Source organism: Bos taurus, chromosome 11 (genome assembly GCF_002263795.3).
Source record: "Bos taurus isolate L1 Dominette 01449 registration number 42190680 breed Hereford chromosome 11, ARS-UCD2.0, whole genome shotgun sequence".
NCBI lineage: Eukaryota > Metazoa > Chordata > Mammalia > Artiodactyla > Bovidae > Bos > Bos taurus.
The window spans coordinates 59630955-60207670 of record NC_037338.1 but is presented as its reverse complement, the minus strand read 5'-3'; the positions used below and the strand labels follow the sequence as shown (position 1 = coordinate 60207670).

The following is a 576716-nucleotide window of genomic DNA, read 5'->3' as shown; positions in this document are numbered from 1 at the left end:
ATAAACTCATAAATGTTAAAAAAAAAACCACTAAACTTCACTTATAATGCAGAAAATGCTGTAGTCCAATTTTTTACCCATTAGCCTGGCAAATAATCAGAACTTTGCTAACACTGTTTATTGAGAGACCATGGGAAAACAGCTGCTCTCATTCACGGCTAGTGGGAATTTAAACTGATTTAATCCCTACAGAGGGCAATTTGGCAATATCTATCAAAATTACACATGCATATGCCCTTTGACCCATTGGTACCACTCCCAGGAATTTATCCTGCAGATATAGTTGCACACGTGCTAATTGAACTATGTGCAAAGTTATTCATTGCAGCATTGTTTGTAATAGCAAAACATTGGAAACAATCGAAACATCTATCAATAAGGAATCATTCAAATAAATAGTAGTATATACATGAAATGGAATACTATGATGCCAAGAAAGAATGGTGTCCTGACAATACAGAAGGATCTCCAAAATACAAATCACTAACAGAAAATCTGGAGAAGGCAGTGGCACCCCACTCCAGTGCTCTTGCCTGGAAAATCCCATGGGTGGAGGAGCCTGGTAGGCTGCAGTCCATGGGGTCTCTAAGAGTCGGACACGACTGAGCGACTTCACGTTCCCTTTTCACTTTCATGCATTGGAGAAGGAAATGGCAACCCACTCCAGTGTTCTTGCCTGGAGAATCCCAGGGAGGGGGAAGCCTGGTGCGCTGCCGTCTATGGGGTCGTACAGAGTCGGACACGACTGACGCGACACAGCAGCAGCAGCAGCAACTGAGAAAATCAAAGTGTGCAACAGCAAGTATGTATGCTACCTTTTGTGATGGAAAAAAGGGGCAAATATTTTATAATAACTATAAACAGAGTATAACCTTTAAAAATTGTGAGTCACTATATATATATTGTGTATCTATAACTTATATAATATTATACATCAACTATACTTCAATTGTTTTTAATTGAAAATAAAATTTAGGGAATTCTATGGCAGTCCAATGGTTAAGACATCACGCTTTCTCTGCAGAGGGCATGGGTTCAATCCCTAGTCCAGGAACTAAGATCCCACATGCTTTGTGGCAAGGCCAAAACAAATAAATAAAAAAAATATTTTTTAATTTAAAGGCAAAATAAGAATATATATTTGTATCTGTATACTTATAAAGAGAATCTGGAAAAATGCATAAAGTATAATAGGGATTAGTTTTGGTAATCTAGGTTTGAGCTAATTAATGGGAGATAGGATGGGCAATCCTATACTTTTTATTTGAGTATAATTTATTTTATTTGAGTATAATTGATTTACAATGTTATTTTAATTTCTGCTGTACAGCAAAGTGATAGTTATACATATATAACAAAGTGATACAGTTCTACATATATATGCATTCTTTTTTATATTCTTTTCCATTATAGTTTATCACAGGATATTAAATATAGTTGCTTGTGCTATACAGTAAGAACTTATTGTTTATTCATTCTATATATAATAATTTGCATCTGCTAATCCCAAATTCCCAATCCATCCCTCCCAACCTTCCTCCCCCTGGTATCAACACTGTTCTCTATGTCTGTACTCTATGTCTGTTCCATAGATAGGTTCATTTGTGTTACAGTTTACATTACGCATGTAAGTGATACCATATGGCATCGTCTTTCTCTCTCAGACTTCACTTAGTATGATATTCTCTAGGTCCATCCATGTTGCTGCAAATGGCGTTATTTCATTTTTATGGCTGAGTAATATTCCACTGTATATATATGTACCTCATCTTTATCCACTCATCTGCCAATGGACGTTTAGGTTGTTTCCATGTCTGGGCTATTGTGAATAGTGCTGCTATGAACATAGGAGTGCATGTATCTTTTTGAATTATAGTATTGTCTGGATATATGCCCAGGAGTGGGATTGCTGGATCATATGGTAACTCATTTTAGTTTTTTGAGTAACCTCCATACTGTTTCCTTAGCAGCTGCACCAACTTACATGGAGTGGGAAACTTAACTAAACCTGCTTATTTTTTGATATGTACGAATTATAAGAATGCACTGTCTATTCAGAAAAACATGTGGGAAAAACATGTGAATGTATTACATATTCAACATTTAAAAATTTTAAATCAATATTTAAATTGGCTATATGGCCCCCTTTTAAATTGTTAACAGAGCATGGTGAAGTGGCTGGACATATTCCCAGGGACTCATTGTGTCAGCTGTTGTGTTTCTATGTGTAGCTTTCTGCTTTGAAATTAGAAGACCTGGATAAGCTGGATTCAAATACTGCTGTAGCCTTAGGCAAGCTATTTAACCACCACATGGGGTTGTCATTAGAAATTGAATGAGGAATGTAACGTTGTACAGGTTTTAGTTCAGAGCCCAGCATGTACTAAGTGGAAATGTTTGTTTTCATTTTTCTGAGAGTTGGTGCTTGTTCTCCCTCCACCCAAGGCACCCAGTACTCACTTCCCTTCAAAGCGCTTGTGCTCTGTGGTTACAGTTGTTTGCAAATCTGATCCCTTGAAGACAAACACCCCATTTTACTCAGCTCTGTCCCTGCAGTGTCCAACATACGGCCTGCCAGGTAGTAGGCTGTAGTGAGCTCGTGTTCCTTCTTTTAACAAAGATCTGTTGACCACCTACTATTTGGCCAGGTACTCTGCTTGCTGTTGAGCACTGAAGAGACCTGTGGTCCTGCTGACAGTCTAGCAGAGGAGACAGACATGAAATAGATACTGGATTGAAGTGAAGTGAGGATGAAGGAGAAATTGTACCTAAAGTACAAGGAGACCCTCCACGGAGGGGTTGATCAGGGAGTGTCTTCCTTAGAAACTGGCTTTTAAAGTGAGAATTGACAATAAAGGGTATTACTTTAGCCAAGATTATAAAGAATGTTGCAGGGGAGGGAACTGCCTCCTCAAAGAAGCGTTTTATGCCAATGGGGAGCCAAAAGATCAGCTGACCCCTAGGGAGGGAGGAAGAGAGAAACTTCTGCAGCAACCCTGGAGGTAGACTTGATAAGACTTGTTAACACTGGTGTGCTTCATACTGAGAACAATGGGCTTCCAAAGAGGGTTTTAAGGAGGAGAAAGAATTGATTAGGTTAGCATTTCTTCAAATCTTTCTGATTGCTCTAGAAAAGTCAGGCAGAAGTATGTGAATGAATGAGTGAAAAAGCTGGCTTAAAACTCAACAATCAAAAAACCAAGATCATGGCATTCGGTCCCAACACTTCATGGCAAATAGATGGGGAAACAATGGAAACAGTGACAGACTTTATTTTCTTGGGTTCCAAAATCACTGTAGATGGTAACTGCAGCCATGAAATAAAAAATGCTGCTCCTTGGAAGAAAAGCTATGACCAACATAGACAGCATATTAAAAAGCAGAGACATTACTTTGCCTACAAAGGTCCGTCTAGTCAAAGCTACGGTTTTTCCAGTAGTCATGTATGGATGTGAGAGTTGAACCATAAAGAAAGCCGAGTGCCAAAAAATTGATGCTTTTGAACTGTAGTGTTGGATAAGACTCTTGAGAATTCCTTGGACTGCAAGGAGATCCAACCTGTCAATCCTGAAGGAAATCAGTCCTGAATATTTGTTGGAAGGATTGATGCTGAAGCTGAAGCTCCAATACTTTGGCCACCTGATGTGAAGAACTGACTCATCCGTTCTTCACTCAACAGGAAAAGACCCTGATGGAAACATTGAAGGAGGGAGGAGAAGGTGACGACAGAGGACGAGATGGTTGGATGGCATCACCAACTGGATAGACATGAGTTTGAGCAAGCTCTGGGAGTTGGTGATGGACAGGGAAGCCTGGTGTGCTGCAATCCATGGGGTCGCAGAGTCGGATACGACTGAGCGACTGCACTGAACTGAAACAATAATTCTTTGCTAATTATATTCAATAGACTATAATACAGATTTATTTGGTTTGCACATTCTTTTATATTTCATTGAGACCATATCCTCTTTAGATCTAGGAATTCACAGATCTCTTTGAGCTGTAGATTATTAACCATTTCTAGAGTGGTTTCCCAGGTGGTCCTAGTGGTAAAGAACTTGCCTGCCAAGCAAGAGACATGAGAGATACAGGTTGGATCTGCCATGCCCTGGAGGAGGGCCTGGCAACCTACTCCAGTATTTATGCCTGGACACAGACCAAGGAGCCTGGCAGGCTATGGTCCGTAGGGTAGCAAAGAGTCCAACGCAAATGAAGTGACTTAGCACGCACACAAGTGGTTACCACTATAGATAGATTCTGCTACCTGTTTATGTAAGTTTACTGTAGAGGATAATTCAACCTTGAAACTCTGAGGTGATCTCTTCTACCCCCGTGTAGGCAGGCCAAGCCTTCCCCCTGCTCTACTTCAGGAGAAACCTCAAAGAACTTGACAAGAGAAATAGTTCTAGCAAAGAAGCAAAAGCAAATATGGAAACTAAGGAATAGCAGAGTAAAGCCAGTTTGCCTCTTAATTAGTATGGTTTTTACAGTAACTCTTTGATTGCCTTAAGCATCTAGAAATGAATTTGGGTAACAGTTTAGGAAGTGGTACTTGGAACTGTAGTCTTACGGAGCTTGTGGTCTAACAATAGCTAGCTAATACACTTGGCTAAAGTTAATAGACTAAAATGATATAACAGAATACTTATTGTCTTATCAAAATAATAATAATACATATAAATTGTATTATTGTATTACAGTTGTAATAATTGTAATACAACTTTAAAGTCTGGAATTACTTTTATTCTGTTCTTCATCTTGTAAAGAATTTGACATTATTGCTTATATAGGTGCTAAGTAATAAAGTTCTGAAAGTCTGTTTGGAAGGTTATGACCTTAGGGGAAATATATTTTCTTTTCCTCCTTTGACATTTTTTAAAAAAGGGGGAAAAGCCACTGTTTTGTAATATAATTAATAATGTAGATATAAATTGTGGTGCTTTAAGCTTTTTAAATCTGAATGAATGAAAAGTCCAAGGACAACAAGCAAGATTTTAAATGTCTTGTAACAATACATTTCTTCACCAAAGGGAGAGAATATAAACACCATGTGAAAATGCATCTCAAACACTGGACTGTCTTTTCAGAGAGACTTGATGAGGTTGATAAGCACTCTCCGTGAGAAAATTATTCTTTGACTCTGAGGGGGTAGTTACTTGGTAATTATATAGAACTTGATTTTTTGTTTGTCTGTTTTAAATCGAGGGAAACACTGTATCTTGAAGAAGTGACAGTTCTGTGTCTCACTGATATCAATTTGTCATGGTTACAATTTATCAATCAAATAAAAGATGAGTCATGAGAGCAGTGTGTCTTTGGAATACTTGAGAATGCCTGGTACCATAGATTATACATAGATGTCAAGAAAACAGCTGGTGACTAAAAAATAATAATAATGGGGTAGAACTGAATGCTTACCAAGTGGTAGGCACTTTTATTCACTCTTACAAGTACCATGCATATTAAAAACTAATTCTCACAATGATGTAGATTCTGTTCTTATCCTCATTTTACTGGTGGAGAGGGTGGATCAAAAGAGGATGGGAAACTTACACAAAATCCCAAAACTAGAGGCAGTGGAGCTGCACCTAGAGTCTTTAATTAACCATTATGGTTCCAAATAGGAAAAGGAGTACATCAAGGCTGTATATTGTCACCCTGTTTATCTAACTTGTATGCAGAGTACATCATGAGAAATGCTGGGCTAGATGAAGCACAAGCTGGAATCAAGATTGCCAGGAGAAATGTAAATAACCTCAGAAATATGCAGATGACACCACCCTTATGGCAGAAAGTGAAGAAGAACTAAAGAGCCTCTTGATGAAAGTGAAAGAGGAGAGTGAAAAAGTTGGCTTAAAGCTCAACATTCAGAAAACTAAGATCATGGCATCCAGTCCCATCACTTCATGGGAAATAGATGGGGAAACAGTGGAAACAGTGGCTGACTTTATTTTTCTGGGCTCCAAAATCACTGCAGATGGTGATTGCAGCCATGAAATTAAAAGACGCTCACTCCTTGGAAGGAAAGTTATGACCAACCTAGACAGCATATTAAAAAGCAGAGACATCACTTTGCCAACAAAGGTCCGTCTAGTCAAGGCCATAGTTTTTCCAGTAGTCATGTATGGATGTGAGAGTTGGACTATAAAGAAAGCTGAGCACAGAAGAATTGATGCTTTTGAACTGTGGTGTTGGAGAAGACTCTTGAGAGTCCCTTGGACTGCAAGGAGATCCAACCAGTCCATCCAAAAGGAGATCAGTCCTGGGTGTTCATTGGAAGGACTGATGTTGAAGCTGAAACTCCAATATTTTGGCCACCTGATGTGAAAAGCTGACTCATTTGAAAAGACCCTGATGTTGGGAAAGATTGAAGGCAGAAGGAGAAGGGGATGACAGAGGATGAGATGGTTAGATGGCATCAATGATTCAATGAACATGTGTTTGAGTAAACTCCGGGAGTTGGTGATGGACAGGGAGGCCTGGCATGAGGTGGTTCATGGATGGGGTCGCAAAGAGTTGGACACAACTGAGCAACTAAACTGAATTGAATGCTCTATAAAATGTGGGGTGACTAAAGCTGAGGTTTTCAAACAGCAGGTCATAGCCTGCTGTTTTAGCAAGTCTTTAAAACATAATTAGAATAGAACAGTAAGTACCAGAGTGCATCGCGGTAATGTTTGGTAGAAGTACTGTCCTATCTCAGTCCTTTATGTATAGGCTTGTGGATTAGGTCATAATGTGAAATGTGTTTCTTACTGTGGGTTGAGGTTAAAAAAATTTTTTTGCAAGCCCACCAGCCTGAAATATAGTTGACAGTGTTTTGTTTTTTAATTATCAAATCAAAAGCATTGAATAACTAGTCTTTTAAGTTCTCTTTACTAATTAAATTGTAAAAAAATTGGAGAAAGATCATTTACATTTTATCTATCATTTAAAAACTTGACCAACTAAAAGTTTTTAAAAACCTAGAAGTAAATGAACATTTAAGGCAATAAAATTAATAGTTTGAGATCTTATGTGGTAAAACATCTATCTTTCAATTACAATTAAAATATGAACATCATAGTTCAAACTAGCCTCATGTTTGGTCATTTTTATACTTTTCAGTATTTTCAAATGGAGCTTCCCTGGAGGTCTCAGTTCAGTTCAGTTCAGTCGCTCAGTCATGTGTGACTCTTTGCAACCCCATGGACTGCAGCACGCCAGGCTTCCCTATCCATCACCAACTCCTGGAGTTTGCTCAAACTTAGGTCCATCGAGTCAGTGATGCCATTCAACCATCTCATCCTGTCGTCCCCTTCTCCTCCCACCTTCAATCTTTCCCAGCATCAGGGTCTTTTTCAATGAGTCAGTTCTTCACATCAGATGGCCAAAGTATTGGAGCTTCAGCTTCAGCATCAGTCCTTCCAACAAATATTCAGGACTGATTTCCTTTAGGATTGACAGGTTGGATCTCCTTGCAGTCCAAGGAATTCTCAAGAGTCTTCTCCAACACCAGAGTGGAAAAGCACCAATTCTTCGGTGCTCAGCCTTCTTTATAGTCCAACCCTCACATCCATACATAACTATTGGAAAAACCATAGCCTTGACCAGCTGGACCTTTGTTGGCAAAGTAATGTCTCTGCTTTTTAATATGCTATCTATGTTGGTCATAGCTTTTCTTCCAAGGAGCAAGAGTCTTTTAATTTCATGGCTGCACATTGCTTGAATCTTTCCACTTCTTGTATCCTCAGTGCTGCTAAATTAGTTCAGGCCATTACCAGCTCCCCTTGGTTTTCTGCAATAGTCACTCTAACACATCTCCTCATCCCCTGTCTTGCTTCCTTCAAATCTATTCTTCACAAGGTTCTTTCTAAAACCCTAATCTAACTACTCCTCTTCCTAAGACCCCTTAGTGACTCACTATTGTCAAATCATCAAACTGGCTGCATCTGTCCTTGTTTCTCTCTTTTGTCCCATCTCTAGCCATTCCTCTTCTACTATGTTTTCCATATATTCTGAATTCTTTCCAGAGTCCCTAATGCGCCATGCTCATCTCTTGTCATGTTGTTCTCCCTGCTAGGAATGTCATCTGTAAATGTGTGCTCATTAATTCATCACTCAAAACTTTCATTAAGGGTGTCTGTATGTCCAGCCCTGTATGTTGTCCTGAAAGGTGTCAGTGGGCCGTTGTACTGTACTAGGTGAGTCTCAGGATGGGATGTAGACACAGGAATTGTGGAGGTTATGGATGAAACCAAGTCCAGGGATAAGTGAAGGCAGAAGGAGGAAGAGGGTGAAGAGTAATCTACACTGAAGGAGCAGCATGGATGAAGGCCTAGAGCTGAGAGACTGGGAAATGACAATCAGTATGGCCAGAGAGGACAGTGTGCAAGCCTCAGAGCATGAATGGGACTGGGGGAGGCAAGGTCCAGTCACAAAGGGGATGTGCTGGAGAGCTGGGGTTTCTTTTTTTGTAAAGTAAAGGGTAGACACGGAAGGTTTTTTGTTTTGTTTTTAAGTGGAATAAATGTATGGGGAGCTAGGGAGAAAGAAGAGTTAAATGGTCACATTTATTTTTTAAAATCAACTAGCTGGCAGCATTGCTAGAAAAAGTGACAGTTTGTCACAAATTGTCTAAATAAGAAAACACAGTCCTGAGTTGAAAAAAGAAAATCATCTGAAAAATTTCAGGGGTACCTTATGAAGCTGGGGCAATTGACTAGTGTGATGAGAAAGTTTAAACTGCATGAGTGCAAACTAGTTTTAAGTTTTTGTGCTTTCGTAGACCCAAGATTATGAGTCTTTGAGGGCAAGGCCTCTGCCTGTCTTGTTTTTTCCATATTCTCACCACTTACAGCAAATCCAGCATGCACTAGATTATCAACAAATATTTTTGACTAAGTGATTCTGAAATGTCTTTTTCTAAGATCATTCAGTGAAAGTAGCTCCCTGGTATTAAAAGAAAGGCAACAGTGTTCCCCCAGTTGTTAAGGATAACATGTTCAAATTTATGACGCAATGTGTGATTATCTAGAATCTATTGTAGGCCCAATTATAGGGAAATCACATCTGAAGAAAATGTTTTTATCGTTAGGTCTTTTTCTGTCCAGGGAAGTGAACAGTTTTTCTCATCATTGTATCCCTAGCCCCAGTACAGTACCTGTTTCATGATGGGGACTCAGAATATCAGCTAAATGAATGAATGTCTGAACAGGTATAGGGAATGCGTCTTTAAGGCACTTATATTCACAAAATTGCTAGTAAAGATTTTTTTCTGCACTTTTTTTTTTTTTTTTGCACTTTTCTTTATCAGCTTTAATCTTCCAGAAGAAAGGAATGCACAGAAGTTAGGGATAGTCTTTAGGCCAGAAAGGACTTTAGGAACCTTTTAGCAGTAGGAATACTTCACGGATGGTGAAGAGCTCTGCCTGAGAACAGGGAGGAGAATTCAGCTCTCCTGATCCAAGACATTTTTCACTGCCTCATTTTGTAATTTCAATTTTGAAAGATGTGACAACATTTATTAAAATCTGATTGATCTTGTGAAACTCACTTGTTTGGTACAGCTCTGACCTATCTCATTGGAGCTACTAGAAAGCCACGTATTTCCTGCAGGAGCAAAATTTTAAATACAGATGTGGAATTTAAAAATGAAGGTGTCTTTGTCCTTCAAGTAAACCTCGTGTGTTTTTCTCTATGCCAGTTATTTCCACAGTAAAAGTTGTTGGCTTCAGTCTTCAACAAACAAGGAAGTTTATGTTGTACACAAGACCTCAGGGATTTCATGTTTGCTGAAGCCAGTAAAAGCAAATTCTCTCATGCCCTCCTACCAAGAGTTCTCGATGACATTCTGCCAGTTGCCTTCTCAGATTGGGTAGTGATTCTGGTTCTCTCTCTAGATCCCAGGATGAGGTCCCACTTACTCTATCCTTCCTCACTGGGTCCCCTTTTTGTCCCATTAGGTTCCCTTGGTGGTCTTCTTTTCTTCCCTTAGCCACCCTGATCACACAAGAAATATGTTTTCAGATTTCTCACTCCCACTAAACCTTTTTTTTTTTAATATTTATTTTTATTTATTTATTGACTGTGCCAAGTCTTTTTTTTTAATCGTTGGTTTTTAAAATCAGGATCCTGAATATGCCTACAGGGTGGATTTTTTTAAAGAAAAACTAATATTATGTAAATAAGGACATAATATGGCTTGGGATAATGGCAGTATGTGGGATCTAGTTCCCTAACTAGGGATCGAACATGGGCCCTCTGCATTGGGAGCACAGAGTCCTAGTCACCAGGGAAGTCCCATCTCCCACTAAAGCTTAAATGTCTGAAACCATTCTCCTACTCTCTCCACCCCATGCCATTCGTTTGTGAGAAAAAACTAGAAGGGAGAAATAACACCTGCCAGTTCTATGTCTCTAAAGGCAGGGACAAGAAGACAATTCTTTTAGGAGCTCCCCTGATGGCCTTAGGGCTGCCCACAGTCTTTTGGGTCCTCTCTGGAGAGGCCTGGTTGGAAAGGGAAGAAAAGCCCTGTTGGCCTATCTTCTTATCTTAGTTCCTGTCTGTGGAAGGGCATTCACATCTCCTGCCTTGAGGGTTCAGCCAGAGGGCCCAGAGGATCCTGCTCCTTAACAAGGATAATAGGAGGCCGGGAGCTAAACAGGCTACAGTCCACATTGTTGATAAGGTGTGGGTGATAGGTCAGCTCCTGTTGAAAAGATGATCTAGAGCTGTGTGAACTTCCAATAGCCCCTTGTTTATCAGATGCTTACTTCAAGGACTAGGTTTTGTGTTTTTGTATTTTCTTCTAGCATCAGGGGTGACACTACCATAGACAAGACTGGACAAAATCTCCTGACACAATGAGTGACAAGCTCTACTGACTTGCCTCCAGTTTTCTCTAGCTGTACCAGTGGAAGCAAGGATTCCTTAGAAAATTGAGGCCCTTTGGGGCCACCCTGGACTTTGAAAATATTACAGTAGGTACACCCTGGAGGAGGGCATGGCAACCCACTCCAGTATTCTTGCCTGGAGAATCCCACGGACAGAGGAGCCTGGTGAGCTACAGTCCATGGGTCCCAGAGTTGGACACAACTGAAGTGACTTAGAATACACAGTAAGTACAGGGCCTTGGGGGATCTCCAAAACCCTGACTAATCTGGGTATAGCATGAATTTCTTGGTCTCTTGACCCACTCTCTTTCCAACCAGAAAACTGAAACCTTTGCATAAAATAGGAAGATTTGTATTCTAGTGATAAAAGATGAAGCTGTGGGACTTCCCTGGCGATCCAGTGGTTGAAATTCCGGACTTCCACTGCAGGGGGCGTGAGTTCGATCTCTGGTTGGGGAACTAAGATCCCATATGATACGCAGAATGGCCAAAAAAAAAAAAAAAAGATTCTTGCCTGAAGAATCCCATAGACAGAGGAGTCTGGCGGGCTACAGTCCGTGGAGTCTCTAAGAGTCCAGCACTAGTGAAGCGAGTTACCACGCACGCACACAATCGTCAGGAAACTAGATCCCCCAAGCTGTGTGGTGCAGCCCCCCACAAAATGCAGCTGAAACTGTTAATACCCATGTCCTTCATATGTCCCCCTCTTCCTTCTCCATAGCTTTCTTGTGTTGAGTCTGTTGGTTTATTATTAAGATGATGCTTCTGCCACCTGGGTAATTAAGTCTGTGATCTTCACTGTCTCCCATCCTCATTATCTCAGAAGGCCAACCCGGCACTGATTTGTTATTTCCTCAATCTGGTGAGGTTGTAGGCTTGTTTTGACTCAGCCTCTTGGATAGCATATGGTTCCTGCTAAGCCTGCACCTCCCAGCCTGTGACTGCATATCCCCAACCACCCTGCCAACCGCTGCAGTGGTCCCCTTGTTCCAGTTCCACCACCCTGCTTCAGCCTCAGCTTCATGCACATTTGTTCATTTTACTTGCTTACCCTGTGCTCGCCTTGTCTTTCTAAACTCATGCAAAATCCTCGTTGGGGAATCCTATTGTTACCCAGTAAAGAAAGGAGTGCTGCGTAGTGCGTTAGTGATGAGCTCAGCAATTATGCTTAGTTTCTACACAAAACCTATAGATGAATTATTAGGAAAACTACTTTCAGTGTGTCCTTTGGTAGAATTTGACTTATGTAGGAAAGACAAACATTTTCAAATACTTCGGTTTTCATAGATCTTAGAATAGGTTCAAAACTTTTAAATATTAAAAAACATTAAAATACTTTTTACAAAGTGTGTTCAATAGGCTACAGGCAAAAGATGTGTGAAATAATTATCTAGATAAGTCAGGGAAAAATAATTTTACTTTGAATTTATAGTCATACATTTCCTGTGTTTATGGTGTTATGTCACAACCCAAATTTCACTGTATATAAGGATTTTTAAATTTGGCTTTTTATTTTATTAAACTTTCAAATATTTAGAAATTTGAATTTACTTAGACCTTATTTCTCGAAGAAGGCAATGGCACCCCACTCTAGTACTCTTGCCTGGAAAATCCCATGGATGGAGGAGCCTGGTAGGCTGCAGTCCATGGGTCACGAAGAGTCAGACAGGACTGAGAGACTTCACTTTCACTTTTCATTTTCATGCATTGGAGAAGGAAATGGCAACCCACTCCAGTGTTCTTGCCTGGAGAATCCCAGGGACGGGGGAGCCTGGTGGGCTGCACAGAGTCGGACACGACTGAAGCGACTTAGCAGCAGCAGCAGCAGCTGGCCTTATTTCTAATTTATTTGTGACTTTCTACATATACAAAGCATCTGGCAAATAGCAGATACTGATAAATGATCGAATTACCAAGGAATTTCCTTTCTTTTTTTTCTGAAATATATTAATAGTTGATTTAAAATGTTGTGTTAGTTATATGTATAACTGCTGCTTCTGCTGCTAAGTCATTTCAGTTGTTCTGTGCAACCCCATAGATGGCAGCCCACCAGGCTCCTCTGCCCATGGGATTTTCCAGGCAAGAGTACTGGAGTAGGTTGCCATTGCCTTCTCTGATATATATAACTAGTTATATATATATATCTAGTTATATATACATATAGTTATATATATATATACATGAAACTGAATATATATATATTATTTTTCATGTTCTTTTTCATTATAGTTTATTACCAGATATTGCATATAGTTCCCTGTGCTATACAGTAAATTCTTGTTTTATTTTATATATAGTAGTTTGTATCTTCTACTCCCAAACTCCTAATTTATCCCTCCCCATCACCTTTTGTCGGAGAAGGCAATGGCATCCCACTCCAGTACTCCTGCCTGGAAAATCCCATGATGGAGGAGCCTGGAAGGCTGCAGTCCATGGGGTCGCTGAGGGTCAGACATGACTGAGAGACTTCACTTTCACTTTTCACTTTTATGCCTTGGAGAAGGAAATGGCAACCCACTCCAGTGTTCTTGCCTGGAGAATCCCAGGGATGGGGGAGCCTGGTGGGCTGCCGTCTAAGGGGTCACACAGAGTCGGACACTACTGAAGTGACTTAGCATCCCCTTTTGTAACTGTAAGTTTGTTTTCTATGTCTGTGTGGGTGTGCATGCCAAGTCGCTTCGGTTGTGTCCAACTCTTTGTGACCCCATGGACTGAGCCTGCCAGGCTACTCTGTCCATGAAATTCTCCAGGCAAGAACACTAGAGTGGGTTGCCATGCCCTCCTTCAAGGGATCATCCCGACCCAGGGATCAAACCAGTGTCTCCTGTGGCTCCTGCATTGCAAGTGGATTCTTTACCACTGAGCCACCAGGGAAGCCCTCTATGTCTGTATGTCTGTTTCTATTTTGTAAATAAATTCCTTTATATTATTTTTGTAGATTCCACATATAAGTGATATCATATGATATTTGTCTTTCTCTCTCTGACTTACTTCACTCAGTATGATGATCTCGAAGTTCAACCATGTTGCTACACAGGGTTATTTCATTCTTCTTTATGACAGAATATTATTTCATTATATATGCCATCATCTTCGTTTTCTGAATGTTGAGCTTCTGGGCTCCAAAATCACTACAGATGGTGACTGCAGCCATGAAATTAAAAGATGCTTACTCCTTGGAAGGAAAGTTATGACCAACCTAGATAGCATATTCAAAAGCAGAGACATTACTTTGCCAACAAAGGTTTGTCTAGTCAAGGCTATGGTTTTTCCTGTGGTCCTGTATGGATGTGAGAGTTGGACTGTGAAGAAGGCTGAGTGCCAAAGAATTGATGCTTTTGAACTGTGGTGTTGGAGAAGACTCTTGAGAGTTCCTTGGACTGCAAGGAGATCCAACCAGTCCATTCTGAAGGAGATCAGCTCTGGGATTTCTTTGGAAGGAATGATGCTAAAGCTGAAACTCCAGTACTTTGGCTACCTCATGCGAAGAGTTGACTCATTGGAAAAGACTCTGATGCTGGGAGGAATTGGGGGCAGGAGGAGAAGGGGACGACAGAGGATGAGATGGCTGGATGGCATCACTGACTCGATGGACGTGAGTCTGAGTGAACTCCGGGAGTTGGTGATGGACTGGGAGGCCTGGAGTGCTGCGATTCATGGGGTCGCAAAGAGTCGGACACGACTGAGTGACTGATCTGATCTGATCACATATTCTATATCCATTCATCTGTTGATGGACATTTGGTTTACTTCAAGTCTTGGTTATTGTAAATAGTGCTGCTATCAATATTGAGGTATCTTTTCAAATTAGAGTTTTCTCCAGATATATGCCCAGGTGTTGGGATTGCTGGATCATATGGTAACTATTTTTAGCTTTTTAAGGAAACTCTATACTGTTATCCATAGAGGCTGCACCCATTTACCTTCCTACAACAGTGTAGGAGGGTACTACCAGGGATATTCTTATAAACGACTACTACTATTTAATTTCCAGTAAATTAGTTTATCCAACTAGAAAAAACAGTTCAGTTCAGTTCACTCAGTCGTGTTCGACTCTTTGCGACCCTATGAACTTCAGCGTGCCAGGCCTCCCTGTCCATCACTAACTCTCAGACTCACCCAAACCATGTCCATTGAGTCGGTGATGCCATCCATCCATTTCGTCCCCTGTCGTCCTGTTCTCCTGCCCTCAATCTTTCCCAGCATCAGGGTCTTTTCAAATGAGTTAGCTCTTCGCATCAGGTGGCCAAAGTATTGGAGTTTCAGCTTCAACATCAGTCCTTCCAATGAACACCCAGGACTGATCTCCTTTAGGATGGACTGGTTGGATCTCCTTGTAGTCCAAGGGACTCTCAGGAGTCTTCTCCAACACCACAGTTCAAAAGCATCAATTCTTTGGCGTTCAGCCTTCTTCACAGTCCAACTCTCACATCCATACATGACCACTGGAAAAACCATAGCCTTCACTAGACAGACCTTTGTTGACAAAGTGATGTTTCTGCTTTTGAATATGCTATCTAGGTTGGTCATAACTTTCCTTCCAAGGAGTGAGCATCTTTTAATTTCATGGCTGCAATCACCATCTGCAGTGATTTTGGAGCCCAGAAAAATAAAGTCAGCCACTGTTTCCACTGTTTCCCCATCTATTTGCTATGAAGTGATGGGACCAGATGCCATGATCTTTGGTTTTTGAATGTTGAGCTTTAAGCCAACTTTTTCACTCTCCTATTTAACTTTCATCAAGAGGCTTTTTAGTTCCTCTTCACTTTCTGCCATAAGGATGGTGTCATCTGCATATCTCAGGTTATTGATATTTCTCCCGGCAATCTCAATTCCAGCTTGTGCTTCCTCCAGCCCAGCGTTTCTCATGATGTACTCTGCATATAAGTTAAATAAGCAGGGTGACATATAGCCTTGACAGACTCCTTTCCTGATTTGGAACCAGTCTGTTGTTCCATGTCCAGTTCTTTTTTTTTTTTTTTCCATGTCCAGTTCTAACTGTCGCTTCCTGACCTGCATACAGGTTTCTCAAGAGGCAGATCAGGTGGTCTGGTATTCCCATCTCTTTCAGAATTTTCCATAGTTTATTGTGATCCACACAGTCAAAGGCTTTGGCATAGTCAATAAAGCAGAAATAGATGTTTTTCTGGAGCTCTCTTGCTTTTTTGATGATCCAGTGGATGTTGGCAATTTGATCTCTGGTTCCTCTGCCTTTTCTAAAACCAGCTTGAACATCTGGAAGTTCATGGTTCACGTGTTGCTGAAGCCTGGCTTGGAGAATTTTAAGCATTACTTTACTAGCATGTGAGATGAGTGCAATTGTGAGGTAGTTTGAGCATTATTTGGCATTGCCTTTCTTTGGGATTGGAATACAAAATTACCTTTTCCAGTCCTGTGGCCAGTGCTGAGTTTTCCAAATTTGCTGAGATATTGAGTGCAGCACTTTCCCAGCTTCATCTTTCAGGATTTGGAATAGCTCAACTGGAATTCCATCACCTCCACTAGCTTTGTTCATAGTGATACTTCCTAAGGCCCACTTCACTTTACATTCCAGGATAAACAAGTTTGCCTTGTATATAGTAAGTTTGCCTAATATATAGTAGACTCTTAATAAACAGATTGATGATAAAAAAAAAAGGAAAAAGAAAAAACACCAAGTGTCTTTAATTGTAATTATTTATATAGTTTTCTACATTTCTTAGATAAATGGCATAAGCTTCATCTTCAGAGGATTAGATCCTGAAATTATATCTATAATGGTCTATATAGTTCTGTAATATTTTTCACTCACCTTCCATGTGAAAAGTGGTTCAAATATTCTTATTCACTTGGAAATCTTCAGATTCTAGCTATGTTACAAATAAAGAGTTGTACTGGCAAATCATGTTAGATTGTTCTTAAGAAAAGATTCCATGAATTGTGGCAATTTTCAAAATGCTTCAGCAAATGTACTTGCTATTGAAATAAATTTAGAATGGTTAAATAAGTAAATAAATAACTTACAGGATTTTTAAAAGTTTTATTGAAATATAGTTGATTTACAATGTTGTATAGGATTTATACTAAGTTTTTTCTACGAGAATTTGGTCATAGTTCTAAAATATATTGTAAGAGCAATTGAAAGTTTCTAATTTGGTCAAATTAGAATCAAGCTTTTTCTTTATTTTCCTTTTAAAGCTCTCATTATGTGCACATGTTCCAGTCCTTCTAGAAAATAGTATTTCTCTTTCTTTTTCTGTCTTACAGGGTTTTGAAATGTATATCCAAATGGAAAGGAATAAGAACCAAAAGAATTTATTCTTTCTAGGAAACTTTATATTTCATTCACTCACTTTTAAAAATCAGGGTATCTGTGTATACTTTTCACTTTATTTTTGGATACCTTAACTTTCTATGTTCTCCCATCTTAAAATGGCAATAATAATAATTCCTACCTCACTGGGTTATTGTGAAAATTAAATGAATAAAATCATGAAATGCTTCGTAAACTTCCTGGCACATATTAAGTGCTCAGGAGATGTTAGCCATTATTATACTTGTTCTTTTTTTTTTAATGTATAATTGACTTACAGGCTTTTCTGGCTGCATAATATGGCATGCAGTATCTTAGTTCCCCAACCAGGAATCCAACCTGTGCCTCCTGCAGTGGACGCACAGAGCCTTAACCACTAAACTGCCAGAGAAGGCCCTGATTTATAATAATTGTGTTAGCTTCAGGTGTATAGAAAGGTATTCAGACTCTTTTCCATTATAGGTTATTACAAGATATTGAATATAGTTCCCAGTGCTATACAATAAATCCTTGCTCTTTATCTATTTTATATGTGATAGTATGTGTCTATTAATCCCAGACTCCTGATTTCTCTCTTTTCACCCCTTTTCCCTTTTGGTAACCTTGAGTTTGTTTTCTATGTCTGTGAGTCTATTTCTGTTTTGTAATGTTCATGTATACTTTTTTAAAGATTCTACATATAAATGATATCATATAATATTTATCTTTCTCTGTCTGACATTCACTCAGTATGATAATCTCTAGATCTCTCCATATTGCGGCAAATGGCAATATCTCATTCTTTTTTATGGTTGAGTAATATTCCCCCCTTCTGATTTATCCAGGTTTATACTCTATGGCTGTTTAATTCTGACACTCTCAAGTATATAGAAGTCATCTTGAAATGATTTAAAACTAGTACCCCCTGAAGGCAGGATAAGGTATTGAGATGTTTTTTACTAACATTTATGATGCTAATTTGATCTCCTCAGAGAAGATTTTCTTCTGCTCTAGAAATGCACTTTAAATCTTTTCCCAGGAGGAAAGAATTGCAAAATACAGAGTACCCCAAAATAACATACTTTTATGAACTAAGTAAAAACTTTCCAATACAATGTCCCAAGCATTATTTTGGGGGGATTTCTCAGCACAAATTCTTGAGGAAACCCTGTACCCATCCCACTCCAAAAGATACGACAGTGGCATAATCTAGTGCTTGTTACTCAAACCATGGATTTTCAGCATCAGCATCTACAGTATGTTTATTAGAAAAGGAATTTCAGGCCCTGCTCCAGACCTACTGAACCATAATCTATATTTCAAAAGACTTCCCAGAGCATTTATATATACAATAAAGTTTAAGAAAGACTGGCCTAGTTGAGGTTCAGCTTTTTTTTTTTCTATGAGGGCAGTTCAGTTCAGTTCAGTCACTCAGTTGTGTCCGAATCTGAGACCCCATGGACTGCAGCTCTCCAGGCTTCCCTGTCCATCACCAACTCCCGGAGCTTGCTCAAACTCATATCCATTGAGTCAGTGATGCCATCCAATCATCTCATCCTCTGTCATCCCCTTCTCCTCCTACCTTCAATCTTTCCCAGCATCAGGGTCTTTTCCATTGAGTCAGTTCTTCACATCAGGTGGCCAAAGTATTGGAGTTTCAGCTTTAGCATCAGTCCTTGGAGAAGGGAATGGCAAACCACTTCAGTATTCTTGCCTTGAGAACCCCATGAACAGTATGAGAAGGCTATGAGGCCAGGATAACTTAAAATAATTTATAATTAAATTATAGTTTCTCAACCTCTGGACTATTGATATTTGGGACTGAATAATTCTTTGTTGTGAGGACCTGTCCTGTGCATTGCAGAATGTTTAGTGCATCCCTGGCTGTCACCCCCTAGATATTAGTAGCACCCCAACAATGTCTTTGTGTAGTTAGGTTGGTGCAAAAGTAATTGTGATTTTGTAATGTTGAACTCTGCCATTTTATATTGGAATACATTCTTTAATAAATGTGTTATATTACACATCATTTTAATGCACATTTCTCATTTTATATTTTTTTGTTAATGACATTACTTGCTGGGCTTCCCTTGTGGCTAGGCTGGTAAAGAATCTTCCTGCAATGCGGGAGACCTGAGTTTGATCCCTGGCTTAGGAAGATACCCCGGAGAAGGGAAAGGATACCCACTCCAGTATTCTGCCCTGGAGAATGCCATGGATTATATAGTCCATGGGGTCACAAAGAGTCGGACATGACTGAGTGACTTTCACTTTTACTTTATTACTTGCTATTTATTTTATATTTATTTTAGACTATAGAAATGGGGGGGGGACGCAAATTTGAGCAGTTTTTTTATTTGAGTTAAAAATGGGTTGTACAGCAGTGGAGACAACTCAGAACATCAAGGCATTTGGCCCAGGAATTGCTAATGAACATACAGTGCAGTGGTGGCCCAAGACACTTTGCAAAGGAGAGGACAGCTGTGAATATGAGGCGTGTAGCAACCGGCCATCAGAAGTTGACAATGACCAATCGAGACCAATCACCAAAGCCAATCTTACAACCACACGAGAAGTTACCAAAGAAATCAGCATCAGCCATTCTATGGTTGTTTGGCATTTGAAGCAAATCTGAAAGGTGAAAAAGCTCGATAAGCTGGTGTGTCATGAGCTGACTGAAAATCAAAAAAATTTGTATTTAAAGTGTTGTCTTCTCTTAGTCTATGCAGCAACAACAAACCATTCCTCAATCGGACTGTGACATGCAGTGAAAAATGAATTTTATGTAACAACCAGTGACAACCACTCAGTGGTTAGACCTCAAAGAAGCTCCAAAATGCTTCTCAGAGCCAAACTTGCACCAAAAAATGATCATGGTCACTGCTCGGTGGCCTGCTGCCCATCTGACCCACTACAGTTTTCTGAATCCCGGCGAAACCATTACATCTGAGAATATGTTCAGCAAATTGATAAGAGGCACTGAAAACTGCTTTTGGTCAACAGAAAGGGCCCAATTCTTCTCCAGGACAATGCCTGACTGCACGTTGCACAACCAACACTTTGAAAGTTGAACGAATTGGGCTAGGAAGTTTTGTCTCATTTGCCAAATTCACTTGACCTCTAGCCAGCCGACCACCACTTCTTTGAGCATCTTGACAACTTTTTGCAGGAAAAATGGTGGAAAAATGCTTCCACAACCAGCAAGATGCAGGAAATGCTTTCCAAAACTTCACTGAATCCAAAACACAGATTTTTATGCTACAGGAATAAACAAACTTATTTCTCATTGGCAAAAAATGCGTTGATTGTAATGGTTCCTCTTTTGATTAATAAAGATATTTTTAGCCTAGTTATAATAATTTAAAATTCACAGTCTGAAACCACAATTACTTTTTCATCAACCTAGTATTATTACTTACACTTTCTGATCTACCTGGGCATGTAATGTCCTCTGTTTGGTTCTGGCATTGGCTAATAATTTTTTTTTTTTTTTTTTGCTAAATATCTCCTTGGGGATTAAACTGCCGCCATTGAGAACCACTGAAATGGACCCTCTAACTTTGCTATGTTCTTTTCTTCCAAAGTCAGAGTATGTTACAAGTCATTTTTTACTCTTATTAGAACCTATTTTCAGTTTATTTTAAGAGAGTAAGGTTCTGAAACATAATTTTGACAAGATGTCATTAGAATTTGGTAATATATTACTCTTCTTATCTTCTTTTTAAGTTTTCTGCTTCTGATCAGACAACTAGAAACAACTAGACAACCAGAAAGTGACACTGCAGAACAGTGTCACTACTAAGTGGTGAGAACTAAAGGAAGGAAAACAGGCCTAGTTTGGAGTGACATCTAGGAGCTTTTCTCCTTTTATGACTCTCCAGAGTCACAGAGTCACAGAATTTCACATCTTGTAACATCTTCTAATCAACATTAATTTCCAGGACTTTGTCCTATTACAAAAGCCAAAAAAGATTAATTCATGAATTCAACAAATAGTTCTCAAGCTCAACTAAGAAGTTGGCACAAAGCCCCCATCTTTAAGGACTGATGGTGAGAAATCGAGATCCTAATTTGGCCCCATTTGCTTCAATTTGTGTCTCCTGAAGCCCATCCAGAAAATGGAAACTACACCTTTCTAGTTACTGGAGCCAAAAATCCATGGAGTTATCCTCAAATCCTCTCCTTCACACATCCCAATTCAATACAGTTCTTTTGACTCTCCTTTCAAAATATGAATATATTCAGACTTTGAATGCTTCTAAGACTACCACTTCTATCCCTGGATTAATGTAGAGTCTCCTAATACATCTCTCCTTTTCTAATCATGCTTCCTAGTCTAGTCTCTTCATAACATCTAGAGTGATCCTATTATAATTTGAAGTCAGGTCAAGTCATCTTGCCTGATTTCAAACACTTGGTTCCCAATACTCACTGAGAAAACAAGTCAAAGCATTTTCAACAGCCTAGAGTAAGGCCCTATATCATCCAGCCCCTTTGTTGCTATAACTGACTTCCATGGTATGTGTTCCCATTATGGTCAATTTCAAGCTCCCAGTGATTGCCACAGGTTATAAAGTTGTGAAGATTTGCCACAGCACATCATTGTACAGTATTTTCATTATGCAAATACCATTGATGTAAATAATCTCAAGAGCATGAAAGTGAAAGCTGAAAGTTTAGTCACTCAGTCTTGTCCGACTTTTTGTGACCCCATGGACTGTAGCCTACCAGGCTCCTCTGTCCATGGGATTTTCCAGGCAACAATACTGGAGTGGGTTGCCATTTCCTTCTTCAGAGGATCTTCCTGACCCAGGGATCCAACCTGGGTCTCCCACATTGTAGGCAGACGCTTTACTGTCTGAGCCACCAAGAGCATAGATAATACTAACATGAAGAAATTAAGAAGTGATAAATTTTGAGTATTTATTACCTTTGTTTTTAATATAACTTATTTACTTAAGGAGGAGTAAGTAAGGCCTCTGAGGAGGCCTTACAAATAGCTCTGAAAAAAAGAGAAGCAAAAAGCAAAGGAGAAAAGGAAAGATATAAACATCTGAATGCAGAGTTCCAAAGAATAGCAAGGAGAGATAAGAAAGCCCTCCTCAGCGATCAATGCAAAGAAATAGAGGAAAACAACAGAATGGGAAAGACTAGAGACCTCTTCAAGAAAATTAGAGATACCAAGGGAACATTTCATGCAAAGATGGGCTCGATAAAGGACAGAAATGGTATGGACCTAACAGAAGCAGAAGATATTAAGAAGAGGTGGCAAGAACAAACAGAAGAACTGTACAAAAAAGATCTTCATGACCCAGATAATCATGATGGTGTGATCACTGACCTAGAGCCAGACATCCTAGAATGTGAAGTCAAGTGGGCCTTAGGAAGAACCACTATGAACAAAGCTAGTGGAGGTGATGGAATTCCAGTTGAGCTATTCCAAATCCTGAAAGATGATGCTGTGAAAGTGCTGCACTCAATATGCCAGCAAATTTGGACTGGAAATTTCCAGGCCACAGGACTGGAAAAGGTCAGTTTTCATTCCAATCCCAAAGAAAGGCAATGACAAAGAATGCTCAAACTACCGCACAATTGCACTCAACTCACAAGCTAGTAAAGTAATGCTTAAAATTCTCCAAGCCAGGCTTCAGCAATATGTGAACCGTGAACTTCCAGATGTTCAAGCTGGTTTTAGAAAAGGCAGAGGAACCAGAGATCAAATTGCCAACATCTGCTGGATCATGGAAAAAGCAAGAGTTCCAGAAAAACATCTATTTCTGCTTTATTGACTATGCCAAAGCCTTTGACTGTGTGGATCACAATAAACTATGGAAAACTCTGAAAGAGATGGGAATACCAGACCACCTGACCTGCCTCTTGAGAAACATATATGCAGGTCAGGAAGCAACAGTTAGAACTGGACATGGAAAAACAGACTGGTTCCAAATAGGAAAAAGAGTATGTCAAGGCTGTATATTGTCACCCTGCTTATTTAACTTGTATACAGAGTACATCATGAGAAACTCTGGGCTGGAAGAAGCACAGGCCGGAATCAAGATTGCCGGGAGAAATATCAGTAACCTCAGATAGGCAGATGACACTATCCTCATGGCAGAAAGTGAAGAGGAACTAAAAAGCCTCTTGATGAAAGTGAAATAGGAGAGTGAAAAAGTTGGCTTAAAGCTCAACATTCAAAAAAAGAAGATCATGGCATCCAGTCCCATCACTTCATGGGAAATAGATGGGGAAACAGTGGAAACAGTGTCAGATTTTATTTTTTGGGCTCCAAAATCACTGCAGATGGTGATTACAGCCATGAAATTAAAAGACACTCACTCCTTGGAAGGAAAGTTATGACCAACCTAGATAGCATATTCAAAAGCAGAGACGTTACTTTGCCAACAAAGGTCCCTCTAGTCAAGGCTATGGTTTTTCCAGTGGTCATATACGGATGTGAGAGTTGGACTGTGAAGAAGGCTGAGTGCCGAAGAATTGATGCTTTTGAACTGTGGTGTTGGAGAAGACTCCTGAGAGTCCCTTGGACTGCAAGGAGATCCAACCAGTCCATCCTAAAGGAGATCAGTCCTGGGTGTTCATTGGAAGGACGGATGCTGAAGCTGAAACTCCAGTACTTTGGTGCTCTCATGCGAAGAGTTGACTCCTTGGAAAAGACTGATCCTGGGAGGGGTTGTGGGCAGGAGGAGAAGGGGACGACAGAGGATGAGATGGCTGGATGGCATCACTGACTCGATGGACATGAGTTTGGGTAAACTCCGGGAGTTGGCGATGGACAGGGAGGCTTGGCGTGCTGTGATTCATGGGGTCGCAAAGAGTCGGACATGACTGAGCAACTGAACTTAACTGAACTGAACTGAAGTTTACATAATTTAATTTTTTAATAATGACTATGTTTGACAACCAGCTTGCAAAATTCTTGAAAAGTTAACAATTGGCTACAAGGAATCAGTTGAACTGGCTCTAACTCATAATGTAAATACAGCACCAAACCTGCACTTGCCTACAGCTCATTATTTTCCATTTTCCTAGAAAGGTCATCTCCCAAAGACTTGCAAGTACTTCGCCCTTCATTTCCTTCAAGTTTTTTAATTGAATGTTACATTCTAGGTATCACCTTCCTCAATCACTCATCTAAAATTGTACCATCCCTTGATTCCCTTCTCCAATATCCTGATTCATTTATTTTTATTTATTTGTCTGTGCCAGGTGTTAGTTGTGGCATGTGGGACCTTTTAGTTGCAGCTGGTGAACTCTTAGCTGAAGCACGTAGCATCTAGTTCCCTGACCAGGGATCACACCCTGGCCCCCTGCATTTGGAGCATGGAGTCTTAGCCACTGGACCACCTGGAAAGTACCTAGATTCATTTTTAACCGTAGCACTTATCACTGTACAATATGCCATTTCTCTGACTTGTTATTTACTCCCAGTGTTCTGCATTAAACTCAAAGTTCAATAAAAGTGGAGACTTTGGTAGAATTTGCTCCCTCTCAAATCATTAGCACTTAGGTCTGTGACCAGCAATTACTGGGACCTCAATATAATATTGTTGAATGAATGGATCAGTATCAACTTTTTCTTTATTTTACTTCCTTTTCTGATTCTAATTGCCTAATAGTTAATGGTATGCTTTTATGTGAAAGAAATGGCATCTTTCCAACCCACAGGTACCAACTTTACCTTCCCCTTCACTGTTTGAGTTGTTAACCATAATCATGTGTTACTGTTCAAATTAAAAAAAATTTTAATAGAAATAAGTGACAAGTAGTGAAAAGGAATTTATGGGTTTCTGTTCCTCTTATTTTTGATATTACTGTTTTGTGAGACAATGTGAATTAGCAAAAAGAACACAAACATAGGTTCTAAATTCTCAACTACTGTGGTGTCATATGTATCTGTGTATAAGTGTGCTTGATAGAGGGTGGTAGGGAGAAAGAGTGGGATCTGAAAAAGACTACTTCCCAGGGTTGCTGTAACAATTCAATGAAATATTGTACGGAAAAGTCTCTAACAGCCTGCTAGATAGCAGGCAGACACTCAAAACTAATTTACTTACACTTCCTTATTCCTATCCCACTCCAAGGCTTGAAGCCTGTTTGATTCCAACAAATGAACACAATGAAAAAAGTATTAGAAATATGTCAAACCTTTGTTCTGAATTTGATTCTTAAAATACAGTGATCAAACATAATCGTCTGCTCCTGTCACTTCTTGCGCTTTTTGGCTAACTTTAGGCAAAAATAATGGGCTAAATATTTACATCTGATTCACTATGGTCAGAGAAATATGACTTAAGGGCTATGATTTAAACATGGGATGAAAACAGCCAAAGAAGGGGTCAGCAAGCTGAGCTAATTCGACCTTTACAATCCACTAAGTGCTTTATGGGTCACACTGCTCCTTCATATCCGTTTGATTCTTAAATGGACGAGAGGCATGAATGGGTGAGAAAGAAACTGAGGCCCAAAGAGGTGAAGTGACTTGCCTAAGATCACATTCTGAGAAAAGCCAGGTCTTAGGACCAGTCAGTTTTTATTCCTATTATTCTGTCATCTAAAAAAAAAAAAAAAATCAGTGACCTGTTTATTCTAAGAGCTGAAAATGTGGAGGGAAAACCTTTAAAAGTTTTTATGGTAAGAATGTAAGTATTCCAAGTGATCAGTGTGTATATCATGTATATTACACAATTTGGTTTGATATAATTGTTAGGAAATGAATAAAAATTTTAGGTCTGAAAGGAATCCAGTATCATTTTGGTACATCTAGTGGAAGGCGAGGGAATTATGTTTCAGTCCATTGTGAGTGAGAATTTGCTGAAGAAAACTGATTTAATAAACCCTTTATCAACCTCTTGGTGGCACAATGGGCCTACTAAAATTTGGTGGGCTGCTTGCTATTTCTTCAGCGAAGAACAATCAGTAAAGCACTCGATGGGCACTTGGGGACAAGAGAGACAACCATGTGAAGGGCCACGTGCATGTGACTTTCATAGAAAATATTATTTGGTGATGATGAAGTATGCAAAGGGCAGTTATGCTGAAAGAAAAAACCTAGGGTAGGGGAAGATCAAGGGTGGTTGGCATGGAAGCTTACCCAGCAAAAACACGCGATGTTAAGCCAATTACAGGGATTATATAGTGTCTTGATTTTTAGGAATGATTCCTTGTTGAAGAGGCCACATTCAGCCGGGGGAGACACCGAGGTAAATTTGAAAAATACTTGACCACGAACTATTTAGGTACATCTCCGAGAAAATTACGAGGCGAAAAGAGTGCGCGCCCTACACTTCACCTTCTCAACATTCTGGTCCCCAAGCCAGGCATTTAAAATGGATTAGAGAGATCTGGGGCCTACAGTTGGTCTCCACTGAGGTCTTTTCGCTCCTTTTTTCCACCCCACCCTTCCCCGAAGAAAAACACAGCTGGGTGTGCCCTCTCTTTTAGGAGCGCAGCCCCCATCTGCGGGGGCGGGTCCGGATCCCGGCGGGCTCAGGCCCCGCAGGTTGGCGGGACCCGGCGGAGGCGGGCCAGCGCGGGTCTGAGACAAGCCGAGAGAATGCTGGCTGGCGCGCGCCGCGCTCAAACTCGCGCCACCACTAGCTCACGAGCTGCGCCCCACTCCCTCCGTCACCAAAGGCGCCCAGCCAATGAGCGGACCTGAAAGGCCGGGCCTGCGGGCTAAGCAGTGGGAGGGGGAGCGACGGGAGGGGGCGGGAAGTCGAGGGCGGGCCACGTTTGATTGACAGCCCTCTGGAACCAATCCTCCGCACGGCTTCTCTTCGCTCTCCTCTCTGCTCGGCTCAACTCTTCGTCCCACCTCCTTTTCCTCCACCCCCCTCCTCGTTCCTTTGCGACCCGCCCCACTTCCCCTCCCCCACTCTGCGGGCAAATCGCTGCTGGAAAGAGGCGGGGGCCTAAGCAGCGGGCTTGTGTGGCGCCTTGAAGTGGGATTGACAGGCGGTCTGGCCAATAGAAGGTACGCTGATGGCGCGGCTGTGGCTGGAACCGGCCAATGGGCGAGCGGGCTGGGGGCGGAGGCCCAGGTTCCAAACGCTCCGCGGCGCCATGGGCTGAAAACTCAACCGAGATGGAATCTCCCAGTCTGAACCGGTTTCAACCGGTTCCGAGTTTGAGGCACTAGGAGGAGGGGGAGAAGCGGCTGCAGCGGCCGCGGCAGGAGCAGCGGGAGCTACAGCATCAGCAAGAGCAACAGTAGCTACAGCCCGGGCGGCGGTGCCTGTTCCAGTCTTTGCTGCTGCAGTCCGTGCAACCACCCAGAGGGGGAGGGGGGAACCACCAGTCGCTGAGGAGCAGGAGAAGGGGGGAAAGTTTAGGCGAGCCTGGGTGGGGGGGGGGGGGCCAGCGCCGGAGCCGCGTGAGAGAGGGAGCCGTATTTTGGTAGGGGGAAATCGGACTGCAACTGGCAGCAGAGCGTTCCCCGGCCGTGTGGACTCTACAGCCCCTACTCCTGCCGCTCCTGCTGCCGCCTGTGGCTGGAGGGTCCCCCTGGGGCTGAATCTTTGGGACTTGACCCCGTTCCCCTCCCCCTTCCCTCACTCCCCAGCCAGGCGGGAGCATTTATCCACAGATTAATTCCCCTTTTTAGGGGGGGGCGGGTGAGTGTGCGTGTCGGCGGGAGGTGTCCCCGAAATAGTAAATATTGTTGAGCTTTTTTTTTTTTTTTTGCCCTTATCCTCTTCGTTTGTAAATTTCTTTTTTAAGGTGGGAAAACTGTGAAACCCACCTTGATTTTCCTCCCCTCTCCCCCCTCCCCGTCCTCCCTTGCCCTAATACCCCGACAAGGAAGGAAGAAGCAGTTGGTTCAATCTCTGGGTAAGTCGACTGTGTCTTCGGGGCCGAGGGTCGGGCGGCGGCGCGGCTGGGCGGGAGGAGGCTGGCGTGGGGCGCGGCGGCGGCGGCCGCGGGAGGCGAACCGGGAAGGCGGCGGCGGGCCCACAGCAGAGCTTGCGATTGAATGGAGCCGCTTCTGCTGCTGGGGGATGGAGGCGGGGAGGCGGCCGCGGGAGGGGAGCGCTGGCTGGGTCATTTCGTGTGTGCGGGGAACAGTGGCGGAAGGCAAGGAGCGAGATAGTGAAGTGGGGCCCGGCGCGGGGGTGGAAGGGCTTCTCCCAGCTCGGTGGGCTGGGGAGAAGTTGGGGAGATTTCAGGAACATTTCTGTAAATTATTAGGAGTGGAAGTTTCCAGAAATATTTAGTGCAGCAGCATTGAAACGTCCGCCTGCATCACGTGGCCCTTCGGTGGAGAGCTTGGGATCGCGGGAGGGAGGGGCTGTGGAGTCCTTGCTCCTCCTGCAGGTAAACTCAGAATCTCTGGGTTTTTTAAGAGTAGAATTAGAAGCAGGAAAGGTTAGTTGATTTTTTCAGGGATCTGCAGATGAGGTTCCGTGCTGTAGTTTGTTTCGGGGGACTTGGGTGAGTTAAAAGTGATCAACTCATTTACTGCTGGCATTGTACAGTAGATGATACCCTGATTCTCCTTTATTCTGATGCCTGAGTTTGGGGTGAGTGGGAGGAAATGGTGTGCTGGAGGAAGTATTAAAAGATTTGCCCGACGCGGACCTCCTCTGATCACGCAGAGGCCATGCTGCATAGAGAATGGGGCGGTGAACTTCAGGCGCCTGGTCTAAATGCCTCCTCCGAGTATGGGCGGGGTGAGAGCGTGCTCCAGTCTGCTATAGTTAGAAGTGCTGCACTTCGCTTTGGGTGGGAAGAGAGGGGGAGGGCGGGCCTTAGTGAGGTGTGTTTCTACTGAATGAAGCAGGCAGTTGCTCACACACCTAAAGCAGCAGTTTCTCCTTGTAGAGACTTGCTTTTTTGACCTACTATGTAGTTATCATAAAGCAGCGGTTATGATTTTCTGGTTTTGGGATGGGAACCCGCAGTGTGTAGCTGCCTGCCTCTTCAGTTTGAAGTGGCAGTGGAGGTATTTTGGTAGTCACTTGTGGAGTCACCACATGGCTGGTTAATACTTTATATTTACTATACTGTGAGTGGAATTTAGTATTGGATGTCTCAAGAAGAAAAGGCTTTTGTGGTCTCTCTTACCTCTCCCTCTTTGGCTTTTTGCTATCTGCCTGATTGTACATCTTAATCGTGTGGGACACTGCTGTTAGTGGAAAGAATGTTTTGGAAGCTATTTGATTTGGGAGACTAAATGTGCTTGGCATTGACCAGAAAGCCGCCATTTCTGTACTACTTACAGTTCAAGAATAGGTAGGTCATTTCGAAGATAGTAGCTAGTTTTAAGGGTGGCATGCCCTGCTGTATTTAACACAAGCTTCTATTCTGAACCTGATCTTTTCACAGAAATTTGTTTCGAAAGAATTTGTAAGGACAGTGTACTTGAGAACTTTTTAAGAGTCACTTTGTTTTTGGTTTTGGTTATTAATTTTTAAGATTGTTCTTATTTTTAAAATTGTATGGCACTCGAATAGGGGGAATTTACATTTGACATTTGTGCAGTATATGTTTTTTAGTATTTAGATCAAATATTGTGTCCAATATTTTGTATTTGAAATACATTTAATAACTACTGTAGAAATTTTTGAAGTCTCACCACTGTCAATAGTGGATAGAAAGACTTAATAATTCTTAAATTCATAATTCCTCAACTTTTACGTTATATCTAACCTAACTGATCCTTCAGACTTTGTTGTAGTTGACATCATTAAAACATTTGAGTTAATTGAAATTGTTGCCGTTATTAACGTTTTTAAACTGTTGTAAAATACCTAAGAAATAAGCCTTTTTCCTAACAAGCTAGTTTGTTCAGATCCAGTGTAATCCGGTTAGCCACCCCATTTCCTGGTCTTGGAAGGTTAAAAAGAGGGGGAGAAGTAGAGATGACCATATGACCTTGTTGGGTCCAAGTATTGTAAACCAGGAGTGCTTAACCCAAGGTTTCTTGGGTGGCTTTCGGAATATCCTGAATCGTCTGTCTGTAATTGTATACGAAGTGGTGAATTTTTTTTTAATTGGCAGGAGCCATCCTGTTTGATTGTGAGGCATCTTGACCCAAAAAAGGTTGAGTACTGATTTAGCCAGACTTAAGCATCACTTGACTTTGAAGAAAAGTAAAGGGAAAGATTTTTTATAATGTTGGACAATAAAAATGTGCACATGTGCCAGCCCCTTGGAGTAGAATCCTCTTAAAAGGATACCGTTGCATATGAACCAGTAGATTTCAGCCAGAACATTATTTGACCTGAAGAAGCTCCTTTTTCTGTTATGATAGAATTTAGTTTTTTTTGCAGGGTGGGTTGTCAGGGGATAGTTAGCAAGCTTTTTGCTTTGCTAGCGAATACGTGGAAATTTTTCTAAAAAATCTTTAGATACTACTATGAAGTTTATTTTCCTAGACCATATATGTTCAAGGAGCTTGTGCACTTGTAATTTAAACCCCCATATTTATTCAAAGAAGAAACAATATAGATGGTTTCATTGTATGTAGAAGATTAAATTCTATATAAGTTAAGGGTATGAGATTGGTTAGACTTGTGGTTCCTGCAAATCATTGCTATATATAGGAAAACTTCGATATCACATTTAGTTTTTAATGTCTTCCATATGTTTTAAAAATTAAAGTAGCATGAAATAAGGGAAAGTGAACTTTTACTGAGCTAAAAGGCCCTGCTTAGGAAGAGGGGGACATCTATATGAACTTCATCTCCATTTAAAAATTTGAGATCAAGACTTTCAATTGTATCAGGTTTTAGGGCTGTAAATTCTTCAGTAATTTTTTAAAACGGGTTAAGATTATATGCATGTTAGTAGAAAGAACAGTACGATTTTTCTCAGGTCTAAAAGTAGATCCTAATAATCAATGCAGTTACGGAGTACCTAAGTAGTTTCAGGATTTCCTTTTACTATCTTAGTTGTTCAGGTAAAAATCTCCAAAATACAAAGTAAAGTATTTGTAAGAACGTAGTGGAAGTGAAATAACTTGAGTAAAAACTTTTTGACTGATAATGTCAGAGGCACCTTAAATTTTTTTTTCTTTATTTTCAGTAATCTATGCCAGCAATTATGACAATGTTAGCAGACCATGCAGCTCGTCAGCTGCTTGATTTCAGCCAAAAACTGGATATCAACCTTTTAGACAATGTGGTGAATTGCTTATACCATGGAGAAGGAGCCCAGGTAAAGTAGCTGACCAAAATATTATTGCAATGTAATAGTTGCTGGGTTTAGAATAAAATTTGAAATTACCACCTTTTAAAGAAGTGTTCCATAGTTTGTATTAAGTTTGAATTATATATTAACTATGAGAGGTGGTCTGTAAAAATAAATTGCATTATATTTTCAAACGGTTTAGAGTGGAACGTTTTGGAATATTCTTGTTCTGTCCTTCAGCAACCTTTATCCCATTTACTGAAAGATCCCAATGTATTAAATGTTTTGTAGATATTAAAAGTTGTATGTCCCCTATATATTGGAATTAAGAGAGTCTTCTCTTTTGAAACATTTAAATTGCAGAAGTACTTCAGAGATAAAACTTATTTGAAAAATCCAACAATACCAAGTGTCTGAATTTTAGCACATGTAGAAGTGCTACTGTTAAAGTAGGAGATTGTCTGAACATATAATGTTTTGATAAGTTTAAGGTGTTGGGTTTTTTTTTTTTCCTAAACAGAAGTGTTTGTAAATTTAAACTTGTATATGTTATAAGAAACAACAATCTTGAGTCTTCACCCTGTGGACTTAATAATGTAAAGTTTTAAATGAGTAAAAGTTTTTGCTTTTGGGTTAAAAAGATCTTTTAAAGTGATGTGATAGGTATCTTATTAGTACAGTTTTGTTGCCAGAAAGTACATTTCTGGGAGACAGTATATCTTTAAGATACTGAATTATATTGAATATTTGCCAATTAAACCCCAGCTACTTTCATAATTTTTAGAAACCTCTTAAAGGTGGACATGGTAGAAGATAGTCTTAAAAAACATGGTACATAAATATTAGCAAGTATATAAGTATTTCTGTTCCCTTCTGAAATCTAACATTGAGGACCATGTAAGTTGTATGAGTGGAAAAAATAACTTCAGTGATTTTGTAAGCTTGTTAGTGCAGTTTTACACTCGTAGGGGCTTTTGATCAAGCATTCTGAAAAGTATCTGTATTTGCTACACTTACCATGTAGTAGTTTCCTGATGATTATATGTTCAACATGAAGTTTTAAGTTCCATTTCATCCCAACATGATGTATGGAAAACAGCTGCTTTGGGAAGAAAGTATGAAAGTAAGATTGAAATGCATGAAGTGAGGGGTATGTGGCTTAGTGGTAGAGAATCCGCCTGCCAATGCAGGAAACATAGGTTCCATCCCTGGGTCAGAAAGATCCCCTGGAGAAGGAAATGGCAACCCACTCCAGTATTCTTGCTCGGGAAATCCCATGGACACAGGAGCCTGGCGGGGCTACAATCTATGGGATCACATGTTTAGTGACTGAACAACAACAAGATTGGGCTCGCCTTTGTATTAGAAGCACAAGTCTGTAAGCCACTAGGAAGATTGACGTTTAATTTTATCACATCATTAAGCTACCACTGCTGTCTAGTCTTTGTTCTTTTTTAACCTGGTTCACAGTGTCTAAAAGTATGATGACTAAATAGACCAGGGCCCTATGCTTATAATTGGAATAGTGGTTATGAAGAATAGGGTGTAATACTACTATTAGTAATGTTTCATAGTGTTGAGATACAGTGATTTGTTTTAAATTTGATTTCTGAATAAAAAGTAGATTTATGAAAGTTTTTACAGATATTTTCCCATTTATAAAAGCAAAATTAACTTTCTCAAAAGTAAACATTTTATGTTTAGTTAGATCTCTTATAGGACAAATCAATTGTATAAAGATAATCAGTAAGTTGATACTTGTTACAGATTAGGAAACAGGCTTAGAGCCTAAAGGCAGCTAAGAACCCCTTTTTTGTTGGGGTATCTTTAAACTTCCTTGTTCAGTCGGTTTTTTATATACCACCTCTGAGGGTTTTTATTTTGGATAAAAAGTTTGGAAAGCATTGTTTTAATGTTAGATGTCTTAATTTTATTCCAGTAAGGTTTCTGGTCATTCCTCTGGAGTCTCATCCACAAAGTGTTACCTACCTTGGAAGAGACTAGGGGGTTAGTGATGAGGTTTTGTAAAAAACTTGTTACCAGTGACTGCTACTTTAAGGATACTTTTGAAAGTATAGTAAAGAAGATATGTGATGTAAAGTCATTGTTTTAATATATGGTTTGGTGGGGAGTGTTTGTTTGGTTTTGGTTTGTCATCAAATATGTACTTAAAATAGCAACTAGAAATTATGCTAATTAAGCTTTCAAACTCACCTTTATGTAGCCTAACTTTTTAAAAACGATTACATAACTTAGGAGAGAAAGAAATTATTAGAAGGGTGTAGGTAGAACTTTTGCTTAGATGGGTAGTATAGTAAAATTTTAGCACTGTAATATTAGGACTACCTTCTCTTATAAACATTTTTAGCCAAGTAGGCCGCCAGGAGAAAAAAATGATAGAGTTGGGTGTTTTCTTCAATACTGTGTTAAGTGTCTTGAACTTTTTTGTCTATTGCTTAGCAACTAAAATACTTTCACCATTCAGTTAGTAACACAGGGAGATGCCAGATTTTCTCTTTGGTTTCCTTTTGTGTCTTTTAACCCCTCCTGGGCTTTTAAGTTAAGAAAAGAATATGAGGGGACAGTGGGATTAAGACAGTTGTTTAAAAGGATGCAAATACTAGAAGTAACTTTTGAGAGTAAAATTATGACAGAATGAATGATATAAAAGCAAGGAACATGATTTATGCAGAGGTTGAAATGAAAGTAATACTGTGGAAAGTATTCATTTATAATATGTAGAATGTTCATCACTTCAAAACTGATGAAGTTGTGTCATGACCAAATAACTTTCTAGGCATGGATGTTTAATACACCTTATCCTCTTAATATGGGTTACTATATTACATTCAAGTCTTTATCTAGTTGGATATTGTCTCAAGTTAGATATTCTCAGGGGAAGAATCAAAACACTGCTAAAATGGGCTTTGACCCTAAATAACTCACGTAACTATTTTTTCTACTTTTGTTGGTTGGTTATTATATAATACGGTCAGAACCCTTTAAAGCTATCAGTGCTTTAATCAAAATTTAAAAATGTATAGCTGTATTTCAAGACTTTACACTCTGGCTCTAATCCTGGACCCTTAGAGTGAAACCCAGGCACCTGATTTTTCTTTCAAGTTTCACAGTGTTTCTCGTGTTACTGTTAGAGTACAGAACCATTACCTAATTTAGTGAGTATTTGTCAAAGTTTTCTTTTAAACAATAAGCAGTGTGTATTGCTCGTTAATAAATGAGAAAAAAATCATGAATGTGATGTCTGTTCCCTGAGGAAAAGACTTCTTTCTTAACATCAAAGCTACAAGAGGAGAATGAGTCTTTTGTAAATTGGAATAAAAGCCAACTTAATATTATGAGGTGTCTCTGTCAGAGATGATTTAAATAAGAATGCTTTTCTCCCCCCTTTTTGATGATTTCTTACTAATTACCCATAGAGTCAAACCCTTGATCAACTAAATGATCTAACCAGAAGGATAACTGACAGACTTATTTTTTTTTTTGGTTACGACATGTGGTAGAAACAGGCAAAAGATAATTAGGATCCAGTTGAGCCTTAAAGGTGAAACTCATTAACCTGTTGGCTTCCTGGGGGGGGGGGGGGGTAGAAAATCAATAGACTTTTTAGCCTTTGGTAATACAGTGTTTGTATCATACGAAAAACTAGCATTTAAAATGAAGAAACTAGATAATGTCAACATGGCTACATCTTTAAAACTGTCAGGTGTCAATCATAGCTCAGTAAAGCGGAGGGAAAAAAACTGTCAAATGGAAAGAGCAAGTTGCAGAAGGATTTCCATAGTGTACTATTAATATAAAATTCAGTAATTATACAACTATATTTATGAAAGTCATACACATGCTGTGAAAATCAAGGAAAAGACACCAGATCATGAAAGTGATTGTCTAGAAAGAAGGAACAAAGAAAGGAAATGGCATTGAAGAAAGGTACTAAGTTCCGTACGTTTTAGATCTGATATTTAAAAGAAAAACATACAAGTGTACAACAACATCTAAAATGGACAGATTTTAAAAACACTAATTTTATTAATGTTCTAGATGATGTTTTTGTAGGTCAAATTATTTCTGGGTTTGCATTTTAGAAATACAAAAGCAAAAAAGAAATCTCAAACTAGGAGTTAATATATAAAATTAGAAGATTTTTCAGAGATAAATGTGTGTTTACAATAAACCAAAGAGACTGTCTTAATGTTTTGAATGTATCAACAGGTATTGGAGATTTGTAGACTTACTTAGACTTAGGTTTTTGTCTGTCTCCCATGAAATATAGTTTTAGAGATACTGTTGAAGATATCTTGGTGACTCTTACAAACCAGAGTATACTGTTACACAGTTTATCTAGTAGATGTGAATTTTTCTGTGTTGCCTTTTTTTTTTTTTTTGGTTGATTGTGTGCTGAGACACCCCTTTATGTCAGAGTAGCTCTTTGTTAGAATTGATAGAATTTTAAGTTCAGTTTTGAGAATACCAAATGAGGTAGATTAAGGGGAAAAAACACTTCTGTGTTTCAGAGGTATATTTCCATTCTTAACTGAAGTTTTAAGACTGATAATGGACACATTTTTATTCCTGTAAGGAGTTTTTTTTCCCCCAGTATTTCCAAAAGTTGATAAAATCATTCTCCTATTTGGACTTTTGTCTTGCTTGATACCTTTGAAAAGAACAAGTTAGCTTAAAATTGTTTTTGTGTACTATTTTAGCAAAGAATGGCTCAAGAAGTACTGACACATTTAAAGGAACATCCTGATGCGTGGACAAGAGTCGACACAATTTTGGAGTTTTCACAGAATATGAACACAAAAGTAAGCAAGTGGTGGTTTTAAAATCCATTATTTCTTCTTTTCTTCCAGTCATAAACTTTGAGGAAGGTATCTCATTTTTAGTATTAGTCTTTGTTATCTCAAATCATTTAATAATGTTGACTTATTTCAAAATTTAGTCTTAAACATAGAATTAATTCTTGCAAATAGTCCTAAGAATTATGAATTGAGTTTTGTAATTGGGACTAGTATGCAAGGTGGCTTTTTCTTTTTGTTGTTTTGGGGGTTTTTTTGGGTTTTTTTTTTTGTTTTTTTCTTTTTAGAATATGTGTACAGATCTCAGCATAAATTCTGAATGTTATTCTGAATGTTATTCAGAGATGAAACATCAGAAGAGTCATTTTGGGCAAGTGATCAATATAACACAGGCTAGGCACCTCCAAAACCAAGTTTTGTTAGCAGCGTAAAACCCGACTCCATGGTACCAATGCTTTTAATGGGACAGCACTCAGTTTTTATTTGCAATTGAAAATGTTATCATTTGGGTCCTTTTTTCTTAAGTTTGAACAGAAAGGTTGATCAAAATGTGTTTTGACTGTTTAGGCTTGATGATTCACACTTCTCTTTAAACTGCCTTAAAGTAATAAAATACCATGCATGGCATTCTGTTTAAAAACACACAAGGTTTCCACTTGGTATACATTGTGTTAAAACAGAAATTAGCCATGTTCACCTCTGTTTCTGAAATCAGACTGTGTTAATTAACAGTTTTAAAATATTAACTAGTTTTGACATCTTATAAATTTTAGGGCAAAAATACAGTCCAGAACTTCCTCAAAGTGCTAACCTTAAGTAACATAACAGTGTTTGCCTGTTTGCTTGCCTGGTAAATTTTGCTTTTTATACTGACAGACATTACTAATGTTTAAGTTGATTTATCAACAGTATTTTTAAAAACTCAAATTTGTCTTGTGAAAAATGAGATGATTAGAGGAACAGAAAGAAAGCAACAGGTAAAGAATTCTTCAATTTACATAAATTACAAATGATTTGGTGCTAAATTTATGCACTATGACATTTGGCTTTTATGCAATCATTTTTTTTTTCTTTAAAGATGTTAACACTACCTGATATTAATCATAATGTTCCATTATGTTGATTGCTTGTAATAGGAAGAAAAGGGGTGTCTTCCTGTGCAACTGACACAGCTAGGCTTTGACGGCAGGCCTCCACAAGGTCTACCCTTTTGATTCCCTTTAACTGAATTCTGTTCATCAATTGTTTTTGTTTCATGGGTGGTGGGAGGGGAAAGGGGAATTCAATGCGTAAAATAAGTATTTCTAAGGGCTCAGTAGAAATTTCTACCATAGGGATCATTTCATGCATTTTTTTTTTTTTTTTTCATGTAGTCTTTGCTGTTATCTGTCCCTCATCTTCATAACTCAGCAGTGGATTTCTCAAGTCCTGAGATGTAAAGCAGAAATGTAATACTTCAAAATGATATTTGAATTATTTATGTATATTTCCAAAGTAGTTGTTTATCATTGGCCCTCAGATTTGGCTGTCACTTCCAGATTTTTTCATTAAAATACTCCTTTTCAAAGAACTGAATTCTCATCATTTGTAAAGTCTCAATGTCTAGGAAAGATTGGGTTTTAGGGTATTCTGAAAGTTATCTGTGTCTTCCTTTGAACTAACTTGTAAACAGCTTTTATCGGGCTTCCTACTTCAGCCCTCCTAGCAGAAAGATGAAAATATGAATTGTATCTTCAACAAACTGTGCTACTTTTTTACAGTTGAAGAAAGGACTAGAGGTCAGTAAATTGGTAATGTAGGTAACAAAGTATCAGATATAAAGGCAGAAGTAAATAAATGAATGCAGCAAAATAAAGGGGGAATATTCTTAGATTTAAAAAGGGGTAAGCTAAAAATATATCAGCTGAATATGGTGAAGTTATCATTAGGATTATTACTTCTTAACTGGTGTATTTATGGTGGATTTTGTTTCTTAGTTTCTTAAAGATCTTTGTAATTGGTTGAAAATTAGCAAGAGGATGTATATTCCATGTAGTAGGAAGTGCATTTGTTTTGACTTGGTAAAACTTTGGCCCCTCTTGACTTCATGACTATAAAATTAATTTAAAGCAAGTTTAGAGTAGTATGTTTTTAAAGTTAATTTAGAATGTTAGTCAGTGAGAAACTTACCTTTGTATATTTACATGTGTCTGAGAGCTAGATCTTTAAATAGGATAGAAAGCTTCACCATTTGCTGCTGATTATGAAACTTTAATAGCGTCAAATTTATAATTTCAGAATTTTGCTTTGGCCTTGTTTTTATTTATGAAGTCTTCTTAAGGAATGTTCTGCAAATGTAGGATTTGGGTTGAAATGGCAAAATTTCCCTTAAAAAGTACAAAATGTTAAAAATGAAAGAAAACAGCAAAAACATTGTTTGAGCACAATGTAGTTTGGGACAGTCTATATTGTGCTTTGGATAAAGTGTGCATTCACATGATCCCTTTGGTTGAAATACTAATGCTCCTATTTTATTGTGTGGTGACTAACCATTTTAAAGATGAACTCTTATTCTCAGCCAAAACTTGCAATCTGAGGTTATATGTCTATATATGAATGAGTTTGCCTTTCAGGTATTCTAGCTGATTCTTCCCTAGTTCAACCAGTTGAAACATACCACAAGGATTTTGACCCTTTTCTTCCTCCTGTCTATCCACACTAATTGGTCATGGTAATAATTTTGGGTAGTAACTCCTGTAGCCTTATAAATTGTTATAAATATTGTTGACTATTTAGAGTGAGTAATCAACAGGGGGGACAAAATGGCTTCAAAGTGGTATTTGTGTTTATTAATTTACATTTTTAGTTATTTCTATACTTGGAAGAAATACCTGAAAGGTAGATAACAGATTGCAACATGCATTTGTGTATTATTTTGACTGTGCACAAAAGTTTATCTTTAAATTAGTAGAAATAGCAACTATAAGGGTGGGGTTAAATTTTTAAATTAAACCCGTGGGCTGTCTTGCTGCTCCTTAAGTAACACACCAGTGATGTTTGTAAACACTTTGTATAGAAAGTATCTGTGACAATACTTTAATACTTGGCCAAGAGTTTACAACTCCTAGAAGATGGTAGGAAGCTTGAGAACATCCAAGCTGCTAAATTCTTAGGAGCCTGGTTTTGTTAAAGTATGTGAGCCTGTAAGCAGTCATTTATGCTGTGAATTCATATCTGGCTGCTACATTTTCCTTCTGCACACCCAGCCCATTTGGCTGCTAAGGGCTTTTTATTTGGTTCTTCCTCCTGGTGTGAGCATGTATAAACAGCAGGACGTTAAATAGAGTAGTAAACAATAAAATGAGGAAAATGCATGAAAATTCAGTATATGGGCGAATGAATAGATCCTTGTTTAATATATGTAATTAAACTTGGTAGCATACTGTTTTTGAAACTTTAGATGTAAATGTGTGAATGTCTGTCCATTTGTGAATCCTGGAAATTCCAGTCTTATAGCAATATATTCACATACTTTTATTCTCCAATTTTCAGTATTATGGACTACAGATTTTGGAAAATGTGATAAAAACAAGGTGGAAGATTCTTCCAAGGAACCAATGTGAAGGTAGGAAAGTGTTTTAAGAATTGCAAATTTAGAATTTTATTATCCCTGGCATTTTTGTTAGTTGACTATTAGGGGAATGTGTCAAATCTTTAATAGTTTATTATGCACTAATGGTTTGTTTACTGCTTTCATTATGTTGCAGGGCAGATACTGATTATATTTGGGGGCAGAGGAAGAATAAGGTTTTATTTGGGAGAAAGCAGAAACTAGACTGGCCCAACTTTCTCCTGTAAATATTGTGAAACATTCTTACAAACTCATAGTTAATCTGGACCATGTTTGAAGTGAATGAAATTTGAATATGTGCTCTTATGCATTGTTTTAAATTCATCACATGGAACAAATAATGGGAATTAAAATAGGAATAACACATAAACGTAACAGCACAGGAAAAACCAAGTTTTAAAAATCATAGGACTTTACCTTTTGAAATTCTAAGCATACCTTATAAAAGATTTGTTTCTAAAATAGGAAAGATTTTTTTAAATGAATATTTGATGATGCCTGGTATTAATATTTTAACGTCTCCCTTTGTACCTCCTTGATAAAAGTAGTCATGGTTTAAGAAACAAGGGGCAAAGTTAGTCTTGAAATTCTTTAATGTGGTTTTCACATACTCCCTTATTAACTACTTTGTTACTTGTTTGTCTGGACTTTATAATGGGGTTACTCTACTTTTGATGGCGTTCTATTAAATCATGTTCCCTTTCTTGGACTATTGCTTTTTAAGATGTCGTCTTTGACCTGCTTTTTCATATCATCTTTATAATGGGATAGTGACCTGGATTTATGAAATCCTGACTTAAATCTTGACATCTTTATAGCACATTTAGAGGAGAATGGGACAGTTTTTTATCAGCAATATCCCTAAAACATCATAAACTGTGAATTAAGAATGATAGTATGGAAGTATTTGAATACTGCCACCCAAAGAGGTTCTTTAATGTTGTATTTTGGTTTGAAACCATTTTAGATCATGTTCTGTGACTTTAGAAATTAATAAGTACGGTGTGACTCCTGTCCCAAATAGATCCTTTGTACTTCATCACTACTTACTTTTAGGGACTTCAGTGAAGTCCTAGTTCCTTTACTATTGTTGTTTTATACTTGTGGCTTGAGCCATGGCTTACCATACCAACAGAAAGTGTTTATTTTTTATTTCATTGCCATTGTACTGTGGTAAGTCCCTCTTTAATTTCTAAACACATAAACCTTTGCTGCTTATTAGATAAGGATTATGCTCGATGATCCTTCCAAGTTATTTTCCAGCTGTAAAATTAAATGATTTGAAGTAATATGTGCTTATAATATCAGAGGTTACAGTTACCCTTGAGAACTTGACATTTTTTGCTTTCCACATGAATAATGGGAGTGGCATGTTTTGGCTTTTATCACAGAGTCAAAAACTTCCATATATTTCTGTGCATATTCCAGGACATAAGATTTTTCAGTTTTAAAAGTCTTGTTTGCAAAAAAACTGGTGGAGGAGGATTCTTCATGTGTTCCTATTCTGTATTAATGAGACACTTCATTTCTCTGAAAGTTACAGAATCACCTTTCTCTTTACATTTCCCCTTAACACTAGTGGTAAGATTGAGTGGGATGTAAATCTTTTCTAAAAATACCTGAAGTTACTATCACCACATACGTGGTTGTCACTGTCAATGAAGTCATTACATGGAGGGGAAAGTGTAGTGTAATTTCTAGGGTGTTTCAGAGGTTCAATATCAGAAGAGGATGTAAAATGGCTCCCAGAGAATGTTAGTGAACTTTAGATCTGCAGCAACTTTGCATGATGAATTTAGTTTGTGTTTTTAAAGTAATTGATCTCGTTTACAAAAATTGAGACATAAATTTATTCACTACTATATTTATGATTCTTTTCAACTTTGTCATTCCTAAGAGGCTTGTACCATCCTAAGATTTTATATCTCACAAAGTATACTAATATTTCCAAATGTTAATTTTTCTTCATCTTTAACTTTGACATTGGAAATAAATCAGTATAACCCCTGAAATACTATACATTGCTTTTGTTTATAATTGTCAATCTTTTAAGCTGTTATCTTCCATTTGTTAGCTAGTCTTAGTATATATGAGTCCTAGCATGTGGTGAAAGAAAAGGAAAATCTGGTTGGCCCCTTTAGACAAGCTTATTCACAAAAGTGGCAGTGCTTGATGTATTTTCAGAGAAGGATAGGTTTGGCTGTAGAGTCAGCCAAAAAAATTTTTGTAATCATTTATTTCAGTCTAGTTCATATTTTATGACCTTTCAGTTTCTTATCCATCCATAAGCGGATGTTAATTTCACATGTTTTTAGGGGAATGGCGTTTTCAATTTACAGCATTGTCTGAAGCACTTTGCCAGAAATATACCTGACAATCCTAGACTGAGTTAGATGTCTCTTGCCTTGGTTTCCCTTAGTGTGTCCTTCAGTTCCGTTGCTCATTTGTGTCCGACTCTTTGCGACCACATGAATCGCAGCACTCTAGGCCTCCCTGTCCATCACCAACTCCCAGAGTTCACCCAAACTCATGTCCATTGAGTCGGTGATGCCATCCAGCCATCTTATCCTCTGTCGTCCCCTTGTCCTGCCCCCAAACCCTCCCAGCATCAGGGTCTTTTCCAGTGAGTCAGCTCTTCACATGAGGTGGCAGAAGTACTGGAGTTTCAGCTTTAGCATCATTCCTTCCAAAGAACACCCAGGACTGATCTCCTTTCAGTGGACTGGTTGGATCTCCTTGCAGTCCAAGGGACTCTCAAGAGTCTTCTCCAACACCACAGTTCAAAAGCATCAATTCTTTGGCACTCAGCCTTCTTCATAGTCCAACTCTCACATCCATACATGACCACAGGAAAAACCATAGCCTTGACTAGACGAACTTTTGTTGGCAAAGTAATGTCTGCTTTTGAATATGCTATCTAGGTTGGTTTCATAACTTTCCTTCCAAGGAGTAAGCATCTTTTAATTTCATGGCTGCAATCACCATCCGCAGTGATTTTGGAGCCCCCCCAAATAAAGTCTGACACTGTTTCCACTGTTTCCCCATCTATTTCCCATGAAGTGACGGGGACAGATGCCATGATTTTCATTTTCTGAATGTTGAGCTCTAAGCCAACTTTTTGACTCTCCTCTTTCATTTTCAAGAGGCTTTTTAATTCCTCTTCACTTTCTGCCATAAGGGTGGTGTCATCTGCATATCTGAGGTGATTGATATTTTTCCTGGCAATCTTGATTCCAGCTTGTGCTTCCTCCAGCCCAGTGTTTCTCATGATGTAGTCTGCATATAAGTTAATAAGCAGGGTGACAATATACAGCCTTGACGGACTCCTTTTCCTATTTGGAACCAGTCTATTTTTCCATGTCCAGTCCTGTCACTTCCTGACCTGCATATCGGTTTCTCAAGAGGCAGGTCAGGTGGTCTGGTATTCCCATCTGTTTCAGAATTTTCCATAGTTTATTGTGATCCACACAGTCAAAGGCTTTGGCATAGTCAATAAAGCAGAAATAGATATTTTTCTGGAGCTCTCTTGCGTTTTTGATGATCCAGTGTATGTTGGCAATTTGATCTCTGGTTCCTCTGCCTTTTCTAAAACCAGCTTGAACATCTGGAAGTTCACTGTTCACGTATTGCTGAAGCCTTAACTTGGAGAATTTTGAGCATTACTTCACTAGCGTGTGAGATGAGTGCATTTGTGCAGTAGTTTGATCATTCTTAGGCATTGCCTTTTTTGGGATTGGAATGCAAACTGACCTTTTCCAGTCCTGTGGTCACTGCTGAGTTTTCCAAATTTGCTGGAATATTGAGTGCAGCACTTCACAGCGTCATCTTTCAGGATTTGAAATAGCTCAACTGGAATTCCATCAGCTCCAGTAGCTGGTATATAATTACTCAATTAATTGCTTAGTATTATTTCAGTGACTAACACCACTCCTTATTTGGAATTCAGTCCTTTATTTAAGAACCTAATGACTTTCCCAATATTTTTGCTTTTACATTTTTATATTACATGTGTACATATTATATATCATTGATATCTTTGAGGTTTAAGTTTTGAAGTGAATAACATAGATCAGTTACTATAAGTCAAGACAGTCTTTTAAAGCTATGGAGTATAGTTCCTTGTGCTGTACAATAGGTCTTAGTTATCTATTTTATATATAGTATGTATATTTTAATCCCAAATTCCTTTTATCCCTTCTATCACCCTCCTTTTCTTTTGGTAGCCATAAGTTTGTTGTCTGTGAGTCTGTATCTGTTGTATAAATTTCATTTGTATCATTTAAAAGATTACAGATATAAGAGATATTATATGATACTTTGTCTGGTTTGCTTTACTTGGTATGATAATCTCGGTATATCCGTGTTGCTGCAAATGGCATTATTTTTTTCTTTTTTCTGGCTGTCATTGTGTTTCACATTTTTATCCATTCATCTGTCATGGGCATTTAGATTGCTTCCATACTTTTGTTTCATTTATTTATTTTGGGGGGCATTGGGTCTTTGTTACTGCACACGGGCTTTTTCTGGTTGTGGCAAGTGGATGCTACTCTAGTTGTGTTGGCTTCTTTTGTTGAAGAGCATGGGCTAATTCCCCCACCCCGCCACATGTGGAATCTTCCTGCACCAGGAATCAAACCTCTGACACCTGTATTGGTAGGCGAATTCTTAACTATTGGACCACCGGAGAAGTTCACTTCCATAGTTTCTTAAGGAACCTTCATAAGTGATCTCTATGGTGGCTGTACCAATTTACATTCCCACTAACAGTGTAGGAGGTTTCTTTTTCCTCCACACCCTCTCTAGCACTTATTATTTGTAGACTTTTTGATGATTGGCCATTCTGGCCACTGTGAGGCAATGCCTGATTGTAATTTTGATTTTCATTTCTGTAATAATTAGTAATGTTGAGCATCTTTTCATGTGCCTTTTGGCTGTCTGTGTGTCTTTGGAGGAAATAACTTTGGATCTTTTGCCCATGTTTTGATTGTTTTTTTTTTGTCTTGAGAAGGGTTTTTAAGCTGTGTGAGCTGTTTGTATATTATGGAGATGAGTCTCTTGTCATTTGTGTTATTTGCAAATATTTTCTCCCATTTTATAGCGTATCTTTGTTTTGTTTATGTTTTCCTTTGCTGTGCAAAAACTTTGAAGTTTTAAGTCTCAGTTGTTAATTTTTGTTTTTATTTAAGGTAATGGTTTCAACTAAAGAAAAAAATTGAATTTTAATATATGAAGGAAAATAATTTCCAAATAGGGAATGGTTCATTTAAACCAAAGGATTATATTTTAATCTGTTAAGACATGTAGTTTACAGATCACTACATTTTTATGAAATATATACAGACCTGCTGACATTGAAAAGAGCAGTGGTGAAGAAAAGAGTTCATAGTGATAAAGCAATTCTATTTTGATTGTCTTGTATGGTTATTGGAAAATGATATAATAAGTAATGTGTTTAAAACGCTCTGCATATCTGGGTGCTGACTGTGGATAAACACGTGTATTGTCAGCCCCTTTCCATAAAAAAATACTCCCACTTCTCTCCATTTCACCAAGTGCTTGTATACTACTCTCAAGTTGCCTTGAAATTTCTGCAGTAACATCCTAACTGGGCTCCTTAACACCCACTTCTGTTTGTCCCTTGTGATATATTTTCAGCAAAGGGTTTAGTGTATTTTAGAAACAGAACTAATCAGGTCATTCCTATGCATAAATCGCCCATTGTACTGAATATCACATGTTTAACTTGTTGCCTTTAAGCAGTAATGACTTTTTAAAAATTGTTTGCTTTTTTTAATGGTTTTATTAAGGTATATTTAACATTTACAAAGAACAAGTTCAAGTATACAATTTGATACATTTTGACTAATCATGACCCTTTTTTTGTGAATGCCTTTTCCTTTACCTCCCCAGCCCCCAATCTGCTGTCACTCAATTGATTAGCTAGGAGTAGAATGGCTAGATCATATGGTAGGTGTATGTTTTTAACTGCCCAGCTGTTCTCCAAAATGATTGTATCACTCTACATTCTCAGTAGCAGTATGCTTCCCATCCTCACCAAAGCTTGTGGTCAGTTTTTTAAAATTCTAGCCGGTGTAGCACATATATAATGGCTTCTCACTGTGACTTAGGCTGTTGAGCACCTACACATCATCTCTGTATGCATATTTAAGTTAATATTGTTAGGCCTATTTAACAGAGATAGTTGTTTCCTTTGTTGGTCATTTTGAAAAGAACTTTTAAGTGTTTGGACTCTTGTAAGGCCATGGCTTTTAAGCAAATCCATGAGAAATTCTCCCCCCACTCTGTGGAATGTAATGTGTGAAGCATCAGTCTAATCTCAGATTTAACAAGCACTCTTATTGGTGTATTTTTGCCAGTTTTATAACACAATGAGATAATAAAGCACAATATTGATTACATTTTAACCAATAACACATGATATTTTTTAAAATATTATTTTGTACACCAGCATCATATGTAATTGACAAAAACTGTTTTCCTACCATTTCTATTTAAGGTATAATAACAATGTGGCCCCTCCCCCCCAGTATATCCTAGTTATGTGGAACTTCATAAGCGGTCTTTACTTGAGACCTCACAATGCCTAATCCTTACATCACATCCACACAGGAGATGCAAACCACCTGTAGATTTTATTAAAGAGGTTTGGAGGAACTGGTGGTCCAGTGGTTGACTCCACACTTCCAATACAGGGGGCATGGGCTTGATCCTTGGTTAGGAAACTAAGATCCCTTAGGCTACCAGGCGTGGCCAAAAAATTATTTAAATCCAAAAATTTTTTTAAAGAGTTGCGGATTTTCTAGAAAAAAATGTTGAATTTTTAGTAAAATAAAAACTTTTCTGTGATTAAATATACATATTTACCATTTTAAGTGTATGTGTGTATGTATGGTTCATTGTCAGTAAGTAAATTCATAGTATTGTGCAACCATCCTTACTATTGATCTCTGGAATTTTTTTGTCATTCCAGTTGAAACTACCCATTAAATATTATCTTTCTTATACTCTTCCCAGTCCCTGTTAACCATTATTATACTTGTCTTTATGAATTTGCCTATTTGGTAACTCATATGTACAATCATACAATATTTTGAATCTGCTTTATTTCAGTCGCATATGTTGCCAAGGTTAATTCATGTTGCAGCATGTATCAATTTCATTCCTTTTTTTAAACACTGAACATTTTCTACTTTATCTACCTGTGGGTTGTTTGCAAATATTGTATATTGTGAATTTAATAGAATTTTAATTGCTCTATCTCATTAGGAGTTCTTGTTCAGTACTATTTGCAGTTATAAACCCTTCTAAGAATAATAAATAAAGATCCATTCTTCTTAAAACTACTGAACATATAGGCAATAAATTACAGTCTAATTCCAATTTATAATCTCTGGGGACTGTAGGTTAAGAACCCCTGCTTTTGAATTATTTTTTTCTATTTCTCATTTTGCGGTTTGTTTCCATGAGTATTTCAGTGAATGAGGAATAGGAAAATTGTTCTGGATTCCTTTGGATGATAAGGTAAATAGGACAAATAGCTATATTTTAGCGACTCTCTGTGATTATTCTTGGTGGTTTAAGTGGACAAGTTTGTAATAACAGTGTGACATGGGAAAAGCACCTTCCTTTCTGGCCAACAGGCACATATAAAGATGCTCAGTACCCCTAGTTATTAGAGAAATGAAAATCGCAACTACAGTAAGGTATCTCACCTCACGCCATCATCAAAAAAGCCAACAAATAATAAATACAGGAGAGGATGTGGAGAAAAAGGAACTCTGCTATACTGTTAGTAGGAATGTAAATTGGTACAGTCACTATGGAGAACAGTATGGAGGGTCCTTACAAAACTAAAAATAGAGTTACCATATGAGCCAATAATCCCAGTCCTGGTCATACATGCAGAAAAGATGAAAACTGATTCAAAAAAATACATGAAACCCAGTGTTTATAGTAGTACTGTTTACAATAGCTAAGACGTTTTTTTGTTCAGTCACTAAGTCATGTCCGACTCTTTGCAATCCCATGGACTACAGCACACCAGGCTTCCCCCTCCTTCACCGTCTCCAGGAGCTTGCTCAAACACCTGTCCATTGAGTTGGTAACACCATCCAACCGTCTCATCCTCTGTTGTCCCCTTTCCTGCCTTCAATCTTTCCCAGCTTCACGGTCTTTTTAATGAGTTGGCTCTTTGCATCAGGTGGCTGAGGTATTGGAGCTTCTGCTTCAGCATCAGTCCTTCCAGTGAATGTTTGGGGTTGATTTCCTTGGTATCTCAAGGGACTCTCAAAAGTCTTCTCTAGCACTGTAATTCAAAAGCATCAAATCTTTTTCAGAGCCAAAGAAAGTCTGTCATTGTTTACCCATTTATTTGCCATGAAATGATGGAACTGGATGCCATGACTTAGTTTTTTGAATGTTGAGCCAGCTTTTTGATCCTCTTTCACCTTCGTCAAGAGGCCAAGAGCCAAAACATGGAAGAGGCCTAAATACCCATGGACAGATGAGTGGGAAAAGAAGTGGGTTGTGTGCACACTCAGTGGAATATTACTCAGACATAAAAAAGAATGAAATGTCATTTGCAGCCACTTGGATAGACCTGGAGATTATCATACTAGTGAAATAAGTCAGAGGACAGATATATCATATGTGGAATCTTTAAAAGCGATACAAATGAGCTTACTTAAAGACATAGGAAACAAATTTATGGTTACCTAAGGCTTTGAAAGGGGAGGAGGGATAAATTGGGGATATGTGATCAGAACTACTATTATATATAAAATAACAGAGACCTACTATATAGCACATATATTGTGGTATATTGAGTATCAATAATCTTGTAATAAACTATAATGGAAGAGAATCTGAAAACGTGTATGTTGTTGCTGTGTAGTCACTAAGTCGTGTCCCAACTCTTTTGCAACCCCAGGGATGATGTAACCCACCAGGCACCTCTATCCGTGGGATTTTCCAGGCAAGCATACAGTAGTGGGTTGCCATTTCCTTTACCAGGGGATATTCCCAATCCAGGAATTGAACCCGTGTCTCCTGCACTGGCAGGCGGGTTCTTTGGCACTGAGCCACCAGGGAAGGCAAAAGTGTATACATGCATGTATGTTAACATGTATATATAACTGAATCACTTTGCTATACATCTGAAAGTAACGTTTCTTCTTTTTTTTTTTTGGAAAAAGTTTCAGTTACACATGGCTTTGATGAAGGGATGTGATTATAGAGTACACATTTAAAGTGAATTTAAGTATTGCACAATGTTTTGGACTGGACTGAACTCAGTTTTGATGATTGTAGCTTTACTTTTGTAATAGTGTGTCAAGGCTCTCCATTTTCTGTGGTGTATGAAAATGAGCCACTATGAAAGCAAGGGATAAGATTCTGCAACTTTTTCACTCGTATTTTTCTCTCAATGGGTAGAATTCTATACTTGGTTGAAAATATAATGGTATTGATATAATGGTAGTCTGTATCACTGACTAGCTAAGATGCTCATGAACAAATTTACAATTTAAATTTAGAAAGGGCGTTTTGCCTCTACGGGAATATGGCACCATTGGTATGTTGTAGTGAGTAAGTTTTCATTTTAAAGGGTTTTAGTGAATCACATTCTGTTAATGCATTTCTTTTACCTTGTCATTAAGTATCTAATATTTGCAAGATGTTCCTGGGGGGTAAGACTGTTAATATTGGGTGTAAATAACTTTCAAGATGATACATATAACTATTAAGTCTGATGGGAGTTGAGTTCAGTTGCTCAGTTGTGTCCAGCTCTTTGCGATCCCATGGACTGCAGCACCCCAGGCCTCCCTGTCCATCGCCAACTCCCGGAGTTGACTCAGACTCATGTCCATTGAGTTGGTGATGCCATCCAACCATCTCATCTTCTCGTCCCCTTCTGCCTTGAATCTTTCCCAGTATCAGGGTCTTTTCCAATGAGTCAGTTCTTCGCATCGGGTGGCCAAAGTATTGGAGCTTCAGCTTCAGCATCAGTCCTTTCAAAGAATATTCAAGACTGATTTCCTTTTGGATGGACTGGGTTGGATCTCCTTGCAGTCCAAGGGGCTCCCAAGAGTCTTCTCCAAAACTACAGTTGAAAAGCATCAATTCTTCGGCACTCAGCTTTCTTTAGAGTCCAACTCTCACATCCATACATGACTACTGGGAAAAGCATAGCCTTGACTAGATGGACCTTTGTTGCCAAAGTGATGTCTCTGCTTTTTAACATGCTGTCTAGGATGGTGATAACTTTTCTTCCAAGGAGCATGTGTCTTTTAATTTCATGGCTACAGTCACCATCTGCAGTGATTTTGGAGCCCAAGAAAAGAAAGTCTGTCATAGTTTCCATTGTTTCCCCATGTATTTGCCATGAAGTGATGGGACCAGATGCCATGATCTTAGTTTTCTGAATGTTGAGTTTTAAGACAACTTTTTCACTCTCCTCTTCACTTTCATCAAGAGGCTCTTTAGTTCTTCTGCACTTTCTGCCATAAGGGTGGTGTCATCTTCATATCTGAGGTTATTGATATTTCTCCCGGCAATCTTGATTCCAGCTTGTGCTTCCTCCAGCCCAGCATTTCTTATGATGTACTCTGCATATAAGTTAAATAAGCAGGGTGACAGTACACAGCTTTGACATACTCCTTTCCTGACTTGGAACCAGTCTGTTGTTCCATGTCTAGTTCTAACTGTTTGCTTCCTGGCCTGCATACAGATTTGTCAAGAGGCAGGTCAGGTGGTCTGGTGTGCCCATCTCTTTAAGAATTTTCCAGAGTTTGTTGTGGTCCACACAAAGGCTTTGGCATAGTCGATAAAGCAGAAGTAGATGTTTTTCTGGAACTCTAGCTTTTTTGATCTAGCGGATGTTGGCCAGAGAAGGTGATGGCACCCCACTCCAGTACTCTTCCTGGAAAATCCCATGGACAGAGGAGCCTGGCAGGCTGCAGTCCATGGGGTCGCGATGAATCGGACACCACTGAGCGACTTCACTTTTCACTTACATGCATTGGAGAAGGAAATGGCAACCCACTCCAGTGTTGTTGCCTGGAGAATCCCAGGGATGGCAGAGCCTGTTGAGCTGCCGTCTATGGGGTCGCACAGAGTCGGACACGACTAAAGCGACTTAGCAGCAGCAGTAGCAGCAGATGTTGGCAATTTGATCTCTGGTTCCTCTGCCTTTTCTAAAACCAGCTTGAACGTCTGAAAGTTCAGGGTTCATGTACTGTTGAAGCTTGGGTTGGAGAATTTTGAGCATACTTTACTAGTGTGTGAGATGAGTGCAATGGTGTGGTAGTTTAAGCATTTTTGGAAATTACATGTGCTTAAATCTGACCTTTTTAGCTAGCTAATGTTGTTATTATCAGTTTATGAGATAATGTGGATTATTTGGTGTTGGTTTCTATTTGAAATGAGACTGTGAAAGACGTTTTTCTTGATATTGGGGAAAATAAGAGTTATAAAAGATTAATACATAAATTCTTGGATAAGGAGCATTCATATGCCGTAAGTCACCTTTCAGTGGGTATTTGGGCATTTTTATACTCAGTTCAGTTTTATACTCAGTCGCTTAGTCATGTCTGACTCTTTGCGACCCCATGAATCACAGCACGCCAGGCCTCCCTGTCCATCACCAACTCCCTGAGTTCACTCAGACTCACGTGCATTGAATCGGTGATGCCATCCAGCCATCTCATCCTCTGTCGTCCCCTTCTCCTCCTGCCCCCAATTCCTCCCAGCATCAGAGTCTTTTCCAATGAGTCAACTCTTCGCATGAGGTGGCCAAAGTACTGGAGTTTCAGCTTTAGCATCATTCCTTCCAAAGAAATCCCAGAGCTGATCTCCTTCAGAATGGACTGGTTGGATCTCCTTGCAGTCCAAGGGACTCTCAAGAGTCTTCTCCAACACCACGGTTCAAAAGCATCAATTCTTTGGCACTCAGCTTTCCTCACAGTCCAACTCTCACATCCATACATGACCACAGGAAAAACCATAGCCTTGACTAGATGGACCTTTGTTGGCAAAGTAATGTGCTATCTAGGTTGGTCATAACTTTTCTTCCAAGGAGTAAGCGTCTTTTAATTTCATGGGTGCAGTCACTATCTGCAGTGATTTTGGAGCCCCCCAAAATAAAGTCTGACACTCTTTCCACTGTTTCCCCATCTATTTCCCATGAAGTGATGGGACCTGATGCCATGATCTTCGTTTTCTGGATGTTGAGCTTTAATAGTGTACCATATTTTGTACCATATTTTAATAGTGTACCATATTTTGTATGGATGGTCCTTTTTTAAAAAAAGTAGTACTTTTCAATAAATGATTTGAAGGTTTACTTTTAAAACTTTGGAGGTGAATTTTTTTTTCCTATTTAGAAGAATGGGCTGTGGGGGCTATTGATAGAAGTGTGCTGGATCATTGTAGGAGTCCTTTGAAAGCCTTGGCATAGTATGCAGTAAGAGCATAATTGTGTTTGTCAGAGGCATACAACCTACGTATGAGAATTCTTCAGTGAAGTGTTCTTTGATATGTTTAATACATTTATTTATAAGTTTTCCTGATTCCCAGGAAAGAGCTTAGAAGACTGCTGGAAGGAGTATCCTAGTCTATCCACATATGCTTTCTGAATAATTGGAAAGAGATAATTTCTGATTAGTATGGTTTTTATTGGATATGAAGTCTTGTAAAGATAGTTCTTGTTTTAAGAAATTTGTTTTATTTATAAAACAATTGAAGAAACCGAAAAAAATTTTTTTTCTTCCAACTGGCAGATGAGTTAACTCATTTGGCACAAAGAGATGCTGGGAATAAAGGGGTTTTGTTTTTGTCAGGTCTAGGATCGTTTTCTGTTAAATCTGAGAAGCTGAGCTTTCTCTGCTACTTGTAAACATCTGACTTTTCTACCTTGATATGTGTGACACCATTTATTTATTTATTCTTTTGGCCAAGCCACATGGCTTGCAGAATCTTAGCTCTCAAACAGGGATTGAACTGAAGCCATGGCAGTGAAAGCCCAAAATTCTAACCACTAGGCAACCAGGGGATTCCCACTGTTTCTTTTTTTAAAGGTCTAATTTACAATTTTAGAACTACTCTTAACTGGCTCCTTTTACTTTTTAAATTTTGGTAAATAATGGGAAGAAATTTGGGGAGGGCATTATGGTACTTAATCATATAAGCTACATAGCAGGAGATTCTAAACAGATACTATGTACAGCAGTACTTGATGGAAAAGGCCTTTACATGTAGTTCAGATGCTTTGAATGGACACTCATCATTTTAGAGTGATATTTACTGATACCATAGTCTTTAGTTGAGACTTAGTTTTGTCTCTGGGATCCTTACAGGTTGCATGTGGGTGTTTACTACTTATTTCACGTTTTTTCTGGTTTCATCTTTTACTCTTTGCTCTATCTTACAGATGAATTTCAGAAGTTTCTGAAAAGAAGTTATTTAGTTGCTAATAGAGTTGTAGGCTCAGTCTGATTCTGTTTTCTTCTGAGGCTGAGAGAAGCCTCCAAACTCATATGGAGGTAGAAATTGTAGTTCCACTACTGTTCCATTTTTTAGCCTGTATTTAGAGGTTTCAGAGTGATGTTTTCTGTTTATTCAGAATGGTTCTTTTTCTTAAATTTTTTTTTAGGGGCCTTAATGACAATAATTTATCTAAAGAGCAGAAAGGTCAACAATACCAGAATTGTTTTGATAACGATCTAATGGATATTAAGGACATGAGATTATTGTGTGGGTTATCCTAACTTAAGTGACTTCCCTGGTGGCTCAGATGGCAAAGTATCTGCCTACAATGCGGGAGACCCAGGTTTGATCCCTGGGTTGGGAAGATCCTCTGGGGAAGGAAATGGCAACCCACTCCAGTACTCCTGCCTGGAAAATCTCATGGACAGAGAAGTGTGGTAGGCTACAGTCCATGGGGTCTCAAAGAGTCGGACATGACTGAGCGACTTTTTTTTTATCCTAACTAAGTGGTATGATTTAGCACTCATTTTAAAATAAAACTAGTTCCCCTAGTTCTGGTGTTTCTTTCTTTCTTTTTTTAAATCACTTTATTGAATCTAAACCTGGTTTTATTTTGGGTGTCCACAAAGCCTCTTTTTTTTCTTTTTTTTTTTTTTGAAAAAATAATTTTAGACAATAGAAATATTGTCTAAAATGTTGCCCCCGTAAGTACAGAATGTATTTACACCTTTTAGTTTTCCTACTAACAACTTAGACAATTTGTCCTGGAAGTTTTGTCCATTTCTTTTATAAATTCATTCATTCATTGGGGCTTCCCTGGTGGCTCAGATGGTAAAGAATCCGCCTGCAATGTGGGAGACCTGGGTTCGATCCCTGGGTTGGGAACATCCCCTGGAGGAGGGCATGGCAGCCCAGTCCAATATTCTTGCCTGGAGAAATCCCCATGAACAGAGGAGCCTGGTGGGCTACAGTCCATGGGGTCACAAAGAGTCAGACCTGACTGAGTGACTAAGCACAACACAGCATGTTCATTGGTGGACCTGTCTACAACAGTTATTACTGGGGCCTTTGCCTAGTGTAGAAGTTTTTAAAATGTCAGTAACATAGTTTTCACTGATTTTTATGTGTTTGTGTATATATAGTTAAATCTTTGGTAACTGGCAGGCAGTTTTTCAAATGATTTTTATATTGTGAATATTGATAATACTTAATGTTACATTTTCAGTTGATTAATAACCCTTATTATGTGTCTTTATTTGTGAAATTTTTCATCAATTAGGAAAATATTTTTATAATTAATGCTTTTTAAAAGTTTTGATTTTATTTGGAATGTTGAAATGTCCAGTTCCACCATAACTAATAAAAACTAATTTTCAGTTACCAATGAAGGAGTGTGTGGGTCAAAGAGTGAATTTAACACTTAACTCATAAAAATTGCTCTATTTGGGTAGTTTTACAATCAAATAGGCGTTTTGTTGCCTAGGGTTGATTATATTTCTGGGTAGCTGTTATAAATTAGCATTGGTCAATGGATATTGAGTCCAATGTAGATTTGCTAGATGAGAGTTGGGACACAGTTTTACAAACTTTTCATCTGTTATTTCTGAAGTTCAGATAGCTTTGAAAATTTGAAAATCTTCATAAAGCATTCGGTGGCAAAAGCTAAATTATTAAACAGATGTGAGGTTAGTCTTTATTTTTCATAGGGAGAGATAATTTGTTGGATTAAGAAATCCTGTTTCAGGTCCTTTGGGTATATTAATTTAAGGTGAACGACATTACTTTGAAATTTTGAGGGGATGTATAGTAGATAGATGCCCAGTAAATTCTGAATGATGCAAATTAAAATCAAAGACGTGAAATGTTAACTGTTGAAGGAATAGGTAATGCTATAAAGGTATCCTTAAGAATATAAATAAAAACTTTCTTCTTAACTCTGTTTTTTTCTACATTGTAGAACAAACAAAGTAAAATGACATACAGGATTAGCTTAGTGCTGTAAATAAATCTGACAGGGACTAACATCTGACCTTGTGTTTCTTTAAAGGAATCATAAGTGTCTCCCCACCCCCCTCGCCTTTTTTTTTTTTTTTAAATCACAGCTTGGTATAGTTGGCTATCTAGCATTAAAGAATATCTCAGAAGATAATAATTCATAGTTGTCAAACCAATATTTTGTCATTCTTCATGAAACTGAAAAATTAAAGTTGCAGTACACATTTTTACCCATAATGTCATAACTGGTGATGGGATTCAGGTGTATGATCTGATCTTTACTTTGCCCTTCCCTACCCAATTTTATAGCATGCTATAACAGTCTGAATAATTTTTTTTAATAGGGATTAAAAAATACGTTGTGGGCCTCATTATCAAGACATCATCTGATCCAACTTGTGTAGAGGTAAGAGCTTTTTTGGAAGCTACTGTGAGAGTGTAAATCATTTACATATTGGGTTGATCTTAAACCCACTTCTGTCACAGACATATAGACACATATGCAAATCATTTATGATAGATCTGTAATCACTTTGTTCTTTCTGCTGGGCATGGGTGGGGGGCTGCCTGCATTTCTTATTAATTATATCAACTTTTTTAAGTCCCTTGTTTGAACTTTTTTCTTTTCTCAGAAAGAAAAGGTATATATCGGGAAATTAAATATGATTCTTGTTCAGGTACGTTTTTACGTGATACATTGTTTTCCCTGAGAATTAGGCTGATAAGTTGAACAAAGTATTCTATTCTACTTTTATTGATTAACTAAACATCTTGCAGAGTGGTGATAGTAGTCCTCACAGTGTTTACAATAGTTAGCCCATTGTCTAACATTTAAAGTTATTGATATGCTGTGGTAGTATTTACAAGGAGTACTACAGTATTTACAAATACTATAAAAACTTCACTTCTTTGGCTCCAGTATGGGTTGGACTCATTAAAAAATTTTTGCCTCATTGTATGTTTCTTTTCCATGTCAGCTATCTCAGTCTTACTGATACGTTAAAAAATTGCTTTGAATTCAAGCATCCGTTTAATTGATCTTTATACTTTACCTATTTTTTAAACTTTCTATATATCTAACTAGAAAATTTTAATTTACCTAACTTTTACAATATGTACAAAAATCTTCCTGAGAATGGGGCATTTAATACATAGGACTTTTGTAGTTTCTAACTCAGTATATTCTGTATAGAGACTGACACATTTCCTGTCTTGATAAAGGGGAACAAAATGAAGGGTGGTTGATGATTTGCTTCTGCTTTTGGTATCATATAATTTCTGTGAAGTTTGTTTATTTGCACTTGACAAGTGAAATGAAATTAACACTTTCTGTTTTATTTTAGATACTTAAACAGGAGTGGCCAAAACACTGGCCAACTTTTATCAGTGACATTGTTGGAGCAAGTCGGACCAGTGAAAGTCTATGTCAGAATAATATGGTGATTCTGAAACTCTTGAGTGAAGAAGTATTTGATTTTTCTAGTGGACAGATAACCCAAGTGAAAGCTAAGCATTTAAAAGACAGGCAAGTAATTGTTTTAGAATTTTTAAGCAATTTTTCAAACAATTTCAAGGAATTGGAGGTCGATTATAAATATTTAAGGAACAAGTTAGTACATTTTTAATTCTTTCTGACTCCAAATTTAAATAATGCTTAAATGGTCTAATACTCTAAATTGGGGAAGCTTGAAAAATATGTACGGTATTACAACAAAGTAACTTCATACATGTTATGCGGAAAGAATGTAGATTAAGAATTCCCAGAATGCTCTTGGGAGTCTGTTTTATATGGAGCCTAGTTAATTATAGGTCCAAGGATATGACTTATGTCCAGATGTCTACAGAATTCTACTGTTCCTACATTTTATCCATTTTCCTATAGTTAACACCAGAAAGATGGCAGATTTTATTATTTTCAACGTAGTAATAAAAATGTGTTTAGTCATTATGGAACAAATATTTTACCTTTATGTGTTTAAACGAGCTTCAGAATTTAGAATTTTTTTCTCTGGTTTGGTGTGTAAGCACAATGGATTAGGGATGTCTAACACTGCCTCTCTCCATTTGGAGAGTTTTATTTCAACTGTCTGGATTTAAAAGACTAGATTGAGGGACATCTCTGGTGGTCCAGTGGTTAAGACTCAGAATTTCCACTTCAGGGAGCACCGGTTTGATCCCTGGTTTGGGTAATTAAGATCCTGCATGCCATGCTGCATGACCAAACTAAAAAAATTAGTAAAAGACTATATTAATTGAAATTTTTCAAATAGAGTAAGGATGACATAAAAACCAAACCTTTAAAGGAAATTAATGTGCTCTTTATAGGTGAGTTTTAAAAGAATGATGTTTACCCATAGTTTTAATAACTAATTTATTTAAATATTTGTTTATTTATTTACCTGGTGGCTCAGGCGGTAAAGAATCCGCCTGCAGTGTTGGACACCTGGGTTTGATCCCTGGGCTGGGAAGATCCTTGGAAGAGGACACAGCAACCCGTTCCAATATTCTTGCCTGGAGAATCCCTACGAACAGAGGAGCCTGGCAGGCTACAGTTCATAGGGTTGCAAAGAGTCGGACACAAGCAACTAAGCATGGCACATTTATTTATTTGGCTGTGGCATATGCGTTCTAGTTCCCTAACCAGGGATCAAAGCCAGGCCCCTGCATTGGGAAAACAGTCTTAGCCACTGGATCACCAGGGAAGTCCCAACTTTATAACTTTGGATGAAATTATTGGTACGTGTGTTTATAAATAGAAGTAACGGGTTTTAATGGCTGCTGAAATGTTGTTACTCTGTAAATAGTTACAGCATTTCTTCTAAACTGATCACTTTTTTGTTTTTCTTTAGCATGTGCAACGAATTCTCACAAATTTTTCAGCTTTGTCAGTTTGTGATGGTAAGTGTTTTTAATTTCAGTTTTTAAAAAATAACCATTATTATAGGAAGGTGTTAATTGAAAAAATGTTTTTGTTGTAGGAAAATTCCCAAAATGCTCCACTTGTACATGCAACTTTAGAAACGTTGCTCAGATTTCTTAACTGGATTCCGCTTGGATATATTTTTGAGACCAAGTTAATCAGCACATTAATTTATAAGGTATGTGAATGCATTTCATTTATTTTCTTATAAATAAAGTTTGCACAACTATGCTCTTTTGAATAGAAAAACCAATCTACATTCATAACCATAATCAGCCTTATTTCTGAGATGAGAAAACTGCTGAGAAGAACTTTTCTGCAGTTTCAGCTAATTTTTAAAAACAGTGTCAGAATCTTCTGATACTCTCACTTTACTAGGCAGTCTCTCATATTCTATGTGAACAACTAGTAGTTTGTTTGCAGTAGCATGTAATGCCTATATAAAGTCTTGTAATTGTTTATCCAGAGATAATCAATTACCAACTGGTTGTATTTTCAGATTTTTCTAATCAAATGTAATGAATAAATTATGTATTTAATCAAGACCCTCTAAAAGCAGACTGTTATAACTTATATTTGGGGCTTCATAGATCAGGACTTGATAGGGTCATATTCTAATGTGAATTTACTATGTTGGAGCCACCATTTTATCGATAGAAAGTTTAAATTTGCTATTGTCAACAATACCACAGGAAATGTTGGGTATTTATGTACTTGTCCAGATACTTTGTGCAAATTTTAATACACATATTGGTCAATAAGTATGTCCATTTTTAAGGCTTTTGATGCTCATCAATTGCCACCCACAAAATAGGAGGCTACATTTATTCCTTCTCATCAATAAAAAAAGAGCTAGTTTCCCTACACCTTTGTTAATCTTATATTACTGATCTTAGGATCTTAAACAATTATAATATTTTCAGATTATACAGAAAACATATCTTTAAAAGTCATGTAGTAGATCATGGGGAAAGTTTCTAAGCAACTTGGTGTTTTTCAGATGTCTAAAGACACATCAAAAGAAAGCACAGTTTGCTTTTAAAGCATTTACTGTCTATTGGGGTGGATAATGAAATTTCCTTAAAATATAGATACCAAAAACCTGTATCACCACCTATTTGCCTGGTATTTTCTTTCCCCAGTGTTCCTGATTTCTAAATCTTTCATTATTTTTTTAATTGTTAATTTTAAGTAAAGTGTTTCAGGCTATTTAATTTTATGCTCCCTCTCTCCCCTTTCTTTTAATTAAAATAGTTCTTGAATGTTCCAATGTTTCGAAATGTCTCTCTGAAGTGCCTCACTGAGATTGCTGGTGTGAGTGTAAGCCAGTATGAGGAGCAATTTGTAACGCTATTTACACTGACAATGATGCAGCTAAAACAGGTAATGTAACACTCTTATTAAACTGACTAAACAATCTTAGTGCCTTAGAAAAAGTTGGATTTCAGTTGAACCATTTCACCACAGCTTAACATAAATAGATCAGTGCAATTCTGTGTTTATTATATCTATATATTATATACACTAAGGTGGGAAAACTGATTTAGGAAAAATTTCAAAGGATTGTCTTTGAGGAAATCTTACTGTGCTTTTGATTTAAAAAACAAAAGCTAGGACAGAAAGGTACAAAAATGGATATAATAGACCAAGGCATTTTATTGAAAGATAGCTATTTAACTCCATATGTTTTAAAATTAATAAAACCTGGTGGAAATTTAGAACTTAAATGTAGGATCTTTGTTGTTATTTTGAAGGCTTATGATCCATATTTAAATTTGCAGATGCTTCCTCTAAATACCAATATTCGACTTGCATACTCAAATGGAAAGGATGATGAACAGAACTTTATTCAAAATCTCAGTTTGTTTCTCTGCACCTTTCTTAAAGAACATGGTCAACTTATAGAAAAAAGATTAAATCTCAGGGAAACACTCATGGAGGTAGGCTTTGTGGAGCTTTTGGCTTCTAAAATTAATTATAATGTAAACTGCTTTTGTTCTAAAATTCTCTTGACATTCTCTTTGACATATCTTATTCTCTGCACAATACAGTACATGCTCTCAATTCTGAATTCTAGTCAGAAGCCAAGTGTCCTGATTTCTCTGTTCTATTCAATGTCAGATCAGTAATTTATAATGAATATTAAATTCCAATAAGTGTGCATATGTGTCATTCCTAAGATGCAAAGTCTAAAAACCTTATTTTAAAATAGAGGTGTAATAATATACAACTTTTAAATTGCATGAGTGGTATTTAGTAGTCACAGTGTTGTCAACCATTTATCCATTTTAAAACATTTTTTCATTACCCACAAAGGATAAAGGTACCCATTGAAACAAGTCATTCCATTCTGCTCTTCTGTCCAGTCCCCAGCAACAAGTAATTTGCTGTACAACTCAATGGATTTACCTATTCTAAACCTTTCACATAACTGGAATTATAATGTATGGACTTTCGTTGTTGCTGCTTTCTTTCACTTAACATGTTACCATGTTATAGCGTATGTCAGTACTTCATCCCTTTCATGCCGAATAATATCCCTTTATATGGATATACATCATTTTTTGTGTCCGTACATCTGTTGAACATTTGAATTATTTCTTCCTTTTTGCTATAACCAAATATTGTTTGATTTAACAATCATGTGTCTTAGCATATTCTAGGACATGTCAGAAGAAAGCGCACTTTGCTCATACACAGTTTCTATTGTATATTTGATAAATGATGAATCTTCATAGTGTACAAAAAGCAATATGAATTTTTATTTCCCATTAACATAGCAAATGGAAAACCGTTTGAGGTTGTTAGTAATGTCTAAGGATTGTTTTAATAGTTTTGGTCTTCTGTGTAGGCCCTTCATTATATGTTGTTGGTATCCGAAGTAGAGGAAACTGAAATCTTTAAGATTTGTCTTGAGTACTGGAATCACCTGGCAGCTGAACTCTATAGAGAGAGCCCGTTCTCAACATCCGCCTCTCCATTGCTATCTGGAAGTCAGCATTTTGATGTTCCTCCTAGGAGACAGCTATATTTGCCTGTATTGTCCAAGGTAACAACAGTGTGTGGTTGAGTGTGCTTTCTCTGATTTTGGAGGACCAGATGAAAATGCTGGCTTTTATTTTTTGGCTGAATCTATCCAAGCACATCCTGTGAGTTTGTTAGAAATGCAGATGAGATGCAGGAAAGTTAACAGTTGATTTTTGTCCATGTTTAGATTAAAATTTATTGTAGAATTATATTTTAAGTATGTTTATTTTATATTGTGGGCATGATTGTGTTTGGTATGTTGGTGTTAAGTGCCATTTTTTGAGAGTGGGAGTTATAGTTAATGTAACTAATTTCAGAGATCTAACTTTTTTTTTTTTTTTTTTTAATTGCTGAATAGGTCCGTTTATTAATGGTTAGTAGAATGGCTAAACCAGAGGAAGTATTAGTTGTAGAAAATGATCAGGGAGAAGTTGTAAGAGAATTCATGAAGGATACAGATTCCATAAATTTGTATAAGAATATGAGAGAAACATTAGGTAAGTTAATAAATACTATTAATTTAATCCTTATTAAAAATTGTATTCTTTTGTGGAAATACTGTTTAGGAAACAAGGCATGCTTAGTTTCTGAGTCTGTTAATAGCTATCCTTATTAGAGTGCTATTGGCTTAGTAAAAATCTTTTTGCTCATTAAGGTTTGCATTTTAAAACGTGAAATTTTTTTCTTTCCTGTAGTTTATCTTACTCATCTGGATTATGTAGATACAGAACGAATAATGACCGAGAAGCTTCACAATCAAGTGAATGGTACGGAGTGGTCATGGAAGAATTTGAATACATTGTGTTGGGCAATAGGCTCCATTAGTGGAGCAATGCATGAAGAGGATGAAAAGCGATTTCTTGTTACTGTTATAAAGGTATGCAAGAGATAGGGGTGAACTAGAACCTTGTTAGTGTATTTTACTATAAATGACTGAAATTTTTCTTACTTTACAGGATCTATTAGGATTATGTGAACAGAAAAGAGGCAAAGATAATAAAGCTATTATTGCATCAAATATCATGTACATAGTAGGTCAATATCCACGATTTTTAAGAGCTCACTGGAAATTTTTGAAGACAGTAGTTAACAAGCTCTTCGAATTCATGCATGGTAAATCCTGTTTGCTTAATATATTTTATTTTTGCTTAATGGAAAAGGCAAAATTTTTTTTGATATTTGTTTTTGTTTTGTTAAGAGACCCACGATGGAGTCCAGGACATGGCTTGTGATACTTTCATTAAAATAGCTCAAAAGTGCCGCAGGCATTTCGTTCAGGTTCAGGTTGGAGAAGTAATGCCATTTATTGATGAGATTTTGAACAACATTAACACTATAATTTGCGATCTTCAACCTCAACAGGTACGTGGATCAGTAAGCATATTTTTTTTAGAAAATAACTACTGTTCTAATGAGAATTCATTAATGGGGGTAGAATGGCACTGATGGATTCAAGTGTTTCTGTGTTTAAATTTTTATAGTGAGGCAGAAATTCAGTCAGAAGTGTTTTAAACTGAATTACTATTTAATTATTACTAACATGTTAACAAAATTAGCTTAAGTTGTGTAATGAATTATTTGTATGTGATTTTCCTTATTATGATGCATACAAGTAACATGTCTGCCTTTTAACATAGGTCCATACATTTTATGAAGCTGTGGGGTACATGATTGGTGCACAAACAGACCAAACAGTACAAGAACATTTGATAGAAAAATATATGCTACTTCCTAATCAGGTTTGGGATAGCATAATCCAGCAAGCAACCAAAGTAAGTTTTAGTTACTTTTTGTGAAAGTTCAAATGGAATCTAAGAAAGTTATATTTACAAAAGTAGTAAATTTAGTACTTTGACACGTATATCTGATCCATAGTGCTTTGTGTGCTTTTGCACATTGAAAGAATGGTAACATTTTTATTCTGTTTGGATGATATTTTGGGAAATACTTTCCTCTATTCTTTAGTAATAAAGACTTTTACAGTACTTTTACACTTTAGGATTATATGTGTGATGGTGGTTCGTAGTAATGTGGGTAATTTTTTTTGCTTTAGCAAAAAGAATTCTCTTACAATAAGTGGAGTTGTGTTTTGTTCTTACAGAATGTGGATATACTTAAAGATCCTGAAACAGTCAAGCAACTTGGTAGCATACTGAAAACAAATGTGAGAGCTTGCAAAGCAGTTGGACACCCATTTGTGATTCAGCTTGGGAGAATTTATTTAGATATGCTTAATGTATACAAGTGCCTCAGTGAAAATATTTCTGCAGCTATTCAAGCTAATGGTAAGCAATTCTGAATTCTTATGGAATACTATATTAAGTTAGTTCTAAATTCATTGCCTTAGCCATAAGCATTTAGCACTTTTGACAAAATACCTCCCGTGTTTTAGGCAATCCTCAACAATTTTTAATGAGTCTCACATGCCCCTTTCCCTTATAAAATTAGTCTATTTTCCCAGGAAATTAATCTGTGTCCTCTTGTTTTTTGTGGCATTCCGGGTAGCTCAGTAGTAAAGAATCTGCCCGCCAATGATCCATGGGTCTGGAAGATCCCCTGGAGGAGGAAATGGCAGTCCACTCTAGTACACTTGCCTGGAAAAATCCTGGGAACAAAAGATGCTGGCAGGCTATAGTTCATAGGGTTGCAGAGAGTTGGACATGAATGAGCAGGAGCACTCTTTGTCTTTAGGTTTTCTAATGGAGAATGGAAACCAGTAGTATCTGAAGTACAGGTAACTGCCAATGTAGAATTTTAGTTGTCAAATTGGATTCCACCTGATTTTGTTTTTTAGGTGAGATGGTTACAAAGCAACCATTGATTAGAAGTATGCGAACAGTAAAAAGAGAAACTTTAAAGTTAATATCTGGTTGGGTGAGCCGGTCTAATGATCCACAGATGGTAAGTGAGATGTCATTTTGTTTTTTAAAGTTGATACTGTACTCTCTAGAATGTGTATATATTCTGTATGAATTTAGCTATTTAAAGCTTAATTATATAATGTAATTTAGATGTTTACATTTGGTGTTACTTTATAGCATTCTATTTATTGGAGTTCTGGAGTCCCTTAAAATAGTAAGATCCCTTCTCCAGGAGATCTTCCCAATCCAGGAATTGAGCATAGGTCTCCTGCATTGCAGGCAGATTCTTTTACCAATTGAGCCAGCCACCAGGGACGGCCAAGATACATACCTTCTTCCAAAGAAATTGCTGTTGGTAGGGGGAGGGTGGTGATGTAATAAGACAGTTGAGATGATTGGGTAATTTTTATTTTCCATGGATAGAGTTCAAATGAAATTTCTTTTCTGATGGTTTTGGGAGCAATTTGTAAAGCTGTCACAAGAGCTGTTTCCCTCCTTAGTGGGATTAAGCAGTTTCCTAGTTGAAGGTTTAAAAGTCTATTGTGCTGTCTTATTCCTGTCAGTCTTAGATGGTTTTCAGAAAGTAATTAGCTCTATATGCTTGAACTTGGGGGAACTATTTATGTTTAGTTATTGTTAAACCTTTCCTTCTTCTGGATCCTTGGAACATTACGATAAATCCTTTCCTGTTCATCACTATTATGTGGAAGTAGCATTGAGAACTGTGCTACTTACTTTCATAAATTTGATACTTCAGTATTGTTCCTGTTAATACTGGAAAATTTTTTCAGGAAATTACCAGGGTATCAAACTAGTTTACAGCTAAGATTTATGTTGAACTTTGGGACTGTGAATTCAAAGATAGTTGAATAATTCAGATTTAGTGTGTAGGGAAATAAATTCAGTGTTAAGAGTGGAAATATGAGAGTGGTCAAGGAAAGGATAAATGAGGCATGGGTATGAAGTGTACAGTATGGGAAATAGTGTATAATAGTCAAGAACTAATATCTTTTTATAGTGACAGACTATAAATTTAATGGGATCATTTTAGAATGTATAAAAATATTAAATCACTAGACTGTTAATAGGAACTAATGTCGTGTTGTAGGTCAAAAGAAGGATGTAATGTACAAACATGGTATATAAAATTTACACTGCTGTATGTTTTATAAGAAAGTTGAGTAAATCTTAAGCATTTTTATCAACTTTTTTTCTGTTTATATCTATATGAGGTGTTATATATAAAATATCTATGATCACTAAACTTAACTCTTCTATAATCATTTCATGATGTAAGTAAACTTGTAGAACTTAAAGGAAGAAAAAGAAGGGAGAATCGGTTCTAGTTAAGAGAAAACCTAGTAAGTAAAAGAAAAATAATTTTGTGCTTATCCTTCAAATCTTGCTAGGCCTGTTTTATGTATTGGGACACTACTACTGTTTAGTTAAATGAAACATGATCATATTTATTGAGCACATCTTAATGGAGGATGCATTATAAAGCATAGAGTTTACACCTTAGACTGTGTTTATTGGGAATCTTGGAAAGCCTACCACAGTCTTTCTGGCATAGTGTAGTTCCTTTTTTGAGAGTAAGTAATGGTTATTATTTCTGATTATTAAACTATTGGTTAGCATTCATTAAATTTAAAAAAGCATTGATGATGGAGGTCTGATTTTGGTTAGATTTGAATACTTTGGTGTACAGTGAGGCATTACCCTTCCCTGTGCCTCACACACAGACACACAGTATCCCTAGAATCCTGGTCCTGCCAAAATACTTAGAGCTAGTCACTTGATGTCAGGCCCCAGTTTTCTTTAATAAGTATAGATTTAACTGTACAATGTCCGTGGCCCTCTTCTGCCTATTTTGATTTCTTGATTTTTCTTTGTAAAGTTCTAATACACCAGAATTAAAGCCGTAAGAGTTTCCGTTTTTCAGTAGATGATCAACCTAAATTAAGTTTTACAAGGTAACATTGACCTGGCTGCTTAGTATGAGTTGGCAAGTGCCTGAATTAAAATGAAAAGTTTTGTTGTTGTTTTTTTTTAAACAGGTAGCTGAAAATTTTGTTCCTCCTCTGTTGGATGCAGTTCTCATTGATTACCAGAGAAATGTCCCAGCTGCTAGAGAGCCAGAAGTGCTTAGTACTATGGCTATTATTGTCAACAAGTTAGGAGGACATATAACAGCTGAAATACCTCAAATATTTGATGCTGTTTTTGAGTGCACATTGAATATGATAAATAAGGTATGCAATTTGCATTTCAGTTACATAATGGCAAGTTCTACAGTTATCCATATAACTTTTAAAAGCGTAAATGATGGCTGTCTATGAGCATAGCATAAATTTTAGGCTCTGATGTTAAAAACATTTGAACTTCTAGATAAGAAAAGTTTTTTTTTTTTTTTTTTTATTTGCCAGTTTTTTATTCAAATAGCAGCTAACATTTATTCAAAACTTGAAACGTTTTAGTCACTGGATTTTTAGTTCAGTTTAGTAAAATATAGTATATGTTTATGAAAAATGGGAAAATTTATTAACCAAAAAGAAAAACATGTAAATATATGTGTACACATTTACCCAGTAGACTTCTCTATTCTGTGTTACTGATCTCAAAGTCACTTTAAAGTGGTAGCAAATCTCTAGCAAGTCTCAATGCTAATAGAAAATGTGATGGTCTTTGTGGGTTTTGTTGAGTTCTCTTTATAATAAGATGACCTTGTATTCCTTCATATTGACAATTCATTTGTGTAATAGTATTTTTGTTCTCTCTTACGGGGTCCACTAACTCCAAATATTTATAATGAATTAGAGCTTGCTTTCCCTCTTCCATTAAATACAATTTAAGGCATTGAATCTTCTCTTTTGTTCTCACCATTTATTTTTAGGACTTTGAAGAATATCCTGAACACAGAACGAACTTTTTCTTACTACTTCAGGCTGTCAATTCTCATTGTTTCCCAGCATTCCTGGCTATTCCACCGGCACAGTTTAAACTTGTTTTGGATTCTATTATTTGGGCTTTTAAACATACCATGAGGAATGTAGCAGATACAGGTAAATACATAAAAATGATGTTCTTTATTCATTTGCCTACCAACCCACAGTCCACATACGGACACTTACAAATAGACACCCATCTATCTGTGTATTTGTAGCTGCAGACAAGAGGTATCACTTCACTTGTCATGGGTTTTTTTTTGAGTGCATCAGTAATGGATGTGGGAGAGAATCAACTAAACCTTAAGAAATAAGGGAAAGGTGATGATGGTTAGATTAGTCTGTAAGTAAGCAGTCATTGATTCTAATTTAACTCCATTACTGAGTCAAGATAATTTAGGCAAATAATTGTCTTTAGCTTAAAAAAAAAAAAAGAGAGAGACTTTGAATTGTTTGATAGCTGAAGTACCATTGTGAATGTTGTCAGTATGGAATAACTTGGTTGGCTTTATATGTCTTTTAGGCCTACAGATACTTTTTACACTCTTACAAAATGTTGCACAAGAAGAAGCTGCAGCTCAGAGTTTTTATCAGACTTACTTTTGTGATATTCTTCAGCATATCTTTTCTGTTGTGACAGACACCTCGCATACTGCTGGTAAGACTTTAAAGCTGTAAAAATTCTATGTTCCTTCTGATTGTTATTATATCTTAGAGTTTAATGATGTCCTTCTTATCAACAGGTTTAACAATGCATGCATCTATCCTTGCATATATGTTTAATTTGGTTGAAGAAGGAAAAATAAGTACACCATTAAATCCTGGAAATCCAGTTAACAACCAAATGTTTATTCAGGAATATGTGGCTAATCTTCTTAAGTCCGCATTCCCTCATCTACAAGAGTAAATATCCCTTTTTATAAACTTAAGTTTTTTAAGGGTTTTTTTGTTTGTTTGTTTTGTTTTTTAAGTGATTAATCATTGTGTTTTAACTTGCAGTGCTCAAGTAAAGCTCTTTGTGACAGGACTTTTCAGCTTAAATCAGGATATTCCTGCATTCAAGGAACATCTTCGGGATTTCCTGGTACAGATAAAGGTACATATTTTATTTGCAGTTGCAGAAATATTGAGAGTAAATACTGATTGCATTCTTGCATCCAGAATTGACCACTTTTTGTAATGAGCAAAATGAGTGTGCTTTTAAAATATGTATAGTCTTACTCTTTTGAGATACATTACAGAAAGAAAAACTTTAAATCAAGGCCAGAAGAGGAGATAGGTTTAAAATGTTTGGGGTAACTTATGTCTATTGCAACATTGTGATTGAATCCCATAGATATTTTTAAAGGAGTTGGGGGAATGAAATATATTGATAGTTCCTTTTGGGATTTTCCACATTGTTAGTAAAGAATTCATTTTAGGGGGAACCATGGTGATTAGCGGAGTAGGCAATGGCACCCCACTCTAATGTTCTTGCCTGGAAATCCCAGGGACGGGGGAGCCTGGTGGGCTGCGGTCTATGGGGTCGCACAGGGTCGGACACGACTGAAGTGACTTAGCAGCAGCAGCAGCAATGGTGATTAGCAGATACTAGCCTGTTATTTACTGCTGTTACAGTGCTTTGTTGACTTAGGAGAAGAGGAATTTTTGTTGTGTCATCGTGTTTTAAAGAAGTCAAAAAGAGCTGATGAATTCTTGTCCATATCTATTAAATAAGAATTGATCACATAACATGCAGGTTTTTTCCCCCTCCAAAATACAAAGTTTTTTTTTTTTTTTTTTTTAAGTGTAAAAAACTGATTCGTACAAAGCTATAAAGGATGAAAGTTGATAACATAGCTATGAGGACAATGATAATATACTTAAACTTGATCATTAGTCTTTGTTATCATTGCTCTTGAAGTATGTTTTATATGTGGCATTATACTATCCCTCTTTTGTAATCTTTCCCTCCCAACTAACACATTTAGTCTTTAATTCAACTGTGTAGAATTATATATATAATTTAAGCCCAACAATTGATGGATAAATTACACTGCTAAGTATGTTGACAGTTGACCATCTTTTCACAGGAGTTTGCAGGTGAAGATACATCGGATCTCTTTTTGGAAGAACGAGAAACAGCCCTTCGACAGGCTCAGGAAGAAAAACACAAACTTCAGATGTCTGTCCCAGGCATCCTTAATCCACATGAAATTCCAGAAGAAATGTGTGATTAAAATCAGAAGTCATGCTGGGTTTTTTTTTTTTTTTTTTTCCTTTTTTTTTTCTTTTCCTCTGCAACTCTTGTTAGCAGATGAAAGCAGCATCTGAATATTTGTCGACCAAAATGATGCCAATTTGTAAATTAAAATGTCACCTAGTGGCCCTTTTTCTTATGTGTTTTTTGTATAAGAAATTTTCTGTGAAATATCCTTCCATTGTTTAAGCTTTTGTTTTGGTCATCTTTATTTAGTTTGCATGAAGTTGAAAATTACGGCATTTTTAAAAATTTTAACTTCATCCCCATTTTGTGGCTGGGATGGGGGGAGGAGGAAAATCCAATTTGAACATATACTTGTAAATTCTGATGCAAAAGTATACAATTTTTCCTGTAAAGAATACCAGTTTTTAATTAGGGAGCATTTTCTTTCTAGCCTGTATTTCAGTCTAGAAGAAAAGATAATGAGTAAAACAGATTGCGTTGTTAAAAGGATTATAGTGCTGCATTGTCTGAAGTTAGCACCTCTTGGACTGAATTGTTTGTCTAGACTACATGTATTACAAGTCTGTATGGCAAGTTTGCAGCAAGATCATGTGCATATCATCCCATTGTAAACGACTTCAAAAAATATGGGAACACAGTTAGTTATTTTTACACAGTTCTTTTTGTTTTTGTGTGTGTGTGCTGTCGCTTGTCGACAACAGCTTTTTGTTTTCCTCAATGAGGAGTGTTGCTCATTTGTGAGCCTTCATTAACTCAAAGTGAAATGGTTAAAAATATTTATCCTGTTAGAATAGGCTGCATCTTTTTAACAACTCATTAAAAACAAACAAAACAAAACTCTGGCTTTTGAGATGACTTATACTAATTTACATTGTTTACCAAGCTGTAGTGCTTTAAGAACACTACTTAAAAAGCAAAATAAACTTGGTTTACATTTATTTTCCCTTTATTGGCTCAAACTTATTCCTGTATTAATGAAAGTGGTTATTTATGTTTAGGTGTTAGGTAACATTTTTAAACGAATTTTGATAACTGTTGACTTCCAAGTATTATTTCTAAGGTTATTGAGTAAAGGCAGCATTTGTATAAAATGAACATGTTCCTGAGATATCTTCTGTTCCCAAGAAACAAATCCCTCCTGTGACAGCTTGGCACACATTTTACCTTTACTTGCAGTTAAAAAGCATCTTTCCTTTGGTTAGGAATTGGGGGGTAACAAAGCTGTAGATTCCCTACAAAATATGAAAAGGGGATAGAAAAGGAAACCAGCTTGGGTGAGTCTGTTTCCAGATGATTAAATTAGCCTTCTATATACCTAAACTAAAACCTAAGCATTTGAAGTGCCTCATGTTTGTGGAGAATCAGCAATTTTGTATAATTGCTATTCTCCTAACTTTTTATATAGGTCTTTGGCAAAGATTGGCATTATTTCAGTAGAATGTAATCATGCATAAAAGTCTTTTTAAAACAACAAATAGTAAGATGTTTTAAATATACAGAGAGGAATATTGAAGTACTTTGTTTAATACTTTAGCTTTCTTAAAAGCTTTGATTTTCTTACTGGTGTTTGCCTATAAATAAGTTGTCTTGGAACAGTTAAAAGAGTTCAGTTTCAAATCATATGCTGTATTTGAAATCTGCTTTCCATCAGTGGTCATGTATAATTTTCTTACCCTACAGCCCCATTGCCTACCTTGATATGTTTTGAATGTTGAAGAAACCAAGCTTTGGCCAAAATGAGAACATGCTAATAGAAAATTAAACTTATTGTGGGCATTTCTTGCTTGAATAAAAGTTAATCATATCAGGCCAGCCTCAACGTGTTTTACAAGAAAGCATACTGATAAACTGGCCATTTGAAATGTTTGGCTCAGTGTTGTTTAACCTTTGCAAAAAGGCAGCATCTCAGTTGTTACAAATTGTGAGAGAGAACTGGAATTGTCTCATAAGTATGTCTAAATCTTGGTTTAGACACCCATTAGAATCATAGACAAGTCTTTAGAACTGAAAATGGTCTCACAAAAGCTAATTCCTGAGTCAGGATATCAACAGTAGAATGCCATTCTAATATTTTAGCATCTCTGAAGATCTGTGGCACCTTAAAAACTGGTGGCTAGGCAATACTGTTGATATATTTCCCTGCTTGTCCATGTGTGAACTCAATAATTGTATGCATTTATTGCTATTTATTGTCTTACCAAAAAAAATTGTCTTACATAAAAGTATTAAAGTGGCTTAGATTGGTCAGCAACAAAATATTCTATGCAAAAAGGCATACAAAGGCAGCAGGATATAAACTTGATAAGGGGGAGAGTAAATAATCATTGGAAGAATAATCACACTTGCATATTTTCTTACATTAGTGGCAACCAAGTTTTTCTTGGGACCTAAGCAGGGAAGCTGTCAATAAGCTATAATGCAAAGAATTGTTCACCAAATGCCAAGCAGTGCAATTTTATTTGTAAGAAGTTGATACTCAAGTTTCAAAAAGGCTTCTGTAACCAATTTTTATTTTTAGTAAGGACTGTTGTCATAGTTGAAAGTGTTTTCTTGATGGTGCATAAAAATACATCTTGCAATTAATACCTTAGAGTTGGAAAAAAAGCAGAAAGTAATGAAAGTCAATCCCACATTGAGTTAGGTCTATGATAGGATCTAGGATGCAGATTTGATGCCAACAGACATGTAAGGATAGACTTGGTAAAAATGCGGTATTAGAACACTGTGAGATTAACAGGTCTGACCTGGTGGTGTATGTATTGGATGTTCCTCCCGGAAGGTTTCCAACAGAATTCCATTCTGTAATGTGTGAAGACTCAAGCCTATAGAAAAGTTAAAAAAACGTCACATAGTCAGCCTTTTTTGATGTTCTGATTAGAGGAAACTCAAGGACAAAATGTCTGGATTATAAACAGTTACATAAAAATATAAATAGTACTTTCGGTATTTAAAGTACTGCAGTAAAATGAACAGTAATTGAGTAGAGTTGTACAGTCTCTTACCACTTTTTGTGCTTTTCATCTCTGACGCATTCTTGGTAAAGTTAACCATAATTCCATAATATATCTAGTCCATGTTTAGGCTTCCCCAACAGTTCCTAAGAATGTTTTTCATAGTTTGTGTTTTTCCCAGTGTGTTTTTCCCAAATGAGTACCCAATTTAGGTTCATGCTTTTTGAGTTTGTAGTTTTTAATTTCAGTGATGATTTTTCTCTTGAAAAATATTTGGTTACTATGCAGATCTGTTTTTTAAAGTATCTTCTCTTTTTTCATGTTTATCTAAGCATAGTTTATATTCTGTGTTATCTACTGTCCCAACTAACAAATCTCCTCCTGTGTACCTCTACCCCGATAACTTTGCTTTCAGAGTACACTTACTTTTATTTACTATTTTATTCTAGAGTCCACAGGGAATAAGCCCCTACTAGTTTGCAAAACAATTACATATTTAATAATATTTTTATAAATTAGCATTTTAAGGTGTTTTTGCTCGTGTTACAAGAAATAGTTACTTGTAGTTTATTTTGTGGTGCTCATATCAGTGGTGTCTAGAGAACCAATACAGATCGTTGGGAAGTGCAGCTTTATGATAGAAGGTCTAGGCAATTTAGAAATTTTTTTCTATCCCCAGCACCTGGATTATACCCCAAGGTCAAATATGGTTGTGGGAATTTCAGGTTTTATACTTGGATCCTGGGCAGCATGGAAAATAAAAAACTTCCCCCTTTAAGACCCAGAACAAGTTGCAGAACACTTTGGAATATTCCAATTTCCATAACCCCGCCCAATAAGAGAAGCTGAGAAATTCCATGCTAAAGCTGTATGCATTGCTGCTCTGAATAAAACTGGTGTTCTATTAATGAGAAAGGGGGAGAGTGAATTGAAAGTCTGACTATAAAAGTTGAGTGAAAAGGACAAAAGGCAGTTGACTCTGAGAAAATAAGTCTCTTAAGCTTTGAGGTATTGAAAATACCGAAGAAATTGCCCCTCTAACAGTGGCAGTTGTTTTTGTCATTCACTGTACACAATTGGAAAAAAAAAAATCTGTACAGGGTGGCAAACAAAACCATTCACTCCTTGTCTTTGTTACTAATGGCCTTTGTGTCGATTTTCAAGGTAACTGCTGAAGCTAGTGTCCTGACGTTCCAAGATGAAGTCTTGAAAACCTGAAGAGGAATGGAGGCATTACAGAAGCTGAGGGAGTTAGGCCATGCCTAGGAGTTGGGAAACCTATTATTTACTTTGTGAAAAAGGGTTAAAGCTGTAGTTCCTTGCAAGCTGGGATACACTTTTTTTTTGTACTCCAGCAGGATTATCCATAAGAGATCCATTATGGGTGGACTGAGGTTAATTTTCTGTACTTGCTACCCTAAACTGAAGTTCCTGACCCAGAACATCCTTTTTCTACAACTGTGACAGGAAAAGAAACTACGGCCTTCTCCCTTTGATCTCAAAAGTTCTGAGGTCAGACATTACCAGACTTAATCTGCATGGCTGCATCAAGTAAGAACCAACCATTCCTAAGTATTTTTGGCCTTTTTGTGATTCATCCAGCTCTTAGAAAGTAGTGGTGTGTTTTCCATCTTCTTCAGACTATTGGCCCACAAGAAATCGTATTCTTGAGTCCACCTCAAGTCTGAATCTTTATAGTCAAAGATATTTGAAAAGGTGGGACCAAGTCCTGAGCTTTGGTGTTGACAAGCCTGCCCTTTAGGTTACATTAAAGCATTGCAACTGGTGTGTTTGCTTGCTTATTTTAAAGACTAAGCAGAAATGGTTTGTCTATAGGAAGAAAAATTTCTGCTTCTGAAGGTGTTTACAACTAGATCACAAGTGAGCTGTTAAGAGGCTACAATGTTAAAAATAGACCATATAACAACTACTTAGATTTATCAGTGCCTAGCCACATAGAAAAATCATCCTGATTTTAGTAAGCTAGATTGATACCCCAGGATGTTCCTCTTTATTCTGTGAGGTGATGTGCAATAAATTCCACTTGCGTAAGTACACATTGTGCTCCATAGAGCCTTAGCTGACTCCGCATTGCTTTCTCTGGGCTGGGTAGGCTCTGCTTGTTTCTTAATTTAAAATCTCTTGTGTTTTCTGATAATCAAGATAAAGAAAAGACTCCCTTAGAAACAATCCTTTTAAGAAACATAGTTAATCTTTCACCTTTCATTAATTTAAACTCTCCAAAACTTGTATTTTTAAATTTTGTTTATACAACTGCATGTAGTTACATAGCTAAGGTAGGAAATGGTTTTAATTCATAAATTGTACCTGTTAATACTCACCTAAGTTATCAAGTTGTCAATCTCTCTCCTTAGTTCTTCAGGGTGACCCCGAAGCCATGTTATTTTGTCATTTTGCCTCCGTGAAGCAGCTGTGTGAATCTTGTATCATTTAAAAGAATATCCAGAGTTTTTCTGAATTCAGTCATCACATCACAAAATAAATAGATGATTAATATTAATGAGTTTCCTAGATTCAAAGAAACCATAATATTGAGTAGCTACAGGGTTCCTTAGTAGATACAAAGTCACAACCTCAGGAAAGAGGAAGTTTTTGACAAATCTGAGCTATAAGTTTCTCAGGCTGCCTTTGCAAATAAATTTTAGAATGGCTGCATTGTTGGTCATCTACTCCATCAAGATGATTTATTTCAGAACATCCATTATTCTAAAACTTGGAATAATCTTGGGAAAATATGCATTCAGACACTGCATAGTCCAGCTGAGGTTCTGTGAAGGTGTATTGTTCATGAAACTTCTAAAATAGAAGCTGAAAGCTCTTCAGTTTGAAAAATACTGTTTCTCACTGATTATTAGAAAAAGGCTTTATAAGAAAATTCCAGTAACTGCATTCAAATGTCCAGAAACCATGTATTCACAACTTTCTTCTGATTTTTGAATTCAAAGAAGGGGAAGAAAAGACAAAGGTGACTGTGAAACACTTTACCAGTTTTTCCAGCATGATAAAGTTACAGTCCCCCTCTTCCAAAACCTTTACTTTGCTCACAAGGAACTTACGAGCTATGCCTTCTGGAATTGTCCCTTGGAAAACTTCACACTGTAAGCCAATAGAATGAATGAGAGGTATGACTTTTGTAAAGTGGAAGGTAGAATATTTGAAAGAGAAGAGTTAAACTGGCAAATGGCTGAAACCTTTTGGGGCAGATCACTTCATAAAGTTCATATTGAGGGTGCTGCTGCTGCTGTTGCTAAGTCGCTTCAGTCATGTCTGACTGTGTGACCCCATAGACGGCAGCCCACTGGGGTTACCCCCGTCCCTGGGATTCTGCAGGCAATAACACTGGAGTGGGTTGCCATTTCCTTCTCCAATGCATGAAAGTGAAAACTGAAAGTAAAGTCACTCAGTTGCCTCTGACTCTTAGCGACCCCATGGACTGCAGCCTACCAGGCTCCTCCGGCCATGGGACTTTACAGGCAAAAGTACTGGAGTGAGTGGGGTGCCATTGCCTTCTCCGCATATTGAAGTTGATTTCCCTTAAAAGTACTTAAAGAGTACCCATTGAGAAGCATTTGTGCACCCTTTAGGTGAAGTAAGTAAGCCACTGTGAAGACCTCTGATCTTCAGTATGCAGTATGGTTCAGGTTATACCTGTTACCCTGTCAAGTTTTGCACTTAGAGAATAATTAAACATGAGGTTCATGAAGTTTAGACTTCAGAGCCCCTGTCTCACAGGAGTCCCTTCCAAAGCTCTTCGGGGATCTTAGCTATTTATCAATAACTTCAGTAGTTAAGCCATAGCAACCAAGAAATAATACATTAGAGTTAAATTTAGAGAACAAAAAGCTTAACATTAATTTTTTTTAAAGATTTGGAGATTATTTATTTTGACTGTAACTGGTCTTTGTTGCTTTGTGAGGGCTTTCTCTAGTTTTGGCAAGTAGGGGCTACTCTTCGTTATAGTGTGTGGGCTTCTCTTTGTAGCTTCTCTTGTGGAACACAGGCTGTAGGTGTGCAGGCTTCAGTAGTTGTGGCACACGGGCTTCGTTGCTCTGAGGCATGTGGAATCTTCCCAGACCAGGGGTTGAACACAGGTTCCCTGCATTGGCACATGGCTCCCTATCTCCTGTACTACCAGGGAAGTCCTGCTAATTAAATTTAAATTTCTGCTATTCTGTAAAGGTTGAAGTTGAAGAATTCTCCCCAAAATAGAGTAAAAAGACAAATCACACAAAATAGAGATAATGACGTTTGCATACATTATGAAATGATTACTGCTTTAAGTCTAGTAATCATCTGTCCCCATGTGAAGTTATTACAGTACTACCATATTCCTTATGCTGTATATTACATCCTTGTGGCTTATGTATTTTGTAACTGAAGGATTGTACCTCTTAATCCCTTCACCTCTTTCACTTCAAGTCTGTTCCTGTTTTATGTTTGTTTTGCTTTTCGTTTTTATTCTATTATTTTTTGTCTGTGCTGGGTCTTCATGGCTGCTTGTGGGCTTTCTCTAGTTGCAGCGAGTGAGGGTTGCTTTTCATTGCAGCGCACAGCTTTCTCATCGTGGTGGCTTCACCTGTGGCAGAGCACGGGCTCTAGAGTTGTGGCATATGGGCTCAGTTGCCCCACAGCATGTAGAGTCTTTCTGGACCCGGGATTGAACAGATGTCCCTTGTGTTGCAAAGTGAATTCTTAATGACTACACGACCAGGGAAGTCCCTGTTTTGCTTTTTAGATTCCACCTTTGTAATCATTTTAATAAGTGGCCCATCTGGAATTTTAGTGTAAGATGCTATTGTTCTACTGCATATATTTCATATTTTCCTATTCATATTTTTATAAATAGATGTAATCCTAGTATATATACAATTTATATATATTCCTTAGCCTGGAGAATCGTAATCATTTTGGAGGAAAATGTAATGAAAGTTTGTAACCCTCCTAGGCAAATGCATATGTCCCCTAAGTTTTGTATATAATTTCAGGTCTCTAATTTGATGTAGTTTTTACACAAATAATACCTTACATACACTGGGCTTTTTCACCTAGTGAGGTGACATATCTTGCCTATCATCCCATATCAGTATTAAAGAGCTTCCTCTTCATTTTTTAGGGCTGTGTTACATTCCATTAGAAGAATATACCATCAATAACTTAACCATATAGTCTATAAAGTGGGAATAACACCCACCTATAAAGTACCTACATATAATACTTAACCCATAAGGTTATACCTACCCATCTGTAAGATGGGAATAATACCTACCTCATAAGGTTGCTGCTAAGTCGCTTCAGTCGTGTCCGACTCTGTGTGACCCCATAGACGGCAGCCCACCAGGCTCCCCCGTCCCTGGGATTCTCCAGGCAAGAACACCGGAGTGGGTTGCCATTTCCTTCTCCAATGCATGAAAGTGAAAAGGGAAAATGAAGTCGCTCAGTCGTGTCCGACTCTTAGCGACCCCATGGGCTGCAGCCCACCAGGCTCCTCCATCCAAGGGATTTTCCAGGCAAGAGTACCAGAGTGGGGTGCCATTGCCTTCTCTGACCTCATAAGGTTATGAGGATTAAATGAGTTTAGGCATATAAAGCATTTAGAACAATGTTCAGTCCAGAAATAAGTGCTAATTTCTTGCTACTACTCTAAAGAAGCTTATACTTGTGTGACTATATACAAATGATAAATTTCCAGAAGTGAAATAGTTGTATCAATGGGTTTGTGTGTTTGTAACTTTAATGGATATAGATATGGGCTGAAGTATGGCTTTAGTTGCTGCAGTGTGAAAAATTACATAAATTCTATAAGTGCATTAGTTAAGCTAATTATTTCTAAGATACCATGATGATCACCGATAAATGGGTCTCCTGTGTTAGTGACATCTGAGAAACATTTGCAGCATTTCTGGCAGTTCAGTTCATTTCACAACAGGAAGCCTGCCCTTTAGAAGGATCTATTTATCCTTATCATTTATTATGTATAATAGTTGATGCCACTCCTAAATGAAGTTTTTACTCTGGTTTTATTTTTCTTGTAATTTTTCATATGTATACACTGGATACCTTATAACAAAGTATTAAAAACAAAACACCCAAGATATTAAGACAGCAAAGTTGGAAAAGTTTCATAACTGTCCTTTAAAATATAAAGTTGAATCTGCTGGAGGACAAAAGGGAGATACTACTAATGATGAACTGAAGCCTGAATTTGTGACACCATACAAAATAAGAACAGTCCAGAATGTCTTTTGATACTGTGGAAGAATTGGTACAATAATAAGGCAATTAGCTGTATTTCCAGAATGAAAAATGACTATTATTTTAACAATCTATATTGTTACTATATATGGCTTATTGCACTTTACCTAAATGTAGATACAATTTAAAATAGTTTAAAAGTGCTAATAACAGCATATTCCATCTAAATGGCAATTGTTACAGGTTATGAGTTTTAAAACTTGCAGTTATCAGTAGGGTACTTCTTTAAACTTAAAACAATATCATGTTATTCAGCAATAAAATAAAATATACTAGTTATGTATGCAACAAAAGGGTACATCTCAAAAGCATTATGTAGATGAAAGAAGCCAGACTCAAAGGAGTAAATACCTCCAACTGCATTTTTATAAAATTCATGAGAAAACAAAAATTAATGTAAAATAATAGAAAGTGATTACATGGGTAAAAGGTCAGTTTTCATTCCAATCCCAAAGAAAGGCAATGCCAAAGAATGCTCAAACTACCGCACAATTGCACTCATCTCACATGCTAGTAAAGTAATGCTCAAAATTCTCCAAGCCAGGCTTCAGCAATATGTGAACCCTGAACTTCCTGATGTTCAAGCTGGTTTTAGAAAAGGCAGAGGAACCAGAGATCAAATTGCCAACATCCGCTGGATCATGGAAAAAGCAAGAGAGTTCCAGAAACATCTATTTCTGCTTTATTGACTATGCCAAAGCCTTTGACTGTTGGATCACAATAAACTGTGGAAAATTCTGAAAGAGATGGGAATACCAGACCACCTGACCTGCCTCTTGAGAAACCGATATGCAGGTCAGGAAGCAACAGGTAGAACTGGACATGGAACAACAGACTGGTTCCAATAGGAAAAGGAGTACGTCAAGGCTGTATATTGTCACCCTGCTTATTTAACTTCTATGCAGAGTACATCATGAGAAACACTGGGCTGGAAAAAACACAAGCTGGAATCAATATTGCTGGGAGAAATATCAATCACCTCAGATATGCAGATGACACCACCCTTATGGCAGAAAGTGAAGAGGAACTAAAAAGCCTCTTGATGAAAGTGAAAGTGGAGAGTGAAAAAGTTGGCTTAAAGCTCAACATTCAGAAAACGAAGATCATGGGATCCGGTCCCATCAGTTCATGGGAAATAGATGGGGAAACAGTGGAAACAGTGTCAGACTTTATTTTTTGGGGCTCCAAAATCACTGCAGATATGAAATTAAAAGATGCTTACTCTTTGGAAGGAAAGTTATGACCAACCTAGATAGCATATTCAAAAGCAGAGACGTTACTTTGCCAACAAAGGTCCATCTAGTCAAGGCTATGGTTTTTCCTGTGGTCATGTATGGATGTGAGAGTTGGACTGTGAAGAAGGCTGAGCGCCGAAGAATCGATGCTTTTGAACCGTGGTGTTGGAGAAGACTCTTGAGAGTCCCTTGGACTGCAAGGAGATCCAACCAGTCCATTCTGAAGGAAATCAGCCCTGGGATTTCTTTGGAAGGAATGATGCTAAAGCTGAAACTCCAGTACTTTGGCCACCTCATGCGAAGAGTCGACTCATTGGAAAAGACTCTGATGCTGGGAGGGATTGGGGGCAGGAGGAGAAGGGGACAACAGAGGATGAGGTGGCTGGATGACTTGATGGACGTGAGTCTGAGTGAACTCCAGGAGTTGGTGATGGACAGGGAGGCCTGGCGTGCTGTGATTCATGGGGTCACAAAGAGTCGTACATGACTGAGCGACTGAATTGAACTGATACAACTTTCAAAACTCATCAAAATGAAGATTTAATATGTGTATTTTTATAGTAAACATTAATTGAAAAATACAATAACAGTTAAGATATAATAGCATGTTTCTGTGCATGCATTCTGTATGTACAATAAACGATTAGAAATCATAACTTTCAAGAGTTTTAAAAATCAAGATGGTGATAAAAGCAAGAAAAATTGCATGTATTTACATTTATGTTAATATGTAAAATATATTTAGACATATATATTTAGAACCATCAACTGATTTTAATTCTATAATTGCAACAACATTTTCAGGTATAAAATTTTTAAAGACTTGCAAAAAACAGAGAATATATACATATGATTTAGATAATAGTTCTGCTTTTTGCAAAACATTCATCTACTGAAATGTGAAAACTTAGGAAAATATATATCAAAGTGGTAAAATTTTGTCATTGATGACATTTCAGGTGTTTTATAGGTAAATTGTAATAATTAAAACAAATAGAAAAAAATCACTAATATTTATTAGGTTTCAAAGATGTTAGTGGTTTTTACTGATTTTATGGACATGATAGAAACATCTGAAATAACAGATCAAACTTTATTGGTAGTATATTAAAAATAAGTTCAATAAGAAATCTTACATAAAATTCAAATTGGATTTAGTACAGACTGGTTAGAAAGAAAGTCTGGACTTCTAACCAAAAGCTGAGAAAATTTTCTGGATATTTTAAACTAACACTAATTAACTGTATGCAACTATCTCTGGATGATGTGATTTAAAAATGTAAATCACTATAGATAGTTAATTTTCTATATCAAATCAAAAGATCAAAGAATTATATGGCTGAAAGGTAGGGAATTGAAATAATCAAAAATAATAATTGAATAATCAAAATAATTTAAAAATTGGAAGAATATTTGGACTTCCACAGGTAACCTGTGGTACAAGAGGTGAGAAAGCAGTTTAGAAATGGAATCAAGCTTCATATATTTAGTTTAGGAATTTAGAAAATTTAGAAATTGTGGGGAATTCCCTGGTCGTCCAGTGGTTAGGACTCTGTGCTTTCAGTCCCTTATAGGGGAACTGAAACCCCACAAACTGCACAGTGCCACCAAGAAAGAAAGCAATGAAATTATGAGATTGGAGACTTTGGGAAATAAAAGTTTTTAAAAGATTCAACTTTTAATAAAATATTCTAACATGTCAGCTTTTTTTTGGCTTTATAAGAAGCCAGTTTGAGTTATTAAAGCTGATAGATTAATTCAATAATTGATTTAAATGATTAAATATATACAAATATAAAAAATAAGGAAACTATGAAAGACAAAGTAAAAGATTATATAAATGAAGAAATATGAAATATAAAACAAAAAATTATCAAAATTACATATATATAAACATGTTTGTTGTGATTTAGCAGCATTAAAGTGAAGTGAAAAATACAATGAGCAATTCTTTCAAGAGTGAGTTCAAAATCTTGGCCAAATTATAATTAGCATGTTCTGTGGATTGAAGCTGAGTGAAAAATAATATTACTTAGCTAAGTAATTAACTATGGAATTCCAATAAATAAATTTATGACTTACATGATAGAGAAATTAAACATACAAAACCTCAGTATTAGAAAATTTTCAAAGTAATTTTTAGGGTAGTTCAGCAGAAACTGAGAGATAAATTCTCAACCTTTTTAATATAGCTACTGACCCTCAGTTTAATAGGGAAGACATTGGAACAGTCTGTTAAATCTCTCTAGGGCTGCATTTACTTAGCTAGCTAAGTGACAGTTGTATCAAATAAAAACTAACACGAAAAATTTCTTAAAATCAATCAAAGACTTGGTAATCATAAGAACAATTTCATGATTGTATCCTAACTTGATACTATCTATAATTATGTATTTTTAGTTTATTTAGGGAATAAAAAGGGATATATTATTAATTTTTGAATATCATTCCTGGCTTGCAGAAATATTGTATTTTTTTTTTTCCTTCAAAAGCATTTATGAGAATTACTGTTTCTCTTTTATTTGAAAAGGTGTTTTGTTGCCTGGAATGTTTGAGAATTTTCAAGGACAGAAGGTAAGTGCAGATTACCTTCCTTTCATTTAGTGTTTTCCATCTGACTCAGCTACAAAGATAAATTTTTTTTTAAATAGTGCAATTTCACCTTTCATAAGATTTTTTGCTATTATTTCAGTCTGATAGGGATCTTTCAGACTGATCTTTTAGCCTGCCAGGGCTTCCCTGGTGGCTCAGAGGGTAAAGAGTCTGCCTGCAATGCAGGAGACCCAGGTTTGATCCCTGGGTCAGGAAGATCCCCTGGAGAAGGGAATGGCAACCCACTCCAGTATTCTTGCATGGAGAATCCCCATGGACAGAGGAGCCTGGTGGGCTACAGTCCATGGGGTTGTAAAGAGTCGGACATGACCGAGCGACTTCACTCAAGGATCTTTCTCATCTGTTGACTAATAGTGGGCACACATTAGAAAGCAATTTCACAGTGTCCCATTATCTTCTAAACTTGCCTAACAGACTGCAAGTTGCTGTCATTCTCTATAACCCAAAAGTGGGTTGGTGGTCTTATGGCTGTAGCCAGGCCACCATGGCAGCATTATGAGCCCCTGGTACTTCTGAGAAGGTGAAGTTCAGGAAAATGTTTAGTGAGTAAATGTTTTTCAATTCTACAAATGCTGAGTCTGATTTTTGTGTGCTGGGTCCTGTTAGTTGCTAAAGTTGCAATGATGAGTAAAATACCTAGGGCCCTATCTGCCACCAAAGATACAAAAAAAGCGCTCGGTGCTATGAAAGGAGTGTGTACAAGTTGTGATAAAGTATGAAAGCGGGGACCTAATCCAGAATTGACTGGGCGTGATGGGGAAGGCAAGGGACACTGTTTTGAGTAGCCTTCTAGAACCAAGGAGTCAGCTTCGTGGAGAAGGCAGACAGGGCAAAAGAGGCAGAGGTAACGGCAAGGGTGAATGCCCCAAAGCACAGAGTGGTGTGATGTGTCTACAGTACACAGAAGGGAACACATAGAGGCAGAGAGTGGCTCTTCTCTCACTCATTGGCCATCCTCCTGTATAACAAGGGTGGGAGTTGTTGGGGATCTGATGATCACTAATAATAAGCTGCTATAACATTTAATCCTCTCAAGAACCTTGTCAGATGCCATCATCCCTGTTTTACAGATGAATCTAAACAGGTCAGGTTTGCACTTGCCCATGGTGACAGAATGAAGAAATGATAGAGCAGTTAGGATGCAAATCCTGGCCTTCTGGCTGCATGTGTTCTTTCCACCACTGGGAGGAAGGCACAGTGGAGTCCAGTGGAGGCAGTCCATGGACTGCAGTCCAGTGGAGGAAGACAGGGATGTGTAAGCATCAAGCAGGATTACAAATAAGGTGTGAAAATGATGCTTTGATGTTAGAGAATTCTGTCTGAAAGTAATAGCATTAGGTCTTTTAAGAATGATCTGTTGCTCAATCTCAGTAGTAATCTTCAAAGTACAATTTAAAACAATGAGACAGCATTTCACACAAAGATTAAAGGTCTTATAAGACCAAGTTTGGTGAGGATGTGAAAAAACAGGAAATCTCATGCTTGCTGCTGTGAGCACATTTGCAGTGGAGAGCAATTTAGGAATATTTAGAAAAGTTGAAGAGGGTATATATTTCTGAGATTGTTTTGCACACATATCCAAGGAGTTGTACGAGAATGTTTATTGCACTATTATTTCTAACACCAAAAACTGGAAATAAACTAGGTGTCCAATAGGAGAATGGACAAATTGTAATATAGTCATATACTGTGATACCATCATGCATAGTTAACAATGAATGGACTAAGATAAATTTCAAGAAACTTGAGTGAAAAATCTCTATTTGCAAAATAGTATACCATCTATGTGGGCTTCCTAGGTGGCACTTGCGGTAAGAACCCACCTGCCAAAGCAGAAGAAATAAAAGATCTCTGGGTCAGGAAGATCCCCTGGAGGAGGGCATGGCAACCCACTCCAGTGTTCTTTCCTGGAAAATCCCATGGACAGAGGAGCCTGGCAGGCTACAGTCCATAGGGGCACGCAGAGTCAAACACGACTGAAGTGACTTAGCACGCACGCATACCATCTACTTAAAGTTTGAAAAACACGCCAAGTTGTTGTATTATATTTTTTAATTCATATAATGCTATGTATTAGTAATAGAAAGACACGTGTAGTTCTGGGAAAATACCGAATTTAGATAAGAGATTATGATTACTTGGGAGAATAAGGGTACAAATATGGATAAAGGATTTAAAAGAGCAGAATAGTTGATAAATGGGTATTGTGTTACTGTCTGTTGCAATATTTTACAGAAATTTTTGAAAAACAAGGAAACTTACAGTTTAATTATCTGCAAAGTGAGAATTTTTTTTTTTAAACAAACTGAATTTTAAAACTTTTATTTATTTATTTTTTTTACTTGGCTATGCCAGGTCTTAGTTGGAGCATGCAGGATCTTGGTTGTGGCATTCCAGACCTTTAGTTGTGGTGTACAGGTCCTAGTTCCCTGACCAGGGATCAAACCTGAGCCTGCTACATTGGGAGTGCAGACTCACTGGACTGCCAGGGAAGTCCCAAGAGTGTTGTTTTGTTGGTGTTTTCAAAATTAGTTTGTAAAAAAAATACTGTAATGCATTAGAAGGTTGATAAATCAATTTAGTATTTTTTTTTAATTATTATTATGTTTTTACTTTACAATATTGTATTGGTTTTGCCATACATCAACATGCATCTGCCACGGGTGTACATGTGTTCCCCATCCTGAACCCCCTTCCCAACTTCCTCCCCATATCATCCCTCTGGGTCATCCCAGTGCACCAGCCCCAAGCTTCCTGTATCCTGAATCGAACCTGGACCGGCAATTCGTTTCTTATATGATATTATACATGTTTTAATGCCATTCTCCCAAATCATCCCCCAGCCCCTCACCCACAGAGTCCAAAAGACTGTTCTATACATCTGTGTCTCTTTTGCTGTCTTGCATACAGGGTTGTCGTTATCATCTTTCTAAATTTCATATATATGCGTTAGTATACTGTATTGGTGTTTTTCTTTCTGGCTTACTTCACTCTGTATAATAGGCTCCAGTTTCATCCAACTCATTAGAACTGATTCAAATGTATTCTTTTTAATGGCTGAGTAATACTCCATTGTGTATATGTACCACAGCTTTCTTATCCATTCATCTGCTGATGGACATCTAGGTTGCTTCCATGTCCTGGCTGTTATAAACAGTGCTGTGATGAACATTCGGGTACATGTGTCTCTTTCAATTCTGGTTTCCTCGGTGTGTATGCCTGGCAGTGGGATTGCTGTATTTTTTAAATGACTAATTTTTTAATAACTTTAATACGTGTGTGTACACGTATATGAACAAGGCTTTGAAAACGTGAGAGTGCTTATATCTCCTTGACATCTTATTTTCATTTCCTTTGGCTTTATACCCAGAAGTGGAATTGCTGGATCATCGGTAGATCTATTTTTAATTTTTTACGGAAGTCCATACTGTTTTCCATAATGGCTGAACCCATTCCCACCAGCAGTATACAAAGTTTCCCTTTTCTCCACATCCTCACCAACACTTGTTACCGCTTCTCTCTCTCTCTTTTTTTAAACACCCCGTTCATTTCTGGAAGTTTACTTTTTAATAAATACTTTTATTTATTTATGACTGTGTTGGTTCTTCCTTGCTACACGGGCTTTTTTTTCTCTAGTTGTGGAGACCAGGAACTACTGTCTGTTGCAGTGCGTGGGTTTCTCACTTCAGTGGGTTCTCTTGCTGCCGACCACGTGCTCCAGGGCACAGGCTCAGTAGTTGTGGCAAATGAGCTTAGTTGCTATATGGCACGTGGGATCTGAGGACCAGGGTTTGCACCCAAGTCTTCTATATTGGCAGGCCGGTTCTTTACCAGTAAGCCACCAGGGAAGCCCTCTTGTCTCCTTGACAATAGCCATTCTAAGAAATCTGAAATGTGATCTCATTGCAGTTTTGATTTGCATTTTCCCAGTGATTTGGGATGTTGAGCATCTCTTCATTTATCTGTTGACTGTTTGGGTGCCTTCTTTGGAAAAAAATATGTTTAGTTCTTCTTCCCATTTTTTAATCAAATGTTTAGTTTTTGCTATCTAGTTGATGAGTTCTTTATATGTTTTGGGTACTAATCCCTTATCCAATATACGGTTTGTAAATATTTTCTCCCATTCTGTAGGTTGCCTTTTTGTTTTGTTGATTGTTTCTCTTGTGGTGCATAGTTTTAAATTTGATGAAGCCAGCCTCACTTGCTGATTTGTTGTTCTTGTACTTTTGATGTCATTTAAATGACTAATTTTTAAAATAAAATAGAAATATCAGCTACATTGTATATAGTAACGGTAAATATTTTCTCATGAAACATGTTGCAGTTATATATAGATTATACATATAGATGGTCCCCAACTTACAATGGCTACATTTATGATGGTGCAAAAATGATATGCATTCAGTAGCAACCAGACTTGCAATTTTTAATCTTCATCTTTTCTTGGGCTAGTGATTTATGCTATAGTTTTCCTTCATGGTTCTGGGCGGCAGCAGGTGGCCACAGCTCCTGGTCAGTCAAATGACCATGAGGTCAACAATCAATTTACAGTCATCCTGTACCCACACAATCATTCTGTTTTACACATTGAGCACAGCATTCAGTAAACTACATGAGCTATTCAACATTTTATCATAAAATAGACTTGTGTTAGATGATTTTGCCCAGTTCAGTTCAGTCGCTCAGTCGTGTCCAACTCTGTGCGATCCCATGAATCACAGCATGCCAGGCCTCCCTGTCCATCACCAACTCCCGGAGTTCATTCAAACTCATGTCCATCGAGTTGGTGATGCTATCCAGCCATCTCATCCTCTGTCGTCCCCTTCTCCTCCTGCCCCCAATCCCTTCCAGCATCAGGGTCTTTTTCAATGAGTCAACTCTTCGCATGAGGTGGCCAAAGTATTGGAGTTTCAGCTTCAGCATCAGTCCTTCCAATGAACACTCAGGACTGATCTCCTTTAAGATGGACTGGTTGGATCTCCTTGCAGTCCAAGGGACTCTCTAGAGTCTTCTCCACACCACAGTTCAAAAGCATCAATTCTTCGGCATTCAGCTTTCTTCACAGTCCAACTCTCACATCCATACATGACCACTGGAAAAACCATAGCCTTGACTAGACGGACCTTTGTTGGCAAAGTAATATGCTATCTAGGTTGGTGATAACTTTTCCTTCCAAGGAGTAAGGGTCTGTTAATTTCATGGCTGCAATCACCATCTGCAGTGATTTTGGAGCCTCCAAAAATAAAGTCTGACACTGTTTCCACTGTTTCCCCATCTATTTCCCATGAAGTGATGGGACCGGATGCCATGATCTTCGTTTTCTGAATGTTGAGCTTTAAGCCAACTTTTTCACTCTCCTCTTTTCACTTTCATCAAGAGGCTTTTTAGTTCCTCTTTGCTGTAGGCTAATGTTAGTATTCTGAGCATATGTAAGGTAGACTGGGCTTTGATGTTCACTAGATTAGGTACAATAAATGCCTATTTGACTTACGATATTTTCGACTTACAGTGGGTTTACTGGGATTTAACCCCATCATACATAAGAGGAAAGTCTGTATGTATGTTTGTGTGTGTGTTGTGTATGTGTGTAAGATATGTGGGAGGGTAACCACATTTCCTAGGGAAATTCCTAGTTTATGCTTGTTAACCCAGGGTAATTTTCAACTGTACCCCTTTAAATCTAAAAACGTCCTCATTTAGGAATATAAATTATATGATCATCCTGGTTCTAGGTCTTGTTACAAATTTACTATAACTTGCAATTCTTTAAAAACTATGAAAAATCCTGGCCTATGTGGTATCTGAGGCACCAGTCTTTCCACACACCTATGGGATCATATCAGTATCCTACTGACCAAAATCAGAGGAAGTCCACATATTGAAATGCTACCCAGAAGGGGAAAAAAAATGCTATCCAGTGAAATCTCCTATATAATCATGATTTATATTTATATACATTAAATATATATATGTTTTCTAACATAATATGTGCCATTGAGCACTTCTTGTATATGCTAATTATCATGCTAAGTTTTTTACATGTATTATCTCATTTAATTTCTAACAACTCCTGTAAAAGATGGATTCTGTTATTTCCATTTTATGATGAAGAAACTGACACAAATTTGAAAAACAAATTTTATTGGAATATAATTGCTTTACAATGTTTTGTTCATTTCTGCTGTACGACATCATGCATTGGCCATATGTATACATATATCCCCTCCCTCCTGACACAAATTAAATAACTTGCCTCAGTTGTATGGAATTCCTACAGTCTTCTCCTGATTTTCATAATATTAACACAGAGAAGCTTAATAAAATATATTTGTTGTAAACTATTGTGTTGGAGTATAGTAGAGGGGAATTCCTAATAAATACTTAGAAATGATCTTCCTTTGACATATTACAAGCACAAGACTGTAAAAATTTACCCCCAAAGTGCCCATTACCCTTACATGTTTGTTTATTGATTGGAATTGTTGAAAAAAGATCTGGTAAGATTTCGGTAGTGGAAATGAGGCAGTAGTTAATCATCTCTGAAGGCCATATTGATTAGAGGTGATGAGAAACAAGGATTCCAGCTTGACCATCAATAAAGCTATGTTCTTTATTAGTGTACTTTATGATTAATAAGAACTTCTATTATTTAAAAACTGTAATAATGATATTTTCATTGTAGAAAATGTGCCAAATACAGATAAGCAAAATGTTATCTGTAATCCCTTCAATAAAAGTTAACTGTTAACCCATTTTCCCCCTAGTCTTTCAAATAAAAAGGCTTTACCAGGCTTCCTTGGTAGCTCATCTGGTAAAGAATCTGCCTGCAATGCAGGAGACCCCAGTTCTATCCCTGGGTTGGGAAGTTCCCCTGGAGAAGGGATAGGCTACCCTCTCCAGTATTCTTAGGCTTTCCTGGTGGCTCAGCTGGTAAAGAATCCACCTGCAGTGTGGGAGACCTGGATTTGATCCCTGGGTTGGGAAGATCCCCTGGAGAAGGAAACGGCTACCCACTCCAGTATTCTATCCTGGAGAATTCCATGGACTATACAGTCCATATGGTCGCAAAGAGTCGAACACGACTGAGTGACTGTCACTTCTTTTTAAATAAAGTAGAACAATATAGTTCACACTGTTTGATAACTTTAAAAGAACTTCAGATCAGATCAGTCGCTCAGTCGTGTCCGACTCTTTGCGACCCCATGAATCGCAGCAAGCCAGGCCTCCCTGTCCATCACCAACTCCCGGAGCCCACTGAGACTCACGTCCATCGAGTCAGTGATGCCATCCAGCCATCTCATCCTCTGTCGTCCCCTTCTCCTCCTGCCCCCAATCTCTCCCAGCATCAGAGTCCTTTCCAATGAGTCAACTCTTCGCATGAGGTGGCCAAAGTACTGGAGTTTCAGCTTTAGCATCATTCCTTCCAAAGAAATCCCAGGGCCGATCTCCTTCAGAATTATATGCCCATTTAAAAACTATTTTTATTTATTTTTGGCCGTGCACATGGCTTGCAGGAACTTAGTTCCCTGACCAGAGATCAAACCCATGTCCCCTGCAGTGTAAGTGCAGAGATCTAACTATTGGACCACCAGGGAATTCCCTAAAACTATTTTAGTGATTACGTCATATTTCCCTGCATGGACACATTATAATTTCCCCATTACTACTGGACTTTTATATGGTTGCTGGGTTTTTTTTCCACTTGAACAAAACTTTGATGAGCATGCTTGTAGCCAAGTCTTAGCTTGCTAATTGTCCTTAAATAAATTATTAGATATGATTTTTTTAGGTCAAAGCATATATAAACATTAAATATTTTAGTATAGTTTCTCTCCAGAAAAGCTGACCAATTTTGTGTTCCAACCAATAATACAGTTTGTGATTTCTCTATACCTAGGCACAAGCTAGAAATTATTATTATAATTTTTCCTTTCATAATACTGAATGAGGTTGAATTTTTTAACTTTTTAAAATATGCTTCCAACTTATGCCAACCTGTTTTTGTTCCACTTGGTTTTTTATGTTTGTCATTTTCTATTTTATTTATGATAGTTATATAAAAATTTTAAGATGTAGTCAAATCAGATTATAGATTATACTTTTCATGTCATGCCTAGAGTAAAAGGCCTCTAACAACCTATGATTATATAATACTCCCCTAAATTTTATTTTAGTACCTTTATATTAATAGTCTAACTCTTCATTTTTGATAAATGAGGTGAGGTAGGGCATATTTTTCCCCCCAAATGACTAAACATTTGTCCGAATATCACTTCAGCCATCTTATAATAAAATCTTACATACATGTTCTGTTTCTGGATTTTCTACTTTACAACTTTGTTTCACTATTCCTGTGTAAATACTGCTGTTTTATGCTTTATTTTTTATCTTGCTATCTATTATACCCTGGTCAATACAGGCACGTCTGTAGTGGGAAAATTTGCTTGTGACAGTTTTGAAAATTATTTATTTATTTGGTTGCATCTGGTTTTAGTTGCAACATGAAGCATCTTTAGTTGCAGCATATGAATTCTTAGTCATGGCATGTGGGATCTAGTTCCCTGACCAGGGATTGAACCTGGATCTCCTGCATTGGGAGTGTGGAGTCTTAGCCACTGGATCACCAGGGAAGTCCCTGCTTGTGATAATTTAAATATCAGATGACTCAGTAAGTACCCTTGACAGAAACTCTACCTTTAGTGGATCCTTACATCAATATTTTGTTATAACTTTCCTGGTGTTCTGCTTCCCATTTAACTTGCCTTGACTTCTTATACTAAAGAAAAATAAATCTCCAAAAGTATGGTCTTGCTGAGTTCATTGACTGAAAGTGCCTGCCTCCTTTACTTCCATTCATCCACCCAGTCCCACACAAGTACAGACATGTGATGGCATTTGAGAAACATTTTTTGATAATGATTTTTTTTTAAAGCTGTAGCTTAAAGGAATTTAAATTAAGCTTCCAGTAAAATTAAAGGAAGAAAAACAAGAGAAACAGTTTCATATCTGTGGAAGCTCAAGAAAACTTTGGTTATGTTCATATGAAAATATTTAAGGCTTCAGTCAAGGAAAATAATATACTGGAAAATGTGTATGTCGGGGGAAGGCATAGAGTGAGAGCATGAGAGCTAAAAGGATAATTAAGACAACAGGTGCAGGAATGAGGAGAGAGATGAAAGGAGAGGGAACCATGTGGCAAATTCTAGGGCGAAGGTTGGTTGGTAAAGTTCAATTCATGGAACGTGCTCTGCTGTTAACTTGGGTTGTGGTAAATACGTTAAAACCTGTCATAAATGGTCCTCAAAATGTTGTTCAGCAGTGAGATATACTTATTAAACTTTCAGTTGTTTCATAGTCAAATTGAAAGAGTCATTATTTTTATCTTTTAGTGGCTGGTGCCAGGGTAGTGTCTCCTAGCAAAGTCAGATGAAATAAAACTCATTTTGTTTCCTGAGTCACAGATGAATTTTGACACTTACGAGTCTGTCTTGGACATCAACCAAACAGTAATATCTAGAAGTACCTCACATAATAACCTAGTCTTGTAGAATGGATCGAGAGGCAGAAGTACAGTTAGACACGACATCTTGATATAAAAGGGCAGTACGCTTTATGTTCTGCCTTATTCTGAATTTATCAAAGATATCTCTGCTTTCTAATGTACAAAGACCATGACTTTATAGAAATTAGGTAAGATACGTCAATGACTTCAGAACATTTATACTTCATAATTTAGAATCAGATTGTAAAGAAAATACCTAAGAAAGCATGTATCTCTCTCTCCTTTCCAAGACATTTCAGCTCCAGGTCATTTACAGAGTCATGTTGCATGGTTAGCGAATGCACTGACCTATAGGCACTGTATAGCAAGGGACAAGTGATGATCTTGATCACTGTTTCAAATTGGTGAGATTCCTGAGGCAAACATTTCCCATAGGCATGCACTGTAAGTCACTTGGAAAGGGCAGGGAAAACTAATTATTTTACCTAGGGGAAGACAGGGTAGTGAATATTGAGAACAGTAATGTGATTTATAAATAGCAGTGTGTTGACACCACTTTACTAAATGAACTTTCTTCAATATCCTATTGAATGGCATACAGAGATTTTTCAAAATAGTATTATATGTCTACCTACTATGTGTCAGACACCTGAGATACAGATTAAATAAGATATACTTCTTGTCATTGATAAACTCTCACTTTTAAAGAGGAAGGCAGATATGGAAGAAGATAATGTTCAATAAGGAATATGAAGAAAATATTCTGGGAGCTACATGAATTCTATTGGAGATACGCTTCCCAAAGGAAGTGATATATAACTATGTTATTAGCTTGCAATTTAAAATGAGGAAACATTGTTCATCACTACTAGAAAACTATCTCATGTTATTCTAATGGCAATTTGATATAGTGAAGTTTAGCAATAGCCCTGGTATGCTGAAAGTTCCTTGTTTGATTTAGAATTTCAGGTTTATTTTTCCCAATTATAAATTTGCCCTAAAACTGTGTATTTCATAGTAATCTTAATTATTATTCTACCATTAGATGATTATAAGTACTTGAAGTAAGAGTTGAATGACACATCTCAAGTTTCAAGAAAATAAAAAAACAACCTTGCTAGATAGAATGAGGAACAAAAAAATGGAATTGACTATATAGACAGTACAGTCAAGGTATAAAGTTATGGGAACTCTCATCATTGTTGATAAGAGTATAAAATGATATAACCTTAATGTATTCATTAATTCAACAGAGATTTAGTGAGTGCTTACAGTGTGCTCAAGATACAAGGAACAAAACAAAGGTCCACTCTCATAGAGCTTATTACATTACTCATAGAGGGAGGAGAAGACAGATAATCAAATGTATTCATGACATAGGTATAGTGGGTGACTGTTGGGCTGCTATCTTACATAGGGAGGGTAGTCAGGGAAGGCTTCTCTGATAAGGAGACTTTTTGACCAGCAAGTAAGGAAGCCTGGCATGTGGTTACCTGGAGGAAGAACATTCAAGGTAGAGAGCAGTGAGAGCAAGATTTCTCAGCCGCAGCACTATTGACATTTTGGACATAGTAGTTCTTTGTTATGGGTGCCATCGTGCACCTTGTAAGGTAGTTAGCCACATCCTTGGCCTCTATCCTGCTTCCCAGGTGGCACAGTGGTAGAGAATTGCTTGCCAATGTAGGAGATACAGGTTTTATCCTGTGGAACTGGGTGGGATCTCCTAGAAAGTAAATGAGAAGACTGGTTGAGGCTTGGGCACTCCAGTCGTCAGAGATGAAAGGAAGCGAATAAAGGAGACAGAAAACAAATATCCAGGACACAAAGGTTTTATCTGAAGATGGTCATAGGCAGTAACTCCATTTGTAAGAATCTATCCTAAGAGAATAAGTGAAACAGTACACAGAGATATATGTATCAGGGTCTTTGTTACAGTGTTGCTTACGAGGGGACACTTGGAGACAATTTATTAATGAATGTTCATCAGCTGGATTCAGTTTAATCAAATTACTGTGAAATCTATATAATGTTAAGGACAATAAAAGCATTATGTATGTATTGTTTAATCGCTGTCATATCTGACTTTTTTGTGACCCCATGTACTGTGTAGCCTGCCAGGTTCCTCTGTCCATGGAATTTCCCAGGCAAGAATACTGCAGTGGGGTGCCATTTCCTACTCCTGGAGATCTTACCAAGCCAGGGATCAAACCCAAGTCCCTAGCACTGGCAAATGATTCTTTACCACTGAGCCACCAGGAAGCCTGTTATGTATCTATACATGTTAATAAAAAAATTACTTATTTAAACATTTTAGTCCCATTTTGATAAAAAAAAAAAGATATCCATCCTATTTAAAGAATGAAAGGACACGTGCTTATATATTGATAGTGCCTCTGATTGGGTATTGGATAATGGTCAATATTTTGTTTCTTATTTCTCTGTGTAAACAAAAAAGTTATTATTACAATAATAAGAAATTCAAAATATTGCAAATAGGTTAAAAAAAAACAATTGCACAAATACAGGGAGAGATCTGGCAGCAGGAAAGGTGAAAAAGACCTAGATATATTTTCATTAAGTGTGGTTTAGAGTTGCCAAATATTATTGCTAATTGGAGTACATTGTTTAGAACAAAAGGGAACATAATTTTATACTCCCAGATCTCCTGGAGACAGGAATGGCTGCCCACTACAGTATTTTGGCCTGGAGAATTCCATGGACTGTGTAATCCATGGAGTTGCAAAGAGTTGGACACGACTGAGTGACTTTCACTTCACTAGACAGGCTTAATTTCTCAATCAGAATTCTGTACAGACCTGAAATCATATTACATGAGGAAGAGGTACAAGAGCCCTGGATGTTCTGGGCCAAAGAAAAGTCAGTCACAATGGAAACCAGACTTCCACTTTCAAAGATAGGCAGGAGTATGATGAATAAGTGACATTAAACCTTATTGTAGTGTTTCAAATACACAGGGTCAGACAAGAACCATCTGCATCAGAATTACAAGTTTTTATTAAAATAGTTGATTTCTGGCCCCAACTCAGGCCAACAGAATCAGAATCTCTGGGAAACAGGCAAAGAATATGTTTCTTCTCCCCACCCTTCCACATCCCCCATCCCCTGCCAAAAGCAAGGCACTCTAAGATCTCTTCTCATAAGAACCCAAGTTCAAGAATTACTGTAAATAATTTGAGAGTAACTCACCAGACAACAAAAATTCTGATGCATTTTTTTTCTCTCTCAAATAATAGATCATTTAATTCTGTGCTTAGTGTGAGTCAAACACTACTCTACACATTTCATCTGCATTAATTCATTTAATCCTTCCAACCCTGAGGTAGGTACTATCATTAATCCTCATTGTATAGCTAAACAGAAGCATGGAAAGATTAAGTAACATGATCAAGAACACAAAGTGGTGGTTATACAAAAAATTCTTAGATGGAATGAAAGTCTTCTGCTCCGTAACATCAGGACCATAAATTAAGGATCAAATCCTGTGAATGTTTGGAGTCTTTATGCCTCAGCTAGACAAAAGTGCAGAGATTTCAGAGCAGTGGTTTCAGACTACGGAGCACATACTGAGTTATATGGACACTTTCCAGAAGACCACAGCACGGAATCGATTTCTCGATCTTCAACTTCTCGGGTTCACCTAGGGGTGTATGGGTAACAAAATGACAATTTTAATTACTGGTTTTGGGGAAGTCTCCTTTCAGTTCAGTTCAGTTGCTCAGTCGTGTCCGACTCTTTGCAACCCCATGAATTGCAGCACGCCAGGCCTCCCTGTCCATCACCAACTCTGGGAGCTCACTCAAACTCATGTCCATCGAGTCGGTGATGCCATCCAGCCATCTCATCCTCAGTCATCCCCTTCTCCTTCTGCCCCCAATCCCTCCCAGCATCAGGGTCTTTTCCAATGAGTCAACTCTTCGCATGAGGTGGCCAAAGTATTGGAGTTTCAGCTTTAGCATCACCCCTTCCAAAGAACACCCAGGGCTGATCTCCTTTAGGATGGACTGGTTGGATCTCCTTGCAGTCCAAGGGACTCTCAAGAGTCTTCTCCAACACCACAGTTCAAAAGCATCAATTCTTTGGCATTCAGCTTTCTTCACAGTCCAACTCTCACATCCATACATGACCACAGGAAAAACCACAGCCTTGACTACATGGACCTTTGTTGGTAAAGTTATGTCTCTGCTTTTGAATATGCTATCTAGGTTGGTCATAACTTTCCTTCCAAGGAGTAAGGGTCTTTTAATTTCATGGCTGCAGTCACCATCTGCAGTGATTTTGGAGCCCCCAAAAATAAAGTCTGACACTGTTTCCACTGTTTCCCCATCTATTTCCCATGAACTGATGGGACCAGATGCCATGACCTTAGTTTTCTGAGTGTTGAGCTTTAAGCCAACTTTTTCACTCTCCACTTTCACTTTCATCAAGAGGCTTTTTAGTTCCTCTTCACTTTCTGCCATAAGGGTGGTGTCATCTGCATATCTGAGGTTATTGATATTTCTCCTGGCCATCTTGATTCCAGCTTGTGTTTCTTCCAGTCCAGCATTTCTCATGATGTACTCTGCATAGACGTTAAATAAGCAGTGTGACAATATACAACCTTGACATACTCCTTTTCCTATTTGGAACCAGTCTGTTGTTCCATGTCCAGTTCTAACTGTTGCTTCCTGACCTGCATATCAGTTTCTCAAGAGGCAGGTCAGGTGGTCTGGTATTCCCATCTCTTTCAGAATTTTCCACAGTTTATTGTGATCCACACAGTCAAAGGCTTTGGCATAGTCAATAAAGCAGAAATAGATGTTTTTCTGGAATTCTCTTGCTTTTTTGATGATGCAGCAGCGGATGTTGGCAATTTGATCTCTGGTTCCTCTGCCTTTTCTAAAACCAGCTTGATTAGTTAAATCACTCCATGATTTTATAGGATCATTCTTCCCTGCTATACATATTTTATTAAAATGTCAGTCTCTGGCCTATGGTCAGGTAATACCATATCCTTCAGAGGATACTCTAAGTTGGGTCTTAGACTACTGCAGTGAACCCGATATAATTTTATTTATGTATTTCTGGCTGTGCTGGGCCTTCGTTGCTGTGCAGGCTTTTCTGTAGTTGCAGCAAGTGGGGGCTACTATCCAGTCGTGGTGCATGGGGTTCTCATTGCGGTGGCTTCTCTTGTTGCGGAGCCTGGGCTCTAGGGCGCTTGGGCTTCAGTAGTTGCTGTACCTGGGCTCTAGAGCACAGGCTCAATGGTTGTAGTGCATGGGCTTAGTTGCTCCGTGGCATGTGGGACCCTCCAGAATCAGGGATTGAACAAAACTGTGTCTCTTGCATTGGCAGGGAGAGTCTTTCCCACTGAGCCACCAGGAAAGCCCTAATCCAGATATTATAAATTAAATAAGTTACATGGAGTTTTCAGTTTTATAGTGCATCTAAAAGGTATGTTTAGGGAATTCTCTGGTGGTCCAGTGGTTAGGACTCTGCATGTTCACTGTCAAAGGTCTGGTTTCAATCCCTGGTTGGCGAAATAAAATCCAGCAAGGTGGGTGATGCAGCCAAAAAAAAAAAAAGGTATGTGTACAGCATACTGTAGTGTACAAAAGCATTGTCTTTAAAAATGTACATACCTTAATTTAAAAATATTTCATTGCTAAAAATAATAGGTTATTGTTGGAAAAAAATGCTGAGCATTCAGTGAGTGGTACTCTTTTTTTCTGGTGGAGAGTCTTGTCTTGATAGCTGTTGACTGCTCTATCAGGTTGGTGCTTGCTCAAGGTTGGGGCAGCTGTGGCAATTTCTTAAAATAAGACAGCAGTGAAATTTGCCATATGGATCAATTCTTCATTTCATGAATAATTTCTCTGTAACACATAATGCTGTTTGACAGCATTTTACCCACAGGAGAACTTCTTTCAAAACTGGAGTCAAGCCTCTCAAACCTGGCTGCTGTTTAATAAACTCAATTTACATAATATCCTAATATTCTAAATCCTTTGTCATTTTAACAATTGGTTGTCTGCCACTTTACATGTGTGCTATTTGTGACACCCCAAAACAATTACAATAGCAACATCAAAGATCAGTGATCACAGATCACTGTAACAAATATAATACTACTAATGAAAAAGTATGGAATGTTTTGAGAATTTCTACAATGTGACAGACACATGAAGTGAGCAGGTGGCATTGGAACAATGTTGCTGATAGATTTGCTAGATGCAGGGTTGCCACAAACCTTCAATTCATAAAAAAAGGCAGTTATTTCGGAAGCTCAATAAAACTGAGATATGCTTGTATATAGATTGGTCTGGTCAGAGTGACTTGTCTCTTTCATTCCCAACAACAGTCAAGAAATGAATAGCTCTTGAGAGAGTGACCTTGTAGGCCAAGGAAGCCGCAAACACTCCAAAATGGCTCATCTCCATCCCATATTTAAAGGTAAACAAATTTTTTTTCAACTCTTCAATTACTTATTTCTTAGATGTATCATTGGCTGGAAGGAAGATCATATTTGAATAGAAAAAGCAGTGTATTTACTGGTGATGGTGTTTCTTTTTAATTTGGGGAGGGGATTATTGGATACAATAAATAAAATCAGGACTTCCCTGGTGGCCCAGTGACTAAGACTCTGTACTCCAATGCAGGGGGCCCAGTTTTGATCACTGTTCAAGGAACTAGATCCCACATACCACAACTAAAGATCCTGAATTCCACAGCTAAGACCCAGCACAGTCAAATAAATAAATAAATATTAAAAATAAATAAAATCAAAGTTAAATATTTTTATAGAATTTCTTTCAGGTAAGGTATAAATAAATCAAGAAGGTAATTACAACTTGTCAAGTTATATAATATTTTAATTCAAATTATAATTTGAATATAATTCAATTCTTATTTCATCGTATTAAATATTTCCTACTCTTATTAAAAAAATAAAATTATCTGCTGGTTACTAGGTCAATTAGAATTTAGCAATATATATTTTTGTTTCATTAAATACACAGGAGGAGTTTGACCATGATCTGCCAAAATAAATGTATTTATTTTTGATTTTTGCATGTATTCTTAATAGTCTGCAAAGTCCAATACCAAAATTTGATACATGTCAACATATACAGTAGTTTTCCCAATCCACCATTTTGCTTTCTGCGTTTCAGTTACCTGGAATCAACTCTGATTCAAAAACATTTAAGTATAAAATTAATAGAAATAATTAATTTTGCCTTTTATTTCAGGAAAAAACCCAAAAGTCATCTGATGGGAACTCCCTTGACTCCTGATCATCAAATGTACACATGTGGGTACCCGTATCCTTTTCTTCCTTCCTGTTATCAAAGGTCAATCTTTCCCTCTGTGCAATAATACTGATTCCATCTCCTCTTACCTTCTTAGAAAACTTATAGCAACCACTCTGCCTTTTCTGTTCTAGTGTCAACACCTTCTGTTTGTGGGACAAGTTACTTAACCTCCCTGTGCCTTATTATTCTCTTTTGGGAAACAGAGAGAATAGAACATTCCACACAATGTGGCTGTGAGAATTAAAGGAGTGCTGAAAACAGTGTCTGTCACAGAGCATGTACAATGAAATCTACCTATTGTTTTCATGTTTCCATTAGCATTTATACATATTAGTCTTCTTCCTCATCTAGTTACCCCACCTTCTCTTTAGAGTCCCAAGTCTTCAAATAGTTTTCTATTATAAAAGTTTCTATTATAAATGGTCTTCTGTCTACTGTAATGAGGCTTCAGCATCTAGAATTCCTTCTTCCATGACCTCCATGCACTAAATCTAATAAATCTAATGAATACTGGATAGATCTCATTTTAGTTGACTTTGCAGCACTCAACAAGTGTAATTTTCATCCTTTTTGAGTTCTATTCCCTTGGTTAAATGGTACCAAAATCCCTCCTCCTCCTCCACCATATTCTTTCAAGTCTTTGGGGCATCCTCTCTTCTACCCAAATTTCAGATGTTAAGAGTTCTTTGAGGCTCTTTCTTCTAGGTATTTCCTCTCCCTGTACGATCCCATGGCTTCATTTACCACTTGCAGCAGATACTGTAAACTTGGTAGTCGCTGCCAGCTAGCTAGCTTTTCCTTCTTCCATCATGCAGGCTGTAAAATGAAATACTGGATTTTCAAGCTTTCTTTGAGGCTTAAAGGAGGCCATGTGACAGAGTTTTGGGTAATGAGACCAAATGTAAAATTAGGATTTCTGGAAAGTTTTTGCTTTCCTGATAAGAGAACAGTTGAGGGAACTGGTTTTTTCCTACTTCTTCATGCCTGAAACTTGTAATGCTAAATATCCAGCAGTTTTCTTTTCCCCATAAGGCAAAGAGCTAGCATACTAAGAATTGCTTTCATATTAACCCTTCCAGCCGAGAATGTTCTTCTGTGCTTTAGATTCAAACCACTGCTTACTTAACAACTCCTTTTGGTTACCTCTCAGGTACCTCAGGCTGGGCACTTCTAAAATAGTACCTGTGGGCTTCCCTGGTGGCTCAGTGGTTAAGAATCTGCCTGCCAATGCAGGGGACACGAGTTCAACCCCTGGTCTGGGAAGATCCCACATGCCTTGGGGCAACTAAACTCATATGCCATAGCTACTGAGCCCTGTGCTCTAGAGTCCGCACTTCTTTGCAACGAGAGAAGCCACCACAATGAGAAGCTTGTGCCCTGCAACAAAGAGGAGCCTCTGCTCATGCCAACTAGAGAAGGCCTGTTAGCATCAACAAAGAGCCAGTGCAGCAAAACATAAATCTTTAAAAAAAAACAACATAGTACCTGTCACTATTGACTCTACTTCCCTCTGGCCCTCCTTTAAATGATCCCTATCTTGGTGAATGGCACAGCACCAGTTTACCCACTTGTGCAAATCACAAATTTGGAGACGGCTCTAATACTATCTTCTCTCCCATACCCATCAACCAAGTATTATTTATTTTTGGCTACGCTGGGTCTTAGTTGTGGCACTCGGGATCTTGTTGAGGTATGTAGGCTTTGTAGTTGTGGTGTGCAAGCTTAGCTGCCCCAAGGCATGTGGAATCCTAGTTCCCTGACTAAGGATTGAACCCTTGTGCCCTGCATTGGAAATCAGATTCTTAACCACTGGATCACTCAGGAAGTCCCTCAACCAGTCTTGTGTTTTTTTTCTTTCTACCTGTAAAATAACCTTAGAATGGGCTCTCCATTTCTTTCCTTTTACCTTTCTCCAAACTATCATCATCTTTCTGGATTAATATTAATAACCCTCAGTTGTCCCTATCTCCAATCTATTCTCTACAGATTAGAGTATTTTAAAATACAACCCGATTGTCTTGCTTCCACACTTAGAAGCTTTCCATTGCTTTTGGGGAAATCCGCTGGAAAAGGGAATCGCCAGTATTCTGGCCTAGAGAATTCTATACAGTCCATGGGGTCACAAAGAGTTGGACATGACTGAGCAACTTTTAGTTTCACACAATTTTTAATGAGCACTGTGCCACAAAACTCCAGTAGTGGCCTTAGGGTTTAATTTTTTGTTGGATCATCAAATGTCTTATATAGTAACAAGTAGTTGCTAGCACTGATTCAGCTGCTCAACAATGCCACCAGGGACCCAGACCTTTTTTTTTACTCTGTCATTTTCAATGCCTTGGCTTTTGCTTTTTGCCTATAGATTTATTATTTTGAAATCGGGGCTGCTTCTCCAGATACTGTCCCTGTACTCAAGGCAGACTGAAGAGCGAAGTGGGGCATATAAGATACTGAGAGTGCTCTGCCCATATTCCCTAGATCTTATCACTTCATGCACAGAGGCCAAACTCCCAACTGCTAGCACCTGCATTTCTATGTTTGAGGCTGTCTTTGCTGCTCACACCCCTTCCTCCTAACAACAATCAATCAGTGACTAGAGGAAGAAGATATAAATACCTAGCTTCCTTGTCCCTCAGGAAGAATGATTTTAAGACATGTTTTATACTGGTTTGTAGTTTCCCAGTGCAATCAAGCTCCAGTTACCCTTGGGAGTAAAGAGCTTAATGTTAATATTTCTTTACTGATTAGTAGCCCCTCCCCCAAATTTCCTTCTCACTTTTCAGTATCCTGTGTTTCTTGGGTGTTTCTTGGGATGACGCCAAAATAAATTCTCTCCATTTGTGTCCTTTTTTAAGGGCCTGCTTTTGGGGGAATCCAATCCAAGACAGGACATCACCATCTTTCCTTCTTCTTGTCTTTAAACCAGACAGTTGGTGCTGTGGTGTAAAGTTGGTGCTATGGTGGCCATCTTACAACTAGATTACAAGCCAATATACAGAAGTTAGAAAGAATCAAAGAGCTTGGGTCCATACCCTTGAGTCACTGACCTATCTATCGGCCCTGACCTAGCTACTGTTGTCTGTTACAAGAGGAAAACAAGGCCTATTTGCTTAAGCCATTTACTCTGAAAAAAATTTTACTTGCAGTCTAATGCATACTGATACAAATAAACAAATAAAATAATTATAGGAAGAGCTACAGTGGAAATAGGGCTGTGATAAAATATTACAGGGGAGTTTTTTAGATGGTGTGTAGGTTGAAACCTCGAGGATAAGAAGTTAGCCATTTCAGAATTAGAAAGCATGTCCTAGAAAGAAACATTCACCAAGAACCAGAGCAGGACGTTTTTGTTAGAAAGCACACTAGTGTGGCTGGAATGTAACAGCAACAGTGATGTTAAAAACAGGATAGGTGGGGAAGGCCCAAGTAGAGTTTATTCTAAATGTAATAGGAAATACTGAAGAGATCTAAGTAGGGAGGTGATATAATCCAATTTATGATAGCAGTTTAAGAACCAAACAGTAGTTTGCTGAATTAATGTACAAAGCACTGATCTAGGTGCTGTGGAGAGAAAACAACAGCATACCAGCCTTCTAAGAATGGTCTTAAGTTTCACAAAATGACAGTGAGTGTGGGTGTGAGGGAGAAGAATACATTTTGTAATAACTGTTTTCGGATAGTAATACCAGGCTTTAACCCCAAACTCCAGAGACAGAAATCCTGTGTTCAATAAGTGCAATCAGAATGCTGCTGCTGCTGCTAAGTCACTTCAGTCGTGTCCGACTCTGTGTGACCTCATAGACAGGAGCCCACGAGGCTCCCCCGTCCCTGGGATTCTCCAGGCAAGAACACTGGAGTTGGTTGCCATTTCCTTCTCCAATGCAGGAAAGTGAAAAGTGAGAGTGAAGTTGCTCAGTCGTGTCCAACTCTTAGCGATCCCATGGACTGCAGCCTACCAGGCTCCTCCGTCCATGGGATTTTCCAGGCAGAATGCTAAGAAGAGCAAATAATTTCCATGGCAATATTAATTTTCCAAGGTGTTTATGTGGGCTGGCTTTCAGGCAAGTACCTAGGAATATACCACACATACACTACAAACTCAAGAATTAGAAATTTCAAAGTAGATTGTATAATTTTACTGAAAGCATAATTCTACCACTAGATGGTGACATGTATACAAAATATTGAAGACAGTCAGTCATCTTTTATCAATCTAGCTGTAGAGGGTGTATGGTGATTGCTTATTATTGGTTTGAAAATTCAGATTTGCATGAGGAGTTTAGGGGGTATTTTACCAGAGATTCAGCTTTATTCTTTTGGAATGCACATCCTTCAGATACATTCAAAGGTCTCTGTTGATACATTTAACAAGTGAGCACAGAAGAGTGAAGATTCTAGTTAGGAGGCAGGCAACCTTGTTTTATTGGCTTCTATGCTTTTCTCTCTTAAGCAACTGAAGTGGATAAAGGGATGGTGAACTACAGCCCATAGGCCAAATCTGGCCATTTTCACATTTTTGTATGGACTGTAGGCTAAGAATGGTTTTTACATTTTTAAGTGGTTGGAGAAAATCAAAACAAAAATAGTATTTTGTAACACATGAAAATATGAATATCAATTTTCAGTGTCCATTAAGTTAAAATTTTTATTGGAACACAGCCACACTTATTCTATGGTGTATCATCTATGGCTGCTTTTGTGCTAACAGAGTTGAATAGTTATGATGAGAGACTTGGACTGCCTGTGATGCCTAAAATATCATTTGGCTCATCACAGAAAAATCTGTTGAGAGCTAAAGTGATGACTGAAGCGCCATGATCATTCATGACAACAAATCTCTATAGATTCTCAAAAGCATTTTAAACTAAGCATCATTTCACATAATTTCTTAAACAATTGGGTGGCAATTGTTAAGCTATTTCTTTAAAGATCAGAGTGTGTCTTGTATATATCCTGCGTGTGCTAAGATGCTTCAGTCATGTCCAACTCTTTGCGACCCCATGGACTGTAGCCTGCCAGGCTCCTCTGTCCATGGGATTCTCGAGGCAAGAATACTGGAGTGGGTTGCCATTCCCTTCTCCAGGGGATCTTCCCAACTCAGGGATTGAACCCCTATCTCTTATGTCTCCTGCATTGCTGGGGAAGTTCTTTAGCACTAGAGGCACCTGGGATGTATTACACCCTAGTACTCTGCCTTTATGGTACTAGTTGTCCTCCTTTTCAAGAACTGTTATGGGCTCTCTGTGGTCAGAGAGAAACCATAGTGGACAGATTCGAAAATAACTATCAGTTAGCAATGTGTTTGGCTACAAGTAATGGAGATATAAGAGTGGCTTAAGGAAAAGGGGATTTATATTTTCTTGCATAATCAGTCTAGGGGTGGAAAGCTGCTCAAAGATGCATCAGGGTCCTACACCTTATTATCAACTTTATGGTTGGCTTTTGCCCTGTTGTGGTTTTGTTGTTTAAAAAAATCACAAACTAGATGCTTTATTAGAGCATCAAGATCATGTTTCAGGCAGAAAGAAAGGGTTAAGATGCAGGTCTGCTGAATTTGTCCTTTTTTTAAAAATTAGGAATGGGAAATTCTTTCTCAAAGACCTGTAACGAGTCCAAGCTTGCTCTGCTCGCCACAAGATAGGCCCATGAAAAGATGAGGTGTTTAGGCAAGGACTTTATTTGGAAAGCCACGGGCTGATGGAGAAGATGGAAAACTACAGTGTCAAATGACCATCTGGATGCGAGGATCTTTCACAGATCAGAGATAGGGGTAGGTGAAGAAACAAAGTAAAAAGGCCATTAATCTTGCAAATATCTCCTAGAATGGCAAGCTCTGAGGCAGTATGTGTGTTAATTTCTTCCTTCCTGCCATCTACAGGTGGACAGGGTTCTGAACAAAGGCACCTTAACAGTAAGGCAGAGGGGCAGGATTCTCTCAAGCAGGCCATTATGTATGATTAAGATAACAAAAGCAGAGAAAAGCAAGTCATCGAAACAGTTCCAACGTGGAGTCAGAATTGGCTTTTCCCTGCAACAGACATGCTCGGCAGATTTCTGCTTATATTTCATTGGCAAGAACTGAAAACAATAATAGTACTGGAGTAGGGTGCCATTGCCTTCTCCGCTGGGTAACCCCTAGAGAAACAATTACATAATGTTTAAAATTTTTTATTTTATATTGCTGATTAACAGTGTTGTATTAGTTTCAGGTGTGATTCAATTATACATATACATGTATTTATTCTTTTTCAGATTCTTTTCCCACATATGTTATTACAGCATACTGAGCAGTGTTCATGACATTTTAAAGCAAACACAAAGAATCCCTGAGGCCTTCCTTTCACGTATCAAGATTCCTGAGTCTCAGCTGCCACCAGTAAAACAAACTAGGGTTTGGTAAGTTTCCCTGTAGGAAGAAAAGAGGGGGTGGGTGGGAATGGATATTGGATCGACAATGGCTGCTACAGGATCCAAAGTCTGCAGAAGCCCAAATTTTGTGGGAAAGCTGGGAAGAAGAGAAGACAATGGCAAAATAGTTACAGCTCCTAAGGATCACCTGCTCGGATGGAACAACTCAAAACAGGTTTAACAGAAACTTTACAGCATCAGCTTAAAGCGGCAGAAAGGCAAAGAAAACCGGCAAGGTGGTCCTCGAGTGAAGGGATGGTGTGATCTAACCTCGACAAAATCTGTAAAAAGAACTCCCACAAGGCCTCCAAAGCTCTCTGGCTATGGATTTCGAAGATGCTACTATGTAAACTGGACTTCTCAGTCATATCTCTAAAGGAACGTACTAGATACAGAAATCAGTGAGGACAGTATCAGTGCAGGCGAGGAAGATTTCCCCCACACTAGCTGGTTGTTACAATAACAAACTTCAGGTGAGTGGCCCCTTCCCTCCACCTGTTCTTCATTCTCCGCTCTCCGACTTAATTCCCATATTATTTGCTCTTCGCTGGGAAGCATACTACGCTATTTCAGGTGACATCTCTAAGGGTAATTCATAGGGGGCCCTCTGGCGGAAAGAGAAGAAGATGCCTTGGGACACTTCATTCCGCCATTTCTAGTCACATCAATGTTATCACTGCTCGAGGACACGCCCGCAGGTTAAGGCAGCCCGGGGCTGTTCCATTCTTCCAAAACCCCGCGGGGAGAAGGCTGCGTGTCCCCTCCTGGGCTGCGGCGTCGCTCCAGCCGGCTTCCCCGAACCCCAGCCTCCCGCAACCCCAAAGGCCTGAGTTCGGGTGAGGGGGACGGGACAAATGAGTACCAAGTCCCCCTGGGGGACCCAGAGTTAAAATGGCGAAGCGCAGGGGCGGAGGACAGGGCGGCGAGAGTGACCCGACGCTTGCTGGGCCTCCGGGCCCGCGGAGCGGCCTCGTTGGGCGACGCCGCGCAACCGCGACGCGCTCGGAGCTCCGCCATCTTCTCCAACTCACCCGGACTCCCCCCGCGGCCGCGCTGGCTTCGCGCTTCCCTTCCGGCCGCTGACAGAGATCCGGGCTGGGCGGGGTGGGCGAGCGCGCGGAGGGGGTGGACCGAGGGCGGGGAGGCCCGACGGAAGAGGAAAGGGAGGGCGGCGAGCCGGCCGCGGCGGGGTGTGGGGCGTGCGGCGTGAGTGCGGAGGGAGAGGTGGGAGGCGAAGAGAGGGAGGGAGGCGCAGGAATGAGAGCGCGAGGCCCTTCTCGTCGGCTCCCTCGCCCGGACGGAAAAAGCCGAGCGCAGCCCGAACGCTCTATTAAAATGGCGGCGGCGTCGGCGGTGGCCGCGGCGTCTGGTCGGTGAAGTGACTCTGCTGCTTCGCTCCCCACCCGCCCCCTCCCTCCCTCTCCCCTCCCCCCGTCCTCCCCCCCCCTTCCCCGCCGCCGGCGCCTCCGCGCCCCTCCGGCCTGCGCACCTCCCCTCGCCCCCCTCCTCTCCCCCGCCCGCTCCGGGGACCGCCGGCCCCCTCCCCCATTCTCCAGCTCCCCGCCCCGTCCCCGCCGCCGCCCGCCCTCGTCGCCTCCCCGCCCCGCCGGCCGGCCGGCCCCCTCCTCCGCCTCTCTCCCCTCCCCCCCGCCGATCGGGATCAGTCCGTGCGATCCGAAGCGGGGGAGGGGGGGGGCGGCGGCCGAACGATGTGCGAGAACTGCGCAGACCTGGTGGAGGTGTTAAATGAAAGTAAGTAGCCGCGGCGGCGGCCTGTCGGGGTGTAGGGTTTGGGGTCCCCCCGCCGCTCTCCGGCCTCCCCGAGCTGCTGCGGCCTGCGGGAGGCGGCGGCCGAACCGGCCGGCGTGCGGGCCTAGCGCCCCGGGAAGGTGAGCGGTGGCGCGGCCGCCGCGGCGCCTCGGGCCCAGCCCGGCCCGGTTACCTGGGCGCCCTAGAGGGGCCCGCCGCGGAGCTCTGGCCAGGCCGGGCCTGAGCGCTGTCCGCTCTCGGAAAGTTTCCTCATTACAGGTGTCAATTAACGAAGGCACTAATGATCCTTCGCACCCTTCGCCCTGACGGGAAGGTGAGGCGAGGTGGGGTCCGAGTACCAATCTCTCCTCTGCAGTCCGAACGCTTCGACCCTCCGGCCGCCCTCTTTGGTTTTCAGCGTGCGGCCGAGGCCTCTTACCTGCTAATTTTCATTAAACTCCCTGGGAGGTGGTTGGTGGTTTTCCCCTCCCTTGGGGGTGTGTAGGTGTATTAAACCTTTCTGCCTGTCCTTAAATAGCTGAAAATGAGCTGTGATAGTGATAATTGGAACCCTTATATCTATTTTTTAAAAAAATTAGTTAATGATGTCTCTTAGTGTACCAATCGTCGTTTTAATGATCAGTTCTCTTATATCAAGGAGAGCACTGTAGTACAGATACCATCCCGGGATAGTCATGGCCTGTCTCCTGGAATGAAAGGCCTTTATTTCGTATACTTTTGATTATTACAAAGCGTGTATTGCTGTTTTCTAGTTAGATTCCTTTAATTTATTTTACTCCTGACTCTTGTAAGATGGTATCTTAGCTTAAAGAAGCAAGGCATGTTGCAAGTTAACTATTTCTGGGCCCCAAGGCCTAGTTGGGCGAGGTGAATTAGATAAAAGATTAATTTACAAAAAGTTGAAGGTTGAGAAAATGTTCATTTACGAACGGCTTTTATGGATTTTGGATTTGTATTTTGTGTGTGGTATTTCGAAAGCCTGCCAAACTGTTTACTTTCTAATATTCTTTAAAACAACTTGATTATAAAATATATCGTCTAGTTTGTGTTTGAGTTTAATGAGCAAAGGCCATAATAAAAGTGGAAGGGTTCTAGTTTACTTTCACTTCTGTTTTCTTCCTGACAGGTGGAAGCAGGCTTTTGCACATATTCAAACTATACTTTCCAGTATGTTTCATTCTAAATTTTCTTGGAATTTTAAGATTATTTGTATATATATAAATTTTATAATTGAAGGATAACTGGTTTATAGAATTTTGTGGTTTTCTCTCATACATCAACAAGAATCAGCCACAGGTACACCTTTGAGGTTATTTGTATATATTTTAAGATACTGTTATTTTTGGTGTAGGTGGTTTATGATACGATAAACTTAAGTCCTTAGTACTTATTTTAGTGAACTGTATTTTATATATCTCAGATGCAAGTTGTGGGATTATGGCTTGATTATTTTGAAATTGGAAAGGATAGCTTTGTTATTTTATATATTAGAAGAATGTACTTTTTAAATATTTTATTGAAGGATAATTGCTTTACAGAATTTTGTTGTAAGAGCCTGCTTTTAATAGTTATGTTTAAAAATTAAAAACTTCAGACATGCTATCTAGAGAAACTAAAGTTTGTTAATCCTTATCTTTTGAAAAGACATAAAGAACCCCTAGAATTTAGCACTTGGGGAAACCCTTAGAATTTAGCACTCAAAAATGCAGTTGATTTATGGAGAGTTAGAAACTTGTCTTTTGTTACCTTTAATTAAATATGGTTAGTTGAGCCAGTTTCACAAAACCTGGCAGTGCAGGCCCTCTAAAACTTCAGTTTAAGAATTTGACTTTTAAACACTAATCTGACAAAGAAGCTTCCTTTAAAAAAAAAAAGTTACTTCAGCAATTTCATCTGTTGGTATACCAGGCTTTGACACGTTGCTTCCCCCGTTCCTCCTCTTGGTTGTTGTACAATTGTTTTCATTTTTCCTTTGTTTAGTTACTGTACCTCAAACATAAGATGCTTAAGTTTCCTGAGAGCAGAGGGTATTAACTATATCTCATTATAGTACCATTTATCCATGACTGGGTTGGAGCATGATGGTTGGAACTTGATAAAACTTGTAATTAAAGTAAATTATAAGGCTTTCTTGTAATCTCATTCACAATACTTGTACATGAAATCTTTTTTTATCCACCACACAGTTGTGCAAAGATGAACATCAATTCATCCTAGATTAGAAATGCAGTTAAAGCCCCCAAATACTGTGTCTATCTTTCTCTATAACTCCCTGAACAGTTTAACCAAAAGGAGAAATAAAATTAGTGTATTTTTTAGGTGGTGTGTTGGGAAGATAGAATTTAAATAAACTAAAAACTTGAGACCTGGGTTCAATCCCTGGGTCAGGAAGATCCTCTGTAGAAGGAAATGGCAACCCACTTCAGTACTCATGCCTAGAAAATTGATGGAGAAGCCTGGTGGGCTACAGTTGATGGGGTTGCAAAGAGTTGGACACGACTGAGCGACTTCACTCTCACTCTCTTTCTGCTTCTTGTTAAATTTGCAAACACTGATCAAACTTCAGTCTGTCTGGACACACTAGTAAATGCATAATGTAAACATTTCGTGTTTTAGGTGAACAGGTAGACATGATGTGGACAGTAGAGCTTTATATCTGATATACTTAGAGTTTTGATAAGGTTAAGGACTTGCAGTGAAGTGTTTATTTTAAAAATAACAAAATGTAGTGTAGTTAAAAATAGATGACAAAATATAATAGTTTCCTTTTGTCATCAGTTTTTGATGAGAATATTGATGTTAGTTATGCTGAGAATCTAAACCTCTCACCATAGAAATATGTACAGGATACAGACAGTATACAGACAGAATTTTGTAGGTTAAGGGTCCACTAAAGTAATGTCTGTGGAAGCAGGCTTAGGACTTGGTAATAAGGACCACGTCATTCTCTTTTTTTAGTATAGTCTTGACAGATATCCTGAAACTTAAAATTAGTTTTCAAAATAACATTTGGCTTTAGTGTTAGAATAACCACTTTGAGCAATACTAACATATTTGAGTTTTCATATGCTTTCCATTGCTTTGTTTTTAATAAGGAAGATGTTTTAAAAGTTTGGAATGTGTTGAGTGAATTTTGCTCCTGTCAGTTTGGGGAGTTTCATTCAGTTTAGGAAATAATTTTAAGTTTATATTCCTTTACTTGTTGAGTTTGTGTATTTGCTGCTTTTATAGCTACTTTTTTGAACTAGGTTACTAAATCTAAAACATTTGTGGATGTTGATGAGAAGTTATGCTTTGGGCCATTAGCATGTAGCTAGCTTAACTAGTTAATTGAAGTCACTGCCTTGGTGAAGTAAATTTCTCTATAGCAGAGTGAAAATGATTTTAAGTGTACAGCCATCTTTTGAATCATTTGTTTGTTGTGGATTTTACTCTGTATGTGTTTAGTGAATTACACTTTGCCAGATGTTTTAAACGGGCAATTCATTTGTCTTTCCTAGCTGCCCTTTGTGATAGGCAGGAGCAGGTATTGGTATCGCAGGTTTTTTTTTTGGCTTTGCCATGTGGCTTTCAGGATCTTCGTTTCCTGACCAGGAATGGAACCAAGGCTCACTACAGTGAAAGCATGGAGTCCTAACTACTGGACCACCAGGAAACTCTAGTATCTCAGTTTTAAAGGTGAAAAAGTTGAACCTCAGAAAGACTAACTGATTGGCTGGAGATCACCTGTCACCTGCTTAGTAGTCTTATCTAAGTTAGAACTCGGGCCACACTGATACCAGTATTGGCAGAATAATTGTTTGCATTTTTATTTTCTTAATGGGCTTCTCTGATAGCTCAGTTGGTAAAGAATCCACCTGCAACGCAGGAGACCCTGGTTCGATCCCTGGGATGGAAAGATCCACTGGAGAAGGGATAGGCTATTCATTCCAGTATTCTTGGGCTTCCCTGGTGGCTCAGCTGGTAAAGAATCCGCCCTCAATGCGGAAGACCTGGGTTTGATCTCTGGGTTGGGAAGATCCCCTGGGGAAGGGAAAGGCTACCCACTCCAGAATTCTGGCCTGGAGAATGCCATAGACTGTATAGTCCATGGGGTCACAAAGAGTATAAGGCTAAGTGATTGGCTGAAGATCACCTGTCACCTGCTTAGTAGCCTTATCTAAGCTAGAACTCAGGATACTCTGATGTCAGTATTTGCAGAATAATTGTTTGCATTTTTATTTTTAAAGAATATTGAGCCATTTGTGTTGGGAACTTAATCAGTTCTTTGAGGTAGGTACCTTATCATCCCTTTTTAGATAAGAGAACCAAGGATTAGAGTCACTAGACTTTATTTGGTGGAGTCAGGATTTGTAGAGGACTTAATCTCAGGTTGGGCTAAAAGCTCATGCTCTTACAGTTAGGCTATGCTGTATAAACTTTATGATGATCTATTCAAATGGAAGACATTATGAGTACACTGATGGCAAAATAAAAAATTACTAAATTTTTAAGTGTTTTCACAAGTTTGGGCTTGATTCTGTACTCACTGTAAAAAGAATTTATAAGTGGTGGTAAATGTAGCCGAATGGTAGTCTGTCTTAATATATCTTAATATTTATCAGCAATGACCTCTTTAATAAACCTCATGTTTCTAGGGTTTTAAAAATATAAGTATATAGGCATGAAGTAATCATTAGTAATGTAACATTTTTTGGTAGACATTTAATTCTAAAACTTGAATTGATTGGAAATTTGATTTTATTGCAATATAGTACCAAATTACTAAATTTTTTATTTCAATAAATCTTGCTAAGATTATATTCTCTTAAAATAGTTACTGTTTGAAATATTATTTTTCAAAAATAGTAGAGTTTCAACTCATATATCTTTATAAAGTAACTTATAAATCACAAAGCACTAGTAGATTATTACTAGCCAACTATCTTTATTGTCAGTGATAACTTGATATTTAGCACTGTATTTATGAAATGTTAATATTTTTAATGTTAAATAATGATAGTATCTATATATCTACAAGTGTTTATGTGTAGGTTGAATGTGTATTAATGAGAATTTTTATTTTTTTCAGAAAGTGTGGAACTTTTCAGTAATGACCAAGGTGTGATAGACTGTTGCCAAATGGGCTCTGCTATCTTTCTCTTTTTCACTTACTCTTATTTTTCCTGACTGCAGCTTGCAGGGACTTCCCCTGGCAGTCCAGTGGTTAAGCTCCATGCTTGCTACTGCAGGGTTGTGGGTTACTTTCCTGGTGGGGGAGCTAAGATGCCATGGCGTGTCCCCTTCCTCCCCAAAGCCCCCCCAAACTATTCAGGTTTGAGTCACCCATAATCTTACTATCCAATGATGATTTCTGGTAATGCTTTGAAGTATTTTTACATCATATTTTTTAGGTACATATTTACACTTTTTTTTTTTCTGACTGCACCACTTGGTTTGTGGACTCTTAATTCCCCTGCCAAGAATTGAACCAGAGCCCTCAGCAGTGACTGGACCTCAGCCACTGGACCACCAGGGGGTTCCCAGCAGTTTTAAAATTGAGAATGAGATATATATATATATGTATATATTTAGTAGCTTTTTTCACCTAAGATTGTTTGATCATTTCCCTTAACTTTTTTAAAACATTTTTTTGTCTGTATGATGTTCTATTTTGTATGCAATTTAATTTTTCCTCATGGTATTCTTGTTTTCAGTTCTTCAGTATTATAAATAAAGCTGCAAATGAACATCCTTGCATATGAATCTTTTAATCACTGGGTTTTAAAAAATAGATTCTTAGAAGTGGTTAAAAATACAGACTTTTAGAAGTGGTTTTAAAAATGTAAACTTCTTTGTTTTATATTGTCTAACTGCTTTCCAGAGAGGATATACTGATTTCTATTCTTTTAGTAGTGTTTTTGCAACTTGAGCACTCTTACTTTTGCTGAATATTTCAGCAAAAAATGTGATAAGCAGTTTTAAACACTCATTTTTATTGGCTGTTTGCATTTCTTATTTAATGTGTTGGTGGTGTTCTTTTCCTACTCTTTAGGTTTTAATGTTTTGTATTATAAGAGCTGTTCATTTACTAAGTCTATCAATGCTAGGTTTAATTTATCATGTACTTCGCCCCCTTTTTTGTGTGCTTTTTCACTTTATTTTTAATGATGTGCTCAGTTGCTCCTCAGTCATGTCCAACTCTTTGCCACCCGTTGTAGCCCACCAGGCTCCTCTGTCCATGGGATTTCCCAGGCAAGAATACTGGAATGGATTGCTGTTTCCTCCTCCAGGGGATATTCCTGACCCAGGGATTGAAACCGCATCTCCTGTGTCTCCTTCATTGCAAGCAGATTCTTTACCCACTGAGCTACATTGAGAGCTCCATCACAGCACAGTTTGGCCCAAACTCATGTTTCTAGCCTCAATTCTCGCTTTTTTCTGTGAGGCTTTCTTAAAACTTATTCCAGTCTCTCTCAAAATGACAACATACACCTTTCGTTTAGAATATGTACTTAAGTTACAGCCCACTCCCCACCTTTTTTTAAAAAACAAGAGCTTTCCTTGCTGGATGCTGAATTCCTTAAAGTCAGGGACCATGTTTTGTTTCTTTTCTTAGTACTAATAGGGCTTCCCTGGTGTCTCAGACAGTTGAGAATCTGCCTGCAATGCAGGAGACCCCAGTTCAGTCCCTGGGTTGGGAAGATCCTCTGGAGTAGGGAATGGTAATCCACTCTAGTATTCTTGCCTGGAATATCGCATGGACAGAGGAGCCTGGTGGGCTACAGTCCATGGGGTCGCAAAGAGTCAAACATAACTGAGTGACCACCATACATATTAGTAATAATATAGTGCCCTGTAGAGAGTAGGTGCTTAGTGAACATTTTAGTTAATGGAAAGTTCTTGAAGAATATGATTGCCTAGGTAAACCAGAGTGTTCTTGGGCCTCTTGTGAGGAGTGATGTAATTATGAGAGTTTGTGGATGAAATATACAGATTGTATCACATATGTTAGGTACTTATACAAAATATCCACACCAAGCTGCTACATTCTAAATAGGTAATGCAAAAAGACTATATATTTTTTTCTATGTAGATGGTGAGATTTGAATCTGGGTTGAACATGTACTAAATTACATTTATTTAAAACTTTATATACTAGGAAAATAATTGGACTTTTAACTTAAATGTGATTAACACTTGTTAATGTTATTTTTCTTTAAAATTCTATAGAAATTAAAAAGTCTCCAAATGTAGGTTACTCAGTTAATTGGGATTTGATGTAGTTTACACCTGGTCTCCTCTTGCGCTTTTTTTTTTAAACTGGTAGAGACAGCTTTCTCCTGTCCTGGCTATAACCTCTTCTATAGAGAGACCTTATCTAGCTTACATCCCCTGAAAGGCCCTTCTCTTTAGCCATCGCTGATTGGACTCCAGATAGACTCCCGACCTGGTGGATTGGTGGGACCAGTGTCCATGAATCAGATATTTCCTGTCAGAATGTTTCAACTAAAGAACCAGGTAGCTGTGAGTAGCCAAACTAGAATTAGTGCTTTGGCTAGCTCACGTGAAGGAGCAGCAACATTGAGCAAGTGGAGGCAGCTATTTACAGAAGAGAATTGGGGCAAATTGTGAAAACAGTTGACATGGAAGCTCTATAAAGAGACAGAAGTTAATATCCTGATGGCTTTCTTCCTTTATTATACATATACACACACACATATACACATATATATATTTACACATACATCACATCAGATCAGATCAGTCGCTCAGTCATGTCCGACTCTTTGCGACCCCATGAATTGCAGTACGCCAGGCCTCCCTTCCATCACCAACTCCTGGAGTTCACTCAGACTCACATCCATCGAGTCAGTGATGCCATCCAGCCATCTCATCCTCTGTCGTCCCCTTCTCCTCCTGCCCCCAATCCCTCCCAGCATCAGAGTCTTTTCCAATGAGTCAACTCTTCCCATGAGGTGGCCAAAGTACTGGAGTTTCAGCTTTAGCATCAGTCCTTCCAAAGAACACCCAGGGCTGATCTCCTTCAGAATGGACTGGTTGGATCTCCTTGCAGTCCAAGGGACTCTCAAGAGTCTTCTCCAACACCACAGTTTAAAAGCATCAATTCTTCGGCGCTCAGCCTTCTTCACAGTCCAACTCTCACATCCATACATGACCACAGGAAAAACCATAGGCTTGACTAGACGAACCTTTGTTGGCAAAGTAATGTCTCTGCTTTTGAATATGCTATCTAGGTTGGTCATAACTTTCCTTCCAAGGAGTAAGCCTCTTAATTTCATGGCTGCAATCACCATCTGCAGTGATTTTGGAGCCCCCCAAAATAAATTCTGACACTGTTTCCACTGTTTCCCCATCTATTTCCCATGAAGTGATGGAACCGGATGCCATGATCTTCGTTTTCTGAATGTTGAGCTTTAAGCCAACTTTCTCACTCTCCACTTTCACTTTCATCAAGAGGCTTTTTAGTTCCTCTTCACTTTCTGCCATAAGGGTGGTGTCATCTGCATATCTGAGGTTATTGGTATTTCTCCCGGCAATCTTGATTCCAGCTTGTGTTTCTTCCAGTCCAGCGTTTCTCATGATGTACTCTGCATATAAGTTAAATAAGCAGGGTGACAATATACAGCCTTGACGTACTCCTTTTCCTATTTGGAACCAGTCTGTTGTTCCATGTCCAGTTCTAACTGTTGCTTCCTGACCTGCATATCGGTTTCTCAAGAGGCAGGTCAGGTGGTCTGGTATTCCCATCTCTTTCAGAATTTTCCACAGTTTATTGTGATCCACACAGTCAAAGGCTTTGGCATAGTCAATAAAGCAGAAATAGATGTTTTTCTGGAACTCTCTTGCTTTTTCCATGATCCAGCAGATGTTGGCAATTTGATCTCTGGTTCCTCTGCCTTTTCTAAAACCAGCTTGAACATCAGGAAGTTCACGATTCACGTATTGCTGAAGCCTGACTTGGAGAATTTTGAGCATTACTTTACTAGCGTGTGAGATGAGTGCATTTGTGCAGTAGTTTGAGCATTCTTTGGCATTGCCTTTCTTTGGGATTGGAATGAAAACTGACCTTTTCCAGTCCTGTGGCCACTGCTGAGTTTTCCAAATTTGCTGGCATATTGAGTGCAGCACTTTCACAGCATCATCTTTCAGGATTTGGAATAGCTTAACTATATATATATATTTTTTTTTTGTTTGTTTTTTTCTTTTTTTTGGCTGTGCTGAGTCTTAGCTTTGGCATGTGGGATCTTTAGTTGCGGCATGTAGGCTCTAGTTCCCCAACCAGGGATTGAATCTGGAGCCCCTGTATTGGGAGCATGGTGTCTTAGCCACTGTACCACCAGTGAGGCCCCCGTTCCTGCCACCCTCTTCCCCAGATGTGCCTTTCTAATACTGAAGCCAGAGCTCCTTTTTAGCTGTCTCCTCTGTACATGCCTTTTGAGTTAATGTGCAACCAAAAGAGTTTTGATGCCAGTATTGCCGCATGAGGAGCTCTCCAATATTGGAGATTAGGTATAATCTTTACCTGTGAGTGCTTCATTATAGTCTGGTTTATTTTCTTGGAACATGTTGAGCAAAGTGTCATCTGTAGTGTTTGGTGGCAGGAAAACATTTAGGAACCCGTGTTGTTACTTACTTATCTCTCTACCAGCCTGCTTAGTCTTTGAAGAAAATGAAAGTAGCTTTGTTGCTTTTCTTTCTAAAAAGGATACCTGCTTTTTAGAAAAAACCCAAATAGTGCAGAATATAAAGAAGAAAATTGGGATAACCTGAAACTCTGCTTTCATGTAAGAAATCATATTTTAGTAAACATCTCTTAAGTCATTCTTTTTCTCTTTCCTCAGATACACTGTTTTATGTAGACAAACTAATTATATGTTACTCTGTTTTATTGATACTAAGGAGTTCCTTTGGTGTTCATCTGTACTTATATTGTCCTTTTTTATGGCTTTAGCGTAGTATTCCATTGTTTGATCATACACTAACTTAACCAGTCCTCTCTTGATGTGCATTTGGGTTGTTACATGACTTTGGAATTGTCTAATTATCACCTTAAATGTAGTCTCTCAAATCAGATTGCTGAGTAGCTCATAGAGTATATCTGGAAGGAAATCTGGCAATATGATGAAACTTTATTTTTTAAAAGTATTTATTTAGATAAAAGTTTAAAAATTATCCTTACACTGTTAGAGCTCATGAGTGTAAAGGCTTCATAGTCTTTGAAGTGTTTATTCTGACTCTGCGGTTTGTGGGCTGTTTTAGCAGTGTATTGGTTCTAAATCACCACAAGACAAAATTGGAAGGGACTTTTTACTCTGGGTAACTTTGCTGCTAGACTTGTGAACTTTATTCTGATTATTGAGAAAGGCTCAGTAACCAGTGATGAAAGTAGGAGTTTAAGAGCAGTAGTAAGAGCACTGCTGCTGCTAAGTCGCTTCAGTCGTGTCCGACTCTGTGCGACCCCATAGGCGGCACAGCCCACCAGGCTCCGCCGTACCTGGGATTCTCCAGGCAAGAACACTGGAGTGGGTTGCCATTTCCTTCTCCAGTGGATGAAAGTGAAAAGTGAAAGTGAAGTCGCTTAGTCGTGTCCGACTCTTAGCGACCCCATGGACTGCAGCCTACCAGGCTCCTCCGTCCATGGGATTCTCCAGGCAAGAGTACTGGAGTGGGTTCCCATTGCCTTCTCTGAGTAAGAGCACTAACTTAGAATAAATTGAAACTTAAGAAAATACTTAAGACAGTAGAGGTTTTGTATTGTGTTCAAAGTAAGATAAATAAGGGGACAGTGGACCCACTGCTTGGTAGAGTGGTATAATAGAGGGTGGTGTTCAGCAGAATGTTCTTTTACTCTAATACTTTGTTTCCATTTTCCCTTCTAAGAGGAATCCCCTAACAGTAAGGATAAATCATATATTAAGAGGGAATCTAACCTCTAGATTGGTAAGGAATGATGAGAACTCTCTTAGAGTGTTAAGAGAAAAAATTTTCAAGAATGGTACATTCCTTTCAGTGAAAGAGATAAAGCTGTGGTTCTGTGTGATTATTCACCTTTAGCTTATTAAGTTTCAAGAAGAGCAGAAATTGGCAAGTATTATCTTTGGTTATTCCTCCCACCACCTCCTCATTTTGGGAACTGTGAGAGAAACTTGCCACTATTAAATAATCACTCACTAAAGAGTGAACAGATAGTAAAAAAAAAAAATTATGTGATACTAGTAATTTATGTTAAACCTGTCATATTTTGATTATATCAAGTCACATAGAATCTGAAGCTATCCTTGTAAAAAAGGTGAGGTTTTTTTGTTTTTGTTTTTTTTTTAGTTGACTTGGAGAGACATCACTGGTGGCAAGCCATAGGGTCTTATCCTTAATTTGTTTCTTCTTCAAGATTTTCAGTAATGATCCTTAATTTATGAACTGTTCTTGGAGTAGCATTGCTCCTTTTTCAGTGGAGTGAAGGTGACTTTGGAATCTCCTTTGTTTCAAAATAAAAAACTCATTTTGTTCTATTTTGTAAATTGGAGTTAAATTAAGATTTTGGGAGGAGAAAGGGGGATAGTAGCTGCTTTATAAATAAGCCTGAAAACCATTAACAATATTGGTGCTCAAACTCCAAGTATAATGGGTAGTACAGTGCTTATGAGTTGGAATAGGTTGTGTTGAATTGTATACAACACAATGACAATCTACTTGTGAAGCTATTTGAATATTGTGTAATTTCACATATCTTCATCAGTTCAGTTCAGTCGCTCAGTCGTGTCTGACTCTTTGCGACCTCATGAATCACAGCACGCCAGGCCTCCCTGTCCATCACCAACTCCTGGAGTTCACTCAAACTCACGTCCATCAAGTTGGTGATGCCATCTTCATGGCATCTCATAAAAATCAGGAGAAATAGAATGATTTGGCCAAGTTTACACAGCTAATAAGTAGCAGAGCTAGGACTGGAATTTAGTTTTTATTCTTACTCGGTATACCTTTCTCTAATCATGTTTTTTTTTTTAAAGGAACTTGACTGTGGGAGTTGGAAGTGAAGTGAAGTTGCTCAGTCGTGTCCAACTCTTTGCAACCCCATGGACTGTGGTCCACCAGGCTCCTCCGTCCGTGGGCTTCTCCAGGCAAGGATGCTGGAGTGGGTTGCCATTTCCTTCTCCAGGGGATCTCCCTGACCCAGGGACTGAACCCGGTCTCCCGCATTGCAGGCAGACGCTTTACTCTCTGAGCCACCAGGGAAGCCCCTGAAAACTTCTTAGAGGAACTATAGAGATTGTGCATGTGTGTGTTCAGTCATGTCTGACTTTTTTCGACTCCATGGACTGTAGTCTGCTAGGCTTCTCTGTTCTTGGAGTTTTCCAGCAGGAATACTGGCATGGGTCACCATTTCTTTCTCCAGGGGATCTTTCCAACCCAGGGATCGAACCTGTGTCTTCTGCATTGGCAAGGGGATTCTTTACTACTGGTCCACCTGGGAAACTCATAGGCAGATTAATTGTGACTAAAGTGGATTAGGCCAGGTTTCAAGGAAAGTGAAGGATGAACTCATCCTTTCAGTTCAGTTCAGTCGATCAATTGTGTCCGACCCTTTGCGACCCCATGAATTGCAGCACGCCAGGCCTCCCTGTCCATCACCAACTCCCGGAGTTCACTCAGACTCACGTCCATCGAGTCAGTGATGCCATCCAGCCATCTCATCCTCTGTCGTCCCCTTCTCCTCCTGCCCCCAATCCCTCCCAGCATCAGAGTCTTTTCCAATGAATCAACTCTTCGCATGAGGTGGCCAAAGTACTGGAGTTTCAGCTTCAGCATCATTCCTTCCAAAGAACACCCAGGGCTGATCTCCTTCAGAATGGACTGGTTGGATCTCCTTGCAGTCCAAGGGACTCTCAAGAGTCTTCTCCAACACCACAGTTCAAAAGCATCAATTCTTCGGCACTCAGCTTTCTTCACAGTCCAACTCTCACATCCATACATGGCCACTGGAAAAACCATAGGCTTGACTAGACGAACCTTTGTTGGCAAAGTAATGTCTCTGCTTTTGAATATGCTGTCTAGGTTGGTCGTAACTTTCCTTCCAAGGAGTAAGCGTCTTTTAATTTCATGGCTGCAGTCACCATCTGAAGTGATTTTGGAACCCCAAAGTAAAGTCTGCCACTGTTTCCCCATCTATTTCCCATTACTTTTATTTACTTGTGTAATGTCTTTTTATTTTTTATTTTTGGCTGCTCTGCCTGGCTTCCAGAATCTTAGTTCCCTATGGGGATCAGGCCTGCGCCCTCTGCAGTGAAAGTGCAGAATCCTAACCGTTGGGATTGCCAGGGAATTCTCTTCAGTGTCTTTGTTACGTAGGGTTGCACGTTCTATGGTTGTGACTGTCTTAAATTAACCAAGTTTCGCAGTGCCTACACATACTGGGATCGATCCGTATCTGTTAAAATATTTGAAAAATCTTACGATCACTGTAGGTGGTTACTGGAAGATGAGAGTAGGCTGGATGTGGTGGTTTTTCCTATTTTCTCAGTTTTGGGGGATATTTCAAAGTACTGTCAATCCTTTTATGATGTCCTGTTTTGTACCCCAGCTTCATTAAAAGGTACTTCATTGATTAAAAAAAAGAAATTTTCATTTTGTCCGTTCCCTGCCACTCCCCGTATTCCTTGATTTTAGCACCTATGGAATAAAAGTCTAAGATTGGGAATTAGTTTTTGAAGCCAAGTTAGGTCTCTGCATGGACCAGGAAGAAAACCCTATTTAGCAGAAAGAAAAAGGAATTTTTAAAAGCCAGACAAGGTGTGTGCTGTGTTCTGGTGTGGTCTACTCTTTGTTTGATTTTGTTTTTTAACTTAAACAGTGTTGTGTTAATTTCTGCTGTACAGTAAAGTGATTTAGTTATGTATGTATATACATTCTTTTTTATATTTTCTCTCCATTACGGTTTGTCACAGGATATTGAATATATTTCCCTGTGCTATACAGTAGGACCTTGCTGTTCATCCATTCTCCCTGTAATAGTTTGTGTCTGCTAACCCCAAAATCCCACTGCATCCTTCCTTCACCTCACCTTCCCCTTGGCAGCCACAGGTCTGTTCTCTCTGTGAGTCTGTTGCTGTTCTGAGGTAGGTTCATTTGTGTAATATTTTAGATTCCACATATAAATGATATATTCTGACTTACTTGACTTAGGATGATAATCTCTGTGTCCACCCATTTTGCTGCAAATGGCATTATTTCATTCTTTTTTATGGCTGAGTAGTAGACCATTGTCTATATATGCCACATCATCTTTATCCATTCATCTGTCAGTGATTATTTACAATGTTCCATGATGGAGAAGGCAATGGCACCCCACTCCAGTACTCTTGCCTGGAAAATCCCATGGACGGGGGAGCCTGGTAGGCTGCAGTCCATGGGGTCACTAAGAGTCGGACACGACTGAGCGACTTCACTTTCTCTTTTCACTTTCATGAATTGGAGAAGGAAATGGCAACCCACTCCAGTGTTCTTGCCTGGAGAATCCCAGGGACGGGGGAGCCTGGTGGACTGCCGTCTATGGGGTCACACAGAGTCGGACACGACTAAAGCAACTTAGCAGCAGCAGCAGCATGTCTTGATATTGTGAATAGTGCTGCTGTGAACATAGGGGTACATGTATCTTTTTATAGTTTTGTCCAGATATGTGCCCTAAAGTGGGATTGCTGGATCATTTGGCAGTTTTATTTTTAGTTTTTTGAGGAACCTCTATACTGTTACCCATAGTGGCTGCACCAATTTACATTTCAACAATGAAGGAGAGTTTCCTTTTTTCCTGGTGTGGTCTACTTTTAATATAAGATCCATATAATATTACAAATGATTTCTTATTTCTGTGTGGCTTGCTTTGCTCTGCTTCCTTGGTTTGGCATTTCTCATAGTAGCAGAAATGACTACTGCACACCATCTTTATACCACACTGGAAGCCACATATTTATACTATGCAAAGCAAAACAGAATGTTTTCTGAAACCTACTGTACAAGAACAAAGAAGCTACTTTTTCCAAAACCTTGCTAGCAGATGGTGCTTCATAGATCATCGGCCTTATTTCTAGAGTTCAGAGAGGATAGATTTTGGTTGACTTAAACTGATGACCCATTCCTGAAGCTGATCCCAGCAAACCTCATAAATTTGAAAAAGGTGTTTTCCCCAAAGAAATTTGGCATGTTGTGATTATACAGAAGGTGAAATGGTTTTGGGACAGCAAGGACATAGATGCCTAGTATACTGTACTATACTGAAAACTCTGTTTTTTTAACTTTTGAAAGTTTTATAATTTTATTTGACAATCAATGGTTAGGTCTCATCTACATTGACTATAAAGTTTTGGAAATGATGACAAGTACCTGAGTAACCAATGTATTTAGTTTGTTTATGGAATCTTCATCCTCATTGTGTTTTCTGGATAACCACACACAGATACAGTATGGGACAGTTCTTACTCCTTTAGCCCTTAATGCTTTGTTGAGCCCAGTGTCAATGGGCACATCTGGACATTCTGTCTCCTTAAATGGCAAATTTCTGGATCTCTTTGAGTGCCTGAGGGGCACACTTCTTGATGCTCACTCTATGGATGCACTCATGAATGTTGATGGTATATTTTCTCATCACTAACCAGAATGGTTGAATGGTCTTATTCTCGTCACCCATCTTTGTGGGAGTCATTCTGCTGGGTTCAGGTTGGAAGACTTAAAATCATGTCTTAATATTCTGTTTACTGACTTGATTTTATCTCTATATTTAACTACCTTTTTCAATATATAACATATATTGAATATTTAACATTTGTAAAGCATTTGCTGGGCTCTGTTGTTCTGTCACTAAGTCATGTCTGACTATTTGTGACCCAGTGAACTTCAGAACGCCAAGCTTCCCTGTCCTTCTGTCATCTGGAGTTTGCTCACACCCTTGTCCACTGTGAGTCACTGATGGCTATCTAACCAACCATCTCATCCTCTGCCGCCCCCTTCTCCTCTTGCTCTCAATATTTCCCAGCATCAGGGTTTTGTCTTGTGAGTTGGCTCTTTGAATCAGGCGGCCAGTGTATTAGAGCTTCAGCTTCAGCATCAATCCTTCCAATGAAAATTCACAGTTAATTTCCTTTAATATTGACTGGTTTGCTCTCCTTGCTGTCCAAGAGACCCTCAAGAGTCTTCTCCAGCACCACAGTTTAAAAGCATCAATTCTTTGGCACTTAGCCTTCTTTATGGTTCAGCTCTCACATCCAAACATGACTACTGGAAAAATCATAGCTTTGACCAGATGGACCTTTTTTGGCAAAGTAATGTCTCTGCTTTTTAATACACTGTCTAGGTTTGTTATAGCTTTTTAAATTTCGTGGCTCTGGTCACTGTCCGCAGTGATTTTGGAGCCTAAGAAAATAAAATCTGTCACTGTTGCCACTTTTCCACCATCTGTTTGCCATGAAGTGATGGGTCCAGATGCCATGATCTTAGCTTTTTTGAATGTTGAGTTTTAAGCCAGCTTTTTTAGTCTCTCTTTCACCCTTGTCAAGAGGCACTTTTCAGTTTCGCTTCACCTTCTGCCATTAGAGTGATACCATCTGCATATCTGAGGTTGCTGATATTTCTCTGGCAATCTTGATTCCAGCTTGTGATTCATCCAGCCTGGCATTTCGCATAATGTACTCTGCATATAAGTTATTAGCAGGGTGACAATATACAACCTTGGCATATACTCCTTTCCCAATTTTGAACCAGTCAATTATTCTGTGTCTGGTTTTAACAATTTCTTCTTGTCCTGCACATAAGTTTCTCAGGAGATAGGTTAAGTAGCCTGGTATTCCTATCTCCTTAAGAATTTTCCAAAGTTCATTGTGATCCACACAGTCAAAGGCTTTAGCATTGTCAATGAAGCAGAAATAGATTGTTTATGGGGGAATTTCCTTGCATTTTCTGTGATCCAGCAGATGTTGATAATTTGATTTCTGGTTCCTCTGCCTTTTCTAAATCCAGCTTGTACATCTGAAAGTTCTCAGTTCACGTACTGTCTAAGCCTAGCTTGAAGGATACTGTGGTAGATACAGAAATACATTTAGATATGTATCTTCCCTTTCACTTTTCACTTTCATGCATTGCAGAAGGAAATGGCAACCCACTCCAGTGTTCTTTCCTGGAGAATCCCAGGGATGGGGTAGCCTGGTGGGCTGCTGTCTGTGGGGTCGCACATAGTCGGACATGACTGAAGCGACTTAGCAGCACTTAGCAGCAGTGTGTATCTACCCTTAAGGAAGATTAGAGAACAATACAGTTGAGGCAGTATGATAGTTGAGTGAGCTCTATGACAGATCGGAGTTCAAGTACTGTTTCTGTCATGTATTAGGTCTCTGGCTTTGGTTAAGTTCCTTAATTTCTTAGTGTCTTATTATTTACTTGAAATGAGGGTGATAACACCTAAAATGCAGGGCTTTGTGAAGATTAAATAAGATAATGCATATCAATGGTTACATAGTGTCAGTTTGTAAGAAATATACAAAAAACAATGGTGTGAGAGGAAAAGTGTTCAGTTCAGTTCAGTTCAGTCGCTTAGTCGTGTCCGACTCTTCACGACCCCATGAATCATAGCACGCCAGGCCTCCCTGTCCATCACCAACTCCCGGAGTTCACTCAGACTCACGTCCATCGAGTCAGTGATGCCATCCAGCCATCTCATCCTCTGTCGTCCCCTTCTCCTCCTGCCCCCAATCCCTCCTAGCATCAGAGTCTTTTCCAGTGAATCAACTCTTCCCATGAGGTGGCCAAAGTACTGGAGTTTCAGCTTTAGCATCATTCCCTCCAAAGAAATCCCAGGGCTGATCTCCTTCAGAATGGACTGGTTGGATCTCCTCACAGTCCAAGGGACTCTCAAGAGTCTTTTCCAACACCACAGTTCAAAAGCATCAATTCTTCAGCGCTCAGCCTTCTTCACAGTCCAACTCTCACATCCATACATGACCACAGGAAAAACCAAAGCCTTGACTAGACGAACCTTTGTTGGCAAAGTAATGTCTCTGCTTTTGAATATGCTGCCTAGGTTGGTCATAACTTTCCTTCCAAAGAGTAAGCGTCTTTCAATTTCATGGCTGCAGTCACCATCTGCAGTGATTTTGGAGCCCCCAAAAATAAATTCTGACACTGTTTCCACTGTTTCCCCATCTATTTCCCATGAAGTGATGGAACCGGATGCCATAATCTTCGTTTTCTGAATGTTGAGCTTTAAGCCAACTTTTTCACTCTCCACTTTCACTTTCATCAAGAGGCTTTTTAGTTCCTCTTCACTTTCTGCCATAAGGGTGGTGTCATCTGCATATCTGAGGTTATTGATATTTCTCCCGGCAATCTTGATTCCAGCTTGTGTTTCTTCCAGTCCAGCATTTCTCATGATGTACTCTGCATATAAGTTAAGTAAGCAGGGTGGTAATATACAGCCTCGACGTACTCCTTTTCCTATTGGAACCAGTCTGTTGTTCCATGTCCAGTTCTAACTGTTGCTTCTGACCTGCATACAGATTTCTCAAGAGGCAGGTCGGGTGGTCTGGTATTCCCATCTCTTTCAGAATTTTCCACAGTTTATTGTGATCTACGCAGTCAAAGGCTTTGGCATAGTCAATAAAGCAGAAATAGATGTTTTTCTGGAACTCTCTTGCTTTTTCCATGATCCAGCAGATGTTGGCAATTTGATCTCTGGTTCCTCTGCCTTTTCTAAAACCAGCTTGAACATCAGGAAGTTCACGATTCACGTATTGCTGAAGCCTGGCTTGGAGAATTTTGAGCATTACTTTACTAGCATGTGAGATGAGTGCAATTGTGCGGTAGTTTGAGCATTCTTTGGCATTGCCTTTCTTTGGGATTGGAATGAAAACTGACCTTTTCCAGTCCTGTGGCCACTGCTGAGTTTTCCAAATTTGCTGGCATATTGAGTGCAGCACTTTCACAGCATCATCTTTCAGGATTTGGAATAGCTCAACTGGAATTCCATCACCTCCACTAGCTTTGTTCCTAGTGATGCTTTCTAAGGCCCACTTGACTTCACATTCCAGGATGTCTGGCTCTAGGTGAGTGATCACACCATCATGATTATCTGGGTCGTGAAGATCTTTTTTGTACAGTTCTTCTGTGTATTCTTGCCACCTCTTCTTAATGTCTTCTGCTTCTGTTAGGTCCATACCATTTCTGTCCTTTATCGAGCCCAACTTTGCATGAAATGTTCCTTTGGTATCTTGATTTTCTTGAAGAGATCTCTAGTCTTTCCCATTCTGTTGTTTTCCTCTATTTCTTTGCATTGATCGCTGAAGAAGGCTTTCTTATCTCTTCTTGCTATTCTTTGGAACTCTGAATTCAGATGTTTATATCTTTCCTTTTCTCCTTTGCTTTTTGCTTCTTTTCACAGCTATTTGTAAGGCCTCCCCCAGACAGCCATTTTGCTTTTTTGCATTTCTTTTCCATGGGGATGGTCTTGATCCCTGTCTCCTGTACAATGTCGCGAACCTCATTCCATAGTTCATCAGGCACTCTATCAGATCTAGGCCCTTAAATCTATTTCTCACTTCCACTGTATAATCATAAGGGATTTGATTTAGGTCATACCTGAATGGTCTAGTGGTTTTCTCTACTTTTTTCAATTTAAGTCTGAATTTGGTAATAAGGAGTTCATGATCTGAGCCACTGTCAGCTTCTGGTCTTGTTTCTGTTGACTATATAGAACTTCTCCATCTTTGGCTGCAAAGAATATAATCAGTCTGATTTCGGTGTTGACCATCTGGTGATGTCCATGTGTAGAGTGTTCTCTTGTGTTGTTGGAAGAGGGTATTTGCTATGACCAGTGCATTTTCTTGGCAAAACTCCATTAGTCTTTGCCCTGCTTCATTCCGTATTCCAAGGCCAAATTTGCCTGTTACTCCAGGTGTTTTCTTGACTTCTTACTTTTGCATTCCAGTCCCGTACAATGAAAAGGACATCTTTTTTGGGTGTTAGTTCTAAAAGGTCTTGTAGGTCTTCATAGAACCATTGAACTTTAGCTTCTTCTACATTACTGGTTGGGGCATAGACTTGGATTACTGTGATATTGAATGGTTTGCCTTGGAAAGGAACTGAGATCATTCTTTCGTTTTTGAGATTGCATCCAAGTACTGCATTACGGACTCTTTTGTTGACCATGATGGCTACTCCATTTCTTCTGAGGGATTCCTGCCCTCAGTAGTAGATATAATGGTCATCTGAGTTAAATTCACCCATTCCAGTCCATTTGAGTTCGCTGATTCCTAGAATGTCGACATTCACTCTTGCCATCTCTTGTTTGACCACTTCCAATTTGCTTTGATTCATGGACCTGACATTCCAGGTTCCTGTGCAATATTGCTCTTTACAGCATCGGACCTTGCTTGTATCACCAGTCACATCCACAGCTGGGTATTGTTTTTGCTTTGGCTCCATCCCTTCATTCTTTCTGGAGTTATTTCTCCACTGATCTCCAGTAGCATATTGGGCGCCTACTGACCTGGGGAGTTCCTCTTTCAGTATCCTATCATTTTGCTTTTTCGTACTGTTCATGGGATTCTGAAGGCAAGGATACTGAAGTGGTTTGCCATTCCCTTCTCCAGTGGACCACATTCTGTCAGATCTGTCCACCATGACCTGCCCGTCTTGGGTTGCCCCATGGGCATGGCTTAGTTTCATTGAGTTAGACAAGGCTGTGGTCCTAGTGTGATTAGATTGACTAGTTTTCTGTGAGTATGGTTTCAGTGTGTCCGCCCTCTGATGCCGTCTTGCAACACCTGCCATCTTACTTGGGTTTCTCTTACCTTAGGCATGGGGTGTCTCTTCACGGCTGCTCCATTGAAGTATGTATAGCTGAAGTGCAGTGAAGGGAGTAATTTTGGTATATATTACTCCAGCTAATTTTCTGTGAATACTTATAAAATATTGAGTTCATTTGTACGCTTCTCTTTCTTATGAACATTTTCTCGTATCCTTATGCTTATTTGAGAACAGAATTTAATGCCATCCTACTGTAGTCTTTTGAATGTAACACATATTTAACTAGTGTTTTTCCTGTGAAGAAAAAAAAAACATTAAAATATCCTTGAGCATAGAAACCTAGGTCATGTCCAGGGTCAATAGGTAGAAACTTCTAAGACTTTTATTTCTAAATTGCCTTCTAGAAGGGTTCTAGTTTACACCCCAACAGCAGTGTTTGAGAGTGCCTGTTTGTTTGCATTAGATATTTTAAACATTTCATGTAGTAGGGGGAAAACAGATATAGTTACTATCCTAAACTACTTGATTCCTGCAACAGTTCAGATATTAAGGTGTTATTGTATTGTTTGTATTGATGTATTTGGTTTTTAAGTTTTAATAGCGAGTAGTCTATTATTTAGAAAGACTTTTCCCATTCTGAGATCACATATTCTTTTCTATCTTTTCCAGTTTTTATGAATTTTTTAGTTTTTAATCCATCTGGAATTTATTTTGGTGTATTATAAAGTAGATCTATTATTAGTTCTTTCAAACTACTATTCATTGATTCTAGCATCCATCTGTTTTTTTCACTGTGTTGATATGCCATCTCTGTCTTATACAGAATTTTTGAGTGTATTCCTGGAGGTCTCATTTTAAGCTTTTTATTGTTTGTTTGGTTTTACTTTAGTCACTTCATGATACAGTGTGGCACCTGACAATATTAAACCACATTACTGGTGAAAAGTTATTTATTCCTGAGATAAAACTTCAGAATTCTTTTGTTGTTGTGTTACCCTCCTCCACCCACATTCTGTTGATACTTAAAAAATTTTTTCTCTTGGAAGTTTTATTGAAATTGCATAATGTTTATAAATAGCAGGAATTGACATCTTACAGTATTGATTCTGCCACTTCTGGAAGCATAATGTGCTTTCCCATTTATATATTCTTCTCTGTTTCTCTGTGAAACATTGTGGGGTTTTCCCTTTATGTAGATTCTGTGCATTTCCTTTATAGTTATTCCTAGGTATTTTTGTTTCTTATTATTAATGGAATTTTTACACACTTTTATCATTATTTTACTTTATTTTTGGTAGCAGTTTTGAGATACATACAAGTTACTCATTAAAACTGTACAACTTGATGGCTTTCAGTGTATTCACAGAATTGTGCAATCTTTGCTACAATTTTAGAGCACTTTCATCACCTCAGAAAGAAACGCCACACCTTTTAACTATCACTATAAATCCCCTGTTCTCCTGGCCCTAAGCAACAGTCTACTTCCTCTATGTATTTGCCTATTTTGAATCTTTCATACAAATGGAATTGCAGTATATCTTGTGACTGACTGCTTTTACTTAGCATTTTCAAGATTCATCCATATTGGAGAATGTATCAGATCTTCATTCCTTTCTGTGACTGAGTATTATGCCATTGTATGAACATACCACATTTTGTTATTAATAATTCATTCATCAGTTGATAGACATTTGAGTTGTTTCTACCTTTTGGCTTTTATGAATAATGCTTCTGTGAACACGTGTGTAAAAAGTTTTCCATGGACTTAGTTTTTATTTCCCACAGGTTATACCTGGGAGTGGAATTATTTGGTTAAGTGGTAACTCAGTTTTACTTTTTCAAAAACTGCCACACTGAGATGGAGGTTCGAGAGGGAGGGGACATGTCTAATCTATGGATGATTCATGCTGATGTATGGCAGAAACCAGCACAATAATGTAAAGCAATTATCCTCCAATTAAATAAATTTAAATAAGTGGGTTTATGTTAGCACAGTATTTGCAAAAAAAAAAAAAAAAAAAAAACCACCAAAAACTGCCAAACTATATTCCAAAATGGTGCAACATTTTATATTCCCTTTTGCAGTGTATGAGGATTCCAGTGTCTCAACATCCTCAACCAGTACTTGTTATTTTGACTGTTGTAGCCATCCTAGTGATCTTACAGTGGTATCTCATTGTGGTTTTGATTTGGCTTTTTCTGATGAATAATGATGAATATCTTTTCATATGCATATTTGTTGCTTGCGTATTTTTTTTGGAGAAGTGTCCTTTGAGATCCTTTGCTCACTTTTTAATTGGGTTATTTATATTTTTATTATTGGGTTGTAAGAGTTTGCAGTTCCCCACCCCTATGCTGTAGGTAGTTGTTTCACTTTATCAGTACTGTTGTTGGAAGCACAAAAGGTTTTAATGTTGAAGTTTAATTAATTTATTTTGTTGCTTATGCTTTTGGTATCTCATCTATTGCCAGGTCCAAAGGCATGAAGATTTACCCCTATGTTTTCTTCTAAGTTTTATAGTTTTGGCTCCTATATTTAGATCTTTTGTCCATTTTGAGTCAGGTTTTTGTACATGGTTTGGGCTAAGGGTCCAACTTCATTTGTTTGCCTGAGCTTGTCCAGTTCTTTTAGCACCATTTGTGGAAGGCGGCATTTTGCTTTGAGTGGTTTTGGCAGCTTTGTTGGAAACCTGTTGACCATGGATGCATGGGTTTGTTTTTGTATTCTCATTTCTGTCTTGTTGATTTGTATGTCTTGATTACTGTAGTTTTTTAGTAGTATTTGAAATGGGAAAGTGTGGATCTTCTTTTTCAAAATTACTTTTGGCTCTTCTGGGTCTGTTGAGTTTCCATATGAATTTTACAATTAGTTTCTCAGTTTCTACAAAGAAGCCAGCTGGGATTCTGATAGAGTGTGATGAATTTGTAGATAAAGCTGAAGAGTATTACTATTTTAACAACAGTAAGTCTTGATACATGAACTTATGTATCATGGGATATCTTTGTATTAAATTTTTAAAAAACTTTTTTCAACTTTCAGAGTATAAATTTTGCACCCATTTTTATTAAATATATTCCCAAGAATTTTTTTTATGCTATTGTGAATGGAATTGCTAAGTTTCATCTTTTCGTTGCTTGTTGCTAGCATATAGAAATACAGTTGATATTTGTATATCAATCTTGTTACTTGCAATCTTGTTAAATTTGTTTATTCTTTTCAGTGATTCTTTAGGACTTTCTTAGGATTTACATAAGATCATGTTGTCCATGATTAGAAACAGTTTTACTTCCTTCTTTTCAATTGGGATGTCTTTTGTTTCGTAATATAACCCTTTATTATTAAATCTTATATCTTTGGCTGGCTCCATCAGTGGTTCTCAAAATTTGGTATGTGGACCCTGGGGGTCCCAGAGAGCCTTTCAGGGGGTCTGAGAGGCAAGACATACTTGTTTTTTGGTTGATGTTTTCACTGGTAGTGCAAAGGCATGATGGGTAAAACTCCTGGTTACGTTGCAAGAAATACAGTGGTGTTAAATAGTTAATGTAATCTTTGCTGCCAAGCACTTGCTGTTAAAAAAAAAATTCACTTGATGCCTTTGAAGCAATGGAAATTAATACCGTTAAATCTCAACAGCTTGTGTGCATGTCTTTAATATGCTGTGTTGAAATGAGAAATGCATATAAAGCATTTCTTACGTGTACTGCAATATACAGTTGGTTGTTGTAGGGAAGTGCACTCATGTGATTGGGTTGTAAGCTGAACTAGTTGCTTTTTCATGAAATACCATATTTGTTTGAAAGAATGATTAACTCAGGTTATCCAGGTGTGTGTGTGTGTGTGTGTGTGTGTGTGTGTGTGTAGTTCCCTGGGTGGTTCAGAGGTAAAGAATCTACCTACCAAGCAGGAGACGCGGATTTGATCCCTGGGTTGGGAAGATTCCTGGAGAGGCTAGTGGGAGCCCACTTCAGTATTCTTGCCTGGAAAATCCCATGGACAGAGAAACCTGGCAGGCTACAGTCTATGGGGTCGCAGAGTCAGAGGACTGAACAGCAACAGTATGGTGTGCATTTTCTGGAATGAATGAAGCAAGCATGTCACTTCAGAGAAGGCTGAAAGTATTAGCTGTCAGTGATAAAATTAAGCTTTCAAGAAAAAAAAACTTGGAGAACTTGTACCTGTCACTGAGTTTGACAGCTGCCCAAAACTTAGATTTATTGTGAGATTGATGGAATTGTTAATGATGTGATTTTTTTATATTGTATAATGAAATATGTGAACATTGGAAAGATTGGCATAACTTAGTGAACTGATATTTTGCATATCTCCAGTGTATGATGTTATATAGTCATTTATGGATGAAAGATCTATTTAGAGACCAAGATAGGTCAACTGATTTTCAGTTCAGTTCAGTTGCTCAGTCGTGTCCGACTCTTTGTGACCCCATGGACTGCAGCATGCTAGGCTTCCCTGTCCACCACCAACTCCCTTGTGGCTCAGCTGGTAAAGAATCTGCCTGCAATGTGGGAGACCTGGGTTCCATCCTCTGGAGAAGGGAAAGGCTACCCACTCCAGTATTCTGGCCTGGAGAAACTGTATCGTCTATGGGGTCACAAAGAGTCGGACACTACTGAGCGACTTTCACTTTGTCTTCAAATTCAGCAAAAGTGAAATTGAGTACTTCATGTTGTACTCATATTCATTTTCTTGCTTGCTGCTTTACCTGTATCTTGCTGCTCCTGCTGCTAAGTCGCTTCAGTTGTGTCCGACTCTGTGCGACCCCATAGAGGGCAGCCTACTAGGCTCCTCTGTCCCTCGGATTCTCCAGGCAAGAACACTGAGTGGGTTGCCACTTCCTTCTCCAATGCATGAAAGTGAAAAGTGAAAGTAAAGTCGCTCAGTCGTGTCCGACTCGTATGGACCCCATGAACTTCGGCCTACCAGGCTCCTCCGTCCATGGGATTTTCCAGGCAAGAGTACTGGAGTGGGGTGCCATTGCCTTCTCCACTTGCTTAACTATGCTTTTCTTGCTTAACTATGAATTTCTCACACCGGAGTTTATTTTAGTACCTGTCCTTCCTTTCAGACTTCAGAATAGTGCTTCTGGAACTTTAATGTACATATGAATGACCTGGAGATTTTTTTTAAAAGACAAATTAACTCAAGCAGTCTGGAACTTTGCCTGAGATTCTTCATTCTAACAAAGTTTCCAGATGATGCTGATCTCGTTGGTCCTTAGAACATTCATTGAGCAGAAAAGCCTTAGAGTACATTAGTGTCATTATTCTGCTCTTGTTTTTTTATACTGTTGTATTTTGATTACATGTATTTTTAAAGTTCCATAAGACATTAATCAAGTCAGTATTCAATTAGGTTTACCCTCATTTATTCTTTTTGTTGCTCTTCATTCTTTTTTGCATCTCTGGGCTTTGATCTGGGGTCATTTTTCTTGCAGCATTTTCTTTAATGTAGTTCTGCTGTGGATGATCTTTCCTGTATTTGCTTGTCTTTTTTCTTAAATTTGAAAAAGTTTATTGTTTTTCACTGAGCTGGGTCTTCGTTGCTGTGCAGGCTTTTCTCCAGCTGCAGAGTAGGGGCTGCTACTCTAGTTGTGGTGCTCAAACTTCCCATTGTGGTGGCTTCTTTTGTTTTGGAGCATGGGTTCAGAAGTTGCAGCTCCCAGGCTTTAGAGCACAGACTCAATAGTTGTGGTGCACAGGCTTAACTGGTCAGATGCCCGTGGGATCCTCCCAGATTTGGGATTAAACCCTTGTCTCTTGCATTGACAGAACTTTTTTTTTTTTTTTACCATTGAGCCACCAGGGAAATGAAAATGAAAACAATATATATATTTAAAATGAAAACAATATATATTTTCAAACAAGCAAACACTGAAATGGAGTATTGAATTACAGATTTGTGAATGCTGTTGCTTCTTTCAGTAAGTCATTCTATTAAGAATTTTTTTTTTGTGGCTTGTCTGTATCTCTTTTTGTATTTATTTGCTTGGGATTCATTCTTGAATCCGGTTTGAGTTTTAAAACATTAGTTTTGTAGCCATTATTTCTTGAGGTATATGTCCTGCCACATGATTTTGGCCTTTTGGAGCTTGTCTTATAAACTCTATGCTTTTCAATCATCTTCCTTGTCTCTTTTGCTCTGTTCTGTATTTTGCATCCATTTGTTTTTTGTGTGTGTACTTCAGTCTAGATATTTTATTTAAAAAATATTTATTTACTTGATTTTATTTTTGACTGCATTGGGTCGTAGTTGTGGCAGGTGGCATCTTCGCTGCAGTTTGCAGACTTCTCTAGTTGTGCTTGGGCTTAGTTGCCCTCTGGCATGTGGGCCTGAATTCCCCAACCAAGGATCAAATCTGCGTTCCAGGCATTGGAAGGTGAATTCTTAACCACTGTTCCACCAAGGAAGTCCCTAGATACTTATTTATATTTGACCTATTTTACTTTTCCTAATCCCTCCTTAAATTGTATGTAATCTAGTATTAGAGCCATCTATTGAGAGCTTAATTCCAGTTTAGTTCAGTTCAGTCGCTCAGTTGTGTCCGACTCTTTGCGACCCCATGAACTGCAGCACGCCAGGCCTCCCTGTCCATCACCAACTCCTGGAGTTCACTCAAACTCATGTCCGTTGAATCCGTGATGCCATCCAGCCATCTCATCCTCTTTTGTCCCCTTCTCCTCCTGCCCCCAATCCCTCCCAGCACCAGAGTCTTTTCCAATGAGTCAACTCTTCACATGAGGTGGCCAAAGTATTGGAGTTTCAGCTTTAGCATCAGTCCTTCCGATAAACACCCAGGACTGATCTCCTTTAGGATGGACTGGTTGGATCTCCTTGCAGTCCCGGGGACTCTCAAGAGTCTTCTCCAACACCACAGTTCAAAAGCATCAGTTCTTCGGCACTTAGCTTTCTTCACAGTCCAACTCTCACATCCGTACATGACCACTGGAAAAACCATAGCCTTGACTAGATGAACCTTCGTTGTCCAGTTACTGTATATTTAATTCTAAAGCTTTTGATTCTTAATAGATTTTAGAACTTTGTTGTAATTCTGTATCTTGATATTTTGAACATGCTGGTATTATAAAATTCAGGTCTGATAAATCTATCTCATTTTTTGTCTTACTGTTTTTTTTTTCCCCCTCTTTTTTTGATTATGTGGTTTATGGTCTTTTTTTGGGGTTACTTTAGTGTTTTTTTTTTAAACTTTGTTATAGAAAGAGTTAAACAGTCATGTGTAGAAGTAGGAAGACTCATAGTAATGATATTTATGAATCTCTCACCCAATCAGTAATTATTAACTCATAGGCAATTTGTTTTTGTTACCTTTGTACATTTCAGTGTAGCTCTCTAAAAGACAAATACTTAAAAAGATATGTATTCATAGTATCATTGGTACAGTTAAAAAGTTAAGAATAATACAATACAGAGTATCTAGTGAGCAAATTTCTCTCATAGTCTAAAGTTTTTAAAGTTTTATTTAATTTTTCCTTCATTTTGAATCTAGATTCAGTTGAAGTCTATTGTAGTTGCTAATATTTGTGTGTGTGTGTGGCTGTGCTGCATGGCTTCAGAGTCTTAGTTCCCTGACCAGGGTTTGAACACATGCCCTTGACAGTGAAATTGTGGAGTCCTAACCACTGGACTGCCAGGGAGTTCCCGAATTTATTCATTTTATAACTAGATGTTTGTACTCTTTGACTGACATCATCTCATTTATCCCACCTCTGCTGGCAACCACCATTCTGCTATCTTTTTCTCTTGAGTTGAGCTTTTTAAGATTTTATGCATAAGCGAGACCAAGTAGTGTTGTCTTTCTCTGACCTATTTCACTTTAGCATAATGTCCTCAAAGTCCATCCATATTATCACAAATGGCTGAATGTATTCCATTATATGTATGAACCACATCTTTCTTACCCATTCATCTATCATTGATCATGTAGGTTGCTTTGAGGTTGTTGTGAAAAAATGAGGTTGAGGTAGGTTGTGTGAAAAATGCTGCATTGAACATGGGAGTATAGTATAGATGTCCTGTTGAGGTAGTAATCCATTTCATTATGATATGTACCCATAAGTGGGATTACTAGATTATGTTCTATTTTTGTGTTTTTTGAAAAACCACCATACTGTTCTACACTGTGGCTCTACCAATTTACATTCTCACTACAGTGCGCCAAGGTTCCCCTTTCTCCAAATCATCACAAATACTTGTTACCGTTTGTCTTTTTTTATAATGGTCATTCTAACAGATGTGAGGTAATAGCTCATTGTAGTTCATTTGCATTCCCCTGATGATTAGTAATGCTGAACATCTTTTAAGTACCCGTTAGCTATTTGTATTAATATGTTGTCTTTGGAAGAATGTCTGTTTAGTTAATTTGTCATTTTTAATTGTTTATTTGATTGTTTTGCTTATGAATTTCTTGTATATTTTAGATATTAACCGTTTATAAAATAATGGTTTGTAGGCTGATAGTTTCTTTTGCTGTACAGAAGCTTCTTAGTTTGATTTAGTCCTAGTTGTTTATTTTGTTGTCGCTGCTTATGCTTTTGGTTGTGATAGCCAAAAAAATTGTTGCCAAGACCACTGTCAAATAACTTTTCCTTTATGATTTTGGTTTCAGATCTGATGCTTGAGTCTTTAATCCATTTTGAGTTAATTTTTGTGTATGATGCAAGATAAGGGTCCAGTTTCATTCTGTTACATGTAGCTATTCAGTTTTCCCAGCACCCTGTATTGAAGAGACTGTTCTTTCCCCATTGAATATTCTTGGCTTCCTTGCCAAGTATTAGTTAACCATTTATGCATAGGTTTATTTCTGGCCTCTTCATTCTGTTCCATTCATCTCTGTGTCTGTTTTTATGCCAGTGATGTACTGTTTTGATTATCATAATTTTGTAATATAATTTGAAACAAGGAGTGGTGATACCTCTAGCTTTGTTCTTTCTCAGAATTGCTCTGGCTATTTGGAGATTTCTGTGGTTTCATGTGAATTTTAGGAATGTTTTTTCTACTTTTTTGAAAATGCTTTTGAAAGTTTGAGGGATTACATTGAATTTTTAAATGGTTTTAGGTATTGTGGACTTTTTAACAATGTTAATTCTTCTAGTCTTTGAACACAAGACATCTTTCCATTTATTTGTGTCTTCTTTAGTTTCCTTCCTCCTTGTCTTACAGTTTTCAGATTTTCCACCTTTTTTTAAAATATGAATATTTTTACTTCTGAATATTTTATATAATGCTACTGTAAATGAGATTGTTTTCTTTTTCAGATAATTCATTGTTAGTATATTGGAAAATAACATTTCTCTATGTTGATGTTGTATCCTGCTACTTTACTGGATTTGTTCACTCTTAAAAGTTTTTTGTTTGTTTTTGGTGAAGTCTCTAGAATTATTTTACTGTTTTTTATTTTGACTCTGAATCTTCATTGTGTCATGTGGTTTCTCATTGTGGTGTGGGGGCTTCTCTTGTTGCAGTGTATGGGCTTAGTTTCCCCCAGGGTATGGGGGCTCTTAATTCTCTGGCTGGGGATCAAACCCGTGTCCACTGCATTGGAAGGCAAATTCTTAACCAGTGGACCACCAGGAAAGTTCTAGGATTTTTTTATATGTGAGATGTGATCATTATCTGCAAACATGATACTCATACCAGGGATGAATCCCACTTGATGATGATGTGTTGTTGTTCAGTCACCAAGTTGTGTCCAACTCTTCTTGACCCCATTGACTGCAGCATTCCAGGCTTCCCTGTCCCTCACCATCTCCTGGAGTTTGCCCAAGTTCTTGTCCATTGAATTGATGATAATTGTGTATAATCCTTTTAATGTGCTGTTGAATTTGGTTTGCTAGTATTTTGTTGAAGAATTTTTGCATGTGTGCTCATCAGGAGTATTGACCTGTAGTTTTCTTGTATCCTTATTGGGCTTTGGTATCAGGGTAATGCTGACCTTACTGTAAAATGAGTTTGGGAATGTTCCTTTATTTTCAGTTTTTGAAGGATTTGAAAAGGATTGGTGTTGCTTATTGTTTAAATATTTGGTAGACTTTGCCAGTGAAACTATCTGGTCTTTGGCTTTTCATTGTTGGGAGGTTTTGATTGCTAATTCCATTCCCCTGCTAATTATTGATCTCTTCAGATTTTCTGTTTCTTTATGATTCAATCTTTGTTGTATGTTTTAAGATATTTGTCCATTTTTGTAGGTTGTCTAATTTGTTGGCTTATATTGTTTATATTCTTGTTGTTCAGTCACTTAGTGTGTCCGACCCTTTGTGACCCTGTGTTCTCTAGCACACCAGGCTTCCCTATCTCTCATCCCCTGGAGCTTGCTTAAACTCAGGAAAACATCAGGTTTACATCTTTTTTATATCGGGTGTCCATTAACATTATCTTAGCTATATTTATTTTTAGCAGTTTTGCCATTTAACCTTTATGCTAAGAGTTAACTGACTGATACACCACCATATTATAGTAAAAGCCTTCATTTCTGAAGGACAGCTATTCTGGGTTTCTTGGTTGGCAGTTTTTTTCTTTCAGCACTTTGAATATATCATCCCATTCTTACTGGACTTGTAAGGTTTCTTCTGAGAAAGCCACCGATAGCCTTATGGGGGTTCCTTTGTGAGGAAACTCTTTTTTTCTCTTTCAGATAATTTCATTATAATATGTATGGGAAAAGATCTTTTTGACTTGAAAGTTTTGGGGAACTATGAGCTTCATGAACCATGGAGGTCCAAATATGTTTATAGATTTGGACAGTTGTCAGCCATTATTTCTTTGTAAACTACTGCTCCTTTACCCTCTTTTTTCCTTCTCGGACTTCAGTAATGCATAGATTGTTTCTCTCATTTGTATCCCAGTTTCTGTGGGCTTCCTTTACTCTCTCTTCTTTCTTTGTTCTCCTCTGATTGGATAATTTCAATTGAACTGTCTTCCACTTCATAATTTCTTCTTAATCAAGTCTGCCATTGATGCTGGTCACATTTTTATTTCATTCATTGTATTTTTTAGTCCTGGAGTTTTTGCTTGTTTCTGTTTTATTATAATTTCTTTTAACTTCTTATTTGCATTATTTTCTGATTTCATTGAAATTGTCTTTCTGTGTTTTCTTGTAGCTCACCGACCTTCCTTAAAACAACTTCTTTAAATTATTTATTTGACAAAATTTCAGATCTCATTTCCTTAGAGTTGGTTACTGGAAAATTATTGTGTTCCCTTGGTGGTTTAATGTTGATTTTTCATGTTCTGTGGTGCCTTGAGTTGCTGTTTTTGCCTGTAGGGAAGCAGTATTCTTCAGTTTTTTACTGACAGGCTTTTGGAGAGGCATGTCTTTTGTCAGCCCTGTTAAGAATTGTGAAGCTTTTTCAGACCTTTTAAAGTGGATGTGTCTGCTCCTGATTTCTTACTCTCTTTTGGAGCATAATTCTAAGATTGTATATCCTCTCCTGATCATGCAAATCCAGGCTGAGTGCTGATAGCTTCTCATTTGCTTTTCCTGCAGCTATGCTGAATTCTCAAGTTTGAGTACTTCCTCCCAATTCTGCAGAGTCTGGACAGCTTTTTGCTCATGCTCACTAATTGTCTGTGAAGGCTTGCTTTTGCTGCCCTTAGGGGTACAGTCAAGGGACCAGCCACAGGGTGAGAGTGTGTGAGTGAGGTACATGGAGAATCCTGGGTGCTTATGTGGGGTTGGGGCATTTTCAGACAATATCTCTCTTGGCACTGTGCTGTGCTACCTTGGGGGAAGGGTTTCACAGGTAAAGTGAAATTGTTCCTCTTAATCTCTTAAATGTGTCCCAGTCTTGGATTTTTTTTGTGTGTGTGTCAGAACTTCTCTGCTGTACTCCTAGACATCCACAGAGGCACTGTTGTCTGTGGTGATTGTTGAAATCAATGTTCTTTGGAAGATGGTAGAAAGTTCCCATTTTGCTATTTTGATGACGTCACTGTCTACTGATGTACTTATACAACCCAAGCTTAGATTTGTCTTTTGTATAATATTAATATAACTAATTAAAATGGAAATAAACTAAGTTTTCTATGTATCTGACATTTTTCATTTAGTATATCATTGTAAGTTACCCATGTTGCTTATTAGTGTATTGGTAGTCTGTTTCTTTTCATTGTTGAATAGAAAACTATAATTTTTTTCTGCTTTGGACGGGTGGTTTGTTTCTAGTTTGAGACTGCTTCAGTTCAGTTCTGTTCAGTCGCTCAGTCGTGTCCAACTCTTTGTGACCCCATGAACTGCAGCACACCAGGCCTCCCTGTCCATCACCAACTCCCGGAGTCCACCCAAACCCATGTCCATTGAGTCGGTGATGCCATCCAACCATCTCATCCTGTCATCCCCTTCTTCTCCTGCCCTCAGTCTTTCCCAGCATCAGGGTCTTTTCCAATGAGTCAGCTCTTCGCATCAGGTGGCCAAAGTATTGGAGTTTCAGCTTCAGCATCAGTCCTTCCAAAGAACACCCAGGACTGATCTCCTTTAGGATGGACTGGTTGGATCTCCTTGCAGTCCAAGGGACTCTCAAGAGTCTTCTCCAACACCACAGTTCAAAAGCATCAATTCTTCGGCACTCAGCTTTCTTCACAGTCCAACTCTCACATCCATACATGATCACTGGAAAAACCATAGCCTTGACGAGATGGACCTTTGTTGGCAAAGTAATGTCTCTGCTTTTGAATATGCTATCTAGATTGGTCATAACTTTCCTTCCAAGGAGTAAGCATCTTTTAATTTCATGGCTGCAGTCACCATCTGCAGTGATTTCGGAGCCCCAAAATAAAGTCAGCCACTGTTTCCCCATCTATCTGCCATGAAGTGATGGGACATAGTTTTTATTTATTTTGCTTCTTTGTGTTTTTGTTGTTGTTGCTGCTTCATTGGCTACCTGCCTGGACTCATTCTGTAGATTCTGGTTGCCCTGTGGTTTGTAGTCACTGATGTGTGTGTTGTGTGTGTACATACAGACAGACCAAGTCAGCTTTCTGTGAGTCCTTCCTCACTCAGGATAGCTTAGTGGTTTTGCTTATTTGTTTCTTGAAACTATTTTAGTTTCCTGGTACCCTTGTTAACCTTTTTTTGGTTTGTTTGTTCTTGTTATTTATCTGTTGAAGAAACTACTGATGACATGGATCATTCCACCCATAAAGGTTTTTCATTTTGGATCTTGCTATTGTATCCTTGTGGAATTATTGAACATTTTTCATGTTCCTCTATTTTTATAATTTGATTATTGGATTTAGAGGCTGGATCAGATTTAGATTAGATTTCTTGGCAAGACTTTATAGAATGTGTTGTATTTTATCAGAAGGCAGATAATGTCATGTTGCTTTTTTTTGTAATGCCAGCAGCCATCCCCTAGATCTTTTACTTCATTAGTAGTTGCCAAATAGTGATATTCTTTTTTAAAAATAATTGTATTTATTATTTTTGGCTGTGCTGAGTCTTTCTTGCTGCATAGGTTTTTCTCTAGTTGCAGAGAGTGGGGGCTGCTCTCTAGTTGTGGTGTGTGGGCTTCTCGTTGCAGTGGTTTCTCTTGAGGAGCGCAGGGTCTCGAGTGCAGGGGCTTCAGTGGTTGTGGCATGTGCACTCGGGAGTTGTAGCTCCTGAGTACAGGCTCCATGGTTGGGGTGCACAGGCTCAATAGTTGTGGCTATAGGCTCAATTGCTCCACACATGTGGGATCTTCCAGGATCAGGGATCAAACCTGTGTCCCCTGCAGTGGCAGGTGGATTCTTTACTACTGAGCCACTAGGGAAGCCCCCAAATAGTGATATTCTAATCCTGTCTTTTTTTTTCTTCTAATTAGCTGATCTATTTGTATAAGGAGAAACTTTCTTTTAGTACCTATTACTTTGAATTACTATTTGTACAGGAAGGAGGATACATTTCTCAGTTTTCTCCTTTTATTTACCAGTTTCAAACAGTGAATTCTGTAAAATGTTTAACATCTGATTGAAATTGGTCCTTTTTTTTTTTTCAGGATTATTATAAAATTATGTCATTAAAAGTAATGTTTTTACTTTTATTCACCTAACTTTTGGGGTATTATTTTATATCAGTTTATAAAGAGAACCCTCTTTTTTCCTGATGGATAGTTTTCCACGGTCAGGATGAATTTAACTTGTGTTGGTAGACTTTTAGGTTATTTCCAGTCTTTTGGTGTTCAGAACAGTGTTGAGTATCATTGGGTACTATTTTAGATGAGAAAAAGTGTGTTAGAAAAAGAGGATTAAAATAGTACTCAGGGGATCAGTGTATTTTTCATTTTGATAAATACTGTCTAATTTTTACTGATGTATGAAAGCATAAGTATATATGTAGGAGGAGAAGGGGATGACAGGGGATGAAATGGTGGGATGGCATCACCAGCTCAGTGAACATGAGTTTGAGTAAGCTCAGGGAGATGGTGAAGGACAGGGAAGCTTGGCATGCTGCAGCCTGTGGGGTCGCAAAGAGTTGGACATGACTGAGCAACTGAACAACAAATGTTTTCTTTTGAGTTTATCAATACTAAGTGTTATTTAAACTTTTTGCAATCTATTTGTAGGAAAACATAGTACTTCAGTGGTATGTTTGAATCTGATATGTATCATTTTTTCTTTTTTAATCCTATTTACTCAGTTTTTCTAATATTTCTTAATGTTTATTTGAGCTCAGAGAGGTTACTGTTTTGTAAAGACTTTTCCTGGTTTGTGGTTCCTTTGAGGTTTTGCTCTGTGTTGTTTTTATCTATAATTAAACTTTTCATGTGCTCAGATGTATCAATTCAGAACAGTTTAAAAATGCCACTGCCATCTTCTATGTTATCTAGTATTTCAGTTGACTTTAAAGACTCCCAAACTACAGATAGTACCTGACTTGCAACTTTGTGATGGTGAGAAAGTGATATACATTCAGTGGAAACTGTACTTTGAATTTTGGTCTTTTCCTGGGCTAGCAATATGGGTATGATACTCTCGTATGAGGATGGACAGCAACAGTAAGCCCCATAGCTTGCAGTCAACCTTGCTCCCAGTCAACTTTGCAGTCTTGAGGGTAAACGCTGATATACTTACCATTCTTTACCCATAGAGCCACTCTGATTTTACCTTTAAATACATTATTAAATAAATTGCATGAGAAGTTCAGCAGTTTACTGTAAAACAGGCTTTGTGTTAGATGATTTTGCCCAGCTGTAGGCTAATGTAAGTGTTCTGAGCATATTTAAGGTAGGTGAGGCTAAGCTATGATGCTTGGTAGATTAGATGTAATGAGTTAATTTTCACAATTTATGGTATTTTCAACTTACAATGGGTTTATAGTTATATAATCACATAGTAAATAGAGAAAAGTCTGTAATAAGTATTTGTTAATTTTTCATGAGTTTGCTCATTTAGGTTTACCCATGTGCTTATTTCCTTCTTTGGGATTTTTTTTTTTTTTTTTTTTTTTGCTTTTTGCTCTTAGATTCTTTTCCTTTTTCCCCTCCCCGCCCCCCCACCCCCCTTTGAAAGTACCTCTTAATCTTTTTTAAAATTTGATTTTCTATTCATGATCTGTCAATGTTAAACATATAATACATTTGTCCAGGTTTTGTTTCACCCTTCTTCTTGAGGTCTACCCTTGGTATCAAATTCTAGATTGAGGCTTACTTGGGTGTAAAATTGTAGATTAACCATTATTTTAACATTGTTTTAATGTTTTAAAGAACAGCTTTTTCTTTTGGTCAGAAGTCTGCCTCTCAGTCTTTGGTCGTGTTACTCTATGTAGTCTTTTTCTCTGAAGATTTTGCTAAAATTTTCTTTGGAAAATTTCTAATATGTGCAAAAGAATAATACACTTATGGTATTAAAAGGTAAATTTTGTCAGTAGTTCATTCAAGTTCATAACTATGTAGTACCTTTCTTTAATTGGCTTGTATTCCCTTAATTGGCCCCTTGAATGGTCTTTTAAATGTGTTTGTAACTCTATGTCAAATAGTTAATTAACACTTTACCTTCCAGGCAACCGGTTTTAAAGAATTTAAGACTTATGATTGTTGATAGAATTTTCTAATAGCATCTTGTTACATTATTTACTGAATCAAGCCTTAGATAATGTATTAGCTGCCTCAACAGCTTTATCTTCATATTCCTTTATTGAACTGTTATCTAGTACATAATGTTTCTCTTAATTGTCTCTTCCTTTGCACATGATGATCCTTCTGACTAGGATTCCATCCCCTGTGAGCTTTTTTGTCATCACTCCTTCTTAATCTTTTCTACTGTCCTTCTTGCTTCCCTTTTTACTAATTCCTATCTTTCAGTTATTTCTTTTAGGGAACTTTCCTTAATCCTTTCCAAGACTTTGTTTCCATTTCCTGCTTGTTAGGTTAAGGAAAAAAAGTTGGAAAGAGTTAATGATGATGAGTTGTACTAAAAAGTTCTCTTGAACTAGGTATTGTTCAAATAGGTTGGTAAATGTTTTAAAAGTGTAGAAAGTATTCTATATTTAGATTGCTTTGCAAATTGAGTGTTTAAACTACTGTAATAGCTGAAATGGAAATGACAGCCAGTGTACTGCTTTTATTCTTTTGAAATAAAAGATGCAGAACTCCAGTCAGTGAACCAAAATCCTAAGAAAAGGTCCTATGTCTAAAGATCGGTGAATATGTATTATTCCAGTTTTAAAATGATGCATTAGTTGTAATTTCTGTATACCCAGGGAACAACTCAGGCTAGGTGTGCTAGCTGGTTCTGGTCTTCTGGGTTGTTTATACTTATTTTAACCATTTTACCCACCTGCGTAGGTCTCTGTGGCTAACCTTGGTGCTGGCTAGGGTTCTGGATAGGGCCCAGCTTCTTGCATGTACCATTCTTTTGGGACTTTGCGGACAGTATGCTGTCTCCTACATACAAATGAGTTTCATTCCAAGAGTGTGTTTTTAAGTCCAATGAAGTTAGCCTAAGTACCCAACTAATACAGTCAGCTATATCAGTTCAGTTGCTCAGTTGTGTCCGACTCTTTGCGACCCCATGAATTGCAGCACGCCAGGCCTCCCTGTCCATCACGAACTCCTGGAGTTCACTCAAACTCATGTCCATCGAGTCAGTGATGCCATCCAGCCATCTCATCCTCTGTCGTCCCCTTCTCTTCCTGCCCCCAACCCCTCCCAGCATCACAGTCTTTTCCAATGAGTCAACTCTTCGCATGAGGTGGCTAAAGTACTGGAGTTTCAGCTTTAGCTTTGTTCCTTCCAAAGAACACCCAGGACTGATCTCCTTTAGAATGGACTGGTTGGATCTCCTTGCAGTCCATGGGACTCTCAAGAGTCTTCTCCAACACCTGTATAGTACTGTACTATAATAGATTTGACACTTTTCACAGAAATAATACATACAAGACAAAAACTAAAACATTTTTAATCTTTTAAATTTTAATTTCAAGTACAATACCTTGAAGAGTACAGTAGTATAGTACAACAGCTGGTATACAGGGGCTGGCATCGAGTGAATAGAAAGAGTTACTGACTGTAGGAGGGAGAGGAGATGAGAGATGGTAGAGTCCTACTGTATTCTGTACAGTACTGTGTGTACAGTAAAGTACACAAGCACAACTACTTGTAGAGGATGCTTGCATGTCATTATATGTGAGGCACGTGAATTAACTTAAGTGATTGGGCATGCAAACACATGTTCACATCTTTGGATGTTCGCAACTTCAAGGTTCACATGTAGGGGACTTTTGTACCCTTCTTACTGGCTTGTAAGAAGTATATGAGGTTGTGTTCAGCACTTTTGGCCTGGTAGTGGTCATGAAGTTTTTCATATGATAATTGTGAGATTGTGTATGGCAATACTTACCCTTTGCTTGGGGTAGGATCTTGGTCATATCTACTAATGGTTTCTTACTAGATGTGTGGGTTTATGCCGCCTATCCTCATAACTAAAAAGCCTCATGATGAAAGTGAAAGTGGAGAGTGAAAAAGTTGGCTTAAAGCTTAACATTCAGAAAATGAAGATCATGGCATCCGGTTCCATCACTTCATGGGAAATAGATGGGGAAACAGTGGAAACAGTGTCAGACTTCATTTATCTGGGCTCCAAAATCACTGCAGATGGTGACTGCAGCCATCAAATTAAAAGACGCTTACTCCTTGGAAGGAAAGTTATGACCAACCTAGATAGCATATTCAAAAGCAGAGACATTACTTTGCCAACAAAGGTTCGTCTAGTCAAGGCTTTGGTTTTTCCTGTGGTCATGTATGGATGTGAGAGTTGGACCGTGAAGAAGGCTGAGCGCTGAAGAATTGATGCTTTTGAACTGTGGTGTTGGAGAAGACTCTTGAGAGTCCCTTGGACTGCAAGGAGATCCAGCCAGTCCATTCTGAAGGAGATCAGCCCTGGGATTTCTTTGGAAGGACTGATGCTAAAGCTGAAACTCCAGTACTTTGGCCACCTCATGGGAAGAGTTGACTCATTGGAAAAGACTCTGATGCTGGGAGGGATTGGGGGCAGGAGAAGAAGGGGATGACAGAGGATGAGATGGCTGGATGGCATCACTGACTCGATGGACGTGAGTCTGAGTGAACTCCGGGAGTTGGTGATGGACAGGGAGGCCTGGCATGCTGTGATTCATGGGGTCGCAAAGAGTCGGACACGACTGAGCAACTGATCTGATCTGATGTGATCTGATCCTCATGTTTCCTTTTGGGATTCTGCTTGCCATCATGTTATCATAATGTCCATTTGTGGTCTTTGAAGTTTTCATGAGTATTTTCTTTTTAAATTTTAAGTAATGAGAACCCCTCACCTTATTTCCATCCTGCTACCTCACGCATTATGTCAGTTGGGTACATTTCTATCAGTTACTGAACTTTCCTCCTTTTGAGGGATATCTGATTACCCAGCCTTAATGTTTCCAATTCCACTTTGATCTTTTCTCTTGGGCTATTATTTTTGGTGTTCTTTAGATCTGTGTGACAGTCCACCATTCTCTCTTATCTGTCTGGGTGGTTGGCCCTTTAGAGTTGAAATACAGTTTCTTCTATAGGAAATGGTGGAAGGATTTCTTAAAGTTTCCCTTTTTCTTTCCTTTATTTATTATATTGTGGACTTTAATGGATCTTTGATCTGTAAAGATCAGTGGCTTCTTTTAAACTGAAGTTTGGGCTTCTCTGTTTTCTTTTTTTATTGATTTTTTTTTTAATTGTAGAAAACACATAACATAAATTTTCTCATCTTAGCTATTTTTTTAAAAAAATTATTGGAGTGTATTTCATTTATAATGTGTTAGTTCCTGGTGTACAGCAGAGTGACTTGTTTTTATATATATATTTTTTCATGATAGGTTATTCCAAGATATTGAATACAGTTCCCTGTGCTGTACAGTAGGAACTTGTTTATTTCATCTTAACCATTTCTAAGTGTATGATTTAGTGTTAAGAATATTCACATTGTTAGGCAACAGATCTTCAGAACTCTTTCATCTTGAAAACTGAAACTCTGTACCCATTAAACAATTCCTTACTTCCATCTCCCACTGACAACCACCATTCTACTTTGTTTTTGGTGGATTTGTTTACTCAAGATCTTTTATAAGTATAATCATACAGTATTTTGTCTTTCTGTGCCTGGCTTATTTACTTAGCATGATGTCTTCAAGGCTCATTCATGTTGTAGCATGTGATGGGATTTTCATCCTTTTTAAGGCTAAATAGCATTCCTCTGTATGTATGCAGCACTTTTTGCTTATTCATCTGTTTGTATATATTTGGGTTACTTCTATCTCTTGCCTATTGTGAATAATGCTGCTATGAACATAGGTGTACAAATATCTCTTTGAGGTTCAGTTTTCAATTCTTTTTCATATATATACCCAGAAGTGGAATTGCTGAATCACATGGTAATTCTTTTTGAAATCTTTTGAGGAAGTACTGTATTCTTTTCCATAGTGGTTGCACCATTTAGTATTCCCACCAGCATTGCTCAAGGGTTTCAGTTTCTCCACATCCTCATCTATATCTGTTATTTTATGATATTTTAATAGTAGCTATCTTTAAAAAAAAATAATGGTTGTGCTGGGTCTTTGTTGCTCTTGGCTTTTCTCTAGTGGTGAGCAGATGCTACTCTCTAGTGGCCGTGCATGGGCTTCTCATTGCAGTGGCTTCTCTTGTTGAAGAGCATGAACTCTAGGGTTCGTGGGCTTCAGTAGTTGCAGCACTTGGGCTCAGTAGTTGTGGCTCCCAGGCGCTAGAGCACAGGCTCAGTAGTTGTGGTGCACAGGCTTAGTTGCTGTGTGGCATATGGGATCTTCCTGGACCAGGGATTAAACCTGTGTCTCCTGCATTGTCAGGCAGTTCTTTACCACTAAGCCACCAGGGAAGTGGGGAAGGCAATGGCAACCCACTCCAGTACTCTTGTCTGGAAGATCCCATGGATGGAGGAGCCTGGTGGGCTGCCATCTATGCACAGAGTCGGACATGACTGAAGTGACTTAGCAGCAGCAGCACCAGGGAAGCCCAGTAGTAGCCATCTTAATGGGTGTGAAGGGATAGCTCATTGTGGTTTTTTACTTGTGTACTTTGTTTTGAAATCATGAGATTTGAGCTTCCATCTTTGTTCTTGTTTTACAAAATTGTTTTGGTTATTTGGGATCCTTTGAAATTCTCTATAAATTTAAGGGTAGAGTTTTCTATTTCTGCAAAAACATTGTTGGGATTTTGGTTGGGATTGTATTGACTGTATAGATCACTTTGGGCAGTATTGACACTTAATGATGTTAAAAGTTCCATGGATATGAGACTTCTATTTATTTCTATCTAATTTTTGGAACATGATGGACTGCAGCATGCCAAGCTTCCCTGTCCATTACCAAGTCCCAAAGTTTACTCAAACTCTTGTCCATCGATCGGTGATGCCATCCAACCATTTGATCATCCTCTGTTGTCCTGTTCTCCTGCCTTCAGTCTTTCCCAGCATCACAGTGTTTTCAAATGAGTCCGTTCTTTGCATCAGGTGGCCAAAGTATTGGAGTTTCAGGTTCAACATCAGTCCTTCCAATGAGTATTCAAGACTGATTTCCTTTGGGATGAACTTGTTGGATCTCCTTGCTGTCCAGGGGACTCTCAAGAGTCTTCTCCAACACCACAGTTCAAAAGCATCAATTCCCCTGCACTCAGCTTTCTTTATAGTCCAACTCTCAGATCCTTACGTGACTACTGGAAAAACCATAGCTTTGACTAGATGGACCTTTGTTGGCAAAGTAACGTCTCTGCTTTTTAATATGCTGCCTAGGTTGGTCATAACTTTTCTTCCAAGGAGCAGGCGTCTTAATTTCATGGGTGCGATCACCATCTGCAGTGATTTTGGAGCCCCCCAAAATAAAGTCAGCCACTGTTTCCATTGTTTTCCCATCTGTTTGCTTTGAAGTAATGGGACCGGATGCCATGATCTTAGTTTTCTGAATATTGAGCTTTAAGCCAACTTTTTTACTCTCCTCTTTTCACTTTCATCAAGAGGTTCTTTAGTTCTTCACTTTCTGCCATAATGGTGGTGTCATCTGCATATCTGAGATTATTGATATTTCACCCGGCAGTCTTGATTCCAGCTTGTGCTTCATCCAGCCCAGCATTTCTCATGATGTACTCTGCATAGAAGTTAAACAAGCAGGGTGACAATATACAGCCTTGACGCACTCCTTTCCTGATTTGGAACCAGTCTGTTCCATGTCCATTTCTAACTGTTGCTTCTTGGCCTGCATACAGATTTCTCATGAGGCAGGTCAAGTGGTCTGATATTCCCATCTGTTTCAGAATTTTCCACAGTTTATTGTGATCCACACTGTCAAAGGTATATAGTCTGATCTAGAACAGGGAGAGGTTTTTATTTTTACAAATGAAAGTTAAGCCATACACAGTTGGTAAATAGTGGAAAGATACTAGTGTAATGGAACATCTTACTAGTTCATATGAGATTTTCCGCCATCACATTGTTTTATAGTAATTCATGAAAGGTTTCTTGTGATTAAAGACAAGACTCTAGTAGTATATGAAAAAAGAATAACAAAGCTGACATTCCTCAAAAATGCCTTCTTGTGCATGTGATTGCTTTATTGCCTTCAAGAACCCCTGTATTTTCTACTTTGTAGAGCTATGTGGAGATGCAAAGTCATAAAAAAAGGATAGATTCATGAGAATGATTATATTCAATCTTTAATTTTTGGAAATGATCTTTGTTAGAATTGAATGCCCTCAAGCACCTTCGTATCAAAAGATGAAGCATGAACCTCATGGTTTAAAGCTGAAGAATGTTGACTGACAATAGTTAGCACAAATGCCAATGGATTTAACTGTGCTTGTATTTTTTAAAAAAGCTTAAATCAGACTAGTTACTGGTTTTATCAGTGCTCTGGTTATAGTTTCATAGGTTTTGAATAGTCTGCTTGTAACATTTTATTGTTAGTCTCATTTTCTTTATTGTAAGATTTTATATTATATAAGGATTCATAGCAATGTTTACGTTACAGAGTAGGGAATGCTTGTACAGAGAAATTAAATGTTTTCAGTATGATACTCTTCGCTTTCAGCTATCTAAGTGTTCTAAACACAGCTCTCTCTGGTTCAGCACCTCCAGAGAAACTTTTGGAGGTCTTGTGTGTGTGTGTGTGTGTGTGTGTGCGCGCGCGCCTCTGTGCACACACACAAAGTGGGTGGGTGGGGTGGGAGGGCAGTAAAGGGTATGGGGGTTTGTCTAACTGCTTCTTAATAAGGCTCTACTATTTTTTAACCTCACTTATATTCCTCCTTTTAGAAGTACTCAATGTTTCTAATTTCTGAGTTTTTCTGAGACTTTGTGGGACAAAGCATCATATTAGTCATTAATTAAACAGATTTATTTTCTTTAGTGAAAGCAAAAACAAATTATGTGAAATATTTGTAAATCTATTTTTTTTTTTTTTTAAGTATTGGCTTTTTTTTTTTTTTTTTGGCCACTGTGTGTAGCATGCAGGATCTTAGTTCCCCGACCAGGGATCGAACTTGCGTACCCTACAGTGGGAGCATGGAGTCTGAGCCATTGGACTGCCAGGGAAGTCCCTGTTGACTTTAATACTGGTTTAGCATTGTTTATTCATAATTTAAAAGTTACTTTTTCTACTTTCTTTCAGTATCTGATATAGAAGGTGGTGATGGACTGCAGCTCAGAAAGGAACATACTCTCAAAATATTTGCTTATATCAATTCCTGGACACAGAGGTATGCGTCTTTAAGTACTTTGAAGACTAACTTTGTTAGTTGTATTTTATTTTATATTTTAATTTTTTGTTTTTTTTGGTCACACCCACGTGACTTATATTATCTTAGTTCCCCAACCAGGGATTGACTTTAACTCTTGGCAGTGAAAGCATGGAGTTCTAACCACTGGATCGCCAGGGAATTTTTAGTTATATTCTTTTTTTTTTTTGAAAAGCTTCATTAATTCGTTTAGGCCATGCTGCAGGGCTTATGGAATCTTAGTTCCCTGACCAGGGATTGAACCTGTACCCCTGCAGTGGAAGCTCAAGTACTAGACCACCAGGGAATTCCCCCTTGTTGTATTTTAAATTTACACTGTCATCAAATTTTTTCTTTAGGGTTTTGGTTTATATACCTTTTGTCATTAAATCACAGTTTATCAATATTAAATCTTCTCCGGTTATTCTTGGGATCATTCATGTTTTGCTTTTAAAACATGAATTGTTTAGAAATATGGGAAGGATTCTGTCATTACTTAGAAACATGGAAATGACTGAAATGGTAAAAAATAATTATTTTGAGAGATTGAACAATCATTATGTCATAGCTAGAGATCTATAACAAACTTAAACTTTTAAAACAGTATTATAGTAGAGGACACTTTGACCGTTCTGGGAGCTACTTTCTATTTGTTCCTTCCATAATAATTATGTATATTAGGTTGATTTTTAAATTTCATACAAATATATAGAGAGAATAAAATTGTACAGAACAGTCATTAATATAACCACAGTGTATAGCAGGGATTTGCAAATTACTGTTCCTCGACATGAGTTTAGCTGGTCATGGCTAAAAAATTCTTTTACGTACGTATCTATTTGTTTAAAGATTCTTAGCTCTTCTGAAATTTTCTGGGAAAAAAAAATGTTTGAAGCATTGTGTGCAGTGATTAATGAACACATTAAATACAGTAATAACAGAGGTGAATGTTGTGAGGTGACAGACTGATCATGGAGTTTATCAGAATAGTTTAATTTCAAATAGCATTTGCTTTACAGTAACATCCCTTTATCCTGTGTTTTCTCTTTCTCTCTTGTCAATAAAGCGGTGCTTGTATTTGTTCCAAAAAGATTATAGATTTTAAAACATAAGTGCCATTATTATTGGGCATCTCTTTGCTGAGTCCCATTGACCTGAGTTTCTTTTGACTTAAGTTTATCTGTGCTTACTGTTTGTCCCTTTCATTATGGGTAGGATAGATGATTGGATATTTCGTTATACTAATGATTTAAAATTAACATTAAAAATCTAAAGTATTTGCTGAGAAATGATACATTTGAGTCATAATTTTGAATTTATTGCAGCTACAGCTCGGTAGCAACATGTTATTTACTGGGATAAAATCTTATTCCTGATTTCAGGATTTATAAGTGTGCCACTAAATAAAATGAAATTCAGAGAATTACCATTTTCCTGGCATCTCACCATTAGTTATCAGTGGAGCTGAATGGGTCCTTTTCTAGTTCACATTTATCCTAGATGTATACTCAGTCCTTGTATCAGGAAACTTTAACTTGGAGTTTGTGGACTGGGAATGAAAATATAAATGAAATTTTGATATGTACAGTTTTAGGCAGTAATTTCGGAGAAGGCAATGGCACCCCACTCCAGTATTCTTGCCTGGAAAATCCCATGGATGGAGGAGCCTGGTAGGCTGCAGTCCATGGGGTCCCTAAGAGTCGGACACGACTGAGCGACTTCACTTTCACTTTTCACTTTCATGCATTGGAGAAGGAAATGGCAACCCACTCCAGTGTTCTTGCCTGGAGAATCCCAGGGACAGGAGAGCCTGGTGGGCTGCCGTCTATGGGGTCACATAGAGTCGGATACGACTGAAGTGACTTAGCAGTAGCAGCAGCAGGCAGTAATTTGTAGCTCTCACTGTAGAGACTCTGCCTTTTATCTGATGCTGTTCCGGAATATAGTGCTTTAGACTGTGGCCTTGGAGCCCAGTAGATGTGGCTTCCAGTCCTCCATCACCTGTATACTAGGTGATTATGACAAATTAGCTAACTTCTGTAAACTCTTACTTCCTTACTTGTGAAATGAGTAATAATAAAGCTACTACTGTCTTCATGAAGTTGAAGAAACAAGATACTTAGTACAGTATCTAAACAAAATAACTTAATTAAACACTTATTTTAATTAAAATTGTTAAAACTTATTTTAGAAAATGAAATCTATGTTGAAGGGGTACATAAGCCAAAGAATGAAATGTCAAATTGGAAAACAGTTTGTCATATTTATAATGCTGTTCACATGTTGATAAGTAGCGATAGTTATTTAGCTGATAGTAAAAAATACCAAAAAGTAGAATATTACACTTGTAATCATTCATACTGATAGAAGAGAGAAGTGACAGTAAAATATCCAGTTGGATCGCAGTGCTGTATAGTAAAAGTTGTTGCCTGTTCGCCTGCTCTGCTCTCCCTGCTCCTGTTTCTCTCTAGGGTATCAAAAAATATTGTTGCTTAGGTTAAGATTGTGGTTCTTGTAGGGGATAATTGGCTACTAATAAGACAAAGTTGGAGAAGGTAATGGCACCCCACTCCAGCCCGTACTCTTGCCTGGAAAATCCCATGGACGGAGGAGCCTGGTAGGCTGGACTCCATGGGGTCGCTAAGAGTCGGACACGACTGAGTGACTTCACTTTCACTTTTCACTTTCATGCATTGGAGAAGGAAATGGCAACCCACTCTAGTATTCTTGCCTAGAGAATCCCAGGGATGGGGGAGCCTGGTGGGCTGCCATCTATGGGGTCACACAGAGTCAGACACGACTGAAGTGACTTAGCAGCAGCAGCAGCAGCAAGACAAAGTTAATTTACAAAAGAAAGTCTTAACTTGGTGGCTCATGACCATGGAAAATCCATCAGTGTACCTTCATGCACAAATGGACCCATGACATCTCATACAAAATGTTCTTTATAGGTTTTCTGGGAGAAAAGTGTTAACTTCCCTAAGATTATGAGTGATGAAGAATCACTTTTCTGATATATTGATTGGCCAGGATATAGGTGAAAGAGAATGTTCACTTGAAAATGCAGTATGTTAAAAGTTTAATATTTATAGAAAGTTCGAAGGCTTTAATATTTTATAATTTTCCTCCTGTTTAAAGGATATAATTACTGTGAAAATCTTTTTAGAAAATACAGAAGATAAAAGTTTAAAAGGAAAATATGCCATCACCCAGATTGACAACTGGTAAATTTTTTTGGCATAACCTTGGTGTAAGGTTGGAAACAGTAAAGTTTAAAGTTTTACAAAAATGTGATTATAAAACTGTATCTTTTATAATCTGATTTTTTTTATGTGAACTGTGATCAGTCTCTATATCATCAAATATTTTTTTAAACTGTTCTATACTGGAATATAATCAGTTAACAATGTTGTGGTAGTTTTAGGTGCATAACAGAATGACCGTGTCATCCTTATTTCGTCATCATTTTTAATTGCTTCATCTCAGTAATATAGCTGTCACTTCTTTGTAAGATTTAAGTAGTTATGTATGTTACTTTAACAGATTATCATTATTTTATCACTATTGGAATGGGAAATTGGAATGAAATGGGAAATAAAATGAATTCTCAGAGAATGGGGAGAGAATATTAGAATAAATTTAAGAATATAAATTTGGAAAAGAGCATATATGGATATGAAAGGAAATGTCATTAATGATGAAGGCATTGATCCTACAAGGCAAAATCCTTCTTGTTGGAATTGCTGCCAGATTTTTTTTTTTTTTGACTTGTTTAAAGCCTATTATAAAATAGGCTTATTATGTTTATATCTTGAAGATGCCTTTAGTAGCCATTCAGGTTTCCTCATTGTCTCCTGCTTGTCTACTTTCTAATCTTATTTCTCCCCTGAAAGAATTCTGAGTGCTAGGTAGGGGGTGATTCTTTGTATTTTCAGGCTAAAAATTGTACCTTTCTTATTTGTCATTTGTTACTTAATAAATATTTGAGGCTATTGCTTATTTTTATTGTTTTAATCAACTTTATTTTAAAACTGTTTTAGAATGGTTTTAGATACTACTGCTTTTGAATAGGTTAATGTATATTCTCCACTGTTTAAGAGTTTAGTCTTTATTTTGGCATTAAGATTGTGGCTAGTGGGATATTGATATTGACCACTATTCAAAGTAGTGCTTTTCAGAAATTAGCTCATAAATAAGCTTTTGCTAAGGTTGGATACTGTAGATGAATAGTTTTTTCTCATGTTTAGCAGTACCAGGCCAGGAAAATGTTAGATCTGTTGGAATATTTGCTAGATCAAATTATGGAATCCAGGTTGAAATAATTTAATTTTGACATATAGCTTCCTCATGAATGTGTAGTTAGTATTTTTATTATATTAATTAATGCTACATATTTTATGTTGGGGGCTTCCCAAGTGGCTCAATGGATAAAGAATCCACCTGTAATGCAGGAGACATGGGTTCGATCCCTGGGTTGGGAAGATTCCCTGGAGTAAGAAATGGCAACCCACTCCAGGATTCTTGCCTGGAGAATCCCATGTACAGAGGAAGCCTGGTGGGCTACAGCCCGTAGGGTCACAAAGAGTCAGATATGATTGAAGTGACTGAGCACACATGCATTTTATATTATCATTTAGAAATTTTTATCATTGTGTGTTCTTAAGTGTAAGCGTACTCCACTCACATAGGCAGCACAAAACTCTACTTAAGTAATAAAAGTCTTATCAGGCTGGTAGTAATAGGGGTAAGACAGAGAATAAAATAGGATAAGCTCAGGTAGTCAAAGGTAATATATGATTTTGGTGTACAAATACAAAGCAATATGTGTAGAGTTTAAAAAATAAATGGGAAGAAAAGGCCTGTAAAAAAGTCCATTGTCTCCTGTCTTCTCAGACCCATTTCTGTTTTCAATTCTTTAAAATGTTGGTTTTGACATTAACTTATTTTCTGAAATAGTAATTATATTTCAGCTATATCAAAAATCATATTTCTATTGCTTTATTAATTTTGGATATAATTTGTGAACTTCCTTTTCTGATGCATAATGGTTTCACCCACTTAACCTTCCCCATCCTCTCAATATAGTTATGTCAGTTCTTGAGGTAGTTCTAAAAATGAAAATAATTGCTCAGTGATTGCCAAAAAAGATTCTGTGATTCACTTTATACCTTAAAATATATCAATTGTTGTTTTCCTTTTGTTATTCTTTGTTTCATAGAGTTTAATGGCTTGTTTTTCATTTGATTAATTTTCTGGGTGGGAATTGCTTATTCTTCCCCCAAATCTACAGCCTTTCTTAGTACTAGTTTTTACATTTTATACATCATTAAGTGATCTGTTATTTCTTTCCTTCCCTCCATCTCCTTTGGACTTCATCTTCCTACTCCAGTCTGTATTGATTTCTCATTAGGGTTACTGAAACAGCTATCTTCTCTTTAGATCATCCTTGAAATTTCTTTTGCTTTTCTGTTGTCTTGGATCTCTAGTTTCATGGATTGCATGCCATCTTTATTAGTTTACTTCTTTATTTTGTTTGGATGATGAGTTTTCTGAGAAAAATTACCAGGGAGATAAATGGTTTTTAGACCTTTGTGGCCTAAAAAAGAAATGTCTCTTCTGCCCTTACGTTTATTGATAACTTTTGTTGGATATAGAATACTAGATAGAAAATTATTATCTCTCAGAATATTGAAAGTGTTATTCCATTGTATTTTATCTCCTAGTATTACTTTGAGGAAGTATGCACTGTTTTTATTCCTGAGCTTTTCCATGTCACTCTTTTCACTCTTCCTGCAAGCTTTTAGGATCTTTATCCCTCCTTGGCTTCAGAAATTTCATGATGATACGTGTTCTCGTGGGTTTTCAGTTCTGAATTTTATTTTTATTTCATAGTTTCCTTAGCTCTGTATTTTCTGCTGTCTTCTTGCAAATATCAGTCAGAAATTATACCTCCTTGATTGATAGTTTTCTTTTTCTCCCCATTATTTTTCTTTGCCTAGTCTACTTTCTGGGAGATTTCTTCAGTTTTACCTCTGGATCTACTATTGAATTTTACAAATTGATGTAATTTTAATTTTTTTTTTAAATTGTGAATGATATATAAGCAAAAGGTATATAGTGCACATCTGTACACATTAAATGGCTCTGTTTTGTAACTGGAATGCGTTTTTTAACAGTATTCTGTTGTTTTGGTAATCGAGTATCTTTCATTTCTCTGAGGATATAAATTAAAACCTTTTTTCTTGCTGTGTTTTATCTACTGCCTCTAAACTTCTTTTGTTTGCTTTCATCTGTTTTTAGTGACACAGTTTTTCCTGGAAAGTCTTAGTATCCTTGGCTATCTTTTCATGGTTAAGAAAGGGCCACTGAAAAATGGATTGCAAGTTCTGTGTGAATGGGGCATCTCAGATTTTGGCATGTACTGTATGATGTGGTAAAATGTTGAGCAGACTTTATTATAGGCGTTCTCTCTTGGTTGTTCACATTTTCTAATAGAAATGTGAACATTTCTGTTAGAATAGAAATAGAATCTTTCCCCTTGGAGATACATTAATCTGATGGTTGGGCAGAGAAGGATACTTGAGTGAGGTTCACCATTCAGTCATAATTTTACATAATTCTCACTTTGATTTTCTTATCTTTGCCTTCTTCAGTATCTTATGTTCCTGAGTTTATCTTGTTCATTTTATGTACAGTAAGAATTTCTTCTTTTCCTGGGTCAGGTAGGGGTAGTATTCTTGCTGTCTGGAATGGGAGCCTGCAGGTTTTAACAGTACCTTTCATTTAGTCCTATTTCCTTTATTTCTACCTTCTGAGGTGTCTGAACCTCTTCAGTCCTGAGCTTTTCCAGTGTTCTGTGGGGTGAATCTTTTTGCTGATAGTTTTCTCCTGTGGCCCCTTCTAAGTTTGTTTATTTGGAACACACTTGTTTTTCCTCCCTTTTCTAACATCCAGAATTTCTTGCTGTCATCTTTTCTTCCATTATCTCTTTAATGATTTTTTTCCTTATGTATATTTGTAGTGTGATTTACAACATAGAAGAAATAAGTTTATTTGTAAAATCAGATTGGGCTTAACTGAAAAGGTGATGTTTTTGTTTTCAAAAACTAAAATTTTTTCCCTCCTTGTGTTGTGGGTGTGGATACAGAGAGACATGCTGAATTGAGAATTCAGATACCTAGACTTCTCAAAATTGAGGAGGCAGTACAATGTATAATTTATATAGTATATAATTATTTTAAAGATATGTGTTTGTGTGTGTGTATTATCTTAAATCCTCAACTCTCCTTGAATGTGTATATTTTACATCTGTAAGGACCTAGATCCAGTTTGTTACTTTGTTCATATATCAATTTAGTATTTTAAGATTAGTTTCCTAGTCAGTTATCAAACAATTTAATGCTCGTATCATGATAGTGTATTTTAATTTTATTATTTCTTAATTTTGTTTTATACTGGAGTATAGTTGATCTACAATATTGTATTAGTTTTAGGTGTATAGCAAAGTGACTCAGTTACACATGTATCTATTCTTTTTCAGATTCTTTTCTTACATAGGTTATTACAGAATATTGAATAGAGTTCGCTGTGCTGAATAGTAGGTCTTTGTTGGTTATCTATTTTATATATAGTAGTATATATATGTTAATACCAAGTTCCTAAATTATCCCTCCCCCCTACCTTTCCTCTTTGGCAACCATAAATTCGTTTTTGAAGTCTGAGTTTGTTTTGTAAATAAGTTCATTTGTATCTTTTTTTTTTTTTTAGGTTTCACATATAGGAGATTATCATATGATATTTGTCTTTCTCTGTCAGATTTACTTCACTTAGTATGATAATCTCTAGGTCCATCCCTGACAGTGAATTTTTAAAGTAAATTTGACTAACTCTTTGGCTTTACTGATCTGAACTCTGACCTTAAGTTTGTTTTTTTGAGGAAAAACTCAAGATGCCATTTTCACTAAAGATAGTCAAATGTATGGTTCTTCCCTTTGACCTTGGTCTTTCCTAAACCTAAAGAAAGAAGCTATTCATCAGAAAAATGTTGATTAATGTGTTTTTCTTCTTGTAGATATTGTAATATTATAGAACTTAAAGCTGGAGGAGGCCTTAGAGATAAAATTCCTTTCATTTTGCCATCTAGAAAATAGTCCTGGTATATCATTTGTGTATTTCTGTGTAACAAAGTACTCCTAAATTAGTGTTTTAAAAACAACAATAGGAAATTCTCTGGTGGTCCAGTGGCTAAGACTTTTGCTCCCAATGCAGGCGCCTGGGTTTGATCCCTGATCATGGAACTACATCCCCCATGCTGCAACTAAGTCCTGGCACTGCTGCTATGTCGCTTCAGTTGTGTCGGACTCTGTGTGGGCCCAGAGACGGCAGTCCACCAGGCTCCCCCGTCCCTGGGATTCTCCAGGCAAGAACACTGGAGTGGGTTGCCATTTCCTTCTCCAATGCATGAAAGTGAAAAGTGAAAGTGAAGTCACTCAGTCGTGTCCGACTCCTCGAGACCCCATGGACTGCAACCTACCAGGCTCCTCCGTCCATGGGATAGTCCTGGCACATCCAAATAAATAATTGAAAAAAAAACACACAAGCATTTCTTATCCTGATACATTTATTATCTCAATTATAAACATTTATCATCAATTACTGTATGAATAGGAGTTTGGAAGTGGTTTAGTTGGTTGGTTCCGGTTGTAGTCATGACCTTACATGAGACCGGAGGATCTATTTCCAAGTTGACTCCCTTTCATGGTTGGCAAATGGGTGGTTAGTGGAAGGCTAGTTTTTTCTCATGTGGACCTTGCTTTGGCCTCCTTGAGTGTCTTACATGTTAGCTGGTTTCCTTCAGAGTGAGTGATCCAAAAGAGCAAGGCAGAAGCAAGGTCTTTTATGACCTAGTCTTAGATGTCACACATTGTCATTTCTGCCACATTCCGTTCATTGGTCATTAAGTCTGGTCCACATTCAAGAGGAGGAAAATTGGGCTTCCCTTTTTAAAGGGAAGAGTGTTAAAGAATTGTGACCATACTTCAGATCTTCCACATCTAGAGAAAAAGAAGTTATTCTTATATGGCCATACAGGAAGTTGGTGATCTTTTTGGTACAGTAAGAGTTTTGATTTGTTTTGATAAATAGATGCAAATTGTGATAGTCGCTTAACTGTCATTTGTCTTTGTATACATTATAACGTGGTACTTGTGTATCATTTACTTATTGACTCACCAGACCCCTTTGATTATCTGTAAAATGCTAGGCACTGTTCTAACTGAACATGTCTAAGAGAACTATAATTATGTGTAATAATTAGACTCTTATTATTTTTATTCTTGTTTTTTACTGGAACTGAAGTAAGTGTGTGTGTAAGTGTTATTCCTAAACACTTTTGATCTGCCAGATAGGGTAGGAACGTCCTTCTAAATAGCCTTCAGGTAAATTATTATTTTTGGCCACTGCACAGCTGGCATGTGGAATCTTCATTCCCTGACCAGAGTGGGAGCACAGAGTCTTAACCATTGGACTGCCAGGAAAATCCCAAGAAAATTATTTTTTTATTTTTATTTAGAAGTTTTTTTTGGCTGTGCTGTGTCTTCATTGTGGTGCAGGGGCTTCTTGTGGCATGTGGGATCTTAGTTCCCCACCAGGGATTGAACCTGCATCCTCCCTTTGGAAGGCAGATTCTTAACTACCGTACTACCAGTGTAGTCCGCTGCAAATTATTTTTAAATGTAACTTAAAAAAAGAAGCTTTTGTTGGGGTATCGCTGATTAACAAACAGTGTTGTGATAGTTGCAGGTGAACACCAGAGGGATTCAGCCATACATATACATTTATCCCTTCTGCCCCCCCAAAATGTAAACTTTTTTATTAGTTGACAGCAAAATCCCTTATGTAAGATAATGAGTCAAGTTTACTAACAAGGTATTTTATTATAGTCAGTTTCCTAATAACGTATTAAACATGCATTGAGTACTTAGTACTTAGAGAAGCAAAGATACAGCCGTAATTCTTGTTCTTAAGTAGTTCTTTGTCTGGAGGGATAAGTGTTAGTCGCTCAGTCGTGCCCAACTCTTTGCAGCCCCATGGACTGCAGCCCACCTGGCTCCTCTGTCCATGAGATTTTCCAGGCAAGGATACTGGAATGGGTTGTCATTTCCTTCTCCAGGGGATCTTCCCAACTCAGGGAATGAACCCGCGTCTCCTGCACTGCAGGCAGATTCTTACCAACTGAGCTACAACGGAAGGGAAGTCTAGAGGGATAGATAAAATATAAAACTGAAGATGATAGCTGTCAATCTAATCTAGTGACTTTTTACCAGTATCAGTTTTTGGTGTGATGCTATCTTTTAAAGTTTTTATAGTGCTACTCTATCAGAAGGGAGGAAATAATTACTTGAAAATAATATTTTAGTATTTACTTTTTTAATACTGTTTTTTAGAAGGATATAATTGTTGCCTCTTTAGGAAGCATTTATTAATTAAATTTTTTTTTTCTCTTGTAGGCAATGTCTGTGCTGCTTCAAAGAGTATAAGCATTTGGAGATTTTTAACCAAGTAGTGTGTGCACTTATTAACTTAGTGATTGCCCAAGTTCAAGTGCTCCGAGATCAGCTTTGTAAACATTGTACTACTATCAACATAGATTCCACATGGCAAGATGAGAGTAATCAAGCGGAAGAACCACAGAATATAGAAAGAGAATGTAATGAGGGAAGTACAGAAAGACAAAAATCAATAGAAAAAAAATCAAACTCTACAAGAATTTGTAATCTGACTGAGGAAGAATCTTCAAAGAACTCTGATCCTTTTAGTTTGTGGAGTACAGATGAGAAGGAAAAACTCTTACTGTGTGTGGCAAAAATTTTTCAGATTCAGTTTCCCTTATATACTGCTTACAAGCATAATACTCATCCTACTATAGAGGTATGTAAAAATAGGTATTGTGAATTTTAAGTAATACCAAGTCATGGTTATGTTGGTAATTTCTCACTTATGAATAAATATGAAGATAGTCATTATTGATGGAAAATTATAAAAATCACTATCGTTATAAAAATTATTTTGGATTTCTTCAGAGCATTTCTGTAGCGACTTGTGTTGAACATTTGCTCAGTGTAATTCTAATAAGGAGAGATTTATAAATTGAACTCATAAAAAGTAAACTATCAGTGATAGATATTTTGCTAATGTATATCTATGCTCTACTTACTGTGACTTTCAAAAACTAGTAATTGAGGAAAAAGGACATGGAATTTCATTCTTAGAAATGTAGGTTAACAGAATTTGGAATTCCTTTTATAAAGAAAAAATGCTTAACAAATTATCTGTAATTACTAGTTTTAAATAATAGTATTTTCTTTTGCATTCAAGATGCTTTACTTATTCCACTAGTGATTTTTTTTCTCTGCCTCCCTCCCTTCTTCCCTCCTCCACTAGTGATATTTATACAAGCCTTTCCGTCTTAGGTTTATTTAGATAATGGCATTTATTTCTCCATATAGTAAGAATTGAAACAGTTATGTGATAATGTATTATAATAATGGCTTAAAACAATAGTGATTATTTCTCATGATTCCATGGCTAGCCTGGTTATTTCCTTTGTTGGTTTTTGTATGGCCTCACTTAACGCAGTTGCCTTTATTTTGGGAGTTGAATGGGTTTGAGAGTCCCAAGATCGTCTCATTCACATGTCTGATCGTGCTGGCTGCTCCTGAGGGCTCCTTGGATTTTTCTATGCATGACCTCTCATTCTTTATTAGGGTAGCCTGACTTCCTTACACGACAGTCTTAGCATTGATCCAGGAAGGCAAAAGTGGAAGCTGTCAGTTCAATTCAGTCGCAGTCGTGTCCAACTCTTTGCGACCCCATAATCACAGCACACCAGGCCTCCCTGTCCATCATGAACTCCCGGAGTTCACTCAAACTCATGTCCATCGAGTCGGTGATGCCATCCAGCCATCTCATCCTCTGTCATCCTCTTCTTCTCCTGCCCCCAATCCCTCCCAGCATCAGGGTCTCTTCCAGTGAGTCAGCTCTTTGCATGAGGTGGCCGAGTCAACTCTTTGCATGAGGAGGCCAAAGTACTGGAGTTTCAGCTTTAGCATCAGTCCTTCCAAAGAAATCCCAGGGCTGATCTCCTTCAGAATGGACTGGTTGGATCTCCTTGCAGTCCAGGGGACTCTCAAGAGTCTTCTCCAACACCACAGTTCAAAAGCATCAATTCTTCGGCACTCAGCTTTCTTCACAGTCCAACTCTCACATCCATACATGACCACAGGAAACACCATAGCCTTGACTAGACGGACCTTTGTTGGCAAAGTAATCTCTCTGCTTTTGAATATGCTATCTAGGTTGGTCATAACTTTCCTTCCAAGGAGTAAATGTCTTTTAATTTTATGGCTGCAGTCACCATCTGCAGTGATTTGGATTCCCAAAAAATAAAGTCTACACTGTTGCTACTGTTTCTGCATCTATTTGCCATGAAGTGATAGGACCAGATGCCATGATTTTAGTTTTCTGAATGTTGAGCTTTAAGCCAGCTTTTTCACTCTCCTCTTTCACTTTCATCAAGAGGCTTTTCAGTTCCTCTTCACTTTCTGCCATATGGGTGGTATCATCTGCATATCTAAGGTTATTGATATTTCTTCTGGCAATCTTGATTCCAGCTTGTGTTTCTTCCAGCCCAGCGTTTCTCATGATGTACTCTACATAGAAGTTAAATAAGTAGGGTAACAATATACAGCCTTGACGGACTCCTTTTCCTATTTGGAACCAGTCTTGTTCCATGTCCAGTTCTAACTGTTGCTTCATGACATGCATATAGGTTTCTCAGGAGGCAGGTCAGGTGGTCTGGTATTCCAGTCTCTTTTAGAATTTTCCACAGTTTAGTATCATCCACACTTTGGCATAGTCAATAAAGCAGAAATAGATGTTTTTCTGGAACTCTCTTGCTTTTTCGATGATCCAGTGGATGTTGGCAGTTTGATCTCTGGTTCCTCTGAAGGTGAAATTCACAGTTCACGTATTGCTGAAGCCTGGCTTGGAGAATTTTGAGCATTTCTTTACTAGCGTGTGAGATGAGTGCATTGTGTGGTAGTTTGAGCATTCTTTGGCATTGCCTTTCTTTGGGATTGGAATGAAAACTGACCTTTTCCAGTCCTGGGGCCACTGCTGAGTTTTCCAAATTTGCTGGCATATTGAGTGCAGCACTTTCACAGCATCATCTTTCAGGATTTGAAATAGCTCCACTGGAATTCCATCACCTCCACTAGCTTTGTTCATAGTGATGCTTTCTAAGTAAGGCCCGCTTGACTTCACATTCCATGAAGTCTGGCTCTAGGTGAGTGATCACACCATCATGATTATCTGGGTCGTGAAGCTCTTTTTTGTACAGTTCTTCTGTGTATTCTTGCCACCTCTTCTTAATATCTTCTGCTTCTGTTAGGTCCATACCATTTCTGTCCTTTATTGAGCCCAACTTTGCATGAAATGTTCCTTTGGTATCTTGATTTTCTTGAAGAGATCTCTAGTCTTTCCCATTCTGTTGTTTTCCTCTATTTGTTTGCATTGATCACTGAGGAAGGCTTTCTTACCTCTCCTTGTTATTCTTTGGAACTCTGCATTCAGATGCTTATATCTTTCCTTTTCCTGTTTGTTTTTTGCTTCTCTTCTTTTCACAGCTATTTGTAAGACCTCATCAGACAGCCATTTTGCTTTTTTGCATTTCTTTTCCATGGGGATGGTCTTGATCCCGGTCTCCAGTACAATGTCACGAACCTCCGTCCATAGTTCATCGGGTACTCTGTCTATCAGATCTAGTCCCTTAAATCTATTTCTCACTTCAGTGTATAATCATAAGGGATTTGATTTACGTCATACCTGAATGGTCTCGTGGTTTTCCCTACTTCTTTAATTTCAGTCTGAATTTGGCAATAAGAAGTTCATGATCTGAGCCACAGTCAGCTCCTGGTCTTGTTTTTACTGACTGTATAGAGCTTCTCCATCTTTGGCTGTAATGAATATAATCAATCTGATTTCGGTGTTAACCATCTGGTGATGTCCATGTGTAGAGTCTTCTGTTGTGTTGTTGGAAGAGGGTGTTTGCTATGACCAGTGCATTTTCTTGGCAAAACTCTATTAGTCTTTGCCCTGCTTCATTCCGTATTGCAAGGCCAAATTTGCCTGTTACTCCAGGTGTTTTCTTGACTTCCTACTTTTGCATTCCAGTCCCCTAGAATGAAAAGGACATCTTTTTTGGGTGTTAGTTCTAAAAGGTCTTGTAGGTCTTCATAGAACCGTTCAACTTCAGCTTCTTCAGCATTACTGGTTGGGGTATAAACTTGGATTACAGTGATACTGAGTGGTTTGCCTTGGAAACGAACAGAGATCATTCTGTCGTTTTTGAGATTGCATCGAAGTACTGCATTTCGGACTCTTTTGTTGACCATGATGGCTACTCCATTTCTTCTGAGGGATTCCTGTCCGCAGTAGTAGATATAATGGTCTTTTGAGTTAAATTCACCCATTCCAGTCCGTTTTAGTTCGCTGATTCCTGGAATGTCTATGTTCACTCTTGCCATCTCCTGTTTGACCACTTCCAATTTGTCTTGATTCATGGACCTGACATTCCAACTTCCTATGCAATATTGCTCTTTACAACATCGAACCTTGCTTGTACCACCAGTCACATCCACAACTGGGTATTCTTTTTGCTTTGGCTCTATCCCTTCATTCTTTCTGGAGTTATTTCTCTACTGATCTCCAGTAGCATATTGGGCACCTACCGACCTGGGGAGTTTCTCTTTCAGTATCCTATCATTTTGCCTTTTCATACTGTTCATGGGGTTCTCAAGGCAAGAATACTGAAGTGGTTTGTTATTCCCTTCTCCAGTGGACCACATTCTTTCAGACCTTTCCACCGTGACCCTCCTGTCTTGGGTGGCCCCACACGGCATGGCTTAGTTTCATTGAGTTAGACAAGGCTGTGGTCCGTGTGATCAGATTGACTAGTTTTCTGTGAGTATGGTTTCAATGTGTCTGCCCTCTGATGCCCTCTCGCAACACCTACCGTCTTACTTGGGTTTCTCTTACCTTGGACGTGGGGTATCTCTTCACGGCTGCTTCAGCAAAGCGTAGCCGCTGCTCCTTACCTTGGATAAGGGTAAAAGTCTTATAATAAAAGTCCAGTCTTGGAAATCACACAGTATCAACTTTGCCATATTCTGTTTGTTGAAACAGTTCACAAGGACAGCTGAGATCAAAGGGGTGTGATGTAGATTCTATATGTGGTTGGGAGGAGAGGTAAAGTTTCATTTTTAACTTTAAAGTACATTATGTTTTTCTATACATCCACGAATAGGTAGATTTGTGGGCATTAACAGATCTACCACATGCCTTTTTTTTTTTTTAAAGGCTGTTTTTTCCAGCTTATTTTTCTATAACCTCCATACTGACTTCTCTAAACGTCTTTCTTCATCTGGAAAAAAATTGTTCTTTACTGAAAATGTTTGCAACAGTGAATTGAGACTATTTAAAAATATAGTCCAGGAGGTGGGTATTTTCCCTATTAGAATTTTCCATAAAACTACTTCAAATCAGATTGTGCTTTGTCTTCTAGTATTCTTAATTATTGTTATCTTCCCATAAAGAAACCTTTTAATACATCTCCTATATGATATCAGATGTTTATTAATCATTCTAAAAAATGTCACCTTGGTCAACAAAAAGGGGATCAGTTCATGCAAAACTCCAAAATGTAGTCGTAAGAACACGACATGAGTCGTGTTTTTAATGCTTTTCATTGATAATCGAAAGATGGTAAGAATCATTTGGTTCAGTTCACTTCAGTCGCTTAGTCGTGTCCGACTCTCTGCGATCCCATGAATCGCAGCACGCCAGGCCTCCCTGTCCATCACCAACTCCCGGAGTTCACTCAGACTCACGTCGATCGAGTCAGTGATGCCATCCAGCCATCTCATCCTCTTTTGTCCCCTTCTCCTCCTGCCCCCAATCCCTCCCAGCATCAGAGTCTTTTCCAGTGAGTCAGCTCTTCGCCTGAGGTGGCCAAAGTACTGGAGACTGAGCTTCAGCATCATTCCCTCCAAAGAAATCCCAGGGCTGATCTCCTTCAGAATGGACTGGTTGGATCTCCTTGCAGTCCAAGGGACTCTCAAGAGTCTTCTCCAACACCACAGACCAAAAGCATCAATTCTTCAGCACTCAGCCTTCTTCACAGTCCAACTCTCACATCCATACATGACCACAGGAAAAACCATAGCCTTGACTAGACGGACCTTTGTTGGCAAAGTAATGTCTCTGCTTTTGAATATGCTATCTAGGTTGGTCATAACTTTCCTTCCAAGGAGTAAGTGTCTTTTAATTTCATGGCTGCAGTCACCATCTGAAGTGATTTTGGAGCCCCCAAAAATAAAGTCTGACACTGTTTCCACTGTTTCCCCATCTATTTCCCATGAAATCATGGGACCGGATGCCATGATCTTCATTTTCTGAATGTTGAGCTTTAAGCCAACTTTTTCACTCTCCACTTTCATCAAGAGGCTTTTTAGTTCCTCTTCACTTTCTGCCATAAGGGTGGTGTCACCTGCATATCTGAGGTTATTGATATTTCTCCCGGCATCTTGATTCCAGCTTGTGCTTCTTCCAACCCAGTGTTTTTCATGATGTACTGTGCATATAAGTTAGATAAGCAGGGTAACATTATACCAGACCACCTGATCTGCCTTTTGAGAAATCTATATGCAGGTCAGGAAGCAACAGTGAGAACTGGACATGGAACAACAGACTGGTTCCAAATAGGAAAAGGAGTAAGTCAAGGCTGTATATTGTCACCCTCCTTATTTAACTTCTATGCAGAGTACATCATGAGAAACGCTGGACTGGAAGAAGCACAAGCTGAAATCAGGATTGCTGGGAGAAATGTCAATAACCTCAGATATGCAGGTGACAACACCCTTATGGCAGAAAGTGAAGAGGAACTCAAAAGCCTCTTGATGAAAGTGAAAGTGGAGAGTGAAAAAGTTGGCTTAAAGCTCAACATTCAGAAAACGAAGATCATGGGATCCGGTCCCATCATTTCATGGGAAATAGATGGGAAAACAGTGGAAACAGTGCCAAAGGGTGTTTGCTATGACAAGTGTGTTCTGTTGGCAAAACTCTGTTAGCCTTTGCCCTGCTTCATTCTGTACTCCCAAGGCCAGATTTGCCTATTACTCCAGGTGTTTCTTGACTTCCTACTTTTGTATACCAGTCCCCTATAATGAAAAGGACATGTTTTTTGGGTGTTAGTTCTAAATCGTCTTGTAGGTCCTCATAGAACTGTTCATCTTCTTCAGCGTTACTGGTTGGGGCATAGACTTGGATTACTGTGATGTTGAATGGTTTGCCTTGGAAATGAACAGAGATAATTCTGTCATTTTTGAGATTGTTCCAAATACTGCATTTCGGACTCTTTTGTTGACCATGGTGGCTACTCCATTTCTTCTAACAGATTCCTGCCCATGGTAGTAGATATAATGGTCATCTGAGTTAAATTCACCCATTCCATTCCATCTTAGTTCTATTTCTTCAGAGAAGAGTTAAAATATACTTTAGAATTGAATCATATTAACTTCAGTTGGAATACTACTGTTCATGAAGAGTAATAGTTGTAAAATATGAGGTTTTGTAAAATCGGTCTTTAAAAAATTGTGGTTTTAAAAGATGGTTATGTGATAGTGTGATGCAATTGCATTTACCTTTTTTTTTTCTTCTTCTTAATCAGGATATATCAACCCAAGAAAGCAACATTTTAGGGGCATTCTGTGATATGAATGTAAGTGCTTATCTTTTTTCATTTTTAGAGTTATGGAAATTTTATTATTTTGTTCATACAGTCTGAGTTTATGTCTGACCAGTATCTTTCCAGTACTGGTAATAAAATGAAAATTACCTCAGATAAGTTTTAAAATAATTTTCTTTTTTTCTTCAGGATGTAGAAGTACCATTGCATTTGCTTCGTTATGTATGTTTGTTTTGTGGGAAAAATGGCCTTTCTCTTATGAAGGACTGCTTTGAATATGGAACTCCTGAAACTTTACCATTTCTGATAGCACATGCATTTATTACAGTTGTGTCTAATGTAAGTATTGTTTGAAATTGATTATTGATTATTTTAATTGATTATTGATTATTGACTTTAATCTTGGGAATAAAGACTTATATTAATAACATGCATTTATATGTCCAGAAAAAGGTTATGAAGATTTGTTATGTTCAATAGTCTTTTTTTTTTCTGGATTATACTTTGAAAAAGTTGAGTATAGAAGTCTTTTTTTTTTTTCAGTCTTCACTAAAGTAAAATTAAAATTTGTATCAATGGTTATGAGTCAGTGCTTTCACTGCGTGGCCTGGGTTCAATTCCTGGTCAAAGAAGTAAGATCTCACAAGCTGTGTGGCATCGCAAGAAAAAATTAATGAATTTAAGTAAAAAATGTAAATTTATCTACCTCTTTTATTTGAAACGTAAGATGGATTGCTTTACACAGTCTTATGCTGATTTTTAGCTTTCCTTGTCTGGAATTTTGTACTGGCAAATTTTTGACTTCTTAGGGTTTTTGGTTTCTTAAATAATGGTTAGCCTAGCCCAGGGCTTTATTATAGTGTGTCTGACTTCCCTCTGTATTACAGGTAAAAAGCTAACATTTCTTTTTGCCTTTGTAAAGAAGATAATTCTTTTGTATGTTAATGTCAGTTATGTGAAACACAGTATGTGCCGAAACACAGAAATATTTTTTATTGTCTCTATATTAAAATTTAACCTGAAATAACCTTTTATTTTGGTCATCATTTTAAAAAATCGTACAGGAAAACTTAAATCTAACTTTGCCAAAGCCAGAATTCTTGTGTTAACTGACTCACCGTAAATAATAACTACTGTGAAATATTTCAAGTGTGTATGTAAAATAAAAATACAAGGGGTAAAAAAGACCCAACAAAATAACTTCGTCTCATTGTTTCCAGTGTAGAAATACACTGGACAGGACACTGCCTTTCTAAAGCGTTTTGAATACCTCCATTTCCATATTTGAACCATTTTTAGCCCCCAGATGCCCTGGTTCCTTGGATAGGTTGAAAATACTACCTGTAACGGCAATGTAGCTTTTGTAGGTTAGGAATATACACTTTGAATTCATAGTTGGCATTTGGATTAACAATTGTGTTTGAATTCTGAATCTGAGCTTCAATTTTTTAATTTGTAGAATGGGAATGATAAGTATGGTGATCTGCCTTGAAAGATGGTGATGAGGTTTTAAGATAGATTTTAAATTCTTATTAATAGTACTTGATAAATAGTAAATACTTAGTTACTGATAGCTGTTATTTATTGTAGCTGTTATTAACACTTAATTCTGTTAATCTGATTGACTTTGTTTGAAAGGAAGTTCTATTCATTTTGGTTTCCTTTGGTAGAAAAAGGAAAAAATAAAATTTTGAGTGAATCCTGTGTTGACATTTTAATTTTAAGCTGTAATAAATTTAGACAAAGTATTTGATTGAGTTTGAAATCGAAAATTCACAAAATAATTTATCAACAGTTTTCCTTAGGAATATTACCTGAATTAAATTTATTTCTTGAATTAATTTTACTAATGCTTGGTTAAAGTCTATTATGGAAGCCTCATTAAAGACTAATTTATTACTCTCTCTCGAAAAGGAGTCCTTTACTAGAGAAAAAGTTTGAATTCAGTTTCAGTTTTCTGTTCCCAGCCTTTTTGTGACTGCTAACTGTGGACTGTTGTCAGTTTGCATAACGTTATTTTGTAGCTCAACTGAGACCAATAAACCAAAGTTAAAATTAGTCATACTGTTTTAATTAATAATGTAATTATTTGGATACTAAATTGATGTGTTTTTTTCCTGAGAGTATAACATAATGTACTTTCCAACCAAATATTTTATAACTTGAATGGGTAACTATCATTTGGCACCGTTCGTCATAAAAAAATATTTTTTGATTTTGCCCTTTTCATTCTGTTTTTCTAAATACAGTTAATACTTTGGTGCAATTAGGAGCTTAAATTGCCGGGGGTTTTTGGTAATTATGTTTTCTGCAGACCCTGTAGTTAATTTTTTTCAGAGTTTGGACATTTAAAGTAGTACGAGTTTTAGCATGATTTCTGACCTTTCTTGGGGTTTTGACCACTCTGAAGTTTATATGAAAGCACTTAGTGATCTGTTTAAGCACTTGAAATAGACATCCCTTTTTAGGCCTTTAAATTTCAGAATTTTCTTGTCACATACAAACTGACTTAGAGCAGAGTAGTTTTCCATTAGTGGAGCATTGTAAATTATAAATCCTGGTGGTTTCTTTAAGTCTCATTTATTTATTTATTTTTGGCTGCACTAACAGTAAGGAAAGAAGAAGAACCTATATTATATGGTTAATAGTGTATGGAATTTGATTTTTATAATGTTTTCCATTATAATAGTATAAAGAATGTAGATTTTACAGAGGAATAATTCTGGGCTTGAATTGTAGTTCTGTTGTACTATCTTTTTGGTATTGTTTGCTTAATATTATTTAATACTTTTTATTTATTTTAAAATTTTATTTACTTTTTATTTTTTTGGCTGTGTTGCGTCTTTGTAGCTTTTCTTTAGCATTTCTTTAGATGTGGTGAGTGGACGCTACTCTTTAGTTGCAGTTCCCATGCTTCTCATTGCAGTGGTTTCTCTTGGCACACAGGCTCAGTTGCTCCACAGCATGTGGGATTTTCCTGCACCCAGGATCGAACCTGTGTCTCATGCATTGGCAGGCAGATTCTTTACCACGGAGCCACAAGGGAAGCCCACTTTTTATCTAATTTTGATTACATTATAAACTTCACTTTTTCCATCTATCAGAATGAGAATATTAAGGGATCAACAAATGGTAGCTCTTTCTGTTAAAAATTTCTTTCCAGTGTTGACATTTTCCCTTGTCATTTTTATTTACACTTTTATTCATTGAGGTCTTTATCTGCAAATAAAAGGTATCACTGTACCTATTTTCATTTTCACCATCTCTAATGTATCTTGTATATAATTGAATGTGTTAACCTTTTAAAAAAATTTGAAATACACATTCAAACAGAAGAGTGCACAGAATAAGGTTTATGATTTATCAAAGTGAATACCCCTTCTAATCACTACCCTTCTAACCACTACTATGCCAAGAGACAAAACAGTTAACTCCCCAGAAGCCTCCTTTATGATTCCTCTAAGTCACTTTCCCATCTCTTTGCCCTTAAAGGTAAATACAATTCATATTTTTATTTCTTGCTTTTCTTTATTGTTTTATTACTTAAGCTTATAGCCTGAAATACTATACTTTAGTTTTGTCCCTTGTTAACCATGTATGGTTAACCATGATTGCCGGGAGAAATACCAGTAACCTCAGAGACACAGATGACACCACCCTTATGGCAGAAAGTGAAGAAGAACTAAAGAGCCTGTTGAGGAAAGTGAAAGAGGAGAGTGAAAAAGTTGACTTAAAACTCAGCACTCAAAAAACTAAGATCATGGTATCTGGTCCTATCACTTCATGGCAAATAGATGGGGAAATAATGGAAACAGTGACAGACTTTATATTTTTGGGCTCCAAAATCACTGCAGATGGTGACTGCAGCCATAAAATTAAAAGATGCTTGCTTCTTGGAAGAAAAGCTATGACCAACCTAGATAGCATATTAAAAAGCAGAGACATTACTTTGCTGACAAAAGTTCGACTAGTCAAGGCTTTGGTTTTTCCAGGAGTCATGTATGGATGACTTGTAGTCATGGAAGGGCTTCCCTTGTGGCTCAGCTGGTAAAGAATTCTCCTGCAATGCGGGAGAGCTGGGTTCGATCCCTGGGTTCGATCCCTGGGTTGGGATGATCCCCTGGAGAAGGGAAAGGCTACTCACTCCAGGATTCTGGCCTGGAGAATTCCATGGACTTTATTGTCTGTGGGGTTGCAAAGAGTTGGACATGACTGAGGGACTTTCACTGCACTTCACTTTATGTATGGATGAGAGAGTTGGACTATAAAAAAAGCTGAGCGCCAAAGAATTGATGCTTTTGAACTGTGGTGTTGGAGAAGACTCTTGAGTGTCTCTTGGACTGCAAGGAAATCAGACCAGTCAATCCTAAAGGAAATCAGTACTGAATATTCATTGGAAGGACCGATGCTGAAGCTGAAACTCCAATACTTTGGCCAGCTGATATGAAGAACTGACTCATTTGAAACGACCCTGGTGCTGGGAAAAATTGTAGGCAGAGGATGAGATGATTGGATGGCATCACCAACTCGATGGACATGACTTTGATCAAGCTCTGGGAGTCGGTGATGGACAGGGAAGCCTGACGTGCTGCAGTCCATGGGGTCACAAAGAGTTGGACGTAACTGAGTGGCTGAACTGAACTGAACCATGTATGTGAAATTACACATAATGCATCTTTCATGTATTGCTGCTGCTGCTGCTAAGTCATTTCAGTCGTGTCTGACTCTGTGCGACCCCATGGACAGCAGCCCGCCAGGCTCCTCCGTCCCTGGGATTCTCCAGGCAAGAACCCAGACTGGAGTGGGTTGCCATTTCCTTCTCCATGAAAGTGAAAAGTGAAAGTGAAGTCGTTCAGTTGTGTCTGACTCTTAGTGACCCCATGGACTATAGCATGTATGGCTAGTTTAATTTAAAATTGAGATTGCGTGTAGCTGAAGTAGCTCAATTTCATTGTTGTATAATACTCCTTTAAAATACACTTCCATTGGTCTGTTTTACTGGTGTTGAATATTTAGATTATTAAGAGTTATGTGGTGTCAGCAACCTCTTACGTGTCTTTTGGTGCATATGTGCATGTGTTTTATTTTGATATATATCTAGTAGTAGAATTTGTTGATGACAAGTTATGCATAAAATCACTCTTACACATTAATGTTAAGGTTTCTGTAAGTAATTGTATTAGTTTATACTCCTACCAGGAATGAGGTTTCCCATTGCTCCGTATCCAAGCAAACATCAAGTGTTCTTACTCCTGATGGATGAGTAGTGGTATCTCATTATGGTCTCCTTTTGTATTTTAAATGACTAAAGAAATTGAACACAATTTCATGGGCTATTAGCCATTTGAATATTTTTTGAGAAGTGTCAGTTCAGGTTTATTAAATTCATTAAAAAAATCAAATTGTTTGCCCTTTCCTTACTGATATATGGAGATTCCTTATATGTTTTTTATACAAGTCTTTTGCCTGACATCCATGGATTACTAATACCTTCTTCAACTCTGGTTTTGCTTTCCATTCTCTTGTATCTTTTAAAGATGATTATTTTTAATATAACTGGCTCAGTGGTAAAGAGTTCATCTGTAATGCAGGAGACGTAGTAGTAGTAGTGGATTTGATCCCTAGGCTGAGAAGACCTCCCAGAGAAGGAAATGGCAACCCGCCATTCCATTCCCGTATTCTTGCCTGAAAAATCCCACGGACAGGAGCCTGGGGGGCTACAGTCCATGGGGTCGCAAAGAATCAGATACAGCTTAGCAACTAAAACAACAAATAGTTGATTTACAATATTATGTTAGTTTTGGGTATACAGCTTCATTTTCACTATAGGTTAGTACAAGATCCCGAACATAGTCCCATGTACTATACAGTAAATCCTTGTTGTTTGTTTTTTAAAATTTTTGTTTATTGATATTTTTGGCTGTGCTGGGTCTTCATTGTTGCATGCAGCTTTCTGCAGTTGCAGTGAGTTGGGGCTGGCTTCTCACTGTGATGTGTTCTCTTGTTCTGATACACAGACTCTAGGGTGAGTGGGCTGCAGTGGAACATGGGCTCAGTAGTTGTGACACAAGGGCTTGCTTAGTTGCTCTCCAGCATGTGGGATCTTCCTAGACCAGAGATCTAACCCATGTCTTCTGCATTGGCAGGCACATTCTTTACCACTGAGCCACCAGGGAAGCCCTTATTGTTTGTAAGCCCTTATTTATATCTAAGGTGTGGTATGTATTTATTAATCTCATTATTGTAGTTCAGTTGTTCAGTTGTGTCTGACTCTTTGTGACCCCATGGACAGCAGCACACCAGCCTTCCCTGTCCTTCACTGTGTCCCAGAGTTTGCTCAAATTCATGTCCATTCTTTGGTGCTCAGACTTTCTTATGGTCCAGCTCTCACATCTGTACATGACTGCTGGAAAAACCATAGCTTTGACTATGCAAACTTTTGTCAGCAAAGTGATATCTTTGCTTTGTAATACACTGTCTAGGTTTGTGATAGCTTTCCTTCCAAGGAGGAAGCATCTTTTAATTTCATGGCTGCAGTCATAGTCTGCAGTGATTTGGAGCCCCCCAAAATAAGTCTGTCATTGGTTTCAGTTTCCCTTTTTATTTGCATTTAGTGATGGGACCAGATGCCATGATCTTAGTTTTTTTAAATGTTGAGTTTTAAGCCAGCTTTTTCACTCTCCTCTCTCACCTTGATCAAGCGGCTCTTTAGTTCCTCCTCACAGTCTGCCATTAGGGTGGTATCATCTGCATATCTGAGGATGTTGGTACTTCTTCTGGCAATCTTGATTCCAGCTTGTGATTCATCCAGTCCGGCATTTTGCATGATGTATTCTGCATAGAAGTTGCATAAATAGACAATATATAGCCTTTCTGTACTCCTTAACTTTCAACCGGTCATTTGTTCCATGTAAGAGTCTATTGTTTCTTGACCCACATACAGATTTCTTAGGAAACAGATAATGTTGTCTGATATTCCTGTCTCTTAAAGAACTTTCCACAGTTTGTTGTGATCCACATAGTCAGAGGCTTTCATGTAGTCAATGAAGCTGAAGTAGATGTTAATCTCATACTCCCAATTTATCCCTCCCTCTCACCTTTCCCTTTGGTAACCATAGGTGTTCTGTTTTGTACAGAAGTTGATTTATATTATTTTTTTGGATTCCGTGTATGAGTGATATCATATAGAATTTGTCTTTCTCTGCCTGACTTTCTTCACTATGTATGATAATGTCTGGGTCCATTCCCATGTTGCTGCAAATTGCAAGTTGTTTTTTTTTAATGGTTTAGTAATATTCTATCACACACACAAACACAAACACACACACACACACACACACACACACACACACACACCCCCAGTTAATGGATTATAGTCTGTGGCAAAGGGGCTTGTGTAAATCAATGAAGTTATGAGCCACACTGTGTAGGGCTACCCAAGATGGACGGATCATAGTGAAGAGTTCCAAGAAAATGTGGTCCATTGGAGGAGGAAATGGGAATCCACTCCAGTATTCTTGCCTGGAGAACCTCATGAACAGTATGAAGAGGCAAAAAGATATGACACCGGAAGCTGGGCCCCCTAGGTTAGAATGTCCAGTATGCTCCTGGGGAAGAGCGAAGGACAATTAACTAAGAGCTCAGAAGGAATGAAGGGGTTAGGTCAAAGCAGAAATGATGCTCAGTTGTGGATACAGCTGGTGGTAAAAGTAAAGTCTGATGCCATAAAGAAGTGTATTGCTTAGGAACCTGGAATGTTAGGTCCATGAATTAAGGTAAACTGGATGTGGTCAAGGAGGAATTGGCAAGATCGAACATTGACATCTTAGGAATTAGTGAACTGAAATGGATGGGAATGGTCAAATTTATTCAAATGACCATTATATCTACTGCTATAGGTAAGAATCTATTGAAAGAAATGGAATAACCCTCATAGTCAATAAGAGTCCAAAATGCAGTACTTGGTTGCAGTCTCAAAAATGACAAAGTGGTCTCAATTTGTTTCAAAGGCAAACCATTCAACATCACAGGAATCCAAGTCTGTGCCACAGCTACTGATGCTGAAGAAATTGAAGTTGACTGGTTCTGTGAAGACCTACAAGACCTTTTGGTACACACACCAAAAAAAGGTGTCCTTTTTATCATAGGGATTAGGAAGTAGGATTAGAAGTAGAAAGTCAGGAGTTTAACAGGCAAGTTTGGCCTTGGAATACAAAATGAACAGGGCAGAGGCTGAGTTTTTGTCAAGAGAACATGCTGGTCATAGCAAAAACCCTTTTCCAACAACTCTTCCAACAGTCTCTTCAGACTCTACACGTGGACATCACCAGATGGTCAGTACTGAAATTAGATTGACTGTGTTATTTGCAGCCAAAGGTAGAGAAGCTCAGTACAGTCAGCAAACACAAGACCTGGAGCTGACTGTGGCTCAGATCATGGATTCCTTATAAAATTCAGGCTTAAATTGAAGAGAGTAGGGGAAATCCCTAGATTGTTGAGGTATGACCTAAATCAAATTCTTTATGATTATACAGTTGAAGTGACAAATAGATTCAAGGGAGTAGATGTGATATAGTGCCTGAAGAACTATGGACGGAGATTTGTCACATTGTACAGCAGGCAGCAACCAAAACCATCCCAAAGAAAAAGAAATGCAGGAAGGCTGTTTGTCTTTTTGAGGAGGGTTTACAAATAGCTTAGGAAAGAGAAGCCAAAAGCAAGGGAGAAAGGGAAAGATACACCCAACTGAATGCAGGGTTCCAGAGAATGGCAAGAAGAGATGAGAAGGCCTTCTTAAATGAACAATGCAGGGAAAGAGAGGAAAACAATTTAGATGGGAAAAACTAGAGATCACTTCAAGAAAATTGGAGATACCAGGGGTACATTTCATGCGAGGATGGGCCTGATAAAGGACAGAAATGGTAAAGATCTATCAGAAGCAGAAGAGATAAAGAAGAGGAGGGAAGAATACACAGAACTATGCAAGAAGTCTTAATCACCTGATAATGAACATGGTTTGGCCACTCACTTAGAGCCAGACATCCTGGAGAGTGAAATCAAGTGGGCCTGAGGAAGCATTACTATGAACAAAGTTAGTGGGGGTGATAGATTCCAGCTGAGCTGTTTCAAATCCTAAATGATTCTGTTAAAGTGCTGTGATTAAGAATTCCAGAAAAATACCTACTTTTGCTTCATTGATTACGCTAAAGCCTTTGACTTGTGGATCACAACAAACCGTGGAAAAGTCTTAGAGATGGGAATAACAGACCACATTACCTGTCTCCTGAGAAACCTGTATGAGGGTCAAGAAGCAACAGAACCAGACATGGAACAAAGGACTGGTTCAGAATTGGGAAAGGAATATGAAAAGGCTGTATATTGTCACTGTGCTCATTTAATTTCTGTGCAGAGTACATTATGCAAAATGCTGGGCTGGATGAATGACAAGCTCAAATCAACATTGCCAGGAGAAATGTCAACAATCTCAATATGCAGATATCATTCTAATGTCAGAAAGTGAAGAGTAACTGAAGAGCCTCTTGATGAAGGTGCAAGAGAAGAATGAAAAAGTTAGCTTGAAATTTGATTGTAAAAAATCTAAGATCATGGTACCTGGTCCCTTCACTTCATGGCAAATTGAAGGGGAAAAAGTGGAAGTGGAAACCAATTTTATCTTCTTGGGCTCCAGAATCACTGGCTGGTGACTAGTCCCATGAAATTGAAAGATGCTTGCTCCTTGGAAGGAAAGCTATGACAAACAGAGAGAGTGTATTAAAGAGCACATGTATCACTTTGCCGACAAAGGTTTGCATAGTCAAAGATACGGTTTTTCCAGTAGTCTCCAGGTGTGACAGTTGGACAGGAAAGAAGGCTGAGCGCTGAAGAATTGATGCTTTCAAATTGTGGTGATGGAGAAGACCTTGGACAGCAAGGAGATCAAACCAGTCAATCCTAAAGGAGATCAACTCTGAATTTTCATTGGAAGGACTGATGCTGAAGCTGAAGCTCCAGTACTTTGGCCACCTGATGCAAAGAGCCAACTCATTGGAAAAGTCCCTGACAGATTTAAGGCAAAATGAGAAGGGCACGGCAAAGGATGAGATGGTTAGATAGCCTCATCAACTCAGTGGACATGAATTTGAGCAAACTGGGAGATAGTGGAGGATAGGGGAGCCTGGCGTGCTGCAGTTCATGAGGTCACAAAGAGTTGTACTTAGCAACTGAACAGCAGGAACAGATATGTATACCCCATTTTGTTTATTCATTCATCTGTCGGTGGACATTTAGATTACTTCTGTGTCTTCACTATTGTGAATAGTGTTCTGTGGACATTGAGGATGGATGTATCTTTTTGAATTAGAGTTTTTTTTTCCCTTTCTTTTTAGAATATATGCCTAGAAGTGGGATTGTTGGATCATGTGGTAACTCTATTTTTAGTTTTTATCAGAATCTCTGGACTTTTTCATTGTGGCTTCACCAATTTACGTTGCCACCTATGCTGCAGAAAGGTTCCCTTTTCTTTCTACCCTCTCCAGCATTTGTTATCTGTAATCTTTTTGATGATGGCCATTCTGAATTATGTGAGATGACAGCTCATTGTAATTTGCATTTTCATTAAGGATTACTTTAAATCTTAATGGTGTATAATTTATAAGAAATGTTTTCCTTATGGTTAATATTTTCATTAATGGTTAAAAAAAATCTTATTCTCAGGTTATGAAGATATTTTTCCATTTTCTTCAAGTTTTGTTATATTACTTTGTTATTTTGACCTGTAATTCCGTGGTAACTGACCGTGTGTGGTGTATGTGAGGGATTAGGATTCATTTTCTTTTTCATACAGCCAACTCCTGGTCCTATCACTATTTGTAGCAAAGACAGTTCTTTCCTCTTTGTTTTGCAGACTCATTTTTGTCATAAATCAAGTATCTTTATGTGTCTTCTTGGGCATAGTCTCAGATTTATAGTATGTTCCATTTGTCTATTTGATTAGTCTTGTGCTATTTTTCATACTATCTAATTTCTGCTGCTTTTTAAGAAGTCTTGTTATGCAGTAAAACAAGTTCTACCTCCTTGTCATTTTTTTTTAAAAATTAAGGTGTAATTGACATATAGGGCTTTCCAGGTGGCTCAGTGGTTAATAATCCATCTGTCAACACAGGAGACATGGGTTCGATCCCTGGTTGAGGAACTAAGATGCCACATGCCATGGGGAAACTCATCCGCATACTACAACCACTGAGCCTGTGTGCCACAACTAGAGAGAAGCTGGAGTGCCATAACTAAGACCCAACATAGCCTAATAAATAAATAAATATATAGTTTAAAAAACTAAGATGATTTATGAAAAAATTATATAGTTCTATTGTATTTGGGTTGCTACCATGCAAAGAGGTATAGAATAGCAGGTAGTAAGATACTCTTGGATTGATGGTTCTCCCTTTTTATCAAGATGCTGATAGTAATTCTTTAGGTTGATTTTAGGTATATGTATTAAAAATGTATAGGTTAAACTACTTGTATGTGTTCAGTAATATTTCTTAGTTTATCCTTTACAAAATATTTATGTTTTAGATGTAGCAAAATACTAAATGTTTTTGTTCTTAAAGACATGTATTTCATATTCATTATACATTAATATTGCTTTTATGTTTCTTTATAGATTAGAATATGGCTGCATATCCCTGCTGTCATGCAGCACATTATTCCTTTTAGGACATACGTTATCAGGTAAGTTTATAAAACTTTTCTCCCCTTGTTGTCAATATAGTAGTGTTTAAAACTGTTCATATAATAGTACAGAATTATATTGTTTGAAAGCCCTTTGCATTCACATTCCCCAGAGAAAATTTTAATTTGACAATTTATAGTTTCTAATGAACATGTATTTTTATATTTAATGTTTACTTTTAAGCAATTCATGTTGGAATTTTTTTTCCTTGAGTATAAAGAATGAGAGATTAACAGTGGTTGCACGATATTCAGCTATATTTATTCAGTAAGCAAATATATACTAAGTTTTATAGGCATAGGGAATATAGCAGAGAAGAAAAGTTACCTCCTTTTGTGTAATCTGTGTACACAATAAAAAATAATAGAGTCCATTAGAAAGTCATGAGTACCAGCTATTAAAAAGAATGCATTTGAATCAGTTCTAATGAGGTGGATGAAACTGGAGCCTATTATACAGAGTGATGTAAGTCAGAAAGAAAAACACCAATACAGTATATTAACGCATATATATGGAATTTAGAAAGATGGTAACGATGACCTATATGCGAGACAGCAAAAGAAACACAGATGTAAAGAACAGACTTTTGGACCCGTGGGAGAAGGCGAGGGTGGGATGATTTGAGAGAATAGCATTGACACATGTATATTATCATATGTGAAATAGATCCCCAGCCCAGGTTCGATGCATGAGACAGGGTGCTCAGGGCTGGTGCACTGGGATGACCCTGAGGGATGGGATGGGGAGGGAGTTGAGGGTGGGTGGGTTCAAGATGGGGAACATGTGTACACCCATGGCTGATGTAATGGCAATGTATGGCAAAAACCACTACAATATTATAATTAGCCTCCAATTGAAATAAATAATTAAAACATAAAAAAGAAATTCATGAGTACTACAGAGAAAAATAATGACAAGGGTGGATTGAGAGTTCTAGAGGGTAGGTCACAATTAGTAACTGTGGGTATGGAGAAGGTCTCATTGAGGAGCAAGTGATACTTGTGTTTTGTAAGTCCCAACCTATGAATGAAACCTATGATGAAGATAGAGAAAGAATTGTATTGTTTAAATGTAGGATGTAAGCTTTTGGTGTTCTTAGATTGTGTTACTTGATAATATTTAAGAGTTCTTTATAATTTTTCTTATTCTTGCATTTGCAAAAATTTTAGTGCCTACTATTTTCCAGTTACTGTCTAAGTTATTGGAGAAAGTATCAGGAAAAGAATCAGATAATGCTGAATCCTGTGCAAGTAAAGATATAAGGTGATAGAGAATATGAGGCCTTTCAGAAAGGTGGCATCTGAAGAACATGAATCTGCTCATCAGATATTAATTAGAAGGACATATTTCAGGTAGAAGGAACATAAAGGCATAGGCTTTGAAGTTGGAAAGAATATGACATTAAAAAACTAGAAGTAGATTGGCAGAGAACAATGCACAGGGAAGTTCAATTATGATATGATTGATAAAATTATTTAGGACCTTCAGGCTGTTGCAAGGAATTTGAATTTACTTTTAGCAGTGGGGTCTGTTGAAGGGTTTTAAGTAGATGAATCCTGATGGTTTTTTTTTTTTTTTTTTAATAGCTTAATTTTCTAAAAAGATTTGGTTATTTTGTTTGTGGCTTTGCTGGGTCTTCACTGCTTCAAGCCCATGGGCTGTGTCCAGTTGTGGAGGGTAGGGGCTTCTCTTGTTGCAGAGCACAGGTTCCAGGTGCACAGGCTTCAGTAGTTGTGGCACACGGGACTCAGTGTGCCCACGCACACTGCAGCATGGGATCGTCCTGGACCAGGGATTGAAAGTGTGTCCACTGCATTGGCAGATGAATTCTTAACCACTGGATCACCAGGGAAGCCCTCATAGTGGTTTTTAAAAGATCAGGTTGGCCTTTCAGTAGCTTGGAAGTTGCCTCATAAATTGTAGGAGGGTTGAAGGAGAAGCTGGGAGACCAACTGAAAAGTTAATGCAGTAGTCCTGGAAAGAAGTTAGGGATACTTGTTCAAGGATTGTTGATAAGCAATAAACTTGTACAAGGTTATTGTTACGTTTTGCAGATTCATTGGATATAGTTGAGAATGAAAGCAACAAGATTGGTGATTGTGGAGTTTAAGAAAAGGGATAGCGTAGTGGATGACACTTAACCCTCTTCTCCTTGATTCCTCTGTTTGCAGTTGGTATCATTAACTGAGATGGGAAAGACTGAGAGAGTTTAAAGACTTCATTTTTACATGCCTTTGGGACATTTAAGTGACAGTAGGAAATTGGGAGTAAAAGCATGTAATTTAGAACAACAGCATTAATTTAGAAGTTGTCAGCATAAAGAATCACTCTTAGAATCTTCTGGAGTAAATAAATGAACTCATCTAGGGAGAGAACATAGAAAGAGAATACAAGTGAAGCTAGGATGCAGGCCTGCATCAGGTAGCTTTTGCTGTGTAAGAAAACACCCAGCACTAGTAGCTTAAAATAACAGCCATTTATCATTTCTCACAGGTCTCCGGTTGGTTAGCTCTTCCGATCTGTGTTGACTTGGCTGGACCTGGATGCTCTAGGATAGATAACTTCATTCATTTGTCTTGTGGTTGGCAGGTGGATTGGTCTCGGGTGGAGACAGGTGCTCATATATATTTTGGCAGTTGGCTGGATGTTATTTGGGGCATTAGCTATGTGTCTTTCATCCAGTAGGCTTTTCTGAGTCCATTTTCTTGGTAGTTGAAGAGTTCCCAGCAATAGAGAGCAAGCCCAAATGCTTTTAAGCTTCTGCTGTGTCACATTTCTTTGTGCCATTGGCCAAAGGAACTTTCATGGCAAAGTTCAGGTGCAAGGAAGTAGAGAAATGACACTTTTGATAGGAAGAGTGGCGAAGTCACATTGCAAAGACTGCTGTATGAAGTGATGGGAAGGATATGGAGTCTTTTTGCAATCCATTATGAGCCCTGAGGAGCAGTAATGTTGAAAGGTTGGGTCGAGGAGGAGGAACCAACCAAATAATATAGGTAGGGCCTGAGAGGAAAACCAGTGGATTGTGATTTTTGAAATCCAAATAGTGCTGTTTAAAATGTACACATTTTGAAAGATTTTGGCTGTGTCAGGAAGTAGATATGTTGTTTGTATGAAGTTAAGTGAAACTTATTAAAAGCAAGAGCTGTATACATGACAGGTATTAGAGAATAGAAAGCTTTACTGGAGGTGCGGGTACGGAATCTGATGTTAAACCACTTGTCTCTGTGTAGTTCCTCCCTCCCTCCCTCCCTCCCTCCCTCTACCCACCTTCTATGTTGTGTTGGACTTTGCAGTTTCTGATTCATGTTGAACTCTCAGCAAAGGACACGTTGCCACAGGTCACAATGCTTGAAGTATCACTTAGAAATAGTTTAAATTGGGGATATTAATCCCAGGATGTCAGGTTCTACTGTACCAAACATTTCGAAGTTAGGGAGCAAAGGAATATTATTGAATTTTTAAGTTGGATTAAGAAATAGCTTGCAAGTTTTCGTGTATGTTGTATTTCTGAATCATTTCAGGTATTTATGCAAGCTCTCTGATCAGGAGTTAAGGCAGAGTGCGGCTCGCAACATGGCTGACTTAATGTGGAGCACAGTGAAAGAACCATTGGACACGACGTTGTGCTTTGATAAAGAAAGCCTAGATCTTGCATTTAAGTACTTTATGTCACCTACTTTGACTATGAGGTTGGCTGGACTAAGTCAGATAACTGTAAGCTATTTTTATTTTTGGTAATTTTTTGTTTGCCTTCTCAGGCTATCATTATCATCATCATAATACCTACTGCTTATGGAGCCACCTATGGAGCACAATGGAGCACCATTGTGCTAAGGACTTTAAGTGCATTATTTTTTGTGGTCCTTACAAATCATTTCTTATGTGTTCTCTTTCCTCCTATTTTAAATGTGAAGAGGCAGGGACTTAGAAGGATTTATACCTTAGGTCTTTTTGATTTTCAGGTCCAACTCCTTCACTTGTTTTTTATATATATATATATATTTTTTTTTTTAATAATTTTTGGGGTAAATTTTCCCCCTTCTTTTTTAAAAAAAATATTTATTATTATTTATTTCATTGTGCCAGATCTTAGTTGCAGCATGTGAGATCTAGTTCCCTGACCAGGAATTGAACCCAGGCCCCCTGCATTTGGAGCGTGGAGTCTTAGCCACTGGACTACCAGGGAAGTCCTAGCTGTTCAGTTTTTTTACATTTAGAAAGCAATGTTTTCAGGGAGAAAAAGAATAGAAGATTATAAGTAACTAATTCATTTCAGGTAGAAGCCACAGATTATTGGGCCATAGGCAAGATTTGACTAACAGAAACTTGTGGTTTGCACAGTAGCAAATACTGTTTTAAATGGTGAGAAATACATACTATTAGCCTCTCTGAGAGGGGCGGGTGGCAAGAATCTGGTGTTCTTGAATCTGTCTTCTTGCATGACAGTTTGCTTAGAGCTAAGTAGTTAGCTGCATTTTTCAGAATGGATATGCTTACTCTGGTTTACAAAGGTCTGTATTAGATTTACTCCTTTATATTTACTACCTATTTTTATAGTATAGTTATTCTGAAGTGGCTAGATTTTACCCATGTATTAGACTGTAAATGTAGAAAACAATGGCAGTTTCCCAAATCAAATCTTAAAAGTATAGGCCTAGGAAGCCTTTCTCGAATTTCATTGGGCTTCCCAGGTGGCGCTAGTGGTAAAGAACCTGTCTGCCAATGCAGGAGACATAAGAAACGGGTTTGGTGCCTGGGTTGGGAAGATCCCCTAGAGGAGGGCGTGGCAATCCACTCCAGTATTCTTGCCTGGAGAATCCCCATGGCAGAGGAGCCTGGCAGGCTACAATCCATGGGGTGGCAAAGAATCTGACACTACTGAAGTGACCTGGCATGCACGCAATGACACATTACTTGCTGCTTTGCATTACATTTTTGTGATTTTTTCCCCCTTATTCAGCTTTTTTCTAACATTCTCAGTGAAATAAAGCCCAAGTATTGCTTGTGGAATGAATTCATGTTTAAAAATGATAAATGAAATAGGCTAATTGGGAAGTATATATCTGATGATCTTATATTTTATAATTTTGATCTGATTATTGCTTTCTGATCTGCATATCAAATACGTCAAACTATGTTTCTTGCCAGTTGCTAACATGCAAGAATAATTTTGGAAAAATATGTTTCTTTTCTGTATAGAATCAGCTTCACACCTTCAATGATGTGTGCAATAATGAATCATTGGTATCAGACACAGAAACGTAAGTAATTTATGCATAAGTACACTATATCAGTGTGTAGCTATTTATATGATAAATATAACTGTGACTATTTGATTTGAAGTGTTCACTGGAAATATTTTGCCTTGTGGTATAGCCTTTAATAAGCTTTCAGAGGAATATATTGCAACACTTAAAACATACAGTGTTATTTTTCACAAAATACAAAGAGAGACTATACAGGAGAACTTAATAGTAAAGAATATGGTACTGATAGTTTTCGGAAACCGCACTTGATGCAGGAAAAGCTCTCATTTAACTTTTTTTTTTTTTTGGAAAAACCAACTTCATGATGCTCACATATGAAAAAGTAGTTTTTATAACCTACAGCTTTTTAAAGTACTTAGAAATGCTTATTTTTCTAATATTCTATTTAGTTGTCCATCCAGTATAGAAATCATTTTTTAAAATCTCAGTTGGGTAGTAATATTTTCTGCTGTAACAGAGTTCGTTAGTTTTATTTTTGCTGTGTCATTGCACGGCTTGCCGAGTCTTAGTTCCCTGTGGTTGTTTAGTGGCTCAGTTGTGTTGGACTCTTTTGTGACCCCATGGACTGTAGCCCACCGTACTCCTCTGTCCATGGCATTTCCCAGGCAAGAATACTGGAGTGGGTTGCCATTTCCTTCTCTAGTGGATTCTCCAGAACCTAGGGATTGAAGTCTCCTGCTTGGCAGGCAGATTATTTACTTCTGAGCCACTGACTAGGGATCAGACCCACACTCTTGGTTGTGAAAGTGTGGAATCCTAACCACTGGATCGCCAGAGAATTCCTCAGAGTTACACAGTTTTAAGGTGTTAGAAAATTAGTAATGATATGAATGAGTCATATTTTTGGTTTACTATAACTTTTATGCATTGATGTTAGTTCTGCTCTGTGGAGCTAATTTCCATTGAACCCATCCCTTCATGAGTTTGGAAACCAGAGACTATGCCTGTACTTTTTTTTTCTCACATATTATGGTTATTAGCTATATGGCCAGGCGGGTCATTCACTTTTGGCAACATTCTTAGTCAGTTTAAGTCCCCTTAAAATGTGTGGCCCAGAATGGGTAGTAGCTTTATAAATTCTGGTTCATACTAGGAGTACTGTTTCACACAGTCAAGATAGTAAGTAGATTATATCCAATGTATATTAAACTACATGTCTGTATTTCCCTTTTTGACACCTGAGTGCATCCCCTTGCACCCCTTCAGACTGCCTTTAAGAGAATTTTAAAATTGCCAATGAAGTAATCACTCCCCATCCCTGCAAAAAGACAGAAGTTAAAAGTCTTGAACTCACCAGTGTAGTAACCCTACATGTACAGGCTAGGTTTTTATGTTCCTGTGGATAGAGAGTAAGAAGGAATTCCATTTAAAAAATGTGTGAAGTTTATACATACTAAAGACATGCTTAAGAGGGAGGGGATTAAAAGTTTTGAGGAATAGTTAGTAGAGATATTTTAAGTTGGAAAGAGAAGAGTTTGTACAGTGTGGAAAGATTGGAGCAAATTCATTGTTGGAGCCTGTGACTTGTGTCTGTCTTTTTAAGCAGTTTTATTAAGGTATAGATAATGCACATATCATAAAACTCACCTGTTTTTATAATGAATTCTAGCAAATTTACAGAGTTGTACAACTTTCATCACAGTCCAGTTGTAGAACATTTATATTACTTCAGAAGGATCCCTTTTGCCCATTTGTAGTCAGTTGTATCCCCCCCACCCCTCCTGTACCATGGCATGTGGGATCTTAGTTCCCTGGCCAGGGATTGCACCTATGCCCCCTGCAGTGGAAGCTCAGAGCCTTAGCCACTGGACTGCCAGGGAATTACATCAATACCCATTCTTTTTTTGTTGTTGTTTGTTTTTTAAAATTAATTTTTTATTTTAATTGGAGGCTAATTACTTTGTAATATTGTAGTGGGTTTTGCAATACATTGACATGAATCAGCCATGGGTGTACATGTGTTCCCCATCCTGAACCCCCCTCCCACCTCCCTCCCCATCCCATCCCTCAGGGTCATCCCAATGCATCAGCCCTGAGCACCCTGTCTCATGCATCAAACCTGGGCTGGCAATCTGTTTCACATATGATAATATACATGTTTCAATGCTATTCTCTCAAATCATCCCACCCTTGCCTTCTCCCATAGAGTCCCAAAGACTCTTCGTTACATCTGTGTCTCTTTTGCTATCTCTCATGTAGGGTGATCGTTACCATCTTTCTGAATTCCATATTTGTGCGTTAATACACTGTATTGGTGTTTTTCTTTCTGACTTCACTCTGTTTAATAGGCTCCAGTTTGATCCACCTCATTAGAAGCGATTCACATGTATTCTTTTTAATGGCTGAATAATATTCCATTGTGTATATGCACCACAGCTTTCTTATCCATTCATCTGTGGATGGACATCTAGGTTGCTTCCATGTTCTGTCTGTTGTAAACAGTGCTACGATGAACATTGGGGTACCCGTGTCTCTTTCAGTTCTGGTTTCCTTGGTGTGTATGCCCAGCAGTGGGTCAATCCCCATTCTTATCCCCATCCCCATTAATAATCTTTGTCTGTAGATTTGCCCATTTTGGGGGTTTGCTATAAATGGAATCATATGATAGTGTTTGTTTTCAATTGCCACCTTTCACTTACACTGTTTATTTTGCGGCTCATTCATGTTGTGGTATGAATTAGTACTTCATTCCTTTTTATTGGTGAATAGTGTTACATTATATAGCTTTATCACATTTTGTTTATTCTTTTACCAAATTGATGGATATTTTGATTGTTTCTACTTTCTGATTAGTATGAATAATGCTACTTTAAATATTTGTGTATAAGTCTTTTTGGACATATGTTTTCATTTCTCTTGGTAGATACATAGGTATGATCAGCTGGTTTGTAAGGTCATTTTATGTTTAACTTTTAAAGAAACTGTCAAAATGTTTTCCAGCATTCCTGTATTATATTTCCACTAGTAATATATGAAGGTTTCAGTTTTCCCCAATCGTATCAACACTTGTTTTTACCTGTATTTTTGATTATAGCCATTATAGTGGGTGTTAGTGTCATTTCATTATGACTTTTATTTGTATTTGCCTAATTACCAGTAATGCTGAGCATCTTTTTATATGGTTATTTGCCATTCTGTTTCTTCTTTGGTGAATTGTTTGTTCACTTTTTGGCCTAGTTTTTAGTTGGGTTATTTGTCTTGTTTTACAGATTAACATATAATCTGTACCACAGAATGTTAATGTGTGCTTAAGAAGAATTTATTCAGCTGTTGTATGGAGTGTTCTATAGGTGTCTCTTGAAAGTCAAAGTGAAGTCGCTCAGTCGTGTCCGACTCTTTGCAACCCCATGGACTGTAGCCCACCAGGCTCTTCCGTCCATGGGATTCTCCAGGCAAGAATACTGGAGTGGGTCGCCATTTCCTTCTCCAGGGGATCTTCCCGACCCAGGGATTGAACCCAGGTCTCCCGCATTGCAGGCACATGTTTTAACCTCTGAGCCACCAGGGAAGTCCTTAGGTGTCTCTTAGGTCTAGTGAACTCGTAATGTTTGTCTTCAGTATCCTTGTTGATTTTTTTATCTACTTGTTCCAATCTGTTATTAAAAGTAGGGGATTGAAGTCTCTGACTTCAGTTTATCCTCATTTTGTGGATTCTGTTTTTATTAATTTGCCTGTGTGCTACAGTTTATTTGTAACCCCCAAATCAATACTTTTGGTTCTTCATAGTCTTGCTGAAATGCACAGAGCAATAAGAAAGTCTCCCAACGTGCACATTCCCAGCTGAAGTCATATAAAGTGATGCTCTGTTTTCTTGTTTTAGCACTGGTTTAGAAAGGACCAGGGGATGGAAGTGGTAGGAGGCCGTGCAGTATAGTGCAAGAAGCTGTGACTCTGGGCCAGTTGGAGGGATATGAGTCTCACGTCTAGTACTTGATATTGGGGCAGTAGTCATGTGTGGATGTGGGAGTTGGACTATAAAGAAAGCCGAGCACTGAAGAATTGATGCTTTTGAACTGTGGTGTTGGAGAAGACTCTTGAGAGTCCCGTGGAGTGCAAGGAGATCCAACCAGTCCATCCTAAAGGAAATCAGTCCTGAATATTCACTGGAAGGACTGATACTGAAACTCCAATACTTTGGCCACCTGATGCAAAGAACTGACTCATTGGAAAAGACCCTGATGCTGGGAAAGATTGAAGTCAGGAGGAGAAGGGGACGACAGAGGATGAGATGGTTGGATGGCATCACTGATTCAATGGACATGAGTTTAAGTAAACTCCGGGAATTGGTGATGGACAGGGAGGCCTGGTGTGCTGCAGTCCATGGGGGCGCAAAGAGTCGGACATGACTGAGCAGCTGAACTGAACTGAGCCATGTCACTGAACACTTCTGATGCTCATTTTCTCTTTTGTAACACGAAAATAGAATCTGAAAAGAAGTTCTTTTTTTTTTTAATTTGATATTCAAGAGTTCAATATGAGTTTATTCAGTGCAGAGATTTTATAGGATTCAGTTGCCATGAGTAAAAAATGAGAATTGACTGTATTTATTTGTTCTTTCAGTTCTATGGTGAAATAGAATATACAATGGAATACTATTCACCCATAAAAAGAATGAAATTTTGCCATTTATGGTAACATGGATGGACCTTGAGGGCGTTATACTAAGTGAAATAAGTCAGAAAGATATCATATGGTCTCATTTATATACAGACTTTAAAAACTAAAAACCCTAAGCTCAAAGATAGAATATATTGGTAGTTGTCAGAGGTGTGGAGGTCAGAGGAGGGCAGAAGAGGTGAGGGAGGTCAAAAGATACAAATGTCTAGTTACAAAATAAGTAAGTTGTAGGAGTGGTAATGTATAGCATGGTGGCTATATTGTATTGCATATTTGAAAATTGTTAGAGTAGATCTTAAAAGTCCTCATCACAAATGAAAAAAAAATTTTGTAACACCATCATAGTGGATGTTAACTAGATTTACTATAATTTAGGTATATACTTACACAGTCATTTAGCTATATATACAAATGTTGAATCATCATGTTGTGCATTTGGGACTAATCATGTTGTTTGTCCGTTGTACCTCAATTATAAAAAGTTTTTAGAAAAAGAGTATCGAAGAAAACAACATGGTAACACTTAAATGAGAGCCATGTCTCTTTTTCCAGAGGGAATGGGGAAGGGGAAGGGTGTTGATGAACTTTTTATGATGACAGTTTTACATAAAGGGAAAAGTCTCCTTTGCATTGTTCTGACTGAAGTGGAAACTTCAAAACAAATATTCGTTTTGTGAAACAATATTTCTTTGAAGAAGTTCTGCAAATGAATTGTAGACCAAATTGTGTACTTAATGTTACTATGTGAGATTTGCATTTAATCAAAGTCTGTGTCTTCTTTCAGTCAGTCTAACCAATGAGTCATATTATTGCACTGAGTCATTCTTTTAAAGAGAACCCACTCTAGGAAGCACTTGATGCTAATAACATGTTCCTTTTATTCATTAAAGCGGTGGGTAATATTAATCTAAGAAAAATATTCAGGGGTTCAGTATTAGCTAACTCAGTGCAGTGACATTGTATGATACAACTACCAGGGGTGATGAGAATTGGCTGTATTTCTTTTTCTCTCTCAATTTTTGTTGGTTTTGGCTGCATGTACTTTAGGACATTTTGTTGGGTACACTCTGTTTATAGTTACTATGTTATGTTGATAATTTCATCCTTTCATCATCCTAAAATGTCCGTCTTCGTCTCTTTAAAACAATATTTGGCTTAGTTCATTTCATTTGATGTTAGTATAGTCAGTGTAACTTTATTATGTTAACTCTTTTTCCTTCCTCTTACTTTCAACCTGTTTGTATTTTTGGATCTAACATACATCTCTTGATGACAGCATTTGGTTGGATTGGGGAAAAAAATCTACTCTTACACAGTACTCCCTTATGATTGTATTATTTAATTCAGTCACTGTATAGTTGGAGTTATGCCTGCCATTTTGCTTTTGGTTTTTTTATGTCTGAATTAAAATTTTTTTTCTGTTTCTCCTTTACTGCCTTATTTTGCAGTGTATATAGTAGTATAGTTGTCTCTTGGTATGTGTTGGGAATTGGTTCTAGACCACCTGAGGATACCAAAATTTAAGTGTTATGTAAATAGTTGTCAGCATGTGGCAAATTCAACTTTTGCCTTTTGGAACTTCTGGGAATTTTTTTAAGAAATATTTTTGATCCTTTTTTGTTTGCATATATGGATGCAGAATCCATGGATACAGAGAACCAACTGTATACCATTTTAATTCTATTTTTTTATACTTTAAAAATTAGTGGTGGCTTTATGGGTTACAATATGCATCTTTATTACTGTCTACTTCAGATTAATAACAATTCTAATAAAATATAGGAACATTGCTTCAGTATAGCTCTATTTTCTGATAAAAAGTCTGCTGTTAATCTTATTGTAGTTCTTCTGTACATGTTTATTTATTTATTTATTTTTGCTGTTTTTAAGATTTTTCTGTTGGTCGTTGGCTTTTAAGAATTTGATTGTGGTTTCTCTGGGCGTTAATATCCTTGTGTTTATCTTAGTTGGAGTTTATTATGGTTCTTGAATGTGTAGATGAACATTTTTCTTCAAATTTCGGATGTTTGACCATAATTTCTTCAAATTTTCTTTCTGCTTGCTCCCCTTAGTCCTTATGGGAGTCCCAGTTGTGTGTATGTTTCCAGGGTCCTGAATGGTTGTTATTGATAATGTTGTCCAATTTTACACTTACTCTGAATATTTTTCAAGGAACTGAAAGAATTATTTTTAGTTGTTAAATTGTCTTTTTCTATGGAGTTCATTTGTGGATCATAGCTTCTGTCAGCCTACTCAGAAGTAGGTAAAATATACCACTAGTAGTTTTATTTTCATGTTTGATCCTTTGAGGCCATATGTCTAATTCATAGCTTCTTTTAAAAAATATTTATAATAATTTTAAAATTAAAAATAATTCTTTTGTGGATAAACAAGAAAAGGAATTTTAATTTCTTCCCGGTTTTTCTGTGTATAATTTATGTTGCTGAAAAAACTTGGAATCTTTGCACTACACATCCTGTTTTGAAACCCATTTTCTTTTACCCACAGTATATGTAACACTACTTTTTTCATTAGGTGTTCTTCTGTGGTAACCATTTAAAAATTTTTAAAAGAATTAATTTGAAAGGGCTTGGATCAATTAAAGTGAATCAACAATTAATAACTTTCCAAAACAAGTACCAGGCCCAGGTGGGTTCACTAGTAAATTTAACCAAATATTTAAGGAAGAAATTATACCAGTTCTCTACAGTTTCTTTCAGAAAATAGCAGAAGGAAGCCTTCCTTACTCATTGAGGCCAGCATTACCCTAATAGCAAAACCAGACAAAGACATTACAAGAAAAGAAAACTACAGACCAGTATTTCTCATGAACAAACATATGAAAACCCTTAGAAAATATTAGCAAATTGAATCCAACAAGGTATAAAAAGAATGATACATCACAACCAAGTGAGATTTATCTCAGGTATTCAAGGCTGGTACAGCATTTCAAAGTCAATTAATGTAAAGTCAAAATTTGACAAAGTCAGACTTTACCATTCATGGTAAAAACTCTCAGTAAATTAGGCACAGAAGGGAACTAAATCAACCTGATAAAGGCCATCTGCAAAACCTCCTACTGCTAACACCATACTTAATGATGTGAAGGTCAAAGTTTTTCCACTAAGATCAGAAACAAAGAAAGGGTATCCCTTCTCACCACTGCTCTTCAGTGTATTGGAAGGTTGGAGGACTGACATTACCCACCTTCAACAGTTACTCTAAATTTACAGTGATCAAGACAGTGCAGTTTTGGTGATAGAGCAGAGAGATCAGTGGAACAGAATACGGTGCTCAGAAATAGGCCCATATAAATACAGTCAGCTGATATTTGACAAAGGTGCCAAGACAGTACAATGTAGCAGAGATAGAATTTCCAACAAATATTGTATTTGTATTCCAACAAACAAGTATTGAAACAATTGGACAACCAAGTGGAAAAAAAAATCTAGATGTAGATCTCACACTCTTTACAAAAGTTAATTCAAAATGAATCACATGCCTGAACATAGGATGCAAAACTAGAAAACTCCTAAAAGAATATAGGAAAAAACCAGAATGACCTAGGCTATGGTGGTGACCTTTTGAATACCATACCATGATCCATGAATTGATAAGCTGGACTTCTTCAAAAAACTTCTGCTCTGGGAAAGACAGTGTCAAGAGAATGAGAAGACAAGCCATAGACAGGGGAAAACATTTGCAGAAGACATTTGATAAAGAATTGTTATCCAGAATATACAAAGAACTCTTAAATATTTAACAGTAAGAAAATGAACAGAAAGAAAATCAGATTGAAAATACGCTGACTTTAGCAGACAGCTACACCAAGGCAGATATACGGATAGCACATGAACACATGCATACATCAGGGAAATGCAAATCAAAACAACGATGAAATTCTACTACACACCTATTGGAACAGTCAAAATGCACAGCACTGGTAACACCAGATACTGACAAAGAGTAAAGCAGTAGAAACACTTGTTCATCACTGGTGCTACTTTGGAAGACAGTTTCATGGTTTCTTACAAAACTCAGCATAACCTTATGATCCAGCAGTCTTGTTCCCTGGCATTTACCCAAAGAATTTGAAAACTTATATCCACACAAAAACTTGCACATGGGTGCTTACAGCAGCTTTAATCATAATTGCCCAAACTTGAAAGAAACCAATGGGTTAATGACAATGAAGGAAAATGGATTATGCTGAGTGAAAAAAAAATCTAAATTATAAAAAAATCACATGCCGTATCTTTTTACATGAAATTCTGGAAAATGAAAACTAATAACAAAGCAGATCACTGATTGTCTGGGCAGTGGGGGTGAGAGCTGAGAAAAGATAAAGTGGCATAAAGAAACTTTTTGGGTTGATGTGTTTGTAATCTTGACAGTGCTGATGAATTCATAGATGTATATGTAAGCTTGAGTTCACTGAACTATATACTTTAAATATGTTCAGTTTATTATGTTTCACACGTATCTTAAAGCTATAAAAGACAAATTAACTGATAAACTGACACTGTGTATTGTTGGGCTTCCCTTGTGGCTCAGTCAGTAAAGAATCTGCCTACAATGCAGGAGACCCGGGTTCGATCCCTGGGTTGAGGAGATCCCCTGGAGAAGAAGTGGCTACCCACTCCAATATTCTTGCCTGGAGAATTCCATGGATAGAGGAACTTGGCCAGCTACCTAATAGTTTAATTTCTGTGCCAGTGGTTTATTACTCTAAAAGAAAGTTGTTAGCTCTTTTCCAAAAATGAAGGAAAATCTAAAACTGTTTAGGAATAAAAAGTTCACATTTTGAAATGAAGGGTGAATTGTTCATGATAAATGTAGCCAAGTGTTCTGAACAGTCAGTTGATACCCGACTCTTTAGCAGAACCTTTTTGAGTATCAGGCAGGGGAGTTACCGTTTGGCTTGGAGAGTTTTCTTTCCCGCCCCCCACACTTTGGTAACCTACTTTTATGATATCTACTCATAGTGGCTCGTGCTTGATCACTCAGTGTCTGACTTTTTGTGACTCTGTGGACTGTATAGCCCACAAGGCTTCTCTGTTCATGGGATTTCCCAGGCATGAATAATGGAGTGGATTGCCATTTCCATCTCCAGGGAAATCTTCCCAACCCGGGGATTAAATCAGCATCTCCTGCATTGGCAGGCGGATTCTTTATCACTGAGCCACCAGGGAAGCCCAGCCATAGCAGACCTACGGGAAAACCTTCCTTGAATGCTTCAGTGTCTGCTGTGGAAATAATGGGAAGGCATGATCTTTGAGTCAGAAAATGCATCGCTTTCTGGGTGTTACCCTTGGTATTCTCCCCTATGTACCTGGTATTCTCCCCTATGCACCTGGTATTAGTTAGCCTAACTTTTCAGAATTTTTTTGTTTGTTCATAAATTTAGGTAGTAATGTCATTTCTTGATTTCGGTTTCAGTTACTCTTTGTAGTATTATTAACAGTTAATTGTATATAGTCACTTCTTTATACTCCAGTATCCTTGCCTGGAAAATCTTCTGGACACAGGAGCCTGGTGGGCTGCAGTCCATGGGGTCGCAGAGTTGGGCACGACTGAGCGACTAACACACTAACACTTATAATTTGTATGTGAGCAGTTTTGGGTTTTCACCTGAGTCTGCTTTTAGACATGGGACAGAATGATACTAATAGTTTTTGAAATGTATAAACTATTTTTTTTATTTGACTTTAGGTCCATTGCAAAAGAACTTGCAGACTGGCTTATAAGCAACAATGTGGTAGAGCATATATTTGGACCAAATTTACATATTGAGGTTTGTGGACTTTTATATGACTTATCTGCTCTATTAAGAGAGAAAGTTTTTAAAAATTAACTATAATAAGGTTTTCTTTCCCAGATTATCAAACAGTGCCAAGTGATTTTGAATTTTTTGGCAGCTGAAGGGCGATTGAGTACTCAGCATATTGACTGCATTTGGGCTGCTGCACAGGTAATATCAACAGCTTACATTTATTAAATACTTCCTTATTATATGTTCTAAGTGCTCACTCCCTGATAAGGTGAATTCTGTTACCATTTTGTAGCTAAAGAAACCAAGACATGGGAAAAATTGGGGACCAAATCTGTGAATCCATGTCTTGTCTTACTGTACAAGTGGTATAATTAAAGGAAGTGAGAGCTAGTCAGTTAGAGGTTCTTGGTTTATTAAGAGACATTTTCCTATTATTATCATTTATACAATCAGTGCTTCTGTCCTGAACATTGTAATGTTTTTTTTTCTATTATACTATCTTCTTTTTAAATATAATTTTTGAATAGGCTCATTTCCATATGGTTTAAATTTCAAAAAATTGATATCTTTTCAAAAAAGATATGCTATACATTTTCCCCTTTCTACCAGTCTCTCATGCATGCAGTTCCTTATCTCTCAGGTACATCATACATTTTCTGTATAAATTTCTAATTGTAAACAGTAAACATTTTTTTTCCACTTTTCTTTTCCACAGATGTATCATACTAAATGGACTTGGTTTTTTTTCACTTAACATTTTGTCCTGGAGATTATTATTCCATATAAGTAACATAAAGCACTTAATTTTTTAAGGACTAGATAGTGTTTTATTATATGCATGTACCATAGTTTATTTAACCAATTCTTGTTCATAGGCACTATCTTTTTCTATTCTTTTCCATTACAAACAGTGCCACAACAGGTAACCTATTTACAGTCATTTCATCCAAGTGCAAAACCATTATGTAGGATAAATTCCTACTTGTAGGTAGAATTGTTACATTAAAGTTTATGTGTGGTTTACTTATGGTAGCTCATGGTGTGATAGTGCCACTTTGACCGCTCGCCGTTGTTTAGTTGGTAAGTCATGTCTGACTCTCTGCAGTCCCATGGACTGAGGCATGCCAGACTTCCCTCTCCTCTGTCTCCCAGAGTTTGCTCAAATACATGCATGTCCATTGAGTTGGTGATGCTATCTAATCATCTCATCCTCTGCCACCCATTTCTCCTTTTGTCTTCAATCTTTCGCAGCATCAACGTTTTTTCCAGTGAGTTGGCTCTTCACGACAAGTGGTCCAAGTACTGGCGCTTCAACTTCAGCATCATTCCTTATCTTTTCACCTTTAAGTGAAAGGAAGTCCTTATCCTTATCCTCTTCAATTAGTTGTATTAAACTCCTTTTTATTTGCTCAACTAGTGAGTGAAAAGTGTTATCATTGATGTTTTAAATTTGGATTTCTTTAATGTGAATCAGGTTGGAAATCTTGTGTTTAAGAACCCTTTTTGTTTCCGGGAATGTTTATATTCTTTGCCATTTATCAATTGCTTTACTTTTTTTTTGGTAGGAGATCTTTATATATCAATGAAATTGGACTTTTTTTCTGTTAGGAGTTATGACTACATTCTGCTTTCATGTCTCCTTGCTTAATTCAGGTGGTTTTTGCAGTTGAGTTTCAAGTACGTGGTTTCAGACTTGTGGTTTAAGTTCTTAATGGCCTGTGGCTTTTGTGTTATGGTTTGAAATGCATTTCAAGATTATAACAGAATTCACCTTTAGTTCCTTTCTGTACATTTTGTTTCAATTTTGTTTTTTAATCTTCAATCCAATAGGAATTTATCATATACATACGCAGTATTTCCCCTCCCAATTTTTGGTTGTGTTGTCCCCATTCCATTTGTTTAGTAATTCTCTTCACTGATTTCAGACACTAGTTTTATCTTGACTGGGCCAATTTCTGAACTTTGTAGACTGACCTTTTTGTGTATATAGTCATGATCTGTATTCCAGGGATTGGTAAAGTTATAGTCTGTGGGCTGGACACTGGATTTTGTAGTTTGTTTGCCCCATAGCTTTGCCTGTTCATTTTCATATTGTCTGTGGCTGCTTCCACACTGCAGTGGCAGAATACAATATCTGTTACAGAGAATGTATCACCTGTAATCGTAAAATATTTACTGTCTGGTGCATCGAGAAAACATTTGTTAGTCCCTGCTTTTATACTCATATCTTTTCTTTTTTCACCTTGTGTCTGTGTAACATTTCTTAATATCTGGCAAAGCTGATCCTTTATATATATTTTAAAGAATCTGTGTCTCATTTATTTTTCCATGTGAGTTTTAGCATTGACTTACCTTTAAAAATATTATTTTCATTGTTATAATTATTTTGAAAAGTGCTATCTTCTTATCCAAGTTGTGATATGCCATTTGTTTTATTTTGTATCTTTCAGCATTTCAGAGTTACTTGCATATAGATTTTATCATATGTTAAGCTCATTCTTAAGGGTTTTAATTTTATATATTATTGCTATTAAAATAGCCATTTCTCCCCTTATACTTGCTTTCATCCATTATATTTTTGTTTCATCCATATTCTTAATGATCACAACATATATACATAAACTTTTAATATACTTACACTTTTTCAAATTTTTGATTTTTAATTTTTATTCATAGCAAGACAGAATTGAGAACAATGATATATTAAGTAATATAGAATAAGTAACTAGGAGTAATGAAGCATTGTTTATTGAAACTGAAATTCATCACATTTAAATTGATACTATGTATTAATTTTATCTAGCATTTTATCCTGGCAAAAATTTGAATTCACCAAAAAGGAAATTATTAAAAAATTCTGGCATAATCTGTAATATAGTCTGAAATAACTTAAAATATTTATAAAGGATAGTTTAATGAGATGAAATAAATACATTTGAAAGATTATTTTATTTGCATATTCCTGTGATTTGTTACTGTTTAACTTTTGACTGTACTACAGATTTCAAATTATCAGGAATTTTTACATTTTGAGTACCAACTATAACAGACATCAGGTTACAGGTTGTCTAGGGTTGGTTGGTTGGTTTCATAGGGTCTTGCCTGGGTCTTTTTTCCTTCCCTCTGGAGTAAGTTTTTGAAATCACTTTGCACAGTTGATATGCATACATACACACACTTCACCCTGTAACAATTGGATTGACTGCTATTTTTTTCATTGTTTGTATCAAAACTCTTCTATTGGAATCCAAGCAGAAAAGAGATAAGGGTGACATAGGGAAATTGAAAAAAATGTGTAAAGTGGTTTATAAATATTTGAAAAATGCTTATCTTTGATTATAATTAAATGTAAGTTCAGCTAACATTATATCGTTTTCACCTATTAGGTAATTCTCATTATGTTTGACAGTACACTCTGTTAACCAGAGTATGGTGTAACTTTAGGAGAACAACACTGCAGTTCTCTTTCTAGTTATTTGTCTTCTAAATACATGTACATGAAAATGTTTGATACACCACTCACTATGCTACTAGACCCTGAATGTCTGTCACGTGGGACTAAATGAGTTTTGGGAAAGCCGTCTAGTAGAATGTTCGGTGGCCATGAGAAGGACTGAACCTGATGTATTTTGTTCATGTGTAACAACCTCCAAGATATGTTTTTATTAAATAATAACGGTAGTAGATTTTTTATTAAGAGAAACAGTAAGTACCCAGTGTATTCTCCCACTGTGTATTAAAACAGTGGTAAAAAGAGAATGTACATACATGTATATGTACTCTTTGTACTTGTGAGTGGAACAATTTTAGAAAAACACACAAGAAATTTTAATAGGTTTGCTTTTGGGGAAGTGGCCTGAGGTAGGTGGGAGATTTTGCCCACGTTTATGTAAACTTGAAAAGTTTTACATGTGTTTACTAATTTTTCATTAAATATAAAAAGTTGTACATAAAGTTACAGTAAAGATTTTGACATTTAAGTGACTTTCTGTACCATTTAAAATGACTTACTATTCTGATTTGAGTTACCTCTTTACATCTCTCTTCATACCCTTTCATATAAAATCTTTTAGTCATAGGACATAAAAAGGTAAACTTCAGAATCTTTTTTACTGTATTGGAATTTATCATTAAATGCTTTTCATATTTAAAGAATATATATAGATTTATATAGAGATTACATATAGCCGTGAAATTAAAAGACGCTTACTCCTTGGAAGACAAGTTAAGACCAACCTAGATAGCATATTGAAAAGCAGAGACATTATTTTGCCAACAAAGGTCCATCTAGTCAAGGCTATGGTTTTTCCAGTGGTCATGTATGGATGTGAGAGTTGGACTGTGAAGAAAGCTGAGTGCCGAAGAATTGATGCTTTTGAACTGTGGTGTTGGAGAAGACTCTTGAGAGTCCCTTGGACTGCAAGGAGATCCAACCAGTCCATTCTAAAGGAGATGAGTCCTGGGTGTTCTTTGGAAGGAATGATGCTGAAGCTGAAACTCCAGTACTTTGGCCACCTCATTCAAAGAGTTGACTCATTGGAAAAGACTCTGATGCTGGGAGGGATTGGGGGCAGGAGGAAAAGGAGACGACAGAGGATGAGATGGCTGGATGGCATCCCCAACTCGATGGACATGAGTTTGGGTGAACTCCGGGAGTTGGTGATGGGCAGGGAGGCCTGGCGTGCTGCAATTCATGGGGTCGCAAAGAGTCGGACACGACTGAGCAACTGAACTGATATATAGATTTATGTAACTTAGATAATAATTTTGTCTTAAAATACAGCTAAAAGCTTTTTGGGGATTTTCCTGTCTCAGTGACAGAAGTAAAATTACTTAGGTCTTAGAATTTAAATATCATCTGATTCAGTGTGCATTATGTACATTTTGAAGGGCAATAGTTCATACTTCTCATCTGATTCTCAAAGGGAATATATGATGACTAATTTTAGAAACACTGATTAGCTTCTGCTTGTATATTTGTATGTACATTTAAACTGCTGCTTTTTGAGACTCTGCATACTGTTGGCATGTGAAGTTATGATTGTACTTCAGTTATAATCTGGCCATTGCAGTATCTGTCATTGTGTTACATCTTATGATTTGAATTCTGTTCATTTATGCCTATTTTAGGAGCTGTTTATATGAATAGTGATTCCTTCTTGTACTATATATTCAAACCTCTTGTCTATACTATATTCTTTTTTTATGTTGTTGGGTATTTCCTGTGTTGTTCATATTTAAGGTAGACGACTGGTAAGAGATCTTAGTACTTTCAGGTGTTGTGAAATATTTTTCCATTAGAGCTCTTAAATAGACTTCTGGAAATGGGAAAACAGGATTTAATGTCCTTGTTTCATTCCTGCTGTCTATCAAATCTGGTACTCAAATAACTCAGATTTTTCCAGTTACACTGCAGAGATAGACCTATCTCCTCTGCAGCTCACTCGCAAATTTTCTGAGCTATAGCTTTCTCTCTCCCTTGATTCTCGTGCTCAGCAACTCAGTTTTGTCTGACTCTTTGCAAACCTATGGACTGTGGCCCACCAGGCTCCTCTGTCCATGAGATTTCACAGACAAGAATACTAGAGCAGGTTGCCATTTCCTTCTCCAGCGGATCTTCTCAACCCAGGGATCGAACCCTCATCTCTTGCATTGGCAGGCAGATTCTTTACCACTGAGCTATCAGGGAAGCTCGTTTTATCTGTTTCTGGTTCTCATTTCTTTGTGGGTTTGTTTCTTTTCATTCTAAAATACAGTAATGAATGAGTTTCCTTTATGGAAGATGAGGAAATTCTCATCATTTTTCTCTTCTCATTTTCCACTTTACAGTTTTTATTATGTTATTTATATTTTATCAAGTTATGCAACTTTTAAGTGAACCATAATTTCCACAGTTATTTAGTATTAATTTTGTATGTAGGTATATGATTTACCACAAATCCTTTTTCCTTATTCCTGTTTTTCTTGTTTCTTTTTCTTTATTCGAGTTAATTTGTGCTTATTTTTGTGGCTTTCACAGAGTAGACTTTTATTTTACTTTGTTGGTTTATAAACTGGCCTTTATACACAGTGGTCTGGGAGAATGAAAGAGGCAGAGATCACTCTAGATTGGTAGGTGGCAGGTTTAAAAGCAAGGGAAGTTTAAGAGGCTTGTCTTCAGTGGCTGCAAGATGAGTAGATCTCGGCACTCACGTGCCAAATCTTAGAAGTTGTAAGTGAGGCCTTAACTGGGTTTAGACACAATTACTATAACCTTGGAGTAGTTCCTACTTAAGGAGTGGCAGGCAGGCAGAGTGTATATTCCAATGACAGGGGAGGAAGTGACAAGGGAGGAAGTGAGGTACCTCTCTTTGCTCAGTTTCAGCTCAAAAGTCAACTGGCAGTAATGTCCTCTCGATTATTTTCTCTAACATCTCTGAAGAGAAAATTGTGGGTATTTTATTCTCGGTTTCCACATATTTGAGATGTCTGATCTCTGTACTTGAAGCATTTGATCGAATATCATATAAAGAGCCACTCTAGCTTTCAGTAAGAACAGTGTAGTATATTTGAAGAGTAGTCCTTTGTTTTCTGAACAACTTTTATTTTTAATATTAAACAGAAAAGAGTATCTACTATATATCCCATCATTCTTTGTTGGCAGAATTTCTCTCATGTTGTTTTGTAGGTGTTCATTAACCCCATGAGGGTTTTTCTTTTTTTTTTTTCAAAATTTTTTTATTCATTTGACTGCACTGTGTCTTAGTTGAGGCATTTTGATCTTGCTGCAGTATGTGGGATCTTTTTTAGTTACAGCATGCAAACTCTTAGTTGTGGCATGTGGGATCTAGTTCCCTGACCAGGGATCGAACCTGGGATCCCTGCATTGGGAGTGCAAAGTTTTAGCCACTGGACCATCAGGGAAGTCCCAGAGGGTTTTTTTTTTTTTTTTTTTTTTCCCCTTTTTAACTTGTTTTGAATTTTTGGTTGATGGCCTTCAACAGTATTTTATTTAAACTTTTTTTTATTGTGGTACAAATATGTTCAGCATAACAAACCATTAATTTACCACTTCAGCCATTTGTAAATGTATGATTCAGTGGCATTGAATACACTCAAAATGTTTTTTAACCATCACTTACCTGTATACATGGAGAAGGCAATGGCACCCCACTCCAGTACTTTTGCCTAGAAAATCCCATGGATGGAGGAGTCTGGTAGGCTGCAGTCCATGGGGTCGCTAGAGTCGGACACGACTGAGCGACTTCACTTTCACTTTTCACTTTCATGCATTGGAGAAGGAAATGGCAACCCACTCCAGTGTTCTTGCCTGGAGAATCCCAGGGACGGGGGAGCCTGGTGGGCTGCCGTCTGTGGGGTCACACAGAGTCAGACACGACTGAAGTGACTTAGCAGCAGCAGCTACCTGTATACAAAACTTTGACATCACATCCAATGAAGACTCTGTACATACTAAACAATAACTCTCCGTTCCTTCTTCCCATCTCTCAGGGAACTTTTGATTTCTTTTCTTCTACATTATATCTTTATGAATTTGACTATTCTAGGTACCTCATTTTGGTAGAATCATACAGTATTTGTCTGTGGCGGCTTATTTTACTAAATACAGCTTTTTAGGGTTCATCATGTTATCACTTCAGTTCAGTTCAGTCACTCAGTTGTGTCCGACTCTTTGCGACCCCATGGACTGTAGCTCCCAGGCCTCCTTGTCCATCACAAACTCCCAAAGTTTACTTAAACTCATGTCCATCGAATCGGTGATGCCATCCAATCATCTCATCCTTTGTTGTCCCCTTCTCCTTCCGCCTTCAATCTTTCCCAGCATCAGGGTCTTTTCAAATGAGTCAGTTCTTTGCTTCAGGTGGCCAAAGTATTGGAGTTTCAGCTTCAGCAATAGTCCTTCCAAGGAATATTCAGAACTGATTTCCTTTAGGATGGGTTGGTTGGATGTCCTTGCAGTCCAAGGGACTCTCAAGAGTCTTCTCCAACACCACAGTTCAAAAATATCAATTCTTCGGGGCTCAGCTTTCTTAATGGTCCAACTCTTCCATCCATACATGACTACTGGAAAAAGTCTATAAAAGACTAGACAGACCTTTGTTGGCAAACTAATGTCTCTGCTTTTTAATATGCTGTCTAGGTTGGTCATAACTTTTCTTCCAAGGAGTAAGCGTCTTTTAATTTCATGGCTGCAGTCACCATCTGCAGTGATTTTGGAGCCCAAGAAAATAAAATCTTGTCATGGTTTCCATTGCTTCCCTATCTGTTTACCATGAAGTGATGGGACCAGATGCCATGATCTTCGTTTTCTGAATGTTGAGCTTTAAGCCAACTTTTTCACTCTCCTCTCTCACTTTGATCAAGAGGCTTTTTAGTTCTTCTTCACTTTCTGCCATAAGGGTGGTGTCATCTGCATATCTGAGGTTATTGATATTTCTTCCGGCAATTTGATTCCAGCTTGTGCTTCCTCAAGCTCAGCGTTTCTCATGATGTACTCTGCATATAAGTTAAATAGGCAGGGTGACAATATACAGCCTTGATGTACTCCTTTTCCTGTTTGGAACCAGTCTGTTGTTCCATGTCCAGTTCTAACTGTTGCTTCCTGACCTGCATACAGATTTCTCAAGAGGCAGGTCAGGTGGTCTGGTATTCCATCTCTTTAAGAAATTTTCCACAGTTTGCATATGTAAAATAGATTACTGTTACATAGAAATAGCTGAATTCTGCTTGTTGAGCTTATACTCAGTACATTGTAGTGTGTAATTTTGTGCATCTGCTTTTAGTGCTACTTGCTTTCTCTCTCTATAAAATCATGTCATTATGAATAGTTTTACAAGTCCTTTCCAATGTATTTTCATTTTTTAATTGATTTATTTATTTTTGTGGTCTGATATCTGTGGCTAGAATTTCTATGTACCGTTGAGTGGCTATGGTGAATGTGAGCATCACTGTCTTGTTCCTGATCCTAAGGGAAATTTTTTTCAGTCGTTGGGTACTGGCTGTGATGTTAGTTGTGGGATTTATAAATCACCTTTATCATGTTCAGGAGTTTTTCTTCTTAAAAGTGGGAGAAGGCAATGGCAGCCCACTCCAGTGTTCTTGCCTGGAGAATCCCAGGGACGGGGGAGCCTGGTGGGCTGCCGTATATGGGGTTGCACAGAGTCGGACACGACTGAAGTGACTTAGCAGCAGCTTCTTAAAAGTGCTGAGAGTTTTTATCTTGAGAGGGTGTTGGATTTTTGTCAGATGCTTTTTCTGTGTCAGTTGAGATTTTATGGCTTTTTTCCTTCTTTCTGTTAATATGTTGTATTACAGTAATTAATTTTCTTTTTGAACTATTCTTGTATTCCTGAAGTAAATCTCATTTGGTCCTGGTAAAAATTTTTTTACTATGAGGTTGTATTTGACTTGCTGGTATTTTGTGAAGGACTTGTTGTATCATTAAAAGAGATACTGCTCTGTTACTTTCTGTTCTTAGGAAAGTTTGGTATTGGGTTAGTGCTAGTCTCATAGAATGAGTAAAGAAGTTGATTGTCTTCAGTTTGGGGGAAGGGTTTGAGAAGGATTGGTGATAATTTTTCTTTAAATGTTTGGTAGAATTCAAGTTAAACCATGTATTTTAAACTGTACTTTGGGAGATTGATTACTGACTCATTCTGTTGTTAAAGAGACATTTTTCATTTCTTCTTGAGTCAGTTGAGGTAACTTGTAAGCAATTTTTGGCATACAGTGTCCATGGTATTTTCTTAAAAAAATTTTTTTTAACCTTCAAGTTTGGTAGCAATATACCACATTCTGATTTTAGCTATTTACATTTCTCCTCTTTCTATTTTTAAAAATTATTTTTAGTTTAGCAAAAAGCTTATTACTTGTTTAGAAGAACTAGCTCTTGGTTTTGTTAATTAAAAAAAAAAATTATTTGTTTGGCTGCACGTGAGCCTGCAGGATCTAGTTCCCTGACCAGGGATTGAACCTGTGTCCCCTGCATTGGAAGACAGATTCTTAACCACTGGACCACAGGGAAGTTCTGGTTTTATTAATTTTTAAAAATTGTTTTCCTAATCTGTATTTTATTATCTGTGTCCTCACCTTTGTTATTTTCCTTCTTTTAGTTTTGGGTTTAGTTCATTATTTTTCTAGTTTCTAAGTGGTAAAGTTAGGTTGTTGATAAGGAGATCTTTTTTTTTTTTATTTTTTAACTTTACAATATTGTATTGGTTTTGCCATATATCAACATGAATCCGCTACAGGTGTACATGTGTTCCCCATCCTGAACCCTCCTCCCTCCTCCCTCCCTGTACCATCCCTCTGGGTGGTCCCAGTGCACCAGCCCCAAGCATCCAGTATTGTGCATTGAACCTGGACTGGCGACTCGTTTCATCTTTTAAAGTTTACATTTAATAAATTTCCTTCTGTGCAGTGGAATGTCAGCATTTCCTTTTCTTGCTTTCATGATTATTCTATTGTCTTTGGCTTTTAGCAGTTTGATTATAATATGTCTTGGGGTAACTCAGCTCTTATTAGGAATTTGTTTGAAATTTTGAATTTGTGAACTTGTGTCTTTCCTCAAGTTGAGGAGCTTTTTGCTATTAGTCTTAAATATACGTTGTGTACTTTTTTTTTTTTTCTGTGAGATTTCTACAACGATTATATTGGTAGATTGGATGGTGTTCCACAGGACCCTTAGACTCTGTTCAATCTTCTTCATTCTTTTTCTTTCTATTCCTTAGACTCAGTAATTTCAGTTGTCCTATTTTCAAGTTTGTTTATTGTTCTGCTTGTCAGATCTGCTTTTGAGGTTCTGTAGTATATTTTTTATTTCCATTACTTTACTTTTTAGCATTTCTCTTTTGGCTCCTTTTTATGATTTATGTCTTTAATGATATTCTCATTTTGTTCAGGCAATATTTTCCTGTCTTCACCCTTTTCCTTTAACTCTTTTAACATTAAGATGTTTCAAGATCTTTTGTCTAGTAATTTCTTTGGGTTTGCATTCTATGAATGATGGTACTTTTGTGTTGATTTATTTATTTGAATGTGCCATCTTTTCCTGTTTCTTTTTATATTTTGTGTTGGTTTTCTTTTTTTTTTTTGGTTGTAAACAGTGTGAAGTCTACAATATGGTAAATTGGAAAAAAGATTCTCTTCCTTTTTCAGAGTTTGTTCTTTTCTGATTGTTTTTGGGCTAAAGATCAATCTAATGTGAAACTTTATGGACTTTTCATGTTTTTTCCTGAGCCTGTGTCTTTCCCTTACAATGTGTAGTATCTTTCTAAATTTTTCTATACATTCATTCTTTGTTGAGCATCAAAAAGAAAAAAAAGACATCCTGGTGTGACTTCTTTAATTCTTCCAGTAGACACTTCACCTTATTTGGGTTGAAACAGTGGCAGTTAACCTGCCTGCCTACACCTCAAGCCATCCGATGTAGTGATCCAAGTTCAGAACACAGAAGTTTATTATTTGGAGCACAAGATCATTATTGCCCACCCATGGCTCCAACAAACTCTACCAGCGTCACATTGCTGTCCCCACAGCTTCTTGGCATAGCGTCAAGGACTGGGAAATGGGTAGCTTCTATCACTCTGAAGGCTGAAAATGGCCAGCATTAACAACAGTTTACCAGCCAAGTTTTCCTTTGGGAACGTAAGAGTTCAGATTGGCAACTCCAGAGTTTCGGAATTGTTACCTCATACAGTTTCTGTAGTGCTGTTGCTTTTTAGGTACGGAGATGGATTCCTGGCACTTTCTGCCCTACCATCTTCCCTGACATCCTTTTCCTCTCTTTTCTTTTCAATAACTAGTGAAGAGTCTGTGAACCAACTCCACACTGCTGTTTTTACCAGTAATTAAAGCTGTCAATCTTAAAATTTTCTCCTCACTTTTTGGATGTGTTTTCATAATGTGTATCTTGTAAAGAGCCTTATGTGTCTTTTGCCTCCGCTACAGGATTATGTAATTATCTTTTAAGGGTCTTTATTATTTAAAAATAATCAAAATTATATTTATTATGAAAATCCCATTTTATTAATCATTTAAGTTGTCACAAATCATGTTTATTGCATAGAATGTTTTAAATCACATTTTAATTAGGAATGGTATAAATCTAACAGCTACTTGTTGACATAAAGCAAGTATAAACTGTTAGTACAGTCTTAATTAGAATGTTAATATATTAAAACTAATATTCTTAGGTAAAATCTGTAAAATGGGCAGACTTATAACTGATGATTCACTTCTCAAAATCTAATGATGTTTTGGTCTTAAAGTATAGCAATTGTGTAAGTAAACACTGTTGAATCAAATAGTAGATTGAAGTAAATAGAGTAGTTTATTAAAAGTTACCTCACCATAGAGGAATTTTTCCAGAGTTATTTTATTTTACCTCTGTTTCAAACATTAGGTTGTGTATATTTACCCTGATAAGATGATGCAGTATAGAAAAGGTACATGATTTACACCTGAAAAAATATGAAAGTCAGTGTTTAGAATAGAAGGATCTATATTTTCTAATAAATTTTTAATGTATTGAAGATAATAGAATATGTTTTACTTTTGGAGTCCTGAAATTGAGTATTTCTGGCCTAGTCATATTTGTTGCATATCTTGATTTAGCAGTTAACAGCCTTGTAGCTATAAAACATGCTTGTTTTACTGACATTGTAATATTTAGTAGTCATATCTTTTTGAAAATTATATTTTCCCTCATATTTACCTAATTCTGTTTAGTGTAACAAAGTAGACTTTCCTAGCTTATATTATGTAGTCTTTGATTGTAAAGGGGCTTCTGTTTTGACTCTCTTTTAAAAATGAACATGTTATATAAATACTTTATAACCACTTAATATAAGAAATATAATCCAGTTGATCTTTGATCATCATGGGGATTAGAGGTGTCAGCCCTCTGCACAGTCAAAAGTCCATGTATAATTTTACAGTCAACCTTCCACAGTATCCACAGTTCTGTATCTGTGGAACATATCATTATTAGTGGGGAACAAACCAACCTTGTATAACCACACAGTTCAAACCTGTGTTGTTCAAGGGCCCACTGTAAACTTAAAAAATAATATTTATTTGGTTTTCTCTCCTAATTGTAATTTATTTTGTTTTTTATTTCCTGCATTTTAATTTGCTGTTTGTTTGTATATTAGTGATACATTCCTAAATTGGAATTCTTTTTATACTTGGAACTTACAAATCACTTATTGTGGGCTTCCCTCTTGAGGTTAAAAAGTTGTGCTTGTGATTTCTTGGATAAGGTGAAGTTGTGGTAAAGTGTAATTTTATTTTCACAGTTTTATGTACTGTAACTTACATTTGTTAATTTGGTAATTAATACTTTGCTAGTATTGAACATATTAGCATACCAGCCACTTTCTTCACTTTTAAACTTACATAACTTTTTTGCTATCAGCTTATTTATTTATGCAGTATAATTATATTTGACTATTGTCACTACTTTTATTTTCTAGTTGAAACACTGTAGTCGATACATACATGACTTATTTCCTTCACTCATCAAGAATTTGGATCCAGTACCACTTAGACATCTTCTTAATCTGGTTTCGGCTCTTGAGCCAAGTGTTCATACCGAACAGGTAATTGATTCAAAACATAATGAAATTTTTTTTTTGTTAAGTTTTTTAAGTGAAAATTTATTTGTTATTCACATGATTTAACTTGTAGTTTATTACTGTTGGTATTTCATTTAAGCAAAAGCGTATTAAATTTGTTACAATATTTCCTAAAACCTCTAATTTCAACTTCTCCTTTTTTTTTTAAGACATTGTACTTGGCATCGATGTTAATCAAAGCACTATGGAATAATGCGCTAGCAGCTAAGGCCCAGCTATCTAAACAGAGTTCTTTTGCATCTTTATTAAACACTAATCTTCCCATTGGAAATAAGAAAGGTTCGTAAAGTATTATGTAATTTGAAGTGAGTTGTCCCTAGTTTTTAACTCAGATGTGAAGTAGTTTCTGCAAATTAGTTTAAGTTTAATCTCAATTTTGAAATGAGAGCTGTTGGTGTTGTGAAAAGGTTAATAAATTGGAGTGAGCTCATGCTTTTGGTATACTGTTCAAGTAATGGCAATGAAGTTTAAGTAGTTATTGGATCTTGTTTCATTGATATTTTTCCCTTAAAAAAAAAAGTTTCATAAAATCTCTAGAAATTTAAGTTAGAAAACAGTCAACATGTTTTGTTTTAGATGTAGTTTTGAGAGTAGAACATAATGATACATTTATCTTTTCATGTTTTCTACTTCACACTTTTCTGTCATTTTAGGTGTTTTGTGTGTGCTTTTACACGTATAGCTTTCTAGGGTTTTCTAAAACTTTACCAACATTACCCCTCTTTTTGGTCTCCTGACATCATATACTACTCTTTCCTTAGGCTTTTCTATGCAGGCTCCCACAGCTACTGTGGCAAGTGGTGGGGTCTTATATTATTACAGGTTTCCCTACCTATATCTTGTTGTTTATGTAATAAGAACAACTGATACATGTCCCAAAGAAATTCAGTCACTTAGAGTATCTCCGTCCTGTTTTTCCTTTTCCTTCAGAGGAAGAAGAGCTCAGAAGAGCTGCACCATCACCTTGTAAGTTGAGTCTTAGAAATGTATGGCAAGATGACTTATAGTTTTATTTTGATGATCATCTAGAGTTAATTGATTTTATATGTGTGTATCAGTTCATTTTGTGCAGGAGATGTAAATCCTTACTAGTTATCAGTCTTACCCTTTTTGTTTAAATCATTAGTGTCTTGACTTCTAATTGAAATCATGTATATTCTCTTTAGAAGTAATTGGCAAGTGTTAACATATTTCCAGATTATATTTTTGGCTACTTGGCATGAAGCTTTGGTATGTCAGAGAATCAAAGGATTATGACATTCTGATAGATCCATATTAATACAAGTAAGAGTAAAAAAAAAAAACCCATCATTTTAATATAGGGTCACCTGCAGCCAGTCCTCAAAGCAGTGATAACAGTGATACCCATCAAAGTGGAGGCAGTGACATTGAAATGGATGAGCAACTTATTAATAGAACCAAACATGTGCAACAGCGACTTTCAGATACAGAGGTATGAAAACCCTTTTTTCCTCCCCCTTTAAAGAGTTATTTGGGTTTGTGCCATGTTTATCCTTTGAACTGGGAATATAAACTTGAGCCCTGTTAAGACCTCTCCTATCTTGTTAGTATCATTTAAATTCTTTACTTCTCTTTGAGTTTTTAATTCCATTTTATATTGTTCAAGGAAATATGTGGCAGTCTTTTTAGAAAGTATAGTGTGTTAATGTCATTTCTTACTGGGTTAAATATTTATTTAAGTCTTCATTTCTAAATGTAGGAATCCATGCAGGGAAGTTCTGATGAAACTGCCAACAGTGGTGAAGATGGAAGTAGTGGTCCTGGTAGCAGCAGTGGACATAGTGATGGATCTAGCAATGAGGTGAATTCTAGCCATGCAAGCCAGTCAGCAGGGAGCCCTGGCAGTGAGTTACAGTCAGAAGACATTGCAGATATTGAAGCCCTGAAAGAAGAAGATGAAGATGATGATCATGGTCATAATCCTCCTAAAAGCAGTTGTGGTACGGATCTTCGGAACAGGAAGTTAGAAAGTCAAGCAGGCATTTGCTTAGGGGATTCCCAAGGCCCATCAGAAAGAAGTGGGACAAACAATGGAACAGGAAAGGACCTGGTTTTTAATACTGAGTCATTGCCATCGGTAGATAATAGAATACGAATGCTAGATGCCTGTTCACACTCTGAAGACCCAGAACATGATATTTCGGGGGAAATGAATGCTGCTCATATAGCACAAGCATCTCAGGAATCTTGTATTACACGCACTGGGGACTTTCTTGGGGAGGCTATTGGGAATGAATTATTTAATTGTCGGCAGTTTATAGGTCCACAGCATCACCACCACCACCACCACCACCACCACCACCACCATGATGGGTAAGTCTACCTAAAAATAAAACAGCTTACGTTTTCTTCAGGGAGTTAATTGTAGCCTCCATTTATTCAGTTGTGATAAATTCTAGATCCGTGTTGTCCAATAGGAATATAATGTAAGCTACAAATGCATGTTTCAGATATGTAATTTTTAATTTTCTTTCCTTATTGATTTATGGCTGCATTGTGCAGCTTGAGGGATCTTAGTTTCCCAATCAGGGATCGGACCTGTGATCCCCTGTGGTGGAAGCATGGAGTCTTAACCACTGGACTGCCAGGAAAGTCCCAATTTTTAACTTTCTAATGGGCACATATAAAAAAGCAAGATAAAACAGAGAAGATTGATTTTTAATTATAAATTTTATTTAAAGCAGTAATATCCACGTCATCAGTGTAAAATTATTAACAAACATTCTTTTTTTGTAATGCTAAATTTTCAATAATCTGTGCATATTTACTACTGCTCACATATTCTGTTTAGACCAGCCACTTTTTCCATGTGCAAGGGCCACAGATGGCTAGTGACTGTTGTATAGGAAGTACAGATTTAGATCTTCAACTCCTTGTTAAACTTGCCTAAAAGTAGATAGAAAATTGCTTGTGGGATACTTCCATTAAAATATGATCATGGAAAGGGGAATTTTATGCACATTCCATTTTTAGGATATCAGTAAAGTTAAAGCCTCAGCATAAAGCTTTTTGATCATCTGTGAAATATACCCATTGTGTTTAATAGTGATTCTGTCAGTAGTGTTACAGTATTAGGCAGAGTACTCAATTGTTCTTTCAACATCATTTTCTTGTGTATACAATAGAAACAATAATACCTGTCTCTTGGGCTTTATTGTGAGCATTTCATGGGCTGATATGATTGGCATATAATCAGAGCTTAATAAATATTAGCTACTATTTGTTATTATTGTCATTATAAGTAGTAATATTTGAGTTAATGATGAAATAGGGATGAGTGCTTGATCAGACTTTTTCTTAGACCTGACTGTTCGCCAGGCCTTTCAGAATTTAAGATGGTTGTTTGGGAGAATTACATATCCATACATGTTCCTACTTTATTTCCTTTGCTTTTTGGTTCTTATCTTTATTCCATATGAGTATATGGTAATGTTTGTTTTTTATTTTATTTATATATTTATGCAGACTTTCTCCCTAACCCTAATTAGGGTTAGGGTTGGGGAGAAGTGAGGCTTAGTTGTGGTGTGCAGGCTTCTCATTGCAGTGGTTTCTCTGTATTGTGGAGGACAGGCTCTAGGGCCTGCTGGCTTCAGTAGTTGTGGCATGTGGGCTCAGGAGTTGCAGCTCCTGGCCTGGAGCACAGGCTCAATTGTTGTGGTACATGGGTTTAGTTGCTCCATGGAATGTGGGATCTTCCTGAAGCAGAGATTGAACCCATGTCCCCTGCATGGGTAGGTAAATCCTTACCACTTAGCCACCAGGGGAGCCCTGATAACGTTTCTTAGTCTTGACAGGGTTGATGGTTTGGGCCACGTAGTTCTGTGTTTTGGATTTACGGCAGTGTGAATGCTCTCCTGTGCATTGTAGCATGGATGTTTAGCAGCATCCTTAGCCTGTGTCCCTGTATACTAGAGGTATCTCCTATATTGTAATTACCAGAAATTGTTTCTAGACATTTCCTGGATGCCCCCTTGGCCTTCTGATTGAAAACCACTGGTTATGGTCTGACATTACAGAAATGCACGTTCATAATTCTTCCCAGGACATACTGAAGACAAAGCAGTTAGTTCATAAAACCAATGTGGGTAGCAGCATATTCAGTTTGGCACATTATAAATTTCTTTTAGTGTTCACACCAGCCCTCACCTGAAAAGACCTAATGATTTAATTTTTTATGTTACTCATTTCCATATTCTCTGTGTATGGTAACCACTTGTGAAAGTCCCCCAGTTAATACCAACCAAATCTGGATTGCATCTTTAAATTGAAATTTTTTTTTCCTGGTAGTCATTTGATTCTGCAGTGGCTGAACAAAATAAAATTTGAGGTTTCACTTTAAGATCTGAGTTTATAGAATAATTCTAACAGTAAGTTTTACTGATTTTTCTCTAAAATTATTCCCTTTGAAGTTGTTTTAGTGAAGTGTTGATCGACCATATATGTGGATATAATGTAAAGTTAATACATAGTGCTGACTTGTGGGCTTTTATATTTTGTAAGGCTTGTCAGTATCCCATAGTGTTAACAAACAAAATGTAGCTTCATTCTTGAGTATGTTGTAACTTGTGCCAGATGTTTTGAGAGAGATTTTTTGTGAATCACAATGTGTGTTTGAATTGTAATTGCTAACTTTGTGCTGCTCTTCTCTGTGTTACAGTCATATGGTTGATGATATGCTCAGTGCAGATGATGTCAGTTGTAGTAGCTCCCAGGTCAGTGCAAAATCAGAAAAAAATATGGCTGATTTTGATGGTGAAGAATCTGGGTGTGAAGAGGAGCTAGTTCAGATTAATTCACATGCAGAGCTAACATCTCATCTCCAACAACATCTTCCCAATTTAGCGTCTATTTACCATGAACATCTTAGTCAAGGTAAGGTTCTGTATTAAGTAAAATGTATTCCTTTATTTAAAGTGAATGTAACATATTGTTAAAAGAGATCAACAGTTAATGTTTTTATACTTCATTGTTTTTACCAAATAACTTTCATATTACAGTTTTTTTTAACAAAGAAATGAAATTATTATGAATGGTCCATCATGAATATGAAGGCTAGAGTTCCACCAAGAGATATTTAATAAGGAAAGGAAATTAAAAAATAATATGCAAAATTATAGCTTTGTATTTGAGAAAATGTATGGCTATATTGAGCTTCCCTGGTGGCTCAGATGGTAAAACTGTGTGCCTATAATGCAGGAGACCCGGGTTCAGTCCCTGGGTCGGGAATATCTCCTGGAGAAGGAAATAGCAATCCACTCCAGTATTCTTGCCTGGAAAAGCCCATGGATAGAGGAACCTGGTAGGCTACAGTCCATGGGGTCGCAAAGAGTCGGACATGACTGAGCAACTTCACTTTCACTATGGCTATATTAGATTTTATATTCTGGAAGCTTAAGACTTAAAAGTAGGTGATTACACAGAATTTCATATTGTATGGTTCCATTTATATCAAATAACTAAGATATATGAATAGTGGTTCCCTGTGGCTAGGGGTAATTGGGGGAAACAAGAGGAGGGGTGACTGATAAAGGGTAAGGTGTTTCTTTCGTCTGGGGTGATAAAAATGTTCAAAAAATGATGTTCTAATCACTTTAAAATTAATCTTAAAAAAAGTGATAGGACACGACCAAACTTGAATGAATGGAGATTAGAGGATGTTTAAGAATAGAAGAAAGTGAAGGAAGAAAGGGAGAAGTTAGGAGGGAAAACAGTTACAGAATTGGCAATGTCAAGGTCAGTATTCAACCTCTTGCTTGGTTACACACCACCACCATTTGCTAGCCTAGGAAATAGGTTTTGGGATGCCAATAAATGATTAAGTACAACCTGATAGATTAGGTATATGCTGTTACTGCTGTGATTAGACTTAGAGATGCAATTTGTGAATCTTGGAAACAACTTCTGATTTCAGATGTTACTAGCATAGGATCTAGATAAGGTTACTTCAGGATTTTGGAGGATAGGGGATGTGGAGGCATGCCTCATAGCCTGCAGGATCTCCGTTACCCATCCAGGGACCAAACCTGGGCTCTCAGCAGTGAGAGTACAGAGTCCTAACCACTGGACAGCTAGGGAATTCCCTGTTCTGACATTTTTGTTGTTTTGTTATTGTGGTTGTTGAGAAATGAATGGGTTAAGATTGAGCTCAATTGAATTAGATACCATATTTATTAAATTTTTTGCCATTCTTCTTCTATTATAAAGAATTATTCCAACACAGAAAGACAAACAATTTAAAAATGGGTGAAAGATGTGAGTAGTTAATTTTGTTAATACATAAATGAAGATATAGAAATGGTCAGTAAATACATGAAAAGATACTCAATATCGATAGTCATCTGGGAAATGCAAATTAAAACCACAGTGAGATACTTCTATTCACTTGGGATGGGTAAAAAATTAAGGACTTAATGCTATCAAATGACGCTAAAGATGGAGAGCAACTACAGTCTCATACAGTGCTGTCAAGGAGCATAAAATAGTACAGCCAGTTTAGAGTACTGTTTTATCAGTTTCTTACAAAGCTAAATTTGTACTTACCATGTGACGCTGGAATTCCTATTCTACATATTTTACCCAAGATAAATGAAAACATGTCCACAAAAAGAGTTGTACATGAATGTTAACTGGTTCATTTATGAACCTCAACTGGAATTAACTGGTAGATAAACAAATTGTCGTATATTCACACAGTGGAACAAAAAGGAAACAGCTACTGATACATTCAACACCATAGATGAATGTAAAAAACATTCTAAGTGAATAAAGCTAGACAGAAGAGTACATACTATATATTATTTATATGCACTTCTAAAATTTCTTAAAGTGATTTGCGGTGGTTGATGTCTACTCAGTGGTTGGTGGTGGGGACTGATTGTAAAGGGACAGAAGAGAACTTTTGGGGGAGATAGAAGTGTTCTGTATCTGATTTTATATTTACATTGTATTTTAATAAAATTAATTTTAAAAAGCAGATACCAGAACAGACAAACCAAAAAAAAAAAACCCAAACTTAAAAAAAGTCAAACTGCAGACTGGGAGAATACTTGCAAATCATGTATCTATGGCTTGTATCCAGACCATATAAGAACTTTTACCTTACAACTCAGTAGTAAGACAACCTAATTAAAAATTGGGAGTTGATTTATTTCACCATAGTAGGTACACAAATAGCTTAATAAGCACATGAAAAGATGCTTAGCATCATTAGTCATTAGAGAAATTCAAATAAAAAACAGATCCTACTGCATACCTATGAGAATGGCTAAAATTAAAAAGAAGGACCATAGCTATGTATTGGGGAGAATTTGGAGGAACAGTAACTGGTGCTACAACTGCTTTGGAAAACAATTTGACAGTTTCTTCAAATTTTGAACGTTCACGTATTTGTGTGTTTACCTTATGATCCCACAATTCTAAATATTTACCCAAAAGAAAAAAAAGCATCAGTTCAGTTCAGTCGCTCAGTCGTGTCCAACTCTTTGTGACCCCATGAATCGCAGCACGCCAGGCCTCCCTGTCCATCACCAACTCCCGGAGTTCACCCAGACTCACGTCCATCGAGTCAGTGATGCCATCCAGCCATCTCATCCTCTGTCGTCCCCTTCTCCTCCTGCCCCCAATCCCCTCGCAGCATCAGAGTCTTTTCCAATGAGTCAACTCTTCGCATGAGGTGGCCAAAGTACTGGGGCTTCGTCTGTACAAAGACCGGTTGCATCAGTGTTATGGTAGCACTGTTCATATTAGACAAAAATTGGAAACTTCAAATTTTCATTAATTGGTAGATATATAAACAAAATAATATTTTCATATGATGGACTATTGTTCTGTAATTAAAAAGACCACACTACTGATAGGTACTTCAACGTGGACAAACCTCTAAAAACATTCTGCTAAGTGAGCAAAGTCAGACATAAGACTGTACATGCATATTGTATAATTTCACTTATATGAAATTTCTAGAAAATGCTAATTTGTGGGAGTAGAAAAATAGACTAGGGCTTGGGAATGGGCTCAGGGATTAAATATAATTAATTAGGTATGAGGGAATGTTTTAAGGTGGTAAAAGTGTTCTAAAACCCTATTCTAGTGGTGGTTGCATAATTCTCATTTTATGAAATCAATGTACGTGTACAGTTTAAGAGGAAAATTTCATGTAAAGCTGCTAAAAAAGAAGCAATTCTGCTTAATATAACAGAGCTAGGGAGAATTATTTACTAGAATTTTTGAATTTAATTGAATGTTTTGAATAAATTGTCTGCCTACAATGCGGAAGAGCCAGGTTCAATACCTGGGTTGGGAAGATCTCTTGGAGAAAGAAATGGCAGCCCACCTCAGTATTCTTCCTGGAAAATCCCATGGACGGAGGAACCGGGTATGCTGCAGTCCATGGGGTCGCAAAGAGTCGGACATGACTGTGCGACTTAACTTTCACTTTCACTTTCTCAATTCAAAAAAGTGTTTAGATATAAGACACTTAACAGAGTTATGTCCCATGGCTATATAGTTAATTCAGTTAGTGTTAGTTGCTTAGTCATGTCTAACTCTGCAACCTGTGGACTATAGCCAGTCAGCCTATGGTATGGTATGGGTAGCCATACCCTTCTCCAGGGGATCTTTCTGACCTAGGGATCAAACCCTCTCCTGTATTGCAGGCAGACTCTTTACCATCTGAGCCATCAACAGTAATTTTTATGTTTAATTTGGGTTTCAGGTATTTGTATACAGTTCTTTTGACATGAGGAAAACATTAAATAATAATACTTAATAGAGCAGAGGCTATGAAATAGTGAAGAGATTATGAAAACTCTTCACTTTAGTAGTATCAAACTAAACAATACTATTCTCTCACTTATAAAGCAACTATTGTAATAATCTTGTTTTTGTCTTGTGATGTAATAAAAGATTTATCATTATACTTCACTTTGAATTTGTTATTTTTATGAATGCTGTAATTCACTTTACAATTTCAGTCAGCTGCATTCCTCTATAGTGTGGTATATTTTGCCCCTCAGGACCTGCAGTTCATAAACATCAATTCAGCAGTAATGCTGTGACAGACATTAATTTGGATAACGTTTGCAAGAAAGGAAACACTTTGTTGTGGGATATAGTCCAGGATGACGATGCAGTAAGTTATTTAATAAAGCCAAAAGACTACAAAATTACAGCAGAATGCAATCAGTGTTAGTAACTTAATGTATGTACATTCTTTTTGTAGGTTAATCTTTCTGAAGGATTAATAAATGAAGCAGAGAAACTTCTCTGTTCCTTAGTATGTTGGTTTACAGATAGACAGATTCGAATGAGATTCATCGAAGGTTGCCTTGAAAATTTAGGAAACAACAGGTAAATAGGAATTGACAGTTTTTTACATGGTAATCATTCATAATTAATATACCATTATTAGCCTTAAAAATTTTTTTTTAAGTAATCGTGGTTTTTGTATTAAACTCTTTCCCCCCACAGTGTTCATATGTTATCACTTGGTCTTGGTTATTTCAACACTTTTTGGCACTCTTGATTAGATCCCCTCTAACAGAAATAAGGGAATAATAATACTGTCTCCTTGATTCTGGGAATGATGGTGATTATTTTCAGATTGAAGTTAAATATTCTTGCGCTATTATATATAAAGGAAGCTAAATATGATAAGTAAACAACTAAGCTGAAATACATACATTTTGATAATGGCATTTTTCTTCCTTCTGAGTGGATTTTTTGACTTCTGTAGTGCATAGAGAATTAGATTAGTATTTTTTATCTGGTTTGACTTCTGCTGTATATATGTATACTTTTTATTGGGGCTCAAATTATTACAAATTTCTTGATTTTCAGTTCTGCTTATTGATACAGTTTCCAGTTTCCCTTGTCTTATACTGCTTTGGTAATATTGTTTCATTCTCTTTCATAGTGAATTCAGTTATTAATTGAACATATTAACATTTTCATTTTACCTCCGCTCAGGCTCAATATAAATGTCTAATTTTATTGAATATTTAACTATGTAAAAAAATATTTTTTGACCTAATTGAATTAGAAAAAATATGTTCAATATTTTATTTTCTACTTTTGGTCTTTAAAGGTCTATAATTTGAACAATCACAGTAGAAAAATTGCTTATTCATGCAGGTGTAAGAAACTACTAATAGGTCCCTGTTAGTGGATCAGTTGGAGAAGGCAATGGCATCCCACTCCAGTACTGTTGCCTGGAAAATCCCATGGATGGAGGAGCCTGGTAGGCTGCAGTCCATGGGGTCGCGAAGAGTCGGAGATGACTGAGAGACTTCACTTTGACTTTCCGCTTTCATGCATTGGAGAAGGAAATGGCACCCCACTCCAGTACTGTTGCCTGGAGAATCCCATGGACGGAGAAGCCTGGTAGGCTGCAGTCCACGGGGTTGCACAGAGTCGGACACGACTGAAACGGCTTAGCAGCAGCAGCAGCAGCGGTGGATCAGTTGCCTCATTCAACATGTATTTAAAAGGAACGCTTTTAATGGCTGGATGATATTTCATAATTTATATACGTATTACAGAAGTTAATTTTAAAATGTTAATTGTCTTTTAATAGTCTTCCTGAAGCTACTGAACATTTTTTTTAAGTTGTATCAATTTTTATTCCCCATATGTGCATCTGCATATTGTATGGCCCAGCAGTTCACTGCAAAGTATGTGGCTTACAATAATACATCCAGATGGTCACCAAAAGACATATTCAAGGATGTTCATAAAAACATTATTCAAAATAACTGTTCTTTGTACTGCTGTCCACATGCCAAAAACAGAATAAGAAGGAAAAATTAAATTGTGGACTGTTTGTTAAATAAAATGTTTATAACAGTAGCAATGAAAGAACTACAACTGCAAGGAATAGTGTGGTTGAATCTCACAATCATAATGTTGAGTGAAAGAAGCCGTAATAAAAAGGCTTATTTCTATCACTCTCGTTATGTAGAGTTTAAAAACAAGAAACCTATTTAATAGTTGGGATAATGGTTACTCTTGGGTTGTCAGTGACTAGAAAGGGGGCTCTTCCCAAGTCTTCTGGGATGCTGGTGAGGATTTCTTTCTTAATGTGGGTACATATTACATACGTATGTTCACCTCCTCATTTTGAATTGTCACTTAATTTTATACATGTTTTTACATGAATGTTACACTTAAATATAAAAAGCTATGTGAAAGAGGAAATATTATGTAGCCTTTGAGTCATACATTTTCAAAAGTTGTATATTAATATGGGCATATACTCATAGGCCCATTTGTTTTTAATAAAAAGATAATAAGCAATATGTGAGGCTGTAGAGTAGTTACTTCTAGGAGGATTCAGTTATTTTTTTTTCTTCTTTATGCTTTTCTATTTTCCAGTTTTTCCATAATGAGCACTTATTTCTCCAAGGGTATCTTAACAGAGACAGTAGGAAAACTGTATAAAACTGTATGGAAAATTTCCAACTTGAATTTTTAGTAAGCTTTAATTTGTTCAGTCCCAAATAACTTGAAAAGATATGCATTTTCATTTGTTGGAGGCAATCCTATACCCCAGTTATAGTTACTTAATGGTGTATGGAAAATATAGTAAATATAACTATTATATTGATGTTAAATTTGCCCTCAGAATTTACTCCTTAGAGGGTTGTTGTATTTATTATTCTAGTCTTAGTATTAATGTATCATATATACCAATGCTTAGAGCATAGTAGCATTTTTTAGCCTGGATATATACAACATATCCAGTGTACACCAACTGAACTTACTAAAGTTATGCAAATTAAAAATCAGTTTTGAACATCTTTTTAGAAAACCATTATTAGTTTCAGTTTCCTGATGAATCAGTGGTTTTTAACTGGAGTGATTCTTCCTTGGCAGTATCAATACTTGGAGATATCTTTGGTTGATACATTGATGAGTTGAATTGGAGATGTTACTTTGAGCCAGGGGTACTACTAAACATCCTTCAATACAGAGGACAGCGTTTCACAAAGGAGAATTGTGTGAAATGTCAGTAGTGACATCAGAGTCTAAGAAGTCCTAAACACAAGAATACTTTCTCCAAGCCTAGCCCCCTGTGTTTGTCATCTCTGTAGGAAAGGAGTGTTGAGAAAGGGTGTTAATAGGAAAGCTCTTCCTTATGTTGAAACAGATGGACCACGGCAACCTACTCATACACCATTTTCTGACATGTTACCCCCAAATCCCCACAGATGTCTACTTCTTGATAATGTCAATTTTTTACATACTTTACAGAGGTTTTATTTTTTTTAAATTTTCTTTGTGCTCATTTTGATTTTCTTTCTAGTTCCTCACTTGCTGTGGTTTATAGACCTTTCAGCAATTTTTTTTTTTTTTTTGCTTTTCTATGATCATATTACAGTTTATTTTACAGAATGAACTTAGCTTTCTTTTGAACAGCAGTTTTTCCTTATTACTTCTAAGGGGGCTTAGAGATCTGAAAAAGAAAAAGTCTTCCATAAATTGTCCATAATTCTGCCATTTATATGGAACCCACCATAAACGCTTTAAAACATGCAGCATGTGACATATGCACTTTTAGTCTTAGGCAGGTTGTTTTATGAGCTGTATAATGACATTTCCGTGGCGCAGGAAGTTTAAAGTTATACACAGAAACACAGAGTAGACTGGTTTGCAGAATGTTGTCATAAAATGAGAGCATGAGGTGGACAGTAACTCCCACAATGAAAAGTCCATGACTTTCCAGCTTAGAATTTGTTACTTTGGGTCAGTGAGATAAGACTGCTGTCCAGTGAGTAGGGTGGAAGTAAGGGTTGAGTTGTAATCAGCCCCTTTGATGTTTTATGTGTATTAGAAGACAGGTGTTCACATTCTGTGCTACCTAGCACAGAATCAGAATCTGTGCTACTTAGCAAGAATTGATTTGAGACTCTGGGAACCTGTCCATTTTGTGCTTTTTTTTTTTTTTTTTTTCCTATTTTGTACTAGGTAGTTTAATCCATGTGTGAAATTTTTTGCCTTAGAATACATAAGTGAAAATTCTTATACATATTAGGGATTTGTTTAGAGGTTCATATAATTAAGAAATGGATGGTACTATGTACTTTTTTTTGGTTTTGTTTCCTCTCTGTAAAGACAGTATTACATAATAGCATTTCATGTCAACTGTTGGTATATACTATAATTCAGAATGACTGAATAGCATTTTGTAGAACACACCAGTCTTCTTCAAATATGGAGTCTAGGGAAACCATCCAAATGTGACTTTTTTAATTGTGAAGCCCACCAGCAAATGTGTTCATTCTCCTGCTACTGCTAAGTCGCTTCAGTTGTGTCCGACTGTGCGACCCCATAAATGGCAGCCCACCAGGCTCCGCCGTCCCTGGGATTGTCCAGGCAAGAACACTGGAGTGGGTTGCCATTTCCTTCTCCAATGCAGGAAAGTGAAAAGTGAAAGTGAAGTTGCTTAGTTGTGTCCGACTCTTCGCGACCTCATGGACTGCGGGCAAGAGTACTGGAATGGGGTGCCATTGTCTTCTCCGGTTCATTCTCCTAAGCGTGGGTAATTCTTAGAGTCATACCACACTGTTGTTTAGTAATAAGCTTCTGGTTACAACAAAAACTTGGAATTAAGCAAAAAACCAGAGCAGTTTTAAGATGATAGCATTTTTCCTGATTCTAAACTTAGCGCAGTAGTCCCTGGGTATCTGTGGGGCACTGGTTCCTGGATTCCTCTGCAGATACCCAAATCTACAAGGGCTCAGGTCCTTCATAGACAGTAGTGTAGGACAGTCAGCTCTCTGTATCCCCAGATAAGGAACCTGTGGCTATGGAAAGCTAACTGTATCTTGTTATTCAGGACTGTTGTTCCTTTTTATCTTAAATCTGTTGTTGCCCAGGGTTGTATGTTTTCATATTTAAAATTTTCACTCTTGGGAGAATTTGTGAAATATAAGTATGAATATAATTTCTGTTTTTTGTAAGCATATCAGCAATGAAAACTATTTGGGCAAAAAAGTTGATAAGGTAACAGTTCTTCCAGGAGAAATGCTATAACATTTTTAAAAAATTTAGAAAAGTTTTATTGGAGTGTGGTTGATGCACAGTGTTGTGTAGTTTCTGCTGTACAGCATGATATGATTTTAATTGGAACAAGTTGATACATCTGTTCTTGCGAAGTTTCCATTAACATTGAAATATAAATTACTGTTATCACCAAGTAAGTTAATTATCTTCCACTGTTACCCGCTCAGAGCCTGGCATCCTGTTCTCTAATGTCAAGCATCATGTGCTTGCTTCTACATTTTATAAAATGAAATCATGTTCATTGTAGAAAACTTGGAAAGTAAATTTAAACAATTTAGACTCTTAACAGCATTGAATGCAAAAGAGGAAATAAGATTTTCAGAAAATATACAACTGTTGCACAGTATAAGACTTGCTTTAATGAGCTATGGTATATCTAGTGTGTCTGTCTGTATATTTTAAAATTTGAAATTACAGTAGGCAAATAATTTTGGAATTTGCTTCTGTGATTTTAGGTGAAATTTTCCTGTGTCCTTTTTTCATTGTGTTATCTTACTGATTTTGTGCTTATAAAGTCAAATAATGTATATGTATACATTCTAGTTTTTTATGTCTTAATTTTTGGGAAAAACTCTTCTAATGTTTCTGAAATTTTGACAGAAGATTTTAGATAAATAATCTAAAATTGAAACTGATTTCTCCTGATCCTCTATGGTCTATCTTCCTAAGCACCACTACTGTGCAACTTGCTGAAGAATATTAAAAATTTTAATATTTAAAAATATACTAAACGTTTAAGTGTTTTTAAATATTTAAAGAATCTTTACTTTGCACTTACTAGATACCAGGCATTTACTGTCTTTATTTCTTCACTGTATGCTTATTATTATTGGCCATACCTTGAGACATGGGGACCTTCTCCATCCAGAGATTGAATCTGTGTCCCTGCAGTGGAAGCCCAGTCTTAACTCTTGGACCACTGGGGAAGTCCACTGTATATTCTTACATACTAATGTCGTTTTGATCTTCTGACGTTCTCTTAGCATGCTGTCTTCTGGTAATATTTTCTTCTTTGTACTTCAGAACTGTAATATAACATTGTACATTGTTGTTCTTCTTCCTTACTTGAAAATCTTGCTTTTAAGTTCTTTGCTGGTTTGTTGTTTGTTGTTTGAGGAAATATATACTCAGCACGCACATATGCGGGAATTTTTAATGAATAAGACAGTCTGCTCACATAGAGCATATTCTAGTGGTAGCATTAAATAAAGGAATATTCATTAGGTGATGATGATGAATAAAAATTGTAAAGGAGTCAATAAAGAGGTTCGTGGAGCAGTGGGAAGGTGTTATTTAATTATTGAGTTGTCAGTGTCATTGTTTCTGTTGATACTGAGGGAACCTTAATACAGTGGGGGAAGGAGTCCTTCAAGTAGATATTTAGGTAAAGAGCATTCCAAGCATAGGCAATAGCAAAGCCCCTGAAGCAGGAATGTGCTTGTGTGTGCTGATGGAATAGCTCAAGGAGGATGGGAAGGAAAAGAGGTTACACTGATAGAAGAAATGGGGACAGATCACATGTGGCTTTGTAATCAAATTTAAGTACTTTGGATTTTATTTAGAAAGATGAAATTTTGCAGTTTCTCCTGCTTGGCGTTTGCCATGATTTTCCTCCTATTTAGAAGTGTAGCCTTGTATACTAATATTCCTGGTACTCCTCTCGAAAAGAGTAGGCATTTTTGAGGACTTATTGTACTCCATATTTGTTAGTAGGGTGCCAAATTAAAAAAAAAATAATTCTTTCATGAAGCAATACTGCTCCTAAGCTTAAAAATAAAATATTAGAGTTTGTTGTGCTTCTTTCAGGGCTCATGGAAGCAGCCTTCTTGCCTACTAGGAATTCTGGGATTTGTATATCAGTGTGTTCCCTGTCCCCCTTTTCTTCCAGAAGATAGACATACTCAGATCTTCTTGAGGTCTTTGAGTGATTTCATGTTGCCTTTTGGCTCCTTAAGGAGCCAAACCTCAAGGCTTCTTGAGGTTTATGGTGTGCTTCTGTTATTAACATTGCTCATAATGCAGTGATTGTCAGTTTAGATACAGTTTATATTAAGTGAGAGATAGGGGGAAAGTGATAATTTATGTAGTTTGAAAAGTGTTCTCTATATTTATTGTTTGTGGTCCACAAACCAGCAGTTTGAGTATCACTTGTGAGCTTATTAGAAATGCAATCCTGAACCTACCCCAGACCTACTGGATCAGAGTTGGCACTTTAAGACTAAACTTTGAGAAGCCCTGCTCTAGATAATTGACTCAACCTGCTGCTGCTTGTTTTCCTTGATTAAATCCTGAGAAACACCTATGACTGTTAAAAGAAAACTTCCATTAAAAATTTTTATATTTAAAAGCGCTTCACTTTTCTTTTATACTCAGATATTTATATAGTATATTTTACTTTAAAAGTTTTGGATTGAATTTTTTAAAACTTAGATTTCTTGCCACAGTGGATAATAAGCTGATACTTTAGAGAAAAAACTCTAATGTTTGCATAGAAGCATCTGTAAAATTCATTAATTCTTTTTGTGTTTGATTTTAAATAACTGAATTTCTGTTAAGAGCTAGAATTACTGATAGTAGTTAAAATTATTTTTTTCTATAAATATCTGTTTTTGTTATTTCAGATCAGTAGTAATTTCACTTCGTCTTCTTCCAAAACTCTTTGGTACCTTTCAGCAGTTTGGGAGCAGTTATGATACACATTGGATTACAATGTAAGTAAATAAAAGAAAGTATTCATTTTCAAGACTTTTTCCAATCATAATTCTCAGTTTTTGAGTAACTTATCAGCTGCTAATTTGTACAAGGAAAATATGAATTTTGTGTAATTCAAATGTTTTCTTAGATTTCTGAGGTGCTGTTTCTGCCACTTAGCACCATGGAGATTATATATACCCCTGCCAGTAGGAAATCTGACCTTTGTATTCATTGTAGCTTGAGAAAAATAGTGTAGCAATTAATGCTTTAATTTTCAGGTAAAGATTTTTTAGTGTGTTTGATCATGGCAAAAGACTCCTGAAGAGGATCCACATGTTGAACATTCTAGGATGCTTTTAATTTTTATCCATGATTGAAATTGGTTGTAGGCATTGCATCATGTTAGGAATAATTTTGAAACCACTGTGTTACTCTTTTACATACATAGAGAACTTATGATTAATGTTAAAGAATTCTTTCAACGATAGTGTGCTGTTGGTGTGATATTGATCTAATATTTGAGAAAATTCTGGTGAAAGTTCACTATCATGAGTATTTCATTAACCTCTGAGAATGTGTAACTTGCTTTATTCAAAATAGCCTTTTTGGAGAGATTTCAGAAACTTAAAATTTAGGAAAAATTAGACCTGTTGAAGGATTTATTTATGAAATCACGTAGGATGGAATTTTATATAATTCCTTCTCAAAACTAAGATTAGTTGGTAAGAATACTTTTCTTTCAAAATGAGTATGATTTAAAAAATTTGTAGACATCTAAAGATGGGAAGCTCCTCTGGAGAAGGGAATGGCAATCCACTCCAGTATTCTTGTCTGGAGAATTCCATGGACAGAGAAACCTGGTGGGCTATGGTCTGTGGGGTCACAAAGAGTTGGACACAAGTGAGTAACTAATACACACACAAATAAGATGAAGTTAGCTCTTCTGAGTTACAGCCCTTACTGTTTATTTTTCTTTTAATAGGGGATTGGTTTAACCTGAACCTCTATTACTGTTTTTTAAAAAGCATATTAAAAAAGCTCTTTCTTTGATTAATTTTTACAGTGTGATCCTAGTGACAGTTCTATTTGTGACTGCAAGGAGGGTCTTTGGACAGAGGAGTAGGGGAAAGCATTTAGCATTCTTTAAGTACAAGAGTAGCATGAGTTTTATTTCATTTACTCTTCTCTTAGTTTTTAAATGGCCAAATTACAAAATTCAAAAGCATTAAAGTGATTCAGTTGTAGCTCACCTGGGCAAGTTGGTATTGCAGTCATTTGAGGAGGTTTATATTAAGGAGTTACAGAGGCTAACATTCTAATGGAAATGGGAAGCTCTGAATATTCAGTTACTTATCAAGTATATTGGGGCTTCCTGGTAGCTCAGATGGTAAAGAATTGCCTGGGTTGGGAAGATCCCCTGGAGAAGGGAATGGCAACCCACTCCAGTATTCTTGCCTGGAGAATTCCATGGACAGAGGAGCCTAGTGGGCTATAGTTCATGGGGTTGCAAAGAGTTGGACACAGCTGAGTGACTAACATACTTACTTATTTATCAAGTATATTGAGTTGAAACCCTTTTAGCTTGTTTTTTGTGTACTGTGTGCTCAGTCACCAATTAATTCCTCCTCCAGGGGATCTTCCCAACCCAGGGATTGAACCAGAGTATCCTGTGTCTTCTGCATTGACTGGTGGATTTTTAACCACTGAGCCACCTATGAAACCCCTAGCTTGTTTCTTATTTAAACATAAATAAGCTCTGTTAATTCTCATGTGAGACTGGTGTCCTTTATCTTACTAGGTGGATCACTTAAAAGAACTCTGAGCTCCTGCAGTTAATTGGCATCAATAATAGCAAAAACTTGCACTTGGTGTGAGTCTGTTATATGCAGTAGCACTCAACGTTTGATTTGATATGTATTTTCTCTTAAACTCTTAGGGTCCATATTTTAAAATTGGAAATTATCTCTGATCATCTTAATAAATCTTCAGGTAACCAGCAAACTGACAGGCTGGCATGGACTGTATTGTGCTGTTTTTTTAAAAACATTAACTCATGTTAGTCATTTATTTAGCATTTGACCAGACATTTTATTCCCTACACAGAGATTGAATATTTTGAGATTTAAACACAATCATACTATAACTTCATAAAAATTAAGGTGCACTATAGTGTTTTTCTCTGTTCTAGAATAGATTTATCTCACCCTGTGCCTCTGAAATTATTTTCTCTTTTAATTGGTTCAGGTGGGCAGAAAAAGAACTGAACATGATGAAGCTTTTCTTTGATAATTTGGTATACTATATTCAAGCTGTAAGAGAAGGCAGACAAAAGCATGCATTGTAAGTATACTTTAACTAGGTAAGGTATGTGTAGTGTTGATTGTCTTTGCTTTGAAAGATAAGATAATTTTTCAGTTTTCCATTCCTTTTTTTTTGTATAATAAATATAATGAAAAATAGTTATAAAATTATAAGAGGAAGTTTCTTTTTTAATATGACTTTTGTAAGGTTATTTTAATAATGCTTAACCTTAGGGAAATACAAACTATATAACTTTAGGAGTTGATTTACCTTCACTATAGATTCTTTTCATAAGGCAGTGTTTTTAGGAATCAAAAGTAAATACTTTTTTCAGAAGTCACCAGTTTTGTATTCAGTTCAGTTCAGTCGCTCAGTCGTGTCCGACTCTTTGCGACCCCATGAATTGCAGCACGCCAGGCCTCCCTGCCCATCACCAACTCCCAGAGTTCACTCAGACTCACGTCCATCGAGTCAGTGATGCCATCCAGCCATCTCATCCTCTGTCGTCCCCTTCTTCTCCTGCCCCCAATCCCTCCCAGCATCAGAGTCTTTTCCAATGAGTCAACTCTTTGCATGAGGTGGCCAAAGTACTGGAATTTCAGCTTTAGCATCATTCCTTCCAAAGAAATCCCAGGCTGATCTCTTTCAGAATGGACTGGTTGGATCTCCTTGCAATTCAAGGGAGTCTCAAGAGTCTTCTCCAACACCACACTTCAAAAGCATCAATTCTTCAGCGCTCAGGTTGCTTCACAGTCGAACTCTCACATCCATACATGACCACTGGAAAAACCATAGCCTTGACTAGACGGACCTTTGTTGGCAAAGTAATGTCTCTGCTTTTGAATATGCTATCTAGGTTGGTCATAACTTTTCTTCACAGGAGTAAGCGTCTTTTAATTTCATGGCTGCAATCACCATCTGCAGTGATTTTTGAATCCAAAAAAATAAAGTCTGACACTGTTTCCTCTGTTTCCCCATCTATTTCCCATAAAGTGATGGGACCAGATGCCATGATCTTCGTTTTCTGAATGTTGAGTTTTAAGCCAACTTTTTTACTCTGCTCTTTCACCTTCATCAAGAGGCTTTTTAGTTCCTCTTCACTTTCTGCCATAAGGGTGTTGTCATCTGCATATCTGAGGTTATTGATATTTCTCCTGGCAATCTTGATTCCAGCTTGTGCTTCTTCCAGCCCAGCGTTTCTCATGATGTACTCTACATAGAAGTTAAATAAGTAGGGTGACAATACACAGCCTTGACGTACTCCTTTTCCTATTTGGAACCAGTCTGTTGTTCCATGTCCAGTTCTAACTGTTGCTTCCTGACCTGCATACAGATTTCTCCAGAGGCAGGTCAGGTGGTCTGGTATTCCCATCTCTTTCAGAATTTTCCTCAGTTTATTGTGATCCACACAGTCAAAGGCTTTGGCGTATTAGGGCATTGTAAATATAATATGATTTAATATTATTTTAAGTAATCCAGTTGTGCATGTGACTGGTGATAGAAGCAAAGTCTGATTTTGTAAAGAGCAATATTGCATAGGAACCTGGAATATTAAGTCCATGAATCAAGGCAAATTGGAAGTGGTCAAATAGGAGATGGCAAGAGTGAACATTGACATTTTAGGACTCAGTGAACTAAAATGGACTGGAATGGATGACTTTAACTCTGATGACCATTATATCTACTATTGTGTGTAAGAATCCCTTAGAAGAAATGGAGTAGCCATCATAGTCAACAAAAAAGTCTGAAATGCAGTACTTGGATGCAATCTCAAAAATGACAGAATGATCTCTGTTCATTTCCAAGGCAAACCACTCAATATCATGGTAATCCAAGTCTATGCTCCAACCACTAATGCTGAAGAAGCTGAAGTTGAATGGTTCTACGAAGACGTATAAGACCTTCTAGAACTAACACCCCCAAAAGATGTCCTTTTCATTATAGGGGACTGGAATGCAAAAGTAGGAAGTCAAGAAGTACCTGGAGTAACGGGCATATTTGGCCTTGGAGTACAGAATGAAGCAGGGCAAAGGCTAACAGAGTTTTGCCAAGACAACGCACTTGTCATAGCAGACACCCTCTTCCAACAACACAAGAGAAGACTCTACACATAGACATCACCAGATGGTCAGTACTGAGATCAGACTGATTATATTCTTTGCAGCCAAAGATGGAGAAGCTCTATACAGTTAGCAAAAACAAGACCAGGAGCTGACTGTGGCTCAGGTCATGAACTCTTTATTGTCAAATTCAGACTGAATTTGAAGAAAGTAGGGAAAACCACTAGACCATTCAGATATGACTGAATCAATCCCATAAGATTATACAGAGATCAGACTGATTATATTCTTTGCAGCCAAAGATGGAGAAGCTCTATACAGTTAGCAAAAACAAGACCAGGAGCTGACTGTGGCTCAGGTCATGAACTCTTTATTGTCAAATTCAGACTGAATTTGAAGAAAGTAGGGAAAACCACTAGACCATTCAGATATGACTGAATCAATCCCATAAGATTATACAGTGGAAAAATAGATTCAAGGGCTTAGATCTGATACAGTGCCTAAAGAACTATGGACGGAATTCGTGACACTGTACAGGAGGCAGTGATCAAGACCACCCCCAAGAAAAAGAAATGCAAAAAAAGCAAAATGGCATCTGAGGAGGCCTTACAAATAGCTGTGAAAAGAAGAGAAGCCAAAAGGAAAGATACTTGAATTGAATGCACCCTTTTGAGTGCACTCTGCACCCATTTGAATGCAGAGTTCCAAAGACTAGCAAGGAGTGATAAGAAAGCCTTCCTCAGTCAGTGATCAGGGCAAAGAAATAGAGGCAAACAATAGAATGGGAAAGACTAGACATCTCTTCAAGAAAATTAGAGATACTAAGGGAACGTTTCATGCAAGGATGGGCTCAATAAAGGACAGAAATGATATGGCCCTAACGGAACCAGAAGATACTAAGAAGAGGTGGCAAGAATACACAGAAGAACTACACAGAAAAGATTCATGACCCAGATAATCATGATGGTATAATCACTGACCTAGAGCCAACATCATGGAATGCAAAGTGAAGTGGGCCATAGGAAGCATCACTATGAACAAAGCTAGTGGAGGTGATGGAATTCCAGTTGAGCTATTTCAAATCCTAAAAGATGATGCTGTGAAAGTGTTGCACTTAGTATGCCAGCAAATTTGGAAAACACAACCATGACCACAGGACAGGAAGAGGTCAGTTTTCATTCCAATCCCAGAGAAAGGCAGTGCCAAAGAATGCTCAAACTACCGTACAATTGCACTCATCTCACACGCTAGCAAAGTAATGCTCAAAATTCTCCAAGCCATGCTTCAACAATATGTGAATTGTGAATTTCCAGATGTTCAAGCTGTATTTAGAAAAGGCAGAGTAACCAGAGATCAAATTGCCAACATCCATTGGCAAGAGAGTTCCAGAAAAACATTTATTTCTGTTTTATTGAATATACCAAAGCCTTTGACCTTGTGGATCATAACAAACCCTGGAAAATTCTTAAAGAGATGGGAATACCAGACCACCTGACCTGCCTCTTGAGAAATCTGTATGCAGGTCAAGAAGCAACAGTTAGAACTGGATATGGAACAATGGACTGATTCCAAATCAGGAAAGGAGTACGTCATGGCTGTATATTGTCACCTTGCTTATTTAACTAAATTATATGCAGAGTACATCATGAGAAACACTGGGCTAGAGGGAAGCACAGGCTGAAATCAAGATTGCTGGGAGAAATATCAATAACCTCAGATCCTCAGATGATAGCACCCTTATGGCAGAAAATGAAGAACTAAACAACCTCTTGATGAAACGAAAGAAGAGTGTGAAAAAGTTGGCTTAAAGCTTAACATTGAGAAAACTAAGATCATAACATTTGGTCCCATCACTTCATGGCAAATAGATGGGGAAACAGTGGCAGACTTTATTTTCTTGGGATCCAAAATCACTGCAGATGGTGACTGCAGCCATGAAATTAAAAGATGCTTACCTCCTTGGAAGAAAAGTCATGGCTAACCTAGGGATCATATTAAAAAGCAGAGACGTTACTTTGCCAACAAAGGTCTATCTAGTCAAAGATATGGTTTTTCCAGTAGTCATTTATGGATGTGAGAGTTGGACTACAGGGACAGCTGAGCCCCAAAGAACTGATGTTTTTGAACTGTGGTGTTGGAGAAGACTCTTGAGGGACCCTTGGACTGCAAGGAGATCCAATCAGTCCATCCTAAAGGAAATCAGTCCTGAATGTTCATTGGAAGGACTGATTCTGAAGGTGAAACTCCAATACTTTGGCCACCTGATGCGAAGAACTGACTCAGTGGAAAAGACCCTGATGCTGGGAAATATTGAAGGTAGGAGGAGAAGGGGATGATAGAGGATGAGATGGTTGATTGGCATCACTGACTTAATGGAAATGAGTGTGAGTAAACTCCAGGAGTTGGTGATCAATGTGGAGGCCTGGTGTGTTGCGATTCATGGGGTTGCAAAGAGTCGGACACGACTGAGTGAACTGAACTGAATAATATTTAATATTTAATAATATAAATGTTTACTTCTGAAAAAATGTTTTATCATAGAATTAATTTAAACCATTTTCCTTCATTATTATAGTTATATACTAGTATTTATTACGTGAAAATGGAAATTGTTATGGTACAGATGGTTAATATTTTATAATTAAAAATATTGTCTGGATATATTGAAGTGCCTTTGTGTAAGTATTAGTAGAAGTTGATTAGTTGTATAGCTGTGTTTAAAGTTTCTTATAAAGGGAGATTCCTGCATAGATGAAATCATGTAGAATTCAGAAAGCTTCTACTTGTGAGTCAGTGGAAACTGATAGTTATGGAAACCACCATGTCCGTAAATAAGAAAAATATACACAGTATTTATTGAGAAAACATCTTCATAGAAAAGTTTCATGTAGATAACGGATCAGATAGTAGCAGTTTTCAGAAAAGCTATGGGTTTTTAAGGCATGCTTGTTCACCTCCAAAAATGAAATCATGTCCACCTTCTTCCTCCTACCACCCCCCATTAGTTATTTCTCCAAAATTTACTTTGCTTTTCAGTGTACTGCCATCCTCCAGGTCATCTAAAACTTGGGGCCCTTTTTGTATATGTGTATTTCGAATCATGAATAATGGTGGTGGTGGTGATAAAAATAGCCAGTATTCATTGATAGTTGCTATGTGCTGGATACGTTTTAAGTATTAATTTCAAGGTACACAACAACTAATTTGAAGTAGGAACCGTCATTTTAAAAGTTAGAACAGGAACTTTCCTGGCAGTTCAGTGATTAAGACTCTGCGGTTCACAAGTGGACATGCCCACAAACACTGTTCCAGTTCTTTAACCAACCTTTGGATCAATTTTCTTCCCTCAGCCTCCCCCATAATTGTTAATTACTCATGCTTATGAATTGCAGAAGGCATTAATGATACTTTTAGAAAGCACATGGGCCCGAGAATCACACAGATCTGGGTTTAGGTTATGAATCTATTGTTTGACCTTATTTCAGTTACTTAATGCTCTAATTTCTAATTATTTAGTGTATGAGTTTTTTTTTTTTAAGAATAAATAAATTAGTAAGCTGTTTCTGGCACATAGTAGGTCATGTATAAATTGTAGTTATGTCACTAAAATAAACTATGGTATATAACAGGCAAGAAACTTGACTCCTACCCTCATTTAGACTCTTCGCTGAATAAAAAATAAATTGTAGTTTATTCTGTCTAGTATTTGGGCCCTCTAAAATCTAAATCAACTAACCTTTCTTGTTTTGTTGTTCAATGATTTTTTTTCTTTTAGAAATTGTTCTTTATGCTTGTTAAATTATTTCTGAGATATTTCCTTAAATTTATTCTTTTCTGTAACTTGGCTTACAAACTTACCTCTGTAAAGGTGCATTCTCTTTAAATCCTTTAAAAATTCTAAGTATTCTTCATAGTCTGTCCTCTTTCATTTTTTCTTCTTGAAGCAGAGGTAAAGATTATTGCCTTCTGAATCTGTATCTCCATACATTTTCTATAGTAGCCTTAAAATCAACAAGGAGCAGGAGTAAAACCACACTGACCAGCATTTTTAGAAGGCAGAATTCAAATTAACCTGTCAACAAAGAAACATTTAAATTGCAAGAGAGCTCCCATTGGAAACAAAGCCTGTGGGCTTGAAGAGCAGGGACACGAACTTAACAGAGGGGCATCGCAGACTCAGATGAATCATACTCAGAAAGAAAAAGTCCAACATTAAGTGCCAGAAAATGAACACATGTCTGACACTTGGTTATTGACAGCATTGGCAACAGTGAAGTTGCTTACTTTGTTAGTGGAGCCAGAAGTAGAGCCTCATAGCATTGATGCCTGTATTTTTTGTTTTTTGTTTTTTAAAGAAGCATTGCTTATGTGGTACTGTTTGGAGATGAGTATAAGTTTTACACTTTCCTAGGGTATGCCAGAGTATCCTTCCAGTCCTCTAGTCTGCTTTGTTACCTGACATTTTAAGAGAATAAAATCTTAGAAGAGAGAGCTGTCTGGACTAATTTGGCGTAATCCGCTTGTTTCTTCAGGGTGAAAACTGAGTTGTACGTTTGTTGCTCTTTGATAAAGCATACTGGTTTCATAAGTTTGTGGCACATTACTTTCCATTTGTTCAGTGGAGATTATAGTAGGCAAGTTCTAAGATTTTTACATAGGACAAAAAGATTCTTGTTGCATTAAAGATAACATTTCATTTAATAAATGGACATAGTATATATTCCTTGAATACAGTTGCCTCTAGAGAAAACCCTGTGCCAACATTTAGGCTGTAAAGAGATTAATTTTTTTAAGGTGGCAGTTTTTCACTAGAGTTTTATGCCTGTGGTGAGACTGTTTTTGTCCTGTATTTTCTGTAATATTGGGAGCCATGGACAAGCCCAGGAGAGTTTATCAGTATTGATAACACTTTTGGTTTGCATCCCAGGAAATTTCCTGGCTGGTGATTTCATCAGCCAGTGGGATTCTAACAGAGCAGGCAAGAGTCCTTTGAAATGTGGAGCCAGTGGCACTACGGTGAAAGTGGAAGAAAGAAGGACAAAGGGACTTGTCCCTACCTTCTAAAGTTATAGGTCCCTTTACTCTCAGGGAAGGAAGTATTCAGAAAGTAAAGGCACTTTGTAAAGGACAAGGCATTATTCCTGTTTTATTCCCCATCCTCAGGCTCAGATAAGTGTAGTAATTTACTTAAAATCGCAGAACTGATGTATGATAGAACTCGTATTTGAACTTATACTCCAAAGTCTCTGCTACAAAATCTGCCCTATTGGTAAAAGGATGAAAACTGTTAAGAGAAGGTCTTGAATTTAATCTGAATAGTGTTCTAGTCTGTGAGTTGCTTACGGTATTCCACCCCACCACACCCCCAATTCCCAGCCAGCTTGACACAAGTACTTTGAACTTCGGAAAGGACACTGCAACAATAATGAAGCAAATATTATCTTTACTTTGCCAGTGTTAATATGAGACAGTAAAGAAAAATTAAGATATATCAAGCAAACTCAATCTGTAGGAAAGCTTAACTTTAAACTTCAGTAGCAAATCTAGTGTAATTTTTGAAACCAGCTAACTTTAGGAAGCTTTTAGAATTTTGCACCTGCTTACGGATATTTAGAAATTGAATTAAGAGACTCTATCTGCAAACTGGGATATAGATCATAGCTCAGAGTGGCTGCTCTCTTTTGTTGGCATGGTAATTTGGGCAATTCATCCCCAGCCAGCCTTTTGAGTTGTAACATAAAAACTCTTCATTGATTCAGTCTCGTTGATTCAGGTGCTTGTGGGAACTAGAATGTTGTGATATCACAGTCACAGTTCAGTGTGCAGTGTACAGAGCTGCTACAGGAATCCTAAAATGCAAATCTGATCACTACCCCTTTTCTTTCGCCAGCATCCTTCACCAGATAAGTGACTTTCTTATCTGTCCATAACAGTATCAAACTCTTCTGACATTCAGGCTCACAGCAGTTTGGCCCCTGCTTCCCTCTTCAGACCCATCTCCTACCTTTCCTGTACCACAGACCAACACTTGATTCTTCAAATGCTTTCCTTTGCAAATGCTGACAAACTGATTCCCAGAGAACCATGTGAAATTACCTACTTAACAAGCTTTCAAAGCAATTTTTACATTATACATTGAATTTTGTACATATGAATTACAGTTACTTAGATTTGAAATAACATTCAGAAATGCTTATTTTGTATCAAAATAAAATGATACAATTTTATTTATTTATAATTTATTATCAAAATAAATGCTTATTTTGTTTTCTTCATGAATTGTATTTATGGAAATGATATATCATTAACATTTCTTGTTTAAGGAATATAGTATTATCCCTGGAGGGACAGTGACAGTGAAACATGGACTTTCTAGATGGAAATGTATTAAATATTAAAATTAATGTACATACTGCATAACTTTAACATTTCTTCTACTGTTGTTCTTACCTACTTATCTAATTTGAAAGTTTGTGTTCTAATAATTTGTAGAGTTTTATAATATTAAATAATTCTTTCCTGTAACATTTGGCTTTGGCCATTTTTTGTGTGTGTAGCTAAAGATATAATTTGAAATATTTAATAATTGAGTTCTTAAATGGAATTTTATTTATTTGGTACAATTTAAGATTAGGACCATTAGATCTTTAAAAATAATTAAGATATAAGGTCTCTCAGCTAATTATTTTAACGGTTTTTTAACTGCAGGTACAGCCATAGTGCCGAAGTTCAGGTGCGACTTCAGTTCTTAACTTGTGTCTTTTCCACTCTGGGATCACCTGATCATTTCAGTAAGTTTTTTAATCAACATTTTAATAAGTTTTTAGATCTTCATTGATTCTTGAAAGAGTCCAATTAAATGTACTCATGCCTTTAGATTTCTGTGGTGATCAAATTATTCTCAGTACTAAACGTCCTATCTGTGTATGGCAATAGCAGCTTGTCCCTGACATGTTCTTGTTTCAATCTCTGAATGTGTCGGTTTCTTAATGAATGAATGACTCATTGCATGAACAAAATATTTGGCATAGGTGAACATATCATGTTAGAGTGACTGTAGTTTTCTTTTTTTTAACCTTTGGTTAATAGAATATTCCTTTCACTCCAGTTGGAAACAGCCACTGTCTGTATATTATATCAGGGCTAATCTTATCCCATATTTGTTGACTTCATAGGTGACAGAAATTTGGAGACACATTTAATTTAGATGAATCTCAAACTCAATTTCATTAATAATTAATCTTAAAAAACAGAGAAATTGGTCTGGTATATTAAGAGTGTGGACCATTTCTAAATCCACATGCAAGATATCCTCTCAAGAAGGGAGGAAGGTTGATTTCTTTCAGCCAGAGCACCTTTCCTCTTGCTGCTGCTGCTGCTGTGTTGCTTCAGTCGTGTCCGACTCTGTGCGACCCCATAGATGACAGCCCACCAGGCTCCGCTGTCCCTGGGATTCTCCAGGCAAGAACACTGGAGTGGGTTGCCATTTCCTTCTCCAGTGCATGAAAATGAAAACTGAAAGTGAAGTCGCTCAGTCGTGTCTGACTCTTTGCGACCCCATGGACTACAGCCTACCAGGCTCCTCCATCCATGGGATTTTCCAGGCAAGAGTACTGGAGTGGGGTGCCATTGCCTTCTCCTCTTGCTAGACTGACTATTTTCTTTCACGCTCCACATGCCTTGTTTTCTGTATGTCTGTGTCAACAACCTCATTTATTAGAAGGACATTCTTTTTTTTTAGCTATGGTTAATGTCAAACTGCTGGGTGAGTATCTTGCTAGCTTGAGAGATGTCTTCGTGACTCTTTAAGTCCATATCTGTGCTTGAGGTATGCCATGTGTTTATTTTACTGTTTGAGTCTGTAATTTCTTTTAAGTCAAGGTGTTTGTAACGAATGCCACAAACATTATGTTACCAGTAGATTACAAAATGAAGGCACCTGTTTTTGATAGGAAACTCCTGTTTCATGTTAGTAGGTCATTTATTACACCCATTATCATTCAGGATATACAAGAAATAATATAAAATATTTAAAAATCTTTATACATGGAGAAATCAAACGCAAACAAATATTTTCAGTATAAATAATTTCACATGACCATTGTTTCCTGTTTGTTGAATATAGATTTTCATTTGAAAAAGTTAATCATTTTTTTCAGTATTTGAATAACGAGTTATTTATTTTGCTGCTCCTTTTCCATTAAACATAGAATATGTTCTTTTTGTGTGGGCTTTCAATAGCTACTGCACATTTAGAATCATGTTTGAACTTATCCCACATCATAATTGTACTTCTCTAACTGTTACAGTTTCTTTGAAGTATAATATAGTTACTCGAAAGTTACAGTTTTAAAAAAGATTCTTACCTATCTTCATTTATCTCTTCTTAACTACTTACTGTATTTAAGTTATACACTAAATGTTGTTCCTAGTGTTTTTATGTTGGCTCTTGGGCACAGATTCTTAGAATGAATAAGACATACATTAACTATTTCTATGAGAAACTGATTGGATACATTTGTATACATTTGTATACATTTTTCACCTCAATCTCTTAGACTGATACTGCTACTAGGTAAATATTTTCCCACCTGGTTTTGGATCTCATCTACTTTTTGGAGTAGGGGGAGGGTTGCGAGTGGTTTCTTTTTTTTTTTTTTTGGAAGGAATAATACTTCTTTTTATTCTTGGTTCCACATTTCAAAAATTTCATTATCTGCATTTTGAATTAAGTGAAAGAGTTGAGAAAGGTCACTTTTTTCCTTTATATCTCAAACCAACTTTTAGTAAGTTTCAGATACAAAACAAGAGGTATACCACATTTATTTTAACAGCATTATTTACTATTCCCTCTCTCTTAAAGTGTTCTAGGAATCAGTGGGCGACTGTAGGCTAACACCATCTTGATAATATCAAGTATTGGCAGAGCTTGTAGCAGGGAAAGCCTTTGCTTGTTGAATGGAAGAGGTATCATAGAACTGAGTAACTGATAATATTTGATCTTACATTTAGTTGTGACTTGATCTGCTTCTAGCCAGTTGATCTTTTGGAATATGTGGACTGTGCAATAAGTTTTTGGTTCTTCTATGATTTTCTTCTTGCTTCTAGATTTCACATATTCTTAATTTGTTTTACAGATCAGTCTTTTTTCTTTGGAATAAACCAGTGTGGATAAGGGAGACCAAAAGGGAATTAATAAATGTTATGATTGGTTAAGATTGGTTTTAAGGTTTTGGTGCATATTTTGAAGACATTTTCACAGAACATATATTGCTCTAAAGTTAGGGTTAAAGCAAAACTTCCCATTAGGAGAATGCAGAGGATAACATTCTCTCAGGAGAAAGCAAGCATCCGAAGATTTCCTCTCCCAGGCATCTTCCCTCAGACACTGAGACTACAGCCATCCAATCCATGGGGACAGGCAGAAAGAGGAGACTTCAAAAGTCAACTATATTTCAACAGCTAAATTTTGGCAGGTCTGGCAATGAGATCCTTCCATTTTTCTCTATTCTTTATGATGTATGTAAGAGTGAGTAGCTGCAATAGTGATTCTGGCTGTCGTCTAAAGTAGTTCTGACACAGGCCTCAGTGTTACATATCATGTATATCCCAAGTTATAGCTGTTTTGTTGAGCGCTTTCTCTTCCACAGAGGCTAGTTTGTTTCCTTTTCTGCCTGAGAGAGCCTCTAATTTCTTTGTTGCCTGCTTTGGGTGGAATTAATTGCTACTACCATAAGAATCATAATGAAAAAAGCCATTTTTATCTTAGAGATAAACCAACAGGCTCCAATGGATTCCCCTAGCTGTGTGGTTGGAATTATCATTGATGGCTAAAAATAATAACTCTTTATTGGAGAGGTCCAAGGGTTCAGGCAACATGGTGATCTCTGCTGGGTTGCCAGTGTACTTGATAAACTGAGTGACTTCAGGGCTAGTGAAGAAGACATGGTCAGAGCAGTCATGAAACTGACTATTGGCAAAGTACTCAAAGGCAAACACATGAACGTTGAGCCAACTTGGAGGATCCAGTATGAGACAAATTACTGCCACAGTAGACTGTCCATGTAACTCAAGACGACTGGGTCCATCTTGTACCGACCAGGGCTGCTCAGAAATTCCAGAAGCTGCTTTGGACCTCACCACCCCAACCAGCCTCCAAGCAGCTCCATACTGGCCGGAAAAAGGATGGGGGTGGTGGTTACTTAAGATTCTGTCATCTTCTCAGTGCCTTCTGATTCTGGGGAATAAGCCCATGCTCTTGAATCCCTTATGGTATACTTTAGAAATCCCTGTGATAATTTTATTCTACCCTTTTGTATTGTCTCACTTATCAGACTTGTGATTGCCCTGATGCCTTTTCTTTGATTCTGAATAGTTCTGATTCCTTCTGACACACTTTAGAATTATCTAATACTTGGGTCGAAGTTTTAATACCATACAGATTCTGTCTGATTTCAGTGGCTTCTTAGCTAATTGTTACCTGTGATGTGTTGCTGTTCTGTTTTAGGTAGTAAGTTCCTTTTTGTTTTATTAATTGTAAGGATCCCTTTTTTCATAGTTTACAAACATGATGCTTATTGGCATTTATTGTTTATCTCCTATGTGCATAGAATTAGCTGTGAATATGGTATCCACTGTATTCTTTACCCTTAAACCTTAGAACTGACTTAACTTTTTGGGGATTACTTTCTTTTAATCATGTTTGCTATAATACAATGATTGTTCATGTCTTAAAGAAAATGAGTTTCCAGAACAAATGTCTCTTCTAGGATACTATCCCATATAAGTCTTGTTTTTTCAGATGATTTATCTTTGGAGTATATTTAACTACATTTGAAAGCATAAATTATATGAAGTCTCCTACGAAACAATTTTTATAAATTGCTATGAAATATCTCCTTTGTTTTTCTGTATGTATTGGTGCTTCTGGTATATTTAATTAGGCTGAAAATGTTGCATGTACCAGGATTTAAAATTTGTAATTTTATCTAGGGTTAAGTTTGGAGCAAGTTGATATTTTATGGCATTGTTTAGTAGAAGATTCTGAGTGTTACGATGATGCACTCCATTGGTTTTTAAATCAAGTTCGAAGTAAAGATCAACATGCTATGGGAATGGAAACCTACAAACATCTTTTCCTGGAGAAGGTAATTTTATTTCTTGACTATTTGTATTGTTTTTCTGTATTTCCTTTTTCGCTCTTGAAATGTAAACTGTAAATGTTCATTTTTTCCTCTTGAAATATTTTAATTAAAAAAAAAAAGTTTTTTAATATTTATTTTGGTTGGGTCTTCATTGCTGCCTGGGGCTTTCTCTCATGATGAGCGGGGCTTACTCTCCAGGTCCAGTGCCAGGGCTTCTCATTGCAGGGGTTTCTTTTGTTGCAAAGCATGTGTAGCCATGTGGGCTCAGTTGCCTCCTGGCATGTGGAATCTTCCTAAGTCAGGAATCGAATCTGTTGCATTGCAAGGCAGATTCTTAACCCCTGGACCACCAAAGAAGCCCTGGAATTCTTTTTAAAAAAGATAAATATACTGCTTATCTGCAGTCCTTGTATAATATTTGCCACTTAGATGTTGCTTTAGTTTTGTGCTCTACAATGTTTGTATATCTAAATGAATACTTAGTTTTGATTTACAAAAATGTTATGTTCCTTAGCTAAAGTACTTAAACTAACAGTAAGTGTAACTCTTGGTGAACAGTAATAAGAGATGTGTGTGGGGTTTTGTTATATATTTTTTAAAATCATTAGTAACATTATGTTTCAATTTTTGAGGGGTGGTGCCACACCTACTAGTGTGGGAGCCCTATTCTGCAATTTTTAATTAAATGGTATGGTTTTTAGCTAGTCTTCTGGCAGATATAAACTAATGTTCAGATTTGTTGGTTTCTTGGGGGGAGGGCATTGTAGGAAGGGCTGTTATGATATTAAAGATACACATTATCCAATTTTTATTTATAAGATGCTGCATTTGGTTCAGTAGATAATTTTCCATTTAGATTTTAAAACTTTGATAATAAAGCAATACACTTTATTTGTTATATGCTGATTTTTGAGATTATAAAGGCTCTAGAAAGTCTGTGGTAGACTTGAGTTCATATGAATGAGTTTTGGTAATAGAAACTAAATCACTTAAATCACTTAATAGATTCAAGACAAAGCTACAAACAGGTCTTCAGTTATCTTAATTTTAAGCTCTGACTTATACAAAAACTGTGTATCTATATGTTGTAAATGTGTCTGGTGTAACTATATGATAACTAATAAAATTTATAAATTTCCCCTGGTTTGGGTCTATAATACATCTCAAAAATGGAAGCACGTATCAGCAGGTTTCAGTTACATCATGATTAAAATTTTTTATGAAATTATTTTGTTATCACTAAAAATCTCAGATATTACATTTTCCTCTTCAGGGTTTTCAGTAAAACTAGGTTTGTTAACTTAAATGTGTTACTTTAAATCTAATAAAATGAAATCTGCTAAATTAATTATCACACCTAAACTACCTTGACAGCTTTTTTTTTTTTTTTTAAGATGCCCCAGCTAAAACCTGAAACAATTAGCATGACTGGCTTAAACCTGTTTCAGCATCTCTGTAACTTGGCTCGACTGGCTACCAGTGCCTATGATGGTGGTTCAAACTCTGAGGTATGAATTGAGATTTGTCCTTTTATTGGGTCAGCTTGTGGAATTTCTTTTGTTCATCAAATTAGATTACTACCAAGCATTGAATTTACTGACTCTGCAGACTTTTATTTTGAAGTCTTAAGCTTTATCTTCTGGGTTTTAAAAGTTCTATAAAGCAAACATGGTAATTTTTATTACTGAAAATAATCTTTGTTGTGAATAATGGAAACTTGTGATACACACTTCAAGCTGTGAAACAAGTCACAAAGATGTAACGTCCACATAGGGAATATAATCAATAATATTGTAACAACTTCATATGGTGCTGATGGTAATTGATTTTATTTACAGTAATCTTTTCATAATGTATAAAAATATTGCATCACTGTTCTGTATACCTGAAACTAATAGAATATTGTATGTTAGTATAACTGAAGTAATATAATTTACTGTATGTTCCTTGGTTAATAAAGGATTTTGCTGAGTAGAAGTTTGATTAATCTAAAATCTGTTTTTCAGGCCATTTTTGTGGCCAAACTTTCAGTTGCTCTTGGGCAACTTCAGAGTTCCTATCAATAACTTCGCTTCTGGAATGGAATATACCTAAATCATTAGTGACCATGAGGCATGATCAGTTCATTAGCTGAAGACTGTCACAGATTGCTAGTCTTATTTCTGGCTTTTATTTGGCTAGGTTGGATGACTGCGAGTTTTTGTTGAATGCATTATATATTCCTAGGCTCACCTAACATAGACTGTTGTTTGAAAGTCTTGCTTATTGGACATTTCAGTTTATTAATGATAGCTCTGATTCATGCCATCTGCACTCCACTTATATTTTTCATTAATTTTCTTTAGAGATTGAGTTGTGTTATAGAGAGAAAAATAAACTGTTGTAAAATCTATGTGGTAAAGATAACTGTAATTGTATTTAGAGCAAGCAGTTGTATATTGCTTTCATAGTATCTTCCTACCTTCTTTCCTTGTTTGAATAGTGTTGGTTTACTTATTTTTATTTTTAATGTTTTGGTTCAAGCTCTTACTTTGATAGCACTATGATAAGTTTCAATTTGGTGATTTCATACAGTTGGACAGATCTGATTTACCTAAAAGGTCACACTCTAATTTTGAGATAATACTGCTTTTTAAGTAGATGCCATGAACACTAAAGCTATTCTGTCACTTATCAGAAGGTTATCTTTTCTTCACCCTAGTTACAGTTTTTGAGAACTTCCACTGTTCACTTTTTCTATAATTTTCAGTGAAAACATTTTTTTTTCATCTCAGAGTTTAAGTCATAAGTTTAATTATCAGTTTCAGTTAGTGAATCTTTTTAATTTTCTGTGAATGCCTGAAATCAGTGACTTTCAGAATAAGTTGGATGAAAGCATGTTACGTTAACATGTTACGCTAATAATTATGTCAGTTATTATTCCTTTGTAGCATGTTTTGAGGACTTTTTCTCACTGTGTAGTCATAACTTATGAGTTAAATGTTGTACACATACATAGATGATTCGTAAGTAGGTATTTTTATAACTAGTACAGGTATATTTCAGAAAGTGAAGAAATTTTCAAGGTTTTTATCATTAGGAATTGCCTTTTAAATACTTTATAAAATATTAAAGCTCTGATAATTGAATGCCTTTTAAATTTGTAACTTTGGTCTTTAATTAAACATTGTTTTACAATTAACATTTATAGATGGCATATTTTTGCTTCTTAGCTTTGTGGTATGGACCAATTTTGGGGCATTGCTTTAAGAGCACAATCTGGTGATGTCAGTCGAGCAGCTATCCAGTATATTAACTCCTATTATATTAATGGTGAGTGATTTGAATTACTGTCTGGTAGGTAATTTTTATGTAAGTATTTTTCTTATCTGTAATTCATTTTCTTTAATACAGCTAAATAAGAATATAAGGTTGATAATACATATCTAAACATCTGACTTTTTAGGTAAAACGGGTTTGGAGAAGGAGCAAGAATTTATTAGTAAGTGTATGGAGAGTCTTATGATAGCTTCTAGCAGTCTTGAACAGGAATCACACTCAAGTCTCACTGTTATAGAAAGAGGACTTCTTATGCTGAAGACACATCTGGAAGCATTTAGGAGAAGGTAATTTTTTAAAACCACATTATTAGAATGAATTTTAGGCTTTTTAAAAAAATAGCTGATATGTCCTAAAGTATTCTTAAAACTTAAAGGTTTTCTTGGGGGCAGCTAGAAAACATAACTTACCAAAAGTGAAGAGTTAATAATGGAAGTAATTTTTATTCATGATATGTACCATTTCATCGTGGAATCAGCAATATAGGTTCCTGGTAAATACTGCAGAGCTTTAAATATCATAAGACTCTGAGAAGATGTGCATGAATAAAAATCTCTAGACAGAATTCCATCTCTAAGAAAGTATTACTATGATTGAAATGGCAGAACACCACTACCAAAAAAGTTTTCACTAAAACTCTCACCAAGAACATCAGATAATCTCTCATAGTTGAATCAAGTTGAGTCATTTGTTTCATTTGCTGTTTTTTTTTCTTCCTGGACTAGGAGACAGTATTTTAATTTTGAATTTCCATTTACCATGGAAACATGATCAAAAAATTCTGTGTTAATGAATATCTATATAATTAATTTAGACATACCCTGTGTAATACAGAAATAAAGCAAATTAACATTTATGAATATATCGACTGAATTAAAAGGTGAGTAGATAGTTTTAATTAAGAAATTGTTTGTTAAAAATCATGAGTAAATGTAAAAGTACAAAGAACTGTTGAACAAAATTGTTAAAACTTATTTCAACTTCCAAGCTCAGTTTGATAATGAAACCTATACCATTTATATATATTGACCTTTGTTTAAAATGTCAGAAGATACTGAATAAAGATTTTCTACACATTCCTTATAAATGACATGGCTCTGTGATTTAAAACATTTAGGCTTTGCAAAATTCCTTATTTTGATTACGATTGTAAATTGTAGAAATTCTACTTAAATAATTCCTTGTGTTTTTAAAGAATGTGTAAGGGAAGTCTTGAGTCTTTTTCAACAGAAACTTCACACTGCCTCATAATTTTTATCAGTTTAAAAGCTAACAATAAAAAAGCAAATGTGGTATGTCTTATTCAAATTAATAAAAAATTAATACATACTCATTATAAAATTCAGATATTACACTAAGATAATACTAAAGAAAATCAGAGTCTCTATAATCTACCCTTTCCTATCAGATATTTATTGTTAATGATAACAGTACATGGTCTTCTAAAATTTTCTCTGTGCTGCAGGGTCTACAAACAGCAAACCAAAACAGTCCTGTTGGTTCAAGCCCTCAGTCCTCATACAGCGTTAACCCATGTTTTTAAAATAGGTGCTTATTTAAAAGTCTTTTAAAACAAATTTTTCCTAGGATTCCAGTGGTGCATTTTATCAGTTTAATGAATTTTAGTTCAAAAGTTCCTTCTCAGGTGTACAAACTTTTTCAAACTGAAGAAAATTGATTATTATAATATCCTTAATAGAAACCTTTGTATTTGTTTATGTTTTCCTCTAAAAGTTAATGTTGGTGCTAAATAATATACTTTTTGGGTGGCAAGTAAAGAATCTAGGAAACAATTGAACATTCAAAAACTGAGAGCTGGTTTATAGGAATTTTCAAGCAAATCCTTGTATAGTATCATACAGTTTCAGGTGCTTAATGTGCTTAGTGCTACTCCTAATTAAAAATTGCCTAACATTTATAAAATGAAAACATAAAGTAATTATTATGTTTATTCTTTATATTAAAAGAGTAATTAAAAATGTTGTTTTAAAAGATTGCTGTTTCTAATTTAAAATTGCCTAAACATTTATAAAATGAAAATATAAAGTAATTATTGCACTTATATATTCCTTATAATTAAAGGAGTAAATAAAAATGTCTTTTTCAAAGGATTTTCTTTTTAAAAAGAGATAAGGTTATAATCTTAACAGTGGTTCTCAACCAGAAATGATTTTGTTTCTCTGGGAACATTAGGTAATTCCTGGAGACATTTTTGATTATCACAGCTTAAGGGAGAAGGCAATGTTATTGGCATATAGTAGGTAGAAGATTGCCAGACATTGCTAGTACACCAGATAACCCCCTCATTACTTAAGAATTATCAGGCTCCAAAAGATTGATTACTCTTTTGCTCATAGAAGGTGAACATTGGATCACATCTTGGAAATCAAGTACATTTATTTGCTTACTTGCCCTTTTATTCCAGAATTGCTGATTAGTTTAGACATTGATTTTTTTTTTTTCCTTAAATACCTTGAGGTACCCTGGATCCTGTGTTCAACTGAAAATCAGTTAGAAAATTAATATTTAGTGTCATGCTTAATTGCCTGTATCCTTTGACATATTAATCTTTATTATTCATTTTATGTTTTTAGCAGTCATGGAATCCGCTCTCAAAGTTGTTAGGCTGGTTAACATATATTTACTGCAATACAGTTCTCTCTTTGAAAAATCTTTCCTAATACCTTTTGTCTTCCTTTGAAAATAGGATTGACAGCTTGCTGTTTCACTTACCGGATTAATTTGTTTCTTTAAATTCCTCCTGTCTGCTACTCCCCAGTCCTCCCTCCGTCTTGTTAAAAAAAAACAAAAAAAAAAAAAAAAACCCTATAATATTCTTAATGGGCCTTTTTTTTTTTTTTTGGTAATTTTTCTTGGAAACTAATTTTTAAGGCACTCAACTATATTTACACATTTGAGTTTGATTCATTATCATGAATCCAAACTTAAATTTAATGTTGTAGAATAAACTGTAGTGTTTTGGACCCTTTTGTGGGCTCTTTCATTTTGTAAAATAGCGAAAACTTCTGTAACATTAAAATAGTTTAAAATGATACCCTTCCTCGATGTGGTTTTTGTGTTCTAGGTTTGCATATCATCTCAGACAGTGGCAAATTGAAGGCACGGGCATTAGTAGTCATTTGAAAGCACTGAGTGACAAACAGTCCCTGCCGCTAAGGGTTGTTTGCCAGCCAGCTGGACTTCCTGATAAGGTAGTTACATAGTTTTAGTTTCCAAATTAATAACATTTCCCAGTTCAAATATATGTTCTTTTTGTATTTTTAAATTGGTTGCATCTCATGTTTCAGATGACTATTGAAATGTATCCTAGTGACCAGGTAGCAGATCTTAGGGCTGAAGTAACTCATTGGTATGAAAATTTACAGAAAGAACAAATAAATCAACAAGCTCAGCTTCAGGAGTTTGGTCAAAGCAGCCGAAAAGGAGAGTTTCCTGGTAAGTCCATCAGTTCAAATTTTTCTGTTTTCTAGGTTCTATCATATATTGACTTCAAACCTTTACTTCTTTAAATAAAGACTATGAGCCATGTTCATGACTCCTCCCCTCCCACCCTAGGTATGGTGCCATCAATTCTTAGGCAAGAGTTAATAGTTATCTTTTTCATTTTTTTTAAAAGATGTTATTTGCAAACACTTGTACTCATTATTCTCAAAAAAAAAAAAAAAATCTGCTTTTGTAGGTTATTTGATAAGCAGCGTGGGAATTAATAAGTTTGTGTCCATACACCACCTAGAATCCAACTTTAAAAGTGAAAGTGTTAGTCACTTTAAGTAGTGTCTGACTCTTTGCAACTCCACGGACTGTAGCCTGCCAGGCTCCTCTGTCCTTGGGATTTTCCAGGCAAGAATACTGGAGTGGGTTGCTTCTCTAAGTACCCAGTTTTACTCAGTAGTTTTTTGGTTTTTTTTTTTTTTTTTTTTGCTATTTTGATATATTTTTTGAAGCGTATGAAAACAATACATCATTGAGTTCCCACCTATGCATCTCTCCTTTCCTCAAAAAAAGTATCATATTAAGAAATTTTCATGTGAGCCTGAAAGGCGTATTTGATTACTCCCTTTTAGTGTCTTGACATAGCACATAAAATAGGGGCTATTCAGAGGAGCAACCAGAAAAGCTGTTACGTTTTACTTACAGGTTAAAGGTCTGAATGATAATAGGCTAAATACATATTTTAAAATGCCTACCTGGTAATGTCACTTTGATTGATAACATTAGTGGAAGAAAATCTTGAAGTTTTAAAAGCTTCTTTTTAAGACTTATAACCTGCCTGTGAGCAGATAATTCTTTTGTCTCTTTTAGTAAGGAGCCAACAGTTTTACTACACTGTGCTTAAGATGAAATCATATGTACATTTTAAATATATCAGAAATCTTAAACTGTTTTTAAATAATTAGTGAGTATTCTTGATAGAGGAGTAGATGTTGAAAATCTCCCTTCTAATCCTATCTCTGAATCTCCCCATTTCCCTTCTCCTGAGGCAGATTTTCTTAGATATTTTTCAAGAGATAACAAGATATTTATTGACCCTTGAGTTATATGGGGGTTAGGGACACCAACCCTCTGCACAATCAAAAATCCATGTATAACTTATGATTGGCTCTTCATACCCACTGTTCTTTCATATCCATAGTTCTGCATCTGTGGATTCCATCAGCTGAGAATCAGGTAGTACTCTAGTATTTACTGTTGAAAAAAGCCTGCATATAAATGGATCTGCACAGTTCAAACCTTTGTTGTTCAGGTGTCAGCTGTGTACTTAAAACACAAGTATAGTAGCATTCAGTTTATACTCTTCTATCCCTTGTTCATTGTGCTTATTATCTTAGAGAACATTCCATATAGTTAAATATAGAAAGTTACCTCATTCTTTTCAAGATCTATATTGTCTGTAGTATGGTGGTACCATGATTTATTTTACCTATTCTCTATTAAGGGATATTTAAGTAGTTTCTTTTCTTTTGATTTTATAGTGTTATACAGAGTATTCTTAATACATACATTATCTCACAGGAGTTGGCTAAATATCTAGTTATGGAATTTTCAGATCAAAAAGTATATTTTTGTTACATTGCAATGTATATAAAGAGAGTATGAAATGAGTAATAATAAAATGAACCACCAGTGCACCTACCACCAAGAATAAGGGCTAGAACATTATTAGAAGCTAGTTGTGTGTCCCTCCCTGATATCATCATTTCCTCTTCCCCTTAACACTATCTTGATTTTTTTTTTAATATTCTTTATAGCTTTACCTCCAGTGTATCTTTTCCTAAAGGATGTATTTAGTTCTGTGAAACATAAGCACAGAGAAACTTGATGGATTAAGGAAAAGGGAGTATGTTCTTGTTAGGCAAAGGGTCACAGAAAATGCAAGCTAAAGAAGGTATACTTTCATCTCTTTAGTAAGAAGTGAAAGTGTTAGTCGCTCAGTCCTGTCTAACTCTTTGCAACCCCATGGACTGTAGCCTGCCAGGCTCCTCTGTCCATGGAATTCTCCAGGCAAGAATACTGGAGTGGGTAGCCATTCCCTTCTCTAGGGGAGCTTTCCAACCCAGGAATTGAATCCAGATCTCTTGCATTACAGGCAGATTCTTTACTGTCTGGAGCGACCACGGAATCCGAAAAGATGTGTTATAAAGCCTCATCGAAGGTTATCAGTGGGAAAGTTCTCAAGTTTAGGTCTTGGCACAGTGAAGACATATCTTAGTGCTATGATGTTGAGAAGATGCTGAAATACTCAACAGAATAGTCTTTTCTTTTTCTGATCTTTTTATTCAAAATGAAATTTCTTCTTTTTGATGATAGGACTTGAAGGTTAGAGTAGAGACTTGACAGTCCGAGTAGAGATAAAGATTCTGGGCCCAGTTCACTTTTGCATTCCTTCCTTAGATAGAGAAAGTATTGTGAAAGTAGCAGAGATTTGGTCTTTTGGCCCTCAGGAATACGTTTTTCTAGTGACACTGATCCTATTGATTGTTTTCCACATCTGACTTACAGTAGTTGGCTCTCCGTTATCATCCTCCTTGTAATTTTTGTCTTTCTCATGTGTTGACTATTCTGTTTTCAATATCCCATACCTTCCTTATTGGTTCACTTTTTTTTATTTGACTGGAATATAGTGCAAATTATCCAGTAACTTCTTGAGAGATTCTTTGACTGATCGAAAATATATTTCTGATACTTTAAATGGTAATTTGGCTAAGTATAGAATTCTAGGTCAGAAATAATTTTGTTTCAGAATTTTAGAGATATTAATGCACTTCATGGTTCTGTTGCTGTTTCAAATCTTGAAGCCATATTGATTTCTGGTAGTTTTTATACATCCTGTTAATATTTTTTCCCCTTTTCCAGAGCTTATTGAACCTTCTTGTGCCTGTTTTACAATACTATGCCTGAGTATGGATCTATTTTCAGCAACTGTAATGGGTACTTTATATTCAGAGGTCCCTTTTAGTTTGGCAACTTGTATCTTTTAGTTTGGGGAAATTTTCTTGAGTTACTTTCTGTGTCCTATTTTATCATTTCTTTCTAGAAATTCTTTACATGTTTCATTTCTTGGACTATTTCTAATTTATTTATCTTTTCTTCCCTATGTTTCATTTCTTTGAGTCTTAGCTTTCTTAGATATGTTTTCAACTTTATTTTGAAGTTTTTTTGAGTTTTTCATTTTTGCAGTGGTGCTTTTAATATCTGACATCTCTCTCTCTTTTTTTTTTTGTCCTCAGCATACTCCTGATATCTTAACGTATTTTTTTGAGAATATTGATGTGTTTTCCCTTAATCATTGGATCTTTAAAAATCCAGAGTGACGGTGTGTGCATTTTAATTAGAATGCTTAGCTAATTACCAATTATTTTCTGTTAACTTTATCTCATCTTTTACCTTATACACACACACACACACCTCTGGCATTCTTCATTCCTTTTGTGTAGATTGAGAAATTTCCACTTATCTTTCTTCTTCTTTATAATAAATTTCGCTTAAAAATGTTTATATTGCAGATCTAGTAATTTTCTCAAGCTTTTATTGTTTGAATAAAAAGTTTGTTTTGCCTTCATTTTTGAAAGAAATTTTCACTGGATATAGATTTCTAGGTAAAGAAATTCTTTTCAGAACTTTGTAAAAGATTGCCAGTTATCATTTGGCTTGCAGAATTTCTGACTAAAAGTCTGTCATTTTTCTTATCTTATATACAGTATGTCTTTCTAACTGTGCTTGGTTTTAAATATGTTTCTTTAATGTTGATTTTCAGCAGTGAGATTATTAATGTGCCTTGTTATGTTCATGCAGTTTGGATTTAGTTCAGCTTCTTAGGCCTGTGTATTTGTAATATTTATCAAATTTGAAAAAGATTAGCAGTTATATGTTTTTAAGAAACATTTACCCCCTTAGTCTCACCATAATTTCTGGACCTCTGATGAAGTTTAGCAGTGTTAGTGCCTCATAGATCACTGAGGCGCTGTTTTTCCTTTCCCTTTTCTCTTTCTTTTTGTTCTCTTTCTACCCCTTACGTCACTCTTCTCTTTTCCTTCTTTGTCAGGTGTTGATCTTGTTCCTCTGCCAAATCAGTGTAAATAAGATTATAGATTATAATTTTGTGTCTGCTTTAGGATTTATCTTTTTCAGGTCTTGATGGTTACTGTAAGTTCATTTGATTGCCAGCTTGCAAACCTGTATTATCTATTCCCTTTTTTCTCTGTCAGATAGTTGTAGAATTATAAAAATTTACTTCATTGCAGTTCCAGAGGCTTAAAATTAGATGAATGTTGTTTAACATAGCATCATAACCTAAGAATTTTTAAGATTTCTTGTTTCCTTTTCTTGTTCCTTCCTTGTTTGTTGTTTCCAATTTGTTGCATTAAGATATTGAATTTTTAAAAGATAGCAAATTTTTTCAGAACTGTTAAGGAATAAGCAGTTCTTAGGTTAAAAATCCTCTTAAAAGTAGTGGAAGATAGAAAGCTGCTCAGTTAACTCTAAAAACCAATTTATCAATTATAATTAAAGGGTGTACACAATGTATAAGCCTAACTCACATATCAAATAGAAACCTGAATCCTAAGTAAAGTACTAGCCATCTTAGTTGTATTTTGGAATGAAGTCATGCATGCTTGGGGTATTTAGAAGGAAAGAGGAAGCAAATCAACTCCATATTATCTTAGCAATCCAACACAACCAAGGATATTTTATCAACTGTTGTAAAAGATCAAGTTATGGATTGTATTAGATTATCACAATAACATAGAAATTTAATAAAAATCTACCAAAGTATTAAAGGTTTAGTATAGAATTTCTGTTCCATGTAGTAGCTCATGTTTTTCTTAAGCATTTACTTTCTGCTAAATAACTGATTTAGATAAAACAGTATCAGAAGAAGGAACTCAGTGATGATTTGCAAGTCATATGATGATAAATAGGAAGCTAAAGATATCAAGTACTTTGAAACAATTTTTTAAACATTATTTAGGGTACTTTTTTTTTTTTTTGTCATGTGGCTTGTGGAATCTCCCCAAACAGGAATTGAACCCAGGGCCACAGCAGTGAAAACACTGGATCCTAGCCACTAGACTGCTAGGAAAGTCCTTAGTTAGGGTACTCTTCATTACTGTGTTTGTGTAATATATGAGAATAAAACTTTCTGAGATATGTGAATGAACACCTGAATAAGTGATTATACCTAGCATTTCTATGTATAAAATATTGTAGAGATGCTAAGTTAATTTCTTTCTTAATATATTTTACTTAAATCTGAATGAAGTTTTACTTTAAATTGGATGAAACTACTCTGAATAATAAACTGTGTGAAGAAACAAAACAGTATTATAAGTTCTGAGAGGTTAAAAGGATAATAGATGAATTTTAATATTAGCTAATATACATTTAAAAACTAAAACATTATGATCTCTTGAAGAGTTGTGAAATAAATCACAATAGGTAACAAAGAAATATTCTTTGGGCAGAAAGAAAAACTCTGTTTCTTTCTAATAATCAGGATGAATTTAAAGTCTTTTTTTACACACACATGCGTGTGCACACACCCAATACACTATAGGAATATTCAGAAGATACAGGATTGAATATTCATCAAACCACTGGGAGGACCAGGGTTTCTAGGTTAAGAAATGGCAAGAAGGCTAAGAATCTTAGATTTAGCTACACAACAATTAGCAATTGTGCTGCACAGCAGTTATACTTAAGGAAAATAATTGAAATGAATCTTACTAGAGGAACCCACTTTCCTTACCAGAAATATTTTCTGATAGAATTTTCTGGAGTGGAAGGAAAATGTTGTATGTCATTATGGAAAGCAGTAGTCCTGCTTCATTCATTACTGAAAGTAGTTGTTTTTACTCCTATCCAGTGGACTTTTCCTACATTAAGTTAATAAAATTTAACAATACTTAAGTTTATTCATCAGCTGTTTCATCATTTTACTTAATTTTCTTCCTCTATCAAGCATTTTCTTTAAAATTTTTTTCATGGATTAAACAGTAATTTGAATACCTGCTGTTCTAATGTTGGGAATACATACATGCTTTGTGGAACTTATTATTTTTTTTTAATGAGAGACAAATATCAGATACTAATAAGTGCTATAAAAAATGATAAAGCAGAGTAAGGGGTTAAGAGTGAGATGCAGCTCTTTAGATTTAGGATGAAGGCCTTTTAGAGCTCACATTTTGTGAAAAACTTGAATTGTGGAAATGATCCGTATGAATTTCTGGGGTGGAGCAGACCTTGAGATGGGAACATACTGGTGCTTTAAAGAAAAAACATGCTTGGGCAACTAAAGCATATTTTGGTATGGATGATGGTGGGAAATGGAGATGTAGGCAGCAAAGAGGACTTATGCATTCTAGAAATGAATTGTCTCAGTCTATTGAGGTCATTGAATTTACTGTAATGTAGAATGTTGTAGCTCATCTTTTTTCATTTCATGCCAGAACTTTATGTGTGTCCTATATTCTATTTTATTTTGTTTTGTTGGGTAATAATTGGGAAGAGAGAACTGGATCATTTTAAATACATGCTGATTACTTGTGAACTAAAGCATTAATGAATCTGGGTCTCACATATTACTGAGGGGAAATGCTGTAGGTTCTCAGAAAGCTCTGTAGTGTTTTTTTAATTGTAAATTTTTCATATTATTAAGCAAGCAGAAATTGATCTAATTAGACTGGTGCTAAAGGAGGACTTTCTTAGAATTTCTAACTGCCTAAGGCTAACCTCGGACAATAGCAAATTATGCAGGAAGCATGCTTAGCACCATTTCCACTTTGCTCAAGAATTATATTTAAGCTTAATGTTCAGTGGAATTAATTGCTATAACCATGTATTCATGTTGGCAGATAAATTAACTTTTACAAAAAGTTGACTTTCATTTTCTGCTGTTTTTTAAGGAGGCCTTATGGGACCTGTCAGGATGATTTCTTCTGGACATGAATTAACAACAGATTATGATGAAAAAGCACTTCATGAGCTTGGTTTTAAGGATATGCAGGTAAACATAAATGTGGTTTGAGTTTTAATTATCTTTTGACTTACAGTCAGTAGTTGTTTAGTTGAGGTATAGTTCAAAATCAGTCTTAACTTTTGTTAAAATTGTAAGGGAAGTTATTTTCTACATCACAGATTTATTAAACCAAAAACTTAATATGTCTGACTATATGTTGATTTTTTTTCCCTCCCCTGTTGCTCCTGTTTTTATAGATGGTATTCGTATCTCTGGGTGCACCAAGGAGAGAACGGAAAGGGGAAGGTGTTCAGCTGCCAGCATCTTGCCTACCACCCCCTCAAAAGGACAACATTCCAATGCTTTTGCTCTTACAAGAACCTCATTTAACTACTCTTTTTGATTTATTAGAGATGCTCGCATCATTTAAACCACCCTCAGGAAAAATGGCAGTCGAAGATAGTGAGGTGACTATATCATTTTATTTTCACAAAATCTTGTTTTGTCTTTGTTGAGTGGAAAACAATGCTCTCAGTAATCTCTTAAATGTCAATAAAACCAAAGAATCCATTTATTAATTCATTAAGTATTTAAGTGCCTAATATCCCAGGCATGTTGTTTTAAGTACTATTATACAAGGATTAAAACAGACACAGTTTCAGCCTTCATTGAGTCCAGTGGGGAAGATGGATAATTGCCATGCCTAACAGTTTCAAGTAAACTAACAGATAAACAGTTTTAGGTAGACATAGTTGTCATGACTTGACATTAGAGACTGGTGATAGACAAAACCCATGAAATTAAAAGATGTTTGCTCCTTGGAAGAAGAGCTATGACAAACCTAGTTAGCACATTAAAAAGCAGAGACATCACTTTGCCAACAAATGTCCATATAGTCAAAGTACGGTTTTTCCAGTAGTCATGTGTGGGTGTGAGAGTTGGACCATAAAGAAGGCTGAGCACTGAAGACTTGATGCTTTGGAACTGTGGCACTGGAGAAGAGTCTTGAGAGTCTCTCGGACAGCAAGGAGATCAAACCTAAAGTCAAGGAGTCAATCCTAAAGGAAATGAACCCTGGATATTCATTGGAAGGACTGATATTGAAGCTCTGGTACTTTGGCCACCTGATGTGAAGAGCCAACTGATTGGAAAAGACCCTGATGTTGGGAAAGATTGAGGGCAGGAGGAGAAGTGGGCAGCCGAGGATGAGGTGGTTGATTGACATCACTGTCTCAGTGGACATGAGTTTTGGCAGACTCTGGAAGATTGTGGAGGATGGGGAAGCCTGGTGTGTTGCATCCCATGGGGGTCACAAAAGTCTGACACGACTGAGCAACTGAACAACAACATTTATATATTATTAATCTTTGGTCAAGGAAGGTTTCTCTGAGGGAGACCATATAAACTTCAGCTTTCAAGATGAAAAGGAGGCTACTAAATGAAGAGAATGAAGAATAATTTGGATATAGAGTAGACTGATTCCTGAAGCCCTTGATAATAAGGAGTTAGGCAGGTCTGGGAATTGTTTGGGAGCCAGTAAGTAGAGTGAGGAGGGTAGTGGGAGAGTGAAATGAGGGAAATGAAATGAAAAGGTAAACAGCTAAGCTGGCCTTTGCAAGCTGTTTCCAGTTCACTCAAAATGGAAGCATTGGAATGATGTTTTGTTTTGTTTTCAAATTTTATTAATTTATTTATCTGTATTTATTTATTTAGAGTCTTTGTTGGTGAGCATGGGCTTTCTCTAGTTGCAGCAAGCAACTGGGCTGATCCCTTGTTACAGCGCATGGGCTTCTCATTTCAGTGACTTCTTTTTTTGTGCAGCTTGGGCTCTTAGGGCCTTGGGCTTCAGTAGTTTTGATACACAAGCTTATTCACCCTGAGGCATGTGGAATCTTCCCGGACCAGGGATGGAACCCATATCCCTTGCATTGGCAGGAGGATTGTTAATCACTGGCCCACCAGGGAAGTCCACCACTGAAGTATTTTAATCAGAGGGAGAGACATATATCTTAATTTTCCTTTTAAAGGTAATAGGTTTGTTTGACAGGGATAGAAAAAACAATAAGGAACCTCATGTACTAGCATGGAAGTAGTACACGGAGGAAGAATTGACTTTATTTGGTTAGAAACCAACACAATACTGTAAAGCAATTATCCTTCAATAAAAAATAAATAATTAAAAAAAGTTGACTTTGAATACCATCTTTTTAGTGCTAACTCTCAAACTCATTTCTCCGGACCAAACCTCTTCTCTTGAGTTCCAAACTTAAACATTCAGTTGCTTACTTAACACTTGCACTTGATGTCCCACAGGCTTCCATTCTCCTTCATTGAAATGGAATCTACCCAGTTCCTCAAGTCAGAAACCTGGACTCCATCTCTTCTTATCTTCTTCCTGAAGCCGAGTCTGTCCCTCCTCCTGATCCCGTCTGCCACACCTGATGTTTTGACCTGTTGTCCTCTTAATTTATTTTCACTGCCACCATTCTATTTCAGGGGACCATCTTTCTTGGAAGAATCATCATTTTGAGATTGGCAGACTGGTGCCTTTATGACTTTTCTATGTTAGGCTAACAGAGTTCTTTGCTAAGAATGTTAAGTGGCTTCTTTCTACATTTCCACGATGTATTTGCTCATGAATTACCAAATTGAGTCATCTGTTCCCCATAACCTGGTTTCTTTTGTGGTGGCACACTCTTAAATTCCCAAGAAATCCCCTTTTTATTCAACCAGAATAATCTTGATAATAATAGATGTCGTAAACCTCCATTTCCTCACCTTTAAATTTTATGCCATACTTAATAACCTTTTACTTCATGTCAGTGTTGTATGGCTAGTTTAAGAGTAAAAGATAAGTATAAGAACTTCCTGATTTTTTGAGGAAGGTGCTAGTAATCTATGAAGTGTGTTATGGGAGCATAAAGGAGGAAACAAAAATTTGAAAAACTGGGAGTGTGATTATGATGTAATTCAAATATAAGGACAGAAAGACAGATTGTAACCCATACTACAAAAGACCTTAAGAGGTTTTATTTGTATTAAAATGGATTGTTATTATCATGGAAGATTTTAAAGCAACAAAAAGTCACAGTTCAGATGTGAGTTTGGAGGATTATGTTAAGAGAAAACAGACCAGAGGTCGGCATACCAGTTAGTAGCCCATTGTAATTCACCATGTGAGGCCTAAACCAGAGAGAAAACATTCGTTTTGGACAGATAAATTATTGAACATCATGACCAGTATGCAGTTGATGGTGTGGAGTTTCTTTGTTGTACTAGACTGGTTCAGTCTTGAAGACGATTACCAAAAACATAATGGATCTTGACTATGTATGACATTGTGTGGCCTTCTAGTCACAATGTAGATCATAGTCATGTACACTTGGAAGATTTTTATTTTCCTCTCTAGATCATCTGCTGCAGAGTTCAGTCCCTTCCTTGTTTCCCTCCCTCTCCCCTTCCTTCTCTTTTTCAAACTGGGTATTTACAAAGGAATGAATTCTATTTTACCGAAGACCTGTCAGTGCCTTGTCTTCAACTAAACTAACAGTATTAACGTGGGTTGCTTCTCTTTTTTCATTAGGTCTGTGTAAAGCAAAGTTTATCTTGAAATTTCATCTCTAAAATTCTCTTACCTTCAAAGTACATTAGCTTTATGCCATTATACAGAAAGAACTGGATTTTTATTTTTTGTAGATGTGTAAGGATATTCCTTTGGCATCTCTTAGGCTTGGTGAATACCTCAAAATCATTATGTGACAGCAGCTAGTAGTAGAATAATGAGTACAAACTCATACTCTGGAAAATTCCAAAACCGTATATTTTAGCTTTCATTGCTGTTTACCTCTTAGGGTTGTTCTTTAATTAAGAAACAAAACCAAAACACAAAAACCCCAAAACTTGCCTATTTCTTACATTGTGGTTTTTGTTCAGTTACTAAGTCATGTCCGACTCTTTTTTTAATACTTTTTGCAATATTGTTTAGCGTACTGTTATCTCGTACCTTAGATAATTCAAATTTAACAAGTGATAATGGAAAAAAGTAGGTTCTTTAAAAGTGTTTGCTTTTCTTTTATCTCTGCTTGAAATATAAGATATGAATTAGGAACATAAGAGAAATAGGTGTACTCTTTCCCCAAATAGAAGGTCAGGGATTTAATTAACCAGCTTTTTGTCATTCTTGGAATAGTGGTCTGCAAAGAGGAGATAGGTGATAGTCTGATTGAAATTTATTTGGATGATTTCATAAAATATTTTCACTTCTGTTTGAAAAGTTTTTCTGAGGAAAGTGGCCAGAGTTGCAGGTCACTTTTTCCTAGAAAAGCGTTCCGTAACAAGTTGAAAAACCACTGCTTTGACATAACTAACTTTACTGTGTAAAAAATGGTTTATTCTCACTTTAAAGTAAGATTTTAATATATTATCAAACTTGATAGTGATTTGATGCAGATTGAAATTGTTTAGATTAATTAAAAAACTGATCTGTTTTGATAAGCAGTTATTCTTATTTTTGTAGAGCTTAAGATGTGAAGAACTTCATCTTCACGCAGAAAACCTTTCCAGGCGTGTATGGGAGCTACTGATGCTTCTTCCTACATGTCCTAACATGTTGATGGCATTCCAGAATATCTCAGATGAACAGGTAAGTTCACAAAATATTTTTACTTCCCTGGAGGATGATACAGTTTACATTTCTACTGGTAGTATATGAGATTGGTTGTTAACCTGTAACCTCAGTAAAATTTTGCCCATTTAATAGGTTAAAAAGTGCCACTTCATTTTAAAGTTCATATATTTAATTATTAGTGAGCTTGCATAATATGGGCTATATATAAGGCAAGAATGGTCTCTAAAAGTTATCTCTGTAAACAGTAAATTTGCCTTTATATTAGTGTTTTTTCATATTACTGTATGTTCTGAATATTGCTTTGTTTTTGACAACAAAAAGTAACGTTTAGAGAAAATACACTAAGGTTTAATGATATTTGCATCAGTGCTTATTTTGGCTGCTTATACATGACAACTGGTAGAAATAGAGAAAAAGGGAGGCAAAGAAATTTATATTAATATTTCCAGAGGCATGACCTCACATGTATTAAGTATTAATGTATCTTTGTAAAGATGTCTAATTCAGAACAGAACACCTATTGAATTAGTTCTGAATTAGTTCAATAGGTGTTCTGTTGGTACTTGCACTAAGTAACCCCTTATTATGTAACTTTTAAAAATAATCTTTAATTTTAACAGACATCTTTACAAAGATATATTAATACATGTGAGGTCATGCCTCTGGAAATATTAATACATGTTAAATTTTTCAGGGCTTCCCTGGTGGCTCAGACGGTAAAGCGTCTGCCTGCAATGCGGGAGACCTGGGTTTGATCCCCGGGTTGGGAAGATCCCCTGGAGAAGGAAATGGCAACCCACTCCAGTACTCTTGCCTGAAAAATTCCATGGACTGAGGAGCCTGATGGGCTACAGTCCATGGGGTTGCAAAGAGTCTGACACGACTGAGCAACTTCACTTTAGGTGATTCTTTACGTGATTTTAAGGCATTCACTTTGAAGAAATTGGGCCTAGAAAATGGGAGTTGACTCATTGTAGCTCTGTAAATAACATTGTTCAGCGTGCACACTAAGTGTGAATAGCACTTATAAATTGAGAGTAGAATAATATTTTAAAGTTTGTGTGTTTGTATATGACTTTTTAAATGGGTAGGTGTCACATAAATATTATATACACACTGTACTACTGTATCCTTAAAAGTTGACACATTCAGTTAGGCTGTGTGTTTTTTATTCAGAAGATGGTAAATTACCTCAACTGTTTTGGAGGATAACAGATATATTTTTTTCCTATGCTGCTATTATATATTAATTTTAGCAAAATTTAAGGAATAATTGGTATTTTAAGCATATGGTTAGTTCCAATTATATATTGCCCTTCGTATATGTAATATTTGAGTTTTTATATATAGTGTCAGTTTCTTTAGTCTTCACCACCCCGCCCCGCCCCTGGGTTTGGGGAGGAGGTGTGGTTCTCTTAGTAAGTTGGTTTGAGAAACCTTTTTTCTTTTTTTAATTTAAGAGCAATGATGGACTTAATTGGAAAGAACTGCTCAAAATTAAAAGTGCTCACAAGCTGTTATATGCCCTGGAAATTATTGAAGCACTGGGAAAACCTAACAGAAGAATAAGGAGAGAGTCAACGGTGACTGCATTTCCATTATTATCATCAAATGCTTGTTTTCTCTCTGGAGCAAAATTCCAGAGTACATTATCTTTTAATCCTCCTGCCACCCTTCCTTATTTATTTTTGCCATTCCCACAGGGAAGTTATAGTGATCTCTATCCAGATTCAGATGATTCAAGTGAGGATCAAGTGGAAAACAGTAAAAATTCCTGGAGTTGCAAGGTTTGATAATACATGTTTTACAGTGTCTTGGTAAAAATAATTGATCTCGTGTACCAAAAGTAGGTACCATAATTATTGTTTTAAAGTAACGTACCATTTAAATAAAGCATGATTTTTAAATTATATATTACTTTAATCACATTAATAAACTGAGATTATTTAAGGCCTTGGTGCTTCTGTTTTTAGCACTTTTTTTTCCTTCATTAGAGTACTGTGTTAGGACATCCCAGTGCCTGAAATTAAATGGTTAATGGAATACAAAGTATGTATATAGATTTTTGTAAGAATCTTTTCAAAAAATTCTGGAAAATTAGCTGTTGTTACTTTATTGTATACAAGTTATATTGGTTATTTAAGCCAAAGAATAATTTCCTAAATGAAAGATATATAGTATTTTACTTACACACACAGACATAAACACACATCCAGTCACTGAATTAAAAAGCAGATTTTACTGCATTATGTAGCTGCTTTCCTCTTACCATACTCTTGCAATTGCTTACAGTTTGTTGCTGCTGGAGGACTTCAACAGTTGTTAGAAATTTTTAATTCTGGAATTCTAGAGCCAAAAGAGCAGGAATCCTGGACTGTGGTAAGTGAAAATTCACCCTTTCAACCAGTTACAGTAGCTGATTGCCACTTCTATAAGCCAGATCCATGAACCACTTGCAAGTGTAACTTTTCCTGCAAACTTTATTGTAGTAAAGGAGGGTGGAGTACAGTAGAAATAAATTTAAGGAAAAATAAGGAATCTGGTGAGCTAATTATTCAGTAAGAGTTCTCAGTGTCAACTCTGTACAAATTTTAAGTGCTAATATTAATGGTGCTGAACTATAATTCATGAACATTTTTTCTTTAGCTTGGTAAGTTATATATTAATGTTTATATAGTCTTAAAATTTGGGATGGTTTTTAAGAAAAACTTGGTTTATGTCTTTAGTTTTTTGAAAATATTCTTTGTTTTGTTTTGACCATTTTTTCCTTTAAGCAGCACTACTCAAAAATATATTTCCAGACCATTTGTGACTGGTCTGCAGTGAAATAGGTACAGAATTTGAGAGTAAGCCTTTAGAAATTTTTATAGCAATTGGACATTGATACAGTATTTTTTAATAGTATTTTACAAAATTATTGATCTTTAACAAAATGGAAGTTTTAGGAAATAGTACTTACTGCTGTTAACTTGAAGAAGCACTGTCCTATAATATTAGGAAAATAAAATTGCTTACTTGTGGAATATTTTAAAATTCATAATGATGGACCAAATTCTGTAATCTAGTTTTGTCTGAAATGGAAGGTATGCTCGTTTCCTGACCTCCAGCAAAGCAGAATAGCATTATAAAACATTGCATTCAAAAATTAATTTCTTAGTACTTGTTTTTTAGAATTACTTTAGAGTCCAGGAGTCAGATGTTCTTGATTTATTATTGAGTGCTGCTGCATCCAGTATATTAAAAAATATATACTTTTTAAGACAGGTATTGCTATCTGTTAAGATTTTGTTAATCTTACCATTGGTTTCAATACTTCTTTGCCATTTTTATTTTACATATTTTGCTACAGATATTTTCCTTCTTAGAATAAATACCTCTGCAATAGTAATTGTTGTTTTTTGACTTTTAAAACTCGGATGTCTTTTGTTGTGTTTTATTGTTGTGTTTTAGTTTTCTCACTACTCTTTCAGAATTATAAGGTGCCTTTTAGTTCTCAGACAAAGTGAGAGAATTTAAAAATTTTAGAATAGTTATATGTTGTTCATAGGACTTTTGCTTAAAAACTTATGTGTTTTCTTTGAATAAAGTTTACAGGTAATCATGTGCTAAAGATTTTCTCTGTTTTGTTTTAAAATTATGGATACTTTTATGAAGTATTAAGAAAAATTTACTACCATATGGCACACATTGTAGCTTCGCAACGCTTGAGATGGCTAGTTTGCCTGAGACATAAATTGCTTTCAGATTGACTGAGATCCACTATTCATAATGTATCTCTCAATATATTAAAGAACACTGTGAATAGTCTTACGATTCACAAACTAAATTTTCATGAAGTCCAATTTTTCTGTTTTTTCTTTTGTTACTTGAGTTTTTGGTATACTCTCCAAGACATCATTGCTAAATACAGTGTCATGACCCTTTGGTTCTGTGTTTTCTTTCAAGATTTTTATTGCTTTTTAGGTCTTATATTTGGATCCTTGATTCACTTTGAGTTAATTGTTGTTAGGTAAAGGTTCAACTTCATTCTTTTGCATGTGGAGATGCAGGTTTCCACCATCTTTCTGTGAAAAGACTCCTTTTGCCACAGTGAATGTTCATGGCATCCTTATCAAAAATCATTTAACCATATAGATGAGGGTTTGTTTTGGGGCTCTCAGTTCCATTCTTTTTTTAAAACTATCTTTATGCCAGTACTTCACTGGTATCAGTTACTGTAACTTTGTAGTAAGTTTTTAAATCAGAAAGTGTGTGTCCTCCAGGTTTGTCCTTTTCTTTCAAGATTGTCTGTTTGGAGTTCCTTGAGATTCCTTGTGAATTTTAGAATGAATTTTTCTGTTTCTTCAAAAATCATCATTAGGATTTTGTTAGGGATTGCATTGAATCTGTAGGTCACTTTGGGTGGTTCAGTTCAGTTCAGTCGCTCGGTCATATCCGACTCTTTGTGACCCCATGAATTGCAGCACGCCAGGCTTCCCTGTCCATCACCAACTCCCAGAGTTCACCCAAACCCATGTCCATCGAATGGGTGATGCCATCCAGCCATCTCATCCTCTGTCATCCCCTTCTCCTCCTGCCCCCAAACCCTCCCAGCATCAGAGTCTTTTCCAATGAGTCAACTCTTCGCATGAGTTGGCCAAAGTATTGGAGTTTCAGCTTTAGCATCAGTCCTTCCAAAGAACACCCGGGACTGATCTCCTTTAGAATGGACTGGTAGGATCTCCTTGCAGTCCAAGGGACTCTCAAGAGTCTTCTCCAACACCACAGTTCAAAAGCATCAATTCTTCAGCACTCAGCTTTCTTCACAGTCCAACTCTCACATCCATACATGACCACTGGAGTAACCATAGCCTTGACTAGATGGACCTTTGTTGGCAAAGTAATGTCTCTGCTTTTCAATATGCTGTCTAGGTTAGTCATAACTTTCCTTCCAAGGAGTAAGCGTCTTTTAATTTCATGGCTGCAGTCACCATCTGCAGTGATTTTGGATGGTATTGATATTTTAATAATAAGTCTTCCAGTCCATAAATGCAGGATATGTTTCCATTTATTTGTCTTTAATTTCTTTGAGCAACTTTTTTAGCTTTCATTGTAGAAGTCTTTCAGCTCCTTGGTTAAGTTCCTTCCTAGGTATTTTATTCTTTTGGATGCTATTTTAAATGAAATTGTTTCTGTCATTGCCTTTTCATATTGTTCATTGTTCATGGACAACTGAATTCTGTGTGTTGACTTTCTATCCTTCTACTTTGCTGAGATCATTTATTAGTTTTAACAGGTTTTACATGGAGTCTTTAGGGTTTTCTGCATCAGTAACAAACAGATAAATTTACTTCTTCCTTTCTAATTTTGATGCCTTTTATTTTTTGTGTGTATTGCTCAGGCCGAAACTTAACTCTATGGTATTGAATAGAAGTGATGAAAGCAATTGTCCTTGCATTGCTCCTGATCTTAGAAGAAAAGCTTTCAGTCTTTCACCATTGAGTATGATTTTCACTGAGTTTTTCAATATGACTTTTGTTTATTATGTTGCACTAGTTTCCTTCTGTTCCTATTTCATTGAGTATTTTTTATCATAAAAGGGTGTTGAATTTTGTCAAATGCTTTTTTCATCAGTAATCAAGATAATGTAGTCTTTTCCTTCATTTTGTTAATATGGAGTATTTACATTGATCAGTGCTCATATGTCAAACTATCCTTGCATTCTAAGAGTAAATCCCACTTGGTCATCCTTTTACTATATTGCTGAATTCTGTTTACTAATATTTTGTTGAGGACTTTTACATGAATATTCATAAAGAATATTAGCCTGTAATTTTCTTGTAGTGTCTTTTGTCTGGCTTTGGTATCAGAGTTAATGCTTGCTTCATCAAATGAGTTACAGAGTTCCCTCTTCAGTTTTTGGGAAAGTTTGAGGATTATTGGCATTAGTTCTTCTTTATGTTTGTTAGAATTTATTAGTGAAGCTGTCAGGTCCAGGACTTTTGTTTTTTGGGAGATTTTTGATAATGGAATCAATCTCCTCACTAGTTATAAGTCTGTTCAGATTTTCTGTTTCTTTTTTATTGAATTTTTATAAGTTTTGTGTTTCTAGAAATTTGTTAATTTTGTATAGTGTATTGAGTTTGGGGACGTAACAGTTGTTTGTAGTACTCTCTTAAAATCTTTTTTATTTCTGTAAAATTAGTTGAAATGGTCCCACTTCTATTTCTGATTTCAGTAATTTGGTTCTTCTTGTTTCTTAGTCCTCCTAGCTAAAGGTTTGTCAATTTTGTTCTTTTTTAAGAACCAGCTTTGATTTTCAGTGATTTTTTTTCTTTAGGTTTTCTTATTCCCTATTTTATTTATCTCTGTTTTGATTTTTATTATCTCCTTTTTGCAACTACTAGCCTTGGGTGTAGTTTGTTCTTCTTTTTCTAGTTTGTTAACCTCTAAAGTTAGATTAATGAGAACCTTCTTGTTTTTTAATGTAAACATAGTTATAAATTTCCCCATTAACATTTCATTTGGACCATGTTTTTTTATCTTCTTTTGTAAAGTGTCTGTAAATATCTTAGGGATTTTTGTTTTGTTTTTTTCTCTTAGTAAAGAGCTGTAAGACTTTTTTCCTTAATGAATTTGGACAAGTTTTTTTGGTCAAGTATATGTATTAAGAATATTTGCATTCAATCTGTGGTTTGTCTTTTCTTTATATTTACAGTGTCTTTTAAGCAGAGAAGTTTTCAGTTTTAATCCTAGCTAAGAAACCTTTTTTCTAAGGTCACAAAGATATTCTATGTGTTGTGTAAATTTTATAGTGACCTTTTACATTTAGATCTGTGATATATTTTGAGTTAACTTTTGAATATGTAGAATGAGGGTGAGGTTTTATTTTTCCATATGGCTATCCAATTTTTCTAGCACTGTTTGTGTGAAGAAATTTTTTTCTCACTGAAATTTTGTGATACTTTTCTTGAAAAATCAGTTACATAGTATTGCTGTGTTTCCTGGTACATTGGTGTAGTTGTAACATTTAGTAGAAGTATTAGGAAAAGAAGAGAACAAGGACCATTGAAGAGAAAGCTCTCATACATAGATGATGTTCTTATTTATTTGAAGGAATTGTTTTATTTAAAAAATTTTAATGTAGAGCTTTAAATCAGTTAGAAATTTTACTTTCCATACTAAGCAGTATCTTATTGATGAGGTACTTATTTTATTTTACATGTACATTTGTAAAGTACAAAATTTCAATTGAAAAGTTATCAAATTATTGAGAATAGTTTTCACTCCCAAATATTAGAGTATATGCCACTTAATGTGGAGAGACAGCTTCTAATATTTTTGCCCTTAATGCTAGTTTTGTAGGTAAAGTATTTTAATAGTTTTATTATTTCAGTTCATTCCAAGCAGTATTTTTTGTATCTTGTTATTATATGCATTTGTATGATTATTTCATGATAGAAATACAAGTATCGTTTTCATTTCATCGAATACATATTTTAGTTATCTAGTGTCTATTTTTGTAAGATTGGGTTGTTATTAACCGTAATACATGAACAGGAAAAATTTCATTACCTCATGGATTAAGTACTAGCTATAATTATTTTCATTTTCTAGTCTTTAATTTCAGTTTGTATGGTGGCCATGTGAAATTAATGGAAATTAGGTAAATAACATTTTCTTCTTATCCACAGTGGCAGCTAGACTGTCTTGCTTGCTTGCTGAAGTTAATATGCCAGTTTGCAGTAGATCCATCTGATTTGGATTTAGCTTATCATGATGTCTTTGCCTGGTCTGGTATAGCAGAAAGCCATAGGAAAAGAACATGGCCTGGCAAATCAAGAAAGGCTGCTGGTGATCATGCTAAGGGTCTTCATATACCAAGATTAACAGAGGTAAAGTAGAAACGTTACCATTAAACTGTAGTAAAACACTTGTCTTTTAAGAGAATTTGTTTGATTTTACAAAATGAACAACACTGATATCTATGAAATGCTATCCTAAATCACCACAGTATGACCTCACAGCAGAAGTTATGCCTTCATTTATTTTAAAGCAGTAGCAATTATGAAGGAGTAAAACTTTTCAGTTCATCATCCAAATTACAGATTGAATTTTATGCCATTCTATATGTTATCTAACTGTAGAGTTGAGTTGATTAGTTGGTCTCAATAATTTTTATGCTGAATGGAGGATCCATTCAGAAAAACAAACTACACTAGGTATTCCAACAGAGTAGATTTAAAATTGAGAACTAATTTTATTCATATGTTTCAGAGTTGTTTAGTTACTAAGTTGTGTCCGATTCTTTTGTGACTCCCTGGACTGTAGCCCCCATCTGGGATTTTTCCCAGACAAGAATACTAGAGTGGGTTCCATTTCCCTCTCCAGGGGATCTTCGCGACATAGGAATTGAACCCGTGACTTCTGCATTGGCGGGTGGATTCTTTTCCATTGAGCCATCAGAGAATCCCATGTTTTGAAGGGCTATAATTTAAAAAGGGAATGTTAAGGTAATGCAGGCAATTTCACATATTTTTGAGGAATATATGTAAAAGATTATAACTACCAGAAGTGAGAAGCCTATAGATGGGATCTTGCTGAACTGGAGTTTAGGCCTCTGAGGAAGTCATTCTGTTACTGATTCTGAAATCAGTTTCCTCATCTGGTTAAAATACTTTTGGAACAGTGTTAACAAAAAAACAAGAATTCCCTGGTGGTTCAGTGGTTAGAGCTTCATGCTTTTACCACCCAGGGGCCCAGGTTTGATCCTTGGTCAGGAACTAAGATCCCACAAGCTGCATGGCACAACCAAGAAAAAAACCCCAATACAAAACAAACAAGAAAAAGCACGTAAGGTATCTCTCAAGTATCCCAGGTTGACAAACTTAAAAGAAAGCCAGCTGGCTGAGGAGAAATTTACCAGCCATTATAATGGCAGAGCAAGTTCACAGTATGGTGGGTTTGGAGCTGAACGAAAGTGGCACGATAACCAGCACATCCAGCAATAAAATTAAATCTTTCTGACTGTGGATTCTGTTGTTCATACAATCAAATATTTGCCCTTCCACTGTTTCTGTCAGTGAACTGAACCGGGGAAGGTTGAAGATAAGTTTTTACTCGGTCTGTTCCTTAAATTGTAATCATTTGAGGACAGCAGCTTACCTTATACCTGTTCAAGAAACTTCAGAGCAATGAGTTGTTACTGATAGAAAAATAAAATACATATACTCATATATGGGATTTTTAAATAATTGGCTAAAAAAAATTTGTTCAAGTACATAATTACTAAAAATACTTAGAAAATTAGTTAGGAAATTCCCTAACTCCTCAGTGATTAGGACTCTGCACTTTCCACTGCTGAGGACTCAGGTTCCGTCCCTGGTCAGGGAGCTAAGATCCTGCAAACTGTGATGTGGCAAAAAAGAATATACAAATGAACCTTCCCCAGAGTCACAGGTCATTACCATGGATTCTCTTTTTATGTGCATATTTTTTTCTATGCATATGCCAATATTATAGTTCTAGTTTAGAAAAAGAGCATATGATATATTTTTTCCTTTGTTTATCATTAATAATTAGAGCATAGTATGTAAATCTAAGCTATTTGAGGGGAAATTTTTGTTACTCTTTTTCTCGAGACAAAGTCATCTAATAGAAAGAAGCACTAATTCCTTTACTAATTTATTGTCATGCAATATTTCATTTATTATCCTTCAGTAGCCTTTTGGAAGTTTCAGATTCCAAATTTAACTTTCAAATTCCAGCCTAGGTATAGCTTGTCTTTTTTTTTTTAAACTTTTTATTTTGTATTGGGATAAAGCCAATCAACAATATTGTGATGAGTCAGGGAAACCGGAAAGGGACTTAGCGATACATATACATGTATCCATTAGCCTCCAAACTTAAATATAGTTTTTCTTAAAGCTCTCCTTATTTTGTCCGGGACAGCTTTAGTTGCTGCTCTCTTCTGTTGATCATTTGGCACATTGCATATACTTGTGTTGCAGTGCCTTTTTTTTTTTTAAGTACTGTATTTTTGTCTGCTCTGTGTCTTTGTTGCTGCAAGGGCTTTTCTCTAGCTGTAGCAAGCAGGAGCTACTCTTTAGTTGCAGTGTGCAGGCTTGTCATTGCCGATGCCTCCCTTGTTGTGCAGCACAGGCTGTAGGGCACGCAGGCTTCAGTAGTTGTGGCATATGGGCTCAGTAGTTGCAGCTCCTAGGCTCTAGAATGTGGGCTTAATAGTTGTGGCTTATGGGCTTAGTTCCATGGCATGTGGGACCCTCCCAGATCAGGGATCAAGCCTGTGTCTCCTGTATTGGTGGTCAAACTCTTCTCCACTGAGCCACCAGGGAAGCTCCTGCAATGCTTTGTATGTTATCTGCTACATGGACTAACTTCCCCAGGATAGGAACAGTGCTTTTTAGAGTTTAGTGGCCAGAATGAGTTTGGGCCTGCAGAAAGAATTTAATAATTCTTTATTAAGTTAGCAAATATTTTTTCTATTATATAGATTAAGAACTGAGAAATTTAGTATTAGAGTCATACAGCTTGAAAATAAGTCAACTAATGTTGAACCTCAGGATTTTAAATCTGGATTCCAAGCTTGGTTAACTATAGTTTTATTTCAAGTGAAAAATGTTACTTCATCTACTGCCCCCCAAAATCACTGGCATGTATAATGTATAATTTTTCTTGCACTGTTGGGTGACATGCAGATAATTTGTGGGCCAAATAGATAATCTGTGGACCAAATAGAGAGGATTTGCCTGTGTATTTTCTAAATTTTTATTATTTTCTTTTTAAAGTTGTTATTCTTACGTTTGTTTATGAAAATCTGTTTTTCTAGTATTTAATACTTTTGTAGTATTTTCCAATAACCATTTTTAGAGTATTCCTTATATTTTTATAAATAAAAATCAAAGTAATATGGAGTCTGTTTAAAATGCAGTTTTGTGCTTTAGTGTACTTACAGATTTTTTTAAAAATGTTTTTATTTTAAAGGTATTTCTTGTTCTTGTCCAAGGAACCAGTTTGATTCAGCGACTTATGTCTGTTGCTTATACATATGATAATCTGGCTCCTAGGTATGATGTTTTTATATTATGTATGTATGTATAGTAAGAATACAGTGTTTAAAAATTTTAATCTGGAAAAACTTGAAATCTAATAGATAAATGGTTAGGGTATTTTAGTGCACTTTCATATCATTCATTAAGACTTGCATATTGTTACCAACGTTTTGCAAGTTTTTATAGCATTTTCTGTGGGTGTCCCTGTGCACACGTTTATTTACAGGTTATCCTAAATTCTGTAAGAGTTTAGACATATGGTCACTTACCCATAAATAGTTTGATGTGTTTCCTAAGACCCAGGACAGTTTCCTGACCACTATAGTGAAATACAATTCAACATTGATATAATATTATCTAACATCTTATCCATACTCAAATTTCCCCATTAATATTCTTTATAGCAATTTTTTCCTCATCCAGGATAACATACTATGTTTAATAGTCATATTTCTTCCATTTCCTGTAATAGGGGATTTTTCTTATCCTTTCTTTCATGGAACAGACATTTTTGAGCATCCCAGGACAGTTCTTTTATAACACCTTTCGGTTTAGGTTTTCCTGATTGTTCCTTACAATTAAATTCAGACTATACCTTTTAGCAGGAATACTCCTTAAGTAGCATATCTTTCCCAATACATCCCAGTGATAGCAGTTTGTCTTATTATTAGTGATTTTGATCAGTCAGTCTGGTTTCATCCAGATTTCTCTACAGTGAAGTTTCTGATTTTTCTAATTAAAACTACCCTATGGATTACAGTGATGATGAATCTTGCCTGAATTAAGTATCAGTACAGTGTTTGCAAACTAGTGATTTTCTAACTCAGCCATTCATTTTATGTTTATTAGTTGACATTTTATTGTGAGGAAGAGCTTTCTCTTCCTTTTATTTAGTATCAAGTTGGATTTTTTAATGCAAGATAATTCATTACTATTACTGTTCACTTTGCTTATATGCCTTAGTTCTGGAATCAGTGTTTAGGAAGCCCTAGTTGTTGGCGTGGAACCAGTGAAATATGGATACTCATGGCTCCTAATGTTAACTTTCTTCTGGGCTCTCAGTAGATAAAGCTGGAAATATTTATTTAAGAATATAGTTTAAACCTGTCATATGGTCCAATTTATTTGGGCTACATTGGCGATTTTTAAAAAATAATGTACAAAATTTTAATAGTGTATAAATGATATTTGCTAATACATAAAGACCTGACTCTGTATACCTTAAATAAATAACCTTAAATAACCTTAAATAATACCTTAAATACCTTAAATGATACATTAAAGCATGTAGAAATATTTTCAAGTACTGTTTTCTCTAGGTGTTATGTTGGGCTTAAGCTTGCCGTTGTTACTCAGATGATTTACAGAGTTCATGTAAACATGTTTCAAAGTGCTTATTTATGGCTAATAGCTAGTTGTTTCTTTTTAGATGCTTTTAAAAGTCACCTTCATAAGCAGTGGTTGAATATAAGTAGCATGATTATTTTAAGATTATTTCTTTTTTAGTTTGTCTTTCTTTAGTGTTTGTCTCTATTGAATTTGTATTACTTGATTAATACTTGCTTTACCTCACTGACAGTATAGTTTTGTATGTACTTTATCTGATTTTGCTCACCATTATTAGTGTCAGGCACTTCACCTATTAGTTATAAAACTTAGGAATGGATAATGTGGGGAAACAAAGAAAGTGCAGTAACTTGACCTTGGTTTGTATGAGGAAAATAGATTTTCTGTACCAACTACCAGTTACTCTCCTCCAGATAAATAATTATTAACTTCTTCTCCCTGTCCTCTAACATACATTCTATATACTTCCCACCTTCAGTTTATATGGTGCTGGGAGGTTTATATCAATTAAGGTAGTTAGAAAAAACTTACTGTCTGTTACCAAAAATCTTCAAATGCCGCAGATTTAAAAGGTGCATGAGTAGGTTGCTCTTGGTAAAGTTAAATATATTAAGCCAATATGATAAAAGTTAAACATGAAATATGACCAGATCTTGACTTACAAGTTTTAACTTTTCAGTACCTTTTACTTAAATCAGTTATATAGATTTTGAAATTTTCAAAGGTGTTTTTTAATTATAAAAATTTAATTATAACAAAGTAGGTATCTAGAGATCTGTGCTTTTCTTAAGAAAAAAAAAACAGCAATTTATTTGTAAGGTGAACCTAAATTCCTGTGTAATGGTATTATTAAACTGAAAATTTTTACTGTTTAGTTTTCTTTAAATTGAGGTGTAATACATTTTCCACTGAAGTTACTAAAAGTATCATGGGGAAAAAATAGAACTGAAGCAATATAGAATTAAATTAGTTATTTTTCTCTACTTTTCAATAATTTACTTTTAACTATTCCCAGTGAAAATTGAACTTACCCATACAAAAAAAAAAGGTCATTTTATGCCAGTGTATGATTTTTTTCCTTTTAGAAGTCTTATATTTAGATTCTAAACCATTATAACCTTTCTGTTTGTAATGCATGTCACTTCAGTAACCAAATTTTTAGGCACTGTGAGAGTGCACTTAAGTCAATATGGGATTCACTCAGATTTTATTTATTAAATATGAAGTCATTTAGTGTTTGTTATAGTAAGATTTTGCCAGTGATTCTTTAAACAAAAAATGAAGACCATGGAAAAATAAATTAGTATCTTTCATAAAAACCTATTATCTTTTGGGAAAGTTAAATGATAAATATAGTAAGAAATAGAGTTATTTTTTAATTCATTGCTGAATTTAACTATTCCTGGTGGTATGTTTTTACTTTACAGAGTTTTGAAAGCTCAATCTGATCACAGGTCTAGACATGAAGGTAAGGGTTCCACAAAGTTGATTTTTAATAGATAAAGATTTGGATGGCTGGAAACTAAAGATTTGGATGGCTGGAAACATTTACGTATAATACCTTTCTTTAATAATGAACATTTTGTTTTCTTTATAGTACAAGCCTTTATAATAATTTTTATAGTAACTTTTTTCCAATTTTTCTTTAGTTTCACATTATTCTATGTGGCTCTTGGTGAGTTGGGCTCATTGCTGTTCTTTAGTGAAATCTAGCCTTGCTGATAGTGATCATTTACAAGATTGGCTAAAGAAATTGACTCTCCTTATTCCTGAGGTAAGCTAAAGTTTGAAGATTAGCAGTACTCTTCATATTTTTTCATATTATTAGCACTGATAATAAAAAGAGCTAATGGAAACAAATGAATGTGATTCCATAAATATATCCTGGAAAGTACTTACTAATCCTTTAAGATCTAGAGTATTTTGAACTATGTACACTTCAGCGTGAATGTTACTGTGTAGCATTCATGTTTTTCTTCTTTTTGTAGTATTTGTTTACAGAGTGGTTTCTTTGGGGTTTTTTGTTTTCTGAGGGTTTAGAAAGATTTGAGCCTTTATTATTGTAATTTATATTTTAGAGAAATTTATTTTGCTTTATCTAGTTGAGAGTATCCTTAGATGCAAGAGAGACTGACAATAAGTTATATATACTCCTTTTGTTTCATTGTTGACACTGAAGTCAGTATAATTTTCACCAATCATATCTTGATGTTACTCACACCATATCCTAAATGAAGTAGTAGAAACACTTATTAGTACACTTAGCCACGATATTCACATCTTTTTTAGAGAACATTTTCTAGAATTATTAGCTTTGTATTGAATGCATGTGTGTTCTTGTTCTGGCTCTGTCCCAGGTAACTATTCTAACATTTGAACAAGATTCTAAAATCTGTAATATATTTTGGTTTAAATACTTCCTAAGTTGCTTCTAGTTCTGAAAATATTTTTCTTGTTACTTAATCATGTAAATTATTATGAATAATCTCTTATCAATCCTTTTTGTATTTGTCTGTTCTTGTATTTATTTAGTTTTTTTTTTTTTATGGCCGTATTTGGGAATTTCCAAAATGTTTTTACATATTGCTGTATATACTTTGGGGTACTTCATTTGATCATGTATTATTTACATGCCTGAGTATGTGATCAGGACATTGTGTTTTAAAATATGTTATTAAAGAAGCCATCTAACATATTATTTCTAGCAACGTTAAGATTAATTTCTTATCACTGACTCAGATTATCTTTGGAACTTGCTTTTTCATTTAGACTGCAGTCCGTCATGAGTCTTGCAATGGTCTTTATAAGTTATCTCTATCAGGGCTGGATGGAGGAGACTCAATCAATCGCTCTTTTCTGCTACTGGCTGCCTCAACATTGTTGAAGTTCCTTCCAGATGCTCAAGCACTCAAACCTATCAGAGTAAGATTTTACTGTGTTCAACAGCAGTTTCTATTTCTGCATTTTCATTTGCCCCACGTTTATCATTATATTATTCTTGCAAGTCATTTTGAATACCTGTTTACTATTTATAGTTTTCACCAGGAGGATGATAGTTATATAGTTCTTAAAGTAATAGCATTGTGACGTATTGTGTCCATGTTACACTTTAAGGATAGATTCTATGTGCTTTGGTTTCAGCTCTGTGGGATCTCATGGGTATTCTGTTTTGGAAATAACATTTGTCTTTATAAGTTTTGAGCCTTGTGTTGATAAGTTGAATGATAGAAACATCATAAATGTAGCTCTCTCCTTACTCAATCACAGTTGTTTTATCTTTGTGATACTTAGAATTTTCAACTTTATTCATTGCTAGCCTTGTAAACCCCTTCTCCCACATAATAAATTCAGGGCCCATTAATAAGTAAATTGTACTAATCTCTAGAAATATGATGCATTGTAGGATTTTTCTTCTCCATATTTACTGTCATTGTGTAAGAAATGTAATGTTCTTTATTTTTCAGATTTGAAAACTATAATAGACCATTACATGTGGGTAGATTTATATATACTCATTTTCTGTAGGTTTCTTGTGTTTTCACATTGTCATTGAATTTTTAGTTGACACTACACTATTTAGTATTATACATTATTCATATCTTTTCCAAGTAGTTTATAAGTAATTTGAGAGTAATGTTTTCCTCAAACTTCTCATCATTCACTTATGTACATAGTAGTTTTAATTTTAAAGAAACCAGGAGTGTCTTCTTCAGAATTTTTTGGTTAAATTTTGAATACTGTTTAGTTTGTAAGGATTTAATTTTTTTAATAAACCCTAAAAGATTTTAAAATATAATTTTAAGTTCATTTTCCCCTTTTAAACTATTTTTACAAAGTTTAAATTTTTTTTGATAGATAGATGATTATGAAGAAGAACCAATGTTAAAACCTGGATGTAAAGAATATTTTTGGTTGTTGTGCAAATTAGTTGACAACATACATATAAAGGATGCTAGTCAGGTATGTTCAGAAAATTTTACATTAACTTGTTAATAGAGATGAATTATGTACATGTATCTTTGTGAATTTTGTAAGTCCTTATCCTTAAGGGCATTTTTATCAGTCTGTAATGAGTTGAAAATGTCATAGTTTTTCTACTTCATTTGTACCTTTGTGTTTTGCTCTCATTCCTTCCTTTTATTTTGACCTTAGTTGAAATGTCTTTACTTGGTACTTAGTTTCCTGTGTCTTCAGAGTAAGATCTGTGGGTATAAAATCTTATTTGGAGTGTGAAATTTAGACCTTAAATATACAGATTTCTGTAATAGTAAGTAGATTTTGAGTATATAAAGTAAAGTTGAAGTTAATAGAAATCACTTTTAAGCTAAAGAGTACTATCAGTTTTCTGATCTTTTAATTTTGTTATATGAGACTACAATGATACTCCTGTCTAACAAAGTCATTTAAAACAAGTCCATTTCGAAGAAAAGCTTGGCCACATAAAAACTTTTTTTTTCCTTTTTATAAATTTAGTAAGCTAAAATAAATCTACTTGATCTCACAGAAAAGTGAGAAACACTTGAAAAATTTAAATTTAAATATTTAGGAAACCTTTTCTGTCAATTTTTTTCATGTATTTCAATCAAAGTCCAATATATACACTATGTATTTAAAAGTCCTTTAACGTTTGAGCTTTCTACTTTTAAGGAGCAGTTTACATCTGAATTCTTATTCTATTTTACATTTGAGAAATTTAAAAATCAATATTGAACCTGTTTTAATTTTTTCTTTCAGTTTTACTGAGTTATAATTGGCATACAGCACTGTGTAAGTTTAAAGTATACAGCATAATGACATATACATCATGAAATGATTACCACAATAAGCATAGTTGAAGATTATCATCTCATACTGATATAAAATTAAAGAAATGGAAAGAGATTTTATTTCCTTGTAGTGAGCACTTTACTCTTTCAACAACTTTATATAACATATAGCAATGTTAATGATATTTATCATGTTGTATATTACTAGTATTTACTTATCTTACTGCTTTTGATGACCGCTTCCAGGTCTTCCTCCCCCTAGAGCATATTTTAATGTATTTGACATTGTCCATAAAATACTAACGCCAGATAGACATAGAATTTTTTTTTAAAACCTATGGTCGCCTATTTAAAGTAGGAATCTGTTATTTCTTGCTTGGTAGTCAAAAGTAATTTTCCTTCTTGGTTATCTGAGTTTCTTTGAGAATCTTCTTTTTTGTTTATAGCCGTGCCACATGGCTTTCAAGATTTTATGGCCCCAGTCAGGGACTGAACCCACACCCTCTGCACTGAAAGCGTGGAGTCCTAACCACTGTACTGTGAATCCTCTTAAATTAGATTCTGTTTTATGAAATCTGTTTTAATTTTGTTGCTCGGTTATAATGAGAATAAAGATTTCTGAAGTGAACTGTCCATTTAAGTTTATTTCAAAAGGTGCTATTAGAAGCAAACCTTGGTGAATTGTATAGTATGTGAATTATATCTCAGTAAAATTGTTAAAAAATAAATCAGACCTAGTGTTTTCTCATTAATAAATTGCTATGGCTGTCATAATTTATTGCCAACAATTCATTGATTTTTTTTTGAAGGACTATTAATGGTGTGTTTACAACTATAATTTTATTGATATTATGTATAAGTAAAGAGTAGTTAAATACTTATAATTTAATTGGCATGTTAATGAAGAATTCTTGTTACTTAAAAGTAAGGATTTTTTTGTTTTGTTTTAGTAAATACTGAAATACTAAATGTAAAAATCTGTATTTGAATTTTGTATTTTCTTTTTGTATTAAGACAACACTGCTTGACCTGGATGCTTTGGCACGGCATTTGGCTGACTGTATTCGAAGGTAAAACTTGATGTGAAATTGACAGTTTTGTTGCATAAAGATAAAGGAAGCAACTGCATGACCTATCTTGTTTTGCTTGTGGTTTTTGTAGCAGGGAGATCCTCGATCATCAAGATGGTAATATAGAAGATGATGGGCTTACAGGACTCCTAAGGCTTGCAACAAGTGTTATTAAACACAAACCACCCTTTAAATTTTCAAGGGAAGGACAGGTTGGTAATAACACATCCAAGTATTTATATGAAATAAAACTAAGCTTTTTAATATTGTTTCCTTATATGTGGATATGTTAAATCTCCTTAAACATACAAATATAAAGTTTATCAGAACTTTATTACTGGTAGGAACAGTGAACTTTGAATAAGATGAATCCTAGAAATATAAATCTTAGCCTTGTTTTTAGAATGCAGAACAAGTTTTAATTACTGTGACTGAATATAAAGAGGCCATCTATACTTAATAGATTTTTATAGAATTGAATATTTTGAATTAATAGCACATGGAATTAATGTAGTCATTGTGGAGTACTTATTGATTCACACCTTAAAGGCCCATTTGACACAAATTCTATAATTGACTGTTTGATAACACCTAATAGCTCTATACCCACAAATGTCTAATTTCTCTTTAGATTGTGTTATTTACTGTCACTGGCACTTTGTCCATGTTTCATTAAGGAAATTAAGTTATGGTTTGGAGTATTGCTTTCCTGAGGTTACTGATCATCTTAGGAAACAGGAATAACCAACAGAATGGAAGATTGTCCGCCATGAACATGGGCTAAGGGATTCTTAAGATAAACTTAAAGTGATAGTCTGACTTGACTTAAATCTGTGCTGTTACCCCTATTGCACAAAGCCCTGTTTTGTGGGTTTTCTCCTGGATCTTTTAAAATTTTTCTGTTAGTCTCACTGGGAATAACTTGACTTATTTATAGTCTTGCTTGGTGGAAGTCTTATGTTATATTTAAAGCAATATGTAGTTTTTATTCCAAAGTGTAAATATATTAATTGATCTGATAATGTATCATTATAAAGCAAAACATCATTTTAAAGAAAAAGGAATTTTTAGGTAGTGCTGATAAAGGTAAGATTCTTATATATTTTAATTTCAAGTGATGTTTTGGTAATGGCCTTCCAGGACTTTCTGTGGCTGTATTAAAGACAAAGGTATATATTATGTAAATACGATTCTGTGATTTGTGTTCATCATTTAAAATGAATCCAAAAAGAGGGAGAAAATACATTAAAAACTTGAATACATCAAAGAGAAATTATTTAATTTTTATTGACATTGATGTTGTCTATATTTGTTTAAAAAAAAAAAACAACTGCAGTGAACATCTTTGTATATTTGTTCCATTGTATAGTCATACTTGTTTTCATGTGTTTTAAAGCCATTTACTTGTATTATTTTTTCTCCGAGTTGCTCAAATCCTATCCTCATTTTCCTTTTATGTATGTATGTATGTGGTCCATTTCTTGATAATTTGTAGAATTTTTGTATGTAGGAAGGTGCCCTGTATATTTGGGGATGTTTCTGGTCTTTCTGTTTCGATCTATGGATCTGTTCATTCTCCAGTATTATATTCTAATTAAGCAGAGTTACACTTTTCAGTTAATGTCTTCTGGAGATTGTCCATCTTCATTATTAGTCCTTTGCAGAATTGTCTTGGTTGTTTATTTTTCCACAACGAACTTTAGAATCAGTATGTCTCATTCTTTCAAAAATTAAAATACTGATACTTTTCAAATTGGGGTTGTGTTAAATTTATGGCTTGATATAGAAAAATACTAAAATTATATTAAATTGCCTGTACAAGAGCAATATTTGTCTTCTTATTTATGAAGACCAGTCTTCTTGTGTTATCCAATTTAATGTCATTTAGAATTTGAATTTCAGGAATTTTTAATTAAGATTCTTCTTAGGAGTTTTCTTTCTTCAGTTCAGTTCAGTTGCTGAGTCGTGTCCGACTCTTTGTGACCCCATGAATCGCAGCACGCCAGGCCTCCCTGTCCATCACCAACTCCCGGAGTTCACTCAGACTCACGTCCATCGAGTCAGTGATGCCATCCAGTCACCTCATCCTTTGTTGTCCCCTTCTCCTCCTGTCCCCAATCCCTCCCAGCATCAGAGTCTTTGCCAGTGAGTCAGCTCTTTGCATGAGGTGGCCAAAGTGCTGGAGTTTCAGCTTTAGCATCATTCCTTCCAAAGAAATCCCCGGGCTGATCTCCTTCAGAATGGACTGGTTGGATCTCCTTGCAGTCCAAGGGACTCTCAAGAGTCTTCTCCAACACCACAGTTCAAAAGCATCAATTCTTCAGCGTTCAGCCTTCTTCACAGTCCAACACCCACATCCATACATGACCACAGTAAAAACCATAGCCTTGACTAGACAGACCTTTGTTGGCAAAGTAATGTCTCTACTTTTGAATATGCTATCTAGGTTGGTCATAACTTTCCTTCCACGGAGTAAGCGTCTTTTAATTTCATGGCTGCAGTCATAATCTGCAATGATTTTGGAGCCCCCCAAAATAAAGTCTGACACTGCTTCCACTGTTTTCCCATCCATTTCCCATGAAGTGATGGGACTGGATGCCATGATCTTCGTTTTCTGAATGTTGAGCTTTAAGCCAACTTTGTCACTCTCCACTTTCACTTTCATCAAGAGGCTTTTTAGTTCCTCTTCACTTGCTGCCATAAGGGTGGTGTCATCTGCCTATCTGAGGTTATTGGTATTTCTCCCGGCATCTTGATTCCAGCTTGTGCTTCTTCCAGTCCAGCGTTTCTCATGATGTACTCTGCATAGAAGTTAAATAAGCAGGGTGACAATATATAGCCTTGACGTACTCCTTTTCCAATTGGAACCAGTCTGTTGTTCCATGTCCAGTTCTGTTGCTCCTGACCTGCATACAGATTTCTCAAGAGGCAGGTCAGGTGGTCTGGTATTCCCATCTCTTGAAGAATTTTCCACAGTTTACTGTGATCCCACACAGTCAAAGGCTTTGGCATTGTCAGTAAAGCAGAAATAGATGTTTTTCTGGAACTCTCTTGCTTTTTCCATGATCCAGCAGATGTTGGCAATTTGATCTCTGGTTCCTCTGCCTTTTCTAAAACCAGCTTGAACATCAGGAAGTTCATGGTTCACATATTGCTGAAACCTGGCTTGGAGAATTTTGAGCATTACTTTACTAGCGTGTGAGATGAGTGCAATTGTGTGGTCGTTTGAGCATTCTTTGGCGTTGCCTTTCTTTGGGATTGGAATGCAAACTGACCTTTTCCAATCCTGTGGCCACTGCTGAGTTTTCCAAATTTGCTGGCGTGTTGAGTGCAGCACTTTCACAGCATCATCTTTCAGGATTTGAAATAGCTCAACTGGAATTCCATCACCTCCACTAGCTTTGTTCCTAGTGATGCTTTCTAAGGCCCACTTGACTTCACATTCCAGGATGTTTGGCTGTAGGTCAGTGATCACATCATCGTGATTATCTGGGTCATGAAGATCTTTTTTGTATAGTTCTTCTGTGTATTCTTGCCACCTCTTCTTAATGTCTTCTGCTTCTGTTAGGTCCATACCATTTCTGTCCTTTATTGAGCCCATCTTTGCATGAAATGTTCCCTTGGTATCTCTAATTTTCTTGAAGAGATCTCTAGTCTTTCCCATTCTCTTGTTTTCCTCTATAGCTTTGCACTGATCGCTGAGGAAGGCTTTCTTATCTCTTCTTGCTATTCTTTGGAACTCTGCATTCAGATGCTTATATCTTTCCTTTTCTCCTTTGCTTTTCGCTTCTCTTCTTTTCACAGCTATTTGGAAGGCCTCCTCAGACAGCCATTTTGCTTTTTTGCATTTCTTTTCCATGGGGATGGTCTTGAGCCCTGTCTCCTGTACAGTGTCATGAACCTCATTCCGTAATTCATCAGGCACTCTATCAATCAAGTCTAGGCCCTTAAATCTATTTCTCACTTCCACTGTATGATTATAAGGGATTTGATTTAGGTCATACCTGAATGGTCTAGTGGTTTTCCCCTCAATTTAAGTCTGAATCTGGTAATAAGGAGTTCATGATCTGAGCCACAGTCAGCTCCTGGCCTTGTTTTTGCTGAGTGTATAGAGCTTCTCCATCTTTGGCTGCAAAGAACATAATCAGTCTGATTTCGGTGTTGACCATCTGGTGATGTCCATGTGTGGAGTCTTCTGTTGTGTTGTTGGAAGAGGGTGTTTGCTATGACCAGTGCATTCTCTTGGCAAAACTCTTATTAGTCTTTGCCCTGCTTCATTCCGTATTCCAAGGCCAATTTCCCTTTACTCCAGGTGTTTCTTGACTTCCTACTTTCGCATTTCAGTCCCCTATAATGAAAAGGATATCTTTTTTGGGTGTTAGTTCTAAAAGGTCTTGTAGGTCTTCATAGAACCATTGAACTTCAGCTTCTTCAGCGTTACTGGTTGGGGCATAGACTTGGATTACCGTGATATGGAGTGGTTTGCCTTGGAAACGAACAGAGATCATTCTGTTGTTTTTGAGATTGCATGCAAGTACTGCATTTTGGACTCTTTTGTTGACCATGATGGCTACTCAATTTCTTCTAAGGGATTCCTGCCCGCAGTAGTAGATATAATGGTCATCTGAGGTAAATTCACCCATTCCAGTCCATTTGAGGTCGCTGATCCCTAGACTGTCGACATTCACTCTTGCCATCTCTTGTTTGACCACTTCCAATTTGCCTTGATTCATGGACCTAACATTCCAGGTTCCTATGCAATAGTGCTCTTTACAGCATTGGACCTTGCTTCTATCACCAGTCACATCCACAGCTGGATATTGTTTTTGCTTTGGCTCCATCCCTTCATTCTTTCTGGAGTTATTTCTCCACTGATCTCCAGTAGCATATTGGGCCCCTACTGACCTGGGGAGTTCCTCTTTCAGTATCCTATCATTTTGCCTTTTCATACTGTTCATGGGGTTCTCAAGGCAAGAATACTGAAGTGGTTTGCCATTCCCTTCTCCAGTGGACCACATTCTGTCAGATCTCTCCACCATGACCCGCCCATCTTGGGTTGCGCCACGGGAATGGCTTAGTTTCATTGAGTTAGACAAGACTATGGCCCTAGTGTGATTAGATTGACTAGTTTTCTGTGAGTATGGTTTCATTGTGTCTGCCCTTGATGCCCTCTTGCAACACCTACCGTCTTTCTTGGGTTTCTCTTACCTTGGGCAATGGACTCTTTGTTCAATTTTGTTTTCTAATTAGCTGTTTATGAAGAGGAAGGATTTGTGTATATGAATTTGTTGCAGGCCACCTAAGTTAATTTATTGTTTGCAAATTTTTTCTTCCTACTTTATTTTTCTAGAGATATAAATTGTAAGAAACCTTATTTACATATTGTTTACAGTAGGAATGGAAGGAGTTTTAACAATGTTATTTAATTCTTTGAATTTCTTCTAAATTACATGTCAAACATCACACTCAGACCTGTTCTCTCAGGTATCTGTTTGAGATTCTTCTTTCTGTGAAGTATACCAAAATCGCTGTACCGTTACAATGGTATATTATAATTTTTGAGATTCTTCTTTCTGTGAAGTATACCGGTATGGGTGTACTGTTATAATGGTACATTATAATTTTTGATCTAAATAGGTCAAAAGGAGTATAATCTTTGACACATAATTCAGAAGAAATTCAAACAATTCAATAACATTGTTAAAACTCCTTCCATTCCTACTGTTAATATGGGCTTCCTTCTTGGCTTTAGATGGTAAAGATTGTGCTTGCAATGCAGGAGATGCAGGTATGATACCTGGGTTGGGAAGATCACTGGAGAAGGGAATGACAACCTACTCCAGTATTCTTGCCTGGAGAATTCCATGGACTGAGAAGCCTGATCGGCTACAGTCCATGGAGTCACAAAGAGTCAGACATGACTGAGCTAATAACACATGTTAATATATATGTTACTCTTTAACTTAAGGTCACCTGCTTTCCTGGCAAACTCAGAGTGAGGAAAATAAAAGTATTGTTCATTTCAGCATGGTTTTACTAAACCTAATATTTTAATTAAAATACTTTTATCAGAGGCCTTAAGTATATTTTGTCAAAACTTTGAAGCTATGAATATTTATTTTTTTTAGCTTCTGTATTTAAACTATCAAAGATAGTTCATTGTTAAACTAGTTACTAGCCAATTCTATTTCTGTTTGAGTGAGTGACGTATATTTTCCAGTTCATGTGAACATGCTGCTCTGTGTCTCCAAGACGGTCTTCTCCTTTTCAATTATAGAATAGATGAGACATAACCTTACTGTCAGTTTATCAGCTATATAAAATAAGCCTCTGTTCACCTTCCATATTTCTTAGCCAAACTTACTTTTCTTTGCCAAGTCAGGAACTATGCACTGTACTCTGTTTGACAGCAGTGAGATGGAGGAGGTGAGATCATTAATGGGAAAATATTCTAAATTGTCCTTCATTTGGTACCTGTATCAGAGGGTCCCAAGACCACTCCCAGATTTGGTGATTCACTAGAAGGACTCAAAGGACTCATCATGTAATTGTATTCATGACAAAAACTTTTATTCAGCCAAGAAAAAGTCTGGGGCCAGATGTGGTGGAAACCAGGTATGCCCTTCCAAGAGTCACCTCCCAGAGGAGTTGCATGGGAATGTGCTTAATTCCCCCAGCAATGATTGTGACATTGAGGTGCTGTCTGCCTGGGATGCTCTCTTTAGCCAAGCAGTTCAGGGGTTTTATCCGGGGTTGGGTCATGTAGGCACATAATACCTGTATAATGGACCGCAGTTACTGAAATTCAGATGAAAAGCAAGTATTCTTCACAAACCAAATACAGATAGCCATAGTGGGCCACTTATATCACTTCAGGAAAGTTTTATAACAGAGGAGGGAACTGTTGAGCGTTCAAGTGTTCAGACAACAACCAAGAGCCAAACTTAAAATGCAGCCTTTTCTAAGGATAGCAGTCTCAGTCTTAACAATATTACCTCTTTTCTACACAGTACTCCAGGAGGTTTTATACCCCAGAACAGTATACCATTGTACTACTTGAGATGGGTGAGGGAGATGACTTTCTTTGTAATAGTAGGAAAGGACCAATTAAAGAACTGGTGGGGAAAAGTGACCCTTTCTCAGGCAGATTAGGGAAAAACACCTATAGGGTGTATTTTACATGGTTAAGCCTTGCACCTCAGTTTGAACTTCACTGTTACTGAAGTTAAGAGCTTGATGTTGTAGTTCCTGACTGCAGCACCTTCTAGGTCTGATGCCGGGCAAGATTGTTAACCTTTTTTGTGTTTTGTTTGTTTTGAGGCCTGTGAATAGTATCTGGCACTTGTAAGTGCACATTATAAGTGAGTTGCTGCTGTTGCTACTACTACTATAATTATTAGAGTGAAATAAGGAGAAACTTAAGTAAATACAGAGAAAGTCAAGATAGAAAGTAGTGAGTCCTAGGTTAAAATGTTTGATCACTGAATGGTGTCGAATACAATATACTGTCGTTGGGACTCTAAACGATCAGATATTAGGAAGGAGAGAAAAGTAAAGTTGAGCGCCTTCTCCCATTTTACTTTTCTCTAAGAGAAATGATGTTTGGGAATACTTTTAGATGATGGTATGTGATGTTTTTAAGTTTTAAAACAGTCTTTGTAAACTTTTGATTGTCATATAGTCCAGTTTACTCTATAGAACTTACTATATTTGGGATATCATTAATTTCCAAGTTTGGATAATATACTTGGTCTTTCTTTTCCTCCTCCCACCCCCCCCCCAGGAATTTTTAAGAGATATCTTCAATCTCCTGTTTTTGTTGCCTAGTCTAAAAGATAGACAACAGCCAAAGTGCAAATCACATTCTTCAAGAGCTGCTGCTTATGACTTGTTAGTGGAGATGGTAAAGGGATCTGTTGAAAACTACAGATTAATACATAACTGGGTCATGGCACAACACATGCAGTGTAAGCATTCTTCTTTTCCTTTAATCTTTGTCAATTTTGTTCATGGAAATAAGATTTTGGAGGGCATGATTTAAAGACAGAATTCGCCATTCATACAATAAAGACAGAATTCACCATTCATACGTTTTAACATTGTAAACTATTGATGCTAGGATGTATGAAGTTAAAAAAGGAATATTGGTTTTTGAATTTAAAGCAACAGTTGTGATAAACTTTTTCAGAGATACGTGAAATACTTTGGCATTTTTGGGTTAAATAATTTAGTGCCAAATAAAGTCAAGTTCTGATAGTCTTGAATATTTAGGAATGAGTTAATTTTACTGTGTGTTTAAAATGTACCAAATATTTTATGTATGTGAACTAAATATGTATATGAACTAAATGAGTAATATAAACCTAAGCAATATGTATATGAATTAAATAAGTAACAGGTATAGTGGCTGATAGTGAAAGCAGAATACATTATGTTTAATAGTTTGTTTGGGGGGTGTCTTTTTCTCCCTCCTTTTTTCAGCAGCTCACGCACCTTATAAATGGGACTACTGGCCTCATGAAGATGTCCGTGCTGAGTGTAGATTTGTTGGCCTGACTAACCTCGGAGCTACTTGTTACTTGGCTTCTACTATTCAGCAACTTTATATGATACCTGAGGCAAGACAGGCTGTTTTCACTGCTAAGGTACAGTTTTCTGTACTTTGAAAGTTAAAACTTTAAAACAGAATTTTAAAACTTTGTTGATAGATCCTGATTCAGTTTAGTAAATATTGTTTGAGGAAATAATTTTAAATAAAATTGACAAAATTGGATATTACTAGCTAACATATATATTTGAATTATTTTAACATTTCAATTGATTATTCTAAACGCCACAGTATAATTTGTTTAGCAAAGGAAAATACAGTTGTGGAATATACACACTCAGTGTATTGAATGAACACGGTATTTTCTGTAAAAATAAATATAAATTTTAATTACATAGATAATAAAGCCTAAAACAAAGTAGGGAATTATTATTAGAATCACTGAACTTGTTATTTTTTAATATTTTAGGGTAAATTTGATTGTGGCCTAGTTTATTTAAGTAAGCTCTACTTTATGTTATTTTTGTTAATTTGTTCTTTGTAGTTTTCATTCTTTGTTTGCCATGGGCTGTTTTTTAGTTTGCCTTCTGGACTGCTTTTATAAGTTTTTGGCAGACTTTGTATATACTTGAATATTTTGTTTTCTTCCACATGTCATCTTGATGTCCTTGCTTTCCCACCCCCACCCCCCACCACAAAGTATTGAAATTCTTTGTATATCTTTAGTGAATCCTTACTATGTTTAAGGTGTGCTTTAGAATCTCCACATTTACAATATACTCAAATGGGTTTCTTTTTTTTTTTTTTGGCTTTAGTTAAATTGATGTCTTTATCATCTAACTGATTATAATTAGAAGTTGATTTTATTAGGCATGTGTAAAGTTTTGTGACTAAATTATGTTGTCCCCATTTGTATAACTTTATAGAACCACTTATTAAAGAAGCGTGTTTTCAGTGATTTTCTTTTTAGGAGATGACTTAACGACACTTTATAGTCTATCTTCTTCATATTAACGATCACCTTTTAGCCATTAGCACTGTCAGGAATTAGTATGTAGAAACAGAAAGAACAATCACATGTGTTAACTGAATGAATGTCAGAAATGGTAATTTTGGATAAAAACTAAATTTAGACTTGTCTCTACATAAGGAATTCTTACAGAATAGAAATTTGACATGATTTTGGAACGTGCTCTCGTCAAATGAGCACTTGATTATTTACATGAAAATGTCATTTTTATTTCCTTTTCAGATTTTCACGGAAAGATTAAAGAAAACTGCATGTATTTTAATTGTGGCTGAATATACACAGTATAAAGTTTATCCTATTAACCATTTATAAGTGTACAGTTGTGTGGTATTAGGTATATTCACACTGTAATCATTAACACATCAATCTCCAGAATTTTTTCACCTACCCCAAGTGAAACTCAATACCCATTAAATACTTTGCTCCCCATTCTTTTTTCACCCATATCCCTTGCAACCACTGTTCTACTTCTGTCTCTATGAATTTGACTACTCTCAGTACCTCATAAGTGGAATCATGCAATATTAGCATGTGACTGACTTATTTCACTTAGCATAATGTCTTCAAGATTCATCTGCTTCTTCAAAATTATGACAGGTAATAATTTGTAAAGAGAATATTAACTACTTTATTGGTTATTTTAAAATTTTAATGAGATAAGAGTATATCTAACAAGTGCCTGGGATGAATGTGGGACTCTCCTATAAGGCTGATGTTCTGAACCAAGTCTCCAGTAAATTAGTATAGCCAGAATCCTAAATCTCAGTTAATGTACTTGAATATTTAGAGGATTTTCAAAGAAATTGGCCAGAATTGCCCTGCAGTGTTAAGGATCTACTGTTCTAGAAAAAAATGAAGGTATGACTAGATGAGTATATTTTTTAATGTGTGAATTTGTTTCTGGAGAAGATGTTTTCTGTTCTTGCGAAACTGCCAACTTGTAAATCAACATTGAACCAAATAAGTACTGATAAATAAAGTAGTTTTAAGATTTCTTTATTTAGTTTCCTTACATAATAATGATGGCTGTGTTTGTATAATTAACAAAATACTTCAATTTTTAAAATGCTAAAATTGTTAAGAAAACAGACTATGTGTTTTTCCTAAAAGAATGAAAACAGTGTTGAGCACATTTTAATGCTTTCTTTTCTAAAATATCTAATTTACCATCAACGCCAGTATGTTGTAATGGAAGGTTTTTTCTTAATTTACAGTATTCCGAAGATATGAAGCATAAGACCACTCTTCTGGAGCTTCAAAAAATGTTTACCTATTTAATGGTATGTTTGAGAATCAGATATGGAAACTAGTTAGATATACCCTTTGACCAAAAGAAACTTTAATTGGAGTTTGAGTGTATTGGCCTATCCTGACTATATACTCTGATTTTTCAAATTGACTTTGTCAGTTGCTGATGTTCTTTATCATAGTGAATTTTAACTTTCATATTTCAGTCATCTGTATTTTGTTAATTTATCCTTTGAAGAATTTCTTATATCCAGTCCATTTTTCATCACAAGGTCACCCCCACCCTTTAGTCTTAGGATTTTCTGACTGATTTTTCTTTGTCTTTCTTAGTTTCCACCCAGAAAACTATAAAATTAATCGTTAAAAAATAGCAACTCTTAAAATACTACTCCCCTAGTTAAAATTCCTCAGTGGTTCTTTATTATGAAACTAGTTTTGGTGTTCAGGTCCAGCCAGGATGGCATGTATCCCCTTCCCTTCAACTTCCTTTTTTATATCCCCCCAACCACTGCCCACATCCAGCCTCACCCTGTAGTAACTGCAAGCCAGAGAAGTGCATCACCTTTTGCTTCCTCGCTTGTGCAGTTATTTATCCTGCTCCTCCTGCCTGTAGCCCTCCTCCACTAACACTCTTCTCCATTTTCTTCCCTTTCTCATCTTTCAGGAATCAACTTGGTTTTCTTGAGAAAGTGTCCCCTGAGTGACCAAATTCCAGAGTATTCCTTATCACCATAATTTTGTTACACAAGTACTTGTATTGAAAGTTACTTGTCTAACTTATTAGAATTTTGAGGAAAGATCTTATTTTATTTATACCTGTGTATTTCATCTTCTGAGATTTAATGAAAATTCAGTAAATGAGATTTTTGAAACAAAATTAAAAGATTTGTTAGTTATCCCTTGATTCCGCTTACAATCTTTTAAGATAGTTGGAACATGCTATTTGAACTGACAAAGCAGTTTTACTGCTTTTTATTGTTTTTTTTTTAAATCATTATTTCACAATTTATTACCTGGGGTAAAAAGCTGCCACATGACATCTGGTTGATTCTTTGTAACACAGTAATAATCATCAGATATTAGTTACATAATTGATTTCTTTGAATATTAGTGAGCTGTATTATTGATGTGGAAACTTGAAAAATCAGAAACAGCTTTTAGGTAGCAAATTTGGGGGCTGTAGGAAAATAAGACAATAAAAGATAACTTCTGCTGATTCATTATCTTTTTGGTCAAAGATATATGTGCTGTGATAGGGATGTACAAGAGGAAAATACTTCCTTTTTTTTTTTTTTTTTCTCTTGACAAGCATCAATTGTTGATAGGCTTGCTAAAGTCACGTTTATTGATTTCTATTCTGCTGTGGGAGAATTCTATTGAATTACAAAGAGTCACAGATGCAGGCTTTGAGTATTACTGCTGTTTTAAACCACTACTAAACCAAAGTTCAGTTGATAGGAAAGTTTATTCACCCTGTAAAGGCTTTGATTTTATGCTTTATAATACAAGTCTGCATCCCACATTCCTTCCTAGAAATTCCTAGACTTAAAAAAAATGAAAATTTCTTAGCTTATGGTACTTTAAGCATCTTCTGGCACCAGAACTATTAAACTCAAAATGATATGTGCTGTGCTTAGTCACTCAGTTGTGTCTGACTCTTCACGACCCCTTGGACAGTAGCCTGCCAGGCTCCTCTGTCCATGGGATTTCCCAGGCAAGAATACTGGAGTGGGTTGCCATGCCCTCCTGCAGGGGATCTTCCCAACCCAGGTCTCCTGCTTTGCAGGTGGATTCTTTACCACTGAGTCATCAGGGAAGTCCATGAATACTAAAGTGAGAATCAAACAAAAATGAAATAGAGTATTTTAGTTCTTTCTTAGTAGATTTACAAAGATTTTATTTACCTATTTTATTGTTTATTCAAGAACCTTGTGATACTTTTTTTATTGTTATTTGAGAGGTACATTTATTTGATTGTTTGATAATCCTCCTCCTTACACCCTTTTCTTTCACAGGAGAGTGAATGCAAGGCATATAATCCTAGACCTTTCTGTAAAACATACACGATGGATAAGCAGCCTTTGAACACTGGGGAGCAGAAAGATATGACAGAGTTTTTTACTGATCTGATTACTAAAATTGAAGAAATGTCTCCAGAACTGGTTAGTACTGTAATGTTCAAGTTCCTTTGAAATTTTTAGAGATTTTGCACGGTTCTAAATTACTGACTTTTGTGTTTTTGTTTGTTTTTTTTTTTTTTAAGAAAAATACTGTCAAAAGTTTGTTTGGAGGTGTAATTACAAACAATGTTGTGTCCTTGGTAAGTATTCTTCCTGATTTTTGCTTTTTGAAAATTTTTATGTATGTTTTAGCTTATTATGAGAATTTACCAATTTTTGACTATTGATTGACTAGGATTGTGAACATGTTAGTCAGACTGCTGAAGAGTTTTATACTGTGAGGTGCCAGGTGGCTGATATGAAGAATATTTATGTGAGTAATGTATATATTTTTAAATTTTTTTCCTGTTTTTCAACTGTTTGTGTGTATACACACACACACATATTTATATATATAGAGAGAGACAGCAGGCTTCTGTTTGTTACTTTGAGAGAAAATTTTCATGTTTTCATCTGTTTTCTTCTTGCAATGTTACTCAAATAAGAATTAAAGGTAGACCACAGAACTGATTTTTCCTAATCAGAATTTAAATAGTTGAGTTTTAGAAATATTTAGTAAGATTCAGAGCACCTTGTCCATTTTTTTTTTTTTTTTACTAAATTTAAGAGTTCATTTTTTAAAATAAAAACTTTGATTTCCTCTCTGCATTCTGTTCAAATTGTAATGAATGCTTTTTGTGTTTTTTGCGTGTTGCAAATAATAATATGAAACTCTTAAATGTGTAAACAGGAATCTCTTGATGAAGTTACCATTAAAGATACTTTAGAAGGTGACAACATGTATACTTGTTCTCATTGTGGGAAGAAAGTACGAGCTGAAAAAAGGTATGCTTTTTTGAAACCTAATTTTTGTCATTTTGATAAATCATCAAATAGAAGTAAAATACAAACTTAGGATAAATTAATGTTACGCTTATGAATATTACATGATTACATGATACAATCAGCTGCTTGAAGCTGATTCTTACACAGCAAATTTTCATTCAGTTATTCAAGTAAACATTCAAGCACTCTTAATTTTTTTTTTTAATCAAGTATTTAACAAGGTGTGTATGATTGCTTAGTCCTTTCCCATGCACTCAGTGGAACGTGATAAAGAATCAACTCATGAGCTGAAGACTTCCTCTGAACTTCTAAAGTGAGATTTTTTTCTTTAGAGCCAGCCACGAGATGGCTGGTTTAGGACAGAGAGTAGTTCGGTAAAGATGTTTCAATCCTACTCTTGAACACTGAATAGAAATTAGATTGAAAGATTATGTTGTTCATTACTGGAAACAAAGGCAGAGAAATGGTAATGACCTTATAAGTACTAGAAAGTCTGGGATTTGACCACCTTGCCTCAAGTAGAGGATTTACATTCATGGTAATAGAAAATAAGATTGTTAATATACAGTGACACCAAATGATTAACACCTGGATTTGAGGATTATCTGCATAGTTGATTGAAGCCATCAGAACATTTGCCTGAGAAAGAACATAACTGTTGCAAAGAACTCAGACCTTTGCCAACCTAAAACTACAGAGGAAAAAGTGACAGAATGAAAGTCAGGAAGGGAAAAGAATCAGGATATTGTGGTAACCCAGAATCTGGGGAAGAGAATTTCAAGAAGGTATTCATTCAATTGACATAGTATGCAGAGATGAGGGAAAAAATAATAGCCAAATAAAATCATTGAATTTTTCAAAAAGATAGTTCAATGATGTTTCTGTCAGGTTGTAGCAGTAGAAGCAGAGTCATCAGAGAACATGACACAAAGTATAGATCATTCATTTTAGAAGTTTGGCAGTAAGAAACAGAAAGAAAGATGGACTTTTTTAGAAAGAACTTTGAAATCAAGCAGAGGAGGAGTTTTCTACATGAAGTAGATCTGAGCGTGTTTGAAGACAGTGAATGAAAAGCTTTCTTTTCAAATTGCTTAAGAGAAGATTTTCCCAGATAAATATGCCCTTGAAAAGAATGGTATTCTTCTTCTCAGTCTCCAGAAGTCAAGTTGGTTGCAAAAGAGAAAAGTTATAATGAATACACTCAAAGCATAACTGTGCAGGCAGTTACATGTAAAAGACAAACTCATCTGACGAGAGGTTAGGTCAGAAGTTAAGGAGTTAAAACAGACTGGACTCAGGCAAAAGTTTATTACTGTGGAGTAATATAATTAGAAGTCAGTGAAAGATAATTGAGAGGCTCCATTCTTATAGAATCTCTTATTTATTCAATAAATTTGGAATAAGCTTATTGAATAAATCTGTTCTTGATTAACTATTTCCTTATTGAAGCATTCCTTTAATTTGGCTAATATGATTCTACTGTTTTGTTTTGTTTTTTTAATATTGTCAAATATCTCCCAAGAAAAGTATTATTCAGTCCTCTTGTACTCTTATCATACTTCTAGATGTCTCTAATAACATAGTAAGTGTTCAACCGATCATACTCAGTTCTGTCTTCAAGCTCTGGTTTTCTCAGTTACTCATTCTTTGCTAAAAAATTTTATCTACTACCATAATACCACTCTCTACTGATATACTGCTGCTGCTAAGTGGCTTCAGTCGTGTCCGACTCTGTGCGACCCCATAGACGGCAGCCCACCAGGCTCCCCTGTCCCTGGGATTCTCCAGGCAAGAACACTGGAGTGGGTTGCCATTTCCTTCTCCAATGCATGAAAGTGAAAGTGAAATCACTCATTCATGTTCGACTCCTAGCGATCCCATGGACTGCAGCCTACCAGGCTCCTCTGTCCATGGGATTTTCCAGGCAAGAGTACTGGAGTGGGGTGCCATCGCCTTCTCCGACTGATATGCTGCTGCTGCTGCTAAGTGGCTTCAGTCGTGTCCGACTCTGTGCGACCCCATAGACGGCAGCCCATCAGGCTCCCCGGTCCCTGGGATTCTCCAGGCAAGAACACTGGAGTGGGTTGCCATTTCCTTCTCCAATGCATGAAAGTGAAAAGTGAAAGGGAAGTCACTTAGTCGTGGCCTACCCTTAGCGACCCCATGGACTGCAGCCCACCAGACTCCTCCATCCATGGGATTTTCCAGGCAAGAGTACTGGAGTGGGGTGCCATTGCCTTCTCCGGACTGATATGCTAATGGTTCCCAAATAATCTTACCTAATTCAGAAAACTGTGCTTTGCTCTCCCATCCTCACCATGGCATATTCTACAGTCTACTGTAGTTTTTCATTTGTTTTTCCCATCTAAACGTGGGGAAGTTCTTTCAGAATAGAAAGTCATGTAAGGAGATAGATTGATAGATTTAATAAGAGCATGATTCAGAGTACTATTTATTATTACTCTGAATTGAATATGGAAATAAGTGTAGTATAAATGTAATTGATAATAGCTAGAATACTTTTGAAAGATAATTTTTAACAACTTTTGTTTTTGTCTTTCAGAGCATGTTTTAAGAAATTGCCTCAGATTCTGAGTTTCAATACTATGAGGTATACATTTAATATGGTCACAATGATGAAAGAAAAAGTGAATACACACTTTTCCTTCCCATTACGTTTGGATATGACACCCTATACAGAAGATTTCCTTATGGGAAAGAGTGACAGGAAAGAAGGTAATGCAAAATTTCTTTCTCTTGCCTGTGTTTACTGTAGGTCGCCATGACAAGATAGTCCTAATTACAACATTGTAATTAAATATACATTTAAGAAAATTAAATTAAATCTTAGAAAAATGTTTCTAAAGACAATATGGTATATTCAGACAGTTGGCCTATAAACGTTCTGTATCTACTAGGACTGTGTTGAAGGCACCGTTCTAGGCATCGGGGACACAATACTGAATGAGATAAACATGGTTCCTGGTCTTGAAGAACTTAAGTCTATTGGGCATGGCATATTTTAAACGGGATTATTAACATAAAGTGTTGTCAGATTGGTTGAGGGGAATCACAGGGTTGCTTTCAAGAGAAGGTGACATTTAAGCAGAACCTGAGTATCAAGAGCTAGATTGAGAGGAGCAAATAGTCTTGTTGGAGGGTGGGGGGTTAGGGGGTTGGTAAAACAGGCAAAAGAGTGGCAGCCAGATTAGTCTTTTGTAGGCCAAGTTAATGATTTTGATCTTTATTTCAATGTGAAGCTATTGAAAACTTTTAAGCAGGAAACCAAGATAACCAGGTGAGATCTGGAGAAAGTTATTCTAACTATAGTAATAGAAATGGATTAGAGGCTGAATAAAAGGAGTGTGGGGAGGCTATTAAGGCAAACCACAGGAATAGAAGCATACTAGTAGGGTTAGAGAGAAGTGTATGGCAGTGGAGTTAATAAAACTCAATGACTGAGTGAAACAGTGAAATCAACAAAGTTCCTGAACATCTGTCCACTATTTAACTTGCTATCATAATAATGAGAATATAATGACAACAAGAAGAAGGTGTCTACCCCTCTGAAGCTTATAGTTTAGTCAGTCTACTCCTAGAGGAAGGAAAAGTCAAGAAAGGTTTCTGTTTGATCAGTTAGGTGACTAGTGGGATCAGTACTTCAAGAGCTCAAGAACGAGGGAATGTGGTCAGAAGTATTGAATGCTAAAGAAAAGCAACGGTTCCAGTAAGACCACAAGGGAAAATTATCTAACATGTTGAAGATCTTTGGTTATCACAGCAATTTAATATGGGTATTGTGGTAGGAAGGCAGTTTGCAGTGAATTTAAAATGGCACTTGAGTTACCTACAAATTGCTGTTCTTTTCATAAGACCAGTGATTTTCAAACATCTGTGTACATGCCCTAAGAACCATGGTGAGGAATGGGAATAGATGAGAGGAGAGAAGAAAGCAGAACTGGTTTAGCCCTTACCTTTTCCATTCTTCTTTGGCAGAGAGAAGTTCTATTTTACATAAGAGGCCTGGTGGTGTTTTGTTTATATAGAAAGTTATGCAGATTGAAATTTTTGAAATTTGAAGAGCCACCATATTATAAGATTTAGGAAAAAGAACCATATTTTATTCTTTATACTGTATTGCCGGGTACTTAATGAGCATCCAGTGAGTGTTTTACTCTTCACTAAATGGGAAATGAGAGATACAAGCAATGAGTGAGCGCTACTCTTTCAACAGAATAACATAATCTTTCTTTGAAAAGAGAGGATGGTGATTATAACTATGAAGGGATACAGGGTTAAGGGAGGGAACTTTATAGTAAAGTTGAGTACGTTTAGGAATTTCAGGAAGTGACCAAAAAGAGGTAAGTTTGAAAATATAGACAGATTTAAGAAGTTGACATTGTATATATATGTCCTACTTTTCAGAATGCTTTCAAACCGTTTGTAAAATTATAGCAAGACTACATAGTAACTGTGCTTCACTGTATTTTCCATGATGCCACCATGCGTGAAAATAACAAGAATGCCAAGATAAAGGAGTTTATTAGGCCACAGAATCAGATCCTAGTATACCCAAACTCCTCAGCCACTGCTCTGCCACTGTCAGCCATTTCCTCCTCTTCAGCTAATTGTTGCTTCACTTTTCATGTTACACTGTGCACTCAGGTGAACCAAGTCTGCTGTTTCATACATGCTTTTAATTACACCTTTTCTTTTTGTGTGATGGTGGAAATATAGATTGTAAATCATACATCTTCTGGAGTTTTTTTCTTTAGTATCTATTATAATAACCTTTCAGATTGAATCTCTATGGTTGGAAGTATGTTTTGTTTCTTTGTACATAAAGCTTCTAATACATAGTGTTTTTTATTAATTGATAAAACAGTTGGAACCATGCTACCAGTACAGTGCTTCATTTTCCTTAACATAGACCAGCAGGCATAAATATGTTAATACCTTTCAGGTCTTGTGTTTGCTTATTCCTAATAAAGATAATATACACTGTTTCATTCAAGTTTATCTATTTCAAAAGGAATAGCCAGATTAAACAAACAAAAATTTACATTTACTTGTTATGTTGAGATTGTCCCTGGTTATGCACTAACAAGGTAGTTGTTTTTCCAGTAATGTGTATAAAAGTTCCTTAAAATTGTAGGCTATAAATAGTGAGTGACAGCAAATAGAGTTGTTTTGTGCCTGTTTGAATATATGAAGTATCTGTGCCTATTTCTGTGCATGAAGTATACTCTATCAAGTGATTCTAAGATGTCATTGTGTGCTGTTTTCACAATCACTGCCACTTCATGTAAATCATTTCAGGTTTTAAGGAAGTCAGTGATCATTCAAAAGACACGGAGAGCTATGAGTATGACTTGATAGGAGTGACTGTTCATACAGGAACCGCAGATGGTGGACACTATTACAGCTTCATTAGAGATATAGTCAACCCACATGCTTATAAAAACAATAAATGGTGAGTTTTAAATACTTTTTCCTTGGGATTTAAAATGAAAATCTGTTTCAATTTTTAAAGTATAAGCTTATAATAGTTTTTTTCCTGAGATATGTTTTCAGATTTTTGTTTTCTAAACTGTACCTATGTCTGGAAAGGGGGCACATAAAATGTTTAAATGAAAGCGGCTTTCAAAAGATAATATGAATCCATTGTTCTTAAGCTTTATAGATTTCTGCACTTTTTTGAGAACTTGATAAATGCTTACTCAAGAAAAATGAAGACCCTCAAGAGTTTTGCACACAGCTTAAGATTCATAGACAATATTGCACCTTCTGAATCTTACCTGTGGATGGCCACAAAGTCCTTATATATTCCACTTAGAAATTACCCGCATACTCCATTTTCTTCACTTTACTTTTCCCCTCTAACACACATTCTTTTTTATCATCTTTTATCAAGTTAATGGCTGGAAGTCATTCGATCAGTCTTTAATAGCTGGTTTTTGGCCTTCGAATGTTGTTGGTTAAATTCTTATATGTAGAGACTATTGCTGTCCTGGGCATTGTTCTAAGTGTTGGGGATATTGCTTTGAACAAAGTGTACATTGGTAAATTGATTTGTGCTTAGCAGAACTCGTGCCTGGAAAATTGCATGGATGGAGGAGCCTGGTAAGCTACAGTCCATGGGATTGCAAACAGTTGCAGACGACTGAGCAGCTTCACTTTTTTTGCAGAATACTTTTGTTCAATTATTTCTCTTTAAGCCATCATGTCTATGGTATCTTTTACTTTTTCTGGTCCATTTGAAAATAAATTTTGAAATGGTACCTTTATCTTTGTAAGTTTTCCAGGCTCTTAATATTTTCCGTCCAATAGCTTTACATGTTATATTTATGCAAACTTTTTATTCCTCGCTTATATGAACTCTTTTGTTACTCCTAGATTATAAATAGATCTGTCACATTTTAAGGTGGTTATAACTATGTTGTGAAACTATATTCCCAATTTCTAGTGGATTAAAATTGTCAAAACAAGAGCTTAGTTAGAATTGATTGCACATTAATGTTTGATCAATATTTGTAATATATTAGAATGTAATCTAAATATTTTAAAAATAGGCACAACACAGGTAAAGTACATATTGTTGTTTAGTCGCTAAGTCATGTCCCATGAACTGTAGCATGCCAGGCTTCCCTGTCCATCACTGCTTCCAGAGTTTGCTCAAATTCATGCATGTCCTTTGAGTTGGTGATGCTATCTAACCATCTCATTCTCTGCTGCCCTCTTCTCCTTCTGCCTTCAATTTTTCCAAGCATCAGGGTCTTTTCCTATGAGTCGACTCTTATCATTAGGTGACGGAAGTATTGATGCTTCACCGTCAGTCCTTCCAATGAATATTCAGGGTTGATTTCCTTCAGAATTGACTGGTTTTATCTCTTTGCAGTCCAAGGGACTCACAGAGTCTTCTCCAACACTACAATTAGAAAGCATCAATTCTTTGGTGCTCAGCCTTCTTTATGGTCCAGCTGTCACATCTGGAGACTACTGGAAAAACCATAGCTTTGAGTATATGAACCTTTGTTGACAAAGTGATGTCTTTTCTTTTTAATACACTGTCTAGGTTTGTCATAGCTTTCCTGCTAAGAAGCAGATGTCTTCTAAGTTCATGGCTGCAGCCACCATCTGCAGTGATTTTGGAGCCTAAGAAAATAAAATCTGTCTTTTTCCACTTTTTACCCTTCTGTTTGCCATGAAATGATGGGACCAGATGCCATAATCTTAGGTTTTTGAATGTTGAATTTTAAGCCAGCTTTTTCACTCTCCTCTTCTACTGTCATCAAGAGGTTCTTTAGTTCCTCTTCACTTTCTGCCATAAGTGTGGTGTCATCAGCATATCTGAGGTTGTTGATATTTCTTCCAGCAATCTTGATTCCAGCTTGTGATTCATCCAGCCCAACATTTTACATGATGTACTATGCTTATAAGTTAAATAAACAGGTTGACAGTATACAGCCTTGTCATACTCCTTTCCCAATTTTGAACCAGTCATATATACATATATTTATATATAGTACAATATATACTTGATCAATACATATATGCTCTGCTTTAGGTATCTTTTTAATGATGCTGAGGTAAAACCTTTTGATTCTGCTCAACTTGCCTCTGAATGTTTTGGTGGAGAGATGACGGTAAGTTTTATTCAAAAATTAAGTGGTTTGTGAATTTCCAAGTGCTTTACAGTATCATAAAACCCCAAAACAGTCATTTAACTTTCCTTTAGCTCCTAATTATATGTAAGATTTGTTATTTGTTTAGTATAGTTACTAAGTTTGGAGCAGATACCAGACATGGCAATTTTTTAAAAAATATTTTTTAAATGATTTCTTCAACTGATTAAGAAGGTTGACTTACAATTGAAAAATAAAAGTATAAGAGTTAAATTACACTGATACAAGACATTATTGAATAAGTTGTTTACTTAAATACTTTGGGGTTAGAGCAGGAAGAAATTGCTCTTTATTGACTTACTGTGAGAAATCTTTGACCAGGAAGTTGGCTTAAGCTGAACTTTAAAGATCATTCCTTGGTACTTTGTGTAACAATAGCAGCTGTTATTACTAATTATTACTAGTGACAGGATAGAAAAGGGTTATCTCTTATGTAATTAGCAGTTAAGATGTAAAAAAGACAGATTGGAGTAGTCTTAAAATAATTTCACTTTTTCATATGCATTTTACCCTGGTAGCAATTTTCTGAAAACTTTAAATTTTCCCTGTTGATTATCTAAATCAGGTATTAAAAAGTATTTTATATTTCACAGATAAGCCCAGATAAAGTTATATTTCTCTTTAGTAACTGTGTTTATTGTGAATAACTGGTCGCCATTCTGGATTTTAATGAAGAGGCTTTCTTATTGCTCTTTGATGCTCTTAGGTACTATTCTGAATCGAAAAGGAGAAGTAGAAAAATTTTTAACACTTTGAAAATGAGTAGAAGAAGGAAGTAAATAATGTGTTACCATTGAAGGCATAGCTAAACCTATTGCATCTCTAGGTGTTATTCCTAGAATAGTTCCTTAAAAAAAGATTAAAAAGAAAACAAACTTTGCAAAACTCTTCTTTTAAAAGTAGTTTTTCAGATTGCAGTCCATTTTATTAAACTTTATATATTGGTGGTAAAGTACCTTAAAAATATTTTGATATTTTCTTTGCCAAAAATTTCTGTCAAAGATTTTTATGTGATAATGCTATTTGAGAACTGTTTACAAAATTACTGTAAAGTTTTAAATATCTGTTAGTAAAATATTTGGTATATAAATACAGCTGAGTGTACCTGTTTCTTAAGGAAAACTTTCATTTTTTTATACAGACCAAGACCTATGATTCTGTTACAGATAAGTTTATGGATTTCTCCTTTGAAAAGGTAGCCATTTCCTTCATATATTTTACATTGTTTTCTGACTTCCATATTATCTACTTGTATAGTTAAACTATGTCAAAATGAAAATATACTATTTTTTCCCTCTTGAAGACCCACAGTGCATATATGCTGTTTTACAAACGCATGGAACCAGAGGAAGAAAGTGGCAAAGAGTACAAATTTGATGTTTCATCCGAATTGCTAGAGGTATGAGTTAATTTAAGTTTAGCAACAATTTAAAAGCATGTTAAGTATTTATGCAAGTATTCTATAGTATAAAAGCAGGCTCAAACATCATTAGTATCTGTAATCCAAAGTAGACCTTAACACTATTTATTTTACAAATAGTCTTGGTAATACCGACATATGACAGGTGAACATAAAGTGAATGAGATTAAAGGGAGTGGAAACAATTATTAGTAACACTGAAGAAAAATAAGAGAGGTAAAAGGTTTGTGGAATTAGTGCAAGCTCACAAATAACTTGTATGATCAGTGATATATTTGGATTGGGTGATAGGACTGAGAGTATTCCTTTTCTTATGCTTCATATTATACAGAAGTGTATTTTAAATGCATTTAAAATGTATGTATATATATTTTAAAATGTGTCTCATTTGTAGTAATGAAACTCTCTTCATTTAATAATATATTAAGTGATATTGTTAGGGATTTATAAAAGATATTCATGCTGAGTGTGTTATATCAGTGTTATAAACTGACTCAGCCAAAAGTACAGAAAGTAAATCTGCAGGAAGGTTTACCTGGTAAACATGTAATCTTCCTACAAGACAATTAAACTTTCATTGATTGACTGGCATTTTGCACTGTTTTGGTCAAGTCTTAAAGCTGAGGAGACTTTGTTCCCTACTCTTAATGGTATCTTGCCTACCTATAATTTTCTGATGCAGTGCCAAGTATATTACCTTCTCCCAAACTCCTCAGTTGGGTTTACCATCAGAATGAGAAGTCAAACTATGAAACTCACCTGTTTATACAAAAATTTATTTCAAATTCTGTCATAATAGCAAAATTATTATAGAGTATCATCATTATGTGCAAGACTTCGTGTTCCCAAGGTATTCAGATAAATGTAGACTCTGTTCTAGATGAGGCCCTAACAATATTTTATGATAGTCAACCCACTTATTGAAGTAAAATAAAATTTTAAATAAAATCTTATTGATTTACAGTTGACATAGGAACAGCATAGGCTTGAACTGCAAGGTTCTACTTATATGTGTTTTTTTTTTTTCCAGTAAATGCAGGATGTATAAGTAAATATGAATTTCTTTTTCATGTTATCTTTTCATGTTTGATGTGTAGTTTTCATAATACATATAACATCTACAGTGTTCTGTATAGGACTATTGAGGGACTTCCTTGATGGTTCAGTGATTAAGACTCCAAGCTCCCAATGTAGAGGGCCAGATTCGATCCTTGATCAGGAACCTGGATCTTGCATGCTGCAGCTAAAAAAGATCCTGCATGCCAGAACTAAACATCCCACATGCTGCAGCCGAGATCAGAGACCTTGCCTGCCACAGCTGAGACCAAGTGCAGTCAAATAGATAAATATTAAAAAAAAAAACCCAAAGCTATTGATGCAGGTATTGAAGTTCATCTTGTAAGCAGACAACATAAACACACCAGTATAGATGAATACAATACAGTACTGTAAATATATTTTCTCTAGCTTATTTTGTTGTAAGAATAAAGTATATAACACATACAAAATATGTATTAATCAACTGTTGATGCTATCAGTTCAACGGCTTCCAGTCAACACAAGTAGGCTATCAGTAATTAAATTTTGGAGAGAAAAGTTATATACAGATCTTTACTGCAGGACTTTGGCAATCCTAACTCCCTCATTGTTCAAGGTTTGGGTCAGCTGTAGGGACTTCCCTGGTGGTCTAGAGGTTAAGACCCTGCCCTTCCACTGCAGGGAATTTGATCTGTGGTCCAGGAACCAAGGTCTCGCATGCCACACAGCACGACAGTGGTTAACTGTATATTGCTCATGTACATCTCAAACTTCCTGGTCTCCAGACTTCTTTATATTCTTAATATTGAGAACCTTAGAGTTTTAACTATTCATTTTTATGTGGTTATATGTATCAATATTTACCATATTAAAATTAAAGCAAATTTTAAAAATTTATTTTAAAAAATAACCCATGACATTCTGATACAAATAAAAAAATGTTCTTCAGAACAGAACAGTTCAGTGAGGAAAGTGGCCCTGTTTTACTTCTTTTTTTTTTTACAAATCTCTCTTAATACCTGATTTAATGGAAGACAGCTGGAGTCTCATAACAGCTTCTGCACTTGGTCTCTTGTGATTTCATTCATCATTGAGCCTCTGGAAAACTCCATTGTACACTCAGAAGAGAATGAGGTGGTTTTTTTTTTTTTTTAAGACTGATAACATTTTAGTGTTACTAATAAAATTGTTTGAATCCCTTTTTTAAAAATTTATTTTAATTGGAGGCTAATTACTTTACAATATTGTGGTGGTGGTTTTTGCCATACGTTGATATGAATCAGCCATGGTTGTACATGTGTCCCCCTGTCCTGAACCCCCTCCCTGCTTCCTCCCCATCCCTCTGGGTTGTCCCAGTGCACTGGCTTTGAGTGCCCTGTTTCATGCATCAAACTTGGACTGATCATATGTTTCACATATGGTAATATACATGTTTCAGTGGTATTCTCTCAAATCATCCCACCCTGCCTTCTCCCAGAGTCCAAAAGTCTGTTCTTTACATCTGTGTCCCTTTTGCTGTCTTGCATATAGTGTCATCGTACCGTCTTTCTAAATTCCATTTATATGCGTTAACATACTGTATTGGTGTTTCTCTTTCTGACTTCACTGTGTATAATAGGCTCCAGTTTCATCCACCTCTTTAGAACTGATTCAAATGCGTTCTTTTTTATAGCTGAGTAATATCCATTCATCTGGCAGTGGACATGTAGGTTCTTCCATGTCCTGGCTATTGTAAACAGTGCTGCAGTGAATATTGGGGTACACGTGTCTCTCTCAATTCTGGTTTCCTCAGTGTGTATGCCCAGCAGTAGGATTGCTGGGTTGTATGGTGGTTCTATTTCCAATTTTTTAAGGAATCTCCACACTGCTCTCCATAGTGGCTATATTAGTTTGCATTCCCACCTACAGTGTAAGAGAGTTCCCTTTTCTCCACACACTCTCCAGCACTTATTGTTTGTAGACTTTTGGATAGCAGCCATTCTGACCTGCATGAGATGGTACCTCATTGTGGTTTTGATTTGCATTTCTCTGATAATGAGTGATGTTGAGCATCTTTTCATGTGTTTGTTAGCCATCTGTATGTCTTCTTTGGAGAAATGTCTGTTTAGTTCTTTGGCTTATTTTTTGATTGGGTCGTTTATTTTTCTGGTATTGAGCTGCATGAGCTGCTTGTATAAAATGTTTGAATTTTACAGACACCCAATGAAGGTCACTGTACCTATGTGCCACCCCCACGCCTACTTCTCCCCTCCCTAAACCATTCTTTGAGGACCACTGATCTACATTGTGACAAAAGAGAATCCCAGACTTTTACTATAATATAAAAACAAGCTGAACCACATTACTCTTAAAAAAAAAAAAAATTTATTTATATATTTTCAGCTGTGTTTGGTGTTTGTTGCTACATGGGCTTTTCTCTAGTTTCAGAGAGTGGAGGCTACTCTCTAGGCTTCTCATTGTGATGGCTTCTGTTTTGGAGCACAGGCTCTAGGGCAGTCAGGCTTTCAGTAGTTGTGGCATATGGGCTCAGTAATTGTGGCTCCCAGGGTCTAGAGCACAGGCTCAGTGGTTGTGGCACATGAGCTTAGTTGCTCTGCAACATGTTGGATCTTCCTACATCCAGGATTGAACCCCTGTCTCCTGCATTGGCAGGTGAATTCTTTACCACTGAACCACCAGGGATGCCTCAGCGTTATTTCTGATTGCAGACCTAAACCAAACATTTTCTCCTATCATTGTTGTAGCTTATTAATTTAAAATGTTTGGCTGCATATATATTTTACTAAAAATTAAATAAAATATAATATTTTTATTGCATTATTTAACATAAACATAGATTTTAGACATAAACTAGAATCTGGTCCTTTAGATTTCTTCAGTTGAAATATAGATGGGAGCAGACTTTCTCAAAGGGAAAATAGAAAATTTTTAAACCATAAAATATATTAAGTAAACAAACATGATAAATTGTAGTGACTGTTATGGATAGAACAAGCAGAGTACTCAGAAATGGTAGGGAGTTGATCAGGATTGCTGGAGGGGGGCAGGTAATCTGGATATGTTTTAAGTTAACCTGAAACTGAGACTTGAAAGTCAGTAAGAAATTAATCATGTGGTAAGTTCTCCAGGCAAACAGAACATTATGTATAAATCTCTTGAAGAAGGATAGAGCCTATTGGCATGTTTTAGAAGCTGAATGATAATCTTTGTGGCTGTGGCTGTGGTGAAGGAGTGGCCCAAGGTGAAGTTGGACAGATACATATAAAATACCTAGGAATGTTTTCATCAGTGTAGTGCAGTAATCTAATTCTTAGACATACTCAGTTGGCTCCACGTATATTGTATGTAAAAAGGGCCATCAGAAAACAAAATGAATATTTCTGTAGGACAGAAATTGTTGTGCCCAGTTGCTCAGTTGTGTCCGACTCTGCGACGCAATGGACTATAGCCTGCCAGGCTCCTCTGGCCATGGAATTTTCCAGGCAAAAATGGAATAGAATGAAAAACATTGAGCCTGGTAGAAACCAGGGTCTGCTGCTGCTAAGTCACTTCAGTCGTGTCCGACTCTATGCAACCCCATAGACGGCAGCCCACCAGGCTCCCCCGTCCCTGGGATTCTCCAGGCAAGAACACTGGAGTGGGTTGCCATTTCCTTCTCCAATACATGAAAGTGAAAAGTGAAAGTGAAGTCGCTCAGTCGTGTCCAACTCTTAGTGACCCCACGGACTGCAGCCTACTAGGCTCCTCCATCCATGGGATTTTCCAGGCAAGAGTACTGGAGTGGGGTGCCATTGCCTTCTCCAGGGTCTACCAGGCTCTAAGACCAAAGCAGTAGTGGTTGAGAGTTAAGTTCTGGTGGAGTAAAGGGTGACAAAAATTATGACACAGGAGCTGAGCTTGTGGCTAAAAGCAGGAAGCTTGGAATGGGGCTCTATTGCTGTGAAAAGGCACTGAATTGGGATAGGTAAATGCTGTCAGTCTCTCCCCGGGGCTATAAGAAAGCTGCTGTGGTTGGAAATCCTAGAGGAACAAGAACTCTGAAGCAGGCCAAATCAGGTCTGTGATTTTTTCAAATATTGATAATATGGAGCAGGAGCCCTAATTAGTGATTTTAAGACCTGATTCTGGACTAGAGTCATGGATAGGGAAGGCAGGTAGAGGTGGTTTCAAATCTTCAGAGGGATGAAGACAGTAATACCTATAATCAGAACATAGGGGACCTCCCTGTGGTGGTAGAGTGGTTAAGAACCCGCCTGCCAGTGCAAGGGACACGGATTTGATCTGGTCCAGGAAGATCCCACATGCCACAGAGCAGTTAAATCGGGCACCATAACTACTGAGCCCTTGCCCTAGAGCCTGTGCTCTACAACGAGAGAATCTACCACAATGAGAAGCCTGTGTATCCCAAGGAAGAATAGTCCCACTGTCTGCAATTAGAGAAAGCCCATATGCAGCGATGAAGACCCCAGCACAGCCAAAAATAAGTAAAACTTAATAATAATCAAAACATAAATTTATTCCAGATAAAAATAATTTTATGGAACCGACTGTCAATGACTTAGAACATATTTAGGGTATTCAGAGAGGGAAAGGACACAAAAAATAAAGTCAGCAAAGCAATTCTATAGGACAGATGTCAGAAATAATTTTTCATGATTATTATAAACAAAGAAATTACCTCTCATTAGATTGGTGAACCTGAATAACTTTTTTCCAATTTTTAAACATAAACCTTTATAAAAATACCAGCCTACCATCATTTTCCTGTGTTTTGTTTATTATATGTTTTCTCTTCAGACAGGTGGAATTTCAGAGTTCATACTTTAAAATTTTTCATAAATTTAGAATAAAAACAGTGTGGGGCTTGAGTTAGCCAGATAAGTAATGAAAAATTGGATCAGGTTTAGTGACTACTTCCATATTCCATTTACCTAGAAAAAGTCAACATAAATTTTAAATGCATGTATTTGTTTTGTTTTGGTTCTAGAGCAAGTCTTAGTCTGTCTAATAAAAATATTGGTAAAATGTCATGAAACATGCTTTCTGATACCTCATGTTAACATTTTTTTCTTCAGTGGATTTGGCATGATAACATGCAGTTTCTTCAAGACAAAAACATTTTTGAACATACATATTTTGGGTAAGTTTGGTAGATTTTAATAAGAGATCTTTTGTTACACATTTTTAAAAAATCTTACTTCGTGAGAATTTTAACCTATTATTTTCAAATTCTAGGTTTATGTGGCAGTTGTGTAGTTGTATTCCCAGTACATTACCAGATCCTAAAGCTGTGTCTTTAATGACAGCAAAGGTAATATATGTATAACCTTAGAAAATTTCTTCAAAATTGATGACTTTAAAATAATTAAATCTTTTTTGCTTAACTTTGTCTTTTCTTGCAGTTAAGCACTTCGTTTGTCCTAGAGACCTTTATTCATTCAAAAGAAAAGGTGCATATTTTATTTTTTAAACTTTTGTGCTATTTATGTCATTTATCAGATAGCTCTTAAAACCTCCAGTGACTTCTTTTTCTTTTTTAGCCCACAATGCTTCAGTGGATTGAACTGTTGACCAAGCAATTTAATAATAGTCAAGCAGCTTGTGAGGTGAGGTGAATAATTCAACAAAACAATGCATAGCTTAAGATTCAGTTTCTTGTTTTCTTTTATTCTTAAGATGCTACAGCAAAATTATTTTATCTATTATAAATCATAGAGAGCCCAGTGTCAGTTATTCCTAAAATTACTTGATAGCCAAGAGAAATTTATAATTGTGTATCAGCTTCATTACACTGAATAAATAATTGATTTTTAAGTTATTTAAAAGTTCTTGTGTTCTCCCTGTCATGTATCAGAAGGAAAAAGTATAGAAGATTTAAGACTGTACCAGATATTTCTTAACTACTTTTGCATGTTACTAGAAAATACTAAAAAATACATATCTCCCTTACCCCCTGAGGAAAATAGTAGATCCCTTACCCCCTGAGGAAAATAGGAAAATCTATCCCAGTAGATCAATTTATGTCCTATTTTATCTTTTCCAGAATTGCCTTATAAGAGTAACATATCCCTTAGGATAATATGAACACTGGTAATAATCACTTAGCCATATTGTCATCTTACTATTGTTTATCATTTTTATGGTCTTGCAAAGTGGTATGTATCTTACTAGGAATGCAAGTCTTATAAATGTCCAGAAATGGGAGACAGCAGCATAGTGTACAATGAGATTAGTTGAAGATTTTTTTCATATAGGTTTTTAGAGAGAGTTTGAGTTTTTTTCAGTTGGTTTGTTTGAATTAGGATTCAAACAAGATCCTTTCCACATTTTGCTTTTGTCTTATAAATCTTTTTTCACCTATTAATATAGTTGACCTGTGGACAACAGGGGTTTGAACTGTTTGTCCTCTCATACGTAGATTTTTTTCAGTAGATATGTACAGTACTGTACAATCTGTGGTTGGTTAAGTCTGAGAATGCAGAGGAATCTCAGATACAGAGGGTCAGCTATGGGACTTGAGTATTTGCAGATTTTTGTATATGCTGGGACTCCATACCAAAGAGCAGCTGTAGTTACCTTTGTCCCCCCCTCCGTACCACTTTGTCATTTGTTCTGCAGGATTTTCCACATGCTGGTTTTGACCGACAGCATCTTTTGTGTGTTCTTTGACATACTCCTCTATTCCCCTTCTTCTTCATGATTTTTAAGAAACTGGTAGATGGAGAAGCTATATTAGGTCATAAATTTTTTTTGTTTTTGTTGTTTTTAAATAAAGTTGTCACTTTAGTTTTTTCACTAAGGATTTTCTTCTGGAACTCAAGGAGTTAAAATTCTCTACAGTTGTCAGCAATTATATGTATGCATTAATGAGCAGTACAGTTCAGTAAAGGAGTTAAATATGTGATTAAGAGATATCTTGAAATTAATGGGAAATTGTCTAAGCTAAGTAAGTGTAAAATGTTTTTTGTTATCAAGAGACATAAATTGGTTTTAAACAGAAAAGTGAATCATACTCAGATCCTATCTTATTTACTAGGAGCAAAAGATTCTACAGTGTGACATTTAAGAAGTCTAAGAGAAAAATAACATTCCACTTTGTTAAGCACTGCCAGTTGTTATCATGTGGGTTGTACACTAATATAAATGGCATCCATGGAATTCTGTATTGAGAAGACTTTGATTATGACTTTAGGCATTTTAGATTTTAGACTTTCTATCGAAGAATCTGTTTTGGTGAGAACTTAAAATAATTCAAATTTCAGTTAAAATTAAAATCCTTGTGTAATGTTTATCCCCAATTATTGGTTGAATATTAAAAATCACATGATTTTCTTACAGTGGTTTTTGGACCGCATGGCTGATGATGATTGGTGGCCAATGCAGATACTAATTAAGTGCCCTAATCAAATTGTGAGACAGGTAAGAAAAATTTTCTTTGAAAAAGTAGTAGTTTTCAAGTTGATTACTCTGAATTTGCCCATGAATATACTTTAACCCATTTAATTCATTTAATTCAATGAAAGCATTGAAAAGATTGACCTCTTACCACAAAAGTCACTTTGCTTTTATTTTCACCAGCCTCTTGGCAAATCAGCTATCATTCCATTCAAGTGATTAAAATAATTCACATTTCCTGGTTATGGGAAGATAGCTGTAACTGCCTGTTTTCTCAGTTATGCGTATTGTACTCTGGAGATCACAGGATCGATGTGTGATATGTGAATTGTACTGATACTTTTTCAGTTCCTTAGATGCTCTAACCATGGTAGGGTACGGTAATAGCCTTGAAGTTAAATGAATAGTATATAACTTATTTCTGTGACAGATTCTGAACTATCACATGAATCAATTTATTTTTCTTAAACCAATGGAAAAATTAACAAGAAAGAAAAAACACATATATCCACTTATGATACAAAACCAAAAATTTAATCTGAAAGATGCTACTTTAAGTTATTCTTGATATATAATTCTTATAAAACTTTTTGATGTGTAAAATTTAGTGGTTTTTAGTCCTGTTCCCAAACATGCAACTATTATCTGTCTGTAATTTTATAATACCCTGAAAAGAAATCCCATACATATGAGCAGTCACTTCCATTTTATCCTGTTCCTTCTCTTCAGCCCCTGGCCACCATTCATCTACTTTCTATCTCTATGGATTTGCCTATTTTCACCATTTCACTTGAAGAAAATCACACAGTATGTGTTTTTTTGTGACTGGCATGTTGTGGCTTATATCTGTAATTTATTTCTTCTTACTGCATAATAATATTCCATATACGAGATTTTGTTTCTCTGTTCAGCAGTTGATGAACATTTGTGATGTTTCCACTTCTTTGCTAGTTTGAATAACACTGCTGTGAACATTCGTGTATAGATATTTGTGTGGACATATGTTTTCAGTTTTTTTGGATATATACATAGAAGTGAATTGCTGGGTTGTATGGTCACTATGTTTGACATTTTTAGAAATTGTCAGATTTTTTATCATGATGTCTGCACCTGTTTACATTCCCAGCAGCAATCTATGAAGGTTCCAGTTTTGCTACATCTTCTTCAGCATTTGTTATCATCTTGATTTTAGCCATCCTAATGGGTGTGAAGTAGTATATCATGGTTTGGTTTGTATTTCCTTTGGAAATAATGATATTGAACATCTTTTCATATGCTGATTGGCTATTTGTATATCTTATTTAGCGAATTCTTAGACTTTTTTTTAGCTGCACTGGCTGTTTGTTGCGGCACACGGGGCTTCTCTAGTTGTGGCGTGCCGGCTCAGTATCCCGGCAGCATATGGAGTCTTAGTTCCCCAACAAGGGATCGAACCTGTGTCCCCTGCATTGGAAGGTTTATTCTTACTACTGGACCACCAAGGAAGTCTCACCTCAGACATTTGTAATTCATATTTTTTTTGATAAACTTAAATTGTTTTCTCTTGGTCATTGAGGTTCTGATAAGCAGATACCCTTCCCCACTCCACTTTTATGAAAGAAATGGATGCCAGGTTTCTTCTGTATCTCCACTAGTGAAGAAGGTTTCATGAAACTTTGTAGTTAGCAATCTCTACTACCAATACCTATAGTTTATTGTTGCTTTTTCCATTATAAAACTGAATATTGCTTTTCAAGCTAACTCTACCTTTTGTCCTCAGTCTGTAGTGGAGACTCCAGGAAAGCTTTAGAATGTCAAAAGATAATCTGTGAGAAAAATATAAATGAGCAACAGAATTTTTGATCATGTTCATTTTTCAGTATCTTTGTTACCTGACATGACTTGTCTCTTACGTTGTCATATCTTTTCACTTTTAGATGTTTCAGCGTTTGTGTATCCATGTAATTCAGAGACTTAGACCTGTGCACGCTCATCTCTATCTACAACCAGGGATGGAAGATGGGTAAGAAGTATACCTTTTGAACTGAACATTTTAAGCTTTTTGATTACCTGCTTACAAAGTATTTTTAAATATCCACACTGAAATATTTAGGTTCTCCTGTTTTAAAAAGTCTATAATAATATAAATCAAGGAGGAAAATTTTTGTTTTATTTTTGTTTAATTGCATTTTCGAAATCCTCTACAGGGAACTTTGACTTGTCTTTTTGTTTTGATTTCAGTGAGAGAGAACTAGAATCCAACTGTTTGTATTGCTATCATTGGTGGTATTCATAATTATAAAGATGATAAATTCAGATTTTAATATTTCTCCTCCCAGAATATCTATCCCCAGACTTCATAGTTTCTCTAAGATACATAAAATTATGTTTTCAGGTCTGATGATATGGATGCTTCAGTAGAAGATATAGGTGGTCGTTCGTGTGTCACTCGATTTGTGAGAACTCTGTTATTAATTATGGAACACGGTGTAAAGCCTCACAGTAAACATCTTACAGAATATTTTGCTTTCCTTTATGAATTTGCCAAAATGGGTGAAGAAGAGGTGAGACTGTATCTTGTTTATTTTTGGTATTATATACTTATTTTTGGTATTTAAAACATAATTGTGTTTATATTTTTAAATCAATATTTTTGTTTTTAGAGCCAGTTTTTGCTTTCATTGCAAGCCATATCTACAATGGTACATTTTTACATGGGAACCAAAGGGCCTGAAAATGTAAGTACAGTTCTGCCTCATATCAGGGATATTTAGAGACCATGGTTTCAAGTTGCACCATGGAAAGATAATAGATTTCCTTTTAAGTCCTGTCTAGCCCTGATATTAGGAGAAGGCAATGGCAGCCCACTCCAGTATTCTTGCCTGGAAAATGCTATGGATGGAGAAGCCTGGTAGGCTGCAGTCTGTGGGGTCACTAAGAGTCGGACACGACTGAGCGACTTCACTTTCACTTTTCACTTTCATGCATTGGAGAAGGAAATGGCAACCCACTCCAGTATTCATTCTTGCCTGGAAAATCCCTGGGAGAGAGGAGCCTAGTGGGCTGCTATTTATGGGGTCACACAGAGTCGGACACGACTGAAGCGACTTAGCAGGAGCAGCAGCCCTGATATTAAATGATTTTAGGAGTCTGTTTGGTTGATATTTTTAATGGATCTAGTGAGAGAAGAAACAATCAAGTAATACATTTCACTGGTATGGCCCAGGATCAAAACCAATAAATGTAGCAAAATGACCACCACCTGCTTTAGTTTCCTGTCAGCATATTGTGTTTTGGTGAACGTTTTTTCTGACCGTATTTTTAAAGCCCTTTGCTGTATTAAATTTGTATGTCTTCCAAAAATTCAGGTAGCTAGTCTGTTTATAATATTGAAAGTATTTTATCAATTGTATATTGTTTGTAATGACCATATTGGACTGAATGCTCTGTATGTTCTATCTTATTAAATTCTTGTTGCGACCCTAAGAGGTAAGTACTATTGTTATCTCCATTTTATAGATGGGCAACTTGAGGCATAAAGAAGTTAACTTATTTTAGATAACAGTGAGTTAGCATTTGATCCTTGATTAGACTCTTGAACAAAACTATTAGCCACTATGCGGTCATGGTTCTCCAGATATATACTGTTATTATCTAATTCCAGCCTAGGTGGTTACTTGTTCAGTATTGCATTTCAAACTTCTGATGAATATCTCTTTGACATACCTACTGTTTGGATTTTCTGAAAATTGCAAATATAGATTCCTTTATTTGTGTGACTGACATTTTTATTAAATACTTTTTTTTTCCAATTCATATGAACTTTGATCCTGATTTATCTTTCAAAGAACTTACCTATAAGAAAAAGTTATTATTAAAGAATTTATCTCTTTAGGTAAGGTAAATACTCACAGTATTGGGAATTATTGTTCTTTACAGCTCTGCCTGTTAAATCTAAAATTGTCCTGAGTGTCATTTAGATTTTTAAAGTTAGAGTTAGGCCTTTGAATGTTATTTTTCATGATGCATGTTCCTGCCACTGTCTACCCTGCATTGTTGTATAAAATAATCAAGCTATTTGCTGTCAACCTAATGTTAAAAAACGAGTATATTAAAAATGAATTGTGTTTATGTTCTAGCCTCAAGTTGAAGTGTTGTCAGAGGAAGAAGGAGAAGAGGAGGAGGAGGAGGAAGATATACTCTCTCTGGCAGAAGAGAAATACAGGCCAGCTGCCCTTGAAAAAATGATAGCTTTAGTTGCTCTTTTGGTTGAACAGTCTCGCTCAGAAAGGTGAAATGTTTCAACATTCAAAATGCTTAAAGCATGTTTGGTTTTATTCTTTTTACATAATTGTTTTATCATTCTTAATTCAGTGGCTTTGTTACTTAATTCTTTTTAAATAATAACATGATTCATCAACTCTTGTAGCATAAGTATTTCAGTCCTTTGTACCAAACTTTTACTTTGCCTCTGAGTCATGTTAGAAATATACATTGAAGAAATATACAGTAAAATATCTAGCAAAATTATATGTGCATTCATCTTTTAACCTAGCAACCCCACTTCTGGGATTCTGTTCCCAAAATACAGAAAGATGTATATTTATTGAAGCAATGTTTATAAACAGCAAAAGACTGAAAATGTCCACAAAGATGGGACTAGTTGAAGAAACAGCATTCCCTCTATAAGAGTACTCCATTGCAGAAAAAAGAAGAATATGGAATCTGTATATTACCATGAAGAGATCTTCAGGATAGATATTACTAAGGTGAAAAAAATGAAGGTGGACAAAAGTATCTATAGAATACTATTTTCTTTTTTTTTTTTTTTGGGGGCCGCATGGTTTGGCTTGCAGGATCCCCGAGTCCTAACCATTGGACTGCCAAAAAATCCCCTACAGTATGATACTTTTTAAGACAGGGGAGGCTGAGAGAGACAAAATGAGTGACAGTGTGTGTGTGTGCGTGCGCACGCGCGTGCGTGCACGTTCGTTTCTGTGTGCGCGTGTGCATTTGTTTGTGCGTGTGTGCATGCACAACCAAGCCTCATTATACATGGATCTCCAATTTGCAAATTTGCCTACTTAACTAAAATTTATTTGTAATCCTCAAATCAATACTTGTGAAGCTTTTATATTCATTTGTGGATTACAGAATGTACCAAAAATTTGGAGTTGATGTGACAACACACTTCCCCAGCTGAGGTCAGATGTCGTGACACTATGCCTTCTTGTTTCAGTTCTCATATTGTAAACAAACTTTTTTGCAGTATGTGCCACATTTTTCACATTTATGCTCTTTATTTGGTCATTTGACTGTTTAAAAATGGTCCCAAACATAGTGCCAAGTGCTATCTAGTTTGTTCCAAAGTTCAAGAATGTGCTAATGGTCAACATTAAATCAGGTGTCTTGAAACAGAAGCACACATATGACACAAGGTAACATATTGATTTATCAATGAAAATGTTATGACCCTGAGGTTCACAGGAACAAACTGTGTGTTTTCCCTATAAGCAGTGATTTGGTGTTCACTAATTCAGTGTTTGCATCTCCGTATAGAACATAAGTACTGCAAATGACAAGAATTGAGGGTTTTTTTTTTTTTTTTTTTAATTGAAGACTAAGTTTTTAAAAATACACTTTAAAAACAAGTTTCCAGTGGTTGTGGGGAGGAGAAAACAGACTGGAGGGGACAGGAATGGAAGTTTGACTTCTTTGAATGTAGTACATTGTTTTGTTTTTTAGATTTATTTTTGGAATCATGTGAATGTTTTATATGATTACAAACTTAATAAAATGCAGTCCCTAAAAATCAAAAGCAGACTGAAATAAATGAAACTAACTGTATACTGAGTTGGTGACATAAACATTGGAGAAGAATTAATTAAAGTGACTTTAGAACACATTGATTTAACTGTAATTTTTAGTGGTATGTACCTGAAAGACAAAGAAAAATTGTAAAATTATCTTAAAAGTGTTTTGCTAATTATATTGTTAGTATTAATATAACTAGAATTATTGTTCTGAAACTATGTTATCGAATAAAGTAAATAGATAATTGTTAACATCATTAGAAACCAAGATTTTCAGAAAAAGAAAAGAGGAGAAATATCAATATAAAATTGTAGAATGTTTATTTGACTTCTTCAACACTAAATTTGAATTTGGCAGTATCAGTAAAGTTCATGGTATATTTTGTCTTAAGCAAACAAAAAATGTATTATGTATCTCCCATTTTCTGAAAATGTCTAGAAACTCTGTCCAACCCAAAATCAATGAGTGCCACTGGCATCTAGATATTATTTACCACTGAAAAAAATGAAGGTCCCTTAGGAAAATGGCCAGTTCCAGGTTTTGGGCAAGAAATGAATGGGAAGCCTTGAACATTTTGTCATTTTGAAAAGCAGGGAGGCTATCAAAGACTGCTGGGGTCATGTTAAAACGTCTCAAGAGTCAACTTGAGGTATCTTTGGTCACAGACTGGACAACTTGAACATCAATAATAACAAGAAGTAACTGCAAGTGGACTAAAACATGTCATGGATGTTTACATCCATGAGTTCATAATGATACCTAAAAACAAAATTTTAAAAATCATTGGCAACCTTCGGAGTATATTAAGAAACCAAATGATAATTTTGAAAGCATATTAATAAAGGAACAGTATCAAGTGTTTATCTTACCTGCAAGAATTATACTTCATGGCAACCAGATTGTAAATGAGACATGCTCGTCGTCATAGAGGTATTTGAGCTAATAAATGAGCAAGTAGTGCCGGAATTGGGATACTAGTATTTTGTATCCCAAATGAAATAATGGATCTAGAAATCGATCATTGTGGGCTGAAAACATTAGAAAAAGAGGGACAACTTTTCATTGTGCCTTGTGATGAAAGTTCATACCACCGCTTACAAGGTATTCTTAATTAAAAAGTCAAAACTAGATGTGATCAAGTTTCTGGGTTTAACTACCAGTTTACAGGAAATATGGGGACAGAGGAATATGTTAAAACAACACAGTGAGGATATAATCAGCAAGATGGAAATGTGGGAAATTCTACACGACAAACCACCTACTCTTCAGCAGATTAAATTGCAAGATAAAAACAAAATCGGAGGGGAAACCAGTTGTCTAAAAGAGATTTAAAAGACATTTCAACCAATGGCAACAGAGGACTTTATTTGGATCCTGATTCAAACAGATTATAACTTTTTTTTTTTTTAAGAAACTTGAGGAAATTGTACATTGACTGGATCTTGTATGATAATAAGGAATTTTAATTTAGGTGTGAATAATGGTAGTGTTACATTTCTGAAGTTTATGTTTGAGATATATATTGATTTATGGGCTCAGTGATACAATATCTGAGTTGTTTCAGAATAGTTCAAATTGATTAAGTACTAGGTACAAATGAAACAACACTGACCATGAGTTGGTAATTTGACTGTTGGGATGCTTACACTATTTTTGCATGTGTTTGAAATTTTATTTACTAAGTTGAAGAAATATGCAGTAATTTTAAACTTGAAAGTGAAATTCTTTATTTCTTCAAAGTTTGCTTTGTTTTAAAGGTCCTCGTGTCAGAAAAGCTCTCTAAATTAAATCCATCTTAGTGCATGAACATATTGAGTTAATTAAACGGAAATAAAGTAGATTTGGACTTCTATATATAAATCTTGGAATTTTAAAAAATTGTCCAAAAGGTGTCTAATGAACAAGTCTAGCAGAAAGTTCAAAAATCATTTTATGATGGTGTCTTGGTATACTTGTAACTGAATCAACAATGTTGTTATGTATCATGACTCAAATGGCTCTAAATTAGTATAGAGGAAAGAAGAACTTATTTCCACTAATGTTTTCTTTCAGGCATTTGACACTGTCACAGACTGACATGGCGGCATTAACAGGAGGAAAGGTATATCTTCTTAATATTTAGACCACTTGATAATACCAAAAATAACAAAACAATTCTTAAATGAACAACTTTTGCTTTTGACAGGGATTTCCCTTCTTGTTTCAACATATTCGTGATGGCATCAATATAAGACAAACTTGTAATCTGATTTTCAGCCTTTGTCGATACAATAATCGACTTGCAGAACATGTAAGTACTGAGAAACAGTCAAAAGTTTTTTGGTAATTTTTGGAAGAATATTCTGAAATTCTCCTCCCCCCACTTTTTTTTTGTTTTAGATTGTATCTATGCTTTTCACATCAATAGCAAAATTGACTCCTGAGGTATGTAGACATTTGTTAATTCATGTTTTTCAAATCACTGTGAGCACTGACCATGCTTTCAGATGAACCTTTCTAACTGTTCTTGAGGAAAAGTTTGTCAAGGCTTCCCCCATAATATAGTAACCTATTTTAAAACTTGAATAAATTGAATTACCTCTTCATGTCTTATCACAAATGTCATTTTCCCAGTTAAATTAACATATAATTTGAACATATCAGTGTGTCACCTAGGTACTAAGCTTTAAAGTTGTTTGGTTTGAAGCATATGTCATATTGTACCTTGGAAGAAAGTGAACTAACTAAAATTCTGCTTAGGTGGATAAATATGTATCTTTTTAAAAATGAAAATGTTATAGCTATTTTGAGAATACATTTCAAATATTAATATGAATTCTACCTCAGCGAGCAAAAGTTGCTACAGGAAACTTTTAATCTAAACTTTTCTATAAACATGGCTGTCTCATTAACTAGAGTTTTTTTTCCCCCTAAATTGACATCCAGAAAACTATATTTTCTGTTACATGTGGCTGCTGCACAATTGACACTGTATCCTGAGCTCATCCTGCTGATTTATGATAGTTCAGGTTCATATGTATGAGTACTAATCTCTCTAACGTAATACAGCAGATTTAAATGTGATCTGTAGAAGAGTTATATTTGTTTTCTAGCAAAAGTAAGTGATTGACCAGATCTAAATACGCAGTCATGTATGTGTCTTATAGGCAGCCAATCCTTTCTTTAAATTGTTGACTATGCTAATGGAGTTTGCTGGTGGACCTCCAGGAATGCCTCCCTTTGCATCTTACATTCTGCAGAGGATATGGGAGGTAAGTCTTGTAGATGTTCTAGTATTTATTTTTCTAATACAATCGCTGCCATTTTAAGTACTAGTTTCTTCTTGCTTGGGTAACTCAAAATGGTTTTAGTAAGTCACAGGTCAAGAGAAGAAAAGATGGCTTTTAGTCAGAAGATCTAAAGGAAGAAGAGTTTCTGGCTAGTTAGTGTCTCAGATGTTTAAAGACTTTCTTGTAGAATCATAAACAACCTTTAGTCCATATGAGGTTCTCATTCCCATTCCCCTGCTCTCAAAGATTCCATGAAGTGGTAGAAGCCCTAGAAATAAAAACTAGCTGCTTTCAGTAGTTGATAGAAAATACAGAGAAAGCACCAAACACTACCTTTCTTCTAGAATTACTGCCGAGGTTACAGAATGTCTTACTGAGTGTTGGAAATGCCCTCTCGCTGGTCTAGGGGCTTGGTGGACTTTTTCTCTTGATAGGCCAGATAGTAAATATTTTAGGTTTTGTGGGCCATATGGTCTCTGTCAACCACTCAACTGCTGTTTTACCATAAAATCAGCCATAGACAAAATATAAATGAGTGGGCATGGCTATGTTCCAATACAAACTCAAAAACAAGCAAACCACAGAATTTGTCCTGCAATCCATAATTTTCCAACCTCTAGATTTCCATGAAGAAAATCTTTGCAGCAGTATACTGAGCTAGTTTTCATTCTCAATTATAGTAGCAGATTGGTCAAACAATAAGAAAAGTAAAGATGGAAACTTCAAGGAATTAAAGCACTTTAATGTATACTTTAAAAAATTTTAATTTTGTTTATTTGTTTTTATCTATGCTGGGTTCTTGTTGCTGCACAGGCTTTTCTCTAGTTGTGGCAAGCAGGGGCTACTCTCTAGTTGTGATGTGAGGGCTTCTCACTGCGGTGGCTTCTCTTGTTGCCGAGCATAGACTCTAGAGCATCTGGACTTCGGTAGTTGCAGCACGTGAGCTCAGCAGTTGCAGCTCCCAGGCTCTAGAGCACAAAGTGTCAGTAGTTGTGCTGCAAAGGCTTAATTGCTCTGTGGCATGTGTGATCTTCCTGGACCAGGGATTGAACCTGTGTCATCTGCACTATCAGGCGGATTCCCGTCCACTGTACCACCAAGAAAGCCCTGAAAACAGTTTTAAATAAGTTTGTAAACTTAAGACCTAAAAGTCATTGGGTTTCTCTTATTGGTCCTTTGCTAGAATCCTTGGTTAATATAATTTGATTTTGTAAACTATTGAGAAAAACTTTTTGAACATATTCCTGTTAATAAAAATAAATTGCTTTAAAAATGGGAGAAAAAAACATGGGTGTGAAACTTCTTTCAGGTTCTAGTTTTCAGGAAACTGTTTTAGCTTTCAAGTGTCTAATGTATATACCAAAAGTCAGTTTGAAAGAGTAACTGCTCACGCACTTAGACTTACATTCTGTTCTTGTCATTTTACTTGTAGGTGATTGAATACAATCCTTCTCAGTGTCTGGATTGGTTGGCAGTGCAGACACCCCGAAACAAACTGGCACACAGCTGGGTTCTACAGAATATGGAAAACTGGGTTGAGCGGTTTCTTTTGGCTCACAATTATCCTAGAGTCAGGACTTGTAAGTCAAATATTCAGAATTTAACAAACCGTTTGTTGTTCCAAGTTTTGTTTTTAAGGTGATTATAGTATGCTCATTGTATATAATGCAAAAAGACTCTTAGAGATACTCTTGTTTATTTTTGAAATACTGTTTTAAAGGCCAAAGTTTTATTAGTATTTGAAAACCTATGACAGTATTTTACAAATATCTGTAATTTTTTTTTTTTTTTTTAAGTATAGGAAACTGTCTTTCTTGGGTGACATCACCACCACCATCATTTTTGTTTCCTTTTTTGGTAGAGTCACAAAAGCATGATCAGCATTAGTGAAGAGATCTTGTCTTAAAAATAACTTGAGAAGGCTAAGGGTAAAAGTAGCAATAAAAACAGTACAGGCTGAGAGAAAATATTCTCTAAAGTTATGGGAGTTAAATGATGACTATCTTTATTGTATCCAGGCCAGAAGGGAATAAGCAAAGATCTTGGAAGACAGATGGACAAATAGCAAAAATAGATATTTCACAGAATAGGAAACTGCTCATAAATACACACAGTGTTTTCTTTTGATAGTATTAAATAAAAATCAAAGTGGTTCATTCTTAAAAATTCTTTAATCATTCAATTTAGTCATTAAAATTGTATTTCCTAGTTTTCTATTGAGAGCGCAAACAATGAGTGACACTCTGAAAGCAGCAAGCACATCGAATACCCAGATCCATGTTTTTGAATAACATTTCTAGTAAAATGAATCACAGTTCCTGGGAGAAATGGCTGATTATAGGACTGGGGCAGGGAATAAACAAGATGAGCCTGGAGCATCTTGTAGAACCAGAAAGTAATGAAATGCTCCAGAAACAATGATAAGGATATGTTGAAGGGACATAGAACCAACCTGATGATCTCCCAGTCTCCAAACCTGGAACACATTGGGTCGAAAAACAGTTAACATAGCACTGAATCATAATCCAAAGTATAAATGTCCATGAGTCCATGCTAATACAAATGAATGATTGAATAAACAAATAAATGAGGAGGCGCATCCCCCATACACAAGAATTCCAAATCATTTTTGTATATCTTTCCCCTCCAAAGGTGGAGTGTAATTTCATACCCTTTGAGTATCAGCTTTAGTGTCTTGCTTTCAAAGAACAGAGTATTACGGATAGAGAAAATAACTTTTAAAGTGAAAAAACTTGACAAACATTAACTCTGGCAGGTAATTAATGTTAAAAGTGTCACTAATAAGTCATACTGATTGCATGTGCCCTTGGTATAATGTGATACAAGGGGCACTTCATTATGTGGTCTTCCTCCCCAAATCCTATAACCTTAGTCTACTCTACATCACATAAACTCATTTGAGGGACATTCTACAAAAATACTGGACCACTACTCAAAACTACTATGGTCTTCAAAAGAAAGTCCGACAAAGTGTCACAGTCAAGAGGAGGTTAAAGAGACATGACATCTGAATCTGGTGTATCCTAAATGAGATCCTAGAAGCAGAAGAACATTACGACAAAACTATTAAAATCTAAAGTGTGGAACTGAGTTAAAAGTAATGTGTCAGTGTTGGTACACTACAAGTGTACTGTAGTAATAATGTCACAGTAGAAGTGGGAGAACATGTGTCAGTCATGGGTACACATGGATTGGCAGTGGTGCTCTGCTCGTAGGCTTTTCTTCTTATCAGTTTAGGCAACACCACAGTAATGGGATATTTGTAAGAGCGGACACATATGCTGGTTGGTGTTTATGTCCTGACTCCGGACCATAAGACAATTAAAAACCTATGTTGAACCACCTTTCCTCCTTCCGCCCCCACCCCCCCCCCCCCAAAAAAAAAAGGGAAGGAAAGCTTTTTAGCTAGCTGGTACACCTAACATACATAATGGTGCTGAAGAAAGCATCTCATACATTGCAGTGACTTTGTAAGTTAATATTATCCTTATAAAATGCAGTTTAGCAGTATGTACCAAGATCCTTAAATTTTTTTTTTTTCCCTTTTTCAACTCCGTAATACCATTTCAGGGATTCTAGTATAAGTAAGTCATCCAATATATGAATGTCCAATAGCATTAGTTATAATTGTGAAAAATTAAAACTAGATGTTTAGATAGGAAATAGTTATGCATCATTTAAAAATTAAAATAATGAAGACTGTAGAAATATGAAAGCATGCTTTTGAATGTTTGAACATAGGAGCCAAATATTTAAATAGAGTAATATAACTCAGTAAGAATTAGGGTAACGTGTAGAAGAAAAGCTACAGAGAAATACTTTTAAATCCTACAAAATTGTAAAGAATAACTGTTTAAAATGTTTAGAGAAAAGAAAAATGGTGACATGATAGATGGCCTAGAATAGTTGAGTTACCTTGTAGAAATGGAAGTTTTATTCTAAGTTCTCTAGAACTGGGAATTCTTAAATTATATTCTAGCAAGGCAGTTTTTAGAAAGATGGTCTTTTCTTTCACATTGACCTTCATGTTTGTTCTCAAAGATAGATATAATTTAAAAGTTGTGTTCTTCTCCCTAGCAGAACTTACCTTTTTATTTAAAAGCACGGAACTTTTATAGAACTAAGTAGATGGTTAAGTATCTGATAAAGCAAAACAAAATGTTAATTATAGACTTTATGTGGTGGGTCCATGGGCCATTATTTGGTAGAGTGTTTTCAACCTTTCAGGGTATTTGGGATTTTTTTCACAATAAAATATGGGGTTAAAAGTATTTAACTTAAACTGAATAATTTCTTTAATCAAAAATTTTTTTCTCAATTGCAGTTTTATACAAAATTATTCAAGATGACACCTACATGCCAAGTTTTTATATTTGAAACACATACCAAATTGAGCCTAACTGAAACAGACTAACCAGAGCAGTGTATAGTTAGTTGATAAATATATAGAAAATGGAGTGTTGCGCAAAAGTAAAGTCTAATTTGAAGTAAATCTGTAAAAGAGTTTACAGTTAATTTAGAAACCCTAACATCATTTGCTTTGGCAGTACAAATGAAGTTATCAAATTATAGGTAGAATAGTGGGAGACAGAATTAGTAGGTGTATTGCAAAGGGCTGTGCTAAGCCATTAGATGCCTTGAGAAGGCTCTGTATTGAATGTTGGTAACAAGATTAACTCATGAGTCTGACAATCAGTGTTTGAATTCCATTTCTGCCATAACTGTGTAAAATGGGGTTGTCTTAATATTTTAAGTCTGAGTAAAAGTGGAGATAATAAAAGTAATACCAAGTACATAAAGCTGTGTTGTTAAATTTAAGAATTTGATAAATTTTAGCAGTTCTTGTTTTTGTTACCATTATCATTGTCATCATCATCATCATTTCTCAAGGTCAAAATCTGGGTCCCCCTCTTTTTATCTGTGTGATCTTGATCTTTGCTTCTCCAAGATTCAAATTTTCCAATGTATCATCACTTACGTCGAGAATGACTGTGCAGATTAAATGAGATAATATTTGTAAAGTACCTAGCTCATACTAACTCCTTTTACAGATGGACTCAACTAATGAGTCATCCTCTCAGAATTATACCATAGGCTTAACAACATTTTTCAGATATATGTTGAAGGTAGGGATTCTTTCTTTGCACGCAGGGTTAGCCTAGAAGACTTCTAAAGATTTTCCAAAGTTGGTGTTCTCTAATTGGCATATGTATATATAATTTATACTACAAAATTCTTTTAGATAAATCTCATTCTATTTTTATAATGTAAGTTTACCATTATCTACAAAATAATAATATTTTGTAATAATTGATAAGGAGGAAGAAAACTAAGGCCTTAAATTAAATATTTGACCCTGTCAGACAGCGTAGGTCTTCTGGCCCCAAATGCTGTGTTCTTCCTGTTAAACCATGTTACTCCCTGAGAAGAAATAAAATGATAAAAACAAATGGGAAAATTCTGTATCTTGGGAAAGCTGAACAGAAGAGGTTTAAAACTTTCTAGTAGTTACTGCAATTGTTGTCACCACTTAAAAATAATAGTGACAGAATGGAAGGCGTCTGTTTTTGTCATTCCTTGGGATCTTTCTCTGGTACGAGTGGTAGAGCAGAAAGATATTAAAAGAGATGTTCATGTCTCTTTAATTTTTATTCATTTTGATTTTTACAGGGAAGAGTGGCTTTGTGTTTAATGACTGCTCTTCAGTCTATTTCATATCTTATAAACATCTGACAGTTTTGTTTTACATTTTATAGCTGCAGCTTATCTTCTGGTGTCCCTTATACCAAGCAATTCATTCCGCCAGATGTTCCGGTCAACAAGGTCTTTGCACATCCCAACCCGTGACCTTCCACTCAGTCCAGACACAACAGTAGTCCTACATCAGGTCTACAACGTGCTCCTTGGTTTGCTCTCAAGAGCCAAACTTTATGTTGATGCTGCTGTTCATGGCACTACAAAGCTAGTGCCCTATTTTAGCTTTATGACTTACTGTTTAATTTCCAAAACTGAGAAGCTGATGTTTTCCACATATTTCATGGATTTGTGGAACCTTTTCCAGCCTAAACTTTCTGAGCCAGCAATAGCTACAAATCACAATAAACAGGCTTTGCTTTCGTTTTGGTACAATGTGTGTGCTGACTGTCCAGAGAATATCCGCCTTATTGTTCAGAACCCAGTGGTAACCAAGAACATTGCCTTCAATTACATCCTTGCTGACCATGATGATCAGGATGTGGTGCTTTTTAACCGTGGGATGCTGCCTGCCTACTATGGCATTCTGAGGCTCTGCTGTGAGCAGTCTCCTGCATTTACACGACAACTGGCTTCTCACCAGAACATTCAGTGGGCCTTTAAGAATCTTACACCACATGCCAGCCAATACCCTGGAGTGAGTAAAATGATAACTCTTGTATCTGTATTCTCAAATTAATTGGAAATGCCTGTTTTTCCCCTTGTGGGGTGTAGTGACAAAATATGGGAGTATAGTCTAATTAACTGTTCTTATAGGTGTATTTGTTTTCTTGACTATATTTGTAAAATGTTATAAAATTGATAAGTGGGGGAAAAACTGATAAGTGTGTAGATAATTTTTTTAGTTTGATTATTGAAATTTTATCTCTAATGGAACTTATCTATTTTAATTTGTGGTTTTGTTAATGAGTTTTTCATATATACCTAATCAGAAAATTCAGCTTTGTGGTATAGTTTTAAGGAAGTGAGTATTCACTATTTAGATATTTATTATCAAGATGTACATGCTTTGCTAAACTGTGAGCTAGACAATATTTTCTTAGCTGAGAATGTTCCCTAGGGTTTTTTGTTTTTTGGTTTCTTTGTTCATGTTTGCTTGCTGGGTTGCTCAGTTGTGTCTGGCTCTTTGCAACCTCATGGATAATTGTCCAGGCAAGAATACTAGAGTGGGTTGCCATTCCCTTCTCCAGGGGATCTTCCCGATCCAGGGATCAAACCCAGGTCTCCTGCATTGCAGGCAGATTCGTTATCATCTGAGCCACCAGGGAATCCTTTTCACTTGTTCACACTACATTCAAGTGAATGAAATGGTTAAGAGGTGGGCCTGTCAGAATACAAATATATACCATCTAAGTCTGATTCGTTTTTCTTTGCAGACTATAGGTTTTATATTAAAGTTTCCTCTCTTCATGTTAGGCTGTCATTCTTGGATATTTCTTTCCATCATTGCTTCTTACTCTTTGTTGTAAACTCAAATTTACACCAAGAGGGTATAAATCTGGGAAGGAGGTTGGAAGCAGAGTGCAGAACCCTTTTTCAAGCGGTTGTCAACCCAAAGACCATAAACTGCTAATAGGAGAAATACTTTGCTAAATGGGAGGTGATGGGAGTGTAGAAGGAAGGAACTTTTTCAAGACATTCAAGATTTACTTAAAAGCTCAATCACATGACTGTAGTAAATGGTATTTTAAATATTAGTATCCTTGAATTGGGTGCTGTACTTTTTTCCTGTTGAAGGAATAAAGGAACTTAACTGTCCTTTAGACATAATATAGTGAATTGTTTTTCTTACCCAGAAAGAATAATCTAATTTTTTGTCAAGAAAGTTAGAATGCCTATAATAAAGAAAGTGAGTATAATAAGTACCAAAAGTGGTTCATCATCAGGTGGCTTGAACTGGATCATCTGTCAGTCTGGAAAGATCACTGTAAATATTGCCACAAAGAGTTTCTAAAAAACGGTATTCAGGTGTAATTGAGGTGTATGAAATCTTTGTGACAAGGTAATAATTTCTCATTTAAAAGAGACAAAAGATTGGCATTGCGTCTCTGGAACATATATTTGACATTACAAAACTAGTAATTTAAATAGTTTTAGGACTATAGTTGAACTGTATTTACTTATAGGTTTTAATCTTGAAATTCTATTTTAAGGTAATTTTCTTCTAGTAAGTAATATATTAAAATTTTAAAATAGAATCCATTGCTGATTTTTTAATTGTTTATGAATGCCACTGCAATTTAAGTTAATTTGTATAATTTTAAGAGCTAGCTAAATGAGCACAACACTTACAAATGAGAAACAGATACTATAAAATGGTATAGGGCTAAAAGGTCATCACTATGCTTTTTACCCTTTTCAGGCAGTAGAAGAATTATTTAACCTGATGCAACTGTTCATAGCTCAGAGGCCAGATATGAGAGAAGAAGAATTAGAAGATATTAAACAGTTTAAGAAAACAACCATAAGTTGTTACTTACGTTGCTTAGATGGCCGGTCCTGCTGGACTACTTTAATAAGGTAAAAAAAATTTTTTTGATGGTTTTGTTTTGTTTTTCCAAGTAAGGGAACATCATTTTGACACTTAAAGAGGAATAATTTAAATTGTTTATATAAGAGAAAGTTTACCAGTTCTTTAAGGTTATTGGGAAAGCATTTAAACCTTTTGACACTTAGGCAGACTTTGTATTTTGAGAGCTAGCTAGCTGCTTTTGAATAGTTTTTATTTTGATTTGGATTGTCTCTGTGTGTTTTATCAGAATCATTAGGGTTGGAAGGAACCTTAATGTATGATCTTCCACCTAAAGCTTGAATCCTTCTCTCTTGGCAGTTCATCCTAACTTACGCTTGGACAGTTCAATTCTAGAGGCCTCTAGATAGCTTACTCCATCTCTGAATAAGTTTCACTGTTAAGATACTTCTCTTTTATTTAGCCCAGATCTATCTTTTTTAACTATAGGAATTAGCCAAAATAACAAAATATCATCTGTAAAGATGTTAATTGTTCAGAGCTCAGAAATTACTGAATAGCTATAAAGGAACTGCTACAAATTACACTTAATTCCCTTTAACTGTAGAAATAAAGTCTAGATTAACTTCTTTTCTGTGTATTGCATCTGAGACTTGGGACTGATGTCTTTTATTAGACACACATTTTTTTGGCAGTACTCTCTTGAACACTGTGGAATCTTAAGGTAATCAACCCACAATAGATAAGGTTATCTTCTTCAGAAAACCTTAAAATTTGAATCTTTGTTAGTACGTAAGATCAAATTAACTGCACTTGCCAAGACTCTTTGAAGAAACTTTCAAAATTTTAGCATTAATTTGGAAACATTGTTTTCCCAAGATTTGCTACTTAAAAGCTTATTTTCAAAAGAAAATTTGGAGTTTTCCTGATAACTGTTTTTAAAAAGGAAAGAAAAACATCTCACTAAAATAGAATTTCCGACTGTACTGTATAATAGCAGTTTCCAGTACTGATAGTGAAAGTCTGTTAATAAGAGTAATGAACCTACTTATGGATGATTATTATGTAGATTATTTTCAGCGCCAACAGAAGTTTTGGGGTCCCCCGCCCAGGTTGCATTGAAGATTTCTTTTTAAATATTATCTTTTTATTAAATTACTAAGACCTAGATGTAGCTGTCTTTTTTCTAGGTAAGAAAGTAGAGAACCAAAATGACAGTTTACTTATTCTCCGACCCCCCAACCCCCACCCCACCCGCCAACCACGTAAGTGTTCTGTTCTGATTCAGAGTTCTCAAACTGGACTTTATGTATTTTTCTAGTGCCTTCAGAATACTATTAGAATCTGATGAAGACAGACTTCTTGTTGTATTTAATCGAGGGTTAATCCTGATGACTGAGGTAAATGCTTTATTGTGTTTTACTATAGATTTATTCCAATTTAATGTTCTCACCAAAACTTTTTTTGTGTATATTTAGAGTTTATTATAGGTGTCTGGATTTTAAATATGCAAATCAGTAAATGCTACTTTATACTCTAAGAATAACTACATCATGGTACTAAGCATGCTGTTTTCTTTTTCCATAACAATTACATACATTCATTTCATTTGTAGGACTAGAAATGAATGAAATTTGTAGGATTTAATTGACACAGTTTCTCAAGAGTGCGCTTATGTGCGTTCCTCATTAGAGGAACCTAGTGAGGCTGCTATAGGTGGTTAAAAATCAACTGTTCATTCTTCCCATAATTACTGAACATCCACAACTCTTACGATGATTTTAAGTCTACGGAGGTGCATCGTACCCTTTAGTCTAACAATGGAGATAAGGTTAAAGAGTACATACCAAGGGCACTATGAAAATTAAAAGGTAGGATAGTTTTTTCAGTTGATGGTATTATAGAATAAGGATACAGTATATGAAACTCTGCTTTGAAGAATGTGAACCTGCAGAGACAAAATAGAAAAGGATTAACGTAAATGATTTAATCAACACAAAGGTAAGAAAGTATTGGTTGTATTCAACAAAAGCAAAGTCTGTCTGGCTAAAACAAAAGTTTGTGAAGAAGAGTAATGAGAACTTAATTCTTCAACAGCTGTTTGAATGTCTACTCTGTCAGGCATTGTGCTAGGCACGGGGGATATAGCAGTGAACAAGATAGTCATGATTTCTGTCCTCACAACTAACACATTAAATGTCACATGAGTACATTGTTCAGATTATGTACTGTCACAGATTCTAGGTTATGAATTTTCACCTGTGAATTGTGAGTAGTTTATAGGCCATGGTGAACTGATTTGACAAGATTAGGAAGATGATGCATTGGTGTACAATGAAATAGAAACCAAGGGTTTCATTAGCTAGTACAGTTAAAGGAATCAAAAGATTTAACAAGCCAATATGATTAAAGGAATTTTACCTTTGGAGTTCTTTTACCTCTTTTAGACCTACCATTTTACTGCTACTATTTTAGACCTACTATGACTGACAGCAGTTTCACCGTTGTCTTTGATAGAAACTCTGGAAAGTTAGTTAAAACAGTAGCCTGTTCTCCCCAGTCTTCCTGTTGTTACTGCTGCTTTGTAATCTTTGAAACTTGCAGTCTTAGAAATGTGTACTTAGAGCAAACAGTAAACCACCACCCCCTCCCCCGTAAATGTCTAATTAAATAAATTATTTGTTCAAAGTAAAATGTAAACACAAAATATCAGACTCTGAGAGTGAGGTCTGTTCTGTGCTTTAAAAGAGCTGAATGGGGGTCTTTGACTTGCAGGTAGAAAGCAGATACATTTGCTTTGTGCACATAGGCACACTCATAGTCTGAGTCTGAAAACATGTCATAGAGGATGAGTGGTATAATTTTGTGGCTCCATAAAGTAAAAGTGGAATGAAGTTTTTATTTTTTTTAATCACTTGTAGTCTTTCAACACACTGCACATGATGTATCATGAAGCCACAGCTTGCCATGTGACTGGAGACTTAGTAGAACTTCTGTCAATATTCCTTTCAGTTTTGAAGTCTACACGCCCATATCTTCAGAGAAAAGGTTTGCTTAATCCTACTTATTTTTATTAGTTTAACAATTAAAGAGTGAAATAAGACTTTTTAAACCACATGCTTCAGAGAATTTGTCTTTACAAGGCTAATGTTAGCTAACCATTAGGAAAATGTTTGTGACCTCCTGATGTAAAGCTGGAATGTTCTTGTTTATTTTCTTTATTCGTGCCTTAAAAATAGGCAAGCATGCTAGTGGCTGATTCATGTTGATGTATGGCAGGAACCAGCCCAATATTGTAAAGCAATTATCCTCCAATAAAATATTAAAAAAAAAAAAAGATTTAGGAGACTGGAAAATATTTCCAGGCACAGTAACAACATGAGTATTTGTGAAGGTTCTCCAGCTGGAAACTTCCATGGCTTAGATTAGATCATTTATTTTCAAGAGAAATAACTATAAAACAGTTACCTCTTGTGTCCCTGTAAAAATCATATAAACTTTGAAATGTATGTGAATTTCTAGAAAATGGGACATACAATCACTAAAATATGTGTTTTAAGAAATCTAGCAAGTTTAACAATAGTAGCTATCTTATAAAAATAATCACTTAGCTTTCACTAAAGATGTTTATGTAATAAATTTGAATGTTTTAGTCTTAGCATTCTGTAGTTTACAACGGAAAATAATTGTGAAGAAGTTTGACTTCAGATGGCATATTTACGTATGCTTTTGTGTTTCCAGACGTGAAGCAAGCGTTAATCCAGTGGCAGGAGCGAATTGAATTTGCCCATAAACTGTTAACTCTTCTTAATTCCTATAGCCCTCCAGAACTTAGAAATGCCTGTATAGGTAAGTTACCTGGAAAATAAACCTGTGTAAAAGCCTAATGGAAGAACATTTTTATGGGATCCTGTGTGTGTGTATGTGTGTATATATAAGATGTAATGTTAGTTCTGTAGAGTTTGGAAGACATTTGTACTTTTTATGAGTGACTTACACTGGCCAGCAGACTCTTAAGAAAATAGAATTCTGTTTCTTAACATATCAGTAATTAACTATGTCATCATACGCCAGGTCACTTCATATATCTGGGCATGCTGACCTAAGGTTAGATCTCTTCCAGCTCTGAAATCTTCCAATCTATATAAACAGTGTAGAATCATGCAGATGTTTACAGATTAGAACTGACGTTGTAAAGAGTTGGGGTGATTATTTCAGTGAGTCTTTTTGTCTAGAGATACTTCCTAGTAGCTGTTCTTGGACTCCTGAGTATTTTAGCTTTTTATTAATTGCATATTTATAATAAAATGATAATTTATATCTATTAAAGGAAACCCTTGGTTTAAATTCATACTGCATTTGTTTTTTTACTGTCATAAGCCATTTAAGTCATCTTTAGAGACTGTAGCTATTTGTTTATAGTTTCTCAAAATGGTAGATATATATGAGCAGTTAATCTTGGCAGGTCGCCTGATGTTCTGTAGAATTATTGGCCTGTACTGCTCCATCAAGAAGAGAAGGTTACTTCAAAGTTGATGAAGGATTCGCAGATCCAAAGAATTTCAAACCTTGCTTTGGTTGATTTTATGAAGAAACATAATCAGTGTGCATTAAATATTTCCTCCATTGTACTTGTCCCTGATGCTTCTTTTAAGTTTTAAACTTCGGTTTCTTAATGATGCCCTGTTGTGGTTAATAACTCTGTGGATCCATTTTTGGTTAAGCATCAGACAGTTTGTCCTGGGGCTGAGAGCTCAGACAGTGTGAGACTCATTAAAACTTGTTAGCTGCCACACTACCATCAATTACTCCAGTAGGACTGGTGAATTTGAAGATAGCAGGTCCACACTCCAGTTTTTAATGCCAACATTGTGTTTTTATTTTCAGATGTCCTCAAGGAACTTGTGCTTTTGAGTCCCCATGACTTTCTTCATACTCTGGTTCCATTTCTACAGCACAACCATTGTACTTATCATCACAGTAATATACCAAGTATGTATTCATCTAGCACAGTACTTGACATGGTTGGCATTTAATCTTTCTGCACACTGAAACATGGAGATTTATTTTTTCCATTTATTCTTATTGTACACTTTTAATGTCTTAGTGTCTCTTGGACCTTATTTCCCTTGTCGAGAAAATATCAAGCTAATAGGAGGGAAAAGCAATATTCGGCCTCCGCGCCCTGAACTCAATATGTGCCTCTTGCCCACAATGGTGGAAACCAGTAAGGTATGTTGGGATGCCAGGAAAACCATGTTTCTCTAGTACACAGTAATTTAGAACTTCCCCTCTGGCCATTATGAATATATTAGATTTAAATGACCATTTTCTGGATCCTAAGGAGATTAGACTCATTTGGACTTTTTCCTGCTCTGAAATGTTGGTTGAATATTTGCAAAATCAATAATAAGCACAAGTAGTAAGTTTTTTTTGCCCTTCAAAAAATATCCTAACAGAAAGTCTCATTAGTATTTGTCACTAGGCTAAATTGTAAATGGGTCATGTATCTAAATCTGAAAGGTCAAGTTAGGTACTGACTACTGTTTATATTTCACCATATAATCAATGACTCCTTTTACTGCCCTTTAATTATAATTCTTTGACCTAAGCCTAATTATCACTGATTGATGAATTTATCATCGTTTGTAGCCTGATTCTGGTTCTCTAATACTTATTCTAAAATAGAGCTAATTCTAAATTATAGAGAGAGGGAACATCGACACAGGATAATTTATCTTAGTTCTAAGACTTTATAAACAGTTTTTTCACTAATTTATCTTTCCTCACCCACTTTATTCACATTCTCTCTTGCCCACTATCTTTGGATCTTAAATGCATTTAAGAAGTTTGTATTAAATAAAATATTTAAAATAGTTAATACAGTAGAAACCATTTCAGAAATAATCTGAAATTTATTTCAAAAATCAAATTTAATTCACTCTTCTTGATGATATGTCTGTAGAACTCAAGTGTCACATTTTAAAATCCTACAGTAGTTTTACTTTATTAAAGTATATAGAAATAAGGGGTAATTTTAACTGATAACATTTGCACACTGAAAATAAACTTGTGACAATTAAGATCTTAATAACATTAATAGAAACTTGGAATTTAAAACTAGGTTCTTATAGAATTTAAATATTTAATCAGCTTTTTAGTTAAATTTATTACATTTGCACAAAATATGCTCTTTAATTTATTATACAATTTAAGTGCAACCATTTTATCATCTTTAACCTTCAGGGCAAAGATGACGTTTATGATCGTATGCTGCTAGACTACTTCTTTTCTTATCATCAATTCATCCATCTATTATGCCGAGTTGCAATCAACTGTGAAAAATTTACTGAAACATTAGTTAAGCTGAGTAAGTATAAAAGATGAGCAGTAAATTCCACTGAATTATTTTAAGCCCCTAGCCATTTAGGAAGGGGAGGAAAAAAATGAGCCAATCCTTTTTTTCTTTTTTAAAGTGAATGTTGAAAAATATTAATTATTCTTGGGAACATTTTTATTTTTTTAAGAAAACACCAACTTACTGGTTTCCATTGAATAGTTCTGCCCAGAGTTTCAGCTGGCTTATAAAGGAGTGTGGAATAGGCTCATCACTTTTGTACATAGAAGCCCAAGTCCTCCTCCATCTGCCCAGCAGAATTTAAAAACCAAAAACTGCTCTGTTTAGGGAGGCAGACTTAGAGAGATGGACTTCCCCAGCCCTGATCTAGAGGATAAGATAAGATCAATAGTGCCAGCTGTGCTTTGGAGCTGGAAACACCAAGAGCAAGCTAAGTGGACTTGCCAGGGTGAAGCAGAGGTGCATATATGAGTAAATTAGGAGGTAAGTCTCATAAAATAGAGGGATGAGTGAGAAGGGGAATTTGAAAAGGAAGATATGAGAAATAGAAAAAAAAAAATCAGTGGATTATAAAAGGGGAAAACCTTGAATTATTTTTATGTAATATTGTCTCTCTGCGGATGCAGCTGAGAGCTCTTAGAAGACTGCTCCCTTTGGGTGACTTTTTCTAGCTGATAAGTCTTTAGAAGAAATGTAGCCCTCCACATGTCCCCTGTCTTAAGATCTCCAGAGTTCTCAGGCTCTGTGTGTCGTATGAGTCTATTACCTTTAGGGATGGCCCAGGATCCTCTCCATTGTACCATAGTTTTTGTGTCAAGAGCATGGGAGGTGAAATTCTCATGGAACCACCAACCAGGTCAAGAAGTAGAATATTACTTCCTGGAAGTAATATAACACCTTGAAAGTTATGTATTGTGCTCCTTCTCAGTCACAACCCCCTCCTTCCTTTGGCAAAGGTTTTGATCCATTATAGATAGGGCCAAAGATGTGAACATACCTTAGATTTTGTTATCCAAGAAGGAAGTGGTAACAACTGTCAGGGATAATTTCTCTTCAGAAAAACCAGCTTATTGGTAAGTGATTAGAATGTCTTCACATTTGAAAGGGTGTTCCTTCCACCTGCTACCATTAGCTAGTTTTTTATATATGTGGCTGAAGATCGGGGAGTGGGCAGATGAGGATATGTTCATATCGGCCATTTCATGATTATATAATTGAGTTGTGGCACTTGGCTATAAAAAGCTGAAATCTAGCAGTGACAACGATCAAGTGTAGGGAAATACCCAGGAGTTCTAATAAGACAGTCTTGCTCCCAGATAAGGAGGAAGACTTAGAAAGATGTTAACCTCAAGAAAAGTTCTTAGTAATTGTGTCCATGTGATTTATACCAAAAGTTAAGTGAGGAGCTGTCTTATCTACTTGAAATAATGAATGTTTCACCCTGTGAGACTGTCTTCTTCACTAACACAAATAGACAGTTCTGGGAAACATAGGAGAGGGAGGGAAAGAAAGGACACATACCTGGCCATCCCATTAGCTGACTCAACTTTCATCTTACTTTATGCTCCTCATCACTTAACACTCAGGAGGCACATTTATGCTGGCTCATGGTGTTTAGTTCCCTACATAGGACTGTTCTTTAGAATTTTCTAGCAGGATGGAAATATTCTCCAACTGCATCACCGTCCACAGTATGATAGCCACTGACCATGTGTGTGTTCAGAACTTGAAATGTAATTAAGGAACTGAACTTTTTATTTTAACCAAATGAATTTTAAATAGCAGATGTGACTTGTGGCTACTGTATTGCATAGGACAGCTCTACATATATATAAACCGAAACCTTTAACAAATTGAGCAGGAAAAGAAATTTTTCATGGTTATATCTTAATGAAGAAAATTGGACATTATTTTGGATATGAAGTAAAACAAAGAACTAAAAGCATTGCTTTCCTTATGCTTCTTAAAAATGGAGAGATTATGTCCCAGTCTTCTAGCTGAAATAACTATTTCCAGGGTAGAGGCAATGAGAGAGCTTGAGAAAGCAAAGCCCACATTAACAACTGGGATGGGAAGCAGAGAGTTGCTAAGGAGTTTTAATTGTATAGTCTCTTCAAGAAACTATATTTGGCAACAAGAGGGGAGGGTTGAAGTGCTGTTGAAGTGAGGACAGTCAGGCATGGGGATAGAAGAGACAAAGTTGGGAGAGAATCCAGGGAATATGAACAAAGCTGCCAATTGCCAAGTGAAATAATACTAGTGTGTCTGAAACTGCAGTATTTTGATATGTAAAAATTTTATTCTTTTTTTTTTTTTTTTTACATAAAAACAGCAAGTATGGGTTTATTTTCTCCTCTTTCTCATGTAAATAGGCTTCCCTGGTGGCTCAGAGGGAGGGTAAAGAATATGCCTGCAATGTGGGAGACCTGGGTTCTATCCCTGAGTCGGGAAGATCCTCTGGAGAAGGGCATGGCAACCCCCTCCAGTATTCTTGCCTGGAGAATCCCCATGGACAGAGGAGCCTGGCAGGCTACAGTCTGTGGGGTCGCAAAGGGTCAGACACAACTGAGCCATGAAGCACAGCAGCACCTATGTAAATATCCTCCGTATCCTCAGAAGGCCAACTGTGGATTGAAATTTCCACTGTAATCATTGTATTACCATTTTATATAAGGGTCTTAAGCATTGGGGGCTTCTGGAACCAGTACCCCATTAATACCCAAGGAATGACTAAAACTAATGATTAAAACCATACATTGCAGCTATGGAAACACATGGATGGAACAGCAGAAAAACAGCCCCAAAACAAACATAAGGATACACAAGGATTTGGTAGATAATAAAGATGACACACCAGATTAGTTGAAAATGCGTAGTATTGAGATATTGGGTAGCTTTCTGGGAGAGGAGAGGCAAGATTTTAATACCATCTTTGCTCCTTAGACCAAAATACATCCTAGGAGGATTATTTAATTGTGAAAAATAAAATCCTAGAAATATTAAATAAAAAACATAGGATCATATGAATACTGTCTTGAGATTTGAAGGACCATGTAAACAGGACACAAAACCCAGAAACAATAAATAAGAAATTGAAATTTTTTATTACATGAAAATTGAAAATACTACATGTTGAAAATGCCATGAATTGAATTAAAATACATACAGCTAATGAGTGAAATATTTGCCTTCTTATCAGATAAATGGCTAGGAATACCAGTATACAAAGAGTTTTTAGGATTCAGTAAGATGGTAAAGAACATTAAAGTAAACAGTTATTTCTACTCCCACCCTCCCAACTATGAGGTAAAGTTTGGATGATACTACAGTTTGGCAAAGAGGAGGTCTATTAATGGGGTTGGTTTGGAGAGGAAGTTTAGATTGTTCATGCCCTTTGCCCAAGCAATACCAGATCTGGGGATCCACCCTAAATCTACTCATTAAATATATGGTAACATACATAGGATGTTTATTTTAACTTGGTTTGTATTGGGTAAAACTGGGAAAAACCCAAATGTCTGTCAATAGCAGCTTAGTTAAGTTCATTTGTATAATATAGTCTTTAAAATAAAATGATAGGAAATAACTTTGGATCACATGAAAAAGCAAATTGGAAAATACAGAATATGACCACATTCTTATGAACAAGGGGGAAGATCAGTACATGTTAAAAAAGAGGATTATATTCTTAACTAAGGATAAAATTATGGGATGCTTTTATTTTCTAGGTTAAATACAACTTATTTGTAATGATCATGCATTGATCTTACATTTGAGGAAAGTTTTTTCCAAAACAGAAAATGGGTAATGCAAACCCTGATCATACTGAGTTTTTTAGGTACCTTAGTAGTGCACATGCAGATTAATAAGATATTCAAGTAAAATTAAACTAACAAATCCCTGCTGCTGCTAAGTCGCTTCAGTCGTGTCCGACTCTGTGTGACCCCATAAACAGCAGCCCACCAGGTTCCCCCGTCTCTGGGATTCTCCAGGCAAGAATACTGGAGTGGGTTGCAATTGCCTTCTCCAGTGCATGAAAGTGAAAAGTCAAAGTGAATTCGCTCAGTCGTCTGACTCTTAGCGACCTCACGGACTGCAGCCTTCCAGGGTCCTCCGTCCATGGGATTTTCCAGGCAAGAGTACTGGAGTGGGGTGCTATTGCCTTCTCCAAACAAATCCCTAGATTTCATAATTTTCATTTTTAGACACAAAGCAAAAATCACCTTGACATTAGTTTTTGAAAGCTTTCTTAATACTTTAATAAGTGAAAGGTGGTTTAAAATATTTTTTGCAAGTAACATGATATACCTAGAACATCCATAATCTTCAAAGTTTCTAGAATTAAATTAATATAGTTGATGTAAGTATGTAAGTAAACATTAAAATTCAATATGAAAGCACAACTGTTGATCATCTTTCAGCTTTTTTGATATCAAGGTGATACTTATTGGAGAAACAGCTCATTTAGCTGTTTCCCCAAAGGCTTCTTAGGATGAATGAAGCCAGCTTTTATCCATCCAAGGGCACATCCACCTATATGAGGTCATATAGAATCATTATGTTTAATAGACATATGTATAATTTAGGGTTTGGTTACCAGTCTGTTAATTTACAAAGAAGAATGAGCATAGCAATCTGAAAGTTACATGGTAGGGCTAGCAGATTTTCCCCTGTAACCTGCATGGGAAGCCAAGTAAACAACAATAGTTTGCTTAGTGGATATGAAGTCAGAAATAGGGGAATTAGAAGAATTAAATGTGATATTCTCAGGCTAAGATGTCTTGATTCAGTCTTGCAGTGGAGCATTAGCTGTGGGCTTCCATCCATTGGCCAGAGCTCCCACTTCCCATGAGTAATGCTTGAATGGGATAAATACTCCTATAGAAAGCTGGACAGAGACCCTAACTAGTAAATATACATATAAAATATTTCATCTTCACAGCAACCATATGTATTACCATTTTACCTACAAAAGCTGTCTTTAAAAGATTTTTCTTTTACATAACACACCCAACAGCTTCTACAGTATAAGGTGCCACTATTGAGGAAAAAATATATTTGGAATAGCTCTTCATTGTTGAACATGGTTCCTTCGTGGGTGGGAACGGGGTGGAGTAAGGACCCTTGTTAAGGATGCCCAAAGTCACAGGATTGAGAAAGATGAGTGATAATACCGGAACCAGTATGTTTTAGGTCTGCCCATCCTGTTTGCTGAGGTAAGGCTTGGAAACGTGCCTATGAATGCTGGTGATTGCATCTCCCTGTGCTTTGCACCCAGTAAGTGAGATACCCCTATTGGAGGAGGAGTGTGTGGACTAGGATGGCATTGGCCTCTACCTTAAATTAGTAGAGCCTAGATACACCTTATCCTTGGTGCTTTGTGAAAATGCTAGAAAGAAACTGAGCTCCTGCTTTGAAGGGATGGCCTTCCTTCCAAAGGTGCAAGCTCAGTAGGGAATTAGGATGTGAAAGAGGTGTCTTTAGCTCACTGTGGGTGGCAGTGTTTTCCAGAATGTAATGTACAAGATGGCCCAGAGAAAATAATTTTCATGTTAAGAAATAGATCTTACTGTATTACAAAAGTAAGTAATTCATACCAAATGCATGATTGTCCTGGATGTTACATTGCCTAGGACAAGGACAACATAGGATTAGCTTCTCTGAATGAATCTAAAGCACAGTTATCAAGTAAACAGAGAAGATGGACAGATATGAAAACAGTGATGAAAATTATACATGGATGGCTAAAGCTTGGGAAACTGATTATTGAAAAGATGGTGGGCTTTAGACTCAGATATCTAAGTCTGGGATAGATACAGCTGTATCACTCACTGGCTTTGGGGATGAAATTGAGCAGATTAGTGATTTCTCTGAGCCTCATTTCCTCATTCAAAACAGTGGGGAACATGAGGGTAACATAACACCTCCCAAAGTTGATGAGAAAATTAAATATGATTATCTGACTTACCTAGCACAATAGATGTTAGTATGTTTATTCCATTCTGCACTTGTAAAATAAACATATTTGAATCAATATTATTTGAAAACAATCTTACATCATAGAAGGCCTCTGTTTTTTTGCTGTTGTTTTTGTGGTAGTGCTAGCTTTTTAGTAGTTGTGGAAAATAGGAATAAAGTCTAGAGGATCTTAAATTGTAGTTAAAGCCTGCTTTCACAGAGGGTTTATGTCAGGGCAACCTCTAGTTCAGGGGTTGGCAGACTCTGTGAAGGGGCCAGAAAAAATGGGCCATGGGCCTATTGCCAATCCCTGCTGTACTTTTATGAATAATTATAATGCTGAAACATGGGAACATAGGAATTTTATTCTCTGTAGCCATCAGTGTTGATGACATGCCTTTGTTTGCTTCTGTGTATTGTGATGTTATGATTGGCAAATGCCTCCAATCCCAGCCAGATTAGGTTAGGATAATGGAGAAAGGTGAGAGTTTCTTTGGTTCTTTAAAATGGAATTAATCTTGACAGGAAAATAAAAGGTAGGCTTTCCCACAAAAGGGAGTCTAGGCATCCTTCGACGATTAAACTGAATGACTGATCTGGTTTCTCTGAGATTTTCTCAGACCCGTAGTCTAATACAGAGGTTGGCAAACAGTAACCTGTGTGCTGCCTGTTTTGAACAACCAGTGAGCTGCCTGCAAGCTAAGAAGAGTTTTTACAATTTTTAATTTTTTTCTGAGATTTTGAGTATGTTGTGATATACATGAAAATTACACAATACTCAAATTTCAATGTCTTAAATAACATTTTACTGAAAGACCAGCCACACCCATTCATTTAGTGCTGTCAATGGAGCAGTTGCAACAGTTAAATAGCCTACAAAGACTAAAATACTGGTATTCCCAAATTTTTGAAAGTTTGCTTTATGTCACTTCACTTTTATGAAATACCTTCATTAGTACCTCTTGTTGCTAACTGAAAGAAATGCAAAGGGGATTTTTGCTTTTATGGAAAAAGGTAAATTGCTTTTTCACTTGATGTTTCAGCTTATGAAAAGTTTCATAATTGGGGGAACCTGTAATTACTATTTGGCCCTGTACTGAAAATGTTTGCTAACTTGAGCTGTTTCTCATAATTTTTTTAACTGTAGGAAGATAACTTGTATTATATTTCTCCTCCATGATTTCCTTGGGGGATGGGAGTGTTGGAGGATGGAAAATTTACTTACGACTGACTGTGGCATTACAACTTCTGTGTTTTGAGAGAGAGAGAGGATAGCAGGGGCTAGGTGAACTAATTTCTTAATGAAACATTTGATATCTGGAATAGTCAAGAGAAAGAAAAGTTAAAACCTTGGACGTTTCAAGTAAGATGCTGACATACAGCAGCTAAGTGGGATCCACCCGAAGGGTCCTGGGGACGAGGCTAGGGGCTGTTAGAGCAGAATTTACCTAAATCTACTACAAAGGCATTCATCTTATCCTTGGAGAAACAAGATAAGAGAGGAGAGAATGATGTGTTTCCTACTTCTTCACATCCTGTTTGAACTTGTACCCCTTGTCCCCACTGCACTCTAGCAATTCCATGTATATGCGGAGTGGTAACTTAACCCAAGAAAGCTTTGGAACCACTTGCAGTAAATTTTATTGTCCCAGATAAAATTCTGATTCTCAAAAACCTGAATTGGTTTAAGTTGTCGAAGGTCCTTCTAGGAATGAGGTATGGGAGATAAATGAAGTCAAAGTATACTGAACTCTAAAAATTATTTCACTGGTTAAAACATTGGAATGAATTCTTCCCCTTTAAATACTTTACGTATTTCTAAAACATAGAAAATATGCAGTTATGACTAGAAATAGCCATACTATTTATTGTACCTGCAGAGTTTAATATCTCAGTAGTGTAATTTATAACCTATTCTGGTTTCTTTTCAAATACTAGGTGTCCTAGTTGCCTATGAAGGTTTGCCACTTCATCTTGCACTGTTCCCCAAACTTTGGACTGAGCTATGCCAGACTCAGGTAAAGAAAATGAGTTTTAGATGACTTGGTGTTTCATCTTTTCCAAACAGGTGGTCAGTAATTTTAGGAACACTGGGTTGAAAATTAGCTAGAAATTGGGGATGTTTTCAAATCTTGGTAGGTAAGACACTGTTAATAGAAAAAATAACTATTAAGCAATGGACATCTAGTCGCCCTGTGAAATTTTCTTTTTCCATACATTTGTTATCACAAAGGATATTTCACACAAGCTGTTTTTAGTTGAATTCCTCATTTAAAGGTCAGTATAAATAGTTGTGAAAGTCTGAGACAGGGAGCTATTAGGATAAGAAGCCATGTGCCACTTCTTGGTCTTCCTCACCTCTCCTGTTTCTTCTCCTTGCCACCATTTCAAAACCTCTAACAGAAAACATTTCAGCAGACTATTCACTACCTCTCGCTTACCTATGACCTCAGAGCAGTTTTTGGAGTCTGGTGCACTTGTTTTCTTATTAGCAGTCTCATTGAGAACAGCAAACACTGTACCCTTCCTATCTTAAGTCTAAGAGCCAACCCCTTAATGTGGGCACCGAAACAATGCTTGTTAAATTGTGGAGGAAGAATGGTGGGGAAAGAGGAGGAAATCAGATTGATTCTAAGGTTTGGCTCATCCTTGGATCAGGCATAAAGGACCCTACTCTTTAGACTCTGAAAAAAACTTCCAGTTTCTTGCCTGAGTGTGTTGCCTATTTCCAGAAGATGATGTGAGTTGATTGATTCCTTTGGCATGGACTTTTACCCACGTTTAGCACCCAGAATACTTTGAGTCTGGTCCAGCCTCTTGTCCAGGCTGTTGCATGCTGTATGCTCTCCTAATGGATACATGTCACATGGTACTGTAATAGTTGATTCTCTGCCTCCCTGTCCCAAACTGTGAATTTCACAAGTCTAAAGACTACCTGAGTCATCTGTATTCCTAAAGAAATGTCATTTTGTTTTCTATACTAGGAATCTTTGATAGGCTAGTCATATGGCATAGTATTACATAGTAAACACACAGAAAACAACTTGCTGGTTGACTTCTGAGCTGAGTGGTTGATTCAGTAAATTGGAACAGATATCTGGCCTCCCCCCGCCAACTCTGCCACTTGCTGCTGCTGTTTTCATTCTCCTTTATTTCGGTGGTTGCTTTCTTTGGTTTCTGTGTTCTGCCACTGCCTGTCGCTTGTCTGTTGCTTTATCTGCTGCCGCACTGCACTACTCTCTTGGCTTTTTTCCCACAAAATTCATCAGCATGCCCCCCCGCCCCCAACTTCCCTTAAAACAAAGTCAGACCACCTCAAGCTTCCAAAGCCCCTAGCAGCCCTATAGAAAAAGCCGTCTGTACTGTGCAGGAATCATAGGCAGAGACTGTTACTACTGGTAGAGAAAGACAGATTTTCCTGACACCAAGGATCTGAAAACCTGGGTGCCAGTTGTACTTGACTCCTAATTTCTTGGGTTGACCTTAAACAGTTTACTTACAACAAGTATATGCATGTACAGTATTATCTAAACTTTGTCCTATTTTTAAAAAATAATCCATTTTTTCTTCCACGTAAATGATGTTATTATTAAAACATGTATAAATAATCTAGGGAATATACTTAAAGACATACTACTTGTGTTTAAGAGCCATGACCATTTGAAAACAGGAAAACCAAATTTTAGTACAATGTCTATTTGGGACCCACTGATTTCTATGTGAGACAATTAGGAAAAGAGGTTTGCTGTTTATCATTGCAATATTTATGAAGGTGTAGGGGAAAGGGATTTACCAAACAAATTACTATTGTTATGACATTATATAGTGCAAGTTTTAACTCATTTTAGGGAATAAAATTTCTTAAAATCTTTTCTCTGTGGGTGGTTTGGTTATCTCTTTTCCCCTGAAAACATCATCCCATTTGTCTTATTTTTCCAGTCCTTATTAACTCAATGGTAGATAATAAGGCTGCGTTTCTTTTAAAATGTATTTGTTCAGTTTCGCCTTTCAGACTTTTTACAAGTCTCTTCTTAACACTTACTCATTTAAGTTATTGGGAGTATAATTGTAACCAAGAGTTGAGTAGATTAAAGTATTGGGCTGGCCAAAAATTTTGTTCAGGTTTTTCTATAACATCTTACACGAAAACCTGAAGGAACGCTTCGACCAACCCAGTAAAAGTGGCTTTTCTGGGAATTCCCCTGGTGGCCTAGTGGTTAGGACACTGTGCTTTCACTGCTGAGGGCCCAGCTTCAATCCCTGATTTGGGAACTAGGATCCCACAAGCCGCATGGCATGGCCAAAGGGAAGTGGTTTTTCCAATAAGATGTTAAGTGACTTTGGATGTATATCTATCATAAGCAGTGTATTTAAGACTTGCACTTATTTCAGTGCTCAACCAATCAGTGCTTTTTTCCCCCCACTTTAGTCTGCTATGTCAAAAAACTGCATCAAGCTTTTGTGTGAAGATCCTGTTTTTGCAGAATATATAAAATGCATCTTAATGGATGAAAGAACTTTTCTAAACAACAACATTGTCTACACATTCATGACACATTTTCTTCTAAAGGTATGTCACAAGTTGGAAACTCAACTTGTTACTTCCAGTTAGTTAATGGCTGTGTTTTCATTATGTTGGTTTTTTGGAGATTTTTTTTTACAATCGTCTTTTTCAGGTTCAAGGTCAAGTGTTTTCTGAAGCTAACTGTGCCAATTTGATCAGCACCCTTATTACAAACTTGATAAATCAATATCAGAACCTGCAGTCTGATTTCACCAACAGAGTTGAAATTTCCAAAGCAAGTGCTGCTTTAAATGGGGTAAGAACTATACAAAGCAGTAGTCATGTACTTTCAAACTCTCCTTATTACATCAATTCTAAATCTGGCCTTAGTATACACATAATTTTAACTTACTCAAACTCTAGAAGTCACATATGATGAAAAACTAACCAAATGAAAATGTGTTCCCTCTGCCTTTTATGTATGTAGCATACTTTCTGTCACCTTAAGACATGAGCCAATGTCATAAAATGCTAAGGGCAATAAACCCACTAAGAGGAGACATTGCCTTTACTTGCTCAAATTTTTTAAACTGTTACTTGTGATGTTTCTATTAGTGCCTGTGACTCATAAGGAACTGAAAATCAAATCAATAGTCTGCCTATAAAGCCAGTTAAAGCTGGGGAATTGGTTGCTTGTATAGACTTCCATGAAAGCCGTGTTGCAGAAAAATGAAACACCCGCCAGCATGTGAGGCACACGTCCAGCAGCTGCCTGCCTCCTAAGTAACAAAATGCTTAGAGGCCAGGGTGGATTATAGCGCTACATGAAGACGACCTGTGGTACCTACCAGAAATCAAGTATCTCTGAAAACTGAGTCCTAGATTAATGAGGCCTAAATTGTTCATGGATCATTCAGGGTTTGCTTTTAAAATTCCTGTATAAATTTTATTACTGATTTTTTTTTTTCCATTTTCAGAAAATACTGTTTAGGTCTTCAGTCAAGTGGTGTGGTGCAAAGAACAATGGTATTAGTGACTTGGAACCAATGAAATACAAAGACAGTAGTATCATAATACTGGCTTTCTAGTTTTAGCATCCTTCTAAAAGTACCAGAGGAACCAGGATGGATTCCTGGAAGAGTAATAAACATGTGCATTTAAACTACTAACTGTGTCAAAATGTTGGCTTTGGAATGTAAAATGTCTGTTTGGATTTTTGTAGGACTTACGGGCACTTGCTTTGCTCCTGTCGGTACATACTCCCAAACAATTAAACCCGGCTCTAATTCCAACTCTGCAAGAGCTTTTAAGCAAATGCAGGACTTGTCTGCAGCAGAGAAACTCACTCCAAGAGCAAGAAGCCAAAGAAAGAAAAACTAAAGGTTAGCTTTGCAGACTAATAAAATATTGAGTTTAGGACAAGTACACTTTCCACTGCTGATTTTACAGTAGTTGTGTGAGCTTCCTGAATATAAATGCTAAAAAATGCAAACACCCCCAATATGATCTTAATGACTCTTCAGAGAAATTTTCATGTTCGTTTTCACAGATGATGAAGGGGCAACTCCTGTTAAAAGGCGGCGCGTTAGCAGCGATGAGGAGCACACTGTCGACAGCTGCATCAGTGACCTGAAGACAGAAACCAGGGAGGTCCTGACCCCAACTAGCACTTCAGACAATGAGACGAGAGACTCCTCAATTATCGACCCAGGCACCGAGCAAGATCTTCCTTCCCCTGAAAATAGTTCTGTTAAAGAATACCGAATGGAAGTTCCATCTTCGTTTTCAGAAGACACATCAAATATCAGGTCACAGCATGCAGAAGAACAGTCCAACAGTGGTAGGTTTGAAGACTGTAAGGAATTGAACGACCTCCACTGTTCCAAGGGTTCTAACCTTGCTGAGGAGGAATCCGAGTTCCCTTCCACTTCTCTCTCTGCAGTTCTGTCTGACTTAGCTGACTTGAGAAGCTGTGACGGTCAAGCTTTGTCCTCCCAGGACCCTGAGGTGGCTTTATCACTCAGCTGTGGCCATTCCAGAGGACTCTTTAGTCACATGCAGCAGCACGACATTCTAGATACCCTGTGTAGGACCATTGAATCTACAATCCATGTGGTCACGAGGATATCTGGCAAAGGAAACCAAGCTGCTTCTTGACATTAGATGTAGCATGTCTACTTTTAAGGTCACCCCTGCCCCCACCCGATGCTGTTTGTATAAGTTTCGCCTATTTCTGTTTTCGTGCTTCAGTTCGTCCAGTGCTCTCTGCTTGAATGGCAAGATAGATTTATAGGCTTAATTCTTGGCCAGGCAGAAACTTCAGATGAAAAAATTTGCATCTTCAGTATACTTTCTAAAGGGCAATCAGATAATGAATATGTTTTACGTAATTAAGAGTTCACTGTAGTGGCTTTCATTTAATATGGCTGTCTGGGAGGCACAGGGTTCTCTGGCCCTGTACAATGTAATTTAAACTTACAGCATTTTTACTGTGTATAATATGGTGTCCTCTGTGCCAGTTTTGTACCTTATAATAGAGGCAGATTGCCTCCGATCGCTGTGGTTCTTATTATCAAAATTAAGTTTACTTGTATACGGAACAACCACAAGAAATTTGATTCTGTAAAGAATCCTCTTTAGCTGTGGCCTGGCAGTATATAAATGGTGCTTTATTTAACAGAATACCTGTGGAGGAAATAAAGCACACTTGATGTAAAAATAATTGTTTTATTTTTATTGACATGACTGATTGCTATTCTATGCACTTAATTAAACTGATTGTGATGACTTTTTAATTGTTTACATACCTTGCTTCAGTCTTCTCAGATGAAAGTAATGAGAAAACTGTGAACCGGGAGATGTACTTGTCCACTGTTGCTACTTCATGAGAAGTACAGTGGCAGGCCAAAAAGTACCTTTTTCCATAGACTTTTCAGTCCTCGCCACTCCAGAGTGCATAACTGCTGCAGGGAGAAGCATAACAATGCAGCCCGCTCGCCCTCACATCAACATGCTTCTGAATGCAACATGCCACTGTTTCACGACCTAGAGCTACACACCTTAAAAACCCTGAAGTAAAATAAAGGAAGTACCAACATGCCATTTGTCTCTTCCTGAATTAAAAATTTACAGCTAAAAGTAGGCTCGCTAAGACAAGCTTTAGCTTGGGACACTTCAACTATCCATACTCGGAGACGCAATCTGTTCCCGGAGGAGCATCTATGGACGGTAACGTTAACAGTCTGATTTCACATTGCTTGCTTTTAGCTCAGTGCAGAGTCTAGTCATAGTAAATAAAGGTTCAACAGTGCTTTCAATTCTGTATTAGTTTGTGGATTTCATCTAGTATAAATTATTTTTTTTTAAAGGAACACTAGAAGAGGAGGTAAACATGATACTTTCTGCTTACAAAAAGTAATGCCCTTATAAAATCTTCAAACTAACTCAACCATTTAGGGTGGTCAGCTGCAGTAAACCTTTTATTTCTTCAAAATGCTGCTTCTGCCAACAAAATTTCATGTTCTCTTCTTCACAGACAGGAACTCCTTTACAGTCCAATTGTAATTCCGTTTGCTGTAGCGTAGGCACAAAATTCAGTGCAACTATTGCATAGTGTTCTGGAAGAAAAGAAGGAAAGTTTATTACTGTATTATGAAAAGAATTTATCCATACAGTATCACTATTTGCTTTTCATATTAGGGGGTAGAATACTTGAAGTGTTTTTTGACTTAAAAGGTGCTAATAACATACCTTCTGGCCAGTTCCTACATCTCCATTTCATGACGATCTTTTTGTTTGTTAACTGAAAACAAAGGGGAAATTCCACTGAAAACATCTTTTAAAACTTTGTACAACACTACAATAAAGAAAAACACCAAATCCTTTCATGAGCCCCTATGGGAGAAATACGAGAACTAGTCAATGAACACACACTCATACTTGGTTTGTATGCCGGCACCACTGAGGACTGACTGACTGTCCCTCGTGCCAGAATGTAACAGCAGGAACACCAGACGGAAGTGCGGTAGCCGGCGCAGAGCTGCGGTGAGCAGGAAGGCGGCTGACGTGCGGCAGCACACACACTAGTGGCAGAGGCCAGAAACTCTAGACCCAAGAGTTGGGAGGAACTGTACTTGCGTCTTCTAAAAGTCATCAACAGTGGCACAACTGCTGTGAAACTAAGGCTTCATCTTTATTACTACTTAGTAAATACCAATTTTTTATTTGCCATATAACTTTATAAAGCACTCAAGTTTCTGTGAGCTCAGATAAAAACCGAAGCACTTTTAAAAACAGCATGAATAAAACATTTTAACTGAAGGGTCTAGCTTACTTTCCTTTAACGTTAGGTTACCTACCAGTTCTGTATATTCACCGGTGATGTTTCCATCAAACATTTGGAATTTCCCTCCCTTTTCAGCTTCTAATACAGCAGGAGATTTAGAAAATTTTTGCACCAACTAACAAAGCGAAACATACAAGAGACACGTTATTCTGGCATGTGCTTATCATGTTTTCAACCTAAATGTATAACATAACAGTTCCTGTGGTTGTTTTTAATTGTGAATACATAGCTTTTAATTATACAGCCTCAATAGATTGTTCCAAATCTCAATGCTGATAAACTCCCCCACCCCAGCTCCCAAACACCCATCTTTTCTGCCCTCAAATCCTTAGGATAGCTTACCCCTCCTTGAGCTATCCTAAAGGTTACTAGATCCCTTCAATCAGAAAAACATAAGGCATGTAGGAAACCAAAAACCAGCTTCAGTTCTTAGTGGCATATTCTCTCCCAGTGTCAGCATTTCTGATTCCAGATACTGAGATGTTACTTACATCTTTCACAGTGAAGATTCTGTACAGCTGCTCAATAGCTGTGTCAAAGAGTTCTGTCATGTGCAGAGCCACAGTGGGAATCCTCACACCCAGTGCCACCCGAGAGGAGGCCTGAATCTCAAAAGAAAAGGTTCCAAAGCATAATTAGCATGACAAGAGATTTTAGAAATTCAGTTTTACAGTCTCAGTAAAATATCACAATGTCCCAAACAATATCCTTCCACTCTAGTCTTTATTTTGGAAACAGAGCCCAGACTAGGACTTCACAGCCCAAATCCTACTTAGATATGTAACTATGGCCCAGGGGGCATAAAGATAAGCAGGTGAAGGACACAGCACTTAAGGCCAAAAGGTGTCAAACTCCCCATCACTACAGTCCAAGAACAAGATCTAAAACGTCCCAATCCTCCGAAAGTGGAGAGATGCTCCTTCCATTGTGTATGTGAACTTCAAAGTCACCTTTTGTGACTCTCTAGTGTAATGACTACAAAACAGCACTGTCCTGAACTAAATTCAATATTTAACAAAAAGGCTAGTTATACAATCCCTTCCATCAAGGATGAAAGTCTCATCATTTCTCCCCAAAATGGCAGAAGATGCCAGGGTGGATTAACTGGTCCTCCGTATTTTGTATAGTCCTCCATCATCACAGGCTCTTGAAGCTTTGAAGCCTTCGAGCCTGGTGGGCTACAGCCCATGGGGTTGCACAGAGCAGGTCATGACTGAGCTTGCACGCACGCACAGCATGCACACACTAGGCACTTCGTTCTCCCCCTCCCTGCATATCGTCCGCCAGAGGCCACACCTGCAAGGCATTCTCACTCAGTTTCCTTTCAACCGTCAATTCCTGGGCTGCCATAGCTTTGGTTGGTAAAATCATTCCCATTGTAAATTCTATAAAGGAAACATAAGAGAAATGACTTTAATAAAGCACCTTTCCCCTTCCAGCACAAATAGGCAGAAAACTGAAAATATATAAGAATATAGAGAAACACATTTATAGAAAGAATTCCTATAGCATTTTGAGAATTTCAAGACCATTCTGTATCTTTACATATAAAGCTAATCATTAACATGAGTTCCACAGCAACAAATGCCTTTGATCCTTTTCTTTTTACTGAATGCCTCACTTTTATCTAGTTCTTGACAAAAAATAGCATTTCAAATGCTGTTTTCCAAAAAGCTCCATTTTATACACTTAACTAATAGCTTTATGACTGTCACTTACTGTCAAAACCAGACACTTGGCTCACAGCTTCATCACCACCACCTCACAAAGCCTGGTCTCCATTCAAGCCTGTGCAGCAGCATGTGTGATCTCGTGAGAAAAGTAAACCCCAAACCCATCTATGCCAACACTGAGATACTCGGCAGAGTCCAAGGATGAGGTGCGGACGTACGAGCCCTGCTGGCTGTTTTACCTGGCAGGGAGCTTCTCTAATTTAGCAAAGAAGACAATAACCTCAGTTCCACTCAGTGCAGGGATTATCTGAGTAAGTTTCCAACTACACCTGTAATATCTATAGTCACTTTCATTCACTCAACAAAGATTTATTAAGCATCTACTGTATACATCAGGCACTGTGCTACACTGAGATACAGCAGTAGTAAACAGGACAGAGTCCTTCCATGCCCTCATGAAGCTTATAGTCTAGCAAGGAAGACAGACATTAGACAGATAATTATAAAAACTGATTAAATAATTATCATTCCAGAAACTAACAACAATTCTGTAGGCAAAATGGTTCATGCCGTATAAAATACTGATAAGCACTAATGGTCTAATTCATGACTAGATCTCAACCTCCAGACTACAATTTATCGTGCAGCATAAAGAGCTCATCTCTGGAACCTGGGACGTTGGCCTGACCGGGGAATCCAGACTACAGTGCAGAGCATTATTTGGGTAAATGGGAAAGGGACCCTCTAGTTCACAAGGATGCCTTCTTTACCCGTCTTAAGTGCCTTCAGGTAATCTCCAAGGGCTTCCCTGACCTTGGCGGTGCCTGCAGTTTTCATAAGATCCTTCAGAATATCCCCATCTCCTTTCTTTTTACTCACGTTCACCTACAAATCAGAAAAATACAAACCGAAGAAAAATCTGGTTTGACGTATTCTTACAATACTGGGACAAATGGATGAGGGAACTGTGATGGCAAGGGAAGGGAAAGAAGTGATGTAAGAGAGAGAGACGTGACAGGCTTTTTCATATAATTTGAGAAGATGTAAGAGTTTTTTAATCAAGTGTCTACTGAAACTGGTGGCCAAAACTTGAAGGGACTTCTTAGAATGTGAACCCCTAATCTGCATATATTTTATGTGTATATGTATCATACTGATAATGTAGTCCATGGTGTTAAGAGTCTAGAAACGTGCTGTTCAATATGGCAGCTGCTTGGTCACATGGGGCTACTGAGAACCCACTGAGATGGGTTCAAAGTGCAAAATCACACACATAACACCAGACTTTAACGACTTAGCACCAAAGGAATACAAAATAATCTCATGAATAACCCTGATACTAATTACATGTTAAAATGGTATTTTTATATTTTGGGTAAAATAAAAAGTATTAAAACTTAATTTTGTTTCTTTTAAATATTTCTAAAACTGCTGCTAGAAAATGTTAAGTTATTTATGTGGCCTGCATTATGTATCTGTTGAACAGTGCTTGTCTAGAGTCCCAAATTCAGTTAATTAGGAAAATCAGGTTCCCACATAACCTGGTCTTGGGCTACACCTTTTTTTTCTTTTTTCTTTTTTTGGCAAGGAGGAGAGTTGGGAAAGAGAGGAAGAGGGGGAGGAAAGGAAGGAAGGAAGGCCAGGACAGGAGGAGAGAGGAGGAAATGGAGAGGGAAATGTCAAAATGCTGCTCTGGGGGTGCCTCTGGTATTCTCAGAAAGAAGAGGTATTGGTTTTAAACTCCCTTCATGTCCCTGTGATTCAGTTGAGGTGGGCCTGCTCCCAGGGCCCAGTTCTACATTAGAGAGTTTGTTCTGCAGTACTACCAAGGACTGAATCAAAAAGACCAATTTAATATCCTGCTAAAATACTTCTGAGATGGTGGATGTGGACAGAGCAAAGTGAAGTCACAGGCCCTGAGTGCACTGACCACATTTGAAGCTACCACTTTTAGGGTAGTTCATAGCCTTTAAGAAAGGCAACTCCTGGTAGTTTGGTATAACCTGCTCTCCTGAAGGCCTTCACACTAAATGTGTTCACAAATCAAAAAAGACCCTGTCAGACTGTCATCTGGAAATATAGCTATCATACAAAAGGTTTCGCCCCACAACCAAGCTTTTAGCTTACAAGTGGACACTGACTGCAAACCAAGCATGGGAGTTACACAGGCTTGCTCTCCCCCAACGATGAGAAGAGCCAGTCAAAACCAACACACATACTAACTTATGTCCAAACAAATGTGATAAAACCAAGGGAGATCATGGTGAAAAGCCAAGAATTTTCACTATTAAAGGGAAAGAGTAAAGATGCAGAGGAGATACAAAATCCCATTCACCAAGCTGTGCACAATACCTGAGCACTTCCCAGTATACATACAGTTGCACACATCTGATGACACCTTTGAAAGGTGATGAGGCCGTGGAGGGTGCAGTCCGCGGCTTCCCAGGCATGCCCTTCCCACATCACTCTGCCCACACCCCACCCTACCTCCCCATAGCGCAGCTTCTTTCTCAGCAAACGAGCCCTTCACCACTCACCAAAACTACCGCACGGGCACAGGTTTTCAACTGTCCAATATGTATAGCAGAAACTTGATTTAAAAACAAAGAAAAGAAAGAAATTCCATCAGATACCTCACCTCAGTGTCATCTACTTCATTCTCTTCAGACAGGCTGGGTATTTCAATCAACCCCTTGTGCTTCGCACCAGATTCTCTAATGATACCTGAAATGAGCAAAATGTCTTCTTCAATTACAAAGTAACAACTAATTTATGTAAAACTGCCCTGCCTCACTGAACAGCCCACCCTCCTCACAGAGCGCAACCTTCCCCCACAAACGCCCATCACATGCATGTCCAAACCAACTCTGCTCTCCTGGCCCACGTCAGAGGTTCAGGCGGGGGGTGGGGTGGGGGGCAATTAAAGTGCGGACAAGGGAATTTCCTGGTGCTTCCACTGCAGGGGCAAGGGTTTGATCCCTGGTCAGGGAACTAAGATCCCATGGGCTGCATGGCAGGGCCAGAAAGTAAAAAGAACAGTGCTATTATTAGACTTTTTTTTTTAACTGCACATGAAATCAGGGTCCACATGAAGCATGAGAGTGAAGTAAGCAGGTCTGTTAACCAGGGTTTCTTTTTTCATCCCCCAATATTTAACAAGTCAAAGCGTGATAAAGGACTATCCTGAAGAAAAGGCACAGGAAGGCAAAAAGGGACACTGAGTTCTGATCACAGAGGGAAAGGCAGGGAGGTGGGGACGTCTGTGTGGATCCCCCCACGCAGCTAATGTCTTTCAACACCGGGTGTGGACTTCAGTGACATCAAGATGGTGACACAGGTCATTCCCAACTTCAGCACCCCTCACAAGAAGAGCAACTAGCAACTACGCAGAGACAGGACACCACTGAAAATCCCAAACCCAGAGGTGAGGCTGATGCACGCTTCTGGACCAGAGACAGAAGAGGACTGCAGTAGAGGGTATGAGGAGTGGTGACACTCTGACCAAACCCCGAGGCCAGCACAGAGCCCCACAGCGGGGGCCCCACTGCAGTTTTCCCGCAGCAGAGGGCAGACTCCCCGGCACTGGTGGATGCTTCCTCGGAGGCCAACAGGGTCTCAACATGTGGAAGCCACGGGGACTCGGGCTTTCAGCCACCAATGCTCAAACCTGGATGGACCGTGTTCCTGCTTGAGGCAGTACACGAGCAGAGCTCAGCTGGCAATTCTGCTTGATGTGGGTCCCCAAGCAACAGGCGAAGCAAATTCACAGCTCCACTCAACTGCTGAGTGTGGCTTCCCAGCCTGATCATCCAGGAAGCTGGACCAGAGAACCTGGGCAGCCCTGGAGCCCATCCACACAGCTCCCTTGGGCAGGGAGCCACACCAGCAGTCTTGTCCGGCTACAGAGAATAGCCTCCAGCCCTGCGTAGCCAGGGATCCTGAACAGTGACCCCAAGTGGCCTCGGAGTGGAGCCTACAGCCCTGCCAAATTGCTTAACATAGCTTGGGGCCTTGTTCAGACAAGAAGCTCAGCAGCGACCCTACCCCACAGAGAACAGCCCCTCAACTGCAGGAAACAGGTGGAAGCCTCTCTTGACCAGAGAGCCCAGCCAGCAACTTTGTTCGACAGCGGAGCATACCTAGCAGCCTATGGATGGTGAAGCCAACCCTGCAGCCCTGCCCAACTTCAAGGCACAATCTGTGTCTCCATCTGATCACAGAACACAATGGAGGTTAAGGTCCTACCCAAGAACTCTGCCTGCAGTTCTGTCTGAACAGAGTCCAACCAGGAGCAATACCTGTCGGAGAGCAGAGCCTGAGACCCCCCACTCAACTAGGAGTGATGGCAGAGCCCAGCTCAGAACCCTGCCCAATCATGGAATCCAACCAGGGCACCACCCTGCCAAGGAACACAGCCAGTGACTCTGCCTGACCACAGGTAACTGCAGAGCACAGCTAATGCCCCATGTAACCATGGAGCACAGCCAGCAACCCTGCCTGGTCAAGGAGCCCACTGAGCAGCCCTGCCTGAAGATGGAGTCAGTTGACTCACCCAACCATAAAGGCCAGCCATTGGTAACCCCCGATCCCGACCTCAGAGCACACTCAGCTGGAGACCCTGGCAGCAAGTCTTGCCCACCCACGGACATTATGAGCTGACACATCCCATAACCCAAGCTCAAAGGTGATGGATTTTCCCTGCCAAAGCAAACCTGTAAAACATGGAAGAGACCAATTACTTACACATGCAGCTACTAATGCAAGGAAACAAGGTTCAAGAAAAAAATCAGGCAAACATGAGACCAAAAGAACCTAATAACGCTCCATAGCTGACCCTAAATAAATGGAGATGCATGAACTATATAATCTGGAATTCAGAATAAATCTCTTATTCAGCCAACTATAAGAACACACAGACAACTAAACGAAATTAGGAAAACAGTGCATGAACAAAACAAGTTCCAAAAAGAAACAAAGTGTTAAAGCCCACAAACTGTTGGAGCAAAAGAATACAATGACTTTACTGAAGAATTCAACAGAGAGCTTCCACAGCTAACTTGACCTAGTAGAAGAAAACAATGTGTACACTGGAAGATGGGTTATTCAAAACTGTCCAGTCAAGGAAACAAAACGAAAAGAAAGACAAAGAGTGAAGAAAGAACAGGAGACTCAGGTGACGCCATCAAATGAAACAATATGTTCATTATGGAAGTTCCAGAAGGAGGAGAGAAAGAAAGGGCCAGAAAGTCTATTTAAAATAATAATGGTTGAAAACTTCCCAAACCTGGGAAGAGAAATGCACAATGCACAATGCCCAACGGTCCCCCAAGTAGGCTGAACTTAAAAAAAGAAAAAGGCTACATCAAGACACACAAGAGCTGAACTGTCAGAAGTCAAAAACAAAAAATTTTGAAAGCAGGAGAAAAGTGACTCTTCACCAACAAGGGAGCTTCCATAAGGCTACAGGTGGATTTCACAGCAGGAACTTGACAGGCCAGCAGTGGGATGATGTACACAAAATACTGAAAGAAACAGTATGTCAACCAAGAATACTACACCCAGAAAAGCTGCCTTTCAGAAGTAAAAGAGAGACAAAGACATCCCCAAACAAATAAAAGCTAATGGGGATTCAATGTCATTAAACCTGCCTTACAAGAGATGCTAAAGAACACTCATCAGGCTGAAATAAAAGGATGTTAGTTAGCATGATAAAAACATATGAATGTGTAAAGCTCACTGGTAATGGTAAATATACAGTCAAAATCAGATTATCTAAAATTGCAATGGTAACAAGTCTGCATTAAAAGTTAAAAAACAAATGTACTTAAATAACCATAACTATGACAATTTAAAGTAACTATACCTATGAAAATTTCTACAATGTAAAAATATGTCAACTGTAACATCAACAACCTAAAATGTGAGAGGTGAAGAAGTATAAATTTCTGTATGCTATCAAAATTAAGTTGTTATCAGTTTAAATAGGATGTTATAAATACATTTTATATACACCTCAGGTTAACCACAAAGGAAAAACCACAAAAGATTACAGTAAGACTCAAAGCATATCACCTCAAAAAAGTATCAAAGGACTATGGAGCTGACAAGAGAGGTGTAAGTCCTTGCCTATCAATAGTTACTTTAAACATAAACAGATTAAATTCCTCAATCAAAAGGCACAGAATGCCTGAATGGATTAAAAAACCAAGGTCCAACAACATGACAGTGTCTCCACAACAGACAGTCTCTACAAGACTCGCTTTACCTTTAAGGATACACGAAAACCAGGAGCAGAGGGATGGAAAAAGAAATGTCAAGCAAATGTTAACCAAAGAAAGTAGGAATAGCTATACTTACATTAGACAAATAGACTTTCAGCTAAAATGATCAAAAGAAAGAAGGTCATCATATAAAGCTAAAGGTGTCAATTTATCAACGATATAACAATTATATTTAAGCATTTGCTGCTGCTGCTACTGCTAAGTTGCTTCAGTCGTGTCCGACTCTATGCAACCCCATAGACGGCAGCCCACCAGGCTCCCCTGCCCCTGGGATTCTCCAGGCAAGAACACTGGAGTGGGCTGCCATTTCCTTCTCCAATGCATGAAAGTGAAAAGGGAAAGTGAAGTCGCTCAGTCATGTCTGACTCCTAGCGACCCCATGAACTGCAGCCTACCAGGCTCCTCCGTCCATGGGATTTTCCAGGCAAGAGTACTGGAGTGGGGTGCCATCACCTTCTCCATTTAAGCATCTAATAGTACCTAAATAAAGCAATTACTAACAACTTATAAGGAGAAATAAACAGCAATACAATAATAGTTGGGGACATTAATACCCTACTCTCAACAACGGATATATATCATCCAAGCAGAAAACCAGTAAGGAAATACCTGATCTGAACACCACAGACCAAATACACCTAACAAACGTATACTGAACAGTCCATCGAACAGCAATAGGATATGCATTTTTCTCAAGCACTCACAGAACATTTTCTACAATAAATCATAGGTTAGGCCTCAAAACCAGTCTGAACAATTTTTTTAAAGATAAATTATAACAAATATCATTGCCAGTCAAAATGGTATGAAACTAGAAAATTCACAAGTACATGCAAATTAAAATACTCCTGAACAACTAATGGCTTAAAGAAATCAAAGGCAAAATTTTAATATATCTTGGTGCAAATAAAAATGGCAACACAAACACTTATGAGATGCAGCAAAAGCAGTCCTAAGAGGGAAGCTGGTACTGTAAACTCATACAAGAAATAATCTCATATAAAGAGCCTAACTTTACACATCAAGGAACTAGAAAAAGAAAAAAGTAAGCTCAAAGTCAGCAGAAGAAAATAAGTAACAAGCCATCTACAGATTCAATGCAATGCCTGGTAAAATTCCAACTACATTTTTCACAGAAATAGAACAAAAAATCCTAAAATTTGTATGGAACTACAAAGAGCCCAAATAGCCTAAGCAATCTTGAGAAACAACAAAGCTAATGGCATCACACTTCTTGATTTCAAACTGTATTATAAAGATATAGTAATCAAAACAGTTTAGTACTATCATAAAAACAGGCACACAGATCAGCAGAACTATAACAGAGAATAGACAGAAAAAAGAGCCCAAAATAAGTCCATGCTTATGTGGTCAATTAAGCTAAGACAAAGGAATCAAGAAAATACAGTAAGGAAAGGACTGTCTGCTCAACAAATGTTGAGAAAAGCGGCATGCATAAGCAAAACAATGATACTGGACCACTATCTTACACCACACACACATTAATCAAAGTGAACTAGACTTGAACCGAAGACCTGAAACCAAAAACAAGTCCTAGAAGAAACACAGATGATAAGCTCCTGGACACTGGTCTTGGTGATGATTTTTAGACTTAACACCAAAAGCAAAAATAAACAAGGAGGATGAGTCAAACTAAAAAGCTTCTGCACAGCAAAGTAAATAAAACAAACCTACTGAATGGGAATCAGAGATACCAAAGGCACATTTCATGCAAAGATGGGCTCGATAAAGGACAGAAATGGTATGGACCTAACAGAAGCAGAAGACATTAAGAAGAGGTGGCAAGAATACACAGAAGAACTGTACAAAAAGATCTTCATGACCCAGATAATCACGATGGTGTGATCACTGACCTAGGGCCAGACATCCTGCAATGTGAAGCCAAGTGGGCCTTAGAAAGCATCACTATGAACAAAGCTAGTGGAGGTGATGGAATTCCAGTTGAACTATTCCAAATCCTGAAAGATGATGCTGTGAAAGTGCTGCACTCAATATGCCAGCAAATTTGGAAAACTCAGCAGTGGCCACAGGACTGGAAAAGGTCAGTTTGCATTCCAATCCCAAAGAAAGGCAATGCCAAAGAATGCTCAAACTACCACACAATTGCACTCATCTCACAAGCTAGTAAGTAATGCTCAAAATTCTCCAAGCCAGGCTTCAGCAATACGTGAACCATGAACTTCCTGATGTTCAAGCTGGTTTTAGAAAAGGCAGAGGAACCAGAGATCAAATTGCCAACATCCGCTGGATCATCGAAAAAGCAAGAGAGTTCCAGAAAAGCATCTATTTCTGCTTTATTGACTATGCCAAAGCCTTTGACTGTGTGGATCACAATAAACTGTGGAAAGTTCCGAAAGAGATGGGAATACCAGACCACCTGATCTGCCTCTTGAGAACTTTGTATGCAGTTCAGGAAGCAACAGTTAGAACTGGACATGGAACAACAGACTGGTTCCAAATAGGAAAAGGAATTTGTCAAGGCTGTATATTGTCACCCTGTTTATTTAACTTCTATGCAGAGTACATCATGAGAAATGCTGGACTGGAAGAAACACAAGCTGGAATCAAGATTGCCGGCAGAAATACCAATAACCTCAGATATGCAGATGACACCACCCTTATGGCAGAAAGTGAAGAGGAACTCAAAAGCCTCTTGATGAAAGTGAAAGTGGAGAGTGAAAAAGTTGGCTTAAAGCTCAACATTCAGAAAACAAAGATCATGGCATCCGGTCCCACCACTTCATGGGAAATAGATGGGGAAACAGTGGAAACAGTGTCAGACTTTATTTTCCTGGGCTCCAAAATCACTATAGATGGTGACTGCAACCATGAAATTAAAAGACACTTACTCCTTGGAAGGAAAGTTATGACCAACCTAGACAGCATATTCAAAAGCAGAGACATTACTTTGCCAACAAAGGTTCGTCTAGTCAAGGCTATGGTTTTTCCAGTGGCCATGTATGGATGTGAGAGTTGGACTGTGAAGAAGGCTAAGCACTGAAGAACTGATGCTTTTGAACTGTGGTGTTGGAGAAGACTCTTGAGAGTCCCTTGGACTGCAAGGAGATCCAACCAGTCCATTCTGAAGGAGATCAGCCCTGGGATTTCTTTGGAAGGAATGATGCTGAAGCTGAAACTCCAGTACTTTGGCCACCTCATGCAAAGAATTGACTCATTGGAAAAGACTCTGATGCTGGGAAGGATTGGGGGCAAGAGGAGAAGGGGACGACAGAGGATGAGATGGCTAGATGGCATCACTGACTCGATGGACGTGAGTCTGGGTGAACTCCGGGAGTTGGTGATGGACAGGGAGGCCTGGGGTGTTGTGATTCATGGGGTCGCAAAGAGTCGGACACGACTGAGTGACTGATCTGAATCTGAATCTGACTGAATGGGAGAAAATATTTGCAAATGGTGTAACTGATAAGGGATTAATATCCAAAGAACTTGTAAGACTCAATAACAAGAAAAAATCTCGTTAGAAAATCTGAAGAGATGTTTTTCCAAAGAAGAAGACATACACACAAATTCCTCTGGGACAACATTAAATGCACCAATATTCACATTATGCTGGGGTCCCAGAAGGAGAAGAGAGAGAGAAAGGACCTGAGAAAATATTTGAAGAGGTAATAGCTGAAAACTTCTCAAACATGGGAAAGGAAACAGTCAGCCAAGTCCAGGAAGCACAGAGAGTCCCAGGCAGGAAAGAACCTGAGGAAGACACTGAGACACATAATAATCAAACTGACAAAAATTAAAGACAAAGATAAAATATTAAAAGCAACAAGGGAAAAATGACAAATAATATACAAGGGAACTCCTGATTTCTCAACAGAAACTCTGCAAGCCAGAAGGGAACAGCATATTTAAATTGATAAAAGGGAAGAACTTACAACCAAAAATACTCTACCCAGCAAGACTCTCATTCCACTTTGATGGAGAAATCAAAAGCTTTATAGACAAGTAAAAGTTGAGAGAATTCTGCATTACCAAACCAGTTTTACAACAAATGTTAAAGGAACTTCTCTATGCAGGAAACCCAAGAAAGGAAAAGACCTACAGAAAAGAGAAAGTGAAAGAAAGAAAGTGAAGTCTCTCAGTCGTGTACGACTCTTTGCAACCCCATGGAGTATAGCCTACCAGGCTCCTCCATCCATGGAATTTTCCAGGCAAGAGTACTAGAGTGGGTTGCCATTGCCTTCTCCAGGGGAGCTTTCCGACCCAGGGATCAAACCCGGGTCTCTCGAACTGCACGCAGACACTTTACCATCTGAGTCACCAAGCAAGCCCCAACCCAAAACAATTAAGAAAATGGTAACAGGATCATACATATCTATAATCACCTTAAATATAAATAAATTAAATGCACCAACCTAAAGACGCAGACTGTCTGGGTGGATGAAAACATGTGCATGCATCTCGCTTGCTTTGACACATCATCCTGCTTGACTATGTAATTATTTTATACTGTTAGGTTAATCATGTTCCCATTATGGCTTGCAATTATAACAATCTTTTATATTTTGTCTGATTTTGGCCATTGATTGTGAAAACTGATAAACACTTTTACTACTGTGATTTATTTATTTTCAGTTTTTCTATTTCATATTCAGTGTTCCCATTCCATTCAGTTTGTTTTCCAATTTCTCCATCTCTTTTTCTATCTTGATCAAGCCTTTATCAAGCACAGTAAAAAAACTTTTGTATACCTATATATGGGGCTTCCCTGGTGGCTCAGAGGGTAAAGCGTCTGCCTACAATGTGGGAGACCTGGGTTCGATCCCTGGGTCAGGAAGATCCCCTGGAGGAGGAAATGGCAATCCACTCCAGTACTCTTACCTGGAAAATCCCATGAACAGAGAAGCCTGGTAGGCTACAGTCCACGGGATCACAATATGTATATATTGTAGAAAACTTTTAAGAATTTTTGCCTAACTAAAAAATTTATGACACTTTGATTCCACTTGTTTGACTTAGTAGGAATAGAATGCTAGATTTCTAATTAATAATAGCTATGCAACAAGCAATGAAGGTTTACTGTATAGCACATGGAACTATAGTCAGTAACATATAATAACCTATAATGGAAAATAATTTCAAAAATAATGTATGTGTATTTATGTATAAGTGAATCACCTTGCTATGCATCTGAAACACTGTAAGTCAACTATACATCAACAAAATACACATATTAAGAAAAAAAGGAGGTACAAATGGCCAACAGGTATATGAAATTGTGCTCAACAATGATCATCAGGGAATTATGACTTCAAACCCGTTATACTGTCTGTTATTAAAAAGGGGAGAAATAAAAAGTGTTGGCAAGGATGTGGAGAAAAAGGAAGCCTTGTGCACTGTTGGTAGAAATGTAAACTGGTGCAACTGCTATGGAAAACAGAATGAAGGTTCCTCCAAAAATTAAAAATAGAACTTCCATATGATCTAGCAATTTGACTTCCTGGTATATACCCAAAGGAAACAAAAACACTAATCCAAAAAGATTCCTGCATCCCAGTGTTCACTGTAGTATTATTTACAACAGCAAAGACATGGAAGCAACCTGTCCACCAACAGATGCATGGATAGAGAAAATGTAGTATATACACACAACGGAATATTATTTAGCTATAAAAAAGAAAAAAATGTTGCTATTTGCAGCAATCTGGATGGAACTTGAAGGCATTAAGTAAATAAGCGAAAGAAAAATAAATACCATTTGATCTCACTTATATGTGGAATTAAAAGAAAACAAAAAAGTCGTAGATACCGAGAACAGATCAGTGATTGCAAGAAACAGGGAGTGGTGGAATGGGTAAAATGGGTGAACGTGGTCAAAAGTACAAATTCCCAGTTACAGAAAGTAAGTCACAGAGATGGAGTACACAGTATGGGAGCTATAAGAAGACCACTTTACATATTTGAAAGGCAAATCCTAAAAATTCTCATAAGGAAAAAGAGAAACTTGGAACTGTATGGTGATAAATATTAACTAGACTTCTTGTGGTCACCATTTCTTGATGTGTACAAATATAAACACACACATATATATTCATTATAACCCTAAGTGAATATAATATTACTTATCAATTATATCTCAATAAAAAAGGGAATAAAGATTAGAACAAAAATAAATGAAACAGAATAAGAAAACAATGGAAGAGATTAATAAAGAGCTGGTTCTTTGAAAAGACAAAAATATTGACAAAACTTTAGCTACACTAACCAAGGGGAGAAAAAGAGGACTCAAATAAAATTAAAAATGAAAGATGAGACATTACAACTAATACCACACAAATACAAAGGATAATAAGAGACCATTGTTAACAATTAAATGCTGTAAAACTGGACAATCTAAAAGAAATGGATAAATTCCTAGAAATATATTTCCTACCAAGCCTGAACCATTCAGGACTAGAAAGTCTGAACAGACCAATTACAATTAAGAAAACTAAATCAGTAATCAAAAAAAACTTTCAATGAAGAAAAGTCCAGAACCAGATAATTTCAATGGAGAATTCTACCAAATATTTAAACAGCTAACATCAATCCTTTTCAAACTCTTCCCAAAAACTGAAGAGTGGAAACATTCTCAGACTCATTTTAAGAGGCTGGTATTATCAGGATAACAAAGCCAGTTAAGGATGCTACAGGAAAAAATTACAGACAAATATCCCTCATAAGTAGAGATGCAAAAATTCTCAACAAAATACTGGCAAATTGAATTCAACAGCACACTAAAAGGATCATATATTATGATCAAATGGGATTAATCCCTGGAATGCATGTCAGAAAAGTGCAATAGAAGCAGAGCTACTGGAACAAAGAGAGCTTGACAACACAGACACTACTCCTAACTGGCAAGCCATGGAACTGCAGCACCTGGGGTTGTTGGGCTGGGGAGGGTGGGGATGTGTGTAAGAAAACCAGAATTGTCGATTTTAAATACAGGTACCTGCCACTGGTGATTAGCATGTAAAGCTTTGTTTATATTCCTTCCTCCAACTTGAGTTCAGCCAGAAGATACTTGTTGGAATGAACTGAAGAAACTTCCCTTTTGATAGATTCAACTGAAACTGCTTATTGTACGTGGTTATATTTGGTAAAAATTGCGTGTTGGTTTTTACAAAAGGGTAAGATTTATGGTGTTGAATTTTAATTCACTTGTATAAGGAAACAGTTTAGAACTCTCATAGGTCTTAAATATTTTTACTTGCTATTCTCCCTCAGTAATATACACCTCTTCCTTCCCTGCTTGATGAAACATCTATTTACAAGTTAAAGTAAGTGTATAATCAGTAATTACAGTCTGGAGACAAAATTTACCTAGGAGTGGATGTTTAATTAGGTTTTCAGACTCATTATAAAGACTTGGGTCTTGTCTGAGTTGAGCAGAATTAAAATGACAACTTCAGTTTCCTAACAGAATTGTATTTGTTTCTTTTAGTCCCACACCTTAAAAAGAAACCCCAAGTGGCTCCTCAGGAATGCAGTTTTGTTGCACAAAGGTACCATCTAGCTGGAACTATATACATATGAATGGGTAATTTTCCTGTTGGGCTGAAGTGTATGCTTATATATATGTTTAGTCTTTAAGCTAAACAAACATTTAGATAATATTCTGTGCATTGATTAATGCATTGGGCAGGTGGTGAGGACCTGGATTTTTATCAAACAGTTTAGTAATTTTTAAAGTTTCTTGTGTTTACTAGTAAAGAATTTTAAAACTCTTAAAAAAAAAAAAGATAACCCATGTTCGTGTCTTGAAAGAATACTATTAAAATGTTCCTACTACACAAAGGCATCTGTACATTCAATGCAACTTCTATCAAGATTCCAGTGGCATTTACAGAATTAGAAAAAAAATCCTAAAATTCACACAGAATCACAAAATACTCCTGGTAGTCAAAGCAATCCTGAGAAAGAACAAAGCTGGAGACATCACAATTCCTGATTTCAAAGTTTACTACAAAGCAATAGTGGTAAATTACGGTACTGGCATAAAAAAAGACACATATCAGTGGAAAAGAATCAAGTGGCCAGAAATAAACCCTTGCATACATGGTCAACTAGTACATGACATGGGCCACAAAACTACTCCATGGCTATAAGCTACTATCGTCAGTAAATGGTGCTGGGAAAACGGAATATTCACATGAAAAGGATGAAAAGGATGAAAATGGATCCCTATCTTACACCATACATAAAAATTAACTTGAAATGGATTAAAAACTTAAATGAAAGACCTGAATCCATAAAACTCCTAGGGAAAAACAGGGAAAAAGCTCCTTGATGTCAGTCTTGCAATGATTTTTGGATATGATACCACAAGCACAAATAACAAGAGCAAAAACAAACAAGTGGGACCAGTCAGGCTAAAAAGCTTCTGCATGGCCAAACAGACAACAAAATGAAAAGACAGCCAACAGAATGGGAGAAAACACTTGTAAACTGTATCTGATAAGAAGTTAATATCTAAGGAACTCATACAACTCAATAGTAAAAAAAAAAAACAAAAACAAAAAACATTAACATGGGCAAAAGACCTGAATATCTATACAAATAAAATATTCCAATGCCCAATCGGTATATGAAAAGGTGTTCAATATTGCTAATCAACAGGGAAATTTAAATCCAAATCACAAAGAGATACCGCTGCACCCCTGTTAGAATGGCTACTATCAAAAAGCGACAAGTGCTGATGAGAATGTGGAGAAGAGAGACCCCTCATGCACTACTGGTGGGAAAGTCAACTGGTGCAGCCAACTATGGGAAACAGTAGAGGGTCCTCAAAAGATTAAAATAGAATTACCATATGATGTAGCAATTCCACTTCTGGATATATAGCCAAAGAAAATGGAATCACTATCTCAAAGAGGTATCTTCACCCCAATGTACAAAACGGCATTATTTATGGTAGTCAAAACGTGGAAACCTAAGTGTCCATCCATGGATGAATGAATAAAGAGAACATGACATATTTACATAATGGAATATTATTCAGCCACAAAGATGAAGGGAAATCTTGCCATTTGTGACAACATGGATGGACCCTGAGGGCATTATGCTAAGTGAAATAAGTCAGAGAAAACCAAATACTGTATGATCTCATTTATATGTGTAATCCAGACAAACCAAACTCACAGAAACAGAGTAGACTGGTGTTTGCAAGGTGGGGGAGGGAAGGGCGGTGAAGGTGGTCGAAAGGTACAAAGTGTACAAACTTCAGCTCATTTGATGAGTAAGTTCTGAGGACCCTAATGTACAGCATGGTGAGCAGTGCAGTTGAAAACTGCTGAGAGAGCAGATCTTAAAGGTTCTCAACAAACGCACAAAGAAAACTACAGCTCTATGAGGTGATGGATGTTTTAACTAACCTTACTGTAGAATCTGGAGAAGGCAATGGCCACCCACTCCAGTGTTCTTGCCTGGAGAATCCCAGGGACGGGGGAGCCTGGTGGGCTGCCGTCTATGGGGTTGCACAGAGTTGGACACGACTGAAGTGACTTTTGTAATATATGCATATAGTAAATCATCACACTGTACACTTTTGACTCATACAATGTTATAGATCAACTATATCTCAATAAAGCTGAAAAAAGCTAAATTTAATATAACTAAAATTTAATTAAAAAAAAAAAAAGCAAGACCAGAGTACTGCCTCCTCCCCAGCAGGTCCCACTAGCCACCTCTAGGAGTCACTACTAGAAAAGAAAGCACATGGCGTCAGGGAAGCACTGGTGTGCCTGCCCTCTGGCTCCTGCCCGGGACTTAACCTGCAAAGGAGCTGGTTGCTGCTTTGAGCTAAGGGAGATGGAAGAGATACAAGATCAAAAGCTTCCTTGGGGCTCTCAGAGCCCTGTCTTGGGGAGCTGGAATGTATAAGGAACCAGACCCTGCTATGATCCAGCCAGCAGGAGCCACTGAGGGAGCAACTGATAGGCAACCTCCAGCCAGAATATTCCAAGGCAGGAGTGGGGCTGTTTTTGATGCTCACTCAACACCTCCCTGGGCTCTGGCATGGCTTAAGTCAGCAAGACAGTCACTAAGTCAGAGGCCCAAGGCCACTAACTGGGCAGCTCTCAAGAATGGAGATGACTCGAGCTGAGGCCCAAACTTTAACACAGCACAATCCTCCAGAACCAAATCTTACCCTTGTTCCTCATTTTTTCAACAAGGATTTACTGAATATAGGCTGTCTACCCAGCAAGGAGCTGGGCACCATGGGAGAAATGCATTCATTCAACAAATACACAATCTTTCAGGCAGTAATCTGTAAACAAAACTAATCAATCCCTGACCTAAAGACCCAAAGAGCGAAAACAACCAAAATGTCTATCAACTGATGAATATATAACCAAAATGTGCTACATCTATACAACAGAACATCAATCAACCATGAAAAAGAATGAAATGTGCTATAAGACAGATGAACCTTGAAAAGATTATGCCAAATAAAAGAAACAAGTCACAAAAGACCAAAAACTGTGGTAACATTCATAAGAAACGTCCAGAATAGGCAAATCTGTGGAGACAGAACATAGATCAGTGGTTGCCAAGGACTGGGCGAGTGACAGGTAAATATTTTTGTGGGAGAGATGAAAATGTTCTATAACTGACTGTAGTAATGGCTGCATATTCTGTGAATATACTGAAAACCAGGGAATCGTACACAATAAACAGGTGAATTGTGTGGTATGTGATTATATCTCAATAAAGATGGTATTTTTAAAAATCTCTGCCCCAATGAATGGGGAGAAAAGGGGGATCCAGAACAATAATAATATAACTGCATGTAGTGTGCCAAGTATAAGTGCTTTCAGGAGAAACTAAGCAGAGAAGGGAAACAGTACAAGAAAAGATCTGGTATTTTTTTATAGAATGGAGACAGGTGACATTTTTATAGAATGTACTCAGGATGCAAACCTGAAGGAGCCAAAGAAGCCAGCATGCAACAATCCAAGGGAAGAGTGGTCCAGGCAGCAGCTCCAGGAAATAATAATGCTCACAAGAGCCTGGCCGACTGAGTCCTGCTGAGAACAACCAACCAATTCAATGGACATGAGTTTGAGCAAATGAGATGGTGATGGACAGGGAAGCCTGGCTTGCTGCAGTTCATGGGGTCGCAAAGAGTTGGACATGACTGAGTGACTGAACAAAAAGCAGCTCCGAATGCTGGGAGAGAGGGAAGCCCATGGCACGCGGGGCAAGAACTCCACATGTAGTAAGGGTGTCTGCAGCCACAAACACCAATTTAGGGGCCCAAGCAGGAGTTCTAAAACTATCTGTTGGACTTCTCTGGTGGTCCAGAGGATAAGAATCCTCCTGCCAATGAAGGGGACACAGGTTCAACCCCTGGTACAGTAAGAATCCACATGCCAGCTGAACCACTAAGCCTGTGAACCACGACTACTAAGCCCATGTGCCTAAGGCCTGTGCTAGGCAAAAAGAGAAGCCATCGTAATGAGCAGCCCGTGCAACACAACGAAGAGTAGCCCTGGCTCGCAGCAACTAGAAAAAGCCCACGCACAGGAACAAAGCCTCGGTGCAACCAAAAATAAAAATATCTGTTGAATGAATGACTAATGAATCAACTGTATCTGCTGAATGAATGACTAATGAGTCAACCAACTCTGCTCCACCAACACTGCACTCTACCCTGCCAGTACCTGGAGCCCCTGTTACCTTTCCAGCCCAGCTTGATGTTCCACTCATAGAAGAAAATCAGCTTTCCTTTGCGGCTGCTGCAGGAAGCCTCGCCTTCCACCTGCTTCAGCTCACTGATCTCGCAGCGGCCAGCCTCATTCTCCACGGTGATACCCACCAGGAGTTCCCGAAGCCTCCCCTTGGACCAGCTGGTGGCATCCCGCTCTGTCCTGCCAGGACCAGAAGAAGAGCAGAGCCATGAATGGACCCTCTTGCTGATATCCACACGCCCATCCCTGGCCCAGTCCAGATCTGCCCAATTCCTCTCAACCATGTGAAAGACCTGCCACCCACAAACTTACAAGCACACTTCTCAGACCAGTTTTCTACCAAACATCTAATTCTCATCAGTGATTTAAGATATGCTGGGAGGCATGGCTTATTTGGGAGAAAGGAGGTCTAGAAATTTCACCTGTTGGAAATGGAGGGGCAAAGCCTGGGCCACATGAAAAAGTAGTTATAACTGAGATAATTTTTATCATAATAAGACAAATTATTAAGTGTTTTCACAAGTATATTATCTCACACAATCTTCCCAAATAATGTTTCCAATTTAGGGGAGTGAAAATAAGCTGAGAGAAGTCTATTAAGTGTTCATGGTGGCAAGGCTGGGAAAGAAGAGGTCAGCCCGTCCCACCCCCAGGCCAGGACGTCCCCTCCCCCCTACACCCCCCCACATCCCCAGGAAAGGCTGCCCTCACAGGCCAAAGCCTTGCTCTGCCCTGGACCTGCCTCAGCATCACCTTCATGGACCCGAGGTAGCATAGCCCTAGCCTTCAGAGGAAAGGAGCATAGAACATCACTTCCTGAAAGCTCAGGCGGAAGGAGGAGGGAGGCAGAAATTGGCCCATACTCAAGATAAGATTGAAAAAGGATGAGTAACTAGTTCCAACTTCTAGAAAGCAGGCTCACTAGAGACCCATCAAGTTAGATGTGGAGTTCCGATCCAAATTTGTTTTCCTGTTCTTTCCACTATAGACGTAAAACACACACACACACAAACTTTCCAGCTTCATTTTAATTCCCCCCAAGACTTCAAGGGGCTGGGGCGGAGGGCCACGGGAGGGTAGCTCCTGAGGTCACACAGACTGCCAAAGCTGAAGAGATAAGTCAGGAATGACTGCTACTCCTGGGGCCCAACCCAACTTTAAAACAGCAAAGTCAAGTCCCAGAGCCAGTGAGGGTAAGACCCCAGGTCTCCAGGCTCCAAGGGCTCCCCAAGCCCCGACGCTAAAGACAAGCATCTGCACCTGTGCAGCCTCACAACCCTCCCCGCTCCTCCCGCCCGGGGCTCGCCGCGGCCAGGGGAGCGCCCCGAGACCCGCGGCCGCCCTCCACCCGGGAACCGGGCGCTCGCTGAGGGTCCCTCCCGTCCCTCCCGGCGGCTTGCGAGCGAGGAGGCCCGCCCGGAAGCCGCGGCCCCGGCCCCCGCCCGACCGCACCAGTGCCAGTTGTTCACGTTGGTCCCGTCCTCCCGCTCCTCCACGATCCAGCGCGGGTCCCCCTGTCCCCACTTGGCCATGTCAGCGTGGCGGCGCGGCCTCGGCGGAGAACAAGGAACGGCCGCGGCGGCGGTGCGGCTCCGTCGCCGACGTTTCCGGCCGGCGAACCCAGGAGCAGAGCGTTCGCGGAGCCCAGAAAGTGCCAGAAATCCCCGCCCCTGCGCCAGCCTGCCCCGCCCGCCCCGCTGCGGAGCGCCCGGGGAGAGCGACCGGGCCCGAGCCGAGGGGCGGGGGCGCGGGGAGGGGCCCGAGGGGCGGCAGGAGGCCGGCGTCTGGGCCCTGGAGGTCGGCGCGCGGGAGGGCGCCGGGCCGGAGATGGATGCGGCCGGGGAGGGGAGAGGTCGCGGCCTGGGAGACCCGGGTGGGGGGCGGCGGCGGCTGCGGTTGGGAGAGAGGTCCGAGCCGCGGCGCTGCGGAGAGGCGACCCTAGAGGCCGGGGCTCGGCCCTGGAGGCCGGGTGGGGTCTGCGGAGGCTCTGGGCCCTGCCACGGGACTTGCGAGTGCAGTGGCCGGGAAGGGGGAACGTCCGCCGCCTCCGGAAGGCCGGACGCCTCTCCACGACTCACTATTATTACCGCAGTGATTGCCTCCAGTGTTGGCAGAGGGGGGCGCTGAGTAAGGGGCGCCTGAGAGCAGCACCCCGGTGCAGGCGGGAAACGCCCGCGCTGACGGCCTTCAGTCCTCCCGGGGTCACTGCCCGAACACTTGGTTTGCTGTGCGACCGGCTTGCCGAGGTCGGAGCGCGCCCACTTTACAGCACAACTCTGTTGTGTGGAAAGTTCTCAGGAGTTGGTGCCCTCTGACTCTCCCCTGGACGCCACCTCTCACGCCTTTCCAACACCTGTCCAAGTAGCACGGGCCACCAAGGTCCTAGTTACTTCGGGAATGTTTACATTTTATTCATGTGATGATCCTTTGGAGATGACAAAAGAAGGAGATTGCAAGAGTGTATTATTGCAGCTTGATGCAATTGTACAGAAATTAATGATTCCTGTAACGAATTTCCACCTTCCAGCAAAAACTTTGCGTCAACTGTTTGGAAAATGTTGCCCACAGGTCTGAGGATGTTTAGTTAGAAGGCAGAACACGTATGAACGTTGGAAGTCTGCAGGTTACTTCTCCGTTCTGCTCCACTGTGATGACCTGTCCTCTCCCTGTGATCTAGTCTTCTCAGAACTGGGGGAGGGTATTTTTCTCCATTTGCTTACTGGAGATACTACATTCCAACCTCATTTTCCAAAACCTATCACAATTTTGTAAACAGACTGCCTCAGAGTGTTTTGACCCCCCCAAACGAAATGGCATTTTGATTTCACCTTTTACACTTTGTCAAAAGCATGGAGAGCGAACACAAGGTATCAAGTAGAAAAGAATTGGATTAGCAATACAATGAAATACTATTCCATCCTTAAAAAGGGAGGAAATTCTTACATAAACCACAACATGGGTGAAACTTGAGATTCATATTATGCTCTTAGTGTGAACTTAGCATCTTAATATTATATTAAGTGAATTAGGCCAGTAACAAAAAGACAAATACTGCATGATTAGACTTATATGAAGTATTGAGAGCAAAAATCATAGGGACAGAAAGAACAGTGGTTGCCAGGAGTTGAAGGGAGGGTGGGGCATTATTACTTAGTGGGTATAGGATTTCCATTTTACAAGATGAAATGAATTCTGAAGATGGACGGTGGTAATGGTAGCACATTATGAATATACTTAACAACACTGAACGGTAAACATAATGGTTACAGTGTTAACTTTTATGTGTGTTTTACCACAATGAAAAAAATTTGGATAAAAAGCACCTAAATTGATGAGTAAAAAGTTGTTGGGGAAGAAGATAATCATGCAACATGAAGATATATACACCCACACTTAGCTTACTACATTCAAAAGGGAAAAGTAAACTTTACAGGAGAGAAATCTGTAACTCATCTTAACCAAATGATCAAACTCAGCATCACCAATAATGGAGCAAAGACATAACTGGTGTACACCATCACCTACCTAGTATTCCTGCCAAAAATGCTTATTCTGAATCTGATCATGAGGAAACAATCACCTAACAGAGCTTCTGGGTCCGAACAATTTAAAATTACATAATTGGGGAAATTTAAATTTCATTTCAGACTACATACTGGGTAACCTTGTGTCAACGGTTTAATTTTCTGAGTGTTAATCTTTGGTTACAAAGAAGAGCATTCTTTCTTTATTAGAGAAGAGCATTCTCGACCTTGGGAGACATGCTGAAATATTTGCGGGTAAATTGTCACGATGTCTGCAATTAACTCAGTGCAGAGAGAAAAGAAGACAAATGAAGCAAGTGTGGGGGCAAAAGGGTGACACCTGGTGAATTCAGGTGAAGCGTATCTGAGGTTCCTTAAACTATTTTTGCAATGCTTCTGTAAGTTAGAGATTATTAAAAAAAATTTTTGGCAGGAATGAGGCAAGGCATCTTTCGGGTCAGTGCGTGGGTTCTAGCCTTTTGTAACCATCTAGTGCTAGGTGGCTAAACATTATGCTACATTTATCGAGCATCTACTGTGTGTCCAGTTCTGCTGTATGCTCATGTCATCAGAAAAATGAGTAAGACATGGGGGCTCAGTCACTAGTGAAGAGACCATTGTGAATTCACCTTCAGGGTAAACCCAGGGTGCCTTGGGAGCACAGAAAATAAAGTGCCTCTCCCTCAGGGAGTGTGGTGCTCACGTAGTTCTTTTCTCAGAGGAGGTCTGAAAGTTAGGACTCTTTTTTTTTTTTTTTTAGCTGCCTCAGGTCTTAATTGCAGGACTCAGGATCTTCACTGCATCAGGACTTTTACTGTGCCGCAGGGACTCCCTAGTTGTGGTGCACAGACTTAGTTGCTCCAAAGCAGGTGGGATTTTAGTTCCTCAACCACAGATTGAACCCTTGTTCCCTGCATTGCAAGGAAGATTCTTTTCATTTGTTTGTTTTTGTTTTCTTTGTATTTTGCAAGGCAGATTCTTAACCGTTGGTCCACCAGTGGAGTCCATGTGAGGGCTTTGTGTTCAATAAAGGAAAGGGGACACTAGGCACGAAGAGCAGCAAGTGTCCACCCAGGCACAGAAGCCTGGAGAAGCACACTGCACAAGGGGGCTCTAACCGAGACATGGAGTAGGGGCTGCAGGAGATGAGTCTGCAGTGGGGCAAACTGCCACCTCATAACGAGCCCCATTTGCTCTGCTGAGGATCACAGACTTTGTAGGCAGCAAGAGACCACCGAGGTGATATAAATGGAGAAATGTCACGAGGTCAGACTTGTGTTTTAGAATCATGACAATTTGACAGGAGTGGGTAAAAACTGGAAGCGGGGAATACTTGTCCAAGTAGAGAGGAGACGAGATATGAGAAGCATTTGGAAATGGAAACTAGGAGTGTATCAGATATTGGGTGTATTTGGGGAAGTGTTTTTAAGAGACTGGGACTTTCAGCTTGGTTAGTCACCATCATTCTGAGAGCCTAGAATGAAAAGAGCCTGGAGGAGGACTTAGGTGATTACCTCTGGAGACCAGCCTGCAGGGGATTGGCAGAGAAGATGGAGCTGAAAAGGGAAACCAAAAGAAGCAGGAAGAAAACAGAGAAGATATTTGATCATGGAAGCCAAGGGCTGAGATGGAGGGAGTAGTCACAGTGTTAGCTATGGAAGATGGCAAGTAGGATAATAGACAAATTCTTCTTTGGATTTGATAGGACGGCCATTGGGCTCTTTCCAGGAAGCAGTTTTGGTGAATGACGGCAGAAGTCAAGTCACAGTGTATAGAAGAATGAATGGGAGGTGAGAATGTTGAGACCATGCTTTTAAAATGTTTGACAGGATGGCTAAGACTAGTGGGCAGTAGCTGTGTAGAGATACGTGGAGAAGGGAGATTTTGCCTTTTCCATTTAAATGTTTTCACGTGTTGATGGGGATTAGCTTGTGAAAAGAGGGTCAGGTTGTGGAGCAGAGAGTCCCAGAAACAATGGAAGGAGATGAGCACAAAGGCAGGTGGGGCTCAGCAACTGCTCTCTGAGCTGTGCCCAGCACACAGTGGGCACCAGTCAATGTTTGTTTGGATAACTGAATGGAAAAGGGAATGAACAGTTCTCAAACCTGTATGTCCAACCTGTGAGTAGGCTGTAAAATCAATTTAACAGGCATTCATCATCATTTTTACCTTAATGAAATAGAATACAGTTTAAGTATCAGAGTGATTACCTGTGGTAAAGGTAAACATTGCTTCTTAAGTGAAAGTCACTCAGTTGTGTCCGACTCTTTGTGACCCCATGAACTATACAGACCGTGGAATTCTCCAGCTCAGGATACTGGAGTGGATAGCCTATCTCCTCTCCAGCGGATCTCCCCAATCCAGGAATCGAACTGGGGTCTCCTGCATTGCAAGTGGATTCTTTACCAACTGAGCTATCAGGGAAGGCCTGATATGTTTAAGAAGAAACATTGCTTCTTAAATCATCCCATATATGAAGTATGCTATGGTTACATTAAGTGAGATTGTTCTTGTTTTTATTTTATGTTTGAAAGCCACTGCTGTGGCAAACAAAGATAAGTACACTAGCTTATAACTAACTTGATCTGTTTTGCACATAGTATAATCCCCAGTGCTTTGTACACGGCAGATCTCAATAAATTTTGGTTGACTGAGTGGGGGCAAAGGTAACAGAAGAAGTTAAGGGGATTTATGTTAACATGGTTCCCATAGATTAGTTTATATAATAACATGAGAGGCTGTTTAGCACAGGAATTTCCTGTCTTTAGCTTTTCCATATGCTGTAGATTGAGCAAGTCATTTTTACTGACTTCAGTTTGCATGTCTATTATTAGCCTTTCTTAACTGGAGCTCCTCATAAGAACTACAGAACACAGAAAATAATTTCAGTGACTATTTTCTTGATTCTTCCCGGGATGATATATAAGTAGTGTCATTCTTAATACATAGGGGGAAAATATTGGTTGAATGAATCATTTCATAGGAGTAAAAGAAGATGGGAATGAAGAAATATGAAAGCACCTTGAAGTTGGAAATGGGTGAGGTCGGTCCAGACCAAGAGAAAAAGCATTAGCAAAGATGGGAAAGTAACCGGGGGTAAGTAGGCTGGATGCATGCAGAATGGGCACAAAGACTTCAATGAAGACATTTGGAGGAGAGTGTGAAAGCCAGTGTGAAGAGTCTCTATACTAACGTGAAAAACTGTACTGAGCTGTATCTGCCATAGCAGAATTAGACCATGCTGACAGGCTCTGCTGCAGCTCAGTGCTTGGATGCAAGTCTCAGATCTCATTTAGCAGTTGGGTGACCTTAGGCAATTTCCCTAACCTCCCTGTACTTCATCACCTCTTTGTACTTTGTAACATGGGGATAGTATCACCACCTGTCTGTATTATCATTAGATTCAACTGCTAGTAGCAAAGTAGCAATAACAAAATAATACTAAACAAGATAGCCCTTTCCTTTCACATAAAAATAGGCAGTCCATGGCGAGTATGAAAGATACACAATCATCAGGGCCCCGAGTTTACATCACCAATCCCCAAAATATGGCTTCCATATCAGGGTCCGACTCCAATCAATACAACCAGAAGGAAGAAGAAAGAGCACTAGCACATCCTCAACCTGTAAGACACAGCCCAGCACTTCTGCTTTGATCCTATTGGTCAGAACAGTTCATATGGCAACAGCCAGCAAGGAAAGCTGGGAAGTGCCGTCTTTATTCTAGTCAGCTACATGGCCTGGCTGGCCGACACCTGGGAGTCCTGCTCCCAAGAAAGAATAGATATTGGGGGATAACTAGCAGTATCTGCCCCCAACCTCATAGGCAATGTGAAGTTAAAGGAAATGAATACAACTGAAGTTCTTAGAACAATTCCAAGCATGAACGAATCACTTAAAAATGTTTTTGTTGTCTTATCCTCACCCTCCCCTCTGCATAACACCTGTACACCACCAAACTCCAAACAATACTAAATTGACACTTCTATTACAGTTCATGGGGTCACAAGAGTTGGAGACGACTTAGCTGCTAAGCCACCACCAGTCTAGATTTCCCAGACAACCCACAGGCAACACCTAGAGCCAGTGTTCATATTGAAGGAGTCCTGAATCTTGCCAGTAACCCTTGCCAGTTCAGATATTGGTTAGGAGCACCCCGAGGGGTGGCCTTGGCACAAATGCATAAAAAGGGCAAAGAGGGAAATTCCCTCGTGGTCCAGTGCTTAATATTCAGTGCTTTCACTGCCAGGGCCTGGGTTCAATCCCTGGTCAGGGAACTAAATCTTGCAAGCCTCATGGTGTGGCCAAAAATAAATTAATTAAAATAGGCAAAGATAATATGTGTAGACATAAAAGTTAATGGCCAAATTTTTAAATGCTCATCATGACTTCATACTTTTACAAAAATTACCATTTTAAGTTATTTACATTTTTCTTATTTCTATGGGTGAAATAATTCTTATGATTCTGAGTGCTCTTAACAGTTTTTTTTTATAAATATGGAAATCATCCTTTTGTCACAAATGTTCTTAAAAATAGGCTTTTCCACAGAACTAGAAGAAAAAATTTTAAATTTGCATGGAAATGCTAATTTTCACCGCAAATAGCCAAAGTGGTGTTGGAGAAGACTCTTGAGAGTCCCTTGGACTGCAAGGAGATCCAACCAGTCCATTCTGAAGGAGATCAGTCCTGGGTGTTCATTGAAGGGAATGACACTAAAGGTGAAACTCTAGTACTTGGACCACCTCATGCGAAGTGTTGACTCATTGGAAAAGACCCTGATGCTGGGAGGGATTGGGGGCAGGAGGAGAAGGGGACGACAGAGGATGAGATGGCTGGGTGGCATCACCAACTCGATGGACATGAGTTTGAGTGAACTCCGGGAGTTGGTGATGGACAGGGAGGCCTGGTGTGCTGTGATTCATGTGGTCGCAAAGAGTCGGACACGACTGAGTGACTGAACTGAACTGAACTGAGCCAAAGCAATTCTGAGAAAGAAAAACAGAGCTCGAGGAACCAGGTTCCCTGGCTTCAGACTATACTGCAAAGCTACAGTAAACAAAACAGTATGACTCTGTCACAAAAACAAAAATATAGATCAATGCAACAGGATAGAAAACCCAGAAATAAACCCATGGACCTATGATCAATTAATCTATGGCAAAGGGGGCAAAACTATATAATGGAGAAAAGTCAGGCTCTTCAATAAGTGGTGTTGGGAAAACTGGACAGCTTCATGTTAAAAAAAGAAACTAGAACATTCTTTAACGCCATACACAAAAATAAGCTCTAAATGAGTTAAAGACCTATATGTGAGACCAGTTATTATAAAACTGTTAGAGGAAAACATAAGCAACATCTTTTTTCATTCATCTGCTGGAGTAATGAAAATAAAAACAGAAATAGACAAATGGGACCTAATTAAACTTAAAAGCTCTTGTACAGTAAAGGAAACCATAAGCAAAACAAGGACAACCCACAGAAAGGAAAAAAATATTAGCAAATTAAGCAACCATACAAGCATCTCATGCAGCTCAATATAAAAACAAGACAAAACAAAACAAAACAAAAACCAACAGCCCAATCAAAAACTGGGCAGAAGATCTAAATAGACATTTCTCCTGAGAAGACATATCAAAAAGCCCAAGAAAAGATGCTAAATCACTAATTATTAGAGAAATACAAATCCAAACTATAATGAGAGGGCCCCCCTGGTAGTTCAGTGGTAGAGAATCTTCCTGCTAATGCAGGAGACACACGTTTGATCCCGAATCTGGGAAGATCCTACATGCTGTGGAGCAACTAAGCCTGTGAGCCACAACTATTGAGCCCGTTCTCTAGAGCCTGGGAGCCACAACTACTGCAGCCCGTGTGCCTTCGAGCCCTTATTCTGCAACAAGAGAAACCACTGCAATGGGAAGCCAGTGCACTGCAACTAGAGAGGAACCCCCATTTGCCACAACTAGAGAAAAGTCTGGACAAACAAAGACCCAGCGCAGACAAAAACAAGGTTTAAAAATGGTCCACATCAAAAATAAGTAAATACAATAATTTTAAAAAGCTACAATGAGATACCATCTTACATCAGTCAGAACAGCCATCATCAAAAAGTCTACAAACAATAAATGCTGGAGAGGTTGTGCAGAAAAGGGAATCCTCTAACGCCATTGGTGGGGATGTAAATTGGTACCACCACTATGGAGAACTATATGGGGGTTTCCTAAACTAATCAAAGCAGAACTACCATGTGATCCAGCAATCCCACTCCTGAGCATTTATCTCACAAAGAACATAATTCAAAAAATACACGAACCCAATGTTCATTATTGCACTTTTTACAATAGCCAAGATATGGAAGCAGCCTAAATGTCCATCAGCAGATGAATGGAGAAAGAAGATGTGGTATATATACACAGTGGAATAGCTGCTTAGCTATAAAAAATAAAATAATGCCATTTGCAGCAACATGGATGGATCTAGAGATTATCATACTAAGTGAAGTAAGTCAGACAGATAAATATCATGAAATCACTCATATGTGGATTCTATAAAGATGATACAAATGGACTTATTTACAAAATAGAAACAGATCCGTAGACTCCAAAACTGAATCTATGGTTACCAAAGGGAAAAGGTGGAGGGGAGGGATAAATTAGTTTGGGGATAACATACAGCTACCCACTCCAGTATCCTTGCCTGGAGAATTCCATGGACAGGGAGCCTGGCAAGCTACAGTCCATGGGGTTGCAAAGAGTCAGACATGACTGAGAAATTAATTTTTACCATTTTTAAACATATACACACTAATATATATAAAACAGATAATTAATAAGGACCTACTGTATAACACAGGGTACTCGACTCATTGTATAATAACCTGTATAGGAAAAGAATATGTAAAAGAATGGATATATATATATAACTGAATTGGTTTGCTTGGTACCTGAAACTAACATTGTAAATCAGCTGTATCACCAATATAAAATAAATATTAAATTTAAAAATTTATTTAAAAAATAGACTTTCAAAAAAATAAACTTTTCCAGTATAATAATAACCAAATCAGTGGAGCCAGGGATATATGGCCCTGTGTTTGCTGCATAGTGACATACAGTGGGATTGAGAAAATACAGAAATAAATTGAGTGTAATGGGAACCAGGTTTCTCACTATCAGGGAAGGAAATTATGGAGCAGGGGAAGCTAGACTAGACCTTGCTGGATTGGAATTGAAAGTTTGGTATGAGCTCATGATCTTTCATAAGGATAGCTATAGATATTGATACTGTGGTGGTTTTAAAGTAGATCCACATTTTGGTGGGTTTTTAAAAAATTCTTTTCCTTCAAAAGGTAGAGTATAATCTCCTTGCCCTTGAATGTGGGCTGAACTTAATGTCTCACTCAGTCCAGTCTCTCAGTCTGACTCTTTGAGATCCCATGGACTGCAGCATGCCAGGCTTCTCTGCCCTTCACCAACTCCTGGAGCTTGCTCAAACTCATGTCCATCGAGTCGGTCATGGCGTCCAACCATCTTATCTTCTGTTGTCCCCTTCTCCTCCTGCCTTCAATCTTTCCCAACATCAGGGTCTTTTCCAGTGAGTGAGTTCTTCCATCAGGTGGCCAAAGTATTGGAGTTTCAGCTTTAGCATCAGTCCTTTCAATGAATACTCAGGACTGATTTCCTTTAGGATGGACTGGTTGGATGTCCTTGCAATCCAAGGGACTCTCAAGAGTCTTCTCCAACACCACAGTTCAAAGTCATCAATTCTTCAGTGCTTAGCTTTTTTATAGTCCAACTCTCATGTCCATACATGATTACTGGAAAAACACTAGTTTTGACTAGTCAGACCTTTGTCAGCAAAGTAACGTGTCTGCTTTTTAATATGCGGTCTAGGTTGGTCATAGCTTTTCTTCCAAGGAGTAAGCGTTTTTTAATTTCATGGCTGCTGTCACCATCTGCAGTGATTTTGGAGCCCAAGAAAATAAAGTCTGTCACTGTTTCCATTGTTTCCCCATCTATTTGCCCTGAAGTGATGGGACCAGATGCCATGATCTTAGTTTTTTGAAAGTTGAGTTCTAAGCCAGCTTTTTCATTCTTCTCTTTCACTTTCATCAGGAAGCTTTGTAGTTCCTCTTCACTTTCTGCCACAAGGGTAGTATCATCTGTATAGATGAGGTTATTGATATTTCTCCTGGCAATCTTGATTCCAGCTTGTGCTTCATCCAGCCTGGCATTTCACATAATGTACTCTGCATATAAGTTAAATAAGCAGGGTGACAATATACAGCCTTGACAAACTCCTTCCCCAATTTGGAACCAGCCTATTGTTCCATGTCTGGTTCTAACTGTTGCCTCTTGACCTGCATACAGATTTCTCATGAGGCTGGTAAGGTGGTATGGTATTCTCATGTCTTGAAGAATTTTCCATAGTTTTTGTGATCTACACAGTCAAAGGCTTTAGCGTAATCAGTAAAGCAGAAGTAGATGTTTTTTTGGAATTCTCTTGCTTTTTCTATGAGCCAATAGATGTTGACAAGTTGATCTCTGATTCCTCTGCCTTTTCTAAATCCAGCTTGAACATCTGGAAGTTTGATTCACATACTGTTGAAGCCTGGTTTGGAGAATTTTGAGCATTACTTTGCTAGTGTGTGAGATAATTGTGCAATAGTTTGAACATTCTTTGGCATTGCCCTTCTTTGGGATTGGAATGAAAACTGACCTTTTCCAGTCCTGTGGCCACTGCTGAGTTTTCCAAATTTGCTGGTATATTGAGTGCAGCACTTTAGCAGCATTATCTTTTAGGATTTGAAATAGCTCAAGTGGAATTCCATAACCTCCACTAGCTTTGTTAATAGTGATGCTTCCTAAGGCCCACTTGACTTTGCATTCCAGGATGTCTGGGTCTAGGTTGAGTGATCACACGATCATGTTTATTTGGGTCATGAAGATCTTTTTTGTGTAGTTTTTTGGTATTCTTGCCATCTCTTCTTAATATCTTCTGCTTCTGTTAGGTCCATACCATTTCTGTCCTTTATTGTGTCCATCTTTGCATGAAATGTTTCCTTGGTATCTCTAACTTTCTTGAAAAGATTTCTAGTCTAGAACTTAATGTTTAGATGACCTCCAATGCTACGTTATAAAAAGGATATAAAAATTCACCTTCTTTCTCTCTCTCATTACTTGATTTTGGAATCCAGTCACCAACTTGTGAGTAAGCCAGGGTCCCATGGCAGGCCATATGTAGGTGTTCCAGGGATAGCTCCTGACCCTGACAGCCAGCAGCAAGTGCCACACATGTGAATGAACAACCTTTGGATGATTTCAGCCCCAAAGACCCAAACATCATGGCACAGAAACAAGTCATTCCCCATTGTATGCACTTTGAATTCCTGGCCCTCATAAACCATGAGAGATAATACAGAATTATTATTTAAGCCACTAAGTTTGAGGATCATTTGTAGATAATTAATATGTATTATATGTCTGCATATGTGTATATTATGTGTTTGTGCATACATACATTTCCTACCTCTGTCCACTGAAAAATTCTAGAAGCAATGATAACCCAGGAGCTATGAGCATGCCTAGCATGCAGATCTTATTTTTGGAATAGCATTCTCCCCTAAAGAAATAGCTGATTCCAGGGCTGGGGCAGAGAAAGTATAAGATGAGCTTGGAACATCTTATACAACAGAGTGCTCAAATATGTCTAAAGACCCAAGAGCCATTTGGAAGGGGCTCCCTTGGCCCTATCTGGGAACATATGAATATCCAAATAAATAATGATCGTAAAGGACTATAACCCACTGAACAAAACAGGATCTAAAAGTTCATACTGATATATTGAATAAGTGATTGAGTAGGAGGGAAGAGAAGGCTTTCCTTTCTGTAGGCTGTCAACTAATATTATTTATTAATAAGTAAAAACCACTTATTAATTTACAGGGGAGAAATCTGACAAAACCAAGTGGTAAAAATTAAATTACATCAATACATATGACAGCACATGCCTCCTGATACGATGCACTGAGATCACAGGATCACCTCTTGAATATTCTTGCCAAAGGTACATGACCTGAACCTAATCATGAAGTTACATCAGCCAAGTCCAACAGTGAGGGACATGCTACAAAGTAATTGATCTGCAATCTTCAAACGTGTCAAGGTCAAAAAAGTCAAAGAAAGTCTGAGGAACCTGTCCAAATTGAAGACACCAAAGAATGATGGCTAAACAGAAAGTGTTATCCTGAACTGGATCCTGGACCTACAAAGAATATAACTGGGACAACCAGCAAATGTTGAGTGAGGCCTGTGGATTAGTCAGCAAGTGTATCAATGTTAATTGATGGTTGATTACGTGGGAAGATGTCCCAGTTTGTTGGAAATTTGTGCTGAAGTGCTAAGGCTGAGTGATACAGTATGTTTGCATCTGACTCTCAAATGCTTAAAACATATGAATTTTATGGAGAGAGAGGATGGTAATACAAATATGGCAAACAGTTAATTGGGGAATCTGAGTGAAAGCATATATAGTTCTCTGTACTACTTGTACAACTTTTTCTGTAATTTTTTTTAATTGAAGGATAATTGGTTTACAATGTTGTGTTAGTTTCTGCTGTACAACAATGTGAATCCACTCAAGTATACAAATATCTCCTCCCTGTTGAGCCTCCCACCACCCCATCCCACCCCTCCAGGTCCTCACAGAGCACCAGTCGAGCTCCCTGTGCTCTACAGCAGCTTGTCACTAGCTATCTGTTTTACAAACACGTATATATATGTCAATCCTACTTTCTCAATTCGTCCCACCTTCTTCTTCCTTCACTGTTCCAAAGGTTCATTCTCTATATCTGCATCTCTATTCCTGCCCCGCAGGCAAACATCTCAAGTTCAGCAGAGCTAAAATCTAGCTAATCATTTCCTTCCCACCAGTCACTTCTTTGGACTTGCCTCTTTCTGACCATCAGGTTTCCAAACTCAGGAGTCACTGTCGAGTCCTCTCATTTTCCCACATCTAACCAGAAACTGACGTTCTTTACTTTGTGTTCTGCCACCTCTCTGTTCCAGACCCTCATCCTTAAACCCTGAACTGTCACTACAGTCATCTCCATTTATCTCCCAGGTAATCAATAACCTAATCCTGTAGTAGAATTCTCAGGGACTTACCCCGCAACACACACACAATGACCTTGAATTGTTCAGTATATATAGGGTAACTTTTAAACTGTGTTGAAACATAAAACTGAATATCTTTAGTGCTCTCATTCAATTCTAAAATCAAAACAGGGACTTCCCTGGTGGCCCAGTGGCTAGGACTGTGTGCTCCCAATGCAAGGGGAGCATTGCGCCCCTAGTCAGAGAACTGGATCCCATATGCCGCGATAAATGACCCCTGTGTGCCAATACAAAGATCAAAGGTCCCAAGTCCCCCAGCTAAGACCCGGCGCAGCCAAACTAATTAACATTTTTCAGAAAAATCAGAGCTGTCTTGAACATTTTTAGCCAGCTATCTTTAAAAAAATCAAATCAAAACAAATTTATAAACAAAATACAAACAGAAGCATAAAAACTAATAAAATTCAAGTTAACATTGAATTTGACTCACCCCATAGTAGTGGCACATTGATTGGTCTTTTTGGAATTTCGGGTGTCTGTACTATCGTAGGCACTGATGGCCCATTTTCCTACCATTTTCTTCTACTGAAAGTTTTACAAAACTTCAGCTAGTACAGTCCACTCACCAGGAAACTGGCCTTTACTTTGACATAGATGCACCATTTATGGATTCATTCTTCAATACTCTTGTCAGTTTGTGAAAAAGTAACTTGGTTTTATAAATTCAGACACAGATATAGGCAATGAAATCATGACATCATATGGAAACAAAAAAAGAGTGAAAGTGTTAGTAGTTATGCAATAGTGTCTGACTCTTTGCAACCCCATGTGCGACCCCATGGACTGTAGCCCACCAGGCTCCTCTGTCCTTGGAGTTCTCCAGGCAAGAATATTGGAGTGGGTTGCCATTTCCTTCTCCAAGGTATCTTCCCAACCCAGGTGTTGAACCTGGGATCTCCAGCACCACAGACATATTCTTTACCATCTGAGCCACCAGGGAAGCCCTCATATGGAAATACTCATATGGAAATAAATGGTCATCTAGGTCTGAAATTTCATATTAGAATTTGAAACATTCAGAGCAGCATTATTTTTAGTAGACAAAAAGTGAAGCAACCCAAAGTATTCATTAATGGATAAATGTATAAACATTTGGAATATGCAAAAAAAAAATGGAATATTATTCAGGCTTTAAAAGAAAGGAAATTCTGACACATGGATAAACCTTGAGGACATTATGCTGGGTGAAAGAAGTTGGTCACAGAAGGACAAATACTGCAATTCCACTTGTATGAGGTACTTAGAGTAGTCAAATTCATAGAGATAGAAAGTAGGTTGGTAGTTACCAGGGGCTGGGGTGGTAGGAAATGAGGAGTTAGTGTTTAATGGGTAGACTTAGAGTTCAGCAAAATGAGGAGTACTGTGGATGTAAGTGATGTCTGTACAATGTGAGTGTACTTAGTATTACTTAACTGTGCACTTAAGATCATTAAGGTGGTAGATTTTATGTGTATTTTACAATAATTAAATTAAAAAAATTTTAATGTTGGGACTTCCTTGGCAGTCCAGTGCTTAAGACTGTGCTTCCACTGCAGGGGGCACAGGCTCCATCCCTGACAGGGTAAGTTGGATCCCACATGCTGTGGGATGCAGGCAAAAAAAAATTAATGTTACCATCAGGTGAAAGACCAATATTTTTCAGTGCTTGTAGACAGTTCCTGGACTCTAGGGCTCTGGATGGATATTACTGTAGACCCCCACCCCCAGCACACACTACTTTACTGCATTCTCTACCCAGTACCTCTCTCTAGCCTGGAATCCTCAGAGTTACTGTACTCGGACCCCTCACCACACTTCACTCTTAACTCTCAACACGCCTCCAGCTACCAGGCTCAACACACATTTTCACCTCTCTGCCTTTTTATTATATATTATTATATTATATATAAATATATATATATATATTTAAATTAGAAAAAAAAAGCAGTTGTCAGGACAAGAAAGATTTCAGGACTGAATTCAAAGGGAACTATGTCGAGGAGACCCAAGTCCTACTTACTGAAAGTTTCCATGATGTTAGCAGTAATGTTATTTGATTCTAAATGCCTATGATCAAAGCACCAAGAACCTGGGCTGTTTCCAAAATCCCCCTTGAATATGACCTAAAAGACATCTGCACAAACACAAATAACTTTATTCACATGGTACAACAGTGTTTGAGTAGACAGAGTTTTAAGGACACTTAATACAATCAATTTCTTGAACTCACATTTGAGTTGCCCTGGGTATTTTACTTATAGAATTTTGCACATAGTCCACCTTTTCTGCACAAAGATAAAATACTATCCATATTTGCATAATTCCCCATTATTTTGCTGTTTCAACATGATTTTGCACCCCCAGTCATTTCCTTGTTAGTCTAAGGTTACATTTCTTTTGCTCTCAGCCTTTTTTGAGCTTCACTTTCTCTCTTTATGTAATCGAGTATAGCTTCGAGCCATAGGATTGTCCTTTCCAAGGTCCACAACGATTACCTCCCTAGAAAATGTGACTCCTTTTAAGGGTCTTTTATGGTTATCAACAACTGAAGAACTTCCAGTGAGAGGTATGAGTGATTTTTGCAAATAGTCATCCTGTAAGAGAATATAACAAATAATGTCAATGATAAATTTATGAATACAACAAGCCCTGCTTTTAAAAGATATGGGTTATATGTATATTGTTAGTAAGAAACAGAAAAAGGATTTCTAAATGATACAGAAAAGCAGTAATAATCCATAAAGGCATAATTTTCATATTTCTATGGTTATAAAAGCACACACTGCTATATTCAAATAGCATCTGGCAACATGTGTTATTTTCTCTACAAAGGAGGCAAACCCAAGAGCCACTTGGATCACCATTCTGTCTCCAAGTGGTCATGGGTCTCATGTTAGGAGGACATGTGAGCTGTTGTTATTAGGCAGCCTCAAACACGGAGTTCAAGAAGGCCCCGACAATGTTTACAAGCTGTTGTAGAAGGAACCCAGAAGTAGAGCAGGTCTTTGGCATCTGGTCCTGAGCCTGGCTAGGGAGGAGGAGTGACTTCAACAATTCATCTTATTTTCTCATTCGTAACATAAGAGGGTTGGCTCCCTAAATGATCTCCTCCAGCTCTAACACCTTAGGATTCTGAATAAAGCAAAATGAAAGGGAATTATTAAGAAAACCACAAATGTAAGGATGAAGATGGAGCAAGTGTCCAGGCATGGCATGTGTAATTGGTTTAACAAAATGAACCAATAAGCTAAGAAGGGTGGTTTAAATGATTGTCAACACTGCACTCCTTCCAGATACAAACCTAAGTTACAAACAAGACCATCCTTCAATATACCTAGCCAAGGAATTTACCTCTTCTTTAAATACTAAATGCCTCTTAAGAGTAGAAAAGCATATCACCTCTTGACCATTTTCTCTAGCATTCTCAGGCTTTTGCTTCTCTTTTATTTTGTTCTCTTCTTCACCCTCCACATCCTCTCTATTTCCTAAGGGTGTGGTCATCGCATCTTTACTCCGTCTCTGGACAAGAATGCCATGCCTTGCAGGTGCAAGAGTCCTAGAAAATCAATCAGCAAGGTTTTTAAAATTCATGCATCTTAGCCCTCATGGTCACACACAAAAATGGTGTTCCACCACATCCTAAGGTGCGGACTTACTTTTCTTGGTTGTCTAAATTGTTCATCTCTGTATTAGCAGCTGGACAATCTTCACCTTCATTTTCTGTACAAGGACCTTTTTCTGTCTCTTCATCTGTCCTGCTTTGGGAACTATAATCACAAAGGAGAAAGTGTGGAAAAGAAAGAAAGGTCTTGATGTTAAGACTTGGAAAGGAACTTCACTTTTAAGCAGGAAATTAGCATTTCTAAAACCCTGAAATAGAAAAAACAGATACCTACAGCATTATTATTTGCTCTATTTTAAATTGCTTTATATTATTACTAGATACATTTGCTACTGACTTAAAGTCTGATCCCAATTTATCAGCATGGATTTATACCATTTATATAAAAAAACCACCAATAAAAGGAAGATGCAACTGAGGCAAATTAGAAGGATGATGAAGAAAGTGAATGCTGTGGTTTCAAAGTTCATATGGTTAACTAGACGACTCATCTACTCTCACAATCACAGATTGTCCAAATATGTTTTCCAGCTCAGTGTGAATGTAGTTCTCTTGTTCTTTAAGTTTTCTAGAAACAGAAGAATAAAAGGATGTTTTTATTGTTGTTCTTTTGATCAGCTTCATAAAAGATGCTCGGCTTGTTCTGGTGGTGTGGACTCACCCTGGTTAATTTCTCTCCATAAATGTGGTGGGGGCTGAGGTGGCTAGAGGGGAGACTGAGCTGGAACTCAGCTCATCTCCCCTCATCCCAAAAACTATCAGAATCCAGAGGACGGAGGAATTGGTGTAGCTGGAGCCGAGCCCAGCTCCCAATTCTTCTCTCTTCAGTGACATCATAGAATCATGGAACTATTGAGTTAGAGGGATCATAGCACCAGCCCAACCCTGCCCATCACCTGAAATCAGAAGAACCACAAAAACTCTCCCCTGGGCTGCAGTCTGTCTGTCCTCTCTGGCTATCTATTTTACATAGGTAATGTAGATGTTTCAATGCTACTCTCTGGATTCATCCCACTTTCTGCTTCCCCCGCTGTGTCCACAGCCTGTTCTCTGTGTCTGTGTCTCTATTGCTGCCCTGCAAATAGGTTCACCAGTAACATTTTTCTAGATTTCATGTATTTGCATTAATATATGATATTTGTTTTTCTCTTTTTGACTTACTTCATTCTGTATAACAGGCTCTAGTTTCATCTACTTCACTAGAATGGATTCAAATTCATTCCTTTTTATGGCTAATATTCCATTGTATATATGTACCACAGCTTCTTTATCCATTCATCTGTCAATGGACATCTAGGTTGCTTCCATGTTTGGCTATTGTAAACAGTGCTTCTATCAACATTGGGGTACATGGGTCTTTTAGAATCATCCTTACTTCTTTTTTCCTCTACTCTTTCCTTTAATTTTCTTTATTCTAGACATGTAATTAATTAGCTGTGTGTCCTAGAGCATGTACCTCTCTTTGCCTCAGAATGTTCATTGTTAAAACTAGAATAAGAGTAACTTACTAGTTACTTACTGGCTTTATTATATGGATTTAGTGAGTTAATCTGAGTAAAGCTTTAAATGGTAACTTCTAAGTATTCTATAAGTATTTCACTATATTTAAAATTTTCTATGAATAGTCTCTGAACGCTATGTTAGCGTTACGTAATTAAGTATTACATTCAGGTACTTCTCTGGTGGCACAGTGGGTAAGAATCTGCTTGCCAATGCAGGGGACGTGGGTTTGATCTCTGGTCTGGGAAGATTCCACACACTTCTGAGCAACTAAGCGCATGCGCCACAACCACGGAGCCTGCGCTCTAGAGCCCGTGAGCCGCAACTGCTGAGCTGGTGTGCTGCAACCACTGATTATGATGCCTAGACTCTTTTGTCTAACAGTTATTAAGAACTCTAAGTATCAAATTCATATTACAGCTGCCTCCTCCACATCTCACATTGCTATTTAATGGGCATCACAAATTTAATATATATACAGAGTGATCCTTATGTTTCAACCTCTCACAACCAAGGCAACGTGACTCTCCTTTCTAATTTTTCTGATTTGGTAAATAGTGTCTATACCTCTCCTTGTATATTTCAGAAATATGAAGGTTTCCGTGACATTCTTTTTTATTCACATATGCAACCCTCAACACATTGCAAAATTCTGTCAGTTCTACTTCCCCCAAATATCTTAAATTTATGCATCTCTTTTCAAGTCCACTGCTATCACCATTATACAAATCATTACCAATACTTCTTCACACTATATCTACTTGTTACTCTATTCATCACACATTTGTTCTACCCCTTAAATTTCATACTGCTAATGAGGTGATATTTTATTTATTACTACAAATACCTCGTATCTCTCCTTTAAAAATAACTTGATTGAATTATAATCTAATTTAGAATAAAATAGAATCCTTTTGGGATTCCCAGGTGGTAAAGAATCTGCCTACCAAGCAGGAGATGTGGGTTCAATCCTTGGGTGGGAAAGACCTCCTGGGGAAGGAAAGGGCAACTGACTCCAGTATTCTTGCCTGGAGGAACCCCATGGACAGAGGAGCCTGGCAGGCTATCGTTGATGGGGTTGTGAAAGAGTTGAACAAGACTTAGCAACTAAACAATGTCTCTTTTATCTACTGTTGCTCTATATGATTTTCCTTTCCTTTCAAAAACCATTCCAAATCATTTTATTTTTTTCTGGCCATTCATTGTACTTCAGCTATACAGACTGTCTTTTGGTTCTTCAAACACCAATTATTTTCCTGGTGCAGAGAGAGACAAGCTATTTCCTCTATATGCAATTCGTCCCAATGATTTCCCACTAACTCTTCACCTGATTAACTCAACATTTACTTCACAGCTTAAATATCGCTTCTACTGAGAACTCTTTCCTGATTATCTAGTATAAATTAGGACCCCCTATATCACTATGGGGGACCTAGTATACATTACCTAGTATAAATTAGGACCCCCTATATCACTAAGCTCATTTGGTAAAGAATCCACCTGCAATGCAGGAGACCCTGGTTCAATTCCTGGGTTGGGAAGATCCCCTGGAGAAGGGAAAAGCTACCCATTCCAGTATTCTGGCCTGGAGAATTCCAGGGACTATACAGTCCATGGGGCTCCAAAGAGTTGGACACGACTGAGCAACTTTCATTTTCTATATCACTATTAAAGTTTTTTTTTCCTTGCACCATTTCTCAAGATTTGTAATTTTATAATGTTTTTCCATATGTTGTTTAATGACAATCTCCCTTAATATATGGGAAATAATATATGCAATGAGAAATAATAGATAATATAGATGGAAGAAAGAATAATATGAAGAAAGTTTAATGTAGAGGGAGAAAAAGTTGAACAGACAAGTGTAATTTGCTTTGATGAAGTCAAGAAGTCAATCAATGGGAAAGAAAATAATGAATTAAAAGTGGTCATGAAGAAACGTTCTTCTGAAATAGAGGGAAATTATTCTCAATATGAAAAGAGAACTATGCTATTAAAAAAAAATCAGTCCAGAAAACTGACATTTAAGTTCTAGGAAAAGAGAGAAATGCATACATATTCAGGGAAAATGACAAATTATCTGCAAGGGTGAAAAGCTCTGGCTGACTTCAGCCTTTTCCACTGTAACATATGGGCCAGAAGACAAAGAAATTATGTTTATAAAATTAAATGAAAAATAAATGTGACTCAATTATAAATTATCCAGCTGATATGAGTTTCAATTATGAAGGCAATTAACAGACATCTTCAAACATCAGAAGATGCAAGGAAATAACATTTAGTGACTCTTCTTGGAAAAATTTCCCAGTGGTCAAATGCAGCTAATTGAGTATGGAATCAGAATGCAGAAACTTGAAAAGAGTAAACTGTGGTAACCCTTTACCACATGATGATGAGCATTTAATTAATTTTCATATAAAATTAGGCTAAGGACTTGTTGGAACTGAGAATACAACAAAACATAGTTGTAGTATAACTTGAGGGTAATAAAGATAAAAATAAATAATATAAATAAAAGAGTAATAAAAATAATAATATCTGGCAGAGGGGAGGTAGAAGGAAGCATAAGGGCCCAATTATCTCATCTTTTATGGTTACACAGTCAATAAATGCTTAGCATCTAGAAACGGTGTTATAAAGATTCTGTCTTCAGGAGTATTACATTCTAGTGAAGGAAAACGTAAATAAATAATTTAATTTAGTCGTAAATGCTTAAGGGAATCAAATAAGGTTACTTAGAGACTTCCCTGGTGGCTCAGATGGTAAAGCATCTGCCTACAATGCAGGAGACCTGGGTTCAATCCCTGGGTCGAGAAGATCTCCTGGAGAAGGAAATGGCAACCCACTCCAGTATTCTTGCCTGGAAAATTCCATGGATGGAGGAGCCTGGTGGGCTGCAGTTCATGGGGTCGCAAAGAGTTGGACACGATTAAGTGACTTCACTTTCACTTAGATAGAGAGCAACAAACATGGGAAGGAAGAGAAAAATTAGCTAGAGTTTCGAAAAAGGACTCTTTGGGAAAATAATTTAATTTTCTAAGTATCTAACATACTGTTGCTGACACTACCATCTTGATGTTTTAAAATTAAGTTTATGTTTCAGTTCAGTTTAGTCACTCAGTCATCCAACTCTTTGTGAGTCCGTGGACTACAGCATGCCAGGCTTCCCTGTCCATCACCAACTCCTGGAGCTTGCTCAAATTCATGTCCACCGAGGCAGTGATGCCATCCAACCAGTTCATCCTCTGTTATCCCCGTCTCCTCCTGACTTCAATCTTTCCCAGCATCAGTGTCTTTTCCAATAACAATGAATCAGTTCTTCACATCAGGTGGCCAAAGTATTGGAGCTTCAGCTTCAGCATCAGTCCTTCCAATGAATATTCAAGACTGATTTCTTTTAGGATTGACTGGTTTGATCATGCTGTCCAAGGGACTCTCAAGAGTCTTCTCCAACACCATAGTTCTCTTTGATTATACACGAGTAAATGATTTTTTATATTTCCTTTTTCTCATAGTTCATTATTAATGCAGAGAAATGTATATAATTTTTGCCTATTGATTTTTTGTCTTGCAATTTTACTAAATTTCTTTATTCTAATAAATTTTTGGTGGAGTCTTTAGGGTTTTATTTATAAGATCATGTCATCTGTAAATAGAGATAATTTCACTTCTTCCTTTCCAATTTGGATGCCTTTTGCTTTGTTTTCTAATTGTTCTAGCTAGGACTTTCAGAACTGTGTTTAATAAAAGTGATAAAGCGGGCACACTTGTCTTGTTCTTGATCTTAAAGGAAAATCTTTCAGAATTTCACTGTTGGGGACATTAAATGTGGGCTTGTCCTATATGACTTTTATTATGTTGAGGTATATTCCCTTTATGCTTAAATCATTGAGAGTCTTTTTCATGACAGGATGTTGAATTTTATCAAGTACTTTTTCTGTGTTTATTGGGATGGTCATATGATTTTTATCTTCAATTTTTTAATGTGATATATCTCATTGACTCATTTGCATATGTCGACCCCATTCTTGCATCCAAAGAATATATCTCACTTTATCATGGTGTACAATCCTCTTACTCTACTGTTGAATTCAGTTTGCAAATATTTTTGAAGATTTTTTGTATATCTATGTTAAAAGATGCTTACTCCTTGGAAGGAAAGTTATGACCAACCTAGATAGCATATTCAAAAGCAGAGACATTACTTTGCCAACTAAGGTCCGTCTAGTCAAGGCTATGGTTTTCCCTGTGGTCATGTATGGATGTGAGAGTTGGACTGTGGAGAAGACTAAGCGTGGAAGAATTGATGCTTTTGAACTGTGGTGTTGGAGAAGACTCTTGAGAGTCCCTTGGACTGCAAGGAGATCCAACCAGTCCATTCTGAAGGAGATCAGCCCTGGGATTTCTTTGGAAGGAATGATGCTGAAGCTGAAACTCCAGTACTTTAGCCACCTCATGTGAAGAGTTGACTCATTGGAAAAGACTCTGATGCTGGGAGGGATTAGGGTCAGGAGGAGAAGGGGACAACAGAGGATGAGATGGCTGGATGGCATCACCGACTCGACGGACGTGAGTGTGAGTGAACTCCGGGAGTTGGTGATGGACAGGGAGGCCTGGCGTGCTGTGATTCATGGGGTCGCAAAGAGTCAGACACGACTGAGCGACTGAACTGAACTGAACTGATGTTCACTAGGGGTATTGGCCTGTACTTTTCTTTTCTTGTGTTCTTGTCTGTCTTTGGTATCAAGGTAACACTGGTCTCATGAAATGAGTTTGGAAGCATTTCTTTCCAGAGAGAAATCAGAAGATGGGCATTTTTGTCCATTCCCTCTGAACTGAACCCAGAGGTCATAGCTGCAGAAAATGCTGTGTGCCTGTTTCAAAACTACTTGTTATGTAATATGGCTCTATGGATTTGTGGGGGCTTCCCTTGTGGCTCAGCTGGTAAATAATCTTCCTGCAATGTGGGAGTCCTGGGTTCTATCTCTGGGTTGGGAAGATCACCTGGAGAAGGGAAAGGCTACCCACTCCAGTATTCTGGCCTGGAGAATTCCATGGGCTGTGTAGTCCATGGGGTCGCAAAGAGTCACACATACTGAGTGACTTTCACATGGACTTGTGAATTCTAAACCTATAGACTTTGTTAACAGATCTAGGTGATTTGAAGGTCCATCAGTTGTGTGGACCTTGAAGTGCTAAAAGTGCAGACAAGCTCCTTTCAGGACAAGCTGGAGACTTGGTTTTATTGTTGAAGCCACGCAGAGGGAAAATTTGAGGGTAATGCCCGCTGGCTCTTTGGGTCTTCCAGGAGGATCCCAGTCAGCACCTAGATGCAGGCTTATTAGAAACTAGACCCTGGGGCAGAAGCTGGGAATGTATTTAGTCAACTCCTTCCAGGGAGAAACTGGGGAATGAGTGTTTATTTTTCCTGTTCCCTCTGCACTGAGCCTAACATAGAACCATAGGGAGTGCTCAAGTACCAGTTTTAAAACAGAGTTTGTTTGCTATACTACTGTGAGACTAATGAATGCAAACCCTGTTAACTATCAGAACAAGATGATTCAGGGAATGTCCCTTGTGTAGCAACCACAAAAGTTGGTGTGCTAGATGTATGAATAAGCTCCTTCCAGGGAGATGCTGCTGACTTGCCTTTATTGTTGGAGTGAGCTGGAGAGAGAAGGCTGGGGAAGTACCCACTGATCCTTTCAGGGTCTGTTGAGGATTCTAGTCCATACCTAGGCACAGGCTGGTATGTGGATATTTGATGTGGATATTTTCTCAGTCACCCAAATATGGAGGAATCACTCAACTACTTTTTGGATTTCTCTCCCAGGGAATTGATCTGTATGTTAATGTATATCTGTGGGAAAGTTCAGTTCAGTTCAGTTCAGTTCAGTTGCTCAGTCGTGTCCGACTCTTTGCGACCCCATGAATCGCAGCACGCCAGGCCTCCCTGTCCATCACCAACTCCCGGAGTTCACTCAGACTCACGTCCATCAAGTCAGTGACGCCATCCAGCCATCTCATCCTCTGTCGTCCCCTTCTCCTCCTGCCCCCAATCCCTCCCAGCATCAGAGTCTTTTCCAATGAGTCAACTCTTCGCATGAGGTGGCCAAAGTACTGGAGTTTCAGCTTTAGCATCATTCTTTCCAAAGAAATCCCAGGGCTGATCTCCTTCAGAATGGACTGGTTGGATCTCCTTGCAGTCCAAGGGACTCTCAAGAGTCTTCTCCAACACCACAGTTCAAAAACATCAATTCTTCAGCGCTCAGCTTTCTTCACAGTCCAACTCTCACATCCGTACATGACCACTGGAAAAACCACAACCTTGAATAGACGGACCCCTGTTGGCAAAGTAATGTCTCTGCTTTTGAATATGCTATCTAGGTTGGTCATAACTTTCCTTCCAAGGAGTAAGCGTCTTTTAATTTCATGGCTGCAATCACCATCTGCAGTGATTTTGGAGCCCCAAAAAATAAAGTCTGACACTGTTTCCACTGTTTCCCCATCTATTTCCCATGAAGTGATGGCACCAGATGCCATGATCTTCGTTTTCTGAATGTTGAGCTTTAAGCCAACTTTTTCACTCTCCACTTTCACTTTCATCAAGAGGCTTTTGAGTTCTTCACTTTCTGCCATAAGGGTAGTGTCATCTGCATATCTGAGGTTATTGATATTTCTCCCGGCAATCCTGATTCCAGCTTGTGTTTCTTCCAGTCCAGCGTTTCTCATGATGTACTCTGCATATAAGTTAAATAAGCAGGGTGACAATATACAGCCTTGACGTACTCCTTTTCCTGTTTGGAACCAGTCTGTTGTTCCATGTCCAGTTCTAACTGTTGCTTCCTAACCTGCATACAAATTTCTCAAGAGGCAGGTCAGGTGGTCTGGTATTCCCATCTCTTTCAGAATTTTCCACAGTTTATTGTGATCCACACAGTCAAAGGTGAGAAAGTTAGAAACCTCTTATGTAACCATCTCAGTGACATACTTAGGGCATGTGGCTACTTGTATGAAAGTGGAGACATCACTGCCAGCATCTGTGGAACTTTGATATTACTTGTTATGACACCTATATGAACTGTCTGCTAAGTTTCTACATTATTATGTTATTTTAAAATGTATGTATATGTTAGGTTTGTTTGCAAATATATATTTTATAACTGATATATATTTGTCATGAATTGTAACACATTATATTCACTCTTTGCAGTTTTCCTTTTTAAATATTATTTATTCAATCTTGCCATTGTGTCTAAGACATTTCCTGTTGCATTAATTTTATTTTGTTGTTGGTATTACTTTTAAAGTGGCATTCTCTGTAGTGTTGATTTTTCTTTCAATTCTTTAACTTTGTCATTTTGGTTTCTTTTTTTTCTATTTAAAGAAATCCTTTGCTTTGACTTGTACTCTTTTTAAAAAATTTTTGTTTGTAATAAGAATTCATGTTCTATGATATCTCTTAGAGATTGAAGAATAGTTCTTTTAATTCTTAGGTTTCCAAGGGTAAACGTTGTACATTCTTTTTTTAAGGTGGCTACAATTATTTTCTTTTTATAATTAAAAAAGAAATTTGCAAATGGCATTATTTCATTCAATAGATGATTAATATTCCATTATATATATATACACACACATATGTATGTGATACCTTCTTCATCCATTCATCTGCTCATGGATATTTAGGCTGCTTCCATGTCTTGGGTATTGTGAAAAAGTGTTGAAATGAACAGTGGAGTGTATATAAACCAAGTTGAGGCAACACTGACTCAATGGACATGGGTTTGAGCAAACTCAGGGAGATAATGAAGGACAGGGAAGCTTGGCGTGCTGCAGTTCACGGGTTCACAAAGACTCAGAGACAACTGAGTGGCTGAACAACAGCAGCAATAAACACTGTATATGCTTTTAATTTGCCTTTACTTATATTTTGTCCCCTATGTTTTCTGTTTTATTTTATGAGTTTTATTAAAATTATAAAAGCATGTAGTATAAAAAGCCAAATAATGCTATCACATAAGGAAAAAAAGCTACCTGAATCACCACCACAAATTCTTCATACTAGAGGCAATCTCCTTTAATAATTGTAAAGTGCTCTTTCTATTATATTCTTCCATATTTTTGTACAAATTTCATCTATCTGATACTTTTAACCTATTTATTTTCAATGTTTTAGATTATATATGACACACTGCATATATTGCATATGTTGTAAGCCCATATATACTCCTTTCACTTTACGTAATATATCCCTTTAACTATAACCAGTATCCCTTTCTTTTCTTGAGGCTAACTTACTCTGCAGATTGTTAAGCTATTGCTGCACCCAGGGTAAGAATGAAATACTTCAGGAAGCTTTTTTTTCTGCTTATCTGAATACTTCTATGGATCTGTTGACATTGGACAGTTCACTCCTATGCAGCAGATTAAAGTCAGTAGTATTAGGGTGAAGATATTGAACTCCCTCCATGCTGTGATTTAAGTAGGTTTTTTCCTAAAAAAAAAAAAAAATTTACATATATTTATATAGAAAGTATATTATATAAATATTATAGGCTTGTATATAATATTTAATATTATAAGTAAATATGTATACATGTATATGTGTATCTCCTTCCATACTCACCACCAAAAAATTTTTTTCCAATTACCACAGTATATTTACAACACAATTTTGTTAAATCATTATATGATATTTAATATTATTATGATTATATAAGCTTTAAAATGTACTAGAGGATGTTGCCTTTCTTGTACAGTTCTTTTTCTGCCACTTGGAGCTAAAAATCCTGGACCTTTAATTTAAGAAATAGTGTCTTGGTTCCTATGTGTTTATAATTAATTCAACCTATAACTTTCCAAAATAGCAAATAAAACAAAAAATAATACCAAGCACACCAGATTAGTCCTCCATTTGTTGTTGTTTAATCGCTAGGTCATGTCTGACTCTTTGTGACCCCATGGACTGTAGCACACTGGGCTTCCTTGTCCTTCACCATCTCCCAGAGCTTGCTCAGACTCATGTCCATCGAGGCAGTGATGCCATCCAACCATTTTGTCCTCTGTCATCACCTTCTCCTCCTGACTTCAATCTTCCCCAGTGTCAGGGTTTTTTCTTATGAGTCAGCTCTTCCCATCAGGTGGCCAAAGTATGGGAGCTTCAGCTTCAGCATAAGTCCTTCCAATGAAATTCACGACTGACTTATTTTAGTATTGACTGGTTTGATCTCCTTGCAGTCCAGGGGATTCTGAAGAGTCTTCTCCAACACCACAGTTAAAAAGCACCAATTCTTCAGTGCTCAGCTTTCATTATGGTCCAACTCTCACATCCATACAGGACTACTAGAGAAACTATAGCTTTGACTGTACAGACTTTGTTGGCTTTATGATACACTATTTGGCTTTTCATAGCTTTTCTTCCAAGGGGCAAGTGTCTTTGAATATCATGGCTGCTGTCACCATCTGCAGTGATTTTGAAGCCCAAGAAAATAAAGCCTGTGACTATTTCCATTGTTTCCCCATTATTCGCATGAAATGATGGGACTGGATGCCATGATCTTTTTTTTTTGATAGTTGAGTTTTAAGCCAGCTTTTCACTTGCCTCTTTCACCTTCATTAAGAGGATCTTTAGTTCCTCTTCACTTTCTGCTATAAGGGTGGTGTCATCTGCATATCTTTATTGATATTAGCTATTATTGAAATTTCTCCTGGCAATCTTGATTCCAGCTTGTGCTTCATCCAGCCCAGCATTTTGTATAATGTACTCTGCATATAAGTTAAATAAGCAGGGTGACAATATACAGCCTTGATGTACTCTTTCCCTATGAACCAGTCCATTGTTCCATGTCCAGTTCTAACTGTTGCTTCTTGACCAGCATACATATTTCTCAGGAGGTAGGTAAGGTGGTCTGGTATTACCATCTCTTGAAGATTTTCTGCAGTTTGTTGTGATCTGCACAAAGGCTTTAGTGTATTCAATGAAGCAGAAGTAGATTTTTTTTTTTCTGGAATTCTCTTGCTTTTTCTATGATCCAGTGGATGTTGGCAATTTGATATCTGTTTCCTCTGCTTTTTAATTTTATTTTTATTTATTTATTTATTTTGCTCGTTATTTTCTTTTTTTTTTAAATTTTATTTTATTTTTAAACTTTACATAATTGTTTTAGTTTTGCCAAATATCAAAATGAATCCACCACAGGTATACATGTGTTCCCCATCCTGAACCCTCCTCCCTCCTCCCTCCCCATACCGTCCCTCTGGGTCATCCCAGTGCACTAGCCCCAAGCATCCAGTATCGTGCATCAAGCCTGGATTGGCATCTCATTTCATACATGATATTTTACATGTTTCAATGCCATTCTCCCAAATCTTCCCACCCTCTCCCTCTCCCATAGAGTCCATAAGACTGTTCTATACATCAGTGTCTCTTTTGCTGTCTCATACACAGGGTTATTGTTACCATCTTTCTAAATTCCATATATATGCGTTATTATACTGTATTGGTGTTTTTCCTTCTGGCTTACTTCACTCTGTATAATAGGCTCCAGTTTCATCCACCTCATTAGAACTGATTCAAATGTTTTCTTTTTAATGGCTGAGTAATACTCCATTGTGTATATGTACCACAGCTTTCTTATCCATTCAACTGCTGATGGACATCTAGGTTGCTTCCATGTCCTAGCTATTATAAACAGTGCTGCTATGAACATTGGGGTACACGTGTCTCTTTCCCTTCTGGTTTCCTCAGTGTGTATGCCCAGCAGTGGGATTGCTGGATCATAAGGCAGTTCTATTTCCAGTTTTTTAAGGAATCTCCACACTGTTCTCCATAGTGGCTGTACTAGTTTGCATTCCCACCAACAGTGTAAGAGGGTTCCCTTTTCTCCACACCCTCTCCAGCATTTATTATTTGTAGACTTTTGGATCGCAGCCATTCTGACTGGTGTGAAATGGTACCTTATAGTGGTTTTGATCTGCATTTCTCTGATAATGAGTGATGTTGAGCATCTTTTCATGTGTTTGTTAGCCCTCTGTATGTCTTCTTTGGAGAAATGTCTATTTAGTTCTTTGGCCCATTTTTTGATTGGGTCATTTATTTTTCTGGAGTTGAGCTGTAGGAGTTGCTTGTATATTTTTGAGATTAGTTGTTTTGTCAGTTGCTTCATTTGCTATTATTTTCTCCCATTCTGAAGGCTGTCTTTTCACCTTGCTAATAGTTTCATTTGATGTGCAGAAGCTTTTAAGGTTAATTAGGTCCCATTTGTTTATTTTTGCTTTTATTTCCGATATTCTGGGAGGTGGGTCATAGAGGATCCTGCTGTGATGTATGTCAGAGAGTGTTTTGCCTATGTTCTCCTCTAGGAGTTTTATAGTTTCTGGTCTTACATTTAGATCTTTAATCCATTTTGAGTTTATTTTTGTGTATGGTGTTAGAAAGTGTTCTAGTTTCATTCTTTTACAAGTGGTTGACCAGATTTCCCAGCACCACTTGTTAAAGAGATTGTCTTTAATCCATTGTATATTCTTGCCTCCTTTGTCAAAGATAAGGTGTCCATATGTGCGTGGATTTATCTCTGGGCTTTCTATTTTGTTCCATTGATCTATATTTCTGTCTTTGTGCCAGTACCATCCTGTCTTGATAACTGTGGCTTTGTAGTAGAGCCTGAAGTCAGGTAGGTTGATTCCTCCAGTTCCATTCTTCTTTCTCAAGATTGCTTTGGCTATTCGAGGTTTTTTGTATTTCCATACAAATTGTGAAATTATTTTTTCTAGCTCTGTGAAGAATACTGTTGGTAGCTTGATAGGGATTGCATTGAATCTATAAATTGCTTTGGGTAGTATACTCATTTTCACTATATTGATTCTTCCAATCCATGAACATGGTATATTTCTCCATCTATTAGTGTCCTCTTTGATTTCTTTGAAAAGTGTTTTATAGTTTTCTATATATAGGTCTTTAGTTTCTTTAGGTAGATATATTCCTAAGTATTTTATTCTTTCTGTTGCAATGGTGAATGGAATTGTTTCCTTAATTTCTCTTTCTGTTTTCTCATTATTAGTGTATAGGAATGCAAGGGATTTCTGTGTGTTGACTTTATATCCTGCAACTTTACTATATTCATTGATTAGTTCTAGTAATTTTCTAGTGGAGTCTTTAGGGTTTTCTATGTAGAGGATCATGTCATCTGCAAACAGTGAGAGTTTTACTTCTTCATTTCCAATTTGGATTCCTTTTATTTCTTTTTCTGCTCTGATTGCTGTGGCCAAAACTTCCAAAACTATGTTGAATAGTAATGGTGAAAGTGGGCACCCTTGTCTTGTTCCTGACTTTAGAGGAAATGCTTTCAATTTTTCACCATTGAGGATAATGTTTACTGTGGGTTTGTCATATATAGCTTTTATTATGTTGAGGTATGTTCCTTCTATTCCTGCTTTCTGGAGAGTTTTTGTCATAAATGGGTGTTGAATTTTGTCAAAGGCTTTCTCTGCATCTATTGAGATAATCATATGGTTTTTATTTTTCAATTTGTTAATGTGGTGTATTACATTGATTGATTTGCAGATATTGAAGAATCCTTGCATCCCTGGGATAAAGCCCACTTGGTCATAGTGTATGATCTTTTTAATGTGTTGTTGGATTCTGATTGCTAGAATTTTGTTAAGGATTTTTGCATCTATGTTCATCAGTGATATTGGCCTGTAGTTTTCTTTTTTTGTGGGATCTTTGTCAGGTTTTGGTATTAGGGTGATGGTGGCCTCATAGAATGAGTTTGGAAGTTTACCTTCCTCTGCAATTTTCTGGAAGACTTTGAGCAGGATAGGTGTTAGCTCTTCTCTAAATTTTTGGTAGAATTCAGCTGTGAAGCCGTCTGGACCGGGGCTTTTGTTTGCTGGAAGATTTTTGATTACAGTTTCAATTTCCGTGCTTGTGATGGGTCTGTTAAGATTTTCTATTTCTTCTTGGTCGAGTTTTGGAAAGTTGTACTTTTCTAAGATTTGTCCATTTCTTCCACGTTGTCCATTTTATTGGCATATAATTGTTGATAGTAGTCTCTTATGATCCTTTGTATTTCTCTGTTGTCTGTTGTGATCTCTCCATTTTCATTTCTAATTTTATTGATTTGATTTTTCTCCCTTTGTTTCTTGATGAGTCTGGCTAATGGTTTGTCAATTTTATTTATCCTTTCAAAGAACCAGCTTTTGGTTTTGTTGATTTTTGCTATGGTCTCTTTTGTTTCTTTTGCATTTATTTCTGCTCTAATTTTTAAGATTTCTTTCCTTCTACTAACCCTGGGGTTCTTCATTTCTTCCTTTTCTAGTTGCTTTAGGTGTAGAGTTAGGTTATTTATTTGACTTTTTTCTTTTTTCTTGAGGTGTGCCTGTATTGCTATGAACTTTCCCTTTAGGACTGCTTTTACCGTGTCCCACAGGTTTTGGGTTGTTGTGTTTTCATTTTCATTCGTTTCTATGCAAATTTTGATTTCTTTCTTGATTTCTTCTGTGATTTGTTGGTTATTCAGCAGCGTGTTGTTCAGCCTCCATATGTTGGAATTTTTAATAGTTTTTCTCCTGTAATTGAGATCTAATCTTACTGCATTGTGGTCAGAAAAGATGCTTGGAATGATTTCTATTTTTTTGAATTTACCAAGGCTAGCTTTATGGCCCAGGATGTGATCTATCCTGGAGAAGGTTCCATGTGCGCTTGAGAAAAAGGTGAAATTCATTGTTTTGGGATGAAAGGTCCTATAGATATCAATTAGGTCTAACTGGTCTATTGTATCATTTAAAGTTTGTGTTTCCTTGTTAATTTTCTGTTTAGTTGATCTATCCATAGGTGTGAGTGGGGTATTAAATTCTCTCACTATTATTGTGTTATTGTTAATTTCTCCTTTCATACTTGTTAGCATTTGTCTTACATACTGCGGTGCTCCCGTGTTGGGTGCATATATATTTATAATTGTTATATCTTCTTCTTGGATTGATCCTTTGATCATTATGTAGTGACTATCTTTGTCTCTTTTCACAGCCTTTGTTTTAAAGTCTATTTTATCTGATATGAGTATTGCTACTCCTGCTTTCTTTTGGTCCCTATTTGCATGGAAAATCTTTTTCCAGCCCTTCACTTTCAGTCTGTATGTGTCCCCTGTTTTGAGGTGGGTCTCTTGTAGACAACATATGTAGGGGTCTTGTTTTTGTATCCATTCAGCCAGTCTTTGTCTTTTGGTTGGGGCATTCAACTCATTTACGTTTAAGGTAATTACTGATAAGTATGATCCCGTTGTCATTTACTTTATTGTTTTGGGTTCAAATTTATACACTGTTTTTGTGTTTCATGTCTAGAGAATATCCTTTAGTATTTGTTGGAGAGCTGGTTTGGTGGTGCAGAATTCTCTCAGCTTTTGCTTGTCTGAAAAGCTTTTGATTTCTCCTTCATACTTGAATGAGATCCTTGCTGGGTACAATAATCTGGGCTGTAGGTTATTTTCTTTCATCATTTTAAGTATGTCTTGCCATTCCCTCCTGGCTTGAAGAGTTTCTATTGAAAGATCAGCTGTTATCCTTATGGGAATTCCCTTGTGTGTTATTTGTTGTTTTTCCCTTGCTGCTTTTAATATTTGTTCTTTGTGTTTGATCTTTGTTAATTTGATTAATATGTGTCTTGGGGTGTTTCGCCTTGGGTTTATCCTGTTTGGGACTCTCTGGGTTTCTTGGACTTGGGTGATTATTTCCTTCCCCATTTTAGGGAAGTTTTCAACTATTATCTCCTCAAGTATTTTCTCATGGTCTTTCTTTTTGTCTTCTTCTTCTGGAACCCCTATGATTCAAATGTTGTAGTGTTTAATATTGTCCTGGAGGTCTGAGATTGTCCTCATTTCTTTTAATTCGTTTTTCTTTTATCCTCTCTGATTCATTTATTTCTACCATTCTATCTTCTAATTCACTAATCCTATCTTCTGCCTCTGTTATTCTACTATTTGTTGCCTCCAGAGTGTTTTTAATTTCATTTATTGCATTATTCATTATATATTGACTCTTTTTTATTTCTTCTAGGTCCTTGTTAAACCTTTCTTGCGTCTTCTCAATCCTTGTCTCCATGCTATGTATCTGTGATTCCATTTTAATTTCAAGATTTTGGATCAATTTCACTATCATTATTCGGAATTCTTTATCAGGTAGATTCCCTATCTCTTCCTCTTTTGTTTGGTTTGGTGGGCATTTATCCTGTTCCTTTATCTGCTGGGTATTCCTCTGTCTCTTCATCTTGTTTAAATTGCTGAGTTTGGGGTGTCCTTTCTGTATTCTGGCAGTTTGTGGAGTTCTCTTTATTGTGGCGTTTCCTCGCTGTGTGTGGGTTTGTACAGGTGGCTTGTCAAGGTTTCCTGGTTAGGGAAGCTTGTGTCGGTGTTCTGGTGGGTGGAGCTGTATTTCTTCTCTCTGGAGTGCAATGAAATGTCCAGTAATGAGTTATGAGATGTCTGTGGGTTTGGGGTGACTTTGGGCAGTCTGTATCTTGAAGCTCAGGGCTGTGTTCCTTTGTTGCTGGAGAATTTGCTTGGTATGTCTTGCCCTGGAACTTGTTGGCCCTTGTGTAGTGCTTGGTTTCAGTGTCGGTATGGAGGCGTTTGATGAGCTCCTGTCAATTAATGTTCCTTGGAGTCAGGAGTTCCCTGGAGTCAGGGTTTGGACTTAAGCCTCCTGCTTCCAGTTATCAGTCTTCTTTTCACAGTAGTTTCAAAACTTCTCCTTCTATACAGCACCATTGATAAAACATCTACGTTAAAGATGAAAAGTTTCTCTACTGTGAGGGTCACTCAGAGAGGTTCACAGTGTTACATGGAGAAGAGAAGAGGGAGGAGGGAGTTAGAAGTGACCCAAGTGAGATGAGGTGGAATCAATAGTGGAGAGAGTGGGCTAGCCAGTAGTCACTTCCTTATGTGCACTCCACAACTGGACCACTCAGAGATGTTCACGGAGTTATACAGAGAAGAGAAGAAGGAGGAAGGAGACAGAGGTGGCCAGAAGGATAAAAGGGGGGAATGAAAAGGAGGGAGACAGATCCAGCCAGTAATCAGTTCCCTAAGTGTTCTCCACTGTCTGGAACACACAGAAATTCACAGAGTTGGGTAGAGTAGAGAGGGGTTAGGGAGGAGACACAGGCGACCTGGTGGAGAAAAAGGAGAGTCCAAAGGGAGAGAGAGCAGTCAAGCCAGTAATCTCACTCCCTAGTGAAAAATGGGTCCTGAAGATTGGGTTCTTAAAGGTACAAAATTGGTAACAAATACATAAAAGCAAAAATTAAAAATCTAGAGTAGAGTTTGGAATTTCAAAAATACGATGTTAAAGAAAAGAAGAAGGAAAAGAAAGAGAGAAAAAACGAACGAAGAAAAACAAACAAGGTCACGAAAATTATAAAGAAATTACAGGTACAAAATTGATAACTAATACCAAAAAGCAAAAATTAAAAATCTAGAGTAGAGTTTGGAATTTCAAAAATACAATGTTAAAAAAAAGGAAGAAGAAAAATAAAGAGAGAAAACAAACAAACAAACAAAAACAAACAATGTCGCAAAAATTATAAAGAAAATACAGGTACAAAGTTGATATCAAATACCAAAAAGCAGAAATTAAAAATCTAGAGTAGAGTTTGGAATTTCAGATATACAATGTTATATAAAAGAAGAAGAGAAAGAAACAGAGAAAGAAAAAAAAAGTCACAGAAATTATAAAAAAAACTATAGGTACAAAATTGATAACATATACCAAAAAGCTAAAATTAAAAATCTAGAGTAGAGTTTGGAATTTCAAAAATACAATGTTAAAGAAAAGAAGAGAGAAAAAAAAAAAAAGGTCAAAAAATTATAAAATATATATATATATGAAGTTTGCTGAAGAAGAAAAAAATAGGGTCTTTTTTTTTTTTTGCAAAGTAATAGGCTATAAAAGTGAAAATTAAAGGAACAATAGAGGACTTAAAAAATTTTTTTTAATTAAAAAAAAAGAAAGAAAGAATGATCATAAAAATAGTAAAAATATATCTAGGACTTTCTCTGGTTTTGTTGTGAGTATTGTGGGTTCAGTTCATTTTTGACTAGCTCCTTGGTCCGACTTATATTTCTCAAGATCTATAGGCCCCTTCCTATGTAGTCCGTAGTAACCACAGGGTTTTAATCTCCGAGGCGTTTCCCTCTGTTATAGCTTCTTCTGTTTGCTGGTCTCTTCAGTGTCTGGTTTCTGCCCTGACATAAAGGGCACGGTGGAGGACACTTTTTTTTTTTTTTTTTTAGGCTTGCTTGTTCAGTCGCGCTGAGGGGAGGGAGGGAGGGATGCTGCAAACAAGTAACACTGGCGTGTGCTCGCAGTGCCTCAGCCACACTGGGTCTGCCCCCGCTCACGGTGCGTGTAGCCTCTCTGCCCACGCTGCTCAGGCTCTAGGTTGCTCCGCCAGGAACCATCCGTGGCCGGCCCTGGGCTGCCTGTACTTCCCAGGTCCAAGCCGCTCAGGTTCAGGCACTCGGGTAGTCCTCAGAGGTGCAGACTCAGTTGGGCCTGCGTTCTGTGCTCTTCCCAGGTCCGAGCAGCTCAGGTGATGAGGTGTTTGGCGATCGCCAATGCTGCGACTTATCACCTCCCCGCCACTCGGTTATCTGGGTGTAAAACCGGTGCACCTTCTTAGGCAGATGTTGACCGTCCAGACCCCCAAGAAGTTTTAGTTAGCAAAGAAGCCTGCTTACAGTTTTATAGATAATGTCTCTCTGGGGCTGCAGTTGCCCCCTTCCGGCTCTGGCTGCCTGTCACCGGAGGGGGATGGTCTGCAGCCGGCTATCTCTGTTCAGTCCTTTGTTCTGTGCGTGGGCCTGGCGGTGTCTTAGGTTGGGGATGGCTTTTTGCGTGGTAGATATCCCACAGTCTGGTTTGCTAGCCCAAATTATTTCGCTCAGATAGTGCTCAGGGTATTCAGGCCAGATTCTTACTCTAAGCGATGCAGCCCGCGCCGCACCTCCCTGCCCAGCCCCCGCTTGCCAATGGCGTATGCAGGCGTCTGTGCTGATTCTCTGCTGGGGGAGTTACCATAGGGCTTGCAATCTGCGAGTTTTAATTGTTTATTTATTTTTCCTCCCTGTTAAGTTGCCCTCTGTGCTTCCAAAGCTTGGCACAGATTCGGCAGTGAGAAGGTTTCCTGGTGTTTGGAAACTTCTCTCTTTTTAAGACTCCCTTCCTGGGGCGGAACTCTGTCCCTCCCTCTTTTGTCTCTTTTTTTGTCTTTTATATTTTTTCCTACCTCCTTTCGAAGAGTTGGGTTGCTTTTCTGGGTGCCTGATGTCCTCTACCGGCATTCAGAAGTTGTTTTGTGGAATTTACTCAACGTTTAAATGCTCTTTTGATGAATTTGTGGGGGAGAAAGTGTTCTCCCCATCCTACTTCTCCGCCATCTTGGCTCCTCCCCCCTCTGCTTTTTTAAAATCCTACTTGAATATCTGGAAGTTCTTGGTCACATACTGTTGAAGCCTAGCTTGAAAGATTTTGAGTAGGACCTTGCTAGCATGTGAAATGAGTGTAATACTGCGGTAGTTTGAGCATTCTTCAGCATGGCTCTTCTTCGTGATTGGAATGAAAACTGACCTTTTCCAGTCCTGCGGCCACTACTGAGTTTTCCAAATTTGCTTTGGAATGCAGCACTTTAACAGCATCATCTTTTAGGATTTGAAATAATTCAGCTGGGATTCTATCACCTCCACTAGCTTTGTTCATAGTGATGCCTCCTAAGGCCCACTTTACTTCGCACTTCAAGATGTCTGTCTCTAGGTGAGTCATCACACCATCGTGGTTATCTGGGTCATTAAGATCTCTTTTGTGTAGTTTTTCTGTTTATTCCTGCCACCTCTTCTTAATATCTTCTGCTTCTCTTAGGTCCATACCATTTCTGTCCTTTACTCTGTCCATCTTTGCATGAAATGTTCCCTTGGTATCTCTAATTTTCTTTTTTTTTTAATTTTATTTTTTAACTTTACAATATTGTATTGGTTTTGCCATATATTAACATGAATTTGCCACAGGTATACACGTGTTCCCCATCCTGAACCCTCCTCCCTCCTGGTACCATCCCTCTGGGTCGTCCCAGTGCACCAGCCCCAAGCATCCAGTATCGTGCATCGAACCTGGACTGGTGACTCGTTTCATATATGATATTATACATGTTTCAATTCCATTCTCCCAAATCATCCCACCCTCTCCCTCTCCCACTGAGTCCAAAAGACTGTTCTATACATCAGTGTCTCTTTTGCTGTCTCATATACAGGGTTATTGTTACCATCTTTCTAAATTCCATATATATGTGTTAGTATACTGTATTGGTGTTTTTCTTTCTGGCTTACTTCACTCTGTATAATAGGCTCCAGTTTCATCCACCTCATTAGAACTGATTCAAATGTATTCTTTTTAAATGGCTGAGTAATACTCCATTGTGTATATGTACCACTGCTTTCTTATCCATTCATCTGCTGATGGACATCTAGGTTGCTTCCATGTCCTGGCTATTATAAACAGTGCTGCAATGAACATTGGGGTACACATGTCTCTTTCAATTCTGGTTTCCTTCTAATTTTCTTGAAGAGAGCTCTAGTCTTTCCCATTCCATTGTTTTCCTCTATTTGTTTGCATTGTTCACTTAGGAAGGTTTTCTTATCTCTCCTTGGTATTCTCGGGAACTTTGCATTCAGATGTGTATATTGTTCCTTTTTTCCTTTGCCTTCAATTAGATGAGAGGAAGAAAGACATACTATACAGTAATGGGTAATGCAGCCATGAAATTAAAAGACGCTTACTCCTTGGAAGGAAAGTTATGACCAATCTAGATGGCATATTCAAAAGCAGAGACATTACTTTGCTAACAAAGGTCCATCTAGTCAAGGCTATGGTCATGTATGGATGTGAGAGTTGGACTGTGAAGAAGGCTGAGCACTGAAGAATTGATGCTTTTGAACTGTGGTGTTGGAGAAGACTCTTGAGAGTCCCTTGGACTGCAAGGAGATCCAATCAGTCCATTCTGAAGGAGATCAGCCCTGGGATTTCTTTGGAGGGAATGATGCTGTAGCTGAAACTCCAGTACTTTGGCCACCTCATGTGAAGAGTTGACTCATTGGAAAAGACTCTGATGCTGGGAGGGATTGGGGGCAGGAGAAGAAGGGGACGACAGAGGATGAGATGGCTGGATGGCATCACTGACTCGATGGACGTGAGTCTGGGTGAACTCTGGGAGTTGGTGATGGACAGGGAGGCCTGGTGTGCTGCGATTCACGAGGTTGCGAAGAGTCGGACACAACTGAGTGACTGAACTGAACTGAACTGAATTCTTTGAAATCAAAGTTGTAAAACAGAAAACTAACACATTATTCATTTTATATTAAACATAGCTCACTTTATGCCTATCTAAGGACAGGCATAGTATCCTTATAAATTTTATGCATCCCTAGCTTCCCTTTTTATTAATTTTTTTTATGTTTCTAGTCTACAGAGTTTATCTGCAAGTTTTTCAAACTGTCATATATCTCCAAACATTTTTCCAGTGTAGTTATTGAAAAAAATCCACGTATATGTGAACCTACACAGTCTAATCCAATGTTGTTCAAGTGCCAACGTATGTTAAACTGTGGGGCCTTCAGTTCCTATGCAGGAAAGAATTCACTGCGATTGTTTGAAAGGCCTATATCCAGGTGAGGTAAAATGAGGTGCTTTGCTTCAAGTAAAAAAGATGATTTTGTCTCCTTGTGTCTTATTTTTAAAAGTCTTGTTTTATGTGGTGAGTCAGAGAATGTTGTACCTATTAAAACTTTTATTTTTATCAGGTCATTAGGTAAAACAAAGCCTCAAGCAGCAAAGATTCTATTTTCATGCAAATTTTCTTCTAATAAAAGGTGAGCAAGAAGAAACTAAAGAAAATAACTGTAATGAGTCACCTCCGAATTTAATACCATTTAAACAATTCTCATCATGGTTAACAAGAGAGTCTGAAATGCAGTACTTGGGTGATATCTCAAAAATGACAGAATGATCTCTGTTCTTTTCCAAGGCAAACCATTCAATATCACAGTAATCCAAGTCTATGCCCCAACCATTAACGCTGTAGAAGCTGAAGTTGAACGGTTCTATGAAGACCTACAAGACCTTTTAGAACTAACACTCAAAAGATCTCCTTTTCATCATAGGGGACTGGAATGCAAAAGTAGGAAGTCAAGCGATACCTGGAGTAACACGCAAATTTGGCCTTGGAGTACACAATGAAGCAGGTCAAAGGCTAACAGAGTTGTGCCAAGAGAACACCCTGGTCATAGCAAACATCCTCTTCCAACAACACAAGAGACGACTCTACACATGGACATCACCAGATGGTCAATACTGAAATCACACAGATTATATTCTTTGCAGCCAAAGATAGAGAAGCTCTATATAGTCAGCAAAAACAAGACCGGGGGCTGACTGTGGCACAGACCATGAAGTCTTTATTGCCAAATTCAGACTTAAATTGAAGAAAATGGGGAAAACCACTAGATCATTCAGGTATGACCTAAATCAAATCCCTTACGATTATACAGTGGAAGTGACAAATAGATTCAAGGGATTAGATCTGATGAACAGAGTGCCTGAAGAAGTATGGATGGAGGTTCGTGACATTGTACAGGAGGCAGGGATCAAGACCATCCCCAAGGAAAAGAAATACAAAAAGGCAAAATGGTTGTCTGAGGAGGCCTTACAAATAGCTGTAAATAAAAGAGAAGCTAAAGGCAAAGGAGAAAAGGAAAGGTATACGCATTTGAATGCAGAGTTCTAAAGAATAGGAAGGAGAGACAAGAAAGCCTTCCTTAGTGATCAATGCAAAGAAATAGAGGAAAGCAATAGAATGGGAAAGTCTAGAGATCTTTTCAAGAAAATTACAGATACCAAGGGAACATTTCATGCAAAGATGGGCACAATAAAAGACAGAAATGGTATGAACCTAACAGAAGCAGAAAATACCAAGAAGAGGTGGCAAGTATACACAAAAGAACTATACCAAAAAAAAAAAAAAAAAAGATCTTCATGACCCAGATAATCATGATGGTGTGATCACCAATCTAAAGCCAGACATCCTGGAATGCAAAGTCAAGTGGGCCTTAGGAAGTGTCACTAAAAACATGCTAGTGGAGGTGATGGAATTCCAGTTGAACTATTTCAAATGCTGAAAGATGATGCTGTGGAAGTGGTGCACTTGATATGTCAGCAAATTTAGAAATCCCAGCAGTGGCCACAGGACTGGAAAAGGTCAGTTTGCATTCCAATCCCAAAGAAAGGCAGTGTCAAAGAATGCTCATACTACTACACAATTGCACTCATCTCAGATGCAAGTAAAGTAATGCTCAAAATTCTCCTAGCCAAGCTTCAACAACACATGAACCATGAACTTCCAGATGTTCAAGCTGGTTTTAGAAAAGGCAGAGGAACCAGAGATCAAATTGCCAACATCTGTTGGATCAAAAGAGCAAGAGAGTTCCAGAAAAACATCTACTTCTGCTTTATTGACTGTGCCAAAGCCTTTGACTGTGTGGATCAGAACAAACTGTGGAAAATTTAAAAGAGATGGGACTACCAGACCACCTGATCTACCTCTTGAGAAACCTGTATGCAGGTCAGGAAGCACAGTTAGAACTGCACGTGGAACAACAGACTGGTTCCAAATTGGGAAAGGAATACTTCAAGGCTGTATAATGTCAGCCTGCTTATTTAACTTATATGCAGAGTACATCATAAGAAACGCTGGATGAAACACAAGCTGGAATCAAGATTGCTGGGGGAAATATCAGTAATCTCAGATATGCAGATGACACCACCCTTATGGCAGAAAGCGAAGAAGAACTAAAGAGCCTCTTGATGAAAGTGAAAGAGAAGAGTGAAAACATTGGCTTAAAACTCAACATTCAGAAAACTAAGATCATGGCATCTGGTCCCATCACTTCATGGCAAATAGATGGGGAAACAGTTGAAACAGTGACAGACTTAATTTTTGGGGGCTCCAAGGTCACTGCCGATTGTGATTGCAACCATGAAATTAAAAGACGCTTGCTCCTTGGAAGAAAAGTTATGACCAACCTAGACAGCATATTAAAAAGCAGAGATGTTACTTTGCCAACAAAGGTCCGTCTAGTCAAAGCTATGGTTTTTCCAGTAGTCACGTATGGATGTGAGATTTGGACTATAAAGTAAGCTGAGCACTGAAGAATTGATGCTTGAAGTGTGGTGTTGGAGAAGACTCTTGAGAGTCCCTTGGACTGCAAGGAGACCCAACCAGTCCATCCAAAGGAAATCAGTCCTGAATATTCATTGGAAGAACTGATGCTGAAGCTGTAACTCCAATACTCTGGCCACCTGATGCGAAGAGCTGTCTCATTTGAAAAGACTCTGATGATGGAAAAGATTGAAGTCAGGAGGAAAAGGGGATGACAGACGATGAGATGTTTGGATACCATCATCGAGTCAATGGACATGAGTTTGAGTAAACTCTGGGAGTTGGTGATGGACAGGGAAGCCTGGTGTGCAGCAGTCCATGCGGTTGCAAACAGTCAGACACAACTGAGCAACTGAACTGAACTGAATTGATATGAAATAATTCTCTTCAACTCTGAAATCTTTTACATTTGATCTTCAATTTTCTGAAATACGTGTGATTGCTCTTTCAGTTACTCTCTCTTTTTGGCTCTTGACACAAAGAAAGACTATCAAAATTGCAAAAAATGTTGATTTTTAATTAGTATATTGGCAATTAGTTTACTAATTTATATCTCATTTCTTACCTTCACTGGGTTTAAGTTCTGTGTGTCTTCAAATTAATATCCTTTCTAAGTAAAAAAAGTGCATTGTTTCCTATTCCCTTATAATATCATCTCACATAATTATGTTAGTATAGTGGAATAATTTTCATTATAATTGAAAAGAAATTTTAATCCTGCCACAGAAGGAGAACTCAAAGTTTAATTGTGAAGTTTGCTGAATAAACTATTGCCAAAGACTGATTTATGTATTCTATCAGTAGAAATTGATATTTTCTTATGATCTTATTTGTCAGAGTAGTAGAACATCTTAATGGTTAGCTAATAAGAGGTTATAAGAAAGAGGCTACAGTAACTTATTTATTATAAGAAAAGAGGCTACAATAACTTATTTATGTTTGAAATGTAAAAATTATAGAATATAGAAAGTAAAATTATACTCCTAAAAAGAAATACCTTTTCCAGACCTGTCACCAAAGCAGCCCAATAGCAGTAGCAGTAGCAACAATGCCATTTGCTTACCAGGAAGTCTGGTGATTTCTCCAGGCCCTGGCAAGTGGTCTCTGACATACTTCTTTCCATAGAGAGTAGCTGACGCTATGTCCTTCTGCAGGAGAATAACACAGTGGACTTGAGACTATCCTCATGATGCCAGAAGCAAGTATAATTATAGGATTAGAGCAAGCAATGTTGAAATGTATAGGACCAGCTTGTGGGCAGGCTTAAAGACATGTTTTGACCATTTTAGCAACATATGATTATTGAAAATGTGAGCAATTTAAATCTCTGAAAGGCCCTGATGATTCTCGCAATTCATTTTAAATGAAATATACAAAATGGTTATTTATATCACTGGGGCATTCTCCACTTAGACTCTCCATATTCTTTCCAAATATGTACAGTGTTCAACTGCAAAGTTTCCTGCTTAAGGTTTTGTTTTTCTTTCCAGTCACATTTCCACTCATAGTTTGTTTCTTTGGATACATTTCAATATATCTTATAGAAAGGCTGCCTGGGCAACTGTCTTTCTGACTATTCCTTTCATTATGCTCTAGTACTTAAATTATATCTTATGTTTTATTAAATGTTAAATAATTACTAATTTATATATTTTATTTATTAAGTAAATATAAATTAATTAAATAAACACTTTATTAAATCTCTAAAAATTAAATAAATATTTTATTAAATATTGAATAATAAATACTATTAAATACTATTTAAATTGAGGCACAGGCATGCAATATGTACCTAAAACTTATACATGACAAATATGAACTGCAACCCATGACAATACATGAGATAAAGGACAAAATGCCCCTCAACTCCATCATTTCCATGCAGATTCCAAAACAATTCTATATGCATTATAGGATCTGACTTTGAAACACTCTGGAAAAGGGATAAGAAATGATAGTTTACTTATCCCCATATATAGCTAAGTAAAACAAAAATCAAAGAGTTAAACACTAAATCTCAGAAACTTGTATAATTCAAGAATGATTTAATTCAGGTACATTGGTGTGAAAAGTCTGCTTCCACTACACAATTCAAAATGCTAAGTGATTTTCCAACAAATACTTTTTTTTAAGTCAGTGAGAGACACGGGATTAAAAAAAAATCTGTCATTCCTAATCCCGAAGAAATCGCCATCATGGCTCCCTTAACACAAACCTGGTACCAAATTACTGAGAACTTGAGCTAATCTGTTTATCTCTGCATCTACTGGTTTATCACATGAGTGGAATCAACTACACAGATGAGACTATTTCATCCAGCTCTACAACAAATTGCATCTCTTGGGGTAGTTTGAGATCCAAATATACGAATTCAGGAAACTGAATGAACTTTAAACAGGATCAAGCTGAAGAAATCCGTGTCAATATACATAATTAAACTTCTAAAAGCTAAAGACACACACACAAAACTCTAACACATTCAGAAAAACAGGACATTTTACCTATATGGTGAAAAGTTCAAATTATAATGAATTTCTCATTAGAAACCACAGAAGCCAGGAGGAAATAACACAATATATATTAAGTGATGAAAGAAAATAATTGCTAACCCAGAATTACATACATAGCAAAAAGTATTCTTTAAGAATTAAGGAGAAATAAAGCATTCTCAAATGAAGGAAACTTAAGAAAATATGTTATCAGTAGCAGTACACTTACACACACACAGTCTAAAAGGAAGTTCTTTAAACAAAGGGAAATGATAAAAGAAGGAATCTTAGAATGTAAAGAAGAAAGAAAAAATATAGTAAGCAAAAATATGGATGACTACAATTGACTTTTTTTTCTTCTTTAATTTTCCTGTTTGGTGATTGAACAAAAAAATGAACTCTGATGTGATTCTAAATCAGAGAAAATATTTAAGGCAATTATATTGCCTTCTATAGAGCATAAAAAGATGTAAAGAAAGGAAAACTAGTAAATAGCACAAGTAGACTAATATAAGTTATCAGTATATATTAACTATAGAAACCAATATAAAATATATTCAAATAGATAGACTCATAGATAAACCAAAATAGAATTTTTAAAAATGTTCTAGTGATTCACAGAAAGTTACATATGAAAAATAGAAATAAAAGATAGAGATAACAGAAAACAAAAATGAAATGACTGGCTTAAGCCCTTAACAAAGATATAACAACACAATGCAAATGTTCTAAATATACCAATTAAATAAAAATACTGGTGGAGAGAATTAAACATGGCCTAACTATATCCACAAGAAATTTATTTCAAGTATAATTATACAGGTAGATTGAAAGTAAGAAAGATGAAACAAAATGTATCAATAGTAATCAATAATCAACAATAAATAATCTAAGAAAACAGGAGTGGCTATAATAATAATAAAACAAGTTTGAAGCAAAATAAAATTATGAGAGACAGAAATGAGCATTATGTATTGATAAAATGGTCAGTCAGTTAAGAAGACATGCTGCTGCTGCTACTGCTAAGTTGCTTCAGTCGTGTCCGACTCTGTGCGACCCCACAGACGGCAGCCCACCAGGCTCCCCCGTCCCCAGGATTCTCCAGGCAAGAACACTGGAGTGGGTTGCCATTTCCTTCTCCAATGCATGCAAATGAAAAGTGAAAGGGAAGTCGCTCAGTCGTGTCTGACCCTCAGCGACCCCATGGACTGCAGCCTCCCAGGCTCCTCCATCCATGGGATTTTCCAGGCAAGAGTACTGGAGTGGGGTGCCATTGCCTTCTCCGGACGTATGTACACCTATGGTTAACTGTGGGTTTATGACATATATAAAAATTGTAAAGCTTTTGTACTATATGTGAACTGGTCTAATATTACCTAAAGACAGACTATGATAAATTAAAGACATAAATTATTAACCCTGCTGCTGCTGCTGCTAAGTTGCTTCAGTCGTGTCCGACTCTGTGCGATTCCACAGACGGCAGCCCACCAGGCTCCGCCATCCCTGGGATTCTCCAGGCAAGAACACTGGAGGGGGTTTCCATTTCCTTCTCCAATGCATGAAAGTGAAAAGTGAAAGTCAAGTCGCTCAGTCGTGTCTGACTCTTTGCGACCCCATGGACTGCAGCCTACCAGGCGCCTCCGTCCATGGGATTTTCCAGGCAAGAGTACTGGAGTGGGGTGCCATTGCCTTCTCTGTAAGAAGATATAGTTACCCTAAATGTGCATGCACCAAACAATGAAGCTAGAGAATACGTGAAGAAAAAACTAACTGAATTAAAAGAAGCAAACAAACCCACAACTAAAGCTGGAGACTGCAACATCCTTCTCTTAATAATTGATAGAAGAAATAGAAAATCAGCAAGAATACAGGACTCAATAATATCAATACATTTAACCAACAGAATCTGATTGATATTTTAGAACACCCTAACAACAAGAGAGTATACATTCTTTTCCAAGTGTCAATAGACCATATAATAACATATATAGTCCCAGGATTATAACTGGTGCTTAAGAATAGACATCATCAAATTTAAAAGAATTTAATTTAATAATAAACATAAAAGGAAAATCATCTAACACTTGTGAACCAAGCAAAATTTCTAAATAATTCATAGGTCAAGGATGAAATGTCATGGTAAATATATTTATAAATTTAAATTTAAAAGTTTTGTATGTGTATATATATATATGAAAATACAACATAAAAAATTGTGAGATACAGCTAGAGTAATGTTTATTTTTGTCCAGTTGCTAAGACATGTCTGACTCTTTGCGATCCCATGGACTGTAGCACACCAGGCCTCCCTGTACCTCACTATCTCTAGGAGTTTGCCCAAGTTCATGTCCATTGAATTGGTGATGCCATCCTACCATTTCACCCTCTGTTACTCTCTTCTCCTTCTGCTTTCAATCTTTCCCAGCATCAGAGTCTTTTACAACGAGTTGCCTGTTTGCATCAGGTGGTCAAAGTATTGGAGCTTCAGCTTCAGCATCAGTCCTTCCAATGAGTATTCAGGGTTAATTTCCTTTAGGATTGGCTGGTTTGATAAAAGGGAAATTTATAGCACTAAATTACAAATGATACAAAAAAGAAAAGCCTGACAACAATAATCTAAGTTCTACATCAAGAACATAGAAAAAGAAATCCAAAGCAAAGAGAAGGAAGGAAAAAAGGTCATAAACGATTGAAACTGTGAAAGAAAAGTGAGAGCTTGTTCTCTGGAAATTTGAATGAAACATACAAGTATCTAGTAAGACTGACAAGAAAAAAAGGAAAATACAGATATTTAATATCAGGAATGAAATAAAGGCTATCACTACAGAGCTTGATGACATAAAAAAGATAAGGAAATAGTATAAACAACTCTGTATGCATATATTTGACAACTAAGATGAAATGAACCATTTCTTTAAAACCATAAACACAACTCATTCATTATGAAGTAAATTGAGTAACCCTATTAAAGAAATTAAATTTGTAATATAAAAATTCCCATGAAAGAAATTCCTAGACCCAGCTTTGTTTCAATGAACAATTTTACCAAACATAAACAAACAAAACACCAATTCACTACAATCTCCTCCTAAAAACTGAATTCATTTTATGAAGATCCTATCCCCTTGACTCCAAAACATAAAACAAGAAAATCAATTAGCTACATCTTTCATAAATATAGATGCAAAAATCCTTAACAAAATATGAGTAAGCACAATTATGCAATGTATATACCCTGTGACCAAATGGGATTTATAGCAGGGGTGCATGGTCACTTTAATATTTGAAAGGTAATACAATCAAATCATATTGAAAAGCTCTAGAAGAAAAACAGCACGATCTTATCAGTGCAGAAAAAGCATTTAAGAAAATTTAACACCCATTCATGATAAAAACTCTTAGAAAATTAGGAATAGAAGAGGACCTCAATTTGTATAAGACGATATACAAAGCCTTTCGCAAAGACAGTGTAAAACACTACAACCTCTTCAGTTCAGTTCAGTTCAGTCGCCCAGTCGTGTCCGACTCTTTGCGACCCCATGAATCGCAGCACACCAGGCTTCCCTGTCCATCAATGCCCAGAGTTAACTCAGACTCATGTCCATCGAGTCAGTGATGCCATCCAGTCATCTCATCCTCTGTCATCTCCGTCTCCTCCTGTCCCCAATCCCTCCCATCATCAGGGTCTTTTCCAATGAGTCAACTCTTCGCATGAGGTGGCCAAAGTACTGGAGTTTCAGCTTTAGCATCATTCCTTCCAAAGAAATCCCAGGGCTGATCTTCAGAATGGACTGGTTGGATCTCCTTGCAGTCCAAGGGACTCTCAAGAGTCTTCTCCAACACCACAGTTTAAAAGCATCAATTTTTTGGCGCTCAGCTTTCTTCACAGTCCAACTCTCACATCCATACATGGCCACTGGAAAAACCATAGCCTTAACTAGACAGATCTTTATTGGCAAAGTAATGTCTCTGCTTTTGAATATGCTATCTAGGTTGGTCATAACTTTTCTTCCAAGGAGTAAGTGTCTTTAAATTTCATGGCTTCAAGTCACCATCTGCAGTGATTTTGGAGCCCCCCAAAATAAAGTCTGACAGTATTTCCACTGTTTCCCCATCTATTTCCCATGAAGTGATGGGACCAGATGCCATGATCTTAGTCTTCTGAATGTTGAGCTTTAAGCCAACTTTTTCACTCTCCACTTTCACTTTCATCAAGAGGCTTTTTAGTTCTGCTTCACTTTCTGCCATAAGGGTGGTGTCATCTAAGTGAGACAATGCATTCTCTCTAAGACTAGGAGCAAGAAAAAGATATTCACTTTCACCACTCCTATTCAACATAATGCTGGAATTTCTACCAATGCAATACAATAAAAATGAATAGATTGTATATATACAGGCATACAAGTTGTAAAGGAAGGGATAAAACTTTCCCCATGGCAGATGACATGACTGTCTACACAGAAAATAACAAGAGATCTACAAAAAAACCCCAAAACCAACCAAACAAAAAACTAACAAAAGAGCCTCCCTTTACTACAGAATTCAGAAATTTCGCTAATATAAAAATGCAAAAATAAATTATATTTCTACATACTAGTAGTTAGCATGTACTCAGTGAACTTAAAAGGAGAATCATTCCCTTTTTGACTATCTTCACTTAATTCTTATACCCTGCACTTAACGCTTTGAGTAAGTGATCTCTCACTGTTTTTCTATGTTCTCTTTTTCTATGAACATGTTTGTTCATTTGTTTTGAATTCCAGATATAAGTGAGATCCCAATGGATTTATTTTTCTCTCTAGCTTTTTTCATTTAGCATAATGCCCTTAAGGTCCACCTGTATTGTCACAAATGACAAGATTTTTTTCTTTTTATGGCTTAACTGTATTCCATTTTTACTGAATAGTGTCCTATTCCATTATATATGTCTAATAACCAGACATGAGTTTGAGTAAACTCTGGGAGTTGGTGAAGGATAGGGAGACCTGCCGTGCTGCAGTCCATGGCGTCACAAAGAGTTGGACAAAACTGAGCAACTGAACTGAACTGAATAACCAGAAGCAGAATTTTAGGTCATATGATAGTTTTGTTTTTCATTTTTTGAGAAAACTCCTTAATGTTTTCCATAGTGGATGTACCAATTGGTGTTTCCCACCAACAGTGTTCCCTTTTCTCCACATCATTACCAATAGTTTTAACTTCTTATCTTTTTGATAATATACATCCTAACGGGTGTGAAATGATACCCTATGTGGCTTCAATTTGTATTTCTTTGATGCTTAGTGATGTTGAACATCTTTTCATGTACCTATTGGGAATTTAAAGGTCATTTTTGGAAAAATGTCTTTTCCAGGTCCTTTGAAAAAATTTTAAATTGAATTGTTTATTTTTCTGCTATTGAGTTTTATGAGTTTCTTATATATTTTGGATATTAACTCCATATCAGATGCATAATTTGCAAATATTTTCTTCCATCTTATAGTTTGGTGTTTCACTTCATTGATCATTACTTTTGTTGTGCATGAACTTCTACAATGTGCTCCACCAATTCCATTTCTAGGAATATATACAAAGGAAACAAAATCACTATGTCAAAGAGGTATCTGCACCCCTATGCTCATTATAGTGTTATTTTCAATAGCCATGGCACAGAAATAACTTACAGGTTCACTGACAGATGAATGGATAAGATGGAGGCAGGGACATATTATATATGTATTAAATGTATATTATATATATAACATAATATATATACATGTATATTTCCATATGCATATGGAATATCCATTAAAAAATGAGTGATATCCCATCATTTGTGGTAACATGGATGAACCTTGAAGGTATTATGCTAAGTGAACTAAGTCAAGGGCTTCCCTGGTGGCTCAGACGGTAAAGCGTCTGCCTGCAATGAGGGAGACCCGGGTTCAATCAGATAAAGAAAGACAAATGCATGATCTCACTTATAAATAAATCAAAAAGTGAAAACAAAACCAAAAAATCTTGTAGAAAAAGGAGAAGAGATTTGTGGTTTAAAGAGATGATGGGTCAGGGATGGAGGAATTGAATAAATATGGTTAAAATAAGATGAACAAGGACTGGGATATAATGGATAATAAGGCAATGGCACCCCACTCCAGTACTCTTGCCTGGAAAATCCCATGGACGGAAGAGCTGGGTAGGCTGGAGTCCATTGGGTCACGAAGAATCGGACACGACTGAGCGACTTCCCTTTCACTTTTCATTTGCATGCATTGGAGAAGGAAATGGCAACCCATTCCAGTGTTCTTGCCTGGAGAATCCCAGGGACAGGGGAGCCTGGTTGGCTGCCGTCTATGGGGTCACACAGAGTCGGGCACGACTGAAGTGACTTAGCAGTAGCAGCAGCAGCATGGTGTTTTTAAAAGTTGCTAATAGATAAGGCCTAAAACTAGTTACACAAAGGGGGAAAAACATTTTTTTGTGAATGTATGAGGTGATGGATGTTAACTAAATTTATATTAATAATTTCACACTGCCATATGTATATCAGTCATTAAGTTGTACACCTTAAACTTGTAAGTGCTGTATGTCCATTATATTTCAATAAAAATGAAAAAGGGGAAAAATGCAATCATTTTAAAAAATGTTTAATGTTAGTCTATCTAAACATTTTAGGTTTGCATTCTGAAAACTACAAAATATTGAATGAATTTAAAGCTCTATATAAGTGGAGAGACATACTTTCTTCATGGATTAAAAGATCTAACCTATTAAAGATATCAATTCACTCAAGATTAATATCCATGTTTAATGCAATTCTTATAACCTGCCAATTGCATGTTTAATGCAATTCTTATAACCCTTGGACTGCAAGGAGATCAAACTAGTCAATCCTGAAGGAAATCAATATTCATTGTAAAGATTGATGCTGAAGCTAAAACTCCAATACTTTGGCTACCTGATGCATAGAGCTGACTCATTAGAAAAGACTCTGATGCTGGGAAAGGTTGAAGGCAGGAGGAGAAGAGGACAACAGAGGATGAGATGGTTGGATGGCATCACCGACTTGATGGACATGAGTTTGAGCAAGCTCTGGGAGTTGGTGATGGACAGGGAAGCCTGGCGTGCTGCAATCCATGGGTCATGACTGAGTGACTGAACTGAACTGATGCATCACTATCATTATCTTGTTGCATAAAGAAAGATAAATTCATCTCATTTTATTTGCTTTAGAAAAACAGTTGTATTTGGAGGTCCGTATTAGATTTCTACAGCTACTATAACAGATTCCCCAACTTTAGGAGCTTAAAACAACATAACTAGATTATATCTCTGTAGGTCTCAAGTCTCCAATACAGTTCTCACTGGGTTAAAATCAAGGTGTTAGCAGGTTGTATTCCTTTTTGAAGACTCTAGTGGAGAATCTGTTCCCTTGCTCACTTTGGTTGGTGGAATCCAGTGCCTTGCACTCATAGAACTGACATCCATGTCTTTGCTGGAGGTCATGCCATCCATGACCCTGCTGCTGGGAAAGATTGAAGGCAGGAGGAGAAGGGGACGACAGAGGATGAGATGTTTGTATGGCGTCACCGACTCAATGAACTTGAGCTTACACATCTCTGGGAGATGGTAAAGGACAGGGAAGCCAGGCGTGCTGCAGTCCATGGGGTCGCAAAGAGTTGGACACAACCGAATGACTGAACAACAACAAATAACCTGCCAAGCAAAAACATTTTGCAGATATAGATTATATTATTCTAAAAATTTATATGAAAGGCAAAACAACTATAATAGCTAACAATCTTGAAAAAGGAGAATAAAGTAGGAAGAATGAACATTATATAGCTAGTGCAATCAAGACTGTATAAAATAGGTAAAGAGATAGACACATCAGTGAAATAAAATAGAGAAGCTAGTATAATAGATGTAAGTAACTTTTTGATGTAAGTACAAAAGAAATTCAAAGGAAAAATAATAGTCTTTTCAAAAAATCATGCTGGAATAATTAAAGAATCATATGCAAAAAAATAAAGAAGAAAAGAAAGAACCCCAACCTAAGTCTCAAAACTTACATAAAAAATAATTCTAACTGGATTATGGATTTAAATGTAAAATTCAAAATTATAATTTTGAAAGGGATGCATAGATCCACACAAAACTCAGTAGGATGAAGGAAGGAGGGGAAAAGAGGAGAGTGAACAAACGGACCTCCACCCAAGGGGTGAGAGATCTGAGGCAGGGGTCAACCCCCACATCAGGGAAATTGTTGGGACAGTGGAGGAGCATTTGAAGCTGTTGGAGAGTGCAGAAGCTGACCTGTGACAGGCTGAATGGAATAAGAACCACACAGATGATCCTTGCTGTAGCCCTACATACCCTGGACAGGGACACAAGTTCTCTGGCATGCTTGGTGGCTGGGAGCTGGATCATAGAGATTGGAGAACAATCCCAGGGCAAGGTCTGCTGTTGACTGTGGGGAGACAGTATGAGGGGACATGCGGGAGGAGATCATGGTAGGAAATGCCTTTGCAGGAAAGCAGAGTGGCCATAGAGACAAGGCAATAATGCTGAGTCATGTGCGCATGATGAAGCCATCACCGTAGCCTCTCTCCCTACACACCAGATTGGGAAGTTGAACAGTAGAGAAGGACTCATAGTGAGCGGCCCTTCAAGTGCCTGAAGCACTAAGAAACAGAGAATGACTCCAGCCACAGTGCACTTTAAGTGCCTGACCCACCAGGGAGCAGATAAGGAGCAATCAAAGAGGTCCTTTGAATGCCAGCTTCAGAGTCTAGAAAGGGACTAATAGTGCCATAGCTCCTGTGGCTGAGATGGCCAGCATCCCCACACACTTGGCACTGCCTGGGTACCAAACAGCTGTGCTACCTCCACACCCAGTCCTCTTTGGGACAGAGTGACCAGAGGCTGGAAAACAACACTAGTAACACAATATCTACACATGGACATCACCAGATGGTCAATAATGAAATCAGAATATCTTTTTTGCAGCCAAAGATGGAGAAGCTCTATACAGTCAGCAAAAACAAGACCAGAAGCTGACTGTGGCTCAGATCATGAACTCCTTATTGCCAAATTCAGACTGAAATTGAAGAAAGTGGGGAAAACCACTAGACCATTCAGGTATGACCTAAATCAAATCCCTTATGATTATACAGTGGAAGTGAGAAATAGATTTAAGGGACTAGATCTGATAGAGTGCCTGATGAACTATGGATGGAGGTTCGTGACATTGTACAGGAAACAGGGATCAAGACCATCCCCAAGAAAAAGAAATGCAAAAAAGCAAAATGGCTGTCTGAGGAGGCCTTACAAATAGCTGTGAAAATAAGGGAAGCAAAAAGCAAAGGAGAAAAGGAAAGGTATACCCATTTGAATGCAGAGTTCCAAAGAATAGCAAAGAGAGATAAGAAAGCCTTTCTCAGTGATCAGTGCAAAGAAATAGAGGAAAACAATAGAATAGGAAAGACTAGAGATCGCTTCAAGAAGATTAGACATACCAAGGGAACATTTCATGCAAAGATGGGCTTAATAAAGGACAGAAATGGTATGAACCTAACAGAAGCAGAAGATATTAAGAAGAGGTGGCAAGAATACACAGAACTGTACAAAAAATATCGTCACGACCCAGATAATCACCATGGTGTGATCACTCACCTAGAGCCAGATATCCTGGAATGTGTAGTCAGGTGGGCCTTAGGAAGCATGAGTATGAACAAAGCTAGTGGAGGTGATGGAATTCCAGTTGAGCTATTTCAAATCCTGAAAGATGATGCTGTGAAACTGCTGCACTCAATATGCCAGCAAATTTAGAAAACTCAGACGTGGCCACGGGACTGGAAAAGGGCAGTTTGCATTCCAATCCCAAAGAAAGGCGATGCCAAAGAATTCTCAAACGACCACACAATTGCACTCATCTCACACACTAGTAAATTCAGTTCAGTTCAGTCACTCATTCGTGTCCGACTCTTTGCGACCTCATGAATGACAGCATGCCAGGCCTCCCTGTCTATCACGAACTCCCAGAGTTCACTCAAACTCATGTCCATCAAGTCGGTCATGCCATCCAGCCATCTCATCCTCTGTCGTCCCCTTCTCCTCCTGCCCCCAATCCCTCCCAGCATCAGTCTTTTCCAGTGAATCAACTCTTCACATGAGGTGGCCAAAGTATTGGAGTTTTAGCCACAGCATCAGTCCTTCCAATGAACACCCAGGACTGATCTCCTTTAAGATGGACTGGTTGGTACTCCTTGCAGTCCAAGGGACTCTCAAGAGTCTTCTCCAACACCACACTTCAAAAGCATCAATTCTTTGGTGCTCAGCTTTCTTCACAGTCCAATTCTCACATCCATACATGACCACTGGAAAAACCATAACCTTGACTAGACAGACCTTTGTTGGCAAAGTAATATCTCTGCTTTTCAATATACTATCTAGGTTGGTCATAACTTTCCTTCCAAGGAGTAAGCATCTTTTAATTTCATGGCTGCAGTCATCATCTGCAGTGATTTTGGAGCCCCCCAAAATAAAGTCTGACACTGTTTCCACTGTTTCCCCGTCTATTTCCCATGAAGTGATGGGACCAGATGCCATGATCTTCATTTTCTGAACGTTGAGCTTTAAGCCAACTTTTTCATTATCCTCTTTCACTTTCTTCAAGAGGCTTTTTAGTTCCTCTTCACTTTCTGCCATAAGGGTGGTGTCATCTGCATATCTGAGGTTATTGATATTTCTCCCGGCAATCTTGGTTCCAGCTTGTGCTTCTTCCAGCCCAGCATTTCTCATGATGTACTCTGCATAGAAGTTAAATAAGCAGAGTGACAATATACAGCCTTGACGTCCTCCTTTTCCTATTTGGAACCAGTCTGTTGTTCCATGTCCAGTTCTAACTGTTGCTTCCTTACCTGCATATAGGTTTCTCAAGAGGCAGGTCAGGTGGTCTGGCAGTCCTATCTTTTTCAGAATTTTCCACAGTTTCTTGTGATCCACACAGTCAAAAGCTTTGGCATAGTCAATAAAGCAGAAATAGATGCTTTTCTGGAACTCTCTTGCTTTTTCGATGATCCAGCAGATGTTGGCAGTTTGATCTCTGGTTCCTCTGCCTTTTCTAAAACCAGCTTGAACATCTGGAAGTTCACGGTTCATGTGTTACTGAAGCCTGGCTTGGAGAATTTTGAGCATTACTTTACTAGCATGTGAGATGAGTGCAATTGTGCGGTGGTTTGAAAATTCTTTGGCATTGCCTTTCTTTGGGATTGGAATGAAAACTAACCTTTTCCAATTCTGTGGCCACTGCTGAATTTTCCAAATATGCTGGCATATTGAGTGCAGCACTTTAACAGCATCATCTTTCAGGATTGAAATAACTCAATTGGAATCCCATCACCTCCACTAGCTTTGTTCATACTCATGCTTCCTAAGGCCTACTTGACTTCACATCCCAGGATGTCTGGCTCTAGGTGAGTGATCACACCATCGTGATTACCTGGGTCATGAAGATCTTTTTTGCACAGTTCTTCTGTGTATTCTTGCCACCTCTTCTTAATATCTTCTGCTTCTGTTAGGTCCATACCATTTCTGTCCTTTATCGAGCCCATCTTTGCATGAAATGTTCCTTTGGTATCTCTAATTTTCTTGAAGTGACCTCTAGTCTTTCCCATTCTATTGTTTTCCTCTATTTCTTTGCATGGACTGCTGAGGAAGGCTTTCTTATCTCTCCTTGCTGTTCTTTGGAACTCTCCATTCAAATGGATATTTTTCCTTTTCTCCTTTGCTTTTGGCTTCTCTTCTCTTCACAGCTATTTGTTAGGGCTCCTCAGACAGCTAATTTGCTTTTTTTTTTTCTTTTCCATAGGGATGGTCTTGATCCCTGTCTCCTGTACAATGTCACGAACCTCCATCCATAGTTCATCAGGCACTCCATCAGCTCTTGTCCCTTAAATCTATTTCTCACTTCCACTGTATAATCATAAGGGACTTGATTTAGGTCATACCTGAATGGTCTAGTGGTTTTCCCCACTTTCTTCAATTTAAGTCTGAATTTGGCAATGAGGAGTTCATGATCTGAGCCACAGTCAGCTCCCGGTCTTGTTTTTGCTGACTGTATAGAGCTTCTCCATCTTTGGCTGCAAAGAACATAATCAATCTGATTTCGGTGTTGACCATCTGGTGATGTCCATGTGTAGAGTCTTCTTTTGTGTCGTTGGAAGAGGGTCTTTGCTATGACCAGTGCATTCTCTTGGCAAAACTCTATTAGCCTTTGCCCTGCGTCATTCCATACTCCAAGGCCAAATTTGCCTGTTACTCCAGGTGTTTCTTGACTTCCTACTTTTGCATTCCAGTCCCCTATAATGAAAAGGACATCTTTTTTAGGTATTAGTTCTAAAAGGTCTTGTAGGTCTTCATAGAACCGTTCAACTTCAGCTTCTTCAGCGTTACTGGTTGGGGCACAGGCTTGGATTACTGTGATATTGAGTGGTTTGCCTTGGAAACGAACAGAGATCATTTTGTCGTTTTTGAGATTGCATGCAAGTACTGCATTTTGGACTCTTTTGTTGACCATGATGGCTACTCCATTTCTTCTAAGGGATTCCTGCCCAAAGTAGTAGATATAATGGTCTTTTGAGTTAAATTCACCCATTCCAGTCCATCTTAGTTTGCTGATTTCTAGAATGTCGACATTCACTCTTGCCATCTCCTGTTTGACCACTTCCAATTTGCCTTGATTCATGGGCCTGACATTCCAGGTTCCTATGCATATTGCTCTTTACAGCATTGGACCTTGCTTCTATCACCAGTTACATCCAAAACTGGGTGTTGTTTTTGCTTTGACTCCATCCCTTCATTCTTTCTGGAGTAATTTCTCCACTAATCTCCAGTAGCATATTGGGCACCTACCGACTCAGGGAGTTCCTCTTTCAGTATCCTATCATTTTGCCTTTTCATACTGTTCATGGGGTTCTCAAGGCAAAAATACTGAAGTGGTTTGCCATTCCCTTCTCCAGTGGACCACATTCTGTCAGACCTCTCCACCATGACCCTCCTGTCTGAGTGGCCCCACATGGCATGGCTTAGTTTCATTGAGTTAGACAAAGCTGTGGTTGGTGTGATCAGATTGGCTAGTTTTCTGTGATTATGGTTTCAGTGTGTCTGCCCTCTGATGCCCTCTCGCAACACGTATCATATTACTTGGGTTTCTCTTACCTTGGAGGTGAGGTATCTCTTCACAGCTGCTCCAGCAAAGCACAGCTGCTGCTCCTTACCTTGGACGAGGGGTATCTCCTCAGGGCCACCCTTCCTGACCTTGTACGTGGAGTAGCTCCTCTCGGCCCTCCTGCACCCGCGCAGCCGCCGCTCCTTGGATGTGGCATTGCTCCTCCTGGCTGCCTCCCCTGATCTCAGGCGTGTGGTAGCTCCTCTTGGCCGCCGCCCCTACACACACACTAGTAAAGTAATGTTCAAAATTCTCCAAGCCAGGCTTCAACAGTACATGAACTGTGAACTTGCAGATATTCAAGCTGGTTTTAGAAAAGGCAGAGGAACCAGAGATCAAATTGCCAACATCAGCGGGATCATGGAAAAAGCAAGAGAGTTCCAGAAAAGCATCTATTTCTGCTTTATTGACGATGCCAAAGCCTTTGACTGTGTGGATCACAAGAAACTGTGGAAAATTCTGAAAGAGATAGGACTACCAGACCACCTGACCTGCCTCTTGAGAAACCTATATGCAGGTAAGGAAGCAACAGTAGAACTGGACATGGAACAACATTCTGGTTCCCAATAGGGAATGGAGTACATCAAGGCTGTATATTGTCACCATACTTATTTAACTTCTATGCAGAGTACATCATGAGAAACGCTGGGCTGGATGGAGCACAAGCTGGAATCAAGATTTCTGGGAGAAATATCAATAACCTCAGATATGCAGATGACACCACCCTTACGGCGCAAAGTGAAGAAGAACTAAAAAGCCTCTTGATGAAAGTGAAAGAGGAGAGTGAAAAAGTTGGCTAAAGCTCAAAATTCAGAAAACTAAGACCATGGCATCCGGTTCCATCACCTCATGGGAAATAGATGGAGAAACAGTGGAAACAGTGACAGACTTAATTTTGGGGGGCTCCAAAATCACTGCAGATGGTGACTGCATTCATGAAATTAAAAGATGCTTGCTCCTTGGAAGAATAGTTATGACCAACCTTGACAGCATATTAAAAAACAGAGACATTACTTTGCCAACAAAGGTCCATCTAGTCAAAGCTATGGTTTTTCCAGTAGTCATTATGGATGTGAGATTTGGACTAGAAAACTGAGCGCTGAAGAATTGATGCTTTTGAAGTGTGGTGTTGGAGAAGACTCTTGAGAGTCCCTTGGACTGCAAGGAGGTCCAACCAGTTCATCCTAAAGAAAATCTGTCCTGAATATTCATTGGAAAAACTGATGTTGAAGCTGAAACTCCAATACTTTGGCCATCGATGTGAAGAACTGATTCATTTGAAAAGATCGTGGTGCTGGGAAAGATTGAAGGTGGGAGAAGAAGGGGACAACAGAGGATGAGATGGTTGAATGGCATCACAGACTCAGTGGACATGAGTTAGTAAACTCCAGGAGTTGGTGATGGACAGGGAGGCCTGGCATGTGCTGCAGTCCATGGAGTCACAAAGAGTTGGACAAGACTGTGACTGAACTGAACTGAACACCATATCTCCTAGGCCAATGGCTGCTGGCTCCCCTGCCTATGTGGCATTGCCAGGCTCTCTGTGATTCAAGCAGCTGTGCCACCTGCTTGCTTGATCCCCAGTGGAACAGATCTGTTAGAGGCTAGAAAATCCCTAATGGCATCATATCTCCTGCTCCCCTGGCTGCAGGATCCCCTGTGTACCTGGTTTTGCCAGGGTCATTGTGGTTCAAGGAGCTGCACCTCCTCCATACCCAGCCCTCACTGTGACAGACCCAAATCCTCCAGGGCAGCCTTGGGAACAAACTCCTGTGGATGACCCACATAGAGAGTGGAGATAAAAACCACAGTTGAATCCCAGGGGGAATGTGGCTAAGGAAGAGGATCAAAAACCTTCCTACAAGCTGTACAAGCTGCAGATTAAATCCACATGATCAAGTAGGCAGACTGTGTCTATGCAATATATAAATTGACAATGAGAGCTCCCACAAAGGAAAATTTACTGATTCTGGCAGCTGTGGACCATAGAGGCAAGAACACACAGGAGCAAGGCCAGATGAGACTCTGAGCTCATCAGGTCTACAGGCCTACAGCAGGTCCAGAGAAAAGCCCAGTATTGGAGGGCATCATTAGGGAGACAGAAGTGAACTGTGACTCACAGAGAAGGAAAGGATATTTACAACTGATATTTGAGAAAAGAATTATTATCCTTATATTTTGATTGGTTCTGGAGTTGGTTCTGGAGTTTTTTTCTTTTCTTTCCCCTTTGTTGCTGAGGTTGTTGATTTTATTATTACTATTAACTCTATTTAAGATTTTGAGAATTTATTTAATCATACTTTTTATTTCCTTTATAAACTTCTACCTCTATTTTGGCCCTTTGTAGTTCTGTGGGTTTTTTTGTTTGTTTGTTTTTGTTCAATTATTATTTTTTTTATTTTTCTTTTCCTGCTGTTATTTTAATATATATAAATTTGTTTTATATAATTCTGTTTAACTTTGTTTTTCTATGATTTTTTCTTTTCTTCTTTTTCTTTCTTTTTTCAATATGTTTGTTAGTTTTTTTTTTTTTTTCTTTGCTTTATTCCCCAGTTGACATTCTGCTTTGGTTTTATTTTCCAGTTTGCATTTAGTTAGTTTTCTTTTAATTGGTTGATATAATTTCTGGTTTCCTTTGCTTGCTGGGTCATTCTCTTTTACTTTCTTTTTTTGGACTGCTGTGATTTCATTTGTATGTGTGTATGTGTGTGTGGGGGTATGTTTCATTGTTTTTGTTATTATTTGTCTTATTTTGTCTTGACCATTTGTGTGGGATCATCTTTTGTTTCTTTTTATATTTTGTTTATTTGTGTGTTTGTTTTATTCCCCCTTTAATGCCATAACAAATGACTTATGGAATTTTGGATCTCTGACCAGAGATTGGGCCTGAGTCTTTGGAGTGGGAGCACTGAGTCCAGGACTCTAGGCTGTCAGAAAACTCCTAAATTCAGGGAGTATTAATTAGTGAGAACTCCCACAAAGGCCTCCACCTGCACAAAAGAGCCAGCATCACTCAACTTCTTGCTGCACCCAGTGAAGGATTCTTCACTCAAAAACAAGCAAGGCAAAAATACAAATCCAATCGTTAGCATACACGATTCACCCCAAAACATACTACTTTACATATCCTTGCCCATTAGAGAGAAAAATACAATACAAAAAAATCAACTTCTCCCACAGAACATGGGCACAGGTCACTCTCAACACGAAGCCTACACAAACAACCAGGCCAGCCTTATCTACCAAGGGCAGAAACAAGAAGGAAGAGGAATACAACCCTAAAACCTAGGAAAAGGAGACCTCAAACAGAGTAAGTTAGAAAAAAATGAAAAGACAGAGAAATATAATGCAAATGAAAGAACAAGGTAAGAATTCACAAGACCAAGTAAATGAAGAGGAAATAGGCAAACTTCCTAAAAAAGATTTCAGAGTAAAGATAGAAAAAAAGACGATTCAAAACCTCAAAAATATAAAGAATAAAATGCAAGAATCAAATAATACATTCATCAAAAAACTAGAAGAAATAAAGAATAAAAAGACAGGGATGAATTACACATTTACTGTAATTAAAAATACTCTAGAAGGAATCAATAACAGAATAACTGAAGTAGAAGAAGAGATAGGTGAACTGGAAGACAGAATGGTGGAAATAACTGTTGAAGAACTGAATAAAGGGAAAAGGAAAAAAATTGAGGATAGTCTCAGAGACCTCTGGGACAATGAAACTGACCAACATTCAAATTATAAGGGTCTCAGAAGAAAAAGAGGAAAAATAAAAGGTCTTAGAAGAGTTTTGAAGAGATTATAATCAAAAGCTTCCCCAACGTGGGAAAGGAAATTAACAATCAAGTCCATGAAGCACAGAGTGTCCCAATAGGATAAACCCAAGGAGAAACTCGGAGAAGGCAATGGCACCCCACTCCAGTACTCTTGCCTGGAAAATCCCATGGATGGAGGAGCTTGGTAGGCTGCAGTCCATGGGGTAGCTAAGAGTTTGACATGACTGAGCGACTTCACTTTCACTTTTCACTTTCATGCATTGGAGAAGGAAATGGCAACCCACTCCAGTGTTCTTGCCTGGCGAATCCCAGGGATGGGAGAGCCTGGTGGACTGCCGTCTATGGGGTCGCAGAGTCGGACACGACTAAAGTGACTTAGCAGCAGCAGCAGCAAGGAGAAACTTGCCAAGACACATGCTAATCAAACTAATGAAGATTAAACGCAAAGAAAAACTATTAAAGCAGCAAGGGAAAAGCAACAAGTAACATACAAGGGAAACCCCATACAATTAACAGCTGATCTTTCAGCAGAAACTCTACAGGTCAAAAGGGAATCACCAGATATATTTAAAGTACACAAAGGAAAACAAAAAATCAACAACCAAGATTACTCTACCTGGCAAGGATCTCATTCAAAATTGATGAGAAATCAAAAGTTTTACAGACAAAAGTTAAAAAAATTTAGCACCACCAAAACAGCTTTACAACAAATGGCAAAGGGACTTCTATAGGCAGGAAGCACAAGAACAGGAAAAGACATACAAAAACAAACCCAAAACAATTAAGAAAATGCCAATAGGAACATGCTGCTGCTGCTAAGTCGCTTCATATATCAATAATTACTTTAAAGGTAAATGGACTAAATGCTTCCAACAAAAGACACAGACAGACAAGCAAAACCCATATATATGCTGTCTCTGTTTACAAGAGACCCACATCAGACCTAGAGACACATACAGACTGAAAGTAAAAGGGTGGAAAAAGATACTGCATGCAAATAGAAAGCAAATAAAACTGGAGTGGTAATTCTCATATCAGACAAAATAGACCTTAAAAGAATATTATAAGTGATAAAGAAGGACAATACATAATGATAAAGGGATTAATCCAAGAAGAACATATAACAATTAAAAACATTTATGCACCCAACAAAGGAGCACCCCAATATATAAGCAAACACTAAGAGATACAGAAAAGAAAATTGACAGTTACACAATAATAGTAGGGGACATAAAAACCCCACTTACACCAATGAACAGATCATCAAAACAGAAAATTGATAAGGAATCACAAGCCTTAAATTAACTTTAAACCTGATGGACCTAGTTGATATCTTCAGGACATTCCATCCAAATACAGAAGAATATACTTTCTTCTCCAGTGCACATGGAATATTCTCCAGGATAGACCACATCTTGGGTCACAAATCAAGCTTCAGTAAATAAGAAAATTGAAATAATATCAACTATCTTTTCAGACCACAGTTTTGTGAGCCTAGATCAATTATAGGAAAAGACACTGTAAAAAAAAGACGGATACATGGAAATTATACAATCAGTTCATTCAGTTCAGTCACTCAGTTGTGTCTGACTCTTTTTTTAAAATATAAATTTATTTATTTTAATTGGAGGCTAATTACTTTACAATATTATATTGGTTTTGCCATCCCTCCCCATCCCATCTGAACAAGCGAGCCTAAAAAAGTGTCCACCACCGCCCCCTAGTGTCAGGGCAGAAATTAGACACTGAAGAGACGAGCAAACAAGAAGCTGAAACAGAGGGAACCGCCTTGGAAGTGACATGTGCAATAGATTAAAACCCTGTAGTTAGCACCGACTACATAGGAAGGGGCCTATAGATCTTGAGAAGTATAAGCTGGATCAAAGAACTATCTGAAAATGAACTGAGCCCACACTGTCCACAAGAAAACCAGAGAAAGTCCTAGATATATTTTTACTATTATCATTCTTTAAATTAAAAAAAAAAATTATTTTAAGTCCTCTATTACTCCTTTAATTTTCATTTTTATAACCTATTACTTTGCAAAAAAAAAAGACCCTATTTTTTAAAGCAAACTTCATATATATATATTTTATAATTTTTGTGACTTTGTTTTTTTCTTGAATATTGTATTTTTGAGAATCCAACCTCTACTCTAGATTTTTAATCTTTGCTTTTTGGTATTTGTTATCAATTTTGTACCTTTAAAAACCCAATCTTCAGTACTCATTTTTACTTGGGAGCGAGATTACTGGCTTGACTGCTCTCTCCCCCTTTGGATTCTCCTTTTTCTCCACCATGTCGCCTCTGTCTCCTCCCTCCCCCTTCTCTTCTCTATCCAACTCCGTGAATCTCTTTGTGTGTTCCAGACTGTGTCTGACTCTTTGCAACATCATAGACTGCAGTATGCCAGACTTCCTTGTCCATCACCAACTCCCGCAGTTTACTCAAACTCATGTACATTGAGTCGGTGATGCCATCTCATCCTCTGTCGTCCCCTTCTCCTCCTGCCTTCAATCTTTCCCAGCACCAGGCTGACTTTTCTAAATTAGCTGGCATATTGAGTGCAGCACTTTCACAGCATCATCTTTTAGGATTTGAAATAGCTCAACTGGAATTCCATTACCTCCATTAGTTTTGTTCATAGTGGTGCTTCCTAAGGCCCACTTGACTTCGCATTCCAGGATGTCTGGCTCTAGGTGAGTGATCACACCATCGTGATTATATGGGTTGTTTTTTTGATATTTTTTGTTTAGTTCTTCTGTGTATTCTTGCCACCTCTTCTTAATATCTTCCGCTTCTGTTAGGTCCATACCATTTCTCTCCTTTATCAAGCCCATCTTTGCATGAAATGTTCCCTTGTTATCTTTAATTTTCTTGAAGAGATCTCCAGTCTTTTCCATTCTATTGTTTTCTTTTATTTCTTTTCATTGATCACTGAGGAAGGTTTTCTTAGCTCTCCTTGCATTCTTTTGAATTCTGCATTCAAATGGGTATATCTATCCTTTTCTCCTTTTTTTATGCTTCTCTTCTTTTCACAGTTATTTGTTAGAAAATGATAAAGGCCAAGGATATAATGACAGAGTAGAACAGCATTTGACATAGTGAGGTCTAGGAAGGGGAGGGCAGTATTAGCTTTCAGAGTTAAATGGAGCATTCAGGAGAGGCCACATCAAGAGGGTGAGAATTGAGAAAAGCCTTGAAAGAAGTGAGTAGGGGAACGAGGCATGTTTCTAGAGAAAGAATATACCAGGCATCTAAAGCAGGCCCTAAGGAGCAGGTGCAGCTTCCAAGCTGACAAAGTCAAATCTGCTGATTTAAAAAGTTTTATCATTGTCATTATTATGCTTCACTGATCACTTTGAATGTTCAGTTCAGTCACTCAGTCGTGTCCGACTCTTTGCGACCCCATGAATCGCAGCACGCCAGGCCTCCCTGTCCATCACCAACTCCCGGAGTTCACTCAGACTCACGTCTATTGAGTCAGTGACGCCATCCAGCCATCTCATCCTCTGTTGTCCCCTTCTCCTCCTGCCCCCGATCTCTCCCAGAATTAGAGTCTTTTCCAATGAGTCAACTCTTCACATGAGGTGGCCAAAGTATTGGAGTTTCAGCTTTAGCATCATTCCTTCCAAAGAAATCCCAGGGCTGATCTCCTTTAGAATGGACTGGTTGGATCTCCTTGCAGTCCAAGGGACTCTCAAGAGTCTTCTCCAACACCACAGTTCAAAAACATCAATTCTTCGGCGCTCAGCTTTCTTTGCAGTCCAACTCTCACATCCATACATGACCACTGGAAAAATCATAGCCTTGACTAGATGAACCTTTGTTGGCAAAGTAATGTCTCTGCTTTTGAATATGCTATCTAGGTTGGTCATAACTTTCCTTCCAAGGAGTAAGCGTCTTTTCATTTCATGGCTGCAATCACCATCTACAGTGATTTTGGAGCCCCAAAAAATAAAGTCTGACACTGTTTCCACTGTTTCCCCATCTATTTCCCATGAAGTGGTGGGACCGGATGTCATGATCTTCGTTTTCTGAATGTTGAGCTTTAAGCCATCTTTTTCACTCTCCACTTTCACTTTCATGAAGAGGCTTTTGGTTCCTCTTCATTTTCTACCATAAGGGTGGTGTCATCTGCATATCTGAGGTTATTGATATTTCTCCTGGGAATCTTGATTCCAGCTTGTGCTTCTTCCAGCCTAGCATTTCTCATGATGTACTCTGCATAGAAGTTAAATAAGCAGGGTGACAATATACAGCCTTGACGTACTCCTTTTCCTATTTGGAACCAGTCTGTTGTTCCATGTCCAGTTCTAACTGTTGCTTCCAGACCTGCATATAGGTTTCTCAAGAGGCAGGTCTGGTGGTCTGGTATTCCCATCTCTTTCAGAATTTTCCAGTTTATTGTGATCCACACATTTAATGTTACTGTTTCTCATATTGGCATGGATTATTAGACACGACTCATGTGCATAGAAACAAAATTTTCCCTTTTAAATATCTAATTTGTAATTTAATATTTTATATCAGTCATGTATGGTCCTAAAATTAGAATAAATTGGGACCACAGTATGGGTTCAACTCACAGAAGTATCAGGAAACACTTAAGCAAAAGGATGATTTACAGAGATTTAAAGCCTTTCTCATCTTTCTTATCATGGGACACTTATAAAACCCACTTCTTTCCAAAAGTTGAATACATTAAATCCAGAGTAAAGGAAACAGAAAAAGAAATGTTGCTTAGACCTGGATCATGTTTTCTCTAGTGTATTTCTAAAACAATATTGGGAAGCTTTCTTTAAAACCCCCTCTTTTCAAGGAGGGTTACTCAAAGAAAAACATGTTTTCTGGCTTTTAAAAATGTAATGTATCTGCAAAGAAAGAAGCAAAAAAAAAAGCCAGTATTTTAAAATGTAGTATGATATTAAAAGATAAGAAAAACCAGAGCAGAGTCCACCTAGGGGATTTGTAGAGGAAAAAGGAAAAAGAACAAGCATTGCAACTGTTATCCTCCAAAAATATGCTGCCATAAGGACTTAAATTGTTTTAATCTTCTCTCTATATATCACGAGTTTTCTTGACCTTGTAGAGTCATTCAGTATTTGTTCATGTATCTGTGAAAACAAGGGCAATGATCCCTTTTCTTTGTGAATCCTTCAGGATAACTTAGTGACTTTAATGTCTAATACCAACTATTATTATTCCTATTGCCTTTGTTCTCAAAACTCACACCACTGACCTAATAATGAACAAAATGACAGTCATGTCCGTGGCTACTTGTAACAAAAGACTCTCAGTAGTGTTGTATTTCAGTTTAATGAAGAAAGATTACAAATGTGTAGAAAGCAGCAACTACCCAGAGACAATCTGAGGACTGAATGAAAAGAACAGTCTTGATGGTGTCCTTATAAATGTGCCACCAGGCTAACGAGAGAGAAAGCATGATTCCTAGTTAATTTTCCATATTAGTGTAATGAGAAGCAATAGACAAACTACCACAGGGTTCATTTGTCTAATGTTTCAACCAGCAGACACAGCACAGCTTCTACTAAAACAGGACAAAGGTGGAGACAAAAAAAAATATATGATTCTGAACTGCTTCTTTTGGCCTTATAAAATAACAAAGCAGGGCCAGTATGGATAGTGGTTTGAGGATGACACCAATCATGTATAGTTTATTTTTTCTACCCAAGTCTGACTTTTACAAAACATTTATTTTAATAGGCTGCTGGCTGAATTACACCTAGAACATCAAGGGTAGCCTCATATGTCCCATTACTATGAATATCTCCCTGGACAGTCAAATAAATATTTGTTTTGTTTGTGGATATGTATTCTGTTGATTTTTGAGTAGTGAGTTTTCATTGTACAAACCATATAGCAGCTATTCAACCTAAAGAACAACTTCTCTTGAATTTTGACAAGGAACAAATAAATATTAGTATGTAGTAAATATTTTGGTTATACACTAGAAAAAGTGCTGCTTCCTAGCACAAATGCCTCATATTGTAGCCATAGAACAACTGGTTAAAGAATTGTCCTTTTAGGTCTAAACATTGTAGATCCACTGGGAATACAATATTTGTTTTATTTATATGGCATAGTTTACTAAAATGCTCTGCAATCATTGACTATTTCTGACAACAGTTCCGTCGAAACAGCTCTATGTGAGGTACTATCTGCTCAGCGCCACTTTGGGAAGTAAGGTATAGATAGTATCTCTGAAAATTACCCAGAGCAATCAATAATGGAAGGAACTGGGTTGACATAAAGATTTACTGTTACTATCGGTTCAGTTCAGTCACTCAGTCATGTCTGACTCTGCGACCCCATGGACTGCAGCACACCTGTTCATCATCATCTGCCGGAATTTGCTCAGACTCATGTCCATCGAATTGGTGATGCCATCCAACCATCTCATCCTCTGTCGTCCCCTTCTCCTCCTGCCCTCAATCTTTCCCAGCATCAGGGTCTTTTCCAATCAGTCAGCTCTTCGCATCAGGTGGCCAAAGTATTGGAGTTTCAGCTTTAGCATCAGTCTTTCCAATGAATATTCAGGACCAATTTCCTTTAGGATTGACTGGTTTGATCTCCTTGCTGTCCAAGGGACTCTCAAGAGTCTTCTCCAACACCACAGTTCAAAAGCATCAATTCTTTGGCGCTCAGCTTTCTTTATAGTCCAACTCTCACATCCATACATGACTACTGGAAAAACCATAGCTTTGACTAGATGAACTTTTGTGGGTAATGTCCCTGCCTTTTATATGCTGTCTAGGTTGGTCATAGCTTTTCTTTCAAGGAGCAAGTGTCTTTTAATTTCATGGCTGCAGTTATCATTTGCAGTGATTTTGGAGCTACAAAAATAAAGTCTTTTACTGATTCCTTTATTTTAATAAATTTTATTAAATTACCAAGGTTGGTTTTTTAATAATTTCACAATATTATACGCCAAGATCTAATTTTAAAAATGTATGAGGACTTTGTGCTGAAAAATACAGAGTATTTTTTTAAATAAGGCTGTCTCGGTTTAAAAGCAGATTACAGAAATGTTAAGTCAACTTTAAGAACAGTGAATGAATGTTAAAACATTCGATTGAGACCATATGCATTTTCTGTACTGTTTGTACTTGAGGTATGTAACATTTGTATACCTGAATTTATTTTCAAGATAAACTGAAATGCACATTGCCAAGTCTTGAGATACAAGATTGAAGGTGTATTTCTTAAAAGTACAACTTTATGTTGTACTTTGAAATAAATGATGCTTTTTTTCAAAACAAAAAACAAAAAACAACGACTGGAGGTATAAAGTATGTGATGTGCCTTTGGATCAGCTGCCACGATCTGAGAGCTTAAAGGATGTTCTGGAGAGACTCTTTCCCTATTGGAATGAGAGGATTGCTCCTGAAGTATTGCATGGTAAAACCATTCTGATACCTGCTCATGGAAATAGCTGCTGGGCACTCCTGAAATATCTGGAAGGTATCTCGGATGAAGAAATTATCAACATTACTCTTCCTACTGGGGTCCCCATTCTCCTGGAACTGGATGAGAACCTGCATTCTGTTGGGCCTCACCAGTTCCTGGGCGACCAAGAGGCTATCCAAGCAGCCATTAAGAAAGTTGACGATCAAGAAAAACTGAAACAAGCTGACAAATTAAGTCTTTCCCACATGCTGGCTAGGAATAGCTGTAGAAGGAGTGGCATGAGGTGTGTTATGGGTGCTCACCTCACTTTTTTTTTTTGTCTCCCCACCTGATTTTTCCAGATCTAGGCTGTGGGGTTGAGTTTGTAGAGGTAAGTAGATAACTTAACGTTGGCCTAGTTAAAGGCCTTAGGATGCCCAAGTGCTTATGTCATAGCCTTATGCGCTAACCCCTGCCGGACTCCTTTTATTTAGTCACTAAGTTAGTCACCAGTGGGGCTTAATCAATGTCCTAAGTTTCTGAGATGGGAAAGCAACAAGTGAAGGTTAAGTTCAAGCTCGTCCTCATTCAGTAAATCAGTGTTGAGTCACTATTGACAGACCTTCACTTCAATAAGACGTTTGTATTTATAGAAAATTTCTTGGATTTTTTTTTGTTTGTTTTTTGTTAACAAAGTCTTCTTTACTTCTTCCAAGTGGAGGAATTTACATATTTTTAATTAGAACACACACACAATGAAGACTAAGTTTTTCCTGGGAAAATTGTGTCCCCCAGATGGTTTAGAGGTTTGTCTTTACCTCTACTGGCCCTTGAGAAACTTAAGTAATAATGAAGAATGGTACAGATTTTCAAATGTATATAAAAATATTCATCTATGCTATATGCTATAAAGACTTTAAAAATACAGTTTATAACTCTATGCCAGTGAATACTTGGGGACACCTGCTGTCCAACACCCCCAGTGACTTCACTCAACACTGTGCTATAGAAGGTAGGCAGGTATGAGTCTGATGCTAACAGACTGCTGCTCTCAGGGACCCACTTCCCATATTCTTCAGGAAAACCTTAGGGAACTAGCTACCACCAAATTACTAATATGAAGAAACTGTTATGTCTCTGTAACAACTTAGAAAGAAATACTAAGTCCAGACAGTTAATCAACACCCTGCTGATTGTATAAACAACCTTTATAATAAAGTAGATGCCATCTATTTGCCACGAAGTAATGGGACTGGATGCCATGATCTTCGTTTTATGAATGTTGAGTTCTAAGCCAGCTTTTTCACTCTCCTTTTTCACTTTCATCAAGAGGCTCTTTAGTTTCTCTTTGGTTACTGCCAAAAGGGTGGTATCATCTGCATATCTGAGGCTATTGATATTTCTCCCTGCAATCTTGATTCCAGCTTGCACTTCATCCAGTCTGGCATTTTGCATAATGTACTCTGCTTATATGTTAAATAAGCAGGGTGACAATTTATAGCCTTGACGTACTCCTTTCCCAATTTGGAACCAGCTTGTTGTTCCATGTCTGGTTCTAACTATTGCTTCTTGACCTGCATACAGATTTCTCAAGAGGCAGGTAAGGTAGTCTGATATTCTCATTTCTTTAAGAGTTTTCCACACAGTCAAAGGCTTTAATGTAGTCAATGAAGCAGAAGTAGATGTTTTTCTGGAGTTCTGTTGTTTTTTCTATGATCCAACAGATTCTGGTAATTTGATCTCTGGTTCCTCTGACTTTTCTAAATCCAGTTTGAACATCTGGAAGTTCTCGGGTCATGTATTATTGAAGCCTAACTTGGAGAATTTTGAGCAATTGTGTGGTAGTTTGAATATTCTTTGGCATGCCTTTCTTTGGGATTGAAATGCAAACTGATCTTTTCCAGTATGGCCTCTTCAGACAGCCATTTTGCCTTTTTCATGTCTTCTTGGGGATGGTTTTCATCACTGCCTCCTATACGATGTTATGAACCTCCATCCATACTTCTTCAGGCACTCCATCTATCAGATCTAATCCCTTGAATATATTTGTCACTTCCACTGTATAATCATAAGGGGTATGATTTAGGTAATACCTGAATGGTCCAGTGGTTTTCCCCACTTCAATATAAGTCTGAATTTGGCAATAAGGAGTCCATTACCTGAGGCACTGTCAGCTCCAAGTCTTGTTTTTGCTGACTGTATAGAGCTTCTCCATCTTTGGCTGCAAAGAATATAGTCAATCTGTTTTCAGTATTAACCATCTTGTGATGTCCATGTGTAGAGTCTTCTCTTGTGTTGTTGGAAGAGGGTGTTTGCTATGAGCAGTGTGTTCTTTTGGCAAAACTCTGTTAGCAAAACTCAAAAGCAAGCCTTTGACCTGCTTCATTGTGTACTCCAAGGCCAAACTTGCCCATTACTCCAAGTATCTCTTGACTTCCTTCTTTTGCATTCCAGTCCCCTATAATGAAAAGGACATCTTTCTTTTGTGTTAGTTCTAGAAAGTCTTGTAGGTCTTCACAGAACTGTTCAACTTCAGCTTCTTTGGCATTAGTGGCTGGGGCATAGACTTGGATTGCTGTGATATTGAATGGTTTGCTTTGGAAATGAACAGAGATCATTCTGTCATTTTTGAGATTGCACCCAAGTACTGCATTTTCGACTCTTTTTTTGACTAAGAGGGCTACTCCATTTCTCTAAGAGATTCTTTTCCACATTAGTAGACATAATGTTCATCTGAATTAAATTCACCAATTCCAGTCCGTTTTAGTTCACTGATTCATAAAATCAGTGAAGAGTTCTGACAAACTCTTCTGGAGAGTTCTGACAAAATTGGGGAGTTCTGACAAAACGTGATCCACTGGAGAAGGGAATGGCAAACCACTTCAGTATTCTTGCCTTCAGAACCCCATGAACGGTATGAAAAGGCAAAAAATATGACACTGAAAGATGAACTACCTGGGTTGGTAGGTGCCCAATATGCTCCTGGAGAAATAGCTCCAGAAAGAATGAAGAGGCTGAGCCGAAGCAAAAGCAACACCCAGTTGTGGATGTGACTGGTGATGGAAGTAATGTCCATTTCTCTAAAGAACAGTATTGCATAGGAACTGGAATGTTAGATCCATGAATCAAGGTAAATTGGAACTGGTCAAATAGGAGATGGCAAGAGTGAACATTGACATTTTAGGAATCAGTGAACTAAAATGGACCAGAATGGATGAATTTAATTCAGAAGACCATTATATCTACTGCTAAGTCACTTCAGTCGTGTCCGACTCTATGCGACCCCAAAGACGGCAGCCCACCAGGCTCCCCCATCCCTGGGATTCTCCAGGCAAGAACACTGGAGTGGGTTGCCATTTCCTTCTCCAATGTGTGAAAGTGAAAAGTGAAAGTGAAGTCGCTCAGTCGTGTCTGACTCTTCGCGACCCCATGGACTGCAGCCCACCAGGCTCCTCCGTCAATGGGATTTTCCAGGCAAGAGTACTGGAGTGGGGTGCCATTGCTTCGGGTTACATGTGCTTTAATTTGCTTCCTGGGGGTCCCAGAGGCTGCTCTCCATACTGTTACTATATCCACAGTTACATCATTGTCCAAGCTCCTCATCTGAGAAAACAGTTATTGCTTCATGTTCATTTTGTTCTTTAAAAATACTGAATTCCCAAGACTATTTTAGGTAACTCTCTTTTTGTAAGAATCATAAGAATTTAAAGATATTGATTATATATAACTAGATTACCTTTTATTGATTATCCACAATGATCATGACTAATATGCTTGGTGTAATGGAAAGAAAAGAGTATTTAGAATAAAGCCTAGCTCTGCCATTAATTACATTCCATCAAATAACTTCACTTCCTTTTGTTCACTTGAAACATTAAAGATTTTGAACAACTGATTTCTAAGGTCCTTTCTGGCATTAAAAGTCAGTCATTTTATATCCTTTATGTTCATATAATGGTGAAATCTATAACTGCATTCTTTTTTCATGATTATCTTCTGGAAGAAAATCTGATACTATCTAATACTTTAACCTGTATTTCAGTGACTGCCTTTTTTGGAAGATGATTATGTGTGAGCTGACAAAGTACTTGATCTTAACTGACACTGGGTTAATGTAACAAATTCATATCAACAAGAGAGATGAATTGGAGGTACAGGTAGATGACAAGGGACTGTAATTAAATGCAGGACTCATTGTGCATGTTAATAAAACCTATCATATTTATCCTCAGTGGAAGATAACTGAAGAAATACTCCTACATTAATTACATTCCAAAACCATATGTAAATAGTCCAAAATTGTTTTCAGCTCACTTTAAGATAAACAATTGTAATGTGGTCATGCTAAAACATCACTTTTCCTTGGATGTCTAATGATCCTGACGTAATTCAAACTAATTTGATGGTGTGAGCTGTTGCTAAGCTTTCAAGCTACAGCGGTAAAATGCCGAAATCTTTGAGCAAGGTGTTAGAAGTTTTAATTGGTCATTAACACTTGAGAGAGAATTAATTTCTATGTTTTACTAATCAGACTGTAAAGGAATGGGACATAAACAAGTGGCAGTGTAGTAGACAATACAGTACAATGTTTACAACTGGAGCCTAATTTAAAGAGAGCAGGAATAGATAAGGGCTTCCCTGGTGGCTCAGATGGTAAAGAATCCGCCTGCAATGCAGGAGACCTGGGTTCGATCCCTGGGTTGGCAAGATCCCCTGGAGGAGGACAAACAACCAAGAATAGGTACTGCTGCTGAGGAAATGATTCCAGAGTCCTCAGATTGATTCCAAAAGAAGAAAGGAGCATAGGAAGATAGAGCAATTTTGGGGCATCCTTGTGTCTTTTTCATTTTTGCCTCTGGTTGATTTTGGCTTTATCAAACCTTATATGGAAAATTAAATTATTGGTACTGATTTTCAACTTTCCTTGTTGAAAGTGGGCATCCATATCCTTACCATGTCATCATGGTGAAATTCCACATACTTTTACTTTGGGCTTGGCTATGTGATTTGCTTTGGGCAATGGAATATTAGTGGATGTGATGTTAACAGAGGCTTGAATTATGATTGCTCATTTTCATTTGTACTTTCTACTCAATAATTTGCCATAAGGAAAATATACACCAGATAGGAACTGACCAAAGGAGAATGAGGGGCATATAGACAGTAGCCTCAGCTTTCAGTTAAGTTCAGCTAACCCATAGTATGAAGCAGGGCCATAAAGCTGCACACTGGACACAGGTTGTTACCAGCAGGGATGCAGTTGGCCTACAAACCCAGGGTAAAAAATTCTTACTATTGTAAACACTGAGTTTTGGGATCTTTGTTTCACAGTATATTCAACAACCATAGTAAATTATACTTTAGTGATGCCTTCTTATGTTTTCAGAAAAGTCTTCTCTTGCTTTTTTCTTGAATATCAAAACAATACTTATCATTGCAAAAAATTTAGACAGTAATTTTGTATATTCTGTTTTACCAAATATATGTACATATCTAAGCTTATAGCTGTTTTTACTTGAATACATATCAAAAGAAAATAAAATAAACATTGTGTCTATAAAAGAAGTCTGTATTAAATAATCCTACTTTCATGAATAATGGCATTTATATTATAGATCTACAAGAGATATTAGAGTTGAAGCTAGTCTTAAGCAGAAATAAAAATTCCTTGCATGTGAACTAATTTAAAATAGGTAATAAGAAAAACTTTGTTACAGATTTTTTAATGAAAGTAAATAATCAGGTTACTTTAAATTTTTAAAACTATATTTTGACAGAGTCTGTGTATATCTGAAAATACAAACTTCTGGAAAATTCCTGATAGTTGAGAGATTTGTTACACATTCTCAAAAATGAGATCCAATAGTTATACATAATTTTCTTAGTAATTGTATTTAAAACTGTACTTTTAATTGATTGTTACTCCATTTTAATTTTACTCAGGGGTCCAAATATCCTTAATTAAAAAAAAATTGTAAACATTTTAATTTTGTATTGCACTATAGCGACTTCACTTTCACTTTTCACTTTCATGCATTGGAGAAGGAAATGGCAGCCCACTCCAGTGTTCTTGCCTGGAGAATCCCAGGGACGGGGGAGCCTGGTTGGCTGCCGTCTATGGGGTCACACAGAGTTGGATATGACTGAAGCGATTTAGCAGCAGCAGCAGAGTCAGTTAACCATGTTGTGATAGCTTCAGGTGCATGGCAGAGAGTCTCAGCCATACATAAACATTCATTCACTCGTGTGGCAATCTCCCATCCAGTCTGCCACATAGCATTGAGTAGAGTTCCCTGAAGTATAGAGTAGGTCTTTTTTGATTATCCATTTTAAATACAGCAATGTATATGTATGGATCTCAGATTCCCTAACTATCCCTTCTCCCCTACCTCCTCCCACCATAACCAAAATTTCATTCTTTAAGTCTATGACTCTGTTTCTGTTTTATAAATAAGTTGAATTGTATCATTTCTTTATAGTTTTCACATATAGGGGATATCATATGATATTTCTCTTTCTCTGTCTGATTTTACTCAGTATGACAATCTCTAGGTCCATCCATGTTGCTGCAAATGGCATTATTTTTTTCTCTGTTACAGTTAATATTCCATTGTATATATGTATCATATCTTCTTTGTCTATTCTTCTATTGATGGACATTTAGGTTGTATCCATATCCTGGCTATTGTAAATAGAACTACAATAAAAATTGGACTGCGAGTATCTTTTTGAATTAAGATTTTCTCTGACATATGCCCAGGAGTGGGATTGCAGGGTCATATGGTAACTCTTTTTATTTTTTAAGGAACCTTTGTATTGTTCTCTATAGTGGCTATACCAATTTACATTCCCACCAACGCTGTAGGAAAGTTCTCTTCTCTCCATACCCTCTCCAGCATTTATTGTTTGTAGAATTATTTAATTTTTTAATTGGAGGATAATTGCTTTACAATATTGTGTTGTGTTCTTCCATACATCAACATGAATCAGTCACCCCCTGCCCGCTTTGAAACTCCCTCCCATTTCCTACACAATACCATCGCGCTAGGTTGTTACAGAGCACCGAGTTTGAGCACCCTGCCTCATACAGCAACTACCCACTGGCTATCAATCTTACATACAGAAAAGCATAAGTTCTAATGCTACTCTCCTAGTTTGCCCCACCCTTTCTCTCCCAACTATGTCCACAAGTCTGTTCTCTAGGTTTGCATCTCCATTGCTGCCCAGGAAAATGGGCTCACCAGTACCATCATTCTAGATTCAATGCATACTTGTGTGCCAAATCGCTTTAGTCACTAGATTCCATATATATGCATTTGTGGTCTGTCATTCAGTTGTGTCTGACTCTTTGCACCCACAGGGACTGCAGCATGTCAGGCTTCCTTGTCTTTCACCATCTTCCAGGGTTTATTAAAAGTCATGTCTATTGAGTCAGTGATGCCATCCAACCGCCTCATCCTCTGTTGCCCTCCTTCTTCTCCTGTCCTCAGTCTTTCCCAGCATCAAGATCTTATCCAATGAATCGGGTCTTCACATCAGGTGGCCAAATTACTGGAGCTTCATCTTTGGTATAAGTCTTTACAATGAGTATTCAGGGCTGATTTCCCTTAGGATTGACTGGTTTGATCTCCTTGCTGTCCAAGGGATTCTCAAGAATCTTCTCCAGCAACACAGTTTGAAAGCTGCGGCTTTCTTAGGCACTCAGCCTTCTTTATGGTCCAACTCTCACATCTGTATATGACTACTGGAAAAACCATAGCTTTGACTAGATGGACCTTTGTTGACAAAGTGATGTCTCTGTTTTTTAATATGTTGTCTATGTTTGTCATATCTTTTCTTCCAAAGAACCAGTGTCTTTTAATTTCATGGCTGCAGTCACTGTCTGCCGTGAGTTTGGAGCCCAAGAAAAGAAAATAAAAAGCTTCCATTTTTTCCCCATCTATTTGCCATGAAGTAATGGAACCGGATGCCATGATCTTTGTTTTCTGAGTGTTGAGTTTTAAGCCAGCTTTTCCACTCTCCTCTTTCACCCTTATCAAGAATAGCTTTAGTTTGTTTTCGCTTCTTGCCATTATAGTGGTACCGTCTACATATCTGAAGTTATTGATATTTCTCCTTGCAATCTTGATTCCAGCTTGTGCTTCATCCAGTCTGGCATTTCAAATGATGTACTCTGCATAGAAGTTAAATAAACAGGGTGACAATATACAGCCTTGAAGTACTCTGTTCCCAACTTGGAACCAGCTAACTGTTGCTTCTTGTCCTGCATACAGGTTTCTCAGGAGACAGGTAAGGTGGTCTGGTAGTAACATCTCTTGAAGAATTTTCCACAGTTTGTTGTGATCCACACAGTCAAAGGCTTTAACATAATCAATGAAGCAAAAGTAGATTTTTTTTTCTGAAATTCTTTTGCTTTTTCTATGATCCAAAGGATGTTGGCAATTTGATCTCTGGTTCCTCTGCCTTTTCTAAAACCAGCTTGAACATCTGGAAGCTCTTGGTTTATATCCCATTGAAGCCTAGCTTGAAGGATTTTGAGCATGAACTTGCTAGCATGTGAAATGAATGCAATTGTGCAGTAGTTTGAATATTCTTTGGCATTGCCTTTCCTTGGGATTGGAATGAAAATTCACCTTTTCCTGTCCTGTGGCCACTGTTGAATATTCCAAATTTGCTGGCATATTGAGTGCAGCACTTTCACAGCATCATCTTTTAGGATTTGAAATAGCTCAACTGGAATTCCATCACCTCCACTAGCTTTGCTTGTAGTGATGCTTCCTAAGGCCCTCTTGACTTCACACTCTAGGATGTCTGGCTCTAGGTGAGTGATCACACCATCTTGGTTATCTGAGTCATTAATATCTTTTTTGTGTAGTTCTGTGTATTCCTGTCCCCTCTTCTTAATATCTTCTGCTTCTGTTAGGTCCATGCTGTTTCTGTCCTTCATTGTACCCATCTTTGCATGCAATGTTCTCTCGGTATCTCTAATTTTCTTGAAGAGATCTCTAGTCTTTCCCATTCTATTGTTTTCCTCTATTTCTTTGCATTGATCTCTTAGGAAGGCTTTCTTATCTCTCCTTGTTATTCTTTGGAACTCTGCATTCATATGGGTATATCTTTCCTTTTTTCATACCCTTTCTTTTTCTCTTTTTCTTTTGGGACCCCTATAATTTGACTGCATTGATTTGAGTTATTTCTCTTTTTTCTTCATGAGTCTGTCTGACATTTATCAATTTTTTAATCTTTTGAAGAACTAGTTTTTAATTTATTGATCTTTGCTATTGCTTTCTTTCCTGTATTTCATTTATATCTGCTTTTATATCATGCTTTCTTTCCTTATGGCAACTTTAGGTTTTCTTGTTATTCTTTTGCTAATTGCTTTAGATACATGTTAGTTTGTTTATCTGAGATTTTATTGTTTCCTGAAGTAATATTGTATTGCTATAAACTTTCTTCAAGGAACTTCTTTTGCTGCATCCCATAGGTTTTGAACCTTGTATTTTCATTTGCCTTGTGTCTAGGTTGTTTTTGATACCCTCTTTGATTTCTTTAGTGGTCCTTTTGTTGTTTAGTAGAATACGGCTCTGCCTCCATGTATTTGTGTTGTTTAGAATAGTTGTTTTGTAATCTGTTTCTAATCTCATAGTGGTGTGATTGGATAAGTTGCTTGATATTATTTCCATTTTCCTAAATTTACCAAGGCTTGCCTTGTGGCCTAATATGTGATCAATCCTGGATAATGTTTCATATGCACTTGAGAAGAATGTGCATTCTGCTGCTTCTAGGTGGAATGCTCTATAAATATCAATAAAATCCATCTGGTCTAATGTGTGCATTTAAGTTCTGAATTTTCTTGTTGATTTTCTGTCTTGATGATCTATTGATGAAAGTGAGATATTAAAGTACCTCCATTATTTTATTGCTATTGTTGATGTTTCCTTGTATGGCTCTAGCATTTTCTTTATGTATTTAGGTGTTCCTATGTTCAGTGCACATCTATTTATAATTGTTATATTTTCTTCTTAATCTCTTGATCATTACATATTTTCCTTTTTGTCTCTTACAATAGCCTTTAAAGTCTTTTTTTTTTTTCTGATATGAACATTACTGTTCCAGCAGTAATATTGCTGCTCTTCTGATTTCCATTTACATGGAATAGTTTCTTCCATCCCCTTACTTTCATTTTGTATGTTTCCCTAGATCTGAGGTCTCTCTCTTATAGACAGAATATATATGGGTCTTATTTTTGTAACCATTTAGGCAGTCTATGTCTTTTGGTTAGTGCATTTAATCTATTTATATTTAAGGTATCTATTTGCTGTTTTCATAATTGTTTTGGGTTTGTTTTTGTAAGTCTTTTTTCTTCTTTTTCTCTTTTGTTCGCTTCTATTGTGTTTCTTATTTTTTGATATTTTATTTTATTTTTTAACTTTACAATATTGTATTGGTTTTGCATGTGTTTTTATGATCATCTTTAGTTTTGGGTTTTGGTTGCTTTTCTTTGTGTGTGTGTATTTACTGTAGTATTTGGATTTGCTGTTCTAATGTGGTTTTGATATAGCATTCTATATATGTATAAGGTTTTATTTTTATGTTGCTATTCTCTTTCCTCCCTGGAGGAGCTCCTTTAGGATTTGTCACAGAGCTGGCCTGATGTTGCTGGGTTCTCTTGGCTTTTGTTTGTATGTAAAGCTTTTTATTTCTCCATCAAATCTAAATGACAGCCTTTCTTGGTAGACTATTTTTGTATGTAGGGACCTCCTTTTCATCACTTTAAATATATTATGCCATTCCCTTTGTGTGTGCAGAGTTTCTGTTGAGAAATCAGCAGATAACCTTATGGGAGTATGCTATTTGTCATGTTTCACTTGCTGCTTTTAATATAGTTTCTTTTCTTTTAAATTTTCATCAGTTGGACTGTTATATTTCTTAGATTGTTTATGGTTCAGTTTATTTTGCCTTGGACCCTCTGCTCTTTCTGTTGAATATTTCCTTACCATGTTAGGGAAATTTTTAGCTATTATCTCTGCAAGTATTTCCTTGGGTCCTTTCTCTCTCTCTTCCTCTTCCAGGATTCCTAAATTGTAAATGTCAGTATATGCAATGTTGCCCAGAGTTCTCTTATTCTGTCTTCATTACTTTTCATTCATTTTTCTTTGTTCTATTCCTTAGTAGTGTTTCCACCATTCTGCATCTTAGGCTATTTATTTGTTCTTTTTCTTCAGTTATTCTGCTATTAATTCTTTCAGTGTATATTTTCATTTGAGTTTTTCATCTCTATTTGTTTGTTCTTTAGTTCTTTTAGGTCTTTATTAAACATTTCTTATGTTCTCTAGATCCTATCCTCCATTCTTTTTCTTAGATCCTGGATCATCTTCACTGTTACTACTCTCAAATGTTTTTCTGGATGGTTGTCTATATCCACTTCATTTAATTGTTTTTCTGGGATTTTATGCTGTTCTTTCATCTCAGACTTAATCCTCTGCCTTTTCATTTTACCTAACACACTGTGATTGTGACTTTCATTCTTCAGGCTGCAAGGGTTGCAATTCTTCTTGATTATACTGTCTGCCCTCTAGTGGATGAGGCTATCTAAGAGGATTGTGCAAGCTTCCTAAAGGGATTTTTGGTGAGCAGAGCTGAGTCTTGCTCTGGTGGGCAGAAGCATGTTCAGTAAAACTTTAATCTACTTTTCTGCTAATGGGTCACCTCAGGCTAAACAACTAACAGGTCTGTGTTCCCTCCCTGTTAGTTGTTTAGCCCCAATGACCTGTCACTTTTCATACTGTTCATGGGGTTCTCAAGGCAAGAATCCTGAAGTGATTTGCCATTCCCTTCTCCAGTGGACCACATTCTGTCAGACCTCTCCACCATGACCCGTCCGTCTTGAATGGCCCCGCATGGCATGGCTTAGTTTCATTGAGTTAGACAAGGCTGTGGTCCATGTGATGACATTGGCTAGTTTTCTGTGATTATGGTTTCAGTGTGTCTGCCCTCTGATACCCTCTTGCAACACCTACTGTCTTACTTGGGTTTCTCTTACCTTGGACGTTGGGTATCTCTTCACAGCTGTTCCAGCAAAGCACAGCCTCTGCTCCTTACCTTGGACGAGGTCACCCCTCCTGACCCTGAATGTGGAGTAGCTCCTCTTGGCCCTCCTGTGCCCATGCAGATGCTGCTCCTTGGACGGAAGTGCCCAATATGCTACTGGAGATCAGCAGATAAATAACTCCAGAAAGAACGAAGGGATGGAGCCAAAGCAAAACAACACCCAGTTGTGGATGTGACTGGTGATAGAAGCAAGGTCTGATGCTGTAAAGAGCAATATTGCATAGGAACCTGGAATGTCAGGTCCATGAATCAAGGCAAATTGGAAGTGGTCAAACAGGAGATGGCAAGAGTGAACATCAACATTCTAGGAATCACCAAACTAAAATGGACTGGAATGGGTGAATTTAACTCAGATGACCATTATATCTACTACTGTGGGCAGGAATCCCTTAGAATAAATGGAGTAGCCATCATGGTCAACAAAAGAGTCCGAAATGCAGTACTTGGATGCAATCTCAAAAACGACAGAATGATCTCTGTTCATTTCCAAGGCAAACCATTCAATATCACAGTAATCCAAGTCTATGCCTCAACCAGTAATGCTGAAGAAGCTGAAGTTGAATGGTTCTATGAAGACCTACAAGACCTTTTAGAACTAACACTCAAAAGAGATGTCCTTTTCATTATAGGGAACTGGAATGCAAAAGTAGGAAGTCAAGAAACAACTGGAGTAACAGGCAAATTTGGCCTTGGAGTACAGAATGAAGCGGGGCAAAGACTAATAGAGTTTTGCCAAGAAAATGCACTGGTCATAACAAACACCCTCTTCCAACAACACAAGAGAAGACTCTACACATGAACATCACCAGATGGTCAACACCAAAATCAGATTGATTATATTCTTTGCAGCCAAAGATGGAGAAGCTCTATACAGTCAGCAAAAACAAGACTGGGAGCTGACTGTGGCTCAGACCATGAATTCCTTATTGTGAAATTCAGACTGAAATTGAAAAAAGTGGGGAAAACCACTAGACCATTCAGGTATGACCTAAATCAAATCCCTTATGATTATACAGTGGAAGTGAGAAACAGATTTAAAGGCCTAGATCTGATAGATAGAGTGCCTGATGAACTATGGAATGAGGTTCGTGACATTGTACAGGAGACAGGGATCAAGACCATTCCCATAGAAAAGAAATGCAAAAAAGCAAAATGGCTGTCTGGGGAGGCCTTACAAATAGCTGTGAAGAGAAGAGAAGCCAAAAGCAAATGAGAAAAGAAAAGATATAAGCATGGGAATGCAGAGATCCAACGAATAGCAAGGAGAGATAAAAAAGCCTTCCTCAGTGATGAATGCAAACAAATAGAAGAAAACAACAGAATGGGAAAGACTAGAGATCTCTTCAAGAAAATTAGAGATACCAAGGGAACATTTCATGCAAAGATGGGCTCGATAAAGGACAGAGATGGTATGGACTTAACAGAAGCAGAAGATATTAAGAAGAGATGGAAAGAATACACAGAAGAACTGTACAAAAAAGATCTTCATGACCCAGATAATCACGATGGTGTGATCACTCACCTAGAGCCAGACATCCCGGAATGTGAAGTTAAGTGGGCCTTAGAAAGCATCACTACAAACAAAGCTAGTGGACGTGATGGAATTCCAGTTGAGCTATTCTGAATCCTGAAAGATGATGCTGTGAAAGTGCTGCACTCAATATGCCAGCAAATTTGGAAAACTCAGCAGTGGCCACAGGACTGGAAAAAGTCAGTTTTCATTTCAATCCCAAAGAAAGGCAATGCCAAAGAATGCTCAAACTACCACACAATTGCACTCATCTCACACTGTAGTAAAGTAATGCTCAAAATTCTCCAAGCCAGGCTTCAGCAATACGTGAATCATGAACTTCCAGGTGTTCAAGCTGGTTTTAGAAAAGGCAGAGGAACCAGAGATCAAATTGCCAACATCCGCTGGATCATAGAAAAAGCAAGAGAGTTCCAGAAAAACATCTATTTCTGCTTTATGACTATGCCAAAGCCTTTGACTGTGTGGATCACAATAAACTGTGGAAAATTCTTCAAGAGATGGGAATACCAGACCACCTGACCTGCCTCTTGAGAAACCTATATGCAGGTCAGGAAGCAACAGTTAGTACTGGACATGGAACAACAGACTGGTTCCAAATAGGAAAAGGATTCGTCAAGGCTGTATATTGTCACCCTGTTTATTTAACTTCTATGCAGAGCACATCATGAGAAATGCTGGACTGGAAGAAACACAAGCTGGAAATAAGATTGCCGGGAGAAATATCAATAACCTCAGATATGCAGATGACACCACCCTTATGGCAGAAAGTGAAGAGGAACTCAAAAGCCTCTTGATGAAAGTGAAAGTGGAGAGTGAAAATTTGGCTTAAAGCTCAACATTCAGAAAACAAAGATCATGGCATCCGGTCCCATCACTTCATGGGAAATAGATGGGGTAACAGTGGAAACAGTGTCAGACTTTATTTTTCTGGGCTCCAAAATCACTGAAGATGGTGACTGCAGCCATGAAATTAAGAGACGCTTACTCCTTGGAAGGCAAGTTATGACCAACCTAGATAGCATATTCAAAAGCAGAGACATTACTTTGCCAACAAAGGTTCGTCTAGTCAAGGCTATGGTTTTTCCTGTGGTCATGTATGGATGTGAGAGTTGGACTGTGAAGAAGGCTGAGCACTGAAGAATTGATGGTTTTGAACTGTGGTGTTGGAGAAGACTCTTGAGAGTCCCTTGGACTGCAAGGAGATCCAACCAGTCCATTCTAAAGGAGATCAGCCCTGGGATTTCTTTGGAAGGAATGATGCTAAAGCTGAAACTCCAATACTTTGGCCACCTCATGTGAAGAGTTGACTCATTGGAAAGACTCTGATGCTGGGAGTGATTGGGGGCAGGAGGAGAAGGGGACAACAGAGGATGAGATGGCTGGATGGCATCACTGACTCGATGGACGTGAGTCTGAGTGAACTCCGGGAGTTGGTGATGGACAGGGAGGCCTGGTGTGCTGCGATTCATGGGGTCACAAAGAGTCGGACACGACTGAGTGACTGATCTGATCTGATCTGATGAAGACCTACAAGATCTTTTAGAACTAACACCCAAAGAAGATGTTCTTTTCATTATAGGGGACTGGAATGCAAAAGTAGCAAGTCAAGAAACACCTGGAGTAACAGGCAAATTTAGCTTTGGAGTACTGAATGAAGCAGGTCAAAGGCTAAAAGAATTTTGCCAAGAAAACGCACTGGTGATAGCAAACACCCTCTTCCAACAACACAAGAGAAGACTCTACACATGGACATCACCAGATGGTCAACACCGAAATCAGATTGTTTATGTTCTTTGCAGCCAAAGATGGAGAAGCTCTATACAGTCAGCAAAAACAAGACTGGGAGCTGACTGTGGCTCAGACCATGAGCCAAATTCAGACTTAAATTGAAGAAAGTGGGGAAAACCACTAGACCATTCAGGTATGACCTAAATCAAATCCCTATGATTATACAGTGGAAGTGAGAAATAGATTTAAGGGACTAGATCTGATAGAGAGAGTGCCTGATGAACTATGGATGGAGGTTCGTGACATTGTACAGGAGACAAGGATCAAGACAGTCCCCAAGGAAAAGAAATGCAAAAAAGCAAAATGGCTGTCTGAGGAGCCTTTACAAATAGCTGTGAAGAGAAGAGAAGCCAAAAGCAAATGAGAAAAGAAAAGATATAAGCATGGGAATGCAGAGATCCAAAGAATAGCAAGGAGAGATAAAAAAGCCTTCCTCAGCGATGAATGCAAACAAATAGAAGAAAACAACAGAATGGGAAAGACTAGAGATCTCTTCAAGAAAATTAGAGATACCAAGGGAATGTTTCATGCAAAGATGGGCTCGATAAAGGACAGAGATGGTATGGACTTAACAGAAGCAGAAGATATTAAGAAGAGATGGAAAGAATACACAGAACTGTACAAAAAAGATCTTCACGACCCAGATAATCACGATGGTGTGATCACTCACCTAGAGCCAGACATCCTGGAATGTGAAGTCAAGTGGGCCTTAGAAAGCATCACTACGAAGAAAGCTAGTGGAGGTGATGGAATTCCAGTTGAGCTATTCTGAATCCTGAAAGATGATGCTGTGAAAGTGCTGCACTCAATATGCCAGCAAATTTGGAAAACTCAGCAGTGGCCACAGGACTGGAAAAGGTCAGTTTGCATTCTGATTCCAAAGGAAGGCAATGCCAAAGAATGCTCAAACTAGTGCACAATTGCACTCATCTCATACGCTAGTAAAGTAATGCTCAAAATTCTCCAAGCCAGGCTTCACCAATATGTGAATCGTGAACTTCCAGGTGTTCAAGCTGGTTTTAGAAAAGGCAGAGGAACCAAAGATCAAATTGCCAACATCCGCTGCATCATAGAAAAAGCAAGAGCGTTCCGGAATAACATCTATTTCTTCTTTATTGACTATGCCAAAGCCTTTGACTGTGTGGTCACAATAAACTGTGGAAAATTCTGAAAGCGATGGGAATACCAGACTACCTGACCTGCCTCTTGAGAAACCTATATGTAGTTGAGGAAGCAACAGTTAGAACTGGACATGGAACAACAGACTGGTTCCAAATAGGAAAAGGAGGACGTCAAGGCTGTATATTGTCACCCTGCTTATTTAACTTATATGCAGAGTACATCATGAGAAATGCTGGGCTGGAAGAAGCACAACTTGGATCAAGATTTCCAGGAGAAATATCAATAATCTCAGCTATGTAGATGACACCATCCTTTTGGCAGAAAGTGAAGAGGAACTAAAAACCCTCTTAATGAAAGTGAAAGAGGAGAGTGAAAAAGTTGGCTTAAAGCTCAACATTCAGAAAACGAAGATCATGGCATCCAGTCCCATCACTTCATGGGAAATAGATGGGGAAACAGTGGAAACAGTGTCAGACTTTATTTTGGGGGGCTCCAAAATCACTGCAGATGGTGACTGCAGCCATGAAATTAAAAGACGCTTACTCCTTGGAAGGAAAGTTATGACCAACCTAGATAGCATATTCAAAAGCAGAGACATTACTTTGCCAACAAAGGTCCGTCTAGTCAAGGCTATGGCTTTTCCAGTGGTCTTGTATGGATGTGAGAGTTGGCCTGTGAAGAAAGCTTTGTGCCGAAGAATTGATGGTTTTGAACTGTGGTGTTGGAGAAGACTCTTGAGAGTCCCTTGGACTGCACAGAGATCCAACCAATTCTTTCTAAAGTCCTGGGTGTTCATTGGAAGGATTCAGGCTGAAGCTGAAACTCCAATACTTTGGCCACCTTATGCGAAGAGTTGACTCATTGGTAAAGACCCTGATGCTCAGAGGGATTGGGTGCAGGAGGAGAAGGGGACGACAGAGGATGAGATGGCTGGATGGCATCACCGACCTGATGGATATCAGTTTGAGTAAAGTTCGGTAGTTGGTGATCGACAGGGAGGCCTGGCCTGCTGTGATTCATGGGGTCAAAAAGTGTCAGACACACCTGAGTGACTGAACTGAACTGACCTGTACTGGAGTCTACAGGCCTTATGGTGGGAATAAGGGTCGGCTTCATGAGGGCTCATACCAGTGAGTACTACCCAGAACTGCTGCTACCAGTGCCCTTGTCCCTGCATGAGCCACAGTCACCCCTTTCTTCTGTAGAAGACCCTCCAATACTAGGAAGTATGTTTGACTCTGTCTTCCTTGGGGTCACTGCTCTTTTCCCTTTGGTCCTGGTGCACGCAGACGTTTTGTGTGTCCAAGTGTGGAGTCTCTCTTTTCACCAATTTTCTGGAAGTCCCATAATCACATTCTGCTGGCTTTTGAAGTCAGATTCTCTGGGGATTCTTACTCCCCTTTTCATATCCTCAGGATGGGAAGCCTGATATGAGGCTAAGAACTTTCACTTTAGTGGGAAAACTTATGTGGTTCTCCAGTTTTCATGTTCCCCACTTGGTGGTTACGGGATTGAATTTTATCATTATTGTACCCCTTCTACCATCTCATTGTGGCTTCTTCTTTGTTTTTGGATGCAGAGTATCTTTTTAGGTAGTTCTAGTGTCTTCCTGCCAGTGGTTGTTCAGCAGTTACTTGTGATTTTGGTGCTGTCAGAAGAGATGAGTGCATGTCCTTCTGCTCTTGCATCTTGAACCAATCTTGAATTTATGCATTTTGGCACTGTATTTGATCTTGGGTGACCTCCGAGGCTGAAAGCAGGATTTCAGTTCCCAGCTAGTGATTTAAGTCAGGTTGTGGCAGTGAGAGCACTGAATCCTAACCACTTGACCACCAGGTACCAGTGGCCAGTGACAAGGTCCTGGTCCATCAGCTTTGTAGAAATACATTTCCACATAGAGACAGAAAGTAGTGAAATGAGAAAAATGTTTATTAGCAGGAAAAAGAGTAGATGTGGATAGACAAACAGGCAGGCACAGAAAGAGTTGCCAAAAATAATTTATTGTAAATTTATACATTTAATCAGAGCTCTTATTTGTAATGTATTTGTACTGAGTTTTTCCTACTCTCTGAGTTTGCCAGACCATATAAAATCAAACCATCTCACATCAGATGGTCAATGAATAATGTGTGATAAGTATGCCATGCTGCAAGAGACATAAGAGGCATGGGTTCAATCCCTGGCTTGGGAAGGGATTATTCTTGTTTGGAAAATTCCATGGACAGAGGAGCCAGGTGGCTAGAGTCCATGGGGTCACAAATCATTGGACATGATTGTGTGACTGAATCTGCACATGCTATGCTATATCTAGAAACAAAATTACATGTCAAAATCTTCATATTATACACTCATGGAAATAAAATTAATTGTCAAAGGAACCATTTTTGAATGAAGTAATGTTATATGCCAAGCACTGTGATAAGCATTCTACATGGTTTATTTGTTACAGCAGCACTTTGACTAATCCCTATCAGTATTTTTATTTTAATAGCTGAGGAAGTTATAGAAAAATTCTCCATTTTTCTTATATTTGTAAGCCTATACTGAAAAAAAAATGTCTTGGAGTCTGTTATCAATATTAAAAAATATGATCTATTGAAAACAACTGATTTATATAAGTAACAGCTGCTTCATGTTAGACAACCGCAGAATAGGGTAGACATCTCCTAACCTTGTTATTGACATTATGTCAAAGATTTTCCAAATTTCTGCCAACCCTCCTAATAAATGCGAGACTCCACCACATTTTTCCTTGTTTGGTAATGATTGATGGTGTTAAATGGAACAGCACTGAAAACCTTGTTAACATCAGGATATATTTAATCTATCGCTCCTCCTTGATCTCCTAAGTCATTTTGAGATATAAGGAAATTAGATTAACCTGACATGATTCATTCTTTATCCAGCCTTGTTTACTACTCCCCAGTATGAGATAGCTGCTGGTGTTCATTTAACTCTTGCCAGTTGATTTTTGATGATAAATTCTATTTCCTGCCCTTTTTTTTGCATTCGAATTTAGTTAAAATATGTCATTACTTTGTGATCCCTATTTTAAGTTGGGGAAAGTATAAAAGTATATTTAAGTGTACTGATAGTTTTATTAAGAATTCTTAAAATTTAATTTGATGATTTTCTCAGTTTAATGTGTATAGTAAAATGTACATATGATTCAATTAATATTTTCATTATCAGAAGCTGTTGGTCACTACCAACACATATAGAATTCAGTCCTTATTTTTAATCTAATTTAAATTGATTTCCTTCCATTCTTGATCAAGTGCAGCTTTTTTTTTTTCCTTGTTTTTTTCCAGATTACTATAGAGGGATTTTTAAAATAAAACAACACAAAAATAACATTCAAAGTTTTGCTTTCTATGTGTGGATCTTTCAAGTTTGATAATTTAGCTAAATGATCATTTCAGAGTTATTTTTGAGAATCCACCACATTGTTCCTTATACTAAAAGTGTTGTGACGAAAACAAAATGCACAATACATCATATTCGTCTTCAAAGAGCTTACAATGTTTTTAGTCAAAATAAACCAAGGATAGGTTAATATTCAGTCATCAAAGTGCATAGAGCTGAAAACCTTGATAGAAAACTTAGTTCCTTTGACGCCCTACACTCATTTTACAAATTAGGAAAAGGATACTCGCTATTCTACAGAGGGGTAGAATACAGAGGGGTAGACAGGTGTTGAATTCTTGTGATCATTTTAAATCTTACTCATTCAAAAAACGTACCTAGAGCATGAGGCTTAGGGTGGAGCACAGATATTTATCACCTTTCTATTCATTTTCTGGTCCTATTGTCCGCTAGTTGACCATATCTTTGGCCACTTGTTCAACAATACACTCTATCTTTTCCATGCCACAACTTTCTGGGTATCACTTATAGACGTCTCTTAACCAGTCCTTCTGGATGCCAAAGGTTTAAAGATCAAGCACTATTGGGACAAAAAACAAACAAACAAACAAAAACAAGATAATAATATATTCTAATTAAATACTTAAAAACAGAAAGCAGAAGAGAGGAGAACAATTATGTCTCAGAAAGAGCAGACAGTAGGGGTGTGAGGACATGGTTATGAGGATGAACAGAGAGGTACATAAATATTCTGCTGTCCCTCTAGCTCCCTTGCAGAAATATGCACCCAGAATCTAATTTCCAAGTTGCCTCTGGATAATCCTTTGTTAATCTACCCTGAAGATGTCATCCTTTCAGTCAGTACTCTTCAGTTGAAGTTTTTCCAATTTGGCAGCACAAAAAAATGTATTAAATTAAATTAAGGAATGTAGGTAGAAAGTGTTTCACACATTTGTTGAATATAAATATAGTACACTTTACTATGCCGGGAGAAATATCAATAACCTCAGATATGCAGATGACACCACCCTTATGGTAGAAAGTGAAGAAGAACTCAAAAGCCTCTTGATGAAGGTGAAAGAGGAGAGTGACAAAGTTGGCTTAAAGCTCAACATTCAGAAAACGAAGATCATGGCATCTGGTCCCATCACTTCATGGGAAATAGATGGGGAAACAGTGGAAACAGTGTCAGACTTTATTTTTTTGGGCTCCAAAATCATGGCAGATGGTGACTGCAGCCATGAAATTAAAACACGCTTACTCTTTGGAAGGAAAGTTATGACCAACCTAGATAGCATATTGAAAAGCAGAGACATTACTGTGCCAACAAAGGTCCAATTAGTCAAGGCTATGGTTTTTCCAGTGGTCATGTATGGATGTGAGAGTTGGATTGTGAAGAAGGCTGAGCACCAAAGAATTGATGCTTTTGAACTGTGGTGTTGGAGAAGACTCTTGGGAGTCCCTTGGACTGCAAGGAGATCCAACCAGTCCATTCTGAAGGATATCAGTCCTGGGTGTTCTTTGGAAGGATTGATGCTAAAGCTGAAACTCCAGTACTTTGGCCACCTCATGCGAAGAGTTGACTCATTGGAAAAGACTCTGATGCTGGGAGGGATTGGGGGCAGGAGGAGAAGGCGATGACAGAGGATGAGATGGCTGGATGGCATCACTGACTCGATGGACGTGATTCTGAGTGAACTCCGGGAGTTGGTGATGGATAGGGAGGCCTGGTGTGCTGCGATTCATGGGGTCACAAAGAGTTGGTCACGACTGAGTGACTGAACTGAACTGAACTTACCATAGCTCTAAAAATTCTCTTTCTTTGCTTAGATTTTCTGATTATATCCTAATGTAGTTAAAAAAATTTTTTTCACGTTTTTAGGAAAAAGAGCTTTAGTGTCTGTTTAGTTTTATACTTCTTCCTACACTTCCCTTTAGTTTGTTGTAGGGGCTGGAATGTTTTCTCATCTAGCTATCAGTAGTTTTTAATGATTTTCCCAGACTCTTATGATTCTTAGACTACACTTCCAAGAATCATCTCCCGTGATCTCCATTAGAGGCTTTTGAAATTTACTTTCAGCACAATATACTGAAAATTTCTAATGGTCTGAAAAATGCACAGAATAACATCAAGTTGAAGCAGCAGAGAGGAGCTCAACAAAAAACTCCTCTCCCAAAGTTCAAAGTCCTTTTATACATTCAGCTGACTATTCATAGCAATCCTTTCTTCTACTAAGGCATTGGAAGCAGCTTCTGAAGAATTTGCAGAGATTGCATCATTATATCTAGCTAGGCATATTGAAAACATACAAAAAATGTCATTCTAATATTACATGTTATATTTTGCTCCCAATAGTAACCATGGAATAAAACATATATCAAACTCTGAGGTCAATGAAATTCTCGTGGTTAAATAGGTGAGAATAAAAATATATATATATGTTTCCTGAATATTACCTTTTTATTGCCACAATGAAGCATGAAAGTACTTTAGCAAACATTAGATTTTTTTTTCTGATACCAAAAAAAAAACAAAAAGGAAGAAAAATGGAATTAAAATATGTTCCTGGTACATACACTTTTTGAAGAAAAAGGAGAAAATTACTTGCATCAAAGTAATTTTCTAGATCTTACAATTATATTTGTTATTTAAAGTTGTTTCCTGTATATTTGGGAATTTCCCTGGTTTATTAATTTGTATTTTGTCTTTATTAGAATGATTACAATTGCAAACTGTTTTGTTTCTCCCTCAACCTGCAGATACTTTTATGATAAATGAGAGATTGAATTTTGCCTGAAATTTTAGGAGTTTGAGCCCAGTAAGAGCTAACTTAAATTTAATTAAAACTTATCTAACCTTTTACTGTTTTTCAGTATGATATGCAATAAGATTATCAATAAGATAATATAATAATGATAATACAATTGATAGTCAAAAACATGAAGAAGGTAAAATAAGGGTCATAAACAGGAACTATTAACAATTGTTCAACATCAGTCCAAATATTTCTATCAATGGACAGATAGTAGTCATAAAATATTTGCCAGTATTTAATGATATATATTAATAATATATTTTAATATGTAAATTTTGCATGATTATAAAAAGATAAAATAAATCTGAATTAAAAAAGGAAGATATTGCAGAACTTAAGGTCAAAATTTTTTCATGAGGCAATCAGTTCAGTTCAGTTCAGTCACTCAGTCATGTCCGACTCTTTGTGACCCCATGAATCACAGCACGCCAGGCCTCCCTGTCCAGCACCAACTCCTGGAGTTCCCTCAAACTCATGTCCATTGAGTTGGTGATGCCATCCAGCCATTTCATCCTCTGTTGTCCCCTTCTCTTCCTGCTCCCAATCCCTCCAAGCATCAGAGTCTTTTCTAATGAGTCAACTCTTTGCATGAGGTGGCCAAAGTATTGGAGTTTCAGCTTTATCATCATTCCCTCCAAAGAAATCCCAGGGCTGATCTCCTTCAGAATGGACTGGTTGGATCTCCTTGCAGTCCAAGGGACTCTCAAGAGTCTTCTCCAACACCACAGTTCAAAAGCATCAATTCTTTGGCGCTCAGCTTTCTTCACAATCCAACTCTCACATCCATACATGACCACAGGAAAAACCATAGCCTTGACTAGACGGACCTTTGTTGGCAAAGTAATGTGTCGGCTTTTGAATATGCTATCTAGGTTGGTCATAACTTTCCTTCCAAGGAGTAAGCGTCTTTTAATTTCATGGCTGCAGTCACCATCTGCCATGATTTTGGAGCCCCAAAAAATAAAGTCTGACACTGTTTCCACTGTTTCCCCATCTATTTGCCATGAAGTGATGGGACCAGATGCCATGATCTTCGTTTTCTGAATGTTGAGCTTTAAGTCAACTTTTTCACTCTCCTCTTTCACTTTCATTAAGAGGCTTTTTAGTTTCTCTTCACTTTCTGCCATAAGGGCGGTGTCATCTGCATATCTGAGATTATTGATATTTCTCCTGGCAATCTTGATTCCAGCCTGTGCTTTTTCCAGCCCAGTGTTTCTCATGATGTACTCTGCATAGAAGTTAAATTAGCAGGGTGACAATATACAGCTTTGATGTACTCCTTTTCCTATTTGGAACCAGTCGGTTGTTCCATGTCCAGTTCTAACTGTTGCTTCCTCACCTGCATATAGGTTTCTCAAGAGGCAGGTCAGGTGGTCTGGTATTCCCATCTCTTTTAGAATTTTCCAGTTTATTGTGATCCACACAGTCAAAGGCTTTGGCATAGTCAATAAAGCAGAAATAAATGTTTTTTGGAACTCTCTTGCTTTTTTGATGATCCAGCAGATGTTGGCAATTTGATCTCTGGTTCCTCTGCCTTTTCTAAAACCAGCTTGAACATCAGGAAGATCATGGTTCAAGTATTGCTAAAGCCTGGCTTGGAGAATTTTGAGCATTACTTTACTAGCATGTGAGATGAGTGCAATTGTGTGGTAGTTTGACCATTCTTTGGCCTTGCCTTTCTTTGGGATTGGAATGCATACTGACCTTTTCCAGTCCTGTGGCCACTGCTGAGTTTTCCAAATCTGCTGGCATATTGAGTGCAGCATTTTCACAGCATCATCTTTCAGGATTTGAAATAGCTCAACTGGAATTCCATCACCTCCACTAGCTTTGTTCATAGTGATGCTTCCTAGGGCCCCCTTGACTTCACATTCCAGGATGTCTGGCTCTAGGTGAGTGATCACACCATCGTGATTATCTGGGTCATGAAGCTCTTTTTTGTACAGTTCTTCTGTGTATTCTTGCCACCTCTTTTTTTTTTTTTTTTATGATCAAAAAGAATTTATTGGATCTTAAAAAATTTTCCATCTCTTTATATCTGATTGTCAAATCGACCTATATTTTTCATCATCCAGGAGGCTGCATGTAGTCTTTGAAACAAAGCATCATTAGTTCTTTTTTTTTTTTCTAATTTTTCAGCACTTTATTTTTTTTTTTTATTTGATAAATTTAACGCCTTTTATTGCCATACCTCATTTTACTGTGCTTTGCTTTAGTGAGCTTTATAGATACATGTTTTGTTTTTTTTTTTCCTTGTTAATTTTCTGTTTAGTTGATCTATCCATAAGTGTGAGTGGGGTATTAAAGTCTCCCACTATTATTGTGTTATTGTTAATTTCTCCTTTCATACTTGTTAGGATTTGTCTTACATACTGCGGTGCTCCCATGTTGGGTGGATATATATTTATAATTGTTATATTTTCTTCTTGGATTGATACTTTGATCATTATGTAGTGACCTTCTTTGTCTCTTTTCACAGCCTTTGTTTTAAAGTCTAATTTATCTGATACGAGTATTGTGACTCCTGCTTTCTTTTGGTCCCAATTTGCATGGAAAATCTTTTTCCAGCCCTTCACTTTCAGTCTGTATGTGTCCCCTGTTTTGAAGTGGGTCTCTTGTAGACAACATATGTAGGGGTCTTGTTTTTGTATCCATTCAGCCAGTCTTTGTCTTTTGGTTGGGGCATTCAACCCATTTGCGTTTAAGGTAATTACTAATAAGTATGATCCCGTTGCCATTTACTTTATTGTTTTGGGTTCGAGTTTATACACCATTTTTGTGTTTCCTGTCTAGAGAATATCCTTTAGTATTTGTTGGAGAGCTGGTTTGGTGGTGCAGAATTCTCTCAGCTTTTGCTTGTCTGAAAACCTTTTGATTTCTCCTTCATACTTGAATGAGATCCTTGCTGGGTACAATAATCTGGGCTGTAGGTTATTTTCTTTCATCATTTTAAGTATGTCTTGCCATTCCCTCCTGGCTTGAAGAGTTTCTATTGAAAGATCAGCTGTTATCCTTATGGGAATTCCCTTGTGTGTTATTTGTTGTTTTTCCCTTGCTGCTTTTAATATTTGTTCTTTGTGTTTGATCTTTGTTAATTTGATTAATATGTGTCTTGGGGTGTTTCTCCTTGGGTTTATCCTGTTTGGGACTCTCTGGGTTTCTTGGACTTGGGTGATTATTTCCTTCCCCATTTTAGGGAAGTTTTCAACTATTATCTCCTCAAGTATTTTCTCATGGTCTTTCTTTTTGTCTTCTTCTTCTGGAACCCCTATGATTCGAATGTTGTAGCGTTTAATATTGTCCTGGAGGTCTCTGAGATTGTCCTCATTTCTTTTAATTCGTTTTTCTTTTATCCTCTCTGATTCATTTATTTCTACCATTCTATCTTCTAATTCACTAATCCTATCTTCTGCCTCTGTTATTCTACTATTTGTTGGCTCCAGAGTGTTTTTAATTTCATTTATTGCATTATTCATTATATATTGACTCTTTTTTATTTCTTCTAGGTCCTTGTTAAACCTTTCTTGCATCTTCTCAATCCTTGTCTCCATGCTATTTATCTGTGATTCCATTTTAATTTCAAGATTTTGGATCAATTTCACTATCATTATTTGGAATTCTTTATCAGGTAGATTCCCTATCTCTTCCTCTTTTGTTTGGTTTGGTGGGCATTTATCCTGTTCCTTTATCTGCTGGGTATTCCTCTGTCTCTTCATCTTGTTTAAATTGCTGAGTTTGGGAGTCCTTTCTGTATTCTGGCAGTTTGTGGAGTTCTCTTTATTGTGGCGTTTCCTCGCTGTGTGTGGGTATGTAGAGGTGGCTTGTCAAGGTTTCCTGGTTAGGGAAGCTTGTGTCGGTGTTCTGGTGGGTGGAGCTGTATTTCTTCTCTTTGTTCAGTCGCGCTATGGGGAGGGAGGGAGGGATGCTGCAAACAAATGACACTGGCGTGCGCTCGCAGTGCCTCAGCCACACTGGGTCTGCCCCCGCTCACGGCGCGTGTAGCCTCCCTGCCCACACTGCTCAGGCTCTAGGTTGTTCCGCCGGGAACAATCCGAGGCTGGCCCTGGGTTGCATGCACCTCCCAGGTCCAAGCCGCTCAGGTTCAGGCACTCAGGTAGTCCTCAGAGGCGCAGACTCAGTTGGGGCTGCGTTTTGTGCTCTTCCCAGGTCCGAGCAGCTCAGGTGATGAGGTGTTTGGCGAGCGCCAATGCTGCGACTTATCGCCTCCCCACCACTTGGTTATCTGGGTGTAAAACCGGCGCACCTTCTCAGGCAGATGTTGACCGTCCAGACCCCCAGTAAGTTTTAGTTAGCAAAGAAGCCAGTTTTATAGATAATGTCTCTCTGGGGCTGCGATTGCCCCCTTCCGGCTCTGGCTGCCTGTCACCGGAGGGGGAAGGTTTGCAGCCGGCTACCTCTGTTTAGTCCTTTGTTCCGTGCGCGGGCTGGCGGTGTCTTAGGTTAGGGCTGGCTTTTCGCATGGTAGATATCCCACAGTCTGGTTTGCTAGCCCAAATTATTTCACTCAGATAGTGCTCAGGGTATTCAGGCCAGACTCTTACTCTCAGCGATGCAGCCCGCGCCGCGCCTCCCTGCCCAGCCCCCGCTTGCTAATGGCGGATGCAGGCGTCTGCGCTGCTTCTCCGCTGGAGGAGTTACCGTAGGGCTCGCAATCTGAGAGTTTTAATTGTTTATTTATTTTTTCTCCCTGTTATGTTGTCCTCTGTGCTTCCAAAGCTCGGCACGGATTCGGCAGTGAGAAGGTTTCCTGGTGTTTGGAAACTTCTCTCTTTTTAAGACTCCCTTCCCGGGACGAAACTCCATCCCTCCCTCTTTTGTCACTTTTATTGTCTTTAATATTTTTTCCTACCTCCTTTCGAGGAGTTGGGTTGCTTTTCTGGGTGCCTGATGTCCTCTGCCGGCATTCAGAAGTTGTTTTGTGGAATTTACTCGACGTTTAAATGCTCTTTTGATGAATTTGTGGGGGAGAAAGTGTTTTCCCCGTCCTACTCCTCCGCCATCTTGGCGCCTTCCCCCACCACCTCTTTTAATATCTTCTGCTTCTGTTAGGTCCATACCATTTCTGTCCTTTATCGAGCCCATCTTTGCATGAAATATTCCCTTGGTACCTCTAATTTAATAAATCCTTACAAATAATCCCTCTGAAGCTAATGGAGGCAGAGGGTTTTTTCTTTTATATTTGAAAGGTATTTACTTTATGAAATTATGATGGTTTCTGCCATACAACAATGTGAATCAGACTTAGTAGACGCCTTGAATCTCCCCTCCTCTCCCCACCCCATCCCGCCCATCTAGCCTGTCACAGAGCACTGGCTTGAGCTCTCTGTGTTGTACAGCAACTTCCCACTAGCTATCAGCTTTACACATGGTAATGTTATTATTTCAATACTACCCTCTCAATTTGTTCCACCCTCTCCTTCCCACACTGTGTCCACAAGTCTCTTCTCTATGTCTGCATCTCTATCAGCAGAGGAGTTTTGAAGCACATCAAAAACTGGAGTTATTGTAGCTTGTCTTTCATCCATGTTTCCCAAATGTCTAATAATTCCAACATTTTTAATATTTCCAGTATTACCTTTCTGCTATGAAAGAACAGAAAATCAGTGTATTGATACTTCTACTTCCCTTTCCCCAACCCTATGATCTTATGTGTTTATCATTTTTTAACATTAGTAAGGTTCTTAAAGTATAATTTCTACAGTTACAGGACTTTTGTCATTTTAGTGATTCATTTTTATTTCTTCTTTCCTCCATGAAAGTTAAAAAGTGAAAGTGAAGTCGCTCAGTCGTGTCTGACTCATTGCGATCCCATGGACTGCAACTTGCCAGGCTCCTCCGTCCATGGGATTTTCCAGGCAAGAGTACTGGAGTGGTTCCTTCTCCAGAGGATCTTCCCGACCCAGGGATCGAACCCAGGTCTCCTGCATTATAGGCAGACGGTTTACCGTCTGAGCCACCAGGGATGTCTTTCCTCCATAACAGGCTTCATAATTTTGATAATCATGAATCTGTCACACAAGTGCTCAATAAATACTTCTTTTCCCTTTCCTTCCCACTGATAATACTGAGTGATTTGTTTCATTACAGATCAGATTTCTTTACTGGTTTTTCTTTTTTAAGCTAATCTTTACTCTTGCAGTGATTTCTCTGAGTCAATAGGTGGACATTTATATCTCTCTGAATATATTATGATGAATCATTAGAATTCTTTTTTCCCTGTGTCACATATAAGATTTGCGTGCTCAACAAAAACGCAAATCATTACTATTTTTTGTTACTCACATAAAATGCATTCCAAAGGGAGGGAGGAGAAAATCTAAATTATGATGATTTAAAAGAACGTTCACTTCCCAGGCAACATACCGGGAAGATTATTTCACTGTAGCATAAAAATGACTGATGACCTTGTAGGAATATATCATCTAAATATTTTGTCTTTGCAAAGTCCATATTAATATGACTAGTAAACATTTGGGATTTATATTATGCTTGATAAACTGAAGCATCATAAAAATAAAACACATAGCTGATCTTCATTTTAGAAATGAATAAAAGGAATAAAACATGAAATACAGGAGGTTTTATATGACATTTTTGCATAGTTTAGAATTTTATTTTGGAGCAATACTTTTGCAAGAAAAATTGCACCCACACAGAAGTGACATATCTTTTGATAATTATTGCTCCCCTCAATTCAAGTTTTGTAGCATCAATATAAGAAAGACTGATAACATACATTTCTAATGTTTTTATCTTCTGTAGGCACACAGATTTTCAATAAATGTGATTTTAGCAAATGTGATGTTCATCTTTGCAGTATATGCAAAAAAATGGTAAGAGAATTATAATAAGCAAGTGATAGGAAAATCATAATGATCACAGCTTTAAAATGATTTTAAAGGCCAAATAAGATGTCCCAGAATAATTTATGACACAATCTAAGACTTTTATTTCTAGTTAAAGATAGAGAAGACTAAGGAATGGGCGAACTAGAAACAAAATCCATAGAAAAGAGAAAATAAAACACCCCCCCCCCCACATGTATAAGGTGCACACCTCCAAGTATATTTTTAGGTTTTCAAATAAAATCAAAAAATATCACTTATGTATTGTTGTAATATCTCTTAATTAAACATGTCCAAATTGATAACATCAGCAATAAATCAACTAAATCACAATACATTTTACATATTTAAACTACAAAAGAGTCTTTGATATACAAATATACTTAACAGTATTCATGTACTCTTTTGTAAATTTTGCTAACTGCTCACTATTAGAAAATTTTAGTGTTTTCAATGCCTTCAAAATTTTTGGAATCTGAATTTTTGCTGTTAGTTCAATGAATGCCCTTTTCTGAAACTTTCTTATGTGCAAATCCATGCTATTTTCTTTAGTCATATAATGGTAGTCACCATTTGTTTTATTAAATACTTAGCTTTTACTGAGAATTCATAAAATGAGAAAAGCATAAACATTTAGAAATAATTTACAACAAAATATCAATCCATATCAGAAAAGTCTATGAAATTCTGATTTTTTCTACCATTCCTTGTGTTGAAAAATTTGAAAATGCCTGTTCTGGATATTTTCTGAGCAGATAAGACTTTTATGACAGAATAAAATAATATGACATGTTTATAGTTCCAATGTGAAACTATTATAAACTGTACTCATGTCTAAGATAATTTTGTGCTAGTTAGGTTAACTTCAAATTTAAAACCTCTGAATTTCTTGTATGGCCAAAATTTTCCTCCCTAAATTTAAGCCATGAGCCAAAACTCTGCTTCAACTGGTTATTAAAAGAAAATGTTTTTTTATTTTTAAAAACTTTTTATTTTGTATTGAGATATAGTCAATTAACAGTGTTGTGGTAGTTTCAGGTGCACAGGGACGGGACTCAGCCAAAGTAAGTTATTAAAAAAAAAACAGTCCACTTTTAATGTCATGGCTGTGAATTAAAACCACATGGAGAGACAGTACTACTGTGGACAGTAGAGTTGTGATTTCTGAGAGAAGATACTATCAATCAAGGGCTTGTGAGGCTATAGAACACATCTCCTTCTGCCAAAGATGGTTAAATAGCTACCAGGAAATCCCTGGCATTTTCCCCATAGAAATGTGCCAAGTAACAAACAATGGAAGTGCAACATAGACAAGAAACATAGAAGTGGACCTTGACTATCTGTGACTGGGAAAAAAATCCAGTTTGTGAGACTGTACAACTTTGTGTGGGCATTACAGAAGTAGTAATTAGAGCCATTTCTATTATTTCATTTACCCCTTACATTTCTTTTAAAATGTTTAGCATTAAAACATAACTAGATTTAACCACAGGGTGAGTGTTTATAAATTAAGCTCACCTAAAAATCATTTTGTAGTTAGGATCATGAAAGGTTGTTGTTGAATCACACGAAGACATCGGGATTCTTGGCCCCCGGAGGAGAAGAATTCAATCCGGGGCCAGAGACGAGGCTTGATCGCTCAGAGCTTTTGTGTAATAAAGTTTTATTAAAGTATAAAGGAGATAGAGAAAGCTTCTGACATAGGCATCAGAAGGGGGCAGAAAGAGTACCCGCTTGCTAGTGTTAACAATGAAGTTATATAATCCAAAGAATGTCTGGAGGTTGTAAAGACCTCATCAGACCTACTCCCATAATTTACATTTTAAGATAACACTGTCCTCAGGCAGGATACATCCTTGTAAAGACCAGGTCTACTCCCATAATTTACATCTTAAGATAACAGAAGGTTTAATCCAAAGACTGTCCTTAGGCAGGATACATTATTGTTATATAATCCTAAGGAATGTGGAGAAAGAAAAAAAGTTTGTCCTTTCTTCCTCCTTGAGAATTCCAGACCCCTCTCTCCTTGGGGACCCCTAGACTCCTTATCAACCTGCCTAGGAAATGACTCTCTCAATCACATTCAGAATTTATCAATCATAAATATCAACATATATCATTTTGGGCTTCTTGGCTCAGACAGTAAAGAATCTCCCTGCAATGTAGGAGATCCAGGTTCAATGCCTGGGTTGGGAAGATCTCCTGGAGAAGGAAATGGTAACCCATTCCAGTATTCTTGCCTGGAAAATTCCATGGACAGAGGAGCCTGGTGGGCTACCATCCATGGGGTCACACAGAGTCGGACACAACTGAGCAACTAACATATTATTTTGACTGAGCAGCAGTCTTTCCTGTGAAATACAAATACTCTCAGAATCCAAATGTACTTTTAATTATCAGTGTATTTATAAGTGACAAAACCACATTTAGCCTACATTACAATTACAAGCAGTTTGATATTCAATTCAGTTCAGTTCAGTCGCTCAGTCGTGTCCGACTCTTTGAGACTCCATGAACTGCAGCACGCCAGGCCTCCCTGTCCATCACCAACTCCTGGAGTTCACCCAAACCCACGTCCATCGAGTTGGTGATGCCATCCAGCCATCTCATCCTCTGTCGTCCCCTTCTCCTCTTGCCCCCAATCCCTCCCAGCATCAGAGTCTTTTCCGATGAATCAGCTCTTCATATGAGCTGGCCAAAGTACTGGAGTTTCAGCTTTAATATCATTCCTTCCAAAGAACACCTAGGACTGATCTCCTTTAGAATGGACTGGTTGGATCTCCTGGCAGTCCATCGGACTCTCAAGAGTCTTCTCCAACACCACAGTTCAAAACCATCAATTCTTCAGCGCTCAGCTTTCTTCACAGTCCAACTCTCACATCCATACATGACTACTGGAAAAACCATAGGCTTGACTAGACGGACCTCTGTTGGCAAAGTAATGTCTCTGCTTTTGAATATGCTATCTAGGTTGGTCATAACTTTCTTTCCAAGGAGTAAGCGTCTCTTAATTTCATGGCTGCAATCACCATCTGCAGTGATTTTGGAGCCCAGAAAAATAGAGTCTGACACTGTTTCCACTGTTTCCCCATCTATTTGCCATGAAGTGATGGGACCAGATGCCATGATCTTAGTTTTCTGAATGTTGAGCTTTAAGCCAACTTTGTCACTCTCCTCTTTCACTTTCATCAAGAGGGTTTTTAGTTCCTCTTCACTTTCTGCCATAAGGGTGGTGTCATATGCATATCTGAGGTTATTGATATTTCTCGTGGCAATCTTGATATTACTTGCAACAAATATAAACTAATATTTTATCTTTGTCCATCAACATGGACTTTATGGTGAATGCCCTTTAACTGCTTTCATGTTGAGAAAGTATGTTGATGATAGCTATCCTTATTTTGTTTTACTTATCCAAACACTTCTAATTTTGCTTCATTTTTAACCCACAGCAGACTACTCTGAAAGGTAGAAAATCTTGGTTTGACTCATGGGGTTTCACTGTCTTTACCTTGTGTTTCCACAGTACTCTATAAAACACTTTGGCCTCTATTTCTTATATTCTAGCTGTTTGCTCTAATGTCTGATTTTACATCATTGCCCAATTCCAGGAAAGCTGGCTTTGTTTATTTTTTTTCTTATTCACTGTTAGATAAGTCCTAGAAGCTGACTCAATACAGAGTTAATGTTGGCTCTTAAACATATTCAAAATTAGATAAATTCATTAGCCTAGCAAGATCCTGAAATATCTAACTTAAATTTAAGGCACATTCAAGTCACCACTGAGGAGCAAATAAATTTATTTAATCACTGAAGTACAGAGCACAAGCATAACCCATGTAACTCCAGGAATTTCCTTCAGCAATCATTATAAAAATCATTTTCTATGCCATTTTTTGGGGGGACTTTATCAAATATAAACCTGTGAAATGGGCATAAAGATATAGCAAACAGACGAACATTTCTTAGAGCTGCAGACCAGTCATTAGCTGCAGACTAATCATAACCTGTCATGATTAGTGAATTCATTTTATATTTTATCTCACTGGCCTCGCCAAAGCTCATGCCTCAAGTTCTGTTTTGCCTCTTAGAAGTATCTTCTAAATATTTTAATGTCTTTTACTCTTGAATAATAAACATATAATGTCGGTAATTTTTTGTGAATAATTGAAAATACTAAAAGCGTGTGAGACCAACAAGCAGGTGTGTTACTTACAGTATTCTACCGTGTTCTTTCCATCTGTTTGAGTTTTGATTCAACTTGACAAGACGTAAATATGCTTAATTCCTGTGAAGAATAAAGTTCTCCTGATGATTACTTTCAACTGGAGTAGGGAACACGATGTAAGAATGAAAGTCAGGATTTTATTTCACTTGTCCTGAAGATCTTGTCTCCCCAAGGACAAAACATATTTCTGAGGAAAAAACAAGGAGAATGCTGTTTTACTTGGTGCCATCAACTCAAAGTAAATGTATGTTGATCTTCAGTATTTGCTTATACATACCATCTTTAAATGTAATAAGAAATATAGAAACTTTACTCTAAAATATTTCATTGCCTAACAAGAGGAAATTTACTCAGAGTCATTGCTACAGGGAGACAGTTAAGCATTTTCAAGAGTTTGTTTGATTTGACACCTGACTTTTCCTGTTTGTGAAGTGGGTAAATAATATCTCCCTAATAAAATGTTTGTGAAGACTGCATGGGAATGTAAATATAAATTGAATGTGATATTTAGATTAAAACGCCTAGAATGATTCTTCAAAAAGTGCAATTGCCTCCTAAATATTAATCTCACTAATCCATCCTTTTCATTTTTAATTGAATTCATATTTATTTTTTCCCTCTATTCCATTGGGAAACTTAAAAAATGTGAGAGACAGTATTCAAGTGTAATTTGAAAGATGCAGAAAAGAAACCCCTAGTAATGTTGAGCAGTCATGGGACTAGTAGATTAGCTAGGACTATGAGCCATCCTGGAAGTTACAATCAAGCCTTTCTTCACTTCCTGTGATAGCACAGTCAGGTGGCAAAAATAAGCTCCAGCTTTTCTTGAGATCTGCCACACTAAACCTTATCACTGCCTATGATTAAGCTAGATCATTTACACATAAGATTTTTGCCTGGAGTTGGACTTCTCAGTTCCTTTGTGAATGCAAAATTGGAAAGCAAGGGAATTTCAAGATGTCTGAGCAAGCAGAAGGAGGATATAGAAAATATCTCTCTCCACAAATGCATCAGGAATACATCTAGAGATGCAACAATTACCATAGAACACCAAATGAATACTATTAGGAAACCCTGAACACTGGAAAGGACTGTAAAGATCCCCGCATAATGGGTCTCTGAGGACAATTTCCCCACTTTGGTTTGTATATTGATTTTTTCCTTTTTTAAAAAAAAATCATTTTTGCCTATTTGTTTTATTTCCTTTGCTTTATTCTTCCATTAGTTCTCTGCTTTGGTTTTTGGTTTGTTTGTTTTGTGATTTCGTTGGAATTTTTTTTTAATTGTTTGATTTTGTTTTTAGATTCATTAGTTTATCTTGTTGGTATCTTGATGACCTAGAAGGGTGGGATGGGGGAGGGAGGCTCTCGAGCGAGGGGGTAAGCGTATACATATAGTTGATTCATGGAAGAGAAAATAGCAATCCACTCCAGTATTCTTGCCTGGAAAATTCCATGGACAGAGGAGGCTGGTGGGCTACAGTCCCTGGGATCACAAAGTCAGACATAGCTAAGCATGAAGGCATGCACCTGCTTCACTTTATTGTACAGCAGAAATGAACACAACCTTGTAAAGCAATTATACACCAAGAAAAAAGAGGAAAAAATTGGAAAGCATCTCACTCACATTAGACAAATACATATGTGCTAGAGAAAAAGCCCTTGCATTTCTAAATTACAGGGTAGATATAAAGGACTTCAGGAAAAAATGGATGTGATCAGTTTGGGGGTAATATTTAAATAGATTGCGGTACATCCACATAACAATATGTTAAGTAATAGCTATAAAAGGTGTTTTCAAGAATAGTTAATGAAAATACTTGCAGTATAATGTGAAATAAAGAATGTAGAGTCATTCTAGTGTCAGTCTAGTCATTCTAGTCTGAATCTAGTATAGAGTCAGAACCCAGTTTATAGATATATCTATGTATGTGTGGGTATGGCCTTGAGAAACATGTGTGCATCTGTGTATGCTCAGTTACTGGAGTCATGTCTGACTCTTTGTGACCCTATGGGCTGTAGCCTACCAGGTTCCTCTGTCCATGGGATTTTCTCAGCAAAAATGTAGGAGTGAATAGCCATTTACTCCTCCAGAGGATTTTTATCTAATGTTAAATGTAGCTATTTCTGGATAATTGAATTATGAAAAAAAGCTTTGTAACTTCATGAGATTTAACAAATTCTCAATAATGATCATGTATAACATATTTATTAAATATATAATTTTACAGGCAAGTATTAAAACTTTAAAGATATGGTGTCTTAGCAAAGAAAAAAGATGCTGAGAAGCCTGCAGTGATGCACTTGTTAGCTCTCTCAGCACAGGCAGATGGAGCAGATGAAAGTAAAAGAAGTCCCAGATGTGAAAAAGAAAATTTATTGGAACCTACATCTCCATGAAACTTATGCCTGCTTCTTTGTTGAACTCTTAGCTCTTTTTTTTTGTGTGTGTGTGTATAAAAATACTATACTAATTTGTTAATATATTAATTAAGCAAACTAAACATGAATTGATTTATAACAAATCATATTTGGAAGGACATGGGGGAAGAAAGCACTTTTTAAGATTAAAAAGTAGAATTATGACTGTTAGTGATGAACCAACCACTTCTTTACTCCCTCCATATTTAACCCTGGACCCTAAGCTGCCTTCATTCTTCAGGGGTGTGTGTGCTGTTGAGTAGCCTCCTGATTCTCTGGGTGCCCACCAGAGAGGCTTGATCTTACTGTTTTTCTGTAAATGTAACGTCTGCCATTTCCATTGTGATGAATGCCATTGAAAAACAACGGGACTTGAGATCATCACCACACTTTTTCTATTTTGCATCATGTTGACAACTTAAATTGTCCCCTAACAGCACAGTCCTTCCATGACTTTTTGATAAAGATTTGTTTTAGAGGATTAAGAATTCTTCATCTTGGCCTCACCCTTTCCTTTTTTTAAATGTAAACATAACTTTTGTTTATTTATTTTTAAATTTATTTATTTATTTTTACTTTACAATATTGTATTGGTTTTGCCATAATTGACATGAATCTGCCACAGGGGTACATGTGTTCCCCATCCTGAACCTCCTTCCCACCTCCCTCCCCATCCCGTCCCTCTGGGTCATCCCAGTGCACCAGCCCCAAGCACCCTGTATCATGCATCAAACCTGGACTGGTGATTCATTTCACATATGGCAATACACATGTTTCAATGCCATTCTCCCAAACCATCCCACCCTTGCCCTCGCCCACAGAGTCCAAAAGACTGTTCTATATATCTGTCTCTTTTGCTGTCTTGCATAGAGGGTTATCATTACCATCTTTCTAAATTTCATATATATGCATTATTATACTGTATTGGTGTTTTTCTTTCTGGCTTACTTCACTGTGGTCTTGTTCTTGACATTCAAATTTTATTTTCCTCAAGAAACTCAAAGACTGAATTACTGTCATTTAACAAAGAGGAACAGATCCTGAAATAACAAAGGACTACACAGATTTTTCCTGAAAAGTTGATGGAGAACTGATGGCATTAATTCTGTTTCTTTTCAGAATGATTCTTTACCCACATGGCTGTTTCCCTCCTGTTCAAGTAATCCAAAACAGAAGCAAGTAAGTTTCAGAATTACTGGAAGCTCAGCTTGTAATCGCTGAGCAAGTTAATCAAGAGAACACATTTATCACATTTATATCAATGTGAATATAATTTTTTAAAAACAAATTCCATGTGTAATGAATGTAGACAACCATGTACTCATTGACAAAGGCCAGAAGGTTGGATAGCTTTCTTTCTCTCTCTTTTTTTTTTTTTCAAAATTGCCTTTAACCTTACTAAGCCACTGTTTTCTCATTTAGATAGATATACAATAATGGAATTTTTAATATTTTAAGAGCTTGATTATGTATCTCATTTCATTCAGACAAGAGGACAAACTGGGGCCAAGCTCCAAAGTATTTTAGAAGAGTAGACTACCTCATAGATACAAAGTTATAGTGGAGTCTCATGCTATGAAGATAGGTGGAATGTAATGTTTTCAGTGAAAGAAATAAAGAAGATATACATGGGCATGAAGTAAGCAACTTGTGTTCTTCTGATTGTTTCTTTGATTTGCCTTGAACTCCATTATCTCTGCAGAATGTGGCAGGCACCCTCTACTGTGGTTGAGATCACCACCTTTGGGAAATCACACAGAAGTCAGGTTAAAGACTAATGGAGATAAGAATCTGCTTATCTGTCCCACAGGAGTAGTGGCTGCGGGGGCAGGAACGGCAGAGAGGACATACCCCACGTCCAAGGTCAGGAGCGGAAGCTGAGAGGAGAGACCCCACGTCCAAAGTAAGGAGCAGTGGCTGTGCTTTGCTGGAGCAGCCATGAAGAGAGACCCCATGTCCAAGGTAAGAGAAACCCAAGTAAGATGGTAGGCACTGAGAGAGGGTATCAGAGGGCAAACAGACTGAAACCATAATCACAGAAAACTAGCCAATCTAATCACACGGACCACAGCCTTGTCTAACTCAGTGAAACTAAGCCATGCTGTGTGGGGCCACCCAAGATGGACGGGTCATGGTGGGGAGTTTTGACAGAATGTGGTCCACTGGAGAGGGGAATGGCAAACCACTTCAGTATTCTTGCCTTGAGAACCCCATGAACGGTATGAAAAGGCAAAAAGATAGGACACTGAAAGATGGACACCCCAGGTCAGTAGGTGCCCAATATGCTACTGGAGATCAGTGGAGAAATAACTCCAGAAAGAAAGAAGGGATGGAGCCAAAGCAAAAACAACACCCAGTTGTGGATGTGACTGGTGATACTGCATAGAAACCTGGAATGTTAGGTCCATGAATCAAGGCAAATTGGAAGTGGTCAAACAGGAAATGGCAAGAGTGAACGTCGACATTCTAGGAATCAGCGAACCAAGATGGACTGGAATGGGTGAATTTAACTCAGATGACCATTATATCTACTACTGTGGGCAGGAATCCCTTAGAAGAAATGGAGTAGCCATCATGGTCAACAAAAGAGTCCGAAATGCAGTACTTGGATGCAATCTCAAATATGACAGAATGATCTCTGTTCTTTTCCAAGGCAAACCATTCAATATCACAGTAATCCAAGTCTATGCCCTGACCAGTTACACTGAAGAAGCTGAAGTTGAACAGTTCTACGAGGACCTACAAGACATTTTTAGAACTAACAACAAAAAAAGATGTCCTTTTCATTACAGGGGACTGGAATACAAAAGTAGGAAGTGAAGAAACACCTGGAGTAACAGGCAAATTTGGCCTTGGAGTACAAAATGAAGCAGGGCAAAGGCTAATAGAGTTTTGCCAAGAAAATGCACTAGTCATAGCAAAGACCCTCTTCCAACAACACAAGAGGAGACTCTACACATGGACATCACCAGATGGTCAACACCGAAATCAGATTGATTCCATTCTTTGCAGCCAAAGATGGAGAAGCTCTATACAGTCAGCAAAAACAAGACCAGGAGCTGACTGTGGCTCAGATCATGAACTTCTTAATGCCAAATTCAGACTTAAATTGAAGTGGGGAAAACCACTAGACCATTCAGGTATGACCTAAATCAAATCCCTTATGATTATACAGTGGAAGTGAGAAATAGATTTAAGGGACTAGATCTGATAGACAGATGAACTATGGTGGGAGGTTCGTGACATTGTACAGGAGACAGGGATCAAGACTATCTCCAAGAAGAAGAAATGCAAAGAAGCAAAATGGCTGTCTGAGGAGGCCTTACACATAGCTGTGAAAAGAAGAGAAGCCAAAAGCAAAGGAGAAAAGGAAAGATATCCATTTGAAGGCAGAGTTCCAAAGAATAGCAAGGAGAGATAAGAAAGCCTTCCTCAGCGATCAGTGCAAAGAAATAGAGGAAAAGAATAGAATGGGAAAGACTAGAGAGCTCTTCAAGAAAATTAGAGATACCAAGGGAACATTTCATGCAAAGATGGGCTCAATTAAGAACAGAAATGGTGGGAACCTAACAGAAGCAGAATATATTAAGAAGAGGTGGCAAGAATACACAGAAGAACTGTACAAAAAAGATCTTCATGACCCAGATAATCACGATAGTGTGATCACTCACCTAGAGCCAGACATCCTGGGATGTGAAGTCAAGTGGGCCTTAGGAAGCATCACTACAAACAAAGCTAGTGGAAGTGATGAAATTCCAGTTGAGCTATTTCAAATCCTAAAAGATGATGCTGAGGAAATGCTGCACTCAATATGTCAGCAAATTTGGAAAACTCAGCAGTGGCCACAGGACTGGAAAAGGTCAGTTTGCATTCCAATCCCAAAGAAAGGCAATGCCAAAGAATGCTCAAACTACCGCACAATTACACTCATCTCACATGCTAGTAAAGTAATGCTCAAAATTCTCCAAGCCAGGCTCAGCAATACGTGAACCGTGAACTTCCAGATGTTCAAGCTGGTTTTAGGAAAGGCAGAGGAACCAGAGATCAAATTGCCAACATCTGCTGGATCATCGAAAAAGCAAGAGAACATCCAGAAAAACATCTATTTCTTTTTTATTGACTATGCCAATGCCTTTGCCTGTGTGGATCATAATAAACTGTGGAAAATTCTTCAAGATATGGGCATACCTGACCACCTGACCTGCCTCTTGAGAAACCTGTATACAGGTCATGAAGCAACAGTTAGAACTGGGCATGGAATAACAGACTGGTTCCAAATAGGAAAAGGAGTCCGTCAAGGCTGCATATTGTCACCCTGCTTATTTAACTTACTTGCAGAGTACATCATGAAAAATCATGGGCTGGAATCAAGATTGCTGGGAGAAATATCAGTAACCTCAGATATGCAGATGACACCACTGTTATGGCAGAAAGTGAAGAAGAACTAAAGAGCTTCTTGATAAAAGTGAAAAAGGAGAGTGAAAATGTTGGCTTAAAGCTCATCATTCAGAAAACTAAGATCATGGCATCTGGTCCCATCACTTCATGGGAAGTAGATGGGGAAACAGTGGAAACAGTGTCAGACTTTATTTTTCTGGGCTCCAAAATCACTGCAGATGGTGATTGCAGCCATGAAATTTAAAGAAGCTTACTCTTGGAAGGAAAGGTATGACCAACCTAGACAGCATATTAAAAAGCAGAGGCATTACTTTGTCAACAAAGGTCTGTCTAGTCAAGGATATGGTTTTTCCAGTAGTCATGTATGAATGTGAGAGTTGGACTATAAAGAAAGCTGAGAACTGAAGAATTGATGCTTTTGAACTGTGGTGTTGGAAAAGACTCTTGAGGGTCCCTTGGACTGCAAGGAGATCCAACCAGTCCATCCTAAAGGAGATCAGTCCTGGGTATTCTTTGGGAGGACTGATGCTGAAGCTGAAACTCCAATACTTTGGCCACCTGAAGTGAAGAGCTGACTCATTTGTAAAGACCCTGATGCTGGGAAAGATTGAGGGTGGGAGGAGAAGGAGACAACAGAGGATGAGATGGTTCGATGGCATCACCAACTCAATGGATATGAGTTTGGGTAATCTCTGGGAATTGGTGATGGACAGGGAGGCCTTGTGTGCTGCAGTTCATGGTGTGCAGAGTTGGACACGACTGAGTTACTGAACTGAACTGAATTGTTGTCCTGACTCCTCTCTAAGCTAAAAGGCAAGAATATGTCTTAGATCCTCTAGTATGTGAGCAAGCAAGTTTACTTAGAAAGAAGATGAGGTTGAATTTATAAGGTTAAAGCCACCTATCAATTGGTCAGTTTCTTATCTTTCTAACTCATTTAGCTCCAGGATGAGTGAGTTAAAATCCTATTCCTGTCATTCATAGCAGTGTGATAAGGTAATACTTTAAGCTATCCTGACCATCAGTTTCCTCATCTGTAAAATGAGGCTACTACTTAGAACTTCCCTCAGTGTTGCAGAGATGATTAAATGAGTCAGCACATGCCAAGGAGGGCCTAGCACTGGGTGTGTTTGTCTTTTATCATTCTCTTTTTCTCTTTAACTGGTTGAATAATCTGTGTTCTGAGAGATTTCTGTCAGAACACAGAACATTTCTTTACATAGAGAAATGATTAATCATTTAAAAATATAAAGTTTATTGTCTCATCTAAATTACTGCTACTTTACTCCAGCTTGGGTATAGTCATTAGCTAACAGAAATGATACGGTACCGTGGACATACTGTGGATTTATGAGAATGCAGAGCAATTGCTCTGTGATCTCCACCAGATCAAATCTCAAATAAGTAAGCATTACAGCAGATTGACTAGTTTAAAAAGTTTTCATTTCATTAATATTATTTTTGTGCTTAATAATGTTTCTGTTTCATTATAATTTATCTCAGATTCACAAAATTGCTTGGTTCATGGTACACTGGAAGCATTGGTTGGCAAACTTTTCAGTCATTTTAATGTTATTATTATTTCATCCAATATCATCTATCTACTTATTTCCCTCTCCTGTAAAGGCCTTGGGCTACTCATTACCTGTTGGCCCTCAGATCCAACCAGTCTGCATTCCCCCTGCATGCCCTTGGCCTGCATTTTAAACAAGGAACAGACCCCCTACAGAATACATGTCCAGACTCCCTTATCCTCTGTTGTCATGTTAGGCTGGGTCAATAGGAGGCACAAGAAAGGAGAGAAGGGGAAAATGCAGGTGATTTTCCTCCTTGTCTCTCCATATTAAACTACCTGGCATGGATTCCATTTTCTTGACTGGAGTCTGACTCTATACTCACCAAATCTAGAGTATTTAAAATGCATTTTAAGTTATGCATATGTTGTTGAAAAGTATATGCTGATACTTGCAAGTTTTAAAAATTAACAGTAATAGACTTTCTTACTTTAAACTTACTACTCTTTTAAAAATCTAATCATGGTGTTGTATAAATTTTACTAATTTTAGAACACTTTATAGTATTCCATCCCTTACAAAGAAAAGAAATTCTACTATTATTTACCATAGTAATAGATATATAAATTGTTTTCAATTCCGCACTGCACATCAGGGAATGATGATACCAGGAAATTCCCTACATCTCATCCTGTTATTTTTGTTCAGTAGCCAAGTCATGCCTGACTCTGGAACTCCAGGCACTGCAGCACACCAAGATCCCCTGTCTTTCACTGTCTCCCCAAATTTGGTCAAACTCATATCCATTGAGTCGGTGATGCCATCCAACCATCTCATCTTCTGTCATCCCCTTCTCTTCCTACCTTCAATCTTTCACAGCATCAGGGTCTTTACCAATGAGTTAGTTCTTCATATCAGGTGGCCAAATATTGGATTTTCAGCTTCAGCATCAGTCCTTCCATTGAGTATTCAGGGTTGATTTCCTTTAGGATTGACAGGTTTGATCTCCTTGCTGTCCAAAGGTCTTTCAAGAGTCTTCTCCAGCACCACAGTTTGAAAGCATCAATTCTTTGGCTCTCAGCCTTCTTTAAGGTCCAACTCTCACATTTGTAGATGACTATTGGAAAAACTATAGCTTTGACGATATGGACCTTTGTTGGCAAAGTGATATCTCTGCTTTTTAATATGTTGTCTAGGTTTGGTCATAGCTTTTGTTCCAAGGAGCAAGCCTTTTAATTTTGTGGCTGCAGTCACTGTCTGCAGTGATTTTGGAGCCCAAGAAAATAAATTATGCTACTGTTTTCACTTTTTCTCCATCTATTTGCCAGAAATGATGGGACTTAATGCCATGGTCTTAGTTTGTTGAATGCTGAGTTTTAAGCTAGCTTTTCACTCTCCTCTTTTACCCCCATCAAGAGTCTCTTTAGTTCCTCTCACTTTCTGCCATTAGAGTGGCATCATTTGCATATCTGAGGTTGTTGATATTTCATCCTAATGTAATGCATTAAAAGGTTTGCTATTATCATAAGAACTAAAGAGCCTCTTGATAAAGTGAAAGAGGATAGTGAAGAAGTTGGCTTAAAACTCAACATTCAGAAAACTCAGATCATGGCATCTGGTCCCATCACTTCATGGCAAATAGATGGGGAAACAGTGGAAACAGTGACAGACTTTATTTTTTTTGGCTCCAAGGTCACTGTAGATGGTGACTGCAGTCATGAAATTAAAAGATGCTTGCTCCTTGGAAGAAAAGTTATAACCAGTCTAGACAGCATATTAAAAAGCAGAGACATTACTTTGTCAACAAAGGTCCGTCTAGTCAAGGCTATGGTTTTTCCAGTAGTCATGTATGGATGTGAGAGTTGGACAATAAAGAAAGCTTAGCACTGAAGAATTGATGCTTTTGAAGTGTGGTGTTGGAGAAGACTCTTGAGGGTCCCTTGGACTGTAAGGAGAACCAACCAGTTCATCCTAAAGGAAATCAGTCCTGTATATTCATTGGAAAGACTGATGTTGAAGCTAAAACTCCAATATTTGGCCACCTGATGTGAAGAACTGACTCATTTGAAAAAACCCTGATGCTAGGAAAGATTGAGGGTGGGAGGAGAAGAGGACAACATAGGATGAGATGGTTGGATGGCATCATCGACTCGATGGACATGAGTATGTGTAGGCTCTAGGAGTTGGTGATGGACACGAAGGCCTGGTGTGCTGCGGTTCCTGGGGTCACACAAAGTCAGACACCACTGAGTGACTGAACTCATTATCATCAGTTCAGTTCAGTTCAGTCACTCAGTTGTGTCTGACACTTTGTGACCCCATGAACTGCAGCACTCCAGGCCTCCCTGTCCATTCAAATTCCCGGAGTCCACCCAAACCCATGTCCATTGAGTCAATGACGTCATCCAACCATCTCATCCTCTGTCGTCCTCTTCTCCTCCTGCCCTCAATCTTTCCCAGCATCAGGGTCTTTTTCAATCAGTCAGCTCTTTGCATCAGGTGGCCAAAGTGTTGGTGTTTCAGCCTCAACATCAGTCCTTCCAATAGAACACCCAGGAGTGATCTCCTTTAGGATGGACTGGTAGGGTATCCTTGCAGTGCAAGGGACTCTCAAGAGTCTTCTCCAACACCATAGTTCAAAAGCATCAATTCTTCTGTGCTCAGCTTTGTTTATAGTCCAAATCTCACATCCATACATGACCACAGGAAAAACCATAGCCTTGACTAGACAGACCTTTTTTGGCACTTTGCCATTACTTTAATGTCTCTGCTTTTGAATATGCTGTCTAGGCTGGTCATAACTTTCCTTCCAAAGAGTAAGGGTATTTTAATTATGTTGTTGCAATTGCCATCTGCAGTGATTTTGGAGCCCAGAAATAAAGTCAGCCATCGTTTTCACTGTTTCCCCACATATCTGCCGTGAAGTAATGGGACTGGATGCCATGATCTTAGTTTTCTGAACATTGAGCTTTAAGCCAACTTTTTCACTCTCCTCTTTCACTTTAATCAAGAGGCTTTTTAGTTCTTCACTTTCTGCCATAAGGGTGGTGTCATCTACATATCTGAGGTTACTGATATTTCTCCCGGCAATCTTGATTCCAGCTTGTGCTTCTTCCAGCCCAGCATTTCTCATGATGTACTCTGCATATAAGTTAAATAAGCAGGGTGATAATATACAGCCTTGACATACTCCTTTTCCTATTTGGAACCAGTCTGATGTTCCACGTCCAGTCCTAACTGTCGCTTCCTGACCTGCATACAGGTTTCCCAAGAGGCAGGTCAGGTGGTCTGGTATTCCCATCTCTTTCAGAATTTTCCACAGTTTCTTGTGATCCACACAGTCAAAGGCTTGGGCATAGTCAATAAAGAAGAAATAGATGTTTTTCTGGAACTCTCTTGCTTTTTTGATGATCCAGCAGATGCTGGCAATTTGATATCTGGTTCCTCTGCCTTTTCTAAAACCAGCTTGAACATCTGGATGTTCACGGTTCATGTATTGCTGAAGCCTGGCCTGGAGAATTTTAAGCATTACTTTACTAGTGTGTGAGATGAGTGCAGTTATGTAGTAGTTTGAGCATTCTTTGGCATTGCCTTTCTTTGGGACTGGGATGAAAACTGACATTTTCCAGTCCTGTGGACACTGCTGTTTTTTCCATATTTGCTGGCATATTGAGTGCAGCACTTTCACAGCATCATCTTTCAGGATTTGAAATAGCTCAACTGGAATTCCATCACCTCCACTAGCTTTGTTGGTAGTGACACTTCCTAAGGCCCACTTGACTTCACATTCCAGGATGTCTGGTTCTAGGTGAGTGATCACACCATCGTGATTATCTGGGTCGTGAAGATCTTTTTTGTACAGTTCTTCTGTGTATTCTTGCCACCTCTTCTTAATATCTTCTGCTTCTGTTAGGTCCATTCCATTTCTGTCCTTTGTTAAGCCCATTATCATCAGTTCAGTCGTTCAGTCGTGCCTGACTCTGTGGCCCCATGAATCGCAGCACGCCAGGCCTCCCTGTCCATCACCAACTCCCGGAGTTTACCCAAACTCATGTCCATCGAGTCATGATGCCATCCAGCCATCTCATTCTCTGTCGTCCCCTTGTCCTCCTGCCCCCAATCTCTCAGCATCAGGGTCTTTTCCATGAGTCAATTCTTCACATGAGGTGGCCAAAGTATTGGAGTTTCAGCTTCAACATCATTCCTTCCAATGAACACCCAGGACTGGTCTCCTTTAGGATGGACTGGTTGGATCTCCTTGCGGTCCAAGGGACTCTCAAGAGTCTTCTCCAACACCACAGTTCAAAAGCATCAATTCTTTGACACTCAGCTTTCTTCACAGTCCAACTCTCACATCCATACAAAACCTTGCAAAAACCATAGCCTTGACTAGACGGACCTTTGTTGGCAAAGTAATATCTCTGTTTTTGATTATGCTATCTAGGTTGGTCATAACTTTCCTTCCAAGGAGTAAGTGTCTTTTAATTTCATGGCTGCAATCACCATCTGCAGTGAGTTTGGAGCCCCCAAAAATAAAGTCTGACACTTTTTCCACTGTTTCCCCTTCTATTTGCCATGAAGTGATGGAACCAGATGCCATGATCATTATCATCAGGGTAGGTTATTTCTTTTTCAAAATAAAAGGATTCCCTTTTACTTCTTATATTCTGACATTTTCTATCAGAGACTAGGATTGAAAATTATCAAATGCTTTTCTTGCCTCAATGAAATGATTGTACCATTTTCTCCTTTTTTCACCAAAAGGATAATTTACATAAACAGATTTCTGTCTTAACTTCCCCAGAGATAAAATCTACACAATGTTATATTATGTGCTCTGTATATTATTATGTACTTTTAAAGTTGATTAATAAAATTATGCCTTACTAGGCAATCTATTCTTCTCCCTCATTTATATAGCAAAGATTCAGTATAAATCTTAATTTTCTACTTTTACCCTTATTAGTCATTTTTTATTATTTTTGTCCTTGCTACTTCTTTGCATTTACTTTCCTACTCACTGTGCAGTTTTGCTAATATTCTTCTGAAAACCTTATCTATATGCCATACTTTTAATTTAAATTACTACATTTTATTCAATATTTTATTGTCTTTCTTCTTCAATGAAGAAAGTGGGAGAGATTCAAGAGGGAGAGACAATATATACACCTATGGTTAATTCATGTTGATGTATGACAGAAATCAAACCAATATTGTAAACCAACTATCAATCAATTAAAAAAAATAGCAAAAAGAATTATTTAGCTAAGATGGTAAAGCGTCTGCCTGCAAGGCGGGAGACCTGGGTTCAATCCCTGGGTTGAGAAAATCTCCTGGAGAAGGAAATGGCAACCCACTCCAGTTTCTTGCCTGGAGAATCCCAGGGATGAGGGAGCCTGGTGGACTGCCGTCTATGGGGTCACACAGTCGGATACGACTGAAGCGACTTAGCAGCAGCAGCAATCCTTTTACATTTGTTATATTTACAGTTATATTAGGACTTCTGCTTTTGTATGTCCAGTTTTCTATATATCATATTTATTTCAGACTCTAGTTACTTTGTGTTCCTTCTTCACTCTTAATAGCATTAAATGATTTAAATTTACTTTCTCTTCTGATTTAAGTTTGTTTATTTGATTTTTAGTCTTGGTGATTCATACACATATTTAATTTTATGTATACTTATGTGTATTTCTTCCCATCTCTTAAGGACAATATTCATTTCTTTCTTCCTTCTGATATGTAGATAACCTCACCAAGTATATTTTTCTGCCCTTTCTTAATTTGGGGATATTATTTATTTAGACCACTTTAAAGCTTTTTTAACTCACTTATCCAATGTTATCTTCTAAATTTTGTTTCTTCCTGAGTCCATTTCTATTTTTGAGTACTTCCTCCAAAAGTGTTTTCAAAGAAAATTTTGCATATTAAATTTTATGCAGTCTCATATGCCTGAGGATAATATTTTGTTCTCACATTTATATTATAGCCTTACTTGATAAAAAAATTTATGTTCAGATTTATCTTCCATCAATTCATAAATAATATTATTCTATTACTTTCTGGCATGCAATGCAGTTGTTGGGAAATATGATTTTAATCTGATACTTATACTTTTGTAGGCTATTTTCCTCTCTGGAAGCCTTTAGAATGTTTTCTTTATTGGGTGATCTCAAATATTATAGCAATATATATATATAAGTGGGCTTTTACCTTTAAGTTTAAGGTTATATCCATTCATCTGCTGATGGACATCTAGGTTGCTTCCATGTCCTGGCTATTATAAACAGTGCTGCAATGAACATTGGGGTACATGTGTCTCTTTCAATTCTGGTTTCCTCAGTGTGTATGCCCAGCAGTGGGATTGCTGGGTCGTATGGCAGTTCTATTTCCAGTTTTTTAAGGAATCTCCACACTGTTCTCCATAGTGGCTGTACTAGTTTGCATTCCCACCAACAGTGTAAGAGGGTTCCCTTTTCTCCACACCCTCTCCAGCATTTATTGTTCGTAGACTTTTGGATTGCAGCCATTCTGACTGGCATGAGATGGTACCTCACTGTGGTTTTGATTTGCATTTCTCTGATAATGAGTGACGTTGAGCATCTTTTCATGTATTTGTTAGCCATCTGTATGTCTTCTTTGGAGAAATGTCTATTTAGTTCTTTGGCCCATTTTTTGATTGGGTCGTTTATTTTTCTGGAATTGAGCTGCAGGAGTTGCTTGTATATTTTTGGAAGCAACCTAGATGTCTATCAGCAGCTGAATGGATAAGAAAGCTGTGGTACATATACACAATGGAGTATTACTCAGCCATTAAAAAGAATACATTTGAATCAGTTCTAATGAGGTGGATGAAACTGTAGCCTATTATACAGAGTGAAGTAAGCCAGAAAGAAAAACACCAATACAGTATCAGATCAGATCAGGTCAGTCAGTCAGTCATGTCCGATTCTTTGCGACCTCATGAATTGCAGCATGCCAGGCCTCCCTGTCCATTACCAACTCCCGGAGTTCACTCAGACTCATGTCCATCGAGTCAGTGATGCCATCCAGCCATCTCATCCTCTGTCATCCCCTTCTCCTTCTGCCCCCAATCCCTCAAGCATCAGAGTCTTTTCCAATGAGTCAACTCTTCGCATGAGGTGGCCAAAGTACTGGAGTTTCAGCTTTAGCATCATTCCTTCCAAGGAACACCCAGGGCTGATCTCCTTTAGAATGGACTGGTTGGATCTCCTTGCAGTCCAAAGGACTCTCAAGAGTCTTCTCCAACACCACAGTTCAAAAGCATCAATTCTTCGGTGCTCAGCCTTCTTCACAGTCCAACTCTCACATCCATACATGACCACAGGAAAAACCATAGCCTTGACTAGATGAACCTTTGTTGGCAAAGTAATGTCTCTGCTTTTGAATATGCTATCTAGGTTGGTCATAACTTTCCTTCCAAGGAGTAAGCGTCTTTTAATTTCATGGCTGCAGTCACCATCTTCAGTGATTTTGGAGCCCAGAAAAATAAAGTCTGACACTGTTTCCACTGTTACCCCATCTATTTCCCATGAAGTGATGGGACCGGATGCTGAGCTTTAAGCCAACTTTTTCACTCTCCACTTTCACCTTCATCAAGAGGCTTTTTAGTTCCTCTTCACTTTCTGCCATAAGTATACTAATGCATATATATGGAATTTAGAAAGATGGTATGACAACCCTGTATACGAGACAGCAAAAGAGACACTGATATATAGAACAGTCTTTTGGACTCTGTGGGAGAGGAGGAGGATGATTTGGGAGAATGGCATTAAAACATGTGTAATATCATATAAGAAATGAATCACCAGTCCAGGTTCAATGCAGGATACAGGAAGCTTGGGGCTGGTGCACTGGGATGACCCAGAGGGATGGTATGGGGAGGGAGATGGGAGGGGGGTTCAGAATTGGAAACATGTGTACACCCGTGGCGGATGCATGTTGCCGTATGGCAAAACCAATACAATATTGTAAGGTAAAAAAAAAAAAAAAATTAAAAAAAAAAAGAAAAAAAAAGTTTAAGGTTATAGTTGCATTTTTCATCTTCCTTTAAACAGAAGACATATATTATTTCAATTATTCCTTTCTACATTTTTTCTCTGTCTGATATATACAGTCTATGGATGATGGCTCTTCTATTTTTATATTTCATATCTCTAGACTTATCTTTTATTTTGCCAACTTTTTAATCTTTTTCTGTGCTTTCTATAAAATATTACATGATCTCAGCCTCCAGTTACTAATTTTTTTCTTTATTCTATTTTTAGTTCTTTATTTCCTATTTTATATTCTTCATACCTATATTGTAAATTGTTTTTTTATATACTTACATGTCTGCTACCAATTTTATATCCTATTTAAAAGAATTATATGTGGTGCTTTTTAAGTTCAAAATTTGTAAGCTTAATATCTATCTGAAAATTTATTTATTCTCTTGTTTCTTTCATAGACCTTAGTCTTGTCATTTTCCCCTATGATTTCTTATTGCTTTTTGGTGTCAGTTATCTTATCTGTATTGGGGGGTTTTTCACTGTTTTTTTAAATTTTATTTTACATTGGAGTATAATTGATTAACAGCATTGTGTTAGTTTCAAGTGTACAGCAAAATGATTCAGTTATACATATACATTGTATCTATTCTTTTTCAAATTCTTTTACATTTTGGTTGTTACATTATATTCAGCAGAGTTCCTTGTGATTTACAGCAGGTCCTTGATGATTATCCATTTTAAATAGAGCAGTGTATACATGTCAATTCCAGACTCCCTATACCTCCTTCCAACCCTTTCACCTTGGTAACCATAAGCTTGTTCTCTAAGTCTGTGAGTCTGTTTCTGTTTTATAAATAAATTCATTTATATTACTTTTTAAGACTGCATGTAAGTGATAGATAACATATTTCTCTCTTTCTATCTGACTTGTTTCACTCAGTATGACAATCTCTAGGTCTATCCAGGTTGCTGTAAATGGCATATCTTGTCTTTATTGTAAACCTGGATGCCACAGTTCTATGGTAGGCCTGTCAAAGTGAGTTTAAAAGTGTCTTTGGGATAATACTTCAGGGCCAAGGATATCTGGCATTCCCATCGAGTCTCAACTCATTTTAAGTGACCTTTCCCATCGAAGATCATCAAATATGTCCACTCCTATTTTCAAAGTGCTCTTTCCTTAGGTTGACATTGTGTGACTCCTGGGGTGGGACAGGATCACTGCAAGAATCTGTCTTCTACCCCAGCTGGACTACTTTAGTTTACACTGTAATGTTCTCTTTGTTGACGTTGATGAAGAAAAGAGTGGAACACACCAGAAAGCACTTCCACAGTATGTTGTCTCATTCGGCTTTTGGCCCTGCCCCACCTCAGGTCCCCAGTTTCTTCCCTCATAAATACCCTACCAACTTTCTGTTCCCCAAAGGTCTTTCACAATTTTGCTTTGTGCTCTAGATTCCATCAACTTCTTTCTAACTTCTGTAGTATGTTTAAAGCTAGTTTCATCAGCAGCTTAAACAAAGCTGTGATTTGTTTTCTATTTTATTAATATTCAAAAATGAAAGAATTGTGTCCCTGGCACATATTGATAATATTTGATAATGTGTCATAGCCACTCCCTGCTAAGGTGGACACTTATTAAAAGCAGACCAGACCCCTAAAATTGAATCGATTTGTTTTCATATGAGATCCAGATTTACACGTAAACTTGAATGGTTCTGTGATGGTATTCAGTGCTTTCTTTTTCTTTTTTATGTTCTGCATGTTTTATAACTTGAAACTATTCAGGTGAAACTTTACAGCTATGTTGAATTGTTGGTAATTTATTAATAATACTTAAAAAAGTGACTGTGCCTGGTATCAGAGTCAAGATACCCTGACATTCTAAAAACAGCTGTTTAGAATTTTGCAAAGCATTATCTTAGTGGCTGATAAACAAAATTGTAAAGCAAGCTTTATTATAATTCTTACTTTATGGATGAGGAAACCAGGGTTAAGAAAGACTCTTTGACTTTTCAAAATTACTTAATCAAGAATGAAAGGCAGGTAAATAGAAAAGACAGAAGAACCAGAGATTGCCAACATCCTTTGGATCATAGAGAAAGCAAGAGAATTCCAGAAAGAAACATCTAGTTCTGCTTCATTGACTATGCTAAAGCCTTTGTCTGTGTGGATCACAACAAACTGTAGAAAATTCTGAAATAGATGGGAATACCAGAACACCTTACCTGCCTCCTGAGAAACCAGAGGAGGTCAAGAAGCAACAGTTAAAAATTGACATGAAACAATGGACTGTTTCAAAATTGGGAAAAGAGTATGTCAAGGCTATATATTGTCATCCTGTTTATTTAACTTATATGCAGAGTACCTCATGCAAAATGCTGGACTGGATGAATCACAAGTGGAATCAAGATTGCTGGGAGAAATATCAACAACCTCAGATATGCAGATGATACCACTCTAATGGCAGAAAGGGAAGAGAAACTAAAGAGCCTCTTGAAGAAGGTGAAAGAGGAGAGTTAAAAGCTGGCTTAAAAGTCAACATTCAAAAAAATAAGATCAAGGCATCTGGTCCCATCACTTCATGGCAAATAGATTGGGAAACAATGGAAACAGTGGCAGGTTTTTCTTGGGCTCCAAAATCACTGTGGATGGTGACTGCAGCCATAAAATTAAAAGACACTCCTTGGAAGAAAAGCTATGACAAACCTAGACAGTATGTTAAAAAGCAGAGATATCACTTTGCTGACCAAAGTCCATCTAGTTAAAGCTATGGTTTTACCAATAGTCATGTATGGATGTGAGAGTTGGACCATTAAGAAGGCTGAATGCTGAAGAATAGATGCTTTCAAATGTACTGCTGGAGAAGACTCTTAACAGTTCCTTGGACAGCAAGGAGATCAAACCTGTCAATCCTAAAGGAAATCAATCTTGAATATTCATTTAAAGGACTGATGCTGAAGCTGAAGCTCCAATACTTTGGCCACATGATGCAAAGAACTGACTCACTGGAAAAACCTTGATGCTGGAAAAGATTGAGGGCAGAAAGAGAAGGCAATAACAGAAGATGAGATGGTTGAATGATATCACAGACTCAATGGACTTGAGTTTCACCAAACTCTGGGAGACAGTGAAGGACCAGGAAGTCTGGAGTGCTGCAGACCATGGGGTCGCAAAGAGTCAGACATGACTTAGCTACGAACAGCAACAAATAACATAAAGAAAATCACAGAACCTGGACTACCTGAAGTGCAGGAATAAGCAGGCACAAGTACTGAGTATGCTAGCACAAACAAAGCCAGCAGATGGCAGCAAATGCAAGGAATAGATTTATCCTTATGGCTGCAAAACCTGAAAGAACTGTCTGGCTATCAGAATTTAGCCTTAGTTATGTGTGTGTGCTTAGTTGCTCAGTCGTGTCCGACTCTGCAACCCATGGCCTGTATCCCGCCAGGCTCCTCTGTCTGAGGAATTCTCCAGGCAAGAATACTTGAGGGGGTAGCCATTCCCTTCTCCAGGGAATCTTCCCAACCCAGGGATTGAACCCAGGTCTCCAGCATTGCAGGCGGATTCTTTACCAACTGAGCTACCAGGGTAGCTTCTGTTTAACAGAATAACTAGAAAATAAGTGTAAGACAAAGAACACACGCTTAGTTTAAAATTGTGTTCGCAGTGGGGAAGCAGTGGGTGGGAGGGCCATGGTAGAGCGAGGTGGAAAAACTGAGGGGCTTTCCACACAGCTTTCCAAAGTGGAAAACATTTCGGTTTCCACACTTAATTTTTAAAATGTCAAAACAATGGCATTTTCCTTCTCTCCACACTACTTCTGACTTCTGTTTCTATCTCTAATTTTTCTGACTGTTTTTTGTACTACTTCCCTTCTACCTTCCCATTTCCCGATACATAAATTTTTTGAATATACATTTTCTTATGTCCTCCACCTTGTTGAAGATGTTTTAAGACTACATCCAAATACCAGAAAGCAAGATGAAGGAGGAAAGGGAAGAATGCTCCCTTTCTTTAAAGCAATGACTTGGAATTTGTCCACATCACTTCCATACACATACCAATGCCCAGAACTTAGTCACTAGGCTACAACTACTTACGGAGACTGTATTATACAGACCTTAGCCAGGCAGCTTGTGATCAGCTAAAATTCAGGATCTTAATGCCTGCAGGAAGAAAGAAGAATGGATATTAGGAATCAACTCCTTTTCTTCCTCTGCTACATTGTTTGGAATGCCTATTAGGTATTCACATGTCTGCCTCCTATATCATCCCAGAACTGAAATCCCACAGTGCATGTTTTATAGTTAATTTTCCATGTAAAATGCATGATCATATTTCCATAGCAATAAGCATCTTAGAGTAACCTGAGATCTGATGTTGCAACAAGCTTTGTGTTACTAGAACTCTGTAATGTGTTTAATATGTCCCTGATTCTAGACTTTTTTTTACTGCTTCCAGTTCTCAGTAGTAAAATTAATGTTTCATATAGAGAAGATCTTGCATACATGCTTAATTTTTTTTGTTTAAAGTACATTCTGAAAAACTGTATTACCAGTGAATAATTGCAATTTTTAAATTTTTTGTGTTGACAAGCTATACTCTCATACTATAAACAATCTAAAATGGTCTGTGAAAATGTCTATGTCCTCATACCTTCACCAGACTGTTTTTATTTTGTTTCTATCATTTGTTCATTTGTTTAAGTCATTTGCAATTTTTCTTATCTATATCTTCTTAAAGTAGTTAATAAATATATTGCAATTATCTTGATCAGAGATATGTCATACATATAACTATGGTATATTTCTACTACATTTTTAAATGGAATATTTTTGGTGTATGGAAATTATTGATATTTATACATTCACTTTTTTTCTACACAAAGTACTTGCCTCTTTATTAGTCTCTTTGGTTTACCAGTTTAATCTTATATTATCTAAAAATAATAATCACATTGTCATCACAGTAATACTTCAAATTTCTTTTTTATTTTGTTCCCTCAGCTAAAACTTCTGAAACACTATTGAATAAAGGTGGAGACACTAGTTGACCTTATCTGGTTTCCCAATGGGATTTCCGGGTGGCTCAGCTGGTAAAGAATCTGCATGCAATGTGGGAGATCTGAGTTCGATCCCTGGGTTGAGAAGATCCCCTGGAGAAGGGAACAGCTACCCACTCCAGTATTCTGGTCTGGAGAATTCCATGGGCTGTATAGTTCATGGGTCCCAATATAATTAAAATGCCCACTTAATTTCACCACTAAGCATGATAAGAGGACTTCCCTGAAGCTTAAATGGTGAATCTGCCTGCAATGCTGGAGACCAGGGTTCAATTCCTGGGTCAGGAAGATCCTCTGGAGAAGGGAACGGCAATCTGCTCCAGTATTCTTGCCTGGAGAATCCCATGGGTGGAGAAGCCTGGCAGGCTGCAGTCTGTGCGGTTTCAGAGTCAGACATGACTGAGCCACTAACACACACAAGCATGATAATGCTATTGGTTAAGACTGTTACTGTTCATCATAATTGAGAAGAATCTTTCCATTAACAATCTATCAAGATTTCATTGTCCAAACTCAGGTAGTTTTTCCCAGTCAGGGCATTTATGTCATTAGTGGTCCAGCTAAGATCAGGCTGTATACATATTAAAGTCTCTGTGAAATTGTAGAGATGATCGGTTGGGTTAACAAAGCTTATAGATGAGGAGGCACTGACCCGACATAGCCACACCTAAACTGATGGAAGCAATGACAAGTATGACCTAGAATTACAAATCGAAAGAAAGCCAGTCTCAACCACATGAACAATCCAAGAAACTTTACTTTTCATTGGCCATGCATGTATATATATATATCTATATATCATACATGTCTATTTTAACTCTAACATCTAAGTAAGAACTTAGAACATAGTAGGTACTCAATACACATATATGACTGAATTAGAAGATTTTATTTTTGAGAATGTTCTATATACACAAAACTCATTTGTAATATTTATTAGAGAAAGAATTGATGCAAAGGGTTGTTCTTAGATTAAGCTTGGTTAGAAAAAAAAAGACTAGCCATTTCTGTCTTTAAAACTAACACATTACAAAAGAGTGAATACTCAAAGGAGACTCAAGGAAACACTTTAGAATTCATTTATTAGTTTGTCTGCATCCAGAGCTTGGCTGTGTTCCAAATATGACTTATGACTTAGTTCTTTGACACTTTCATTAATTTTTGGTGTGACAATTATATGTTTTCTGAATGCACTTTTATGCCACAGTTTCACTTTTTTATTGTATTAGAATGTTTTATCTTCAGCAATTCATGAGAAAGTAAAATTCATAACTCTTAATAAATGTCTCTGAAACCTGAGGCCTGCTTTCTATTTGAAAGCCTTAAGTGCTCACACATACAAGTGCCCTGCCCGACTTCAGGGCAATAATTCAGATATAATGTCAAAGAAATATATTGTCCCCCTTGAAGCTTTTGGCAGTCACTCTACCTGCCAAAGAAAGGCTCCTTTGAGAGACAGACTTTTTGAGCACAAAGTCAAAAAGTTCAATGCATCACAGGCACTTCACTATCCCCACCATCTGTCAACAGAGGAAAAGTCCATACCCTTTCTCCTAATAATCTTACATTGATAAATACAGCTAAAGAGAAATAGACTTCACAAGTAAGTCACATCTTAGGGCTTAAATTAGCTGAGCTAAGTTTAAACATTTTAACATATACCTGATGGTTCCAGTATGTGATCATAAGTGGTTTCTGCGGTGCTGGTGAGTAGAGAAAGCTTGATGTCTGAACTGCATTTATATAAGTTCCAGATACTATAAAAGTGTAAGTGGTTTCAGCTGTAATCATGATCCAGACCATACATAGCATGGGAGCAACTCAGAGGACATTAATACTGATATAAATATTCATCAAGAGACTCATTTCAGGGATATTTGTGAGTTTTTTCTTTTATAAAAATATATCAGTTCAGTTCAGTTGCTCAGTTGTGTCCAACTCTTTGCGACCCCATGGACTGCAGCATGCCAGGCTTCCCTGTCCATCACCACCTCCCGGAGCTTACACAAACTCATATCCATTGAGTCAGTGATGCCATCCAACCATCTCATCCTCTGTTGTCCCCTCTCTTCCTGCCCTCAATCTTTCCCAGCAGCAGGGTCTTTTCAATGAGTCAGCTCTTCGCATCAGGTGGCCAAAGTATTGGAGTTTCAGCTTCAGCATCAGTCCTTCCAATGAATGCTCAGGACTGATTTTCTTTAGGATGGACTGGTTGGATCTCCTTGCAGTCCAAGGGACTCTCAAGAGTCTTCTCCAACACCACAGTTCAAATGCATCAATTCTTTGGCGCTCAGCTTTCTTTATGGTCCAACTCTCATATCCATACATGACTACTGGAAAAGCCATAGCTTTGACTGGATGTACCTTTGTTGGCAAAGTAATGTCTCTGCTTTTTAATATGCTGTCTAGGTTGGTCACAGCTTTTCTTCCAAGGAGCAAGCATATATATAAAAATGTACTACTGTCATTTTTAGTTTCAAATTTAAATAATGCATAATTATACTTTAAGTAGAATATGGATTTCAATAAAAGTTTTAGGGAAAGAAACAATAAACCATAAAATAATTAATAGTATTTGTGTAGGATATCCATGCACATATGGACACCTTATCTTTGACAAAGGAGGCAAGAATCACTCCAGTGTTCTTGCCTGGAGAATCCCAGGGAAAGAGGAGCCTAGTGGCCTGCCGTCTGTGGGGTTGCACAGAGTCGGACATGACTGAGGCAACAATGGATTAAAGACAATCTCTTTAACAAGTGTTGCTGGGAAAACTGGTCAATCACTTGTAAAAGAATGAAACTAGAGCACTTTCTAACACCATACACAAAAACAAACTCAAAATGGATTAAAGATCTAAACGTAAGACTAGAAACTATAAAACTCCTAGAGGAGAACATAGGCAAAACACTCTCCGACATACATCACAACAGGATCCTCTATGACCCACCTCCCAGAATATTGGAAATAAAAGCAAAAATAAACAAATGGGACCTAATTAAACTTAAAAGCTTCTGCACAACAAAGGAAACTATAAGCAAGGTGAAAAGATAGCCTTCAGAATGGGAGAAAATAATAGCAAATGAAGCAACAGACAAACAACTAATCTCAAAAATATACAAGCAACTCCTACAGCTCAAATTCAGAAAAATAAATGACCCAATCAAAAAATGGGCCAAAGAACTAAACAGACATTTCTCCAAAGAAGACATACAGATGGCTAACAAACACATGAAAAGATGCTCAACGTCACTCATTATCAGAGAAATGCAAATCAAAACCACAATGAGGTACCATTTCACACCAGTCAGAATGGCTGCGATCCAAAAGTCTACAAGCAATAAATGCTGGAGAGGATGTGGAGAAAAGGGAACCCTCTTACACTGTTGGTGGGAATGCAAACTAGTACAGCCACTATGGAGAACAGTGTGGAGATTCCTTAAAAAACTGGAAATAGAACTGCCATACAACCCAGCAATCCCACTGCTGGGCATACACACTGAGGAAACCAGAATTGAAAGAGACACATGTACCCCAATGTTCATCACAGCACTGTTTATAATAGCCAGGACATGGAAGCAACCTAGATGTCCATCAGCAGATGAATGGATAAGAAAGCTGTGGTACATATACACAATGGAGTATTACTCAGCCATTTAAAAAGAATACATTTGAATCAGTTCTAATGAGGTGGATGAAACTGGAGCCTATTATACAGAGTGAAGTAAGCCAGAAGGAAAAACACCAATACAGTATACTAATGCATATATATGGAATTTAGAAAGATGGTAACAATAACCCTGTATGTGAGACAGCAAAAGAGACACTGATGTCTAGAACAGTCTTTTGGACTCTGTGGGAGAGGGAGAGGGTGGGATGATTTGGGAGAATGGCATTGAAATATGTATAATATCATAAATGAAACAAGTCGCCAGTCCAGGTTCGATGCACGATACTGGATGCTTGGGGCTGGTGCACTGGGACGACCCAGTATGGTATGGGGAGGGAGGAGGGAGGAGGGTTCAGGATGGGGAACACGTGTATACCTGTGGCAGATTCATTTTGATATATGGCAAAACCAATACAATATTGTAAAGTTAAATAAAATAAAATAAATAATATTTGTGGAAAACAGTGAATTATTGTTCTTACTATGCAGAATAATTTTTAGAAACAAAAGTTAAAAATTTAACATCAGGACAAAAGTAATTTTGGAACATTGACTCACAAAGTAGGAAATACAAGTGGTTAATAGGTATTTTTTTGGGAAAGAGGTTTTACTTTTAATAGAAGAAACGCATTTTTAAAAAAAGCCATTTTTCTTAAGTTTTAAAATACCCAATGTTTCAAAAATGATTATCTTCATCATCAATGAAATGAGACCTCTCATACAGTTCAGATAATTGGAATAACGTTCTGGAAGACAAGATATAAATTCACTACAATACTGCATGTATTAGGTTGGTGAAAAAGAAATTATGGTTTTGGACTGTGAATTTTAAATTATAATAGGCTCAAACACATCTTTATTAATCAAAATAGGAAATATTACAATCAACACATTTTTGCCAATGAGAAGTAAGTTTGTTTACTCCTGTAATGTAAAAATCCATGCTTCAGGATTTGATGAACTCTTGGAAATTATTTTCTGCCTCCTGCTGGTTGTGGAAGCGTTTTCCCTGCAGAAAGTTGTTGAGATGCTTGAAAAAATGGTAGTTGGTTGGTGAGAGGTCAGGTGAATATGGTGGATGAGGCAAAACTTTGTAGTCCACTTTGTACAACTTTTGAAGTGTTGGCTGTGTGACGTGCAGTCGGGTGTTGGTCATGGATAACAATTGGGCCCATTCTGTTGCTGAATGCCAGCTGCAGGCACTGCCGTTGTTGGTGCATCTCACTGATTTGCTGAGCATACTTCTCAGATGTAATGGTTTCGCCAGGATTCAGAAAGCTAGAGTGGATCAGACTGGCAGCAGACTGCAAAACAGTGACCATGACCATTTTTGGGTGCAAGTTTGCCTTTGGGAAGTACTTTAGACTTTCTTCTTGGTCCAACCACTGAGATGGTCATTGCCAGTTGTTGTATAAAATCCACTTTTCATCGTACATCACAATCCAATTGATAAATGGTTTGTTGTTGTATAGAATAAGAGAAGATGACACTTCAAAATGATTTGTGGTCAGCTCCAAGGCACCTACTTATTGAGCTTTTTTACCTTTCCAATTTGCTTCAAATGCTGAATGACCATAGAATGGTTCATGCTGAGTCCTTCTGCAACTTTCATGTGGTTGTAAGAGGATCAACTTCAATGATGGCTCTCAGTTGGTCATTGTCAACTTCCAAGAGCCAGCCACTGCACTCCTCATCTTCAAGGCTCTCATCTCTTTTGCAAAACTTCTTGTACCACCACGGCACTATACGTTTGTTAGTAATTTCTGGGCCAAATGCGTGTCGATGTTGCCAGTGGCCTCTGCTGCTTTATGACCCATTTTGAACTCAAATAAGGAAAAAGCTTGAATTTGCTTTTTGTCTAACACCATTTCCCTAGTCTAAAATAAATATAAAAAGGAACAGCAAGTAAATCGTTAGCAAAAATCATCAAGTGAGAAATGTGCATTAAAATAATGTATAATCACAGTCATTTAAGAATATATTCCAATATCAAATGGCAAAGTTCAAAAATGCAAAATTACAATTATTTTTGAACCAACCTAATATATACATGGCGGGAGGAAGAAAATTTTCTGTACCTTTTAGGTTTTTCTGACTGGTTTAAGAATTAAATTGACATGAGATAGATTAACAGGAGAAAAATGAGATGTGTATGTGGGAGAGACCAAGAAAAACAGTCAGTGGCCAAGATGGCAGAAGCCCTCACATTAAATACCATTTTCAATTAAAGACAAAAGAGAGTGTGGGGGTAGCGGTTTGGGACTTAAAAGGTAAGGAAGGCAGTTTGCTTTGATAAATAGAATATTGACTGCCGTATCTGTAAAAGGATGTCACAGTCATCAATGATTGCAGCCACTACCCTGATAGTGAATCCTGGGAGTACACAAGAAAGAAAAGAATGCTTGCCATCTCCCAGTCATTAAACTGTAGTCGCTCCCTATGGTGAGCCCTGAAGAAACTCAGGACATGAAAACACATGATATAGGTCCAAGACAGTTGAAGTACATATCAAAGGAACGATTTCAGTAAGCTCAGACTCTTACATCTTCTCATAGAAAAGCAGTAAACTCCTTGAGATTTCTGCTGCTGCTAAGTCGCTTCAGTCGTGTCCGACTCTGTGCGACCCCATAGACGGCAGCCCACCAGGCTCCCCCGTCCCTGGGATTCTCCAGGCAAGAATACTGGAGTGGGCCGCCATTTCCTTCTCCAATGCATGAAAGTGAAAAGTGAAAGTGAAGTCGCTCAGTCATGTCCAACTCTTAGTGACCCCATGGACTGCAGCCTACTGGGCTCCTCCATCCATGGGATTTTCCAGGCAAGAGTATTGGAGTGGGGTGCCATTGCCTTCTCCGTGAGATTTCTAGTTTTCTTTAATTAACAATAATCTTTTGACATTTATGCTGCCTGACCTTTGTTGCAAAACTCCTATATATCCTGGCTTCCCACCTCCAATCTCCTCAGAGAAGTTCTCTCAAGTTTATTTGAGATGCTGCCTTCCAGTCTTGAAGTGCTAAAAATTCTAGTCAAATAAGATGAGACGAAATATTTCCTGCCATATCAGTAAACAAAAATGTCACAGTCATCAGTGATTGCAGTGCCCCAGTATGAGCTGGTTAGCCCTATGGGCACTCAGGAAGGAGAAGAATACCTGTGATCTACCAGCCATCAGACTGCATCCACTTCTTGCAGTGAGTTCCAAGAAAGCCCAGGATGTGAAAACACAGGATACTGGCTCCAGGCAGCTGAGATGCATATGAAGGAGTGATTTCAGTGAGTTCAGGCTCTTGTATCTTCCCATACAGAGAAAACCACTAAATTCCTTAACTTCAGCTATCTGGCTTTCTTTAATTAACAATGACCCTTTAGATGTATGGACTACCTGCTCTTTGCTGCAAAGCTTCTGTAAAACCTGGCTCCTCCCCTTGCCTCCTTAGAACATTTCTCTCAGGAACACTCGAAATGATACCTCCTGGGCCTGAAGCCCTAAAATTTCCTACTGAAATAAAACATAACTTTAAGGTTGAGACTATCTCTTAAGTCAAAAGCTATGGTGACCCCCAAAGGGGCCAGAGCAGATTTATCTCCGTCACCTGAACACTAAGAGGACCCGGAGCCTTGGTACCATCCTAGGCTTCTTATGCCCACCTGCATCCTAAGGGAGTCCACATGAATTTCAGTGAGTCTCTCCTGGTTCTTGGATCTCCTGTATTGGTTGATGATCCTGAGTTTTATTTGGTGAGGTATAGTAGGTCTGCCCCTTCCCAGCTGAGAGATACTGGGTGGGGCTTGATTGAAAAATACTGAAGAATACGCACCTAAGTGAAAGTACTGGGGATGGGGCTGGTTGAAAGAAAGACACCAGGGTTTGCTCAGTTGTAGGATACTGAGTGGTCTTGGATGAGTGGTTAAGTGAGAGCCTGATCTGATGCTTTTTTTTTTTTTTTTTCCAGTTCCACTGCCTTAATAGAATTTTTCAGGATAAAGGTGAAGATATTGCATGAGAGCTTTGCTCGAAAGAAAAGAGACAAGATTTCTCCTGGCCAGTTATGGCTTTCTTAGGTGACTGAGAAATTTACCAGATTGATAGAGACCAGTGGCTCCATAGGGAAATCCATTCATTAATTAAAACACTCGCTCACCCAAAGGTCACAAATTAGAGTTGGCCATTCAGCCATTTGAGCATCCATTGTGGTCTTAGACTGCTGGAAGGAAAAGCTGAGACATGTAAGACAAGCTGAAAGGGCTCTGGGTGATGGCTGGAGGACTCAAGCTCACAAGTATCACACAGGTCTACCACCTGATTTTACTAGTCAATTTTGTTCCTGACAAATTCAACTTAAGATGATGATAGCTTATAGTGAATGGTGTTCCCTTTGTGATCTCCAAAGAAGAGAATTTGTCTTCGGGACCAGATATGAGGCTTCAGGCACTCAGAACTTCGTGTGGCAAAAGTTTTATTACAGTGAAAAAGGAATAGAAAAGCTTCTGACATAGACATCAGAAGAGGGCAGAGAATGCCCTCTTAGTCTTATGAGGCCTTATATACTTTTTCAAGATTGTAAAGGTCTTACCAGACCAACTCCCACAACTTCCATCTTAAGATAATAGGATTAGTCAGAAGTCCAAGTGACCCCATAGACTGCAGCATGCCAGGCTTCCCTATCCTCGACCAATTCCCAGAGCTTGTTCAAACTCATGTCTATTGATTTGGTGATATTATCCAGTCATCTCATCCTCAGTCATCCCCTTCTCCTCCTGCCTTCAATTTTTCCCATCGTCATGGTCTTTTCAAATGAGTCAGTACTTCGCATCAGGTGGCCAAAATATTGGAGTTTCAGCTTCAGCATCAATCCTTCCAATGACTGACTATTCAGGACTGATTTCTTTAGGATGGACTGGTTGATCTCCTTGCACCAAGGGACTCTCAAGAGTCTTCTTCAACAACACAGTTCAAAAGCATCAATTCTTTGGTGCTCAGCTTTCTTTATAGTCCAACTCTCACATCCATACATGACTAATGGGAAAACCATAGTTTTGACTAGATGGACCTTTGTTGACAAAGTAATGTCTCTGCTTTTTAATATGCTGTCTAGGTTGGTCATAACTTTTCTTCCCAAGGAGCATGCATCTTTTAATTCATGGCTGCTGTCACCATCTGCACTGATTTTGGAGCCCACTCTCCCCAAAAAAGTATCTCATTGTTTCCACTGTTTCCCCATCTATTTGCCATGAAGTGATGGGACTTGATGCCATGACCTTTGTTTTCTGAATGTTGAGTTTTAAGACAACTTTTTCTGTCTCCTCTTTCACTTTCAGCAAGAGGCTGTTTAGTTATTCTTCACTTTCTGCCATAAGGGTGGTAGCTAATGCACACCTGAGGTTACTGATATTTCTCCTGGCAGTCTTGATTCCAGTTTGTGCTTCATCCAGCCTGGCATTTTGCATGATGTATTCGCATAAAAGTTAAATAAGCAGGGTGACAATATACAGCCTTGGCATACTGCTTTCCTGATTTGGAACCAGTCTGTTGTTCCATGTCCAGTTCTAACTGTTGCTTCTTGACCTGCATACAGATTTCTCAGGAGGCAGGTAAGGTGTTCTAGTATTCCCATCTCTTGAAGAATTTTCCACTGTGGAAAATTGTTGTGATTCACACAGCCAAAGGCTTTGGCGTAGTCAATAAGCAGAAATAGACATTTTTCTGCAACTCTCTTGCTTTTTCAAAGATCCAGTGGATGTTGGCAATTTGATCTCTGGTTCCTCTGCCTTTTCTAAATCCAGCTTGAACATCTGGAAGTACACAGTTTATGTACTGTTGAAACCTGGCTTGGAGAATTTTGAGCATTACTTTGTTAGCATGTGAGATGAGTGCAATTGTGTGGTAGTTTAAGCATTCTTTGACATTGCCTTTCTTTGGGATTGGAATGCAAACTGATCTTTTCCAGTCCTGTGGCCAGTGCTCAGTTTTCCAAATTTGCTGGCATATTGAGTGCAGCACTTTCACAGCATCACCTTTTAGGATTTGAAATAGCTCAACTGGAATTCCATCACCTTCACTACCTTTGTTTGTAGTGATGCTTCCTAGGGGCCACTTGACTTCACATCCCAGGATGTCTGGCTCTAGGTGAGTGATCACACCATCATGGTATCTGTGTCATGAAGATGTTTTTTTGTTAGTTCTTCTGTGTATTTTTTCCACCTCTTTTAATATCTTTTGCTTCTGTTAGGTCCATACCTTTTCTGTCCTTTATTGTGCTCATCTTTGCATGAAATGTTCCCTTGGTATCTCTAATTTCCTTGAAGAAATCTCATCTTTCCCATTCTATAGTTTCCTCTATTTCTTTGCATTGATCACTGAGAAGGGCTTTCTTATCCTTTCTTGCTATTGTTTGGAATTCTGAATTCACATGGGTATATCTTTCCTTTTCTCCTTTGCTTTTCACTTCTCTTCCTTTCATAGCTTCCTCAGACAACCATTTTGCCTTTTTGCATTTCTTTTCCTTGGGGATAGTCTTGATCATTGCCTCCTGTACAATGTCATGAACCTCCATCCATAGTTCTTCAAGCACTCTCTCTAGTAGATTTAATCCCTTGAATCTATTTGTCACTTCCACTGTATAATCGTAAGGGATTTGATTTAGGTCATACCTGAATGATCTATTGACTTTCCCTACTTTCTTCAATTTAAGTCTGAATTTAGCAATAAGGAGTTCATCATTCGTGCCACAGTCAGCTCCCAGTCTTGTTTTGCTGACTATATAGAGCTTCTCCATTTTGGCTGCAAAGAATACAATCAACCTGATTTTGATATTGACCATCTAGTGATGTCCATGTGTAGAGTCTTCTCTTGTGTTGTTGCAAGAGGGTGTTGGCTGTGACCAGTGTGTTCTCTTGGCAAACTCTGTTAGCCTTTGCCCTGCTTCATTTTGTACTCCAACCCCAAATTTGCCCATTACTCCAGATGTCTCTTGACTTCCTACATTTGCATTCCAGTCCCGTATAATGAAAAGGACATGTTTTTGGGGTGTTAGTTCTAGAAGGTCTTGTAGGTCTTTATAGAACCATTCAACTTCAGCTTCTTCAGCATTACTGGTTGGGGCATAGAGTTGGATTACCGTGATATTGAATGGTTTGCATTGGAAATGAACAGAGATCATTCTGTTGTTTATGAGACTGCACCCAAGAACTGCATTTTGGACTCTTTTGTTGACTATGAGGGCTACTCCATTTCTTCTAAGGGATTCTTGTCCACAGTAGTGAATATAATGGTCATATGAGTTAAATTCACCCATTCCAGTCCATTTTAGTTCACTGATTCCTAAAATGTCGATGTTCACCCTTGCCTTCTCCTATTTGACTGCTTCCAATTTAGCTTGATTCATGGACCTAACATTCCAGGTTCCTATGCAATATTGTTCTTTACAGCATTGGACTTTACTACCATTACCAGTCACATCAACAACTGGACGTTGTTTTTGCTTTGGCTCTGTCTCTTCATTTTTTCTGGTGTTATTTCTGCATTCTTCTCCAGAAGCATATTGGGCACCTACCGAACTGGGGAGTTCAGTTTCAGTGTCATATCTTTTTGCCTTTTCATACTGTTCATGGGGTTCTCAAGGCAAGAATATTGAAGTGGCTTGCCATTCCCTTCTCCATGGACCACATTTTGTCAGAACTGTGCACCAAGACACATCCATTTGGGTGGCCCTTCACGGCATGGCTCATAGTTTCATTGAGTTGGACAGGGTTGTGATCCATGTGATCAATTTAATTAGTTTTCTATGACTGTGGTTTTCATTCTCTCTGCCCTCTCATGAGAATAAGAGGTTTATGGAAACTTTCTGATGGGAGAGACTTCTCTAAGATGAAGTAATGTAGGGAAGAAAAAAGCAACACACGTTTGTCCTTTTCTCCTCCTCGAGGCCCCTGGTCCCCTTTCTGCTCCTCAAAGGCCCCGGACTCCTTTTTTCTTTTCAGGGCCCTTGGACTCCTTATCAACTTACCTAAGAATTAACTCTCTCAACAGGAGATAGAATCTCTGAAAAATGAAAACAAGGGGCGTAAGAAAGCCACCCTCTGACTAACACCCCAGTCAGATTCATGTATTATATATATGGAGTTCATACTTGCAAGTACCTTGTTAATTGGGGAAATTATACTATAGGAAATCTCGCCCTAAAATGAGGGTGTTTTTAATTGCATAAGCAGTTAAATTAAGGTTAAAAATTGGCTTTGTAAATATATCTTTTCAAAATTCTGACTTTAAACAAAGACCTTCTAGGGGAAACTTCCATTCCTCTTCCTGGGTCTTTGAGTTGTAAATGTTCTACCTGATCTTCCTAGGATGTTCTGTGTATATGTGCGCTTGCATGTATGTGTTTTGAAAACTTCATCTTTGCCATACTATTTTTTCAGAGTACACTCTCCAGATTTAGGTTACATTCTCTCCCAGTCTTATGGGGCCGACTCTTGCATCTTAATGGTTTGATATATATTTTAGTGATGGCCAAATGATGGATCCTTTTAAATTTGAAGAAACTAACAAATTAGTGAATCTAAAGTGCTCTTATTATAAACAGCTGTTTTATTGGTACCTATAAAACAAAAATCAAATTAAAGGTGACAATTATATCTGATATTTAACCTAAGAACTTCTATTGTTTAAAACAAGTAAGAAAAACTGGTTTCAGAAGTTCATTGGTAGTCCATGTTTCCCCTTAATGGATCTTGCAGATGCTAATAAGCATATTTGAATAATTAATGTTAATAAGAAAAACTTGTAAGGAAAGTCTAACTACTATTTTCCAACAAGGTAGAAATTTTAAAAGGAATTATCTCAAATGAACAAATCCATAGATAATTATTTAAAATGGGATAAATAAACTGGACATTTTGTGACTAAAACAAGATTTAACATTACCACACTGCCTAGGGTTAAACGGGCCTGAAGGGATGCCTATTGGTCCCCAACGTCAAAATCCAAACAAGTCTGTTGTATTTACATCAGTTTTAAATTATATTTAAGGGGCTAAAAAGTTTACCATGAGACATCTGCTCAGCAATTATTTGGTTAGACCAAAGGTCTGATCTCTGTAGCTCAGCCCCACTCTGGGGAATCTCAGAGCTTTTTAATATAAAAATAGATAAAAGGGACAGGGAACAAAAGAAGAAAAACTTCTAAAACTCCATTTGTAAGACCAAAGCTTGTTAACTGTATTCTAATGAAAACACTAAAGTTAAATATATAAAAGTTAACAGAACTGAGATGAAAGTGTATAAAACTGATATATTTAAATGGGCTTTATATAGGATGTTTACATCTCTTTCATTTAATTTTATTATGGAATTAGCATGTTTCAAGAGGAATGCTTCCCCTGCCTGATATTATAAAATACATATAAATCCATGCCTCAGGAAATATTAACTGAACACACTAAAGGAAACCAATAGGATTACCTAAGTCATACAAAATAAGTAAAAACTGGGAACTAACATGTAAGGTGTTGGAAAAGACTCTTGAGAGTCCCTTGGACTGCAAGGAGATCCAACTAGTCCATCCTAAAGGAAATCAGTCCTGAATATTCTTTGGAAGGACTGATGCTGAAGCTGAAACTCCAATACTTTGGCCACCTGATGTGAAGAACTGACTCACTGGAAAAGACCCTGATGCTGGGAAAGATTGATGGTGGGAGGAGAAGGGGATGACAGAGGATGAGATGGTTGAATGTCATCACTGACTCAATGGACATGAATTTGAGTAAACTCCAGGAGTTGGTGATGGACAGGGAGGCCTGGCATGCTGCAGTCCATGGGGTTGCAGAGTTGGGCATGACTGAGTGACTGAACATGTAAAGGCTTATAAAAGTAAAAATAGTGATTTTGCTTTGGGTTTTTCTTGTAAACACAGAAAGGTCTTTGCTGAGTGCCTTATACAAACTTTTGGAGGCATAACAAGTTAAACTCTAAAATTATAGAACATAGAACTTGTAAAATAAATTTGTTTAGTTAGAAATCTTGATACTGATAAAACCTTTTAGTATTTTTTAAGTGACAGACCTGTTTTTTGGGGAACTAAAATCAATTGTATTTCTCTTAAAAATCTCTAAAATCCAGAAATGTAAGTACATGCTATAGGACCTGAGGCTTCAGATCAGATCAGATCAGTCGCTCAGTCATGTCTGACTCTTTGCGACCCCATGAATTGCAGCACGCCAGGCCTCCCTGTCCATCACCAACTCCCGGAGTTCACTCAGACTCACGTCCATCGAGTCAGTGATGCCATCCAGCCATCTCATCCTCTGTCGTCCCCTTCTCCTCCTGCCCCCAACCCCTCCCAGCATCAGGGTCTTTCCATGAGGTGGCCAAAGTACTGGAGTTTCAGCTTTAGCATCATTCCTTCCAAAGAAATCCCAGGGCTGACCTCCTTCAGAATGGACTGGTTGGATCTCCTTGCAGTCCAAGGGACTCTCAAGAGTCTTCTCCAACACCACAGTTCAAAAGCATCAATTCTTCGGCACTCAGCCTTCTTCACAGTCCAACTCTCACATCCATACATGACCACAGGAAAAACCATAGCCTGACCTGAGGCTTACTGAGCCTAATTAGCTCAATCAAGCAAAACTTGAAACTAAGGTGAAAAAATTGGTAGTTTTAAAATTCAAACTGCTGGGAATGCTCCCTCAGTCAAACCTTACAGATAGTAAGCCTTAGTCACCTGAGCAAACAACTTTAAGGCACTCAACTGTTTGTAAACTAGTAAGTTTATATTGTAATACCTGATTCATAACTAAGCTTTTAAGTTATGAGATCTCTTATGAGAAAGTCAAGAGATCTCTGCTGCTAAGTCACTTCAGTCGTGTCAGACTGTGTGACCCATAGACGGCAGCCCACCAGGCTCCCCAGTCCCTGGGGTTCTCCAGGCAATAATACTGGAGTGGGTTGCCATTTCCTTCTCCAATGCATGAAAGTGAAAAGTGAAAGTGAAGTCGCACAGTCGTCTCCGACTCTTAGCGACCCCACGGACTGCAGCCCACCAGGCTCCTCCGTCCACGGGATTTTCCAGGCGAGAGTACTGGAGTGGGGTGCCATTGCCTTCTCCAAGAGATCTCTAGTTTGCCTATTTATGTCTGTACACATTATACATGAGCTATCTCTACTTGTAAACAGTTCTATCAAAATTGAATTTATAAAGATTTCTATTTAGTAAACAGTGCCACATTTAAAGACACAGTCCAAGATGATTTTCAGGTTCATGTACAATGGGATATAGTCAGTATTAGGTTGACATGCATGCTAAGTGTCTTTGATTGTGTCTGACTCTTTGCAACCTTATGGACCATACATAGCTTGCCAGGCACCTCTACCATGGGATTCTCCAGGCATGAATACTGGAGTGGGTTACCATACCTTCCTCCAGGGGATCTTCCTGATCCAGGGATCAAACCCACTTTTCTTATGTCTCCTACATTGGCAGGTAGGTTCTTTACCCACCTGAGTGGGTAGTGCTTCCTGGGAATCCTGGTATTAATTTTTGTTTGTTGATCTTTTTTTTTTTTTTGTAATTTTTGTTTGTTTAATATCATTAAAATTCATCAAAATTAAGTATAATACTTTATTGTACTTTAGGTTTAATAAATACCACATTATATCTGTTGCAAGGAAAATAACTTGATATGATGAAACTTTAAAGAAAATGTAAATGACATAAGAGCTTTGGGATGAACTCTTTGAAATAGTAATATTTTAGAAATATCTACTTAAAATGATCTTTCCACAGATATTTGGCAACTGGAAATTCTAGAGTTCTGCTAACTTAAGTGATAAAAGTTTATTAAATAGATAATTAAAAATTAGATACTGAGACATTAATTACCAATTAGAGATACTAAAGATATTTAGGACTGTTAGTATCACCCTGAGATGTTATCTGTAAGAAAACAAGTTTTTAAAAAAATAATCATTGGTATTTATGCTCACCAATCTATAGAATGCTAGTGTAAAAGATAGTTCATAATTGCTTACTTCTTAACTTTCACTATAAATTAAGGTTTTAAGAGTTGAGGATTCTAATTTAAATATGTTATTAAAGATAATGGAATAACAAATACCTCTGTACAATAAGAAAGTAGAATGTATGTTTTCAGTAAAGAAGGTATGAGGAATGGAATTACATTTTACTGAGGAAACAGAAGGAATGAACTGGTTGGTTTTATTTGTATGGAAAATGAGAGAAAGGCTGTATACAAAAAGTCATGAGAGATTGTGGAAAAGAACCTTGAGGATAAAAAAAATTATGCATATTCAGGATTAACTAAATATAGATTGAGGTTAACTAAATGGATTTTGTTAAATAAGCTAATGCAGGACTGAAATTTGATTTATCTTTCTGATTAAAAAAATCACTTTCTGTGCCCTTAAGTGATATATATTTATTTTCTTTTCAATGCTGTTGTGACTTTTGTTAAATGAATAAGTATTGCTTCAGTGACCTGAGATCCTGTGTGTTTAGAAACTTTTCTAATATTTCTAACAAATTTCCCAAATATCAAAATGTAACTAAAGCTCTTTTAGCCTCCAGCTAATTCTGGGATGCTTCAAAAAAAACATCTCTGAGACATCTCAGAGAAGAATGTTAAGCTAAGCTTACTTGGTATTTTTAACTCAAAAACATTTTCAAGTGATTGAATGTGGACTTCGTAAAGTATGGGAAAACATCATTAATATAGATATTCCAAGGTTTATACGAATCTCTTACATCTGGTATGTCCTGATAAAAAGCTATCAATTGTAATTCTAGTTATTATCCTAAAATGCTATATGTTGTCAAAATATCCAAGTTTCCTGCTAAATGCATTGTATTCAAATCTTTAACCATGCTACCTTAAGTTTTGTTCTTTATTTGTTAGTTGCTCAATTGTGTCTGACTCTCTGCAACTCCATATTCTATAGTCTGACAGGCTCCTCTGTCCAAGAAATTCTCCAGGCAAGTATATTGGAGTGGGTTGTCATTTCCTTCTCCAAGGGATCTTCCTGACCAGGGGATCAAACCTGGGTTTCCCGTATTGCAGGCAGATCCTTTACTGTCTGAGCCACCAAGGAAGCCCTTGTTCTTTATTGATGATCATAATTTTACACTGCTTTTACAAAGTGAATATTTTCTAAGACTCATAAAAAGAACTTTTCAATAAATATATTTCTGATGGTCTTTAAATAATGTCGCTGAACTGGGTAACAAATGACAAAGTCTTAATGGAAAACCTGATAACTTCATGTAGCTCAACAGGAACCAATTACATGGGGCTGATATGACTTACGACTTTGGAAAATATACTAACTTGAATCCTTGTTTTTCTGTAAAACCTTTTGTCTTATGCTATGATGTATAAGTTGATAAAGCATGCCTTTTTAAACAAAGATGAAACATTTATATTTTTATCTCTACCTGATCATGTCAGAATTTGTCTTGTCCAACTGGCTCTCCTGTGGTCTTAATGGTTTATTCCAACTGGATTACAACTAGTTGTACTTACTGTTTTATTCTCCCAGTGCATTTCCACTGTGCAACTCTGCTAATCATTGTTTTAATTTGTTCTTTGCTTCTAAATTATTTGTGCTTTGTGTCCCTGTTACACTATGACTTCATCAATGTTACTAGCCGCATTACTTATGTCCTGTTTATTTGATAAAATTGTTGTCTCTTACACCACCCAGCGTGTAACCAGGCCTCCAGCAAAAATAATAATGACTAGGTGACTTAAAACAGTTGATCAAATATTAATATATATAGTTCTGTATGTGACAAATAATTATAATAGTCTGATTCTAGGTATGAGAAGAAGCAACAGGGAGATTATTTCCTGGGTCATATTAATAACAGGTTAGAAGATAGAGTATCCAGAGAATTGTTTATTATCTACCCATAGGCCTAATCTGGAAATTAATACCTGGAGTGGCATATCAACGAAAACTTTTGCCTGATCTATGGTGAGCCTCTGAGCATCATGGGACAAAGATTGGTCATGAAATGTCTCCTAAATATTGGTTGAATTCCTGACTAAGATGAGGAAATTAAGAAATAAAATACTTCCTTCCATCCAATAAACAAGGATGTCACAGTCATCAATGATTGCAGCCCTCCAGTATGAGCTGGTGAGCCCTAAGGTCACTCAGGAAGGAGAAGAATACTTGTGATCTAGCAGCTATCAGACTGTAGCCACTCCAAACAGTGAGTCCTGAGGAATCTCAGGATTTAAAAACATGGATACTAGCCCTGGACAGATAAAGTGCATATGAAAGGAATGGTTTCTGTGAGCTCAGACCCTTTCATCTTCCCACACATAGAAAAGTACTAAATTTTTTTACTTGGGATATCTGATTTTTCTTTAATTAATAATTTTTAAATATATATTCGTACTACCTGCCCTTCCTGGCAAAACTTCTATACAACTTTGCTCCTCCTCTTGCCTCCTCGGAACAATTCTCTCAGAGTCACTTGAGATGCTGTCTCCTGGGCTTGAAGTCCTAAAAACTCCTACCAAACATCGTAACTGTCAACTTTTAGTTGTGAGTTATTTTTTAAGTCGACAAAGACATAACTCTCAATTTTTAGGTTGTGGAGTTTTTAGTTGACAACATGATGATGGAAAAGCAAATATTTGGTAAATAAATATTCGCTGGGCCATGCAGAGACAATGGGGCACAGAAAGGACTCTGATCCCTAGGCTCTGCTCCATCCAGCACACAGAGCCTCTGCTGTCACAGAAAAGGGGACCCCTTCCAGGGTCAAAGAGTGGGCTCTTGTTGAACACTCAGAAATAAATTGTCCAAGGAGACATGTATTGATAAAGTAAGAGAAGGGGTGCCCGGACAGAGAATAGGAGCATAAGGAAACCCAGGAGCACTGCTCTACCGTGCGTCTTACAGTCTCAGGTTTCATGATAATGGGGTTAGTTTCTGGCCAATCATTCTTACTCTGGGTCCTTCTTGATGACGCACGCATTGCTCAGCTAAGATGGATTCCAGCAAGAAGGATTCTGGGAGGTCAGTAGGACTTGTGAACTGGTGTCTTCTCTATATTTTGAACTTTCCCTAAGTCTTCAGGTTGTTGGTAGCTTATGCATGTTGTTAGTTCAGAAGCTGTGTTAGTTGTTAGTTCTGCACGCCTTACTGGGACCTCCTGCTGTAAGGAAACTCATGCAAGTGATTACTAGAGGTCCTGGCCAGGGCAGGCAGTTTCAGGGAGGTGGTTTTAGTACAGAAATGATGCTCAGTTGTGGATGTGTCTGGTGATGAAAGTAAAATCCGATGTTGCAAAGAATAGTATTGCATCGGAACCTGGAATGTTAGGTCTGTGAATCAAGGTAAATTGGATGTGGTGAAGCAGGAGATGGTAAGAACAAACATCAATATCTTAGGGAAAGAGTTTATTCATTTATTTAATAAATATTTAATTTGACAATATGTCCACATAGTGTATTAAAGGTTCTAAGAAAATTGTATGTTATATGCTTTTGGTAATTACTGTATGTCAGAAATGCTAAATAAGTTACAAATATTTATATTTTTCTTATCTTCTTTAATCCTTGCAAATGATATATATTAATTAATATTGCTTCAGTTGTAACTGATGAGAAAACTGAAACATAAGAGTTCAAGTAACTTGTCCAAAAGTTTATTGAAAGGATGTGAAAAAATCTGGAAGCAAGTCTGAAAGCTGAAATGTGTAAGCAATACATTTTCATAATAATATGAGCAATTAATTTTCATAATAGGCAATAAACTTTCATAATAATAGCAAAGAAATAAACTTTCATAATAACAAAGTTAGAATGCACTGTTAAATGCCAAAACTGTTCTGAGACCTTCAGGTATTTCATTTCATTTATGGTGATAACAGTAAGATAGATGCTATTATTATGCTAATTGATCATATGAGGAAAACATGGTACAGAATGATAAAGTAACTTGCCCTAGTTCTTCATCTGGAAGGTGGAAACTAGGATTAAAAATAGATAATCTGATTCTAAAGAGCAAACTCTTCAAGTTCAGGGCAATCCTTAATTATCAATAAAACCTCACTATTGAAAATGATTTAAAACTTCACTCAGTTATTTCTTGTTGATGAATTATATTGACCAAAATATATAATTTGATAATATAACCTTTTCTTTCATCAAAATATTGACTAACAAATAATTATTCAAACTACTAAAAAAAATACAGAAATTTATAAAAATGGAGCTCAGGGAATACACAGAAGAAATAAGAAAGTAAGTATAGTAGAAGGAAAGGTCAGTGTCTTCAACTTAAAAGAGTCCCTTAAATACTTGGTAAAACTAATTAAAAGACATATTGGCCTAACTGAAATGTAACTACTTTTCTAAATTTCAAAAATAAAGAGTAAAATACTTAAATATATTCAGATAGAAAAATGTAGGCAAAATGTAAATATAGAAAATATGTATTTAATATAGTATCACTTTCTCAAATACTAAATGTTGAAATATGATGGGACAATGTTTTAAAATTTTAGTATGAATTTTCACTCAAACTATATGTGAACTCTATAGAAAAATATAGGCTGTTTGTTAAATCAAAAATTTTCACAAAATATACTACCTTTTCTGGAAAGTAAACTCTTGACCTAATACTCCATCTAATCAAGAAAAATCAAAAAAGCAGAACATACACTCTCACATATAAATTCATACATGAATCAAAAATAGGGAAGACACGAAATAAAATTATAGGCTGGTACTAATGAAAATAACAAAATGAACATTTACTTTTAAATAATTATTAATAACATTTTACTAAATAATGAAATATGGAAGAGAATTTTTGAAAGAATATGTCATGCTGTATGAAACAACTAATTAACAAGTTGGGTCTAATACTCACAAATTATTTCAATAAATTTGGAACTCAGGATTGTTGAGAAATGTTGAAGACTAGTTAAAGTTATTAAGAGAGATAACTTAAACCTATTAAAAGAGATCTTTTAGAATTCTTTTGTCTTTCAGATTAATGGAAAATCATATTCACTTACAGTTCAACAGAAAAAAAGTAAAAATAAAAATTTGTAAATAATTCATAAATATAGAAAGATATTTTAAAAGAAAATAGCAAGAATTTCTAACACATAGAAAACACAGCATAAAGATATCAGAAACAAATTGATAGGGCAAAAAATTATGGAGGGAGTAAAGATAATATTAGACAAAATATAACTTAAGTGAAGGAATATGTCATTAAGACTAAAAAAGTCTTCAGATTAAATACTAATATGTGTATTTAGTATTTAATTTATATTAAAAACAGTGGAAGCAGTGTCAGACTTTATTTTTGGGGGCTCCAAAATCACTGCAGATGGTGACTGCAGCCATGAAATTAAAAGATGCTTACTCCTTGGAAGGAAAGTCATGACCAACCTAGATAGCATATTCAAAAGCAGAGACATTACTTTGCCAACAAAGGTCCGTCTAGTCAAGGCTATGGTTTTTCCAGTGGTCATGTATGGATATGAGAGTTGGCCTGTGAAGAAAGCTGAGCACCGGAGAATTGATGCTTTTAAACTGTGGTGTTGAAGAAGATTCTTGAGAGTCCCGTGGACTGCAAGGAGATCCAACCAGTCCATCCTAAAGGAGATCAGTCCTGGGTGTTCATTGGAAGGACTGATGCTAAAGCTGAAACTCCAGTACTTTGGCCACTTAATGCGAAGAGTTGACTGATTGGAAAAGACCCTGATGCTGGGAGGGATTGAGGGCAGGAGGAGAAGGGGACGACAGAGGATGAGATGGCTGGATGGCATCACTGACTTGATAGACATGAGTTTGAGTAGACTCCGGGAATTGGTGATGGACAGGGAGGCCTGGCGTGCTGCAATTCATGGGGTCGCAAAGAGTCGGACACGACTGAGCGACTGAACTGAACTGAACTGTGTATATCATGTGCATATTTATAGCCATATTTATATATTAAGTAATATAATATTTATAGACAGATATATTCATATTCATTAAATATAACATTCACAATTAAATTGTAATGTTCCTGGATGTGGATATATATATATATATAAAACTTCATACACAGAATAAAATATTAAACAAAACAAAATAACTGCAATGCAAATGATGGTTTGATACACAATAAATCAGTGGGGGACATGAACATATGTTTAAGGCTTTGTAACCACCTGTGCAAGTAAAACTCTCCCCTACATGTCCAAAGATCTACACTAATAGATAGAAACATAACTGATTGACAAAAAATTTATTTCAGATGGTCAAAAATTTTATTACATTCACAACAACCACTATACATGTACACAATTACATATACCTATATCATGTGTAAGGATATCTATACCAAACATTTCACCTGTAAATAATGAATGTAGTTTTGCTTTATATATATGCTTGAAAAGAATAGACTTTAATATTGTACTAGGCACTAAGAAAATTATAGAATATTGTCTATTTAGAAATTCTATTAACTATGTTCTTCAACTTCAGTCCGTAGAAGTATACCTTAACTTCAGTAATTGTTTATTGAGCATATATTGTCTTAAAGCAACACAATTACTCAGAAAATGATAGACTTCTTGAATTGTTGTTGTTCAGTTGCTAAGCTGTGTCTGACTCTTTGTGACCCTGCTACTGCAGCAAGCCAGGCTTCCCTGTCCTTCACTATCTCCCAGAGTTTGCTCAAATTCATGTCCATTGAGTCAGTGATGCCATCCAACCATCTCATTCTCTGTCACTCCCTTCACCTCCTGCCCTCAATCTTTCCCAGAATCAAGGTCTATTTCAGTGGGTCAGCTCTTCCCATCAGATGGCCAAAGTATTGGAACTTTAGCTTCAGCATCAGACCTTCCAATGAGTATTCAGGATTGGTGTCCTTTAGGAGTGATTGGTTTGATCTTGCTGTCTAAGGGACTCTCATGAGTCTTCTCCAGCAACACAGTTCAAAAGCAACAATTCTTAGGCACCCAGCCTTTTTGATGGTTCAACTCTCGCATCTGTACGCAACTACTGGAAAAATCATAGCTTTGACTATATGGACCTTTGTTGGCAAAGTAACTTCTGACTAAACAATAAATAATCTAACAACTTTGAAATTAAAGAAACCTGTCACTTTTGGTCAAATAATCAAAATTGCGAATTTGCATTTCAAAGTAACCACAAGTTGTTATCAATGAGAATAATTTTTATCAAAACTAAAAAGATATTGGGAAAGCTGTATGACAGGAATATCTAATAGTCTTTTAAAAAAAAAAACTTAAATGAGATAGAATAAAAAGAATGAAATGAAGCTAGAGAAGTAATAATGATAGAGATAAAAATCAACATTTAATTTGTTCAATAACAGAAGAATAGAGAGTTGATTAAGTGAAGACTTAACTTGTTAAATAACATCAATAAAATAGATCAACTCTGTTAAGATAGCTCATGACTCAATATGAGCAATATATTACGTATAAGAAAAGGAATATATTAACACTGATGTCTGTTTATGATATTAAAAGTATAACTAATGTAACTAAAATGCTAATTTGAAATTAAAGTGAAATAGGCTATTTTGAATAAATTTATAATTGAAAATATTCAAGACTGGGTAGAATAATTTAATAATATTTGAATAATAAATGCAAAACCTTTAAGAGTTGTCAAAGAACTAAGCAGAAAAGTTGTATCTCATACAAACAGTTTTAATACTAGGTTTTATAAAAATTCATTTCTATTGTATTTTAATTGCTCGAGCCATTTAAAAAAATCTTATAAAAAGTAAACCCATTCATAATGGAGTGACTTCCATGACATCAGCATCGGGCCTTGAGGGAAGGGTGTCCAGTTTCACGCCATTCTCTGTTTTATCTGACCTCCAGTACTGTCTTAATAGGTTTGGGCAGCAACATCTTTGTTAACTAAATTTTGGTAAGATCCTCCATCTTGACATAACCTTCAGGTATCAGTCCACACAATCTTCATTGAAATCCTTCCAACCACATGGCTCCCCACTATGGAATATGGACTCTCTCAGACACACCCACAGCAGTGTTTGGGGCTGAAGGAAAGGGCAGATCACTGAGCTGCTTTCCACATACATTAGTATTTGAGGGATTAGAATTTGAGTTCCTCTGGCCCATTTGTTTATACATGCGCCTGGCCATGACTACTCTTTTCTCTATTTTCCATGAATATTTCTATTTTTTCTATGCAGTACTTTAAACTGACAGGAACACTTATCTTCTGACTCTTATTTTCTCTTCCATTCAAAATGCATGGATTAAAAAAATTTTTTTGTTTTGTGTTGGAGTGTGGTTTATTGATAGAATTGTGTTGGTTTTGGGAGTCAGTCAGTTAGGCAGCTCAGTTGTGTCTGACTCTTTGCGACCCCATGGACCACAGCATGCCAGGCTTCCCTGTCCATCACCAACTCCCAGAGCTTGCTCAAACTCATGTCCATCAAGTCGGTGATGCCATCCAACCATCTCATCCTCTGTCATCCCCATCTCCTCTTGCCGTCAATGTTTCCCAGCACCAGGGTCTTTTCCAATGAGTCAGTTCTTCTCATCATGTGGCCAAAATATTGGAGTTTCAGCTTCAGCATCAGTCCTTCCAATGAATATTCAGGACTGATTTCCTTTAGGAATATGCATCCAGATAACCACAATGGTAGGTTTTGGGAGTAGAGCAGAGCAATTCAGTTATACATAGGCATGTGCTGTTCTTTCTTGAATTCTTTTCCCATTTAGGTTGTTATGAAGTATTGAGCAGCGTTTCCTGTGATGTGCAGTGTATTCTTGTTGGTTGTCTATTTTAAATATGGCAGTGTGTACATATCAACATGAAACTATCCCTCCATTCCATCCTCCCCATTTGGTAACCATAAGTTCATTCTTTAGTCGGTGAGTCTGTTTTTGTTTTGTAAATAGGTTCATTTGAATTATTAAAAAATTGTATCTTGTTCTTATATCAGTGATGAAGAATTCATCTGAGAATATTACTTTTAATTTGTTTTTTAAGCTTTCTTCTGTCCCCTGCAATATCTTTATCCCCTCAGAGTTTCTGTTTTACTTTTTTCTTGTTTTACATCATTGTCATACATGCTATAATTCCAGAAAAACATCCACTTCTGCTTCATTGACTACACTAAAGCCTTTTACAGTGTGGATCACAACAAACTGTAGAAAATTCTTAAAGAGATGGGAATACTAGACCACCTTCCCTGCCTCCTGAGAAATCTGTATGCAGGTCAAGAAGCAACAGTTAGAACCAGACATGGAACAATGGACTGGTTCCAGACTGGGAAAGGAGTACGTCAAGGCTGTATATTGTCACCCTGCTTATTTAACTTATAGGCAGAGTATATCATGAAAAATCCTAGGTCGGATGAAGCACAAACTGGAGTCAAGATTGCTGAGAGAAATATCAATAACCTCAGATATGCTGATGACACCAGCCTTATGGCAGAAAGTGAAGAGAAACTAAAGAACCTCTTGATGAAGGTGAAAGAGGAGAATGAAAAAGCTGGCTTATACCTCAACATTCAAAGAACTAAGATCATGGCATCCAGTCCCGTCATTTCATGGCAAATAGATGGGGAAACAGAGGAAACAGTGACAGACTTAATTTTCTTGGGCTCCAAAATCATTACAGATGGTGACTGCAGCCATGAAATTAAAAGATGTTTACTTCTTGGAAGAAAAAATATGACAAACTTAAACGGCGTATTAAAAAGTGGAGACGTTACTTTGCCGACAAAAGTCTGTATAGTCAAAGCTATGATTTTTCTAGTAGTCAAGTATAGATGTGAGAGCTGGACCATAAAGGAGGCTGAGTGTCGAAGAACTGATGCTTTTGAACTGTGGTGCTGGAGCAGACTCTTGAGTCCCTTCGACAGCAAGGAGATCAAACCAGTTCATCCTAAACGAAATCAATGCTGAATATTCACTGGAAGGACTGTAGCTGAAACTGAAGCTTCAAAACTTCAGCCACCTGATGAGAAGAGCTGACTCATTAGAAAAGACCCTGAGGCTGGGAAAGATTGAAGACAGTAGGAGAAGGGGACAACAGAAGATGAAATGGTTGGATGGCATCACAGATTCAATGCACATGAGTTTGAGCAAGCTCCAGGAGATGGTGAAGGACAGGGAAGCCTGGCATCTGCAGTCCATGGGATGGCAAAGAGTCAGACAACTGAGTGACTGAACAACAACAAATACATATTAGAGGCATTCTTCAAATGACTCTTATTCTTGGATGTCCATATATAAGAGAGAGATACAGTACTTCAAAACTAAATTAAAGGCCCATGTCTGAAGACAAGCCTTATTGAAATTTCTGGATATTCCATAGGAAGTTCTCAGTATATTATGATTATCCTTTCTGTCTCTTTGTCCTTGTGGTCTGTGCCCTTTTATTTATTAATGTCGTGAAGGTAGGGAGAAAGGACATGGTCAGGAATGAATGGAGATGAATTCAGGTGTTCAATAAATCAGATTTTCCCTGGCTTGTATTAACACAAAATTAAATGGATATGAGGCTTGATGAACCCCAAGCAGGCAAAATCAGTAAAAGTATATTAAAAAAACTTAATGTAGCTTATTTCATGAATGTTTGTAAAACTTATTTTGTGTTAAAGCCTCTGATAATCATAAAATTTAAGTTATCTTCCTAAAATTGTATGACTACTTTTAACTGATCCCACAATGGCACCCCACTCCAGTACTCTTGCATGGAAAATCCCATGGATGGAGGAACCTGGTAGGCTGCAGTCCATGGGGTTGCTAAGAGTCGGACACGACTGAGTGACTTCACTTTCACTTTTCACTTTCATGCATTGGAGAAGGAACTGGCAACCCACTCCAGTGTTTTTGCCTGGAGAATCCCAAGGACGGCGGAGCCTGGTGGGCTGCCGTCTATGGGGTCGCACAGAGTCGGACATGACTGAAGCGACTTAGCAGTAGCAGCAGCAGCTGCCATCTAGAAATACTCATTATAATAACCAATCATTGTAAAGGTTCATGTTCACTTTATAAGCCATCCTGTAACACTACACCTCAGAGCTTCATATAGTTTCAGGTTTGAAGTCTCTGTTCACAAACAGCTTCTTTGTCACTCAATAAGATATTCATATTAAAAAAACACACATTCACACACAAAAATTATGGATGTGCCATACATATGCCATTAATCCTAATCCTAAATATATTAGCAAACAAAGCCAACTATATAATTGAGGTCTACTTTGAAAATGGAAAGATAGTCAAATATTATATAATACTTTAATAGAAATTCTTATATTCTTTATACTGCATAGAAGAGAGAACCTTGCCTGTTGCTAACATATCACTTCTTTCCTAATGACTATAACAATGCCAATTTTGTGTTAACTGTTTGATAAACACTGTCTGAATGACTTTTCATTATCAATAAGTGAAGGAGAAAACATAAATGTATAATAATGTTAGCATTTTATTTATTTATATTGTTTTTTACCACCTGTGAAGTAGGTGAAAAATGCTTGAATAAAGGGAGATATTGAGCCCATAATTTATGAAGTCAAGTGATGAGTAGTCAAAGAATGTAGTCTGCTTCTAAATTTCTAGAAACCAAACTGTATTGCTTATATGATTAACATGCCAGAAAGGCAGTTGATGTAATTCAATATTCATTATTGATTAAAAATTATTTTTAAGATATGTTTAAATAATACTACAAGATGGGTTTTTTTTAAGACCAAAATGAAAAAAAAAGAGACACACAGATATGCCAACTTTATAGTGAGCCATATTAATGACTATGAAACACCAGAAGAATTCTTTTTAAAATCTGAGAATAATATACAGAATTACTACAAAATTATTTAGAAGTATATCATAGTTTTCAATGAATTAATAATTAAGAATTCACACATGGAAAAGCAGTTAATACAGATGCTATTTGTAGATAATCTTGTTTTTCATATAAATTTTTTTTACAAAATATTCAAAACATAGATTAATGATACCATGCTATCCACTGCCAAAATAAAATAGATATGAGAAGTTTCCTTGATAGTTATCTGATCTGTTTTCTATTAAAAACAAATTAAATGGAATATTACAGTAAAAATAAAGATTCACTCCTGAAAGACCCTGCCCCTGACCCATTTCCAAGTTCCTACTGCTGTCTTGATATTGCTACAAGCATTTCCTATACAGGCTTGTAGTAATTTCCTACATAAAGGTATCTTATTAACTAAAATTGGGTAGTTTGATTTACAATTTCTATAATTTATTTAAGTGGATTTTTTGTTTTCTTATATGAAGTTGCTTTCACAGCAATATATTTTTGAGTATTCAGGGACTTGATTTATTCACTTCAAGTGCTGAAACTATATTTTTTCCTTGTGAACACATTATATATGATTTACCATTCTTTTATAAAGGGACATGAAGAATAAACATCATTGCACAGGTCTCCTGTGCACATATACAAGAATTTCTCTAGAGTTATCACTTGAATATAAAATGTCAGAATTTGATAATGTAGGCAACTCCAATATAATTAGATATTGCCAAAATCGTTATACAAATTTACCCTTCTTCCAACAAAATTGGCAACTCTGTTATCCCCACCAACTAATAATTAGTTTCCCATCCTGACTGGTAGGGAATGTCTCATTGAAAAATGACATTTGTCTTTCTCTGTGTTGAAATGTGTCAAAAAGAAAAATGTGTGGGGCCGCTCTTGCCTGGTGCCATGATAACAAGCCAAAACTTGGGTAACTTTCACGTCAGTATCAATTCTCCCCTGGACCAGAAACACATTATGTCCTAGCAGCCAGTCCCCAAACAGGCCCAGTCAACTCTGGGCTGTATGCTTAGTGTCTTGTTCTCGATCCACTTTTTATTGTTGTCTTCCCTGTTCCTTATTCTTTATCCTATAAAAGCTGCTTCTTCTCTTCCATCCTATTTTTCGGCTCTCTGCACTCTTCTGAACAGAGAAAGCTTGCTTCGCAAAGTTAAACAAAGATTGTGTTAATTGATAAATGAAAAAAGCTAAAACAATTTTAAATAATGAATTTGCTGTCTCTCTTGAGTACAAGGGAGAACAATCTATGGACTGAGGGAGTTCAGTACCTCACAAGCAGTGGAGCACTATTCTTGAGGGATTGGGGGCAAGAGTCAGTTTTACAGAGATTAGAAGAGCAAGATGGGCTACGAGGTCGGGGATTTCCTTAGGAGGTTAGCAGGTCCTGCTTTCTAGGCTAAGGAGAACTTGGGAAAGAGGAGTTCAAAGATTGTGGTTAGGGTATGTTAGCCTTACATGAGGGAGGCTTCTTGTAAGTGCAACTGATTTAGGTCTGGATTTGTGTTGTGGGCTGGCCACTGGGGCAGTCTTTATTTTGTGGGTCCATATGAATTAATTTTATCACACCTAAATTGTCTTCTTTGATCATTTTTAACATGTATAATTTACAGGCAACAAGATGCACTCATTTTGAACATACAATTTCTCAATTTTTGACAACCCAGGTAAACAAATATCTACCATCCAACAACATTCCCTATATCCCTTCTCAGTTTCTCCCATCTCCCTAATTCCAGGCTTTCTGTCACAATTGACTAGATTGTGTCCTACAATTGTATCCTATCTGTGTCCAACAACTTTTGGTCTTTGTAGGTAATAAATTTTTTTTTCTAGTTGCTTTAATAATTATTCTTGGTTCTTCAGGTTCACTGTTTATGTATCTAAGTTGAAATATATTTTAAATTATTTTGCTTACCAATAATTCTCCTTAAAACTTTCACCAATCTTGGGGAATCCTCAGCCATTATCAATTTCATTTGAGGAAATAAAAGTTCACATTTTAAAATAAGACAAAAAATTTAAATATAAAACTTTTTCTATGTCCTTTGGCTTTCTCCCTCCCCTCAACTGTGTGTTATGCTTCTGTATTATGTGTTAACCAGACTTCCCCTATGGCAGAAATACCTGCTCAACCATAAAGATTTATTTCTCTCCTTCTGGCACCAACCATGTAACTACTTAAAAGATAACATTCCTTTTTCAATCCTGGAAGGGATCAGGATGACTCACCACTCTCTCTGTATGTGCAGATACCTTTTGTGAACTTTATGTACAAAACCAATATATTATTTCCCTTAAGATAGTGATTGGTGAAGAACTAATTGGTTAGTAAACCTGGGGAGACACTAGGCCACACCTAATGGATGTTCCTAGCTTAAATACTTACTTATGACTTTATTGATGTTACTAGCAATATTGTCTGTATTCTATTTTACAAGACTACATTACCAAATGTGTGACAGAGCCTGAGAGGAAACTGATGATAATTGGGCAGCTTGAAACAATTGGCCAAATATGTAGTCTTACAAGATCAATTTTCGTAATAGTATAGTTCTAGATATAGGAAGAGGAGAAGGCAATGGCACCCCACTCCAGTACTCTTGCCTGGAAAATCCCATGGACAGAGGAGCCTGGTGGGCTGCAGTCCATGGGGTCGCTAAGAGTTGGACACGACTGAGTGACTTCACTTTCACTTTTCACTTTCATGCATTGGAGAAGGAAATGGCAACCCATTCCAGTGTTCTTGCCTGGAGAATCCTGGGGACGGGGGAGCCTGGTGGGCTGCCATCTGTGGGGTCGCACAGAGTCGGACACGACTGAAGTGGCTTGGCAGCACGGCAGATATAGGAAGAAGCAACAAGAAAGAAACATTTCCTGGACCATTTAAGACTGATAAACACAGGGATCCCAGAGGCTTTTGATTACTGTTGACAGAGCCTAGCCCAATAACACATTAAGTGGCCTTTCAACAAAATCCTTGCCTAATCTGGGAATGAGCATTTCTAATGCCATGGGACAAGTTGGTCACAAAATGCCTCCCAAACCTGGGTTGAAATTAAGACTGAAAGGGAAGGGGTTGTAAAATAAAGAATGTTGCCTACCATCCAGTTCTACACAAATCAAGTTACTGGCCTCTGCAGTTGCTGACCTTCAATACTGAAGACTGGGGCAAAACTAGAAGAATAAGTCTTCAGATAGTTAGATATTTTCAGAGGAAATTGTTTATGAACCTGGATTCTTACAATTTCTGATTTCAGGAAAACACCAAAACCATTAACTAAGATATCTGTTCCATCTGGCTAGTTGCAGCCTTCTGCTGAGATGTGTGCTTGATTGCATGTATTCATTTCACCAAAATCACATATATACTGACCTCCCCCATTACCTCTTCAGAACAGTTCTCAGAACTCTCTGAAAAGCTGTCCCCTGGGTTATACTCCTCAGTTTGGCTCAAATAAACTTTTCCATTTCTTTCTTAGATTGACTATTAATTGATGTTTTGTTGACATAGTTTCCCCACAGTTATCTTTCACATTATTTCTTTATTATCTTTACTGTTAAGTCCTAATATTCACATGTAGCACTTCTCACTCTATCCTTAAAACTCATATCGTTAGTTCAAGTTCATGTGCCCAACACACAATGTGGCCAAACACATGAAAACATTGGAGTTTACAGCAGAGAAAGGTTTATTGCAGGGACATGCAGGAGGGTGGGTGGCTCGTGCCCTAAAGTGGCATGAACTCCTCAAAGGGTTTTGGCAAAGCATTTTTAAAAGCCAGGTGAGGAGGAGGGTAGCAGGGTATGTAATCAGCTAATGCACAGTTCTTTGATTGATTGATGAGATAAGATGGTGGTGCCATAGGGGTTAGTATTATCAGTCGTTAGGCTGCTGGAGGCCTGAGGCTAGATATTCATGGTCATCAAGTAGTTGACATCTTACATTTGATGGGAGAGATTTTCACATCTGTAAAACAACTCTGAAAATGTGTATCAAATGTTATTTTTTAGGTACTTTAGACAAAACATGGTCCACTGGAGAAGGGAATGGCAAACCACTTCAGTATTCTTGCCTTGAGAACACCATGAACAGTATGAAAAGCCAAAAAGATAGGACACTGAACCATGAACTCCCCAGGTTGGTAGGTGCCCAATATGCTACTGGAGATCAGTGGAGAAATAACTCCAGAAAGAATGAAGGGATGGAGCCAAAGCAAAACTAATACAATTATGTAAAGTTTAAAAAACAAAACAAAACAAACAACACCCCGTTGTGGATGTGACTGGTGATGGAAGTAAAGTCCAATGCTTTAAAGAGCAATATTGCATAGGAACCTGGAATGTCAGATTCATGAATCAAGGCAAATTGGAAGTGGTCAAATGGAGATGGCAAGAATGAACATCAACATTTTAGGAATCAGTGAACTAAAATGGACTGGAATGGGTGAATTTAACTCAGATGACCATTATATCTTCTATGGTGGGCAAGAATCCCTTAGAAGAGATGGAGTAACCATCATAGTCAACAAAAGAGTCTGAAATGCAGTACTTGGATGCAATCTCAAAAATGACAGAATCATCTCTGTTCGTTTACAAGGCAAACTATTCAAAATCACACTAATCCAAGTCCATGCCCAGACCCATAATGCTGCAGAAGCTGAAGTTGAACGGTTCTATGAAGACCTACAAGATCTTCTAGAAGTAATACCCAAAAAAGATGTCCTTTTCATTATAGGGGACTAGAATGCAAAAGTAGGAAGTCAAGAAATACCTGGAGTAACAGGCAAATTTGGCCTTGGAGTACAGAATGAAGCAGGGCAAAGGCTAATAGAATTTTGCTTAGAGAACACACTGGTGATAGCAAACACTCTCTTCCAACAACAAAAGAGAAGACTCTACACATGGACATCACCAGACGGTCAATACTGAAATCAGATTAATGATATTCTTTGCAGCCAAAGATGGAGATACTCTATACAGTCAGCAAAAACAAGACCGGGAGCTGACTGTGGTACAGACTATGAACTCCTCATTGCCAAATTCAGACTTAAATTGAAGAAAGTGGGGAAAACCACTAGGCCATTCAGGTATGACCTAAATCAAATCCCTTAAGATTATACAGTGGAAGTGACAAGTAGATTCAAGGGATTAGGTATGATAGAGTGCTTGAAGAACTATGGACGGAGGTTTGTGACATTGTGCAGGAGACAGGGATCAAGACCTTCCCCATGGAAAAGAAATGCAAAAAAGCAAAATGGCTGTCTGGGGAGGCCTTGCAAACAGCTATGAAAAGAAGAGAAGCAAAAGGCAAAGGACAAAAGGAAAGATATACCCATTTGAATGCAGAGTTCCAAAGAATAACAAGGAGAATAAGAAAGCCTTCCTCAGTGATCAATGCAAAGAAATAGAGGAAAAGAATAGAATGGGAACTCTAGAGATGTTGTCAAGAAAATTAGAGATACCAGGGGAATATTTCATGCAAATATTGGCATAATAAAGGACAGAAATGGCATGGAACTAACAGCAGAAGATATTAAGAAGACGTGGCAAGAATACACAGAAGAACTATACAAAAAAAAATCTTCATGACCGAGATCATCACAATGGTATGATCACTCACCTAGAGCCAGACATCCTGGAATGCGAAATTAAGTGGGCCGTAGAAAGCACCACTACGAACAAAGCTAGTGGAGGTGATGGAATTCCAGTTGAGCTATTTCAAATGCTGAAATGATGCTGTGAAAATGCTGCAGTCAATATGCCAGCAAATTTGTAAAATTCAGCAGTGGACACAGGACTGGAAAAGGTCAGTTTTCATTCCAATTCCAAGGAAAGGCAATGCCAAAGAATGCTCAAGATACTGCTCAATTGCATTCATCTCAGATGCTAGTAAAGTAATGCTCAAAATTCTCCAAGCCAGGCTTCAACAGTACATGAATCGTGAACTTCCAGATGTTCAAGCTGGTTTTAGAAAAGGCAGAGGAAACAGAAAGAAAATTGCCAAGATCTGTTGGATCACTGAAAAAGCAAGAGCATTTCAGAAAAACATCTATTTCTTCTTTATTGACTATGCCAAAGCCTTTGACTGTGTGGTTATGACAAACTGTGGAAAATTCTTAAAGAGATGGGAATACCAAACCACCTGACCTGCATCCAGAGAAATCTGTATGCAGGTCAAGAAGCAACAGTTAGAACGGGACATGGAACAACAGACTGGTTCCAAATCTGGAAAGGAGTATGTCAAGGCTGTACATTGTCATCCTGCTTATTTAACTTATGCAGAGTACATCATGGAAATGCTGGGCTGGATGAAGCAGAAGCTTGAATGAAGATTGCCAGGAGAAATATCAATAACCTCAGAAATGCAGATGGCACCACCCTTATGGCATAAAGTGAAGAACTAAAGAGTCTCCTGATGTAAGTGAAAGAGGAGAGTGAAAAAGTTGGCTTAAAGCTCAACATTCAGAAAACAGATCATTGTATCCGGTCCCATTACTTCATGGCAAATAGATGGAGAAACAGTGGAAACAGTGTCAAACTTTATTATTTTTTTTGGTTCCAAAATCACTGCAGATATTGATTGCAGCCATGAAATCAAAAGACACTTGCTTCTCGGAAGAAAAGTTATGACCAACCTAGATAGCTTATTAAGAAACAGAGGCATTACTTTGCCAACAAAGGTCCATCTAGTCAAAGCTATCGTTTTTCCAGTAGAGATGTATGGATGCTAGAGTTGGACCATAGAGAAAGCTTAGCACTGAAGAATTGATGCTTTTGAACTGTGGTGTTGGAGAAGACTCTTGAGAGTCTCTTGGACTGCAAGGAGATCCAACCAGTCCATCCTAAAGGAAATCAGTCCTGAATATTCATTGGTAGGACTGATGTTGAAGCTGCAACTCCAATACTTTGGCCACCTGATGCAAAGAACTGACTCATTTGAAAAGACACTGATGCTGGGCAAGATTGAGGGTAGGATGAGAAGGGGATGACAGAGGATGAGATAGTTGGATGATAGCACTGACTCAATGGACATGAGTTTGAGTAGACTCCTGGAGTTGGTCATGACAGGGAGGTCTGGTGTGCTGCAGTCCATGGGGTTGCAAAGAGTCGGACATGACTGAGTGACTGAACTGAACTGAGGTGAACTTCAGAGAGGAACTAAAGCAGAAATAAGGGAAAGGCCTGACCCATGAAGTCACCACAGTTTCCTCCTTGGAAACTGTTACGTATTTTATAACATTTTTGCTATTTCAATCTTCATAGTTTCCTCAGGTCTAACTTGTTGCTTCCTGGACCTATCTATCATTATAAAACTCATTTACAGCTTTTAAAATTCATTTACATATTTAAAAATTTTAAGACAGTCTGTTTAGCTTTTGATATCTAAACTTTTTTAGTAAGTAAGTGCTAGTCGATCAGTTGTGTCTGACTGTGATCCTATGGATTGTAGCCTGGCAGGCTCTTCTGTCCATGGAATTCTCCAGGCAACAATTCTGGAGTGGGTTCCTACTCCCTTCTCCAGGAGATCTTCCCAGCTCTGGGATCAAAGTTGGGTCTCCTGCATTGCAGGCAGATTCTTGAGCATCTGAGCCATCTAAGTTGTGCTTAATAATTTATGTGCTTAATCATTGTGAAAAGTATTTCATATTCCCCTTATGATATTTCTCTCATTATCTGAAATTCATGCTGTCCATATTTCTGTTATTTCCTATTGCTGTTTACACTTATTCCATGCTTAATCTTGCTTTGTGTATTTGGTAATTTCTGAAGGTTAGTTCATATTTGTCTTTTATTTGTTTCTTTTTTGATTCCTTTTGCCTAGGTTGTCAAAGTATCATCCCTAGAGTGATTTTAATTGTCTTCTGCAGGAACAAAATGCGCATAATTGGATCAATCACTATTGATATTAATTTCTCAGATTGTTAACTCCAGGGCCACTCATGTATGTTGACTTAAAAAATGTACATGAAATTGTGAGTTAAGTTTTACTGGGGGCAAAATGAGGACTGCAGACTGGGATACAGCACTACGTATAGTTCTGAGAAACTGCTCCAAAGAAGCAGGGTGGAAGGTCAGTATATACATTGTTTTGGTGAAGGGAGAATACATGCAATCAAGCACATATTTTTCCAGAAAGTTTCTGCTAGTCTCATGAAGCTTTGCTGCTGCTGCTGCTGCTAAGTCACATCAGTCGTGTCCGACTCTGTGCGACCCTGTAGATGGCAGCCCACCAGCTCCCCCATCCCTGGGATTCTCCAGGCAAGAACACTGGAGTGGGTTGCCATTTCCTTCTCCAATGCATGAAAGTGAAAAGTGAAAGTGAAGTTGCTCAGTCGACCCCATGGACTGCAGTGCACCAGGCTCCTCCATCCATGGGATTTTCCAGGCAAGAGTACTGGAGTCCGGTGCCATTGCCTTCTCCTGAAGCTTTGCTAGCTAATCTCAAAGTACTGTCATCAGCATGAGGGACTTTAATACTTTTCTAGTTATGAGGTGATTAAAAAATCAGGCTATATAATTGGCTCCTGAAATTATATAGCCATCTGAAGACCTGTCCTTCCAGTATTTCCCTGAGCACAGAGTGCCTAATTTCTGCTCTCCATCCTGAACTTCTTTCAGGGGGTGTTGAAAGTGTTGAAAGTCAATAGTGACAGCAGTACAGGATTTAATCCTTGTAGAGCAGGTGAAATTGCAAGCACTGATTTTCAGTTGACAGGGCCCACTCATGGTAATAAATTTGAGCATACTTTGGGAAGCATTTAATAACCATTTTATCCTACAGTGCTAGGAAGACTGATTCCTAGGTCTGGTGAAGGTTTCACTGATAGGCCATTCAATCTGCTATTACTGGACTAGATCTATCAACAGTAATCAAAGAGCTCTAGACCAACCTGTCTTACCTTAACTGTTACAGTCTAGGAAAAATTCTCTATTGATGAGAGAATAAAAATTCTCTATTCTCTCTTTCCATATCTAGAGTAACACTATTAAAAGGTTGTTGAATCACACGAAGACACCGGGATTCTTGGCCCCCGGAGGAGAAGAATTCAATCCGGGGCCAGAGACGAGGTTTGGTCGCTCAGAGCTTTTACATAATAAAGTTTTATTAAAGTATAAAGGAGATAGAGAAAGCTTCTGACATAGGCATCAGAAGGGGGCAGAAAGAGTACCCCCTTGTTAGTGTTAGCAATGAAGTTATATACTCTCCAATGAATCCAAAGAATGTCTGGAGGTTGTAAAGACCTCACCAGACCTACTCCCATAATTTACATTTTAAGATAACAGAATTAGCCAGAAGGTGTAATCTAGAGACTGTCCTCAGGCAGGATACATTATTGTTATATAATCCTAAGGAATGTAGAGAAGGAAAAAAGTTTGTCCTTTCTTCCTCCTTGAGAATTCCAGACCCCTCTCTCATTGGGGACCCCTAGACTCCTTATCAACCTTCCTAGGAAATGACTTCCTATTACAATCATTCAGTTCAGTTCAGTTTAGTTCAGTCGCTCAGTCATGTCCGACTCTTTGAGACCCCATGAATCGCAGCACGCTAGGCCTCCCTGTCCATTACCAACTCCCGGAGTTCACCCAGACTTATGTCCATCCAGTCAGTGATGCCATCCAGCCATCTCATCCTCTGTCGTCCCTTTCTCTTCCTGCCCCCAATCCCTCCCAGCATCAGAGTCTCTTCCAATGAGTCAACTCTTTTCATGAGGCAGCCAAAGTACTGGAGTTTCAGCTTTAGCATCATTCCTTCCAAAGAAATCCCAGGGCTGATCTCCTTCAGAATGGACTGGTTGGATCTCCTTGCAGTCCAAGGGACTCTCAAGAGTCTTCTCCAACACCACAGTTCAAAAGCATCAATTCTTCAGCACTCAGCCTTCTTCACAGTCCAACTCTCACATCCATACATGACCGCAGAAAAAACCATAGCTTTGACTAGATGGACCTTTGTTGGCAAAGTAATGTCTCTGCTTTTGAATATACTATCTAGGTTGTAACTTTCCTTCCGAGGAGTAAGCGTCTTTTAATTTCATGGCTGCAGTCACCATCTGCAGTGATTTTGGAGCCCAGAAAAATAAAGTCTGACACTGTTTCCACTGTTTCCCCATCTATTTCCCATGAAGTGATGGGATTGGATGCCATGATCTTCGTTTTCTGAATGTTGAGCTTTAAGCCAACTTTTTCACTCTCCACTTTCACTTTCATCATGAGGCTTCTTAGTTCCTCTTCACTTTCTGCCATAAGGGTGGTGTCATCTGCATATCTGAGGTTATTGATATTTCTCCTGGCAATCTTGATTCCAGCTTGTGTTTCTTCCAGTCCAGCGTTTCTCATGATGTACTCTGTATATAAGTTAAATAAGCAGGGTGACAATATACAGCCTTGACGTACTCCTTTTCCTATTTGGAACCAGTCTGTTGTTCCATGTCCATTTCTAACTGTTTCTTCCTGACCTGCATACAGATTTCTCAAGAGGCAGGTAGGTGGTCTGGTATTCCTATATTTTTTTATCAGAAGTTCTGTCACACATATGGTAATTAATCTTGAATTAATAAAATAGGAAAAGTACAAGTAATGTAACTAGCAGTAATATTAAAGTCATAAATGAGAATTCAGCCAAGAACTTCCATTAAGTGTAGTTCGGTATAGTCTCAGGTCATCCAACTTAGTTTAGTCTGTACCAATCTTTGTCTTTCAGGGTAATTTTATATTGACACTGTCCATAAAGCTCCCAGTCCAATTTCCTATTGTTACCAGGCTGCTTGTCCTTAGTGTAATTTAATTGTTCCTCCTTTAGGAGGGCCTTAAAACTTAAGTGACCACAGCCTGGTTTAACCACATAAATTCATCCCATAGTTGTGGGAGGGTTTATTCTTTGGCTGAACTCTTGCTTGTTACTCTGATTGAGCTGAGGAACTTTAGAGGAAATTTATATTTATGGCCATGGTCAGAGTAGATATTATTAATTGGTTAGTGAGAGCATACCACCTAGTAATACCAAGAGCAGCCTGAGGAGACTGAACTTCCTATTTTCTAAAATAAATTTTCTAAGGGTCATCCAATTAGAGCCTTGGAGTACAGAGATACAGCAAGGTAATCTATAAGTACTAGATACAGGTAATAGGCCACAACGCAACATATGGAATGCTTTTTCAAACTAGCATAGGACTGTGTCCCTTATAGTAAAACACTTGATTTATATACAAAGGTCCAAGAAGTCAAGAAAACATTATAAATGATCAAACAAATTAGTTCATTATCTTGCTTAAGCTGTCTACTTTTGATGTTGTGTTATTCTCATTTTCATTGAAATGTAGTCTCCTCTGTTTGAACATCTTTTTAAGGTAAATTTGAGGTCAGCAGTCTGCTCTATAGACCAGTTTAGTGTAGGGGCCTCTGAAAATGAGAATTAATTCAAGAGTCAGCTTGCTTTCAGTTTCACTGTGTATGAGCTAATTAAGAGTACCTGATAAAAGTCCTTCCATCCAGTTGGAGATAATCCTTTAAATTATGTTTTACAGTACACATAATCCCCTGGTTGCAGGCCATGGGGCATCTGATCTTCATTCAGTGATTACAAAAATTAGCTTCATAAACAAAATTTATAGTGTCCTTTTAATAATACAGTTAACTTTACATTAATATAGTGTAACTGCAAGAAACTATCTGGGAAGTGACTTAGTACAAAATTTGGATTTAACATTCATTGGAACACTCTTTTTCTCTCCAAAATTACCCTCATTTCTACCAAATATACCCAAATTAAGAATAATTTGTTTATAAAAAAAGTCTGGCTTCAAAAACTTGACCTGATAATTTATATAACTATAATTTATCATACAGATTTTTTGCTTTACTAAAACTTTTATAAGGAGTCTCAGTCTGAACTTTAAAAAACCCTCAGAGGTAAGAAAGTCACATTAAGAGCTTATCACACATTTCACTTAGGTGAATTCTTCCCTTATTAAGACCCCCCAAAATACTTTGAGATTACTGTACCTGTTGATGAGGTAGCTTTCCTAATTTATTAGCAACATTTGGGAAGTCCTGGTGGCTCCGCAGTAAAGAATCTGCCTGCATTACAGGAATCTCAGGTTTCATCTATGGTTTGAAAATATCCCCTGGAGAAGGAAATGGCAACCCACTCCAGTATTCTTGGCTGGGAAATCCCATGGACAGAGGAGCCAGATGGGCTAGAGTCCATGGGGTTGCAAAAGAGACACGGCTTAATAATTAAACAACAACAACCATAGAATATAACCTAAGAAGATTTATTACTCATTTGACCATACTTCCCATGTAAATTAACACACCAAATGAACCTAATTAGTTTAATATCTCTCTTTGGGATGTTCCAGGGGCCCTTTGAGACAACCCAAAGTTAACCAGAGGTCAAATGACTTAATTAAATTTTGATTTAGGAAGTTTTGTCAATAAATATATAAAGGGTTTAAAACAATTGCTAGGATAGGATCATAGGTTACTTTGAAATGAAGAAGCAAAGTGAAAATCACTCTTCGTGACACCGTGGACTATACAGTCCATGGAATTCTCCAGGCCAGAATACTGGAATGGGTAGCCCTTCCCTTCTCCAGGGGATCTTCCCAACCCAGGGATCCAACCTAGGTCTCCCACATTGCAGGCGGATTCTTTACCAGCCAAGCCATCAGAGAAGCCCAAGGTTACTTTGAAACAATAGTAATTCACTTAGCCAAATTATAATAAATGATTTCAAAGATGAATACATAACAGATCACTTAAGAGGTAAAGAAACCTAAAATCTCTTATCAAGAGAAGTTCAACATCTTAAGAATACTTGCAGTATGCAGTATGCACAAAACTCTTCTCTAGGGGTCCACTTTTCACAAACTTTCTTCACTTTCTGTAGCCATCACTTAATTTGCTCATCTAGGGATAGCCACCTATAAAACAGACCTACTTCCTTTTCCCTTAATAAAATGCAATTTCAATTCTCATGCTTTCTTTACTGAAAATACACATCGAACTTTCCTTAAGCAACCACAAACTGTCCTTCATATTAGCATTCTGTAGATTGGTGAACATAAATATCAGTGATAATTTCTAAAAACATTTGTTTTCTTATAGACATCACCTCAGGATGGTACTAAACATACTCATGAATGGTCCTCAATATCCTTAGTTCCACTGTAAGAGGAAGCCAATGTTCAGTTATTAATGTTTCAGCATTTTATTTTATTTGGAAGTCACTTAGCTATTCAATAAACTTCCATCACTTAATTTAGCACAACCCTAGAAATTCAAGTTACCGAAATCTGGAGAGACTAAAATAGACATTCCTAAAACATAATTGTTATTAATAGAATTTATCTAAAAGCATTTATCTCATTTACATTTTTTTCCTTAAAAGTTTCTTCACATTGAGTTATTTTGTTTGCTGACAAATTTGCAACAGATATAAGACCTTTTTTAGCTTATATTAAACCTAGGCATGATATTGATGCTGCTGACACCAGACATGTCTATACTAATCAGATGAACAAACTTAAACTTTATTAATGGATGTCAATTTAATATTAAATATTCTCCAGTTCATGTGAACCTGAAATTCATTTAGCTTAATTTCTCTTGTATTTAGAAGTATTTAGAATTGTTTGATTTGTAAGTGCTTACTTTTCTTTAGGCTAGTTAAATAAAGCTCATTTACAAATTAATTTCAGTAATATTATCCAAAGACAAAGATACGTACTGAGACATACATATATTCATACAGACACAACAAGAGATCTACCTTCATTTTCTAAACTTAGTCATGAATCAGATATCAAAGTATGAAACTCACTAGTTGTAAACAACAGTTGGAATAAGCCATGAATTAGTATCACAATATAAAACTTACTAGTTGTAAATAACAGAATAAGAAAAAAATTTAAAATGTTTTTGTTCATTTTTTTCCTTCAGTTTCAGAAATTAGAGATGGTGTATACAAGTGATTCTGAGAGCTCTGGTCTCAAGGCACAGGGAGCAAAAATCTGGTTCTCTTAAGTAGGACTTTTTTTTTTCCTTTAAGGTAGCATTCTCTTCTGATTGGGAATTAAACTGATTGGGGTTTGGTTAAACTTGAACTGAAACTGTGAACTTAATTGGCATAATTGAAGGTTCATAATTTTTGTAGCTATCCCCTTTTATTTTAATGGTTTGGAAAAGTTGGTCAGCCAGTGGAACAAGAGTGTTTGTGTATAACTTATATCAATCTAGATTGTCTTTTGACTCAAGTAGCCAAATCCTCATCTAAGCCTTCTAAAAAGACAGAAATAAGTAAAGATCATTTTAGTGGTTAAAAAATAACTCAGGTTTCAAGCTGGAATGTTGTTTAAAAGGTATTTTTGTTTGTTTTTCAAATATTTCATAATAGTCCAGAGTTAATTCGTTCAATCTTTGCTTGCACTGTTGAATCTACAGTTTTAGGAAAAACCTCTGAGATAAGTTTGAATTATTTCTGAGCTAATTCCTTGCATTCAGTACGAGCTTCTGAATGTGCTTCAAAGTACATTAAGGGATGTTTCCATTCTGCTTTCTTTGTTCATTCCTTTGCTTTGTTTTCAGAAACTAAGAGCTATATTAGTGATATAGATCTGAAAACCTGGGCTCATAGGACCGAACGGGTAACTTGACTTCCTGAGCAAATCTCAATGATCCTGACTTGGACTGGGAAATTTCTCAGCCAAGGCTCAGCTCAGGAGCTGGGGTGCATAAATAAGCACTGAGAATTGTTCACTTCTCCCTATAATAGATTTTTTCTTTAAAAAATCACTTCTGATTTTTTTTTTATCCTCCTTTGCTGGGAAAAGGGGAGCAGCAAGAAGTAGAGGAGTTTGAAGAGAAAAAAGAGATGGCATGTAGCCTTCCCTGGTGGCTCAAATGGTAAAGAATTGGCTTTCAGTGGAGGAGAGGCAGGGTCTAACCCTGGGTCAGAAAGATGCCCTGGAGAAGGGAATGGCTACTACTCAAGTATTCTTGCTTGGAGAATTTTATGGACAGAGGAGCATGGTGGGCTACAGTCCATGGGGTTGCAAAGAGATGGACACAACTAACACTTTCACATTTTCCAAGTAATTCAGATAGAAGAAGATACGTGGGAGGAGCTGAGGGAGAGACAGAGTCAGTGACAAAGTGCTAGCAACCTTTTTGTTCTGATATAGTTTTAAGAGAAGATTCTAGATACCAATTGAAGTAAGTGTTCCATTCAGTGTGTTTGATCTTACAACCAGCTTTTTCCAAATTTGTGTGCAAAAATATCAATTTTGGAATATCAAATGAACCTCAATATTTGGTATTTTTATGTTAAGATCTCCTTTAGTATAATTCCCCCAATTAAATAGGTACTTGCAAGTATAAGTTTGGTATGTATATAACCCTGGCTGGGGTGTTAGTTAGAGGCTGGCTTTCTGATGCCTCTTGTTTCTGTTTTTGAGAGGCTCTATTTCTCATTTTACATTGAATTTATCAGGGATAAAATTCACTAGTGTAATTGTGTGATGTGCATGTATCCTGCTTGTGAGTATCCTCCTCTGAGTATCACCCTAGAGTCATTTCAGCTGGCTTACGTGACTCAGAGTCTACCTTCAGCAGTCTAGGACCACTGTGGATCATGGATTGCTGAATGGCCAATTCTTCTCTGTGACATCTGGATGTGAAAGCATTTTAAAAATGAGTGGTCTCCTTATGGGAACATTGCATGGTATGAGGACTCGGCCTCCATCACGCCCATAAATTTCTCAGTCACCTGAGAGAGTCATAACTGGGAGCAGTCTTGTCCCTTTTTTTGGAGCAAAGCTTTCATGTAGTATCTTCACTTTTATCCTGACAAACTATGTGAAGGCAGACAATTTGAGGAAAAGCATCAGATAAGCCTCTGACCTAATCAGCACAGACCACTCAGTCTCCTACAACTGAGCAACCTTGGTATCCTTCAACCAAGCCCCACCCAGAAACTTTCACCTTGGTGGGTATGCCCTGGTATCTTTTAACCAGGACCCTCTTAGTTCAGTTCAGTTCAGTGGCTCAGTCGTGTCTGACTCTTTGCGACCCCATGAATCGCAGCACACCAGGCCTCCCTGTCCATTACCAACTCCCGGAGTTCACTCAGACTCACGTCCATCGAGTCAGTGATGCCATCCAGCCATCTCATCCTCTGTCATCCCCTTCTCCTCCTGCCCCCAATCCCTCAAGCATCAGAGTCTTTTCCAATGAGTCAACTCTTCGCATGAGGTGGCCAAAGTACTGGAGTTTCAGCTTTAGCATCAGTCCTTCCAAAGAACACCCGGGACTGATCTCCTTTAGAATGGACTGGTAGGATCTCCTTGCAGTCCAAGGGACTCTCAAGAGTCTTCTCCAACACCACAGTTCAAAAGCATCAATTCTTCAGCACTCAGCCTTCTTCACAGTCCAACTCTCACATCCATATTGAGCTATTTCAAATCCTGAAATATGATGCTGTGAAAGTGCTGCACTCAATATGCCAGCAAATTTGACAAACTCAGCAGTGGCCATAGGACTGGAAAAGGTCAGTTTGCATTCCAATCCCAAAGAAAGGCAATGCCAAAGAATGCTCAAACTACTGCACAATTGCACTCATCTCACATGCTAGTAAAGTAATGCTCAAAATTTTCCAAGCCAGGCTTCAGCAATACATGAACCGAGAACTTCCTGATGTTCAAGCTGGTTTTAGAAAAGGCAGAGGAACCAGAGATCAAATTGCCAACATCTGCTGGATCATGGAAAAAGCAAGAGAGTTCCAGAAAAACATCTATTTCTGCTTTATTGACTATGCCAAAGCCTTTGACTGTGTGGATCACATTAAATCGTGGAAAATTCTGAAAGAGATGGGAATACCAGGACCCTCTAGTACCTTTCAATTGGTTAGGTATTCCTAAGTATCTTTCAACTGAGCCCCATCCACTACCATTCCACTGGGTAAGTCTGCCCTGGTATCTTTAAACAAGCCCCCTGCTCTGTATCTTTCAACTAGGAGGGTATTCCTTTGTATCAAGCCCCACCCAATATCTTTCCAATGGGTTAGGATGCCTTGGTATCTTTCAACTGGGTACATCCCAGTATCTTTCAACTGGGAGAGGGCAGGTACCCGCTATACTGACAAATAAAATTCAGGATCATAACCAACATGGGAGATTTGAGAACCAGGAGAGACTTATCAAATTTGTCTGGACTGTCTATGAAGGTGGTCAGACAAAAGGGGTCTCTACTCATACCAAGACTCCAGTTCCTTGTAGAGTTCAGATGAAGGAGAGAAATCTACTCTGGGCTCCTTCATGGTCACCATGGAAATGTTGACTTAAAAAAATGCACAACATTAAAGTTGTGGGTTAAGATTTTTGGGGGCAAAATGAGGACCACATACTGGGAGACAGCACCTCAGAAAGCTCTGAGAAGCTGCTCCAAAGAAGCAATGAGGAAGGTCAGTATATGCATAATTTTGGTGAAAGGAGAATAAAGGCAATCAAGCACATATTTTTCCAGAAGATTTCTGCTAGTCTCAAAGTTTTGTGCTAATCATGAGGAACAGTCATCACATGAAGGATTTTAGTGTTTTTCTGGATATGAGGAGATACAAAATTGGGCTCATAAAATGAGTCCTGAATGTATCTATCTGAAGACTTGTCCTACCAGTTTTTCCCTGAGCACATGTGCCTCATTTCTGTTCTCCACCCTGAACTCCTTTTAGGGGATTTTGAAGGTCAGCAGCTGCAGTAGCACATGATTTAATCCCTGTAGAAGTAGATGGCAAGTTCCCATGGCAAGTGTCAATTTGTAGTTGACATGTCTAGCAAATTGAAACACCAAACTAAGTAAATTATAAACTAGAGGTTTAAAATTATCAGAGTCAAATGTCCACACTCAGACCTCAAGCAAAGATGTATATTTTTGTCATCTTGCCTCAATTTTTGACATTTATATTTGTTTACAAAAGTGAACAAAATTTATGAATCCAGGCAGATTATCATTATTACAGAAATAACATCAGTTTCCCATTTCCCCAATTTTTCCCTCTTCTAAAGTTATGCACTATAGGAGAGGAACCTTGAACTAGGAATTTGGGAGTTTTTCTAAGAGAGCTTGCCCAGTAGCCTCACCTCCCCACCAAGAGAGGAGTAGAATGTTTTATCAGTATAAACAAATCCTTTGTAATGTAAATGATAGCTCCACGTATAATTTCCCTTTGAAATGTAAAACACATACCTCCAGGGAAGTAAATCTGTGCTCCAGAGAGATCCAAATCATCTTTTGACTTCCAAAACATCCTTTAATCCACATTTCAGATTTCTTTGTTTAGAAAGCCCTAACCATGCAAAAAACATCAAAATATTTTCTCAACAGTCCTACAGTTTTCACATGCAGATAAGTGAATTTTCTGAATATTTCTTGTTCATGAAGGATATATGCAGGCTTTTGAATAGTTCTAGACAAATACAGGGCTTACATTCCAACTCTGCAACTCACTGAATATGAATGTATCATTTGCTTTACCTGCATGGGTACTGAAACTCAGCCTTTAAACTCCCGGGATGTGTAATAGCTTCAAATTCCAGTCAAAGTCAATTATAGTAATTCTCAATTCTTTATTCCTAGCACCTGAGGATTTTCCTTTCTTTCTTGCCAGTTCTTCTATTCATCATTTACTTACCTTCAAAAGCCTCACACAGTATTTCTAAGCGTACCTGAAATATATTCAGGTTATGTTTACCATATCGTTGGAAATGAGCAACTGATGATTGTGTTTTGTGATTGTAATAATAATAGGTCCATGAGATGTCTAAAATAAAACATAAGTATCAATAGATGTCCTATGTGCCAGCCACAGGCAGTATAGACAAAGAATGACAGCAGCCATTTTCATAAACAAGGGTGTTTTAACTATAAGGCTGCCCCCTGATGGTGCACCCCGAGGGGTATTAAGGATGAAGAAAAACAGGATATTGGCCCTAGATAGTTGAGGTGTATATCAAAGAAATAAATTCAATAATTCTAGACTCTTGCATCTTTTCATACATAGAAAAGTACTAAAATCTTTATCTTGAGATGTCTTTTTTTGTGATTATTACTAATCAATAACCTCTGATATGCAGATGACACCACCTTTATGGCAGAAAGTGAAGAACTAAAGAGCCTCTTAATGAAAGTGAAAGAGTAGATGAAAAAGTTGGCTTAAAGCTCAACATGCAGAAAACTAAGATCATGGCGTATGGTCCCATCATTTCAGTTCAGTCTCTCAGTCGTGTCCGACTCTTTGTGACCCCATGAAGTGCAGCATGCCAGGCCTCCCTGGCCATCACCAACTCCCAGAGTTCACCCAAACTCATGTCCATCGAGTTGGTGATGCCATCCAGCCATCTCATCCTCTGTCGTCTCCTTCTCCTCCTGCCCCCAACCCCTCCCAGCATCAGGGTCTTTCCAATGAGTCAACTCTTCGCATGAGGTGGTCAAAATACTGGAGTTTCAGCTTTAGCATCATTCCTTCCAAAGAAATCCCAGGGCTCATCTCCTTCAGAATGGTCTGGTTGGATTTCCTTGCAGTCCAAGGGACTCTCAAGAGTCATCTCCAACACCACAGTTCAAAAGCATCAATTCTTTGGCGCTGAGCTTTCTTCACAGTCCAACTCTCACATTCATACATGACCACTGGAAAAACCATAGCCTTGACTAGACGGACCTTTGTTGGCAAAGTAATGTCTCTGCTTTTGAATATGCTATCTAGGTTGGTCATAACTTTCCTTCCAAGGAGTAAGCATCTTTTAATTTCATGGCTGCAATCACCATCTGCAGTGATTTTGGAGCCCCCCAAAATAAAGTCTGACACTGTTTCCACTGTTACCCCACCTATTTCCCATGAAGTGATGGGACTGGATGCCATGACCTTAGTTTTCTGAATGGTGAGCTTTAGGCCGCTTTTGCACTCACCTCTTTCACTTTCATCAAGAGGCTTTTTAGTTCCTCTTCACTTTCTGCCATAAGGGTGGTGTCATCTGCATATCTGAGGTTATTGATATTTCTCCTGGCAATCTTGATTCCAGCTTATGCTTATTCTATCCCAGTGTTTCTCATGATGTACTCTGCATAGAAGTTAAATAAGCAGGGTGACAATATACAGCCTTGACATACTCCTTTTCCTGTTTGGAACCAGTCTGTTGTTCCATGTCCAGTTCTAACTGTTGCTTCCTGACCTGCATACAGGTTTCTCAAGAGGCAGGTCAGGTGGTCTGGTATGCCCATATCTTGAAGAATTTTCCACAGTTTATTGTGATCCACACAGTTAAAGGCTTGGGCATAGTCAATAAAGTAGAAATAGACATTTTTCTGGAACTCTCTTGCTTTTTCGATGATCCAGAGGATGTTGGTAATTTGATCTCTGGTTCCTCTGCCTTTTCTAAAACCAGCTTGAACATCTGGAAGTTCATGGTTCATGTATTGCTGAAGCCTGGCTTGGAGAATTTTGAGCATTACTTTACTAGCATGTGAGATGAGTGCAATTGTGCGGTAGTTTGAGCATTCTTTGGCATTGCCTTTCTTTGGGATTGGAATGAAAACTGACCTTTTCCAGTCCTGTGGCCACTGCTGAGTTTGTCAAATTTGCTGGCATATTGAGTGCAGCACTTTCACAGCATCATATTTCAGGATTTGAAATAGCTCAACTGGAATTCCATCACCTCCACTAGCTTTCTTCATAATGATGCTTTCTAAGGCCCACTTGACTTCACATTCCAGTATGTCTGGCTCTAGATAATCACACCATCGTGATTATCTGGGTCGTGAAGATGTTTTTTGTACAGTTCTTCTGTGCATTCTTGCCACGTCTTCTTAATACCTTCTGCTTCTGTTAGGTCCCTACCATTTCTGTTCTTTATTGAGCCCACCTTTGCATGAAATGTTCCCTTGGTATCTCTAATTTTCTTGAAGAGATCTCTAGTTTGTCCCATTCTGTTGTTTTCCTCTATTTCTTTGCATTGATCGCTGAGGAAGGCTTCTTATTTGTTCTTGCTATTCTTTGGAACTCTGCATTCAGATGCTTATATCTTTCCTTTCCTCCTTTGCTTTTCACTTCCTTTCTTTTCACAGCTATTTGTAAGGCCTCCCCAGACAGCCATTTTGCTTTTTTGCATTTCTTTTCCATGGGGATGGTCTTGATCCCTGTCTCCTGCACAATGTCATGAACCTCTGTCTGTAGTTCATCAGGCACTTCATCTATCAGATATAGACCCTTAAATCTATTTCTCACTTCCACTGAATATCATAAGGGATTTGATTTAGGTCATACCTGAATGGTCTAGTGGCTTTCCCCACTTTCTTCAATTTAAGTCTGAATTTGGCAATGAGGAGTTCATGATCTGAGTCACAGTCAGCTCCCGGTCTTGTTTTTGCTGACTGTATAGAGCTTCTCCATCTTTGGCTGCAAAGAACATAATCAATCTGATTTCAATGTTGACCATCTGGTGATGTCCATGTGCAGAGTCTTCTCTTGTGTTGTTGGAAGAGGGTGTTTGCTATGACCAGTGCGTTCTCTTGGCAAAACTCTATTAGCCTTTGCCCTGCTTCATTCTGTATTCCAAGGCCAAATTTGCCTGTTACTCCAGGTGTTTCTTGACTTCCTACTTTTGCATTCCAGTCCCCTATAATGAAAAGGACATCTTTTTTGGGTGTTAGTTCTAAAAGTTCTTGTAGGTCTTCATAGAACCGTTCAACTTCAGCTTCTTCAGCATTACTGGTTGGGGAATAGACTTGGATTACTGTGATATTGAATGGTTTGCCTTGGAAAGGAACAGAGATCATTCTGTCGTTTTTGAGATTGCATCCAAGTACTGCATTTTGGACTCTTTTGTTGACCATGATGACCACTCCATTTCTTCTAAGAGATTCCTGCCCACAGTAGTATATATAATGGTCATCTGAGTTAAATTCACCCATTCCAGTCCATTTTAGTTCGCTGATTCCTAGAATGTTGACGTTCATTCTTGGTATCTCCTGTTTGACCACTTTCAATTTGCCTTGATTTATGGACCTAACGTTCCAGGTTTCTATGCAATATTGCTCTTTACAGCATTGGACCTTGCTTCTATCACCAGTCACATCCACAACTGGGTATTGTTTTTGCTTTGGCTCCATCCCTTCGTTCTTTCTGGAGTTATTTCTCCACTGATCTCCAGTAGCATATTGGGCACCTACCGACCTGGGGAGTTCCTCTTTCAGTATCATATCATTTTGCCTTTTCAAACTGTTCATGGGGTTCTCAAGGCAAGAATACTGAAGTGGTTTGCCATTCCCTTCTCCAGTGGACCACATTCTGTCAGACCTCTCCACCATGACCCTCCCGTCTTGGGTGGCCCCACACAGCGTGGCTTGGTTTCATTGAGCTAGACAAGGCTGTGGTCCGTGTGATTATAATGAATATTTTCTGTTATATTTTCTATTATGGTTTCAGTATGCGCCCTCTGATGCCCTCTCGCAACGCCTACCGTATTACTTGGGTTTCTCTTACCTTGGATGTAGGGTAACTCTTCACGTCTGCTCCAGCAAAGCACAGCCGCTGCTCCTTATCTTGGACCAGGGGTATCTCCTCACTACCGCCCCTCCTGACCTTGAACGTGGAGTAGCTCCTCTTGGCCCTCCTGCACATTTGCAGCCACTGCTCCGTGGACATGGGATTGCTCCCCTTGGCCGCCGCCCCTGGCCTGGGACGTGGGGTAGCTCCTCTCTGCCGCTCCTGCACCATCGCAGCCTGGCACTCTGGGCCACTGCCCCTGACCTTGGACGCGGGGTAGCTCCTCTCGGCCATGCTTCTGCTAGGTCCGTTACAGCCGCGCGCTTCTGCTGCATGGTCCTTCGCAGCCGGCAATGGTCTCATCACTTCATGGCAAATAGATGGGGAAACAGTGGAAACAGTGGCTGACTTTATTTTTCTGGGCTCCAAAATCACTGCAGATTGTGACTGCAGCCATGAAATTAAAAGAAGCGTACTCTTGGAAGGAAAGATATAACCAACCTAGATAGCATATTCAAAAGCAGAGACATTACTTTGTCAACAAAGGTCCATCTAGTCAAGGCTATGGCTTTTCCAGTAGTCATGTATGGATGTGAGAGTTGGACCATAAAGAAAGTTGAGCACTGATGAATTGGTGCTTTTGAACTGTGGTGTTGGAGAAGACTCTTGAGAGCTGACAACACGGAGATCAAACCAGTCCATCCTAAAGGAGATCAGTCCTGGGTGTTCACTGGAAGGGCGATGCTGAAGCTGCAACTCCAATACTTTGGCCACCTGATGCGAAGACCTGACTTATTTGAAAAGACCCTGATGCTGGGAAAGATTGAAGGTGGGAAGAGAAGGGGATGACAGAAGATGAGATGGTTGGATGGCATCACCGACTCAATGGACATGAGTTTGAGTAAGCTCTGGGAGTTGGTGATGGACAGGGAAGCCTGGCATGCTGCAGTCCATGGGATCACAAAGAGTTGGACATGACTGAACCACTGAACTGAATTGAGTAATCTTTTGATGTTCAACTACATGTTTTACTTTTGAGTAAATTCCTATGTATCCTGGCTCCTCCCATATCTCTTTGGAACAATTCCTCATATCTATCTGATAAGTTGTTTCAGTGCTTTAGTTCTCAGTAACACCCCAAGTAAAAATAATCTGAACTTTAGGTTGTGATTTCTTTTTCAACTGACAGCAGATAAATAGTGATGAAACCTCATTTAAAATGGTAACAAATATGCTCAACCTTACCCAATGTTTTGTAGAAAAAAAATTAGGCAAAGAGGCCTTCCTGATGGGAGAGCAAATTTGGCACTTTGATGGAGCAGTTTGCCAATGGTCATTAAATATCCTCAGAATATTTATATATTCTGCTCCATTAATTCATACACTAGAAATTTATTCTAAGAAATGTATGATTGATATGTGAAAATATGTAAAACTTTTTAATAAAATATTTTAATGTAAGTATATATGAGTTATAATTAAAAAAACTAAATACTCCAAAATGAAGTATTAGGTAAATTATAATATAGTATTACATAGCACAAAAAATTTTAAATTATATTCTACAGAATATAAACATGAAGCGATATACATAATATAAAAATTCATGAGAGAAACAAGGTAGTGAAGTGTCCATAGAGTTGGTATGATTTTTCATAAAATATGCATGAATGCTCAGAAAATTTACTGACAATACATACAAAAACTTTCAACAGTATTTATCTCTAAGTCCTGTATTTCTACTTAATATTTTACATTTATAATATTCTTGTTTCTTTTCTTACATTCTACATTAGAGATATACAATTTTGTAATCAAAGTATTACTTGTAATGGCCTAATCATTCTGCTTTTAGAAATACATTAAAATGGTATTTGTAATAGTGAATCACCGGCAACAATATAAATGTCCAACTCTACCATATCTCCTTGTAAAGAAATAATATGCAGCCATTCACAAAATGTTCTTAAAGAATATGTAAGGGGGAGGACCATCAAGATGGCAGGGGAGTAAAATGCAGAGGTCACCCTTCTCCCCACAAATATATAAAAAATGCATCTGCACATGGAAGTCTTACAGAAGATCTACTGGGCAAAAGACATGAAACAAAACAAAGCAAAACAAAAAAGAGAAAAACACAAAGGATTCAGGACAGGACCTGTGCCTTGGGGAAGGAATTGTGAAGGAGCAAGTTTCCACACACTCAGAAACCCCCTCACAGGTCGGGACAATGGGCACCTTGCAACCTCAGAGGAGAATGCACAATAGGTGTGTAGAAGACAAAATGCAGAAAATTCTGCACAGAGATCAGAGCCAACCAGCACTGCCTAGCCTGGGACATATATCTGCATGCTCACCAGAGCAGGTGGGGACTGGATGCTGAGACCCAGGCTTTAGAGGTCAGACCCGCAGGAGAGGTCTAGGGTTGACTATCATAAGACAGTCTGCGGGGGCTAGTATGACACTGCTGAGGGAGCCCAGGAAAAAGTCTGGGCCTGCCAGAGATGCAAGAGATCATTGTCGTGGGGACCTTCTAAGTCCATGCATTTACAGACTACAGAATACTGCCTTCACAAGTGCTTTGTGGGGGGAGGTCTCTGACCCTAGAGATGGCTGCACTGGTCAACCCATGTGAGTGCCAAAGGTGGGACAGGATGTGGTTGTGGTCAGTCCCTGACCCCAGAACAGACTGCATAGGTCACCTGCCTGAGTGCCAGAGGCAGGGAGGAATGCAGCTGTGGTTGGTCAGACCTGCAACCTGGACCAGTTCCCCAGAGAGAGCTCATGACCTGTCTCAGGCTGCAGCAACAGTATTGTAGTATATCTGTAGGGTAGTATATATGTATTATATATATATATATATTTTTAAAATTCATGTTTAGATATGAATTATATATATATATATATATATATATATATATGTTTTATTCATGTTTAAAAGACATGAATTTTTGCCTAACTAAAAGAGTATGACATTTTGATTCCACTTATTTGACTTAGTATGAATAGAATGCTAGATTTCTAATTTAAAAAACAGATATGCAGCAAAAAGAAAGATTTACCATATAGCATAGGGAACTATGGTCCATATCTTATAATAACCTATGATGGAAAATAATTGAAAAAATAATATATGTGTATTTGTATAACTGAATCACCTTGCTGTGTACCTGAAGCATTGGAAGTCAACTATACTTCAATAAAAATATATATTTAAAAAATTCATGATTGAAGATCATAATATTTCATTTATGTTCATTTATTAGATAACAGTTTACAGTGGTCTTCAAGATTTTAATATTATCTTAGGTTATCATAAGCTCCCTGGGTGGGGCTAAAAACAAAAATAGAAACAAAAAACAAACTACCTGTCAGTGCAGGAGATGTAAGAGTCATGGGTTTGATTCCTGAGTTAGGAAGATCCCCTGGAGTAGGAAATGGCAACCCACTCCAGTATTCTTGCCTGGAAAATTCCAAGGATGTAGAAGACTGACAGGCTACAGTCTATGGGACCACAGAGAGTCAGACACAACTGAGAAATTAAGCACATCATAAAATATGCTCCTTGTTGTATAAAATACTATGTTTTTTCCTGTGAGATTTTATGGGACTACAATATCCTAGAAGCAGTTACTGTGATCTTAAAATTCTTTAAAAAGTATTTTTTCTACTTGATAGAACATACTACTATAGTTCCTTGAAAATTAATCACTGGGTCAACTGCACAGCGGGTTCTGTACAACACTATATGTCAGCAAATTTGGAAAAACTCAGCAGTGGCCACAGGACTGGAAAAGGTCAGTTTGCATTCCAATCCCAAAGAAAGGCAGTGCCAAAGAATGCTCAAACTACCACACAATTGCACTCATCTCACATACTAGTAAAGTAATGCTCAAAATTCTCCAAGCCAGACTTCAGCAATACATGAACCGTGAACTTCCAGATGTTCAAGCTGGTTTTAGAAAAGGCAGAGGAACCAGAGACCAAATTACCAACATCCAATGGATCATGGAAAAAGCAAGAGAGTTCCAGAAAAACATCTATTTCTGCTTTATTGCTATGCCAAAGCCTTGGACTGTGTGGATCACAATAAACTGTGGAAAATTCTTCAAGATATGGGCATACCAGACCACCTGACCTGCCTCTTGAGAAACCTGTATGCAGGTCAGGAAGCAACAGTTAGAACTGGACATGGAACAACAGACTGGTTCCAAATAGGAAAAGGAGTTCGTCAAGGCTATATATTGTCACCCTGCTTATTTAACTTATATGCAGAGTACATCATGAGAAACGCTGGGCTGGAAGAAGCACAAGCTAGAATCAAGATTGCCGGGAGAAATATCATTAACCTCAGAAATGCAGATTACACCACCCTTATGGCAGAAAGTGAAGAGGAACTAAAAAGCCTCTTGATGAAAGTGAAAGAGGAGAGTGAAAAAGTTGGCTGAAAGCTGAACATTCAGAAAACTAAGATCATGGCATCTGGTCCCATCAGTTCAGTTCAGTTCAGTTCAGTCACTCAGTCTTGTCCAACTCTTTGCGACCCCATGAATTGCAGTATGCCAGGCCTCCCTGTCCATCACCAACTCCCGGAGTTCACCCAAACTCATGTCCATCCAGTAAGTGATGCCATCCAGCCATCTCATCCTCTGTCGTCCCTTTCTCCTCCTGCCCCCAATCCCTCCCAGCATCAGAGTCTTTTCCAATGAGTCAACTCTTTGCATGAGGTGGCCAAAGTATTGGAGTTTCAGCTTCATCATCAGTCTGGTCCCATCACTTCATGGCAAATAGATGGGGAAACAGTGGAAACAGTGGCTGACTTTATTTTTCTGGGCTCCAAAATCACTGCAGATGGTGATTGCAGCCATGAAATTAAAAGATGCTTACTCCTTGGAAGGAAAGTTATGACCAACCTAGACAGCACATTAAAAAGCAGAGACATTACTTTGCCAACAAAGTTTCATCCAGTCAAGGCTATGGTTTTTCCATTGGTCATGTATGGGTGTTAGAATTGGACTAAAGAAAGCTGAGCACAGGAGAATTGATGCTTTTGAACTGTGGTGTTAGAGAAGACTCTTGAGAGTCCTTTGGACTTCAAGGAAATCCAACCAGTCCATCCTAAAGGAAATTAGTCCTGGGTGTTCATTGGAAGGACTGATGTTGAAGCTGAAACTCCAGTATTTTTGCCACCTGATGTGAAGAGCTGACTCATTTGAAAAGACCCTGAGGTTGGGAAAGATTGAAGGCCAGAGGAGAAGGGGACGACAGAGGATGAGATGGTTGGATGGCATCACTGACTCGATGGACATGAGTTTGGGTAAACTCCAGGAGCTGGTGATGGACAGGGAGGCCAGGCGTGCTGTGGTTCATGGGGTCGCAGAGTCAGACAAAACTGAGTGACTGAATTGATACTGATACTGATTGCCACTAGTTACATGTGGCTACTTAAATTTATATTAGTTAAAATTTGTGTTCCTTAGTCACATAGCCATGTTTCAAATGGTCAGTAGTCTTATGTAACTAGTGGTTGCTATAACAGTATTAGCATAATATGTAAGTTCCATTATATAGTACTTCTATTATCACAGAAAGTTTAATGAGAGAGTGCTACATAGACTTTTCAAAACAATCCCCAAATTTCTAAGGAAATATAAAATAAAATAAGTGATTAAATCTTCTTATTTAAGGGCAGAAATTAATTTTTAACAATACTGTTTATATGCTGACTCAGTCAGAGAAGAGTTGGGAACATACAAGCCACCCTAGACATTTGAACCTGAAGAGATTTCATGCAAGTAATTGGCACATAGATATTTAAAGTCTGAATAAACAAAAGGGTACCAGATAATAGTTATTGCAAGAAGCAGATATAATCCATAAGACTATGGTAACCAAAGTAATAATAACTGAGGAATCTCAAAAATGGAAGAGGTAGTGGTAACTACCCTGGGGATTCATAGGAGAGGCCCCACACTGTTGCTTCTTGGACCTTGAAGGATACATTACATGGTTGGTAAATGGACTGCTGAGGGAAGTGTGGCCAGCTGGGGCTGGTGCTTCTAGGGCTGGAAGTACCAAAAGGACATGGAGGATGATATTGCAGCTGTCATCTGAAACTGAAGTGGTACTAACATGAGCTATGAACAGAAAGTGAAAGTGAAAGTCACTCAGTTGTGTCTGACTCTTTGTGACCCCATGGACTATACAATCCATGGTATTCTCTAGGCCAGAATACTGGAATGGGTAGCCTTTCCCTTTTCCAGAGGATCTTCCCAAGCAAGGGATTGAACCCAGGTCTCCCATGTTGCAGGCAGATTCCTTACCAGCTGAGCCACTGTGCCTATTCTCCCTGCATCCTGCTTTCCTACCTTTCTCTAACACAGCTAGCAGAGATCATAGCAAAAGAATCTAAAAATTTTAGTTTGCAGATCTCTGTGAGCATCCCAGAGCCAAATATGGAAGAGAAGATTTGAAGCTGAAATATAATATGAATATGTGGGTCATCAATATACACTTTCACAAAATACACCTGAAATCACCTTATTAGGTATGGCCCTCTGAAGAGAATAATTACATTTAAATAAAACAAATATATATCTATGTACATTCATCCATATCATATATTAAATGTATATGCATGTGTGTTAAGTTGTTTCAGTCATGTCTGACTCTTTGCATCCCTATGGTCTGTAGCCCACCAGGCTGCTCCATCCATGAGATTAGTCAGATAACTATACGGGAATGGGTTGCCATGCCCTCCTCCAAGGGATCTTCCTGACCCAAGGATCAAACTTGCATCTCTTACATCTCCTGTGTTGGCCGGCAGTTTCTTTACCACTAGTGCCACCTGGGAGGCCTTAAATGTATACACAGACATATATATCCCACATCCAAGGGCAGAGAAGCCCCAGAAAAATGGTGGGCGATGGAGTGGTGACTGCATGGCACTGGGGCAACTTTGAGGAGAAACCCAACATCCAAGGGCAAAGGAGAAGCCTCAGCAAGATGGTAGGAGGGGCAAAATCATGTTTGGAATCAAACTCCATACCCACCAGGGATGCTCAGAGGGCTCAAACATACCTTGTGTGCACCAGGACCCAGAGACCCTACAGAGACTGAGACAGAACTGTTTGAGTGTCTCCTGAGGAGGTACAGGTCAGCAGTGAACTGCTGCTGGGTCAGGGGCTCTGGGTGCAGTAGACCTGGGTATGGCATAAATCCCTTTGGAGCAGGTCACCATTAACCCCACAATAGAGCCACCAGAACTTACACAGGATTGAGGAAACAGACTCTTGGAGGGCACAAACAAAACCCTGTGTACATCAGGATCCAGGAGAAAGGAGCAGTGACCCCACAAAAGACTGACCCAGACTTGCCCTTGAGGGTCCAAGAGTCTCTGGCAGAGGTGTGGGTTGGTGGTGGCCTGCTGCAGAGTTGGGGGCACTGAGTGTAGCAGTGCATGCATGGGACCTTTCGAAGGTCACCATTATCTTCATTACCTTCACTAGAGTTTTGCCTCAGGTCAAATAACAGGGAGAGAACACAGATCCACCCATCAACAGAAAATTGGATTAAAGATTTACTGAACCTGGCCCTGACCATCAGAACAAGACCCAGTTTCTTCCTCAGTCAGTCTCTCCCATCAGGAAGCTCCCATAAGCCTCTTATCCTTCTCCACCAGAGGGCAGACAGACTGAAAACCACAATCAGAGAAAACTAACCAATCTGATCACATGGACTACAACCTTGTCTAACTCAATGAAACTATGAGCCATGCCATGTAAGGTCACCCAAGATGGACAAGTCATGGTGGAGAGTTCTGACAAAACGTGGTTAAGGGAATGGCAAACCACTTCAGTATTTTTGCCTTGGGAACCCCATGAACAGTAGAAAAGGCAAAAAGGACACTGAAAGATGGGCTTCCCAGGTCGGTGGGTGCCCAATATGGTACTGGAGATCAGTGGAGAAATAACTCCAGAAAGAAAGAAGAGGTGGAGCCAAAGCAAAAACAACACCCAGGTGTGGATGTGACTGGTGATGGAAGTAAAGTCTGATGTTGTAAAGAGCAATATTGCATAGGAACCTGGAATGTTAGGTCCATGATCAAGCCAAATTGGAAGTGGTCAAACAAGAGATGGCAAGAGTGAACACCAACATTTTAGGAATCAGTGAACTAAAATGGACTGGAATGGGTGAATTTAACAAGAATATATCTACTACCGTGGGCACGAATCCCTTAGAAGAAATGGAGTAGCCATCACAGTCAACAAAAGAGTCTGAAATGCAGTATTGGGTGCAATCTCAAAAATATAATAATGATCTCTGTTCGTTTCCAAGGCAAACCATTCAATATCACAGTAATCCAAGTCTATGCCCTGACCAGTAATGCTGAAGAAACTCAAGTCGAATGATTCAGTGAAGACCTACAAGACTTTCTAGAACTAACACCCTAAAGAGATGTCCTTTTCATTACGGGAGACTGGAATGCAAAAGTAGGAAGTCAAGAGATACCTGGAGCAACAGGCAAATTTGGCCTTGGAGTACTTATTTAACTTATATGCAGAGTGAGTAGGTGAGTGAAAGTCACTCAGTTGTGTCTGACTCTTGGCGACCCCATGCATCATAGAGTCCATGGAATTCTCCAGGCAAGAATACTGGAGTGGGTAGCCTTTTCCTTCTCCAGAGTATCTTCCCAACCCAGGGGTCAAACCCAGGGTTCCCGAATTGCAGATGGATTCTTTACCAGCTGATCCACAAGGGAAGCCCTTAGTAACTAAAGTTTGTGTTAAAACTAGTATACAACTAAATCAAATAGAGCTATTTTAAAGAAATAATTTGGAGGGTTAAGCAAACTATTACCTGTTTCAGACCTGTATAACTAAAATAACCTTAGGTATGCAATCACCTCTTTTAATGCAACATTGTACAAACCACATGAACACTGTCTCAATCTACATGCCTTCTCTCCATGGGTTTTCCTCCTTGACAAAGTTGAGAACACAAAGCATTCCTTACAGTTGTTGCCAAATAAGCCACTGTGTGTGTATCTCGCCTTAACTGATGGACTTAAACTTTATCCACTGGTTTTCACCCCAGTATACGCAGAGTACATCATGAGAAATGTCTGACTGGATGAAGCACAAGCTGTAATCAAGATCACGGGAGAAATATCAATAACCTCAGATAAGAAGATGACACCACACTTACAGCAGAAAGTGAAGAAGCACTAAAGAGCCTCTTGATGAAAGTGAAAGAGGAGAGTGAAAAAGTTGGCTTAAAGCTCAACATTCAGAAAGCTAAGACCATGGCATCTGGTCCCATCACTTCATGGCAAATAGATGGGGAAACAATGGAAACAGGGAGAGACTTTACTTTTTGGGGGCTCCAAAATCACTGCAGATGGTGACTGCAGTCATGAAATTAAAAGACACTTGCTTTTGGAAGAAAAGCTATGAACAACATAAACAGCATATTAAAAAGCAGAGGCATTGTTTGCCAACAAATGTCCATCTAGTCAAAGCTATGGCTTTTCCAGTAGTGATGTATGGGTGTGAGAGTTGGACTATATAGAAAGCGGAGCACTGAAGAAGTGATGCTTTTGAACTGTGATGTTGGAGAAGACTCTTGAGAGTCCCTTGGAAGCAAGGAGATCCAACAAGTCCATCCTAAAGAAATCAGTCCTGAATATTCATTGGAAGGACTGATGCTGAAGCTGAGACTCCAATACTTTGACCACCTGATGCGAAGACCTGACTCAGTGGAAAAGACCCTGATGCTGGAAAAGATTGAAGGTGGGAGGAGAAGGGGATGACAGAGGATGAGATGGTTGGATGGTACCACCGACTCAATGGACATGAGTTTGAATAAACTCTGGGAGTTGGTGATGGACAGGGAGGCCTTGTGTGCTGCAGTCCATGGGGTCACAAAGAGTCAAACATGACTGACTGAACTGAACTGAACTTAACACACAAGTTAAAATATATATTCATAGAATAGCTTTATTATTATTTAATGGTATTTTGTTTCAATATTAATATTAAAACATTATTAATTAATTTTAATAGCACTACCTATGTAGATACTTTTTACATGTGTTATCTCATTTACTTGTAACAAAAACCCTATAGAGTATTATTTTACCATCTAATACATGTGAAAACTATAGTTGCATTACATTTCTGAGAATTCACATTCAGGAAGAAGAAGGCTGATATAAAAACTGAATAATTAGCCTCCATTGCCATCTGGCAATAAGGGATAGTCTGAGGTTGTATGCTTCTATTATTGTTTGAGAAATGAAGGCAAACAAAAAAATCTAATGAGTAAAGTGTTAACACAGTTGTAGGCACTTAACAAAGATTCATGTAACTGCATACTAATTTTGACTTTTTATACATAAAGCCTTGAAATATTTAGGGTCCTATATTAGTCAATGTATGAATATTACATTTAAAACAGTTTCCCCTATCATTTTTATTTCCCATAATGTATCATTTTATAATGTTATACTAATTTTTCCATGAGTCATCCAGGGAAATTATCATTCCAAAGATCATTGTAACTGATTTTTATACTATTTTTATTTTGACTAGATATTATGCATGTGTCAACAAGGACAAAAGAGAATGTAATAAAGGGTAAAAACAAATGTTCAAGTATCATACTATTACTGTATCTAGAAACATACATATTTTTAGGATCATGAGTTTTTATACAGAACTGAATTTAAGAGTCTGTAAGAGAGTAGAATAAGAAAATGAAAGAGAACCACAATTTATTTCATTCTTTTTATCTGGCAAGTGTCCTGAATATGTTCTTTCCATTAATCATAAAAGTAAGCTTTAGAGAGAAATATATTATTTTACCTTTGACAAGTAAGAAAATAATTTTAGAGGGTGGGATGAGAGGTGGAATTGCATAAGTAGGGTTGGTAATTCAGTCCAGTTTGACCTCACAGATAATATTCTCTCCTCAAATGGATAGGATTCTAACTTTCATTTGGTGTTGGCTTCACTCCCTATTCACTGATTAAACATAAGTTTAAAAATCTAATATATTTTATAGGCACTCTGCTAGTAAAATGAAGGAGGAAATGGCAATTCACTCCAGTATTCTTGCCTGGAGAATCCCATGGACACAGGAACTTGGTGGGCTAGAGTCCATGGGGTCACAAAGAGTTAGACATGACTGAGCAACTAACACTCATGCACTGCTAGTAACTAGAGATGCTGAAGACAGTGGGACAGTATTCCCAACAAAAAGAGCTCTGAGCCAGAAGACATAGAAGAGACATGCAACCAGACAAGTGCATCCCAGTGAGATAATTACTAAGAGGGCCACTTGAATCCTGCAGAAGAGATAGAGGAAGCCTACTTTTTCTTTCGAGTTTGGGAAGACTTTCTGGAGGATGTGGTAGACATTTACAGCACAGCAGAGCCTGGTAGGCTGCAGTCCATGGGGTCGCTAAGAGTCGGATACGACTGAGCATCTTCACTTTCACTTTTTACTTTCACGCATTGGAGAAGGAAATGGCAACCCACTCCAGTGTTCTTGCCTGGAGAATCCCAGGGACGGGGGAGCCTGGTGGGCTGCCGTCTCTGGGGTCTCACAGAGTCGGACACGACTGAAGCGACTAAGCAGCAGCAGCAGCAGCAGAAGAGAGTTGTCTATTAAATATATGATGCTTCAAGCCTGGTGCGTTTCTAAAGGCAGCTCCAAGTTCTGACCATACTCCGTACTACTACCTTCTAAAGTTTTCAGGGATCCCCACATGGGAGTAACACAAATTTAAAGTAATGTATTTAATTTTTGGAATCTCATATCTCCCTTGGAGATTTCACAATTATCATTATACTTAATAATATCAAATATTTGAAGAAATATTGCTGTTGTGTTCAGTCACTCCCTGTGTCTGGTTCTTTGAACCCCATGGACTGCTTATGTTTCTCTCTCACTGTTGATCTGACAAAAAACTCTATTTACTCTATTTTTGCCCTGATTCATTATTCAGCACTCAAAGACTTAGATAAACACTGATATAAAATATGTAACATATATTAGATACTGAATAAGGGGCTGTCCCGATGGCTTAGCAGGTAAAGAATCCACCTGCAATGCAGGAGACTCGAATTCAGCACCTGGGTCAGGAAGATCCCCTGGAGGAGGAAATGGCAACCTACTCCAGTATTCTTGCCTGGAAAATCCCATGGACAGAGGAGTCCTGAGGATTACAGTGCATAAAGTTGCAGAGTCAGACATGACTGAGGTTACATAGCATACAATAGCATAACAAGAGAATAGAAAATTTTACTAATGGCTTCTTAAATGTGTTAGGATATCCTAGGATAAGCTATTTCATAGTATAATTATCTTTTGTTATTTAACCTCAACTGTGTCTCTAAATGGGGGCTTGCCTTGTGCCTCAGACATTAAAGAGTCTGCCTGCAATGCATTTTCCATTCATGAACATCATCCCATGCTTCCAAACTCCAACCCACATTGAATTTCCTCATTTCTGAATAAGCCCTTCTCTCATGACTGCATATCTTTTCTTTTTCCCCTATGCTTTCTCTGCCTGGAATTCTCTTCTTAGTTTTCAAATTCTTCAACACTTCAAATATTACTTCTCGTGTTTTCTTCTCTAGTTAAACTCTTCTGGGTCACCAAGTAAAGACACATATTTCTTGTTCTTTGTATAAAGTTTCTGAAATGTATTTATGTGAGTTCTACTTACGTGTTCCCCAACAGCTCAGTGTTTTAAATAGGGTCACATTAACAACAGTATCTCCTATTTTCTTTATTCCCAAGAACTACTTCAGGAATTCCATCTTATTGATGAACTCTTATTACTCTGATTTTCCTTAGTTATCTCACATGTGCCTCAACAAATAAAGCTGTTTAACTAAACTATACTTAAAAATAATGAGCTCCCATGACTTGTGTGATAGTTTAAGATTGATAACAGGGGCAAAACTACTGTCAGCTCTCCTACTCTTACACAACTCGATCCACTGATATTTTCCATTCTTTAGTGTCAGTTGCTCAGCTGTGTCTGTCTCTTTGCAACTCAATGAATTGTAGCACACCAGGCTCCTCTGTCCATGGTCTTCTCCAGGCAAGAATACTGGAGTGGGTAGCCATTCTCTTCTCTAAGGGATCTTTTAAACCCAGGTCTCCTGCATTGCAGGCATATTCTTCACTGCCTAAGCCATGTACCACCTCTGTTTCTAAATAAATCTCTATCAAGTGGTCAGTATAAAAATATATCCTTAAGAGCTTAAAAGTAAGCTCACCAGGTGGGGATTTAGGTGTACTAGTGTATGTGTATCTAGGAAAATATTCATGTCCATGCTCATTAAAAATCATCACTATGCATTAACAGTTTGTCCACCAGTGTAGGTCTCTATTTCCTGATTTAAACTTTTGAGATACAAGAATAAGCCAGATAAATATTTGTTAAAAGATAAGGACATAAGGCAAAAAGATATGACACTTAAAGATGAACTCCCCAGGTCATCTTTATGCTACTGGAGAAGAACAGAAAAATAGTTCCAGAAGGAATGAAGAGACTGAGCCAAAGCGGAAACAACACCCAGCTGTGGTTGTGTCTGTGGTGAAAGTACAGTCCGATGCTATAAAGAACAATATTGCATGCAGAGGGACCTGGAATGTTAGGTCCATGACTCAAGGTAAATTGGAAGTGGTCAAACAGGAGATAGCCAGAGTGAGCATTGACATTTTAGGAATCAGTGAACTAAAAAGGACATAAATGAGAGAATTTAATTCAGGTGACCATTATATCTACCACTGCAGGCAAGAATTCCTTAGAAGAAATGGAGTGGCCATCATAGTCAACAGAAGAATCCAAAATGCAGTGCTTGGGTGCAATCTCAAAAATGAAAGAATGATCTCAATTTATTTCCAAGGCAAACCATTCAATATCAGAGTAATCCAAGTCTATGCCACAACCACGAATGCTGAAGAAGCTGAAGATGAACAGCTCTATGAAGCCCTACAAGACTTTGCAGAATCAACACCAGAAAAAGATGTCCTTTTCATCATAGGGGACTGAACTGCAAAAGCAGGAAGTCAAGAGATACCTGGAGTAACAGGCAAGTTTGGCTTTGGAGTACAAAGTGAAGCAGGGCAAAGTGTAACAGCATTTTGCCAAGAGATCGTACTGGTCATAGCAAACACCCTCTTCCAACAGCACAAGAGATGACTCTACACATGATTATATTCTTTGCAGCCAAAGATGGAGAAGCTCTATATAGTAAGGAGAAACAAGACCGGGAGCTGACTGTGGCTCAGATCATGAACTCCTCATTGCCAAATATAGACTTACATTGAAGAATGTAGGGAAAACCACTAGGCCATTCAAGGATGACCTATATCAAATCCTTTATGATTATACAGTGGAAGTGACAAATAGATTCAAGGAATTAGATCTGAAAGACAGAGTGCCTGAAGAACTATGGATGGAGGTTCATAACATTGTACAGGAGGCAGTGATCAAAACCACACCAAGAAAAGGAAATGCAACAAGGCAAAATGGTTGTCTGAAGAGGCCTTACAAATAGCCGAGAAAAGAAGAGAAGCTAAAGGCAAAGGAGAAAAGGAAAGATACACTTTTTTGAACGAGGAATTCCAAAGAATAGCAAGGAGAGATAAGAAAGCCTTCCTCAGTGATCAGTGCAAAGAATTAAAGGAAAACAATAGAATGGGAAAGACTAGAGATCTCTTCAAGAAAATTAGAGATACCAAGAAAACAGTTCATACAAAGATGGGCACAATAAAGGACAGAAATGGTATGGACCTAACAAGCAGAAGATATTAAGAAGTGGGACAAAAGAACACACAGAAGAACTATACAAAAAAAAGATCCTCATGACCCAGATAACCACAATGGTGTGATCATTCACCTAAAGCCAGACATCCTGGAGTGTGAAGTCAAGTGGGTCTTAGGAAGAATCACTAGGAACAAAGCTAGTGGAGGTGATGGAATTCCAGCTGTTCAAATCCTAAAAGATGATGCTGTGAAAGTGCTGTACTCAATATGCCAGCAAATTTGGAAAACTCAGCAGTGGCCACAGGACTGGAAAAGGTCAGATTTCATTCCAATCACAAAGAGGCATAATATTAAAGAATATTCAAACTCCTCACAATTGCCCTCATTTCACATGCTAGCAGGGTAATTCTTAAAATCCTTCAATCTAGACTTCAACTGTATGTGAATTGTGAACTTCCAGATGTTCAAGCTGGATTTAGAAAAGGCAGAGGAACAAGAAATCAAATTGCCAACATCAATTGGATCATTGAAAAAGTGAGAAAGTTCCAGAAAAACATCTGCTTCTGCTTCACTGACTATGCCAAAGCCTTTGACTGTGTGGGTCACAACAAACTGTGGAAAATTCTGAAAGAGATGGGAATACCAGATCACCTGACCTGCCTCCTGAGAAACCTGTATGCAGGTCAAGAAGCAACAGTTAGAACAGGACATGAAACAACGGACTGGTTTCTAATTGAGAAAGGATTATATCAAGGCTGTATATTGTCACTCTGCTTATTTAACTTATATTAAGAGTACATCATGCAAAATTCTGGGTTGGATGAAGCACAAGCTGGAATCAAGATTGCCGGGAGAAATATCAATAACCTCAGATATGCAGATGACACCTCCCTTATGGCAGAAAGTGAAGAGGAACTAAAGAGCCTCTTGATGAAAGTGAAAGAGGAGAGTGAAAACTGGCTTAAAACTCAACATTCAGAAAACTAATACCATGGCATCCAGTCCCATCACTTCGTGGCAGATAGATGGGGAAAGAATGGAAACAGTGACAGAATTTATTTTCTTGGGCTCCAAAATCACTGAGGACTTTGATTGCAGTCATGAAATTAAAAGACGCTTGCCCCTTGAAATAAAACTGTGAAAAAACTACACAGCATATTAAAAAGCAGAGACATCACTTTGCAGAGAAAAGTCCATATAATCAAAGCTATGGTTTTTTCAGTAGTCCTTTATGGATGTGAGTGTTGGACAATAAAGAAGACTGAGCATCTAAGAACTGATGCTTTTGAACTGTGTTGGGGAAACTCTTGAGAGTCCCTTGGACTGCAAGGAGATCAAACCAGTGAGCCTTAAAGGAAATCAACCCTCAATATTCATTGGAAGGACTGATGCTGAAGCTGAAACTCCAAAACTTTGGCCACCTGATGGGAAGAGTCTTGGAAAAGACCCTGATGATGGGAAAGGTTGAAGCCAGGAGGATATGGGGACGATAGAGGATGAGATGGTTAGATGACATCACTGACAATGGACACGAGTTTGAGCAAGCTCCGGGAGACAGTGAAGGACAGGGAAGCCTGGTGTGCTGCAGTCCATGGGGTGGCAAAGAGTCGGACATGCACTAGTGACTGAACAACATCAAAGGCTATATCAATTTTTTGGAGTGAGCCGTGTACCTGGTCAATGTGATAAAATTAGCACCACATTTCTGATTTCTTACTTACAGCCAGATTGATTCTCTAGGCTCTGCTCCTCCCTGTCTCCTAGTCTCAGCTCTCTTTTATACCCAAACTCAAGACATTTCCCACTAACTTTGGAATATTCAAACTTTGGAAACAATTCAGCCTCTACTTTCAGCTTCACAAACTGAACTCATCATCGTGCTTTTATTGACTGATGGTGATCAGTAACAACTTTCCTTCAATTTTCACTCCCAGCCTTCTCTGTTGGAAATTATAATAAACTCATAGGAAAATAGCACAAAGAAAGTCCTAAGTAGACAATTTTATGTTAACTCATAAAATCCAAAACACTGCCTAGATGTTATAAAAGTCATCGTTAAAAGGAAAAGCAACATAATACACAAATTAATTTTTATTTTATTTACTTAGTTTATTTCATACATAAAAGTGCATATTCATTTCATTTAAAAATTAATTAAAAAATTCTTTGGTATGTAAGAACCCCATGTAATTAAGAACACAAGTCTAAATACACTTTAGAAATTATTTCTCTACTACTTTCTAGTGGAGTCTAGTAGAGTTTTTGTTGTAATGAGTTAAGATTAAGACATGATCTATAAGCTCCCTATTCTTTTAAAATGGCAAACTATGTCTGCCACTATTAAGTAATTAACTTAGGGCTTCTTTTTCAGTACTTTTATGTCTCTAAGCTTATTGTAATTTGGAATATAGACAGATGGCTAAGTGAAAATTGAAGGAAGGTTATGAATGATCAATATCAATTATAACAAGAAAATGATGTGGGTCAGGTTTTTAATGCTGGAAATAGAGGTTGAATGGTCCCAGAAGTTTGAATATCCTACAATTATTGAGAGATGCCATAAATTTTGCTATAGAAGTTCATATACTACCATATATTCATATTACTATAATATGAATATATAATTTTTCATCCTTGAAGTTCATGAAAATTAGCCCTAAATCCAAAATATATATGGTGATTGAATTGCACATATAAAAATTTCCTAAATTTGATTGTCCATCATTACCAACAGATGACTTCTGTTATAAGCTATCAAATTCACCTTCAGATCCTGGAATATCTCCAGTGACTCAGAAGAGTGAAATGCCACACTAGTCTATGGTTTAGAATAGTATGATTTGAACTGTCTTCTTTCTTTTAGAAAACTTGTATATATAAATTACCAGCAAAAGGAAAACCATTTATCCTAACAATAAATATCACTTTCCCTCAAGTTTAGTTTCTTTTGAACTAATCTCCAGAAAGAGACTTCTGCTTTAACAGTGAACTACAGCATCTGAAGCAGAGCCAGAAATAATATTTCCCGTAGTTATCACCACTGCTATTTGGCTCTCTTGTCAGCTACTCAGTTTAAAGTATAGGAACTTTATTAGCCTATTTCCCAGCTTTTCTCTATGTATTGAACTATGCTTGGTAAGATATGGGAGAAACTTGCCAACTTATAGGATTTCCATGACATATCCCATGCCCAATTGTTACTTTAAATTAAAAACGAGTTTTTTGGATAGCTTTAAAAACATTTGGTAAGTTACAAATAGGTTAATTTGATTTTACTATCACATAATGTTATAACCAGTTTCCAAGTTTCCTTGTGTGCTAAACACACATTTTCAATTTACTAGAGCTCAGCCAAATCCATTTTAAATTTTGGCTCGTGCCTCAAACCAAAGCTATTTGAATTTCCACAATTGTATTTTATGGGACACAGAAACATGGTCATATCAAAAGGTCACAATTAGGTTGTGTCTCAGACCCAGCAAAGACACAATCATTATCTTTCAAATTATTATTAGAGTAGAGAATACAGATGGCTTCCCTTGTGGCTCAGCTGGTAAAGGATCTGTCTGCAATGTGGGAGACCTTGGTTCAATCTCTGGGTTGGGAAGATCCCCTGAAGGGAAAGGCTACCCACTCCAGTAATTCTGGCCCGGAGAATTCCATGGACTGTATAGTCCATGGGGTCACAAAGAGTTGGACGTGACTGAGAGACTTTCACTTGCAGAGAATACAGAAAAGGGCATTGTCATATGCTTATTTCCCCCTTTATATTCAAGCTTGCTTGGTGCCCCTGTCCATGGAATTCTCCAGGCAAGAATACTGGAGTGGGGAGCCATTCCCTTCTCCAGGGGATCTGCCCAATTCAGGGATCAAACATGGGTCTCCTGCATTACAGATGGACTTTTTACTGTCTGAGCCACCAGGGAAGCCCTTATATTGAAGAGGAAACATCATATACAAGCATGCTAATCAATTAACTGACTGCTTATTTTGGGCTATTTAAAACTTATTGCTCAAAATTATTAGTGAGTAAGAGAAAATGTAAGGCATAGCCTTTGCCCTCAGTGAACTCAAAATCTAAACAGAGATGAAAACCAGTTCTTAAAAAATTAATACATAAAAAAATAAGGACTAATCTGGGTAGAAGGATGTTAGTAAGCAAAAATTATAAAAAGGGAAGGTTTCTCGAAAAAGTTAGAAAGTAGGGAAAGCTATGAAGACAAGGGCTTCCCTGGTAACTCAGAGGTAAAGGATCTGCCTGCCAATGCAGGAGATGTGGCTTTGATTCCTTTGTCAGGAAGATCCCCCAGAGAAGGAAATGGCAACCCATTGCAGAGTTTTTGCCTGGGAAATCCCATGGACTGAGGAGCCTGGTGGGCTACAGTTCATGGGGTTGAAAATGAGTTGGATATGGCTTAGTGACTAAAATAACAGCAATGAAGACCAAATGAAAAGAACTCATTTGATGGCAATATAATATGAAATTCTTGTTCTCAAAGTAAAATCAGACAAGCTCCCAGAACCTCTCACGACCTTGTTATGTCATTATTAAGTTCAGTTTGCTTCCGTGGCTCAGTCATGTCCTAGTCTTTGCGACCCCATGGGCTGCAGCATGCCAGGCTTCCCTGTCCTTCACCAACTCCTGGAGCGTACTCAAACTCATGTCCATCAAGTCGGTGATGCCATCCAACCATCTCATCCTCTGTTGTTCCCTTCTCCTCCCGCCTTCAATCTTTCCCAACATCAGGGTCTTTTCCAATGAGTCAGGTCTTTGCATTAGGTAGCCAAAGTACTGGAGTTTCGGGTTCAGCATCAGTCCTTCCAATGAATATTCAGGACTGATTTCCTTTAGGATGGACTGGTTGGATCTCCTTGCAGACCAAGGGACTCTCAAGACTCTTCTCCAACACCACAGTTCAAAAGCATCAATTCTCTAGCGCTCAGCTTTCTTTATGGTCCAACTCTCACAACTGTACATAACTACTGAAAAAACCATAGCTTTGACCAGATGGTCTTTTGTTTTTTGCAAAGTAATGTCTCTGCTTTTTAATATGCCTTCTAGGTTGGTCATAGCTTTTCTTCCAAAGAGCAGCTGTCTTTTAATTTCATGGCTGCTGTCACCATCTGCAGTGATTTTGGAGCTCCCCGAAATACAGTCTCTTGCTGTTTCCATTATTTCTCAATCTATTTGCCATGAAATGATGGGACCAGATGCCATGATCTTAGTTTTCTGAATGTTGAATTTTAAGCCAACTTTTTCATTATCCTCTTTCACTTTCATCAAGAGGCTCTGTAGTTCTTCTTCACTTTCTGCCATAAAGGTGGTGTTATCTGAGGTTATTGATATTTCTCCTGGCAATCTTGATTCCAGCTTGTGCTTCCTCCAGCCTGGCATTTCTCATGATGTACTCTGCATATAAGTTAAACAAGCAGGGTGTCAATATACAGCCTTGACGTACTCCTTTCTTGATTTGGAACCAGTCTGTTGTTCCACGTCCAGTTCTAACTATTGCTTCTTGACCTGCATACAGGTTTCTCAGGAGGCAGGTCAGGTGGTCTGGTGTTCCCATCTCGAAGAATTTTCCATAGTTTGTTGTGATCCACACAGTTAAGGCTTTGGCATAGTCAATAAAGCAGAAGTAGATGTTTTTATGGAACTCTCTCACTTTTTCAGTGATCCAGTGGATGTTGGTAATTTGATCTCTGGTTCCTCCACCTTTTCTAAATCCAGTTATATCAGTTAACTGTGAGAGATGTAAACTCTCATTATTGTTTCCTATGAGAATGTGAACATTTCAAAAATAGGTCTACTGGTAACAAATTCCCTCAAATTTTATTTTTCTGGGAAGTTTTTTCTTGTCTATACTCCTCTGCTCCTGCTGCTAAGTTGCTTCAGTCGTGTCCGACTCTGTGTGACCCCAGAGACGGCAGACCACCAGGCTCCCCTGTCCCTGGGATTCTCCAGGCAAAAACACTGGAGTGGGTTGCCATTTCCTTCTATACTCCTCTACAGGTTATTATTATTACTATTATTTTGTTTGTTTGCTTGCTTTCCATAGCTTCTTCAAAATTTTCTTTGAAAATTTTGTCTTTTATTTTCTTCAATTTGAATATTATTTCTTAATTATAGGTTTTTAAAAAGCACTTTTTATGTTTAGTGGTCTCTGAAATTCCTGGATTTGTGGTGTCGTTTCTACATTAGTTTGGGATATTCACACTAATCAGTTGCTTCAAATATTTATTCTGTTTCTTTCTCTTCTTCTTCTTCTTGTAGAATTCCCCTTAAGCATATGTTATATGCTTTGTGGTTCTCCCATAGTTCATGGGTATTCTGGGTTTATTTTTTCTTTTTTCACTTTTTTCCAGTTTTTGATGTTTTTATTGATCTAGCTTTAATCTCACTGATTTTTTTTCAGCTGTGCCCAGCCTATTAAAAAATCTATCAAAGATATTTGTTCCTGTTACAGTGTTTTGATTTCTTGTATTTATTTTTGATTTTTTTTTAGACTTCTCATCTGTCTGCTTACTTTACCCATGTGTTCTTGAATGTTCACTTTTTCTGTTGCTGCTGCTGCTGCTAAGTCGCTTTAGTCATGTCCGACTCTGTGCGACCCCATAGACAGCAGCCCATGAGGCTCCCCCGTCCCTGGGATTCTCCAGGCAAGAACACTGGAGTGGATTGCCATTTCCTTCTCCAATGCATGAAAGTGAAAAGTGAAAGTGAAGTCACTCAGTTGTGTCCGACTCTTCGTGACCCCATGGACTGCAGCCTACCAGGCTCCTCCGCCCATGGGATTTTCCAGGCAAGAGTACTGGAGTGGGGTGCCATTGCCTTCTCTGACTTTTTCCATTAGATCCCTATTAAATACAACTACTTTAAATTTCTGGTCTGATAATACCAACATTCTGACATATCTTTGTCAGGTTCTGATGCTTCCCCTGTCTCTTCAAACTTAGTTTTTTGTCCTTCAGTATGCCTTTTTTTTTTTTTTTTAAATGAAACCTAAACATTATGTAGTGGATAAAAATACCTGAAGTAAATATTCTTTTAGTGTGAGGTTTGATGTTTATCTGGCTAGGAGTATAATTGTGTTTACCATTGTTGTGGCTGCTGGTGTCACAGGCTAAAATTTCCTCTGGAATTCTTTTTATCTCTCCCATTGTCTTTGGAGTTCCCTAAAGACTTGTTCTTAAGTAAAGTTAAATGTGCAGTTCTTTCAGTTGTGTTCCTCTGTTGTTATGCAGGAGCCCTACTGATGTGGTGGTAGGAAGAGAGAGAGAAAACTTTACATAGTCTTATTTCTATGATGAATTTCAGTCTTTTAGTGAGCCTGTATACTGGGGTTGTGACCTTCGCAAGTGGTTAAGTGCTTGTCATTTCTCGTGCTCTCCCCTCTTGGTTTTGGCAGGAAGGCTAGAGGGGACTGGAGTTGATATTTCCCTTCTCCTTTATGGATGTCTAGTGGGGGCTAGATTTAGGCCCTTTTCCACCCATATACAAGGCTAGGATGGGCTTTTGGTGGGCATTCCCTTTTCCCCAGGTTGGTGAGGCTTGGGTAAAATCCCAGTCATTTAACCTCTGGAGAAATAGGGTTTTTTTTGAGAGCAGAGTTTGTTAATAAGAGCTGAATTCTCTGGAGTGTTTCAGATTGGTGATATATCCCCTCTCCATGCTGGAAAGAGTAAGAATTATTTCTCTGGTGTTTACTGTGAGACCCTGATAGAACTCTTGGAGGAAAAACTCATAAAAGTGTAAGTTCCCCACTAAGATTAGGCCCCTGCCCTTGAGTTTCAGTTCTCAAACTTGTCCACATGCAGTCTCCAGCAATTTGCCAAGTATAATTCAGGTATTTCTATCCTGGTACTGGTTCACATGGAGGTGTCTATTAATTTATGATTCTTTGACTCTGACTGTATATCTCTCTAATTTTTGAGACAGTAGTTTGACACATGATTTCAGTTAAAAACTACATCAGGGGCAACCATCCCACTGGAGCCCTTTTTATTCACTGGTATTATTTTGTTAGAACCAGATATGGAACAACTAATTGGTTCAGAATTGGGAAAGAGTGCCTTAAGGCTGTATATGATCATCCTGTTTATTTAACTTCTATGCAGAGTACATCATGTGAAATGCCAAGCAGGATGAATCACATGCTGGAATCAAGATTGCTGGGAGAAATAGCAACCAGCTCAGATATGCAGACTATACCATTCTAATGGCAGAAAAGTGAAGGGGAACTAAAGAGCTTCTTGATGAGGCTCAAGGAGGTAAGTGAAAAAATTGGCTTGAAACTCAACATTCAAAAAACTAAGATCATGGCATCTGGTCCCATCACTTCATGACAAATAGAAGGTGAAGAAGTGAAAGCAGTGACAGATTTTACGTTCTTGGGCTCAAAAAAATCACTGCAGATAGTGATAGCAGCCATAATATTAAAAGATGATTGCTCCTGGGAAGGAAAGCTATGACAAAACTAGACAGTGTATTAAAAAGTAGAGACACATCACTTTGAGACAAAGGTATATACAGTTAAAGTTATGGTTTTTCCAGTAGTCATGTACAGATGTGAGAATAGGGTCATAAAGAAGGCTGAACACTGAAGAATTGTTGCTTTTGAACTATGGTGCTGGAGAAGACTCTTGAGAGTCCCTTGGACAGCAAGAAGATCCAACCAGTCAATCCTAAAGGAAACCAACTCTGAATATTCATTGGATTGGCTGTTGCTGAAGTTCCAATATTTTGGCCACCTATTGTGAAGAGCCAACTCATTGAAAAAGACCCTGATGCTGGAAAAGATTGAGGGTAGGAGGAGAAAGGGGCGGCAGAGGATGAGATGGTTAGATAGCATCACTGAATCAATGGACATGAGTTTGTGCAAACTTAAGGAGATAGTGAAGAACAGGGAAGCCTCGAGTGTTAGAGTCCATGGGGTTGCAAAGAATTAAGTGATTGAGCAACAACATTTTAATTTTCTTTTGTATATCTGTTAGCCTACTAGGTCCTCTGTTTCTTAACAATATTTAATCTCAGCTAACTTGATGATAAGTTGGGTATTCCTTTTGTTTTTCATTGAGCAGGACTCTAAATTACAGTGTATGAGCAGTATTCCACTAGGAATTTTTCTAATCAAGTTCTTTAACTCTGTACACCTTTCTTGGTTAGGAATTTGTAAGCCAACTTTCATCTTCCCTCAACATCCCTACAGAATATCTCATCAAAATTATTCTATTTTGTGCCATTCAATTAGCACTCTTTCTGAGTTTCCATCACTGGGGAAGCCCATCATGTCAACAGATTATATGTGTGTATGTATTCATGTCTCTATCTGTCTATCTATCCATCCATCCACAGTAATATATATTCATATTTTCATATATATTTCAGTCTTGTAATGGAAAGGAGCTTGTGTAGGAGGGTAAACATTTATGTTGAAGTTAGGATCTTTTCTAGATATCTTAAAGTCTTCTTCTTCTTCTTCTTTTTTTTTTTTTTAAACAGCATTCAGTAGCTTATTGGGAGTCTCCAAAATACCTTGAGAAATTGGTCATACAGAACAAGAATTCCCAATTTGACAACATTTAGTAGAGGATAGTCTGGTCTCATTGGGCCATGCCTTACAGAAAATCATAGAGTGATGCCCATTTTGAGACATGACACCTCTGTCAACATATAGGACAAAAGATACTATCACACAGATTTATTAACTGGTAAGGTTAGGTTAGGGCATCTCAGGGCACTCATCTGAAGCACAATATGGCATGTGTGGGGTTTGTCAGCTGAGTTGTGCTTTTTTCATTAACAAGGACAAATTATTGCACAAAGCCAAAAAGGTTTTAAAAATAGCTTTGAATACAAAAGAATAAAATATAATACTTGCTTGGGATGTTATGTTAAGTAATCCATAAACTCAAGCCCAGGAATAAAGGAAGAACCATAGCATCTCTGAATATAAGCCTGCAATCAGTTTTATTACCATAATCTCCCAAGAAACTCAAGCTAGCATAACTGGCTGCACACAGATTCTTGTGAGTACAAGTTCGTAATCATAAATGATATAACATGTTTCAAACAGGTTGGAGTAATGCTTAATATACATTTATTATAAGCTCAAGCTTCTAAAAGATGAGAAGTGGGAATTATGGGTTAGACTGACAGTTGAATACTTGAGTCCATATTATGATATTTATTGGGTTGCTTCTGAACGCTGTAGCTTCAGATTTAACTCATTATATAACTGACATTTAATTGATTAAATATATTTAACTGATTATGTAAATAGTTGTTGCTATTTTGACTAAAATCAGGTTTGTTATTTATGAAGGTTTTATTGAATATTATTGTCATTGAATTTGACTGAACAATAAGTTCCAATGCTTACTGACCCATCAGAATAAAAGAGCTCATGAGTTAAGCATCATATTGAGATACATACAGTTACCAATTTGAGTCAAGTAATGAGGATAAAGAATTTACTAAAAACAGAAAACATATGAGAGAGAAGTTCTGTGCTCTACTGCTACCTCTAACTATAAGATTCCTCTTAGTTGGGTCCTGTGTTCCCATTTCAAAGTAAGAAGTTGTATTATGTAAACTGTTAAATTTTTTTCAACGTTGATACCTCATCAAAAATATTTAGGAAGCTTTTGATAAAATTAGGGCTACTTAGTTGTCATCTCAGAGAAGGCAATGGCAACCTACTCCAGTAATCTCACCTGGAAAATTCCATGGACGGAAGAGCCTGGTAGGCTGAAGTCCATGGGGTCGCGAAGAGTCGGACATGACTGAAGCAACTTAACAGCAGCAGCAGCAGCAGTTGTCATCTAGACCAATGGGAACAGACTATGAAAGAATTAATCCATTTACATACATATTGTTTGACTTCTCATTTTCTTTTGTTTCCTTTCTTTTTTTTAATTCTACAGTGACTCTGATACATAATCAACATTTAGAACCTCTCCTGTATGTATTCACTAAGTTAAAAATGGATTAGTGTAAATAGGGCATTAGTATCCTTAATGAATTTCCTATCCATGTGGTACGTCTCAAGAGAATAAAGACTAAATCTAGAAAGAATCTGAAGCAACTACCCAGGCAAAAATGGTGACAAACAGTAAGAATGAAATCTTAAGTAGGAAAGAGGGAAAACTTAAGGTAGCTTCAGACATCTTAAATGCCCAAGATTGGTTCTGACTTCAAAGACTGGGATTCTAGTATTGCAGGGCATTTCAGATTTTGAAATTAAGAATCTCTAAGGTCTGTTCTTCAAGTCCAGATACTTAATCAAGATCATCAATTTATGCAAGACAGGAAAGTCAGTGGAAAGTGTACAACCCTGGAGAGCTGGAAAGCCCTAAAAAAAATAGGACAGGTTCTCATCAGATGACTCGTTAACCAGGCTTAACATCCCTGGAGGGTAGATAGCAAGTCTCCATTAATTTTCCCACATTGAAACTACTGTAGTTAGGAAACAATACATGTGGAGGTGAGGAGGAGAAAACGTTAGACTTAGGTGTTAAATTAGTTCTAAAATGCTGGAAGGAGGACTTTAATTAGAAGTTTGGGTTTTAGCCCTAGAGCAAGAAATTTTCTAAACTCTATTATTTAACACAACAACGATATGTCTTTCCAACCTGTAACATAAAGGAGGGTTCAGGATGGGGAACACATGTATGCCTGTGGCGGATTCATTTTGATATTTGGCAAAACTAATACAATTATGTAAAGTTTAAAAATAAAATAAAATAAAAAAAAATCTAGTTAAATATTTCTCAATTATCTCCCCTCATCTCCAGTCCTCACTTGCTTGTCCTAGTTCAGATCTTTCCTTATTTCCAGTCTGAATTAGTGCTCCAGTGCCGGGGTCCAGCCCCGGTGGATCCAGGGAAATTTGAAGGAGAGACGGCGTCGGCGAATACATTGGATTTAGGGAAGGGAAAGTCGCTCAGTATTAGATACTAATTAGAGATATAAAGAGTAATAGTATATAGTAATGAGGATAGCTCAGCAGGAAAATTCAGTGGAGAAAAGAGGCTGAGTAGCTTGGTTTATGCGGGAAACCAATAAAACTTCAAGACAAGAAGCTTGCACCACTTACGTAGGCCGCAGGTGTCCTTCCATTCTCCCAAAGGAGAGGAAACACTGAGGCCTCCCGGGTCGGATCTTAGAAGCCCAGGCAAAATTAGTAAGCTTGGCGGGCTCTGCGCTCCAGATGGAGACTCAGCCACAGTTTGAGAGAGAGAGACATGGGGAGACCAGTATTTTGAGGAACTGATCACAATTCTTTATTTTCCAGGGTCTGTTTTTATACACTGAGATGTTATACAAAAGTCACGCGGGGTCAGCAGTCCTGACTTTTATTAAAGTCAGGTGCTTCATACAGATGTATACAGAGGTCTTAGGGGTGTTACATCATTTTCTGGCTAGGGGGCCTGATGACAGTTTATGACCCTCTCCTTGTGACAGCGGTCAGTCAACACTTATTTCTCCAGGGGTGATTATTCTTAAAACAGACGCCACCCAAATAAAGTTACATTCCTATAGGGTGAGGGTGTAGTGGGTTTTAAATAAGGAAAGAATTTACTTAGCCTAAGGTCTAATGTGATTAATATCAAAGGTTAATACTTATTTCTTCTATATATTCATTGATGTGTGTAAGGGCAGGGGATGTGGAGACTTAGCAGCAAACATTGGCTCAACAAATGAAAAACCCTTCACCAATACAATTTCTAATCAGCCCACTATACTTATACTAATAGTTTTCTAACTTCTCTAAGGAACCTATTTTTAGAAGGTTTAAAGCATCTTGTGCCTCTCACGGTTGGGAGGCTGTTAGCAATCACATGTGGCCGGACAAGCCTGTCAGGCAGGCTAGAGAACCTTCAGAGGAGTTTGTAAGTTTGGAACACTCCTGTCACGCCCAGGAATTATTATTAACTGGAACTCTAAGTTAACTCCTTCTCTGAAAGAGGTGGTGGGGGATAGCCCCCCGTAAAGTCAGAGGTGTAGGTGAGAGCACAAAGTAGTAAAGTAGGCAGGATCTGGTTTTGGGGGTAGATGCTCGAGAATTTCCAGGGGGACTCCTGAGGCTTGATCCCGCCCTTGCGTATGTCGAGCCTCCTTCCTCATGACCTTTGCCACGGGTGGAGGTCCTCACGCCGGCTCCCGGCACTCCAGCTTCCTCATTGGGTTGCTCTGTCTACTCTCTCCATCATGAAGCCAGTTCACCTTCCATATTCATGAAAGTGTTTTTTTTTTTTTCCTTTTAATGAAATATGAGATCTGACTTGAAAGTTTTAGTTGTTGCCTGTTTCTGGCAGGACAAATATTCTCTGCCATGTGCGGCTGGTCCTTTACCATCTGCTTACTTCTCAAGACTCTTTTCCTGTGCCTTCCACAAGTCCTCGATTCCAATCAAGCATATCCACTTGACTATTTCCTCTTAGTGATCCATGATGACATGGCAAATGGAGACTGAAAAAGATACCCCCCCCCAAAAAAAAAATTAGAATGAGAAAATCAAGGTTTCTGGGGACTAAGAATAAGGATGCCAGATATAATTGTGTCAGCCTCTTCCCTGTGTCACAGAAGATGACCCTACTCAGTCATCTACATGAAGAGAGAGCATTGTTGAGTTTTCCAAGTCCAGTAGGGATGAGCCTAGCTGCACTCCAGGACTGATTCCCAACTTCTTTTCTGAAGAGAAAACTCTTCAAAACTCCTGCTTCATTAGCAGTGGATCAATAAGAAAGGCAGGATTTTCTGAGTTACTGAAGAAAAGATGAATCTCTACTGATACTGACTTATAAAAGAACACAATATAATTCTGCTGTTTGCAGGAGGAGGCACTGGCTGTCAGTTAGGCTGTCTCATTACAAAGTGATAATCTCTAGATGCAGAGACACAGAGCTGTGAAGTGAATAGGTACGGGAAAATAGTCAATGATAAAAGTTTAAGTTAATGCCTACCTCATTTTATGTGTGCTAGTATTCTTTTTCCTTGTGGTCTTACTGGCAAAATAGGAATTGATGGCTATGTCAACTATCTTTTTATCTTCTTGTTGTATTGTTTATGATGTTTGTATATAATGCCTGTGAATAGTTCTTACTGAATCAAAACTCAGAAGTGGGGACAGAATTATAGCTTACTGGTCTCCCAAATTCAGTCATTTGAGGAAAATATGCAAAGTATATAAAAATCTGTACATAAACTTTTTACATATTTTGTTTCTAATTAGAAAGAGAAAGCTCCCTTCTGATTGTCATCTTTCCTTTCAGCCTGTCCATGGAAAAAATACAGTGGTTTGGAGACTCTATTATGTATTTTTATTTGGTATTTTTATATGAAAGTAACAAACTTGCACTCATTTTGCGTATTATTTTCTAAACGTGTGGATCTGGTTACACCCCAACCTTTACTGTAACCACCTTTCAGATGTCCCATCAAATTCACTTATGTTTCGAACTAAAATTTCAAAAATTTTAATTTTAATAAAGATGAAATCTAAATCTGTATACTTTCTAAAGCACAATGCTTGACAGCTGCAATTCTTTTGGTCCATATCACATGGTATGTGGGATTTTAGTTCCCTAACTAGGGATTGAACCCATGCCCCCTGCAGTACAAACACAGAGTCTTAACCACTAGACCACCAGGGAAGTCCCAAAGCTGCATTCTTTAGATGCTATATTTTTTCCATTATTTGAATACCAAAGTTCAAGGTCTGTGTTGCTTTCCAATGATAATCATTTATATATGTGCAGTACTCTTGCATATATCCCCAATTTTTATCCTCAAAAGAATGTTTTGAAAGTAGGAGAGCAGATGCCAGTCCCCTCTTCTTTTTTTTTTTTTTCACTTTACAGAAGCACAGACTTAGAATTTGATGAGTTTGAAGGTATGCCTAAAGTCACTTTAAAGAGTAAAAGCCAGTGAAAACCAAGTTCTACTAGGCCCAGATGAGGCCTTCAGAGTACCTGGTTATCTTAATTAAGGCTTTTGGTTTGCAAGTACTAATGGTGTTTTTAGGTAGTTGACATGACTTAGACCTCCAAAATGAACACACTGGGGACATGTCACAAGGTTTTGATTAGAGAAATTGCAGGATTTTGCATTTTTAAAGAATCATTCTGGCTGCTTTTGTGAGAATAGACTGTAGAGGGTGAGAGATGGAAGTAAGAACACTTGTTGGGTGACCATGGCAATAACCCACATAAGGGATGATGGGAGATTGAACCAGGAAAATAAACAGTAAAGACAGTGAAATGTGATCTGACTGAATATGTTTTAAAGAAAAATTCAATAGAATTTGCTGATGACAATGGATATAAGATAAAACAGAGAGGTAAAAGATAACTCAGCTTTTCATGTGTGTGATACACAAAGTATATAGTTACATTAAGTAAAATGGGGAATAACAGGTGGAGAAACTTTGGAAAGGAAGATTAGAATTTAAGGCTTAGACATGTTATATTTGGAGAAGGCAGTGGTACCCCACTCCAGTACTCTTGCCTGGAAAATCCCATGGATGGAGGAGCCTGGTAGGCTGCAGTCCATGGGGTCACTAAGATTCGGACACGACTGAGCAACTTCACTTTAACTTTTCACTTTCATGCATTGGAGAAGGAAACGGCAACCCACTCCAGTGTTCTTGCCTGGAGAATCCCAGGGACGGGGGAGCCTGGTGGGCTGTCGTCTATGGGGTCGCACAGAGTTGGACATGACTGAAATGATTTAGCAGCAGCAGCATGTTATATTAGAAATAAATCAGGATGTTAAATAGACAGTTGAATATGTAAGCCTGGAGTTCAGAGGAGAGGTCCAAGCAGAGATAAAAATTTAGGAGTCATGTCTATTTTGTTCTCTCTCTGCAGAACTTTCTGTTCACAGAAGGGACTATGCACCTTATTCCACTTAAGAGGCAGCGTAGACAGAGTAAAGTTATTTGCTCTCAATTCTAATTTATTGAAGAGAAAACCTGATTTGCCTAGTGTTCCTCAGGAGTCTATACTTTGACCAATTAGCTACGGTCAGTGAATGGACTGGTGAGGCAGACACATGGTCTAGCCCAGTAACAGTACAAAGTCGGTCCTGAACAAGAGTCAAATATACCACCCTGTAGGTGACCACAATACACAACCAAGAGCTTTTAAAAGGTGAGAGAGCTTAATATATTTATGAGTTATATGAAATCTGTTGCAACTAACTTGGACAGGGTAGAGAGAAATATATATTAAAGGACTGTAAAAGAGTACAGAGATGTATAACTCTCAATTAAAATAAATTTAAAAATGCAAGAAAAATTGCAGGGAAAACAACCCAATCAACTATCACTAACATCAGCCCAAGCAAAATAGTATCCTGATAGCAGACACTCTGTTATATTCTAATTTGATAGCCAAATTCATATTCAGATTTTATCTGGTGATAATACCGAGACTCAAAATTTAGCTATCAAATTTGAATATAGCAGCTAATAGTGAGTCTCAATATTATTGTCAGATCACTGAATTCTCATTAAATTTTACTTAAAATCAACTTCTGAAATACTTCTTAAAGTAAATTATAAAATATCTTTATCTTATATCATTTTTATTTATTTTATTTATAATTTATGGAAAAGATACATTTAATAAGTACAAAAAATAAAATTATAAGTGACTATGAATGCAGAATTAATGATTAAAATTCCTTATTTCCTTCTTTTAAAGGGCTGAATATCCATTCCATGTTAATGATGACCAAGGCTGATATTGCCATTGCCATTCAGTTCAGTTCAGTTCAGTCGCTCAGTCGTGTCCGACTCTTTGCGACCCCATGAATTGCAGCATGCCAGGCCTCCCTGTCCATTGACATTACCCAACAACTATTTTATATGTCAAGCCATCAGAGAGATGGTAACGTAATTGATTAATAGAATTTTCTTAGAACAAAAATGACTGTGTATAATAGTGTCTGCCTCTTTCCAAAAGTAAAAAAAAAAAAAATGATTTCACTATAACATCTCTTCTTAGAGTGTGGCCTCGACAACACACTTGTGTTAAAAGTGCACATTTGTTTGTCTCACCCAGATCTCTGAGGTAATACCTAGTGTGCAATCTGTATTTTTAACAAGCTCTCCAAGGTGACTCTTATGTGTAGTACTCTAAAAGCCATTTGCTGAAAGTCAATATAACAATTTGTTTACAGATTCAGTACAAGCAAAAAAAAAAAAAAGCCAAGCCAAATGGAGAATGAGATGACAAGTTGTGTTTCACAACTTTAAATGTTAGTGAAGAAAGGGCACACGTTATGATAAAAGTGGGCAAAAAGCCAAGATCATTAAAATTCTGATTGGGTCCCTGCCTGATTTCTCAATGACCTAGTCTTATTTTAAGCAATTCATAAATCAAGAATAAATACTTAGTGAGAATGTGCAGCATGCTCTAGGTGTAGTGTAATTTCTTCTAGTCCCTGGACATATGGACATATGTTATATTTGCATGATTGATTATGCATGATATCTCAGTGTTTATTCACCCCATTGGCAGAATGAAACTGCTACTATAACCAAATTGTTCTCAACAGCCTGTTTATAAAGGAGAGGAAAAAAAAAAAACACTAACTAAATGAGTAAGATTTACATATTAGGCAAATCTAGCGGGACCATGTTGAATGTGGCTAAGATTTTAAATCACTTTGGAGGTGAACACAGCCTGGACTTGATAACATTTCTCTGACTATTTTTTTCCTTAATCACATTGAGTAAACCATGTATTTGAATCTATACTGATTAAAATATGTTTGTTTTATAGACCACTTGATGTTTAAAAACACACAATTCGGAATCCAATGATCTAGGTTTAAACTTGACTGAGATCGAATATGTTATGTTTAAAATGTGAAAAATTATGAGTTTCTTTAGGAACTTCTGGGACAATGAGAGAATGTGATATTGTATCAAATGGTGAAGCATCATGTGAAGAACTATACAAATATTACTTGAAAGGATCAACTGTTCATTTCAGGTAGACTCATGATAAGATTGAAGTTTAAAACTTGTCACTTGCACTAAGGTTTGATAGCATGCCCTGTGAAAACTGTGGGAAGTCAGAAATGGGCAAGGCTTTTGGCTCAATGCTTAGGAATT

General features: G+C 37.6%; 4 protein-coding genes, 1 long non-coding RNA gene, 1 other non-coding gene and 1 pseudogene across 17 annotated transcripts; 2 read left to right on the top strand and 5 right to left on the bottom strand.

Annotated features, from left to right (window-relative positions):
- The first annotated feature begins 27302 nt into the window (after window positions 1-27302).
- XPO1 (exportin 1) lies at window positions 27303-70988 on the top strand. Of its 5 annotated transcripts, XM_005212772.5 has the most exons (27): window positions 27303-27993; window positions 28351-28476; window positions 29295-29394; window positions 31189-31320; window positions 36015-36116; window positions 39642-39714; window positions 55563-55624; window positions 55851-55895; window positions 56562-56743; window positions 58068-58116; window positions 58197-58316; window positions 59393-59521; window positions 59920-60078; window positions 60990-61187; window positions 61524-61662; window positions 61861-62042; window positions 62122-62278; window positions 62364-62527; window positions 62803-62937; window positions 63267-63450; window positions 63960-64066; window positions 66084-66278; window positions 66920-67088; window positions 67495-67629; window positions 67715-67874; window positions 67971-68067; window positions 69044-70115. In XM_005212772.5, exons 4-27 carry the CDS (start codon window positions 31195-31197, stop codon window positions 69188-69190), a joined length of 3216 nt encoding a protein of 1071 aa, XP_005212829.1. In that variant the 5' UTR covers window positions 27303-27993; window positions 28351-28476; window positions 29295-29394; window positions 31189-31194; the 3' UTR covers window positions 69191-70115. The 5 variants fall into 5 exon arrangements, with proteins under 5 accessions (XP_005212829.1, XP_005212830.1, XP_015328967.1 ...); XM_005212773.5 differs by lacking the exon at window positions 28351-28476; XM_015473481.3 differs by lacking the exon at window positions 29295-29394.
- Window positions 70989-106577: 35589 nt separating this feature from the next.
- On the top strand, window positions 106578-347860 carry USP34 (ubiquitin specific peptidase 34). Of its 6 annotated transcripts, XM_015473499.3 has the most exons (81): window positions 106578-107218; window positions 151174-151261; window positions 161788-162208; window positions 169065-169115; window positions 169272-169421; window positions 180745-180812; window positions 184338-184530; window positions 186016-186077; window positions 196413-196494; window positions 196579-196671; window positions 209949-210074; window positions 210260-210389; window positions 211041-211076; window positions 211433-211563; window positions 211831-212444; window positions 214789-215003; window positions 219146-219261; window positions 219352-219479; window positions 226814-226903; window positions 229131-229226; window positions 237956-238038; window positions 242240-242394; window positions 243786-243899; window positions 245604-245703; window positions 245837-245996; window positions 248795-248921; window positions 249018-249165; window positions 256134-256234; window positions 256444-256653; window positions 260703-260828; window positions 262274-262396; window positions 262517-262600; window positions 263106-263192; window positions 268487-268687; window positions 271797-271879; window positions 274639-274679; window positions 274861-274985; window positions 275981-276133; window positions 277067-277171; window positions 278992-279047; window positions 279139-279259; window positions 286831-287014; window positions 287532-287692; window positions 289840-289905; window positions 291889-292035; window positions 292137-292193; window positions 292289-292366; window positions 292784-292878; window positions 295442-295614; window positions 298198-298351; window positions 300446-300524; window positions 301705-301758; window positions 301867-301962; window positions 304060-304155; window positions 308097-308161; window positions 308257-308332; window positions 308424-308471; window positions 308562-308627; window positions 310360-310440; window positions 312333-312418; window positions 312791-312959; window positions 313059-313133; window positions 314535-314686; window positions 318262-318310; window positions 318395-318499; window positions 318589-318633; window positions 319356-319460; window positions 320911-321058; window positions 325256-325890; window positions 327616-327773; window positions 329045-329123; window positions 330645-330771; window positions 331465-331572; window positions 332611-332715; window positions 332831-332955; window positions 333970-334093; window positions 341978-342057; window positions 344469-344609; window positions 344716-344859; window positions 345766-345925; window positions 346093-347860. In XM_015473499.3, exons 1-81 carry the CDS (start codon window positions 107176-107178, stop codon window positions 346698-346700), a joined length of 10740 nt encoding a protein of 3579 aa, XP_015328985.2. In that variant the 5' UTR covers window positions 106578-107175; the 3' UTR covers window positions 346701-347860. The 6 variants fall into 6 exon arrangements, 5 of the variants coding, with proteins under 5 accessions (XP_015328985.2, XP_059747759.1, XP_059747760.1 ...); XM_059891776.1 differs by lacking the exon at window positions 211041-211076; XM_059891777.1 differs by lacking the exon at window positions 304060-304155.
- Window positions 203304-203376, bottom strand: TRNAG-CCC (transfer RNA glycine (anticodon CCC)). Its single transcript has one exon. It is a non-coding gene; the product is annotated as a tRNA-Gly (tRNA).
- Window positions 240580-241644, bottom strand: LOC101908099 (sentrin-specific protease 8-like; annotated as a pseudogene).
- AHSA2 (activator of HSP90 ATPase homolog 2) lies at window positions 347257-370238 on the bottom strand. Of its 2 annotated transcripts, none has more exons than XM_005212785.5 (9): window positions 370009-370238; window positions 368546-368736; window positions 353200-353285; window positions 351332-351446; window positions 350185-350273; window positions 349380-349490; window positions 348902-349003; window positions 348294-348345; window positions 347257-348160 (listed from the first exon to the last, which is right to left on the bottom strand). In XM_005212785.5, the coding sequence occupies exons 1-9, from the start codon at window positions 370086-370088 to the stop codon at window positions 347988-347990; spliced, it is 999 nt and encodes a 332-aa protein (XP_005212842.1). In that variant the 5' UTR covers window positions 370089-370238; the 3' UTR covers window positions 347257-347987. The 2 variants fall into 2 exon arrangements, with proteins under 2 accessions (XP_005212842.1, NP_001095604.2); NM_001102134.2 differs by having other exon boundaries at window positions 347861-348160; window positions 349380-349496; window positions 370009-370165.
- Window positions 370239-385368: 15130 nt separating this feature from the next.
- On the bottom strand, window positions 385369-387686 carry C11H2orf74 (chromosome 11 C2orf74 homolog). Of its 2 annotated transcripts, XM_015473506.3 has the most exons (5): window positions 387517-387686; window positions 387231-387423; window positions 386890-387000; window positions 386633-386789; window positions 385369-385827 (listed from the first exon to the last, which is right to left on the bottom strand). In XM_015473506.3, exons 2-5 carry the CDS (start codon window positions 387344-387346, stop codon window positions 385654-385656), a joined length of 558 nt encoding a protein of 185 aa, XP_015328992.1. In that variant the 5' UTR covers window positions 387347-387423; window positions 387517-387686; the 3' UTR covers window positions 385369-385653. The 2 variants fall into 2 exon arrangements, with proteins under 2 accessions (XP_015328992.1, XP_024855521.1); XM_024999753.2 differs by lacking the exons at window positions 387231-387423; window positions 387517-387686 and adding an exon at window positions 387130-387224.
- A 69010-nt stretch (window positions 387687-456696) lies between these two features.
- On the bottom strand, window positions 456697-533501 carry LOC112448801 (uncharacterized). The gene is made up of 4 exons (XR_003037201.2): window positions 533267-533501; window positions 492796-492841; window positions 472317-472515; window positions 456697-458998 (listed from the first exon to the last, which is right to left on the bottom strand). It is a non-coding gene; the product is annotated as an uncharacterized lncRNA (long non-coding RNA).
- Between the last annotated feature and the right edge of the window lie 43215 nt (window positions 533502-576716).

Excerpts from the sequence above, each read along its gene's own strand:
- USP34 (XM_015473499.3), top strand. The coding sequence starts at position 107,176 with ATGTGCGAGAACTGCGCAGACCTGGTGGAGGTGTTAAATGAAA. Across the intron at positions 260,829-262,273 it reads AGAATATCTCAGATGAACAG|AGCAATGATGGACTTAATTG; the intron begins GTAAGTTCACAA and ends TTTTAATTTAAG. Across the intron at positions 344,860-345,765 it reads CAAGTGCTGCTTTAAATGGG|GACTTACGGGCACTTGCTTT; the intron begins GTAAGAACTATA and ends GGATTTTTGTAG.
- XPO1 (NM_001192261.2), top strand. The coding sequence starts at position 31,195 with ATGCCAGCAATTATGACAATGTTAGCAGACCATGCAGCTCGTCAGCTG. Across the intron at positions 55,896-56,561 it reads TAAATATGATTCTTGTTCAG|ATACTTAAACAGGAGTGGCC; the intron begins GTACGTTTTTAC and ends GTTTTATTTTAG. Across the intron at positions 58,117-58,196 it reads AGCTTTGTCAGTTTGTGATG|GAAAATTCCCAAAATGCTCC; the intron begins GTAAGTGTTTTT and ends TTTTTGTTGTAG.
- AHSA2 (NM_001102134.2), bottom strand. The coding sequence starts at position 370,088 with ATGGCCAAGTGGGGACAGGGGGACCCGCGCTGGATCGTGGAGGAGCGG. Across the intron at positions 368,737-370,008 it reads AACGTGAACAACTGGCACTG|GACAGAGCGGGATGCCACCA; the intron begins GTGCGGTCGGGC and ends TGGTCCTGGCAG. Across the intron at positions 349,497-350,184 it reads TGAGTGAGAATGCCTTGCAG|ATTCAGGCCTCCTCTCGGGT; the intron begins GTGTGGCCTCTG and ends TTTTCTTTTGAG.
- C11H2orf74 (XM_015473506.3), bottom strand. The coding sequence starts at position 387,346 with ATGAGTCGTCTAGTTAACCATATGAACTTTGAAACCACAGCATTCACT. Across the intron at positions 386,790-386,889 it reads AATTTAGACAACCAAGAAAA|GACTCTTGCACCTGCAAGGC; the intron begins GTAAGTCCGCAC and ends TTGATTTTCTAG. Across the intron at positions 385,828-386,632 it reads CTAGAGAAAATGGTCAAGAG|GATGACTATTTGCAAAAATC; the intron begins GTGATATGCTTT and ends ATTCTCTTACAG.